The sequence below is a fragment of the Bos javanicus genome, chromosome 2, assembly GCF_032452875.1.
Source record: "Bos javanicus breed banteng chromosome 2, ARS-OSU_banteng_1.0, whole genome shotgun sequence".
Lineage (NCBI taxonomy): Eukaryota > Metazoa > Chordata > Mammalia > Artiodactyla > Bovidae > Bos > Bos javanicus.
In genome coordinates this window covers 14,979,464-15,556,179 of record NC_083869.1, presented here as the reverse complement: position 1 = coordinate 15,556,179, position 576,716 = coordinate 14,979,464, and the positions used below count along the sequence as shown (strand labels likewise).

Genomic DNA, 576,716 nt, shown 5'->3' with positions numbered 1-576,716 from the left:
TATTTGCATCAGATGACCAAAATACTGGAGTTTCAGCTTCAGCATCAGTCCTTCCAATGAGTACTCAAGGCTAATTTCCCTTAAGACTGGTTTGATCTCCTTGCTGTCCAAGGGACTCACGGGAGTCTTCTCCAGCACCACAGTTCGAAGGTGCCAATTCTTCGGCATTCTGCCTTCTTTACAGTCCAGTTCTCACAAGCATATGTGACCACTGGGAAGACCAGAGCCTTGACTATATAGACCTTTTTTAGCAGAGTAATGTCTCTGCTTTTCAACACACTGTCTAGGTTTGTAATGGCTTTCCTGCCAGGAAGCTGACATCTTCTGACTTCATGACCTCAGTCACCATCCACAGTGATTTTAGAGCCCAAGAAGAGGAAATCTGTCACTATTTCCACCTTTCCCCCTCTATTTGCCATGAAGTAATGGGGCTGGATGCCATGATCTTAACATTTTTTTCTTAACATTTACTTTTAAGTTGACTCTTTCACTCTCCTCCTTCACCCTTATCATGAAGCTCTTTAGTTCTCTTCACTTTCTGCCATTAGAGTGGGATCACTCACATATCTGAGGTTGTTGATGTCTCTCCCGCCTATCTTGATTCCCGCTTTTAACTCATCTAGCCTGGCATTTCTCATAATGTGCTCGGTGTATAAATTAAACAGGGTGACAGAAGACAGCCCTGTCGTACTTCTTTTTCAATTTTGAACTGATAAGTTGTTTCATACAGGGTTCTGACTGTTGCTTCTTGACCTGCATACAGATTTCCCAGGAGATAGGAAAGATAGTCTGGTGTTTACTTCTCTTTAAGAGCTTTCCACAGTTTTTTATGATCCAAATAGTCAAAGGCTTTGGCATAGCTGATGAAACAGAGGTAGATGTTTTGCTAGAATTCCCTAGCTTTCTCTGTGATCTAGCGAATGTTGGCAGTTTGATCTCTGGTTCCTCTTCCTTTTCTAAACCCAGCTTGGACATCTGGAAGTTCTTGGTTTGCATAACGCTGAAGCCTAGCATGCAAGATTTTAAGCATGACCTTACTTGCATCAGAGAGGAGTGCAATTGTCCGATGGTTAGCACATTCTGTAGTACTACCCTTCTTGGGAACTGGGATGAAGATTGACCTTTTCCAGTCCTGTGGCCACTGCTGAATCTTCCAGATTAGATGACATACTGAATGCAACACCTTGATGGCATCATCCTTTAGGATTTTTAATAGTTCTACTGGAATTCTGTCATATCCACTAGCTTTATTAACAACAGTGCTTTCTAAGGCCCACTTGAGTCTGCTCTCCAGAACGTTTGGCTCTGGGTGGTTGACCACACCATAGTAGCAATCTGGTTCATTTGGATCTTTTTTGTATAGTTCTTCGGTGTATTCTTTCCACTAGGCACTGGACTAAAGCATATTTCATGGGTAAACTCATGTATACTAACTCACACATATATATTATGTATCATATACTTGTTCAGTCACTAAGTCATGTCCTACTCTTTGCAATCCCATGGACTGAAGCCCACCAGGCTTCCTTGTCCTTCACTATCATATACTTAATGTAACATATTTAATATATACAAGGCTATGGTTTCTCCTGTGGTCATGTATGGATGTGAGAGTTGGACTGTGAAGAAGGCTGAGCGCCGAAGAATTGATGCTTTTGAACTGTGGTGTTGGAGAAGACTCTTGGGAGTCCCTTGGACTGCAAGGAGATCCAACCAGTCCATTCTGAAGGAGATCAGCCCTGGGATTTCTTTGGAGGGAATGATGCTGAAGCTGAAACTCCAGTACTTTGGCCACCTCATGCGAAGAGTTGACTCATTGGAAAAGACTCTGATGATGGGAGGGGTTGGGGGCAGGAGGAGAAGGGGACGACAGAGGATGAGATGGCTGGATGGCATCACTGACTCGATGGATGTGAGTCTCAGTCAACTCCAGGAGTTGGTGATGGACAGGGAGGCCTGGCGTGCTGCGATTCATGGGGTCGCACAGAGTCAGACATGACTGAGCGACTGATCTGATCTGATCTGATGCATATAAAATGTATATAGGTAAAATCTGTCTTTATAAAAATAAGGTTCTAAAGAGCAGAGATAGTCTTAAGTCTCTTTAGTGTTTCCTCCCATATACCTGGCAAAATGCTATCATGTAATTGTCACTCAGCAAAGACTTGTTGATTAAAAATCATGTTCTTTTGTGACTTGACATTTCATAGTGCCCTAGAAGACAAATGGTAGCTCAGTTTTAAAAAGCTGCTTGCCAATGCAGGAAGCATGGGTTTGAGCCCTGGTTTGGGAAGATCCCCTGGAGGAGGGCATGGCAACCCGCTTGCCTGGAGAATCCCCATGGACAGAGGAGCCTGGCAGGCCACAGTCCATGGGGTTGCAAGAGAGTTGGACATGACTGAAGGGCTGAATACCACCAAAAACAAGACAAATAGTTCCCCAGGGCAATATAGAAATAAAGTGAGTAACTTAAACCAGAGGTAAAATAGCAAAAGCCAGCGAAGCCTAGCTTTCTCTCTTATGTATTAAAATGCCATTGATTTACTAGAGTCAGTCCTTCAGCAAGTTAAATGCCTGGTATTAGGCTGGAGAGGGACGATAAACTTCTACTCACTTACAGTCTAAATGTAGAGCCCAGAGTAGTATATATGAATATGAGAACCATTAAATGGTGGATCGAGTGGTACTGTTTAGAACATGAGCTCAGAAAAGGAAGGATTAGGGGTCAAAATAATAGAGTAGTTCCCTAACTATACAGGCCTTTGAGTCAGACAGGTGGGGCATGACTCTGCTTTTTTTTGCTGTGTTTTGAGGCAAATTGGTTAACTGTTCTGAGCTTTTTGCATCTCTAAAATGGAGTTCTACCTCCCTGTGGAGTTGTGACAGTTATAGATCATATATGTTAAACTCTTGGACATTGCTTTACAAAGATAAACAGTCATTTGGATTAGTCAAAAAAAGTTTTGAGATGAAGTGGTAATTTAGCTAGACCTTAAAGGATTAGGCTTTGGTTGAGAGAGGGAGGGATCAAGGGTAAGCAAAGGCGGGATGGGAATAGCACATATGAGCAAGAGTGAGAAAGGGAGCTCTTTAAGCAGAATGGGAGAAGTGGGCAGCGGGGGAAAACTAAATGTGTTCAGTGAAATGAATTCATGTGGTTGGGAGCCTGATTAGCATGGCAGGGGTGTCGTGATTGTAAATGACATGGGGGCGGGAGGATCCTCAGTTGTTCTGTTCTCTGTCTGGAGCAACTCTGAACCTAACTTCTAGATGGCATACTATTGTGACTAAAGAGGTGGCAAGAATACACAGAACTGTACAAAAAAGATCTTCATGACCCAGATAATCACAATGGTGTGATCACTCACCTAGAGCCAGACATCCTGGAATGTGAACTCAAGTGGGGCTTAGAAAGCATCAGCACAAAGAAAGCTAGTGGAGATGATAGAATTTGAATTGAGATATTTCAGATCCTAAAAGATGATGCTGTGGAAGTTCTGCACTCAATATGCCAGCAAGTTAGAAAACTCAGCAGTGGCAACAGGACTGGAAAAGGTCAGTTTTCATTCCAATCCCAAAGAAAGGCAATGCCAAAGAATGCTCAAACTACCACACAATTGTACTCATCTCACATGCTAGTAAAATAATGCTTAAAATTCTCCAAGCCAGTCTTCAGCAATACATGAACCATGAACTTCCAGATGTTTAAGCTGGTTTTAGAAAAGACAGAGGAACCAGAGATCAAATTGCCAACATCTGTTGGATCATCGAAAAAGCCAGAGAGTTCCAGAAAAACATCTATTTCTGCTTCATTGACTTTGCCAAAGCCTATGACTGTGTGGATCACAATAAACTGTGGAAAATTCTGAAACAGATGAGAATACCAGACCGCCTGACCTGCCTCTTGAGAAATATGTATGCAGGACAGGAAGCAACAGTTAGAACTGGACATGGAACAGCAAACTGGTTCCAAATCAGAAAAGGAGTACATCAAGGCTGTATATTGTCATCCTGCTTATTTAACTTATATGCAGAGTACATCATGAGAATGCTGGTCTGGATAAAGCACAAGCTGTAATCAAGATTGCCGGGAGAAACATTAGTAACCTCAGATATGCAGATGACACCATCCTTATGGCAGAAAGTGAAGAAGAACTAAAAAGCCTCTTGATGAAAGTGAAAGAAGAGAGTGAAAAAGTTGGCTTAAAGCTCAACATTCAGAAAACTAAGATCATGGCATCTGGTCCTATCACTTCATGGCAAATAGATGAGGAAACAGTGGAAACAGTGACAGACTTTATTTTGGGGGGCTCTAAAATCACTGCAGATGGTGACTGCAGTGACTAAATTAAGATTCTCACGCCTTGGAAGGAAAGTTATGACCAACCTAGACAGCATATTAAAAAGCAGAGACATTACTTTGCCAACAAAGGTCCATCTAGTCAAGGCTATGGTTTTTCCTGTGGTCATGTATGGATGTGAGAGTTGGACTATAAAGAAAGCTGAGCACCGAAGAATTGATGCTTTTGAACTGTGGTGTTGGAGAAGACTCTTGAGAGTCCCTTGGACTGCAAGGATATCCAACCAGTCCATTCTAAAGTAGATCAGTCCTGGGTGTTCTTTGGAAGGACTGATGTTGAAGCTGAAACTCCAGTACTTTGGCCACCTGATAGGAAGAACTGATTCATTGGAAAAGACCCTGATGCTGGGAAAGATTGAAGGCGGGAGAAGAATGGGACAACAGAGGATGAGATGGTTGGATGGCATCACCGACTCAATGGAGATGAGTTTGGGTAAACTCTGGGAGTTGGTGATGGACAGGGAGGCCCGGCGTGCTGCAGTCCATGGGGTCGCAAAAGTTGGACAGGACTGAGCAACTGAACTGAACTGAAATACCCCTTTATATTTGCTTTTCCTTCTAGCACTTGGCATGTTGTTTTGTGTATTATGGGCAATAAATGTGTTGTTTTTATATAAATTAATGGTTTGCATGCTGACAGTCTTTCACTTTGCTTTCTATTGCACAGGTTTAATGTGTGTATATATGTGGCTGTCCCTCCATGAAAGAGGAAAGGTATGTGTGTGTGTTCGTAAAAAGATAATTGGTATATGCTCAGGAATCTTAGAATTAAAGTCTATAGAAGTTTAATATGAAATCAATTTTCTGTAGAGTGTCTGTGTGTATATATATATATATATATATGAATGTTTTCTGTTTTGCTAAATTCCTTGTTATCACTTATAGTATATTCTCTTAAGGAAGTACTTCAAAATGTCAGATTTTAATAATAGAATTAATTATAATGCATAGAATATCTACATCAAGACTTTTTTCCAAGTTTTAAAATAAATAAATGGATATCTTTTGGCATATTAAATTTTAATTCATTGAGCTTACTTTGATGTTTAATAAATTAAGTCCATCAGTCAGTAACTTGACCTATAGAATGACTGAATATGACTCAGAAAAAGAAGACATTTTCTAAAATACCAGACTTAATTTTAGGTGAGATTAATCTATTAGTTAGCCACGTGCTAGATAACTTGGTTTTCCCAGGCCCAAAGACCTAGGAATAATTTGTCCTTACTAAACTTGAATATTGTACTCTAAGGAAAATATGTTTGAAAAAATGAATTTTTATTTTCTGTGCTTTAGAAATAGCTATTTGAGGAATTTATAGGATTTTCCCAGGTGTCTGATTGAAGCTGTCTAATTCTTATGTAGATTTTCTCCAACAAACAACACTTAGTTTGCAGAATGGTGGCTCACAGGAAAATGGCTGCCTATCAGAGGCAGAAGTATAATTATGATATCATTAGAAATATTTAAATATAAATAACATTCTATATTTGTCCTTGTCACTTGTCTGGGTTTTGACAGGAGGAGCCAGTTTTGATGGGATTCCTGTGGCCCCATAGATTTTTATCCTGTTATCCAATTTTCCGCTGCACTGCTCTCCTTCTGTCAAACTGACTGCCAGCCAGCCTTACATTTTCCCGGGAGGAGGAGCAGTGCTTTGTATTATAGTGGACAGAGTAAGGAGAACAAAACACTGATTTCTCCCCTCCAAGGGCTGCACTGTCTCTTTCTAATGGAAAATTCCATTGTCTGAGGGTTGAGAGGATAGGGAAATAGGGAAGAGGAAAGACCTCATGTTTCCGTTCAGTGGTGCAAGGAGAGGTTGCAAAGCAGACCCAGAGACCAAGCTGAGCAGCATACAGATCAGCACGCAGTTTTCCAGGATGCTCAGTCACAGGAGTGGCTGAAATGCTGCCCAAACTGGTTCGTGCTGAGTATTCCCTAGCATTTCAAATATTGGCTTGCTATTGTGTAAAATAAAAGGATGCTTATCCATCATGGTGTGTGGGAAAAGAGAAGGAGCATTTTCCTTACCGGTGAAGATATCACAGTGGATGCTATATTATTTGGGGTTTTTCCATCAACATTGGCTCATAATTCAGGGGTTAGAACAGAGATCAGACAAGTAGCAAAAATGAGTGCATTTGACAGTGTTAAACAATAAGAGTGAGAAGTGGGGTGCAATGGCAAACAGGCCACATCTAACAGCCTTCAAGGTGCCAAATTGCAAAACCCAAACCAAAACATGGTTTTCTATGATTCAACATCTGCTGGATCATAGAAAAAGCAAGAGAGTTCCAGAAAAACATCTATTTCTGCTTTATTGCCCATGCCAAAGCCTTTGACTCTGTGGATCACAATAAACTGTGGAAAATTCTGAAAGAGATGGGAATACCAGACCACCTGACCTGCCTCTTGAGAAACCTGTATGCAGTTCAGGAAGCAACAGTTAGAACTGAACATGGAACAACAGACTGGTTCCAAATAGGAAAAGGAGTACATCAAGGTTGTATATTGTCACCTTGCTTATTTAACTTATATGCAGAGTACATCATGAGAAATGCTGGACTGTAAGAAGCACAAGCTGGAATCAAGATTTCCGGGAGAAATATCAATAACCTCAGATATGCAGATGACACCACCCTTATGGCAGAAAGTGAAGAAGAACTAAAGAGCCTCTTGATGAAAGTGAAAGAGAAGAGTGAAAAAGTTGGCTTAAAGCTCAACATCCAGAAAACGAAAATCATGGCATCTGGTCCCATCACTTCATGGGAAATAGATAGGGAAACAGTGGAAGCAGTGTCAGACTTTATTTTTCTGGGCTCCAAAATCAGTGCAGATGGTGACTGCAGCCATGAAATTAAAAGACGCTTACTCCTTGGAAGGAAAGTTATGACCAATCTAGACAGCATTTTCAAAAGCAGAGACATTACTTTGCAATGACTTTGCAACAAAGGTCCGTCTAGTCAAGGCTATGGTTTTTCCTGTGGTCATGTATGGATGTGAGAGTTGGACTATTAAGAAAGCTGAGCACTGAAGAACTGATAGTTTTGAACTGTGGTGTTGGAGAAGACTCTTGAGAGTCTCTTGGACTGCAAGGAGGTCCAGCCAGTCTATCCTAAAGGAGATCAGTAGTGGGTAGTCATTGGTAGGACTGATGTTGAAGCTGAAACTTCAGTACTTTGGCCACAAATAAGTCAGATATGAAGACCTCACTCATTTGAAAAGACCCTGATGCTGGGAAAGATTGAAGGCAGGAGGAGAAGGGGATGACAGAAGATGAGATGGTTGGATGGCATTACTGACTCAATGACATGAGTTTGGATAAACTCCAGGAGTTTGTGATGGACAGGGAGGCCCTGAGTGCTGCGGTTTATGGGGTTGCAAAGAGTCAGACACGACTGAGCAACTGAACTGAAACCAAAACGTACTCTTCAGGCCACACATGTTATTAAGCTGAATGTTTCCCATGGCCTCTGAGATATAATTTCTGGGCTGAGGAAGGACTAGTCCTGTAGGCCTGCTAAAAAGCCAGTGATATGTAAGGTAACTGAGAGGGCAGTTTTTAAATAACTGTGATCTCTTATTTTTAAGATTAAGGCCTTATTGTGTCTCAGGAACCATATTTTGTTTACATCATTTAAGCCTTGTAATAATCTTTGAAAAACCAATTCATTACATATGTAAAAGGCAGGAAGTTCAGCAAATATTTTCCTTCTCATTTACATTGTAAGTAAACCATGGACGTTTTTCTTAGTTGCTTGGGAATATATTTAGCATCTTGCATTATAAATCAATTTCTATACTTGTCAGTACAAATGCATTATATGAAATTGAAAATGTTGAATTATACAAGAAATTATGTCAGCTGTTTAAGTTCCATTCTGAGCATGTAGTGAGATGTCTTAGTGAGTAGCGTATGATTTTCTCATAAGTGTGTGAGTAATTAAGGTATTAGGAACAAATGTGAAAGAAATTCATCCTTCTTACTTTCTCAGGAGTCTGTGCTTTAAAACAGAGGTTGTACAACCTTATGGATTAGAGATATTTGTCTTTACCCTTGGTCACATAGCAAATGAAAAAGATTAACCTGTCTTTTGACATCAAAAAGAGTGGTGATGACTATCAAAGTTCTGGGCTTTGGGGAATTGCTATACAGTATCCTTGACTATATTTTGAAATACTTAGAGCCCTTTAAATCAAATAATTTAATTTTTGGTAGGTTCAGTGTGTATAAGGTAATGTTTTGAGCAGAGATAAACACTGAAACCCCACTTGATTTGCTTTTCGACTCACATGCTGCTGCTAAGTCGCTTCAGTCGTGTCCAACTCTGTGCGACCCCATAGATGGCAGCCCACCAGGCTCCCCAGTCCCTGGGATTCTCCAGGCAAGAACACTGGAGTAGGTTGCCATTTCCTTCTCCAATGCATGAAAGTGAAAAGTGAAAGTGAAGTCACTCAGTCGTGTCCGACTCTTAGCGACCCCATGGACTGCAGCCCACCAGGCTCCTCCGTCCATGGGATTTTCCAGGCAAGAGTACTGGAGTGGGGTGCCATCGCCTAAGTGTGTCTAATCAGTCATGTACTGTTGCCCCATCCATCTTAAGAGACATGGGTATGAGACAAATCGGAAAATGGCAGTAGTGCTTAATAATAGCATTTAGTGCTTAATAATAGCATTTAGTGTTCACTAGCTTTTAACAAAACTAAAATTAGGTAAGTTTGTACAGCTGTGGTGTAAGAAGCTAAACATTCAAGTATTGAAAAAAAAAATCAATAAAACAAAAAAATTTTGTTGCTGTCAAATCTACACATTAACTTTATATCCTGAAATTCTATTTGATTTTAGTATGAGATTAAAAACACATGTATTCTACTCTTTTTCTTAATAAAATATTCTCATTGACCATTTATATAGTAGATTCACTAGTATAGTAGTTCACTAGAATTCTACATTAACCAGAAAAGTAAGAAAAATTAAATAGTATAGTCTTGAGCAAGTAGCAGGTAGAATTACCTGATTACCTACTTAAGGTTGTACTAAAAGTATGTGGACAAACAGAGATCAATACTTAGTAGTTACCTGTTTTAACTTGCATTTTCCTATCTCTTTTAAGAAGAACCAGATGCGAGTATTTTCTGACTTTATTCACAGGAGCAAGTTTATCCTAGGTTTTACCATTTTTAGTGAATCAAGGTTGTAAAACAGGAACCCAGCTATGTAGTGTCAGAATCTCTTGAGGTAGATTTTTTTGCTCTTCACTAGAATAAATTTAAAACTAGAAATACAAAATCAGAAGAAACTATTTCCATGTGTATTTGCATCCTTTTTTAGTAGAGTTGAGGCTATGGAAGATCTACCTTAAGATTTCCTGGCTTCCTGTTAGTGTCCTGCTTGTATCATTACACTCAGTCTGCACCATTTTTCAATTCATGGGTTCCAATAGCATTTTAATGATGTCTTTTTTGCTGGCTCATCTGGAGGACATTGATTCTGTTGTTCCAATAACAGATGAAATATAGTTTGTGGTTGCTTTGGGGACTAAAAGAAACTCATTACAGCTTCCCGTTCCTCTATGTGTCGCCAAAAATGTTATTGTTGGTCAGGTCTGGAGATATCTTCTGAATCTGTGACTATTTTTTAGATTTTCACAACAGCACATTTCGTAAATACCGTAAAATTTGCTGCAAGAGTTGGTCTTTAAATAATCAGGGCTCTCTATCTCTGTTCCAGAGACAGAGGAACAAACAAAATGAGCCTTTTGGAGTGAGCAGTTCTTATAGATTTCTAAGGGAAATTCCAAGTGTACAATCTTTTTATGTAACTTAGCTATTCTAAAGGTTAAAATTCTAAATGAATAAGTCAAAAACTGTGAAGTAAAAAGGGAAATACTTAAAGAAAAGTTATAGTTCTCTAAACCTCTGCTATTCAGAATGTGACCTGCTGGCCTGCAATTTCAGCATCACCTGGATGTCTGAAATGGTAAAACCTTCTCCTTATCCCAGACGTTCAAAATCAGAATCTGAATGTTAAGAAGATCATGGGGGATTTCTGTGAACATTCAAGTCACAGAAGCATATAGTTGGTTTCTATGCAATCAACACAATGATTTCAAACTTATCACTAGATGGTATTTTTATAAAGCATTGGCGTTTACAGAGGCAAACTGCTTTATAAATACAGTCTGAATTATTTCTGTTTCAATCTGCATCACAGGTAAATTATCTCTCCAATATGGCCAATTTAATTTTTAATTGTTATTGTAAGCTTAAAGATAGATAAACTTAGAACAGAGAACATAAAATGAAATCAAACCCCAAGGTCACATTTGAAAACCCAAAATACCTGCAAACATGCTATGAAATATCCATGTGTGTTTAAATGTATGAATCTTCAAAATTATCCATTGTTTAAATTACTTGAGTTTTTGACAGAATAGTTACTTTTGACTTATTTGAGTGTAAAAATGCCACTGGGGAAGGAAGCATATGTTTTCCTCTTCTCAAAATTCAAACTGGCTGAATGAATTAAACTCAAACTTAGGAAAATAATTTACCTTCAGGCTGCGCCTTTCTCATCATAGTGACAACCAGAGTTTAAGAGTGACATGAGTTGTATTTATGGACACCTGTAATCATATGTTTTAATAAGGATGTTTTCTTTGGTAGCAGTCACAGTTGGTCATTATGTCAGACTTGGTGGTAAAGGTAATCACTGATATTTGCTCTAATATTTGGATGCCTAATGATCTGATGGTGTGGAATTATTTTCTTGGATATTCTCATTTTACCTCCTTTCCTCTGTAAATTCTTCCCTCCCTCCTTCTTCCCCTTCTTCTTCTCCTTCCTTCCTCCCCCACCCAAGTAAGTATTTGAGTGCCTATTGTGTGTATGTGACTTTGTTTTAGACTGTAGAAAGATTCAAAAGGAACCGAAGATTTGACTCTTGTCTTCCAGAATCTTCCAAGTTCCTAGGAATTTCCTGGGATAAACCCCTTTATTGCCATATCCTATCTTAGTGATTTTCTTGTTGTCATTATGACCCAGGGCCAGTTACTTCTATTTTTCACTTTAGTTTCTTTGTTCTCTTTCCATATTACCCCTGTTTCTTTATATGTAGATCAGTTACTGTGGAAACATTACTGTTTTGGGTGTGGTTACCACCACAATTTGTGTATGAGTCTTCAAATTTGAGTATGTGAAACCAAGATCACACATCACCCTTGTAATAATGTTCATGCTTTTTTTCTAGACATGCTGTAGTTTAACTGAGATGTTTTCTTATGAAACAGATTTTACTTGTTCAGTGCATTTTAAATTTTAACTTAGGTGTATCTAGCAAAAAAAAAAAAAATATGTTTGTGTTAACCATAACATGCTCATTTGGTCCTAAAATAGAGAAGTAGCATTCAACTCTGTAACAAAGTTTTCCAAACCCCATAAATTCTGGGGAAAAAAAAGAAAATATAAATTAAAAAAATTACTTTTTAAAATCTAGCTTTTAGGTCTATAGTAGGTTGCCTGTAAAGTGAAGGTGGTGAATTTTTGCCCCTCATCTCATGTCCCAGAGTGAAAGATTCGAACTTAAATTCCAGTGGTGGGGCACACAAATTAATTGACAATAGACAGAGTAACGGGAAAAAAGTTTATTGTGTGTGTGGGAGTACTCAGTAATTAGCAGAATAGCCAGAGGTAGAGGTTTATATTTCAGTTTAACCAAAACAAGGGTGAGGGGTGGTGTGTTGGGTGGATGTGGTTAGTTCCTCAGTGTGAAAGCACAGAAGGTTCTGTTGGACAGTCTTCTTGGAAAAAGGCTGGAAGCTGCCCCAGAAGGGGGTTAAAGTGAAAAAGTGAAGTTGCTCAGTTGTGTACGACTCTTTACGACCCCATAGACTGAAGTGACTTAGCAGCAGCAGCAGCAGCAGCAGCAGCAGCAGACTGTAGCCCACCAGGCTCCTCCGTCCATGGAATTTTCCAGGCAAGAGTGCTGGAGTGGGTTGCCATTTCCTTAAAGGCACTGTATTTTGGGAAGGCTTTCCTGTCATCACATAAGAACATTTCAGATAAAATTTCTTTCTTCTGGAAATAGAGCTGCCATACGACCCAGCAGTCCCACTGCTGGGCATACACACTGAGGAAAGCAGAATTGAAAGAGACACGTGTATCTCAGTGTTCATCGCAGCACTGTTTATAATAGCCAGGACATGGAAGCAACCTAGATGCCCATCAGCAGATGAATGGATAAGAAAGCTGTGGTATATATACACAATGGAGTATTACTCAGCCATTAAAAAGAATTCATTTGAATCAGTTCTAATGAGGTGGATGAAACTGGAGCCTATTATACAGAGTGAAGTAAGCCAGAAAGAAAAACACCAATACAGTATACTAACGCATATATATGGAATTTAGAAAGATGGTAACAATGACCCTGTATGTGAGATAGCAAAAGATACACAGATGTATAGAACAATCTTTTGGACTCTGTGGGAGAGGGTGGGATGATTTGGGAGAATGGCATTGAAACGTGTATAATATCATATATGAAATGAATCGCCAGTCCAGGTTTGATGCAGGTTACAGGATGCTTGGGGCTGGTGCACTGGGATGACCCAGAGGGATGGTACAGGGATGGAGGTGGGAGGGGGTTCAGGATGGGGAACACGTGTACACCCGTGGTGGATTCATGTTGATGTATGGCAAAACCAATATTGTAAAGTAATTAGCCTCCAATTAAAATAAATAAATTTATATTAAAAAAAGATTTCTTTCTTCTGACCTCTTCAACAGCTTTTCCAACAGTTTTTAGAAAAAACTTCAAAAAGTTATGCTTTGCATTTGTAATATGCATTAATGCTCCAGTAATTCATAGGAGGGTCCCATTTAATGCTGCAGAAATTCTCCAAACAGCTTTTGTCCCTTTAATAGAAGCACCTAGATCCCAAACAGGATTTTATTGTCATTTTCTTTAAACAAAAATATCATTTTCTTTCAGGCAAAACAGGCTATTTCACTAAAACATGTACCTTTGACCCATTTTATCTAAAAGTTGCTTAAACTGTAGATTTCTAGATTAGTTTTATTGTAAATTATTTGATAACAGTGATAATGGTAAAATTAGTTCAGTGTTTGAAAAGTGAAATTGGAATGACTTGGAAGTAACTTGTGAGCTTTTTATGTTTAAGAGCAACAGATCATGAACGTTCTAAGTATATATATTTTTTCCTTTGCTTAAGTTTCATGACTTAAAAAATATACAATAACAGTCTTATGGACTCTGTGGGAGAGGGAGAGGGTGGGAAGATTTGGGAGAATGGCATTGAAACATGTAAAATATCATGTAGGAAACGAGTTGCCAGTCCAGGTTCGATGCACGATGCTGGATGCTTGGGGCTGGTGCACTGGACGGCCCAGAGGGATGGTATGGGGAGGGCGGAGGGAGGAGGGTTCGGGATGGGGAACACATGTATACCTGTGGCGGATTCATTTTGATATTTGGCAAAACTAATACAATTATGTAAAGTTTAAAAATAAAATAAAATTAGAAAAAAAAAAATGATGTATTCAGTTCCTCCGAGTTGACTCAGCTTTTCACTTTAATGTAAATAAAATTGCTTACTCTGATGCAAAAAAAAAAAAAAAAATCAAATGATTGGTTGTAAGATTACTACCAAATATTTTTGTTCTCTTCTTACTTTTGATGTCTGATTTGGTATCTAAATCTCCAGGATCCTATATCTATAAATTTTCTTTTTTTTTTTTTTAAGTTAATCAAGATGAAACTCTTTCTTCTTCCTCCCTCCCTCCCTCCCTTCCTTCCTGTCTTTTTTTTTTTTTTCTTTAAAATAAAGGTACCTTCTTTATTGGAGTAAAATTCTGAAAAAGTCACACGTGGTTAACATTAATAAGAAATGATGAAAAGGTTTCCATCTGAAACCATTACCAAGTGCATGGGGGACACCAGTGTTCCCTTACACTGGTGTGGTGGCACAGTGGACTGCTGCAGAGGGGAGACAGTTCTGCTACTCTCACTTCCTCCTTTACCACAGTCCCTCTGGAAGCCTGGCCACAGTCTCAACTGAGAGTGACAGAAAGTCCTTTGTCCCCCAATATGGGTCATATGCCTTTTAACTCCAGTATATGATTTCATTCTGTGGAGTCTAGAAAGTTTTCTTAGGTTCCAAGAGTCCCTTTATTTAAAAATGCAAATTCTCATGAGATGGCTTAGTTATCATTACTGCCTTACTAGAATACAGCTGACAGTAACAGGGAGTAACATGGTACTTGGAACAGACTGAACAGTTGGGAGGCCACCCAAAGTGTTGGAAAGGTGGTGGATGGAAACTCATTCAGGTAATTCTGCATTGTATGTCAACACTTTTCATGCAGAATATTGATTTCATCTATAACATAGTGTTTAACTCTTTATGATATTGAAGAGAACCCTTTTGTATTTGAGAATGGCTTAGAAATAATTTCATGGGACTCTTCTGATATGGAACTGATGTCATAGGTACATGGGTCATACTGCCTAGGATAATAATATGTGCCCAGCACCTAGGGACACTGTAGACCCATAAGGATATTGTGGTTTATAGAGGCCTTCATTTGGGGACTTTCCTGGGGCTGTTGACTGTTGTCCTATCCTTGTGCCAGAACCAGATGTAGCTCGGAATTATCTAATCAGTTTAATCTTAAAAAAGATTAAGCAGATACCTGCCTTTTGCTACCATCACAGCTTCCCCCACCCTCGCCAGCTCTCCACTCCCACTTTGTAGGGGGTGTCTGTGTCTCAATGCTACTATTCAAAAATGTAAGATATGGTACATCTGCTTGTATGGATTCCTGAGACTCAAAAAGTTCCCAGCAATTAAAATTATATATACATACATATATATGTATTAATATTTACAAAAGTTCTTGAAGTATTTTTACAGCTTAGATTCCTCAGAGTTTGAGATGCAAGAGGTTTATTAACACATTATTGATGGGGATTTTCGCAGAAACTAACAACTATGGCTGGCAATTTGTTATGTAAGTGAACATTGAAACACTCTGGTCAATAATGTTCGGGTAACAAAGACTTACTAGTACATTTCTGGTCAATAACTTGTTAGGGATTAACAGCTGTGTGGCAGGGGAAGGAGGTGAAACTAAGGTCGGATAGAAGAGGAAGTCAAACTGTGAAGGAGACCTGGAAAAGCCTTGGCCAATCTGGTGAGCACCTCTGGAGAGAGCATTGTATGACAGGGTCTTGGACCAAGATGCCTAACTTAGAGGATACAGGCTGACCCAGGTAGCATAAGGTTGTAAACACGGTGGCTATCTGCAGTTAAAGCTGACCCTGAAAGAGCTGACTGCACAGGACTTCCTTTTCATGATGCCTATTCACTACCTGATATCTCTTCAAATGATTGAATAGTAACTTTTTGGTTTTCTTTATCATTTACAATATGGTGTGTCAGAGCTTATAACTGCAACCATTTGAATGTTGCATAAAGATTAAGTGTAGGGGTTTGGCACTCTACTGAACATAGTATCGGAAGTCCTAGTTAGAGTAATTAGGCAAGAAAGAAAAAGAAAATGTATACAAATTGGAAAGGAAGAAGTAAAACTGTCACTATTTGCAGATGACATAATATTATACATTACTGCTACTGCTAAGTCACTTCAGTCGTGTCCAACTCTGTGCGACCCCATAGACGGCAGCCCACCAGGCTCCCCCGTCCCTGGGATTCTCCAGGCAAGAATACTGGAGTGGGTTGTTGCCATTTCCTTCTCCAATGCATAAAAGTGAAAAGTGAAAGTGAAGTTGCTCAGTCGTGTCTGACTCTTAGCGACTCCATGGACTGCAGCCTATCAGGGTCCTCCGTCCATGGGATTTTCCAAGCAAGAGTACCGGAGTGGGGTGCCATTGCCTTCTCTGAATTTTATACATTAAAAAGCCCTAAAGGCTCCACCAAAAACTATTGGCAATAATAAATAAAATTTTACTAAGTTGCAGGATACAAAATCAGCATACAAATGTGTATTGTGTTTCTATATGCTAACAGCAAGCTAGCAGAAAAAAAATAAGAAAATCCCACTTGTGATCACAGAAAAAAGAATAAAATACCCAGGAATAAATTTAACCAAGAAGTTGAAAGACCTATATACTAAAAACTAAGGACATTATTGAAAGAAATTAAAGAAGACACAAATAAATGGAAAGATTATTCTCTGCTCATGGATTGGAAGAAATAATGTTACTAAAATGTCCGTATTACCTAAAGCAGTCCACAGATTCAGTGCAATCCCTATCAAAATCCCAATGACATTTTTTTCACAGAAATATAATACAAAATTCTAAAATTTATATGGAACCACAAAAGGCCCCAAATAGTCAAGCAATTCTGAGGAAAAAGAACTAAGCTGGAGATGTCACATTCCCTGATTTCAAACTACACGGTAGGGCTATAGTAATCAAAACAGCATGGTATCAGCAGAAAAACACATATTTAGATCAATGAAACAATTGAGAGCCCAGAAATAAATGCACACATATATGGACAATTAAATTACAACAAAGAAGCAAAGAACATACGATGGAGAAAGAATCTGGTCAATAAATAGTACTGGAAAAACAACCACATGGGAAAATGTAACCAGGGCCACTATCTTACAGCATACGAAGGGTCAACACACAATGGCTTAAGAGCGTGGAAGACCTAAAGCCATAAAACTCACAGAAGAAACCATTGTGTGCTTTCTGACATTGCTCTTAGCAAGATCTTTCTAGATAGGTCTCCTTAAGCAAGGAAAACAAGAGCAAAAATAAGCAAATAGGACTAAAACTATAAAGCTTCTGCACAGCAAAGGAAACTATCACAAAATCAAAAGACATATTCCAAACATGAAAAGATATTTGCTAGTTGTATATTCAATAAGGGGTGACTATAAGAAACATACAAAGAACTCATGCAACTCAACAATGACAAAAACTACCCAACTTAAACAATGGACAGAGGAGTTGAATAGGCATTTTTTCCCCCCAAAGAAGACATATAGTTGGTGAACAAGCACACAAAAAGACATTCAGCATGACTAATTATTAGGGAAATGCAAATCAAAGTTGTAGTGAAACATTACCTCTACCCTATTAAAAAGGATGTTCTCAAAAAGGCAAGAAATAACAAGTTTTGGCAAGAATGTGGGAAAAAGAGAACATTTATTCACTGCTGGTAGGAATGCAAATTACTGCAGCTACTGTGGAAAATAGTATGGAGAGTCCTCCAAAAAAAAAAAAAAATCAAGAATAGATCTACCAAATGATCCAGCTTTCCCACTTCTGGCTATTTATCCAAAGAATACAAAATTATTAATTCAGAAAATATATCCACAACTATGATCGTTGCTGTGTTATTTACAATAGCGGAGATTTGGAAACAACCTGGGTGCCCATCAACCAATGAATTGATAAGATAGAGTATATTATATATATATACATAGTGGGATATTATTCATCCCTAAGAAAATGAAACCTTTCAATTTTCAGCAACATGGATGAACCTTGAGAATATTATGCTAATGAAATAAATGCAACAAGTACTATATTTTATACATATGTGGAATATAATAAATAAATGAACAAACTAAATGAAAAAAGCACTCCCCTGTAGATACAGAGAACAGAGTAGTGGTTACGAAAGGAGAAGAAGCTGAAGCAGCGGGAGGGTAAATGGGTAAGCAGGGTCAACTGTATGGTGATGGAAACTAAATTTTTGGTGGTGAGTACACCGTAGTGTACACAGAAGTAGCAATATAACGTACACGCGAAGCAGTGTATAAACCAGTGTTCTCTCAATAAAAAAAAAATTAAAAAGGAAGGTGCTTGGTTCAGATTCTCTGTCTCCACTTATTAGCTGTAGGAGTAGGTTTCTTAACCTCTCTAAACACCAGCCTCCCCATTTTTGGGTCTTTGGATGAGTAAATGAGTTCATGCAAATTTATTGGCTTTTGTATCTGGCATATTGTAATGTGCTCAGTAAGTGTTACTTGTTATTAATAGTAAGTTTTTGTCATCCTTATTCTCTGCCCTTACTTGATCCAGAATTTAGACCCTAAGAAAATTTCCAAATGCCCTATTCAGTATTAGAAGTAGAAACCAACTCCCAAAATATGTCTGCCTATTAGGCATCATGGTGACAGAACAAAAACTAAGTTAAAATAATTAAATAAGTGCAAGGCAAGGGGTGAGAGAAAACACCATCTGCTGGCTCTCTGTGAGTCATTTAGGAGGAGTTGGAGGATAATGAAGGCCATTGCATTCTGGTCATGGATGGGTCCTTCTGCTTGGCTGGTGTTATCGCCTTTCTCCGAATAAAAATAGCCCATGCATCCTTTACCACAGCTCAGTAAACACGGATTGTGTGAATAAAAATAAAAGGATGCACAACAAAAATCTTTGGGGAGGTTTGCTGCAATTTATTTTGTTTCTGAGTGTACCAGTGAATTTCAGTAAAATCAACAATTTAATCAACAGCACGGCATTCGATTTTTGGCTGTTTATGGTCAGTTTTATACTAGTTTCCTAGCAGGACTGTCGTACAAAATGCTTACCAGAGTCCCGAAACCATATTTCGATTTAAAGCAGTGTGGCAGAGGGAGTGCAGCCCTGTACGGGTCACGAAGGCTCAGACTGGGGTTTGGCCCCTTCTACCCGTGAGGACGCTGGGTATTTTCCAAGCCTTGGTTTCTCTTTCAACCAAATGGTGATGTCAGTCAATCTTGTAAAATTTAATTGAGATTGTATGAGAGATGAGTAATAAAAATGCTTTCTAAATATTAGTTGATCGTGATTGGAAAGCTACTTTTGAAGGACAGTTTCACATTGTGATTTTTGAGATTAAACTGAGTGGCTTCTGGCTTTCATAGCCATGCGAAATTACTAAAATTGGGGGAATTTACCCGGGGAAATGACTTGAATTCTGGTGGCTAAGTTTTCTTGCTTGTATATAATGACCTCAGAAAGCTGTTACGAGGACTGGGTGAGATGATGCAGGCCACACTCTCTGAGAACGGTGCCCGGCTCTGCTTATTTGGCTGCTATTGTTACGATTTTAATACTGAAGCCAATAGCAGGGATTTCTTTGTGGTTTGCACTGTTAAAAGGAGTACTTTTGGGGAGCAATTCTGGAATGGCTTACTAATATTTTCATTTTAAATCTGGAGTTATATAGTGACACCAATTTATATCTGGCTTTCGAGAGAGATTGCAATAACAGAAAAATAGAAGATAAGGAAGAGGCCTTTGAAAAGGGGAGAGTAGGAGAGTAGATCTAGGTTTTGTTTTGGTTTTAAAAGTTATTTCTATCATCAGATTGATTTCAACTTTTAAAAAGCATGGATTATAAGAGGTAAATAGTATAATGTAGAGGAAAACACAGGTGTGGAGATTTGGAGCTTGAGGTTACAGTTCGTCCTCTGCCACCAACAACTGTATGTGGGCACTGAATAAATATTTCATATCACTGGCCCCAAAGAAGGAGAAGGCGATGGCACCCACTCCAGTACTTTTGCCTGGAAAATCTCAAGGACGGAGGAGCCTGGTGGGCTGCAGTCCATGGGGTCGCAAAGAGTCGGACACAACTGAGCAACTTCACTTTCACTTTTCACTTTCATGCATTGGAGAAGGAAATGGCAACCCACTACAGTGTTCTTGCCTGGAGAATCCCAGGGACGGGGAGCCTGGTGGGCTGCCGTCTATGGGGCTGCACAGAGTCGGACAAAACTGAAGCAACTTAGCAGCAGCAGGCCCCAAAGAGGTGGGTGGACAAGATCACAGCTCCTGGGGCTTGGCTGTTAGAATCGCTGAGAGTGCTTTGGAGAAATAACATATCAGGTCCCATCAGGTTCACCTGGGGTCAATTGAATTATAATCTCCCTTGGGAAGAACCAGTCTCCAAGCTCACCAGGGGTTTCCGGTATACAGAGAGGCTCACTAACACCTGACTCAGTGATCACTAGGGTCTCTTCAAACTCTGAAGTCTCATAGATCTATACATCTCTCTTTCCTCCAGTCATGCATAAAGAATAAAAGGTGCTTCTTAAAATGAAAACAGAGCAGTAGCTGGAGCAAGGAATTTGATTGAAACTATTGGCTTCTGGAAAAAAGCAAGTCATTTCCTCATCCTCATTATAAGCCATCAACTTCTCTTCTTATGAGAGGTGTGACATCTGTTCTTCAACTGTGCAGGATATATATTGGACGCAGCTTTCCCCTTTTCAGTTTTAATTTACCTATTTTTCATGCGGAAAGTTATACGTTTGCAGAAGCTTGTTTCTAATACAGGCAAAGTGCTTCGTGCAGCATTTAAAAATCACACGTAAGACCTCACCTCTGCATATGGGTAATAAGAAGAGGAAAAAACAAAAAAGTGAGAAATTGTTTTCAGAGAGGGGTTTTCTTATCCACTGATTTCAGCACAGAGCATCAGCCTGGAAAGAGCATTTTTGTAGTAGAAATATTCAGTGAAAAACAACAATTTCCATTTATATCGTTAAGACGATGGAAGGAACATATGGCTTAGATTAGGAAAGTGAATCTTAGCTATGAGGGTGCATTTGCAGGAGACATTAATTAGGGCTGAGAGTACCTCAAGTACTTGGGAAGCGAATTTGTTTAATCAGCTTCATGGTTTGCAGATGCCATTTCCCCTTCTTTCACCATGACTCCAAATAGAGCAGTTTTGTCTGTGCAGAGCCAAGCACACTTGAGAAGTCATGTGATGTTCATGCTTCGCTCCATTCACGTTTGAAAGCAAGTTGACAGGACCTTCGCATGAGTAAGATATCTCTTACAGCAGTACCCACACCCAAGTGAGGGCATCATCATGCTAAACCAGGATCTGACATTTCAGCTTGATGTGTTCAGGGCTTTGCCTTCAGAGAGACCTCCATTCATTTGCTCTGCTTCAGCTGTATGCTGATGTGCTGTCTCTATTCCTGGAGACATGACCCTGGGGTGTACTTGAGTGGAGGATATTACATGCGTCCTGACGTGTTTGTGTCAGTCCTTACTGCTTCCTTTGATCAGTTGCTGATAAAATATCTCTAGAGTTTTGTGGAGCTGATGAAAGCCATGTGTCTGGGCTAAGTATTTGGAACTTGATTTTTGGCATTATCATGATGTTAATATCTGTCAGTACATTTTAAAACATGAGTATGTGGCCTTAGACACATGGAATTGTCTGGTGAATACTGGCTAGGGCAGCTAGTACGTTGAATCCTCGAAAGCATTTACTGTATCACTTTCTTAAGTTCCGAGTCTGTAAAGACTCTCTTGGGACAAATAAACATTTCCTGTGAGGTCTCCCACTTGCGTAATTGCTAGCCTTGAGTTTTAGAGTCCTTGCTACCCGAAATGAACTCATTTTAATAAAAGTAGAATTTTTCAGCTGTTTGAGTGGTCCTTGATAAAGAAGGCAAAGATCAAATGGATATCAAGAAAGAACTTGTTCTCTCATTAAGGTAACATTTGTGGCGTGAATTAGAAAGGTAGGGTCTGTGGCCAAGTAGACCAGGTAGTGATCAAGACTAAGAATTCTGGAACCAGATGTCCTGGCTTTAAGTCTTATCTGTACTACTTACTAGAGAGATAGCAAATTAGAGATACCAAGGGAACATTTCATGCAAAGATGGGCACAATAAAGGACAGAAACAGTATGGACCTAACAGAAGCAGAAGATATTAAGAAGAGGTGGCAAGAATACACAGAAGAACTATACAAAAAAGATTTTTATGACCCAGATAACCATGATGGTGTGGTTACTCACCTAGAGCCAGACATCCTGGGATGCAAAGTCAAGTGGGGCTTAGGAAGCATCACTATGAACAAAGCTAGAGGAGGTGATGGTAAATAGTAAAAGATGATCTGTGAAAGTGCTGTACTCAATATGCCAGCAAATTTGGGAACTCAGCAGTGGCCACAGGACTGGAAAAGGTTAGTTTTCATTCCAATCCCTAAGAAAGGCAATGCCAAAGAATGCTCAAACTACCACACAATTGCGCTCATCTCACAGGCTAGCAAACTAATGCTCAAAATTCTCCAAGCCAGACTTCAACAGTACATGAACTGTGAAATTCCAGATGTTCAAGCTGGATTTATAAAAGGCAGAGGAACTAGAGGTCAAATTGCTAACATCCGTTGGATCACAGAAAAAGCAAGAGAATTCCAGAAAAACATCTAGTTCTGCTTTATTGACTAAGCCAAAGCCTTTGACTGTGTGGATCACAACAAATTATGGAAAATTCTTAAAGAAATGGGAATACTAGACCACATGACCTGCCTCTTGAGAAATCTGTATGCAGGTCAGGAAGCAACAGTTATAACTGGACATGGAACAACAGACTGGTTCCAAATCAGAAAAAGGAGTACGTCAAGGCTGTATATAGTCACCCTGCTTAGTTAACTTATATGTAGATTACATCATGAGAAATGCTGGACTGGAAGAAGCACAAGCTGGAATCAAGACTGCAGGGAGAAATATCAATAACCTCTGATATGCAGATGACACCACCCTTATGGCAGAAAGTGAAGAAGAACTAAAGAGCCTTTTGAGGAAAGTGAAAGAGGAAAGTGAAAAACTTGGCTTAAAACACAACATTCAGAAAACTAAGATCATGGCATCCAGTCCCATCACTTCATGGCAAATAGATGGAGAAACAGTGATAGACTTTATTTTTGGGGGCTCCAAAATCAATGCAGATGGTGATTGCAGCCATGAAATTAAAAGATGGTTACTCCTTGGAAGAAAGGTTATAACCAACCTAGACAGCATATTAAAAAGCAGAGACATTACTTTGCCAACAAAGGTCTGTCTAGTCAAGGCTATGGTTTTTCCAGTAGTCATGTTTGGATGTGAGAGTTGGACTATAAAGAAAGGTGAGCGCTGAAGAATTGATTGTTTTGAACTGTGGTGTTGGAGAAGACTCTTGAGAGTCCCTTGGACTGCAAGGAAATCCAACCAGTCCATCCTAAAGGAAATCAGTCCTGAATATTCATTGGAAGGACTGATGCTGAAGCTGAAACTCCAATACTTTGGCCACCTGACTCATTTGAAAAGACCCTGATGCTGGGAAAGATTGAAGGCTGGAGGAGAAGGGGATTACAGAGGATGAGATGGTTGGATGGCATCACCGAATGTATGGACATGAGTTTGAGTAAACTCCAGGAGTTGGTGTTGGACAGGGAAGCCTGGTGTACTGCAGCCCTTGGGGTTTCAGAGTCGGACATGACTGAGCAACTGAACTGAACTGTACTGCTTGCTTGCTTTAAATCTCTGGCAAACAACTCAACTGTGTGCACCTGAATGTCTTCACCTATAAGACAAAGATGACAAGAAATTGACTGATTTAATGCTTGTAAAGTGATTAGTTTTTGTGCATCAAACACACTTAGTAAATGCTGCTGTCCTTTGGACAGAGGCTGATGTTGGCATTTCCTGTTAATTGCAGGTGAATATCTGTTTTCAGAACCAGGTTGGTGCTATGATCCTGATCTAAGTTTCCACTTCTGAAAGAAGTGGAAGTGTTAGTTGCTCAATCATGTCTGACTTTTTGTGACCTCATGGACTATAGCCCACCAGGCTCCTCTGTCCATAGATTTTCCACTTCTGAGTCATGTGCTAAGTAATTCTGTGATGCTAGGTAAAGAGCGTGAACCCCCACATACCTAACTGTCCATGTTTATAAAGTGTAGGTTAATTCAATGCTGCTTATAGCTATGTGGTAACCCACTCTTGTATTCTTGCCTGGAGAACCCCCAGGACAGAAGAACCTGTCAGGCTACAGTCAGTGGGGATGTAAAGAACTAGACTGATTTAGTGACTGCACAACATCAACAGCAATGAAAGAAGTATCTTGGGAGAAAAATATAAAAACATTCAACGCCACTGGAAGAGTATACAGCAGGACCAGAAAATATGTATAATAACTTATTCGTCAAAACTTTTCCAAAAGAAACATAAGTGCCATGATATGAGACATCTTCTAATAGAAAAAAAAATTAAAGAATTTAAATCCCTGAGTTAGAAAAATAAGAAATGTTATTGAAATATAACTGATTCTTAGATTATGTCCACTCAGGCATTTTTATTTTGGTATTCATTTATTAAAAACAGAACAAAAACTCACATTTTTATTTCTGTGTTGCCCCACCTTGTTTCAAAATGGACTTAAGATCGCTGAAAAGCACGTGTTGAATATGTTCAGAAAATAGGAGTCACTAACGTTTATCGTCTTGTGGCTTTCAGTATCACTACTTGGTGGAAAGAGGTCAATGATATTTTTCTTCCCAGTTTCATTTAAACATATCGTTGACTGCCACATGTGTTATTCATTAAAATCCAATAGAAACCAAGTGAAAAACTCTGTTTTAAGGAAAAGTCACTTGTTAGAGAGCTCAGGATTAAATATCCATATTGTTTATTATGAAATTATGAACTAACTATAAGTTGACAGTGAGTGGTCAGGTTATCATAGTCCTTGACACTTCAAAAGAGGCTCTTCTGTCTGATCCCACCCAATCTTCAGTTCCTCTACTGTGTTTGTGGTGATTTTTTTTCATAGTTACCTAACTGGATCCTAAGATAAGGAGTTGTTTCCCTTAACACGTACCAGGACTTTAGTAAATGTTAGTAATGGTCAATATATCTTTCATACAGAACATAATAAATTTGAGGACAGTTGAGGGGATATAAAAGACTTGGTTTATAGTGCTACCTTTGACTGTGGAAATTCAGACAATCACTTTATTTCCTTCAAACTCAGCTTTTCACCCATGGAATGAAGAGGATGAGATAGTTCTAAACTCTCCTTCCTAACTAACATACGGTGTTAAGATACTAGGAATCAGCCTAACTGTAGAGACTTTAGCAGTTACATTACAGCTTGAATGGCTAACTCCTTAAAATTGAGTTTACTTTGTACATATAACACAAAACCAAAATATAGAGGTTTTCATATATTCAGTATCTGACACAGATATAACCAAGGCTTTTCCTTCTGTTTTGTATAATTAAAAAAAATTTTTTTATTTTGTATAATTTCAGTGTCATGCCTTTTAAAATATGTTTCCCTTCTCCTGTTTTTCTTACTCTTGGAGTGAAGTGTATTTGTGTTTTAATTTGTTTATTGCACAGAATGGAGACATATAATTGATTGAGAAGCAATATTCTTGTCAAGCAAATTGCTAGATCCCACTGTGCATTAATTTCAAAAAACATTTATTCAGTAACCTAGTGAATAGGAAGAAGAAACACTAAATAACACATGGGGTTTGCCCCCATGAAGCTTATCGTATAGTGGGGGTATGGAAAAGTAAATAGATCATCATAAAACTATGAAATATACATGATGATTGGGAAAAGTGGGATGTGCAAAATGAGCACACACAGGACACTTAATTCAGCTCAGGGAGGTCACTGGAGACATGACGTGTGAATGGATGATTAGACTTAGTCAGATATGGGACTGGTCCAGGCATAGCAGAGCAGCATGTGCAAGAGCCTGGAGGTGAGGAAGACCATAAATGTATAGGAACTGAAGGTAACTTAAAATGCATGTTGGAGGGGTGGGAGGTGGGGAGATACGAGTCTACAAAGGAGCACAGGAGTTTGAGTTTGATCCTGAGGACGATGAGAAGGAAGCCCCAGATTCTCACAGGCTTTCTCACAAACAAGTTTCCAGACTGTCATGTAAGAAGAGAGAACCCAAGTACAGAGCATCAGTTTTGCCAAATGAAGGATGAGTTTGTACCTGCTAAGCTGGTTGATGTTTGGGTTCAGGACAGTTAAAATGGAAGACCTGTATCTGAGTGGAAATTTTTCTTAGGTCTTTGGTCAACTGTTGGACTATACATATATAGGATGAAATTCCCCAAGATGTGCTCCTCTAGTTGAATTGATCACACACTATGTTTAGATACTAATTCAGCTATAAATAGGGGCTTCCCTGGTGGCTCAGAGGTTAAAGCATCTGCCTGGAATGCAGGAGACCAGGGTTCGATCCCTGGGTCGGGAAGATCCCCTGGAGAAGGAAATGGCAACCCACTCCAGTACTCTTGCCTGGAGAATCCCATGGAGGATCCTGGTAGGCTACAGTCCATGGGGTCGCAAAGAGTCAGACACGACTGAGTGACTTCACTCACTCACTCAGCTATAAACAAGACAAAAAAAAGGTCTCTGAACTCATGGAACTTATATTTTAGAGAAAAAAAAAATGGATGATGGACAAGATGAATCCGTTAATATTTGGTGTGTTAGATGCTACAAACTGCTGTTGAGGAAAGGACAGAACAGAAACAAGTTAGGACATTTTAAGAGGGTGAGATTTTAAGTAGGAGGCCAGAAAAGTATGTGTCTTATGGGCCTTATGGCGAATCAAGTAAAAGACTGAATCTGGGTGAACTTGTGCTTTTCTACTGCCTTATATTAAATTGAAGAAAGTAAGGAAAACCACTAGACCATTCAGGTGTGACCTAAATCAAATCCCTTATGATTATACAGTGGAAGTGAGAAATAGATTTAAGGGACTAGATCTGATAGATAGAGTGCCTGATAAACTATGGACAGAAGTTCGTGACATTGTACAGGAGACAGGGATCAAGACAGGGATCTTTTCCATCCCCATGGAAAAGAAATGCAAAAAAGCAAAATGACTGTCTGAGGAGGCCTTACAAATAGCTGTGCAAAGAACAGAAGTGAAAAGCAAAGGAGAAAAGGAATGACAAAAGCATCTGAATGCAGAGTTCAAAGAATAGCAAGAAAAGGTAAGAAAGCCTTCCTAAGTGACCAATGCAAAGAAATAGAGGAAAACAACAGAATGGGGAAGACTAGAGATCTCTTCAAGAAAATTAGAGATACTAAGGGAACATTTCATGCAAAGATGGGCTTGATAAAGGACAGAAATGGTATGGACCTAACAGAAGCAGAAGATATTAAGAAGAGGTGGCAGGAAAACACAGAACAACTGTGCAAAAAAGACCTTCATGACCAAGATAATCACGATGGTGTGATCAGTCACCTAGAGCCAGACATCCTGGAATGTGAAGTCAAGTGGGCCTTAGAAAGCATCACTATGAATAAAGCTAGTGGAGGTGATGGAATTCCAGTTGAGCTATTTCAAATCCTGAAAGATGATGCTGTGAAAGTGCTGCACTGAATATGCCAGCAAATTTGGAAAACTCAGCAGTGGCCACAGGACTGGAGAAGGTCAGTTTTCATTCCAATCCCAAAGAAAGGCAATGCCAAAGAATGCTCAAACTACCGCACAATTGCACTCATCTCACATGCTAGTAAAGTAATGCTCAAAATTCTCCAAGCCAGGCTTCAGCAATACGTGAACCATGAACTTCCAGATGTTCAAGCTGGTTTTAGAAAAGGCAGAGGAATCAGAGATCAAATTGCCAACTTCTGCTGGATCATCGAAAAAGCAAGAGAGTTCCAGAAAAACATCTATTTCTGCTTTATTGACTATGCCAAAGCCTTTGACTGTGTGAATCACAATAAACTATGGAAAATTCTGAAAGAGATGGGAATACCAGACCACCTGACCTGCCTCTTGAGAAACCTATATGCAGGTCAGGAAGCAACAGTTAGAACTGGACATGGAACAACAGACTGGTTCCAAATAGGACAAGGAGTACATCAAGGCTGTATATTGTCACCCCGCTTATTTAACTTATATGCAGAGTACATCATGAGAAACGCTGGACTGAATGAAGCACGAGCTGGAATCAAGATTGCTGGGAGAAATATCAATAACCTCAGATATGCAGATGATACCACCCTTATGGCAGAAAGTGAAGAGGAACTGAAAAGCCTCTTGATGAAAGTGCAAGAGGAGAGTGAAAAAGTTGGCTTAAAGCTCAACATTCAGAAAACGAAGATCATGGCATCTGGGGAAATAGATGGGGAAACAGTGGAAACAGTGTCAGACTTTATTTTTTTTAGGCTCCAAAATCACTGCAGATGGTGACTGCAGCCATGAAATTAAAAGACGCTTACTCCTTGGAGGAAAAGTTATGACCAACTTAGATAGCATATTCAAAAGCAGAGACATTACTTTGCCAGCAAAGGTCCGGTCTAGTCAAGGCTACGGTTTTTCCAGTGATCATGTATGAATGTGAGAGTTGGACTGTGAAGAAAGCTGAGTGCTGAAGAATTGATGCTTTTGAACTGTGGTGTTGGAGAAGACTCTTGAGAGTCCCTTGGACTGCAAGGAGATCCAACCAGTCCATTCTGAAGAAGATCAGCCCTGGGATTTCTTTGGAAGGAATGATGCTAAAGCTGAAACTCCAGTACTTTGGCCACCTCATGTGAAGAGTTGACTCATTGGAAAGGACTCTGATGCTGGGAGGGATTGGGGGCAGGAGGAGAAGGGGATGACAGAGGATGAGATGGCTGGATGGCATTACTGACTCGATGGACGTGAGTCTGAGTGAACTCCAGGAGTTGGTGATGGATAGGGAACCCTGGCATGGTGCGATTCATGGGGTCGCAAAGAGTCAGACACGACTGAGCAAGTGAACTGAACTGACTGATAGGCAGTATAAGGGGAGGAACAGAATTGTTTGTAGAGAGATGATATTTTGGGAATGTATATGAGGTGTCTGTGAGATTTGAATTGGAATTTCAGAGTAGGCAGGTGAGCACACATATTTGGAGAGCAGATGTTGATTTGGAAGTGTTCCGCATATGATTAACAACTATGACTAACCTTGGGCTTCCCAGGTGGCACAGTGGTAAAGAGTCTACCTGGCAATGCAGGAGACACAAGAGATGCAAGTTAGATCCCTGGGTTGGAAAGATGCCCTGGAGTAGGAAATGGCTACCCTCTCCAGTATTCTCACCTGGAAAGTTCCATGGACAGAAGAGCCTGGCACACTACAGTCCATGGGGTCGCTAAGAGTCATACATGAGTGAGCACACACACACACACACACACACCAGTGTAAAATGAGAAGGAAAAAATAATGAGGTACTTTAGAATTTCACATGCAGACATGAGACAAAGAAGTGTATCAGCGAGAGTGATAACTGGAGAGACAGGATAATCCAGTAGAGTATGTAGTCATGTAAGTCTAGTGTTTAATGGGAGGAGGTGGTCAGTGGTGCCAAACACTGAGAAAATGGATAAGCACTAAAGTATTTTCTTGAAGGTAGAAACAAAAAGCTTGTTAAAAATTGGTGAGAATTATGATTAAAATGTGGGGGAGAATTCATATCGCCTTCTGCTGAAGAGAACGTGAACCTGAAGTCGCTCAGTCGTGTCCAACTCTTTGCGACCCCATGGACTGTAGCCTACCAGACTCCTCTGTCCATGGGATTTTCCAGGCAAGAGTACTAGAATGGATTGCCATTTCCTTCTCCAAGGGATCTTCCCAACCTGAAGAGAAAATAAGAGGTAAATCAGTTAAGATTTTACAACTCTAATTTTAGCTATTGTTCTTGTTCAGTCACTCAGTCATGTCTGACTCTTTGAGACCCTATGGACTGCAGCACACCAGACTTCCCTGTCCTTCACCACCTCCTGGAGCTTGCCCAAACTCATGTCCATTGAGATGGTGTGCCATCCAACCATCTCGTCCTCTGTCATCCCCTTCTCCTCCTGCCTTCCATGTTTCCCAGCATCAGGGTCTTTTCTAATGAGTCTGCTTCTGACTGTAAAGGGCAGTAATAGAAGAGCAGGGCTTCCTTGGTGGCTCAGTGATTAAAAAAAAAAAAAATCCCACTTGCTGATGCAGAAAACACGAGTTTAATCCCTGGGTTGGGAAGGTTCCCTGGAGAAGGAACTGGCAACCCACTCCAGTATTCTTGCCTGGGAAATCCTGTTGACAGAGGAGGCTGTGGGCTAAGTCCATGGGGTTGCAAAAGAGTTAGATATGGCTTAGTGACTAAATAATAGCAATAACAAATTGATGAGGATTGTCAGGTTATGGGACTGTGAAGAGGGGGTGGTATATGTGTGTGTTTTCAGAATGAAGACAACACATACAAGTATACTTACAAATACTTTGTGAAAGACTATTTAACTGTGCAGTCTCTACTGGAAAGGGATGAGGGCATGGTATGATAACACCTCAGCACATGGTATTCTAATTTGGGAATGATTCTTCAGTGCTGCTCTGGTGGAAACTTTCACTCTTGTTATACAATTATATGGAGTGTTATATGAATGCCAAATCTGGCACCCAAGAACATCTAGCTTTATCTCAGACTGTTCCTCATCTCACTTGTTATAAGTAATTTTTCTTTTTTACTTCAAAACATTACAAGGAGAAAGATTTTTTGACAATTTTTCATATTCAGTTTATTTAACATTGACTCAAGTGAAGTTTTAGCCTAATTTATATAGACCTCAAATTAAAAGAAACTAAAAAATTACTGCAATCACTATTTTTGACATTGGAATCCAAAAATTATTTAAAATAGATGCATCTTTCATTATCCACATAGACAAACTTTGCTTTGTGTTTACACACATTATTCCTTAAACAGGGAGAATCCTTTATAGTGTTTATTACAATCTTAGCCATTGAGTCCCAATTGTAATTGATATTTTTGTCAGTGATGGGTTCAGTTACTGTCCAATTTTAAAGGAAGAATACTGTGCAAATAGACTTTCTTCTATTAATGGATATATATTATGAAAAAAATGTAATTGCTCTTAGAAATCTATTATCTTCTTCATTCAAGTTTAAGATAAGAAATATTAGTTTTAGATGGTCCTGATTAACGTTCTAAGAATAAAGTGATAAAATTAGAATATTTCTGAGAACTTGTACCATATTATTCCAAGAAAAAATAAGAGGAAATTTTGAAGTGCATGTTTATGCCAGTGAAAATGAATTGTAACAAAAACATTATGTCCATTGAATGAATGAGAATTGAAGCTACGAGCTTGCTTCTGACAAGATTGAAAGACTTCACATCTGAATTATTTTAATGACTGTCTTTTGATTTCAAAGTAAAAGCTATTACCTACTAGAAATACATATTTTTTCCAAGAATCACCAACAGATGTTTGAGACATTCCAAGTTTTAGACTAATTTAGGGATTTTTCCACATACTGTTGCTCTCTGCAAACTCAGTTTGTTTTTCATCTTGACATCATTTGCGTTAAAAACATCTAGTTGTCCTACAGTATCTCTTTTTTCATGAATGGAGGTCATCAAGATAGATAAGCTATTTCAATAAATCATTTTGAAGAACTAATTATTGTTTTATTATATTGCTAATGCTCAAAGTGTTCATGTAACACTTATGCTACCTTGGTTCTGAGAAACTTGAAAACAAGGAATGTAGTGAAAGCAAGGACACTCTTTTATGTTGCTCAAAGGCCTATATTGAACAGGATGACCTGCTGTGCTCTTCAAAGCCAGGGGGAAAGATTATTCTTAACCTGGTGTGAAACCAGAAACTAATCTGTGTTCAATTAGCATTTCCAAAAGTCTAGAAACATCTTGAAATGTATCATTTAGTGTGTGGCTTATATTTAGTAAAGTTCATATTCATATTCTAAAGATGAATATGATTTATTACTCAGAAATTAAAGTTAAATTTTCATTTCGGTAAAGTTATGGAGGTGAGCAATTCATATTTTGCACAAACTTACCCTGTCTAAATTGCCAATATCCGCTGGATCATCGAAAAAGCAAGAGAGTTCTAGAAAAACATCTATTTCTGCTTTATTGACTATGCCAAAGCTTTTGATTGTGTGGATCACAATCAACTGTGGAAAATTCTGAAAGAGATGGGAATACCAGACCACCTGACCTGCCTCTTGAGAAACCTATATGCAGGTCAGGAAGCAACAGTTAGAACTGGACATGGAACAACAGACTGGTTCCAAATAGGAAAAGGAGTACGTCAAGGCTGTATATTGTCACCCTGCTTCTTTTTTTTTTTTTATTCTTTTATTTTATTTTTTGACTTTACAATATTGTATTGGTTTTGCCATTTATCAACATGAATCCACCACTATATGCAGAGTACATCATGAGAAACACTGGGCTGGAAGAAGCACAAGCTGGAATCAAGATTGCTGGGAGAAATATCAATAACCTCAGATATGCAGATGATACCACCCTTATGGCAGAAAGTGAAGAGGAACTAAAAAGCCTCTTGATGAAAGTGAAAGAGGAGAGTGAAAAAGTTGGCTTAAAGCTCAACATTCAGAAAATGAAGATCATGGCATCTGGTCCCATCACTTCATGGGAAATAGATGGGGAAACGGGGGAAACAGTGTCAGACTTTATTTTTGGGAGCTCCAAAATCACTGTAGATGGTGATTGCAGCCATGAAATTAAAAGACACGCAAAGAGTTGGACACGACTGAGTGACTGAACTGAACTGAACTGAACCCTGTCTAAAAGAACTGTGTAATTGACCTGGTGTATTATAATGTTTGGGTTTGAGGACAGAATATCAGTCTTTTCTTGATGTGAATGAAGGCAGAAGGAAAGAAACACATCTTTTTCACTCTCTTTCCTGGTGGTTGACCATTGTCTGAAGCATGCTGCCTTCTAGCCTCAGATGGTCTGCAATAATGGCTACACTTACCTGTATGTCACATAAACCAAGACTCCTCAAAGGAGAGCTTCATCCCTGGCCTCTCCTCCTTCCCCTTACTTTCTTTTCTTTTAAAGTTCTTGGACACTACTAGGTACTTTGTCTTGAACTTTCAGGCCTTTTGGAAGGCACTAAAGCACCATGCTCTCAGACATTGTGGGTGTCTAATTTCCATGGAAGGATTAACTCTGGTTTGAGAGTGAGGAGCCAGAAAACCACTTTAACTCTCATCAGGAAGGCACTTTACACTAGGGGTTATAATTTATCCCTGATACTTAGGATGGGTACCTGAGTGTTTCACTTCACCTGCAATTTCCATGGTTCTCTGAATTTTCCTGAAGTCTGTGCTAAGACAGAGTAAAAACAATTACAGCTCTTTAGGACTTCTCTGTGTATGAAGGTAGTGAAATATGTCATTTGTAAATGTGTACTTGAAAGTGACTAATTGATCCTCTTAGGTGTTGGTGGGCCTAAGAGAATGAGTCTACTAACCAGTTATCCAGTCAGATATCTTCAGTGATAAAGGAACCAGAAATTTGTTCTTGAGATTTAAAGTCAAACCTGATTTCAGTTTAAAGGCAACTCCTAACCCAGTTGGTGACCGTGCTTGCAGTGATTAATTTTTTGTGTCAACTTGACTACACCATGGTACCCAGACATTTGTTCAGATGTTATTCTGAATGTTTCTATGAAGGTATTCTTTTTTTTTTTTTTAGATGAGTGAGATTAACATCTCAATTTGTGGACTTTTAGTAAAGTAGATTACTCTCCATAATGTGGATGAATGTCATCCAGTCACCTGAAGGCCTTAAAAGAGTGACCTCCTGGACCAAGAGGGAATTCTGCCAGCAGATTAGCAATGGGCTTGAATTGCAACCCTTCCCTGAGTCTTCTCAGATCAGATCAGATCAGATCAGTCGCTCAGTCGTGTCCGACTCTTTGCGACCCCATGAATCGCAGCACGCCAGGCCTCCCTGTCCATCACCAACTCCCGGAGTTCACTCAGACTCACGTCCATAGAGTCAGTGATGCCATCCAGCCATCTCACCCTCTGTCGTCCCCTTCTCCTCCTGCCCCCAATCCCTCCCAGCATCAGGGTCTTTTCCAATGAATCAACTCTTCGCATGAGGTGGCCAAAGTACTGGAGTTTCAGCTTTAGCATCATTCCTTCCAAAGAAATCCCAGGGCTGATCTCCTTCAGAATGGACTAGTTGGATCTCCTTGCACCATCACATTTAGGAATTGTCAAACCTCTGAAGATGTATGAACAAATTCCTTAAAGTAAATCTATGTATACAAACATCCTGTTAGTTCTGTTTCTCTGAAGAACCCTGATCCATTGCTTAAACATATACCAAAATGATGTCTGGCCCATGAGAAAAACCAAAATTATTGAGTGATTCAATTAATATAAATATATACCAAGAATTTTGTTTGGAAAAAATCATTTAATAAGTGAAATATTAAGGGAAAGAAGAATTCTTAGTACCTTTGAATCCAGTAAAGGGCTCTCTTTCTTGCACCTTATTAAACTCAAAGGCTTAGCAAAGATGTCCCTAGTTTAGACAACTGAAGGTCTGCATTCTAGTCTTGGCATTGCTTATCATTAGCTTTGTGACCTCTGAACTGTCAGGATCCCCAGCTGTTTCTTCAACCTTAAAATGACAGATGTGAGTTAGTTCACCATTCAAGTCTCTTTGATTGTGCAATGTCTTAATTCTGGAATTCCCTCTGAAAACCCATTCCTGTGGTTATTCTGAATGTATCACTAATCTTATGGATTCCACTAACCAGTTCCCAAGACAGTGATACTGTAGGATACATCAAGTCCTGATAGTTATATGGTTAAAAGGGAAATAAAAGAATCTACTTTTTATTATCCTTATACAAAGATTATGTTTCTTTGAGTATCAAAGGTGTTTCCTTTCCCCAGTAGGCACTGCAGAGAAAACTTGGAGACAATAGAAGTTCATAATATTTACAGTTGATAAATGATAAAAATATTTTTCACATTTTTCTTTGGGAATAAAGGAAAGAAGGCCTCATCACTAAATTGGGTCATGAATAAAATTTCTCTCATTTACATTCATTGCTTTGCCTGTATAGGAATTTGGTTGTTTGCCAACAACTTAATGTCTTGAGAAAGCGATAGGTCATCTTGCAGCCCAGCATTTAATGCTACTGTCTCACAAATCTGATTTAATCTATCTATTTTGTCACCTGTTTGGGAGTATAATATAAGCTCCAAATCATAAAACTCTAATGACCTGAGCAATATTTCATGTTTCATCTCCAACATATTTCTTCTACAGAAAATTCTGTGAATTTTCTCTACCATATTCGTTGAATGGAGATACTCATCTGAGCTGAAGAATAAAATATCATTGCAATTATGCATCCTGTCAAAGAAAGAATTAAAATGTGTTCATTTTGGATAAGGCATGAGTCACCAAGTGCCTGCTTTTATTAAATATCATGGGAAAAAATGAAATATCAGCAAGATCAACATTAACTGGAATTTCAGTTAAGATTATTTGTCCTAAAATAAAGTTGCTTTTTTTGGCTGTTGAAAACTCAGTATTTGGTGTCAGAAAATATAGACAAAAGAACATTTAAAAGAAGACCAACCCACCCAACAACAACTATGCTTAGTGCATTGGTTTGTCTCCTTTCATACAGGTTTTTACACTCACCAATAGACAGCCTCCTGTTCACCCTCCAACCCCCACCTCTCATCTAACATACAGCTATACACATAAACCAAATATCTTCACAACTGACAGTCTGTGACATCCACGTGAGGCCATGTTTTCTCCAAGATTAAATTTATAACACTTTCTGTCCCCATGTGCCTGTAATTATGGAACACTGGCCTTTACTTTTCCCTTAGAATTTTAAATGATGTGGCCAAGAATCCAAAGTGTTCTGACTCAAGCCAGAGGATTCCTCTTGTGTACCTCACCTTCATGCAGGCCTGGACCATTTCCGGTACGCCCCATCTACCTCGCTGCGTTTACTCCCCAGAGCAGTTCCTTAGCATACAGGAGAGGAGATGCCTTTCCCAGATGTTAAGTTCGGTCTCGGATACACTTCTTCCAACTGTTAAGGTCCAGAATTAGAGCTCTCAGTAATCAGATTTTGGATCAGGCATTAACGTTATACCACCTTCAAAACCAACTCTCCTACAATGGCTTAGGTCAAATGCTGACAGAGGACCACCAGTTCAGATTTGCTGGTTGTGGCTGTTGCTTAGGTTTTATTTATTTATTTATTTATTTTCGTAGATTCCAGTTTTCTTTCCTTTAGTCAGGTCTCAGCCAGGGTTCCCTGGCTCAGAAGAGCTGATCTTCGAGTCTCAGAAAAAAAATAGTTGAGTTTTGATTTTGATACTTTTTTATTCTAGAAGTCATCTTGAGCCCTGTGTAAATTTTGAGATGTAGTTGAGTATATGGGGGAAGGTGCTCACCCATCAAAAGCACCTAAAAGATGGGCCTTGCCATGCCAGGTATAACTAATTATCATCCTTTCCTCTGAACATGGAGCAGGTACTGGTCTTGAAGTAACCCTTCTTCTAGGGAAGGTCTGTGGCATAATGGTTAAATAAACAGCCACTCTGTCTAGATAACTCACATTTAAGTCTCTGTACTGTCATTTTCTGGTTGATGATAATGTGAAATTTACCCAAGAGCTCTGTGCCTTACTTTCCCCATCAGAAATATAGGCTGATAATAATTGTACCTTTTCATGAGGGCTATGGACATAAACTCATGCTTAATATTGTTCCTGGTACATAGTGAGTACTCAGTTGATGTTAACCATTACTGTTTCAGTGATTCTCTTCAAGAGAGCTTCCCAAAGTGGTTCCCTCCAGAATAATCAAAGGAAAAATATCATCACTAAAATTAAAAAATTTCTGGTAATGTTGGAATATCACTTCTTCTTTTATAAAAACCCTTAATCCATTAATAATTTGTTTGCATTATCTCAGCCTATCCATCCATCCATCCATCCATTATTTATCTGGCTTTAAATGTTGTTTTCTCTAGGTTTACACTTTTCTATAACTTACTCCTCATGACAGCATGTTATTAAATTGTTCTCCTTGCCAATAGCTATCGGTCAGTTCAGTTCAGTTCAGTTCAGTCACTCAGTCGTGTCCGACTCTTTGCAACCCCATGAATCGCAGCACGCCAGGCCTCCCTGTCCATCACCAACTCCCAGAGTTCACTCAGACTCACGTCCATAGAGTCAGTGATGCCATCCGGCCATCTCATCCTCTGTCGTCCCCTTCTCCTCCTGCCCCCGATCCCTCCCAGCATCAGAGTCTTTTCCAATGAGTCAACTCTTCGTATGAGGTGGCCAAAGTACTGGAGTTTCAGCTTTAGCATCATTCCCTCCAAAGAAATCCCAGGGCTGATCTCATGGAACTATAGCTATTGGCTGATCTCCTTCAGAATGGACTACAAGGAGATTCAACCAGTCCATTCTGAAGGAGATCAGCCAATAACTATAGTTCCATGATATTTTCATCTTTAATATCTTACTTCTTGAGCTGTATTTCGCCAGTTACTTGCTTCCATGTTTTTATTACTATAACGGATGGCAGAGAAAGGTCTCATGAGCAGGTGCTCATATGGCTCCTTAGTTATTTGCGGGGGCAAACACCAGAAAAGGAATTTTAAAGCTTTCAAAATACACTGATAAGTTGTCTCCAGAAATACTTACCAGTTTATACCAGAGTCAGTGGCCCTGCACCGTCCCCAGTCGAGAGCATTTAAAAAACTAGATGTAGTTTGATAGATGTAAAAGGCATATTGCTTTAATGTATTTTCTTTTTTAAATTATTAATGAGAGTAAATGTTTTCTTATGGTAGGCTTTTTAAATATATAGACTTCATTTTTAAGAGAAATTTTAGGTTCACAGTGAAATTGAGAGGAAGAGGTTCTCTGTGTACCCCCTGCCCCCCATACATGTATAATCCGCTTTCACTGTCAACATCTCTGACTAGAGTGGTGTATTTGTTACAATTGAATCTACATTGACATGTCATTATTACTCCCACACAATTTACACTAGAATTCATTCTTGGGATCATGGTAGGTTTTTAATTTCTTCTGTGAATTGTGATCTTAGCTGTTTTTTTTTTTTTTATTGCTTTAAAAGAGACTTTTATATATGTGAGAGAGTCATAGATTTACTTAGGTTAGCCAGAAAGAAAAGAAATTTAGTTTATTAACTTCCTGTAATAGTGCAATCTTTTTTCATGAGCCCCAATCCTGGGGGAGGGTGTTGGTTGGAAGTGGTGGAGAGGAAGAACTTAAACTTTTCAATGAATGTATCTCAGGTAGGTCAGACCTGTTCTTTAGATATAATGCACTCATAAATAAATATTTAGACTTTAAGATGTACTTTCCTTTACCTAGTCTTTCACCAAATGATATATCTAATCATACTTATGTATTGGCGAGAACTGGTATTCTGTGATTCCCTGCAGCGTGGGGTCCTTTGATAAAGGATACAAAGGTGTTTGATTAATTCTCTGTGTATCTTATTACCTGTCTTGGTATTTAGCTCTCTGGTGGCATCTTCTACTGAGGCTGGTCTCTTGGCTTAGTCAGGGCCTGGTGACTCACTTGTCTGCCTCAGCTACAGCCTTGTCCCCTCCAGCTAGCTCTGGGTTAGCTTCTCCACTCTTCAGCCTCAGAAACATTTCGTACTCAGAAAGAGCCAAAGGAGGGGCCCTTTCTCTTTCTAATGACTTCAGGTAGACATTTTACCTTCTTTTACAAAGTTTCACATTGGGAGTAGGGCACAAGTCTCTCCTGCTTACAGCTTTTTTCCCCTTCATTTTCTTGAATTCCCTCTGCTATCTTGGATTTGGCTCAGGAAGGAAGAGCTTGGATACTTTTATCTGAGTCTTCTACTTTTCTATATCTACTAGAGTAGAATTGGTGTGCTTTCTTCTTTCTCGTCCTGTCTAGCTGGAACTCCTCATAAGCCACATTCTGTTCCTGTGGACAGTGAGTTTCAAGCATGGGGGAAAAAAGCCCTAGGCTGAATCCAGTAGTCTTGGCACTCAGAATAGGGACCCCAGGGTAACTACAAATCAGAGATTACACAGCACAAAATGCATGGTTTTGATATTCCCTAGATGTTACTTCGGAGAAGGCAATGGCACCCCACTCCAGTACTCTTGCCTGGAAAATCCCATGGATGGAGGAGGCTGGTAGGCTGCAGTCCATGGGGTCACTAAGAGTCAGACATGACTGAACGACTTCACTTTCACTTTTCGCTTTCATGCATTGGAGAAGGAAATGGCAACCCACCCCAGTGTTCTTGCCTGAAGAATCCCAGGGACGGGGGAACCTGGTAGGCTGCCGTCTATGGGGATACACAGGGTCAGACACGACTGAAGTGACTTAGAAGCAGCAGCAGCAGCAGATGTTATATGTTTCATAAATATATATGGACTTACAGATTCAGACAGAATTGAGATATGTCATATATGTTGCAAAAGTTTATGCCCCAGTTTTTCCTTTTTTAAAAAAATTGTTATGGTCCTTGTAGTAGAAAAGTTCTATATTTTCATGTCAGTCAGTCAGTTCAGTTGCTCAGTCATGTCTGACTCTTTGCAACCCCATGGACTACAGCATGCCAGGCTTCCCTGTCCATCACCAACTCCTGGAGCTTGCTCAAAATTCATGTAAATTGAGATGGTGATGCCAATCAAACATCTTATCCTATGTCATCCCCTTCTCCTCCTGCTTTCAATCTTTCTCAGCATCAGGGTATTTTCTAAGGAGTCAGTTCTTTGCATCAAGTGGCCAAAGTATTGGAGCTTCAGCTTCAACATTAGTCTTTCCAATGAATATTCAGGACTCATTTGCTTTAGGATTGACTGGTTTGATCTCCTTGTAATCCAAGGGACTCTCAAGAGTCTTCTACAACACCACAGCTCAAAAGCATCAATTCTTCAGTGCTCAGCTTTCTTTATGGTCTAACTCTCCCATCCATACATGACTACTGGAAAAACCATGGCTTTGACTGGATGGACTTTTGTCAGCAAAGTAATATCTCTGCTTTTTAATATGCTGCCTAGGTTTGTCAGAGCTTTTCTTCTAAGGAACAAGCATCTTTTAGTTTCATGGCTGCAGTGATTTTGGAACTCAGGAAAATAAAGTCTGTCACTGTTTCCATTGTTTCCCCATTTATTTGTCTTGAAATGATGGGACTGGATGCCATGATCTTAGTTTTTTGAGTGCTGAAAATGAAGCAGGGCAAAGACTAATAGAGTTTTGCCAAGAAAATGCACTGGTCATAGCAAACACCCTCTTCCAACAACACAAGAGACAACTCTACACACAGATATCACCAGATGGTCAATATTAAAATCAGATTGGTTATAATCTTTGTAGCCAAAGATGGAGAAGCTCTATACAGTCAGCAAAAACAAGACTGGGAGCTGACTGTGGCTCAGATCATGAACTCCTTAGTGCCAAATTCAGACTTAAACTAAAAAAGGAGTGAAAGCCACCAGACCATTCACGTATGACTTAAATCAAATCCCTTAGGATTATAGGGTGGAAGTGGCAAATAGTACCTGAAGACCTATCAATGGAGGTTTGTAATATTGTACAGGACTTCCCTGGTGGTTCAGATGGTAAAGCATCTGCCTACAATGTGGGAGACCCAGGTTCAATCCCTGGGTTGGGAAGATCTCCTGGAGAAGGAAATGGCAACTCATTCCAGAAAATCCCATGGATGGAGGATCCTGTAGGCTATAGTCCATGGGGTTGCAAAGAGTCAGACACAACTGAGTGACTTCACTTTCTTTCAATACTGTACAGGAGGCAGTGATCAAAACCATCTCCAAGAAAGAGAAATGTAAAAAGTCAAAATAGTTGTCTGAGGAGGCCTTACAAATAGCTGAGAAAAGAAAAGAAAGGCAAAGGAGAAAAGGAAAGATATACCTATCTGAATGCAGAGTTCCAAAGAATAGTAAGGAGATATAATAAAGCCTTCTTAAGTGATCAATGCAAAGAAATAGAGGAAAACAATAGGATGGGAAAGACTAGAGATCTCTTCAAGAAAATTAGAGATACCAAGGGAACATTTCATGCAAAGATGGGCACAATAAAGGACAGAAATGGTATGGACCTACCAGAAGCAGAAGATATTAAAAAGAGGTGGCAAGAATACACATAAGAACTATACGAAAAAAATCTTAATGACCCACGATGGTGTGATCAGTCACCTAGAGCCAGACATCCTGGAATGTGAAGTCAAGTGGGCCTTAGGAAGCATTACTATGAACAAAGCCAGTGGAGGTGATGGAATTCCAATTGAGCTGTTTCAAATCCTAAAAGATGATACTGTGAAAGTGCTGCACTCAATATGATGCCAGCAAATTTGCAACAGTTAGCTGTGGCCACAGGACTGGAAAAGGTCAGTTTTCATTCCAATCTCTAAGAAAGGCAATACCAAAGAATGTTCAAACTACCATACAATTGCACCCATCTCACACGCTAGCAAATTAATGCTCAAAATTCTCCAATTAAGGTTTCAACAGTATGTGAACTGAGAACTTTCAGATGTTCAAGCTGGATTTAGACAAAGCAGAGGAACCAGAGATCAAATTGCCAACATCCGTTGGATCATAGAAAAAACAAGAGAATTCCAGAAAAATATCTACTTCTGCTTTATTGACTATGCCAAAGCCTTTGGCTGTGTGGATCACAAAAAAACTGTGGCAAATTCTTAAAGAGATGGGAAGACCAGACCATCTGACCTGCCTCTTGAGAAATGTATATGCAGGTCAAGAAGCAATAGTTAGAACTGGACATGGAACAACAGACTGGTTCCAAGTTGGGAAAGGAGTACATCAAAGCTGTATATTGTCACCCTGCTATTTAACTTATATGCATAGTACATCACACAAAATGCCAGGCTGGATGAAGCACAAGCTGGAATCAAGATTGCTGGGAGAAATATCAATAACCTCAGATATGCAAATGTCACCACCATTATGGCAGAAAGTGAAAAGGAACTAAAGAGCCTCTTGATGAATGTGAAAGAGGAGAGTGAGAAAGTTGGCTTAAAACTCAACATTTTCATGTAGTCAAATCCAAAAGTAACAAAAACACTAACTTGAAAAGGTCTGTACCCTTATGTCCATAGTAGCACTATTTACAATAGCCAAGATATGGAAACAACCTAAGTGTCCATCAGTGGATGAATGGATAAAGAAGTGATATATAAATACATTGGAATATTATTCAGCCATAAAAAACAAGGACATTTTACTGTTTACCACATCATGGATGAAACTTTAAGGCATTATGCTAAGTGAAATAACTCAGGGAAAGACAAATACTGTATGATATCACATATATATGAATCCTTAAAGAAAAGCAAACAAACAGAACCCACCAAACTCATAGAAAAAGAGATCAGACTTGTGGTTACCAGATACAAAGGACGGGGGGAGAGGAGTTCAAGGAAGGTCGTTAAAAGGTACACACTTTTAGTTATAAAGGTTAGGGATATAATGTACAACATTAGTTGACACTGCTATATGATATATAAAAGGTAAGACAATAAATAATGAGTTCTCATCACAGGAAGAAAGTATTTTTGTTTCTTTTCATTTATTGTATTTATAGAAGATGGATTTTGCTTGAACCTAAGTGGTGGGTGATTCTTGTTTGTTTCTGTACCTTCTACTCTGTTCCATTGGTACACCTGCCTATTCCTTTACTAGCTCAATATATACTTTAAAGGCTAGCTCTGCAATATTTTAATATCTGTTCAGGTTATTTCCCTCATTGTTCTTATTTTTAAGCATCTTCTTGGACCTTTTCATGAATTTCACCCAAATTATTTCTAGAATAGTTTTTATTCTCTCCAAATTGATTGTCATTCTTTTTCTCATTCATTAAAATTTAAGATGATAATCAATAACCTTTAAAAAAAAATCCCCTAATATGCAATCTATTTCTTCCACAGAGCTTGTTAACACTCATTAATTTAGGGCATGGCAATAATTGCCTCTATCTTCACTCTCCTCCTCATCCTATTAAAACCAAAGTACAATTAAAAATTGCAAAGTAGAATGAAGTGTCAAGGCTTAACTAAATAACAAGAGCCAGGAAAACACAGCTTAAATAATTGGTAGTTTTACAAAAAGAGTTGTTTTGCTTTATATTATCTAGATGAGTAATGTACATTTTATGTGTTTCTTTTATTAAAAATTTTAAATTCCAAGACTTTAATCCAACTTTTTTTTAGCCATTTCAAAGACTGAACAAGTACAGCGTAGAAGTTGAATATCAATTTTGTCCTTGTTTCTCCTTTTTAAAATGTTTTAATTATATCAAAGTTTCTTTGTGTAACCTTTAAATAGTAGGGATTTTTGTCTTATTTCTTCTCCCTCATTTCTTGTTTTAATTATATTAACTTGTTTCTATGCTGTCTCTAAATTGTAGAATTCTGTTTCAGTCAATATTCATTATTCTCTCAAGCCTAAATTTATATAAATGATGATTAATCAGTAGATTCTTCTCCTGTGAGAATGGATGAATGGATGGGTAGATCAGTAGATTCCTTTTGAACTTAATCTTTTCTTTCACAAACTATCTTTGGTTGTAACTTGGCAATGAAGATTGAATATCGTGGTTCCTGGAGGGACCTTGGTGTCTTGGATTTTGTAGAGGCTCCTCCAGTGAATTTCTATACCATGAAGAGTCCAGGTCATCACATTTGTTACTTTGCCATTCTCATCCTGCTTGATCTGCAAAAGGCAAATACAGAGTTGAATGAATTCAAAGAGGCAAATGATATGAATGGTGTGTTGTAAACTCATTGTAAGGACCATATAAGTTTATAACCATTCTGCCTTAAGTTCATAAGCAAAGGAGAGAATCCAGCTGTTTGATACTTATACCCCTTTACTGCTCTAGAGTCCTGGCTTAGTACTGGGAGATGAAGGAAGTGACTAACTCAAACTAGAAGGGAGGAAAAATGGTGACCACCAAAGGGAAATTTCACCTGAAGAGAACCAGATTTGGCTGTGCCCTCTTTAACTGCCATTGATTGCAGGCAAATGATTTCAGGTTTCATGCATCTATAAGAACTTCTATGACTTTTTTCATCTAAAATACTTTCACACTAATCCTCAGAATATTGAATTTCACAAAAAAAGAAAATATAACATTCTTCATATAAGATTATGTTCTGTGGTTTTAACACCCTCAGTTATTTTTAATGAGAAAATTATGTTATAAATTTTAACTCGTGGCAGTAAATTAGCAAAAGCTGCATTTATCTGCTATTATCATAACCACCCACATTTAACACAGATGTTCAGCAGAAGGTTTAGAAACTGTTTTGAAAGTTCTCATTAGTTGAGATAAATTAGCAGGATATTTATGGATAATATTAAACTGTTCAAGTACATATTTTCTTCTTGATCATTTTATAGAGGTCTCATAAATATCAACAGCTGGCTTGCTTTTTCTTTGGGAAGTTCTTATGGGTATCAGTAACACCAAAGTCCAATATTTTAATGCTTCTCAATGTCAGAATAGTTAACTTGCCAGATGGTGTTCAGAGCAATCAGGAACTCCAGCCCATCAGATGAGCCTCATCTCATCTCCAGGGTCCTTTTGTTCTTGAAGGAGCTCACTGGGTTTGTATAGACTAGAGTGGCTTTTCCCAAGGGATGTAATTTTTTATAGGCTATCTCCTGGTGTAAAGAGCCTCTCAGAGCTCAGTTAATATATAGAAGTCAGGGAATATAAAGAAAATGAATATTGAGAGGGTGCTTAGAAAGCACTGTTATGTGTACCATGGATTCTTTTAATCCAAATCCAGTCCCTAGTAAGCATGCCTCCTCCTTCAGGCTTGTTCTCTCAGGAACCCAGAAGATTCAAGACAGGGCATGGTAAGATTCTAAATCTGCTGGGAGCCACAGAACACTACAGCTATTTTTATAACTTGTAAACACTCTGTGAGTGGAGTGTGAACACTCAAAAAATCAAGTATATTTTTCACTGACTGTCACGTCTCCTTGGGGACCATCTTGCAGAAAAACAAATCATAAACTTGAGATATTCAAAATGACCAGAGGAGGTTTTACATATTGGGAAGTATAAGAACTAGTTATGGGGAATGTGTAGTTTGCTCTTGGGGATCATGAATGCCAGGCTAAATTTGACTTGTCTTATAAGTGATACAAGGAAAACAATTGAAGCTTATGATAAAGAACTAATGGTAAATTGTTGCTGGGGGATGGAAGGGGGCAAGAGATAGTTAGGGAGTTTGGAATGGACATATATTTAAAATGGATAACCAACAAAGACCTACTATATAGCACATGGAACTCTGCTCAATGTTATGTGACAGCTTGGATGGGAGGGGAATTTGGGGATAAGGGAAACGTGTATATGTATGACTGTGTCTCTTCACTGTTCGCCCAAAACTGTCACAACATTGTTAATTAGCTGTACCCCAATACAAAATAAAAAGTTTTAAAAAGAACTAATGGAAGATGGTAAAAAAGTGGATTAAACTTCACATGGGGCTGACGAGAGCTGGCAGCACTTAGAGGCAGACAACCAAGTCCAGGTAAAACTCCAGAATCATCCAGGTAAAGGTGATGTGTGTCTGAAGGAGACATAGAAACCCAGGGATCATTATGAAGATTAACTAGAGGCAGGAACTGATTGCTTATGAGGGTGGACGTGAGCTATACCATGACATTTTGAGTAAGGGAAATTAAGACAGTGAAAATGCTACTGAAAATAATAGGCTAACTGGAAGGGTTCTGGCTTTGGTTGAAAGTGGTGATTTTAAGCAGATAACCCTGGAAAGAGTTCTACATCAAGATGTCAGATATTAAGATAGTGGACTAACTTTCTGATTACTTACTAATATGTCATTCTGAGAAGACACAGGCTAGAAAAGGAAGGAGAATGATGAGTTCTCATGTGATGACACTCTGGAGTCATTGGGACCCTGAAAGGAAGCACTGAGTTAGGATGTAGATGTAGAATGAAAGGTTCCACCTCATTACCACTAACTCAGATCCATTCTTTTTATGGCTGAGTAATATTCCATTGTATTATTCCATTGTACCACATCTTCTTTATCCATTCATCTGTTGGTGGACATCTAGGTTGCCTGATATACAGAATGAAGTAAGTCAGAAAGAGAAAAACAAATATTGTATATTAATTCATATATATGGAGGCTATAAAGATAGTACCAATGAACCTATTTACTGGGAAGCAATGGAGGTGCAGACATAGAGAATGGATGTGTGGGCAGAGTCGGTGAAAGAGAGGCTAGGAGAAACTGAGAAAGTAGCATTGGCTTATGTACACTATCATGTGTAACATAGATGACTAGGGAGGAGGCTGCTGTATAACACAGGGAGCCCAGCCTGTGCTCTGTGTTGACCTAGAGAAGTGGGATGGGAGGGGGCAGGGAAGATTAGGAGGGAGGGAATGTGTACTTAGTTGCTCAGCTGTGTAACCCCATGGACTGTGCCTGCCACTCTCCTCTGTCCATGGTGATCCTCCAGGCAAGAATACTGGAGTGAGTTGCCATGCCTTCCCCCAGGGGATCTTCCCAACCCAGGAATCGAACCCATCTCACTCACTGCAGGCAGATTCTTTACCGTCTGAGCCACTATTATAACTGATTCATACTGTTACATGACAGAAACCAATGCAACATTGTAAAGCAATTATTCTCCAATTTAAAAATAAATAAATAAAGTACTTTTTTAAAAAAATGAAAGGGAGGACATATTAGGAAGCAAAGTGCCACTTCACACTTGTGGCAAGAGAAACCCTGACCAATAACATGGAAATTGAAGGGTTACACAGGGTTATCAGTCAGAGTCAGAGGACACAGGAGCCAGTGTGATTATTTCAGACAGGGAATTTGACACTGGACACTGTTTACACAGGTGATATAAGGGCCCAGGAGACCAGCAGAAAATGGTGAATAAACCCAGAGATTAACCACAGCAGAAAGCCAGGTAACCAGAGCTTAGAAGCTGGGACTGCATCTGTATTCCTGTTGTACAAGGCGTTCCATCAGTACCATTTTTCTAGATTCCATACAGATGGGTTAATAGAGAATATTTCCAGAGACGTAGAGAATGCACTTGTGGACTTTTAAAAACATAATTATGGTCTTCCTCTTTTGTAATGACAGCTGAACTTCATTTTGTATTTTACAAATGGTCTATGATCTCCTGGCTACTGGACTGAAAAAAGTTTATGTTTTTAGATGCCTAGATTTAGCTTTCTGTGGGTCTCTTGGAAAGTCATTTGTTTGATGTGGGAATGTAATTTCATAGAAATAAGGAGCAGGAAATCAAAAACAGAGAAAGACGCAGAGATACAAACAGGAGCACCATGGTGCTGAAAGGTTGCTGCTGAACCATGAAAGACGCTGGGATTCTTGGCCTCCAGAGGAGAAGAATTCAATCCAGGGCCAGAGATGAGGCTTGATCACTCAGAGCTTTTGTGTGATAAAGTTTTATTAAAGTGTAAAAGGGACAGAGAAAGCTTCTGACATAGACATCAGAAGGGGGCAGAAAGAGTACCCCCTTGCTAGTGTTAGCAATGGAGTTATATACCTTTTAATTAGTTATTACAATGAATCAAAAGACTGTCTGGAGGTTGTAAAGACCTTACTAGACCCACTCCCATAATTTACATTTTAAGATTACAGGATTAGCCAGAAGATTTTTTTTTCCAGAAACTGTCCTCAAGCAGGATACATTATTGTTACATAATCCTAAAGAATGTAGAGGGAAAAAAAGTTTGTCCTTTCCTCCTCCTTGAGAATTCTAGACCCCTCTCTCCTTGGGGAACCCTGGACTTCTTATCAACCTGCCTAGGAATTAACTCTCTCAGTGCCTCCAGTAAAGGAATCAGTGTTTCCTGTGTTACTTGCACCTTTTTGCAGCACCATGGGACTGAGTCTGGTGTTTGGTGGAAAATAATAATTAACGTTTATGGAGTACATGCCATTTGCCAGATAAACTTTAAATATTTCATGCATGTTACTTCATTTAATCCTTAAACCAAACCTGTGAGGGTGATATCCTTATAACCCTGTTTTCTGAATGAAGTAAACCACAGAGCAGAGGGGAATTTGCCCATAGTCACATACTTGGTATGTGGCAGGGATAGCATTTGAGCTTTGACCTTGTCCCGAGAGCCCATGCTGTACCCAGCTCAGGTTGTCTTAGACGTGGAGACCTAGAATGCTAGTAACACACTCTCTGCTTCGTCAGAGCAGCAGCGCTGGTGTCTGGGAGGAAGTGGGTTAGTGAAGCCCATCTAAGGTTCTGAGTGGACAGATGTGCTTGAACAGCTGCCAGCAGTGGGGGAAGAAGATTTCTGGTGTCCAGGTGGGAGGCAGGAGAGAGGAATGCTCAAGCACACGGAGTCTGGTCAGTTTGACCAGGCTTCTTAGTTATTTTACATAGATTTGGGGTGTTTGTTACTTTATCTATAAAATAGTAATACGTATCTGCTTCATAAGGTGGTTGTACGAATTGAATGAAAGAATGTAAGTAAAATCCTAGTCATATAGTAAGTACTCAATGAAGAGTTGTTCTAATTATTACTATTATTGTTATTGTCAAATAGAGGCGGGGTTCAAATTTTGAACTCAATTAGTTAAATTTGGGATTGATTTGGAATTTGACCCAATTAGACTAAATCCTAATTAACCACTGACTCATCCCCCAAATCCATTCCATTATGTATATTGTGTGTGTGTGTGTATATACACTTATGTATTTTTTTCATATCTTCCTTATCCATTCACTCATTGGTGGACACAGGCTGTTTCCATCTTGGCTGTTGTGAATAATACTGCAGTAAAGCTCTCCGTGTCCACACCCCTTCTGTTTTACAGTTGACTGAAGTGTTTCAGTGCAGCTGATTTTTCTGACCTATGGTCATTGTTCATATAACAGGTAGATAAATAAGGATGCCACAAAGGAGGCTGTAAAAACAAAATACTGCATTAAACACGGGAATACAGATCTCTCTTCCTGAGAAATATAATTTCCGCTTTGGTTCCCTCTGTCTCTGGCCTGCTCCTCAGTTCTGTTGACTTCTGGCTGGAGGCTTTCTTCCTTGGTTTCAGGTTAATCAGTGTCCAAGCAACCTGTGCATTGCAGAAACCTTCAGTGAGAAGTCTTCAATGAGGAACTTGAACCAGTGAAGCTGCTCAGTCGTGTCCAACTCTTTGCAATCCCATGGACTGTAGCCAACCAGGCTCCTCCATCCATGGAATTTTCCAGACAAGAGTACTGGAGTGAGTTGCCATTTTCTTCTCCAGGGGATCTGCCTGGCCCAAGGATCAAACCCGGGTTTCCCACATTTGCAGGCAGATGCTTTACCATCTGAGCCACCAGGGAAGCCCAATGAGGGACTTACTGCCATTCATTTTGGTGTTAAATAAGGGCAGAAGAGTTTTGAATTTACACCCAACCTACCATAGCCTTTGGAATGGGTGTTTAATTAACCATTAAGTATGTGCATGTAAATATAAACCCTCTTTAGTGAGTTGAAAAACATGCTACCATACAATACTGGCTTTTCCCAGTCACCAAGGGAATAAGCACATTTTGAGTGGGTCAGAATCTTTACTAAATCCTTCCCTCTGCAGGAGATCCTGTTACCTCAAAGGAGGTGGGACACCCAAAACTCTTAGCTTAGAACACACATACAGACCCAAATCAGATTTCACCTTTTTATTTCTTTTCTAATCCATTGATACTATGGAAATTAGCAAAACGAATTCAAGGGGAAAAATTATAATTTCTTGAATTTTGTGTTTACACCCTGATAAAATGAATGTTAGGGAAGTGAACACGTTTTGAATCAATGGGCCATAAATGCTCTCTTGCTGCTGTCACTTGGCAGTAGGGTTTGGTGAGAGTGTGTGAGTATATATTAAATAGTGTGGTGAGAACCATCCCAAGCGGGGGAACAGAATGAAATGCAAAGCCTTAGCCTTTCGATTTGTGTCTACCGAGGGTCTCTGTGATAATGTGGCAAGGTTCCAGGCTTTAAGCACTTGGCCATTGCAATTGGATTCTAAAAGAGTCCAAGCCATAAATTCTGGTTACAATTAGAGCTAGTGAAAAGAAAAATACCCTAGGAGTTATTAATATGTAAATCTAGTAATTCGGAAAATTGAATGATCTCAGGTTAGGGCTTCTGAATTTATGCAATCTAATTTTGACCAAAATGACATCACACTTCAATAGTTCTGCATAAATTGACAGCAAATTGCATAATGTTTCTTTAAAATTTCTTTCAGAAAGAGTGCTTACAGAGAGCATAAGACAGGAACCCACATGTGACTACAATGCATCACGCCCATGACCCACATAGCCTGAACTCATTCCCACAGTAGCTGGTATCATATGTTTTCATAAGAAAAAAAAAAAAAACAAAGGAAATTAGGTCTTTACAAATGGGGCAGAATGATTCCTTTAGATATGTTCTCTTTTATTTTTGTCAAACTTAGGATATTTTCTCTCTCTCAGTACTAGTATAAGCAGAATAACCAATTTTTCTTATCTTCTGCCAGTAGTCCTGCTGTTGAGAGGGATAGTGTTGATAGTTGGAAATGTTTCTTGGAAATGCTTAGCAGCCAAGCCTTAGACACAGCTGGAATCAATCGTGAAATGGGATACACAGTTAATCAGCTTACAGTATGGACATGAGATCTGACCACTGTTGCTCTGCTTACAAGCGCTTAAAACAATCTCAAGTAACCTGAAATAATCGATTTGTTTTGAAACCTCATCACACAGTTCTTTTGGTTGACTGAAATAAATTGGGATAGTTAGCAGGCTACATTAATCAATTCATATCCTCTTAGAACCATAAATATTAAGAGGCAATCCATATTCTTTTCTCATGCTGAAACCTGTTTGAATCAAATATTCATTCATACCCAGATTTATCAGGTCCAGTTACCTGTCTAAGACAGTCACATGAAGGCGAATTTGTGAAGAAGAGCTTGGCTTTCTCAAAATTAAGAATTGTTTTAGTATATGTTGCTTTACCTTAATGATCTTTTGTGGATGTGCCATGTACATAAATGTAATTGCTTTTATGCAGCTATTTGTATTATTACAGTCTAGGTAAAGAAGGGTGCCTCTTGATTTTTAAAAACCTCACTAGTTTAAAGCTCCAAGAGTGTCATCTGATTTGAATATTCAAGATTTGGCAAACAAGTTCCTGAGTCAATTTAGGAAAAAAGCATTGACCTGTAGTAAGAAAACTTAGGTTTGAATCTTAGCTTTGTCACCATCAGTTGGCTGATTAGGAGCAAGTAATTCAAATTCTGAGCCTCATTTTATTTTGACACTTGAGGTTGGTAATCCCTACCATATCTTGATTCATTTTTTCTTTGATCTATCCAATATTTATTGAACTCTTTTTTTAAATTTTTTTTATGTTCCAGCATTTTAATTTTATTTTATTTTTTAACTTTACAATATTGTATTGGTTTTGCCATATATCAACATGAATCCGCCACAGGTATACATGTGTTCCCCATCCTGAACCCTCCTCCCTCCTCCCTCCCTGTACCATCCCTCTGGGTCTTCCCAGTGCACCAGCCCCAAGCATCCAGTATCGTGCATCGAACCTGGACTGGCGACTTGTTTCATATATGATATTATACATGTTTCAATGCCATTCTCCCAAATCTTCCCACCCTCTTCCTCTCCCACAGAGTCCATAGGATTGTTCTATACATCAGTGTCTCTTTTGCTGTCTCGTATACAGGGTTATTGTTAGCATCTTTCTAAATTCCATATATATGCATTAGTATACTGTATTGGTGTTTTTCTTTCTGGCTTACTTCACTCTGTATAATAGGCTCCAGTTTCATCCACCTCATTAGAACTGATTCAAATGTATTCATTTGAATGGCTGAGTAATACTCCATTGTGTATATGTCCCACAGCTTTCTTATCCATTCATCTGCTGATGGGCATCTAGGTTGCTTCCATGTCCTGGCTATTATAAACAGTGCTGCGATGAACATTGGGGTACACGTGTCTCTTTCCCTTCTGGTTTCCTCAGTGTGTATGCCCAGCAGTGGATTGCTGGGTCATAAGGCAGTTCTATTTCCAGTTTTTTAAGGAATCTCCACACTGTTCTCCATAGTGGCTGTACTAGTTTGCATTCCCACCAACAGTGTAAGAAGGTTCCCTTTTCTCCACATCCTCTCCAGCATTTATTGCTTGTAGACTTTTGGATTGCAGCCATTCTGACTGGTGTGAAATGGTACCTCATAGTGGTTTTGATTTGCATTTCTCTGATAATGAGTGATGTTGAGCATCTTTTCATGTGTTTGTTAGCCCTCTGTATGTCTTCTTTGGAGAAATGTCTATTTAGTTCTTTGGCCCATTTTTTGATTGGATCATTTATTTTTCTGGTCAACCACTTGTAAAAGAATGAAACTAGAACACTTTCTAACACCATACACAAAAATAAACTCAAAATGGATTAAAGATCTAAACGTAAGACCAGAAACTATAAAACTCCTAGAGGAGAACATAGGCAAAACAGTCTCTGACATACATCACAGCAGGATCCTCTATGACCCACCTCCCAGAATATTGAAAATAAAAGCAAAAATAAACAAATGGGACCTAATTAAACTTAAAAGCTTCTGCACAACAAAGGAAACTATAAGCAGGTGAAAAGACAGCCTTCAGAATGGGAGAAAATAATAGCAAATGAAGCAACTGACAAACAACTGATCTCAAAAATATACAAGCAACTCCTGCAACTCAATTCCAGAAAAATAAATGACCCAATCAAAAAATGGGCCAAAGAACTAAATAGACATTTTGAACTCTTATTATGTGTTAGCTCCTTAGTGGATTCTAGTGATTTAAAAAGCTTAGTACCTATAATGCAGGGACTCATTCATATGTAGAAGTATATTGTAAAAAAGTAATTAGGGCACTATTATGAAAGGTATCATAATTGAGATAGGACCAAAATCCCAGGAAATTGAAAGCAAAAGTGAATTTATCTCTCTGCTGTGTGGGAGGCTTCAAAAAAGAGGTAACATTTAATATATCTCAAAGCACCAAGAAGAGGATGAACAAGCATGAAAATATGAAAGGGCATGGCTTATTGAGAGAATTGTGAAAACACTGCATAATTGTTACAGCTTGTGGGTGATGGGTGGTAGAGTGAGAAGAAACAGACATCCCTTTACCACAGAAGTCCAACAGTCATATCCATTGTGTCCCACATCACTTTTAGGCTTATCTATCCTTTCAAAGAAATCCAATGGGTTTTTCAAAAAAATTTTTTTTCCTTTAAAAATATGTTCCCACTTTTCATATATGTGTGTGAGTGCTTAAATGTTCAATTGTGCTTCTTTTTATTATGGATTCAGCCAGACTTTCAGATGTGGGGAGAAGACTCACCAATTTTTATTTACCAGAGTTTTCCTTGGAAATATCTTAGGTTTGGGAGTTGTACTGGCCATTTATCATTTTTTATAACATGGTGTTCTAAACTGCAAGGATACATAGATTGTCCAATGATTCTACAGTTTCATTATCTACTCATCATGTTCTTAGGTGGATGCCTTTCAGTCTCATTCAGTGAACATTCAGGTGGCAAAATATTATTCATAGCTGTGTGACCCAAGACAATTCTTGGAGATGAAAAATTTTATCTAGACCCTAAAGGATAAATAGAAAGTAAATGGGCATTCCAGACAGAGGAACCCTCATAAATGGGTACAGAGGCAAGAACAAAACCAAACACACACACACACACACACACACACACACACTCAGAGCAGAGAGCAGGAAGGTGGATAGAGTGAGTATAGCCACTGAATGAGAAATCAGTGCAGTCTACTTGCATTTGAGCTTTATTCAACAGGTAGTTTGGGGTAAGCAAAGATTTTACATCATAGACGTAGGACTAGAATTGATCTCTAGGAAAATAAATGATAAATCTGACAGTAGAGGGAATATTGGGGATAGGGAATCCAGCTAGTGAATATTTTAACATGGTAAGAAGGAAGGCTTGAATTGTGATTGCAGTGTTGAAAACAAAGAGAAAGAAACAAATCAGAGATAAATTCCGGAAGTGGAGTCAATTGCCAAGTAACCAGCAGTGGAAAGGGGGGGTGACTAAAGTGATTCCAAGCTTCGGAACTGAAGTGATGCTAGTTCCATTAATAGATAGAAACAGCACAGAAGAAGGAGGAAGAGAATGTTTCAGGGAGAATATGACAAATTGATCAGCTACACATTTGTCATATAAATAGAGATAATAGATTACCTATAAAATTAGATATGTGGGTTGGAGGAAATAAAACCTTGGCAATTCCCTGATATCGTGTCTGCTACTTTTCTGGGTTTGACTATAATCGATTAAAATGAAAGGTGAATTGCAGTTACAAACGTATCCTCCCAAGTTTACTAAGAATTAAGTACAATATGGTCTTAATCCTACAATACTCTCATCTGTGTAGCCTCCTCCTACTCACATGTGTTTCCTCACCTGGGTCTCTAACTCAGCAGTCTTAATTAGATCCTCAGCAAATAGAGAACCTCTGTCTCTCCCCTTTACCACTATGTGACAGCTGGAAAAGGTTCTGAACCCAGATAGCTTCTTTGTCTTTCTAAACTCTGATAATTAATCTTTTGCTGGCTGACAATAATTCTACTGTCTTCATTTCACAGACCCAAACTCATATGGCTTTGTAGCACTTCAGATAACGTATTGCCAAGTTGAAAAGGAATGGAGGTACTCCTTCAGGCTTCTCTAGCTTCGCCTGTGCTGTCAGGCCAACATTTTCAACACAAGTAAGCAGGGACAGATGGTGCCTGTTCCCTCTGTGACAGATTCATCCAGCAGTGTCAACGGCATTTACCTTTTTGAAACAGAGAGAGATGCTTCATGACTAAAAGTTTCCCACCATGTGTACTCCAGAATACAGAAATGAAATTCTAAAAACAATTCATGTCCAATTGTTAAACTTTAATTATGTGAACATTTAGAAATAAACTCACTCTGTTTTATTATTAAGTGTCCAAAGACACTTTCTAGAAGGATATTAGTGTGCTTGACTTGAAGATGTCTATACTATTGATTATGCAAAATTCAAAATTGGATACAGTGTCCTATAATAAATCTCAAGTATTTTAAACCTCTGTATTAAAACTGAAAAAGGAAATGTGAAATACTGTTGAGGAAAAATTTCACTAATTTAGATAACATAACATATATCTTGTATTTTATGAATTTTCATATCCTTTATTTTACATATTACTATAATGAATTTTTTGATTGTTTCTATACACGTGGCCGTAAATCACCTGCTTAAGTAACATATAAGTTTGATATTAAAGACATTGGAGGCTTTCCCCAACCTATCCATTTCCTTCTCTACTTCAAGGATAGCTAGTATTAATTTTTAAAATATAATTTGAAACTCTGGAAGAATCTGGTGGCCTGAATTTTAGTTGCAATTCTGAAACTATTTGCATAATCTTTGCATAATATTGGCAAACTATTTGCCAGCTTAATTTTCTCTGAATCTCAGACTCCTCGTATATAAAGGGTAAAGTTATTAAGCTAAGCTCTCCCCATTTTTGAAATTCTATTACTAAAAAATTCTATTGGTGATCAGATGAAAATAGTAAACAGATAATGAGAAAGTTTAGTTACATATAAAATTTTATTTTTCTTCATGAAAGTTATATTATTTTTTGGTTTAAAATATAAAGTGAAAAAACCTGTCAAGTTGGAAATGAAAATATTTTAATCTTGAAAATACCAGACATCTCTATATAGTTTATATTTTTCTCTCTCTGAACATTTGTACCCACAGGGCTTGTATACACTGAACGTTATTTCCTTTACTGTGCCCTGTGCTCAGTTATGTCCTACTCTTTGCAACCACATGGACTATAGCCCACTAGTCTCTGTCCATGAAATTTTCCAGGCAAGAATACTGGAGTAGGTTGCCGTTTCCTCCTCTATGGGATCTTCTTGTCCCAGGGATCAATCCCAATGTCTCCTGTGTCTTTTTCATTGCAGTCAGATTCTTTACCCACTGAGCCATCAGGGAAACCCCATTTCCTTCACTAATTGAACTATAATTCTATTGAAGGAAACCCATGTGCATTTTGTGTATTCATTTATTCTTTGTTGATTTTGTCATCATAAGTATGTTTAAAGTATTAAGGAGTGAAAAGGAGCAAAGCAGCAGCTCTTTAAACCCGCAAGACACTAAGGGAAGTTAGGAGAAAGTTACTTATTCAATAGCAGATTTATGTCCCACCATATTGGAATAGGTCACCGTTTTGCTCCATGCTCTCCAAGCCCCTCTACAATTAAGCCTATCATGTGGTCTAACATCTTGAAAAATTCGCCTATCTTAAGGATTGTGGTCATATGATGAAGCCTGTGAAAGCCAAAACTTAGAACATGGATCTGTTATGTCATAAACGTGTTTATAACTTAAGTCAGAGGTTATAGAATTATAGAGACACTGAAAATATATTTTTGAAAACCTTTTCTAGTGCACAAAGGCCTCTAGAAGCTTAATTTTCTTTTTTTACGTGTAAGGTATAATTTACATATACTGTAGTAAATTCCACAATTTTTAGTGAGTTTTGATAAGCATATACAGTTGTATAACCATAACTAAAATCAAGAGAATAGTTCCATCACTCTGATCCCCAGTTTCTTCATGTGCATTTCAGTTCAGTTGCTCAGTCATATGCAGCTCTTTGCCACCCCATGGACTGCAGCACGCCAGGCCTCCCTGTCCATCACCAACTCCCAGAGCTTGCTTAAACTCATGTGCATCGAGTCGGTGATGCCATCTAACCATCTCATCCTCTGTCATCCCCTTCTCCACCCACCTTCAATATTTCCCAGCATCAGGGTCTTTTCAAATGAATCAGTTCTTTATGTCAGGTGGCCAAAGTTTTAGAGCTTCAGCTTCAGCAGCAGTCCTTCCAATGAATATTCAGGACTAATTTCCTTTAGGATGGACTGGTTGGGTCTCCTTGCTGTCCAAGGGACTCTCAAGAGCCTTCTCCAACACCACAGTTCAAAAGCATCAATTCTTTGGGGCTCAGCTTTCTCTATAGTCCAACTTTCACATCCATACATGATGACGGGAAAAGCGATAGCTTTGACTAGATGGACCTTTGTTGGCAAAGTAATGTCTCTTCTTTTTAATATGCTATCTAGGTTGGTCATAACTTTCCTTCCAAGGAGCATGCGTCTTTTAATTTCATGGCTGCAATCACCATCTGCAGTGATTTTGAAGCCCCCCAAAATAAAGTCTGTCACTGTTTCCACTGCTTCCCCGTCCTTTTGCCATGAAGTGATGGGACTGGATGCCATGATCTAAGTTTTCTGAATGTTGAGTTTTAAGCCAACTTTTTCTCCTCTTTCATTTTCATCAAGAGGTTCTTTAGTTCTTCACTTTCTGCCATAAGGGTGGTGTCATCTGCATATCTGAGGTTATTGATATTTCTCCCAGCAATCTTTATTCAGCTTGAACTTCAGCTAGCCCTGTGTTTCTCATGATGTACTCTGCATAGAAGTTAAATAAGCAGGGTGACAATATACAGCCTTGACGTACTCCTTTTCCTATTTGGAACCAGTCTGTTGTTCCATGTCCAGTTCTAACTGTTGCTTCCTGACCTGAGTACAGATTTCTCAGGAGGCAGGTCAGGTGGTCTGGTATTCCCATCTCTTTCAGAATTTTCCACAGTTTATTGTGATCCACACAGTCAAAGACTTTGGCATAGTTAATAAAGCAGAAGTAGATGTTCTTGAATTCTCTTGCTTTTTCAGTGATCCAGTAGATGTTGGCAATTTGATCTCTGATTCCTCTGCCTTTTCTAAATCCAGCTTGAATTGGTGGAAATTCATATTTCACATACTTTCCCCTGCATAGTGCATTTAATGTTCTCCGTGTTATTGCGTTTATACCTTCCTTCTTGCTGCGGAGTAGTATTTCATCACATGGAGGTAACCTCCTTTGTGTGCATTTATAATGATTCTTTCTAGTTTTGCTGATTACTGATAAAGTCAATGTAAACATTTGATCCAGGTTTTTGTGCAATCATAGGTATTTATTATTTCACTTGTTGAATGTCTAAGAATGGATAGTGTGGTAGGTTAATATAGCTATATCATTTTGAATTTCCACCACCAGTATATGAGAATTCCACTTATTTTGCGTCATTGTCAGCAACTGGTATTGTCATTTCTTTTAAGCCATTCTAATAGGTATGTCAGAGAAGGCAATGGCACTCCACTCCAGCACTCTTGCCTGGAAAATTCCATGGAAGCTGGTGGGCCACAGTCCATGGGGTCGCTAAGAGTCGGACACGACTGAGGGACTTCACTTTCACTTTTCACTTTCATGCATTGGAGGAAATGGCAACCTACTCCAGTGTTCTTGCCTGGAGAATCCCAGGGACGGGGGAGCCTGGTGGGCTGCCGTCTATGGGGTCGCACAGGGTCAGATACGATTGAAGCGACTTAGCAGCAGCAGCAGCAATAGGCATGTAGTGATATATTATTGTGATTTTAATTTGCCTTTGCCTAGCGTGTAGTGCTGTTGAGTAACTTAGGTCTTCATTTGCCACTTGTGTATTTTTTGGTGAAATTATCTGCTCAGATCTTTTATATATGGTGTGAGACACAGAATGAGATTTGTTTATTGTAAAGAATTATCCAATTTTTTCAACACTGTTGAAAAGACTCTCTTTTCTCTGCTGATGTCTGGCAGCTTTGTGAAGAATCAGTTGACTTAAATAGAAGTCTATTTCTGGATACTTTTCCAGATTCATTTCCATGGACCTCAGTGTCTTTCCAAAATATCACACTGTCTTAATTTCTGTAGCTTTATGGTAGGTCTGGAATAAAGTAGTATGAGGACATTATCTTTGTTTTTCTTCAAACTAGTTTTGACTATTCTAATTCCTTTATATTTTCATATAAACTTGGAATCAGCTTGTTGATTTCTTAAAAAAAAATGCTGGGATGTTGATTGGAATTGTTCTTAATCTACAAATCAGTTTTTAAGAATAGTTTTATTGAGATATATTATACATACCATACCGTTTGCCCGTTTGAGTATCAATTCAGTATGTTCAGAATTAGACGACCACCACCATAATACATTTTAGAACATTTTATATGCTGCAAAGAAATTTGACACCCTTTAGTCAACACTCCCACTCCCTAGCTCTATGTAACCACTAATCTGCCTTCTATAAATGTTCATAGTCTAGATATTTCCTACAAAGAGAGTAATATAATAGATGGCCCATTGTTATGGATTTCTTTCACTTAGCATGTTTACAAGATTCATCTGTGTTGTGCGAGTGTGTTCAGTTGTCCGACTCTGCAACCTCATGGACTGTAGCCTGCCAGGCTCCTTCCATGGGTTTTTTTTTTCCCCGACAAGAATACCAGAATGGGTTGTTTTTCCTTTTCCAGGGGATCTTTTCGGCCCAGGGATTGAACTCTAGCCTCTTGTGTATCCTTCATTGGCAGGCGGATTCTTTACCACTGGACCACCTGGCTTTTGCTTAGCATGTTTTCAACCTTCATCTGTATTGTAGAATGCATCAATACTTCTTTTTGTTATTGCCAAAGGTTTGACTTTAAGGACATACCATGTTTCATTTATTTATTTATCAATTGATAGACATTGGATTGCTTCCACTTTTCAGTTGTTATGAATAAAGTTTCTGTGAATATCACATACAAGTTTTGTGTGGATATATATTTTTGTTTCTCTTGGGTTTATACCTAAGAGTAGAATTGCTTGGTCATCTGATAACTGTATTTACTGTTTTGAGAAATCACCAGATTTTTTTCCAAAGCAGCTGCCTCATTTTACAATCCTACCTGTGTTTGAGGTTCCAATTTTCTCCACATTCTCATCAACACTTGTTTTTTTCCACTTATTGATTTTAGCTAGGTCTAGGGCTAAAATTATATCTGGTTGTGGTGTTGATTAGTGTTTACTTGATGGCTAATGAGGTTGATCACCTTTCCATGTGTTTATTGGCCATCTGCATATTTTCTTTGGAGAAGTGTCTATTCAGATTCTTTTCCCATTTTTTTACATTGGGTCATTTTTCTTTTTATCGTATAATTGTATTGTTCTTTATATATTCTGGATACAAGCCCCTTGTCACATAAATGATTTGAAGAACGTTCTCCTATTTTGGGTAATGGGTTGTCTTTTCACTTTATTCTTGGTGTTTTTTGAAACACAAATTTTGATTATATCTAATTTACCTTTTTGTTGTTGTTTATCCTTTTTGTTTCATATCTAAGAAAGTTGATATGAAACAACTCTCTGATTTGAAAGTTTTGTATAACTCAAGGTCATAAACATGCATATCTACAAGTTTCATTGTTTTAGCTCTTACATTTAGGTCTTTGATACATTTTGAGTATATATTTGTATATAGTGTGATGTTAGGGTCAGACTTTTTTGAGGGGTATATAGCTGGGAGGGATTGGGGGCAGGAGGAAAGGGGACGACAGAGGAGGAGATGGCTGGATGGCATCACGGACTTGATGGACGTGAGTTTGAGTGAACTCCGGGAGATGGTGATGGACAGGGAGGCCTGCCGTGTTGTGATTCATGGGGTTGCAAAGAGTCGGACACGATTGAGTGACTGAACTGAACTGAACTGATAGTTGTCCCAGCACCATTTGTTGAAGACTATTTTTTCTCCATTAAATTATTTTGAAACACTTGCTGAAAATCAGTTGATCATAGAGGGCTTATTTCTGGACTCTAAATTTTATTCCATTTATCCATAAGTCTTTATGCCAGTTTTGATCCTTTATCCTTATGCCAGTTTTGATTACTTTAGTAGTGCTTTGATTACATAGTTTTGATTACTTTAGCTTTGTGCTGCTAAGTCGATTCAGTCGTGTCCGACTCTGTGCGACCCCATAGATGGCAGCCCACCAGGCTCCCCCGTCCCTGGGATTCTCCAGGCAAGAACACTGGAGTGGGTTGCCATTTCCTTCTCCAATGCATGAAAGTGAAAGTGAAAGTGAAGCCGCTCAGTCTTGTCCAACCCGCAGCTATCCCATGGACGGCAGCCTTCTAGGCTCCTCCGTCCATGGGATTTTCCAGGCAAGAATGCTGGAGTGGGGTGCCATCGCCTTCTCCGACTTTAGCTTTGTAGTATGTTTTAAAATTGGGAAGTATGCATCCCCCAATTTTGATCTTTTCCACAATTGTTTTGCCTATTCTGGCCCCTTCAATTTTAGACCAGAGGGATTTTAGAATTAACTTGTCAAATTCTGCAAAAAACACAATTTGGCATTTTCATAAAGATTGTATTGTTATAGATTATTTTGGGGAGTATTGCCATCTTAACATTATTGCCTTCTGACCCACAATAATAGAATATCTTTTCATTTATTTAAATTTTCTTTAATTTTCATTCCCTCTGTTACATTTATCTTTAAATATTTTATTTTATTTGATGTGCATGTGTTCTCTTAGCTTCATTTTCAGAATGTTCATTGACAGCATATAGAAATGCAGTTGATTTCTGTATATAGGTCTTATATTCTGCAATTTTACTGAGCCTATTTAGTAGCTCTAATAGTTGTCTGTGTATGTATATATGTGGTGTGTGTGTGTTCATTAGTATTCTCTATCTAAAAGATAATATTATCTGCAAGAAGAGATAGTTTCAGTTCTTTCTCTTAAATTTAGATGACTTTTATTTTTCTTTCTTGCATGGTTTCCCTGGCTAGCACCTCAAGCATAATACTGAATAGAAGTTGTAACATCAGCCACCCATGTCTTGTTCCTGATTTTAGGGGTAAGAATTCAGTCTTTCACTATTACATATGATATTAACTGTAGGTTTTATTTATTTTTTGTAGATGCTCTTTATGAGGTTTAGGTAATTTCCTTCTGTACTTATGTATGTAGTGTTTTTATTATGGAAAGGGTGTTGAATTTTTATCAAGTGCAATTTTGCTTCTTTTGAGATAATCAAGTGAAGTGTGCTTTTTTACCTTTATTCTATTGATATACCATATTACATTAATTGATTTTTGAATATAGAAACAGCCTTGCATTCCCTAGATAGATTTCATTATATTTATATATATATATATATATATATATATATATTTGCCAGTATTTTATTGAGGGTTTTTTTTGTCTATAATGATAGGAGATGAAATGAAGTGAAAGTCGTTCAGTTGTGTCTGACTCTTTGTGACCCCGTGGACTATACAGTCCGTGGAATTCTCTAGGCCAGAATACTGGAGTGGGTAGCCTTTCCCTTCTCCAGGGGATCTTCCCAACACATGGACTAAACCCAGGTCTCCCATGTTGCAGGTGGATTCTTTGATATTGATCTGTAATTTTCATTCCTTATGATGTCCTTGTCTGGTTTTGTTATCAAGATAATGCCGAACACATTAAATGAGTTGCAAAGTGTTCTCTCCTCTTTTATTTTTTGGGAGAGTTTGTGAAGAATTTGTTAAAATTTTTTAAATGTTTAGTAGAATTCACTGGTGAAGCTGTTTGGATCTGGAGTTTTCACTGTATATAAAGTCCTAATTAAATCTCTTATTTGAATCTATTTAGATTCTTTTTCTTCTTGTGTCACTTTTTGTAATTTTTATCCTTTAAATAATTTTTCCCATTTCATCTAAATGGTTTAATTTATCATACAGTTGCCTTTAGGATTCCCTTTACAACTTGATTTCTAAAAAATTAATGGTAATGTCCCTCTTGAATTCTCAGTTTTAATAATTTGAATTTTCTCTCTTTTTTACCCTAATAAGTTGGGCTAGAGTTTTATCAATTTTATTGATCTTTTCAAAGCACTCAGTTTGGGTTTTATTGAGTTTCTCCATTGTTTTTATATTTTCTACTTCATTAATTTCCACTCTAATTGTTATCATTCCCTTTCTTCTGATTTGGATTTAAATTCCTTCTATTTCCAGTATCTTAACATGAAATATTACATTCTTGACTTGAGATCTTTCTTCTTTTTTGATGTTTGTACTATGGATTTCCCTCTAAGTACCTTTTAAGGTAAACCTCATAACTTTTTGTATGCGATATGTTCATTTACATTCATTTCAAAGTATTTTCTAATTGTACTTATCATGTATTCTTTGACCTATTGGTTATTTTGCACTGTGTTGTTTAATTTACATCTATTTGTAGATTTTTGTAGATGAGCTTTGAGAGAACTGATGCCTTAAATATCTTGAGTTTTACAATCCATTAAAATGGTAATTCTTTCAATTTATTTATGTCTCCTTTGATTTCTTCCATCAGTGTTTTGTAGTTTTCAGTGGACAGGTCTAATGTATATTTTGTAAGATTTGTGTAAAGGTATTTCATATTTTTGGAGCTATTGTAAGTTGTCTTGTTATTTAAAATTTTAATTATTCATAGCTAGTATAAAAACTTGTGATTTATTTTTGGATATTTAGCCTATATCCTGCAACTTTGCTAAATCTGCATAGTCATTGTAGTGAGTTGTTAATAGATACTGTAGAATTCTTTATGAAGACAATCATGTGATCTGAAAAGAGATGGTTTTATTTCTTCCTTTCAATTATGGGTACCTTTTCTACCTTTTTATTGCACTAGCTAAGACTACCAGTAATTGTTATTGTTCAGTAACTCAGTCAGGTCTGACTCTTTGTGACCCCATGGACTGCAGCACGCCAGGCTTCCCTGTCTATCACCATCTCCTGAAGCTTACTCAAACTCATGTCCATCAAATCGGTGATTCCATCCAACTATCTCATCCTCTGTCATCCCTTTCTCCTGCTACTTTCAGTCTTTCCCAGCATCAGGGACTTTTCTAATGAGGGACTTTTCTTTTGTATCAGGTGGCCAAAGTACTGGAGCTCCAGATTCAGCATCAGTCATTTCAATGAATATTCAGGACTGATTTCCCTTAGGATTGACTGGTTTGATCTCCTTGAAGTCTACAGGACTCTCAAGAGTCTTCTCCAACACCACAGTTCAAAAGCATCAATTCTTCATCATTCAGCTTTCTTTATGGTCCAGCTCTCACAACCATACATGATTACTAGAAAAACCATAGCTGTGATTATACAGACTTTTGTCAGTAAAGAAATGTCTCTGGTTTTTAATTGCTGTCTATGTCTGTCATAGTTTTCTTCTAAGGAGCAAGTGTCTTTTAATTTCATGGCTTCAGTCACCATCTGCAGTGATTTTGGAGCTCAAAAAAATAAAGTCTGTCACTGTTTCCATTGTTTCCCCATCTATTTGCCATGAAGTGATGGGACTGGATGTCATGATCTTAGTTCTCTGAATGTTGAGTTTTAAGCCAGCTTTTTCACTCTCCTCTTTCACCTTTACCAAAAGGCTCTTTAGTTCCTCTTCACTTTCAGCCATAAGGGTGGTGTCCTCTGCATATCTGAAGTTATTGATATTTCTCCTGGCAACCTTGATTCCAGCTTGTGCTTCATCCAGCCTGACATTTTTGCATGATGTACTCTGCATAGAAGTTAAATAAGCAGGGCAACAATATAAAGCCTTGATGTACTGCTTTCCCTATTTGGAACCAGTCTTGTTCCATGTCCAGTTCTAACTGTTGCTTCTTCACCTGCATACAGATTTCTCAGGAGGCAGGTAAGGTGGTAGGGTATTTCCACCTCTTTAAGAATTTTCCACAGTTTTTCGTAATCCATACAGTCAAAGATTTTAGCGTAGTCAATGAAGCAGAAGTAGATATTCTTCTGGAATTCTCTTGTTTTTTCTATGATCCAACAAATTTTGGCAATTTGATCTCTGGTACCTCTGCCTTTTCTAAAACCAGCTTGAATGTCTGGAAGTTCTCAGTTCATTAACTGTTGAAACCTAGATTGGAGAATTTTGAGCATTACCTTGCTAGTGTGTGAGATGAATGCAGTTGTGCAGTAGTTTGAACATTCTTTGGCATTGCCTTTCTTTAGAATTGGCATGAAAACTGACCTTTTCCAGTTCTGTGGCCACTGCTGAGTTTTCCAAATTTGCTGGCATATTGAGTGCAGCACTTTCACGGCATCATCTTTTAGTATTTGAAATAGCTCACCTGGAATTCCATCACCTCCACAAGCTTTGTTGCAGTGATACTTCCTAAGGCCCATTTGACTTGGCATTTCAGGATGTCTGACTCTAGGTGAGTGATCACACCATCATGGTTATCTGGGACATTAAAATCTTTTTTGTATAGTTCTTCTGTATATTCTTGCTACCTCTTCTTAACATCTTCTGCTTCTGTTAGGTCCATAGCATTTCTGTCCTTTATTGTGCCCATTTTTGCATGAAATGTTCCCTTGGTATCTCTAATTTTCTTGAAGAGATCTCTAGTTTTTTCCATTCTGTTATTTTCCTCTATTTCTGTGCATTGATCATTTAGGAAGGCTTTCTTTTCTCTCCTTGCTGTTCTTTGGAATTCTGCATTTAGATGGTGTATCTTTCTTTTTCTTTTTGGCCTTTCTCTTCTTTTCTCAGCTATTTGTAAGGCCTCCTCAGACAACCATTTTGCCTTTTTGCATTTCTTTTTCTTGGGGATGGTTTTGATCACTGCCTCCTATAAAAGGTTATAAACCTCCATGCATAGTTCTTCAGGCACTCTATCAGCTCTAATCCCTTGAATCTATTTGTTCTGTATCTTAGGGGGAAAATTCTTTTTCTCTCACTGGATATAATGTTGATTATACTTTCCCTAGATATTCTTTATCACATTGATGATGCTTCCTTTCATTCATATTTTGTGAAGAGTTTATATCATGAACAGATGTTGAATTTTGTGAATGACTTTTTCTATGTCTCTTGAGATGATTATATGATTTTCATGTTTAGTCTGTAGATATAGTGAATTTTGTTAATCGATTCTTGAACCAATCTTGCATTTTTTGATAATGCTTCACTTGATCAAGATATATTCTCTCTTTTACATATTGTTGCATTAGATTTAGTATTATTTTTAAAGTTTTTATGTCTATATTTATAAAATACCTGTACTTTTATTGTAGTGTCTTTTCCAGTTTGAATGTCATGGAGATGTTCACCTCATAGAATAAGTTTAAATTTTCTGAAAAAAATTTGCTTAGAATTGGTATAGTCTCTTTTTAAAATTTTTGTTGGCATTCAACAGTGGACTCATCTAACCTAAAGTTTTCTTTGTGGTGAGATTTTTAAATTATATGTTAATTTCATTAAAAAAATTATGTGTATGTATAGCTATTCAGGTTAGCATTTCTTCAGTAATTTTTAATTGTGTCTATAAAGGGATTTATCCAGTTCATTTAGATTCTCAATTTTATTGACTTAAAATTTTCATCATCTACATAATCCTTTTAATAATCTAGAATCTATAGAGATGCTCCTTCACTTAGTTCTATTATTGGTAATGTATGTCTTCTCTATTTTTTTTTCCCATGACAGTCTAGCTAGAGGTTAATCATTTTGACAGATCTTGCGGAATAATTATCTTTGGGGGTCATGGAAAAGCATGCTTTAGGTATTGGAGAGAAAAGAGAATGGCCTTGCTGCAAATTTGCAAGCTTTCACGCTTAGGATATTAATGATATATGAGGGGAATGCCCTGAAAGAAAAGCTTCTGCTTGCATTACATATATCTGGAGTCAATTATTTTTGCTTTTTAATATGGGGGAAAATACATCACTGTATAATCAAAAGGCGAAGAGGATTCTATCTTCTTTTAAAAATATTAGCAATGTCACCATAAGATAATCTCCTTGAGAAGGTGATTTGTTGTAAACAGCAATTAAACACAAACTACCTATGGCCTCCTATAAATCTAATTGCTAATAATAACTCCAAGGGGGAAACGTTGATTGTGTTATTTCAGAACTCCTCAGATTCAAATGTGTTCCTTTTATTCAGGGAACCACGGTGTCTTCATAACTGTCAGTTCTCTAAAAATATTATCATACAAAGTACTTACCATACTGGAGATTAGGAAACATAACCATAATTTAATATAGGAAAATTTACAATTAAACTATAACAACAGGAGAAATATTAGAATCATACTTGTAAAACACATGCAAATTATTTTAAAATAAGGATGAATAGAGCCCCTTTTCTCTAGGGATGGTATGGAATCTATAGCTTCTTCTTTACTCAGTCTCTCATTAAAGGAGGTATGTTTTCTGGCTTGTCTAGAAGGCTGATTGTTTGACCTGATGAGCAAGCAGGCATAGAACGAGCTTCTGTAGAGCAGTCCTGGGGACAGAGAGCATTTCTAAGTCTCTGAGTGCTTCTCACCGCAGTCAGGTGGTATTGTGCATCCTCTGGGGCTCTGAAGCTTGTTATTGCACTAGAATCGCCTACTCTGTCCCCAGCTCCAAGGAGCTGCTTGTTCAGAGATGAATTCTTATGTTCTTAGACTGTAGCTTTTGCTCTTGGCATCCTTTCATCAGTCACTGCCCACCTTGGGACAGATAGATATTGACACAGAAAACATACTCATATATTTGTGAACTGACCAGCGGTGAAGAAGGTTTCTTAAAAATGGAATCACAGAGTACTGTAGAGATTGCAGCTGAGGTTGAGTAGACCTGTCTTTCCTTTCCTTTTTTCTTTGTCCATTTTCATATGGTTGCAAAAATTCCTCCTAAAGGAGAAAGCCGCCTCTTATTTCCCCGAGTGATCTGCTTTCTCTGGGAGAATAATACCTCATATACCTGTTAAATAAAACCACTTGTTGTTGTTTAGTTGCTAAGTCATGTCCAACTCTTTGCACCCCTGTGGACTGTATCCTGCCAGACTCTTCTGTCCATGGGATTCTCCAGGCAAGAATACTGGAGTGGATTGCCATTTCCCTTACCAGGGGATTTTCCCAGCCCAGGGATCAAACCCAAGACTCTAGCGTTGCAGGCAGATTCTTTAGCACTGAGCCACCTGGGAAGCCCCAGGGAAAACCTCGCAAAGGAGACACCAGCATTAGCATGAAACCAAGAAATCCCCTCTAGGAGATAAGCTGAGCAGATTGAGTAAAGTGCTCTGCATCAGCTCCCTGGCTTGTCAGTGGGCAGCAGTCATGGCCTGGCCACCTCTACTGACTAGGCCTTACTCACAATGGGCAGTGGGAACATCATGCTGTAGCATTGTGTTATCACAGTCCCTGTGCATTTCTGTTGTGTTGAAAGGTGTTATTGCAGAATGAGAAGTCAAATGCAAAGCTGATCTTTACCGTAGGAAAATCTCCTAAGTGAGAGTCCTGACTCCTCTCATCAGGAGAAGCAGTTACAGAGAATGAGGAACAGCTTGTGTTGTGACTTTGGGAAAGTCCTTTGGCTCACATTTAACACCTGTTAAAATGTTAACAATTGTCAAATCCAGGGAATGGGTACATGGATGATTATTGTACTCTTATTGGGCTTCAGTTTTCTCTTCTGCTGAGTAAGTGAGTTTCACATGGCTCCTTATTTTTAGACTTTCATCATGAACAAATTTAAACACAAAAATGGAAAAATTGGTGTAGTAGACATCCATGTACACACCACCTGGGTTCATTAGCTGCTAACATTTTGCCACATGTGTTAGTCACTCAGTCATGTCTGACTCTGTGACTCCGTGGGCTATAGCCTGTCAGGCTCCTCTATCCTTAGAATTCTCCAGGCAAGAATACTGGAGTGGGTTGCCATTTCCTTCTCCAGGGGATCTTCCTGACCCAGGGATCAGACCTGTGTCTCTTATGTCTCCTGCATTAGCAGGCGTGTTCTTTACTGTCTGAGTTGTCAGGGAACCATTGTATGTATCTCTCTCTATACTTTTGCTAAGTCATTTAAAAGTGAATTGTAGATGTAAGGGTATTTCATGCTTAAATACTTCAGTTTGTATATTCAGAAATTAATGACATGTTCCTCCATCATCATAAACCAAGTCATAGAATGATTTTGTGAGTCCCAGAGTTCCAAGCTCTGGGAGCCCTGGACTTGGTTTTCATCAGAAGTATATGAGAGAACAAATAGGAACAGAGACAGATATACCGTGAAGTACACGCAGCTCCAACTTTGGATTTTCTCATTTATACAGGCTCCTTTTAATACCAATTATATTAAATTTGCCAAAAAAATTATATTAGCCATAATTCCTTAAGACCATTATTTAGTTTCAATCTGTCTTCTAGTCCCTGACAAATCTCTTCTTCTTCCTCCAAACATAAACACATGCACACACACATTCTCTCTCTCTCTCATATCAAGTAAGATTGGAATGGCTGTAAACATTTTAGAGATTCCATTTTAAAAATTGGATAACTAATCTTGCTTGCAGTCACTGCTGTGCAAAGTGAAGATTTTGCCAGCTCTCCAGAGGTACAAATGCCTTCTAGGAATACTGTTACTGTCCACAGGTAGAAATCTTAAAGTAATATATAGGAGGAAAGGAGGGAAAATTTGGGACAAAATGACTGGAGTCACAGATTCCCAGATTTCCCAGATTCCCTTTAATCTGGGAAAAGGCATCCAATCAGAGTATATGTAAGTTAGGAAGCTGAGAATTTGAATCTCATGCATAACTCATCAAAACGCAAATTATCTCTTGTTAAGAATTGCACTTAAATACATAGTATATGCACCATATATGGGAATTACACAAAGTAGAATTTATCAGAAAACCTGTTGCTGTGTTACACCACGAATACTTTCAGGTGAGAAATTGGATATTTTATGCATCTAACCATGTCATCTCACATCTTAGAGAATCTCACTCATCTTTACCTAAGGAAATCTGGCAGGGTCAGGTTTAGAATGGTGCAAAATTGTGACCAATGCTATGAAATGACAAACGTAATACACAAATGGAGCTCATTTGGCAAAATGTTAATAGTTGTCGAATCCAGGTAATGGGAACTTGGGTGATTATTGTACTCTTATTGCATATTTGAAAGTTTTCATAATGAAAAGAAAAAGCACCCTATAAAATCTACTTAGCTTATAAGAGAAGAAATTGACACGAACCTATGAGGAAATGGGTGTATATGATAGAGGAGGAACTTGATTATACTGCTCAGTATGGTGGGTCATTCATTTAAAAATGCATTTTGGCTTAACTTATCATGTATGATTTAATTTCAGCATAATTTTGTATATTTTTCATAATTGTTAATCAAATCAAGCTTCAAATATAACTGGAATGAAGTCTGTCGGTAGAAGCCAAAAAAAGTAAAAGACAGGAGAGTAGCAGAAGCTTCAGAATGTCAAAGCCCTCCTTAGCATGTCACAATGAAATTTTAAAACTTTGATGTCAAAAATCAATGAATATTTTTCTAGAATATCAATAAAAATGATTTTTCCATCATGCAAAAGCAAGACTAAATTATCTTTTATTCTCTCTAGACATTGCAAAATTATTATCATATGGTGGAACAGTGCATACAGCCAAAAACTTCAGGAATATAGAGTGTCACGTGGTTAATAAAAATATATTATTTTCATATTTTTGATATGTGTACTATTTGTTAACTTTTTAACTTTGTAATTTGTTGTGACTTTTTTCATATTTAAAATAATATAGTACCTAGCATTTGTACCTAGCTTTGAATTTATAATTTTGTAATCTTAAAGAGGACTTTAAAATGTACATGCCTCAGGTCTCTGGGTTGGTCACTAGCATCACTCTGATGTTTATAGTGTTCAGACAGAAAATTTGTGTTTTCTATCCTTCTCAACCTGATTTTTTTTCTAGTAGCAAACTGCAATGTTAAAACTAACATTATGTTATAAACTCAGACATTTTAATATGTTGGTGAAGGTATTGAAGCTCAGAAAGAAAGACGGCAACTTGTCCCAACTCAAATATATATATTAATATGTAGTGACAACACAGTGGTTAAGATTCACGGCTCCTGATTCCCGTCCTCTGTTCTTCTCCTCATGCTGTAGAAACATATATGTTAAATATCATGCTCAAAAATGACATTGCGAGATGATTTGAAGTTCATTCGGTTGATTTACTCAGCCACTAATTTATGCATTACATATTCAGTGAGCACTGGATATTCACAGGTGGCCCCTGACCACATGGACCTGGACTTTAAACAGCTCACAAGAGCAGGATTCTAGACTAGTACAAAGAAATGTTGCAAAATAGTCAGTAGTTATACACACTGGCATTCAAGTGGGGAAGGAATGTATCTTCTATTCCATATTTTTTGTGCCCCACCCCACCTATTCCTCTGGAAAAGAGAGAGGAAGGTTGGTCCTGGCTTCATCAACTACCACAGAAATACACTCTGTATTCAATCTTATTGCCTCCTATTTCCCATTCTTACTATTTTTTTAAAATTTCTTTTAACTTTTTATCTTATATTGGAGTACAGTTGATTAACAATGCTGTATTATTAATGTACAGGTGTACAACAAATTGATTCAGTTATAGATCTATTCTTTTTCAAATTCTTTTCCCAATTAGGTTGTCATGGAATATTGAGCTAAGTTCCCTGTGCTACACAGTAGGGAAGTAAAGAATGTTAGAAACTTTTGTACTTATGAATCCCTAGGAATCCTCTTCTGAACTTGTCAGGGTTCTCTAGAGAAGCAGAACCAATAGAAGGTGTGTATATATATGTAAAAGCAGAGACATAACTTTGCCAATGAAGGTCCGTCTAGTCAAGGCTATGGTTTTTCCTGTGGTCATGTATGGATGTGAGAGTTGGGCTGTGAAGAAAGCTGAGTACTAAAGAATTGATGCCTTTGAATTGTGGTGTTGGAGAAGACTCTTGAGAGTCCCTTGGACTGCAAGGAGATCCAACCAGTCCATTCTGAAGGAGATCAGCCCTGGGATTTCTTTGGAAGGAATGATGCTGAAGCTGAAACTCCAGTACTTTGGCCACCTCATACGAAGAGTTGACTCATTGGAAAAGACTCTGATGTTGGGAGGGATTGATGGCAGGAGAGAAGGGGATGACAGAGGATGAGATGGCTGGATGGCATCACTGACTCGATGGACTTGAGTCTGAGTGAACTCCGGGAGTTGGTGATAGACAGGGAGGCCTGGTGTGCTGCGATTCATGGAGTCACAAAGAGTCGGACACAACTGAGTGACTGAACTGAACTGATATATATATATGTGTGTGTGTGTGTGTGTGTGTGTATCCTCTATCTATATTGTGTATGCTAAGTGTCTTCAGTCATGTCCACTCTTTGTGACACTATGGGCCATAGTCCATCAGGCTCCTCTGTCCATGGGATTCTCCAGGAAAGAACACTGGAGTAGGTTGCTGCGCCCTCCTCCAGGGGATCTTCTCAACCCCGGGATGAAAGCCACATCTCTTATGTGTCCTGCATTGGCAGACAGGTTCTTTACCACTAGCACCACCTGAGAAGCCCACCCCCCTCACATATATGCAACTGTGCTTGCTCAGTTGTGCCAGACTCTTTGCGACCTGACCCCAAGGACTGTAGCCCACCGAGCTCCTCTCTCCATGGTATTTTCCAGACAAGAATATTGAAATGGGTTGCCATTGTCTCCTCCAGGGATATTCCCATCTCAGAGATTGAACCTGTGACTCCTGTATCTGCAGGTAGACTCTTTACCACTGAGCTACCTGGGAAGCTCATACAAACATATATATACATACATATATATATATATATATGTATGTTTATGAGAGAAATCAATATTGAGATATGTGTGTATACATACATATAAATAGGATTTATTGTGAAGAATAGGCTAATACATTTATGGAGACTGAGACATTTGTGCAGAGTCAGAATCTGCAGCCTAAAGGTCCAAGCACTAGGCGGGCCTGGGGTGTAAGTTCCAGTCCAAGTCTAAAGGCAGGAAGAGACTGATATCCTAGCTTGGAAACCAGCAGGTAGAGGGTGCATTCTCCATTGCTCAGTGTTCTGTTCAGACCTCAACAGATTGGATGAGGCCCACCTACACAGGGGAGGGCAATCTGCTTTACTCAGTCTACTGATTCAAATGTTAGCCTCATCCAGAAACACCCTTACAGACACATGCAGAAGTAATTTAACCAAATACCAGGCACTCTTGACCCGATTAAGTAGACACATAAATTAAGCATCACTTCAGTATCTCCTCTCTCCCTCTCTCTCCTTTTTCATTACTACTTTAGATTGGGATTCCCTAGAAGCAGACCCTCAGATGATGGTTTGTGGAAAAATGGTTTACTAAGCAATGCCCCCAAGAAAAAAACAGAAAAGGGAGAGACAGAGGGACTGGGATGGGGAGGAGGCCAAGTGATGGTTCAGTAACAAGCGAAGTTCCAGGGAAGTTAACTTTGTCTTAGTCCTATGGAAGAGCTCTGAAAACATGTGGGCTACACCTCAGACAGAAATGTGCCCCAGTGGTTATCAGCCTCTTAGCAGTGATCGCAATAACGTCAGTGTTATCAAGGACTTATGTGCATGATACTGGACTCTGGCTTTTTAGGCTTAATAGTATTCAATCTTCATGTCAAATTTATGGTAGTTAATATAATTACACTACTGAGACTCAGAGTGGGTAAGCTGACTGTGGGAACAGTAAGGGCTCACAAGTATACAGTCCTCCTGTCCTCCAGATGCTGTCTGTCCTTTGCTCTATGTCCTTGTTGACCATGCCAAATTAACTGGTGGAAATATTATTAATTTCTATGCAAGTTATAGTGGGTAGAATGTCAACATTCCCATTTGTGGTAGAGAAAATCTGTTTCATTCTTTATAGACATACTCTCATGTATCTTGGTAACTTCCCAGGACATAATTCTCTATTAATTCAAAATAAAACATTCTGATATTGATGAAAGGATTGTAGGTATAAGCTGCAAAGAAAAATATCTGGCATTTCTCTGAAAGTTTGCTTTTTTTTTTTAATTTTTATTTTTAAACTTTACAAATTATATTAGTTTTGCCAAATATCAAAATGAATCCACCACAGGTATACATGTGTTCCCCATCCTGAACCCTCCTCCCTCCTCCCTCCCCATACCATCCCTCTGGGTCGCCCCAGTGCACCAGCCCCAAGCATCCAGTATCGTGCATCGAACCTGGACTGGCATCTCGTTTCATATATGATATTATACATATTTCAATGCCATTCTCCCAAATCTTCCCACCCTCTCCCTCTGCAACAGAGTCCATAAGACTGTTTTATACATCAGTGTCCCTTTTGCTGTCTCGTACACAGGGTTATTGTTAGCATCTTTCTAAATTCCATATATATGCGTTAGTATACTGTATTGGTGTTTTTCTTTCTGGCTTACTTCACTCTGTATAATAGGCTCCAGTTTCGTCCACCTTATTAGAACTGATTCAAATGTATTCTTTTTAATGGCTGAGTAATACTCCATTGTGTATATGTACCACTGCTTTCTTATCCATTCATCTGCTGATGGGCATCTAGGTTGCTTCCATGTCCTGGCTATTATAAACAGTGCTGAGATGAACATTGGGGTACACGTGTCTCTTTCCCTTCTGGTTTCCTCAGTGTGTATGCCCAGCAGTGGGATTGCTGGATCATAAGGCAGGTCTATTTCCAGTTTTTTAAGGAATCTCCACACTGTTCTCCATAGTGGCTGTACTAGTTTGCATTCCCACCAACAGTGTAAGAGGGTTCCCTTTTCTCCACACCCTCTCCAGCATTTATTATTTGTAGACTTTTGGATCGCAGCCATTCTGACTGGTGTGAAATGGTACCTCATAGTGGTTTTGATTTGCATTTCTCTCATAATGAGTGATGTTGAGCATCTTTTCATGTGTTTGTTAGCCATCTGTATGTCTTCTTTGGAGAAATGTCTATTTAGTTCTTTGGCCCATTTTTTGATTGGGTCATTTATTTTTCTGGAATTGAGCTGTAGGAGTTGCTTGTATATTTTTGAGATTAGTTGTTTGTCAGTTGCTTCATTTGCTATTATTTTCTTTTTTGAGCTACTCAAAAAGATATGATTCTTGGCTGTCATGGGATTTTTTTACACCCATGCTGACACTCAGAGTTTCAGAAATTTGCTGAATATGAAAGAAGTCTTTGGAAAGACAGAGCCTTTCCAAATTTAGCCTTTTGCTACTAAATGTAAAGAACAAGTGGTGAAGATAATTATGTGTGTAAGCCATAAAGGCTGGGAACTTCCTGCATTGGCGAATCATAAGTTCACCTCCTGAAGGCTCTCAGAGGGACAGTTGTGTGTTTTATAAACAAAAATAAATTGGTTTATGGACACCACTGTTCCAGAGTTAGCCATTACTTTGAGTTCTTTATTAAAAATGCATATAAATGAAGATATAATTAGGCAGGTTTAAAAAGCTTTATGTTTCCTATAGTTACTTACTGTTTTGCAAAAAGAGTATTATCTTAACAGTTTACCCTTCTTAAATGTTAATTTTGAATGTAGCTTAACAAAGAACAGTTCAACCAAATTACAGGATTGTTTTATAATGGATTTCAGGATGTTTTTTCTTTATGAGTAATTTCCTCATCCACCATATATATTACTATATAGTTAATATTTTTAGTTACAGGAATTTCTCAAAGAATTGACAATTTAAAAATTGTTTAAGGTGACATTTGCTGAATTAGAGCTTTCCAGTTATATATGTAGAGAGAAAGTAGAAGTTTGATAAATTTGCACTATATTGAATATGTTAAAAAGATAGTCTGAGAATTCTTTCTTATTAATTTTCACCTTGTATTTTAACACATGTTGGCATCTTGTATTGTGGCATCTAGCATTATTTTACATAGAAGATTGCACTTCAAGGAATGCTTTAGCATGTGTGGGTTTATTTAAAGCTACCATGTAATGGTGTTGAGATGAAATCTTGAAGTAATTAGAAGAAAGACAGCTTGAGACATCTAAATTATGTGGCTCCAACTGGCCCTCTTCTAATCATCCTCATTTTGAAAAACAGAACTAAAAGGGTTATCGTCTTTGTTTTGTTAACATGTATTTTTTAAATTAAAAAACAAAAGTAATGCTTATAAAAAATCTCAATAATACGAGCTAGTAGAAGAGCAGGCCCCCTTCTCTGACCCCCCTCACTCCTGAGGGACCCAAACACTTCTCCATCCAGGAATCTCCCCTTCCCACTTTGGTTTTCTCAGAGCCAACCTCTTTCCTCTTCTCCCAGTCATTCAGCAGAACCTCTTCTGGGAGTGAAGGAAATGGCTTCAAGAATCTTTGAGACAAAGAATTGTAAAAAGCTGTTTACCAGCTAGAAATCTGAGGGCAGAAGGGAGGGGGAAACAGAGATTTAGTAAATTACGTAGCTTGTACTATCCTCTGTCCCTACCATAGCATCATATTCTAGGATCTTCACTTTCTGGTTGCAGCCTCTCAGTACCAACCTCTCAGCCCATTCTCCCCCTTTCTGCTCTTCTGGATGGAGTTCAAGGGGACAGAGCTCTGGCTGACCCCTGAAACTGTGTCCATGCAGGAAGTCAGGGTGCCCATATCTCCTGATCTGTACAATGCCGTGTGGCAGGACCACAACTCTCAGGAGGGTATAATTGTACTTTAGTAATAATTTATATCTTATCTCCCTAGCTTGCTAAAGAGAAGCAGTTTTAGACAAAGAGCCATATAAATTCTTCTTTCAAATCCATGGGTTTACTCACCTTGATACTGTAACATTCTTATTGAGTCTTAAGCACAGTAAAGTGATTTTTAAAGATTCTTTATGTTGAAGAACACAGGATCAAAATTTCAAAACATTTGCAATTGGAAGCTTTGGGTAGAAAAACTGCGATAATGACCAAAAGGGGTAAAATGGTGAAGCATGTGCAAACAGATGTTGCACTCAATTTCACGCCAGAGTACATTAAAAAATTAGAACCTTGCTTTGTGATTTAGATGGTTGGACAATCTCTACAGATGTGTGTAGGCTGAAAAAAATTCTCCACGTGAAAGTGGACATTTTAAAAATTGTGGGAACCTACTTTCCAAACGCAGTCAGGCTCAGTTACGAAAACAGAAATCTCTTTGTTTGGCAATTGTCTGCAGTGTCCAAACATGGATATTAGATCAGCACCACATGGGAATGAAAACAATTTTGAGGCTTATGCATCAAATGGAAAATTATGATTAGAAAATTTGAGAACATTTTCATAAAGGAGAATAAAATATCCATGTACTATTTGGTAATTTAAAATGTATTAATATTAAAATGCATGAGTTGGGCATTTATTAAGTGCAAAGCACTTTGTTAGAACACCAGGTGGGTGGTCAAATGGTAATGAAAATATAAAAGACACAGTTCTGTTGGAGGTGGTCAGACTTTAAACTCCAAAACAAATTTCAGAATTATTATCGTTGCCTAGCAGGAAATGGCAACCCACTCCAGTGTTCTTGCCTGGAGAATCCCAGGGACAGGGGAGCCTGGTGGGCTGCCGTCTATGGGGTCGCACAGAGTCGGACACGACTGAAGTGACTTAGCAGCAGCAGCAGCATATGCTCATAGGTCTTTTTAAAATGTAATATAAGCATCCCCCTGAAAGGGTATTTCAATGTAATATGATTTATTTGAATTAATATCCTAGAAGTTTCAAGCATTCCTTTTCATAACTATCATCATTAAGTAAGAATAGAATTTCCTACTTTAGGATCTCTGAGTATTTCAGAGGATCTGTAGATGGGCTCCAGAGGGTCCTCTCCAGCTCTGCTAAAATTGTATACAATGTATATTTATTTGTATTTTTATCAGGAGAGAGTGGATAGCTTTCATATGTTCTGCTGAGGGCTCATGGCTTCTCAAATATTAAGAATCTGTGTTTGAAAAACAGAGCTCTACTAATAGTAGGAGACAATTTGATTTATCTTACATAAAAAATTTTGCAAATAGCCAAAGTGTAAAACAAAGTTAAGCATTATGTTTATACCTTCAAATACAACTCTGGTAACATAGTTTCCATTTAAATATGTGTTTTAGAAGTAGGTCCAAGCTCTTTGTCATCAGACATCCTCTCTTCTGTCTCCTTACAGTATGAACGATCTGAAGAGTCATGAGAAGTACCCATAAGGTTGCACCATATTGTACATTTTTGGCAATCACTCAGGAATTATCTGGGAAGAAAAAGGAAATGAGAAATAAGTATGGATTCAACCTTATGATCAAGGGATACTGACACAGATAAACAGAAAAGTTTGGATCAAATGCCAAGTCATGGGTTACAGAACACCTAATTAAATCAAATTAATTGACTCAGCAATACTAATTATTGGCATTAATTAATTATTAATATCAACATAGGTTAACATTCTTTGATAAAAAATTGGAAACCTGAAACTTGGTCATAATATTTCTTGTTTCAGCAAAAGAATAACTTGTCAGATAAATGAAGCAGTTAATATTTGAGCTTTGTTTGTTTCTCTTTATTGATAAGAGAATGTTAGCCAGTAATAAGAGTTGTGGTGGATTTGCATTATGTCAATTTAGTTAAGCTGGAAATGAATTTCCCAGAGTTCCGTGCCTATCAACTTCCAGGTTAATATGGGATGCACGAGACATTGTGTATGAGATCTGGTAGGTGGAAGTGAGATTAAAGGCATATTATGTTATGCTTGGAAGGTCACCTCAGTCTACCATGCTCTGCTGGCAGCTCTTGAATATTGCTGTTCCTTTGCTGGTGTACCTTGTTGACCTGGAACTGTGGTGGGCCTGCAGCTTCTTTAGCTATTGGCAGATCTTCAGCTGCTTTGGCTCCCTGGCCAGGTGCATGTTGAGCTCTGTGATGCAGAGGACTAGCTTCTTGTGCTGCCTCACATCATCAAACTTAGAGGCTCTGGGAGACTGACTTTGGTTTCACCTTATCCTTCCTAATGCAGGTCCATCTTTCCTTCCTTACTTCTTGTCCTGCCTACTTCAAGGTCAGCACTGGATGTAGAAGCAACAGTCTTACAAGGACTGTTTAACTCGCTTCCATTGCTGTGTAAGAGCAAACATCCATTGTAATCCCTTTTCTATATCATTCCTATTGGTTCTGCTTTTCTGGTTGATGTCATATACCCATATGACCCGATATAACTAAAGGGACATACACTGAAAAAGGATTTAAATTAGGGAATTTATTGTTGAAGTCAGAAGTGATATCCTATACTTTTTCAAAACTGATGCAAGTTAAACCATTTTTTACACTAACTTGTTAATATTTATAAAGCAAAAGGCATTTTCAAAGTAGTTCTGTGCTCTTCTGGGCTTAGGAAATAATTAGAAATAACAAAAACTCTTATGAATCAGTTCTAGTTTCCATCTCTTTTTCATGGTTGATACTGTTAGGTAGTTAGAATAGGAAAAAGGAGTCCAGAATGGCGATGGCTAAAAGAAAAGGAAGGGAAAAGCCCTTGAAAATAGAACAAAGGAAGGTCTGAGGACCTGAGTGAGGACCTCAGGTAGAACAAATAGCACTCCTGGCTAGCCCAGTTTACATAGGGCAGGCTCAGGGGAAGGAGAAAAAACAAAACATATAAAAAGAGGAGCCAAAGGGCCAGAGATCTCTCTTTTCTCTTTGTGTCTTTTGGGTCAGCGTGCCCTCACACCTCGAGAATGTATTTTCCTTTATTTTCCAAATAAAACTGAGCTGTAACACTTGTCCATCTGAGAGCAAACACCCATCAATTTGGACTTTGGGTGGCACTCTGCCCTCAAGGTCAAGCACCAAGCCTCCCTCATGGTGGTTCAACAGGACTGAAGTGGCACACTCCAGCCAGCCCGCCTGTCACAGATAACCATCATGGGGCTGGAGCCAAGGGTAGCAACTGGATGTGGCAGGTAGGTCTGAGAATTTCTTGGTTGACACAGGGGCTACCTACTCTGTCCTGACCACCTACTCCAGAGCCTTCTCCTCCCAAACCTGTACCATTTTGGGTGCTACAGGAAAGACGATTATGAAAGATTCACCCGAGCACTTCTTTGCTGCTGACAAATATTTTCCCACCAGTTTCTGGTGGTCCCTGAGTGTCCTACTCCCTTATTGGGAAGAGATCTTTCCTGCCTTTCAAATCTTACAGCTATTGCAGTCCTGATAGAAGATGCTTTAAAACTCTTTTTTTTTTCCTAATTTTATTATTTTTTTAAATTTTATTTTATTTTTAAACTTTACAATATTGTATTGGTTTTGCCAAATATCTAAATGAATCCACCACAGGTATACATGTGTTCCCCATCCTGAACCTTCCTCCCTCCCCATACCATCCCTCTGGGTCGTTCCAGTGTACCAGCCCCAAGCATCCAGTATCGTGCATCAAACCTGGACTGGTGACTCATTTCATATATGATATTATATGTATTTCAATGCCATTCTCCCAAATCATCCCACCCTCTCCCTCTCCCACAGAGTCCAAAAGACTGTTCTATACATCAGTGTCTCTTTTGCTGTCTCGTATACAGGGTTATTGTTACCATCTTTCTAAATTCCATATATATGCATTAGTATACTGTATTGGTATTTTTCTTTCTGGCTCTTTCTTGGGGGCAAACTAACTATTTTTACCAGCCACCAAGTGAAACAACTCCTAAATGGGAGAGGCCATTTATGGATATCTGATCAAAGAATTCTCAAATATCAAGTAGTGCTGATGGAAAATCCAAGCCTCACTATATCCCTTTGTGAGGTTCTTAACCCAGCCACCCTCCTGCTTACCCCCGAGGGCTCTTTCTCCCCTTTCACTCTTGCCTAGAAACCTTGGACCACTGGACAAAACCCAAGAGGGACTGTTGGAAGGTCCTCTGGCCAATCCTGAGGAAATCTGGTACACTTATGGAAGCAGCTTTGTCTTGGATGGAAAAAGAAGAGCTGGATAGGCAGTAGTCTCCCATTTTGAGACCATAGAGGCTAAGCCTCTGCCACCAGGTACTTCAGCCCTATTAGCTGAGCTCATAGCCCTGACTCAAGCTTTAGAGCTGGGAAAAGAAAAAAGAGTAGCCATTTACACTGACTCCAAGTATGTCTTTCTGGTGCTACATGCACATGCTGCTATTTGGAAAGAAAGAGGCCACTTGACCACCTGAGGGTCCATGGTGATCAAATCCTTATACTCTTGGAGTGGGTCCATCTGCCCACTAAGGTTTCAGATCTAAAGGGAGCATGGAAGTGGCATGAGGGAACCAAGCAGCTGATCAGGCAGCTAAAAGAGCAGCATTACAGAACAGTGACCTAACAGGGGTTGCCACCTTAGTTCCACAGACTAATTTGCCAGAAACTCCTTCATATACTGAAGGTGAGACTCTTAAAGTTAAGAGTGAGAGCTTTCGAGAAGAGCATATGGGGTGGTTCCAAAAGGAGTAGGGCCAAAGCTGACTTTCTGCAGAGAAAATGGAGAAAGGGAACATCTAGGGCCTACACAGAGTCACTCTCTGGACACTTTATTCCTCAAAGTGGACTAGGAAGGACATTGATCTTTTTCAGAAAAAATTGCATCTTATTAAATGTAATTGGTCAAAGTTATATTTATGGGCCTCGATGAGTGTTTTATACCCTCATCTGCTTTTTCAAATGTTGATAGGAGTCACTGCTGCTGCTGCTAAGTCACCTCAGTCGTGTCTGACTCTGTGGGACCCCATAGACGGCAGCCCACCAGGCTCCCCTGTCCCTGGGATTCTCCAGGCAAGAACACTGGAGTAGGTTGCCATTTTCTTCTCCAATGCATGAAAGTGAAAAGTGAAAGTGAAGCTGCTCAGTCGTGCTCAGTCGTGCCGACTGTAAGCGACCCCATGGACTGCAGCCTACCAGACTCCTCCATCCATGGGATTTTCCATACTAGAGTACTGGAGTGGGTTGCCATTGCCTTCTCTGATAGGAGTCACTAGATACCAGTAATAGAGAGTTTAAGGAAAGAATCATGGAATAAGTTGAGAGTCAGTAGGTCTTAGGGAAGGATTTGTTAGAAGTAATGATTAACTCAAATTTGACTGAGTTAAAGAGAATTTATTGGTGATGGTAGTTTTATTTATTTATTTAAAACAACCTAAAGGGTAGAAATAGAAATATAGCATTCCTTCCCCGCTTTATCTCTTGATACATTAGGGTGCATTTGGCACTCACTCCTAAGTTATATGTCCTTTCAGCTCGAATGTCACTGACCAAATGGCTAGTGTCTTGACCTAGTGTCTTTTTTGACCTAGTTATTGGGAGTATTGATTGTAACAGCTCAGCCAGTGGATTTACTATGCTATGTGAGGGTTTCCAGTATTGATCCAGTCAGCTGTGGGCAGGGAGCCAAATACAAAAATGGGTGCCAAGTGATAGTAGAGAGTCTTTTCGAAGAAGATTTGGGTTGGGCAGACATCTTGAATAGTTTCTACTAGACAGTATTCTCTTTATTACCCAGTAAAAAGCAGTTGGATTCAATTACTGTTTTTAAGCATTGAATCAGTTGAATCAGTAGCTCTCTCTGTGCTTTAGTGCTGTCATATCCATATATATAAGAAACCTATTCCTACTCTAGATATAAAGATTACTTAGGTCATATTTTTTGAAAGCACTGAATCTTTTGGTAATAAATACTGCATAAATATTTGGCCATTGTAAGTCTTTCAAATTTTTTACTGTCTTGAAAGGCTAGTTTAAAAAATAATCTTTGGAAAGTTGGTCTCCTTATCAATCACTAATAGAGTATTCAGATCTGTATAATACCCAAAGCAATCTATAGATTTAATGCAATTCCTATCAAGCTACCAATGGTATTTTTCACAGAACTAGAACAGGTAATTTCACAATTTGTATGGAAACACAGAAAACCTCAAATAGCCAAAGCGATCTTGAGAAAGAAGAATGGAACTGGAGGAATCAACCTTCCTGACTTCAGGCTCTACTACAAAGCCACAGTCATCAAGACAGTACGGTGCTGCACGAAGACAGAAATATAGATCAATGGAACAAAATAGAAAGCCCAGAGATAAATCCACATACCCATGGACACCTTGTCTTTGACAAAGAAGGCAAAAGTATACAATGGAGAAAAGACAATGTCTTTAACAAGTGGTGCTGGGAAAACTGGTCAACCACGTGTAAAAGAATAAAACCAGAGCACTTTCTAACACCATGCACAAAAATAAACTCAAAATGGATTGAAGATCTAAATGTAAGACCAGAAATTTTAAAACTCTTAGAGGAAAACAGGCAGAACACTCTCTGATATAAATCACAGCAAGATCCTTTATGACCCATCTCCCAGAGTAATGGAAATAAAAACAAAAATAAACAAATGGGACCTAATTAAATTGAAAAGCTTTTGCACAATGAAGGAAACTATAAGCAAGGTGAAAAGGCAGCCTTCAGAATGGGAGAAAATAATAGCAACTGAAACAACTGACAAAGAATTAATCTTCAAAATATACAAGCAGCTCATGCAACTCAATACCAGAAAAATGAACAACCCAGTCAAAAAGTGGGCCAAAGAACTAAACAGACATTTCTCCAAAGACATACAGATGGCTAATAAACACATGAAAATATGCTCAACATCACTCATAATTAGAGGAATGCAAATCAAAACCACAATGAGGTACCATCTCGTGCCAATCAGAATGGCTGCTATCAAAAAGTCCTTAAACAGTAAATGCTGGAGAGGGTGTGGAGAAGAGGGAACCCTCTTACACTGTTGGTGGGAATGCAAGCTGGTACCACCACTACAGAGAGCAGTGTGGAGATTCCTTGTGTGTGTGTGTGTGAAGTCGCTCAGTCGTGTCCGACTCTTTGCGACCCCGTGGACTGTAGCCTGCCAGGCTCCTCTGTCCATGGGATTCTCCAGGCAAGAATACTGGAGTGGATTGCCATTTCCTTCTCCAGGGGATCTTCCCAACCCAGGGATTGAACCTGGGTCCCCTGCATTGCAGGCAGATGCTTTATCCTCTGAGCCACCAGGGAAGCCTCTTTTTAAGGAGATTCCTTAAAAAACTGGAAATAGAACTGCCATATGACCCCGCAATCACACAGAGGAAACCAAAATTGAAAGAGAACATGTACCCCAATGTTCATTGCAGCACTGTTTACAATAGCTAGGACCTGGAAGCAACCTCGATGTCCATCGGCAGACAAATGGATAAGGAAGTTGTGGTTCATATACACAATGGAATATTACTCAGCTATAAAAAGAAACACATTTGAGTCAGTTCTAATGAGATGGATGAAGCTGGAGCCTATTATACAGAGAGAAGTAAGTCAGATAGAGAAACACCAGTATAGTATATTAATGTATATAGATGTAGAAAAATGATAATGACAATCCTATATGCAAGGCAGTAAAAGAGACACAGATGTAAAGAACAGACTTTTGAACTGTATGGGTAAAGGTAAGGATGGGATGATTTGAGAGAATAACATTGAAACATGTATATTACCTTATGTAAAATAGATGACCAGTGCAAGTTCGATACATGAAGCAGGGCACTCAAAGATGGTGCTCTGGGACAACCAAGAGGGATGGGTGGGGAATAAGGTAGAAGGGGGTTTTAGGATGGGGGGGCACATGTGCACCTGTGGCTGACTCATGTCAATGTATGGCAAAAGCCATCACAATATTGTAAAGTAATTGTCCTCCAATTAAAATAAATTAATCAATCTAAAAATATTGAATATTCAGATCCCTCATTCTCAAGACATGGATGGGCATAATAAATATGTGACAATAATTTTAAGAGGGTTTTTTTTTTTTTTTGATGCATCTTGTCTCTCTGGGGTTGTGTTTCATCCTCCTGAATAATAGGAAGATGTTATATTCCCTCAGTGTTCATGCAAAGAAAATATTCCTTTTAACATTGAACCATAAATAAAATAAATAAGACACTCTTGAGCTAGCATAAAAATTAGCACAGTGGGATTGAGAAATTATACCGTTCAAGAAGAATAGTGAAATTGCAAAATGCTAAAGATCCTGTAGAAGGGGCTTTAGACAATACTCAGAGATTAAATGGTCCAGTCCAACTTTTTTAATTTTCAGATTCAGAAGTTAAAGATTAGTGGAGATTAGGTAGCTTTCTGAGAAATAGTTTGTATTTAAACTAGGACTGGGCCTTGCAATCCCAAATACAACCAAAATAGCAAAATCTTGACTTAAAAAGTATTTCAGGAAAATGAAAACTTTTCTCCATATTCTCTCTCTCTCTTCATTAAGCATTATTGTCCACTCAGTAATGATAAGTACGATTACATTATTTAATGATGTGAAAGAGAAAATTGGCTTGACTCTCCTCTGTTTGTAGAATTAGAGAAAATTACTCTATCATTTGTTTACAGTGACTCTATTTTTACCACAAAGTGCTGCATAGTGTATGCTTTTTGATAAAATTAATTCAAAGTGATATCCTTAAGGATACTCAATACCTACTGACATAATTAGCTGTATCTTTAACTTTTTCAAAACCAGAATTAGCAATTTCAAGGTTGAAGAAAAGATTAAAGACAAACCTGAATTTTCAACATGTATTGTCACTGAATACCAAGGGCAGAAATCATATTTAATTTACTGTACATGGCTTGAAATATTGGGGATGCTGGCAAGAACAGAAGGAAAGCAGTGAGAGCTTTAAAATACTCAGGCAGAGAGAATCATAACTCACTATTTTGAATTTACATGAATTCACTGTATGAAGATCCTTGACAAAGGAAATGTTCTAAGATTCAGGGTAAATGAAACATAAACTTATTAGGCTAAATAGTTGTATCAATATGTCAGGGGAAATAAGCCAGAGATATTTTCACGTCAAACCATATGCAATTGTTTGTATATTCCCTTTTCTCCCCCCAGAGACATTCTGGCTGCCTTCCCATTGGTCAAGTCTCCTGACTCATTTGTAAACTTAAATTTTATCCAGGGAAAGCCTTTCATGTCTATTTATATCACATCCTGCTTTCATTTGGTTTATTTAAAGATTTATTAAATGCATTAAGCACAGTGAAATTTCCTATGAGAGTTAGAACATGTGAATAAAATTATTTTAAAATTATGTTTATGTTGTGATTTATAGAATTGCAAATTGTCAAAGACATAAGGGATCGTAGTAAAGTAGCACACAGTTGCTTGGAGCCCACATATTACTACAAGACCTCACTTGAAAGCTGGTAATTTTCCTGAAATAGCCCATAGGGGAAGCATATGAAAGGCAGCTCCCAGCACGTGGTTTGAATAGATGTGCCCTTACAGTGAAATGCAAAATTGAGGAAAATTTTAGTGGAGAATTTGAGTACAGGAATCACTTCTTAACTTGATTCAGAGCCTGGCCCCATTTTCCTCCACTTTTTATCATCTGTCTCATTGAAGAGAGGAAGAAGTTACTCAAGGCCGCAAGCACTTGCCTCCTTAAAGTGAGTTAATAGATGGATTATGTAAACAGCAATGCAATTGCATACCTCCTTTATGGTTTGATGAATATAGAGAGTGGGGAAAAAAATGTTTGGTAGCCACAGCAGCTTGTATTGATAGCAAACTAGTCACTGTGCATGAGTGTCTTTAGACCACTCAATTATGAATTCAACAAACACTGATTACTAATCCTAAAGCATTTTATGGAGCAGTGGTGTCAGTGATGAGGGTGAGGCTGGCAGGGTATGAAGATGCTAGTTTGTAAAGGGACTTTTGTGACAGTCTAAGTAGTTAGGCCAGATCCCTTTTAGTCTGTTAGGTGTCACTGAAGGATTCTAATCAAGACACAGGCATTTTGGGGACTTCCCTGGCAGTCCAGTGGTTTAGATTCTGCACTTCCAGTGCATGGACCATGGGTTTAAACCCTGGTTAGGGAATTAGGATCCCATCTGCCGTGCAACAAGTGTTACTATCAAGTATTTCTATACATAATGTTAGTTTGATTGTAATAAAGACTATGTTTAAAAAGATAGGCATTTCTAAGGCCTGCTTCTTAGAAATAATAATATGATGGTAGTATATAGGATGGATGGAAAGAGGAAAGATCTGGACCCAATGAGGAGATAATGGCAGTTGACTGGACTGGAGGTGGTGGTAGCCTGAACAATGGCCAGGAGAAAAATGATGAAAAGGGGTAGGCTTGAAATATCATTAGGAGGTTAAATCAATAGCATATATGATTAATTAGATATGGAAGCTAAGAAAAAGGCATGACTCAATGGTGATTGATAGAATGATAGAGTGATTGATAGTGATTTCTGGTTTATACAAACTGAGCATTTATGGAACTTTCTAACCTCTGTTCACTTTTATAACACTGAAAGTGACTGTTGAAGAAAATTGTTATTATATAATACATGTAAGACAACAAAGTACTTTTTCAAACTACATGTGTAGGGCAAGCAGGGTTAAAAACTGGTTTCTATTGTTTCAATTTTGCTAAATAAATAGTATGAGAAAACAGGTCTAAATTGCCAGTCTTTCTGGTTCATATTTGTAAGAACAGAGCTTACAAATGAATGAACATTCCCTATGAAAATGAAGAACAGACCTTAAAGAAAATTCCACAGAAAGCCTTGAGGTCTAACATGACATAACTTGATAGACCAGGAAATCTGAAAATTTGGTGTCTAATTCCAGACAGCAAGTATTAGAAGATAGAATTGATGAATACTTGACTGAAACAAATTCCTTGAGTATCTAACCATGCATTTTATGTCATCTATCATTGTAGTTTCTCAGCACTTAGAAATATGAGCCCTGAATAAAAATGTAGAGGACCACCTGTCTCCATGGCAGTATTCCAAGAATCCACTGGCTAATTTATGCTTAACACTAGCAGGAAATGTAGATGGCTACCTGCTACTTGCCACTCATAGTTTCATTTTTCAAAGGAGGGCATTGCAAAGAAACTAACTGTACATTAAGGCAAATATAACAGAGTGCACTCCTTATACATGGGAGCTTGGAGTTAGGTGTTAGGATCCGAGGGGAATCACATAGGGTAGACTTACTATAGCTATCTTCTAACGTCTCCCTCAGCCATTTGACTTTGGAGTCTAAAGCAGTGTGACCTAGTTAGTAATGAGACTTGGAGTATTGTGTTTCAGAATAGGTATGTAATATGTGAGTAATGTATTTTGTTTAATGTGTATTTTTTTTAAGGTTGATGGTTATTTTAGCAATTTCCTTTCTCACAACTATGAACTGAACTCTTGAATTATTATGTTATAAAGTAAAAACATAGAAAAGGGCATGGCCTCTAATCAGTGCAATGAGTATTAATCTGTGTTTATAAGAAACAAATGTCGCTGACTGAAAATGGAAAGTAAAGACTGACCTATAACAAGTATTTGTTGATGACATCAAATAATCATACTGTTAGCATTGATAGAATTTGCTAGCTTCTTTAATATTACAATGTTTGGGGTTTACAACATACCACAGTGGTTTGTATACAGGATTAAATTAGACCTAGGACCAAGCTTTAAAACCTGCAGATGGTAATTCCTAGTGGTGATTCTGTGGATCAATTATTTAACCCCTCTAAACTCCCTTTGCTTCATTTTTAATACAGAAATGACCATAGCTAACTCACCCAATAATTGAATGCAAGGTAAATGCTCAGTAAATCATTATTGGTTAATAACAAACCAAGAGTAGTGGAAGTACTGTTTGAATTAGAATAAAAGTAAAGTGTTGAGAGTCCCTTGAACTGCAAGGAGATCAAACCAGTCTATCCTAAAAGAAATCAACCCTAAATATTTATTGGAAGGATTGATGCTGAAGCTCCAATACTTTGGCCACTTGATGTGAAGAGCAGATTCATTACAAAAGACCTTGATAAGGGGAAAGATTGAAGAGGAGAAGAAGGGGATGACAGAGAACAGATGGTTGGATGGCAATCACTGACTTAATGGACACAAGTTTGAGCAAACTCCAGGAGATGGTGAAGGACGGGAAAGCCTGGTGTGCCACAGTCCATGGGATCACAAGGAGTCAGACGCGACTGAGCGACTGAACAACAAAAAGTAGAGTATCCTTCTTTGTCCCACAAAATACTTTAGATTAATTATTTTAAAAACTTTAAAAAATGATAAGTAAAAGGGAAGAATCAGACTTTATTTTTAACATGTAAAAGAAAAAACAGGAAAGCCAAAGTCAGTATGTGTGTGGTGTGTATATATCTGTGTGGGTTTATATGGGGGCTATGTCTTTGTATATCATTAAGACTAACATTACTTCACTTGACCTTTCTAATCTGAGCTTCAAATTCAGCTTTAAGATTGATATCTGCCATTTGAAAGAGGAATATGTCCAGCTATGTAATTTTCCATAATCTATATGGAAAAAGCATAGTAACTATTCAGATCAAGCCAAGTTTTTCTTGAACAGTAATTTGTTCAAGGGATTTCTTCTGTTAGGATTTATAAGAGGGCATTTCAGGATAAGGGTAGGTCATATTTTCAAAAATGTATGCCTGACACAAAAATAGTAATGTATTGTCTCATGTTTGATCTTTTGACAAAAATCAAAATCTTATCATTAAAAGACATGCTCAGTCATGTCCAACTCTTTGCGACCCTGTGGCCTGTAGCCTACCACGCTCCTCCGTCCATGGGATTTTCCAGCCAAGAGTACTGGAGTGGGTTGCCATTTCCTTCCTAGGGGATCTTCCCAGCCCAGGGATCGAACCCTGGGTTGCCTGCATTGTAGGCAGATGCTTTACTGTCTGAGCCACCAGGGAAGTCCAAAAGACAATTAAATGGAGCCAAATACATGAAGGACAAAATTCATACAGTTTAATTATGTAGCCTTTTTGTGGTCTAGTTTATTAATCCAATGAAGAACCTGGAGCAACTGAAGCGATAGATGCAACCATCTTATTTCAGACAATTCTTTCAGTTGGCTTTCTAATGGGAGCAGAAAATCTGAGCTCATCCTCTGAACTAGGAATAGATTCACACACTTAAGGAAGAAAGGAAAAATTACGTAGATATGCATCCTTGTGATAATGTAAGGAGGTCAACCAAAATCCTCAGTGAAAAATACTTTTAATAATTATGTGAAAGAATAGCTGCTTGTATTGGAAGTTGCTTTTCTTTAAAAAATGTTTAAAATTATGAAATACTGCTTTCTAACTTTTTCTGATGCATGGGATATTTTATTAAATTGAATATGTGGCTTCAGAATCTTAGTATGAGACAACTGGGCCACATGCTGAAAAACTACATAAATGGCAGTACTGCGTGTTGAGGATTATTAAAATTGCTGTTTTGGCAACAATTTTGGAAAATGGAATAAAGACTGAGAATAAGCAAATGTACTTCTTTAATTCTTTTATTTAAATGAAAACACAGTCATCTCAAATAACAACAGTATGAAAACATGCCATGACTTTAGTAATCAACTTTTACTAGCATTATCATTAACAAAATGATGATAATAATAATTGAGGGATCAAGACATAAACATTGTAGTTTTTGACTAGTGCTATTAAAGTAAAGTGAAATTTGTTCTCTCTTAGATCTCATTTACTTGAATGAGGGTAGTTTTCTCTATTCAGTGCTGATTCAGTGCTGAATGATTAATAATCAAGCATGTTGGTCATGTTCAAGGCTGAACAATTAAAGAGACTGGGGGCTTCCCTGGTCAGATGGTAAAGCGTCCGCTTGCAATGTGGGAGACCTGGGTTCGATCCCTGGGTTGGGAAGATCCCCTGGAGAAGGAAATGGCAACCCACTCCAGTATTCTTGCCTGGTGAATCCCATGGACAGAGGACCCTGATAGGCTACAGTCCATGGGGGTCACAAAGAGTAAGACATGACTGAGCGACTTCACTTTCAAGGCTAACCTGGGGTTTCTTCAAAAAAATGCAGATTGTGATATCATTCCAGTCCTATTGGATAAGAATTAGGGTGAGGTGAGGAAATGGGGTACCTTTTGGGGAATTTATATTTTTAACAAGATTTCTGTGTGTATACGCTCAGTCATATCCAACTCTTTTGTGACCCCATGGACTGTAGCCTTCCAAGCTTGTCTGTCCATGGAATTTTCCAGGCAAGAAAACTGGAGTGGGTTGCCATTTCCTACTCCAGAAAATCTTCCTGACCCAGGAATCAAACTTGTGTCTCTTGAGTTTCCTGCACTGGCAATTGATTCTTTACCACTACCCTACCTGGGAAGCGCAACAAATATACTACATGATTCTTATGTCAGACAAGTCTTGAAACAACAGATGAAGCCAGTCCTTCTCAGAAGCATTCTGGAGATGAACTTTGCTTTAGAAATTTGTTTTCTCCATCCCCACTGCTTTAGCCTTCAGAACCACAAAACAATCCAAATATTCTCCATTGAAACCTCATTGCTAACATCTGGGCTACTTTTCTCTCTGTTCACAGATTTTATCAGATACACTATGTGTAAGTCTCTGCTGTTTTTGAAATTAAAAAATGCTTGGTCCTTGGAAGAAAAGCTATGACCAACCTAGACAGCATATTAAAAAGCAGAGACATTACTTTGCTGACAAACCTTCGTCTAGTCCAAGCTATGGTTGTTCCAGTAGTCATGTATGGATGTGAGAGTAGTACTATAAAGAAAGCTGAGCACCAAAGAATTGATGCTTTTGAACTGTGATGTTGGAGAAGACTCTTCAAAGTCTCTTGGATTGCAAGAAGATCCAACCAGTCCATCCTAAAAGAAATCAGTCCTGAATATTCACTGGAAGGACTGATGCTGAAGCTGAAACTCCAATACTTTGGTTACCTGATGCGAAGAACTGACTTATTTGAAAATACCCTGATGCTGGGAAAGATTGAAGGCAGGAGTAGAAGGGGATGACAGAGGATGAGATGGCTGGGTGGCATCACCAACTCAATGGACATGAGTTTGAGCAAGCTCCAGGAATTGGTGAGGGACAGGGAATTCTGGTGTGCTGTGGTCCATGGGGTTGCAAAGAGTCAGACACAACTGAGCGACTGAACTGAACTGCTATTTTTTGGTCATACTAGTGAAGGCAATGGCACCCCACTCGAGTACTCTTGCCTGGAAAATCCCATGGACAGAGGAGCCTGGTAGGCTGCAGTCCATGGGGTCGCAAAGAGTCAGACACGACTGAAGCAACTTAGCAGCAGTAGCAGCAGCAGGGTTTTTGGAGAAGGAAATGGCAACCCACTCCAGTGTTCTTGCCTGGAGAATCCCAGGGACGGGGAAGCCTTGTGGGCTGCCATCTATGGGGTCGCACAGAATCAGACACGACTGAAGTGACTTAGCAGCAGCAGGATTTTGTGACAACATTTTTCATTCAGAGTTCCTATGGTCTAGAATTCATGTTGCTGACACTCTATGTTTAGCTTTAAGAAAATGTAGAAAATTAAAATCTGGCTAACTCTGACTTTCCACATTGAGGCATATCCATTATTTCTCCCCCTTAATAGATGGATACAGGTCATAAGATATTAGAATAATTGCCCAAACTGTCTTATTTTTCTTATCTTTCTAAGTACTACCAGTATCAAACAGTTACTTCTTGGCTTCTAGTTAATCTTGCACATTTTAAAGTTTCTTAAAGATATGATAATATTTTAATATGACATTGTAAAGTTCATTATTAGGTCTTTCATTTAGACCAACTACCAATCCAGTATGATGTTTCAGTGGGCTCAGTTAGCAAGCAATGTAGAAATGGTAAAGTCTCATCACTCAAATTCACAAACAAGGTATTTGCATAAACACTGAAGCATTTTCTTTTTCAAAGTGATGTTTCCTTTTAAAGATCTGCCTTTAATCTTAAGTAATCTTTGACTATACAAAAAACAAGATTTAATTTTTACAAATTCTTGTAAAATGCTTTGCAAAATAATATCAGGAGAACAAGACCTATTTCATACGTCTACCCCATAGCATCTTTTAATGTAGATGTGCTCAGTTATTAATTTTTCCTATTTAATAATGAGGATGAACTCATTCTTTTTATAATATATATATATATATTATTGAAGTATAGGTGACTTACAGCGTTTCAGGTGCACAGCAAGGTGATTCAGTCATACAAATACACATATATTATTTTTGAAATTATTTTCCATCATAAGTTACTATAAGATATTGACTATGGTTCCCCATGCTACAGAGTAAAACTTTTTGCTTGTTGCATATCCATTTTTTAATTAAAAATCTAGCATTCTGTTAATACTAAGTCCAACAAGTGGAATCAAAATGTCATAGAATTTTAGTTAGGCAAAAATTCATAAGTTTTCTAAAAAATATATATATTATACATATCTAACCAGTCCATTCTAAAGGAGATCAGTCCTGGGACTGATGCTGAAGCTGAAACTCCAATACTTTGGCCACTTCATGTGAAGAGTTGACTCATTGGAAAAGACCCTGATGCTGGGAGGGATTGGGGGCAGGAGGAGAAGGGGACGACAGAGGATGAGATGGCTGGATGGCATCACCAACTCGATGGACATGAGTTTGAGTGAGCTCTGGGAGTTGATGATGGACAGGGAGGCCTGGTGTGCTGTGATTCGTGGGGTCACAAAGAGTCGGACACGACTGAACTGAACTGAACTGATATATATTTTTATACATGTATACAAAAGCTTTATCACTACACTTGATAAAGGCTTGATAAAGAACATCAAAGGGAAAAAAAAGAGTTGGAAAAATTGGAGAACATAAACTAAAAGAAATGGGAGCACTGATTATGAAATAGAAAAAATGAAACAGACTGCTGCTGCTAAGTCGCTTCAGTTGTGTCTGACTCTGTGCGACCCCATAGACGGCAGCCTACCAGGCTCCTCCATCCATGGGATTTTCCAGGCAAGAGTACTGGAGTGGGGTGCCATTGCCTTCTCCAGTGAAACAAACTAGATAAAAGTAGAAGATCGTCATGTAGTCCAATTGCTTTTAAACAAGACTGCTCATTAGAAACATCTGGAGCTCTGGAGAAAAAAGCAATACTTGAGCATTTGTATTTTTCAAAATATTTCAAGATAATTCTGATATGCATCTGGATTTTAAAAGTAATTACAGGTTTTTCTATTAGGTCCCAGTTTTGGTGATATAGAGTTCTATTATTTTTTTTCTGTTGACCAATCATGATACAGTGGTATTAAGTGAGTAATAGTTACATAATCACAATAGTAAAAGATGTTTATCAGTTTTCATACTCCATAGCCAGATGAAAAATAAAAGATAAAAATAATTACAATTGCAAGCCATAATGGGAACATGATTAACCTAACAATATAAAATAATCACATACAATTTGGAGGGGATCAAGCAGAGTGATGTGGTAAGAGGAAGTGCATACATGCACTTGTTTTCATCCACCCAGTCAGTCTATGTCTTTTGGTTGGTGCATTTAATCCATTTACATTTAAGGCAATGGCACCCCACTCCAGTACTTTTGCCTAGAAAATCCCATGGACAGAGGAGCCTGGTAGGCTGCAGTCCATGGGGTCGCTAGAGTCGGACACGACTGAGCGACTTCACTTTCACTTTTCACTTTCATGCATTGGAGAAGGAAATGGCAACCCACTCCAGTGTTCTTGCCTGGAGAATGCCAGGGACGGGGAAGCCTGGTGGGCGGCCATCTATGGGGTCGCACAGAGTTGGACACAACTGAAGCGACTTAGCAGCAGCAGCAGCAGCAGCATGATCCTATTACCATTTTCTAAATTGTCTTGTTTTTTTGCTGTAGGTCTTTCCCTTCTTGTGTGTTTCTCGCCTAAAGAAGTTCCTTTAGCATTTGTTATAAAGCTGGTTTGGTTGTGCTGAATTCTCTCAACTTTTGCTTGTCTGGAAAGGTTTTGATTTCTCCATCAAATCTAAGGAGAGTCTTGCTGGGTAGAGTATTCTTGGTTGTAGGTTCTTCCCTTTCATCACTTTAAATATGTCATGCCATTCCCTTCAGGCTTGTAGAGTTTCTGTTGAGAAATCAGTTGATATCCTGATGGGACTTCCCTTGTATGTTATTTGTCCTTTTTCCCTTGTTGCTTTTAATATTTTACCTCTGTCTTTAATTTTTGTCTGCTTGATTACTATGTGTCTCAGTGTGTTCCTCCTTGAGTTTATCCTTCCTGGAACTCTCTGTGCTTCCTGGACTTGGTTGACTATTTCCTTTCTCATGTTCTGGAATTTTTAATCTATTATCTCTTCAAATATTTTCTCATGTCCTTTCTCTCTTGTCCTTCTGGGACCCTTATAATGCAAATGTTGGTGCATTTAATGTTCCAGAGGTCTCTGAGTCTGTCTTCATTTCTTTTCATTCTTTGTTCTGGGACAGAGATTTCCATCATTCTGTCCTCCAGGTCATATATCTGTCTTCTGCCTCAGTTATTGTTATTGATACCTTCTAGTGTATTATTCATCTCTGTTTGTTTGTTCTTTAGTTCTTTGGTAAACATTTCTTGCATCTTCCCAATCTTTGCCTCCATTCTTTTCCCGAGATTCTGGACCATTTTCACTATCATTATTCTGAATTCTTTTTCTGGAAGGTTGCCTATCTCCACTTCCTTTAGTTGTTTTCCTGGGATTGTATCTTGTCCCTTCATCTGGGACATAACTTTCTTCTTTTTCATGGTGATTAACTTTCTATAATATGGTTTTTGTTTTAGCTGCTGTGAGACTGTGCTTCTTGCTCCTTCTGTCTGCTCTCTGCCTTCTAGATGAAGCTAAGAGGCCTGTGTAAACTTCTTGATGGGAAGGACCAGTAATGGAAAAAACTGGGTCTTGCTCTGGTGGGCAGGGCCTTGCTTAGTACCGCTTTAATCCAATTATCTACTGATGGGTGGGATTGCACTCCCTCCCTGGTAGTTGTTTGGCCTGAGGGGTCTACAGGCTCTATGGTAGGGTTAATGGTGAACTGGAGGGTTTACACCAAGGGGGACCTTCCAGTGCCCCCATTCCTGTGGTGAGCCCCTGCCCAAGCCATGCCTCCACAGGAGGTCCTCCAACACTAGCGGGTAGTTTTGGATCAGCTTCCTGTGGGGTCACGGCTTCTCTCCTCTGGGTCTTGGTGGATGCAGAATTTTGTTTGTGCCCTCTAAGACTGGACTCTCTGGTTACCTTAGTCCTTGGGAAGGCCAATGATCAAATCCTGCTGCCCTTAAGGCCAGATTCCCTGGGTATTCCCAGTCTCTGTTGGATCCCCAGGCTGGGAAGCCTGACATGGGGTTCAGAACCTTCACAATAGTGCAAGAACTTCTTTGGTATTGTCGTTTTCCCATCTGTGGGTCACCCACCTGGCATTTCTGGGATTTGATATAATTGTGATTGCACCCCTCCTACCAACTCACTGCAGTTGCCTCTTTGTCTTTCGATGTGGGGTATCTTTATTTGGTGGGTTCCCACATCCTCTTCTTTTTATTTTATTTTATTTTTTAACTTTACAATATTGTATTGGTTTTGCCATATATCAACATGAATCTGCCACAGGTATACATGTGTTCCCCATCCTGAACCCTCTTCCCTCCTCCCTCCCCGTACCATCTCTCTGGGTTGTCCCAGTGCACTGGCCCCAAGCATCCAGTATTGTGCATCGAACCTGGACTGGCAACTCATTTCATATACAAAGGCTCATAAGAGACTACTATCAGCAATTATATGCCAATAAAATGGACAACGTGGAAGAAATGGACAAATTCTTAGAAAAGTACAACTTTCCAAAACTGGACAAGGAAGAAATAGAAAATCTTAACAGACCCACCACAAGCACGGAAATTGAAACTGTAACCAGAGGAGGGTTCAGGGTGGGGAACACATGTATACCTGTGGCGGATTCATTTTGATATTTGGCAAAACTAATACAATTTTTTATAGTTTAAAAATAAAAAATAAAAAAAGAAAAAGGAAAAACTTAAAAAAAAAAAAAGAAAGAAATTTTCCGGCAAACAAAAGACCAGGTCAAGATGGCTTCACAGCTGAATTCTACCAAAAATTTAGAGAAGAGCTAACACCTATCCCACATCCTCTTCTTGATGGTTGCTCAATAGCTAGTTGCAATTTTGGTCTCTTGAAGGAGGAGATGAGCACACATCCTTCTATTCCACCATTTTGAACTGAAAGCCTCCGAACTCATTCTTTTTTTGAATACTTGTATTTAATATTAAGTAAGATGGACATAGCTAAATAGTTACTCAATATCTTCTTACCTTGTGATATAACAGTTTTTATTGATGAAGATTATATTTCATGTAATTTTCCATGATATATTTACTGAATATGTGAATTCTGAGTCAGAATGGCACTTTTTGAGGACTCATTTAGAAATTGTCTTGTAGCCTAGGAGTACAATAAGCTCTTATAAAAGTCCTGTTATAAACCAGACTCCTAAGATCCTTGAATGCTCAGTCCGAATCATTGTAGCAGCATATTCCTGGGAAAGAATGCATGGATTTGCAAAGGAAACTTTGCTATTTATTATTTAACACATACTTCCACAGCAAGGTCACTGTTTTGAGAAGGTTAACTTGGTGTTGAATAATGGAAACTTCAGTCTGCTGTATTTGTGATTTTCAAATCCACGTATTTCTGTATGTGGCAGTAGTGCAGTACTATTTTGTTTTTGACATTTCTTTTCAAATGCTGCTGGAGGCCTTCATCAAGAGGATCCTTGAAACATAGCCACTTGACAGTTCGGGGACAATTCTCCACTCCGCAGGAGTGAGAACTTTTCAGGTTGTTTGATTTCGTTAGAATGGAATAATCTACCTCAGAGTTGATGTGGTCATATTTTACAGCATAACGGGTACAAAAGGTAGCAATACCAAAAATCAGAAAGTCAGATCTTCAGTTATAAGTGTTTCTTGTGGCTGCGACTCTTTTCGAAGTTTAAAGTTGAATTTAAGACCCCTTTTTTTGGTCATTTTCTATATTTTCAATCTTGGTGAATAACTCTGCCCTGAGGGCCAAAATATTTTATTTGACAAGCATTTTAATAGTGTTTGTGAGCCCACGTATATCCTCAAATAGGAGAAAGAAGTGATGGTATAACATTTGCTGGAGGCATTCTTGTAAAACAAATGATTTTTCTTACATGATCTTAAAATACACCTGTTTCAGAATATATATGTTAAAGATACCCAAATTATGTGTATGCATACATGTTTGTTTATATTATGTAGTTCATAAATTGCTTGAACCTTCCTTCACCAAAAGGAGCTATGTTTATCTTTGAAAATATTAAATGTTCAAAGAGATGACATTACTCACAAGAACTAAAACTGTGCTTTTATTATTTGAAATAAGTATGTTATAGAGAAGCACTTAATTTTTAAAACTGCATATTTCATAGCATTAAGTTCATAATGTGGTGGGAACTGCTCTATAAAACTTTATCATTCCCAAGACTTTCCAATAAAAGTAATCTGTCATTCAGGGGAGCCACCATTTACTAATACTATTCATATGAAGAAACTATATGGGATACAAAGATGAACAGGGCACTGTATTTGGAAAGTAGCACACGTAAGACTGTAATCTTTTTTAAAATAAATGAATAATTTTTCTGAGACTTAACAAAATACCATGTTTTCTATTTCTTTTTCTCGCAAATGAAACTCTTTGATTTTTCCCTGATTGTTGTTGTTCAATCACTCAGTCATGTGGAATTCTTTGTGATACCATGGAGTGCAGCACACCAGGCTTCCCTGTCCTTCACTATCTCTTGGAGTTTGCACAGACTCATGTCCATTGAGTTGATGATGCCATCCAACCATCTGTCCTCTGTCATCCCTTCTCTTCCCGCTCTCAATATTTTCCAGCATGAGGATCTTTTCCAGTGAGTCAAATCTTTGCATCAGGTGGCCAAAGTATTCAAGCCTCAGCTTCGGCATCAGTCTTTCCAGTGAATATTCAGGGTTGATTTCCTTTAGTTTTGACTGGTTGAACTCCTTGATGTTCAAGAGATTCTCAAGTGTCTTCTCCAACACCACAGTTCAAAAGCATCAATTATTCAGTGCTCAATCATCTTTGTGGTCCAACTCTCACATCTATACATGACTACTGGAAAAATCATAGCTTTGATTAGACAGACCTTTGTCAGTAAAGTGATGTCTCTGCTTTTTAATATGCTGTCTAAATTGGTCATAGCTTTGCTTCCAAGGAGCAAGAGTCTTTTAATTTCATGGCTGCAGTAACCATCCACAATGATATTGGAGTCCAAGAAAATAAAATCTGTCACTGTTTCCATTTTCCCCATCTATTTGCCATGATGGGACTGGATGCCATGATCTTTGTTTTTTGAATGTAGAGTTTTAAGCCAGCTTTTTCACTCTGCTCTTTCACCTTCATCAAGAGGCTCTTTAGTTCCTCTTCACTTTCTACCATGAGTGGTGTCATCTGTGTATCTGGGGTTATAGATATTTCTCCTGGCAATCTTGATTCCTACTTGTGATTTATCAAGCCTGGCATTTAGCTTGACGTACTCTGCATATAAATTAAATAATCAGGGTGAAAATATACAGCTGTATCATACTCTTTTCCCAATTTTGAACCCATCAGTTGTTCCATGCCTAGGTCTAACTGTTGCTTCTTGACCCACATACAGGTTTCTCAGGAGACAGGTAAAGTTAAGGTGGTCTGGTATTCCCATCTTTTGAAGAATTTTCCACAGTTTATTGTGATCCACACAGTCAAAGGCTTTAATATAGCCAGTGAAGCAGAAGTAAATGTTTTTCTGGAACTCCCCTGCTGTCTCCATGAGCCAACAAACATTGCAATTTGATCTCTAGTTCCTCTGCTTCTTCAAAACCCAGCTTGTACATCTGGAAGTTCTTGGTTCACATACCACTGAAGCCTAGCTTGAAGGATTTTGAGAGTAATAGGCATAATTGTATTGTAGTTAGAACATTCTTTGGCATTGCCCTTCTTTGGAATTGGAATGGAAACTGACCTTTTTCAGTCCTGTGGCCACTGCTGAATTTTCCAAACTTGCTGACATACTGAGTGCAGCACTTTAATAGCAATATCTTCTAGGATTTTAAACAGCTCAGCTGGAATTCCATCACCTCCACTAGCTTTATTCATGTAATGCTTCCTAAGGTCCACTTGACTTCACACTCCAGAATGTCTGGCTCTAGGTGAGTAATCACATCATCATAGTTATCTGGGTCATTAAGACCTTTTGTACAGTTCTGTATTAACTTATGGACATTTTTGCTTTATTATTGTTATTTTCCTGATAATAAAGCAAAAAGCATCCATAATAAAAACAAGTCAAACAAATACTGTTTTGTGGAGTAGAAAGAGTATCTTATCCTTCTTGAACTCCCCTGCCTGTAAACCTCCTCCTTCTATTCTCCCATTCTTTTCCAGTACTCCCACTCCCCCAGGATAATAAAAGGTTGAGGCGTATGTTCACATGTATTTGTGAATATGTACTGACATGAGTGTGTACTGGAACCTGTAGCACTTGGTGTGTATCATAGTGCTTGTCATGTGGTAAGCACACGATAGGTGTGAGCTAAATTATAATTGCATATTTGGTTTTATAAATTTTATTTGTAGTTTATGTATTTAACCCTATAACGTAGCAGTAGTTTCTTATACAGTTTATATTGTCATATATTTCTCTTATAAGTTTTAATGAATATTTAGCATTCATCTTATTGTTATATATTAATTCATTAGTCAAGTCCCTTTTTTATTGAGGGATAACTGACAGACATTGTATTAATTCATGTGTACAATATAAGGATTTGATTTTTATATATCAGTTCAGTTCAGTTGCTCAGTCATGTCCAACTCTTTGTAACCCCATGGACTGCAACACACCAGACCTCCCTATCCAACCTGGAGTTGACTCAAACTCATGTCCATAGAGTCGGTGATGCCATCCAACCATCTCATCCTTTGTTGTCCCCTTCTCCTCCCACCTTCAATCTTTCCCATCATTAGGGTATTTTCAAATGAGTCATTTCTTTCTATCAGGTGGCCAGGGTACTGGAGTTTCAGCTTTAGCATCAGTCCTTCCAATGAATATTCAGGACTGATTTCCTTTAGGATGGACTGGTTGGATCTCCTTGCAGTCCAAGGGACTCTCAAGAGTCTTCTCCAACACCACAGTTCAAAAGCATCAATTCTCCGTGATGTGCTCAGCTTTCTTTATAGTCCATATATTATAACACAATTACCATAGTAAGTCTAGTTAACATCTGTCACCATACATAGTTACATAATATTTTTTCCTTGTGATGGTAAATTTACGATCCACTCTTTTAACAACTTTATATATGCAATATGGTACTGTTAACTATAGTTGCCATGCTGTAATTACCTCCCCACAGCTCACTTATAACCATAAGTTTGTACCATTTGACCTTCTTCACTCATTTATCCCACCCCCACATTGAACCTCTGTCAACCACTCATCTTTTCTCTATCTATGAGCTTATTTTGTTCTTTGTTTTGTTTTCTAGATTCCACATATAAGTGATACCCTTTAGTATTTGTCTTTCCTATTTCACTTAGCCTAATGACCTCAAGGTCTGTCCATGTTGTTGCACATAGCAAGTTTCCTTCTTTTTAATGTCTGAATGGCAGAAAGTGAAGCAGAACTAAAATGCCTCTTGATGAAAGTGAAAGAGGAGAGTGAAAAAGTTGGCCTAAAGCTCAACATTCAGAAAATGAAGATCATGGCATCTGGTCCCATCACTTCATGGGAAATAGATGGGGAAACAGTGGAAATAGTGTCAGACTTTATTTTCTGGGGCTCCAAAATCACTGCAGATGGTGATTGCAGCCATGAAATTAAAATATGCTTGCTCCTTGGAAGGAAAGTTATGACCAACCTAGATAGCATATTCAAAAGCAGAGACATTACTTTGCCAACAAAGTTCCGTCTAGTCAAGGCTTTGGTTTTTCCAGTAGTTATGTATGGATGTGAGAGTTGGACTGTGAAGAAAGCTGAGCACTGAAGAATTGATGCTTTTGAACTGTGGTGTTGGAGAAGACTCCTTAGACTCCCTTGGACTGCAAGCAGATCCAGCCAGTCCATTCTAAAGGAGATCAGCCCTGGGTGTTCTTTGGAAAGAATGATGTTAAAGCTGAAACTCCAGTACTTTGGCCACGTCATGTGAAGAGTTGACTCATTGGAAAAGACTCTGATGCTGGGAGGGATTGGGGGTAGGAGGAGAGGGGGATGACAGAGGATGAGATGGCTGGATGGCATCACTGACTCGATGGATGAGTCTGAGCGAACTCCGGGAGTTGGTGATGGACAGGGAACCGTGGTGTGCTGCGATTCATGGGGTCGCAAAGAGTCGGACACGACTGAGCGACTAAACTGAACTGAACTGAGGGTTAGTTCTCTGGTAGTCTAGGGTATTGGAGTCTGTGCTCCCACTCCAAAGGCTCAGAGTTTGATCTCTGGTCAAGAATGAAGATTTCACAAGTGGTTTGTTATGGCATTAAGAGAGATTAAAGCAAATATCCAAAAATGAGAAATGAAAGGTGAACCCCAGACAAATGGCAGTTACAACATCAGGCAAATAATAATTAAAATAATGGAATATACACCCATGAGCAAAGTCAAAGCAGTGTAACAAAAATAAAGTGAGTAGACTGACCTGATGAACAAAGGAAATAAAAACTTATACTTACCAGTTAAGAACAAAACTAAGTAAAACACACACTGGAAAACAAAACTAAAGCAGGGTGCCAAGTGGGGAATAAAGCAATGGAAACAAAACTAACAAATATGTTGAGAGGAAAGGAAAGAAAAGAAAGGAAAATAGATACGCAAATTTAAATAGAGGTAGGTGAAGATTTATATACATTAAAGATTAACTGCAAGGGGAAAAAAACAGTAGGAAAGGCAAACAAGGAATAAATATAGAAAAAATATGGTAGGTTTAAAAAAATTAAAAATCAAAATTATAAAAAAGAGAAAAAACAAAACAGAAGAAAAAAGGAAAAAATAGGAAAGCTCCACAGAACTGCAAAAGCCCAATGGAGAGGCAGACATTTATAACAACAATAAAAAATGTGACTAAATATATATATATATACACCTATAAGCAAAATCAAAACAATCCAACAAAAATAAAGTACAATAGATTTACCCAGCAAACAAGGGAAACAAAAAATTATATATACCAGAACAAAACTAACTAACACACAAACCGGAAAACAAAACTAAAACAAGGTGCCAATTGAGGAATAAAGCAATGAAAATAAAATTAACAAATACTTTGAGAGGAAAGGGGAGAAAGAAAAGAAAGAACAAATAGATATGCAAAGTTAGACAGAGGTAGATAAAGAAGATTTATATATGTCAAAGATGAACTGCAATGGGAAAAAAAGAGTAGGAAAAGCAAACAAAGGAATAAATGTAGAAAAAATAATAATAGATTTAAAAATTAAAATTAGAGAGAGAGAAGGGGAAGAAAAAAGAAAATTCCACAGAACTGCAGAAGCCCAGCGTAGAGGCAGAGGTTTATAACAACAATTAAAAAAAAAAAAATGTGAGTTTTAATTGGATTTCACAGTGCCAATAAAGTTGACAACTACAACAGAGAGGGATAAAAAAAAGAAAAAAAAATCCAAAAGAATCTACAGAACAAGTCAAAAAATAAGAATAATAAATGTTTTTCTTGGAAAGCCACAATCTACAGGGTCACAAAGAGTTGGACACGACCAAAGTGACTGTGCGCATAGATGCAAGACTTCTTTTGCCTGTGGCAGCTCTGCCCCAATGAGAGTTGAGCATGAAGGTGGCACAGCTGTTTGGCTTGCAGGGACCCTGGTGGCACCAGGTGCGCAGGGACACGGACTGTCTATGCCACAGGAGTTACAGCCCTATCAGAGTCTTTTTTCAAGCCTCTTATAGCTGGCAACCAGAAGGTCTTTTTGGCCCATCTTTCTCTGTAGCTCCACTTGTTCAGGCACTTAGAGGGCTCCCTTGCCTGGGGTCCTTCTCTGTTGTTCGGCATGTCAGGCACATAGAGGGGCCCCCTTGGTTCAGTGCGTCAGGTGTTTGATGGGTCAGCCTCTCTACTGTTCAGCTGCCGATGCTGGCATGTTGCAGGAGAGAGGCTATGGTGATGGCTCCACCCTCTATGCGTGACTCAGCAGAATCGCTGTGCTACCATGGCTGCCTGGCTTTCCTCCATTGGCATTTCCCACCACTGTCTCCTCCCTCACATCCCCTCAATCCATCTCTCCACAGTTAACAGGAGTCCTCACCCTGAGATTGCTTCACAATCCCTAAACTTCAGTTCCCAGCTGCTGTGCCTTCCAGGGGACCAGCTTTCCTGTCCGGGATGTGTATGGCTGTGGCAAGGACTGTCTGATTCTCATCCCATTTAGGCTGCCACAGATCAGCTCTTTCACTCTCAACCTTAAATGTTTCTCCTCTGACTCAGACAATTGCCCTGATGTGGGGATCGGACCCTTGCTTCATTTCCCTCACCGGCCAAGGGCAGGTCCGGCCCTATTAAGACTCCTTTTTTTTCCCCTAGTTCCTTTGTCCTACTGAGTTTTGCTTGGTTCTGTATATTCTTCTCCACTGGTCAGGTACTCCTGTCCAGTTTCAGCTGGTGTTCTGCATACATTTCTGTTTCTGAAGGTATCTTCCTGATATATCCATGGAGAGAGATGTACTCCACATCCACCTACTCCTCCGCCATCTTGTCACCTCTAGTTTCTTTTTAACAACAGGGAGTATGAGAAAAGAAACAGTTCTTTCAGAAATATTTGTTTATTTAGTTTTTGTTGTCATTTTGAAAGCTTTACTGTGAACTGTACTCATTGATAGATGTTTTATATACATTCTCATGGCAACCCACTCCAGTACTATTGCCTGGAAAATCCCATAGACGGAGGAGCCTGATAGGCTACAGTCCGTGGGGTCACAAAGAGTCTGACATGATTGAGCGACTTCACTTTCACTAATCTTCAAAAATAGGCATGACCATTTCCCTCTTAAAGAAGGGAAACTGAAGTTAGGAAAGCCAGATAATTTGTCCAATTAATACAGCTAGTAAGTAACAGATTTGAAAGCTAAACCTATAGTTGATTGTGCTGGAAAGTATATTCTAATAACTCTACATACTGCTCTATTCTCTTTCTAAATTAGTATCATATCATTATCCATTTAGTTTGACTGTCCAGTACATTTATCTGGAAGCACTTACTGTTATTGCTTTTTATGAGTGAGGTACTTCTCTAGATGTTGAGTTTATACAGATGAATAAGACATGGTCTCTGCATACATTCTAATCCTTGAAGAAATCCTAGTTCAAAGGAAAGTAGACAAGTAAACTATTAAATTACAGTATAGCAAGTGCAGTACAAACAGTCCTACAGTAACATAGAGGTTGAATATTTATGACACGTTAGCCCATCAGTGTTCAAGGTTAAAGTAAATAGAATGTAAAGATATTAAAGTACTTTTTATTATTTTACACATAGAATGGAGAAAATGTTATCTTTAATTTGAACTGAATAGAAAATAAGAAACTACTAAGACCAGACCTAATAGGAAATATTGGAGCATCAGACTTGATCATACTCATCATCATTGTTTATCTAGTCACATCTCATTCCAGTACAGAAAAGTGACTAATGAAGACAAGTCAAGCCAATTGGGGTGCATGGGACATAGCTAATGTGCTTTTCTCTTATTTTTATTCCAGGCAAAATATTTCTCTTGGAGGATCAATTTGACTCTTTTTTTTAAAATTTGAGATCAACAAAGGTATTAATTTCTCTATCATTTTTCTGAGACTGAATATTACTATATTAAGGGAAAAAAAGACAATTCCTGAAAATTTCCCACTAGCTTTACCCTGTATTGGAAATATGGCCAGGAGTAAATTTCAAATGATCCAACTTTATGTGGTTTCTTAACTCTAGAGTAACCTAAGACTTTCAGAGTCTGTTCCCACCTTGAATATTCTGAAAGGGCATGTCATTTTGGTTCCTTTTTACATCAGGGAAAGTAAAAAATACCTTAAGACACCAAAGATCACAGAAGTGCATTATGTCTATTGTGTCATAATGAGTATTATGCCCTCATAGACTTTCTGCAGAAACAATCTGACTTTATAATAGACATATTTTACATCATAGAAGTAAATGATATTTTGTCTGAGGAAGTTTTGGATTCAGTGGTATTCCAACATAAATGAAGATTAATTCTGTGTGTGTGTGCAAAGCTGATGGGGATTATATATTTTCATAAGGACACCAGGTTTAAAAGTTAATTTAAAAAGTTAACTTGGAATCCTGGCTTCAGTGAAAAGGGATAGGAATGGTTGATAAATTAGACATGAATAAGCAACTCATATTTCTTGAACTATTAGAAAATTTTACCACAATTAAGTAGGCCAATTTCATAATGTTATATAGCAAATGTGACAAGTGCTCATGTTTCAGAAAATACTTGAAGAATTGTGTATAATAATATATATGGCCTGGGATTATTTTCTTTGTGGTATATTATTTTAGTTTAACATTTAATTCACAAAACATGCATGGAATCTTATTATTTTGGTAAGGTTCAATTCAGAGTCTAAAGATTGCAGAATGTCCTTTGTAACTGATACAGCCATACAAAGATCAGACACACTGCAGTTATTGAGGTCTTGTTTGCCCTTAAACGTCTTGCCAAAGGTTAGAAACAAACCAAAAGCTCAAGTCAGTAATCTCTTTTTTTATTGGCTGGTGTAGAAAAACTGTTTGGTGAGGAACTTGAAAAATGGGCCATTGTGAAATGAATAATCATAGTCATCTTGACAGGTAATTTTATCTGTAGGAAATTAGATTTTTATAATTTCAGTTGAATAACTTGGTTCTGCAGATCTGTTTTTTCGAATCACAAGTAAATAACAAAATGTGTGGTTAGGATTTAACCTCATATCTCATGCTGTTTGCATGGCATAAAGTGAAACTGACTGGCCCAGAGAGTAGTGTGTGGTAACTTGAGGAAACCACACTGTGAAACAAAAGGGTGTTGAAAAGGTTAGAAAGCAAAATCAATTTACATCCTTGCCACTGCTACGCTGTTGTTAAACAACATCGCTTCATGCCATCAAATCACGCATTTTCAGTATTTCAGTTTTTCAATAAGGCAATATCTCTCAGTGACCAGTTTAATGGTCTGGAGATCCACGTTCCTCTGCTCTTCCCTCTTCTTCAGTTCAGTTCAGTTCAGTTCAGTCACTCAGTCATGTCCAACTCTTTGCAACCCCATGAATCGCAGCACGCCAGGCCTCCCTGTCCATCACCATCTCCTGGAGTTCACTGAGACTCACGTCCATCGAGTCAGTGATGCCATCCAGCCATCTCATCCTCTGTCGTCCCCTTTTCCTCCTGCCCCCAATCCCTCCCAGCATCAGAGTCTTTTCCAATGAATCAACTCTTTGCACAAGGTGGCCAAAGTACTGGAGTTTCAGCTTTAGCATTTCTCTACCTTATCTCTTGGATTGATCTTACACAATCAGGGCTTCAGTGATTGCCCTGGTCTAGTTCCTTTATCATATCCATGACATCCTTCTTACTGAATATCCTCAGTTGGATGGCCCATGCAAACCTCAAACACATCTCAAAGTACACTTATCTTCTCGGTCTTCTCCTTCCTTTCAAGCTACAAATCTGTTTCTCCTTCTGTGCTCTGATCTCAGTAAATAGTACCACTAACTACAAATGCTGTTGCACATGAAACTTCATCATTATCCTGATTCCTATCTTTTTCCTACATCTAATGAACCACCAAGGCCTGTCAATTCTATGACCTGTATCTAAAGACTATCCACTTCTCTCCAATCTCAGTACTATTATAGTAGTTCGGGCTCTCATTAGATTACTGCAGCAGTTTTCTAATTATTGAAAATACCACTTATGCACAATTTTTTCAGAATGTCCTTATAATGAAGCAGGTATTATTATAATATTTATTATACTTAAGCAGATTGTATCCTATGTCTTTGTTGTTGTTTAGTTGCTAAGTCATGGAAATGGCAACCCACTCCAGTGTTCTTGCCTGGAGAATCCCAGGGATGGCAGAGCCTGGTAGGCTGCCATCTATGGGGTCGCACAGAGTTGGACACAACTGAAGTGACTTAGCAGTAGCAGCAGCATGTCTGATGCCTTTGCAATCTCATGGACTATAGCCCACCAGGCTCCTGTATCCATGGGATTTTTCAGGCTAGAATACTGGAGTGGGTTGCCACTCCTTCTCCAGGGCATCTTCTGATCCAGAGATCAAACCTACATCTCCTGCATTGGCAGGCAAATTCTTTACCACTTAGCCACCAGGGAAGCCCATCCTATGTGGTGGTTATTAACAAAAGTTTGGCATTGGGCTTTAGTGTGAATGACTAATTTGGGCATAAAGATCTTATCCCTGCATATGACTAAACCTGTGTATGTGTAATTTGTAGTTATTACCCTTCAGTGATTCCCTCATCTGAACTGTGAGGTCAGCTTATTGATGGTTCCCAAGATACGCCATTTGAGAGTTTTGATTTTAACTTCAGTTCTCACCCAGTATTAGGCTGCTTTGATAGCTGGAGAATCATTTCAGCTTATGCTAGGAATGCCAGACCAAGAGGGAAATAGGTAGGAAACACCTTGTGTGAGCATGTTTTAAGGAACATGCTCACATGTAAATTTCAAAATTCTTCACTCTTGTTTGCAATTAGGAGTAGTGAAGTAGTGAAGAGCTACTAAGGGTCTACTCAAGCTGAGGGTCATAATAATTTTAAAAAACTACTTCTTATTGGAGAAGATAGAAAAATAACACTATAATTTTGTAAGAGTAGAATTTGTATCTCCGCATTAGAAAACATTACTTTTCTTAATGTAATTGTTCATTTCCAGTAATTAAAAAGAGATGTTCAGTATCATGCACCTGTATCTCAAATAATGGGATCAGAACTTAAGCACATCCATGTGGTTCAGTTCGTCCTGTTGTGAGCGGCATGTGTGGCCTCTCAGCTTGACCCATTTGAGTTACTTTTCTCACATGTAATGTATGATAAACACTCTGGAGAGATCGAAGATGAACCAAACTTGGCTCCTACTCTGGAAGAAACTAAAAATTGATTTCAAATGAGAAATTAAAAAAAGTTAGCAGTATGTGCCCTCTAATGCAAAGGAAATCAAACCTCTGGGTTGGTTGATCTCATTCAGTACTAACATGAGAACACAGCTCTTCAGTGCTTTTCACTTCTGTCAATATTACCATAAGCCATAGGAAAAACTATTGCTTTTGAAGCATATAGCTTTATAAATTATAAACATATTATGTTTGTTTGGTCTGTTTGATCAACTGTGTAATAAATTCAGTGAATAAAGCATGAATAATCATTTAAGCTGGTTAGTTGGTAATAGTTTTGAGTAAAATAATCATTGACTTTATATTTGTAATAAATTCAGTGAATAAAGCATAAATAATCATTTAAGCTGGTTAGTTGGTAATAGTTTTGCGTAAAATAATCATTGACTTTATATTCTTTTTGTTCAATTGATTGTTAGATTATGGCTATATATTTTTCTCTTTCTAGGCATAGTCTAAATGCAAATATAATATTAAAAAACATAAAATATTACCCATGATGGTTTACATATATATATATTCCACTATTCACCAGCATAGGTCCATCGACAGAAACATGATGCTCATTCACAGAGGAGAAATAGTGGATCCACTTGTCAGCTCTTCACTACTCCTAATTGCAGACAAGAGTGAAGAATTGTGAAATTTACATGTGCAAGACATGCTACAAATTCTAGTGTAAATTATGAGAGTGCCTATATCCTGTGTTTAATTATAATTCATACTCTTATGATATTCTTAATGAATAAGAGAGCTATTATTGTTTCTGTCTAGTCGCTGAATCCTGTCTGACTCTTTTGTGACTCTAAGCACTGCAGTCAGTGAGGCTCCTCTGCCGATGGGATTTCCCAGGCAAGAATACTGGAGTGGGTTGCCATTCCCTTCTCCAGTGGATCTTCCCAACCAAGGGATTGAACCCATGTTTTATGCATTGGCAAGAGGATTCTTTACCACTGAGCTTTGTCATAAAAACAAAATGTACAAAAAAAAAAAAATTGAAGACTACAAATATCTTTATTTCAAGTTATGACTGGATCATAATTTTATTTCTGTATATAGAGATTGTATAGTCAATGACTGTACTTTGCACAGCCAGCTTTCTGAGATCTGATTTTTTTACTACTTAACAATAATGCATGGCATGTTGATATGAGCCAATTATAACCTTAACTGATACATTATAGGATAAAAATGTTATGAACTATACAAAAGCATTGTTTATATAGTGTACATATATATTCACAGTAAATACTTCTTTAATCTGATCTTGAAATTGAACACATTTAAAAGCAGAACCCTGTACATTAACATATTAAGTAAAATAAATAGTGTATTGAATGTGGTTTATATATTTAAATATTAAAATATATACTATTTATATACATGTATTAATTAATGCTTATTAATATAAGTGACATGATATTTCAATCATTAAAAAACTTTCTGACTTCTTACCTAGTTGAACTTGAGATTTTGATCTAAATCTTATGTTGTTTTTCTGAATATCTTGGTGCTGTCCATGAGGGGGGTAGACTATTTTTATTTAAGAAACTCTATCAAAGAGCCTCCTGAAGCCACCAGCGTTCCAGCCGCTCTACAGATACTAATTCAGTTAACCCTCCTGACAATGCTGGGAACAGCAGCAGAAACTACTCTAGTGCCCAGTTTGTAGATAAGAAAGTTAAGTAACCTACTATAGGCCAGACAGCTGATTGGCAGAATCAGAATTTAAAATTACTTCAGAGTCCTTATGATATTGCTTCAATGTGGAACCGAAAAAAAAAAAAAAAAAAGGATACAAATGAACTTAGTCATAAAACAGAAGAGAGTCACAGATGTAGAAAACAAACATGGTTACCAGGGAATAAAACGGGGAGGGGTAAATTGGGAGATTGGGACTAATATACAGACACTGCTATTTATGAAATAGATAACTAATAAGAACCTATTACATTCTGCTCACCACTCTGTAATGCCTATATGGGAAAAGAATCTTAAAAAAGTAGTGGAGGTATACCTGAAACTAACACAACAGTTAAAATTAAAACAACAACAACAAAATTACTCCAGAGTCCACCTGTCAGTTTGAAAAGGATTGACAGTTGTATCTGAGCATTATGTGCTCAGATATTGGTTTGACACCAAGGGCACAGACAATACTACCCAACCCTTGGTAGCTTGGTGGCGAGACATCCAAATACCTGGAGTCTCAGCTTTCTGTTGCCAGCCTGTGTGTTACCCAAGAGTTAGAGCCACGTCTTACCTGCCTTCCTCTGCAGAGCACCCTGGCAGCAAAAAGGGAAAGCTGGCATCTGTAGTAGCCCTTCTCTTTAGGTGACACAAAAATGACCTCTTGTTATCTTTTACTGACTCCACAGCTGCTATAGTATTCGGTTAGCCATGGTTACGAACTGGGTTTTGTGGTAAGTTTGACTTTTGTAATTCTTTGAAGCCTTTGCTAGAACTAGAGATTTGAGTCTTTATATCATTTCCCTTGTTAGTGACATAAATTTGTGAGTTTATCTAGCTATAGATCTTTACATACTGCAGCTTAAGCTTGCTCCTTCAACAAGATATTGAGGACTGCTCTTTATTACTATAGGATGTTTTTCACTGTCTTCTAGAATTTAATTAAAAGTTTAAAAAATCTCTTTTCTGTTTGGGTAGTGATGATGAGTTTTAGATTCTTTTTCACGAGCTTGGGGAGAACATTAGATTTTTCTGACTTTGAATGTAGGTTCATTATACTAGAAAAGAAAATAAGGTTTTAAGTGACAACTATACTTAATATGTAACTTTTTCCCATTTTACCACTGAACCTTGAATAATAGAACTTAAGTAGTTGTTTGGATTTAAGTTATTCCTATGTCTTAAATTATAGTTCAAATACAGTAAAATCATCATATGTCTTATTTCAGAAAGTAAAAAGCCCTCAAAATTGCCTCAAAAATTTTATTTCCTTATAATTTAAACTTGGTAGTTTTCCTCAATAATTAAAAAAAAAAGTTGTTCAAAGGTAAATACAGCTTGTAAACTTAGTATTGTTTTTCCACATGAGGGAGAAGGGCCAACATTTACTGTGTATTCACAGTACGGCAGACGCTTGACCTCACTTACGGCAGATGCTTGACCTCACTTAAACCCCACACCAAAGGGATGAAGTGGGTATCTTTCTCCCCGTTTTTATTGAAAGAATAACTCTCAGAGGTATTAGATGAATAGTCTAAGGCCACAATGGGTCTTCCATGGAATACAAACTAGAGTTATCATGACCTCAGAAATTGTTCTTTGTTCATTACAATTTACTTTGAATTGGGAATTTAAAAAATACTGGTTATTTTCACCTTTAAATTAATCATCAGTATCAACAGTGCACCTTAAAGAAGGAGTGCATTTCTAGAAAAAGTGTGAGCTATTTACTGTTATCATTGGAGGTAGAAATCATGCTGAATATGAAGTCTGATTTACCTTGGTAAGTGCCCTGGTTTAAACTGACAGGTGCTGGTGGACTTAGTTAAATGCCTCTTTGGAAACAAGAGATTCCTTGTGGACCCAATGCATACTTGTTGTAGTTGTGTGCTCCTCAGAGTCTTCTTACTGATTGCTCAGAGGGATTACAGGGGAGTCAGCAGGTAAGAAGCATGAAAGGTGACTGCTAACAGTGTCCTTTACCGTCAGTGCAGGCCAGAGGCTCAGAGTAACTGTCAATAGAAAAGAAGCTATCGTACAAGAGAATTGCTTAAAACATGTCCGTTGCTCTCCCTGCAGAGTGGAGGCACTGTTTGTGGTTTGGAAAGCATGGTGACAGTTGAAGCTGTTTCACCAATTCAGAGTGTGTATATATATATACGTCTGCAATGCGGTATGCTTTCTTATCTTGAGGAGCATGTGTTACAACAGTTGATGTATGTTGACAAAATAGGGTCTGTAAGGAAAGATCAAGTCTTGATATTTCCTCACTTCATAGTTAGTGTTCAGTTGGTAGTGTGAGTGTCGATAAAGGACAGCATTAGTGCCCGTTGGAGATGAGAAGATATCAGTTAAAAGATGATCAATTATGGATAGGACTATTTCTGTTTTCCTCTATCTCTTGACAGCTGTGAGCAAGGCTATTCTAAAGTTCCATTATAGTATAGCAAGTTTATTACTTCCCTGGACAAATAAAATACAAATATAACTTCACCCTGAAAAGAGACTATTAAGCTAATGTTGCAAAAACTTGCTAATCTTATTAATTTAACAGTTCATAGTACTGAATAGGGAAACTCAAGATAACATGATTTTAGATCCTGAGGGTGTGTTGTAAATCATATATTAAAGGGCCCCCCCCAAAAGTAAGTATACATAAATATAATTCTTGCTGAGAGTTCTCACTTCTCAGTTGTATCTCCATTTCTCTGTGTGAAGTGGACATATTTATCTCTGATAGTTTTAGGTTTGTCTTTCAAGGATCTTGAGTACTTCAGACAAAGTGACCATACTGTTTGTTATACCAGTTACACACACACACACACATACACACACAGGCACTAACCAGGAACCTCTTGCATATTTGGGAAGGTAAGAATACTTGTTTTTCCTGTGACTTAGCAATCAACATCTTCTGCCTTTGACCACAAGAGTAGGAAAAGTCTTGTTTACCACGGATGTTCACTACTGAGCCTGATGAACAAACCGTCAGTGGTGTTTCTGGATAGTTTGAGTTTCCATAAGCAAGCCACCTTTTGAAAGCATTGTCCTAAACGCCAAGTTCATAGAGTCTAAGAAGAAGCTACCCTGAATTTTCTTTGCCAGTATCAACTATTTTAGTATTTCCTGAGCAGGATTAATTAGACCTGAAAGGTATATCTAGTCCCTTACAGAAAATTCAGTCAAAATGTTCCTGCTTGTTTAATACATAGTTTGTAAACATATCTGAGAGTTTTCATATTATTTGTCTTTTTCCCTTTCACTATTGATTTAATTCTCAGTTCTGCCTAAATATCAGACTTCAAAAACTGTTCTTAATTTGTGTTTAAATATGGTTAGAAGCTTGATACTGAAATTATTCAGTAAATACTGAGTTTTGAAAAGTATTTACAACTAACCAAGGAAGGAGAACTTAATTCCTAACTCCTAAACTGAGTGTTTCTAATAAAGAGTTGTTTTTTATTGTAAAAAGTTATTTTGTGATCTCACGTACTTGGAGAGTGGGATGTGGAGAATTTACCAAGGCACAAAGATGGACAAAAGAGAGTCGATGGGCAGACAGCGACTGATAAAGAAGGCAGATAAATGAGGAAAGGAAAAGAACATTTTGAAAAATTTCTGTGATATCTTTACTTAAGATAATATTTAAGAGAATGTTGTTCACAGCTGCAAAAGAGATTCAGAAATGAAACATAGAAAAGATATTGAAAAATGGGAAAGCGGGGGAGTGGGAGGGAGAAAAATGATACACAGATGGTGAAAGAAAATGTCTAGAAGAACAAAGGTATTTATAAAATAGCTGTGAGTCCTCTGCTCTTCAGTCTTGAAAATCCTCTGGTTTCATAGTCTCTGCTTCTTTACACAGGATGTACATTTATAGATTGTTTACTTAGTAACTGGAACCTTTGCTTTTTTTCTCTTCAAAAAAAAAAAAAAAATCATGAAGTTAGAGGGAGAAGTTTGTTCCCAATCACTTAGAAATGGAAACCTCATCTATGGGCAGTTGTAAAGAGTCAAAATATTCTTTAATAATAAAAGTGATAAACTGTTAAAATGATCAGGCTATTTCTATTGGTTATTGAAGTTCTTAGAACTTTGTTTTCTGCAAAATATTAGAGTGATATCAGTGGCATTGCTTGAGAATCAATTTAAGCACAGTAGTGACAGTTTTGTACTGACTCAGTGGACAAGCATTTGAGCAAACTCCAGGACAGTGGAGGACAGAGGAGCCTGGCATGCTACAGTCCATGGGACATGACATAGCGACTGAGCAACAACAACAAATGGCCATTTTTGCTATACAATTATTTTAGAATTTTTATATTAAGTCAGTAAACACATATAACCCAATAGCTGTTAGGAAACTGTGACTATGTTCCTTGAATTTAAGAGACATCATCTTAAAAACTCTCTTTAGAAAACTGTCTCTTTGCTGAAGACACAGTGGTAGGCTCTGAGCCCAGGCTGTCTGGGCTGTAAACCCAGCTTTGTCTCTTACTGTCCGGGTAACTTGGAACAGTCATTTCTCCTCTCAGAAGGTACAGGTGATGTCTCATGAGGCTGGGCTATTGGATAATTAAGTGCAAATAACTCAGAAGAATGTCTGACATATAAGAAGTATCCAATAAATTTAAGGTATCAGGATGCATTGTTCAATAGAAAAGAAAAAAAAAATCACATCAACATATAAACAGAAAGCCACAAAAGAAGTAAATATGTTTGGTAGTCATGCAAGGTGACTATTATTCTTTAAAAAAAAATCTATCAAAGTATCTTCCACATAGTTAGCAGTTTAATAAATATGTACTGAAAAGATGAGTGGTTAAGAGAATAAAATGTGAAACTGGAGGTACTCATCAGAAGTATTTATTGAGATCTCATACACACTTATAACTATATTGGATCTGCTTTAGTTAGTGGGAAAATATGATATAACATATCTTCAAGGTTGTTTCAGCTGGTTGCAGAGAGATTACATATATGTATGACAGACATAAGATAAGCCTTTGCAAGAAGTAAGCACTCAGTAAGTACTCAAGAACTCACTCAATAAATGAATGGGAAAATATGAAATAATTCTAAATGATAACAGAAATGGAAGGAATTATAACATAGGTAGTCTGGCAATCATAAGACCCAAATGAGTTGATGTAGTTCTGAAAGTAGGATTCAGGCAGATATTTAAAGAATGTGTATTTTAAGCTTGTCATTTTCAAGCCTGGGGCTTCCCTGGTGGCCTCAGATGGTAAAGAATCTGCCTGCAATGCAGGGGACCTAGGTTCAATGGGAGGGTCCCCTGGAGGTATACTCTAGTATTCTTGCCTGGAGAATCCCAAGGACAGAGAAGCCTAGTAGGCTACAGTCCATGGAGTCACAAAGAGTCGGACACCACTGACTAACACTTTCATTTTTCACTTTTTCAACCTTAGTTGCACACTGAAATAGTGAATATCCATAGCCATCCCAAGAAAATCTTATTTGACTTATGTGAAGCCCAGGAGGCATTTATATGGTTTAAAAGCTACTGAGGCATCTGATATGAAGGCATCTGATATCAATATATACAGTTAGCAAATATTTTTCAAAAAAAAAGCTATTGAGATGATTCTAATATTCAGTCAAGGTGGGACTCACTGGTATAAATGATCAAAAACACAGAAAATATCATTTGGGCAGGCCTGACGTGGAGAGAGATGGTAATGTGGCGGCATTTGTGTGTAGGACTGTGAAAAGATGTGCAGTGACGCAGAAGGGAGTTACACTGAGGCTAGACTAGCTTAGTTTAAGCTAACAGCATCCTCCATTGGGATGGACGAGATAGAAGTGACAGATATGTGACTTTCTCATATGCATGGACTTTGACTTCAGGCCCAACTTAAATCCCCTGCGCAGGTGGAAAGGATGTAGTGAAAGGAAGAACTAAGTTAAGTAAATTAAGTTACTGGGAAAATGGTGTGTCATGGCCAGGCAGGAAAATGGAAGGGGCCAGAAAGGGAACAAAAATAAGTCACATACTTCTTGAGTTTGTAAGGCTTCATAAATAGAGAAATTTGTCTTTCCAAAACTCTCCAAGTACAATATATGGTGGATCAGAAAATCTCTGTTTTATGGAACAAAGTAAATTCCCTCCTCATAGTTGCTCACTATAAATTCCCTCTCAAAACTGGTTATACCAACTCAGAAATGAAACTAGAGCTGTGCACAACAGGTTGGGCAAAATAAGAAATAACCCTCTTGAAAGTTTACTTACTGTTTCAAATGTTCACATTAGAAGCAGAAGTATTTAAGTCCCGTGAGAAAACGCTAAATGAAAATAGGAAGTATTGAAAATGAAAGCCACATACATTTTGTAAGAATTTGACCTTCCATATTCTTTCTGTAGATTTTTTTCTACATAAAGTAATTGAAATTGTTAGACCTTCTGATGAATAATATCTATGTGGAGGCACATATTAATACTGCTATTTCTAAATTAAAGAAATGTGATTGCCTAGAAACATATTGAATGACCATCATTTTTGTTTAAAAAGAAAAAAATGTGTTAAATGAGGCAGAGTGATCTAGCGAAGAGTTGACCTGTATTTATATTGTCTTTTTAATCTGAAGCTATTGTATTAGTTTTGCACATGGACTTTTGAAATGTCTTCTAGATATCATTGGCCTAAATATTTCTGTTATCTCCAAGTATTATTATTCATGTTTGCTTACTTTGTTGCCATACAAACTCTGAGAGATGGATATGGTATCCCACTGTACATAGAAGAAGGCGAGTTTCAAAGAGGGGCTTGCCTCAGTAAGCAATCATAATGACCAGGCTAGAACACAACTTCTTGAGTTTCCGTGTGACATCTCATTTTATACTAACATATTCATTCCAGTGGTTACTGACCTTTTAAAATCACAAACTCTAGTCAGCCTGATATAACACAAATGAAAGCAAGTGTATTCACTTTTTCAAATTACATATTACTTGGACTCTGACTAATGTTAGTTTTTAAAGGAAGCAATGTTTCATATTTTCAGTATGATTTTCAGCAGGCTTTGATTTTAGGTAGACCCAGCTTAAAATCCTAGAAGAATTTTCATAATCTCTATATGCCTCAGACTTCTCATATGTAAACTAGATAATAATTTGTACTTTATATGTGTAAGAATCTTATCAAGTAAGAATGCATGTAATATTCTTAACACACGGTAGGCTTAATACAGGCTATTTACATAATTCTGAAGTTGAAATAACTGTTTCATAAAGGTATAAATAGGTTTCATTAATTTATTATTACAAAAATTGTACTTTTTAAAGAAACCATGATCTCTGTTAAAATTGAAGATAGTTTGAAAAAGAATTCAGGTTAAAATATGTAAAATATTTTTAAAATACATAAATGTGAAAGGTATGATAAAAGTATCAAAAGACATTTTTATAAAGCTAGGTGAAAGTGAAAGTCACTCAGTCATGTCTGACTCTTTGCGACCCCATGGACTGTAGCCTACAAGGCTCCTCTGTCCATGGAATTTTCCAGGCAAGAGTATTGGAGTGGTTTGCCATTTCCTTCTCCAGGGGATCTTCCCAACCCAGGGATCGAACCTGGGTCTCCCACATTGCAGGCAGATGCTTTACTATCTGAGCCACCAAATCATGCATAAAAATAAACATACAGGAAGAGCAAAGAGAACACTAGAAAGAAAGGCTATGTGGACAGCCATATGCAAAAGAATGAAATAGACTGCTATCTTACACCAAACAAAAAAATCAACTCATGGATTTAAAACTTGAACATAAGACCTGAAACTGTAAAACTCCTAGAAGAAAACAGTGGGTAAGCTCCTTGACCATTAGTCTTGGCAATGATTTTTTTGAATTTGACCCCAAGAGGCAGCAAAAGCAAAAATAAACAAGTGGGATTACATCAAACTAAAAAGTTTCTGCATACCAAAGGAAATCATCAACAAAATGAAAAGGCAACCTACTGAATGGGAGAAAATATTTTAAAATCATGATTCTGATAAGGGATAATATCCCAAATATATAAAGAACTGATTAACTCAATAGCAAAAACAGTCTTATTTACAAATTAGCAGACCTCTGTAGACATTTTCCCAAAGAAAACATACAAATGGCCCAGCAGGTACACAGAAAGGTGCTGAACACCCTCAACATCACTAGTCATTAGGTAAAATGCAAATTAAAGCCATAGTGAGATATCACCACATACCTGTCAGAATGGTTGTTATCAAAAATAAAAACTGATGATGAGGACGTGGAGAAAAAGAAACCTGCATCCTTTTGGGTTCCTGTAGTTGCTGTAAACTGATGCAGCTACTACAGGAAATAGTATGGAAGTTCCTCAAAAAATTAAAAATAGAACTACCATATGATCCAGCATTCCCACTGTGAGCATTTATGCCAAAGAAACAAAATCATATTAGGGGTTATTTGAGGAGTCTTTAAGCATAGCGCAGGAAATAAGAGAAGCAAAAACAAGGAAGAAAGGGAAAGGTATACCTAACTGAATGCAGAGTTCCAGATAATAGCAAAGAGGGACAAGAAGGCCTTCTTCAATGAATGATGCAAAGAAATAGTGGAAAACAACAGAAGGTGAAAGATCAGCGATCTCTTCAAGAAAACTGAAAATATCAAAGAAACGTGTCAGCCAAAGATGGGCACAATAAAGGACAGAAATGGTAAAGACCTAAAAGAAGCAGAAGAGATAGCAAGAATACACAGAACTGCACAAAAAAGATTTTAATGACCCAGATAACCATGATGGTGTGGTCACTCACCCAGAGCCAGAAATTCTGCAGCATGAAGTTAAGTGGACCTTTAGAAGCACTGCTGCCAGTAAAGCTAGTGGATGTGATGGAATTCCAGCAGAGCTATTTAAAATCCTAAAAGATGATGCTATCAAAGTGCTGTACTCAATATGTCAGCAAATTTGGAAAACCCAACAGTGGCCACAGGACTGAAAAAGGTCAATCTTCATCCCAATTCCCAAGAAGGGTAGTACTAAAGAATGTTCAAACTACTGGACAATTGCACTTATCTCCCATGCTAATAAGGTTATGCTGAAAATTCTTCAAGCTTGGCTTCAACAGTTCATGAATCGAGAACTTCCAGATGTTCAAGCTAGGTTTAGAAAAGGCAGAACCAGAGATCAAATTGCCAAGATTCCATGAATCATAGAGAAATCAAAAGAATTCTAGAAAAACATACCTCTGTTTCATTGACTATGCTAAAGCCTTTGACTGTGTAGATCACAACAAACTGTGGAAAACTCTTCAAAGAAATGGGGATACCAGACCACCTTACCTGTTTCCTGAGAAACCTGTATGCTGGTCAAGAAGCAGCAGTCAGAACCCTTTATGAAACAACTGACTGGTTCAGGATTTAGAAAGGAGTACAACAAGGATGTTTATTGTCATCCTGTTTAACTTATACATGAGCACATCATGCAAAATGCTGGGCTGGATGAGTTACAAGCTGGAATCCAGATTGCTGGAAGAAAAATCAACAACCTCAGATATGTGGATGATGTATCACTCTAATGGCAGAAAGCAAAGAGTAACTAAAGAGCTTCTTGATGAGGGTGGATGCTAAGTCACTTCAGTTGTGCCCAACTCTTTGTGACTCTATCAACTGTAGCCTGCCAGGCTGCTCTGTCCATGGGGTTCTCCAAGCAAGAATATTGGAGTGGGTTCCCATGCTCTTCTCCAGATGAGGGTGAAAGAGGAGCATGAAAAAACCAGCTTAAAACCCAATATTAAAAAAACTAAGATCATGCATCCAGTCCCATCACTTCATGGCAAATAGAAGGGGAAGAGGTGGAAGCAGTAACAGATTTCCTCTTCTTGGGCTCTAAAATCACTGCAGATGGTGACTGTAGCCATGAAATTAGGAGATGACTGCTTCTTGGCAGGAAAGCTATGACAAACCTAGACAATGTATTAAAAAGCAAAGACATAACCTTTGCCAGCAAAGGTCCGTATAGTGAAGGCTATGGTCTTTCCAGTAGCCATGTATGGATGTGAGAGTTGGACCAAGAAGGCAGAGCACTAAAGAATTGATGCTTTTGAACTGTGGTGCTGGAAGACTCTCAAGAGTCCCTTGGACAAAAGGAGGTCAAATCAGTCAATCCTAAAGGAAATAAACCCTGCATACTCATTGGAAGGACTGATGCTGAAGCTCTAATACTTTGGCCACCTGATATGAAAAGCTTGGAGAAGACCCTGATGTTGGGAAAGATTGAAGGCAGAAGAAAGGGGTGACAGAGGATGAGATGGCTGGATGACATCACCGCTTCAATGGACATGAACTTGGGCAAACTCCAGGAGATGGTGAGCAACAGGGAGGCCTGGTGTGCTGCAGTCCATGGGATTGCAAAGAGTCAGACATGACTTGGCAACTGAACAACAACAACATTATAATAATGCAGCATGATTTACAGTAGCCAGAACATGGAAAAAACCCAAGTGTAATAGATGAATAGGTAAAGTATATGTTTGTATGTTTACATGTATGTTACATATATAAAACATGGGTAGACCTTGACAGCATTATGTTGCGTGAAATAAATCAGACAGTGACAAATACCATATGACTTCATTTGTATATGAAATCTGAAAGAAAAAAAAAAAACCTGAACTCATAGATACAGAGAACAGATTGGTGAGTACAAGGTAAGGTAAGTAAATCTGGCAATGTAGTGAACAACACAGTGACTATAGTTGTTAACTATACTAATTAATATTGTACTGCATGTTTGAAAGTTGCTAAGAAAGTAGATTTTAAAAGTCTTCATCACAAGAAAAAAATGTAACTGCATGTGGTGATGGATGTTAGCTAAACTTGTTGGAGTAATAGTTTTGCAATGTACACATATGTCAAATGATTATGCTATACACCTAAAACTAATACAACATTTTCTGTCAGTTAAATTTCAATTTTAAAAAGAAATAAGCAGAAAAACAAAGACACAGGCAAAAAGGAAACACTAAATGGGAACTATCTCTAACAGATGTTAAAACCTTACGGTAAGTTGTGAATAAGTGAAAAGTGTGGTATTGGTGCACCATAGAGAGATGGACCAGTGGAATGATTGGATGAAGCAAAAATAGTCCCAGGTACAAATAGAACTTCAGCGTTTATGTGCGTATCTGTATATTTATATCTATTTCCAAGTCTTCTGCCCAACCTGAAAGTCTGCCATTTCTCTGACTCCGCTCTGGCATTGCGTGGGGTTGCCATCCTGGCAGGTGTACTTTGATTGCACACCATACTTCTAGATGTTGATTTCATTCTACACCAGGACTGTGTATCTTTCTGTATTGATAGAAATGGTGTAAAATCTGGACTGTCCAATAAGTTGGCTATTGAACCCTTGAAATATGGCTAGTGCAACCGACTTACTTTAAAAGTCTATTTAATTTTAATTTATATTTGAAAGCCTACATGAGGTTAGTGGAAACTCTACTGAATGATCACACTTTAGATTCTAAGCTCTTTGAGGACAGATTCACATCTGTTTAGTTCATACTAATGTCTAACATGGTTCCTGAGGGCTGACTGGATTTTATTTTTCCAATTGATATTAATTCCATGACAAATATTTGACAGGAGATCTGGGTGCACCCTGATGTTCAGCTCCATCATGGTACACAGTCAGGGAGGAGATCTTCAGCTGTAATAGGTGCTTCTTGAGTGTTTTTTCTCTTTGCTGATCAGAAACTAGCTTATCCTTAAACATACAGGCTTGAAAGATTCACTGTAATTTGCAGGAAACTCGGTCTTGTTTTTATGTGATAGTGAATGAAAAACAAAAGCAGATGTAAGTATATTTATTCACCTGCTTTAAGGAAACTACAGCTTCCTTAAAGCAATATTTTCAGCTCTGCTCATAGAGAAATTTGTCTTTGAGGAAACATATGCAGTCAACGGTTTACATAAACACTGGTCTCAGAAGAGCAAAACATCAGATGGAGGGCTCAACAGCAACAGAAGGGGAAGATTAGAATTTTGAAAAGGAGTTTCTGTTAACCTAAAGATTGTTCAAATCAGATCTTCACAGACAATTTGGGGCAAAGTAAAATAAAGTGTTAAGGAGCATGCTGGTGAGGAAAGAGCTAGGGCTTAATGTCACTGATCATTTGACTTTCAGCTTTCCTGTTCCCTTTAGCTGTGTGATGACATCTATTCAGCTTCTCAGTACCAATTCTTTATCTGGCAAAAAGAGAAGAAGGATTGTATTGTGCAAATGTGGTTTGGGGTATGGAATGAACTAATCTAAGTAAATGCTCATCAGAGGTATATTTTCCTCTACTCAACTCTCCTCCCACACACTGACACTACCTCCAAAATGTTGTTGTGTTGAGTTAAGAGGGTGAGAGCTGGAGAAGATTCTAGGAAATACCCAATCAAATACCTTCTCTTTATAAATCTGGAAATTGAATATGGGTTATGGGAAAGCAAAAGTGATACCAGCTGCAGACTCTAAAAGAGGAGATGGCAGATGCCCTCAGCATCACACCTGCTCCATGCTCTGTGCCACCACCTTTGCAATCAGTACTCACTGCTGAAGATTCAGAGACGCAAACATGTGCCTGCATGTTTTAAGTTCTTTCTCACACTGATTTTCAATGTTTGCTTTTTTCTTTACTTTATTAAAAGTATTACCAGAGCAGTTGTGCTGTGCTAAAGTCGCTTCAGTCACATCTGACTCTTTTTGACCCTAGGGACTGTATCCCACCAGGCTCCTCTGTCCATGGGATTCTCCAGGCAAGAATACTGGAGCGCATTGCCATGCCCTCCTCCATTAATTTTCTCTATTTGAGCCTTTAGTTACAGTCACATTAAATACAAAATAAAAAAGGAAACATGTATACCTAATGCTGATTCCTGTTGATGTATGGTAGAACCCATCACAATATAATTAAATAAATACATATGTATAAACAAAAATATGAAATAACTGCCTCAACATTATTTTATCTAGTAGGAGGGCAAGTTCTTTGCTATCAGTGGTCAAATTCTTCTACACTTTTCTCCCTTCTAATGTGCTTTGGCATCTCCTGAATTTTAACACACAATTTTTATTTAAAAAAACAAAAAACAAAACTCTGGCTTCACTGTCTTATCTTTTGGTGACTGTAAGACAGGGCAGGGAAATGTCTAACTGTGATAAAGTACCAGTGAAATTACACATGAGAAACAAAGAGCACTTGAGCGATGCCAGTTATGAGAACTGGTATTTGACAGCTCAGTGTGTCGTGCAGCATCAATGCACAGATCAGGTATTTGCTTGTAGGAAAATTCCTGAAAGTAGCAGAGTGGGGGAATTTGTATTTTTCAGCATTGACTATGCTTTTGGTTTACAGCAACTATAAAACACATTTCCCATGTTTCCTAATTTAGGTATTTAGTTTCACATAGGTAAACACATACAAAACTTTTTTGTGTTAGTTGATTTTCTCATACAGAATTTTTTACCTTAACTACAATTTTAGTCCAATCCCAAATAAGGGCAATGCCAAAGACTATTCAAACTACTGCACAATTGTGTTCATTTAACTTGCTAGCAAGGTAATGCTCAAAATCCTTCAAGCTAGGCTTCAACAGTACATGAACTGAGAACTTCCAGATATACAAGCTGGATTTAGAAAAGGCAGAGGAAGCAGAGATCAAATTGCCAACATCTATTGGATGATAGAAAAAGCAAAAGAATTCCAGAAAAAACATCTACTTCTGCTCCATTGAAAAAGCCTTTGACTGTGTGGACCACAACAAACTGTGGACAGTTCCGAAAGAGTTGGGAATACCAGACCACCTTACCTGTGTCCTGAGAAACATGTGTGCAGGACAAGAAGCATAGATAGAACCATAAATGAAACAATGGACTGGTTCACAATTGGGAAAGGAGTATGTCAAGGCTGTATATTATCACCCTGCTTATTTAACTTATATGCAGAGTACATTGTGTGAAATGACATGCTGAATAAATCACAGGCTATAATCAAGATTGCTGGGAGAAATATCAGTAACCTCATATATGCAGTTGATACCACCCTAATGGCAGAAAGTGAAGAGGAACTAAAAGCCTCTTGATGAAAGTGAAGGAGGAGAGTGAAAAAGTTGGCTTAAAACTCAGCAATCAAAAAACTAAGATCATGGCATCCAGTCTTATCACTTCATGATGGGGGAAAAAAATGGAAACAGTGACAGACTTTATTTTCTAGGCTCCAAAATTACTGCAGATGGTGACTGCAATCATGAAATTAAGACACCTGTTCTTTGGAAGAAAAGCTATGACAAACCTAGACGGCATTCAAAAGCAAAGACATTACTTTGCCAACAAAGGTCTGTCTAGTCAAGGTTGTGGTTCTTCCAGTAGTCATGTACGGATGTGAGAGTTGGACCATAAAGAAAGCTGAGCACCGAAGAATCGATGCTTTTGAACTGTGGTGCTGAAAAAGACTCTTGAGAGTCCCTTGGACTGCAAGGAGATCAAATCAGTCAATCCTAAAGGAAATCAACCCTGAATACTCATTGAAAGGACTGATGCTGAAGCTCCAATACTTTGGCCACCTGATGCAAAGAGCTTACTTGTTAGAAAAGACCCTGATGCTGAGGAAGATTGAGGAAAGGAGGAAAAGGGAGTGACACAGTATGAAATGATTTGATGGCATTATCGACTCAATGCACATGAGTTTGAGCAAACTCCAGGAGACAGTGAAGGACAGGAAAGCATGGTGTGCTGCAGTTCATGGGGTTGCAAAGAGTCAGATATGAACTGAGCAACTGAACAATAACAACATATATGATGAAGAAAATAATACATAACTAATATTTTATCCAATTTTAGAGCATAACAAGAGTATGTTTTCCTATTCTTATAGAAATGAATATAGGCTTAGAGAATATGGATACTCATATTAAGACTAAAATGTAAAATATAAAAATATCTGGCTTCCCAGGTAGCTCAGCTGGTAAAGAATCTGCCTGAGATGCAGGAGACCCCAGTTTGATTCCTGGGTTGAGAAGTTCCTCTGGAGAAGGGATAGGCTACCCACTCAAGTGTTCTATGTCTTCCCTGGTGGCTTAGACAGTAGAGAATCCGCCTGCAATGTGGGAAACCTGGGTTCAATCCCTAGGTTGGGAAGATACCTGTATATGGGCGTGGCAACCCACACCAGTATTCTCCCCATGAAGAAAGGAGTCTGGCAGGCTCCAGTCCTTGAGGTCATAAAGAGTCCACCACGACTGAGCGACTGAGCAGTCTAATAGATGTTATTTCTTTTGAATGAAGTTTGTCATGGTACATATTCTCTGTCATATATATCCCTTTCTTTGTTTGTCTATTAACATTTTCCCCAGAAAATAGAACATTGTTCAGTGGTATCACTCTGTAGATGAACACACAGAAGATTTCCCTGTCTTTCTCTTCATACCTTGTTGCCACAGCTTCTCTTTTATTTTTATTTATTTATAAACTTATTTGTTTGGCTGTGCCTGTCTTAGTTGGGCAATCAGGATCTTTTTTTTAACTGTGGCCTGTGGGATGATCTAGTTCCCTGACTAGGGATCAACCCTGGGCCCCTGCATTGGGAGCATGGAGTCCTAGCTACTGGGCCACTGGGAAGCTCCTTGTCTTTTATTTTTGGCACCCTCTCCCCTCTCATTCACACATATTTATATTTCCATATTTATATGTATTTTAAAAATATATATCCCACCTATCTATTCTTATTTGTCTATCTTATTCAGGAAGGACTCATAAGATGATAAGGCTCATATTAATCATAATAAAGAGGATTCTGAAAGAAGGCTTCCAGCCACATTGTTGAATCTTTGCCTCTTTATTTTTCCATTAAAGACAATATTTAGAAAACGTACAGAATGAAATCTCTTCTAAACTGTTGCTTCCTAAAGTGAAGCTATTTTATAGTTCATTTTCTCCCCCTCTCCCCAGTTGTTTTTTTTTTTGAGAAATAATTGAAATAATTACTGTATAAGTTTAAGGCATACAGCATGGCAGTTTGATTTACATATATTGTAAAATAATTACCACCATAGGTTCAGCTAACATCCATCTTCCCATATAGATAGAAAGAACTCGAAAGATATTCTTGTGATGAGAGCTCTTAGGATTTGTTTAGTCTCTTAATAACTTACAGCAGTGTTAACTACAACCATCCTGCTGTACATTCCATCCACAGTCCTTCTTTATCTGGTAGCTGGGAGTTTGTACCTTTTGACCACCTTTCTCCAGTTCCTCCTTTCCCCACCCTCTGCCTCTAGAAACCACAGGGCTGAACTCTATTTCTATGAGGATTGTTTTTGTTGCTGCTTTTTTAATTCTACATAGAGGTGAGATCATACAGTATTTGTCTTTGTCTGACTTATTTCATTTAGCATAATATCCTCAAAGTCACCCATGTTGTTGCAGATTCTCCCTTTGCAATATCGTGTTTGGTGCATTATTTCTGGGCACTTAACCTCTCACTCAGCTTCAACAAGAACCTCATTCTTTACTGAGAGTAACAAAGCCAGGAGAGAAAGCCAGTTTTCAAAAAGCTTCAGTGACCACAAGTAGGGAAATTGAAAAAATACATATTTATCCTCAGTCTATCTAAAACATATATATATATTGCAATTTGCCTTCCTAAGTATAATATTGTCAGATTTATTCAATTTGCTTAACTTGTGACTGCATGCTATAGCCTTGCCAGAAAATTTCTGGGACATCCTACTTTTTCCTGTTCTTGCTAATGAGACAGGAGCCCCAGACAGGACACTGCTTTGACACAGCTCATGCCCTGACTCAGGGGTGATGGGCCTAACCAGAATAAGGACAGAAGTGCTTCCCAGGACCTTCATCATTAGTACTTTATAATCATAGTCTGTAGGAATTTACAGATCAGCAATCAAAAAGTCCAATCTTGAGATGTTATTTTAATAATATGAGTTAGTTATAAAGCCATAATGTTGTATAAATTAAATTATAATAACACAGTTCACTACTTTTATTTCCTAATTGAATGTAAAGTGATCCAAAATGATATATAGAAATAATTAAACTTTTAAAAGTGATAAATTAGTGAAATTAACTTGTTAATTATTGTGAGACATTGAAATATTAGTACTCTCCAATCAGATAGGAAAAATATGGGAGAAATTAAGTGATTATATCTCTTCTTATTTTTCTCCTATATCACATCTCTTCTGAATTCTCTAAGAGTTCTAAGATATATGTTTAAAATTTCTGAAATAAACTTTGATTTTTCATTCAAATCAGTTAAATATGCTTTTTTTAAAGCATATTTAAAGAAAGCACAAAATATATATCTTAGGTTGCATTTGAGGTGTCATTTAAAAAATACCTTAAATTCTTAACATCCTATAAAAGGAAAAATGGACATTGTTGTATATTATTATTAGGTAGTAAATTGGTAGAGTCTCTGTGAGGAACAATTTGGCAACATACATTAAAATTTTTAAAGTGTGTAATATTTGATCTATAAGTTCCATTTCTAGATATTTATCCTCTTACATACAGATTCATATGCAAAATGCTGCATGTACCATGATATGGCTTTGCTGATGGCTCAAAGAACAACAAAGAATGATGACAAAGAATCTGCCTGCAGTGAAGAAGACCTGGTTCAGTCTCTGGGTGGGGAAGATCCCCTGGAGAAGGGAATGACAACCCACTCCAAGATTCTTGCCTGGAGAATCCTATGGACAGAGGAGCCCAGAGGGCTACAGTCCATGGGTTTGCAAAATTTGGACATGACTGAGTGACTAACACTTCTACCATGATATGCGCTGGAGCATTTGTACAATAATGATGATTAGAAACAAGCCAAGTCTTTAATAGAGAACTGGTAAAAAGGTTTTGCTACATTCATTATGTGGGATGACAAAGAAGTATTAAAATAGTACATGAAATAAAATGAAGAAGCCATTAAAGTCATAATAATGCTTATCATTTGTTTAACAATTAATTTGTATGAATTCATTTAATCCTTATAATATCCCTATGATGTTTATACTGTTATTTACAGATTAAAAAAAAAAAAAACTGAAGTGTGGAAAAGTTTCCTTTAACGACCAAGATAGAATGTAGTGTGACTACTATACAAACCCAGCCAATTCTATACTGTTATACTACATAAACAATTATAAAAGTATATACAGTGTGCACCCTTTTGTAAGAGAAATACATATTTAGAAAGGAAGGAAAGAAGGGAAAGGAGAGAATCTACAGTCTTCATTTATCTAAAGAATATGATTCTTTACAAATACTTTTTTATAATATTATATTATTTGTTAATGCACATAATAATTTGTTATATATTAGAAACTAAATATTTTTCAATGAAGGTAAAGGTTTTATACATCATACATTGCAGTGTATGTGCTGCAGTATGTAACAGACAGCTTTAGCAACATGTAGCTCTCGAATATTTGATATATGGCTATTCCAAATTGAAATATGCTATAAATATGAAATATTCATCAGATTTTGAAGGTTTAGCACCAAAAAATATAAAATATCTTATTAATAACTTCATTGATTGTGTTATGAAGTAATATTTTAATTAAACTAGGTTAAATAAAATATACTCTTAAAATAAAATTTATCTTTTAAAAACTTTATAATATAACCATTAGATAATTTTGTTACTGTAGGTCATTCACCTAGAGCCAGACATCCTGGAACGTGAAGTCAAGTGGTCCTTAGAAAGCATCACTGCAAACAAAGCTCGTGGAGGTGATGGAATTCCAGCTGAGCTATTTCAAATCCAGAAAGATGATGCTGTGAAAGTGCTGCACTCAATATGCCAACAAATTTGGAAAACTCAGCAGTGGCCACAGGACTGGAAAAGGGTAGTTTTCATTCTAATCCCAAAGAAAGTCAATGCCAAAAAATGCTCAAACTACCGCACAATTGCACTCATCTCACACACTAGTAAAGTAATGCTCAAAATTCTCCAAGCCAGGCTTCTGCAATACGTGAACCGTGAACTTCCAGATGTTCAAGCTGGTTTTAGAAAAGGCAGAGGAACCAGAGATCAAATTGCCAACATCTGCTGGATCATGGAAAAAGCAAGAGAGTTCCAGAAAAACATCTATTTCTGCTTTATTGACTATGCCAAAGCCTTTGATTGTGTGAATCACAATAAAATGTGGACAATTCTGAAAGAGATGGGAATACCAGACGACCCAACCTGCCTTTTGAGAAACCTATATGCAGGTCAGGAAGCAATAGTTAGAACTGGACATGAAACAACAGACCGGTTCCAAATAGGAAAAGCAGCACATCAAGGCCGTATATTGTCGCCCTGCTTATTTAACTTATATGCAGAGTACATCATGAGAAACGCTGGACTGAAAGAAACACAAGCTGGAATCAAGATTGTCAGGAGAAATATCAATAACCTCAGATATGCAGATGACACCACCCTTATGGCAGAAAGTGAAGAGGAACTCAAAAGCCTCTTGATGAAAGTGAAAGAGGAGAGTGAAAAAGTTGGCTTAAAGCTCAACATTCAGAAAACAAAGATCATGGCATCTGGTTCCATCACTTCATGGCGAATAGATGGAGGAACAGTGGACACAGTAGCAGGCTTTATTTTTGGGACTCCAAAATTACTGCAGATGGTAACTGCAGCCATGGAATTAAAAGATACTTACTCCTTGGAAGAAAAATTATAACCAACATAGACAGCATATTAAAAAGCAGAGATATTACTTTGCCAACAAAGGTCCATCTCGTCAAGGCTATGGTTTTTCCAGTAGTCATGTATGGATGTGAGAGTTGGACTATAAAGAAAGCTGAGCATCGAAGAATTGATGCTTTTGAACTGTGGTGTTGGAGAAGACTCTTGAGAGTCCTTTGGACTGCAAGGAGATCCAACCAGTCCATCCTAAAGGAAATCACTTCTGAATATTCATTGAAAGGACTGATGTTGAAGCTGAAATTCTAATACTTTGGCCACCTGATGTGAAGAGCTGACTCCTTAGAAAAGACCCTGATGCTGGGAAAGGTTGAGGTGGGAGGAGAAGGGGGCGACAGAGGATGAGATGGTTCGATGGGATCACCAACTCTTGAGATGAGTTTGAGTAAACTCTGGGAGCTGGTGATGGACAGGGAGGCCTGGCATGCTGCAGTCAGTCCATGGTATCTCAAAGAGTTGGACATGACTAAGCAACTGAACTGAATTTATATAGCCAATATTCAATTAATATAATATTCACTATCATTATTATTGGTTACATGACCATATGAAGTTATATAACTGTTTGTGCAAGCAGAACTGTGCACTACCCTTCACAAGAGTAGAAAGTCCAGCTTTAGTCATTAATTTCTTCAGCTAAAAAATCACATTAGTACAGCAGGGCTAACTTGTTTTTTGTTCTCTGAAGTGATTGCTGCTTAATCACTGAGGGCATAGAGTTAATGGGCTGATATACAAATGCAAATCCTAATATTCTTAGTTAACAACAAAAAAGTCTGTATGAATCTAGTGTTTATATCATCATAGTAGTCAAGATTTATAAAAATTTACTCTCTTCTAGACACTCCATATGGGTAATTTCATTTAATCTTCACAATAACTCAGTGATAGAAGTATACTATTATTTTTCCTTTTATGGGTCAAAGATCTGAAGACTAGAGAAGTTATATAAACTTGCACCAAGGCCTGAAGTTTACCAGTATGAAATATTAATTAGAACTGAAAGTTAATCACAGAAAATCATACATTACATTATAGTGTAACATACAGTATTTCTAAATGTATAATATATATGTTACAGGATTTAAAATAATTTACATAGTTATTTAAATATGTATTTTAAGATTTTGACTTAAATCAGTGTTCTTGAAATATTTTCACATGGGATGTGGCTAACTTAGTTAGCCCAAGGGGCGACTGTGTACCTAGGCCTCGTGTGTCTTGTGATGGTGTTCAGGCACACCTATTAAGACCCTTTGAAGTGAAACTCCTAGGATGTTAGTATGAAATAGCTTGTTTGATCACTAAAATGGATCCTCATATACTGAATTTTTGTGTTTTTATGGCGTTTTTTCATTGATGGCACCTACCTATCATTTTAAACAGTAAATATTAACTGTATTTGGGATTGTGGATTCTTTGATTTCCTTTTTTTCCTTGAACCTATCACACACAGTTCTGGGCTTTATATATAAGTCTTTTAAGGCATTATACCTGAAGAGGTTGATGGAAATATGGGTGCAATGGTGTTTGTAATGAAATGAGTCATATGCTTTCAGAATAGTAGGAAGGTCAAATTGATGAACCATCTGATACCACCTGTTACTGTTGTAAAAACACCAGCTGTAAACAAGAAATATGGACATATAGTGAAAATTGTTTTATATTTGGATTTTAGTGGATTGAAAATGAACATAAATTCTTCCATTAGAATAAGCATGTTTAGGGACATTCACAGTGGTGGCAAGGAAGCATTCTATCTGAAACATCAATTTTGAAATGTACAAGGACTACTATGTGAAATGTTGAGCTTTTTAAAACAAAGCAGGAAGGCATTGGATAGACAGAAACATCAACGCAGGGTGGTAGATGAAACTGCAAAAGTTGCAGAAGTCTTGTTTACAGTGTGTTCAACGTCAAAGTTAGAGTTATTCGAGTTATTGATGAGACACCCATTACTGTTTGGCTGCCATACAGTGCAAATAATGCTCTCTGGAACAAAGCGAAGGAAAAAAAAATCCTGTGGAGCAACTCTGTCAAATGTAATAATTTATCAAACAATGACAGAGGTAGTCCAAATATGGGGCTCCATTTGTTGTGTTGATTACAAAAGAGTCCATAATACTCCCCGGAGTCTCTAAGACGAATTCTCTGATATAGCCACTCAGCTGATCTTTTGGTGTTTGTGAAACGTAATTTGGATAAAGCAGTCCAAGAAGAAATATTGTTTGGCCATTCTTTATTAACTCTTAGAACTGGGAAAGAAATTTTAAAATTATTGATAACTTCAAGGTGAACAATAGCACACAAGTGATGTACTGGGTTATGCATAGATGGTGCTAAGGCAGTGGTACCTAATGAGAACAACTTGTTCCATATGTTTAAGGTGCTGTTCTGAAAATAAGATCTACTAGCTATGTCGTGCATCCCAGAAGCTCTCCCTACCAGAGATGTTTTAAAAATTTAAGGGAAAGAACCAAATGAAGCTATAATGATTGTCAATTGTGCTAAGGACAGACAAAGTGAATGCTCTATTTTTGTCTCAGCTGTGAGAAAGTATTAGCAATGATGACAAACAATTACTGTTTTCTGTGATAATTTGGAGAAAAATTTCATGTCTTTCATGATAAGATCTACACAGTGAGTAGGAACATATGTGTAATTTAGATTGACTTTGCAGATCAGCACGTCAGTGATATATTTTCCCTCCTTTGAATAGACTAAATTTATTCTTTCAAGGTAAACAAAATTTATTATTATTCGACATGAAATCAGTACTGAATGTGACAGTTGCAGATCTGGATCTGGGACACATACCTTGGTTGGAGTTGTCATTGTCATTCAGTTGCTAAGTCGTGCCCACCTCTTTGTGACCCCATGGATTGCAGCACACCAGGATCCTTTGTCTTTCACATTGTCCCAGAATTTGCTCAAATTCATATCTGTTGAGTCAGTGATGCCATCCAACCACCTCATCTGCTGCCCTTTCTCCTTTTACCTTCAATCTTTCTCAGAATTAGGGTCTTTTCCAATGTGTTGGCTGTTCACATAGGTGGCCAAAGTATTGGAGCTTCAGCTTCAGCATCAGTCCTTCCAATGAATATTCAGGGTTGATTTCCTTTAGGATGGACTACTTTGATCTCCTTGCAGTCCCAGGACTCTTAAGAGTCTTCTCCAGCACCACAGTTCAAAAGCATCAATTCTTTGGTACTCAGCCTTCTTTCTGGTCTAACTCTCACGTCTGTACATAACTACTAGTTGGAGTAAGCTAAATTATTATATTAATCTGAATAACCTTGTAAACATTCATTAAAAGAAGTCACTGAAAATATTCTGAAAATTATGAAATAGTCTTTTGATAAATAGCTCCATAAACACTTGTCCATGGAAAATGACTGGTAAGTAAGTAAATCCACAGTTTCACAACCATGACATATTCTGTTAACATACATTCTGCAAATGGGTCTTTCTAAAAGCGTGCTGACCTAAAGTTACTTATGAAATTTTATTGCACTATGATCTATGAAAATGGCTTATATTGGTCTGTTATACTTGTATTGGTTGTTTTGAGGTTATTACATATGATCATTTTTTGGTAAATTTTTCAAAGACAGTTGAAAAATGGAGACTCCCTCCTTATAAGGTATAGAACTCATGATATAACTGTTAAATAAACTTTAGGAATGATATCATTCATGTCTTCTATAACCTTAATCATTTTTATCTGATGTTCTTTAAAAAAAACCTGTGAGCTTAAGTTTCCCATTACTTTTCTGTGTTTTTTTCTTTAGTTTTACTTCATAAATACTTTGATACTAAATTATTCAGCATTTTATGATTACAGCAATTATACTGTCATATTAGGCTTTGGTTGTCTTTAAAGCAAGTTGAACTGATAAATAAATAAATAGTAAGATTATCCAACATTTTCCTTTTATTCACTGAGTTTCATTATGTGTATCGCTTATAGATATTTTGTATGTAGCATATAGATTTTAATTTTTTGACCAAATATTGGAAATCTCTTTATTTCAGTAATATATTTATCCTATTCATCTTGTCACTTTTAGGCTGACTCTCCTTCCCACTCATTCTTTCTCTTTTACTTTAGTTTCATCTTTTAATTTTTTGCTTCTCAGTGTTTTTTGTTTATTTTCCTTTAGCTGTATTATCTAAGATTTCTTTCATTTATTTCTCTCTTGCAATTTTAATGTATAAGATTTGCATTTAGACATCTGTTAAATGCTTCTTGAAAAACTCTGTAAATGTTTATTTTCTAAGTTACTGACTTCAAAAATTAATCAGCTGTGTTTCTGATATCATGGCATCCCACCTTCTCAGACTTGTGATGCTTTTATTTCCTTCCTCCTTTAAAAAAGTTTTACTTATTATCATTCTCCCCTCAAATGTATAATTCTTATCTGCTTTTAAGCATGTTCATATCTCACCTATAAAAAGGAATCTTTTTTCCATGACTGCACATCTCTCCCTGCAACTGCATCCTCTCCTTTCCTCACTATCAAACTTCTTAAAAGATAGCTGTTGATACCAACTCCCATTTCTCACCACCTGCTGCTGCTGCTGCTGCTGCTGAGTCACTTCAGTCGTGTCCAACTCTGTGCGACCCCATAGACGGCAGCCCACCAGGCTCCCCCATCCCTGGGATTCTCCAGGGAAGAACACTGGAGTGGGTTGCCATTTCCTTCTCCAATGCATGAAAGTGAAAAGTGAAAGTGAAGTCGCCCAGTCGTGTCTGACTCCTAGCGACCCCAGGGACTGCAGCCTACCAGGCTCCTCCGTCCATGGGATTTTCCAGGCAAGAGTACTGGAGTGGGGTGCCATTGCCTTCTCCATCTCACCTCCTGGGCTTCTACCAAATCACTCTCCCAATTTTCCTCTTTCCTCTTGGTGGCTGCTTATCTGTCTTTTTTATAAAGTTATATTCCTGTGGTTCTAGGTTCCTTATCTCCTCTTTCTAGGACATCCACGCCAAGAGTTCCAGATGACACATGTGCAGATGACTTGCAGATATATATCTCTAGTTCCAGACATTTCTGCTTGGACTCCAGATCCATGATGAAACTGCCTTCTTCATGTCTCTAGGACATGTCACAAGTACATTAAAATCAGTATCTCTACAACTGAACTCTTGACTGTCCTCCCTGAACCAACTTAGGCTCTTGTCCCCTCAACAAAGAGAGCCTTGAGAGAACCTAGAATGAATGGGAAGAAATGAGATTGTGTCTGGGGCCCAATCACCAGCAGGCTTGGAGGTCACAGTGTTTGGATTTTACTTTGAGATGCAAAGCCATCTCAGAGTTTTAAATAGGGAAGTATTAAGATTTGTATTTTTAAGAATTCCTCTGTCAATGGAGGGGGTTGGCAAGAGCAGAACAGGAAGACCAGGTAGAAGCCTGTTGCAGAGGTTTGGGTGATTGGCAGAGGCCTGTAAGAGGAGGTAGCAGTGGAAGAGACCAAATGTGGTCAGATTTCTGATACTCTTTCAAGGTAAATTAAACAATATGTTGATGGATTTGGCTTCCCAGGTGGTGCTAGTGGTAAAGAACACACCTGCTGATGCAGGAGACCCAAGAGAAGCAGGTTTGATCCCTGGGTCAGGAAGATCTCTTGGAGGAGGGCATGGCAATGGGCTCCAGTATTCTTGCCTGGGAAATCCCACAGACAGAAGAGTCTGGCAGGCTACAGTCTATACGGTCACAAAGGGTTGGATGTGACTGAAGCATGCATGCATGTGTTGATGGATTAGATTTAGAAAATAAGATAAAGAGAAGAATCCAGTACAAGTTCTGTGTTTTTGTTGTCATTTTCTGATGAAGAAAACTTGAAGAAGGGCAAAGGTGCAGAGCAACTGGAATCAGGAGTTGAGTTTAAAACGTGATGCTATGAGATGCATATTAGACATCAGCTACTTGAGTTGGCAAGGGGATTCACAAATCAAGTTCAGGGTAGAGGTCAGAACTGCAGATACAAATTTGAAAGTCATCAGCATAGGTATGAGCTTTAAAACCACTTGAGGGACCAGTGTAAATTACAGATGAGAAGTGCAAGCTCTGAGCAAAGAAAATTGGTAAAAAGAAAGAAAGAAAGAAAATTGGACTGCTTGTATATGTGTGTGTGTGTGTGTGTGTGTGTGAGGGTGGGAAGGGATGTGTGTGTGTGTGTGTGTGTGGCAGCCAGCTATGATTCATATTGGTATTGTGACAGAAAACTCGTCTTTAAGTGGAGTTTGGTCATCATTTCTTTCAGAGCCTTTCTTGATAGTCGCTAGTACTCCAGATTAGAGGCTACTTTATGATTCATAAAAGCTTCCTAGTGTCAACTGCACCCTTCCCAGTACATGACACTCCTGACTTGGAGTTTGATAAGGCTATGCATTTCTCTCCTTCCAGCTCCGATGGGGTGTTTAAGAATGAGAGCAAGTTTCTTCAGTGTTGTCGGCCCCTATCTCTCCCATGGCCTGCCCTCATCTCACCTCTCACCCCTCCAAATCAAGGCATGTCTGTGAGTACTTAATAGAGTTTATGAAAATGTATTTCTTTCTTTTCACCCACTATCCCTCATTCTGTTAAGAAGAGCATTGATGTTTTATTCTGTTTGTTTTTGTCTTTGCTATATTTAAATATAATTCCTAAAGGGAGGTTTGTGACACATTAATTTTGAAGAGACTTCATAAGCAGATGAGAGTTGTGGTTTATTAATTCTGTTTTCTAGTTAAACTCCTTAATAGATACATCCCACTTGTAAGAAAACTGAGGCATTAGATGGTAAACAACTTTCATTAAGATCACATAGCCAGTGAAGGAGACTTTGTTAGACTTTGCATGCTACAAAATCAAAATATGTGATTAATTTATAAAAAGCATAATAGTTCTATCCCTACTCTTCAGATATTTTTCTGTTGATGTGACAGAATTTTAGTTTTCTGGATAAAGATACTAAAAAGATAGTACCAAGGTATTGTTGCTGTCTTTATGACTTAATTTATGTTACTCTAAGAAATTCACAGCCGTGTTTCAAGTCAAGACACTTAGGCTTTGTAGAGAACTTTCCATCATGAATGTATGTGACTTTCGAATTTTGAACTCTATAGAGACATAAACGTTTTATCTTGATAAATACCTGCCTGAGGAACGGAAGGGTTTTTCACTTCATACGGTTGAATTCATTAGCACAGCATATACACCTTCCATGGGCAGGCTACCTGTCTCTCCAGCTTCTCTCTTTGCAGGTCTCATCCTCACACCCTGCTGTCTGGCTGTGTACTTAACCAGCAGCGTTCTCCTAACATGCCAGACTGTCTCCTACCTCTGTGCCTTGATTCATATGTTCCCCACTTGTAATGCTCTTTGCTCTGTTGATCCCTGCAAGAATAACACCTTCCAAGATTTAATCCAAACATCATCTGCTTAGGAAGTCTTTCCAGTCACTATTGCTCTTCCTTGTACCCTGTAAAACTCCCTTTCAAACCCTGTAAATGCCCCTAACATAACAATCATCATCTTTTACTTCACTCTTTTCTTTACATGTCCTTCTCTCACACTAGATTTTGAGCTGGTGTGTCTAATTAATATCAATGTCCCTACACTGTTCAGTGTAATAGAAGATGCTTAGTAGCATTTTATTATATGCAAAGATGATATCCAGAATCTTCAGCAGCCGTACTGAATGAGAAATGACCAATCTTAACAGATATTTAAGTTATAATATTGGTGCATATCAGCTAAATATCAGCTCATCAAATTTTGCTTTATTTCCATTTCACACCTTCTTATTATTTTGATCTTTATGGATCTGGTAAGATAATATACAGCCAATAATTCTATAGCTAAGTACATAGCTTTTTTCTTCCCCCCAAAAAAATCTGTTTTCCTAAAACAGCTATGGTCTACACTCCTACTATGTCAAATTCAGTGACAGGATCTTATTAGATCTTCATATTAAAGCATCTGCCAAGTTATTAAGAGAATTGCATTTTGTTTGCCTTATGAATTGTTGGTTTTGACACTCCCTATATAGTTCTACATCATATGAAGCACTGACACACCAGTTGGATCACTGAGAACAGTGAAATTATAAGCCTTTTATTGAGGGATTATTTCTACGGCAGCCAGAACTATCTTACTCCTTAGTAAATGATAAGTGAAAATCCACCATCAGTTTGTGGCCCGCATTATTACAAGGAGAGAAACCAACCTGTAAGACCAAGGCATCCATGGGTGCTTAAAGAAGGTGCTTGTTTTTGATTTAGTGATGCTCTTCTTCTGGAAACATTTAACAAGAGTTAAGCTGAAACAAAAGCAAAGAAATATATGGTATTTTCTGTGATCCCCAAAGAATGGTATACAGATATGGATTTTAGCATTGTATTATGAGACAGTGCCTTTTAGAATTTCAGCATGTAGGATCACAAATCATCCCCAAAGCTGCTTAATCTGTAGAAAGTATTTACAACAAGCTAATGCCCCCTAGAATAAAAGGGAACATTTAATGTGGCAGACCATGATGGAGGGGAAGCAATAAAAGAGAAAGCACAGCTTGAAGTGCAGTATAACCGGGTGACTTACACCTCCCCACCGAAGGCAGCAGACTTGCAGTTACGGAACTGCTAATCTGTTCTACTGTTTTTTAATCAGATGTTGGCATTATCTGCCACTAATTGCTTTTTCATTTCCACTTGTAATTATTCCATTGCATGTTTGTAGTGAGAAGCTGAAAATGAGGCAGATCACTGAGAAAGAATTAATTGTTAATGAATAATCATCAGTAGGAAGCCAATTTCATTATCTTCAAAGAGGTAGCCAGAGATTAACCACTAGCTGTGGTTCTCCTACTTTCTGTGCATGACTGTAAAGTAATCACAAATAATCACGCCCTCCAACTTCATCAATTATTTTCTATTATGTGGATTGATACCCATTTTTGTCTTTGTTGTTTAATGATAATGGCAGTATTCATGCTGGGGAGTGCTAATTGGAAGGTGTTACATTCAGTGGGCTCTAGGCCTAATTATTAGAGCATCTTCTTCATTAGCACATGATCCTTCAAGGGTTGCATGGTGGGAGTTACTAATTTTTCCAAGTTATAAGACTATTGTAATAGGAAACTTTTGCATGTCCTTATGCCAAGTAACACACAGAAAATCTTCGTCTGGTCAAAGTTGTGTGGCTACCAACAGAGGTTTTCTGTTTAAGTAAAATAGAACGTTTTAACCTGATAGAAGTCTTTGAACACAAAGCTCATTTCTGCCCTAGGAGCTCGGTCTGCCCAGGACTGTTGATGAGCTTTCGCTTCTGCTTTGTTTCTGAACTAACACGTGTTCTTCAGAACGGCTCGCACGGCCCCGTGGGATTATGACAGCTCTCAGCCGAGCTCTGCCAGCTATTAATAGAAATACTATGAGGTGAGTTTGAAAGTCAGGATGGAAGCCTCCAAATGCTTGTTGCCGCAGTGGCCAGTTGATGTCACTCCCAGACTTAGGGAGAAAGTAAACATGCAGCTTGATCGCATGTTTGCATGCGTGCTCAGTCGTGTCTGACTCTCTGTGACCCCGTGGACTGTATCCCGCCAGGCTCTTCTGTCCATTGAGTTTCCCAGGCAAGAGTACTGGAGTGGGTTGCCATTTCCTCCTAGTAGGGGATTTCCTGACCCAGAGATTGAACCCACATCTCCTGTGGCTCTCACACTGCAGGTGGATTCTTTACTGCTGAGACACCTGGGAGCCATAGGGCTACCTAACTTGTCAAGGCTCCTTCACGTACATTGACTCTCAATGGCCTTTCACAGAGCAGTAGAATTTGCTGCTTACAGACGTGCTATAGCCCCAGGAACTGTTGCAGAAAACCTCCTGTCCAGACTAGCATGGGTGCATTCTCCTGCCTCCCTTTCCATGGTGCGCTACAGTTCTTTAATTACTGTGGCAAAATAGCTACCCTTACAATGGGAAAGAACTTCTTCAGTGCTTGCAATCACTCCCAGGCAACCCAGGCCTTATTCCTAACTAGACCCACAGCTAAAGACAGCATGTATGGTGGTGCAGCAGTCTTAAGTATTGGGTGACATGTTTTTCAAACATCTCCAGGAGAGAAACTTGCAAAGAGATAGAAAAATTAGATGTAGTTCAAAGAGTGTAGGCTTTGGGGTTAGTTTTGTGAGTTGGTGTACATTATTTAACCTCTTAGAAGCTCAGTTTCCCTCATTCAGTTCAGTTCAGTTCAGTTCAGTCACTTAGTCATGTCTAACTCTTTGCAATCCCATGAATCACAGCACGCCAGGCCTCCCTGTCTATCACCAACTCCCAGAGTTCACTCAGACTCATGTCCATCGAGTCAGTGATGACATCCAGCCATCTCATCCTCTGTCGTCCCCCTCTCCTCCTGCCCCCAATCTCTCCCAGCATCAGAGTCTTTTCCAATGAGTCAACTTTTCACATGAGGTGGCCAAAGTACTGGAGTTTCAGCTTTAACATCAGTCCTTCCAAAGAAATCCGAGGGCTGATCTCCTTCAGAATGGACTGGTTTGATCTCCTTGCAGTCCAAGAGACTCTCAAGAGTCTTCTCCAACACCACAGTTCAAAAGCATCAATTCTTTGGCGCTCAGCTTTCTTCACAGTCCAACTGTCACATCCATACATGACCACTGAAAAACCATAGCCTTGATTAGACAGACCTTTGTTGGCAAAGTAAGTCTCTGCTTTTGAATATGCTATCTAGGTTGGTCATCACTTTCCTTCCAAGGAGTAAGCGTCTTTTAATTTCATGGCTGCAGTCACCATCTGCAGTGATTTTGGAGCCCAAAAAGATAAAGTCTGACGCTGTTTCTACTGTTTCCCCATCTATTTCCCATGAAGTGATTGGGACCAGATGCCATGATCTTCGTTTTCTGAATGTTGAGCTTTAAGTCAACTTTTTCATTAGGTTTCCCTCGTTAGGTTGTTATAAAGGTGAATGAGAGGTTGCATGTAAAGTATAATGCTAAACTCAAGGTCTGGCATCTGATCCGCACTTGCCTTGGTTAGAAGCAGATCAGGAAGAACCTTAATTGTCTAAGTAAAAGGTTGTTTTCTGGAAATTAAATTTAAAAAGGTTCAGAGAATATTAAGAATATCACACAAGTTCTGCAACAGGCAGATCCTGAAAAGCCAATGACTAGGTATAAGAGCATTTATTTCTTCCTCATAAAAACCTGCTGTGAAGTAGTTATGTCTTTCTTCTCTGCAGTCAGCTGGGTATCCAGACTCCCTTAATCCGATGGTGTTGCCCTCTGATGACACAGCTTCCCAAATCACCATGGAAGGGAAAAGAGAGACGGCTGAGGCATAGTGGCTGTCGTGTACCTTCACCAGATGTGATGATTGTGTCAGATCATATCCCGTGTGCTGGAATACAGCCATGTGGTTCCAATCTAGTGACTTGTGGTCCTTCTCCGTGACTGGTGTGACAAACAGCATCACGTATCGTATCTGCTATGGTGTGCAAAGAGTAAAATAACCAAGAGATTAATTTGAAAAGATTGTACTGAGAGTTCATAGAGATGGTTGGGAGCAGAAGAAAGACTAGAATCCAAGATGCTCTTCAGAAGAGTATTAGAATCACAGAAGGAAAGAGATCATGTAAGCTTGAGAATAGTTTAGAAACCATGATTTAAAATGTCCAACATTTCTAATGTCAGAGTCATTATGTCTAACGTCAGAAAGAAGTCACAGACATAAAATTCCAAGCTGACACAGAAGTTGAGTAGAAACACTGGCTTTGTATAAAGAGACGAGGTATGGCTAATGAGAGTGGGAAAAGCATATCAGGTGGTCTTCAAAGCAGACTAAGTTATATAGCAGATCACTGCTGATATGATCAGGGGAGGAATAACCATAAACAAGAGGGAAATATACCTCCAAAAGACCTGGACATTCAAATATCTGGGAGAAAGGTTCAAATGTTTCCTATAGAGTCACTGATGAGAAGTATCAAGCTTCTAGGCATGTGAAGAGGGTCTCTGAATTGTGTGGTGAAGATCCTACTCAGAACTTCTCTCTTGAATACAGTACTACTATAATTTTTTTACATAATGACTTTTACTCTAGCACAAAACAACCTTCCAAGCCCAATAGCATGAGGCTCTTGGTTCATCTGTTGTTAAATAGCAGATTGGGAAGGAGGAGGTGAGAAGTGGGGGAAAGGGAATGGAATACACAGGCTTACCCACGTCTTCGTTGTTTTTGATGTTCCATGTGAGAAAAGTGATCGCTGTGCAATGAACCTAATAGGTTGCTAACTTATTAACCAGTGGCATTCTTTTGGCATTTGGGCATTGGATTATTCTTAGACGCCAAGCTATAAATTGATGCTATGGACTGAAATGCTTTCTTTTGATTAAGTTTTAGCTAAGACCCCTTGCTCACATGCTGTATTTGTCTGACTTAAATTATTATATATGACATTTCACAGGGCATTAACCATGCACTTCAAGATCCTGACCTTATGTAGGCATTCAAGCTGGTTAACTGGGGCTTAGCTTCTGTTTCCAGAGGTTTTGTTTCTGTGTCTCACCCCCTTCTCAATCACTTGACTAATGTCTTTGATGAAAAAAGCATTCTATTCTCCCGTCTCCAACCTTACCATTCTACTTCACCATGGCTCCCACCATGCCACTGTTCCAAAGTTAGGTGATGGTTTCATTTTTATTTTTTAACCTGTTTTGCTTGGAAAAAAAGGGATGTTCGAGCTGAAGGTAGGATGACACAGTTAACGATCCTTTGGTTGCAACTTCATTCTTTCAGAGACTAGAGAAGAGGAAACCAGTCCTTGAGAGCAAGCATGAGCACTTTGAGTAAAAAGGCATCCTGGAAGTAGGGTATACAGAGCATCCCAGCCCTACAAGACATTTTAAGACCTAGATATAGAAATCAAATCTAAGAGCTCTAATTATTGCTTTTTAGTAATTGTGTATAATAATAGTGTTAGTTGTTCAGTCACATCCAACTCTTTGCAACCCCATGCACTGTAGCCCACCAGGCTCCTCTGTCCATGGGAATTCTCCAGGCAAGAATACTGGAGTGGGTTGCCATGCCCTTCTCCAGGGGACCTTCCTGTCCCAAGGATTGAACTCAGGTCTCCTGCCTTGCAGGCAGGTTCTTTGCAGTCTGAGCTGCTGGAAAGCCCCAATAATAATAATAATGTTACCTTAAGTTTTAACACTTACAGAACTTTATTCATGAATTCGGGTGTCTAGTACTGTATAAAGGGCATGAAAATGAAGAGCAAGCAGTTCTTACTCTCCAAAATTTAAACTCATATAATTTTATCTCCTAACAGTGGCCCTATTTCAGAGTGCTTCATGGGTGAGCAAAAGAACCAAAATAGAGATTTTAGAGGCCTCTGTTTTCAGGGATAAAGGTAGTTTAAAAAATTAAATAATACGGTAAAAATAATGATTTTTTATGAAACCACAGTTCTGGACTTCAGGCTGAAATTTGTAAACAAGTTAGTGATAAAAGTAAGTGAGGTTATCACATATGAAAGTAAGTCTTGATACAATTAAGAAAATCCTAAAATGTCTTTGGGAGCTTTTTATTCTGTCAATAAACTCAGTCATCATATATTTACAAATGAGACATCTTTCTAGCACCAATTGTATTTTCAGTACTTTATGCAAGAGATAAGAGCTAATTACATAACATCAGGCTCACATCCTATACATTTTCATGGGAAAAACTAGGTTCTGAATCGACCATAAAGATTAGCAGAGAGTCTCATGAATGAAGCCATAACAGAGACTGTTCTCAAGTGAAAACTTTACCCTACATTGGTATTCTCCCATTTTGTCATCTCATATCAATTTTAATACCTTATATCTCATCAGAGAGCAGTTATACTCTGACATGTTCCCTCCTGGTGCAAAATAGCAGCTTCTAAAATATAAATCACTGCAGAGAATTGCTGGATTTAGAGCCAATTCTTCTAATCGAAAACAATAGCAATGTTAATTTCAGCTTGAGAATGATGATTTTTGTATGGTGATATAATGGTGTCAATCACAGCCATAAAATATGCTTCAAATGGGGTACCTTTTTTTGCATTTAGACTAGGGTGACTTCTGTCACATTTCTTTCTTTGGCATGGAAACTGACAATCTATTAAATAAATATTAATCCCTAGCAGTCTTCAAAGCAGCCTCAACCATATCAGGATTTTAAATAACTTCATTAATTGCTTAACTACCTTTCCCCTGAATTCCTGAGGGATGCTTTGATGCTCGTCACTCTAATGAGTTACCAAGTGATTCATGACTTCAACCTGTTATCACGCAAAATACATTTCCAGTTGGAAATTTTTACAGAAGGTTATGCCAGAAAGTTCGTAATGACTCTAGACTTTACAGAGGGCAGATTTTGTTTATGAATAAAAATAATTTGACTTTCTTTTTTTCCTTTTTTTAAAACAGTATACTCTAAAAGGGTGTAATGTGTCCAGAAGTTCAATTTGGGCAATATATGATCAAAGGAATTATATTTGAATAGTGAAGATGATCTGGATTATTTCTGGGGGCTTCCCTGGTGGAACAGTAGTAAAGAATCCACCTGCGATGGAGGAGTCATGGGTTCAGTCCCTGGGTCAGAAAGATCCCCTGGAGGAGGACATGGCAACCCACTCCAGTATTCTTGCCTGGAGAATCCCATGGACAGAGGAGTCTAGCAGGCTACAGTCCCTGCATTCGCAGAGTGGGACACAACTAAACGACTGAGTATGTATGCACAAAGTATCTGTAACCGCAGCAATGTCTTACTAGTCCTGACTTTCCTTGTAAGATTTCATATCACTTCTCTCTTCCCAAAGTAATCATTAAAAACAGAGGATGATTTTTTTTATTAATTTAAACAGGATACAAATTGAGAAGGTAACTATTTTTTCAAAGAGCAAGAAGAAATTATTTTTAGAAATCTATTTTTCAAAAGTTATGTTTGTTGCTCTCCACTGGAATTGTAATCAAGCACTGAGTATTCTTTATTTATTATTTATTCTTTTTTCATTTATTATTGTCATGCAAACACCAGTACACAATTCTTTTAAGTACTGTACAGCTAATAAGGAGAAGCGTGCTTCCTGGAGAAACCTTTCTGGTAGCCCTCTGCTCTCTCTTGCGTTCTAGATTGCCGACCCTCCAGGAGTGGTGCTGAGCCATCACCTTAGCATTTCCTGTTGCCTCTGACCTCTGAGGAGTCACCCATTTCCAGGGTTCTGAAAACTAAATAGAGACAGAGGGCTAAAAGAAAGTACAGCTTTCTTTTTTATTAAATTACCTTTCATTGGAATATAGTTTCTTTACAGTGTTGTGTTGGCTTCTACTGTACAGCAAAGTGAATCAGCTATGTGTATACATGTATCGCCTCTTGTTTGGATTTCCTTCTCATTTAGGTCACCGCAGAACATTCAGTAGTGTTCCTGTGCTCTACAATTGGTTCTCATTAGTTATCTATTTATTTTTTATTTTTTTAATATAAATTTATTTGTTTTAATTGGAGGCTAATTACTTTACAATATTGTATTGGTTTTGGCATACATCATCATGAGTCCGCCGCGGGTGTACACGTGCTCCCCATCCTGAACCCCCCTCCCACCTCTAGTATCAGAAGTGTATGTCTGTCAATCGTAATCTCCCACTTAATCTCCCAGCCCCCAAGTATGACTTTCTGTTACTTTTCCTTACAAAATTTGTCTTTGAATCAGAGGCCTTACTAGAGATTAAACCTTCTATTTCCTGGAAAGATAATTGAGGGGTAATTGAAAGTTAATTTAAAAAAAGATAATTGAAAGTTAATAGTTGCTTAACTCAGATCTTCTTGTTTATAGCCCCTCTTCTGACTCCTATCTTCAGAACCTGGTGTCTCCAGTTCCCTAGCCTTTCTGGGGTTTTGTGGCACAAATCAATTCATTTTCCTGGAGCCTACAGATTTCAACTTTCTTCTTTAAGATGTGCTGACATTAGTGTTACGCTGTGGATTTTTCTTCTTTTGGTCTTTTTGGATAGTGATGATGTTGGTGATTGACCATCCCTTTAGCAGTGTGAAGGAGTAGAGCCGGGATAACAGATTTGTTGAGGCTGCCATGCTAACTAGGTGTTGACATTTGTCAAATCTTGTCTTTTTGTCAGGGATCTGGGAGTCAACAAACAGTAGGTCTAATTTGCACAGAAAGTATTTCCAGTCTATATGATTGAAATGCCTTTTTAAGTGTTTCAGTCACATGACTCCTCAGAACCGTAGAGATTCCACAGAACTTTCCTGGGTACCTAGCATCCAAGGAAGGCAGGAATAAAAGGTTGTTAGTGGGTGGGACCTTGGGCCACCAATCGTACCTCTCACTTTTATTACTAGTTTTAGTTGTTATATTTTGCATATGATTTTAATTGAACAGAATTTCAAATATATATAATGTTTGAATCCAGTTCAAGTGAAGTGAGCTCAGTCATGTCCGACTCTGTGACCCCATGGATAGTCCATGGAGTTCTCCAGGCCAGAATACTGGAATGGGTAGTTATTCCCTTCTCCAGGGGATCTTCCCAACTCAGGGATTGAACCCATGTCTCCCACATTGCAGGTGGAATCTTTACCAGCTGAGCCATCAGGGAAACCCAAAAAGACTAGAGTGGGTAGCCTATCCATTCTCCAGGGAATTTTCCTGACCCAGGAATTGAACTGGGGTCTCCTGCACTGCAGGCAGATTCTTTACCAATTGAGCTACTAGGGAAGCCCAAGTGAAGTAAAAATACAGTTAAATATAGACTATCTTGAGAGCTCTTGAGAGCTCTTGAGGATAAGTGGCTGACCTTTATGAGACCCCGTACTTTATTACCCTTGATGTGCTGAAACGTTTGTCTTAATTGTTTTGTCTTTGCTATCACTTATATATATATGTAGGCTATGGGATAGGCTTCTGTGTCAACACACAGTCATGCTCACAGTGGAGATTCTTTGTACCTTAAAGAGCTGCTGACTTGGTATTGATGCAAATAGTGGCTGAGTCCCTCAGACTGCACAACTGCTATAATTTGTGGGTTTTATTTTCTCCTTGTTTTTACTCTTTCTCATCTTGTTTGCACTTATACCAACTAATCCAGAAGTTCGTGCTTTTTGTATTACCTGTCCAGCATATTTAGATATCACAATCAAATAATTCTTTTACTCTACAAAGTACCCTGTCAATTAGCCCACATTCCATATAATCATCAAGAAAGTATTTCTGTCTATTCCATGCTCACTTTAATACTAAAGATTTCATTTTCCCAGGCACAGAGCCATTTCAAAACTTCATATTTTCAGAAACCTGAATTTTTTATCAGAGGATAATTAATGATACAGGAAAATAATAGACATACGGTCTCTGTTTCATAGACAGCCAAGTGAGAGGTAGGTAAACACCTAATTTATTTCACAAAGAAGCATGTCTCCTGTGCCCTTCTTATTCTTGTTGGGAGTGTTGCCATTGAGGAGAACACAGTTCCCACCCAGATCTTTGTCCCTCCTTGGCCTACTTCAGAGGCTTCCTCCATCTGTTAAATCTGAAGGAATTTATTCCTGAGTCAATTGTTGACCACTGCTTTTTTAAATTATTAATTTATTTTAATTGGAGGCCAATTACTTTACAATATTGTGGTGGTTTTTGCCATACATTAACATGAATCAGCCATGGGTGTGCGTGTGTCCCCCCGTCCCAATCCCCGCTCCCCCACCCCATCCCATCCCTCTGGGTTGTCCCAGTGCACAGCTTTGAGTGCCCTGTTTCATGCATCGAACTTGGACTGGTCATCTATTTCACATATGGTAACATATATGTTTCAATGCTATTCTCTCAAATCATCCTACCCTTGGTTTCTCCCACAGAGTCCAAAAGTCTATTCCTTACATCTGTGTCTTTTGCTGTCTCGCAAATAGTCGTAGTTACCATCTTTCTAAATTCCATATATATGCATTAATATACTACATTGGTGTTTTTCTTTCTGATTTACTTCACTCTGTATAATAAGCTTCAGTTTCATCCACCTCATTAGAACTGACTCAAATGCATTCTTTTTAATAGCTGAGTAATATTCCATTGTGTATATGTACCACAACTTTCTTATCCATTCATCTGCAGATGGAGACCAGTGCTTTTAAATCACATATTTAAAATATATAATTTATAAAATATGAAAACATTTATTAGTGGACACATCTCATTGTATAAAAATTCCAGTATGTGAAATGTTTGGAGGACATTCAATTTTTACAAAAGAAAAGGGCTTGATATAGGACCAAATTTTTAATTATTTGAGATTCAAGGCATGAATTAGACTTTTCTCAGGGTTCCTCTTTGTGCATGTACATACTTTAGAGAAGAAAGCACATATACCAATTGACCATATTCATAACTGCTATTATACTGTCAAGTGATGCTTGATGTTTTTCTATGAAGAGGCAAATAAGTTATAAGAGAAAATTATGTGATATTGAAAAGAGATGCTTCCAGACAAGAAGATGTTCATTGGCATTTTATAACAAATTTTACCCATAGGTTCTTAATTCCTAGACTACCTTACCCTTCTAAAACAAATACTGATAGGTAGAAGTTCAAGAATGTATTTCCTTTTTTCCCCCCAAGCACATAATGAAATCCTCCATGAGTAGAGAGCTCTGCCATGCTGCCATCAAGTAAGATCCGATCAGATAACATTGATGATCTTGCTGCTTCTGCAGCCTTTTTCTGTGCTGTGTCACATGTCACTCAAGGTGAACACCATTTCAGTGTCCTTCCTTTTGCTTTTTATACCTTTCATTAAAGAGAGAGGATACAGATTTTTCTCAGATAGCATGTATAGTAAGAGAATAAATCCTTTACTAGAATCCAAACCACAAAGCACAACTTTCTTAATCAGATAGCAAAATTGTATTAAAAAAAAAAGAAAAGAAACAAGAATCTTTTAGTTACCAGAAAAGTATACAGGTGCAGTGAATCTAAAATTAACCAGTTTGAACTATACCACAAGTCACATTCATTGCCAATGCCAACACAGAGTTCAAGTTCCGATTACAACATTCTTGTACAGTTCTGGTAACACCAGACTGTGGCTGCATCGAGCATATTAACTGTTTATGATAGATATGTGACGGTTGAGGAAGGTCAAATGCTTTGGTTTTTATGGTTTATGTGTTTGGTGGGGCTTTTACAAGTGCTAAAATATATTGTGGTCTCATCACTCAAAAAAGATACCCATTTATTTACACCCTGGACAAACTCTAGCCTAAGTGTTTCAACGGCTGAGTGAGTAAGCAGTTTGAAGGATAAATCATCTTTTCTCATAAAGTTTTAAAAGGACTAAGGTTAAGCAATTAGAAAGAAAATTAAAGGAATAAGGTCAAACAGATTAAATAAAGATTGATTTTTAGAATAAGACTTCAGCATCTGTTCTAATAATAGAATTTGGTGCTAAAGGATTTAGCATAAAGTATAGAGAAAAGGAAATGACTTCTGAAGTCATATTATTAGATAAGCGAGTTAGGATTCTTTAGTCACTTGGACTAATGGATTCGTACTCTCTAGTCATTCAGCAAATTCATCAATTAAGTACTCAAATAATTCCCAAAATTTTCCAAGATAGTTGGGTACTTTGAAATAACTAAGCATAGTCTCTGTCCTCAAGATAGAAGGACATGGTATTAGATAATATAAACATGTAAGTACACAGCTATGCAGAAAGGAAACAAAGTCCTGGGTAAAGTTGGGTAAGAAAGAAAAAGGGCAATTTACAAGAAGGTAAAACTTAATTTCTCCTAAAGCTCAGAAATGTGCTTGATTTCTTTCCTGAGCACAAAAAGGAAAATAATGAGTCACTAACTAATCATTTTTGCAAAAAGCAGTTTTAGTTTCCATTGTTCTTTATATATCTATTTATAATAATAAAAATGTGTGATAGAAAGAAAATAATCCATAAAGTGAAAAATGTAAAGGTTTTTAACTTTGTAAGAATTATAGTTCAAGATATAACAAATATTTATAAAAAGAGCTAGCTATATTATATGACTTAACATTTTCATATTATGACTAAATATATATGTTCATCATCTTCCCTTCCATCATGCTCCCTGTCCAGTATTTCCTAGCTCTAATAATTGGCATCATTGCCTAAGTCAGAAATGTGGGCATCATTCTTAATTATTACCACTCTGTCAGGCTTCCCTGGTGGCTCAGCTGGTAAAGAATCCACCTGCAATGCAGGAGACCTGGGTTCAGTCCCTGGGTTGGGAAGATCCCCTGGAGAAGGGAAGGGCTACCCACTCCAGTATTCTGGCCTGGAGAATTCCATTGACTGTATAGCCCGTGGGGTCACAAAGAGTCGGACACAGCTGAGCGACCTTCACTTTCACTTTCATGATCTTAAGGATAAAGTTTAAAATCCCTAGGTTGCTTTCCCAAGCCCAGTCTAACCCGGAACCTGTTTGCCTCTCTGGCCTCACCTGCCTTTCTGGGTGCTCCAGCCCTCTTCCTTCCTCCACCGCAGTAATGCTGGGGATGCACTGTGGCACCACTCATGTCTGGGTTCTCAAGCAAATTCTGCCTTTTGCACAAAATGTTCTTCCCCGCCGTCTTCCCACACTGCCCTTCCCACTATAGTCGTAATTTCCTACCAGGTCCTCGGTTTACTTAGACTTTCCATAATACGCTTTTTCTTGACTTCTGTTCTTAAGTCTTTGGTTTATTGGAGGGTTTATTAGAGTAGGTGCCCCTTCTATTGTTATTGTATATTTACTTGTAAGTCTCACAAGTTCATTATTGAGAGTCGAAATGGTTTCTTATTTATCATTAGATTATATCCCAACATGTGGCATGTGGTCTGGCACTCAGTGAATATCTTTCGGAGGAGTTAGTTAATAATAGACATTTTCTTCTACAAAGCTTTGTTAAAAAGAAAGCAAAAACTCTGCTAATATCTAGAGATACAGCTAAGCTTCCCTAACACTATTTGTAGATAGTTCTGTGGTATTATTCATACTTGACTTTCTTTGCTCACAATCTTTAACTTAGGCAAGCTAAAAATGTTGACTGCTAACATTCATTAAGTCCTTACAATCTGTCAGGTACTTTCTTTACAAATGTGTTACATTCTTTACAAACACTATTTAATTTCAGTTACTCTGTTGAAAAACATGGCATCCAATCCTCTTTCTCCAGTTTTATTGGGGGGTATAATTGACAAGATTGTAAGATATTTAAACAATATATCATGAGGATTTGATATATGTGCGTGTTATGAAAAAGATTCCTCCTACTTAGTTAATTAACACACCTATCACCTCATATATGTACTCTCCTTTTTTGCTGAGAACATTGAACTACACATTAGATCCTCAAAGCTTATTTATTGTATAGTTGAGTTTGTGTCTTTTGACCAGCCTCCCCCTAAGTCCCCAACTCCTGGGTCCTGGCCTGCACTATTTTACTCTTTGTTTCTCTCCATTCAGTTGTTTAATAAGATTCCACATATAAGTGATACCATGTAGTATTTTTCTTTGTTAAGCTTGTTTCACTTAGTGTAATGCTCTCCAGGTTCATCTGTGTGGTCACAAATGGAACAATTGCCTTTTTCTTTAAAGACTGAATACATAGGCCACGCTTTATTTGTCCATTCATCTATTGATGGGTACTTAGGTTAGTTCCATACCTTGGCTATTGTAAATAATGTTGTGAGTCTTGGAGTAAAGATATCTCTTTGTGATCATGATTTTGTTCTTTGGATACATACCTGGAAGTAGATTACTGGATCATAGGGGAGTTTGTTTTGTAATTTCTTGAGGAACCTTAATACTGTGTTCTCTAGTGACTGTACCAACTTAGATTTCCACCAACACTGTACAGTCGTTCTCTTTTCTCCACATCTTCAGTAACATCTGTTGTCTCTTATCTTTCTGATAATAGCCATCCGAACAGGTGTGAGTTGATTTGCATTTCCTGATGATTAATAATATTGGGCATCTTTTCACGTGTCTGGTGGCCATCTGCATGTCTTCTTTGGAAAAATGTCTATTCAGATCCTTGGCCCATTTTGGGGGGACTATTTGGTTTTTTGCTCTTGAGTTCTATCAGTTCCTTGTTTTGGATATTAACCCCTTATTAGATGTGTGGTTTACAAATATTTTCTCCTATTCCACATTACCTTTTCTTTTTGTTCATGGTTTCCCTTGATGATCAAAAGCTTTTTAGTTTGATATATCCCACTTGTTTTTGCTTTTGTTGCTTTTTCTTTTGGCATCATATCCCCCAAACCATTAGACCAGTGTTGAGCAGCTTATTACCCCATGTGTGAGACTTGTACATGGTAGCCTTATTAGCCAGCAGAACCAGGAAGTTTGGGGACTGGTCTATGGGGCAGCAGCCACAAAAGCTGCGATGCAAACATGTGTACAAACTCCTTTCAGGGAAATACTGGTGACTTAGAGCCAGCTTCAGCTAGAAGGAAAGGGAAGTGTCTGCAGGCTCCCCTGGTTTTCAGTGATGACCACAGCAAGTCCCTAGATATGTGCTAAATTAGCAGCCTGACCTCCAGGCAGCAGCTTCCAGAGTATGCAGATGGGCTCCTTTTAGGGAAAGCCTGGGGAATGAGTGATTTTTCTCTGCTCCGTCTGTGCTGGCAGAGGAAGAAGAGCCATGGTGAGGGCTTACGGACATGTTAACAGTTGCTCACTTGTTTGCTATATTCTCGTGGGTCTCTTGATGAAAGCCTCACTGACTTTCAGGGCTAGGTGTTTGGGGAATCCACCCCCAGGATGGAAATCATAAAAGCTGGGACCACTAACTGGGGGGTCCAAACTCTTAGGTCCTCAGGGGGAAGCTGGCAGTTGGGAGTTTGCTACTGACTGTATGTTAGTGTGTTGGGCTTTACGGCAAGAGTCTCAGACTTTCCATTTCATTGTAGGTATTTTTTTCACTTATATTATGTGTAGGAGTTGTTCAGCTACTTTCTGGAATTTTCTCAGAGGTAACTGCTCTGTGTATAGCTATACACTTGTTATGTCCGTGAGAAGGAGGGATGCTCAGGAGTCTCCTGTATCACCATTTTGGTCAGGCTTCCACTTACGCTTCTTCACCTTCCCATTTTCTCTCTTATGACCCTGGTTTAAGCTACCATTGTTTGTCTCTTTTGTAAAAGGTCTAATGTACTGAAATGTAATTTACATAGCACAAATTCTCACATTTAGTTTTGCAGTTTGGTAAGTTTCAGCAAGTGTAAATAACTGTGTAACAACCACCACAACTGAGACACAGAACATTTCTGTGACCCCAGACGTTTCCTCATGGCCCTTTGCGGTCAGTCCCCCACCCCTCCCCATCAGTGCTAATATCTGATCTGTTCTCTTTCTCTACAGTTTTGCCTTTTTAAGATTTTTATAGAAGTGAAATATTAAAGTGTCTAGCCTTTTGTCTTGGTGCAGGTAGCGGTATTTTGTTCCTGTCAGTGCTGAATAATGTTTTATGGATATACCACAGTTTATCTCTTAAGCAGTTAATAGACATCTGGGTTATTTCTAGAATAAATAACTATTTATAAAAAAGTTTCTTTAACGTTCTCATACACGTCTTTGTAGAGACAGATTTTTTTTTTTCGTTTGAGTGAACATCTAGCAGTGGAATTTCTGGATTATTTGTTAGGTGTATGTCGACTTCTGCCAGAAACTGCTGTTTCCCAAAGTTGGTGTATCATCGTGCAATCTCACTAGCAGTGTATGATTGTTTCACTTGCGCTGCCTCTTCCCAACACTTGGTATTTTCAGGTTGCTTTTCTTTAACGTTAACTGATATTAGTACATGGACAGTAGTGTATCATTGTGCTTTTAACTAGTAACCAATACGTTGAGAAATTTCACATGTGCTTATTTCTCCACCTGTATTTCTTTTGTAAAGTATCAGTTCAAATATTTTATAATTTGTTTTAAAGAATGTGGTATTTATCTTCTTTTTTTTTTTTTTTGAATTGTATGAATTATTTATATATGCTGAACCAGTTACTTTAAGAGGAGGTATGTGTTTTGCTAACAAGACTTTGGCTTATTTCCTTTCCTAACAGTGTCCTTTAAAGAGTACTTTCTAATTATAGTGAAATCCAATTTATTATTATCCTATGTAAGAAACCTTAATTAAACTGAGGTTGTGGGAATTCCCTGGTGTCCAGAGGTTAGGACTCCAGACTCTCTCTGCTGAGAGCTCACATTCAACCCTTGGCCAGGGAATTAAGATCTCACAAGCCTGGAGTCACACCCAAAACAAAACAGAAACCCAACCTGAGGTCATGAAGATGTTCTCCTATGTTTACTCCTACAAGTTTTATAATTTTAGGTGTTGAGATAATGCTAGAAATGAATATTTTTGCTTAAGAGGTTAATTTTTTGCAGGTCATCACTACACCTGGATCTTCTCTGTTTTGTAGGAGCTGATAAGGTCTTAATATCTATGCTTATTTATATTATCCCAAGAAAACATTTGCTTCCATGGTAGGCATAGACCAGAACTGTCTTGTTTGACTCTCCTAGACATTGTAAGTAACTAATTTGGAATGTCTCTAGTTATAGTTATCTAGACTCAACTTGACTGCATCTGTGCATGACACATCTCTGTCATATGAGCAGTGAACACTGAAGCAGATGATGCTGGTGGCACAATGACAAATTAGATCCAGGTGACGTGACCTGGTCGCTTCTCTTAAGTACTAATGGTAAATCATGTTGGATATGCTTTCAAACCTTCTCTATAGAAGGTGGTATCCTTAGTCTTCCCTGGGAAAGGAAATGGCAACCTTCTGTAGTATTCTTGCCTAGAAAATTCCATGGACAGAGGAGCTGGTGAACTATCAGTCCACGGGGGCTCGGAGGGTCAGTTGGAATTGAGCATGAGCACCATCCATACTCCTAGTATTATAGTATTGTAATAAGTCATGCTTTCCACTTGGTAACATTTTTCATTACCAGAACCATAAGATACTGAGTAACAAAGGATGAATGATGACTTTTTAAACATATATTTGCCTTTTTTATTTTTTAAGATGCCAAAGCAGATTTCATGATGGTATGTATAGAACTTAATTTGATTTTTAGAGTTTTCAGAAAACTGGAAATGAATTTCTCTTCTGGTTGGATATCTGTTGAGTTGTTAGTTCCTCCTCCCATAAATTTCCTCTCTATTTATTCTGTGTTATTCCACATGGATTCTATAGATTTGATTTAAATTGCACCAACTTGCACAGACATATCTACCCTAGAGAAGTTTGACTCTTTTAACATTCTACTCACCACTAATGTTTCTGTTTCATTTGGGCTTTTAATTTGGATGAATTCCAAATTACTATTTATTCTGATAGAAACACTGCTAATTACACAAAGCATCTTAATAAAGAATAGAAACACAATTCAGAACTTCCTCCTTATAGTATTCTAATACTTAGTGGCTTTCAAATAGCATTAAGGAACTTTTATCCTATATCTATTATCCCATGCTATTAAAACTCTTGCTACTTGATGTTTTTCTAATGTTGAGCAAACTTTATTTATTTACTTTTTTATAGTTTTTTAATTTAAATTTATTTATTTTAATTGGAGGCTAATTACTTTACAATATCGTATTGGTTTTGCCATACATCAACATGAATCCACCATGGGTGTACACGTGTTCCCCATCCTGAACCCCCCCTCCCACCTCCCTCCCCGTACCATCCCTCTGGGTCATCCCAGTGCACCAGCCCCAAGCATCCTGTATCCTGCATCGAACCTGGACTGGCGATTCATTTCATATATGATATTATATATATTTCAATGCATTCTCCCAAATCATTCCCCCCTCTCCCTCTCCCACAGAGTCCAAAAGACTGTTTTATACATCTGTGTCTCTTTTGCTGTCTTGCATACAGGGTTACCGTTACCATCTTTCTAAATTCCATATATATGCATTAGTATACTGTGTTGGTGTTTTCCTTTCTGGCTTACTTCACTCTGTATAATAGGCTCCAGTTTCATCCACCTCATTAGAACTGATTCAAATGTATTCTTTTTAATGGCTGAGTAATACTCCATTGTGTTTATGTACCACAGCATTCTTATCCATTCATCTGCTGATGGACATCTAGGTTGCTTCCATGTCCTGGCTATTGCTACTTGATGTTTTTCTAATGTTGAGCAAACTTTAGATTCAAGGACTTATGGAGAGTTCTTGATCCTTCAGATAAATCTTAAATTTCACCAACTAGAAACACTTAAGCAAACATATTGGCTTGCTGCTAAGGTTTTAACATAAGTCACCAGAGTTGTAGTGAAAATAAAGGAATAACTTTTATTTGCTCAGTCCTGACATTTCTCAAAGTTTGTTAGTCCCTCAGTCATGTCCAACTGTGTGTGACCCCATGGACTGTAGCTGGCCAGGCTCCTCTGTACATGGAATTCTCCAAGCAAGAGAATGCTGGAGAAGTTTGTCATTTCCTCCTCCAGGGCATCTTCCAACTCAGGAATTGAACCCAGGTCTCCTGCATTGCAGGCAGATTCTTTACTGTTACTGGCTCTTTTTCTCTTGTTCCCATCTTCATATTACTATAATCGATTGCATTACTTGCTGATTCTTCCTCCCCTCTTTTTATCCACACCCTGTGCTTTGTTTTGAAGTATTCCATCAAGAGGTGAAGTATTTTCCCTGCCTTTTTATTCTGAGTTTAGGCATGTGACTAGCTTAGGCCAATAAGATATCCATGAAGTGAAGTTGCTCAGTCATATCCAACTCTTTGAGACCCCATGGGCTGTAGCCTGCCAGGTTCCTCCATCCATGGGATTTTCCAGGCAAGAGTACTGGAATGAGTTGCCATTTCCTTCTCCAGAGGATCTTCCTGACCCAGGGATCGAACCTGGGTCTCCCGCATTTTAGGCAGACGCTTTACCATCTCAGCCACCAGGGAAGTCCATAACTGTGATGCAAACAGAGACTTGAAGGAGAGCTTCCAAACTGTGTTTATTCTCCTGTGCTTCAGCCATTGCCATGAAATGCCAGCCTCAGACTAGGTTGCTGGTTCCAGAATAAGGGTAATAAACATATGAAGCAGAACCCAACTGACCCAGCTAAAATCAGTCTAGATTAGTTTACCCTCAGATGCATGAATGAACCCAGTGTAGATAAACTGAATTTTGCAGACACAGAACAGATGTTTATTGCTATGTAATATTGAGATTTGTCATTGTTCCATAGGTATGTTTAGAAAAAAGCTGATATAATCACCAACCAGGTTAAAAATCTTTTATGGGTACAGAACCTTTGTTTTATTCATTTTGCCTAGCACTCAGTAAAGGCTTATCTAATATACACCTAGATGACTTTGTGGGTGTGTGCTAGCTAAGTCGCTTCAGTTGTGTCCAATCTGCAACCCTAGAGATCAAACCCATAACTCATGTTTCCTACACTGGCAGCTGGGTTCTTTACCATTAGCACCACCTGGAAAGCCCATGACTTCATCAGTAACAATCAGTTGAAAATAATTTTTCTCAAATTTTTGTGTTGATATTCTGAGAGATCATGCTAATAGCTACAATTGAATGTCACAAAATCTAATGCAGAGGTCCATTCAGTTACTAATCTGTAATCAGTCATCACATTTTTTTCCTCCCAAGATCTCCAGGGATAATTTACATGAGCCTCTCTCAGTCCCTGACATAGTTGATATTTAATAGCTCTTAATAGTAAGAGGTTGTGCTGACAAGGATAAGTAGCCATCTCAATGATCTGCAGATCATAAATGAGCAGTGCATGCAGCATTTTTTATACCCCAGATCAACATGGGCAGTAGCATTTTACTTCAAGCAGACTGATCAGATCAGATCAGATCAGTCACTCAGTCGTGTCCGACTCTTTGCGAACCCATGAATCGCAGCACGCCAGGCCTCCCTGTCCATCACCAACTCCCGGAGTTCACTGAGACTCATGTCCAGGCAGACTGAAGAGGGAGCTATTTTTAATCTCACATTCTCCTGTTTTTACCCCAAAGAAAATATCCTTATCTTTTTCCCTATTAAGTGCTGTTCTTAAAAATGGATCTAAATGACAGATAAAGGAGAAATTGCAGGTAGTACTGCCTCTCATGAGGAGGTTTGTATATTAACATTCATTCATTTTTTTGTTCATTAAATTGTGCTGAGTGGCCATTCTGCCCAGCACTGTGAGAAGTGTTGGGGATGTAATGGTGACCAAGATAAACATGATTTCTTCCTCCATGGAGCTCTTGACTTGGAGGTGGGGGCATATGGGAAGAGATAGACACTGAACAGGAGAAATACATGTGTGAGAAGGAGAGGTAAAGGGCATATTGGAGTGTATGGCCAGAGTTGCTAATCTGATCTGCAGAAGCAGGGAATTCCCCTGGGGAGGTGATGTTTACACTTGAAGTTGGAGTTGGCCCAAGAAGTATCAGAAAATCATTCCTAGAAAGGCAGCTGTTAATGGAAAAGTCCTGGGAGAGATTGATCACAGTTTGTTTCAGGAACTGAAGGTAGTCTAGGACCACTGGAGTCAAAAGAGGGGGATGATCCTGGATGATAACTTGAAAATTATTCAAAGTTTTGTTTGTCAGAATACTGTCTAAGAGAAGTATTTAGATTGCCTGGGATGCTTGTTAAACAAGCAGATTCTGGAATTTTCCCCTTTATTAGATGCTTAGAATCTCTAATCAGAGCCTCTGATCTGTATTTATTTTAATAGGTTCATCCAGCAATTCTTATGCCCCCCACCTAAATTTTGAGAACCACTGGCCTGAATGATTAACAAATAATCAAAGGTTGTTCCTGTTATACTTTTTGTGGCTGGTCTGGTAGTCATTTTTATACAGCCCTGTAATCATTTATATGATCTACTGCTAGATTCTCTCATTATCAGGGTCTTTATTCTTAACCACTGCAATTTAAACACTATATTTATTGGCAGTTCCAGATGATAGATAAACATGTGCTAAGATGATATCTGTCCACATCTGACTCTTCCAAATATCCCTCAATTTACCACTAAATGGATCCTCAGAAAATATCTGTGATGGTTCCTTTAAGGTTCCTGTGCACATTTTGGTTAGCATTACAAATTGGCTGTCCAACAGAATTAGGTAGAGAAACTATGTATCAGATCCATGATGCATTGTGAATAATTGACTAGCCACACAGGTGCATAAGATTGAAAATGTGTTTCCTTCTTTTTGTGAGGAATGTGTATTATTAAAATCTGGTGGGGAGGGGAAGATTCCAGGGATTTCTTTTCATCTTTACAATAACAAAATTTTATACATAGTTCATTATATGGCTTATCATGTAGCCAGCATTTTCTAAATTCCTTGACATTACTGTATTAATGCTATCATCTATACCACTGTTGCCCTGAGAAATAGAAATTCATTCTGATAATGATTGTTACACAATATTGGCTCTCTTTTCTTCTTTTCTGGAGATGGGCATGGCTACAGCATGGTGCTCCAGTCATTCTCCCTAAAAGCACTCTGCTCTCTCACCTTGTAGCTTTTGTCACAGTTGTAGTGATGTAATAACTTATATAATCACTTCAAGTTTGTTACCATCACTTGATTATAAACCACAAGCGGTCAAGATTCATGGTAAAGTTTAACTTACACTATGTACTTAGTACAGGTAGATGGTTGATGCATAGTTGTTTAATTAACGAGTGAAAGAAAGTGAAAGTGAAGTCGCTCAGTTGTGTCCGACTCTTTGCGACACCATGGACTGTAGCCCACCACGCTCCTCTGTCCATGGGATTCTCCAGGCAAGAATACTGGAGTGGGTTGCTACTTCCTTCTCCAGGGAATCTTCCAACCCAGGGATCGAACCCAGGTCTCCTGCATTGCAGGCAGACGCTTTAACCTCTAAGCCACCAGGGTTGTTCTAACTAAAGAGTAGGTGAACAGAAAAGAGTGGGGAACCCTGTGTTTCCTCCACTCATTCTTCTCCAGGCTTTCCTCGTCCACTGTGCAGGATGGGGGCCTATGAGGAGGCAGAGGGACCCAGGTAATTAGCGCCTCTCCCCTCCTCCGAACCTCTGCTCAGTCCAGACTCAATCCCTCCCCCTTTGGCTCTGGGTGTCAGATGTCCTGCCACTGTGGACATACACAGATGCTGACATAATTTACTCTGAAGCTAGTGAAGGTTTTAGTGAACTGCCAAATAATTGCTGCCTTCTCATGTGGCCCTGATAGCTCAGTTGGTAAAGAATCTGCCTGCAGTGAAGGAGATACCAATTTGATTCCTGGGTTGGGAAGATCCCCTGGAGAAGAGATAGGCTACCAACTCCAGTATTCTTGGATTTCCCTTGTGGCTAAGGTGGTAAAGAATCCGCCTGCAATGCAGGAGTCCTGGGTTCAATCCCTGGGTTGGGAAGATCTGCTGGAGAAGGGAAAGGCTACCCACTCCAATATTCTGGCCTGGGGAATTTCAGAGTTCCAAAGAATAGCAAGGAGAGATAAGAAAGCTTTCCTCAGTGATCAATGCAAAGAAATAGAGGAAACTAATAGAATGGGAAAGACTAGAGATCTCTTCAAGAAAATTAGAGATACCAAGGGAACACTTCATGCAAAAATGGGCTCAATAAAGGACAGCAATGGTATGGACCTAACAGTAGCAGAAGATATTAAGAATAGGTGCCAAGAATATACAGAACTATACAAAAACGATCTTCATCACCCAGATAACCATGGTGGTGTGATCACTCACCTACAGCCTGGGATATGAATGGGCCTTAGGAAGCATCACTATGAACAAAGCTAGTGGAAGTGATGGAATTTCAGTTGAGCTATTTCAAATTCTAAAAGACGACACTGTGAAAGTGCTGCAATCAATATGCCAGCAAGTTTGGAAAACTCAGCAGTGGCCACAGGACTGGAAAATGTCAGTTTTCATTCCAAGCCCAAAGAAAGGCAATGCCAAAGAATGTTCGAACTACTGCATAATTGCACTCATCTCACACACTAGAAAGAGGAAACGTGGAAAGGGGGAGGAAAAGAGAGGGAGGGGGGTGGCCACTTCTCTTCTCCCTGCTGCTGTGTGTCTGTCAGTTAATAAGAATGAAAAAACTTTTAATCAAAGTACTGCTGCTGCTAAGTTGCTTCAGTCGTGTCTGATTCTGTGCGACCCCATAGACGGCAGCCCACCAGGCTCCCCCGTCCCTGGGATTCTCCAGGCAAGAACACTGGAGTGGGTTGCCATTTCCTTCTCCAATGCATGCAAGTGAAAAGTGAAAGTGAAGTCGCTCAGTCGTGTCCGACCCTCAGCGACCCCATGGACTGATGCTCACCAGGCTTCTCCGTCCATGGGATTTTCCAGGCAGGAGTACCGGAGTGGAGTGCCATTGCCTTCTAGGTTACCTTGAAGATACGGGACTCAAGAAACACAGCGGCATGATTATATAAAACTGTGTATATTTATTTTAAATCCTGCATTTTCTTCCCTGGATTTCAAGCACAGCATGTTGAATCCTAGCCACACAAATAAATATGATATTTCTTTTTCTTTACTCACACATGAATTTGAGGTGAGAATGGGCACCAGATTAAATCCTTTTTTTTTTTTTTTTCATCCTTAAGAGTATTTCAAGACCAAGTTAGTTGCTTTATTAGTTTTTTCAAATATTTGTTCTCTCCTCAAAAATATGTATATTATTAGTCATTTTCATATTTTTTACAAAATTTTTAACAGTTTCTGATTTCTAGGTTGATTGAGTTTCAGTAAGTAAATCATAGTAGTCTAAGTATAGTCCTTGAAAATCAGATTAAAGGGCATTAAAAGCATTAAATGTAAAAATTGGTAGTGGAAGAAGTTTACTGCAGGTTAATGAAATGGATGTAACTTAGTTGAAAAGAAATAAAATACCAATTGAAGATTACTGTTCTATTGTAATCCTTCTAGTAGACATTAAATTTGACTTTCTAAAGGTATTTTTTAATTCCTATCCACCCCTTTCTAAATGAGTGAAAATTTCATGTTACTCTAATACTATGATGTGTATTTTGCAAAAAACATAAATATAGTTATTACTACAGCTATTCCTAATGAAAATTTTTTTTTGGTCAAAAGAATGAGAAATATCTTTAATTGTTACATGGATACTATTTTTACTCATAAAACTAAGCAATTCTAATAGATTAAAATTTATCTAAGTCATGCCTTATTAGTGGCATTTTTCCTGCAATACGATCACAAAGGTTACTTTTATTTTTCTCGATTCACCCATCGGGTTAAGGAGGCTCCGTTACTCCTGCCACTTTTAGTAGCCTTTGTTTTTAACTTCATTCTCTGTGAGTAGGGGGAGTAGGCATGTGACTTTGCAGGTGCAAAGGAGAAAATGAGAGAGTTTGAGTCTTACTTCCCTCTGAAGTGAGAACTATCAAACCCAAACTTATGGTTTCCCCTTTGGTTGTGTGGATAAGAATGACCAACTCTCAGGGAGCATCATCTAAGTCACTTCTCTGCTTAAAAATGTTGCAGCAGTTCTCACTGTCTACATCAGAGGTTCTCACATTTTATTGATCATTAGAATCACCTAGAGAGCTTGTGAAATTATGGATTGCTGGGCCTGCTACAGAGTTCCTAATTCAGTCATTCTGGGATGAGGAGCATACGTTAATTCCTGGACTATAAGATGACGACTAAAATTCTCTTGTCCTAACAGGTTTATCATAGTCCAGAGGCAGCAGAGATCACTGATTATGAGTGTGAGCTCTGGAATCAAAACCCAGAGGTTCAAAGTTTTGCCGTCTACTCATTTAACCACTGTGTAACCATGACAACATTACTGAACTTGTAAAATTGGTATAATAATAATATCTCCTTCTTAGGGTTTTTATGAATATTGTATGAACTGGACATTATAATATGCTAAAGATAATGCATCTGACTGTGGTAGGTGCCAGATGAATATCAACTTTATCATTATTATATTTCTCCAATCTCTTTCTTAGTAGGATGTCTTAGTTCCAGCCATCCCATACCTACTCTAGACTATAGTTGCATCTTTGTTTTTCCCTCTGTGGAGTCTTCAAAAGTCCAGTTTTCTCAATACAGTTTCTACTTTTTCCTACATCACTCCCATCTTCAGTACCTAAGTCCTAATCATTTCTGAGATCTCTACTTTTATGTTTTATTTCTCCAGGGAAGCCCAGACCAACCACAATTTTGTGTACTTTGCCACTGAAATACTGTAGTTTATATACCCATTGTTCATATCTCTCTTCTCTACTAGTCTCTAGGATCATGAAGGCAGGGACCATCTGTTCATTGGTGAAATCACATGCTCAATAGCTACTTAACAAGTATGTGCTGAGTACGTGATGAATCATTACTCATGCTATCCCTTGGGGTCCTGGCTGAGGCTCACAAAGAAAACTGTACGGAGAGATCTTGCCCAATTACTGGGAAAAATGTGCTGATGCTGGAGATTTCAATTTTATTTTTTGTTGCTATTGTTCTCACTGAGCATAAAAATGAGTGACTAGCCTGTCTAGTGAAGTTCTATCAGAGGTATATGTCAGATCATACAGTTTTACTATAGGAATTTCAATTTCTTTAATATTTTGACACGTCCTTCTGTTATTGTTGTAGGGTAGTCACTAAGTTGTGTCCAGCTCTTTGTGACCCCACGGACTGCTGCACACCAGGCTTCCCTGTCCTTCACTATCTCCTGGAATTTGCTCAAATTCATGTCCATGAGTCAATGATGCCATCCAACCATCGCATCCTCTGCCACCCTCTTTTCCTTTTACCTTCAACCTTTCACAGCATCAGGGTCTTTTCTAATTTCTTGGCTCTTCTCCTCAGGTGTCCAGAGTATAGGAGTTTTCGCTTCAGCATCCAGTGGATATTCAGGGATGATTTCCTTTAGGATTTACTGGTTTTCTCTCCTTGCAGGCCAAGGGACTCTCAAGAATCTTCTCCAGCACCATAATTCAAAAACATCAATTCTTTTTGCACTCACTCTTCTTTATGGTCAGCATCTACAGATGACTACTGGAAAGCTAGCTTGTACTATATGGACATTTGTCTACAAAGTGACATCTCTGGTTTTTAATATACTGTCTATGTTTCTCATAGTTTTCCTTCCATGAGCAAGCGTCTTTTAATTTCGTGGCTGCGGTCACCATCTGCAGTGATTTTGGAGCTCAAGAAAATAAAGTCTGTCACTGTTTCCATTGTTTCCCCATCTATTTGCCATGAAGTGATGGGAGAGGACGCCATGATCTTATTTCTCTGAATGTTGAGTTTTAAGCCAGCTTTTTCACTCTCCTCTTTCACCTTCATCAAGAGGCTTTTTAGTTCCTTTTCACTTTCAGCCATAAGGGTGGTGTCATCTGCATATCTGAAGTTATTGGTATTTCTCCTGGCAGCCTTGATTCCAGCTTGTACTTCATCCATCCTGGCATTTTGCATGATGTACTCTGCATAGAAGTTAAATAAGCAGGGCAACAATACAAAGCCTTGATGTACTCCTTTTCCTATTTGGAACCAGTCTGTTGTTCCATGTCCAGTTCTAACTGTTGCTTCTTGACCTGCATACAGATTTCTCAGGAGGCAGGTAATGTGGTCTGGTATTTCCACCTCTTGAAGAATTTTCCACAGTTTGTTGTGATCCAAACAGTCAAAGGCTTTAGTGTAGTCATTGAAGCAGAACTAGATGCTTTTCTAGAATTTCATTGTTTTTTTCTGTAATCCAACAGATGCTGGCAATTTGATCTCTGGTTCCTCTGTGTTTTCTAAACCCACCTTGTACATCTGGAAGTTCTCAGTTCACATACTGTTGAAGCCTAGCTTGAAGAATTTTGAGCATAATCTTGCTAGCATGTAAAATAAGTGCAATTGTCTGGTAGTTGGAGTACTCTTTGGCATTGCCTTTCTTTGGGATTTGAATGAAAACTGACCTTTTCTAGTTCTGTGGCTACTGCTGAGTTTTCCAAATTTGCTAACCTATTGAGTGTAGCACTTTAATAGCATCATCTTTTAGAATTTGAAATAACTCAGCTGGAATTCCATCCCTCCACTAGCTTTGTTTGCAGTAATACTTCCTAAGGCCCACATGACTTCACATTCCAGGATATCTGGCTCTAGGAGAGTAACCACACAGTGGTTATCTGGGTCATTAGAAACTTTTTTGTATAGTTCTTTTGTGTATTTTGCCACATCCTCTTAATCTCTTCTGCTTCTGTTAGGTCCTTACTATTACTGTCCTTTATTGTGCCCATCCTTGCATGAAATGTTCCCTTGCTATCTCCAATTTTCTTGAAGAGATCTCTGGTCTTTCCCATTCTTTCATTTTTCTCTATATCTTTGCATTGTTGATTTAAGAAACCTTTCTTAATGCTCCTTGCTTTTCTTTGGAACTCTGCATTTAGGTGGGCATATCTATCCCTTTCTACCTTGCTTTTTGCTTCTCTTCTTTCCCCAGTTATTTGTAAAACCTCCTCAGACAACCACTTTGCCTACTTGCATTTCTTTTTCTATTGTATGGTTTTGGTCAATGCCTCCTGTACAGTGTTATGAACCTCTGTCCGTAGTTCTTCAGGCACTCTGTCTACCAGACCTAATCCCTTGAACCAATTCATCACTCTATTGGATAATCATAAGGGGTTTGATAGACTGCCTGATGAACTATGGACTGAGGTTCATGACATTGTACAGGAGACAGGGATCAAGACCATCCCCATGGAAAAGAAATGCAAAAAAGCAAAATGGCTGTCTGAGGAGGCCTTACAAATAGCTGTGAAAAGAAGAGAAGCAAAAAGCAAAGGAGAAAAGGAAAGATATAAGCATCTGAATGCAGAGTTCCAAAGAATAGCAAGAAGAGATAAGAAAGCCTTCCTCAGGATCAATGCAAAGAAATAGAGGAAAACAACAGAATGGGAAAGACTAGAGATCTCTTCAAGAAAATTAGAGATACCAAGGGAACATTTCATGCAAAAATGGGCACAATAAAGGACAGAAATGGTATGGACCTAACAGAAGCAGAAGATATTAAGAAGAGGTGGCAAGAATACACAGAAGAACTGTACAAAAAAGATCTTCACAACCAAGGTAATCACGATGGTGTGATCACTCACCTGAGCCAGACATCCTGGAATGTGAAGTCAAGTGGGCCTTAGAAAGCATCACTATGAACAAAGCTAGTGGAGGTGATGGAATTCCATTTGAGCTATTTCAAATCCTGAAAGATGATGCTGTGAAAGTGCTGCACTCAATATGCCAGAAAATTTGGAAAACTCAGCAGTGGCCACAGGACTGGAAAAGGGCAGTTTTCATTCCAATCCCAAAGAAAGGCAATGCCAAAGAATGTTCAAACTACCACACAATTGCACTCATCTCACATGCTAGTAAAGTAATGCTCAAAATTCTCCAAGCCAGGCTTCAGCAATATGTGAAACGTGAACTTCCAGATGTTCAAGCTGGTTTTAGAAAAGGCAGAGGAACCAGAGACCAAATTGCCAACATCTGCTGGATCATGGAAAAAGCAAGAGAGTTCCAGAAAAACATCTATTTCTGCTTTATTGACTATGCCAAAGCCTTTGACTGTGTGGATCACAATAAACTGTGGAAAATTCTGTAAGAGATGGGAATACCAGACCACCTGACCTGCCTCTAGAGAAATCTGTATGCAGGTCAGGAAGCAACAGTTAGAACTGGACATGACACAACAGACTGGTTCCAAATAGGAAAAGGAGTACGTCAAGGCTATGTATTGTCACCCTGCTTATTTAACTTCTATGCAGTACATCATGAGAAATGCTGGACTAGAAGAAGCACAAGCTGGAATCAAGATTGCCGGGAGAAATATCAATAACCTCAGATATGCAGATGACACCACCCTTATGGCAGAAAGTGAAGAGGAACTAAAAAGCCTCTTGATGAAGGTGAAAGAGGAGGGTGAAAAAGTTGGCTTAAAACTCGACATTCAGAAAACGAAGATCATGGCATCTGGTCCCAATCACTTTATGGGAAATAGATGGGGAAACAGTAGAAACAGTGTCAGACTTTATCTTTTTGGGCTCCAAAATCACTGCAGATGGTGACTGCAGCCATGAAATTAAAAGACGCTTACTCCTTGGAAGAAAAGTTATGACCAACCTAGATAGCATATTCAAAAGCAGAGACATTACTTTACCAACAAAGGTCCATCTAGTCAAGGCTATGGTTTTTCCAGTGGTCATGTATGGATGTGAGAGTTTGACTGTGAAGAAAGCTGAGCGCTGAAGAATTGATGCTTTTGAACTGTGGTGTTGGAGAAGACTCTTGAGAGTCCCTTGGACTGCAAGGAGATCCAACCAGTCCATTCTGAAGGAGATCAGCCCTGGGATTTCTTTGGAAGGAATGATGCTAAAGCTGAAACTCCAGTACTTTGGCCACCTCATGCGAAGAGTTGACTCATTGGAAAAGACTCTGATGCTGGGAGGGATTGGGGGCAGGAGGCGAAGGGGACGACAGAGGCTGAGATGGCTGGATGGCATCACTGACTCGATGGACGTGAGTCTGAGTGAACTCCGGGAGTTGGTGATGGACAGGGAGGCCTGGCGTGCTGCAATTCATGGGGTTGCAAAGAGTCGGACATGACTGAGCAACTGAACTGAACTGAACTGAACTGAAGGGGTTTGATTTAGGTCGTACTTTCTTCAATTCAAGCCTGAATTTTGCAATAAGGAGTTCATGATCTGAGCTATAGTCAGCTCCAGGTCTTGTTCTTTCTGACTGTATTAAACTTCTTTATCTTTGACTCCAAAGAATATAATCAGTCTGATTTTGGTTTTGAACATTTGGTGATGTCCATGTGTAGAGTCATTTCTTGTGTTGTTGAAAACGGGTGTTAGCTATGACTGGTTAGTTCTCTTGACAAAACTGCTAGCCTTGTCCCTGCTTTATTTTATACTCCAAGACCAAGCTTGCCTGTTTTTCCAGGTATCTCTTTGACTTCTTTCTTTTATATTCCAGTCCCCTATGATGAAAAGGATGTCTTTTTCTAGTGTTAGTTCTAGAAGATCTTGTAGGTCTTCATAGAACCAGTTAACTTCAGTTTCTTCAGCAATAATGGTTTGGGCATAGACTTAGATTACTGTGACGCTGAATGTTTTGCCTTGGAAATGAACTGAGATCATTCTGTTGTTTTTGAAATTGCACCCAAGTACTGCATTGCAGATTCTTTTGTTGACTATGAGGGCAACTCCATTTCTTCTAAGGGATTCTTGCCCACAGTAGTAGATATAATAGTCATCTAAATTACCTTTGCCCATTCCCGTCCATTTTAGTTCACCCATTCCTAAGATGTCTATGTTCACTTTTGCATCTTCTGCTTGACCATGTTCAATTTACCTTGATTCATGGACCTGACATTCCAGGTTCCTATGCAGTATTGTTCTTTACATCATCAAACTTTACTTTCACCACCAGACACACCCGCAACTGAGCATCATCTCTGCTTTGGCCCAGACACTTCATTCTTTCCGGAGCTATTAGTATTTGCCCTCTGCTCTTCTCCAGAAGCGTATTGGACACCTACTGACCTGGGAGGCTCATCTTCTGGTGTCATATCTTTTTGCCTTTTCATTTTGTTCATGGTGTTCTTATGGCAAGAAAACTGGAGTGGTTTGCTATTCTCTCCTCCAGTGGACCATGTTTTGTCAGAAGTCTCCACTATGACCCATCCATCTTAGGGATGGCTGATAGCTTCACTGAATTACACAAGCCCCTTCACCACGACAAGACTGTGATCCATAAAGGGGATCTTTCTACTATTATTAAATTCTAAAAAATGGTCAGGCTAAAAAGAACTCTGGGAAGCATGTACTGACATAGGAGTTTTCACAGCATATGTGGCTATTTTGTATAACCAACATAGCACAACATTTAAAATCATAGATAAAGAACTAGAGCACTGATGTAAGACTGACTGATGACTCTGGTCATGATTTACCTTTCTGAGACCAGATTCTTCCTTTCTAAATTGGGTGTAATTATAATTACCAAACAGTTATTTTGTGAGGCATTTATCGTTTACTCTTAGGAACTAAAGGAGAAAGATTTTTATCTCTTCATTGTTTTATGACGTGGCATTTATGTTTTCCTGGTCATGGAGATTCAGTTAAACACTAATAGTATATAACTCTGCATTAACTTGATTTTGTGAAAGGAGAAAAAATTTCAGCATTTGATGAGGGGAGAAGTGGGAATGATGACCAAACAGTAAAAAACAAGTCAGTGATGTAATTTACAGGAATCTCCATAAAACTACACTCAGGATGATTTAAGGATCTTTAAGTATAGAGCAGGCTTCCCTAATTTATCAGTGGTAAAGAACCCACTTGCCAATGCAGGAGGAGATGCAGGTTCAGTCACTGGGTCATGGAAGATCCAGTATTCTTGCCTGGGAAATCCCATAGACAGAGAAGCCTGGTGGACTGCAGTGCATGGGGTCACGAAGGATCAGGTACAACTTTAGCGACTCAGCATGCATGAGAGTATACAGCACATACGATCACCTAAGAGTTTGATTAGTAGAGAATTTTTGAGTTTGTCTTTAATGAACTAGTGTAACATTCTATAACCCTGTTTCCATATTGACCTACGATATTGATATTCCATATTGACCAAGCCAGATGCTGGGTTGTAGCATGGGGCAATCCCAATTTTGCATCAACTTTCTGCTATTATCCTTTCATATGAGATCAGGTGGGTCTGATAATGTCTAAGGATTAAGCAGCAGCAAATTCCAATGATTCTGGAACAGTTGGAAGCATTCTCTTCTCTGATCCATTTCCCTCCAGGCTGTTTGAGCAGGCTTTCTATACAACACTACTATTGAACTTTCTGGATGAAATGATAATTGCCCATTTCTGTTGAGGGACATAGACTGTCAGCTCCTTAAGGACAACAAGGAGGTGTTACTCATATGGATACCTCAGTGCTTGGCACAGTACCTGGCCCAGAGTAGGGGCTCCATTGTTGAGCTGAACTGCAGCTGAACTGAATTAAATGCTCTAAGATTCATAAAGTGTAAGCAGCTAGAGAACTGTCTAAGATGTCTCTAAGTTCACTTTTAACAGTGAACCATTTTGAAACTGTGAGACCACCAATCAAGAAAGATTCAAGTACAAGGATGTAGATTTAGGGGCAAGTTATCTGCTTCTCTAAGAAAGAAACGATTTGTCATCTGCTCCTTCCACTCGCTGCCCTTTTAGTTGGTAGAACCAAACTGAAGAATCTAAAAAACCTTAAGATCCAGATTATATGAATCAACTTTCACTGCTACTTTATAAGTACAGTCTTCATAGTATATATATTGTCAGATTAGTACTTCTGGATGCTCCTCAGTGATCTAAGAAGGCAACAATACTGATAAAATAGGATTCTAAATAATCACATTTCTTAAATGCCATTGAGGTAGAAGTCACTTTTCCCCCTTAATATTAGTCATCTAATAATCTCAGCAGAGAATCTTTTTTTTATCTTTTTTTTTAAATTTAAATTTATTTATTTTAATTAGAGGCTAATTACTTTACAATATTGCATTAGTTTTGCCATACATCAACATGAATCCTCCATGGGTGTACACGTGTTCCCAATCCTGAACCCCCCTCCCTTCTCCCTCCCCATACCATCCCTCTGGGTCATCCCAGTGCACCAGCCCCAAGCATCCTGTACACTGCATCAAACCTGGACTGGCGATTCATTTCATATATGATATTATACATGTTTCAATGCATTATCCCAAATCACCCCCCCTTTCCTCTCCCACAGAGTCCAAAAGACTGTTCTATACATCTGTGTCTCTTTTGCTGTCTCGCATACAGGGTTATCATTACCATCTTTCTAAATTCCATATATATGCGTTAGTATACTGTATTGGTGTTTTTCTTTCTGGCTTACTTCACTCTGTATTATAGGCTCCAGTTTCATCCACTCATTAGAACTGATTCAAATGTATTCTTTTTAATGGCTGAGTAATACTCCATTGTATATATGTACCTCAGCTTTCTTATCCATTCATCTGCTGATGGGCATCTAGGTTGCTTCCATGTCCTGGCTATTATAAACAGTGCTGCGATGAACACTGGGGTACACGTGTCTCTTTCAATTCTGGTTTCCTCGGTGTGTATGCCCAGTACTGGGATTGCTGGGTCATAAGGCAGTTCTATTTCCAGTTTTTAAAGGAATCTCCACACTGTTCTCCATAGTGGCTGTACTAGTTTACATTCCCACCGACAGTGTAAGCGGGTTCCCTTTTCTCCACATCCTCTCCAGCATTTATTGCTTGTAGACTTTTGGATCACAGCCATTCTGACTGGAGTGAAATGGTACCTCATAGTGGTTTTGATTTGCATTTCTCTGATAATGAGTGATGTTGAGCATCTTTTCATGTGTTTGTTAGCCATCTGTATGTCTTCTTTGGAGAAATGTCTATTTAGTTCTTTGGCCCATTTTTTGATTGGTTAGTTTATTTTTCTGGAATTGAGTGTAGGAGTTGCTTGTATATTTTTGAGATTAGTTGTTTGTCAGTTGCTTCATTTGCTATTATTTTCTCCTATTCTGAAGGCTGTCTTTTCACCTTGCTTATATTTTCTTTTGTTGTGCAGAAGCTTTTAATTTTAATTAGATTCCATTTCCCATTTGTTTATTTTTGCTCTTATTTCCAATATTCTGGGAGGTGGGTCATAGAGGATCCTGCTGTGATGTATGAGGGAGAGTGTTTTGCCTATGTTCTCTTCTAAGAGTTTTATAGTTTATGGTCTTATGTTTAGATCTTTAATCCATTTTGAGTTTATTTTTGTGTATTGTGTTAGAAAGTGTTCCAGTTTCATTCTTTCAGCAGAGAATCTTGACAAATTCTTTTTTTTTTATTTTATTTTATTTTTAAACTTTACAATATTGTATTAGTTTTGCCCAACATCGAAATGAATCCGCCACAGGTATACCCGTGTAAATTCAAAAAATTAGACCTATTTTCACTAGGGAACCTGAAAGTGAATAACAAGGGATCAACTATCAAGAATTTCTTTAAATGCTTTACATTCTCTTCACCAAAACTCAGTACCCAGTGGCAATTCTACCAGCAGAAATCTCTGATCCAAAGGAGAGTCACATGTTGACCTTCTTGCTTTTCAAACCTGGGATAAAACAAACCCTTTACCCATTTGGGGTTAGTAAGAAAAGTCAAACCCATAAAGGGATTTCAGTTTTCTCTGTAAGCTGTAGTCATTGTGAATTCTCTCCTCTAGATCACAAAGGGGACTATTAGAGACAGACCTTCTGCCCTTCAAGATAAAGTGACTTCTCTTCAAAATAAATGAATTAAAATTCTGTCTCTGTATGCCTCCTCTCTAAGTTCCTACCTCCTCCAGGTACATTCTATACAGAAACTCAGATGGATTAATATTTTATGTCCAATTAAAAATAGCTGCAAAAAAAAAGCCCTATAATGCCATGGTGGACATAGATCAACAGTGATGTTCAACTTGAACTCTAGGGAAGAACGATCTCCAATTATATGCATGCATATGCAATAAGTCTATGAATCATTCAATCACAGGTTAAGGTTTAGAAAGATGGATAGGTACTCAGATGAATAAGAAAATAAAATGAAATTCTGTGTTACTGTCAAAGTAATAGCATGCCTATTTTTCTTTCTGGCTATGAATCTATAAAACCTAAACATCTGATTGAAAAAATGAAAATTAAAATTCAGTGATTCTACCCATATAATATTGAGCAGTTTTTAGAAAATTTCCTTCATCAAAAAGAAGTTTATAGTTATAGACATACCTCAAAGATATTCTGGGTTCAGTTCCAGACCCCTGCAATAAAACAAATGCTGCAATAAAGTGAGTCATAGAACTTTTTGGTTTCCCGGTACATATGAAAGTCATGTTTATACTATACTGTAGTCTATTAAGTATGTAAAAGTGTTGTAGCCAAAATAATAATGTATCAGTACATTACCTTTAATAACTATTGTACTGTTGAAAAATGCTTGCAGTCATCTGGGCCTTGAGTGAGTTGTAATCTCTTTGCTGGTGGAGGTTCTTGTCTTGATGCTGAGAGCTGCTCACTGAGCAGGGTGGTAGTTGCAGAAAGTTGGGGTGGGTATGGTCATTTCTTAAGACAGCAATGAAGTTTGCTGCCTCCATTGACTCTTCCATTCACATGAACACTTAGAGGTGTTGTGTGCTTATTAATTGGTCTAATTTCATTATTACTGTGTCTGAGGAAAAGGGAAGAGACCAGGAATGGTCAATTGGTGGAGCAGTCAGAACCCAAACAAGATTTATTGATTAAGCTGTCTTATGTGGACATAGTTTATGGCAACCACCACCACCCCCAATTACAATAGTAACATCAGAGTCACTGATCACTCTTATAAATATAATAAAATGAAAATATTTTAAATATTGTGACAATTATCAGAATGTGACACAGAGACATGAAGTGAGCAAATGCTGTTAGAAAAATGGCACCAGTAGATTTTCTTGATAAAGGATTGTTTCAGATCTTCAATTTGTAAAAAAACACAATATCATGAAGCATGATAAAGTGCAGTAAAAGAAGACATGTCAGGATTAACATCAGTTGAGTTCAATTCAGTCACTCAGTCGTGTCTGACTTTGAGACACCATGGACTGCAGCACACCAGGCTTCCCTGTCCATCCCCAATTCCTGGAGCTTGCTCAAACTCATGTCTATAGAGTCAGTGATGCCATCCAACCATTTCATCCTCTGTCATTCCCTTCTCCTCCTGCCTTCAATCTTCCCCAGCATCAGGGTCTTTTCAAAGGAGCCCATTTTTCTCGTCATGTGGCCAGGTGTTGGAGTTTCAGCTTCAGCATCAGTCCTTCCAATGAATATTCAGGACTGATTTCCTTTAGGATGGACTGGTTGGATCTCCTTACAGTCCAAGGGACTCTCAAGAGTCTTCTCGAACACCACAGTTCAAAAGCATCAATTCTTCAGTGTTCAGCTTTCTTTATAGTCCAACTCTCACATCCATGTATGACTACTGGAAAAACCATAGCTTTGACTAAACAGACCTCTGTCAGCAAAGTAATGTCTCTACTTTTTAATATGCTCTCTAGGTTGCTGCTAAGTTGCTTCAGTTGTGTCCGACTCTGTGCGACCCCATAGATGGCAGCCCATCAGGCTCCCCTATCCCTGGGATCCTCCAGGTAAGAACACTGGAGTGGGTTGCTATTTCCTTCTCCAATGCATGAAAGTGAAAAGTGAAAGTGAAGTCGTTCAGTCATGTCCAACTCCTAGCGACCCCATGGACTGCAGCCTACCAGGCTCCTCAGTCCATGGGATTTTCCAGGCAAGAATACTGGAGTGGGGTGCCATTGCCTTCTAGGTTGGTCATAGCTTTTTTTTCCAAGGAGCAAGCATCTTTTAATTTCATGGCTGCATTCACCATCTGCAGTGATTTTGGAGCCCAAGAAAATAAAGTCTCTCATTGTTTCCATTGTTTCCTCATCTTTTTGCTATGAAGTGATGGGAGAGAATGCCATGATGTTCATTTTTTGAATGTTGAGTTTTAAGCCAACTTTTTCATTCTTCTATTTCACTTTCATCAAGAGGTTCTTTAGTTCCTCTTTGCTTTCTGCCATAGGGGTTTAAGGGTGGTATCATTTGCATATCTAAGCGTATTGATATTTCTCCCAGCATTCTTGATTCCAGCTTGTGCTTCATCCAGCCCAGCATTTTGCATGATGTACTCTGCATACCAGTTAAATAAACAATATACAATATACAGACAATATACAGCCTTGCTGTACTCCTTTCCCAATTTGGAAATAGTCCATTTTTCCATGAGATAGTCCAAGTGCAGTTCTAACTGTTGCTTCTTGACCTGTGTACAGACTTCTCAGGAGGCAGGTTAGGTGACCTGGTATTCCCATCTCTTGAAGAATTTTCTGCAGTTTGTTGTGGTCTACACAGTCAAAGGTTTTGGTATAATCCATAAAGTAGATGTAGATGTTTTTCTGAAATTCTGTTGCTTTTTCTGTGATCCAATGGATATTGACAATTCGATCTCTGGTTCCTCTGCCTTTTCTAAATCCAGCTTGAACATCTGGAAGTTCTTGGTTCATGTACTACTGAAGCCTGGCTTGGAGAATTTGGGGCATTACTTTGCTAGCATGTGAGATGAGTGCAGTTGTGCGGTAGTTTGAACATTCTATATATTGCATATATATGACTAACATATATGCAATATTTTATAAAAGTCTAATGTGAGATAGTGTTTCTGTGATTAGAAATAAGATATTTTACTCTTCAAAACTGTTTATGAAGAAAATGTTCTATTTATGCTGAGGGCTAATACAAAATAATCCATCATTTGTTTGGGGAGAAATTTCCAACTTGTAGTTTAGATATTTTGTTAGCTTGCAGATTTGGAAGAACATAGATATAATGCCTAGAAATAATATCAGAATAGAAATGGATTTTAGATAGGTAGAACAGAAATCATAGGAAACTAACATCATAGATGTTGCAGCCTCGGAAGTAGCTTGAGCTTACAAACTAGCATTAAATCAATTTCTCTTTGGTAAACTCTTAGAAATAAAGGGTATGTATTTTGGGGTTATTTGGTTCTGATCTTGATCTGGACAACAAAACTGCCTGGCAAAGGCTCCTGAAAAAAAACAGTACAAATCTGAAACAGCCTCTAAGAGAACTTAAAAAAAAACCCTCCACTTTCCTCTCCAAGCCCAATATATAAGACATTCTGTAAAAGTCAACATAAAAACTCAGCTTAAACAAGTCATAGTTTTAATAAAGAAAATTTGAATTCTGATCAAATTCATAGAATAGCCGTCTTACCCATGATTCTGAAATTCATATAACAAAATGAATCCAGTGTTAAAAAAAAAAAAAGATTATGTCAAGTAGACGAGTTATCTTATAAAGCTTCAGAGAAGGTTGACATTCAATCAATAAAAATTGTCTTTGTTTACTCTTGTTCTCATCAAAATGAGCATTTTCCCAAAGACTGGAAAGTCTACAACTGCTTTGCCAACTACAGTCCATTCAAAAAAAACAAATGGATCAAATTCTTCCACTTAGAGCATGTCTGCTTTAATTCATTGGAAGCTCTCTCAAAGTAAATTATAATCCTCATGAAAGTTCCTGCCTCTATAGACATTAACTTATAATTTCAGCATGTGGTTATTAGTCCAAATGAGATCGTTTGTCTCCACTGGATGTTTTATTGTCATGTATGTATGGGCATAGTGATCAAGAATTTCAGAAAAGGATGTCAAGTTAAAGTATTTCGAGGTATTGAAGCAAAGAGATACGTACATTGTAGCATCATATCTTAGACAGTAGTGGTTATATTTGGCTTGATTGTTTACAAAAAAAAGTGTTTTAAGAGCAATGTAAGTGTCAGAATTGAAGAGGAAATGGCAAGAAGTCAAATTCATGTATCTGCATGAGCCTCTTGAGTTCTTATTCACACACCGGGTATGAAGTAGAAGGAATATTGCCTCTTAGAAAGTGTTGTTATGTTTACTGCTTTATAGAAAGGGCGACATCGAATAGTTCATGGGGTTTAGATAGGCAGCTGTTCATACAATAAAAATGAAGTAAAATGTTTTATCTGTTTGCTTAAGAATTAATTGTCTTCTTGTTGTTTGGTCACTAAGTCATGTCCCACTCCCTGAGACCCCATGAACTGCAGCACACCAGGCTGCCCTGTCCTTCACTATCTCCCTGAGTTTGCTGAAACTCAGGTCCATTGTGTCAGTGATGCCACCCAAACATCTCATCCTCTGTCGTCCCCTTTTCCACCTGCCCTCAATCTTCCCCAGCATCAGGGTCTTTTCCAATGAATCAGCTCTTTGCATCAGGTGGCCAAAGTATTAGAACTTCAGCATCAGTCCTTCCAATGAATATTCATTGTTGATTTCCTTTAGGATGGACTGGTTTGCATGGTTGCGATCATCAAAGCACTTTCACCATGGAATTATATTCTATGGTCAAGAACTGACAAAATAGGAATATAAACCATAGCAGTAGGTTTAGTTTGGAGGATCAGGGGACAAGCAAAGAGGAGATACTGTTATTAAAACAAATTTGTTGAGTGAGTGTTTCACTGTTACATATTGTCATAGATCTAGGAAAGGATTATTATTGTTATATTTTAATGTTTTTAAAAAGGTATTTGATTGGCAACCTTAATTCCTGGGAACTCTTTACCAAATATATTGTTTCAAAAGTCATTTTGGCCAAATCATTGTTTAGATATACTGGTGTTTCCCACTTAAATTCATGGTGGATGGAGGTTCCCTGTGGACTGGGGAGTCCAAGATTAGCAGTAGCTATGGTTTTTTTTATAAAATAGAGAATTCCTAGAGAGTGAAGGAGGTCGTGGGGAGGTCCAAAGCCTTTACTGCACCAAGGAAAGGCATCATACCACCATATTTGTTGAATAGGTAGAAGAACATCCATGCTAAATGCTTTTAATCATTCTTACTGACAGCTGTCAAATTCCAATAAAATGAACCTTAAAAATACCATTCATAAAACAGACTTAAGTGACCTTGAATGTTCTTTAAACTCCAGCTTATCATGAACAAACCCATACTTGGTTCGTATGCAATGCATTAATCATCAACTGTATAAAATCAGCCACCTAATAAAATTAAATTAAATCTCAATTTATCAAAACATTAACATGCTAACAACTACCAATTTTAAGTCATAGTGTAAAGATGAAATGAATAAAACACTAGAATCACTATACTAAACAATATAATTGAAGTTAAAATGCTATTTTCTGTGGTTCTTTTTGGGGAAAATAACAAGTTGTTTACTTTAATGCAGTGACATTTTATTTTGTGATTAATTTTAAAAAAACATTGTAAAAACTACAAACTCATTTTAATTTGACAAGCATTTGGTAATTAATTTTCAAACAATGCTATGGGAACCCAGAAAGCACTCTTCCTTTGACATGTATTTTATAATTTATTTTAAAACAATGCTGCACAAATCTGCAAAGGCATAATTCATTTGGGAGTTCATTAATTATGCAAATGAGTTTCAATTAACAAATCTGTTCCAAGGATGGCATTTGCATAATAATGAACTTCATGTTTGTGACATTATTTAATAAGATACCTTTGTGCATTTTTAAACAAAACACTCCTGTGAATAGTATATGATGTGATGGTGTTGAAAATGGACATCTAGTCAATGAGATTAAAAAATATATCCAGAAAAATGTTGTTAAACAGAATAGTATAGAATTCAAATAATATGGATATTCTTTTTAAAGTATAGGGGTTTTGATTATCTCAGCTTCCCTAAATACCATAAGACTTTAATTTACACTTATAAAGACCAGTACACAAATTAAGCTAAAGCAAGATGAAACATGGAAAACTATAAATTTCATTTTAGTGTTTAAAGTGAAGGTAGATCATACAGTATATGCACAAATCTCAAAAGACACACCTTTTAGTAACAAGGAAGATATAACACATGTTAAAGACCCCTCCTTTCTCAGGGATTATGTCAGGATACCAGAAATTCAGTTGACATTCATTTAGCCAGTCAATAATTATTTGTTGAGCATAGACAATGGGCCAAATTTTTCTTAAGTTTAGGATAGATCCAAAGAAGAATAAGATGGAGGTCTACCTTTAGGTGACATGAGGCCCGAGGGACCTAGACATATAAACACTAAAAAACAAAATGATATTTATTTTACAGGAGAGAGAAATGCAAAGTGCTATAGGAATATGGAAGATAAGAATAACTCAGTTTGGTGGAATTCAAAAAGTTGTCAAAGATAAAAAATGGCTGAAATGTTTTGAAGGATGAGAAGTTCATCATTGTGTTAGAAGGTCAGCATGTTTGAGAAAAACAAAACTGCATATATAAAGTCATGAAATAGTGAAAGATGGAATGTGTCTGAGAAAATGGTAAGAAGATCGCTGTGGCTTGATATAGAGGGTGTGGTTTGGGGAATGAATGTTTTTGGATCAAGACTATTAGGAGCCTTAGGGATCCAGCTTGAAATTTTAGCAAGATAATGAGAGCAGAGTTATAGTAGATGGGTTTGGAAGAGTCAAAGCAGTTTGTAACTGCTGCTGATCAGTAACAGAGTGTCTTGAGTGATGGGTGATATATATTTTGAGTATAGAGTGAGATCAGGTGAGTTTATAAGTGAAGTATTTGGCATTCCAAATTCTGTGATTAGTGTAAAATTTTATGATTTTATGATACCTTTTCCCTGATGATTCCATGTGCTTTTACTTTCTTTGGTCACATGTCAGTTTGATATCAAGAACTACTTGATTTCAAAGTAATTGAAATTACTTTGGGAATTACTCCATGCCTTTTAACTGTGCCAACTTTCTGCAACTCAAAGGGTCTTCCAAACCCAGTCTTGTCTGTCTTCTACTTAACTGAAATCTAGTCAATCTTCCAAACTATATCCTCATGCCTTGGAGATAGAGATAAATAAGTACTAATAACAATGGATGAAATGGCAGTGGCTGAACTGGACAAGCAGACTAATAGCACCTTTAGAACGATCTTTCACTTGTCACATTTTTCTCATATTATTGAACATAAAAATACTATTTTTATAACTTGGAGAAAAGTGGTAAAACAAAGGGGATAAAATCATATTCATATTTTAGTTGATGAAAACAGGACTATTAATCATTAATATACAGCTAATTGTATATTCACTAAATTATTAACATAACTGTTCATTCATATTGATTCCTGCCGATTGATAATAATAAATAATGGGCTGTAGTTAGTGTGAGTCACTATTTAACAATTCATATAACTCACCCACTAGACAGTTTCTCTGTGTAGTGGTTCAAAGCCATTTGTTGATAGCATACATTAAAAATGTGTATGTTTATAAAATAGATGTGTAAAAGTTGTAAGCAAAAAAAAAAAAAAAGAACCATCTGGCACTCCCTGCCAAGTTCCAGAATCTCACGGTAAAAATCTGTTTTTACCATAGTGGAAAGAAATAGGGAAATATTCACATTTCTAACATTTAACAGCCTTATTCCATCACAGAGGCAGAGGTTGGTCTGTTTTTACTAGTTTTTTTTTTTGTTTGTTTTAGCACGAGGATACCCATGTTCTTCAGCTACAGTTTTTATTAATACTTTTTCTTTTCTTTAGTGGTGTGTTCCTACTGACAGTCAGCAAGTCTTGTCTTCTGTCCCACAAAACCAAAAATAGGGAGGTGGACATTTATTGCTTCTTAGTCAGCCAGCCTTCATTCTCTGTTCTTATCATTCTTTCATCTGGGGAACTGTGTTTTCTCCTCTGTGTGCAGTTCTAGTGGTTGGTACAGTTAGGTCCTGCTCTTCAATTCCTTTCACCTGATTCCATTAGGCTTTAAACTGAGTTTGATCAGTAAAAATCTCTCTCCTAGAACTGTGAATTTTGGTCAGAGTTTTGCACACACAGAAGAAATGGTAAAGGTTCATTTCCTTCTGGGCAAAGGGACCAGGGACCTGGTTGTTTCAAACCTGATTCACTAGTTACCTCTCAAATCCATGAGCTCTCTCCATCCTTCCATAAAATTCCCTTTTTACTGTCATTACTGAAGAACCCTAACTGAAACCATATAAAATCACAAAAGGATACTGTTAACCATTCCCACCACCTCCCCACCCCCAAATAAGTTTTCTCTTGGGCCAGATAATCACAATGGTGTGATCACTCACCTAGAGCCAGATATCCCGGAAGGCAAAGTCAAGTGGGCCTTAGGAAGCATCACCACGAACAAAGCTAGTGGAGGTGAAATAATTCCAGTTGAGCTATTTCAAATCCTAGAAGATGATGCTGTGACAGTGCTGCACTCAATATGCCAGCATTTGGAAAACAGCAGTGGCCACAAGACTGGAAAAGGTCAGTTTTCATTCCAATCCCAAAGAAAGGCAATGCCAAAGAATGCTCAAACTACCACACAATCGCAACTCATCTCACACACTAGCAAAGTAATGCTCAAAATTCTCCAAGCCAGGCTTCAACAGTACATGAACCGTGAACTTCTAGATGTTCAAGCTGGATTTAGAAAAGGCAGGGGAACCAGAGATCAAATTGCCAACATACATTGGATCATCAAAAAAGCAAGAGATTTCCAGAAAAACATCTACTTCTGCTTTATTGACTATGCCAAAGCCTTTGACTGTGTGGATCACAACAAGCTGTGGAAAATTCTGAAAGAGATGGTAATACCAGACCATCTAACCTGCCTCCTGAGAAATCTGTATGCAGATCAGGAAGCAATAGTTAGAACTGGACATGGAAAAACAGACTGGTTCCAAATTGGGAAAGGAGTACGTCAAGGCTGTATATTGTCACCCTACTCATTTAACTTATATGCAGAGTACATCATGAGAAATGCTGAACTGGGTGAAGCACAAGCTGTAATCAAGATTGCTGGGAGAAATATCAATAACCTCAGATATGCAGATAAGACCACCCTTATGGCAGAAAGCAAAGAAGAACTAAAAACACCTCTTGAAGAAAGTGAAAGAGGAGAGTGAAACAGTTGGCTTAAGACTCAACATTCAGAAAACTAAGATCACAGCATCTGGTCCCATCACTTCATGGGAAATAGATGGGGAAACAGTGGAAACAGTGTCAGACTTTATTTTTCTGGGCTCCAAAATCACTGCCAATGGTAACTGCAGCCACGAAATTAAAAGACACTTACTCCTTGGAAGGAAAGTTATGACCAACCTAGATAGCATACTGAAAAGCAGAGACATTACTTTGCCAACAAAGGTCCGTCTAGTCAAGGCTATGGTTTTTCCAGTAGTCATGTATGAATGTGAGAATTGGACTATAAAGAAAGCTGAGCACCAAAGAATTGCTGCTTTTGAACTGTAGTGTTGGAGAAGACTCTTGAGAGTCCCTTGGACTGCAGGAGATCCAACCAGTCCATCCTAAAGATCAGCCCTGAATATTCATTGGAAGGACTGATGCTGAAGCTGAAACTCCAATACTTTGGCCCCCTGGTGCGAGGAACTAACTCATTTGAAAAGACCCTGATGCTGGGAAAGATTGAAGGCAGGAGGAAAAGGGGACCACAGAGGATGAGATGGTTGGATGGCATCACCGACTCAATGGAGATGAGTTTGAGTAAACTCTGGGAGTTGGTGATGGACAGGGAAGCCTGGTGTGCTGCAGTCCTTGGGGTCACAAAGAGTTGGAAATGACTGAGCGACTGAACTGAACTGGGTCAGAAATAATCAGAACTTCTAACAGGACGTAAGAAGACAATCCTAGGATAATAAACTTTGAACAAATGAAGTGTAAACAAAGGACTACGAGTAAAAGTTCTGTGCTATCAGTGGTAGTTTCTAATAATCACGTTAATCCCTAGTAGCTGGTAACAAAGGTTGAAAACCTTTGAGAGATTTACAGAGATGCAGAGAATTTAACTCTGTTACTCCTTCCACTTTCATACCACTGTCCCAAGCTGGCTCCAGTCCCACGCCGCCTTCAAGAGGAACAGACAAGCATGCCTGTATTATGGCATCTCAAAGGTAGGAATGAGTAACTTGGCCAGATAGGAATGATCCTAATAGTGAAAACAGATATATCAGCAATAAGACTTTAAACATCAGGGCCATTATACCTGCCCAGAACAACTGCTGCCAAGCTGCTAAGTCACTTCAGTTGTGTCTGGCTCTGTGTGACCCCATAGATGGCAGCCCACCAGGCTCCCCGTCCCTGGGATTCTCCAGGCAAGAACACTGGAGTGTGTTGCCATTTCCTTCTCCAATGCATGAAAGTGAAAAGTGAAAGTGAAGTTGCTCAGTTGTGTCTGACCCTCAGCAACCCCATGGACTGCAGCCTACCAGGCTTCTCTGTCCATGGGATTTTCTAGGTCCAGAACAACTAACTAGCTAAAAATGACCTCTAGCTGTCTCTGAAATGCTCCATATTTAAAAGTATAAAAGTAACAAAAATAATTTTTAAAAATTATGTGTGTTTTAGCCATATCTGATTCTTTGCGACCTCATGGACTGTAGCCTGTCAGGCTCCTCTGTCCATGGGGATTCTCCAGGCAAGAATAATGGAATGGGTTGCCATGCCCTTCTTCAGGGGATCTTCCCAACCCAGGGCTTGAACCCAGGTCTCCTGCATTGCAGGTGGATTCATTAAAGTAGCAATTATGTTTGTTTATATTTGATCCTGGAAGAAATTATATATCCTAGATTATTCATCCTAGTGTGATGAATGCACACTTTCATCAGGTACCTGGATATTTTGAAATATTTGGATACTAGACATTGTGATAAGATATCATAAAAAGAATTATTGAGACAGAAAAAGGAAAACATTGCTGATCAAAAAGTGTGATCAGGGCAAATATCATTCTCATTCTGTTTATATTATAGTATATGAAGAAGGTGGAAGGAAGCAGGTCACAACTCACGTGTTTGTCTAATTTTGCCATTCAAGCTTTAGTCAGGCTTTGACATTCTTTTTTCTCTATTTATGTGTCTCAGATCCTCATAAAGCATTCTCTGCATACTCGAGATGTTGTTGATGCTGTGCACTCCACATGCCAAAAAACAATGAGGCAGTGACCTTCCTTTTCCTGGGCAAGGATTTCAGCCATAATCTGCTCTGAAGGACTTCCTTCTTATGTCCTTCTCCCTTTTGAAATCCGGTTGCCAGAAATGGTTAGTCTCTTGGAGTTAAACCAGGCTTCTCTCAGCAGACATTTTTAAGTTGATATTTGAGGGCTTCATGAAATATGAGCATTTTCTCTGGTTTAACTTTATCTGCATATAAGGCCAAAGGACTTTAGACTTGACTGTTACTGATACAAATTGATTTAAAAAGCAACATTGACTAACATGTAATGTCTGATTATTTTCATCAGCAGTTCTTATCCCTAGCTGGGGCTTCTGAGATTTGCAGATCATTACCTTTTTCTTCTTTTTTTTTTTTCTGTATCTAACCTACAATATTCTGACCGATAAAGAGGACTGATCCAGTTTTGGTGGTCTGTTATTCTGTGTATATTCTGATGGTGTTCCATGCCAAAGAAATAGCAGCAACAATAACAAAAAGTAAAACAACAGTATGCCAAAGCCTTTGACTGTGTGGATCACAACAAATGGGAAGATTCTTAAAGAGATGGGAATACCAGACCACCTGACCTTCCTCTTAGGAAATCTGTATGCAGGTCAGGAAGCAACAGTTAGAACTGGACATGGAACAACAGACTGGTTCCAAATCAGGAAAGGAGTATGTCGAGGCTGTATATTGTCACCCTGCTTATATAATTTATGTGCAGAGTACATCATGAGAAATGCTGAACTGGATAAAGCACACGCTGGAATCAAGATTGCTGGGAGAAATAACAATAACCTCTGATATGCAGATAAGACCACCCTTACGGCAGAAAGCGAAGAAGATCTAAAGAGCCTCTTGATGAAAATGAAAGAGGAGAGTGAAAAAGTTGGCTTAAAGCTAAACATTCAGAAAACTAAGATCATGGCATCTAGTCCCATCAGATCAGATCAGATCAGTTGCTCAGTCGTGTCCGACTCTTTGTGACCCCATGAATCACAGCACGCCAGGCCTCCCTGTCCATCACCAACTCCCGGAGTTCACTAAGACTCAAGTCCATCGAGTAAGTGATGACATCCAGCCATCTCATCCTCTGTCGTCCCCTTCTCCTCTTGCCCCCAATCCCTCCCAGCATCAGAGTCTTTTCAAATGAGTCAACTCTTCGCATGAGGTGGCCAAAGTACTGGAGTTTCAGCTTTAGCATCATTCCCTCCAAAGAAATCCCAGGGCTGATCTCCTTCAGAATGGACTGGTTGGATCTCCTTGCAGTCCAAGGGACTCTCAAGAGTCTTCTCCAACACCACAGTTCAAAAACATCAATTCTTCGGCGCTCAGCCTTCTTCACAGTCCAACTCTCACATCCATACATGACCACAGGAAAAACCATAGCTTTGACTTGACGGACCTTTGTTGGCAAAGTAATGTCTCTGCTTTTGAATATGCTATCTAGGTTGGTCATAACTTTCCTAGTCCCATCACTTCATGGCAAATAGATGGGGAAACAGTGGACACAGTGTCAGACTTTATTTTGGGGGGCTCCAAAATCACTGCAGATGGTGACTGCAGCCACGAAATTAAAAGACACTTGCTCCTTGGAAGTAAAGTTATGACCAACCTAGGCAGCATATTAAAAAGCAGAAAACAAAGGTCCATCTAGTCAAGGCTATGGTTTTTCCAGTAGTCACATATGGATGTGAGAGTTGGACTATAAAGAAAGCTGAGCGCCGAAGAATTGATGCTTTTGAACTGTAGTGTTGGAGGAGAATCTTGAGAGTCCCTTGGACTGTAAGGACATCCAACTAGTCCATCCTAAAGGAAATCAGTTCTGAATATCATTGGAAGGACTGATGCTGAAGCTGCAACTCCAATACTTTGCCCACCTGATGCGAAGAACTGACTCATTTGAAAAGACTCTGATGCTGGGAAAGATTGAAGGCAGGAGGAAAAGGGGATGACAGAGGATGAGATGGTTGGATGGCATCACTGACTCAATGGAGATGAGTTTGAGTAACCTCTGGGAGTTGGTGATGGACAGAGAAGCCTGGCACGCTGCAGCCCATGGGGTCACAAAGAGTTGGACACAACTGAGTAACTGAACTGAACTGAAGTGAAAACAACAGTAGAAGAGAAACTATTGTTGCAAATGGCATTAATTATGCTTTTATTTTAAAGAAAAGAATCAGAGCACGCCCTCTTACACTTTACAGTTAAAAGTCTGTGGTGGATTCATTTTGATATTTGGCAAAACTAATACAATTATGTAAGGTTAAAAATAAAATAAAATTAAAAAAAAAAAGTCTAGTTCAGAAGAGATTTACTCTTCTGAGTAAGTGTGTTACTGAGTGTTGCCCACTCGGCCTTTCCTCCCCTTACCCTCAGCTATGACTGGCAGTGTTGAGTCTGGGGGTGGGGTCTATTTTGCTAAGATGTTAGTTCCCTAGGGCTCTGTGACTAAATCTGTTAAGACAGGACTAAGAGTCAATACATACATATTCTAAGATGTGGAGTTTCTGCTTCATAGCAAAGGAACATCTATGGTGGAGGAATAAAAGATGGAAATACAATATTTTCAGAAGAGAAAAATGCTCAGGAGATGGCTAGTTCCTTCACTGGGAGACAGTATAACTTCGTGATTAAGACCATAGACTTTGTGGTGCAGGGCTCAGTTCCTAGCTCTGCCCTTTAAAAGTTTCCTTATTCATGAAGCAGAGATAATAATAGCACCTACTCTTCCTATATATATACATCTTAGACCTACACTCTATATATTTATATACATATGTATAAAATTAAGTTAAAGGCCTATAAAAGTATGTATATTTATAAAAGTCATAAAAAAGAACTTTGAACAATGACTGGAGTAAAGATTTTATTAAACAGTGATAATATCATTATTATCATTATGTCCCGTCATATGTAATCCCGTGTATAATGAGAAACTGAAGGTCATACAGTCTTTCCCAGTAATAGCAGAACTGAAGTAATGCTTTTTCTCTTATCACCTTGGACTGGATCCATTTAACAGAGAACCCATAACAATAGTTCCTTTGAAAAGATAAGAGTTGACTTCTCTCTCATATAGAAGTCTGGAGTTAAGCAGCCCAGCTGGTATAAGTGCAACACAGTCATCAGGAATCCACAATCCTTTCATTTTTTGACTCCTGTTCCATCCTCAGGTTTACCTCATAATTCCAGATGGGAACCAGAACTCCTTTCCTCACATCTGCAGTCCAAATATCAGGAAGAAAATACAAAAGTTAAACATGCCTGCTAAGTAAGTTCCCTTAAAGTAATCTACCCAGAGATCTGTTTTATCTCATGGATCAGAACCTGATCATTTGGCCACCTAACTGCAAGGGAGGAAGCTTGCATTCCTATTCCAAGTGAAAATGTGTCCCTGGAAGGAGAAAATAGATATCGGATGGTATCTCACGGTCTTCAGTCCTGCTTCAGGGTCGGTGGGAGGGGTCAGAAGTTCTGTCTGAGCACAGATGTACAACCTTGAACTAATCGAGAGCTGATCCTTGGCCCAAATGTGATCTGAGGCTTTCTTTACTTGCCACCACTTTTACTGACTTAAGTGATCTAGGAATAAAAGGGTTATAGAGGAATGACCACAATATAAAGCAGGGAACCAGAGGATTGGGCACTTTATAAATCAATGACCCCTTTGTACTCTTCAGCTATGTCATGGTGGGTTTTTTTCTCTCTATTGTACGGAGCATTTGGCCTTGTTGACCCTTAGTGAGTTATAAATTAGCCTATTCATCCTATGGAGGAAAAAGTGATAGTCACTTGAATGTAGTACATTCCATGTATTTTTTATCTGAAAAGCAATAATTTTAAAAAGAATATGTTTATTCACACAGTTTAGGTTGTCAGCATATTAAAAGTATCCACAACATTAAGAATATACATTAACTGATGGAATTACAAAATACCATCAAAAATCATTTTTTTCCTAAATATTTATGTGTTAAAAATTTAGCTCAATTCTTATTAAACATAAGCAAAATGTTTGCTTCATTTTCATTTAAACATATAATCTGAAAACAGATTTTATTTCTACCTTTTTTCTCAAGGATATTTGGGACCAGGAGCAAGCAGTAGATTTTTTAATTTAATTATAAGAAAGGACTTTTAACATTTTATTCTTTTTATTTGTCCTGTGTACATATCTACATGCTCTTCTGAGAAACGGTAATTCAGATTTTTTAATTTGTTACTTCTGGTGGTGTCATGCTAACAATTATTCAAGAATTATGAATTAATAAATGAGATGTGAAAGTAGTATTTATGAGATGAGGAACAATGTGCATATTCTCAGCTACTTCTGATTATAATAATGTGTGAAAACATTGCATTCATTTCATAGCAACACAATTAGAACTCAAGCTGTGAGTCTGAAACCAATAAAAAAACCAAAATGGCCTATTTCTACAAAGAACTTGAAGGCATTGTTTTGACTATTTGTATCTGAAGATCCAAAAGATGGGGAGGGGAAAAATTGTGACCCTATGATGGAAGTCAGGTTAAGAGGCAAACATGAACAAAAGAGCAGTTGACACTGAAGAAAACCTCATAAAGGACGAAAGTGAAAATGAAGTCGCTCAGCTGTGCCCTACTCTTTGTGACCCATGGACTGTAGGCCACTAAGCTCCTCCGTCCATGGGATTCTCCAGGCAAGAATACTGGAGTGGGTTGCCATTTTCTTCTCCAGGGGATCTTCCCGACCCAGGGATCGAACCCAGGTCTCCCATGTTGCAGGCAGACGCTTTAACCTCTGTGCCACCAGGGAAGCTCATAAAGGATGAAGAGATTGTGAATTCAGAAGTCAGAGGCCTTCACTACAGACAGGAGCTCTTTGCTTCTGAAAGCATCACCACTTTCTGCTCCCCCGACAAAGGCTGTCCTTTGACTGCATCAGCACTCTCCTTCTGTGACCTGACATCCTTCCCTTCAACCAGTCTGGCCTCCCTTTCAAAAGGGAAGACACTTAGCTCCCCAGAATCTCTCTCAACCTAGGTCTATAGGTTAGAAATTCTCCAGGAAATTTCTTTTGACTTAGAGTTCATATATTCTGGAAACCCCACTGTATTGTAAGAGAACCATTTAAAGTCTGAAAATTCAACATGGTATGATGTCAGATGCTTGGAGACAGGTGGAGTATTTCCTGATTTCAGGGACACCTAAATCCCTACCCTTTGTAATCTAAGTAATCAATCAAAACTCAATGGAAACCAAAAACGTAGCACTTGTTATTTTGAATAATGCTAACTAAGGGCCTTTCAGATTTTGACTGATCCAAAATGAAACTTTTTCTAATGAGCAAAGCCAAACCCTTCCTGTAACAAAGGCTGTTTTCAGAAGTCAGAGGAGCAGCATTAGTTAACAGATCATCTAGGACAGCTGTCCAAGTTCAGCAGCGACTCAGACATTCACAGCGCTGTCATTTGATATCCGGTGCCCAGACAAGGTCTCTGCAACAATGAAACAAGGATCAGTAACACAATGAGGGGGAAAAAAGGTGTGAATGGAATGAGTAATACTATATGGAATTAAGATTCTGCACTTGCTTCACCAAAGATTTATACTGAAGAAATTCCCAAACCTAAATAAAGTAGGACCTGGAATGTTGGAAAGCTTTCAGAGATGGGAACATGTGTGAAGCTGCCAAATGGGTCGTTGTTTCTAAAAATGATGTGTCCCAAGATGACAGCAAACTTGTTTTTCAGACAATTGGCATTCATTTCTGTGATTGCTCCAGGACTTCCTTCTTTCTTGATTTGTCCAGAATATGTTCTGCTCTGACAAGGCTGGAGAGAAATCCGCATGTATTGCTAAACTGAAGACTATGACTCTTTGGGGGGTTTTGTATTTTATGATTATCATTTTCATTTGATAAATGTTACTATAATATTTAGAAAAGGAAGAAATAGGTCATGTGGAGCATTCTGTCCAGTCATCAGTTCAGAAACCTCAGAACTCATAACCTATAAATAACTTCCTGTTAATGAGCTCTTTTTCTTTAAGTTCAAAGGACTAATTTATTATTTGTGTGTTTTAGTTATTTTTCATCCTGATTGTTCCTTAAAATGAAGGTCTTTTCCAATTGTGTTTGCTTTTGATAAGCATCAAAGATTTAGATGTGTTCTCTTTTGATTCATTGACTTAATCAGTGGTAGCTGGAAATGGTTTGCTGTGGAACTACTCATCATTTCCTAAAGACTGGTCTCTATTATTACATGTTGTTTTCCCCTTGCAATCCCATCATTCCTACACCTACCCCAGCCAGCTGTTTTCTGTGTCCCTGTGTCCCTGTCTTAATTAATGTCTTTACCATTTATGCAAAGCTAGGAGTCATCCTCTATCATCGCTATTTTATCCCACCTGCAATCAATCACCCAGCCTTGACAGTTCTGCTGCAGAGATGTCTTAAAATCTATTGCTTCTTCTCCTTTTGGATTGTCTCCATAAGGCTCCTGCAATGACTTTAATTTTTTTTTGTTGAAGTATAGTTGATTTACAATGTTGTGTTAGTTTCCCCTCTACAGCAAAGTGAGTCAGTTGTACACGTATCTACTCATTTTTAGATTCTGCTCCCATATAGGCCATTATAAGATATTGAATAGAGTTCCCTGAGCTATTCAGTAGGTTCTCATTAGTTATCTATTCTATTTACAGTAGCGTGTATATGTCAATCCCAATCTCCCAATTTATTCTTCCCCCTACCCTTTCCATATTTGTTTTCTATGTCTGTGACTCAACTTCTATTTTGTAAATACATTCATTTGTACCATTTCTTTAGATTCCACGTATAAGTGATACCATATGATATTTGTCGTTCTCTGTCTGACTTACCTCAGTGTAACAATCTCCATGTCCATCCATATCTCTGCAAATGGCATTATTTCATTCTTTTTTGTAGTGGAGTAATATTCCACTGTATATATGCACCACATCTTCTTTATCCACTCCTCCGTTGATAGACATTTAGGTTGCTTCTATGTCCTGGTTATGGTAAACAGTGCTGCAGTGAACTTTGGGGTGCATGTGTCCTTTTAAATTATGCATGATTCAGCAACCCCACTCCTGGGCATACATCTGGAGTATATCCTGAAATGACCTTCTGCCATGACCCAGCAGTCCCTTTCTTCTTCCCCATCCACCCCTTCCCCTTTCCTATTAGCCATCATAGGCTATTCCTACAGAGCTGTTTGTCTGGTGAAAGGCTTCCATTTATCCCAGTTGCATGGAGGGTGACCTCCACAATCCCTTGGAAGGCACCAAGGCGACTTCTTTTCCTACCTCTGTTCCTCTTTCCAGCCTCATTTCCTGCCACATGCAGGCATTGTCCCATTGTCCCATGCCCTGTACTTCTAGGCACTGTTCTCTAAAGTTCTATGCCTTTAACTATTCTGTATCTTCACACATGCATTCCTTGTGCCTTGAAATCCCTTCCTCATTCTCTGCCAGTCCATTTTTCACTGCAATTCAGCCCAAGTGTCTCTTTCCCATGGCACCTGTTTCTGCAACATCAGGTAGAGTGTGCTCCTTCTTGAAGTCTGTTGAAATCTGTGTTATAGTGTGTGCCATATTTTGTTGGAATCGCCTTTCTGCATGGCTGCCTATAGATATTCCGAGAGCTCTGTGACAGCAAAAACGGAGTTTTATTCATCTTCTGATTCCTATTTCCAAGCATAGGACCTGGTGCAAAGCAAGAGCTTGAAAAGTTTGTTTACCAAACGATTCTGTAAGGCAGGCATTTCAGACTGCTGTAAGCTTTAAGAAGAGTAAGTTGTCTGTCAGTGTTCTCTGAGAAAACCATTATACGTGGGCAATGAATTTTAGCAGCAAGGAAGTTCTGCACGAAATCAACAAATGAAGCTACCATTGTTGTTTAATTGCCAAGTCATGCCCATCTCTTTGTGACACCAGGGATTGTGTCCCACTACACTCCTCTGTCCGACAGCAAGGTTTCAAATGGGATCATACCCTACTAACATTCATCTATCCATTCATTCAACAAACATTTTTGAGAATCTACTCTGTGCTGGGTACTACTCTGGATGCCTCAGCTAAGCAACTGTGGGGAGAGACAGAGTAGCCTTTACAGGCATACCAGGAAACTCAGCTATTAATAATTCTCCCAGCACTATTCCTTAGAAAATGAGCAGTAAATGATGTATGCCTGTATATTTTTGTGTTTGTTTTGTTTAGTCACTAAGTTGTGTCCGGCTCTTTTTGCAACCCTGTGAACTGTAACCCACCAGCCTCCTCTGTCCATGGGATTTTTCAAGCAAGAATACTGGAATGGGTTGCCATTTCCTTCTCCCGGCCTGACCCAGGGATCAAACTCATGTCTCCTGCATGGCAGGTGAATTGTTTACCACTGAGCCCCCAGGGTAGCCTGTCTGTATAATACACATATACATTTCTCTCTCTCTCTGTACAGGAGAAGGGGACAACAGAGGATGAGATGGCTGGATGGCATCACTGACTTGATGGACGTGAGTCTGAGTGAACTCTGGGAGTTAGTGATGGACAGGGAGGCCTGGCGTGCTGCGATTCATGGGGTTGCAAAGAGTCGGACACGACTGAGCGACTGATCTGATCTGATCTGATCTGATATATATATGAAGTGATATTCAAAAAAATTTTACCACCAGCAGGGCACAGACACTAACCAAGCAGGTGGGTATATTTATTTTCCTCTTCAAGTCCTTACCCACAAAAAAAGTATGCTTGAATGGCCTGGAGAAAGGCAGGAGGAAACACAGTGAAATGATCTGCCAACAAGCCTAGGACTGACGGTGAAGGTTTGAAGAGAGATTTTAAGTCTTTCCATCTGTATTTCTTCCCAGTCTCACCAGGAGAAAAATCAGTAGTGAATTAGATATTGAAGCATCTTATTTCTTTAATTTTTTCTGTTAAATTTTTTTTTAATTGGAAGATAATTACTTTACAAGATAGTGATGGTTTCTGCCATACATCAATATGAATCAGTCATAACTATACATATGTCCCCACCCACTTGAACCTTCCTCCCACCTCTCTCCCCATCTCACCCTTCTAAGTTGTCACAAAGCAAATTATTTCTTTAATTTTTGAGTAGCCACACACCGCTGATATCCATCTTCTAAATACTATCAATTTCAGTGCTGAGAAATGTGTCATTACTTAAAAAAAAAAAAAGTAGCTTTTTTCCGAAAGCAGAGCAGTGGTCAATCAAGAGAGATGATAAACCCAATCTTTACCAGCAGAGCTGATAATGATCAGTCAGTTGCATGCTATTTGGCAGCTGATACCTCTTCCAACAACAAAAAAAATAAGGGAAAAAATGATATTAATTGCAAAAGTTTCACAGATGTCTGCAGCAGTTGACCAGAGCTCCTGGGTTATTGCTTGTCAGACTATTAATGGGTTTGGCTAACCATGACAGTCATTACTTTTCCCCCTCCTGTGAGCTACTTTCTGTGTAATTTATGCATAGGTTTTGCCAAGATTTGACAACTTTCAGGATATTAACATAAAATTAGACTGCAGAGCTGAACAATGGGTGGCTTTAAAATTAGCTGTGGTGAAAACCAAACAGAATTGGTTTTTCCTTTACATTGCTGCTAAGTTTATTATTGTTGTCTTTCTTTCTGCATGTAAGAGTTCATGTCAGCAATTCTGCAAAGATTAGCGAAAAGAGGGGAGAAGGAAATGGCACCCCACTCCAGTAGTCTTGCCTGGAAAATCCCATGGACAGAGGAGCCTGGGAGGCTGCAGTCCATGGGGTCGCTAAGAGTTGGACACGACTGAGCGACTTCACTTTCACTTTTCACTTTCATTCATTGGAGAAGGAAATGGCAACCCACTCCAATGTTCTTGCCTGGAGAATCCCAGGGACGGGAGAGCCTGGTGAGCTGCCGTATCTGGGGTCGCACAGAGTCGGACACGACTGAAGCGACTTAGCAGCAGCAGCAGCAAAAAGAGGAAGGCCCTGAGAGGTGCTTGATACCTTGTGACCTTGGAGAAAGGGTTCTTTGTAATCCAGGCAAGTTTCCACCTGAAAGAATGCCTGACAAGGGCTTAAATGAACTTGTGCAACCACCGTTCCTAAAATTTACCAAAGCACACCCACATTTTGCAGCTCATCTGAGAGGTGGACTTTTCCTTTGCCATCTCTCAGTTCCACACAGCTTGCTCCATGAATGCCATTACAGAATGCGATGTGTGTGTTAATAAGCCAGGACATCTGGTAACCAGCTTTTTTCTGATTCATTAACTGACTCTGCTTCTGTGGCCAGGAGGGATGAGAGGAGAAACTGGACGATTTTGCTTTCAGCAAATGGGCACTTGATGTATGCCTTGCTTCCCAGGACTTGCCTCAAGTTTTAAACTTTACCCTAAGGTTAGCATTTAAATGCAAGCAACCTTTGGTGAACAGTATATTGTCCCATACAGAAAATATATAGTATTTAATTAGGTTTGTATACTGTGAGAATGCAGGAATGCAGCCAAGAGGAAAGGAATCTTAGAAAATAGCTTACATCCTATTTTAAAGTGGAGGATGGGGGAAGTGAAGAATTTGTTCAGGATCACGCAAGTATAGTAGCGGCAAGAAGGAAGACAGACTCCAGGTCTCTTGAACCTCAGTCCAATCTTTTTACCTCAACCCATTGCTTTTATTAATTTTTGCTTTTCTATTTGCCTTTACTGTTGTTTTTAGTTCATCAAACATTGCTTGATGTTTCTTTTTTGACCTCTTGTTCAAATGCCTTTAGAACATTTCAAGCAGACTATAAGTGCTGAATCTGTTCTGTCTCCTTTAATAAGTGATGAGGGACCCATTCAAGCATTGATAAAAGGTACTTGCTGCTACTGCTAAGTCACTTCAATCGTGTCCGACTCTGTGCGACCCCATGGATGGCAGCCCACCAGGCTTCCCCATCCCTGGGATTCTGCAGGCAAGAACACTGGAGTGGGTTGCCATTTCCTTCTCCAATGCATGAAAGTGAAAAGTGAAAGTGAAGTTGCTCAGTCGTGTCCGACTCTAGTGACCCCATTGACTGCAGCCTACCAAGCTCCTTGGTCCATGGGATCTTCCAGGCAAAAGTACTGGAGTGGGGTGCCGTTGCCTTCTCCAAAAGGTACTTAGGGATAGTTAATTTAAACTTTTGAAGAATGGACAACTTCAATCCAGGTTTTGAACAACCCTAGGGACTAGAATTAACTAAAATACAATGAGAAAACTCTAATGGAAAATAGAGCAAGGTTATGGAAACCTCTCAGTGATGAAGGTATTAAAAAAAAATCTTTTAAATACTATTACCTCATCAGAAAGTGTTTTTTTTTAAACCTTTCTATTGAAGTAAATCAGGTCCAAATGCTCAAGGGTGTGATAAAGTAAGGGAAGTCTGACTTGACGGTACATGTTGGGAGATGAAATGGACAATGAAGTTTCCATATGTTGTTTTTATGCAGTAATTAGAAACTGTCACACACCGTTTCATTTTTTCATTTCCTTGGGCTTATTTGCATGTTGGAACTTCCTTTGGAGCAAAATGGAGGGCATGAAACTGGCATCCAGGTGAAATGAGGAGCAGCGGCTGGTGGGCGTCCTCCCCACCTCGGAGGCAGGAAGGAAGCCAGAGGCAGGTATTGTCGAGGCTCAGAAGACAGCTAAGTGGCAAGCGGTGCAGCTGCCCTGGCTGCGGTCCATATGGTGCCTCATCCTGCCTGGTTCGAATGCTGACCAAGCCCTCCAATTGGTCTTCACGGAGCACTTTGGCTCCCCTAAGCTGATCTCCCTTTTAAAGCACTTTCATCTCATCTGAATTATCTTTCCTTTTCTATTTTTCTGGGCAGACTTGAAGGCAGAAACCCTATCTTTCCTGTTGCCAGGTGCAATTTGATTCCCATGGGTCTTTAGCAAATCTGAATATATAAACTTTTCATCTCTGTATCCCTCTCTTTTTAGAGATCTTCAGCATTGTAAAAAAAACCAAATACAGAACCAGAATAAACCAAGCAGTTTTCATTTGATGAGGACTATGACTAGAAGATGTAAATTCCAGAACTCTTTTGAATGTCAATTTTGTTCTAAAAATTTGCTACTTTCTACTACTGAGCTGTTACCAGTAAACTGAGAAATTCTAGGAAGCTGGAGGTAGAAAGAAACTCCATTTGTCTGGGGTGAATTCTTAAAAGACCTGAAACCATAAGAAGAACTGAATTACATGGGCATGGTTTGACTTATGACACAATGAAAGAATTTCCAAAAACTACATTGTTGTCAGAAAGCAATTCCTTGGGAAGTTTAAAATGCCATCTTAATTAAATCCTTTAAATAAATCACTTACTTAAAAATAAGGATAAGCATCATGAAAAAATTAAAAAGAAACTCTAATTGATCCTACCTCACAAGGCAAGCATCATTACTGTCTTGACATTTATCCTTTGACTTTTTTAATTAAGACTACTGATGTATATGTGTGCTCAGTCGTGTCCAACTCACCATGACCCTTTGAACTATAGCTTGCCAGGCTCCTCTGTCCATGGAGAATTTTTAGGCAAAATACTGGAGTGGGTTGCCATTTCCTCCTCCAGGAGATCTTCCTGAGCCAGGGATCAAACCCGAACCTCCTGTGTCTCCTGCATTACAGGCAGATTCTTTACTCGCTGAGCCATCAGGTAAAAAGATGACTAATAACACATCTAATATTTTATAATATTTTTCCGACATAAAAGGCATCAAGAACATTTTTTCAGGGCAAATATTTCTACTACATCATTTTAACGGCTTTATAGTTTTATAGCATATAGGCATTCTATATTTCATTTAGGCAATCTCATTTTCTTTAGATATCTGGATTGTTTTAAATTTTTTCTCATTATAATTAATGTGATAATCATTGTTGACTCGAGAAGGCAATGGCAACCCACTCCAGTACTCTTGCCTGGAAAATCCCATGGACGGAGGAGCCTGGGAGGCTGCAGTCCATGGGGTCTCTAAGAGTCGGACACGACTGAGCGACTTCACTTTCACTGTTCACTTTCATGCATTGGAGAAGGAAATGGCAACCCACTCCAGTGTTCTTGCCTGGAGAATCCCAGGGACGGGGGAGCCTGGTGGGCTGCCGTCTCTGGGGTCGCACAGAGTCGGACACGACTGAAGCAACTTAGCAGCAGCAGGAGCATTGTTGGCTATTCATCTTAGATATATCTTTACTTCCTTGGGATATATTTTCAGAAATAGAAATGCTTAGCAAAAGGCCATAGCCATTTCAAGGCTTTTGATACATATTGTCATTTGCCCTCCAGAAAAGTTGCATTACTTTAGAATCCCACCAACAGAGCATGAGGTACTTGTTTCCCTGTTCCCCTGCCAGTACTCAGCATTATGGTTCTTTTTAATAATTGCTAATCTGAGTAGTGAAAAATGGTGTCTCTTCGTTGTTAATATTAATTCATTCTTGAAACCAAAATTTCTGAAGACAGCATGGTACCCATTTTCTCCTGTACGTGGTTGATGCCTCCAGTGGTTATACCTAGAATCCATTATTACTTGTCTTTTATAGTACTGCCATAGGTGAAACTAATCTGTGTAGACGACAAGGCTCTTTGATCTCCTGGAAAATACAGATTTACGCAAATAAAGCTTGGAGGCCGTCTTCTTCTTGTGTCTGGGAAAATACAAAAGACAATAAAATTGAAAAGCCATACTTTGCTTGGTGCTCGGGAAGAAAGGAGTGAGATGGCTGGAAGAGGACAGCATTACTGGTCAGCCCAGTGGATGGCAGCCTCTGGCTCCAGCACAACCGCTAGAGGTGACTGTGTTGGTATCTGTAACATGTTGATGTGTGAAGTGAAAAAATGAATCCCATTCCTCAGGAGAGTCCTGCATATGTCAAGTATATTGTCTCATTAAGCCAATCCATTTATCAACCCACTGAATGCCAATTAAATTGCACAGGATGGTGCAGGTATATGGTGGGTTGTTGGTGCCAAGCTTTATTACAGCTGAGCTTTTCTGGTGCAGTGTGTTCCACCCAGCAAAATGGCAGGCATATCAAAGCCAAATTAAATGTTCTTGAAATAATGCCTTTAAAGAGGATGAAATGCCGCAACCTGGCAGTAGAGAATGTGAAATGTAATGTCAGTTCTTCATGTACTTTTAGTTCCAATGAAGATGTCAAGGCTCAGATCCAGCCAGTGCCAAATGTCTTCACAGCGTGCAAATTAGATCAGTGTAATTTCATCAGGAGAATGATCAGACTCTGCTGTAGTTATGGCTGAATTCACTGCTTCTGCCGAGGGCTGGGTTGAGGACCGGGGCCCCAGCTGAGCTCTCACTGCCATCCTCAGAAAGAGGGAGACCTGATTTAATGCATTGTTCTCTTGATGCAGCTGTTGAAAGTCGGTCCCACCTCTCAGACACATTGCTAAGTAAGCATATAACAGAGATTACAATGATGTTGTTTGGGATTTTTTTTAAAAATCTGTTTAGTGAAAATTTAACTCCAAGTAAGTGAAATACTAAGCTAGCTGCCAGAAGAGTATTAGAAGCAGAAGAGCTTTATGTTTGTAATTAAACATAAAATTTGTGCAAAATCATAAAGATGTCGGTATACTTAGATGGTTCAAATTTCAGATATATTTGTAAATATATATATAATCTAATTAATTGATATTTAATATAATGATAAATATTCTTAAGAAGTACTAGAGATAAATTGCTAATACAAAATAAAGACTACTGAAAATCTCTGAGAAATTGAAGCCCAAGAGGAATGTTGTAACTAATTTTCAGTGTTAAGTACAGGAGAAATGGGCCAGGGTATATATCTTGGGAAGGAAACTATAAGTGGTTTTAACATTTGGAATAAATTGAAATAAACTGATTTTTTAAATTAACTTTTAATTGGAAGGAAATTGCTTTACAATATTGTATTGGCTTCTGCAATACAACAAAGTGAATCAGCCATAAGCATACATATATCCTCTCCCTCTTGAACTTCCCCCTGACCCCCCACCCTATCCCACCCCTCTAGGTTGTCACAGAGCATTAGGTTGAGCTCCCCGTGTTATACAACAACTTCCCATTAGCATTCTATTTTAAATATGGTGATGCATATGTTTCAGTGCTACTCTCTCAATTCGTCCCACCTTCTTCCCCCTCTGTATCCAAAGTTCATTTTCTGTCTGTAGCTCTATTCCTGCCAGGCAGATAGGTTCATCAGTACCATTTTTCTAGAGTCCATAATATGCATTAATATATGCTATTTGGTTTTCTTTCTCTGCTTCACTTCCCTCTGGATAACTGGCTCTAGTTCCATCCTCTTCACTAGAACTGACCTAAATGTGTTCCTTTTTATGGATAAGAAGTTGTGGTACATATATACAATGGACTATTTTAGTCATAAAAAGAAATAAACTGACTTTATCATGGGGTCACTTTTCATCATAAAATTGTTTTCTGTTTTGAACTTTTTCATATGCAGCACTGTTAACTATTCTCTAAAATGTTATTTTAGTTTGAAAATTGATTTTTCTTTTTCTTTTCACATGCATAATAAACTGTGGAAAATTCTGAAAGAGGTGGGAATACCAGATCACCTGACCTGCCTCTTGAGAAATCTGTATGCAGATCAGGAAGCAACAGTTAGAACTGGACATGAAACAACAGACTGGTTCCAAATAGGAAAAGGAGTACGTCAAGGCTGTATATTGTCACCCTGCTTATTTAACTTATATGCAGAGTACATCATGGGAAATGCTGGGCTAGATGAAGTGCAAGGTGGAATCAAGATTGCCAGGAGAAATATCAATAACCTCAGATACGCAGATGACACCACCTTTATGGCAGAAAGTGAAGAAGAACTAAAGAGCCTCTTGATGAAAGTGAAAGAGAGTAAAAATGTTGGCTTAACGTTCAATATTCAGAAAACTAAGATCATGGCATGTGGTCCCATCACGTCATGGCAAATAAATGGGGAAACGGTAGCAGACTTTATTTTGGGGGGGGGGGCTCCAAAATCACTGCAGATGGTGAATACAGCCATGAAATTAAAAGACACTTACTCTTGGAAGGAAAGTCATGACCAATCTAGGCTACATATTAAAAAGCAGAGACAACAAAGGTCCGTCTAGTCAAGGCTATGGTTTTTCCAGTGGTCATGTATGGATGTGAGAGTTGGACTGTGAAAAAAGCTGAGCGCTGAAGGATTGATGCTTTTGAACTCTGGTGTTGGAGGAGACTCTTGAGAGTCCCTTGGACTGCAAGGAGATCCAACCAGTCCATCCTAAAGGAAGTCAGTCATGAATATTCATTGGAAGGACTGATGCTGAAGCTGAAACTCCAATACTTTGGCCCTCTGATGTGAAGAACTGACTCATTTGAAAAGACCCTGATGCTGGGAAAGATTGAAGGCAGGAGGAGAAGGGGACGACAGAAGATGAGATGGTTGGATGGCATCACTGACTCAATGGACATGAGTTTGAGTAAACTCTGAGAATTGGTGATGGACAGGGAGGCCTGTTGTGCTGCGGTTCATTGGATCACAAAGAGTCGGAGACAACTGAGCAACAGAACTGAACTGAACTGAACTGAATAGTGTCAAGATTCCTCTTGGAATTTGTTGCCATATCCTCAGTATAGAAAAGAAATCCCAACACATGAGTGACATTCTCAAGAGGAGCTAGGGAATTTGCAGTGTTTCATGTTTAAAGACTTTGATTTTCAGCCTTTTCAAACCGTATGCATTCTGCTAATATAATAATAATATATTATAATTATATAAAATTATATAAATATATATAATTATATATAAACATAATTCATACAATTATATAAATTTATATATAATTATAATATTTAATTCCTATTTGCCTATTTTAAAATATATGTTGACAATGCTAACTAATGAGGAAAATTTAAAATACCCATAATTCACTATCCAGACATAACAATGCCGGTACTTTTATGTATTTGTTCTAGTCTTGAGTCAGTGCACACCTGTTTTATTTTCAAGTTGGGGTTCTGTTATTTATGTAGTTTTGTCTTCTACCTTTAATGTATCATGCACATTTTTCTTTGCCAATTAAACAGTCTTAATGATTTTAATGCTACAGGATACTCTACTGTGTGTAACATCCCCAATGATTTAATATTTATATCATAATGCATTTTCAGTTCAGATCAGTTCAGTTGCTCATTCATGTCCAACTCTTTGCAACCCCATGGACTGCAGCACACCAGGCTTCCCTGTCCATCAGCAACTCCCAGAGTTTACCCAAACTCATATCCATTGAGTCGGTGATGTCATCCAACCATCTCATCCTCTGTCATCCCCTTCTCCTCCCACCTTCAATCTTTCCCAGCATCAGGGTCTTTTCCAATGAGTCAGCTCTTCGCATCAGATGGCCATGCATTTTATGATATAGCTATTTACAGTCACAGTGAACATCCTTACAAATAAATCTTTGTCCACATTTAATTCATTTCTTTGGATAGATTTCTAAGAAGTGGAATTACTGAGTTAAATATATGAATTTTCAAAGTTCTTGTTACTACCATACTACTTCTTATACTCTATCTATAAATCTACAATTTATAGCCCCCAAGAAAAACAGTATCTTTATAGAATCAGATACATAAAACAATTCATTTATTTTCCCACAACTATATTATGACTTCTGCATTTTGTTGTTGTTCAGTCACCAAGTTGTGTCCAGTTCTTTGTGATCCCATGGTTTGCAGCACTCCAGGCTTCCCTGTCCTTCACTATCTCCTGGACTTGGTCTAAGTTCGTGTTCATTGAATTGGTGATGCCATCCAACCATCTCATCTTGCCTGCTTCTCCTTCTGCCTTCAATCTTTCCCAACATCAGGGTCTTTTCCAGTGAGTCAGCTCTTCGCATCAGGTGGCCAAAGTATTGGAGTTTCAGCTTCACTATCAGTCCTTCCAATGAGTATTCAGGGTTGATTTCCTTTAGGATTGACTGGTTTGATCCTCTTGCTGTCCAAGCAACTCTCAAGAGTCTTCTCCAGCACCACAGTTTGAAAGCATCAATTCTATGTAATTAACAGCTCTGCATAACTAATAGACTTCTACATGTCAAACCTTAAATTTCATAGAAATGGGATGAAGGATAGTTCAAAACACTCAAAAACTACCTGAAATCTAAAAACAAAACTATGGCTGTCCTCCTTCTCTTGTTATTCACAGTGAAAGATGTATGTATATGTATTCTCAGTTACTGGAAAATATTTTGATTGGTACAATTAATTCAGAACATGCTTAAAGTCAATGAAAAAATATTATTCCAAGTCTTGAAACTGTTTTGACATTCTCCCAGTACATTTAACTGGTGTAGATAAGCCAAAAATGTATTAAAACTACTGTTATACTTTGAATCATTTTTCAGCCCAGTATATCTCTTCAGAATCATTTAGACTCTGTACTATGGAACTCATTTTCATGTCCTATTTTAGCAATAGACAGAGGACCCAAGGCTATCTCTCGGGCTTGCCAAGACCCAGATGCCAAGCCTTGGAACATTCTAGTAGTAACATCTGGTCTTTTGGTGAGTTCTATGGGCTTGCAACTGCCTCTGAGGATATTATATGGTCAAGCAATCTATTGGTATTTGGATTGGGTGCTCTCTGAGGAAACATGTGCCTTTCTGCTCTCTTTGAATATATAGCACACAACATTAGAGCTATTAATTATGTGGAAAAGTAATGTTTTCTATATGAAACCATTTATTTTAAAATCTTACTTGTTTAATTGCTAGTGTTGCATTCCAACCTAGTTTCCAGCTGTTTGTGAATTTTTTCAGGAATCAAAAGAGACAGTGATTATTTTAGTTCTGGAAAAATTTGAACAACTGTACCAAATTCATGGAGTGGCCAAATATGCAATCAGGAGTGATTTATATAATTTATGGTTGTTGAAAGCATACCTCAAAGATGCTGCCTCAAAGCAAGTTTCCTAGTTTATTGTGTTCAGAATATTTTATAAATTAATACAGTACTGTGACTCACTATGATAATTGGTTCCCTCTCATTATATGACTAAAGATATGTTTTAATGTCTTTTTCAATCAAGAGATTAAAATCCATGTTCAAGTAATACCAGTGATTTATTTAAAGTTATTATCAATTTAGCATAAGGAATAATCACAACTGTTTTCCTTTTTGAGTATGCAAGATTAGCCAGAAACAAGAAAAAAAGTGCAATTAAATTAACATATTGCCTCCAACAATTTTTTATTTTTCAAGTGAAAAGATAAAAATGCATTTATGAATATTTTGCCTCATGTGTGGAAAATAAGATCTAATACCACATCACAAACCACATGGACTTCTTCAGATAAATCTTTATCCTTTTATTTTTAGAAATTGCTAGACTTTACCTCCTTAATAAATAGTTTATCATAAGTTTATAAATATATAGTTCATTTTCATTGATAATTAAATATTCAGATTTTCAGACTTTCTTAAAAGTGTGTTTTCCTTAAAAGTTTAAAATCAGAAATTTGTTCCAATTTGAGTATTTAATTTTCTTTTATTATTTTTAAAAATGAACATTATGTAACCTTAGAATTAAACTACTAAGTGAATGAGTAGCATTTTCTACCATAATTTCAAATTGTGTACATATAAATGTCTATTTTTTGCAGTGAAATCAGAGGAACTTCCTATTCAGTTCAGTTCAGTTCAGTCACTCAGTCGTGTCCGACTCTTTGCGACCCCATGAATTGCAGCACGCCAGGCCTCCCTGTCCATCACCAACTCCCTGAGTTCACTCAAACTCATGTCCATCAAGTCGGTGATGCCATCAAGCCATCTCATCCTCTGTTGTCCCCTTCTCCTCCTGCCCCCAATCCCTCCCAGCATCAGAGTCTTTTCCAATGAGTCAAATCTTCACATGAGGTGGCCAAAGTACTGGAGTTTCACTTCCTATTAGGTATCAATTGAATATTTACCCACCTTTCAAAAGAAGTAGGAAAAATTCCTGCTACTATATAAGGACGATTTAAATGTCATTTCCCTAGTATCTAAATGACTAAGATCAAGGATTGTTTTGATAGAATGTGAATAGACAGTTCTCAGGTAAGCCCAAGGCAGTGAGAATTGTTGACTAAGTAGCAAAATTGTAGTGAATGGTCAGTTGAAGGCATTTAGGTTTTGACATCTCTGCTTTATTATAAAAGGTATAATTTCTTTTTTAACTGCAAACTTTGGAAACAACCAAATTAGCCCAAGTGATTTGATTTAATATATCCTGTTTTATAAAACTATCAATTTGAACAAAACTGTAACTAATTATCATATGGACCAGACAACTAAGAGAGATCTTTTGGTTTGTTGTTCAGCCTCTAAGTTGTGTCCAACTCAGTTCATGCGACCCCATGAACTGCAGCGTGCCAGGCTTCCCTGTCCTTCACTATCTCTTGGAGTTCACTCAAACTCATGCCCATTGAGTCAGTCATGTCATCCAACCATCTCATCCTCTGTTGCCCCCTTCTCCTCTTGCCCTCAATCTTCCCCAGCATCAGGGTCTTTTACAGTGAGTTGGCTCTTCACATCAGGTGGCCAAAGTATGAGCTTCAGCTTCAGCATCAGTCCTTCCAATGAATTTCAGGACTGATTTCCTTTAGGATTGACTGGTTTGATCTCCTTGCTGTCCAAGGGACTCTCAAGAGTCTTCTCCAGAATCACAGCCTTTGAAAGCATCATTTCTTTGACGCTCAGCCTTCTTTATGGTATAGCTCTTGCATCCATACATGAGTACTGGAAAAACTATAGCTTTGACTATATGGAGGTGCTTAGCTCAAAGCTCAGACTCAACAATCATATAAAAACTACTGAACCACATTTAATTTTGCTTCTCTCTCTTCACACCGATACTTCCTTTTGCTTCTTAAATATGTGCTTTCTCATTGGCTTCTTGTTCCTATGTGCAGGGTCTAAAATCTCCCAGGAACCTTCTTATTAGATAGAGGACCCAGAACTTCGTGATACCATTGGTTACAAATTTGTCTTTTCACTGGCTTCACTGAGCAGTGTGGCATCAGGGCTGGTTTAGCTTTGGTCCACTTGTTTTTTCTGACTTTGATTCTAATGGTCACTCTCTTCTCCTTGTAGTCTTAACAAAATGGGAAAAACTTTTATTCTATCCCTATTGGGAAAAAAAATCTTTGGGCTGGAAATCAGCTACCCAACTGTGGGCAGGACAGTAATTTGTGTCTGCTTTGACTCTTTCACAGATCACCCGTTAGGCCCCTATTTTCCCTTTGCATGAGAGCAGTGATGGCACCAGAACAGGGGCCTCCAGCCAGAGCCTGAGACTGGAGAAATAAGCTGCCCTGTGGGTGTGGGTAGGAGGAAGGGTCAGAGAGGATGTGGGCTCACCTAATGGAACTGTGGCTACACTTTGAGAAACAAGAACAGGAACGTTTCAAGCTTTACCTAGGGTAAGCATATTCAGGCCTTGAAATTCTGCCGGTAATATTGGGACTAAGAAGCAGTTATAATATTTTTGTGCAGAGAAGTTACATTCATGCAAATACAAGCTGCTTGGAAATTTCTATTTTTTTCTTCCTTATATTTTCCTCTACCTGTACCCTTCTTTATCACTTGTCTTTTTTTTTTTTTTTGCTCTTAAAACACTTTCGTTGGGTGACGTCAGCAAAAAGTAACAGAGCAAGTAGTTCTGAAAATTCTCTCCTTGTAAAAAGCAGTGAGAAAACTGGCAAAAATGGTCAGAATCAATTTCTCAAAACTTTGAAAGTAAACCAAGGAAGTTCAGCTTTTCAGGAAGTGTTTAGTCAATAAGATGTCTGAATCGTGGTAAGAACAGTGAGTTTTATGTCATTCTAACTTGTGCTGTGTTCATCCAACTCCCCAGCTCAGTGGTAGCCTTGAAAGCTAACTGCCCCAACAGTCTGAAAACCAACAGTCTGGCAGCCATTAAAAGGAGCAGAATATAGCCAGAGCTCCTTCAAAGTTATCTGTCTAGTGGTTGTCTAGGACACTCTACTTGCAAGATTGTCTTTATTTGACCTTACTCAGACCTCCCCCAGTGTCAAAAGTCTTTACCATAGGGCTTTTGCAGAAAACAATTACAGGAAATTGTTAAGATTGTAGATACCTGAGTCATGAATAACAGTTGAAGCAAACAATAGACTAATCAAAAAGCTTGAAAGAAGAAGCTGGGAAATGAGATGTCCACAGGGACTTTCGAAAGTTGTCCAGGACTGTGTGTATGCTTAGGAAAAGCCCTAAAAAGCCCTCAGTGCTTTCCCTCTGCTGACGTTGGGGTTCTGCACAAGTTGGAAGGGAAGGCTAAGGCAGAGTTCTCAACTAACTGCCTGGCACAGTGACACAGATACACAGAGCCCTTTGTCAAAGATAAGGAGACTTATTGGTTCTAGGCATTGGAGAAAGTATCTGCCCAATTATAAGCTGACAACTAACCTAAGTGAGCAGAGATTTCAGTGGCCAAAGATGACAAAAAATACAGACTTTATAGGATTAAGTCAGAAAAGTCACCAAAGAACAAACAGCAATAGTAACAAACCCTGGGAAGGGGGAGATTCTGACTTCCATAGTTCCCATATTACATTTGGAGAAGGAAAGGACAACCCACTCCAGTATTCTTGCCTGGAGAATTCCATGGACAGGGGAACCTGGAAGGCTAAAGTCCATGGGTTTGCAAAGAGTCAGACATGAGACTGAGCCGCTAACACACATACACACATTACATTATTTTTTAAAATGTCAATTTTCAACAAGAACTTATGAAACATGCAAAGAAATAAGAAATTTGGCCTAAAACAAGAAAAAAAAAAGCAGTAAATAGAAAAAGTTCCTTAGGAAGCTCAGATATTGGACTGATTAAAGAAAGACTTCTAATTGTCTGTTTTAAATATGTTAAAAGAACAAAATGGGTACACGTGTCTCTTTCAATTCTGGTTTCCTCAGTGTGTATGCCCAGCAGTGGGCACTGTTTATAATGGCCAGGACATGGAAGCAACCTAGATGTCCACCAGCAGATGAATGGATAAGAAAGCTGTGGTACATATATACAATGGAGTATTACTCAGCCATTAAAAAGAATACATTTGAATCAGTTCTAATGAGGTGGATGAAACTGGAACCTATTATACAGAGTGAAGTAAGCCAGAAAGAAAAACAGAAAGAAAAACAATACAGTATGCTGCTGCTGCTGCTAAGTTGCTTCAGTCGTGTCCGACTCTATGCAACCCCTGAGAAGGCAGCCCACCAGGCTCCCCTGTCTCTGGGATTTTCCAGGCAAGGATACTGGAGTGGGTTGCCATTTCCTTCTCCAATGCATAAAAGTGAAAGTGAAGTCGCTCAGTCGTGTCCAACTCTGAGCGACCCCAGAGACTGCAGCCTACCAGGCTCTTCCGTCCATGGGATTTTCCAGGCAAGAGTACTGGAGTGGGGTGCCATTGCCTTCTCTGACCAATACAGTATATTAACACATATATATGAAATTTAGAAAGATGGTAACAATAACTCTGTATACGAGACAGCAAAAGAGACACTGATGTATAGAACAGTCTTTTGGACTCTGTAGGAGAGGGAGAGGGTGGGATGATTTGGGAGAATGACATTGAAACATGTATAATATATATGAAATGAATCGCCAGTCCAGGTTTGATGCACGATACTGGATGCTTGAGGCTAGTGCACTGGGATGATCCAGAGGGATGGTACGGGGAAGGAGGAGGGTTTAGGATGGGGAACACGTGTATACCTGTGGCGGATTCATGTTGATATATGGCAAAACCAATACAATATTGTAAAGTTAAAAGATAAAATAAAATAAATAAAAAAAATAAAAGAACAAAAGGAAACCATGTTTAAAGGACAAAAGGAAAGTATGGGAATGATGCCTTGTTTTGAAGGATAGTTTTACTGGATATAGGATTCTTCACTGGCTTTCTTTTGCTTTTAGCATTTTGAATATCTCATCCCTCAGCTTTCTCACTTTCATGGTTTCTGATAGAAATCAGATGTGAATCATACTGAGGATACCTTGTCTGTGAGGACTTTTATCTCTCTTACTGCCTTAAAGAATCCCTATTTGTTTTTCTCTTTCAAAAAAATGTGATGTACAGAGGTGTGATTGTCCTTTATTTTATCCTTCTTAGAGCTTGTTGAGCTTTGAGATATATAGATTAATGTTTTTCATTAGATATGGGTAGATTTCTATCATTAGTTCTTCAAATGCTCTCTTTGCCTCTTTCTTTCTCTCCTCTCCTGCTGGGACTTTGTCTAGGCAAATATTAATATGCTTGGTGATATTTTACAGTTTTCTAGGATTATGTTCATTTTTATTCTTTTTATTTACTATTCTTTAGACTAGATAATCTCAACTGAACTATCTTCAGGTTCACTGATTCTTCTGCCTACTCAAATCTGTTATTGAGTCCTTTTAGTGAAGTTTTCATTTTAGTGCACTTTTGATGTCAATAATAAGTTGTTTACATATATAATATATATATCTATATATATCTCACATACGGGAGTCTGCCCTGGTGGCTCAGATGGTAAAAAATCTGCCTGGAATGCAGGAGGCCTGGGTTTGATCCCTGGGTCGGGAAGATCCCCTGGAGAAGGGAATTGCTACCCATTCCAGTATTCTTGCCTGGATTACCCCATGGACAGAGGAGCCTGGCAGCCTACAGTCCATGGGCTTGCAAAAGAGTCGAACATGACTGAGCAACTAAGCACACACTTCACATACACATACACACATATTAATCATTTCTATCTCTGTATTGGTATTCTCTACTTGGACAAAAGATACAGAAAATGTGATCATATCTGTAATGAGTAGAGATTAGTAATCAAAACATCTCACAAAATCTAAGACCAGATTACTTCACTGATTAAAACCACAGAACTATTAAAGAAGAATTAACACCAATACATTCCAAGTTCTTCCACAAAAAACAAAGACAAAGAAATACATCAAAATTCATTGTATGAGACTAATATTTCCATGATACTAAAATTAGACAATGATAACACAAAATTACAAGCCAATGTTCTTTATAAATATAGACCCAAAAAGTTATTAGCAAAATACAATCACACTGAATACAGTAACATATAAAAAGTATTCTGCACCATGTCAAAGTGGGATTTATTCCAGAATATAAGGTCAGTTTAACACATGAAAATCAATCATAGATAAAATATGATAGAATAAAAGATAAAACCACACAATCATCTCAGTAGACACAGAAGATGCATTGATATAGTCCAGTATCCTTTACTGATAAAAAGTACCTGACAAACTAGACAAAATTTTTCAACCTGATAAAGCATATACAGGAATCCCCCACTTTGTCTAAAGTTTGCTTTGTAACACTTCACTTTTACTAAGGACCTAGTAACCAAAATAAATCTGGTTATTTCAGTAACCAAAATAAATCTGAAGAGGATGTTTACTTTTCTGAAAAAAAAGATGAAAAGCCAAAAGCAGCATTTGTTTTGCAACAAGCCATCATAGAAGGCATATGCATTTAGGGCATCAAGAGCAGCACCGCCAAGCTCATTCCCTGGGAACTGCACCCATCATCTTAGCGTCCAGCACCATAGCTTTAAAGTGTGTCTTTGAGCTGTGCTTTGCCTTCATTTTCTTCATGCATCTGTTAGCAAGATGTGTTCTTTGCTAATTGTGTCTTCATTTTACACCATTTGAGCTTACAAAAAGCTTTCATAAGAGTGTTCTACTTTCAGATAGCAGGAAGACCTTTGTACAAAAACCCCACAGATAACATCATACTTAATGGTGAAAGACTGAAAGCTTTCCTATGAAGATCAGAAACAAAATAAGGATGTTTATTCTCACCATTTCTAGTCAACATTGTAGTCGAGGTTTTAGCCAGGGCTAATTAGGCAAGAATGAGAAACAAAAAGCATTCTTTATGCTAAGCGAAGTAAGTCAAGACCGAGAAAGACAAATACCATATGATTTTACTCATATGCAGAATCTAAAACACAAAACAAACAGACTTATAGATAAAGAAGAGACTGGTGGTTGCCAGAGGGGAAATGGGTATGGGGACAGACTAAATAGATGAAGGGATTTAAGGTGTACAAACTTCCAGCTATAAAATAAATCAATCACAGGGATATAATGTATACATAGAGAATATAGTCAATAATATTGTAACAACTTTGTATGGCAGGGGATGGTAATTGGACTTATTGTGGTGATTATTTTATAATGTATAAAAATATTGAAAATATTGTACATCTAAAACTAATATTTTATTCAAGTATAACTTAATAAAAATAAGTGAAAGATATCAAATATGTTTAAAAAGAAATAAAACCCATCCAGGTTGAAAAAGAAAAAGCAAAACTCTCTTATTTGCAGATGATATGATCTTATATATATATATAAAGTACTAGTGGACGAAAGGAAGTCCAATAAAAAACCTATTAGTTAATAAGTTCAGGAAGTTTGAAGAATACTAAATAATATATAACAATTAATTATATATCTCTATTATAACAGTAAACAATCTGAAAATGAAATTGAAAAAACAATTTCATTTATAATAGCATCAAAAATAAAATACTTAGAAATAAATGTAACAAAAGAAGTGCAAGACTTGTACATTGAAAACTACAGAACATCATTAGATGAAATTAAAGAAGACTTAAAATGGAAAGATTTCACATGTTCATGATTGGAAGACTCCCCAAATTGAATTACAGATTAAATGCGAACCCTGTCAAAATCCCAGCTGTCTTTTTGTTTTTTGCAGAACTTGGCAAGACACTACTAAAATCCATATGAAAATGCAAGAGATGGGGAATAGTTGAAACAACTTTTAAAAAGAACAAAAATGGAGGCCTCACATGATCCATTCTAAAATTTAATACAAAATGAAATTAGTCTGTGTGAGACTGGAATGAGTATATATGTATGTGTGTGTGTATATATGTGTATGTGTGTGTTTGTGAATGGAATAGAACTGAAAATCCAAAAACAAAGCATGTACTGTCAGTTTTTAACAAGGATGCCTTGATAATTCAATGCAGAAGAGACTTTTAACAAGCAGTTTTGAAACAACTAGATATCCAGTAGCAAAAAAATAGAAATTGGATTTCTTCTTTATATCATATATAAAAAGTAACTCAAAGTCATTAACTTAAGTATAAATGCTAAAACTGTCACACTCTTAAAAGAAAACCTAAGTATATCCTCATGTCTAAGGTAAGTTAATATTTTCTTAGATACAGCGTGTAAACCACAGACAACTAGGAATACATAGATAAATTGAAATTCAGCATTGAAAATGTTTCTGCTTCAAAGAATACTATGAACAAATTAAAAAGACAACACAGACATTGGTAATGACTTTTTAGAGACAACCACAAAGGAAAAACCCATGAGAGAAATAATTGACAAGTTGAACTTCCCTAAACATTTCTGTGAAAGACAGTGTTAAGAGAAATAAGGGAAACCACAGCCTAGGAGAAAATATTTGCAAAAGATAAAATATTTGATATAGGATTGTTATCTTAAATATACACCGCTTAAGATTCAATAATTAAAAAAAAAAAGCAGTCCAGTTAAAAAATGAGCCAAAAAATGAGCCAGACATCTTATCAAAGAATATTTACAGACAGCAAATAAGCATGTGAAAAGATGTTCCACATTAAATGTTGCTGAGGAAATGCAAATTAAAGCAACAGTGAGCTATTACTATACACTTATTAAAATGTCCATTGAAACACTGAGAATACCAAATGCTGATGAGAATGTGGAGCAACAGGAGCCCTCATTCTCTGCTGCTGAAAATGCAAAAGTGGTACATTGAGTTTGGATAGATAGCTTGCCTGTAAAACTGCTATATTTGAAAATAGGTAACCAACAAGAGTAACCAACCAATAGGTACTTTGCCGACAAAGATCCATCTAGTCAAAGCTATGGATTTTCCAGGAGTCATGTATGGATGTGCGAGTCAGACTATAAAGAAAGCTGAGCACCAAAGAATTGATGCTCTTGAACTGTGGTGTTGGAGGAGACTCTTGAGAGTCCCTTAGACTGCAAGGAGATCCAACCAGTCAGTCCTAAAGGAAATCAGTTCTGAATATTCATTGGAAGGACTGATGCTAAAGCTGAATACTTTGGCCACCTGATGTGTAAAACTGACTCCTTGCAAAAGAGCCTGATGCTGGGAAAGATTGAAGGCAGGAGGAGAAGGGGACGACAGAGGATGAGATGGTTGGATAGCCTCACCGACTTGTTGGACATGAGTTTGAGTAAACTCCGGGAATTGGTGATGGACAGGGAAGCCTGGTGTGCTTCAATCCATAGGGTTGCAAATAGACACGACTCAGTGACTGAACTGAACTGAACCAACAAGAACCAGGATATCACAGGGAATGATGTTCAATATTCTGTAATAACCTAACGATGCTCAATATTCTGTAATGATAAATTGGAAAATAACTTGAAAAAGAATAGATTCATGTATATTATGACTGAATCACTTTGCTGTACACCTGAAGCTAACACAACTATTCTCCAATATAAAATAAAAATAAAACAAACTAAACATATTCTTACATAACCCAGCAATTATACTCCTTGTTGTTTATCCAAAGGAGTTGAAAACTTCTGTCCACATAAACACATACATACAAACATTTATATTAGCTGTATCCATAATTGCCATAATTTAAAAGCAATCAAGATGCCTTCAGTAGGTGAATGGATGAATAAACTGAATATTAGAATATTACTCTAATATTAGAATAATATTCAATAGAATATTATTAATCACTAAAAAGAATACACTATCAAGCTATGAAAAGACATGTAAGAAGCTCAAATGCATATTACTAGGTGAAAGAAATCAATTTGAAAAGAAGTTTATTGTACATCTTATATAATTCTAACTTTATGACATTCTGGAAAAGGTGAAAATATGGAGACAGAAAAAAGATTAGTAGCTTCTATGTGCTAGGGAGAGGGAGGGTTGGGCAGGGCACAAAGGATTCTTAAGGCAGTGAGATTTCTGCATAATATTGCAATGGCTGATACATGCCAAACCAGTACAGCGCTAAGAGTGATCCATAAGGTGAACTATAGACTTTGGGTGATTATGTGTCAGTGTAGGTTCATTACCTGTAACTCTGATGGAGGGTATTAATAACTGTCATGGAATCTATGCATGTGTGGGGGCAGGGAACGTTTGGGAAGGAGCCATGCTGCTGCTGCTGCTGCTGCTGCTGCTAAGTCACTTCAGTCATGTCCGACTACGTGCAACCCCATAGACGGCAGCCCATCAGGATCTCCCATCCCTGGGATTTTCCAGGCAAGAGTACTGGAGTGGGGTGCCATTGCCTTCTCCGGGAAGGAGCCATACCTTCCTCTCAATCTTGCTATGAACTTAAAACCATTCTTTAAAATGTCGTATAGATGATTTTTAAAAAGACAGCACAGAGAATGGGAAAAAATACTTGCAAATCATTTATCTGATAAGAATCTAGTATTCAGAATATAAAACTGTTATTACTCAAGTATTTTTAAAAAACCATGCAATTAAGGAAAGGAGATGGGCTTCCCTGGTGGCTCAAATGGTAAAGAATCTGCCTGCAATGCAGGAGACCCAGGTTCGGTCCCTGGGTCGGGAAGATCCCCTGGAGAAGGGAATGGCTACCCACTGCAGTATTCTTGTCCGGAGAATTCCATGAACATGGGAGCCTGGTGGGCTACAGTCCATGGGGTTAGGAAAGAAGGATTTTTTATAGACATTTCTCCAAAGAAGGTATATGGCCAAGAAGCACATGAAAAAATGTTCAATGTCATTAAGCATCAGGGAAATTCAAATCAAAATTAAGATAATCTAACAGCATGAAAAGAAAGTGAAAGTGAAGTCACTCAGTCGTGTCCAACTCTTTGTGACCCCATGGACTGTAGCCTACCAGGCTCCTCCCTCCATGGGATTCTCAAGGCAAGAGTACTGGAGTGGGTTGCCATTTCCTTCTCCAGGGGATCTCCAGGGATCGAACCCAGGTCTCCTGCATTCCAGGCAGACGCTTTAACCTCTGAGCCACGAGGGAAGTCCAACAGCATGGTGGTAATCAAAAAAGTTGGACAGTAAGTGATGGCAAGGATGTGGAGAAATTGGAATCCTCATACACTGTTGGTAGTAATGTAAAATGATGTAACCACTTTAGAAAACAGTTTGGCAGTTAAATATAGGGTTACTGTTTGACCCAACAGTTCCATTCCTTGGCATATACTCAAGAGAATTGAAAATATGTATCTACAGATAAGCTTGCACACAAACATTTATAGCAGCTTTATAAGAGCCAGATAATATAAACAACCCAAATATTCATCCCTGGTGATTTCATAAATAAAATGTAATATGTCTAGTCAATGGAGCATTTTTCAGCCATAAAATGGATGACATACTGACTCATGCTACAAGGATGAACCTTGAAAACTTTGTGATAAGGGAAAGAAACCAGATGTAAAAGGCCCTATATTATATGAATTGATTTATGTAAAATATTCAGATACTGTAGGCAAATCTGTAGATACAGAAAATTAATTAGTAGTTACCAAGGGCTGGAAAGGGAAATGAGAAGTAACTGCTATTAGATTTGGGGTTTCTTTGGGGGCTGATGAAAATATTTTAGAATTAGCTAGTGATGATGTTACACAATCTTGTGAACATATGAAGAATATAACTGGTATATTTTAAAGTGGTAAATTCTGTCATGTGAATTAGATCTTAATAAAAAAAATTTCTTACCACCTGCATCTCCTTACCTGCCCCCCCGACCCCCAACAATGATTATAGTCATGTTAGTGGTAAAGGATGACTCACATTGTCAGATTTACGCTGACAGTAAAGGAATATTTTTAACGTCCTCTGCACCCATATCAAGCCTCTGGTTAGCCTATGTGCAGTGATCCTATTGCACGCTCTCCTAGTCCTCATACATCAGCATTTTATACAGCTAAATCCATGTTACTAACACTGCTGATAAGCTAGAAAGAAAAGTTTAAATGGCAAGAAAATACATTGTATGTGGGAGAAGGCGATGGCAACCCATTCCAGTACTCTTGCCTGGAGAATCCCAGGGACGATGGAGCCTGGTGGGCTGCCATCTATGGGGTTGCACAGAGTTGTACACGACTGAAGCGACTTAGCAGCAGCAGCAGCATGTTGTATGTGAGAAGAAATTATCGGAATCTTCCCTATAACTAGTCTGATGATACCACTGCTGGTTTGTGAGCCACCATCGGCTCCCTATGACTTTCAGAAAAAAGTCCACAGTCCTTAGTCTTCTTTGCAAGGCCTCTGCACTTCTAGCCCAGCTTCCAAGAATCAGACACTAAACTCTAAACTCTAGTCACATTGAATCTCTCACTGTTCTCTGAACATAATTTAGAGTTTTCATGATTCAGTACCTTTAAAAATACTTTTGTTTCAAACTGGAAAGTAGGATGTCTTTGGTTGATTTGCCTTAGAGTGGTTTTATAGGGTTCTTTTCTTAAAACACAAGTTAATGGCTCCATGATTACTATTTGTAACTCAAACAATGAACTGTAGGTCTGTTTCCTCTGATAAACATGACTTGTCAGACATATAATACCATCATTCTAAATATTAATTGTGTTAAAAATTATCAAAAATTTAAGAATAAGACAAAATAAGACTTCTTTCAATGTTACACTAGAGCTTTGTTTATCTCGGGGAATGGAGCTTTGTATATTTGACTTTTAAGGCCTTAGTCTGCTCTGCTGATTAAGGCCCAGACTCTGTGTTTCTTATTAATTATAGATTTTTATTTGGTAGAGATTTAAATGAATTCTTCCTCATAGAATAGTTAACCACAAAGGTAATTGTTTTACTGACTATTGAATATTACATTGCTTTGTGTCTAACTCAACAACTTTATTCTGACTTTCTTTCCTCATTTCCTATAAATAGGAAGTCTTGAAATACTCTGAATCATCCTGCTGGTTTTCATATTAGTGAGTTCAGTACATATACTTACACTGTATTTGTAGAAGTACGGTACTTCCTTTTAATGTTTTACAGTTTTACTTTAAATACCAACCCAAGTTGCTCAGTTTTCATAAGTCTTCCCAGATTTGTGTCTTAATTAATATTTTAACTCCCAAAGAATTTACAGGGGAGAAAAAATCCATATTTACAGAAAAAAAAGAGAGACTTGTACATTTCAAAGCAGCCTACTTTCTTATAGCCCAGTACGTTAAGCATGGGTGATAAGCACAGAGCCTCGCAGGCACGTGCCCCTTTCTACATCTGTTTCTGCAGAGTAATGTAACTCCTATGTCCTGTTTTCACCCGCTGGCAGATCCTTGAAGAGATACTATTTATGAAGTGGAGAAATAAAGGACTCCTATTCAAATAATGAAATAGCAAATCTGATTAACAGAATTCATGTGGAATTCTTGACATTCATTTGCTTTAATTGAATGCCTAATCATGACTCCCAGATGTGAGACTTTTTTTTTTTAAATGTGGGCATATAATATGTAAATTTTTTGTCTTTCTTTTTCTTGTGGAGATTTAAATTATTATTCATTTTGGGATTCCTTTTAAGTTGTGCTTTGCCCTCAATCGACTTTTTTTACCCAACAAATGTTAACAGAGATGCTTTTGAATGAAATTTATTCACTAATATTGAAAAATGCTAAAATAATAGAAGAATTCAGCTTGAATTTTGGTATATCATTTATAATGACTACCCATGAAAGTTTTTTTTTTTAATAAGAAGTGAAAAGAAAAAAACATGCTTCAAATATTGTGTATGCAAACTGAAAGATGACAGACAAAGATATGTGTGGGTTTGAAGAAAAGTTATAGAGTAAGGTCTCATCCTTGGCTTATTACTTTTGGTACAATAATTTGACTTGTTCCTGATAACTCAATTATTTTATAAATTCTTCTGTTTCTAGAATTACCTGGATTTGAAACATTGTCTTATATAATAATTTTCTAAACACTAATAATATCATATTTTTTAAGTTTTCTTTTGAGCTTTTTAGGTTTGCTTGGGTTTTATTTTTATATTTTATTTAGGCATAAAATCTGAATTAAGTAAATACACAAGATGAAAAATTAAAATTCTTTATGGAAAGTAATTGCTATTTATATGCTACAATGTAAATAATAAATCAAAGAACAATTCTATTTTAAGTGAATTAGCATGGTTTTGAAAACTTTGGGGGAAAATGATCTTTAGTTCTTGCTTTAATTCAGACAAGAAACAAGGGATTTTATGTATAACAGATTTTTCAATATGCTTAATTGCTACAAAATTTCTTTTGTTTCCCTAATGAATTACTTCCTGTTATGACTCTCCAAAGGACCATCATTTATTACACCTGAGCCTTCCTGGTCCCGCTTGTACCACATGCTGCTTAATAATTTGCCATGATTTAGGAAGGTCGCCATAACCACTCAATTAAACAATGGTTTTGAATGCAACCTACAGCATGAGGCACATCCTTAGTACACATTTAGAACTGTCTTGTTAATTCGACGGAATGTGCAGCCACTGTGTTCTGAGTATCTAACAGACAGCAGACAGCCTGTCCAGGAGAACTAAAGGTAGTCACTCATTTTCTGTGGTCCAACTAGGCAGATGTGTGTTGTAGAGGAGAAACAGAGTCATGGAGAGAAAGTGTAAGACTAAAATTTAGGAAACTGGATTTCTAATTATGGCTCTAATAGTTTATATTTAGTTTTTGATCCTTGGGTAATGATATTCTGAGCTGCCATTTCTTCTTCAGTATAGAATGTGAGCTATAGCTGATCATTTCTTTGATATTTCCCTAATCAATGGCACACTTATATGTAAGTTATATTAAAGGTAGAAAATATTTTGTAAAATATGACCAGTATTTATGAAGCTTCTCAGAGGCTTATTTCCATGCTGCATCCTGAAGCAATGTGATGAAAAATCCAACATAATAAGACAGGATAACTAATTTTCAACTGCAACTGTCAAAAATTTAATTAGTTCTGGGCCAAAGATATAGAATTGCCCGACAATGTACTTTAATTAACTGTAGTGTTATGGTGGAACTTCTATAGGGATAATAGACGCATGTCATATGTCCAGATAATGAAATCTGAAGGATAAAGGAAATATGAATGTGTTATGAGGATAAATTTTACCCAGTTCACAATTATGTGTTGAATTAGTCCTTTATTTTTAAGTTTTGAGGTAAGCGCCATGTAGTAATTTTTTTTTAGACTGTGAAAAGTAGGTAAAATATATTCAGTAAAAGGTTGTTGTTGTTCAGTCGCTCAGTGGTGTACAGCTCTTTGTGACCCAATGAACTGCAGCACACCAGGCTTCCCATCCCTCACCATCTCCCGGAATTCACCCAGGTTCATGTCCATTGAATCAGTGATGCCATCCAACCATCTCATCCTCTGCCTCCCTCTTCTCCTTTTGCCTTCAGTCTTTACAAAGGACTATAAAAGGTATAGTCCTCTAAATAAATGAATTTTCTTGGTACATAATTAGAACAGATTTAAAACAAATACTGACTTTTAGCCTTTTTTTTTTTTTTACCATACCATTTCAATAATAATCTATTTGTAAAGTGCAGTGTATAGTATTATCATTTTTTACCTTCATTTGTTTTTATTCAGTTGGTAAGTTGCATCTGAATGTTTGCAGCCCTATGGACTATAGTATGACAGGGTCCCCTGTCCTTCACTATCTCTCAAAGTTTGCTCAAATTCATGTCCATTGAGTCAATGATGTTATCTAACCATCTCATCCCCTGCCATTCCCTTTTCCTTTTGCCTTTAACCTTTCCAAGCATCAGCGTCTTTTCCAGTGAGTTGACTCTTCACATCAGGTGGCTGAAATATTGGAGCTTCAGCTTCAGCATCAATCTTTCAAATGAATATTCAAGGTTGATTTCCTTTAGGATTTACTGGTTTGATCTCCTTGTTATCCAAAGGACTCTCAAGAGTCTTCTCCAGCACCACAGTTTGAAAGCATCAGTTCTTTGGCATTCAGCCTTCTTAATGGTCCTGCTCTCACATTTGTACATGACTACTGGAAAAGTCATAGCCTTGACTATACATACCGTTGTCGGCAAAGTGATGTCTCTGTTTTTTAATATGCTCTCTAGGTTTGTCATAGCTTTTCTTCCAAGGAGTGGGCATCTTTTAATTTCATGGCTACAGGCACCATCTGCAGTGATTTTGGAGTCTAGGAAAATAAAATCTGTCACTGCTTCTGCTTTTTCCCTTTCTATTTACCATCAAGTGATGGGACCAGATGGGACTAGATGCCATGATCTTAGTTTTTTTTTTTTTTTTTTTTTTTAATAATGAGTTTTAAGCCATGAAAGTGAAAGTGTTAGTCAGTCAGTCATGTACAACTCTTTCAGAGTGGAAGCAGTAACAGATTTTATTTTCTTGGGCTCCAAAATCACTGTGGATGGTGACTGCAGCCATGAAATTAAAAGACACTTGCTCCTTGGAAGGAAAGCTATGACAAACGTAAACAGTGTATTAAAAAGCAGATACATTACTTTGCCAGCAAAGGTCCGTATAATCAAAGCTGTGGTTGTTCCAGTAGTCATGTATGGATTTGAGAGCTGAACCATAAAGAAGGTTGAGTGCCAAAGAACTGATTCATTTGAATTGTGGTGCAGGAGAACACTCTTGAGTTTCAAGCCATAGATATGCTTAAATAAAGTAAATAAGTATTAATTTACATGGACTATAATGTCTATGGCAATATGACGGTATAGTTAGTTCTCTTTGCATGATACCTAGTATAGTACAGTAGAAACTTGAAACACTTTGCAGTGCTTCCTAATGCGGTGCAAAGGCCATAGATTCAGGGGCTGGCATATCTAGTTTCTTTTCAAATAATTTCTGACTGATAATAGACAAACCAGTTAGAGTCTCTGAGACATTTCCCCCATTTATAAAAATAGACATAATAATATTACCCTGGAACTTTTCAGTGGGTAATAAAACACTGACATTTATTTTCATGGTAGTATCTATGAACATTCATTCAAGTCAATAATTTTTCCCATTTCCCTAGACATTAAGAGCAAGAGAAGCACTTGAAAATTTGATCAGGAATAGGAAAGAAAATGGAGAATGAGTGGAAGGAAAAGTGCTCAAAATATGACATGTGCAGCTCATCTCTTAAAAAAAAAAAAACACTGCTAATGACTATCTCACAGCACCAGTGAGCACTGAGATACTGTCTTAAATGCCTTGAGTTTTTTTCTTTATAATTTCTAAAATAGAAATAGCTTATTTGACTTGATATAAAAGATATCTTCCATTATAATTTTGATGTATATTTTTAAAGACTTTCTATGCCTAAAGAGAAAAAATTCCCCATAGAATGAAATTCTATATGTAAAGTACTTTCAAATCTGATTTGAAATTTAAATTTTTAATTAATTTTTCTTGGAGTATAGTTGATTTACAATGTTAGTTTCAGGTGTATGACAGTGCTAATCAGTTTATATATATATATAAAAGATTCTTTTCCCATTTAGACCATTACAGAGTATTGAGTAGAGTTTTTTGTGCTATACAGTAGGTTCTTATTATTATTTATCTGTTGAGAAGGCAATGACACCCTACTCCAGTACTCTTGCCTGGAAAATCCCATGGATGGAGGAGCCTGGTGGGCTGCCATCCATGGGGGCATCACTTTCACTTTTCATTTTCATGCATTGGAGAAGGAAATGGCAACCCACTCCATTGTTCTTGCCTGGAGAATCTCAGGGACAGGGGAGCCTGGTGGGCTGCCGTCCATGGGGTCACACAGAGTCAGACACGACTGAAGTGACTTAGCAGCAGCAGCAGTGTGTATATGTCAGCCCTAATCTTCCAATTTATCCCTCCCTGCCATTTCCTCCTTGGTAACCATAAGTTGTTTTCTACATCTGTGATTCAGTAAAATCTGTTACCTAATTTTTTACCTAATTGTATCAATTAAAGAACTTCTTTGTCAAATACAGATTTACTACATGTTTTGAATGGTTGAATAGTCTTCCACTATATAAATATATTACAATTTATCTAAGCAATTCCAAATTATTTGATGTTATCTTGCTTATAAGAGTGAAAAATTGGAGGCTATAATCCAGTGGTCATGTATGGATGTGAGAGTTGGACTGTGAAGAAAGCTGAACACTGAAGAATTGATGCTTTTGAACTGTGGTGTTGGAGAAGACTCTTGAGAGTCCCTTGGACTGCAAGGAGATCCAACCAGTGCATTCTAAAGGAAATCAGCCCTGGGTGTTCTTTGGAAGGAATGATGCTAAAACTGAAACTCCAGTCCTTTGGCCACCTCATGCGAAGAGTTGACTCATTGGAAAAGACTCTGATGCTGGGAGGGATTGGGGGCAGGAGGAGAAGGGGATGCCAGAGGATGAGATGGCTGGATGGCATCACTGACTCGATGGACGGGAGTCTGAGTGAACTCTGGGAGTTGGTGATCGACAGGGAGGCCTGGCGTGCTGCGATTCATGAGGTCGCAAAGAGTCGGACACAACTGAGCGACTGAACTGAACTGAACTGAACTGATAATCTACTTTCCCATACACAAATACTTGTGCAATTGTCTGAGTGCTTCCTCAAGATAAATAGTCGGCAAATATGCCCTGTTTTCAGATTTGACATATTGTTCTGAAAGTCAGTGTGTTATTTACCTGATTTACCTGTGTTATTTACCTAAATCACCTCCAAACTTAGTCGCCTGATTAACAGTAATCATTTGTATTTCCTGTAGTTTCCCTTGGTGAGAAATTCAAACGCACTGGGATGGCTTGCCTGTGCTCTGTAAAATCTGGATCTAAGCAAGAAGACTAGAAATCTAAGAGCTGCAATCATATGAAGGCTTAGCTCTTTGGTAGTTGATGCTAGGGCAATGGCTGAGTGCCTGGGTTCCAGGAGAAAGCGTGTACAGAAAGGGACAGAATAAACTAGGTAAAACTATACTGCATTTTATGACCTAGCCTTGGAAGAGTCACACAGTATCACTTCTGCCACATTCTGTTAGTTGTGAAGCAGTTACAAAGGTCACAAGTGTTCAAGGGGAGGGGACATAGACCCCCCATTGCACAGTGGAGGAGAGTTGATATTGCATTGATAGGAAAATTTCAATGCATGATACAGGAAGCTTGGGGCTGGTGCACTGGGATGACTCAGAGGGATGGTATGGGGAGGGAGGTGGGAGTGGGGAACTCGTGTACACCCATGGCAGATGCATGTTGATGTATGGCAAAACCAATACAATATTGTAAAGGAAAAAAAAAAAGTGACATGCATTATGTATTTGTACTGCTCTCTTTGAAAGCAGTATGTGCCCTAGCCAATATGAGGACTCACTATATACTTTGATTAATATCTTTGCCTATCCAGTGATATAACAATAGTATTTCACTATCATTTGTTTTTATGATTAAATATCTCTAACATTGTTTTACAAGCTATTTATCATTCATATTTTTGTCATCATTTGACATAATCTTTACGGTTCTATGAATGTATTTATTTTTTAATAGTGGTTTTAAAACATCTTCATATTTTGTTGAAAACATTTTTCTAGTGTGTCCTTTTTTACTGCTTTTCTGCATTATTCACTTTTTGTTGCTGTGTTAGTCACTCGGTCGTGTCCGACTCTCTGCGGCCCCACGGACTGCAAACCGCCAGGCTCCTCTGTCCATGGAGTTCTCCAGGCAAGAATACTGGAGGGGCCATCTCTTTCTCCTATTCAGTTTTTATAAACTTTTAAATATCTTTTCTATCTTATATGCCATGCTTAGATAGAACTTCTTTACCTCAGAACTATAAAAACAATTTTTAACTTGTATTCTAATATACTAGTTTTATAAGTTTTAGCAAAATAAATTATATATAGAGTAATAACAGGATCTAACATTTTACAGGTTTTTAGCTATTCATTTTTGCTTGTTGCAATCATCAAAATAGCAATACATTTTTTTAAATAGTAATATCCAAAGAAAATGGAGAAGGAATCCAATACTGATCATTTTCTGTTGAATAATCTATATATGGAAATGTTACATTTATCATATATTAACTCCCATATGTACTTGAACTCTGTCATAATTCAGTATCACATTACTTAAATCATTACAGTTAAAAAAAATTTTAATATCTGGAAAGCTCCCTTTCTCTAATGTAATCCATGAGGAGCTGATAAAATATATGATCTCTAACTCTGCTTCCTCCCTGGTAATATTATTCAGCCTCATGACTTTAAGCACTTTCTGTAATGGCACCTTCCTTTTTCATATCTCCAGTACAGACCTCTGCTGTGAATGCCAAACCCAGTTACTCCCTAGGAAGTTGATCAGTACTTTTGTTTCAACAAGTCATAACTAAACCCATGAATTTTTTTTTTCTCTGTAGATCTTCTCTTCTTCCAGTCTTTTCCATCCTAATAAATAGCATTATGCCAGCTACTCAGGGATGGGGGAGCCTGGTGGGCTGCTGTCTATGGGGTCGCACAGAGTCAGACACGACTGAAGAGACTTGGCAGCTGCAGCAGCAGCAGGTAATGTGAAAGGCAGACTTGGTGTTGTGCTGGCCAATTGTCAGTCATTATATCAGTGTAGAAATGGTTGAATTCTTCTAACATATATATTAAAATAGGAAATGTGACTTTAGGAGGACAAGTTAAATCTACACTGAATGTAGAGTGTCAAAATGTGTGCCTCACGTAGCAGATGAACACAAGGTGCTAAATGGTGAGCCAAGGGTCCTTGGTCCTATTTTAGGAGTTTATCTTTGTATTTATAGATGGGGAGATGGTGTCCCCAGCTCTCAAGCCTTTTTGGTTTCTTGCTGTTTCCTGAGGACTAAATGGTGTTAATAAGTTTGCCCATAAGCAAGGAATGTACTGATATGGGCCTGTCTTTCTCATAAAGAACATTTCTTAAATACCAGTATTTTCTTATATACTTTAAATGATTAAAGGAAATATGTAGCTTGAGAAAGTGCAGGTCAAAATAGTCCTGAAGAACGTACCAAGTGGAGGAGAATTATAAACTTTGATAGGAAGTAAAGGTTAGCATTAAAAATCACATGTGATAGACATAGAGAGCAGACTTATGGGTATGGTAGTGGGGAGGAAGGAGAGGGTGGGATGTATGGAGAGAGTAACTTGGAAACTTACATTACCATATGTAAAATTGATGGCCAATGAGAATTTGCTGTGTGACTCAAGGAACTCAAAGGGGCTCTGTAACAACCTAAAGGGGTGAGATGGGGAGGGAGGTTCAAAAAGGAGGGGACATATCTATACCTATGTCTCATTCAGGGAGAAGACAATGGCACCCCACTTCAGTACTGTTGCCTGGAAAATCCCATGGACGGAGGAGCCTGGTAGGCTGCAGTCCATGGGGTCGCAAAGAGTCAGACACGACTGAGCGACTTCACTTTCACTTTCCACTTTCATGCATTGGAGAAGGAAATGGCAACCCACTCCAGTGTTTTTGCCTGGAGAATCCCATGGACGGAGAAGCCTGGTAGGCTGCAGTCCATGGGGTCGCACAGAGTCGGACACGACTGAAGCGACTTAGCAGCATGGCTCATTCATGGTGATGTTTGACAGAAACCAACACAATTCTGCAAAGCAATTATCCGTCAATTTAAAAATAAATACATTTTAAAAAACCACATGTGAAAACAAGAGTAAGTTCCATTATCACTATCAGTAGATAAATAATTTAAAATATAGCAACTCTTAATAAGAAAATAAAATCAGTGGAACTGTATAAGATGATTCTGAGGAAAGTAAAAAGCACCACACATGAAACAAGCAATACAATTGTATATGTTATTATTTGGTGATAGATAATCATTTTGTATCTGGTGACCATCTTTTTATTATCTGGTGAACATAGTAACATACAGCAAGCTTTGTAAATAGCAATGTCTTCAGAAGATAGGAGGGAGCCCCTCGTCATGCTCAGGTCTATGCTCTGCTCTTTTCCATGGTGATCTATGCTCCAGCAGGCTGACTTCTATGGACTGCATCATCTCAACTCCCTTATCCTCTTAATTCCCCTTGGTTTCATCCAGTGGGAAGGATCAGGTAGATATCAGAGAGCAGGGGAAGGAGGAGGAGACAATAGAAAGCCAAAAAGACAGCCAGAGAGAAAGAGCTGGAATGTGTTTTGGGTGTGAATACATTCCTCTTGCTTTATCATTCTTTCTTGGTCTTTAACCCTGCCACACTTCTGAAAATATTCTCCTCATTAAAATCTCTCCAGTCATCTCCCTGAGAAAGCCTCTGTTTCTTGCCTTGGTTTTTAAATGTATTTTTAGAAATTATTTACTTTATATTGAAGGACAATTTCTTTACAGAATTTTGCTGTTTTCTGTCAAAGCTCAGCATGAATCAGCCATAGGTATACATATATCCCCTCCCTTTTGAACTTCCTTCTCATATCCCTCCCCATCCCACCCCTCTAGGTTAATACAGAGCCCCTGTTTGAGTTTCCTGAGCCATAGAGAAAATCCCCATTGGCTATCTATTTTACATATGGTGATGTATGTTTCCAGAAAGAATGAAGAGACCAAGCCAAAGCAAAAACAACACCCAGTTGCGGATGTGACTGGTGATGGAAGCAAAGTCCGATGCTGTAAAGAGCATATGAACCTGGAATGTTAGGTCCATGAATCAAGGCAAATTGAAAGTGGTCAAACAGGAGATGGCAAGGGTGAACATTGACATTTTAGGAATCAGTGAACTAAAATGGATAGGAATGGGTGAATTTAACTCAGATGACCATTATATCTACCTCTGTGGGCAAGAATCCCTTAGAAGAAATGGAGTAGCCATCACAGTCAACAAAAGTGTCCGAAATGCAGTATTTGGATGCAGTCTCAAAAATGACAGAATGATCTTTGTTCGTTTCCAAGGCAAACCATTCAACATCACAGTAATCCAAGTCTATGCCCTGACCAATAATGTTGAAGAAGCTGAAATTGAATGGTTCTATGAAGACCTACAAGACCTTTTAGAACAAACACCAAAAAAAGACATACTTTTCATTATAGGGGACTGGAATGCAAAAGTAGGAATTCAAGAAACACCTGGAGTAACAGGCAAATTTGGCCTTGGAGTACAGAATGAAGCAGGGCAAAGGCTGATAGTTTTGCCAAGAGAACACACTGGTCATAGCAAACACCCTATTCCAACAACACAAGAGAAGACTCTACACATGGACATCACCAAATGTCAATACCAAAATCAGATTGATTATATGCAGCCAAAGATGGAGAAGCTCTATACAGTCAGCAAAATTAAGACCGGGAGCTGACTGTGACTCAGATCAAGAACTCCTTATTGTCAAATTCAGACTTAAATTGAAGGAGATAGGGAAAACCACTAGACCAGTCAGATATGACCTTAATCAAATCCCTTACAATTATACAGTGGAAGTAAGTGATGTGGAAGTGAATAGATTTAAGGGATTAGATCTGATAGACAGAGTGCCTGATGAACTATGGATGGAGGTTTGTGACATTGTAAAGGAGACAGGGATCAAGACCATCCCTAAAAAGAAGTGCAAAAAAGCAAAATGGCTGTCTGAGGAGGCCCTACAAATAGCTGTGAAAAGAAGAGAAGTGAAAAGCAAAGGAGAAAAGGAAAGGTATAACTGTTTGAATGCAGAGTTCCAAAGAATAGCAAGGAAAGATAAGAAAGCCTTCCTCAGTGATCGGCGCAAAGAGATAGAGGAAAACAACAGAATGGGAAAGACTAGAGATCTCTTCAAGAAAATTAGAGATACCAAGGGAACATTTCATGCAAAGAGGGGGTTGATAAAGGACAGAAATGGTATGGACCTAACAGAAGCAGAAGATATTAAGAAGAGGTGCCAAGAATACACAGATGAACTATACAAAAAAGATCTTCATGATCCAGATAACCACGATGGTGTGATCACTCACCTAGAGCCAGATATCCTGGAATGTGGAGTCAAGTGGGCATTATGAAGCATCACTAGGAACAACGCTAGTGCAGGTGATGGAATTCCAGTTGAGCTATTTCAAATCCTAAAAGATGATGCTGTGAAAGTGCTGCACTCAATATGCCAGCAAATTTGGAAAACTTAGCAGTGGCCACAGGACTGCAAAAGGTCAGTTTTCATTCCAATCCCTAAAAAGGCAATGCCAAAGAATGCTCAAACTACCGAACAATTGCACTCATCTCACACGCTAGTAATGTTCAAAATTCTCCAAGCCAGGCTTCAAAAGTTCATAAACTGTGAACTTCCAGATGTTCAAACTGGTTTTAGAAAGGGCTGAGGAACCAGAGATCAAATTGCCAACATCCACTGGGTCATTGAAAAAGAAAGAGAGTTCAAGAAAAACATCTATTTCTGCTTTATTGCCTATGCCAAAGCCTTTGACTGTGTGGATCACAATAAACTGTGGAAAATTCTTCAAGAGATGGGAATACCAGACCACCTGACCTGCCTCTTGAGAAATCTGTACGCGTGTCAGGAAGCAACAGTTAGAACCGGACACTGAGCAATAGACTGGTTCCAAATTGGAAAAGGAGTATATCAAGGCTGTATATTGTCACCCTGCTTATTTAACTTATATGCAGAGTACATCATGAGATATGCTGGGCTGGATGAAGCACAAGCTGGAATCAAGATTGCCGGGAGAAATATCAATAACCTCAGATATGCAGATGACACCAGCCTTATGGCAGAAAGCAAAGAAGAACTAAAGAGCCTATTGATGAAAGTGAAAGAGAAGAGTGAAACAGTTGGCTTAAGACTCAACGTTCAGAAAACTAAGATCATGGCATCTGGTCCCATCACTTCATGGCAAGTAGATGGGGGAAACAGTTGAAACAGTGACAGACTTTATTTTGGGGGGCTCCAAAGTCACAGCAGATGGTAACTGCAGCCATGTAATTAAAAGATGCTTTCTCCTTGGAAGAAAAGTTATGAGCAACCTAGACAGCATATTAAAAAGCAGAGACATTACTTTGCCAACAAAGGTCTGTCTAGTCAAAGCTATGGTGTTTCCAGTGGTCATGTATGGATGTGAGAGTTGGACTATAAAGAAAGCTGAGCACCAAAGAATAGATGCTTTTAAACTGTGGTGTTGGAGGAGATTCTTGAGAGTCTGTTGGACTGCAAGGAGATCTCCATCCTAAAGGAGATCAGTCCTGGGTGTTCATTGGAAGGACAGATGCTGAAGTTGCAACTCCCATACTTTGGCCACCTGATGGGGAAGAACTGAGTCATTTGAAAAGACCCTGATCATGGGAAAGATTGAAGGCAGGAGAAGAAGGGGATGACAGAGGATGAGATGGTTGGATGGCATCACCGACTAAGTGGACATGAGTTTGGGTAAACTCTGGAAGTTGGTGATAGACAGGGAAGCCTGTGTGCTGCAGTCCATGGGGTTGCAAAGAGTTGGACATGACTGAGTGACTGAACTGAACTGAATGTAAGTTTCTTTGTTACTCTTTCCATACAACTCACCCTCTCCTCCCCTCTCACCATGTCCATAAGTCTATTCTCTATGTCTGTTTCTCCATTGTTGCCCCAGTTCTTCTTATTGAAGAATAAATTCTTCCATACCATTTTTCTAGATTCTATATATAAATCCTTCTATTTTGATTGATAAGATTTTCTACTTTGGCTCTTCAGTTGTATAGGGAAAAACTATACCTTGTGAACCTGCAGTAATCATTCTTCAAATTTATTATGATCACTTAGTATTCTATATAGCTTCAGTCCATTTTAAACTTCTGGGTGGTTCTGCATAAGCCAAGGATCATGCCCTAGTAGTATGATAAAAAGAAAGATAAGACAGAATATCTGTCCCTCAAGAAGCTTGGCTATTCAGTAGTTGAATAAGTTTAACAAGATTGTACACTTGAAAAAGTTTAACAAGATTATGTATGATAGGATGTGAAAAAGAGACATTAACAAAGTAAATATAATTGAAAGCAGAGAAGAAAATGATGATTTGGGCTGGCAGGAAAGGCTTCACTGAGAGCGCTGGACTTTAATGGGACCCTGGTAGATGTCAACATTCTCCTTTATGAAAGTGTGAAAGTGCTAGTCACTCAGTCGTGTCCAACTCTTTGCAACCCCACAGACCGTAGCCCTCCAGGCTCCTCTGTCCACGGGATTTCCCAGGCAGGAGTATACAGTGTGTTGCCATTGCCTTCTTCAGGGGATCTTCCCGACCCAGAGATCAAACCCAAGAGCCCCACACCGGAGGTAGATTCTTTACCATCTCAGCCACCAGGGACTCCTCCACTTAATGTTTCCTATTGCACCACACAAACAGTATTTTTTTTTTTTAATTTGGATTCCTCTTGCAGTATCCTAGAATCATTATGCACAACCCAAGGTAGCATCTTTGCATGACTATGCAAGATTGGTTTCTTGCCGGAACTATCTGTGCCAGGATTTGCTTCGAGTAGCATAATTCCTTTGCTCTTCTGTTTGGTGTACATTATGCCAGCGCTGTCAGGCACACAGGAAGGTTTACACAAGCGATCTGGAGAATTTATAGACAATTACCTAGGAAGGATTTCCTTAAAGTAACCCTGAAAAACTCCTTCCGGCAAACAATGGGCCAGTTCTAGAGTCATCAGATTGTAATTCCTACTGCCTTCATCTACTGGTCATATGATCTTAAACAAATAAACCTGTGTTCTCTCAGTCTCCTCTCCTATAGAAGTGTGACTTTCATATCATCTCAAGGGGTTCATATTGAGTTCTAAGTGAAACAATATTTAAAGGTTTTATTACTTTCTCACCTCATCTTAAGTAATTTAAATAGCATCTGTTTGTATTCTACTACCTCATTCTTCCTGTTCTGGCTATTTTTAATTATTGTTGTTGTTCAGAGGCTAAGTCATGTCTGACTCTTTGCAACCCCAAGGACTACAGCATGCCACACTTCCCTGACCTTCACTATCTGAGTTTGCTCAGATTCATGTCCATTGAGTCGATGATGCCATCCAACCATCTCATCCTCTGTTGCCCCCTTCTCCTCTTGCCCTCAATCTTCCCTAGCATCAGGGTCTCTTCCAGTGAGCTGGCTCTTCACATCAGGTGAATGAATATTAAAGGTTGATTTTCTTTAGGATTTACTGGTTTGGTCTCTTTGTACTCATGGGACTCTCAAGGTTTTTTCCCAGCACCACATTTCAAAAGTGTCAGTTCTTCCGTGCTCAGCCTTCTTTATGGTCCAACTCTCACTACGGGAAAAACCATAGCTTTGCCTATACAGATCTTTGTCAGTAAAGTGATGTCTCTACTGTTTAATACACTAAGTTTGTCATAGCTTTTCTTCCAAGGAGCAAGCATCTTTTAATTTCGTGGCTGCAGTCACCATCTGCAGTAATTTTGAAACCTAAGAAAATAAAATCTATCACTGTTTCCAATTTTTCCCCATCTATTTACCATGAAGTGATGAGACCAGATGCCATGATCTTAGTTTTTGGAAGGCTGAGTTTTAAACCAGCCTTTTCACTCTCCTCTTTCATGCTCATCAGGAGGCTCTTTGGTTTCTCTTTGTTTTCTGCCATTAGAGTTTTATCATCTGCATATCTGTAGTTATTGGAATTTTTCCTAGCAATCTTGATTCCAACTTGTGAGTCATTAGCCTGGCATTTTGCATGATGTATTCTGCATTTAGGTTAAATAAGCAGGGAGACTGTACACAGCCTCGACATACTCCTTTCCCAATTTTGAACCTGTCAGTTGTTCCCTGTCCAGTTCTAATTGTTGCTCCTTGTCCTGCATACAGGTTTTTCAGGAGACAGGTAAGATGGTCTAGTATTCCCATCTCTTTAAGGATTGTCCACAGTTTGTTATGATCCACACAGACTGGTTCCAAATAGGAAAAGGAGTACGTCAAGGCTGTATACTGTCGTCCTGCTTATTTAACTTATATGCAGAGTACATCATGAGATATGCTGGGCTGGAAGAAGCACAAGCTGGAATCAAGATTGCCAGGAGAAATATCAAATTTGAGAAATATCAAATAACCTCAGATATGCAGATGACACCACCCTTATGGCAGAAAGTGAAGAGGAACTAAAAAGCCTCTTGATGAAAGTGAAAGAGGAGAGTGAAAAAGTTGGCTTAAAGCTCAACATTCAGAAAACGAAGATCATGGCATCTGGTCCCATCACTTCATGGGAAATAGACAGGGAAACAGTGGAAACAGTGTCAGACTTTATTTTTTGGGGCTCCAAAATCACTGCAGATGGTGACTGCAGCCATGAAATTAAAAGACGCTTACTCCTTGGAAGGAAAGTTATGACCAACCTAGATAGCATATTCAAAAGCAGAGACATTACTTTGCCAACAAAGGTCTGTCTAGTCAAGGCTATGGTTTTTCCTGTGGTCATGTATGGATGTGAGAGTTGGACTGTGAAGAAAGCTGAGCGCTGAAGAATTGATGCTTTTGAACTGTGGTGTTGGAGAAGACTCTTGAGAGTTCCTTGGACTCAACCAGGATCCAACCAAGGGGATCCAACCAGTCCATTCTAAAGGAGATCAGCCCTGGGTGTTCTTTGGAAGGAGTGATGCTAAAGCTGAAACTCCAGTACTTTGGCCACCTCATGAGAAGAGTTGACTCATTGGAAAAGACTCTGATGCTGGGAGGGATTGGGGGCAGGAGGAGAAGGGGACACCAGAGGATGAGATGGCTGGATGGCATCACCGACTCGATGGACATGAGTTTGAGTGAACTCCAGGAGTTAGTGATGGACAGGGAAGCCTAGTGTACTGTGATTCATGGGGTCACAAAGAGTCGGACACGACTGAGCAACTGAACTGAACTGAACTGAACACAGTTAAAGGCTTTGGCATAGTCAGCGAAGCAGCAGTAGATATTTTTCTGGAATTCCCTTGCTTTCTCTCTAATCCAGCATATGCTGGCAATTTGATCTCTGGCTCCTCTGCCTTTCCTAAATCCAGCTTGTACATCTGGAAGTTCTCGGTTCACATACTGATGAAGCCTAGCTTAAAGGATTTGAGCATAATCATGCTAGCATGTGAAATGAGTGCAAATGTCTAGTAGTTTGACCATTCTTTGGAATTGCCTTTTTGTGGTATTGGAATGTAAACTAACTCTTTCCAGTACTATAGCCACTGCTGTTTTCCAAATTTGCCAGCATATTGAGTGCAGCACTTCGACAGCATCATCTTTCAGGATTTTAAATATTTTCCCAGTTATTCAATAATTCAGTCACTCAGTTGTGTCTGACTCTTTGCAACTCGATGGACTGCAGCACACCAGGCTTCCCTGTCTATCACCAACTCCCGGAGCTTGCTCAAACTCATGTCCATCAAGTCAGTGATGCCATCCAACCATCTCATCCTCTGTTGTCCCCTTCTCCTCCTGCCTTCAATCTTTCCCAGCATCAGGATCTTTTCTAATGAGTCAGTTCTTTACATCAGGTGGCTAAAGTATTGGAGCTTCAGTATCAGTCCTTCCAATGAATATTCATATCCAAGGAATGAATGATTTCCTTTAGGATTGACTGGTTTGATCTCCTTGCACTACAGGGGACTCTTGAGAGTCTTCTTCAACACCACAGTTCAAAAATATAAAATCATCGGTGTTCAGCTTTCTTTATGGTCCAACTCTCACATCCATACATGACTACTTGGAAAAACCATAGCTTTTACTAGGTAGACCCTTGTCAGCAAAGTATTGTCTCTGCTTTTTAATATGTTGTCTAGGTTGGTCATAGCTTTTCTTCCAAGAAGCAAGTGTCTTTCAATTTCATGGCTGCAGTCACCATCTGCAGTGATTTTGGAGCCCAAGAAAATGAAGTCTGTCACTGTTTCCATTGCTTCCCCATCTATTTGTCATGATGTGATGGGACTAGATGCCTCAGAAATATCAGTAACCTCAGATATGTAGATGACATCACCCTTATGGCAGAAAAGCTAAGAGGAACTAAGGACCCTCTTGATGAAAGTGAAAGAGGAGAGTGAAAAAGCTGGCTTAAAACTCAACATTTAAAAATTAAGATCATGGCATCTAGTCCCAGTTATTAGATGATTATTATTTTACAATGAGTAGTATACACATACCTTGCAAGAAATCTTAAGGTATAATAGCAAAATTGTATCCACATTAGGATTTGATAAAGAACAGGTTTGATGACACTGTCAAAATTGAATTCCTGATGTGGAGATCAAAATATGTGGGGATGGAGGTGAAGATACATGCTACAAATAGAAATTCAATCATCAGATCTTGTGCTCCTTAGAAGAAAACGTGAACTATTGGAGAATAAGTATCTAAAAATATAACATAAAAACTTACTTTAGAGGAAAAAGAAAAATAAATGACCTCACTGTGCTGATCAGGAGCATAGTTCTAGGCAAAATCACAGAAAAAGAAATTCATTCCTGAACTAACTGTTACTCAAATTTTAATTACAAAACTTTAAAAAATCTCAGAAATTGAAAAAAAATAAGAAACCTACAATGTAGTAAAAAATGAAGCAGTCCTTAGATTTCTATCATATATGTCAGAAGAAAATAAGAAGATGAAACATCTGAATATTTGAGTAGGAAATTATAATTCCAGATATTTATACATAGCCAAGTTGTCTTTAATGTATGATGATGACAGAACTACATGCACAGATGTGCAAACTTTAAAATCTTACAGAATTTATTGCCCACAAATCTGTAAAAAGTAATTCTAGAAAATGTATTCCAACCAAGCTAGAGATGGCTCAAAATTAATACCTAAAGAATGAAAACCATAGGATATAAAATCTCTTACAAGTCTTTCTACCAACATTTCACCAAGAACTTCCATTTATGCAGTTTGCTTTTCTTTACTTAAAATTTATCCTGAGGTTTTAAAGTATTATTTTCATTCATTTCATATCACAGAGATATTTTTCATTCTTTTGTGTGGCTCAGTGGGTAAAGAATCTGCCTGCAATTCAGGAGTCACAGTAGACATGGGTTCCACTCCTGAGTCAAGAAGATCTCCTGGAAAAGGAAATGGCAACCTACTCCAGTATTCTTGCCTGGAGAATCCCATGGACAGAGGAGCCTGGCAAGCTAGAGTCCTTGAGGTCACAAAGAATCGGACATGACTTAGCTACTAAACAATGAAACAAGTATTCCATTTTATGGATACACCATAACTTATTAAACCAGTCTGCTGTTGATGGACATTAGGATTGTTTTCAATATTCTGCTATTTCAAAGAATGATAGTTGGGATCTTCCCTGGATTGGGAAGATTCCCTGGAGAAGGGAAAGGCTACGCACTCCAGTATTCTGGCCTGGAGAATTCCATGGAGTGCATAATCCTTCGGATCTCAAAGAGTCAGACATGACTGAGTGACTTTCACTTTGATTTTCATTTCAAAGAATGATGGAACTCTATTTGTAGGATAAATTTCTAGATTTGGCATTACTGGGTAAAAAAAGTACATGCATTTGTGATTTTGCACTATCAAATTGTACCATATAGTGTTTGTACAGTTTTTTTACTTCTGTCTTTAATGTATGAGAGTGCTCATTTCCCCAAAGGATCATCAATACAGTGTATTATTATCAAATTTGGATTTTTGTCAATCTTTTGGGTAAAAAATGATACTTCAGTGTAGTTTTAATTTGAATTTATCTTATTATAAGCGGAGTACTTTTTCATTTGTGTAGGAACCACTTTTCTCTTTACGTGAACCATGTGTTCATACCTTCTGTCTGTTTTTATAATGAGTTGTTGGGGCTTCCCAGGAAGCACTAGTGGTAAAGAACCTGCCTGCCAGTGCAGGAAACATAAGAGACACGGGTTTGATACCTCGGTTGGGAAGATTCCCTGGAGGAAGCCGTGGCTGCCCACTGTAGTTTTCTTGCCTGGAGAATCCCATGGACAGAGGAGCCTGGCAAGCTACAGTCCATAGGGTCGCACAGAGTTGGACACGACTGAAGAGACTAAGCATGCGTAATGAGTTGTTACTCTTTCTATTAATTTCTACCAGCTCTGTATATATTAGGGAGATTGACTTTTTGTCTGTGAGTCACAGATATTGATTTCCTGTTTGCCGGAAAATTTTTCTTTTGACTTTTCTTAAGTTTTAGATATTTAGGTTTTAACATGCATGCAGTTTAATATACATACAATATACATATCTATATTATAGCTCAATTTTGAGTCATAGTTTAAAAGTCTTTTCTTCCCTAAGATTATAAAGAAATTTTCCCATTTTTGTTCTATGCTTTTTTTTTTTTTTTACCATTTATATCTTTCATTTAACCAAAGTGAAATGTATCTTGGTGTACAGGTGAGGTATGAATCCCATGTCTTTCTTTTGGTTTATTCAACATTATTAAATAGCCCATCTTTTACCTACTGGTTGCATTGCCACTTGCATCAATTATTAAATCTAACTCTGTGTTTGGGTCCAACTAGTGTTCTCTAAGGAATGAGATTCTGGGTCGACCTTATTATTCTTTTAATTTTTTATGTTTGAAATATACTACAACAAACATATGACTTTTATAATCAGGAAAAATTAAATTTTAAGTTTTCTTCTCAAAGCTAGCATATAAAAGTATGTGCATTCTGTATGATCTTAATTATGTTTATCCACGCACATATGGACACCTTATCTTTGACAAAGGAGGCAAGAATATACAATGGATTAAAGACAATCTCTTTAACAAGTGGTGCTGGGAAATCTGGTCAACCACTTGTAAAAAAATGAAACTAGACCACTTTCTAACACCATACACAAAAATAAACTCAAAATGGATTAAAGATCTAAATGTAAGACCAGAAACTATAAAACTCCTAGAGGAGAACATAGGCAAAACACTCTCCGACATACATCACAGCAGGATCCTCTATGACCCACCTCCCAGAATATTGGAAATAAAAGCAAAAATAAACAAATGGGACCTAATTAACCTTAAAAGCTTCTGCACATCAAAGGAAACTATTAGCAAGGTGAAAAGACACCCTTCAGAATGGGAGAAAATAATAGCAAATGAAACAACCGACAAACAACTAATCTCAAAAATATACAAGCAACTCCTACAGCTCAACTCCAGAAAAATAAATGACCCAATCAAAAAATGGGCTAAAGAACTAAATAGACATTTCTCCAAAGAAGACATACAGATGGCTAACAAACACATGAAAAGATGCTCAACATCACTCATTATCAGAGAAATGCAAATCAAAACCACTATGAGGTACCATATCACACCAGTCAGAATGGCTGCGATCCAAAAGTCTACAAATAATAAATGCTGGAGAGGGTGTGGAGAAAAGGGAACCCTCTTACACTGTTGGTGGGAATGCAAACTAGTACAGCCACTATGGAGAACAGTGTGGGGATTCCTTAAAAAACTGGAAATAGAACTGCCTTATGATCCAGCAATCCCACTGCTGGGCATACACACTGAGGAAACCAGAAGGGAAAGAGACACGTGTACCCCAATGTTCATCTCAGCACTGTTTATAATAGCCAGGACATGGAAGCAACCTAGATGTCCTTCAGCAGATGAATGGATAAGAAAGGTGTGGTACATACACACAACGGAGTATTACTCAGCCATTAAAAAGCATACATTTGAATCAGTTCTAATGAGGTGGATGAAACTGGAGCCTATTATACAGAGTGAAGTAAGCCAGAAGGAAAAACATAAATACAGTATACTAATGCATATATATGGAATTTAGAAAGATGGTAACAATAACCCGGTGTACGAGACAGCAAAAGAGACACTGATGTATAGAACAGTCTTGTGGACTCTGTGGGAGAGGGAGAGGGTGGGAAGATTTGGGAGAATGGCATTGAAACATGTAAAATATCATGTAAGAAACGAGTTGCCAGTCCAGGTTCGATGCACGATACTGGATGCTTGGGGCTAGTGCACTGGGACGACCCAGAGGGATGGTATGGGGAGGGAGGAGGGAGGAGGGTTCAGGATGGGGAACACATGTATACCTGTGGCGGATTCATTTTGATATTTGGCAAAACTAATACAATTATGTAAAGTTTAAAAATAAAATTAGGAAAAAAAAATAAAAATTACAAAGATTGAAAAAATAAAAAAATAAAAAAAATAAAAATATAGAAACAGTACAAATAAAATACTCTAAAATATTAACAGTGATTCTCTCCACATAGTTTTACTAGGGCTTACTTTTCTCTTTTTTATTCTGTGGCTTTTATAGCTTTATACACTGAAGTATGAAAGAGCTCTAAAAAATAAAGTTTTGTGGTAAATGAAATATGTCTTGTGTCACAGAGGGATCTGAGGTTATCTTCTGTATTTAAAGTATTACACAGAAATTAAATATGTTACTTTCTGTCACTGACTTTCATTAATATTACTTAGATTTTCTTATCGCATTAACTCCAAATTCTCTTCACATTCATCAGAAAAGCATGTTGATTGCCAATTCCATTCAATCAAATATCTGTTGTAACTTTTTTAATAAAGTAGAAGAAACATTAAAATATACTCTTAAACTTCTACTTGTGATAGTTTCTAAACTAAAATTTTAGTTATAGAAGTGGAAACACTAACGGTGCCACTCTACTGATATCAGTGTCGTAACTTGTGCTTATCATGAAATAAGCTTCAAAATGACCTCACTTTGACATGTCAGTTTTGTAAATTAGACACTTCAGAATAATTTTTCAGTAAGTCATATCTTTAAATTTTAGGTTTATATGAAAAGAATAAATATAGCGGAGCTTTTATCAATCCTTTTAGTCTTTTACATTTGTATCCTCTTGCATAATAGTCTCAAAGGACTTTTTATTAATAAATAATAATAAAGAATTTCAAAATGCCAAATACACAGATATAATTTAATTACTGAAATTGAAGAGTTCATTCTTTCTTTTAAACCAAATGACAGTAGAAGAAGTCCTTAAGTCATGAATTTTAATTTTTTGAAATTTCACTTGTATTCCTTCCCTCTCATTTAGTATTTCTTCTCAGAAACTGCAACCACTTAAAAAATGAAGTTAGCTTTAGATTCAGAAATTCTATGATTTATAGCACTCAAATTAATGAGGAATTTTCATAACCTGAGATGGACCAGTTATTAAGAATAGCACTCCTAAGATTGTTACCTTGTGTCTGACCACAGAAAGAGAAGTAAAGTACAATTGCAGCCAGGATTCTCTAACCCAAATGTGCTTCTTAAGTTTGTTTATCCAGTCAAACCACATGGTACACAGCTGTGAACTATTTAGAGAAGGTTTACTGGACACTCCTCTGTCTAGGAATTTGTTTCTTTCTTTTTGATTTTCAGCCTCATTATTGTACTGGGGACTACTTTATATGACTACATTAAGTGTTTTCTGAACAGCTGCTATTTCTAAGTAGTTCTGATGTCTTTGGGGGCATATTTCCATCAAAAGCCAAATTTCCTTGAAAGGGATTCTGGTTCAATTAATTCATTTAGCATATTGAGTATATAAGTTAATACAAACAAGAATAATTATTGTTTTGTCCAACAGTGACCTGGATGCTGGGGCTGAAACAGGAAATGGGAGACACAGGTGGCTGCTTTTATAGAGAGTACATCCTGGTGGGGAGACCTAAAGTCAGTAAACATCCAGATCATTAAAAGAGAACAATCCAGCAAGAACTGATATGCACATAAAGAATAACTGTATGTGACAAGTTTCCTGGAAGGTTTTTTTCAAGTCTATTTCTTCAAGAGTCTAGAAGCCCGTAATTCACATCAAGAGGCAGCAAATCGCGACCATGTTCCCTTTCTGTTATTGAGACATTAGAGGGAGAAACAGAGGCTGAGGAACCCAAAACCTAACCAAACCAACAACAAAAGTGGTTGGGGGAAACACAGCAATGAAAAGTTATAGGCAGAACTGCTGACAGTAAAATAGCCAATGAGCAGGACGCCAAGACTAAGTGACTGGAGAGCTTGAGCCCACAGTACGTGTGGGCGTCTTGAGCTGCCATCACGGTTACAGAGGCGCTAGGCCTGTAGAGCTGGAGGTGACCTTCACTCATGTACTCCTCCTGTCTTACAGATGGCACGACTGGCCCCTGAATAGTGATGAGACTCACCCATGTCTTGCTTTGAAATTGAGAACCAGAACTAGAAGTTGGCCTTCCTGGTAAATTTAGTTTGCGTCACTAGCCATAATTGCTTTCACTTTCATCTGGGTTATTTGTGATATAGGTACTAAAAAATTTGGTTCCTGAGCTAGAATCAATAAGTGATGGTGTAAGATTTAGGTAGTCACCAAAATAGATTTTCAGGAAGTGTGTGTGTGTGTGCTCAGTCACTCAATTGTGTCCAACTCTTCGTGACCCCATGGTCTGTAAGCTGCCAGGCTCCTCTGTCTGTGGAATTTTTCAGACAAGAATATTATATTGGCAAATAATGTGTCTGTGCCTAAAATGATTAGTTAAACATGTTCACAGATACTATTCTGATGGGGTTATGGAGAAACACAAACCCTGTTCCTTTTTCCCAGAACCACGAACCAAAAGCAAATTGTAAATATAGACTAACTTCTGTTGAAGACAAGGGCTTCAAAAGGCCCAAACCAGAGACCAAAAAAAAAAAAAAAAAGAGCTAGGGTGATTAGTTCTTTAGTTATTTGGAAGGAATTCTAGTGAAGATTAAAAAACACCATGATCTGGTCTGTAGTTAAATCCCATGACATATAATTTTGGCAGTCATCTGGGAGACAGCCAGTGGTGGGTTGTAATTATGGAAATGCTGACGTAGCAGAAGTAGCAGAACACAGTGGAACCCAAATTAATTTTCAACATGCATGCCCGAGACCTAATAAGAAACTTCTATGGGTGATAGGAAAATAATTGAGAAATAAAAAAGTGAGACTGTATGAGTAAGTACAGAAAATAACGGAATTCTCCTCTGTGTATCCATGCTCTTTAAACTAGCTCCATGTACTCTCATCTGAGGAAATAGCAACATCATAGGAGTCTTCCCAGCTAGTCCTCTGAGTGAAGCTAAGAAGTTGGATGAAGGTTTCAAGGAATTTATAAAGCAATCTCCTGTTGCCATGAAGAGAAAGTTAATTAATATGAAAAATATCTAAACAGTATTTTTGAAATTGTCATTTTAAAAAGCTTTAAATAACAGCTATAACTATCAATTTACCACAGGCTCACTTAGGGGCCCAGGAAAACTAAAAAATCTCACGTGAAGGTAGAGCTTAGAGATGGCAGCTGCTCTTGGACCCTTTTAGAAGAGAAAGAGAAACAGGAGGTCATTTAACATACGGAATTCAGAAGCTCAGATCACGTCTTCTTCTCAAACTATCCTGCCGTTGGAAGCCACTAGATTTCTCTTGGCTAGAGAGTCTGCTTTTATTAAAAGCCTATAACCCTCTCATTGTCTGGAGTAAGTGATAGTAAACACTGTCAGCAAAAGCAGAAGCAAGATGCACACTTCTTGTTAAATCTCACTTCAGCTCTATGTAACGGAAGTTTCAGACAAAAGAAGATAAAGATATATCTGAGCAATGGTAAATGGGATTCCCTATCAAGGATGCCTTGGTCATGGGCACGATGTTCTTTATCTGTTGTTAACGTCATGTAACAAAATACCCCCAAATTTAGCATCTTAAAACAATAAGTGTGTATTATCTCACACAGTTTCTGTGGGTCAGCAATTCGGGAATGGCTTAGATAAGATAGTTCTGATCCCAGATACCTTTAGAGCTGGCAGTCAAGATGTCAGGGCATTCACATGGCTATAGGCAAGTGGACTCAGTTCCTTGCTGGCTATTTACAGGAAGCCTCAGTTATTTGGCCTAGGGGACTCGGCTGCTTTTCATGGCATGGCAGTTGACTCCCCTCAGAATTAATAATCAAAGTGAAGCCTTGGAAGTTACACTCCTTCATTTCCACAATAGCCTATTGGTTACATATCAGCCCTACTCAGTCAGGGGGATTATACAAAGGCATGAACACCGGGTGTTGAGGCCCATGGAACCATTTTGGAGCCTACCTACCGCATACCAACATCCAAAGTTTCTGCCTTTTTTACCACCTACCACTTATACTATTTGTTTAACATTTTTCTTTATGTGAACTTTTTAAGCTAACCCATCTCAAGCAACATTATCCATGAAATCAGGGATATGATGTGGTCTTTATTTTTAGGTACTAATCTCCAAATAAAAATATAACTATTAAAACAAAGTATAATCTTTCCTGTATCTTCTAATAGCAGCACAGGTATCACCAGTGTTACGTGTGCAACCCTTTGGAAAAACATCACTAGCCACAAACTTGAGAACACCTTGCCTGAAGGAGATACTTTTTTAAGTCTAGTGTAAGTCAGAAGATGTTTGTTCCATGTGACACCTTCACTTACACTAAATTCCCTAGAAATCTAAGATAATAGTGCTCAGGGTAGATTTCAACACTACAACATTGACCATTTGCTATAATGGTTTTAGTTGTCACTTGCCAGCTATCTTTTGTAATTACTTAAAACAGAAATAGTGTAAAGAATTGAACTGTAAGGGTAAAGCAGATTGTTCTCAGGACATAAAAGTAAACTCATCTTATTATATATTGTTACACTGCTGTCCACTCTCATTACCAAAGGCCATAAAGCAATTTTAACTGTTCCCTGGTATGTCACCAGCAAGAAGCGTCTCTGCTTTACTGTTCTGTTGAGCTGAATGTAATAGTTATATTTTAGAACTCTTACAGCTGGGAAATCTAGAAATGCCTTCTGGTCTTTGTTAATTCATTAAAATATTTGGTTTGGGTAACCTTGGGATTACCTGAAGTATAGTTGGGGAAATCATGTCATAATCACTGAATTTTATTAGCTCCCAGTGCTGTTTAATCATAAAATGCAATGTTCTGAAACCTAGAGCCTGCCCTGTCCCATGCTGGTGACTTTATTTCTTCTCTTGACAGTATGTCCATGAGCCCTGATCGTGCTTTCCCAAGGGTGCCGTATTTATTGGTGTCCTGCATGGCCAAAGGTGACAATAAGATGATGATATAGTGTGGCTGGTGGGAAGAAACTGTATGCTGAGTATACGGGGATCTCCCATACGTCAACCTGAAAAGCTGGTGACCGTTTGCAAGGTTGACATTCTGTGATTTTATCATATACCTGTCAGGTTTACATGTTTACTCCATTTGAGAAGAAAGTAGTACCTTTCACTTTAATTCTAAATTCCATGTCTGGATTAATATAACTAACATTTTTAATTAGGTTTTCTTCACCATTCTGTTTCATAATATGGGGGCACTTGGGGGAGCCGCAAAGCAGTACGTGCACCCACCATGCTAATGCCGTTGTTATCAGAGTATTTCCTGTCCATCAGTTTCCTTTCATTAGGAAATATGACATCCAGAATTTGCAACTTAAATCTCTATGTGTGGACTTCGCTAGTGGTCCAGTGGTTAAGACTCCACACTTCCACTGCAGAGGGCACATGTTTAATCCCTGGCCCAAGAAACTAAGATCTTACACAGTGTGCAGTGTGGCCAAAAACACAAACAGAAAACCTCCATTTGTCCAGCCTCTGCTTCACTAAGACAAGGGAGAGAAAGATCAGCCTAGATTATTCTTGTCACAGTTAATACCTGATCTCCGTTATGCTGTGTGTGACTTGGGTGTTTTTTTTAAAGGTGATTAATGAACTTTTCTCTTCCTTTACAACCAGAGTGGCACATCTTCATAATAAAATAACTCATGTAGCTAAATTAAATAGAGGTGTATTGTAAGGCTATAAAGGATCATTGTGTATATATCTAAGACAAAGAATCCAAGTAGATTTGGAGCTAAAAGTGGGCCTGAAGGCCACACTCAAGCATTATTCTTTCTCTCAAGCATCTTGTGTTTTCTGTCATCTTATTTCTCTTCACTTCTTCACACTCAGGCAGCTTCCTCTGCTTGCCACTGACCTCCCATGTTAAAGCACATAACTATTTCAGTGCCAACGATACTGTAGAAAATAGTATTTCCTAATGTCTTAAAATGTAATATTCATAAATCATGTTGCATATTTTGATTTGAGGACTCTGGGATTAATTATGTATTACTAAATCAAAAAATCAGAGGGTAGTGACTGGATTCAATGTTGGGTTTTGTATTATGCCTAAGGAATGGCATTGCTCAGAAACTGTTCTTAATGCTTAGGAGACTGAGTCTTTGACATTGCATCAGTCTAAGCAAAACAGGAGGTTTTTAAAATCAGTTTATTGGTTTTAACTTTCCTATATTCCATTTCACTTTTCCTTCCTTCCCCTGACAGGTACATCTGGCCCCAGGCTGCCCAGGTCCTATGTGAAACAAAATTGGAAACCTGGACAAGTCCTGGCTCACAGTACTCCAGGGTGTACACTCCACATCCACCCCTTTACTCCTACTTTTCAGACTCATTTTATCTTGACTTATTTTTCACAATAGCCTATATTTCCTCTGGAGCCTTTTAAAAAAGAAATTGGAATGTGTTGGAAAGCTAAAGGTGCTCCAGTAAAAAGAAAACATTTCCTGCTGACCACATTGTCTCCTATAATATATTAATATCCAAATCTGTTCTAAATGTATATTTTAAATTACCCCTTATATAATTGTTTGTGGAGAGGTAGAGAAAGTCTAAATGATACCCACTAAAGTTTTGAAGGCTTTGCTAACTTTTAAAATTCTTTGTAGTTTAGTAAGCACAAATTTAAATCCAAGGATACAATTTTTAAAAGAATAAGATGCTGTCTTGATTTTTCACCTTATCTTTGCCTCTTGATCTTGCTATCTTAGGAATCTTCAAAGGCTCTTTCCTGGCTGTCTTTCTGGTCTGACTTTGCTGAAGACAAATCCCAAACCATGGTATACCCTTTATGAACTTCCTTCAGTCGTGGGTTTAGCTATAGCTGTTCCAGAATGCTCTCTTCCCTTCCCTTGACCCTGAAGACATTTCCAGCTCCCTCATTCATCAGGCCATCTATCACCAGCCCTCCCATTCTGCTGCCTTTGCCCTTCCTCCCAATGACACATCCATCACTCCTGATGCTGGATTTTTCTCTCCACCGGCAGCTCAGATATGATGTTTTGATCTTTCCTTATCTCTCTTCCTGTTCTTATTGAGCATTCAGCCTCCCTAGACTTACAGTAGCTCATTCCATGCCCACTATTACCCTGTTCCCCTTTATCTTTTAAATTTGTCTCCACTCCTAAACCCAGTTCTGGCTTCAAGTGCCTGGGAGGGAAATACAGATATCTTGAAACTATCAGTCATCTGGATAACAACTGAGAGCCTCATAGTGATGATTTCAACACTGGCCCGTCTTTCTCTGGCTCCTTCCTGTAGTTCTGTCTTATCCTTGGTTAAATTTTGCTTAATGTAGTTGTATTCATGACACTGCTTTACCTATACCTGACTACATACTAGAACTTAAATAATCCTGAAAACCCATGTCCCAGTGGAAGCAAGCAGAAAGTCAGGCAAGCGTGATATGTCTTGTTACTTGTTGGCAAAGTGCTTTCAGAAAAGTTCCATCATCTCTGCTTCCCTATTCTTGACTTTTAAAAAAGTCATTCAACCTTGAGCATATTATGCTATGTGGAATAAGCCATAGAGAGGAAGACAGATATTGTATGATCACTCTTATTTGTGGAAGCTTAAATCAAACAAACAAAACCAAGCTCTTTGATAGGTGAGAACAGATAGGTGCTTTCCAGAGGGAGAGGATGAATAAAGGGTGATCAGAATGGGTGAAGAGAGTCAGAAGGTAAAAAATTCCAGGTATAAAATGAATGTCATGGTGATTTAATGTATAGCCTGGTGACTAGTTAAGAATACTGTATTGCATATTTGAAATTGTTAAAGAATAAATCTTAAAAGTTCTCATTACAAGAAAGAAAATTTCTGTAGCTACATATAGCAACAAATGTTAACTAGACTTTTTTCAGTATCTACATATATCAAAGCATCATGTTGTACCCCTAAAACTAATATATGTCACTTATACCTCAATTTAAAAATTAATAATTAAATGAGAAAGGTATCAGTTCAGAAATGAGAAATACCGTTTCCCACTGCACTCACCACTCTCTGCCCTCGAGTCTCATGTCTGTGCCCTGCCCTGAATTACACTCTGCCTGTTGGCATCCCATGTGAATATTTCACTTAGCACCAGCAGCAGCTGCTCCCCATAGCAAAGCAGCTGTGAAAGCTGATCAGCCAGGATTTTTCACTTGAATCCGTTTAAACTGAGCCCACAAAGATGTGGCAGACACAACTTAGTCATTTCTTTCCATTTTACTATCATAGCCTTATGCTTGGAGCAGCATGTTTGGTCTGTGCCTCGGGTACTAGGAAGAGTACCAAAGCCTCCTGTCACTAATAACACCCATTTCCACATTAACCGTTCAAATCTCAGTGAATGTTTTCGAGAACCAATAGGAGTGACTTCCCCAGGGTCTGGCTTCTCTCTCAGTGGGTGACGCTATAACACATTTCATCTTTTTGAAGTGAGCAATCTGTTAGTTTCAACACATCATTTCTCTTTTTCTCCCATATTTGCATCTGTAGCCAAGAAGGATTCATTTCACTTAGCAGCAGCTCTTAAAAGAATTTTAGATATTTTATCTAGCTATCTACCTACTTATGTATTTATTTAATGTAGTCACTGCCTTATAATCTACATTTTGAATGATTTCAACTCTTTCTCTTCTCCTTACCCTGAACCTGTCCATTTGACTCTTCTTTGTTTCAACCCATGGCTCCTCTCCAGCTGGGCTTTCACTGGTCTATCCAAGACCTCCTCACTTTGCAGATCCATCTCTTTCTGTCTGTCCCTGTGTTCCTAGGCTAACATAATCCTGTTTGAGGCTTTTATCCTCCACTACCATGTGTGAGCCTCATTTCTGATGGAATTCATCTCAGAAATGCTGGTTCTATATAAATCATCTATACAGGTTGCCTATACTGATAACGTCTATCAAAGAAAATGGAACTATATTCCACCAGTCTCATTTTTGCAAGTGTTCCTGGGAAAACCATCTCAGTATTATCCCAGGAGTCCCTAATTACCTATGTTTAATCCTGCTCATGCATTGCAGGCCATATTCTAAATACTCCATATACACATTTACAATTCTAGGAAATCTGGAGCATTATCATTCTCACTCACAGGTTAAGAAATTGAGGCACAAGGGAGTGAATGACTTGCTGGTCATACAACTTCTTAGAAATCAGCCTTAACCCATGCAGTTTAGGTCTACCGTCTATGCTCTTAGAAACCATGCCCTAAACCATGTTAGTGTTTTAACATCTAATATTTTTGCTTTCCATCTCTTCTTCAGGTCCCATTGAACTTCCCAAGTTCCTCATTTGGCTGCTTACTGACAAACTAGGAGAAAACACAGATTCTGTCTTGAAGTCATGAAATCTTATAACTTCCTCTTTACTCATCACAATTTCATTTCTTACTATAAATTTAACTCAGTTCCTGTATCTCCATAGCTTTCCTCCATAATCTGGCCTCCAGATCACATTATTATGATTATATATTTGTGAATATATATTTGTAATCCTCTTACTGATGTTTCCTGTCACAAGGTTCAGCTTTGGAGAAAGCACAGATCCTCTGAGAATGTTCACAGCCCTTGTCTGAGCTCCCAAGTCTTAGGATTCTAGAATGAATTTCCTTATTTCTCTCTTGGAGTTATTTGTTGATGATGACACAATTTCCAGTCATTTTAAAGCACAGAGGACTCTGTAACCCCTTATCTTCTCAATGAAGGCTGAAATTCAAGCACATAATAAGGCAAAACTCTTAACCAAAATAGCTCTTATGGTGGCAAAGGAAGGAGCCTAGGAAATGGCATGAATTTAAATTCTTTGAAGAACTGAATAAAATGTTTACTCTTCAAAAAGTGAACATTTGAACCTGATAATCTAGTTGCTATATGTTGTCAACCTGGCTTTTCTATTTTTCCTTTGTTTTTACAAAGACTAGCGTGGATACTGGAGAAGGAAATGGCAACCCACTCCAGTTTTCTTGCCTGGAGAATCCCGGGGACGGGGGAGCCTGGTGGGCTGTCGTCTCTGGGGTCGCACAGAGTCGGACACGACTGAAGCGACTTAGCAGCAGCAGCAGCAGCAGCGTGGATACAGTTGGTGATGTTGAGGAGTTAGCTTTGATTCTTCTTTTTCTCTTGCTCCCAATCCATCAACTAAAAATCCTTCTTTTCCTGGATTATAAATTGCAGAAGTCCTGACCCCTGACCATTTCTCTGACTTCATCTCTCCCCCTCATCCACACACCCCACCCACAACTCCCCTGCTTTCTCTTCTGTGACCATTCTCAAGTCATTTTCCCTGCCTTAGGATCTTCATCACCAGCTCTTCTCTCTGTTCAAAATGCTACCTTTTCTCTGACCTTTTCATGGTCCATTCTTTTCTGTCCAAAACCTTCCTGAACCATCCACTCTGAAGAAGCTATCCATCAATTCTATCACATAACCTTGCTTTAATCTTCTGCAGAGCACTATTTATAGTTATAAGACCTTAACCTGGGACTCTTTACCTAAGTTTTAGATGAGTTCAAAAAGGAGAGGTGAAAAATACTCCAGTATTCTGAAGTGAGGTGCCAGGCTACCTACACAGGACTTTTCAAGGGGGTGGACAGCTTGGTTTTACAACTCTTGGGTAATTACCAACTTACAGTCTATAAAACTGTTTGGAAGAATCAAAAGAAATACTGGAGATTAGAACATATTTTTTTTCAGAGGGAATTGCTGGTGTGCTGCAAACTGCTTCCCCAAAATCTATACAGTAAAGAGGAAAGGGGTAGCGGTTATCCGCCTCTTTGTTTGCTGCAGAGTTTAATAAGACCACGTAGTGACCTTGACCTTTGCCCCCTTAAACTGTGGGCTGCAGACTCACACCAGAAAAGTCTAAAGGTAGAAGACTGGCTGCTCTAACAGACAAGCAGGAAGAAAATGCTGAGTTGAGAATAGTCTGTGCTGTGCTTAGTTTTTCAGTCGTGTCTGACTCTCTGTCACCCCAGGGACTGCAGTCTGCCATGCTCCTCTGTCCACGGGGATTCTCTCCTCTGTCCATAGGGATTCTCCAGGAAAGAATACTGGAGTGGGTTGCCATGCCCCCTCCAGGGGATCTTCCCAACCCAGGGATCAAACCTAGGTCTCCCTCATTGCAGGCAGATTCTTTCCCATCTGAGTCACCAGGGAAGCCCAAGAATACTGGAGTGGGTAGCCTATCCCTCCTTCAGGGGATCTTCCCAACCCAGTAATTCAACCGGGGTCTCCTTCCTTGCAGATGGATTCTTTCCCAGCTGAGCCACCCAGGAAGCCCGAGAATAGTCTAAACTCCCAGCGTTTACCATGACAAAGATCACATGAGTGCTAGCTCTTGACCAGGTGATGGGCACACGAGAAAGTCCCAGCCAAAGAGCCCATTTAAGTTCTACCAGAAAGGGCTATGTGTAGGGGAAAAGTGATCCTGAGAGGAATGGGCTTCTAGACTCTTAGTAACTGAGAGAGAACATTTCAGTGGCCACCTTGAGAAACACAGATCACCCACATTGTGAACAGAGCAACAGAATTCATTCATTCGTTCAATACAAACGGTTACATCACTAGTCTGCTCATTTCCTTGCTTCCGTAGTATGCATCTCCTTTGACTAGAATATAAATTTTAAAAGAGTAAGGACTTTTTCTGTCTTTTCATGGTTGGCTAGAGCAGTATTGGCATAGCGTTGTTGTTCAGTTGCTCAGTCGTGTCCGACTCTTTGCGACCTCATGGACTGCAGCAGCCAGGCTTTCCTGTCCCTCACATCTCCCTGAGCTTGCTCAAACGTACGTCCATTGAGTCAGTGATGCCATCCAACCATCTCATCCTCTGTTGTCCTGTCCTCTTCCTGCCTTCAATCTTTCCCAGCATCAGGGTCTTTTCCAGACTCTTTGCATCAGGTGGCCAAAGTATTGGAGCTTCAGCAACTTGGCATATAGTTGGTATAGTTGTGAATGAATATTTAATAGATGTTGATTGATTGACTGAAATAGGTAAAGACTAGGAAAATATAACTTCCATTCCCTTCCACCAGTGATATGCAGTTTGTATGAATAGTAATATGAATATCCACTAAGCAGACAGAGTTTTAACTATAATCACGAACAAGTAGAAACCTCAGAAGCAAAGGCTGATAAAAGAAATAGCTGATTAAAAATCTAACAACTCTTCATCACTTTCTCCAAAATTCTTTTTTGTTTGGTTTTGCTTTATGAAATAGAGCACCTCATGATAAATCATGTTGTTATCAATATAACCACTGTCTTACCATACTCTAAGTTTCAACCTATTTATACAAGTTAAGTCTTATTTTATTAGTCTATTATAGTCTTCTTATTTTTAAATGTATTTTTATATATACAAAATAATATATGTAGCATGTAAATTGAGGCATAATAATATTGGTAAATAACATTTTATCACATTATAAATAATTGTAGGAAATCATCCAAAGTTATTTGACATTTTAGAGGGAAAATGTTAAGTCTTAGCCCTAAAATAAATTTCAGTTTTAATGAACTTGTTATCAAAAAAAGACATATACAGATCTATGTAGAGCTGTATACACATTCATTTCCATATGAACTTCATATACAGATATATATAAATTGTCACATATTAAGCTGGTATCTATGTATATTTATAGTTAATTTATGTAATATGTGTAAACTGCTTTCCCAAAATGAAGATGGAGAATTTATAGAATTTTAAACTAATTTAAATTATAGCACCAATTTCTTGAAACTTTTTGTATACCATGAACCTCCTGAGAAGTTTAATAAACAATATCTAATTTAATTTTCAGAAAATCTTCAATTAAGTAATATCTGAATTTTATAAATTAGGAAACTGAGGCTTAAGAAAATTAAGCTTCTTCCCAAGATGACAGCAGAAAATCAGTTGTGATAAAGCAGAAAACTTTCTGACTCCAAAATCTGTGTTCTCAAACCTCTTAGTCATTTACCACGTTCGTCCCCAAATGCATAGGCACCACTAAATCTGTGTAGGGCCAAGATTATTTTTCATATAATCTGAAATCATATATTGATATTTTGTGTGCCTATTTATAATGTATGTTACTATTTCCTCGTTCATATTTACCAAGCAAGGCTTGAATCTCTACAGAGATTTCTAAAAAGCAGCTGGATCCAGGGTGTCTAGGAGAGCTTTAAGATTCAACTTAAAAGAGATATTATATTAGTACACAAGTTTGATGTGTAAATCATATCTTTCAAACTAACATCAGCATCTTTTCTGAGAAAAAAGCAGAGAGAAAACAAATCCATTGCTGAAAATCATGAATTTTAATAATATAGCTGAGCTGTTTGAATTCTGTGTGCATTTAGTTTTGTTTTGCTTGTGTTTATTTACTTATTTTGCCTTAATCGGGTTCTATAGGAAATTTGAAAGCTTTATCAAGTGTCATTGTAGGCTTATTAGTATTGAGGTAGGGAGTAAAGATAGTAGGGAAATGTTTTTTATTTAACTCATAGAAAGTACTTTGTTTAATCTGTGGGAACTTTCATTAACTAACAAATAATTATTGAGCGTCTTTGATATGATTAACCCAAGGGAATTCAGAAGTTATTGTCCCTTATGGGAGCTGAGAGATTCTTCTGAATGTTAATTAAGAATATTGAATATTTGACTAAGACAGCGTGCAGAGCAACATGTGTTTTGTATTGTACTTAGGGTATGCTGCCGCTAAGTCCCTTCAGTCGTGTCCGACTCTGTGCGACCCCATAGATGGCAGCCCACCAGGCTTCCCCGTCCCTGGGATTCTCCAGGCAAGAACACTGGAGTGGGTTGCCATTTCCTTCTCCAATGCATGAAAGTGAAAAGTGAAAGTGAAGTCGCTCAGTCGTGTCCAACTCTTAGCGACCTCATGGACTGCAGCCTACCGGGCTCCTCCATCCATGGGATTTTCCAGGCAAGAGTACTGGAGTGGGGTGCCATTGCCTTCTCCAACTTAGGGTATACCAACTATCAAAAATGGTTGCTTGTTCTCCGTCTCCTTCTTGCAGGTGTGTTCATGTTGTTAAATCAATTAAGGGCATATATGCAATGCAAGCTCACACTGAGAAAAACTTGTTTGTTCCACTGATAATCTTCTTTGATTTAGAGGAGCTAGTCTTTGGGGCCTTATGACTATGAGTCATAAATAACCAGATGAAAGTCTTTAAAGGGGTTACTTGGCTATCATAGACAAAAACATCCTGTTATAGAAATCTTCTAAACCAGTTTCCATGAGTAGAGATTTCTTTTTCCTTTGCAATTGACTACAATCTAGCTATCAAGTATTTTTTAACTTCTATAATTCAGCTTAAAAATATAACTACTAAGGTATTCTGATACTTCAGTTAGATGTCAGTGATCACTTCATTTTGAACAGCCATCAAATCTAAAACTATGTTTTGTTAGAGGTCACTATAGAAATGACATAGTCATTGGAAGAACAATAAAAATTTCAGAATTTTATTTTGGTATCAAACTCAGATACTTCAATCTTCAAGGAAGGTTGAAATCACTTAATTTCAACCTTTAAAAATTAAATTACATCTTTAACAACAATAGCTAAACCCTAAAAATAGTGCCAATTACTTCCATTTAAATACCAGATGAGGAGATTCCCCAGATCTATATTTTATCCATTCAGTCAGGAAACAGTTATTGAGCCATTTCCACAAAGTGCCAGACCATGTTCAAGTCCTGATAACAGAGAATGGAATAACCTAAAGTTCCTACTCTCAGCCAGACAAAGCTTCTCTCTGACAGCCATTTTTTGTTGGGTCACTCAGTTGTGTCTGACTCTGTGACCCCATGGACTGCATCATGCCAGGCTTCCCTGTCCTTCATAATCTCCTGGAATCTGCTTAAACTCATGTCCATTGAATCAGTGATGCCATCCAACGATCTCATCCTCTGTCGTCCCCTTCTCCTCCTACCTTCAGTCTTTCCCAGCATCAGGGTCTTTTCCAATGAGTCAGCGCTTCCCATCAGGTGGCCAAAGTATCAGGTTCAGCATCAGTCCTTCCAATGAATATTCAGGGTTGATATCCTTTAGGATGGACTTGTTTGATCTCCTTTAGGATTGACTGGTTTAATCTCCTTGCTGTCCAGGGGACTCTCAAGAATCTTCTCCAGCACCACTGTTCAAAAGCATCAGTTCTTCAGTGCTCAGCCTTCTTTACTGTCAAACTCTCACATCCATACATGACTCCTGGAAAAACCACAGCTTTGACTGTATGGACTTTTGTCGGCAAGTGATGTCTCTGTTTTTAAATATGCTGTCTAGGTTGGTCGTGGCTTTTCTTCCAAAGAGGAAGCATCTTTTAATTTCACAGCTGCAGTCACTGTCCTCAGTGATTTTGGAGCCCAAGAAAATAGTCTGTCACCATTTCCCCCTTTTTCCCCTTCTACTTGCCATGAAGTGATGGGACTGGATGCCATGATCTTAGTCTTTTAAATGTTAAGTTTTAAGCTAGCTCTTTCACTCTCTTCTTTTATCTTGGTCAAGAGACTCTTCATTTCCTCTTCACTCTCTGCCATTAGACTGGTGTCATCTGATGGCAATAGTGTCTGTGAAAAGAATTACAACATTTGATAGTGCAGTTTTCCAGACTTGCCTGATAATAAGACTCACCCAGGTACCTTGTCAAAAATGCAGATTCCTGGGCTTGAAGATTGATGACATCTGGAGTGTGTCCTATAAGTCCATTATTTCACACATTGCCTGAATTTATCTTAATAGGTAATTGTGGGCAGCATTTGGTTAGAGAATCCCAGGGTAAGAGTAGACTAGGAAAGTGCACACAGAGGTGGTGTTTGACGCAAGGTCTGAAAATATGGAGGATGTAGATTCCAAGCAGAGGGGATAGCAAGGCTTAAAGGCCCCGAGCACAGTATGAAGTTGCTTACTTTCGGGGCAGAGCAAGCCAGTAAATCAGCTTCACCAGTTAGGAAATTCTAGGACAAAGGAGGTTAAAGGAGGAAGGCAGGGGCTGTGCTAAGAAGTTAGGAAGGTTTTTAAACTCAACAGGTAGCTGTTGGATGGTTTTAAGTAGAAGAATGATGATCTGGTAAACATTTGAAAAGACTGGCTCAAAAAGACTATTCATCAAAATGAGACTTGAGAATGTGCTTCACAATCCCCTGGGATGGTTTTTTTAACTGCAATTTCCTAGTCCATATCCCATATCTTCTGAACTAAGGTCCAGACATCTATCCTTCTAACAAACACCAAACGCCAAATAATACAGCCTCAGACTAGAAACTCCGTTAGTGTCTGGAGTTTACTTACCACTCTATACCCAGAAGTAGTACAGACTTTACTTAGTTTCTGAGGATGCTTGTTTGTAATAAATGTTTGTAATAAATATGTAAGTGAATAACCAAATCTTTGATATTTCAAATACATGTGATTAGAATTAAAAAGTCAGAACTTAACTAATTAGCATAATAAATAAGATTATTGGCAGTTCTGACATATTCAAATATTCCCTAAACAAATGAACTATAATCAAACTTCCCTGGCAGTGCAGTGCTTAAGACTCCACACTTCCACTGCAGGGTGTGCAGGTTCCATCCCTAGTCAGGAAACTAAGGTCCCTCATGCTGTGTGGTGGCACAAGCCAAACAACAAAAAAGAAACTATAATTTAAACTAGTGCTTTAATCATTGACATTAATATATGAATATTATATTCTGGCTCCTCTAAATCATCTAGATATGGTCAGAAAATCTGTCATTGCAGAAGATTATTGATGAGTAGATAATTGTTACAGATTATGAAAGGTAACAAAGCAGTAATCATGCACGAATAGTTTCATTTGCTTAATACTCAGGGTTTGGTCACAAACACTGCATCTGTAGCATCTGCAGACTGTAACGGTTGAGTGGAAAAATGTATGAATCAAGGCAAAATCCCATAATTGGAATATCCACATTTTTCTTCTAATTCTTCTAAAATTCAGCTCATAAACATAGACATGGAGAGTTTTTACATTTATATTTTATTATTTGTTGGTGATTACAAATATTCTTTTTTCCTAGTATCAAAAGAAATGTTATGAAGTACAGTAATAATCTGTATAACTTTGAGAAATATAATTAATAAAATATGCCTTGGGTCATAAAAAGGACAATATAGAAAGACATTGTTTTCACAAAGTAAATAGGAGTGATATATGAGATTCAGTGTGATTTATAACTAAAAACTATGAAAATTTTTTTAAAAATTGGCATATATTGGTTTGTAAAAAACATTTCCAGGATAAATATATATCCTTTCCACAGATAAAATATAAAACATTAAGTAAACTAGATCGGTTACAAACCCAATCCATATTAGGCAAATCCCATATCTTATTCACTTTATCTTCAGGGATTAACACAGAGTGAACCTTCAATAAATGTTTCATGAGTGACTGAATGGTTGTCACAATGATTTATACCATGAATTTAATGAGACCAAGTTCAAGTTCATTCAATTGAACATATCTGTTTTTTTGGCACCAAGATACACTGTATCTTTATTTTCCGCCAAAGACCCACTATATCCTTACTCCATCATCCAAAGTTACTCTCTGGTCACATAAAAAACTGAGTAATAGGGTGCTTCCAGTTTAAAATGATCCATCACAACTTTTCATTCAGTGTAATAGTGTTACCATCTTATACTAAGATCTGGAAGGTTCCTCTGACCATGAGATTTCCCAGGCAAGAATCCAGGGAAATCTTCCCTACCCCAGAATCCAACTCATGTCTCCTGATTGGCAGGTAGATTCTTTACCACTGAGCCACCTGGGAAGGTCATATCTAGATATAGATATATTAATATATCTAGATCTAGAACTAAATTGAAAGATAGATACACATATATGTATATGGGGAACATACACACAATGCTGTATATATGAATATGTGTGTGTCTATAAATTTAAAAGATGTGAATTTGTATTATCATTATTATATAATTACTGTGTGCTCAGTTGCTTCAGTCGTGTTTGACTCTTTGTAACCCCATGGACTGTAGCCCACAAGGCTCTGCTGTCCATTGGACTTTCTAGGCAAGAATACAGGAGTTGGTTGCCATTTCCTCCTCCAGGGGTCTCACCAACCCAGGGACTGAGCCCACACCTCCTGCGGTGGCAGGCAGGTTCTCTGCCACTAGTGGCCACCTGGGAAGCTTGCTATGATCTCAAAGAGAAAAGAGTTAAGGCCCATTATCATAGGCTCGATACATAGTACTGGATTTTGAGTGTGTATTCCAAGGAGACTCCACTGAAGAGCTAAATATATTTAAAGCTAATAAAAATAAAAGGTTTTTTAAAAAAACTATGTTGAAGCTCTTTATACAATCACTTTATTCCACTTTCTGTCAGAGCTTATGTGCTTCCAAGGGAATACAGTAATTTGTGCATTTTCTATTTTTAAATCATTCATTGTTCTAGTTAAATATTATGAGTGTATGGCAGTTCCTAAAAGAGTCGTGCAGAGATAGGAGGTGCAATTGTGTTGTACTCAAAATAAATTCATGGTTAAAGCAAATATTTAACAACTGTCAAATACTGGATTGCATGTAGAAAAACTAACCCTGTGTAGCTCTGGTAAATTAAACTTCAAACCAAACCTTCCTTCTGTGCTTTATAATTTGAAAACCAAATGAGGAACTTTTCTGGGCAGCCTGGTTTAAGAAACCCACCTGTTTTCCCTTTTTAAAAGTTAATATGTTAATATGTTTAAGTAAAGGATTTAAATGACTGGGTTTTAAAAACTGGAGTTGAATTGTAAAGAATAACCCTCCCACATTTAAATATTACTATGTATATTTGGGATTTATATCAATTTGATAAACGGCATATGAGGCATTAATTATAAATAATATGCTTGAAATAGAAATAATGTGCTTGAGAACCAAACTCAGGTTTTGCAAACAAGATAATATCTTAGGAATGGCAGCCATCTATCCCATCAAGCCTAATAGCCAAAGACCTTCATCTTTTCTCCACATCAGCCACTCAGCATCATGGCTTCCCCCAAGACCTTGTCAGTATTCAGAAGGGTTCTGCTGAAATACTAAATTCAGGCATTCAGCTTTCTTCTCACCAATCCCATTCTATTAGCTCCACTATGTCTGACTTCAGTCTTTCAGGGACACTTAGTCTCTTCATGACTCCCTTCTCTCTTTTACTATATTCTTTCCCTATTCAGATCAAATGCTATGCTCCATTATTTCAAATACTTGCTTCCTATTTCCTCAGTCTTCTTCTCCTGGTCCTTCAGTCTGAGTACATGGGAAAACCCAGCTTGGGCTCATTCTAATTCTTCGCCTTTTCTGAAAGAACCCATACTGTTCAGTGCCTCCAGAAACATTTCAAAGAAACTTGTAAGTTATGCGAGCCTAAATGTGTGATTTTCAGACTCAACTGACTTTTCAAAAGAGTATTACTCAGCCATTAAAAAGAATGCATTTGAGTCAGTTCTAATGAGGTGGATGAAACTGGAGCCTACTATACATAGTGAAGGAAGCCAGAAAGAAAAATACCAATACAGTATACTAACGCATATATATGGAATTTAGAAAGATGGTAACAATAACCCAGTATACAAGACAGCAAAAGAGACACTGATGTATAGAACAGTCTTTTGGACTCTGTGGGAGAGGGAGAGGTTGGGATGATTTGGGAGAATGGCACTGAAACATGTATAATATCATGTATGAAACGAGTCACCAGTCCAAGTTCAATGCACGATACTGGATGCTTGTGGCTGGTGCACTGGGACGACCCAGAGGGATGGTATGGGGAGAGAGGAGGGAGGAGGGTTCAGGATGGGGAACACATGTATACCTGTGGCGGATTCATTTTGATATATGGCAAAACCAATACAATATTGTAAAGTTAAAAAATAAAATTAAATTATAAAAAGAGTTCTGACTATCATGTTTTATTCCAAAATATTTATAGTTCTCTTTTCTTTTTAAATCTGCAACCCTATCACTTTCACTTTATTGAATATCTTGCTTTCAACTTCACAAGGAAAAGAGAAGCCATCAAGGTAGAATAGCCCATCGCTGTTACAGACTTCCCTTTGTGCCAGGCGTATGCTCCTCCCCTCTCTTGTGTAACTCTGCAGCAGGGTCCCTTCTGCCTCAGACTCACCCTTCTATTGCAGGGAAGTCCTATTACTTCCTACTACCTTAGGGGAACATGCTCCAGTGCTTCTTTTTCACTGTAACCACAAAGTCTCTTCTTATACTGACAAATAATGATGTGATAAAGTCAAGAAAAAAATACATAAAATCTCTCTGGGTGTTTCTCTGTGGTCCCTATGCCTTTTCTCTGCACCCTTTAATAGCTAAGCTTTTAGAAAGACCAGGTGGCGCAGTGGTAAAGACCCTACCTGCCAATGCAAGAGATGCAGATTTGATCCCTGGATTGGGAAGATCCCCTGGAGTAGGACATGGAAACCTGTTCTAGCATTCTTGCATGGAAAATTCCATGGACAGAGGAGCTTGACAACCTACAGTCCACCTTGGGGTCGCAAAGAGTCAGACCCAACTGAGCATGCACGCAAAGTCAAAGTGACGTGCTATTAGAAGACCTCTGAGCTAGAAATACTACTCTCCTTACCATTTCCTTTTCCTCGCCTCCCATTTACTCTTGGATCCATCTGTAATCTGGTTTTTGCCTTCACCATACCACTGAAAGGCCTCTCACCAAAGTCTCAAATGACCACTGTGTCAATCAAGATTCCACCATAAAAGAGATGAGACGTTTAGGCTGGGATAATTTGAAGAGGATGTAATATAAAAAGATGATAAAAACTCATTGGTAGAGTACAGTGAACACTCAAGGGATAGCCTGATACTCCAGAGCTAATAAATGCAGAAAGCTCTTTCCCAGCCTAGCCCAAGACAGGTGAGTAGAGAACTGCCCAAAAGGAACTGTGACCTTAAGTCATGAAAGCAAAGTTACAAAGAAGCCGAGGGGAAAATATCTCTTCCCTCTTTTCCCCTCCTTACCGTGTCAGCGCTCACCATTGTTCTAATGCAAACAGCCCAAGGTAGGATACAGTTCGTTGGGGTGGTTCATACTGGTCAGACTCCTGGCCATGGAGCAAGATGAAGAAGGCTGGGTACACAGAGAAGAAAACAGCACAACCTTAGTGCCGAACCTGTTGTGCAGCTTAGCAGCTTTATCTTTCTTAGGCTCTTACTGGCCCTTAGCAATGTTGGCCTCTTCTGGAAGCTCCTTTTTTGTGGCCCTTAGATGCCACCATAATCTGTTTTCTTCCTCACCTTCTTTTGCACCTTCTATGCCTTTTTCTAGTGCTGGTTCTCTTCAAGGCCATGGCTCCTCAAAGGTTGCTTTTCCTCTAATTGCACTGCAATGGCTTATCTATTCCTATTGCTTCAGTCACTATCTTCATGATTCTCAGGTCTACATTTTGGGTCCACATCTTTATCTTGAGTTTCAGGCTCACTTCCTCATCTGTCTGTAGTGCTGCTTCACTTAGAAGTCTCAAAGACACCTCTAGATCAAATCCCATTTATATTTCTTACTTTAGTAAATGAAACAATCATTCTTACAGTTGTCCAAAGGAGGAGGGGGGGAAAGCCTGGTTTTCAACCTGACTTATCACTTTTACAGCTAATAAGAATCCTTTTCATTTTTATCTTAAGCACTGTCCAATTTCATTACGTTCATCCCCACTGCCCCTACTCAAGTCTCCATGCCTTGTGTGTGCTCTGTCGTGTCTGACTCTTTGTGACCCCACGAACTATAGCCCGCCAGACTCCTCTGTCCATGGGATTTCTCAGGCAAGAATACTGGAGTGGGTTGATATTCCCTTCTCTAGGGAACCTTCCTGACCCAGGGATTGAATCTGCGTCTCTTGGGCCTCTTGCATTGGCAGGCAGATATTTTTGTCACTGCACCACCCAAGTCTAGGCCACTGTAAACTCACTTCTGGGTTCTGGAAGCAGCATAGCATCTTCCCTCCTGCTCTGCATCCGTTGCACATTCTGCACCTTCAGCCAGAGTGTAGTTTCTATGAGAAATCTGCTCATTATATTTTCCTCTTTTAACAGTTTCCAATAGCTCCACATTTTTTCTTAGAATAAAGTCTACATTTTTTTATCTTGGCTTTCTAAATGTATCATTTCTTCTTGTAAGCACCAGTATATTAAATTCCAACAGAGCAGCATTTCTTCCTGTTACTTTAACAGGCCATGCTCAATCTCACCCCTGGACCCTCACACAATCTTTGCCTTCTTCTTTGGGTATCACTTGCCCACTTTCTACCTGGGTGATTCCTGCTCTGCCCTCAAGCCACAGTGTAAATGTCACTTCCCTTGAGAAGCCTCTGATAATCCAAACCTGGATATTATGCACCTCTCTTACCCTTTAGTATACTCTACTTCCCAACATGCATTTGGCAGATGTTTAAAGTGACTCTTTTCTCTTATGAGTATTTTCTTGGGCTCTTCTGAGATCCCTTGGGCTCTTCTGAGATCCCTCATGACTAAAGATGTCTCCTTTACATTCCTCTACTTCTCGGTCTCTGGGTATCTAGCAAGTCGCATCCAGGCTCTTTCTCATGAGGCCTCCATGACCCTCCAAAGACTTGTTGGGAACAACCTCCCAAAAACAACCCAGGCAGCTCTTGTAGGCGATGCCCATCGTGGGCCCATCTGCAGGCCATGCTGTTTCTCTGAAAGCGTCGCTCCCCTCCATCACCGCGGGTCACTTTAGCTGAGACCCTGTCCTCAGCAGGCTCAGGAGGGACTGCAGTCCACTGGGGTGCCACAGTTCCAGAGACCACCTCTGAGAGTCTCTGTGTGGCCTCCTCAAAGCCCCTCTCACTTGACTTGAGGAAACAAAAATAGGCTTCTTGACCCTCTCTCACCACAAAGACCACAAGCGCTCTGATGCCTCTCTCTAAAGAATCCTCCAGGAAACCCCTTCTCTCTTGAGCTTTCCAAGCTTTGTCAGCTGGAATTGGGCGGCTAGCTGAGGGGAGCCAGAGCCCCTCCTAAGTCCAACTGTAGAGTCAGTTAACACCTCAGATGTGAGACGGCAGCTCACTTGTCACCTCTGGCTCAGGCCTCAGCTAAAACCCAGACAGGAAGAGCCTTACTTAGCAGCTTGCTACCACTGAGATGTAGATGTGTATTCGACACTTACCAAAATCATAAAATTAATATTTGACGGTAAGACCAATCTGGGTAAATAAAGCCTAGAGAAGGTGAGTAAGCCATACTATGAGTAATAGGGTAACAGGCAGAGCTCACTCATTTCCAAAGAGCTACACTTTCAACCTCGTATCATGCTTCAAAGGGGAGAATAAACTACTCTCTACATCGATAGAACACAATTACAAGAGAAAGACATGAGTCATATGATTTCATTTCCAAATATTTGCATATGTGTTTTGTATGAAAACTAGAGAACAAATGAAGGATGTTTTTTCCAATAAACATGAAGTATGTTCCACAAAATTATTCAGATGTTGTAAGAATAAAGAGTATAAATTTCTCTTTTAGGTTTGTGTGTGTGTGTGTGTGTGTGTGTGTTTGTAGTTGGTTTACATTCAGGAGAACCTACATGATCTGAGAAGAGAACTGACCTCTAAAAAAACCTCATTTCAAGCATGACATATGACCTCAGAGGGATTCATTTCCCCTTTGGAAAGTTTGTAAGCCTTATAACAGAGACACAGGCATGGAGGAGATTGAGGGGAAGAAGCTGCGGGTTTTCTACCGTAGCAGTTGGTGGGCTATTACCAGCTTGGCTCCTCGGGGGGAAGATGCTCCAGTGGAATAGCTCTCTGTCAACTGGAGTGCCCCAGCTCTCTGGGGCCCAGTACTGCTTCCTCACCTTGGCCTTCAAGTCTGGTGGTGATGCTGGCACTCTACCACTGTTTTTTTTTTTTTTTTGGCTGCACTTGGTCTTTTTGCTTTGTGCTGGCTTTCTCTTGTAGCTGTAAGGAGTGGAGGCTACTCTTTGTTGTGGTGTGTGGGCTTCTTGTTACGGCGGCTTCTCTTATTGCAGAGCACAACCTCTAGGCGCGAGGGCTTCAGCAGTTGTAACGGGCGGACTCAGTAGCTGTGGGATACAGGCTTCGCTGCACCACAGTGTGTGGAATCTTCCCGGACTAGGGATCAAGCCTGTGTCCCCTGCATCGGCAGGCAGAATCCTATCCACTGCCACGAGGAAAGTGCTCCATCACTTCTTTTTACCTACTCGTAAGCCTGCCCTCACACTGCTGAGTGGTCCCTTGGTTAAATGTTCACCCTGCTGAGTGTGCCATCCCTTTCCTGATACACTGAGACAGGTCTGTCCATAGAACATGTCTGTTTGCCAAATCCCCCCTTAGGCTGGCTGTTGGAATTTCTTGAATCCTTGAATACCTGGGACTCAGTCCAATGTCGAATTGTTAAAGATAGCAATTTCTAGAGGGTAAAATGACTTCATGTGCACCTATTTAGGAGGCCACTGAATATTTCCCACAAAATGATTACGTACAATAAGCTTACAGCTCCTGGGTATAGCACTGGCACCGTTCACATCTTACAAATGACAAGAAAAGGCTAATACAAAAACTATCTTTCAAAGTTCAAAGGCAGCTTAAGGGATTTTTTTGAAGGGACAAGAAAAAAAAAAAAAAACTAGTTTTGGAAATCCTTCTGTGTGCCCACCCATCTAACCCCCTGCTGTTTTAATGATTTACTGGGTTGGGAGGCCAATGCATTAAACCTGCTTGGTGCAATGCAAAGGAGGCATAGACAAAGCTCTAAAACCTCCTGTGATTCCAAGTTTACTAGGAGGAAAGTGTCCTCAGAAAAAGGAGAAGGCTGTTAACTCCATAAGCCAGCAGGACCCAAGTGTTGCTGTCTAGAGATGCTGCTTTATTCATAGAAGAAGCCATCTGTAGTTTCCACATCAAAGGTCAAGCTGAGCTGCGGGGTGGCCTTCGTGTGGCAATTACAGCATTCCAAACAGCACCCAGCAGTGCATTCTTCATTTCCTTACCAAGCTGCTCTCCTTTCTTGCCTTTCCCTCCCCTCAAAGGATCCTGCAAAAAAGATAAATTGCACCCGAGGCCCAACCTGAGTCACACATTATATATTAGAGAACCCTGAAAAATACTCTTTATTTTCTTAGCCCTTCCAATTTTTTTGCATATTTTCAAATATATTTCTCTGCTCACAGAAACTGTGTGTTAGCCCAAAATGATATATTTTATAGTGAAGTTCTCATAGATACATAAGCCTATAAATTATTTTAATACCATTTTTCATTAGTATTATATAGGTTAAAGGTAAAGCAGTTTCATAAAGCTTTCAAATATACAATAGTGAGTTCTTGATTGAAGCAGGAAGAGCATCATATTAGAATAAAATTATTATAAGCTATTCTTAAGACAAGAGTTTTGATATTTTATCTTTTTTCATTTTTTAAATTGGTACTTTTGAGCAAATTAGGGAGTTTAAAGATTATTTTTAGAAGATTGATTTCTGAAAAACAGAATATTTTAGAGTTAAAAAGTCAAACCATTTTTCATAACAGCATTAACATTTTCATCTTTCATTGCTCAGACAGGTTTTGTACTCAGATTTTCTTTTCACTATATAAGAGACAATGGTGCAGGTTATTAGTTAAGCTACTGGATGTGATCATTCATAAGATAAACTAGTGTGTCAGTATTTCTAACTAAGATAATCAGTCAAAAATTTCTCCTTTCCCATGATTTATGTTTTTGAGGGTTTTGGCAAATATTTTATGCTTTTAAATATGTACAGTAATTAAACAAATGTATCTCGATCTAAGTAATTTCATTTGAAATATAAGTAATTCTATACATAAAAATCTAAAATGTAAATGTAGTATTCAGTTTACTTTATGATATTTGAGTTCTTAGTACTAAATAGTACTTTTTTTACTATTAGAATAAAAATGTTTCCTAACATTGTTTCCTCAAAAGGAAATCTATAGCAGAACCTACAAATTAATTCATTGCCTAAATTCCTTTTATTTTATAAATTTATTTTTAATTTTATTTTTGGCTGTGCTCTGTGGCTTGTGGGATCCTAGTTCCATGACCAGGGATCAGACCTGGGCCCTCTTCAGTGAAAGTGTGGAATCCTAACCGCTGGGCTGCCAGGGAATTCTTTTATTTTTTTTTTCCCAATTTTTTTTATTGCAGTAAATAATTTATCATCTTCATTGTTCAACTGTATATCAGAACTTCTTGGTAAAGAACTGCATGGTCCATTGAGAAGGTACAACATAATATTGTCCATGATTAAGGGAGTTTAGAAGAAGGCAGTGGCACCCCACTCCAGTACTCTTGCCTGGAAAATCCCATGGACGGAGGAGCCTGGTAGGTTGCAGTCCATGGGGTCGCTAAGAGTTGGACACGACTGAGCAACTTCACTTTCACTTTTCACTTTTATGTACTGGAGAAGAAAATGGCAACCCACTCCAGTGTTCTTGCCTGGAGAATCCCAGGGACGGGGGAGCCTGGTGGGCTGCCATCTATGGGGTCACACAGAGTTGGACACGACTGAAGCAACTTAGCAGCAGTAGCAGCAGCAAGGGAGTTTAAGATTAGAGGCCAGAGGTTTATTCCATGTGTTTATAGATACATAGATATTGTGAGGTCATTTACTTTTCTTTTCTGACAGTATTCTTTAGTAAACCAGGGCACTGTTGGGATTTGGAAATTGATTTTTACAGAATCAGAGAGAATTAAATAGTTCTGCAAAGGGATAGCCCTGGAGCTGACTGACTGGTACAGAGATGTGTAGTTTACAGTTCTATGGTACGGAAGCACTTTCAGCATCAAGTGTCAAGTCAGGACACTCCATTCAACGACACTCATGCCATAGGCAGGCACCCATGCTGAGGAGCCATCCTGTTTCCAAAATGAAATAACAGGCTGAATTAGCCCTTTTCAAAACTCTGTTTACGAGAGTAAGAAACACGGTTTTGCATCACAACACAGTACACACTAGTGGACATACACCTTTCTATTTATATACAATTGAAACTAAATTTCACAAAACAATACTTATGGGAACTATAGCGAAAGGAATATTTTCATATTCATCATATTTTTTTGTATATTGATCTCAACCCAATAACTTAAGTCATATCTCCCTGAAGAGTAGCACTCAGCCTTTGAAAACCCCTGTGAAGACTAACAGGTAAATGAGCACCTGTTATTCTCCCATTTCCAGTACAGGTGCCCAAAGGAAGGTGGACTTCCTTTGATCAGTGCTATCTACACATTCTTTCACTGTTAGCCTCACAAAGACTGATGAAGTTGGAGAATCTAAAGCAGTACTTGGAAACTTTGAATGTCTGATTCACTGAGACGAGAAAATGGAAACCTCTGAAATCAAAGTTGAGCCACACAATCTCATTGGTTAAGCCTGCTTAGAAATAGCAGGTAGTCACTGATGCTTATGCAGTTCATAAGCTTGTGATATTATTTATTAATTAAGTCTGTTTCTCAGATTAGCAACTGGGATGATCTCTTACTTCTAGCTTCCTAGAGAAATGGTGAAAAAGAGATGAGAGGATAGGCCTGGACTCCTGTTCAGCTCTCTTCCTGTCTTGAGAGAGCAGGCTGAACCTGACTCTAGCCTGAGAATCTGAGGCAAAGGCTCTTTACTTTTCATACAAGAGGGGAGGTCTAGCATTATACAAATAACTAGACAAATATTGAAATACTCTGTAGGCTTCTGGTTGAACCTCTGCCAAGAGAAAAAAATCCTTTAATTTGGATTAAGCCACAACTCTCAAGAAAAATAAGTACCTTTCAGAGAAGTAATGGCCTGTAGGCTTCTGAAATATGACTGAGTTAATCTGAATTATTTGCGAGCATCAGATGGGGCTAAAAACAACTGTAACATGACTCAGGTCTTAGAGGCCAAACAAGTTGAGAACATGAAGAAAAGAACCTAGAACAGAACACAGATACAGGTAGCCTCTGGGGTCTGGGTGAATGACAAGACAACATGAACACAAAGCAGAACCTGAAAGGGAATAGGCACCAAGGATGGCTTTTTAAATTTGAATGCAGAGTTCCAAAGAATAGCAAGGAGAGATAAGAAAGGCTTCCTCAGTGATCAGTGCAAAGAAATAGAGGAAAATAATAGAATGGGAAAGACTAGAGATATCTTCAAGAAAATTAGAGATACCAAGGGAACATTTCATGCAAAGATGGGCATAATAAAGGACAGAAATGGTATGAACCTAACAGAAGCAGACGATATTAAGAAGAGGTGCCAAGAATACACAGAAGAACTGTACAAAAAAGATCTTCATGATCCAGATAACCAAGATGGTGTGATCACTCACCTAGAGCCAGATATCCTGGAATGTGAAGTCAAGTGGGCATTATGAAGCGTCACTAGGAACAACGCTAGTGGAGGTGATGGACTTCCAGTTGAGCTATTTCAAATCCTAAAAGATGATGCTGTGAAAGTGCTGCACTCAATATGCCAGCAAATTTGGAAAACTCAGCAGTGGCCACAGGACTGCAAAAGGTCAGTTTTCATTCCAATCCCAAAGAAAGGTAATGCCAAACAATGTTCAAACTAATGCACAGTTGCACTTATCTCACATGCTAGCAAAGAAAAGCTCAAAATTCTCCAAGCCAGGCTTCAGCAGTATGTGAACCAAGAACTTCCAGAGGCTCAAGCTGGATTTAGAAAAGGCAGAGGAACCAGAGATCAAATTGCCAACATCTGTTGAATCATTGAAAAAGCAAGAGAGTTCCAGAAAACCTCTACTTCTGCTTTATTGACTATGCCAAAGCCTTTTACTGTGTGGATCACAACAAGCTGTGGAAAATTCTTAAAGAGATGGTAATACCAGACCACCTGAACTGCCTCCAGAGATCTGTATGTAGGTCAAGAAGCAACAGTTAGAACTGGACATGGAAAAACAGACTGGTTCTAAATTTTGAAAGGAATAAATCACGGCTGTATATTGTCACTCTGCTTATTTAACTTATATGCAGAGTACATCATGAGAAATGCCGGGCTGGATGAAGCACAAGCTGGAACCAAGATTCCTGAGAGAAATATCAATAACCTCACATACGCAGATGACACCATCCTTATAGCAGAAAGTGAAGAAGAACTAAAGAGCCTCTTGATGAAAGTGAAAGAGGAGAGTGAATACACTGGTTTAAAACTCAATATTCAGAAAACTAAGATCATGGCATCCATTCCCATCACTTCATGGCAAATAGAGGGGGAAACAATGGAAACAGTGACAGACTTTATTTTGAGGGGGCTCCAAAATCACTGCAGATGGTGAGTGCAGCCATGTAATTAAAAGACATTTGCTCCTTGGAAGAAAAGCTATGACCAACCTAGACAACATATTAAAAAGCAGAAACATTATTTTATCAGCAAAGGTCCATCTAGTCAAAACTATGGTTTTTTCAGTAGTCATGTATGGATGTGAGAGTTGGACTATAAAGAAAGCTGAGTGCTGAAGAATTGATGCTTTTGAACTGTGGTGTTAGAGAATACTCTTGAGAGTCCCTTGAACTGCAAGGAAATCCAACCCATACATCCTAAAGGAAATCAGTCCTGAATATTCATTGGAAGGACTGATGTCACTGAAGCTGAAACTCCTGATGTGAAGAACTGGGGAAGGAGGAGGGAGCGGGGTTAGGGATGGGGAACACGTGTATACCTGTGGTGGATTCATGTTGATGTATGGCAAAACCAATACAATATTGTAAAGTAATTAACCTCCAATTAAAATAAATAAATTTATATTAAAAAAAAAAAAAAGAAAAGACCCTGATGCTGGAAAAGATTGAAGGCAGGAGGAGAAGGGAATGACAGAGGATGAGATGGTTGGATGGCATCACCAACTGGATGGACACGAGTTTCAGTAAGCTCTGGGAGTTGATGATGGGAAGCCTGGTGTGCTGCAGTCCATGGGGGTCACAAAGATTCGGACATGACTGAGCGACTGAACTGAAAGGCTAAGCTGTTCTAATGCTATCCCAGGGAGTCTTAACAATAGAAGAATTCAAAAGTGATTTTCATGTCCTCCTCGCGAATCAGTCTAGGCCAAGTAGGCAGGCTTCTGTGCTCTGCACTTCAGAGATCCAGGCTTCTTCCATCTCCTTTCTCCATTATCATCTAGGGCGTTTCCCCTACCTTACAAGGAATGTTTTCTAAAGACGGTTCCTTTAAATAGAATTTGTTCTAGTTTTTTGAGGGAGACAATGCCCCAAAGGATCATATGCACACTGCTTAAGTCCTGGGACTGGAAGAGGTACGCAGAGCTTCCACTGACTTTCCCCTGGTGAGAACAAAGTCAGAGTCGTGTTTAGCGGTAAGGATTAGGGGAGGGGTGGCAATGCCGGAAAATAGTCCCTGGCTTGGTGGCCAGATGGCTAAGTTAGCCATAATACTTTGGGGAGAGTGAGCTTTGCTGATCAGCTTGCAGTCCCTGCCATAACCTCCTCACAGTCAGCGCCGGCTGATGGTACATCTCTGTCACTGCTATTCCAATGCAGTCTCTGGTGCATCCAGCGTGCTGTCACTCTGTACAAAGCAATCTCCATGGTGCAAATTTTACTTGAACATTTATCATCAGGTCATTGACATAACTACAAAGCCTTTTGAAAAATAACCTTATATTAATTTTAATCCAATTTTTCTATTAGCTTGGATTGCTTTACATTGCTAATATAAAATTTCTGGGACTAAGGCCATAAAGTTAAAAGCGAATGTCTTTAATCAGTTCCAGATTTTCAATCTAACTTCTAATATAAATCTTGCTCCTGAAATTTAATATATACTGTAAGAAACAAGATACAATAGATAAGCCATACGCTTGAAAAATACTGGTTTGAACATATTAAGGTCTGACAAACATCAGCTATTTATACTCAAAATGCTCTTGCATATAAGGAAAATTAATTCGGTTTCTGTGTGTGTGAATCAATGCATTGCCCAGATAAAATTGTCTGTTAAATTTGTGAATAATCTAGACTTGACTTTTAATGTCTTAGAAGATTGTTTTTGGTTGTCCTAGGTTTTTGTTGCTGTGCCCGAGCTGTCTCCAGTTGTGCAGAGTAGAGTCTGCTCCTCTAGCTGCAGTGCATGGCATCTCATTGTGGTGGCTTCTCTTGTTGCCAGGCACAGGCTCCAGGGTTCATGCTCAGTCATTGTCACACACAGACTTAGTTACTCTGAGGAATGTGGAATTTTCCCAGACCAGGGATCGAACCCTTGTCCCTTGCATCAGCGGGTAGACTGTCAGCCACTGGACCACCAGAGAAGTCTCCTAGAAGATTTTTTTTTTTTTTAAGGAAAGGTCTTTGAAATACAATTTTAATGTAAGGGAAGGGTCAGTTTTGGCTAAGGGGAAAACTAGAATTCAAAACCTAATACATAGAAGACAGCTTTCATTTTGCCTAATTCAGAGGTGGTTTTTTGTTTATTTGCTTTTGTCCATTTCAGTCTATGATCATCTCTAAGAAACAGTGCTTAGATCTTAAATCCACCTGCCAGTGCAGGAGACCCAGTTTCGATCCCTGGTCTGGGAAGATCTCACCTGCCATGGAGCAACTAAGCCAATGCATCACTACTATTGAGCCAGTGCTCGAGAGCCCAGGAGCCACAGCTGCTGAGCCCATGCACTGCAACCACAGAAGCCCACATGTGCCAGAGCCCACGTTGCATAACAAGAGAAGCCACTGCAACAAGAAGCCCACACAGCGCAACTCGAGAGTAGCCCTGCTTGCCGCAACTAGAGAAAACGCCCGTGCAGCAACAAAGACCCAGCACGGCCAAATAAATAAATAAATATATTTGAAAAGAGAGAAAGCAGTGGGTTGTTTGTAAAGAACATTACAGAGTAATAGAAGGCATTTGAAAATCACAGTGAAAACTCTGAATAGCAAAGTCCTTGTAGACATCTTTTATCTCTGCATTGGCAGGTGGATTCTTTACCACTGAACCGCCAGGGAAGTTCTGAAGTCCACCACTTTCTCTTTTAACTGATCATGATGATTTTCTCTTTGAACTTTATGGACTTTCCTGTTGCACTTCAGAAAGATTTTCAGTACAATATGTGATGCACTGTTTCAAGTGCTGAGCATACAGAGATAGACGCAAGCAACTCAAGTGGACGCAGCAGAAAAGAGATAAGTGTAAAAGTATGGGACAAAAAAAGTTTATCAGAAAAATAAAGCAGATGTGTTAGCCTGATCAAGGAGGGTCTCCCTGAGGAGGTAACATGGCAGGCAATAAGGGAACAAGTCATGTGAATATCTGAAGAAAGAAATATATGGCCAGAAGATAGAAAGTACCAAGGCCACAACATTTAAACATAGTGGAGCATTTTGGTGGAACAGCAAAAAGGCCAGGGCTGGAATGAACTGAATAAAGCATGAGGTGAGGTTGCGGAAATTCACAAGGCCTTTTTGCTGTGACCAAGGAGCTGTATTTCACTGGGCTAAATGAAATGGAAACCCCTTAGAAGGGCTTGAGCAGGGAAGTCACATGACTTGATTTATGTTTTTAAATGATCACTCTGACAGTTAAATGAAGAATTGATGGTAAGGGGACAAGCACAGAGGCACCAGTAAAAAGGTTTTTAAAGAAATGAGAAAAGATGGCGGCTAAAACCAGTATGAAGAGGGTAGAGATGGTAAACACATTAAAAAAAAAAATCTTCTCTAGGCTTTGCTAGTTTTCTTCCCAGAAGCCATTCTCACTTTCGCTCCTTGCTGACAGCATTCTGATGTTCATCTGGTGTGCCAGCCAGGCGATGAATCAAGACTGCTCTACCCATGTCCCCACCATTCCTTCCCCCGTTGATAGACATCCCCTTGCCCAACACAGCTCAGAAGGTCCTGGTTTTCCAAAAAGGCTTCAAAGAAACTCATCTGACTCTCTGTGAAGGCTTCTTTTTTTATGAATGAGGTAAGGAATGGCATTCTATCCATGTCTTCCTCAAGTCAAAAATGTAATCAATACGGAAAAAGATTAAAAATGGAAAAGGGAAACATTTCTCAAAGTGTACTCCATGAACAAATAAATTTGAGAAACACTGTAACAGAGTACAATAGGTTGATTCTCAGTATTTTTCAGATATTTATGTGCTTTGTGGGTGTCTAAGAAAAAGTTAAAGAATGCACATTTTACCAAGTTTGTGTAACCACAGAATTCCCCTTTGGGGAATAATAATCTGGTTCACAGAATTAGTCTTCTTCAGAACATCATTATGGTAACATCAGACTAAGGGGTGAATTTTTAGAATTTAAATATTTGTCATAATCATAGTACATCATTGATGGGCCCATCCCACAGCAGGCTGAAAACATCTAAAGATTTAACTGTTGAAGTCTTTTGAGATAAAAATAGATCAACTGTTTGGGAGAATCTATCAATGTAGATGTTTGATGTTAAGGTTTAGATCCTCAGAAATCATATTCATTCTTAAGAATTAGAAGGCTCATCCAAATTAAAATTTCAATAAGAATATAGTCAGAAAATTGCTTTCTGGGTTCCCTGTCCTTATTAAATAGACTCATTATGAACTTAAGCTATTATGGAACCTGGTATTTTCCTTTCAGGGAGGGAAGGAAGGAAGATGTGATAGGAGGAAGGGTAAGAGGGGAGGAAGGAAGACAGGAAATAGCTAAAAGATTTCTTTACAAATCATTCTGTTAGTTCAAAAAAAGCATTTAATTTAAATAAAGAATCTGAACTACACTAGGAATTTTACCATGATAATTTACAGTCAGTTATAGAGAGAGATGGGATTTCTAACTATAATTCACTGAATCTGTTAGTAAAAGATAGCAGTCTTCAGAACTTTATCTCATCATAAAAGAGGATTAATATAGCTTCTAACTAAATGTCAAAATAGATTTTCATTACATAGTCTAATTTAATTTTTCAACCACAAGATGTTGACAGAAAAGAGCGATTTACACTTAGCTGCTTGATTCAGGCTTTCTGAGCTGGCAATACTGACAGATTTTATACTCTGCTGGCATAACTGTGTAATAAAACTCAATCAAGAATATTCTCTTCAAACCTTGCTACTCAAAGTGTGATCTATAGCCTAGCAGTTATGGCATCACCTGGAAACCTGTTAGAAATGCAGGGTCTTAGGCCCCACCCCAGACCAGCTTTCAATCAGAATTTGCATTTTAACAAGATTTCTGAGTGATGCGTAGGCACATTCAAGTTTAAGAAGCTCTGTCTTAGAAGACATTCTCCAGGTGTTCTGCCGTCACTGAGGATTGTTCTGCCTCCACCTGGAGTGATCAGTAGGTTCCCAGACAACCTAACACTGGGAGTACCGCCCAGCCCCTTCCCTATGCAGCCACTTAAAATGCGTATGTGACAACAATCTGAGCATGATGTTTAGAGTACAATAGACATGCCACATTTTGAGTTAATTCACATCTATCTAGTCTTACTTTAGTGGGGCATAAGCTTACAAGCTGTGTGTGTGTGTGTATGAGAGAGAGAGAAAATGAAAAAAACAGAGAAAGAAACAGACAGGAGGGCAGAGGTACTTGGGCTCCAAGTTCACCCATTAGCAAAAATTCAAACAGCTACGTTTTTAACCCCTGAGTTCCCCAGAATAAAACCCCCACTTTATTGGAAGTGGGGCCTCACTGAAATCCTTCCACCCTAGATTCTGAACCAAATTCCTGAACCATGTTTCCCTAGAATCCCCAAGTTTATTCAGACCTCAGCCCACTCTCAGACACTTCACCAAACTACCTGGGTGCCGTGAGCTCACTTAAACTGTCAGGAACCCCTCATCTTCTCAGAGCCTGACCCTTAAAATCCAACAATGCGATTCCATGCTAATCCCTCAGCTCAGGACCATTCCACAGTGCTACTAGGAAGATTTGGATCTGACAACAGGGCCTGGTGTGTTATACTAAAGAACTACTGTTAGTCACTCAGTCATGTCCGACTATTTACGACCCCATGGACTGTAGCCCACCAGGCTTTTCTGTCGGGGAATTCTCCAGGCAAGAATACTGGAGTGGGTTGCTGTGCCCTCCTCATATTGAACAGCCATGGCCCTAGCTGCTTCATTCCTCCCCTGCTGGGCTCAAGACTCAGCCTTCCTGCTTAGTCTCTCTTGCTTCCCCTCCTGTTCCAATACAGCTGTGTTTTCCATGGGAGGCTTGCAGGCACGAAGACTTGTATGTCCCTCATCTCCTTCAAAGAGCCATCTCCTTCTAAATTTGAAGAGACTGAGGTAACTGGAATTTGGGTCAGTGAAGCTGTTTGTGGGCAGTGGTCATCTTTAGCTGCCACCCTTGGAGGAACAGATATGGAAATAAAAGTTAGGACCAAGGCTGATAAGGTTCAGGCCCGAGAGAGGGCTTGCTATCTGGTAGTAACAGGGGAGATAGAACATGGCAGAAAAAGTGGATAGGAAATGAAGAAACCAGCATGTGGAAAAAGCAACATCAGAGACAGCTGTCCTGTTGGTCATCTGAGAGACGTGACATTTCCCTGGTTCTCTTGCCTCTCAGATGATTCCTTCATAGACCTGTTGAAGCTTGCTTTTTATCTGTGTGACCCCGAACTTGGTATCCTTCAAGGTTTTCTCAAAGCTCCGTTTTATTCTCTTTACATGTACATGCTCTCCATCATACATCCCTGTGTTAATATGTGGGCATGTTCAGTCGCTCAGTTGTGTCCAACTGTTTGCCACCCCTACCTGACTGTAGCCCACCAGGCTCCCTTGTCCATGGGATCCTCCAGGCAAGAATACTGGAATGGGTTGCCATGCCCTCCTCCGGAGGATCTTCCTGACCCAGGGATCAAAGCCATGTCTCCTGTGTTGACAGGCGAATTCTTTAGCACTGAACCACCTGGAAAGCCCCCTGTGTTAATGATCTTACCAAAATAATATCTTTAGAATAGGCATCTCTCCTGAGTCCCAAAATTGCCTCACTAATTGTCTCTGGAATATAGTCACGTGGATGTCTCTCAGAAAAGTCAAATTCAGCACAACACCCTGCTGTGATTATCTTCCCATCCAAAAGGCTCCCTCCTTCACACTTTGTCACAGTGCGTGGTGACACCAGTCGCTCCAGAACTGTGATATGCTCAGTATTTCCCTTGCCCTCATTCCATCTCTTCCTCTTTAGCCATTTAACATTTAATTCAGACTCGGCATTTCTCTCCTATGTTAATGCATCCGTCACTTAACTAAACTATCTGAGTCTGATTTCCTGTGACTCCAGTGTCCCTAAGCATGTAAGGATGTTGCATAAACTATTTTTCTGATGCAGTAAAAACTCATACTCCTTAGCGTGGCCCAAGACTTTCCCATGTCTAAACGCTGCCCACCATTTCCTCCTACCACTCCCTGGTGTGTGCCACATGCCTAACTTTTCCTAAATGAAAAGTTTTTGGATTTTGTTTCCTAACGTTTCCTAAAAATGTGATTGACTGCAGTCCTAAGGCTCCCCCAGCCTATCCAGTAAGCAGCTAGTCATATTGAAAGAGTCAGTGTAGCTGTGCCCCTTCAGATGATAAAGCTCTCTTTGTTCCTACGTGGAATATTGCTCTTTAAAAAGTATAGTTCTTTTTTTTATTTCATCTGAATCACATATGTATATTGTAATTTCCTACAGTGTGGGATCTTTCTTCTTTTTAAGTATTTTTTTTAATTGGAGAATAATTGCTTTACAATGTTGTATTAATTTCTGCTGTATAACAATATGAATCAGCTTTAAGTATACATATGTCCCCTCCTCTTCGGGGTGGAGGAGAGGAATTAAAGAGCCAAGAGGAACTAAAGAGCCTCTTGATAAGAGTGAAGGAGGAGAGGGAAAGAGCCAGCTTAAGACTAAATATTAAAAAAAAACTAAGATCATGGCATCCGGTCCCATTACTGCATCAAATAGAGGGGAAAATGTAGAAGTAGTGACAGATTTCCTCTTCTTGGGCTCCAAAATCACTGCGGATGGTGACTGCAGCCATGAAATCAGAAGACAATTACTTCTTGGCAGGAAAGCAATGACAAACCTAGACAGTGTGTTGAAAAGCAGAGACATCACTCTGCTGACAACGGTCCATATAGTCAAGGCTATGGTCTTCCCAGTCGTCATGTGCGCTTTTGATATCTGGACCGTAAAGAAGGCAGAATGCCAAAGAACTGATGCCTTTGAACTATGGTGCTGGAGAAGACTCCTGAAAATCCCTTGGATGGCAAGGAGATCAAACCAGTCAATCTTAAGGGAGATCAATCCTGAATATTCACTGGAAGTACTGATGCTAAAGCTCTAGTATTTTGGTTATCTGATGCAAATAGCTGACTCATTGGAAAAGTCCCTGATGCTGGGAAAGATTGAGGGCAGATGAAGAAGAGGGAATCAGAGGATGAGATGGATGGATGGCATCACTGATGCAATGAACATGAACTTGGGCAAACTCTGGGAGATGGTGAGGGACAGGGAAGCCTGGCGTGCTGCTGTCCAGGAAGTCACAAAGAGTCAGACACGACTGGGTTACTGAATAACAACAACATGTCTCCTCCATCATGAGCCTGCCTCCCTCCCACCCTTCCACCCCACCCCTCTAGGTCATCTCAGAGCACTGAACTGAACTCCTTTTGTTATACATCAGCTTCCCACTAGCTATCTATTTTACACATGGTAGTATATATATGTCAATGCTGTGCTGTGCTAGTTGCTCAGTCATGTCTGACTCTTTGTGATCCCATGGACTGTAGCCCACCAGGCTCCTCTGTCCATGGGGATTCTCCAGGCAAGAATACTGGAGTGGGTTGCCTTGCCCTCCTCCAGGGGATTTTCCCAATCTAGGGATTGAATCCAGGTCTGCATTGCAGGTGGATTCTTTGCCATCTGAGCCACATGTCAATGCTACTCTCTGGATCTGTCCCACCCTCTCCACAAGTCTGCATTCTCTTTGTCTGCATCTCTATTTCTGTGGGACCCTATCTTAATTTATGTTTGTATTAATATTTGTAGCTCTAAGCACAGTGCCTGGCATAGAGCAGGTGTCAATAAATATTTACTGAGAGAAAACATGAATATGTAGGCATGGAATGGACTTAAGGAAAACAGGGAATTGTCTATTGTTTACTTGTTGATGCCTAAAGTTTATCATGACCACTCCAGGTTTAAAACGAGACACCTCCAATACACAAGACAGCATTGGGCACGTGGACTGAAGGAAGGATATTAACATCTCTCTTGTGCTGGGGGAAAATCCGTGAGGAAGCAGATCTCCTGAACTACGGGCAATGACAAATATGGGCAAGGGAGGTTCCAAGAGAAGAGGGCAAAATTTTTCTGGGAACAGACATCTGAGTTACAAGTACAAAGGGACATAAAAGAATAAGGAGGCTTACCCTCAGACAGCGATATCAAGGGAACATTTCATGCAAAGATGGGCATGATAAAGGACAGAAAAGATAAGGATCTGTCAGAAGCAGAAGAGATTAGGAAGAGGTGGCAAGAATACAGAGAACTGCGCAAAAGATATCTTCATGACCCAGATAATCACGATGGTTTGATCACTCACCTAAAGCCAGACATCCTGGAATGTGAAGCCAAGTAGACCTTAGGAAGCATTACTGTGAACAAATCTAGTGGAGGTGATGGAATTCCAGCTGAGCTATTTCAAATCCCAAAAGATGGTGCTGTCAAAGTGCTGCACTTAATATGCCAGCAAATTTGCAAAACTCAGCAGTGGCCACAGGACTGGAAAAGGTGTTTTCATCCCAATCACAAAGAATGTCAATGCCAAAGAATGTTCAAATTATCATACGGTTGCACTCATTTCACATGCTAGCTAGGTAATGCTCAAAATCCTTCAAGCTATGCCTCAGCAGTACGTGAACCAAGAACTTCCAGATGTACAAGGTGGGTTTCAAAGAGGCAGAAAAACCAGGGATCAAATTGCCAACATTCACTGGGTCATAGAGAAAGCAAGGAAATTCCAGAAAAACATCTACTTTTGTTTCATTAACTAGCTAAAGCCTTGACTGTGTGGATCACAACAAACTGTGGAAAATTCTTCAAGAGATGGGAATACCGACTACCTTACCTGTCTCCTGAGAAACCTGTATGCATGTCTAGAAGCAACAGTTAGAACCGGACATGGAACAATGGACTGGTTCCAAATTGGGAAAGGACTATCTCAAGGCTGTATATTGTCACCCTGCTTGTTTAACTCATATGCAGAGTACATCATGAGAAATGCTGGGCCAGATGAATCACAAGCTGGAATTAAGATTGCCAGGAGAAATAACAACCTCAGAAATGCAGGTGATACCACTCTAATGACAGAAAGCAAAGAGGAACTAAAGAGCCTCTTGATGAAGGTGAAAGAAGAGAGTGAAAACACTGGTTTAAAACTCAACATTCAGAAAACTGAGATTTGTGTGACTAAGCACACACAGCACACAAGCCATGTAGGATTTTGTCTTTGGGCTTCCCTGGTCGCTCGGAGGGTAAAGAGTTTGCCCTCAATGCGGGAGACCCTGAATCAGTCCCTGGGTGGGGAAGATCCCCTGGAGAAGGAAATGGCAACCCACTCCAGGATTCTTGCCTGGGAAATCCTATGGATGGAGGAGCCAGGCAGACTATAGTCCATGGGGTCACAAAGAGTTGGACATGACTGAGTGACTTCACTTTCTTTCTTTCTTTCTTTCTTTACCACTCTAATGGAAGAATGCAAAGAGGAACTAAAGAGCCTCTTGATGACAGTGAAAGAAGACAGGGAAAAAACTGGCTTAAAATTCAATATTCAAAAAACTAAGATCATGGCATCCAGTCCAATCACTTCATGGGACAATAGAAAGGGAAAAAGTGAAAACAGTGACACACTTTATTTTCTTGGGCTCTAAAATCATGGCAGATGGTGACTGCAACCATGAAATTAAAAGATGCTTGCTCCTTGGAAGGAAAGCTATGACAAAGCAGACACATCACTTTGCTGACAAAGGTCCATATAGACAAAGCTATGGTTTTTCCAGTAGTCCTGTATGGATGTGAAAGTTGAACCATAAAGTTTGAGCATCAAAGAATTTGTGATTTCAAACTGTGGTGCTGGAGAAGATTCTTGAGAGTCCTTTGGACAGCAAGGAGATCAAACCAGTCAGTCCTACAGGAAATCAACCCTGAATATTCATTGGAAGAACTGATATCGAAGCTGAAGCTCCAATACTTTGGCTACTTGATGCAAAGAGCCGACTCATTGAAAAAAACCCTGATACTGGGAAACATTGAAGGCAGGAGGAGAAGGGGGTGACAAAGAATGAGATGGTTGGTTGGCATCACTGATTCAATGGGCATGAGTTTGAGCAAACACAGGCAGATAATGAAGGACAGGGAAGCCTGGTGTGCTGCAGTCCATGAGGTCACAAAGAGTCAGACATGGCTTACTGACTGAACAACAACAACCCTCAGACAAATGTTTCTCTTTTCACTTCAGTTCCCATACGGGAGACCTTCTAATGTTGTTTACAAGTCATACTACCATCTCACTTCAAAAAATATCCCTAGCCTGTGCACATCACTTACCTCATTTAGCTGAGTTCTCTACTATGTAAAACAAGGAGTTCCCCCAAATAGGATTGAAAAGCCATTTAGAAGTTCTATTTGTGAGAAATTATCTAGTGAAGTTATGAAATCCAGGGTTTTTTTAAAGACAGTTAACCTGGCTTAAAAAAAAAAACAGTTTCTGGTCTTACACTGAGATCTTTAATCCATTTTGAGTTTATTTTTGTGTATGGTGTTAGAAAGTGTTAATCCCACTGCTGGGCATACACACTGAGGAAACCAGAAGGGAAAGAGACACGTGTACCCTAATGTTCATCGCAGCACTGTTTATAATAGCCAGGACATGGAAGCAACCTAGATGTCCATCAGCAGATGAATGGATAAGAAAGCTATGGTACATATACACAATGGAGTATTACTCAGCCATTAAAAAGAATACATTTGAATCAGTTCTAATGAGGTGGATGAAACTGGAGCCTATTATACAGAGTGAAGTAAGCCAGAAGGAAAAATACCAATACAGTATACTAACGCATATATATGGAATTTAGAAAGATGGTAACAATAACCCGGTGTACGAGACAGCAAAAGAGACACTGATGTATAGAACAGTCTTATGGACTCTGTGGGAGAGGGAGAGGGTGGGAAGATTTGGGAGAATGGCATTGAAACATGTAAAATATCATGTATGAAACGAGATGCCAGTCCAGGTTGGATGCACGATACTGGATGCTTGGGGCTAGAGCACTGGGACGACCCAGAGGGATGGTATGGGGAGGGAGGAGGGAGGAGGGTTCAGGATGGGGAACACATGTATACCTGTGGCGGATTCATTTTGATATTTGGCAAAACTAATACAATTATGTAAAGTTTAAAAATAAAATAAAATTTAAAAAAATAGTCTGATGGTATTTGTAGTGTGGTTTAAGGCAAGAGTCTGTTTATAGGGCAGTGGAAAGGGTTTATCCTGCCTCACCCTCATTCTGCTCTATGGTTTTTATTCTATAAACTGAGAGACTCAAAGTTGCTTAAAAGTGCTTTGGCGGCAAGTACTGTCGATATGGACATTGATCCCAAAACAAGGATTCATTTCAGTCAACCCACTAAAATTTCATTTGACTCAATGAAAATTTTTTTCAGTGGAGCTATGAAAGTGTTTTTGCCCATTTCCTAAACTGTTACCAGTTGGAAACTGAATTAGTTTCCATAAAGATTTATGAACACTTCCAAAATCACTGAACGGCTGAAAGCCATGTAGTAACTTTTCCCATGTCTGAATAAAACGTGAAGTCTGTAGAAGTGACAGCTATTAAAGAGCAATGTGATTAGATTTGGGTCCTTTCCACCCAGACCTTTCTGTGTCTACTTCAGGGCCCACAGCTCTGCCACTCACCCATGTCCGCTGCCCCTAATGAATGATGCAAGCTGCAAGCTTGCTGAAGCCTTGGAGTGCAGTCTTTATACTATTAACGTATTGACATTCAGTTAAATGTTAATATAGCCCCCTGCTAATTATTGGCAGTAATTATTACCCCCTCTATTATGTGCGCATGCTCAGTCATGTCCAACTCTTTACAACCCCATGGACTGTAGCTCACCAGGCTCCTCTGCCCATGGGATTTTCCAGGCAAGAATATTGAACTGGGTTGCCATTTCCTCCTCAAGGGATCTTCCTGACCCATGGATGGAGCCTGCATTTCTTGCATCTCCTGCATTGGCAAGCAGATTCTTTACCACTGCGCCACCTGGGAAGCCCACCCTTTTTATTACAAGATATGATTATGCCTCAAGTGCCAATAACCTGAAAATTATCTGAATAAGAGTTGAAATAGGTTTATGTCTACTTTTATACCTGAACATAGGTAGGTCAGGTGTTCCAGGGTTCTTTTTTTTTTTTTTAAGATATTTAATTTTATTTTATTTTTAAACTTTACATAATTGTATTAGTTTTGCCAAATATCAAAATGAATCCGCCACAGGTATACATGTGTTCCCCATCCTGAACCCTCCTCCCTCCTCCCTCCCCATACCATCCCTCTGGGTCGTCCCAGTGCACCAGCCCCAAGCATCCAGTATCGTGTATTGAACCTGGACTGGCAACTCATTTCTTACATGATATTTTACATGTTTCAATGCCATTCTCTCAAATCTTCCCACCCTCTCCCTCTCCCACAGAGTCCATAAGACTGTTTTATACATCAGTGTCTCTTTTGCTGTCTCGTACACCGGGTTATTGTTACCATCTTTCTAAATTCCATATATATGCGTTAGTATACTGTATTTATGTTTTTCCTTCTGGCTTCCAGGGTTCTTTTTAATAGAGTCTCATTATTAAGATCTGACTTCCATGGATCTAGAAAATCACTTCCTTTAATTTCATTCCTTCAGGCTCATTTCCAGTTCCTGACCCTTCAGTTCAGTTCAGACCAGTTGTTCAGTTGTGTCCGACTCTTTGTGACCCCATGAATCGCAGCACGCCAGGCCTCCCTGTCCATCACCAACTCCCGGAATTCACCCAGACTCACATCCATCGAGTCAGTGATGCCATCCAGCCATCTCATCCTCTGTCGTCCCCTTCTCCTCTTGCCCCAATCCCTCCCAGCATCAGAGTCTTTTCAAATGAGTCAACTCTTCGCATGAGGTGGCCAAGGTACTGGAGTTTCAGCTTTAGCAGCATTCCTTCCAAAGAAATCCCAGGGCTGATCTCCTTCAGAATGGACTGGTTGGATCTCCTTGCAGTCCAAAGGACTCTCAAGAGTCTTCTCCAACACCACAGTTCAAAAGCATCAATTCTTCGGTGCTCAGCCTTCTTCACAGTTCAACTCTCACATCCATACATGACCACAGGAAAAACCATAGCCTTGACTAGACGAAACTTTGTTGGCAAAGTAATGTCTCTGCTTTTGAATATGCTATCTAGATTGGTCATAACTTTCCTTCCAAGGAGTAAGCATCTTTTAATTTCATGGCTGCAGTCACCACCTGCAGTGATTTTTGGAGTCCCCAAAAATAAAGTCTGACACTGTTTCCACTGTTTCCCCATCTATTTCCCATGAAGTGATAGGACCAGATGCCATGATCTTTGTTTTCTGAATGTTGAGCTTTAAGCCAACTTTTTCACTCTCCTCTTTCACTTTCATCAAGAGGCTTTGTAGCTCCTCTTCACTTTCTGCCATAAGGGTGGTGTCATCTGCATATCTGAGGTTATTGATATTTCTCCCGGCAATCTTGATTCCAGCTTGTGCTTCTTCCAGTCCAGCGTTTCTTATGATGTACTCTGCATATAAGTCAAATAAGCAGGGTGGCAATATACAGCCTTGACGTACTCCTTTTCCCATTTGGAACCAGTCTGTTGTTCGATGTCCAGTTCTAACTGTTGCTTTCTGACCTGCATACAAATTTCTCAAGAGGCAGGTCAGGTGGTCTGGTATTCCCATCTCTTACAGAATTTTCCACAGTTTATTGTGATCCACACAGTCAAAGGCTTTGGCATAGTCAATAAAGCAGAAATAGATGTTTTTCTGGAACTCTCTTCCTTTTTCCATGATCCAGTGGATGTTGGCAATTTGATCTCTGGTTCCTCTGCCTTTGCTAAAACCAGCTTGAACATCAGGAAGTTCACGGTTCACATATTGCTGAAGCCTGGCTTGGAGAATTTTGAGCGTTACTTGACTAGCGTGTGAGATGAGTGCAATTGTGCAGTAGTATGAGCATTCTTTGGCATTGCCTTTCTTTGGGATTGGAATGAAAACTGCCCTTTTCCAGTCCTGTGGCCACTGCTGAGTTTTCCAAATTTGCTGACATATTGAGTGCAGCACTTTCACAGCATCATCTTCCAGGATTTGAAATAGCTCCACTGGAATTCCATCACCTCCACTAACTTTGTTCGTAGTGATGCTTTCTAAGGCCCACTTGACTTCACATTCCAGGATGTCTGGCTCTAGGTCAGTGATCCTGACCCTTACTGTACATGAAAAACACTAGACTAGGCAGAGTGTCTTCTTAAAACTGCTTTGACAGAATGGTTCAGTCTGCTTTTATCCGGCTTCCTTAATTTACAAGGAAAACAAGGGGAAACCTGTGAATCTGAACTCAACTAAGGTAGGAATTGAACAAGTAGGTGCTGTCAACATTTAAAGACAGCATTTCTTGGAGGAATTAGGGATGATTACTCAGAGTGCAATCTTTTTCATATGTCTTCAGACAGTGAACTTCTCTGTATGCACCGAGACCATATTCCCTGGAGTATATTGGAAGAAATACTAAAACAAAACAAACAAACAAAAAAGTGCGTTTGAATAGCAAACCAGTCCTTGAATTCTATCTCGTGTGTGCTATGCTAAGTTGCTTCAGTCATATCCGACTCTTTGCGACCTTATGGACTGTAGCCTGCCAGGCTCCTCTGTCCGTGGGATTCTCCAGGAAAGAATACTGGAGTGGGTTGCCATGCCCTTTGCCAGGGGATCTTCCTGACCCAGGGATCGAACCTGTGTCTCTTATGTCTCCTGAACTGGCAGCTGGGTTCTTTACAACTAGCACCACCTATTTCAGTTACCTGATACTGTAACACTCTTCCCAGGCAAGCTCTATGTCAAGCCATGGATGCCGCTGTTCTGTGCACAGAGATTGCCCAGGACGATGTGGATCTACTCTTGTTTTGAGAGCCTGCCTGCTTCCTGGACCTTAGCTTTGTTTTCTTTCCCCACTTCTGTGCTTTGTTTGAATGCACTCATCTTGCTTTCTAGAACCTGAGCTTTTAGAAAGTCTTCCATTTTTGCCCAGTTCTGTTTCCAGAGACCCAAGCCCTGGTACTCACTCTGATAGCTGTCTTTCTAGATAAGCCAGTCCAGTCTCCTTATAAGGGGATATGAAAGAGTCAGGGCTGTAGTCACTCACCTTGAGCAAGTGCTTAACACTTTGGAAAGCATTGCCTCATCTCTAAATGAAATAAATCATCCTACCTACCAGTATTTTCTTCTGAGGATCAATAAACTTAGAGTATGTAAACCTATAATATAAAGTACTTAAGTAGCCAGGACAAAACCTTGGTAAAATAGCATCACCTCCTAACTAACTGGTACATATTCTTAGTAACAGAGTATTGGCTGCTATTTTTAGTCGGGACGCTTTAGATATAATTAAAGCTGATATCTCAGTACTTTGTGCTAGTAATAAAACATCAACTGGGATTGACTAAATTTACAGAGTAATGTGGGCTACAAGTAACTTACAGTGCTACTGATTTTTTAAAAATCAGCATGGTTAGACTTTGGGTAGTAGTTTTCATTCTGTCCTCCCTGAAGAATGAGTGATAATCTTTACCCACTTGTGGCCAAGAAAATTGTTGCTAGTGCGGTCAGTACTATTTCTTATCTGTTCTCTTGACCTGGTTCCTGCACATCCTTTTCTTCCATGCCCTAGTTAGCACTTGTATCACATTAAGGGGACCTGGGCTGGCACTTCCTTTTATTAAGACAATTTATTCTAAATACAGAGGCTTCTCAGTTTTTCACTCAAACCTCAGTCTCCATTAACAAAGGTCCCAGTGTTCTTCAGTTACACTGCAAAATTATTCTAACCAGATTTGTACTACTCCAGGAATGCTCTGTCTTTGTGGTTCTCCCTGTCCCTGAGGTCTGTCTGTGATCTGCCTAGACCTCTTTTGACATTTTGTCTCTGAGTTTTGCTGTAGTGATCTTACTTGCTAAGAATAAATTCCAGATAAGGCCTCTGATAAAAATCGTATCTCCATGGTGTTTATACTTTTTAAATTAATATATATATATATATATATATATATATATATATATAGTCTTAGCTATCATGTTGCAGTCTGTATTATTTCCTTTTGCACCATACAAGCTTTACTGATATCTACTTCACTTCAGTGCTACTTGGAAAATGTATTTTGTAAATTTGTAAAGACACACACAAGCACAATTTACTTTTTGGCCATTTATCAAAAGACACATATATAGGAGTTAAAATTTTCTATTTGTATATGCTTAAGCCAGCATATGATAATATAAATGATAGATAAGATATACAATTATTGATATATAGAGAGATAAATGTTGGTATTTATACAAGATGCATATTTTTCTCCTTGTGCTTACTTATTTCACCTTCTTGAATACAGTTAGCAATTGACCTGAATGCCCTTTATCTGCTTATCTGTCTGTGTGTGGCTTTTTGATTCCTAACGCAGGCTGCTGTCTATGGGGTCACACAGAGTTGGACACAACTGAAGTGACTTAGCAGCAGCAGCAGCAGGCTCCAGAAGAATAGGATTCTCTGGTTGTATATGGTAACTTAAGACAACAACAGAAGATCTTCAGCTTGCGGGTCCGAAGCGCAGTCCTAACTGCGCGGCGGAAGCTAGTCCTCTCTGTGTCCAGTCCACGTCCTTCCCTGGGCGGGGCTGCAAAAAAAAAAAAAAAAAGACAACAACATTTGGGGAGTGGAAATAACTTTAGTGACAATCTAATTGGGCCCTTTCATTTCAATAACAAAGAAGCTGTAAAATATACAAGGGCAGTTCCATGAACAGTTTCCTGTCTCATAAATCCCTGTATGGTTTCTAAAACTGGTTTTTAAAAAGTCTGCTGATTTTTATGTGAAGCAATGAAAAGGGTAAGAAATAGCTCTACAATCCACCAAATATGTGTGTGTGTGTGTACATGTGTGTGCATATGTGTGTATATATATACTTGAGATACATAGATATGAGACAGAGCTGAAATTATTTTTGTGTTGAATTAGTACTACCAATATTTTGGACAGTAATAAAAAAGATGAGTCTAAGATTGATTTTTTTTTCACTTTCATCCACAGATCTAACGAGTTCCTTATGAACAACATGTGGTTTTAAAACCAAAATAGTATTTCAAGTTTCTATAAACAGAGGAAATTTACTTTACTGGGTCAATATACTATGCAACTGTTATAAACAAAGCTTTTCAGTATGTACCCAAAATAGAACATCCGAGCTGCCTGCTGGACTTCCAATGCATAGATATGAGATGAAACTGAAATTTTGTATTTCTAGTATTATTCATTGTATTTTACTAATTCAAATTAGAATGACTTTCCCAACGTTTCTTTGGGATTTTAAACAATTCAGGAAACTTTGCTGAATTAAATTCTTTTCTTATTTTGCACCATTGTCCTCACAAAGCCATGTAGCCTCTTTCCACTGTTTGCATTCCTCCTATTTACTGATGATATTTTAGTGTCTAATGTTCTCTTGCCTCTTTTTTATTTTATTTTATTTTTAAACTTTACATAATTGTATTAGTTTTGCCAAATATCAAAATGAATCTGCCACAGGTATACATGTGTTCCCCATCCTGAACCCTCCTCCCTCCTCCCTCCCCATACTTATCTAGTCTACCAAGACTAGTCTGTGTTTTTCCAGTTTGCTCTGATTAAAAATAGGAAACAAAGCAAAAGAAAGATAAATGTAGGATTAAACTAAGTTTATTTCCCTTAGTCATACAGCCAAAGATTTTGCTCTCCTGAAAGCATCACTGTTGTATCATATAACTTCTGCTATATTCACAACATATTCTGTACGTTGCTTTGAAATTGTTTTCTGGTTTGAACTTTGTGCGTGTTGTCTGCTTAAATAGATCGCCAGCTATTCAAGAATAAGAGCACATCTTCAACTTCTTTAGTGTCTGCAGAGTGAGTACTTGGGACATGTGTACATAAATGTTTGTTGTGTGATAAAACTTTACCCGTGATTAACCAATTTTACACTGTTTATTCACCATGTCTCTTTCTAAAATGCTTAGGAACTCGGCTTTTCAAGATGAGGTCATGCGTATGAAAGGCTTCAGATAAGATCCTGCTGTATAGCCCATTTACATGGCCTCTGACCTCCAACAATAGAAGAGAGTGATGCTGTAAGCTATCTGTGTGTCTTGTGAACCTTTGATATCTTTCATGGATCAGTTGTTAAATCATTCCTCTGCACAAATCCAATCTTCCAGATCAGATTTCTCATGAGATAAAATGTTGTCACATAATAACTATGTGCTCTGAGGAGAGAACGGTTTTATACCAGCTCCTTTATACCCTGCAACAAAAGAAGCAATTGTTTCTTCTTCTGAACTGAAGCATGAAATAGACCTAGTTTAAAAAGTTATAAAGTATCAATAGTTTCAGGAGTTGTAAAAAGACTTGGTATAAATGAAATTTCTCAAAATTGTCCCTCTACATCAGAAAATTTGCCCCAAACAATCCAGTCGGAAGAAACTTGTCTGTTGGATTTCTCTGTTAGACACCATTTTGTGTGGCATTTGGTACCTATTGGCTCAAGTAGTTATTTCTTGATCTGTTAATTTCCTAAAGGAGACATGGGACATTGCCAGAGGGAAGGAAAAATAGGCGATGTTTGGGATGGGCTAGAAGAAAGTTATTTTGAGACCAAACATGGAAGGTATTAAGCCCCAGGCAAGAAATTCTAATTTAATTCGGTTGAGTTGGGGGAGGAGCCTTTAGGGGTCACCAAGAGGGAAATTACATATTCATAGCTATAGAAAAAAAAATACATATCTGCTTATGTATGTTGATATATTGAAAGGTGTCAAGGGGATAAAAGTATCAAGAGGATAAAGATCCCAAATCTGTCTGCCATGGTATGCATAGCATCTCTTAGTTATACGTAACAGGTGTTCAATAAATATTTGTTGGATGAGTGAATAAACCGAAGCAAGTAGAGATAGAAAATACCACTTATTCACTTAGACAAACTTCCACATGAATCATTGACACTGAACTCAGATTTCTATACATAGTTTATTTCGATTGGTAATTGAAATACTGAGGGAAGAAGGAGAAGGGGTGACAGAGGAGATAGTTGGATGGCATCGTCCACTCAATGGACATAAGTTTGAGCCATCTCTAGGAGACAGTGAAGGACAGGGAAGCCTGGCATGCTACAGTCCGTGGGGTAGCAAAGACTCAGACATGACTGAGTGACTGAACAATGACAATTTATTTCTATATAGATTGCATCATTAATGATGATGTTAAAAGAGAAGGATGGAGAAAAGGCTATATTTTTTTCAGTATTGATTATGTATTAAATACTATATTAGAGTGCTTTACTCACATTCACTTGTTTTCCCTAACCAACCACAGAAAGCTTAAACGATTAAAAACCAAGTGTGTAAAACCAACAGACCATATAAGGTTTTGACTGGCAGTTGTGGCCAACACCTTCGATGCCCCACCCGTTGGGCCAGCTGAGCTACCAGAGCATCCCCCAACACACTGCAGTTTCAGAAAGTTGGCAGCTTCCTTGCCAACACCTGCATCCTTCACTCCTCCTGAGGACTTCTTTGGCACCTGGAAATGTGCTTATCTGCAAACAGGTGCAACCCGTAAGTGTGGCAAGGTTAGCCCTCCACCAGTGGAGGGTGAGTCCTTGGATAAACATTCCAGGGTGGGGATTCTGAGGTGTTTTCCAGTTTCTCAATAGACTTCAGGACCCATATAATGAAGAGAACATTATTCCATTTTTTTAAAAAAAACAATCTGATCATTGATATTTATATTCAAGCATCAGGATATTTGGACTATTATTACATATCAGGATAAAAGAGCTTCTTGTTTCACGTTGGGACCTTTATTACTGTAGGAAAAAATCTCTTATGTCTTAGTTCAGATCCCCCAGGAGCAGATCTTAAGATAAGCACTTGGGGGCAGTCATTGTATTGGGAGAAAGGTAGCACTTTAGAAGACTGGGTTAGAGGGAGGCAGGAAGAGATGACAAATGTTTTCTTTATGCATCACTAATTGTTTTACATGGTACAAGCTTTACTCTATTGATTTAAAAATATCTATTAAAGAAAAAGTTTAAAAGTTAAAAAAAAATCTTGAAAATTACTTGTCGGACATGTCTATCAGACCTATCTCTAGAACCCAGCCAGCATTATCTGAACACATTCTCCTCTCCTTCCCTGTTCCAATTCTTTTTCTGGTTGCTTTTTTCCTTTCCTTTATTTTTTCTTGATGCTACCATTTTCTGGCCTAAAAACATGCATCAGATTTTACTTCCTCATATGAACTGCACCTGACAATTTGTGTCAATTTTTTCCCAGTCTGTTATATCAGTTCTTTCATTTTCCCAGTTCTACACTCTACCCAAACTAAGGTCCCAACGCTGCTCTTTATACCTACATCATTTGTTACCAACCAGCTCTTCCTTCTTTCCCCCAGATATACGACATTCACATTGGACTATATTCTCTGGTTCTCTATTGGACTGTATCCTCTGGTTCTAAACTGTAGCATCTCTCTCCTAATAAATTAAAATCTGACTGAGAGCAGAACCCATGTTTTATAGTGATCTTTGAGTCTGCCAAATGACACCGTTTTGTGTAAAATAATTCATGAACAAAAACTTGTGAAAATCCAGATTTCTCTCATCTGGTTATGAGATGAGAGAAATCTGGATATGAGATGTCTCTCAGTTTATTACCGTAAGGATGTAAGAAGCCCAAATCATATCAAGAGCCATTCAAAAAACTTCTGATTGTACACCTGCTGTTTGTCAGGCAGCAGGTCAGGCGAACTGCGTAACAACACAACACGCATGTTCTGCTTTTGTGCTCTAGAGAGAAAGACAAAGTGAAAACAGAAAGGCATCTGTGACTATAAAGAGCTCTGAAGAGAACAAACAGCATGGTCTGCCATGCGGTAACCTATTTTAAGTGGGTGAGCAGGAACATTGTCTGTGAGAAGGAGACCTTTTAGCTGAGATTGAAGAAAGAAAGGAAGCATATGAAAAGTCAGAGGTTGTGTGTCCAGGCAGAGGGGACAATATCGGTAAAGGCCCAGAAGGTGGAAAAAAAAAAAAAAAAGAACCTTGATGCACTTAAGGAAATTAAGGATTACTTCACCCAATCATGTGGGTGAAGAAAGTGAATCTGGGGCCTGTGACCCAGTGAGTCACAGGCAGTGTAGTCAGAGATCAGATCTGAGGCCAGTCCTTGGAGGCCTTGTTAAATGTGGTTTATACTAGAAGAGGATGGAAAACTACTTAAAAGATTTAAGCAAGGGAGTAGCATGCATGCTTTGATTTAGAATTTAAAAATTTCACTTTAGTTTCTGTGTAGAAAATTGATGATGTGGGGAGGGACAAATAGGGAGATCAGGTCCCTGGTTATGGAACAGCTCAGATGAGATTACTGTACTTGGAAGAGGGTGATAGCAGGGCAGAAGGAGCTCATCAAACAGATGAGCTGGAGATACTTTCTGAAGGTTGATAATAAGACTTAATTACTGATGGATTAAATGTAGGGAATAGAAGAAGAGAGGGAGGATTCAAGAATTACTTTCCTTATTTCTAGACTGAACTGCTGGGCAGATACTGTTTTCAGGAAAAACCGGGTAGAGAAATAGTTGAAATATGGTTTACAATTAGGTGTTAGATAGTTATGTGTACCATGTCCATTAGACATCCAAGCAGAGATGTCAAGTAGGCAGTAAGACTCTGGAGCTGAGAGAGAGGTCTAGGCTGGAGACATGAATTTGGGGATCTTGATGGTATTTAGTGGGATTATTTAGCTGGTATTTAAAGATACAGGAAATGGGTTAGAGCTCTTAAAGAAGAAGGAGGGAAACAGAGCTTAGAATGGAGCCCAGGGGCTTCGCAATACGTAGGGGGGAGAGAAAAAAGCCAGCAAAGGAAACTCAAAAGTGGTCAGAGAGAAGGAGGGAAAGAGCTCAAAAAAGTGTCATAGAAGAGAGTCTTTCAAGAAGGAGAAATAGTCTTGGTAACAGCTGAGAAACTGGGTGAATCTATATAGGAATCTTCTCTACTGGGGAGGATTTCTTACCAGGGGTAAAAATCACTTGTGTTTATCTTTTACGCTTATTTGAGACCTTAACACATCTTTTAGCACACAGTGGGCACTTGAAGCATATTAATCAATGCCACATTGATTGAATGACTATTTCAGTTCACTTGAGAGTGTGGGATAGGCATGAACAGTTTTAAAAAGTCCTTCTCTTATCCTGCCCCCACCCGTCACCTGATTCTCACACTTTCCAGAAAAACTGCTGACTGGGGAGACAACAGTGTCTTCAGACTCTGTCACAGCAGTGTTAAACACCCTTTATTCCTCCTGATTTAGGAAAAGTAAACTGGTCTCCAAGCCTTGTAGGAAAAAAACTCGGGGCTACCATAGTGGACAAGGTCATATATGGCTGTTTCTGAAAATGTCATGAAATCATAACCATAATCACATAGAAATAAGTTCCTGCCTCATCAAATGCTCTACTGGCCACTACTCTTAATTACCCTGTGAAACAATTGTGTTGAGTGAATTTCACTGCATAAGATTTTGGTGAAAGAAGGGAAAGAAAGGGGTCAGAGTTCATATCAGTGGCTCCAATGCCCCTGGCGCCAGGAGGATGTAAGTAGAAGGACCTTTGATATATCTGCTTCCCAGGTCGAACTAGAAACTTTGTGAATCTGCCTGCAGTGCAGGAGACCTTGGTTTGATCCCTGGGTCGGAAGATCCTCTGGAAGAGGGCATGGCAACCCACTCCAGTATTCTTGCCTGGAAAATCTCATGGGACAGAGGAGCCTGGGAAGTTACACAGTCCATGGGGTCGCAAAGAGTCAGACATGACTTAGCAGCTAACACTTCTTTAGGTCTCAACTAGAAATTTTGTGGCAGCAAGCTAGAGGTATTGCTTATTTCAGAATGATGAGCTAATTGTAGAATTGGGTTGAAATTGGCATGTCAGTCTACCCAGAAACAAATATGCCCTGAGTGGAAAAACAGCAGGATCATTTACCATGGGCCCTTAAAGCTACTTTTCTGGAAGCCATTTCATTTCATGCTTACAATAGATTTATCACTCACCATTATTTGCCTTTTAATTACCTTATTGAAAATAATAAGAGAGGATTACTAGTCCCCTTGTTTTATCTGTTGAGAGAAGAGTAAAAATAATTGGGTTGGGTTTGGTTAGAATATACTAACACTGCACAATATCTCAAACTCCACCTGTTTAAAATTTAATCTACCATTGCTCCATACAGTCTCTCTCTCTCTCTCTCTCTCTTGCTCTCTCTCTCTCTCTCTCTCGCACGCACACACACACACACACACACACACAGACATGCATAACCTTATTCCCCCAGTGTTTTTCTCTGTGAATTAGCAACATATTCCCAGATCCCAAACTTGAAACTTGGGCATCCTGACTCCTTTGTCTCAGCCCCACATTCGTATTTACCAATACTGTCACCTAATTCTGTTGTTATTTAGTTGCTAAATTGTGTCCGACGCTTTGCAACCCCATGGACTATAGATAGCCTGCCAGGCTCCTCTGTCCATGGGATTTCCCAGGCAAGAATACTGGAGTGGATAGCTATTCCTTTCTTTAGGGGATCTTCCAGATCCAGGGATCAAACCCAAACCCTTGTCTCCTGCATTGGTAGGTGGGTTCTTTACCACTGAGCATTAGGGAAGCCCCAGTCACCAAATTTTGTTGGGTTCTATCCTCAGCTATCTCTTGAAACTCTTTTTTCCTGCTCCTTCCTAGCTCAGGCCACTCTCATCTCACCACTTACTACTGCAGTAGCCTGCAAAGTTAGGCTTTCTGTCTTCAGTTTTGTCTTCACACTTCTGAAACCCACAGCTGACCAAGACCAGTCCTCCAACAGCTGCCTACTAGCTCCAGCATAGAATTAAAAATTCTTAAACTGGTTTAGGAGGTTCACAACGTGTCCCCACCTCCCTAGTCAACCTCATATGGTACTATCCTGCCTGCGGGCCGCTAACCACTCCAGCAAAGGCCGTCTCTTCCCATTCTTCTCTCTGGCCCTGCTGCCCTTCATCTTTTCTCTCAAAGTGGTTAGCCTAACAACAGTGCTTCTCCTTCAACTCTAAGTGTCCATAAAACATCCAGAACTTTCTCCAGTCAATAAACATTTGTCTGTCTACCACCTAGCTGAAATTTTTCCTGAAAACTTGTCCTGCCTTGTTCACTATGGCATCCTGTGGGCCTGGCAAAATGCCTGCTCAATTAATATGCTAAGTAAATGAACAAGTATTTTAATCATGCATCTACTTTTACAACTTGAGAGGTACTATTTCAATATGGTTTTAATGCGCACACACACTATTTGATGAAAGCTTTTTCTTCTTTTGTTTTTATTTTCCGTTCCCCTCTCTAGGGGATCTTCCCGACCCAGGGATCAACCCCTGGTCTCCTGCATTGCAGGCTATTTACCATCTGCCCCACCAGGGAAACCCAACTAATAACCAGACCTGCATCTCCTGCAAATACCACCCTAATCATCTATGGCTACCCAGCTGCACTGGAAAGAAAACTGAGGTACACCTGGCTTAATTAGGACGAGAGTCAAACCCAGTTTCGTGTGGTGTGCTGTGGTTCCCCAGCACATTTTCAGAGGCTCATTATGGTGTCGTCTTGACCTAAGCCCGGATGGCTCGTGTATCCCGTGGACCTGAGCGGATGTGTGGAAAGGGGCCGCATCACGAACCGGAGGGAAGAATCAGTCGAAATGAGGCAAGTCAGTGTTTGCTTACCCCAACCTGGCCCTTGAACGCAGCCACAACCTGAACCGTCTGCCCCTCCCTGCCTTTCAGCTAGAGCCACTGCTCCAAGCAAGCAGCCCGGACTAAAGAGGAAGTAAGGGGAGGAACGAAGTGGAAGTCTTAAATACTATAACGTCTTTTTCACCAAAATGTATCTTGGGCACCTTCAGGGAGTGTTTTGTGTGTGTGTGTGTGTGTGTGTGTGGCTCCCTGGTTAATTTTTCTAGTGGTTGCTTATTTAACCCCCCCCCCCCCCACACCCCAAATCAGGTGTAGTGATGAATTAGCAACGAAGGTTCAGGACAGTTCCTTCGCAGTCCATGCGGTGCCCAGGTTTGTGGCTGGCCTCTGGGCCACACCTGGCAGGCCGAGGAGCCTCAACGCTCATAGTGGGGCTCGCGCGGTCGGTAGGATTGAAGCCCCAACCGCGGTTAAAAGGCGAAGCCCTGGCCCCTTCCAGTTCAACTCCTGCAGTGCCAGGAGGCTCGGCCTGGGCGCGCGCTGCGCAGCCAAGGTCCCCTAGCGCCCCCTACAGTCACGCGTGCCAGGAGTCAGCGCTGGGTCCTGCGACTCCGCACCACGCCCGGTACCCCACCCAGAGGCCCGCGCCCCGGGACTCACGATCACCGCACCTCGCGGCCGCAGAAACCGGAGTGGGGCGCGGCGGGAGCGTCGCATCCCTTGCCACCTCGGATTGCTCCGCCCGCCGCAGCCCGACTTCCCCTCCCTCCCTTGGTCCCTGCCCTCCTCCCTCTCTTCTTCCCTCCCGCCCGCTGGCGCCGGACACGCTGAGCCTCTTCTCTTGGGGCGCCCTTCCCCTCGGCCAACCGTCGCATCCCGCGCAACTTTGGGACGGAGAGTGGCGGTTCAGTGTTGAATGTTCCCCTCCGAGAGCGCATGGCTGTGGAAGCGAGGCGAGGGCCGGGCCCCCGAGGGGCCGCCGTCTGGGAGGCGGTGATGTTTCTGCTGTGCTCGGGAGTCCCGACCGGGCGCCCCTACAACGTGGACACGGAGAGCGCGCTGCTCTACAAGGGACCCCCCAACACCCTGTTCGGCTACTCGGTGGTGCTGCACAGCCACGGGGCGAACCGATGGTGAGTAGGGTCGGACGCGGGAACCTTTGGCATCTCAGAGCAGATAGCAAAAAGCGCCTCAGGGATTCCCTGCCTGATTCAAACTTTCCTCCCTCTAGAGAAGGCAGGAGGGAACCCAGCTCGCTGGAGAAGTGCTTGGGAAACGAACTCATCTTGGGGTGGCAGCAGCCGGGGTGCGTTCTGGCGCCCGGCCCTGAAGTTTGGGGTGGCGGGTTGAGTGCTGGGGTGGTGGGCGGAGGAAGAGGTGGCGGGAGCGGCCCGCCTGCCTCTGGGGAGACCCCGGGTTTAGTGGGCAGCAAGGCTAACATCTGCGCACACGTGCGTGTTTCTCTTCTTAGGCTCGTAGTCGGGGCGCCCACTGCCAACTGGCTCTCCAACACTTCAGTGGTCAAACCTGGGGCTATTTACAGATGCAAGGTTGGGAAGAATCCAGCCAGGACCTGCGAACAGCTCCAGCTAGGTGAGTGGGATCTGGGGACGGGAGCTAGTAAGCCCTCACCGCACTCGTGTGGACCCCACGGTAGACAAGTCCTGGAAAAAACTCCTATTGCCTATTCTCATTTAAAGGGGATGATTTTCACTGTTAACTCAACACCATGTTCCCTTCTTAACATGAAAGAAGTCTCCTTTCTTTCAGTGTTTTTCTCCTTTTTGCTTATGACAGTGATTGCTGTATTCTGACAGAACTATGTAGAGGAAAGTTTCTTACACCTCCTTAGACCTTCTCTTCACCTCTCTCTCTCTCCCTCCTCCCCCACCCCCCACATGTAAAGCACATCTTAAAACCTCTCAGCACATTAATGACAGGATCCAGCGAAGCCAAGACTTGAGAATTTTATTTCCATCTTTGACCTATCAACTTTGTTAAAGAACAGGTTAAGGGGCAGATCAGGAATAGCAGTTGGAATGGATCCCATGCCCTGTCATTTAGCCTAAGGACTTAAAAAGAAAATAATACAGTTTTACTTACGATATGAAATATAAAAGGAGAGCACAAGAAAAAATTGGCATCTCCACTGTTAATATAAGTATTAATAAAGTGAGGTTTAATGTATAATTATTAATTTTTCTCTTCAAAGACTCTTGATTTCTTTATGTCTGTTCTTAGATTTGTGACAATTTGAAAAATGCATTCTATTGGAAGAGGGAAGAAAATTCATGTTTCAAACTCAACAGCAAATTTGCTTTGCATAGACACAATGGGGGAAGAAAGGGGAACTAATATTAATTCAGACCCTATATTGCTTCAAACATTGTTAGGAACTGCCATATATGTTGCTTCTTTTCCAGAAAACAACACTGAGCCATGGGTGGCATTGTTCTTACTTTACATTTGAGGACTCTGTGGTTCAGAGTGTTGCAAGGACTTTTTCTAAAGTTACTCAGCTAGTGAGTGGAAGATGGGACTGCAAGTCAAAGTCAGGCTTCAGTTCAGTTCAGTTGCTCAGTCCTGTCCAGCTCTTTGTGACCCCATGGACTGTAGCGCGCCAGGCTTCCCTGTCTATTACCAACTGCTGGAGCTTGCTCACACTCATCCATCATCCACCAACTGACCATCCAGTTGGTGAGGCCATCCAACCATCTCATCCTTGGTCATCCCCTTTTCCTCCAGCCTACAATCTTTCCCAGGATCAGGGTCTTTTCCAGTGAGTCAGTTCTTTGCATCAGGTGGCCAAAGTATTAGAGTTTCAAGCTTCAGCATCAGTCCTTCCAATGAATATTCAGGACTGATTTCCTTTAGGATTCACTGGTTTGATCTTCTTGCTGTCTAAGGGACTCTCAAGAGTCTTCTCCAACACCATAGTTCAAAAGCATCAATTCTTTGGCGCTAAGCTTTGTTTATAGTCCAACTCACATCTATACATGACTACTGGAAAAGGCCTGCTTGGGTCCAAAGTCCAAGCCATTTTCTGTCATGTATACATCTTCAATGCAAATAAAATTCACTGAAGAGTCCAACATGGTATCTGCTGAGCTGGTGTGTCACCCATGAATGGTGAATAAATGGTTATACTTAGTACCTTTTTTCTATTTAATCTTTATTATCCATGGTCTTTGGGGATAAGTTAGTCACTGCATCTTTAATACCCTCCTCCTTTTTTTTTACCTAGTAGTCTTTGCTTTTTCTCAAACTGGAATACTTCTTCCCTTCATTGACAGTGAATTCAAATATAATATGCACATAATGGAATTTTATTTTTGACTCAAAGAGCATCCATGAGAGTTTAAGAGTTGTCTGCGCTGCATAGAATAAGTCCCACCCTCTTATTAAGCATCTTCCATCCCAAAAGACAGACTAAGAAAGCATAACACATTCACAGACCTATCCCTTTGGAATAACTCTGCAAAGCATAGTTGTCTTTGCCTAAGAGACTTGAGGGATGAAGAATTAGGGAGCAGAGCAGACAGCTTTGATCTGCCAGAGGATCTTGACAAGGTCTCAGGAGGGAAATGTTTTATTTTGCTGTCCTGTCATAGTTTCCTGATTCATGACATTACAACCACTGGTATTTATCCCCTACTTCCTGTCTGGAATGGCACTGAATCTATTTCTAGATGTCTGTATTTAACTGGAAAGATCCGGTCACAATATTGTATTAAAATTTAAGATAATAAAAAAAATCTGTCAAAATTGTAGGAAAGCCTAAATTCTTCGGACACGTGGAACACAGGAAGTGACTACAGAAATATCCATGGAGAAATGTGTGCATGGTAGATGTATTGCAAACATGCATTAAGTAAAGATTTATTGGGTGGATAAATGAATAAAGCAAAGTGAAAGCTTCATTGTTATCAACCTGATTGATGAATAAGAGAATTAACTAGAAATGATAAGTCAAAGGGATATTTTCAACTTTAAGATTTTTGGTCAATAAAAAAGGTATTTACTGAGGTGAAAGGCAGACGACAAGGTTTGTAGTCAGTCAACTGGTAGACACACTGATGGCTATAGTAATAGAACATTTGCACATCTTTGAACATTTGCAAAAGAGTTGACTAAAATTACTTCTCATGTAACATTTTAAACAATGTATCTTCCTTATATAAAGAAATTGTATGTTTCAATTCAGAGCAATCTCAGAAGTAACTTGAAGCTGTAAAATAAGGGACTGAGGATAATGTCTAGAAAGGTAACACTGGAAACAATATATTGGTAACTAAAGGCTTTTTAAAATTCTCAGGTTTGTAGATTATGTAGTATTCTTTATGAAAAGTTGTCAAGGAAAAAATACACACACACACAATCATCTGAATAAGATGGTTTTAGTTGTTCTGTCTCAAATGTATGGACTATGCTTAGCTCACTATCTATCTTACATTTAACTGACATTCAAAAAATATTAGTTTATTTTTATCTCTGTTTTCTACTTAAATCTATATCTGCATGTTACCTGTTATAGGTATGGTGAGGTTATAAATACAGACAATTAATAGATGAAACCAAAAGTTAAATGTATAAATGAAAAGATAACAGTTGAAACACAGTGAAAAAATATTTTTGTTGGCTCAACCAAAAATATCTTATAATAACTAAATATTGAGCTATGATATCCATGTCATAAGATGTGTTTTCTTTCATTCATGTCCTAATTTGCTATCAAGAAGATGAAGTTAAAAGACCCCTTAAAATAATGCTCATCTCCTACACAATTCAAAGTGCTGTATACATGGACTAGTCTTAAGGTCTAAGAATTTCAAAGTTTCATTCAGGTAGATTCCTTCCTTCAAAAGAGGATGTCAATACCCTTTGCCCTGCCTCCTAACCCCTCTTCTCTGTTGTGCATAATATCATCCCATACTGTGGTATGTTCAGTGTAGTCATAATCAGAAGTGAGCAGCAAATGCCTGTTTATCTCAAATGTTCAGGGGATGAGATGTTGAGAGTCAGGTACCTCTTTTAGTGAAGTGAATTGACTGTAGAAGAGATGTATTTCTTCCTGTGTGCAGACAGGCTCCTCCCACCTCCATGCCTACCTAAGAGGTATTCTCCTGCTCACTTCCTTGGCACTGCCCTCTGTGACCCAGAGGAAGGTAATCTGCCTATCAGGAGGTCTGAACCCAAACTTGTCCGTGAAGACTCTGTGTCTGGGGAGGCCAAAGTGATTTCCAGTTTCAGTTGGTTTTCTACTCAGGTGCTCTGCATCCTTGCTAGGTTTTTTTAAAAGGAAACTTTGAACACAGTTGCTAAATTAAGGCATTACAAGTAATGACTTTGTTTATGTATTTGATGATACAAATACATGAATGGTCCATTCATGGTCACCAATATTTGAAGGTAGAAGATAATAAAATATGCAAATGACTGTAAAATTGTATTAAAAAGATTGTCTTTATTTCATGTTTCAAAAGACATACTCTCTAGATCTTTCATTACTTTTAACTTGCTGCCAATAGCTTTATACTGATAGCTACTAATAGCATTATACATGTGTGTTTGTATGCACATACAGACTTAAATACTTGTCTGGATAATAAAGGTTATAATTTTGTTATATAATGTACATGAAATGTATACAAAATACATAAAATTATATAGTTATTGTCTAATACAGTAGCCACAAGCTACATACGGCTATTGAGTACATGAAATGTGGCTAGTTTGTAGTGAGAGGTCCTATAATACAGATTACATCTGGATATTGAAGACTTAGTACAAAAAAATTCATACATGTATATATATATAATATATATATAATCTCTTGATTTTTTAGGTGTTGACCATATGTTGAAATAAACAGTTTTAAACTAATATCTATTGAATATTTAAATGAGAATATTTTAGATGCATTAGGTTAAAGAAAATATTAACATTAAGTTTGCTTATTCCTTGTTACTTTTTAATGTGACTAGTGTAAAAATTATTTCATATGTAACTTGCATTATGTTTCTATTGGAGAGCACTGTTTTAGAAAAACATAACTTCCCTATGTAAAATAACACTGACTTTTTAGCAAGTGCCTTCCCAATGTCTATATGTAAAATAAATAGGATTTTCACTTTTCTAGATCAGTGTTGTATAATTACTAGACCTTTAAGTTCCCCTCTTGTCCCTCTTTTTCTTACTAGAGAGAGCAATGATTTATTACAAGTTAGTCATCATTATTTCCCTTCAGATTTCTTTCTGGAAATTATATAACCTATTTGGAAGAGGTTAAGTTAATTAGCATCTGTGTCATTTAACTAATGATTACCTCATTCTCACTTCTGCCTGATTTGTAGGAATTATTAACTTAACATTAAAAGACAAACCACTCACTGTTGAAACGTCAAATATGTTCTTGATAACTTTTCTTTCTTATTTTCAATACTCTTTAAATTGTAGCTTATGAAGCTGATGTTGACACAGACTGGTCATTTTGAAAAATCATCGTTGAACAGAGGTTTGTTATGCTAATTATGCACAAAATTAAAACAGAGAGATTCATGAATAAACTATCATATTAAAAGAATTAAGTTTCCTGATTTCTAACAGTTTCCCAGACTCCATCTCTGAAAGAATGGCTTCCACCTGGTTTGAGAGATGAGGTTTTCTAAAATGCATTTTATTTATTGCCAAAAATTTACTTGACCGCTGGGTGATATTTCTAACGGCTAAAAAATATCTCCCCTTGGCCACAATTCTTGGGCTGGGTATGGTGATCCATTGTGCATGTGGGTCATTGGTTCATTTGGCCGTTTCCTGAGGGATGCCTGAGTGCTGGAACCTGGGCTCACAAAAGAAACACGGCCCTTGCCTCAAGGGGTTTGCAGTCTATAGCGTGGGTTATTATAGGAAAGTATGCTGAGACACTCTAATCTAGTTAGGAGAATAAGGTGATGTCTTCCTAAGAAATTCTAGTGGAAAACTGAGGGAAAAAAGCAGTTATCTCAGAGGAAGATGGAGAAGGCAATGGCACCCTACTCCAGTACTCTTGCCTGGAAAATCCCATGGGCGGAGGAGCCTTGTAAGATGCAGTCCATGGGGTCGCTAAGAGTCAGGCACGACTGAGTGACTTCACTTTGACTTTTCACTTTCATGCATTGGAGAAGGAAATGGCAACCCACTCCAGTGTCCTTGCCTGGAGAATCCCAGGGACGGGGGAGCCTCGTGGGGTCGCACAGAGTCGGACACGACTGAAGCGACTTAGCAGCAGCAGCAGCAGAGGAAGAAGTTATGGGAAAGGGTGCTGGACAGAGCAAAGCATGTATGAGCACCCTGAGGTCTTTGAGAGGGCGGTATCTTTGGATGGAAAGAAAAAAGCACACAGTTGACTGGCGTGTGAAGCGGTGTAGATGAGAGACGCGAGCAGGGATTATTGTGTTACAACTTGGTGCCTTCTCTGGCAGCTGCGGAAGCCTGGCTGTCAGCATGCTCTTGTGTGGTCACGTACTCTGCCTCCGCGTGGGCACAGTGCAGTGGAGGCTGGGGCTGGGTGTTGGGCTGGGGGGCACAGATGCACAGAGGGAGGTGTTGGCTCCAGTGGCCATGGTGGTGCTGAGCAGTGACAGACGCAGGGTCTGGTGCAGACCCACAGGAACCTACAGGGGGCCCGGCTGTGAGTGTGCTCTCATTGGATGTGTGCACAGCAGTGAAGCGGGATGATGGGCAGCAGGCTGGTGACCTGCAGCCTCACAGCTGCCTGGCCGAACCTTGAGCCTGGGCCTGAGGGTGACATCAGCCACTGGGGTGGAGGCAGGCGTCATGTACTTTGGCTTTGGTGGGTACAGGGAGGAAGTCAGTTGGCTCGCTTCTCACACCAAGGTAGCCACAGAGGCCTGGGCTGGCTGTTAAGGTGGCTCCTGGGCTCCTCAGGGGCAGGAAAAAGGGATTATGGCAGAACCCAGGTATCAGTGAGCACTAATACGTGTGAGACAAAAGCTGGCAAGATCTGCAGGAGGTCCACGGTGTCCGTACTGGCCGTTGATTTAGTCAGTGGTGACATCTGCTGTTTGTCTGCAGAGCGGGTCTCTGTAACCCAGGTCTCTGGACTTCGTAATTATTAAATGAGAGAGATGAACAGGAAGAAGGTTTCAAAGATGTTACCCAAGGTTCTGACTTGGGCTGTTGGACAGATGATGGTGCTATGTCTCGTGAGATGTAAAAATAGATACCTGGTAATCAGTTGGATGTATGGGCCTGCTGGGCAGGAGAGGTCTATATAGGCAGTTCAGAGTTGAAGGAAATTGGCATAGAGATGGTAATCAAAGCCATGGAAGTTAAAGAGTTTAACCTGGGAATGTTCTAGGTTAAATGGATCACTGGACCCAGAAGAGATCCCACAAGACTCCTGCCATTTGAGAAGCAGCTTGAACAGTATTGGTCAACTCTAGCTGCAACCTAGATTCTTCTGCCAAGCTTTAAGAAGCCCAGTGCTGGTGGCCTTCTCCTAAACTAATTAAGTCTCTGGGAGTGGGTCTAGCTAGGTTAGATATTGTGGTTTATAGTAAGAATATATATTTGGTCTTCAACCCCATTTCTGACACAGTGATCCTAGAACCCTTGGAGTTTTCTAGAGTGATAAATATGTCATTTGTTAGGTTAATGAGGTGACTTTAGGACCAAAGGATGTGACTGGTTGCGAGCTGAGCACACTGTATGATCAGAGGATCGGAACTTTCATACCTGTCCCCCTGACACCAGCAGAAGAAGAGGGGCTGGAGGCTGAACCAGTTGCCAATGGCCAATGATTTAATCACTCATGGCTATGCAATGAAACCTCTATAAAAGCCCAGAAGGACAGGACTTGTGAACATGTGGGGCTTTAGGACGTGCGGTGCATTCAGAGAGGGCCTGGGAGCTCCCTTCAAGTTTCCCATGACTTGCCCTCTGTGTCTCTTCCATCCAGTTCCTAAGTTACTCCTTTTGTAATGAACTGATAATCTAGTGAGTAACATGGTTTTCTTGAGTTCTGTGAGCCACACTTGTAAATTAATCAAACCAAAGGAAAACATCGATGGGAACTTCAATAACCAGTGGACTTGAGATTGACATCTGAAGTGTGTGTTGAGGGGTAATAGGAAAGAAAGTAGTCTGTTTTAAATATTTCATGTATTTTAATCAACTGTTAAACATACTCCCAGTGCATTTTTACCTTTCAAGTTTCTTCTAAAAGTTCCATTACCATCGAGGAAGTTTTATATGAATTTATGAAAGTTGCCTAAATTTCCTAGTCCTATAGAAGATAATCACAAATTGCTGGGTGATAGTAAGGTATTTTTCAGTGTTCTTCAGTAATGTACTGTATGTACTTTTTTCTTTTTTTTACCTTTTGGTTTCCTTCACCCATTTCTCCCTCTCTGCCCCCACCTCTGGCAGCCACATATCTGTTCTTTCTCTGAGCTTTGTTTTTTTTTTTTTAGATTCCACATATAAGCAAGATCATAGAGTATTTATCTTTCTCTGTCTGACTTAGTTCACTTAGCATAATGTCATCAGGGCTCAGTCATGTTGTTGCAGACAAGAAGATTATATTCTTTTTTATGGTTGAATGATACCCCATTGCATATATATACTGCAGCTCTTCATCCACTCACTCTTCATTGAACACTTAGGTTGCTTCCCATCTTGGCTATTACAGAGGGGGGATACATTATGCTATTTTTAGTTGTGTTTTCCTTTTCTTTGAATATGTACCCAAAAGTATTGTTGGGATTGTTAGAACTATGGTAGTTCTATTTTTAATTTTTTGAGGAACCTCCATACTGTTTCCATAGTGGCTGCCCCAATTTACACTCCCACCAACAATGCACAGCCTTTTTCTCCACACCCCCACTAACATTGGTTATCTCTTGTCTTTTTGATAATAGCCATTCTAGCAGGTGTGAGGTGATAGCTCCTTGTAATTTTGATTGGCATTTCCCTGATGGTCAGTGATGCTGGGCATGTTTTTATATAGCTCTGCTCCATATTTTCTCTCATTCAGTAGGTTGCTTTTTCGTTTTGTTGATGGTTGCCTTTACTGTGCAGAAACTTTGTAGTATGATGTAGTCCCACTTATTTATTTTTGCTTTTGTTGCTTTTGCTTCTGGGGTTAAACTTTAAAAGTTATTACTCAGACATTTGTCAAGGATCTTGTAGAACTGAACCCTTAATTGGTGGGATCTGACATTATCTCCAGGTAGATAGTATTGTAATTACAAGTTGGATTTCAGGACCCCCACCTAGTATCAGAGAATTTCTTGGTGGTGGTGTGGAAAAGCTTCACCCACACACATTGGAGTTGGGTGAAGAATCCTTAGTAGGGCATTGGGAGTTTGCAGAGGTCCCCAAATGACTCCAGTATTCATCCATGGTTAAGAACCATTGGGGAAGAAAAAAGAGCAAGAAAAATAGACTGAGGAGGAAAAGCAAAAGGGGTAGCCAGGGAATCAGGTCAATGTGGCCTTATGGAAGTTGAAGAATGGGAGATTTTGAGAAGAGGTGAGTGGTTGGCATATCAAAAGAGGCCAAGAGGTCAAGCTAGGTAAGAGCCTAGGAGGAGTCTTTGAATTTCGAAAGAATTGGTTTGTTAAGAACCTTGGAAAGACCTGTTTTAGTGGTAATGCCAGACTTCAGAGGGGTGAGGAGTGAGAAAATATTGGTGCCAGATATCAACTCTTCCTTTATTAAAGAAAGAGTTCTTCCTTGGGTTCTTCCTTCACTTATTAAATAAATGTTATCCATTACTTATGTTGGTACTTGGAATAGAAAGTTGGCCAAGATGGCTAAAGCCTTCAAAGAACTCAGTTATAGGAATAACAGGTAAACAGATATATACTTATGAGAAATGTCACAAACTTAATGATAGATATGCACAATATGGAGAAGAAGCTGGATAATGAAAGTATTTTGGAACAATGGACATGAATAATCAAGTCAGTTCTGGCCAGTTTTGATGAGCACATAGTAGAGTCTCAATGAACGTGAAATGGATGGGTACACTTCTCAGATTTGGGTGGGGTCTTCTGGGATTTGCTGTATGTTTCAGCATTGTTCCCAGAGGTCTAGGCCAGCCTTGCATTCCAGACTCTGCCCACTCACACTGGACAGTCTAAAGAATATGCACTCCTGAGACAGGAAGTCTAGAATGGACTGTCCTTAAAATTGGCAGAATTTTAATTTTAGGAGTAGTTGGCAATATCAAATTAGAATATGGAAGTGGACTTGCAGGGGACAGGACTGGGTTCAGTAATGCCGTGTATTGGTTCTGATGTCCTCAGTTTATCCCTAAGGAGTTTTAACAAATGATTAGTCATCTCTTTCATATAATTTATATGAAATACTGTAATTCACAATGAATTGTTCAGATATAGTAAGAGTATAGACATAGTTGTCAAATCTCTTGCTGGAAATATTTTGTGAAGTGGATTTAGACATGTCCTTTTAAAATTATATTCTAGGTAGAAGTCTCTTGTCAGTATCTACCCTCTGTGAAATCATTCTAGGTCTACCTAACCTCAGTGCTATTCTCTGTTCTCTTGGAACCATTTTTTAGTATTTATTAGAATATCATTATTTTGTCTGAAGATCATTGTTGCATTGTCTCTGCAACATCTTATCCCCTCCTTTAAACTTTGAATGAAAAGTTGCCCTCTGTTGTCAGTAACCCCTCGTCTCAGTCTGATCCTACACTGACTGGTACAGAATGATGCCATGGACTGCCTGACTGATTTTTGTTTTTGAACTTTATTATCATCCTGATCTCCTCCTCCATCCTACCCTGTGAATTCCAAAACCAAGCTCAAAACGTCAGTATTGACCAGTGAGCATTAAGTGAGGGCAGGTTTCCCTGGAGTGCTTTTCTGCTCACATTTTTATACTGTTTTTGTTTCAAAGAACAACAGTATCTATAATATTAGTAATACTTTTTCAAATGAAATGGTATTTGTATATTAATGATGCTTTTTCAAATGACTCCTTAAGTCTAAGAGATTAATTGAAAACCATGGAAACAGAGAGTTGTTTTTCCTTATTTTCTAATGTTGGATGTTAAAATATAAGTTATAATGAAATAGGATTATTAATAGTGCCAATACTTGGATTCATTCTCTGATTAATATTGAAGTACTCATAGCATATTACTGTAAAGTAGTGGATGACAGTGTGGGCTTGACTCTTTCCTTCCCCCACTTATAAGTTTAGTGACTTTGGGCAAGATGCTTATTCTCCCTTTCTTTCAGCTTCTCCATGTATAAAATTTGGATAATGATAATAATACCCACCTTTAAGGGATATAAGGAAAATTAAATGACTTAGTATATATGTTCACATATGTTAAAAGTGTGCCTATTACATGGGAAGCATTTAATAAGTGTTATTTTAATAATTATTGTAAGACAACATTCCTTCTTTACATTATGCTCTGTGGATATATCAGTTGCTGTGCATTCTTCTGCTCTACTTAGTAAAAAGACTTGTATAGGTTTTCTATAGGAATGTGAAGAAGTTTGGACCCAAGGCACTTGGAAGGAAACCCTTATCTTAGATTCAGGCTCACAAGCAGAATGGATTTCTAGGGCTCAGAAGTCTAGTGATGACTTAGGATCAACCCAGATTTATAAAATTGCAACCATCAGGCTAGACTCTGCTGCCTGAATGCATTCACCTCTGTGTGGAACTCTTCCTAAATACAACAAAGTAAAATAAATAAAATTATAAAATAAAAACTATAATTAAAATAAAATGACCTAGAAGACTGGAATAGCTGTTTTTTTCAGGCCTATGATTATAGGAACTGTTACTTACATAAATTGAGCATGATTATCCATCATTATCAGATTTTTATTACTAAGTCTAAGAACATGACAATTTAAAGATACAGCAAGAATTGTTTCTAATTTTGATGTTTAATATGATACTTTGACCCTTGAGTGCCACTAGATGAGTTGGTGGAAATGTCCCATATCTCCTCTAAAACTGGTGTTTTACTGTTCATTACTCAGTTATTGTTTTAGCTGTTAAATTCATGAACATCACTGTTACCTTTTAGAAACATCACCACCACATTTTATTAGATGTTTGGGAAAAGTACACAGTTTAATATAAGAAGCATAATCTAATGGGTTTAGTAATAATTAGTGTTTGATAAGAAATAAAAGCAAGGGGCCCTTTGGCTTAAAGAGCTGAAGGAATGCTGCTGATCCAACCTCACAGCACCGTGAGCTCCCTCTGCTGGTGGGTCCACATCAATGCAGTGTGGGTACACTGGGAAAGCATTTACCACTCATTTAATGAACACCTACTCGGTGCCAGAAAGTCTTGTATGCACAGGCATACATTTTCGGTAATTTTTATAACCCTCCAATGGCAGGCCTTATATTCTGGTCATATTTGAATTGGTATGTTTGCTTTTAATGCCATATGTCTTTTCTGTATTCTGTTTCACTCAGTAATTGTTGCTTCTACAAATATAGATATATTGAATGAATGATGCTTTATAGAATGTTGAACAAGAGTCATTTGTTTTTCAGGATTATTTGAGAAAAATTTAGAGTGGAAGGGTTTGAAATATATAGGACTAATCTTTCAATAGAGTAGAACTTCATGTTAAAAAAAGTAATTGATGGAAGTAAGGTCTTTCACTATTTTTCTAAAACTTGAAAATTATGTCGTGTTTTGAAAGATCAGACCAATGTGTGTGTTGTCTTAGTATCCAGAAGACCAGTTTGAGAGCCCCAATCAAATGTCTGAACTGATTAAGCCAGTGACATAGGCAGATAAACACTTGTCATTGCATCCATAAGTCCCAAGCTGCCCTACCCACAATGTGTCACTCAAGCTGTCAAAATCTACAGGAAGACCTTTGAGTCTGGTCTTACCCCTTTGCTCATTCCTCAGTGGAAATGCCAAAGTGCTGAGCATTGATCTAACCTGAGGAAAAGATCGGGATAAGATAGAGACCAAGTAGGTGACATTTTTCATGAACCCTAGAAAGTTGACAAGAAATTTTACACATTTTCAGCTGGCAGAAAAGATAGAAAGTGAAATTTATTCAGATAATTCATACATTTGAAATATTTGTACAGTTCTATTGTATATACTCCAGATTCGTGAAAAGTAACTACTTTGAGATCTTCAATTACTAAAAGTTTTTTAAAATTCTTTTCCATTACGTTTTAGTGTAAGATATCGAATATAATATCTTGTGCTGTACACTAGGACCTTATTGTTGGTCTCTTTTATGTATAATAGTTTGTATCTGTATCTGTTGATCCCAATCTCTTAATTTATCCTTCTCCACCTTTTTCCCTTTGGTAACTATGAGTTTGTTTTCTATGTTTGTAAGTCTATTTTTGTTTTGTAAATACATTCATTCATATCATATTTTAGATTCTGTATATACTTGATATCATATATTTTTGTCTGATTTACTTCACTTGATATGATAATCTCGAGATCCATCCATGTTTCTGCAAATGGCAGTATTTCATTCTAAAATGTCTTATGCTTGATTTTAATCTTTTCCATTTACTTGTCCCATGAATTTGGGCAAATATCTTTACTTCTTTAAGATTCTATTTCTCCACCTGTGAAATGAGATTGTTAGCACAGTCCTCCGTTGCTGCTGTGAGAATTAAATGAATGGAATGTGTATGGTAAGGGCTCACTGACAGTTCAGTTCAGTCTCTCCTGTCCGACTCTTTGCGACCCCGTGAATCGCAGCACGCCAGGCCTCCCTGTCCATCACCAACTCCCGGAGTTCACCCAAACCCATGTCCATTGAGTCGGTGATGCCATCCAACCATCTCATCCTCTGTTGTCCCCCTCTCCTCCTGCCCTCAATCTTTCCCAGCATCAGGGTCTTTTCCAATGAGTCAGCTCTTTGCATCAGGTGGCCAAAGTATTGGAGTTTCAGCTTCAACATCAGTCCTTCCAACGAACACCCAGGACTGATCTCCTTTAAAATGGACTGGTTGGATCTCCTTGCAGTCCAAGGGACTCTCAAGAGTCTTCTCCAACACCAAGTTCAAAAGCATCAATTCTTTGGTGCTCAGCTTTCTTTACAGTCCAACTCTCACATCCATACATGGCCACTGGAAAAACCATAGCCTTAACTAGACAGACCTTGTTGGCAAAGTAATGTCTCTGCTTCTTAATATGCTGTCTAGGTTGGTTGCTGACAGTGATATGCCACAAATATGTTATGGAGGAGGATATATGCCATGATGTATACCATAATCATATCTTTAGCTTAATCCTTAAAATAATAATGTCAAGATCAACTAATGTTTGCCTGCTTTCTCTGCCAGGCTCTGGCCCAAGCCCTTCACACCCCTCATTTACTGCCCACAGTCCTTGCAGAATCCCTCTGAGACAGCCATCTCTGGAGGCCCACCTAATTCTCAATCCTAAACCATCCTACTCACATATCGCACTTTGTAAAGATCTTCAAACCTGCAAACATTGTTTTCCTTCAGACCATCTGTTACTATCTTAAAACTTAAGGGACTAGTGTTTTGGAAGAGAAGTAGGGGAGAATAGTAGGAAGAAAGAAGACCTCTCCAAAGTTTAGATCCCTGAATGGTGAAAATTTTGCAGTTGTATCCTCTGTTGTTGTTCTTCAGTTGCTAAGTCATGTCCGGCTCCTTGTGACCCCGTGGACTGCAGCACGCCAGGCTCCCTTGTCGATTACTATCTCCCGGAGTTTGCTCAGATCCATGCCCATTGAGTCAGTGGTGCTATCTAACCATCTCATTCTCTGCTGCCCCCTTCTCCTCCTGCTTTCAATCTTTGCCAGCACCAGGGTCTTTTCTAATGAGTCGGCTCTTCAAATCAGGTGGCTCAAGTATTAGAGCTTCAGCATCCGTCCTTCCAGTGAATATTCAGGGTTGATTTCCTTTAGGATTGACTGATTTGATCTCATTGCTGTCCAGGGGTCTCTCAACAGTCCAACCTCTAGTACCCTCTAGTGGAACATTCTGTGGTGGAAAAAGTGGGTATTAGAATTCCCTCCCTCAGCAAATATTTTGTTCCTGCGTACTGCATGTATGCCCTGTTCTGTGCTATGGAAATGCCACAGTCAATGAAATAGTCAATCTTCCCCCATCAAGTGACAGTCAAGAACAAATATCTCGTCTCCCATAGTCTCTGTCATATTTTGTCACTTGAAACAATGGCACTAAAATAGATGACATGAAAAACAGTAAAAAAAAATGGCAAAAAATGTTCCTAATTGGCTTTGTATTATTATCCTTTGTATCCATCTATCAAAATCACTACTTATTCATATTTATATACTCATGTACATACTAAAACAAAATCAGTAAGTGGAAATGAAAACCAAATAGTAAGCATACATTTTTGTATTTACTTTCCCAAATACAAATTGAAAGAGGAAAATTATGAAAGAGAAAGATGGACTTAATTTTTAGAATAAGGAGTCTGGTTTTCATGTGGCTTTGTTTTTTTTAATGTCTACTGGGAAAATGCATTCAACTGTGCTACGAATTAGTCATTCTAGTTGTATAAAAGCATGGAAAATTATCATGTATTAATTTCTACCAACCTCATTTATGTTAAACCATGTAAAGTACATTTTTTAAATTATGAAGCTGATTTGATTTACTAAGAGTTTAGATCAGTAATGTATGAGCTGAATTGAAAATCAGATTATAAATCATTTAAGCATGACTTTTGGATACAATATAAAGATCATCTGCATTTATCTATGATGTTCTGTCAGGGAAATTCATTAGAATTAACTTTCTCATGACAGTTCTCATAATCATCATTTCTGACCAAATTATAAATACTGTATTTCCACATGAAAAAAATTGGCTTAACATTTGATATGCTATTTCAATGTTTTGTTGAAACCAAGGAGGGCAAAAAGATATTACTATCATTTTCTAAATGGAGTAGTTCCTTTTGAATTATTGTATAACACAGGAAATGGCGAAACCATGTATATTGCAGAGCAGTTGCTCATAAGTCCAGCTGCATGCTACCATTACCTGGGGAACTGTGTGAAAAATTCTGGTCTGAATCTCAATGTGGGCACATCAAATCTGAGCCAGAGAGTGGGACCAGGTGTCACTATTTGTTTGAAACTCTCCCAGCTGATCTTGATATCCAGTCAGAGCTGAGAACCACGTGAAAAGGCGTGTCCTCCAGAGCACAGAGGTGAAGGGAAAGCTCTGGAGAGATGCAGAGCATAAGCGTAAGCATAAGTGATGTGGTCTGACCCCTCTGCCAAGATTCCGCAAACACTGCAGAAGCAGAGGGGGAAAGTTGCTCAAAATTAAGGAGAGACCCAGCTCAGCAGTGGAGAGTTATAAGCTGTTCGTTCTTCCAGCTGATTTTGTCGTGTTACCAGTGTTGAAAGTAGCTCAAGATTATTGTTGCTGTTGGGTGCTGCCTGTGACAGAAGCAGTGTTAGGAAGTAGAAGAAACTTAACGTAAGCAGGAGTCTGTGTGTTTGTCCATTTTCTAGAATTATCTAAGTGTGTGACGCTGGAGAGTCTGAGCAGTGATGACACTGTGATGTCACTTGGGAGAGCTAAAACAGAAAGGATGCAAAGGGGAATAATCTGTGGACCTGGAAAACAGTTACCGAGATAGGAGCTTCTCTAGTCTCTATTTTAAAATCAGTAAGAGAACTCAGCTGAGAAACAGATGATGATTCACTGTTTTTCTGTATAAAAACTTTTGGGCCATTTTCAGTGTAAATTCGATGCATGAAGCCGGGCACTCAGAGCCAGTGCCTGGGACAACACAGAGGGATGGGACAGGGAAGGAGTTGGGAGGGGGGTTCAGGATGGGGGGTACATGTGCGCCCATGGCTGATGCGCGTGGATGTGTGGCAGGGGCCACCACAGTGTGGTGAAGTGATGGTCCTCCAATTAAATATATTAATCAAAAAAACCTTTTGGGCCATTTTCATGCTATTTACATGGCATTTTGTGGTTCCAAACTATTGTATGTTTATTGCATACATATTACTATATGTTTTTAAACTTTGTGGTGGCATCTCTAGAACAGGAAACTTGTGTCTAAATATTGGGAGAATGGCAATGAAACATGTAAAATATCATGTAGGAAACGAGTTGCCAGTCCAGTTTCGATGCATGATGCTGGATGCTTGGGGCTGGTGCACTGGGACGACCCTCGGGATGGGGAACACATGTATACCTGTGGCGGATTCATTTGATATTTGGCAAAACTAATACAATTATGTAAAGTTTAAAATAAAATAAAATTGGAAGTAAATAAATAAATATTGGCCATAATCTTAATGAAACTTCATTAAATACACTGCATTTTAAAGTAGTATAAATATAGTATCAATATATTATAAAGAGATAATATATTGTTTGTGACCTCTGTTCTCTCCTGTCTTTAATTTTCCTCCTGCACAATTGCTTCATAAACTGAATGTTGACTAATTTTAGAAAGACTGGTGTTTTCAGAGAAGATACTTTATTGGAGCGTCTTTTGGGATGTTGTTGTTCAGTTGCCCAATTATGTCCGACTCTTTGCTACTCCATGGACTGAAGCACCCCAGGCTTCCCTGTCCTTCATTATCTCCTGGAGTTTGCTCAGACTCATGTCCGTGGAGTCCATGATGCCATCCAACAATTTCACCCTCTGTCATCCCCTTCTCCTGCCCTCAGTCTTTCCCAGCATCAAGGTCTTTTCCAATGAGTCAGCTCTCTGCATCAGGTTGCCAAAGTATTGGAGACTCAGCGTCAGTGTGCTTGTGTGTGTGTGTTAGTCGCTCAGTGGTGTCTGACTCTTTGCCACCCCATGGACTGTAGCTCACCAGGCTCCACTGTCCATGGAATTCTCCAGGCAAGAATATTGGAGTGGGTTGCTACTACTTTCTCCAGGAGATCTTCCCAACCCAGGGATCAAACCCGGCTCTCCCACATTGCAGGTAGATTCTTTACCATCTGAGCCACAAGGGCAGCCCTCAACATCAGTCCCTCCAATGAGTAGTCAAGGTTGATTTCCTTGATTGACTGGTTTGGTCTCCTTGCTATTCAAGGGAATCTCAAGAGTCTTCTCCAGCACCATAGTTCAAAAACCTCAATTTTACAGTGCTCAGCCTTCTTTATGGTCCAGCTTTCACATCAGTACATCAGTACGTCAGTCAGTCATTTGTGTCCAACTCTTTGTTGGATCATTGAAAAGGCAAGAGAGTTCCAGAAAAACATCTATTTCTGCTTTATTGACTATGCCAAAGCCTTTGACTATGTGGATCACAGTAAACTGTGGGAAATTCTGAAAGAGATGGGAATACCAGACCACCTGACCAGCCTCTTGAGAAACCTGTATGCAGGTCAGGAAGCAACAGTTAGAACTGGACATCGAACAACAGACTGGTTCCAAATAGGAAAAGGAGCACGTCAAGGCTGTATATTGTCACCCTGCTTATTTAACTTCTATGCAGAGTACATCATGAGAAGCGCTGGGCTGGAAGAAGCACAAGCTGGAATCAAGATTGCCGGGAGAAATATCAATAACTTCAGATGTCCAGATGAGACCACCCTTATGGCAGAAAGCGAAGAAGAACTAAAGAGCCTCTTGATGAAAGTGAAAGAGGAGAGTGCAAAAGTTGGGTTAAAGCTCAACATTAAGAAAACGAAGATCATGGCATCTGGTCCCATCACTTCATGGGAAATAGATGGGGAAACAGTGGCTGACTTTATTTTTGGGCTCCAAAATCACTGTAGATGGTGATTGCAGCCATGAAATTAAAAGACGCTTACTCCTTGGAAGGAAAGTTATAACCAACCTAGACAACATATTAAAAAGCAGAAACATGACTTCATCAACAAAGGTCCATCTAGTCAAGGCAATGGTTTTTCCAGTAGTCATGTATGGATATGAGAGTTGGATAATAAAGAAAGCCGAGTGACAAAGAATTGATGCTTTTGAACTGTGGTGTTGAAGACTCTTGAGAGTCCCTTGGACTGCAAGGAAATTCAACCAGTCCATCCTAAAGGAGATCAGTCCTGGGTGTTCATTGGAAGGACTGATGCTGAAGCTGCAACTCCAATACTTTGGCCACCTGATGTGAAGAGCTGACTCATTTGGAAAGACCCTGATGCTGGGAAAGATTGAAGGCAGGAGGAGCAGGGGATGACAGAGGAAGAGATGGTTGGATGACATCACTGATTCAATGGAGATGAGTTTGGATAAACTCTGGGAGTTGGTGATGGACAGGGAAGCCTGGTGTGCTGTGTTTCATGGGGTTGCAAAGAGTTGGACACGACTGAGTGACTGAGCTGAACTGAACTTTGACCCCATGGACTGCAGAACGCCAGGCTTCCCTGTCCATCACCAACTCCTGGAGCTTGCTCAAACTCATGTCCATCAAGTCGATGAGGCCATCCAACCATCTCATCCTCTGTCATTACCTTCTCCTCCTACCTTCAATCTTTCCCAGCATCAGGTCTTTTCAAATGAATCAGTTATTCCCATCAGGTAGACAAGGTATTGGAGTTTCAGCTTCAGCATCAGTCCTTCCAATGAACACCCAGGACTGGTCTCCTTTAGGATGGACTGGTTGAATCTCCTTGCAGTCCAAGGGACTCTCAAGAGTCTTTCCAACACCACAGTTCAAAAGCATCAATTCTTTGGTGCTCAGCTTTCTTTATAGTCCAACTCTCACATCCATACATGACTACTGGAAAAACCATAGCTTTGACTGTATGGAACTTTGTTGGAAAAGTGATGTCTCTGCTTTTTAATATGCTGTCTAGGTTTGTCATAGCTTTTTTCCAAGGAGCAAACGTCTTTTAAATACATGACTGCATTCACCATCTGCAGTGATTTTGCAGACCAAGAAAGTAAAGTCTGTCACTGTTTCCATTTTTTCCCCATCTGTTTGCCATGAAGTGATGGGACTGGATGCTATGGTCTTAGTTTTTTGAATGTTAAGTTTTAACCCAGATTTTTCACTCTCCTCTTTCAACTTCTGTATTTCCTCTTTGCTTTCTGCAATTAGGGTGTCATCTGCATTACTGAAGTTATTGATATTTCTCCCAGAAATCTTGAGTCCCGCTTGGGCTTCATCCAGCCCAGAATTTTGCATGATGTATTCTGCACGTAAGTTAAATAAGCAGGGTGACAATATATAGTCTTGACATACTCCTTTCCCAATTTGGAATCAGTCCATTTTTCCATGTTGAGTTCTAACTGTTGCTCCTTGACCTGCATACAGGTTTCTTAGGAGGCAGGTAAGGTGCTCTGGTATTTCCATCTCTTTAAGAATCTTCCACAGTTTGTTGTGATCCACACAGTCAAAGGCTTTTGTTGTAGTCAATGAAACAGATGGAGATGTTTTTCTGGAATTCTCTTGCTTTTTCTTTGATCCAACAGATGTTGGCAATTTGATCTCTGGTTCCTCTGACTTTTCTAAATCCAGCTGGTACATCTGGAAGTTCTTGATTCATGTACTGTTGAAGTCTAATTTGAAGAACTTTGAGCATGTCCTTGCTAGCATGTGAAATGAGCACAGTGGTGTGGCAGTTTGAGCTTTCTTTGGTATTGCCCTTCTTTGGGATTGGAGTGAAAACAGACTTTTTCCAGTCCTGTGGCCACTGCTGAGTTTTCTAAATTTGCTGGCATAAGCACAGCACTTCAACAGTGTCATGTTTCAGAATTTGAAAGAGCTCAGCTGGAATTCCATCCCCACCACTAGCTTTGTTTGTAGTAATGCTTTCTAAGGCCCGCTTGACTTCACACTCCAGAATGTCTGGCTCTAGGTGAGTTTTCACACCATCATGGTTATCCAGGTCATTAGGAACTTTTTTGTACAGTTCTTCTGTGTGTTCTTGCCACCACAACTTTGAGTAGATGAATCCACCATTTATCATCTATTTTTGACATTAATTTAAAAAATAGAAGTTTTAGTAAAAAGTCAAACATTTATATCATAATGAAAACTAAAATTTCTTGTTTGTTATTCTTCCACTTTCTTTCAATTACATGGGCATAACGTAGCCATAGTAACCACTTTCTTTGTTAGACTTGACCCACTCTATGCTACAATATTGGAGAAGGCAATGGCACCCCACTCCAGTACTCTTGCCTGGAAAATCCCATGGATGGAGGAGCCTGGTAGGCTGCAGTCCATGGGGTCGCTAGGAGTTGGACACGACTGAGCAACTTCACTTTCACTTTTCACTTTCATGCATTGGAGAAGGAAATGGCAACCCACTCCAGTGTTCATGCCTGGAGAATCCCAGGGATGGGGGAGCCTGGTGGGCTGCCATCTATGGGGTCACACAGAGTTGGACACGACTGAAGTGACTTAGCAGCAGCAGCAGCATGCTACAATATAATTGTCTTTCTCTCCTTCCCTCCCCCTTGTCCCTTCTTTTCTTTATTAACTTGAATAGAGAAACTTATGCTTCCATCCTTGGTCAAGGTTTAGGCTGCTGTAATATCTCCTTTCCATTTCAAGTTTTTGTTCAGTTGCTAAGTCATCTCTGACACTTTTGCAACCCTATGGACTGTAGCCCACCAGGCTCTTCTGACCAGAGAATTTCCCAGCCAAGAATACTGGAGTGGGTTTCCATTTCCTCCTCCAGGAGATCTTCCCAACCCAGGGGTTGAACCCATGTCTCCTGCATTGGCTAGGAGACTCCGTTACTGAGCCACCTGGGAAGCCTGTTCCAAGTAGCCATTGCTAATGAAGCCCAGCCTTGTCTTTCTAGACCTGTCCTTAGTCGTCTTCCTCTGTCTCACGCTCTTGGCAGGCACTACCAGGAGGTGGGAGTTGACATTACTATTCTGCAAGAAACTCGGCCAAAAAAAGATGATCCACATAGCATAGTAATGGTGTTCCAGATCATGAAAAACACCTGGGTAGTCAGGGCCTCCCTTGGACCTATGAAATCAATCTCCAGAGAAGGGGCTAAGAAACTTTCTTCAGGTTAGCTATATCAGAGGGTTGGTTTGTCCTGAACTTCATGGTAGAGAATGAACAAATTAATACAATGTGTACACAAATATCTTTCCACACACCTTAAATTCTCTCTTACCTAGACTTACTGCAAATAATTTCACTTTCCAATACTACATTATCTGTGTAAGTATTCTGAGTTTGCCCAGGAAGCTTTATCTAGGGGTTAAGGTGATAGGTGCCTAATGATTTAGAGTATGGTACCTATCAATGAATGAAATTTGGCACTAAAATTAAGTTTAAAAACTCAGGTTCCATGTCTGTATGCAGTCAAATTGATGCAAATGTATTTATCTGCCTTTAGAAGTAAGTTCAAGTGCAATGGACCTGTCACGATGCATTTGAAGTGTGGGGAAGTAGGCAGCAAAAGGAATCTTAATATGCTGCATCTTATTCTCCCCCAAAACCACTTACTTGAAATCACAGTTAATATAGGATCCCAGCCATAAAGCAAAGAAGTGATTTTAACAGAATAAGGAAAAAGTCACTGGGAATATCATTTTTTTTTTGGTACGTTTTAGAAGTATTGCTTATGTGTAATATTTTATTTTTGGCTTTCTGGCTATTCATGTCTTTGTCAAAGTGCCTTCTGAAGTTTCTTCTATACTAAGATAATCTCAGTTTTTCAAAGTCTTTTTTCTTTGTTGAAAACATCACAGTTCCACTAACTGTAAACCATAGGGCAGTTTGTTTAAAATGGTAGGCATTGTTAGTATGTTAATTACATACAGCCGCTTCCCACGGTCATCATCTTCCAGCTTCAACAAACCGTGACTTAAATGTTGAGGACCATATTGTAGTCCTCCTTAGTGTCTCAGTACATGAAACGTTTTAGAAAGCGCTCTGGTAATGTTGCTGGCATTGCTAGATAAATGATCAAGACAAAGGTGCACATTCTTTGCCAAGCATTGCATAATGCAGTTAAACTTGCACAGCCCATGTTGGTTTAAACTGGTTTACCCTCTCTTAGTCATGCTGGTTAGCGATCTCCTATATGAAGGCCGTCTCTTCCTGGTATTGCCAATCAGAGGTCTTTTCTACAAACAAAAATCACAGTGAGAGAGCAATTATGTTAGCACAGAGTAACTCATGGTTACCCCCACAGTATGCAACGAATATGTGATGACAGGGAAGCAGGGAAAGATGGTATTCCACAGAAGCTGGAGGAAAAACCACTGGGGAAGAGCATGCATGCTTATTTTCTCTGTTCTTGCAGAATAACATTGTTTTCAAATAACTGCTGATAAAATTATTTTCCAACACTGTAGGTAGCCCTTTTGGAGATCCTTGTGGAAAGACTTGCTTGGAAGAAAGAGATAATCAATGGCTGGGGGTCACGCTTTCCAGACAGCCTGGAGAAAATGGCTCAATTGTGGTAGGTTGTTGGGATAGTTCCCTGATCACATCGTGAAACCAGATACCCTGGGTGTGACTTTCACATCATTTGGTCTACTTTTATGTTTTATTCAGACTTGTGGGCATAGATGGAAAAATATATTTTACATAAGGACTGAGTCTAAGCTCCCCACGGGTGTCTGCTATGGAATGCCTTCTGATTTACGAACAGAACTGAGTAAAAGAATAGCTCCATGCTATCAAGGTAAGGCATGGTAAATATGTGAATGCCTTTAAATTTTTTTTTTTTCAATTTTGGATACTTGGTTAGCGGTGGGAGGATCTTTGAAAACAGCTATGTTCTCTTTAATGTCTCATATTATTATTTCCTTTTTTCTTTTTTTGCTAATCCAATTGCAGTTTCAATTTTTAAAAATGAACTGTGAGATAGTAAATGACAGGGAAGCCTGGTGTGCTACAGTCCATGGGGTCACAAAGAGTCAGACACGACTGAGTGACTGAACAACTGTGGTTTTTTTGGAGCTAGGAATTCTGCAAACTATTCGTTTGAATAGTTCTAGCATCTAGTTTATAATTTTCAATTTTAGCATTAAATATATTCTCAATTCAGTAAAATTATGAAATAGATTGAAAAATCTGATTAGGAGGAAGAAAATTGTTTCTTGCTTTATCTTTAACTTCCAACAAGATTCAGAAAAATTTAAAATATAAATGTGGGCAGATCTTTTCTACTCACTGTGTCTTTTTTTTTTTCCCCCCCTTGAATTCACTTATTTTCTTTGAAACTGCAAGGAATTGCTAATGTAAGTTTGAAAGGTCTTTCCCATAAAAATTTTAGGTCATAGGTAGCATTAGTGCATACAGAGCCAGGACATAAACTGAGACAAGCAGTTGGAGTTGAATGTCAACAGAACACTGAAGAAATGATACCTGTAACAGAACTAAAATTCTGAATATGTGTCTTTAGAAAGAATATATTTGAATGCCAGTTTCCAGTTTTTTTTTTAACCAAAATGATTACCTCAGTGCCCAAAGGCAATTTCTATTACTTGACAAAACTTGGAGCACGAAGCCAAATTACATTGATTCTATTAATACTGGCCTCTTTCATGCCTGGAATTTGGTATCATAGCAAAGGTCATATCAGCTGTGTTCCTAATTTGTCTTTGAAAGCCAAGAAGATAAAAGGTGGATTTTAATTTCTTAGTTGCAGTAAAACTTACTCTAGCTATTGTCCCATTTTTCATAATAGTTTATGGTTAACATTTTAAAATATTTTACAGTTGGGACATTTCTCTTTGATTGACTGTGGAGGTCCTCATGATCATTTGAGGTCTTCAGTCTCTCTATAATGCAGACTGGCCAGCCTGAGTCATAATCTCCAGTCCAGATGAGGCCTTTCCCTTTGCTGATCTCAGTTTCCTTCAAAATCAAGTGCATAAAAGTGTGATGATAGGAATTAGCTGTATAGGCTGAAAAAATCTTTAGCTTGCATCTCTATTAGATTGTTTTGACAGTCTAATAGAGATGCAAGCTAGAGATACCCTTCAACTGCAACCTCCATCCTCATGTAGCTGGCCCCATGTCTGGTGCTTTTAACTGACCCAGCAACTACTTCTGACTATTCTAATCGTGTGAGATGATGCACTTGGATGCTTCAGGTGCTGCAATTCTTGTCCTGCACTGGCTGGTTCTTTCATTAAATGCCGGTGCCTCCTTCGGTATAGATTTTGGTCCATTACATTTTTTCATGTGTTTTCTGGGTAACTTTATGAAAGGGTTGATAATGTCCATGGATGACAATGTGCACTCCTACAAATATATATATATATATATATATATGAATGAATGAATGGATGGATGTGAAGTTGCTCAGTTGTGTCTGACTCTTTGCGACCCCATGGACTGTAGCCTACCAGGGTCCTCTGTCCATGGGATTTTCCAGGCAATAGTACTGGAGTGGATTGCCATTTCCTTCTCCAAGGGATCTTCCCAACCCAGGGATCGAAACCAGGTCTCCTGCATTGTAAATAGACGCTTTACTGTCTGAGCCACCAGGGAAGTCCAATACACACACACACACACACACACACACACACACTTAGCCACATCCTATGGAGGAAAAAAAAAACATGATGGCAGAAACCTAAGACAACTTAAACTTAAAAAATATATAGGAGCCGGGAAAACAGAAAAAGGAATTAAAAAGCATGACAAGGAGTGGTAATCATAAATGACTTATCAATTTATTCAACATTCCTGGTTAGCAAAACCGAAACAAAGATGTGGTCCTCTGTCTTCACAGAGGTTTACTTATGTCAGTTCTTCAGGAAAAGCAAGCTTTGTGCCCATAGTAAGTTTCACAAAGCACACATTTGTGGGGGGGTTTGTAAGAAGAGACCTTCCATCTCCATGCAGATCTTGACTATGTGATTTTCAGCTGGGCAAAATCTAGGAAGCCTATTTTAAATGGAAACCTGGACTGGGAGCCATAAATCCTATCTCTTGTCTTAGATGCTCACCTGACAACTTTTTGTATTTTGCTTGTTCTTCCCCTGAAAAAGAGACTGCGTAGATACCTCTATTGCTATTTCATAGGGATATTTTGAAGATCAACATGGAAGAGATTTGTGACCTTAAATTTTACTACTTTTACTAATTTTTAAAATAATATTATTGTAAAATAGATTTTAAAAGGCATACTTATAAGGATTTATAAATAAACAAAATTATGCAGATTTTGTCTTTATTTTAAAATGAAATCTTAATTGTTTTTCCACTTTATTTTAGATTATGTGAAACAATTTGGAGAGAATTTTGCATCATGTCAAGCTGGAATATCTAGTTTTTACACAGAGGTAATAGTCCAAAAATAGCTGCTATAGATGTTTACATATGGAATTTTAATTCTTCTGAAGACTTAGAAGACTGATATTATGCTTTGAAATAAAGATTGAGTAATACTCAGATAATGTCTCTTAAATATGAGTATATTGCAACTTAATTTTTACCACTTGATATTCAGCATATGTATTGATAAAATAGTAATATTTAGATGGTTGTGTCACCCAAGACCAATTAAAAGTCTATACTAAAGAAAGTTATTTTCATTAAGAATTTAACAGAAATCAAAAAATAGCCATATCATTTGTTAATTTAAGCACTGAAAATATCTAAGTATGTTATTTTTAGTTACTAATTGGGGCAGAGCATATAAGTTAACATTTTTCATTAGAAGTATGAGAATTGGGAGATTTAAGAACTTAATAATATCCTCTTAAATAAGATATGTTCCCAAACTATTATTTTCTTTCTAACACTACCACATATACAGTTGTACTCAACTCCTGAACCTCCCACTTTCTCTGAGTAACCCCTTATGAAGTTATGAATGCTTTCTAAATCTATGTAGCCAGGCTGTATCAAACTTTAGGTTAATAATTTCCATAAATATTGCCTAGTGTGGAAAAATAACACTTTCTTCCTTACCTTATGTTTAAATTGACATCTTTTTTCAAAGTTTGGATCGTTTAGGAAATTTAGAAATATCAAATAGATTTAATTGCTGAAAGTTTTCATATTTCACCAGACAAATATGTCTACTCATTCCAATCTTTCCTCTGTTTCCTTTTTCTAAATTCTTACATTTATCATCAAATATGTCCCAGTTCCTTTTGAGTTATATTTTTCCAAGCTAACATTATTAAGGAACTTAGTCACTGACTTTTTGCAAATTGAAATAAATTAAGTCCATTTTTTACTCTTTGGCAGCACATGATTATCTCTGTAATGGGCGCTAATGAATTACCCAGATATGATTTCCTATAATAGAAACCACATTGCCTTTTTCCCCACAGCTTACTCTAGTGTTCAATGATTCTGCCTTTGATTGTAAAGTCCAGCAATGAGTGTGAAGTAAGAGTTTCAGCATTTCTTCTCTGAAATTCTCATTTTAGGTGAAAGTTCACTAACTAGCTTCTCTGGCTTTTGGGGCATGCTTTTAAACTCATTAAATGCTTATATTTCAGAAATTTATGAAAATTATTTTTATCACTGTTTAACATGTATATCTGGAGGAGGTTTCGGGTGGTGAGATTAAACTTTTAAATGATGATAAATTTTCTTTTTCTTACAGGATTTAATTGTGATGGGAGCTCCAGGATCATTCTATTGGACTGGCTCTCTTTTTGTGTACAATATGACTACAAATAAATACAAGGCTTTCTTAGACAAACACAACCAAGTAAAATTTGGAAGTTATTTAGGTACTGTAAAAATCGACAAACTTGAATTAGCTCTACCTTACAGACACTAGTAATTATAAATAAGGGAAATTATATCTTCAAAAGATCAAAATGGCCAGTAGTAACTAAAAAGCCGTTTCAGAAACTGCCTCTTTAAGGCTATAGTCTATGAAATTTTAGTTAACTTAATATTTTACATGTGTAACTATTATCATCCATATATAATTCTTAGGTTGGAACTCCTGGTTTAATTTATTCTCTTGCAGTAAATCACTTGTAAGCTTATATTTTTATGCAGTCACCTTGTTGTTATAAACGTAGCATCTATTGAATGCCTGTCATCTCCTGGGGGCTTTTGTCAATATTCTACATGAATAACTCATTTAATCATGTGAATGAGTAAATATAGTTTCCTTAAGGGCCAGTTGAAAGTCAGTGGGACTGAGAAGAGCACTGTGGACAGATGGGTAGCACTGTGAAGAGTATGGGTCCAAAAACAGCTCATTGACCTTGGCCTCAGAAGCTCTTAGAATATTCCCCAGAGCATAACTATTTTTATCCTTCATCTTATTATTCTTTAATAAGTCAGCAGTAGGATGATCTATAGTCCTTATTTTTATAGAAAGTTAAGATCTTTTTCTGGCATTAATTCCCTTGTCATCGTAAAAGGAATGCTTTTCCCATAGCTTCTTACGATATACAGATTTGTTTAAACCTGCTTTAAATGTAAACAGCCTATACTTAGAAATAATTATAATAAGAAAAAGCAAGATTTTCCCCCTCTTCAAGCAGAAAGAATTTATTTTAAAACAGAGGAAGCTCATTTACAATTTAGCATTTACTTGTTGAAGGGTGAAGGATATGCTGAAGCATTATAAAAAATGTAACAGTTTATGTCTTTTATCACATAATGAAATAAAAATATTTTACCTTGTCTGTAATTATACAATTTTATCATAATAGAAAGTTTTCAGGGCAAGAAAAGTTGAAGTTTAGGAAGATTTTTTTTACATGAAGTTCAAAATATTATCTTTTACACTAAAGTTTCTGTTATAACCTTAAGTTACACTAAAGTTTCTGTTGTAATCTTAGAAACTAGCATGTCCTGCCTGACACTGCAGAAACTAACAAACCATATTTAAAAGAGCTAGCTTCAGTGTCTAAGGTTTAAAAATATAAGCCATATTGGTGGTGGTTTAGTTGCTAAGTTGTGTCTGACTCTATTTAGTGTAGTCATTTTGAATTCAGTCTTAAAATTTAATTCTGAATGGATTTATGATTAATTCTGTAAGTGGATTTATGATAATGAATTTCACTCATTCCAAATGACGGTTCTCACACCTCCATCCATTTTCTTGAAGGATACTCAGTTGGAGCCGGTCATTTTCGGAGTCCGCACAGTACTGAGGTAGTTGGAGGAGCCCCTCAACATGAACAGATTGGTAAAGTAAGAATTACATTTTTAAAATGTATTCCTTAAAAATGGTTCAAATAGATTGCATAAGAGAATAAGATGTTAAAGGACGAACTGCAAAATTTCTCAGCAGTGAATCTGGAAATAATGAGCACTGTACATTTAGTGGTAAGATTGGTGAAAGTCATGTGGCTTTTAGATAAAATTGAGCAGAAAAGCTTTCAGGAAGATTACACAAGTTAAATGAGGCTCTTTCTTATGAGTAACTGTTTCTGAGATAGAATTTTCTCAAGATTCCAAGGAATACATTTATGGTTAAGAAGTTTATAGCCGAAGAGAAATTGAGGCATCTACATTCCTGGTACAGTTGTGGTAAGACTAGAAAGAACAAAATGTTACTTCTCATTCTAGTTTTTGTTACATTATTACATGAACCTTACTTTGAAAATTGAGACAAACAACAGTTTCTGTGTTCTCTCTGAAGGAACAGTAGGATTGTTCCTGAGAGCCTGGTTCCCTAAACCTTTTGTATCACTCTGGAAAGAATCTTTTTAAAATATATTTGAGCAATTACAAGTTATGAAAATTAATGTTTTGAATGAAACATTTTTAATGTGAGAATCATCTAATCTTTCCTAATTCTTTTTGCCATTGCAGGCATACATATTCAGCATTGATGCAAAAGAACTAACTATCTTACATGAAATGAAAGGTAAAAAGGTAATATGTCTCTAACTTTGGTATCACCGAGGGCTTTGGTGAGTAACTCTTGCTTTTTTCTCAATGACTGGATCTGGTTTGCCTTGGAGCAGCTTGGGTCTTATTTTGGAGCATCTATCTGTGCCGTGGACCTCAACGCAGATGGCTTCTCAGACCTACTCGTGGGAGCTCCCATGCAGAGCACCATCAGGGAAGAAGGAAGAGTGTTTGTGTACATCAACTCTGGTTCCGTAAGTCTGCACGCAGATTGGAAGCTGTTTATGGGATTTTGATCATAACTGTTGCTCTACTTACTCCAAAGTTCTGAGACTATAAATTTTTTTAGGCTTACTCTACTGATAAAAGTAAAAATTGTGATATTATACTGATGCTTTAAAAATGAAATGGGACTTCATGATGAATGGGCTGCTGCCCCATTTTGGTATCTTGAAAGTATGAGATCAATTGTCTGGAGTTTCTCTGTACACAGCTTGTATGTGTTCACCCAGGGAGTTGCAGTTTCTTTCAGTTGCATTGTGCAACTCTAATTTGAAAGAATAACTTTTATATGGCCCTAAAAATGTGGATGTCCTATTACTTTGACGGTGAATGTCCCCATAGAATTTGGTAATTATAAAGCACTAGTAGACATAGAAGATAAAGTATGAACTGTTTTTAATTTCTTGATTTGAAAACAGTTGAAAGCAAGATGTGTTCTGATAAGATATTAATTTGCACAATTCACATAGATTATATTCCTGATAAGAATGTAAAACTGATGTAGTTTATTCCAAAGCAGATGCAGTAGTTGTAGAAATAAGTGTTTACTTGCTTATGATTGAGTTTTCAATTCTAGGGGTATTTTGGAGTAGAATTTGACCGCTTGATAATTCAATTTAGGGAACTCTACTGGCCTTATCTTGCCAGTCTGTCTTCTTGGCATCAAATCAAAAGAAAGAATAGATAGAGCCTTAATGGGGTCTTCTTGGCCTATATCTTTAAGAGCAATAACAGGTTTGTGAGAAAATTGGTTCATTTCTTAAGTCACGGTATTTTTATTTGGGATTTTACAAAATAAAATGTTTCTAGAAGGTATTTTGTTTAATCAGTGAGAGCATTTAATAAGCATGCATATTAAGCACTATACTAAACTCATTGCAATTTAAGAGAGAAAAGAGTCTTATAAAGCTGAGAGATCCTTAAAATTCCAAATATAGAGCAGGAAAATCATTTATGCACTGGCATATCCTAGACTGTTTAAACCTAAATTTAATAGTAAAACAGTATCATCTGTGAAGTGATCATTTGTTATCTCATTAATAGTGAAATCAAGAGTTACTTTTTCTTATATAGATACTTCACATTCTCCTATCAATTAATGGTCTCTCTAATAGAAGCCGCATCCTCATTTTACATACTTTTATTTCTTTTTACAACTAAAGTTTTTGAGAACAGTTTAAACAGTGGTATAGATACCTAATATAAGGCAATAAAGAACCATTTTTCCCATTGAAATCTTCAGCAATTCCAATATGAAAAACAGATAAAAGTGAAGTGCCTTTGTTTAAAGGGCAAGGGAAGAGTTCTCCCATTAGACCACCCTCTTGTTCACTCTTCACTTCTACACCACTCAATAGAGGCATTGAATACTGGGGTTAATTTCATCATTGATTTCCACTTTTAAAACCTCTGCTATGTTATTCTTCCTTTGTTGCCTTCCAACTTCTTGTTCCTAACTGTGAAAAGACAATAACTACTACTTGACATTCAGTTTGGTTCAGTTCAGTCACTCAGTTGTGTCTGACTCTTTGCAACTCCATGGACTGTAGCATGCCAGGCTTCCCTGTCCATCACCAACTCCTGGAACTTGCTCAAAACTCATGTCCATTGAGTCGGTGATGCCATTCAACCATCTCATCCTCTGCTGCTCCCTTCTCCTCCTGCCTTCTATCTTTCTCAGCATCAGGGTCTTTTCTAATGAGTCAGTTCTCCGCATCAGGTGGCCAAAGTTTCAGCTTCAGCATCAGTCCTTCCAATGAATATTTAGGACTGATTTCCTTTAGGATTGACTGCTTTGGATCTCCTTGCAGTCCAAGGGACTCTCAAGAGTCTTCTCCAACACCACAGCTCAAAAACATCAGTTCTTCAGCACTCAGCTTTCTTTATGCTCCAACTTTCACATCCATACATGACCACTGGAAAAACCGTAGCTTTGACTAGATGCACCTTTGTCAGCAAAGTAACGTCTCTGCTTTTTAATATGCTGTCTGGGTTTGCCATAGCTTTTCTCCCAAAGAGCAATAGTCTTTTAATTTCATGGCTACGTTTACCATCTGCAATGATTTTGGAGCCCAAGAAAATAAAGTCCGTCACTATATCCATTATTTCCCCATCTATTTGCCATGAAGTGATGGAACCGGATGTCTTGATCTTCGTTTTTTGAATGTTGAGTTTTAAGCCAGCTTTTTCACTCTCCTCTTTCACTTTCATGAAGAGGCTCTTTAGTTCCTCTTCACTTTCTGCCATAAGGGTGGTGTCATGTGCATATCTGAGGTTATTGCTATTTATTGGTGTGGTTTACTATTGTCTGGACTTCCCTGATGGCTCAGATTGTAAAGTGTCTGCCTACCATGCAGGAGACCTGGGTTCAACCCCTGGGCTGGGAAGATCTCCTGGAGAAGGAAATGGCAACCCACTCCAGTATTCTTGCCCGGAAAATCCCGTGGACAGAGGAGCCTGGTGGGCTACAGTCCATGGAGTCGCAAAGAGTTGACTTCACTTTCCCTTTACTACTGTCTGTCTGTTCTTTTATTGGAGTATAGACACTGTGTGCAGAGGAATCGTCTGTTTTATTTACTACTATTTCGTCAGGGCTTGAAAGAATCCTGGACAAGTTAGGTGCTCAGGAATTGTTTTTGAGTGAACTGAAGAAAGAATGATACTTGAATGAATGCTGGCTTCCACTTCTGCTGAAAGAGCTCTCAAGGGTCCTGAGTGAACTCTTGGTCACCGTCTGTGACTGGAGAATACTTGAAGAAGAGTGATCACCACTTCTTTAAACTCTCCCCCTGAAGCTCAGTGCCCTTGTATTGTCTTATCTCCTCATCCTCTCTGGAGTCTCTAATGCCTTATGGTCTTTAGGCATTTCCCTATGAGCAAAACAAGAATCGAATTTTTTTAGCTGGAAAATAAAAGGTGAAGGGCACTTCACAAGGGAAGAATATGTGTGTGCTACGGAAATGATGAACAGACTTGTTTGAGAAGTTAAAAGATCTATGATGAGTTGTACATGGTGTTTTTGTTTTTGTTTTTTTAATACAAGGGAGTGACATGATCAGAGTTTGGAAAGAGATCTGGCAGCTGTTATTGCAACAACTCCTACTAAAACATTGTGATGGTGGTGGTTTAGTTATTAAGTCGTGTCTGACTCTTGTGACCCCATGAACTATAGCCCTCCATGCTCCACTGTCCTTGGGACTTCCCAGGCAAGAATATTGCAGTGGGTTGCCATTTCCTTCTCCAAGAAATCTTCCTGACCCAGGGATCGAACCCAAGTCTCTTGTGTCTCCTGCATTTGGCAGGCAGATTCTTTACCTACTGAGCCACCAGGGAAATCCACTGAAACATTATTTCGTGTCTAATAACTCACTTTCCAAAATCAGAGACAGCAGTTGACCAACTCCTACTACAATGCTGCTGGAAAAATATTCCCAAGGCCAGTCAGTCATGTAACTCCTCAACTCAGAAACCTTCAGTAGCTCTGTCTGGTTTTCTAAGTTGAGAATAAATTTCACCCGGCATTCAAAGTCCCACCCACTCCAGTCTTACTCTTTTTGTCTTATTCATTTGCTCATACTGCTCATTAGCCAAGTAAACCAAGGTAGCAAAGTTCTTTGCAATTTGTATTTTGCTGGTCAGTTTCCCAAAGTATCAAAACTTTGCCCATTCTTTAGTGCCACTTTGACAACCACCTCCTTTATGAAATCTCTGCTGGCTCTCACAGTTAGTATGCTCTCCCTGCTTGCTCATATTGCAAAGCAGTACCTCTTAGTCATTTACATGCTTGTGCTATGCCTTCCCTTAACTGGGGGCTTCTTCGGGGAAGGGAGTGTCTTACACAGTCATTGCCTTGTCCTCTTTCACTCATTCATCCTTTGCGCAGTGCATTGCCTTTATTAGGAACTCACTAAATATTTGCTCAATTGAATTATCAAAATAATGTATTGGATTTTCAAAGCTAGGGATCATGAGTTTGACATTTTTTTCTGTCCTCTGAGCTCTAATCATACTATTATATGTGTTGACATACTTGATAAATATTTATTGAATTGAACTGAGATGTGTGTACTAAAGCTCAGACTAGTTTGTCCAACCTGTTTGAAGCATTAAGAAAAAAAATCCATATCCAATTACAATAGTAAATCATGTGTCAAGTTGTCAGTGTTATAATGACACCTTTCTCCCTGTTTCTATCTAGGGAGCAGCAATGAACGAAATGGAAACAGAGCTCATTGGAAGTGACAAATACGCTGCAAGATTCGGGGAATCTATAGTCAATCTTGGCGACATTGATAATGATGGCTTTGAAGGTAATTAAAATCATTTAATTTGGTATTTGACTTCCGGTTTTAAAAATTGGACATGGGAGAGAATATAATTGGAGTTTTATGTTGTTTGCCTTTCTATAGAAAATGGAGGCAGACTGGTATGCTAAGTTTTTTTTTTTCTTTAGCGTTATACCCGATTTCTTCTCAGTTGTCAACTATTCCTTCAACAAAGAGTGATATTGAACATACCTCATTTCATTGATTCTAAGGCACCATTGGTGCTAGTGGTAAAGAACCCATCTGCCAGTGCAGAAAATGTTAAGAGACACAGGTTCAATCTGGGTTGGGAAGATCCCCCAGAGAAGGAAATGGCAACCCACCCCACTACTCTTGCCTGGAGAGTCCCATGGACAGAGGAGTCTGGAGGGCTACAGTCCACAAGGTCTCCCAGAGTCGGACACAACTGAGCGACTTAGCACACAGCAGGCACCCCTGATTATAAGTTGTTTTAAGTCATTGTTTTATGTGCCCCTAAAAAATGGTGCCTCTTAAACTGAGACTCACTATTTTTCTATTTTAAGAAGAATGCTGATTTCAGAAATGTGAAAATGTGGAAGAAAATGTGTATCACAGACTCATTGGATCATATATTTAACTATCAGTGTAGTAAGACACTGATAAAACCCAGCAGCGGCTGGCTGCAGAGCTTTAGCCCGGCTCTGAAAGCCCCTTACTGAGCCAGGCTCTCCTTGTTCAGGTTGTCCTGTTGTGGGGAAAGGGGGTCTGATGGTGGGGGGGTTGGGGTCCCAGGAGAGAATCCTGAGTAGTAGGAAGGGAGAAACCGGCAGACTCGAAGACAGGGGCTATTTGCCACTTGATAGGGATGCATTTCAGCAATGGGATGGATGGTCTCATCAGCACTGTGACTGTTGCTGAGGTATCAGTCCTGCTGTTGAAGGATCTGCCTCTACCAGCCTTCTCTCTTAAAATGTGCTGACTTCAATCTAGTTCTAAGTGGTTAACTAAGTCCATTAAAACTGTGCCTAAAATAATGAATGGGTTTGAAAGGAGAGTGTATAATTTCTAGAGTTCAGCAAATAAGTATTTTCAAGATATTTTCAAGACTCAGAATTATCTTCCGGAAATGGTTTTGGCAATTTGTATCTGGTAGGAGTAGGTCAAAACTCCCTTGTATACTGGACATAATTGAGGAAGTGCTGTAAAGGCTCACTTTGCATCTTGTTTTGCCTAAATGCTTCATTCTACTTTAAATATTTAAACTATAGTATTCTACAAGGAGAATGCTGATTGGCTATTGAAAATATGCTTCCAATGAGCCCTCTTGAATGTGAAATAGTATAATTTGGCCTACAGATGCCATTTCTGGATTTTACTATTTTTAAAACAAAAGGACATAAACATACTTTTATAGTATGTGTATATATCTTTGTGGTTATGATTACACATTAGATTTTACATTAAAATATCTGTAAAATGTTAAGACGGATATTACATTTCACAATTAATCATCAATTCTGTGTTATCTATCGAGGACTTATTTTTTGTCAGTTGTACCATGCCAGCTGTAGAGTATGTGCCATAATGAATGTAAATGAAGGAAACAGTGGCATACTTTTTTTAGTTTTACATTCAAATGGAGTATCAGATTAAGACATGAAAAAATTCTTTCCACATCCTGTTTTAATTGACAGATCTTAAGAAGAATATTCACTATTTTGATTGAACATATTTGTATATGTGCACATGAGGAATGGTTTTTTTGTAGTATCTAAATGTCAGTGATGAACTTGAATGATTCTTATAAACAGATTGAGTTACAAAAATGTGATGGATAGTAGGCAGGTTCCCTTATCAAAGTCACTCCAGTACTTGGGAAAATCCAAGACAATTTTCTAGTTATGTGAAAGACAGGCAGAAAATGTGTTGTCCAGGAGACTTAGAAAGGGGGAATTTAGAGGAAATCTTCAGGGCACGATGCAGAATTTGAGTGAATATGAGAAACCTGGCTTTCATACAGCACTTTGTGTCTTGGAGTTCTTAGCGCACATCTTCTAAAGGTAATATCTATATGCATGGAAGACTATTATTCAAATGAATGTTTGCAGTATTCCAGCATATTTTGTGCTATTTATGATTTCATATATAGTTCACAACATATTTACATCCAGTGGCCACATTAATTCTGATTCATTTTAGTGCATGTTTATAACATCATATATCTTTTACTAATTCAGTTTTTTCTTCCAGTTTTATTGAGTTATAATTGCATGTAACATTGAATAAGTTTACAGTATACAACATAATGATTTCATATATGTGTATTGCAAAATGCTTACTACAGTGTTTAGTTACCATCTATCACCTCACATTGAAGAAGGAAATGGCAACCCACTCCAGTGTTCTTGCTTAGAGAATCCTGTGGACAGAGGAGCCTGGTGGGCGGCAGTCTATGGGGTCGCACAGAGTCGGACACAACTGAAGCGAATTAGCAGCAGCATCACCTCATCTAGTTGCAAATTTTTTTCCTTGTGATGAGAACTTTTAAGATCAACTCTCTTAGCACCTCCCAAATATACAACATTTTCAGCTACAGTCACCATGCTGTATATCCCCAAGACTTAACTGATCTTCTAATTGGCAGTTTGTATTTTTTGACCGCCTTTACCAGTTACCCGACTCTCTGACAAACAACAATCTGACCTCTGTTTCTATGTGGATTTTTTTCCCCTAATTCCACATATAAGTGAGATTACACAGTATTTGTCTTTGTCTGTCTGACTTACTTAGCATAATGCCCTCAAGGCCCATCCATGTTGTTACAAATGACAGAATTTCCTTCTTTTTTATGACTGAAGAGCATTTCTGTTTTGCCCATGGGTGTGTGTTTTCCGCATTTTAGATGCTAGCCAAGACCATGTTGGCTTGGAAGTAGGCTTTTTGTGTTCTAGCTCTTCACTGAGGTCTTTAATTCCATCCTATCATATCTGTCTGGGTGAGCCAGAAGGCATCTGTCTTTTATTTTTTCATTATGTGATTCCCTGTTCTTTTTCCCCATCTTCTAACTTAGTTTATTTTTCTGGGATATGAGTGAAGTCACTTCATGTTCATGGCAGAGTATGTGGGATTGTGTAGAAAAGAGAGGAAAACCCTACCTGTTTGTTTTCCTTCCACCTCCAGTCTTAGATGCAGATCAGACTTCATGTCCTTTTACTGTGCACAGCTTTGTAATGCTTTACATAGTAGACCTCAGTTATTTTGGCATTCGTGACATCACTTTTTTTTCTTCAAAAGGAAAAAATTAGAATATATTAGAATATATTTCCTGTGTCCTTAGAAAAGCAAAACAAGCTATTTTCTCAGATGATAATCGATCAATTTGGCAAGAGTCCAGCATAAACATTTCACAGAATAGGTAATAGACAAACCTATTCAACCAATATGATCAGACAGACAGACAGATAGCATTTTAGCCATAAAATGGTTCTGGCAGGACCACTTATTTCCGGTTTATGTTTTCCAAGTTGAGCCTGGAAAGTGAAAGTGTTACTCAGTTGTGTCCAACTCTTTGTGACCTCATGGGCTGTAGCCTGCCAGCCTCCTCTGCCCATGGGATTCTCCAGGCAAGAATACTGGAGTGGATTGCCATTCTCTCCTCCAGGGGATCTTCCCGACCCAGGGATTGACCCCGAGTCTCCTGAGTTGCAGGCAGATTCTTTAGCATCTGAGCAACTCATCTGACTTTTAGACTGTATCTTTGAATATTTTTTTGAGCTGAACCATAATAAAGTTCTACAATTGTGAACTATATGCTATATCAATTTATATGGTCCTGAGATTCTTATATATCAAGTCACATAGTGAACATTTCTTTCACACAGTAGAGGAACAAGTGCTAGGAGGGGAGGGTGTTGGTCATAATTCTATGTTAATGATTTTATAGAGCATGGTGATGGAGAGTACAGGTTCTGGAGCCATACTGCAGGGTTTAAATCCCACTCTACCGCATCCTACCACATCCAGGCTTCCCTGATGGTTTACACGGGTAGAGAATCTGCCTGCAATGCAGGAGACCTGAGTTTGATCTCTGCATCAGGAAGATTTCCTTGAAGAAGGGAATGACAACCCACTCCGGTATTCTTTCCTGGAGAATGCCATGAACAAGAGGAGCCCAGCAGGCTATAGTCCATGGGGACACCAAGAGTCAGGCACAACTGAGCGACCAACACTTTCATACATTACCACATCCTAGCTCTATAACCTTTAGCGAGTTTTATTCTGTACCTCAATTTCTTCATCTAAAAAAAGTGAGGATCAAAAAGTATTTGACAGTGCTGTTGAGAGAGTTACATGAGTTATAGTGGGTTATGTGAAAATAACATGAATTTTGTATGTTAAGCCTTTAGCACAATGCCTGCCTTGTAAACAGCATATAATTACTAGCTGATGTTAGATTGTTATGGTCATACTAATGATAATTGTTATGGTTTATACTAACAGTGTAATAAATGTTCAAATGAAAAGTTAAAGTTGTCAAATATCTCCATGTTTATTCTCTAGCTTTTGTCCCAACTAAGTTGCACAGGGGTGGAAAAACATTTTATTATTAATAATGTATTCTCCTTATTTCTATAATGATAGCTAGAACTTTAGGACATTATATAAGAGATCCAAGTTTCATCTTAGGAAGGAAGAGTTTGGATCTATATGTAAACCAGCGTCTGAATATACTTAAATATGTTCTGCTTGGAATTAAATTGATCTGGGCTGGCTTAATAGTTCAGCTGAAAAGGTTCATTTGTATTGTTTCAAGATATTTTTATTAATATAGATCACTTGTGCTAGTAACTGATAAACAGAATTCTTGCAGTATCAGCTTTGTAACCCAACTTGCTATCTTTTCCTATATTATCATCAAGAATCAAGGTACAAAATTCTGTTAATAGGTACTCAGGAGTAGCCACATGGTTGAAGTATAACCCGTGCACCCCTCCACCCCCGCCCCATGAATGACATTGCTAAGTGGGCTCCTATCCAGTGGCTACAGGATGCTTCCTCCCTTACTCTTTCCTCACTCTTTCCTCACTCACCCTTGTCTCCCTCTTTCTCTCTCCTTCTTCCTCTCCCTCCCCATTATGTTGCTTGATTTATTCAGTCTGCACAGAAATGGCTCCAACTATTCCAAATTGTCACTCTCCCTCGTGCCGTGCTGCTTCTCGCTCCCCTACGATGGCACAGGCTGTGTCCTCTGTCCGAACATTGTCTTTTTTCACCTGGCTCTGACCTACTATAATCTCACTTTGGTCATCATATTCTATGAGAAGTCTTCCCTAATTTTCACCACCTTTTCCCTGCATGCCATGTTATTATTTTTACTTGCTGTTCTTCCTCGCTAGGGAGAAGGCAATGGCATCCCACTCTAGTACTCTTGCCTGGAAAATCCCATGGACAGAGGAGCCTGGTGGGCTGTAGTCCATGGGGTCACACAGAGTCGGACACGACTGAGCGACTTCGCTTTCACTTGTCACTTTCATGCATTGGAGAAGGAAATGGCAACCCACTCCAGTGTTCTTACCTGGAGAATCCCAGGGACGGGGGAGCCTGGTGGGCTGCCGTCTCTGGGGTCGCACAGAGTCGGACACGACTGAAGCGACTTAGCAGCAGCAGCAGCAGCAGCTTCCCCACTAGACTATCAGTTCCTTTTTGTGACCCTGTCCTGTGGTGTCCTGTAGATACTCTGACACATATCTGGTATGCAGTAGGTGCTCAGTAGTTTTCCACTGAATGAATAAATGAATGGATATATTTTGTACCTAAAAATTGAAAATACTTTGCACAAGTTAAAAGAGGCTAGGTTTGGTATGTCTAAGCAAAACAGGCTTAAGGTGTGTCTACTATTTAATTTTAGAATAAAATAAAGTTTTGTATTTGTAAAATTGGGCAGCATTTGGCACAGAGTTTTATTCCTATTGAAAAAGCAGTGCAATATTACAACTGTAGTTGTTGAAAAACTTTTAGATCTGATGAATAGTGATAAATATCATGAAAGCAAACTTTCTGTATTTTAGTTTCTGTTAAAGTAATATGAAAAAAAATCACTCTAAAAATATATGAATATACCCAAATAAATTGGCATAATATTTGGTAAAGACAATGAAATGTTCTTATAAACTTTTTTTTCCTCCTGTGTACTTTGTATTTATAGCACTTAAGCAAGCATGTTATTCAGTTTCCATTTTCTCTTGGTCTTATGAAAACATATCCTTCATTGGAACAGGAATTAATTTAGAATTCACTTTGGAAATAAGTAAAACCTGTAACTCAAAAAGGTTCTTGTGGTTTATATTATTTAGAGATGATAATAACTGATTCTATGCTACACACTGCTCTAAGCACTTCACATGAGTTACATTCTTCGGCACCAAGGTGAGTTCTTCCATGATCCTGTGCTGAACTGAGAAAACGGAGATACAGAGAGGTGAAGAAACGGGCCCAGGAACTTCCCTGGCAGTCCCCCGATTAAGAATCTGCCTTTCAACACAGAGGGTGCAGGTCTGAGCCCTGCTCAGGGGGCTAAGATCCCACATGCCATACAGCATGGCCAAAGGAAAAAAAGAGTCGGGCCCAGTGAAGGACAGGGAAGCCTGGCGTGCTGCAGTCCATGGGGTCAGCGACTGAACAACCATAAAGACAGCTGGGCACCGGATAGTGCTGGGGCCAGGCCCTGATGGTCTGGCGATAGGACCCACGTCCTTAACCATTCTCTTAGCCTGCCTCTAAGGCCATAAGACTCGAATTTCCACACACAGACTTGACCGTACAATCCTGTACATTGTTATGACAATGAGAGTATTGTATATATTTTTTTCTGTCCAGTGAAAATATTGTTTATTGATAAGGAGTTTTCCTATGTGATATTAAGTAAAGAGCATGAAGGCTAGTTTTCAGAGTCTCATTCTTTGCATTAAGAGTGTTTTCTGCCATTTAAATTCTTGAATAGATGTTGCTATTGGAGCCCCACAGGAAGATGACTTGCAAGGTGCTATTTATATTTACAATGGCCGAGTAGATGGGATCTCAACAACCTTCTCACAGGTGGGATAATACTAGTCTATTTTCAAAAGAAACATTGGTAATAAAATCCTTCTTAAAACTTCCAGTGTTAACATGTACTTATGTTTCTTGTGCTTTCAAATACTTAATACTGTTTCACCATTTTCTTATAATAACAGTAGATGGTCTCATTTTTAAGGTCATTAATAACTCTATGAAATCATTTTATTTCCGTAAACAAGAGTTCTGGTTCACTTCCATTCTACTTTGTCTTTAACCTCTTCCTGATTTCTTTCTGCATGTCCTCAGATTTATGTTCTGAGGTAATACCCCTACTCTTCCAAGTAAGCCCATGTGGATTTGGTTAACTGTCTTGCTTCATGGCTAAAGCCCCATCTTCCATGGAGGTTGCACAGGAAGAGCAAAGACTCAAATGAAACTCTGTGTTCCTTTCAGTGCAAAGCAGTGAGATGAGAGCACTTTATTAAGGTTTCCTGACCTAACTCTGACTTTAATTTCATATTTTGAAAAATCAGAACATTTCCCTACATAGAAAAAAACTACACACACATGCAGAGAAGAGAAATCTTTCCAAAGATACTCTTATGGAAACTTTAATACTGTTATTTTTGATTAGGCAAGGTGGGTAAATGATCCTCGATATAACATGAAAGAGATATATTTGTCTATTAAAGAATCCAAATTCTCTTGGACAATTCTGATGCTTGTAAATCAACTTCTGCACAGGAGATTAGACACATGGAATAGCAAGCACATATCTGACTTGAGTTGTCCTTGTCAAATACTAGAAGCCAATCTGGCCAAACAAGATGGTTATTATAAATCTAAGAAGTAGGCTCCACTAAGTGATCATAAATGTCTAATTTTCTTATGATCAGTTTGATTCCTCCTGTTGCTCAGGGAAATAAGCACAGAGCCTGAAAAAAGACTGAGGAGAGAGTGTCAGGAGTGTCTCAGGAGATCTTTACTACATAATTTTCCCTTTGCTCACAAGGTGAAGGAAGCAGTTTTTTTCATGTCACAAAACAGATGTCAGTTCTCCACTTCAAGACGGCGACTACTCTTTCTCCCAGACACATGTATTTGCCTTAACTACAATGCATTTGTTAATAATGTGTCAGGGCTCATTATTTAACTCAATCATTGTTTCTCTGGGATATTAGATGTTTAAACCCTGCTTCCCAGTCAACTTTACTATTTTTTCAGAGAATTGAAGGACGTCAAATCAGTAACTCATTAAGTATGTTTGGACAGTCTATATCTGGACAAATTGATGCAGATAACAATGGATATCTAGGTGAGTATAAAGTTGACTATATTTTATATATTGAAATAAGCACTGTTGTGGGTGATGCTTTACAGTGAAGTACATACAACTGGTAGAAAAAAGTGTTGATTTACTAGTGAGTTTTTTCCTTCATTTTTAGTACTCTTTTGAATTCACACACGGGTCAGAAGTAATCAAATAATTACTAAGCTTTTACACTGTTAGTTACTTAATATTTTATTCCTTGTTTTCAAAAAAGTTAAAAGCATTCAGGAGAATAAATCAAACATATGATGATGAAAAGAAGAGGATTTTTTTTTGTAATTTGAAAGGAGATATCTCAGCGAGTGTTCGTAGTCCAAAAATTGAATTTTCTTTTAGTAAGGCTGTCTTTATATCATATGTTTATATCATAATGTTTATGTTTATATTATATGATAAAGGGATGAATGTCATTGTAAATGAGCAGATTCAGACACATGTGAAATGAATCTTAAGATGTAAGCGTATCTTTTCTAATTAATTTTCTGTAAATAGTATTTTGATATAGTCACAAGGTGATATGTAGTTAAGTATTTATGGCTGAAAGTAATTCTCTTTGACTAATGATGATCATTAATCTGTGTTATTTTTTTCTTCCTCCAGATGTAGCAGTTGGTGCTTTTCGGTCTGATTCTGCTGTGTTGCTAAGGTAAGGTTGATAGATTTCACCGCTTAATGACAATTGGGCTTAATTGTAAATGATGGGAGGCAGTTTTTAAAATCAGCATGATGGTGACCTCATAACACTCTTTTTGGTACTCTGAAATTTAATTATTGAACTTTAGGATACTTCGCCCATCTTACCTGGATATATACTTAAATCATCTCAGTCAATATTTTTAGAGATTTTAATAAAAATTTATTTTGATTCATACATGAAAATATAATTGTGTGTATATATGTATATATGCTATTAAGCAGTTTCATGAAATTACTTGATCAGTGGAAACTGACAATGCAAATGTATTTGTCACCTTAATGAAAAATAATTGTGCAATTAATATTGCTAATTTTATTTCCTTCTTAGGACAAGACCTGTAGTGATTGTCGAAGCTTCTTTAAACCATCCCGAGTCAGTAAATAGGACAAATTTTGACTGTATTGAAAATGGATTGCCCTCTGTGTGCATGGATCTGACACTCTGTTTCTCATATAAGGGCAAAAAGGTTCCAGATTATATCGGTAAGGGTGCCCTTACAGAATTAATGCCTGACAGAATGTGCACTTCCCTCATAAATCTCATGATCATCTTTCGAGGCTTTTCCATATTTCACCATGGAGTGGTTTTTAAGGCAGGAGAGAGCAGCCTTTCTTCATCACCTTCTGGATTCTTGGTTTGTTCCAACCAATGAGTTGGATAAGTTAAGGCTTTAGTTGTTTAAATATTATTGCAAGAAGTAGAACAAAAATATCACTTGCTGTATTATTTAAGGTGAACTAACTGAGCTTAATCTGTAAGATCTCTTTAAAATAAAAAAAACATCACCATAGCTCCTCCTGTTTTACTAGGCTTACTGAAGTCTTGAGCTGGCTTAAGTTGGAAGGCCTGAGAGGAAGAAGTTTCTTTTCTTCTTACCCTATCCTGTTTGGGTAATTGAAGAAGCTTATCTGAAAGTCTGGGTCCTGGTTCTAATTTTGATAAATAACACACATCTCTTCAGGATTTACTATGACAGTTGGTTTCTAAGAGCCATGTCCATATGCCTGTACGTAGACAGCTCTCAATTATCCGCTCTGGAGAAAGTAGCTTATGTATATAATTGTATTTCTTTTTGACTGTGCTAGGTCTTGGTTGCTTTGTGCAGGCTTTCTCTACTTGCAGAGAGTGGGGGCCACGCTGCGTTTCAATGCATGGGCTTCTCATTGCAGTGACACCTTGCTGTGGAGCACAGCTTCTAGGGCTTCAGTACTTGTGGTGCCCAGGCTTGGTAGTTGTGGCTTGTGGGCCCCACAGAACACAGGCTTCAGTAGTTGCAGCACATGGGCTCAGGAGTTGTGGCTCGAGGGCTTATTTGCATGTAGAATCTCCCTGCTGCTGCTAAGTCACTTCAGTCATGTCCGACTCTGTGCGACCTCAGAGATGGCAGCCCACCAGGCTCCCCCATCCTTGGGATTCTCCAGGCAAGAACACTGGAGTGGGTTGCCATTTCCTTCTCCAGTGCATGAAAGTGAAAAGTGAAAGTGAAGTCACTCAGTCGTGTCCAACTCTTCACGACCCCATGGACTGCAGCCTACCAGGCTCCTCCGTCCATGGGATTTTCCAGGCAAGAGTACTGGAGTGGGGTGCCATTGCCTTCTCTGGAATCTTCCTAGACCAGGGATTGAACCTATGTCCCTTGCATTGGCAAGCAGATTCTTTTTTTAATTGGAATATGATTACAATATTGTGATGATTTCCGCCATACATCAGCGTGAATCAGCCATAGGTTTACATATGTCCCCTCCCTCTGTACCTCCCTTCCACCTCTCCCCTCATCCCACCCGTTTAGGCTGTAACAGAGCACCAGCTTTGGGCTCCCTGCATCATACAGCAAATTCCCACTGGCTATCTATTTTACATGTGGAAATGTATATGTTTCAGTGCTATTCTCTCAAATCATCCCACCCTTTCCTTCCCCTGCTGTGTTCAAAAGTCTGTCCTTTATATCTGCATCTCCTTTTACTGCCCTGTAAATAGGATCATCAGTATACCATCTCTCTAGATTCCATATATATGTGTTATTAGATGATATTTGCCTTTCTCTTTCTGATTTACTTCTCTCTGTATAATTGGCTTTAGGTCCATCCACTTCATTAGAACTGACTTAAATGCATTCCTTTTTATTGCTGAGTAATATTCCATTTTGTATATGTACCACAACTTCTTTATCATTCATCTTTTGATGAACATCTAGGTTGGTTCCATGTCCTGGCTATTGTAAATAGGGCTGCAATAAACATTGGGGTACATGTGTCTTTTTCAATTAAGACTTCCTCAGGGTATAGAACCAGCAGTGGGATTGCTGAGTCACACGGTAGTTTTATTCCTAGTTTCTTAAGGAATCTCCAAACTCTTCTCCATAGTGGCTGTATCAGTTTGCATTCCCAACAGTACAAGAGGGTCCCTTTTCTCCACACCTTCTCCAGCATTTATTGCCTGTAGACTTTTTGATGATGATCATTGTGACTGGTGTGAGATGATACCTCATTGTAATTCTGCTTTGCGTTTCTCTAATAATGGGCAATGTTGAGCATCTTTTCATGTGTTTATTAGCCATCAGTATGTCTTCTTTGAAGAAATGTCTGGTTAGTCTTCTACCATTTTTTTGATGGCATTGTTTATTTTTCTGGTATTGAGCTACATGAGCTGTTTGTATATTTTAGAAATTAATCCTTTGTCAATTGTTTCATTTCTATTATTTTCTCCCATTCTGAGGGTTGTCTTTTTACCTTGCTTATAGTTTCCTTTGTTATGCAAAAGCTTTCAAGCTTAATTAGGTTCCATTTGTTTATTTTTGTTTTTATTTTCATTACACTAGGAGGTGGGTCATAGAGGATTTTGCTGTGATTTATGTCAAAGAGTATTCTGGCAGGCAGATTTTATCCACTGTACCACTAGGGAAGTCCTGAAAAACTAGCTTTGATATGGTTCATCCAACATTGTGGTTAATCTCAAATCTTATATATGTCACTTCATAAGCATTATTTTTTTCCTAGCAAATTAATGTTCCTAATTATATTATATTTAAGCTAATGTTAGGATAACTACTAATGAAACTGGCCCATGGTAGGAGAGAAACATAAAAGAGTTTACCATTTTGATGTTAAAAATTCATAAATTTCCTGTACCCCACAAGATCTATCAAGAATTGTTCATACCCTTGACCCTGTAGGCTGTCCTTCAAACATGAAGGGAAGCAAATACTGAACCAAGCTTTAGATATGTGACAGAGGCCTCAGTCTTATCAGCCTGTAATAAGAAGTATAGAATGAGCCTGATATTTTCTACTTTAGATCAGATTCATTTATTTAACTTTAATTTTATTCGAGTATAGTTGATTTGCAATGTTTTTCGTTTCAGGCATACAGCAAAGTGATTCAGTTATACACATACTCATTCTTTCTTAGATTCTTTTCGTACAGATATAGATCAGATTCATGTTTAATAACCTTCTGCAAAAGTCCTCATTAAAGACTCAGTGATAGGGCAGTGAGCAGAACCTCCATCCGATTATTGGTTGAAGTAGTAGCCATTTGAGAACATGACCCTGGTAACACAGTGACACAGGCAAGCTGATGGATTATCTGAGAGATACACGTTAAATATATTTTCCTTTATGGAAAATCAGTGTTTGTTGTACTGCCAATTCCATTGTGACCAAATACTTCTTTAAATGGTTGAAAACAAATATATGAAAATCATAAATAATCATAGCATTGTTGCAGAAGCACACTTTATAGTTGTTGTAAAATGACTCCTTGGGAGAAATAATTCACATGGTAAACATATTTAGTAAAACCAGGACATTTTGCCCTTACTGCAAGTGGATTTTTATTTCCCTTCTTTCATGTACTTCTTGTCTGAGCTCAGGGTGATGAATTTGTAGATGGCAATTTCAATTGCAACTCTGTCTCTGAGGCACTGAATCTTGGTTATTGTAGTTCTGAAGATGAGTTTTATTTTCTAAATATAAAGAATGATGCAAGATTCATTTGAAGTTTGTAGGAGTGATGTAGATTTTATATTTATGTTCCCTTGAAGTAAGTAGATAAAATCCTTCCAGAAGAATAAGTTACTCCTAAAGTACAAATGAACACTTGAGGAATTATATAAATTATTTCAAATACTTATGAATTATTGCTCCTGTGTAATGAATGACATCTCAGAAGACTATTAGATATAGCTTGTTTTTCAAGGAAACCTTTTTATTTTTCAATTTTTTACACTGAGGTATAATTAGCATACATTATATTAGTTTCAGGTGTACAACATGATTCAATATTTGTGTATATTGTGAAAGTGTCACCAAAACAATCATCCCTCGTCATACATAATTGTAAATTTTTTTCTTGTTTTTTTTTTTAATTTTTTAAAATTTTTTTCTTGTGATGAGAAATTTTAAGGTCTACTCTCTTAGCATCTTTCAAATGTGCAATACAGTATAATTAATTGCAGCTCCCTGGTAGCTCAGTTTGTAAAGAATCCACCTGCAATGCAGGAGACTCTGGTTCAATTCCTGGGTCAGGAAGATCCACTGGAGAAGGGATAGGGTACCCACTTCAGTATTCTTGGGCTTCCCTTGTGGCTCAACTGGTAAGGAATCCACCTGCAATGTGGGAGATCTGGGTTCAATCCCTGGGTTGGGAAGATCCCCTGAAGAAGGGAAAGGCTACCCACTTAGGAATTCTTGGGCTCCCCTGTGGCTCAGCTGGTAAGGAATCCACCTGCAACACGGGAGACCTGGGTTTGATCCCTGGGTTGGGAAGATCCCCTGGAGAAGGGAAAGGCTACCCACTCCAATATTCTGGCCTAGAGAATTCCATGAACAGTAGAGTCCATAGGGTCACAAAGAGTTGGAACATGACTGAGCGACTTTCACTTTCACCATGCCATACATTACATCCCCATGACTTATGTGGAATTTTGTATCTTTTGATCTTCTTCACCTGTATTTCCTATCCTGCACCCCTCACCTCTGACAGCTACCACTCTGACAAAGAACCCTTTAAATCCAAGAAATAGATCTTTCTTTCCTAATAAGATCAGTCTTGGAATTTTATGGTTGTTATAAATTTTTCTTTTTCTTTTTGTTTATTGGTGATCTTCTTTAGCAGATGATCATTTACTATGTCAGATTTGAAATAAATTCTTATCAAACTGCCAGAATATTTATCGAGAGAATGTCTGACTACATTTGTTTTTGCACAAATCAATACTGGAAGATCAAGCCACAAACCCATAAAGATAAGGAAGAGAAACACTCAGGGTCTAGGGCTAGCAAGAAGATGTCAGAGGCAACTGTTATGTACGTTTGACTCTTACATCATGTGTTCACTCTTCATTAAAAAAAAAATAGAAAGATAGCAACCCCTCAAATTGGAAACAAATGAAAATAAATGAACCCAAACCATAGTAGCTCAGTAGTAAAGAATCCACCTGCCAAGCAGGAGACCAGGTTTGACCCCTGGGGGTCAGAAAGATTCACTGGAGAAGGAAATAGCAACCCACTCCAGTTTTCCTGCTTGGGAAATTCCATGGACAGAGGAGCCTGGCAGCTACAGTTCATGGGATCACAGAGTTGGACACAATTGAGCGACTAAGCAGAAGCAGCAAATCATATATGAAATTAGTTCTGTAACCACACAAGATAAAATTATTCCAGGTGATACTTGCGTGTAGTACTCTGCCTGTTCTTCCTCAGTCAGATGTTCTAATGATGAAAGGACTCAACGAAGGCTGAAACTTGACTCAGAACTTTTATTATTAGTGACAACTTTGGTATTGTAGTTTTGAAATGTTTATATATGGATGGTGGTATTGGTTTAACTGCTAAGTCGTGTCTGACCCTTGGACAGCCCCATGGATTATAACCCTCCAGGCTCCTCTGTCCATAGGATTTTTCAGGCAAGAATACTGGAGTGGGTTGCCATTTCCTTCTCCAGTTTATATATGGGAGGATTAAGCAAATAACCAAAGATGTTAATTTTCAAAGTTTATAATTCTTGTTTTAAAATTTGTAAAAATAATTTTTGAAATATACATTTAAGATTGTTTCCTCTTTCATATTTCAGGTTAGTTTTTAGAAAGTTATTTAATAAAGACAATTTAATATGTTCCCAGTATACTATATAACTGTGACTATTATCACTTCAAAGATAAAGAAAATAAATACCTGTATATAATTATATTCATTGCGATTCTCTCTACATTTCTGCAGTTTTGCTTTATAACATGAGCCTGGATGTGAACCGAAAGACAGAGTCTCCATCGAGATTTTACTTTTCTTCCAATGGAACTTATGATGTGATTACAAGAAGCATTAAAGTACAGAGCAAAGCAACTAGCTGCAAAACACATCAAGCATTTATGCGGGTAACGTAAACTTGTTTTCATTAACAGATATGTAAACTTCAGTATTATCAATACATTTAATTCTTATTGCATTGGTATGTTTTATAAAACATAGTGAAAAGTGTTAATGCCTCCTGAACTATCTAATCTACTACTCTGTAGTCTAGATGTTAGACAATCCTATGACCTGGATAATTCAAACCCTGCTTACTGCTGCTTCTTTGTTTCATATTTATCACATTTAGTGCATCTCTGTTTTTAAAGATTTGCCTTTTCCTATCCTCAGTTGTTACTGCCCCATCTCTGTTTACATGCTTGCCTCAAAATGTAAATATCGAGTAGCTCTGCTGCGCCCCAGATCTATGCCCGGTAGATGTTGGGGCTGGGGGGAGGCTATGGAGGCTGGTTTGTTTTTCGTGTGACTCTAAGAAGCAGAATCAAATGTGGCTGCGTTTGGATTGAGCCTTTGTCTCTGTGCCAGCGCCGTTGGTGATGTCAGTGGGAACTCACACAGTTGTCGCGTGGTGGGGATCATCTGTGGGCCAGGATGATGGCTCTCATGATGGTTTGGTGTGTATTCTGCCAAAGCATAGCCAATTTCATGTTTCTTTTATTAAAACACTCATTCCCAAACTGATCATCACGTTCCTTGCATTGGTCACATTTTATCGTATGAAGCAGTGCCAGGCCTTTTTCATTAGGGAATGGTGTACTTCATCAGAAAATCTATTGTCACAAAAAAGCCAAACTATTCCCGGGAGCCCTTTCTGGGATTTCAAATAGTAGCCTCAGCTTAGACCTTAATTTTCCCTTAGATACTTATTCCAAGCAAATGCAAACAAGCAACAGGACTATTAAATGTTAAGAGCAATAATCCTTATGCTATTTCCTCATTTCCCTTAACAATTTTTGTTATTGTACTAGGGTAAAGCTATTAAATGGTTGAGAGCCAAAAGTATAGAATGATATTAGAGTAACCATCATTGATATGGTGGGGATTAAAGAGTTTTTAAAAAAAATTCTAGACAGTTAATTTTACTCCAGTTAACCAATTTTAGAGACTAACATTGAGACCATTTTAAAGATAATAAAAGGACCAGCATTAGACACTAATAAATATATTGTGTTGAACTTGCATAAATGGCAGTAAATTGATCTGATTTATTGGTCCTGTTTATTGGTATTGTTCCTATGACTAAGGATCCATCACAATTGTGCACATTCCTCAGAATAAGCTTGTCCCTGAAATGACAATTGAGCAAGGTTTCTGTGTTAGTTACATGTATACTTGTTGTGTTACCATGGTAGCGACAACAGCAGGTTACAGCCATGACTTTGGGCCATACTGAAGGTCAAAAATAGCATTTAGCTCTGGAATTGGTACATAGTGGGACTGTTTATTAAAAAATGATCGTTTCTTCCAGTGTTGTTTTTCCTTTCTAACTTACCTTGTTTTTGTCTGGGACATTTTAAACCTATTACATAGAAAGTCAGAAGGCTACTCCAACACCCTCCCTTGCAACAAATCCAAAGGGTAGGTGTTAAAACTACAGAAGCAGCTGTCCTAACCTTGAGTTCTGTCAAGGACTTCTAGCTGTTATTTGGGAAGACATGAAATAGAATGTGTGCGTTCCCCACCCCAACCGGCATGGTATCCAAGGCATTCAGAAACATTAACTGAATTGCTCCTTTGTTCTCTAAAATGTGTTCCATGTCAGGGGTGTATTATACATACGCACTCCACCTCAGCACCCCTTACAATTAAATAAGGTGATACTTTTTAATTATGTTCTCAGGCCCACAGCCCCCACCTCTCACAGGACAACCTGCCTGCTACTTGAGCATGCTTCCTTTGTATAGGTTCTGTTGGCTATACCAATTAAGCTCTACTTCTCCTTCCAATTAATTTAATAGATATTGAGTACCTATGTGGTGTCAGGTTCTATTTGAGACTTTTATATAGGTCAATGACTAAAACATAAAAAAGGTTACTACCCTTATAGAGTCTTATAGTGTAGTGTGGTGAGATAAACTACAGTGTAACAAAATGTAATTTTTTTGTAAATTTTATAGTATTTTAGAGGAAGATAAGAGTGTTAGTTGCTCAGTCTTTTCTGACTCTTTGCCACCCCATGGACTCTAGCCCACCAGGCTCCTCTGTCCATGGAATTCTCTAGGCAAGAATATTGGAGTAACCATTTGTTTCTCCAGGGGATCTTCCTGACCCAGGGAATGAATCTGGGTCTCCTGCATTGCTGGCAGATTCTTTACCATCTGAGCCACCATATGGGCAATGGAAAGAGGAAAGGAGGGCAGACAGACCATAGGAACCAACAGAGTGCTGGGGAAGGAGTAAAGGGTGCAATTTTAAATAGGGTGGTCAGAGCGAGTTTCATTCAGAACATGACATTTGAGCAAAGACTTGAAGGGAGCAAGGAAGTCACCAGGGGCAGTGTACCTGCCTGGGGTACATACCTGGGGCAATGGTCCTCAACCTTGGCATCCGACAGCATCACCTGGGAAGCTGGTTAAAACCACAGGTTGCTGGGCCCCAACTAGAGTTCTTGATTCAGTAACTCTTCAGTGAGGCCTGAGAGTTTCCATTTCTACAAAGGGTGCAGGTGATGGTGATGCTGCCAGCTGGGAAACTGTGCTTTGAGAATCCCCCATCCAGGAGGAGAACAGTACAGAAAGAAGAATTAGGTAAAAAAAAAAAAAAAACACCTCAAGACAACAACATGCCTGGTTGTTTTAGAGAATCATGGGGAGGCAAGGATGGCTGGAAAAGAGAGCAAGGTGGAGAGTAGTAGAAAAAAAGGTCAGATCACATAAGATCTGTGATTTTCTTTCTCCAGATAAAATGGGATCTATTGTAGAGTTTGGAGCAGAGGTGACATGATATAACTGAGTAACAATAAGGAATACTCTAATTGCTTCCTAAGTGCTATGTTGAGACTAGGCAGATTGACACAGGAAGAAGAGGATACTTCAGTAAGTCAGCTGAGAGATGATGGCTCCAGTGAAGATGGTGGTAGTGGATATGGAGAGAAACAGGGGAAGACAGATCCTGCACAATTTAGTGAAAGATTGATGTCTAACATTCGAGAAAGGCTCCAAAATGATTCCAAGGTTGTTAGCCAAAGCCACTAGAAGAATACTGTTTTCATCAATAGGGCAAGGGAAACAACGCTCGGGTGGACAGTGTTGAAGTTCAGTTGTGGACCTGCTGAGCTGAAGCCATTTGTTCTACTTGTAAGTGTATAGAGCAATTCAGCATTTAAATATACTCATCTGGAGTTGGAGAATGCTGTGGAACTGGAAATACAATGCCTCTTCAGCATATGAATGAGGTTTAAAGTCATATGAGGTGGCTGAGATCACGACAGGAAGAAAGAGCCAAGGTCTGGACTCTGGGCACTACAACATGAAGAGATTGAAAGAGAAGGCTTACAATGGCGACGAGAAGGACCAATCAGTAAGGAAAGAAATCAAGAGCTCCTGGCATCCTGGAAGTGGAGTGAATAAAGCAGGGTACAGAGGAGAGCATGATGATGTTTTCAGTGCTTCTGCTTAGTCACATAAGATGAAGACTAAAGAACTCACCGTTGGGTTTGGCAATGTAGAAGCTATTGGTGATCACAACAACAGCATTTCAGAGGAATAGTAGGGGGAAAGGAAAGGAGGAGAAGAAGTGGAGACAGAGAGTAGTTTATTCTTTCACAGATTCTTGCTCCAAAGGGGACTGAAGAAAAGGGGTTGGGAGTCAGGAGCCGACAGGAGAAGTAGAGTGACTTTTTTAGTTTTCTTTTAAGATAAGAGGAATAGCATGTTTTTATGCTGATAGGTATGTTCTAATAGAGTGAAACATTTAGGAAATAGATGAAAGAATAGTTGGAGCAAAGTTCTCAAGGCAAAAGCAGTGGAATTTAATTGTACAGATGAAGGATTGATTCACGGTAGGCACGTGCATAGTTCATTTGTTTGTGTGTAGATGTTGGGCACGTGTGTGTGGGAGGACTGGAAGTTCGCTTCTGATTGCTTTAATCTTCTCAATGAAGTAAGAAGCAAAGTCATTAGCTTCAGTTAGAATGGAAGAGGTGGTGTTTAGAGTTTAGGAAGAAGATGTGAAATAGTCTTCTCAGAGAGTGAGAGAGTGAGCGGGAATAGTATGGTCCTGAGGTGGCAGTAGGCTCTCTGTTGCATCAGACGGTGAGATGAGTCAGTAGGGCTGTGGTTTTTTCCAGTCACATTCAGCCTGATAGGTGGGAGTAGGTGAGAGTCAACCGTGGTTGTGGTCTGCCAACAGTGTGACACAAAGGAGAAAAGAAAGAGTTGAGGAGTAAGCAAGCGAGTGGTTACATTGTTGGCCATGAAGATTAAGCAAGGTTAGGAGAGGAGAGAGGACATTAAGAGGGTGGGTGAGGAACAGGGGGAGAAAGCTGAATTGGAGGTCCCAGTGGGATCAGCAAATCGTTGGACTTGAGTATTAAAGACAATGAGCCAGAAAGATCTCATCAGTTTTACAACATATAAGAGCCATTGGGATCTGAAGGTGAGGAAATGATTGAATTTTGTTTTTATTCTTTCACACAATCCATTGGTGATCTCACGTAAATGAAAGTTTTTAACCCTACTTATATTTTAAAAACCCGTCACAGTCTTTGATGGTAGAAAACTTGGCTATTTTTAAAATTCCAAATATTCTCAAAAATCTTGACTTTTATTACATCCTTATTTTTTAATCACCTTTTAGTTTCATGTATTAGATCTTCTTGGAATGTGGTAGACATTTTTAACAATTAATAATTATCACATCACTGGAATATAAATTTGTTGGTATGTTATTTTTCTGAGACTATATGGTCATTTATCTGGTTGGTAAGCACATTAGATTTCTCAAGTCTACTTAATCTACACATAATTAAAACAGGTATTACATAAGATTGTTTTATGTGAATGGTCAAAATGTGTTCTTCAGAAAATAGGAAGGTAGAAATTATTATTTTCTCCTTATAGAACTCCATATTTTAGTTGTCTATAATTATGCCAAGCTTTAATTTTTGCTATTAGAGCCTTAAAATTATTAGATGTCATGAAAGAAGAAACTAGAATTTAGAGTTGGGAGTTAATAAAAGGTTGCTATGATAGAAAAAAATGGTTAATTTTTATGACTTATAGTGTTTTATCTATCAGAATTGTATTAGATTTCACTTTTCCCTTTATGAAAATGTTCCCTCATTCATGTAAGCATATGAAAATTAATTTTGTCTTTGTTGCCTTCGTAAGTACAACTTGATTTGGTCTTAGTGACTTCTTAGGAAAAGAGCTTAGGACAGGGGATAATTTTGAGGCTATTTTGATTTAGCAAAACCTAATCAATAATTGTCAACAATTTTTTAGAAATGTTGGAGCAGCCATGCTAGTGAGACTTAGCTTAAGGTTTTTAGAGATGATGTTTCTTAATTGATCTTGATGGAATCTCTGCATGTTGGAAAGAGATTGATGTTTGGAAAGAGAACAAATGAGCCAATGAGCTTAGTGGCCTTAGCATGTTCTATAACAAGCATGAAATCAACCTGCCTGTGTATTTAGTAGACTATTCTTTCTTTGCTTTCTCTGAATCCTAGGTTTCTGAAATAAAGGAATTTTATTTTGTTACATGAGTCTTTGGGTGACTTCTAAAACCCATCATTTTCAGTAATAACTTCAAAAAAATGAATGTGTATTTGATTAGTAAATATATTTATTTGTATTTTATTTGCTTATATTTTTAAGCTATACAAAGTTTATACATAGTTTAATGAAGTACCATTTGCTCCAAAGTAGTTATGTTTTAACCTCAACACACTATGGACTTTCTGCTGAAAATCTAAGTGCAAGCAAACTATATAACTGTACTGATTTTATGGTATCCTAGAAGTAGATTGATTATTCCAACATATAGTAATTCTTTGTTAGATTCAGGGTCTTTGAAGATATTATCTTTTCCATGTTTGTATTCTTAGAGTTAGCACAGCTCATTAAACAAGGCCCTTAATTGAATAATGTTTAAGAAATTTATAGATGATGTGTTCTCAGTGCTTTTTAAATAATTCTGTGAGGAAAAAAACCTGAGAATAGTCTACTGGTATAATGGTTAGAGTACCTGTCTTGGGGATGTTATCTTTTCTCTGGAAGTTTTAGTCTCAGATGTTAGACAGTTCACCCTCTGAAACATACTTAGCAGATGAAACGGTTATAATTACACATGGCCTTCCTGGCTCAGATTCCAATCTGCCCTAGTGTTCCCTTCTCCCATACCAACTCATTTCCCACATTGGCACGAGAGCGGCATTTCAAAAACACCAATCTGATCACTTTCCTTATTGAAAAGTCTTCTATGTGAGCATTTTCCCCTGCCCTTGCAGGTGTAGATTAGTGGCTCTCCCTGTTCTGCACCTGTCTCTGTGTATCAGAATGTTCATCCCCCCACCACATGTGTAGATTTATGGGTTATAAACTGTGCCATAGACACTGACTTTCAGTTTTGTGTCCCTAGATCCTGCCTTCTGCAGAGTAGACCCATGAATAGATATCTTCACATGTTTATTTATACCTCAACAGCATTTTTCATTCAGTAATATTTTAAAAATATTTCTGGCTCCACCCTTTAAATAAATTCCTTCACTGCATAAACACAGTAGGAGGACACGAACCTACAGCTCCATTCTCAAGTTGGCCATACTACAGATTTCTGTGAAATCAGACAATAAGGCAGACTTTGTGTAATTTCTGGCATGTGCTAATTTGCATGCTTGTGAGTGTCCTATTTTTATGTAATTGTCCATAAAAATGTGGCATGGAATCTTCATTATTTTTAATATAGATAGCACATGCCCATCCAAATTAAAAATTTTAAGCAAATCTACTTTTTCCCTCCTATATATTAATTAGTCACTTTAAGACATTTTTGATATTATAGCTTCTGTCCTTAGGTGAAGCTGTTAAAGTTAAGTAAGTGTGAATATCTGTTAAATACAGTTCTTGTAAGAGCACACGTACATTGTATATATTGTGAGAAAAGCATAATTAATAGCTAATTAGGATAATGAAAGTAATATACACCAGATGTAGAGAAGACCTTGTGGAAAATTAGTATGAATTAGATAACATGTGATGTGGTCAAAGCAAGCTTGTTGAGAAGAATTAAAACAGTGGACATGTGGAGGGACAATCAGTGGCTGTCTAGCTCTACACCTTGGGAATAATTTAATCAAGTTTGCTATTGTAATACTCAGGGCTTCAAGCTGTTCCATTTTCACAAGTCAATAACTTGGGATTTGGGCCTTGATTTGCAGCATTCCTATATGGTCAAGGTTTCAGGTTGAGATGATCACTTACCAAGTAACCTAATAAAAACATCTCCATGTGTGAGCATGGGAAAGCCATGAGAGTCTTGAGTGCTTTGAGTCATGCCGCACATCTTCCAGGTACCACTTCATTAGGACAAGTCTAATTGCCTCCCTAGTGGCTCAGCAGTAAAGAATCCACCTGCCAATGCAGGAGACATGGTTTGATCCATGAGTCGGGAAGATCCCTGGGAGAAGGAAATGGCAAGCCATTCCAGTATTCTTGCCTGGGAAATCCTAAGGATAGAAGGAGCCTGGTGGGCTACAGCCCACGGGGTCGCAAAAATGTCGGATATGACTTATCGACTAAGGAATACTTGTGTTAGTAGAAAATGTAGCTCATTTTTTATTTAGTGTTCATTAGTTGGCAATAGACTGATTTTATTTTTTCTCACTCCTCCCAAATAGTCACCAGAATTTATTATAAGAAACTAAAGTTCTGTAATTCCTTGGTTGGCTTATATGGCTACATTTTGAAGTAATATATGCACATAATAGTTATCATATTTAACATCTTTTGAGATCTTAATACATACCAAGCATTGAGCTAAGTGTTTAACGTACATTATGCCACTGAATCCTCACAGCAATAAAGTGTAGGTGTCATAATCACTATTGCCAACCATTTTCACATGAGGTAATTGGTCCATAGGTTATGTAATCTGTCCAAGGTTACATAGATAACAAGGGAGGGACCTGAGGTTTGAACCCTAGTACTCTAGGGAGAAGGCAACGGCACCCCACTCCAGAACTCTTGCCTGGAAAATCCCATGGATGGAGGAGCCTGGTGGGCTGCAGTCCATGGGATCGCAAAGAGTTGGACACAACTGAGCAACTTCACTTTCACTTTTCACTTTCCTGCACTGGAGAAGGAAATGGCAACCCACTCCAGTGTTCTTGCCTGGAGAATCCCAGGGACCGGGGAGCCTGGTGGGCTGCCGTCTATGGAGTCGCACAGAGTTGGACACGACTGAAGCGACTTAGCAGCAGCAGCAGCAACTCTATCTTCAGACCACTTGATTTTATCCATATATATATATGTTGTTAATGATGAGAAGAAACAATTACACCCTTTTTTAGTTACATACTCTGGGAGTTGGTGATGGACAGGGAAGCCTGGCATGCTGCGATTCATGGGGTCGCAATGAGTCCGACACAACTGAGCGATTGAACTGAACTGAAGGACATAGAATAGGTGTAGTCTTTTATGTGATGTGTCATATTTATTAACTAACTTTTATCAAAAATTAATACAGATATAAGCAGCATAGCTATAATCCTTATGATAGGTATTTTTTCTATTCATTGCTGCTGCTAAGTCGCTTCAGTCATGTCCGACTCTGTGCAACCCCATAGACAGCAGCCCACCAGGCTCTCCCGTCCCTGGGATTCTCCAGGCAAGAACACTGGAGTGGGTTGCCATTTCCTTCTCCATTTTCTATTCATTAGGGGTTATTAATTTATGAGCTTTGGAAATCTGCCTTTAGACAGAAATGCTTAAGCTAATACTCCAACTCTGAATTGTCTGTAAACGAAATCCACTGACATTATTCACTAGGATGTTTGTCAGTTACAATGTCATAGATCTACTAAGGAACTAAGTGTAAATATAAACCTCATAGATATAACTCAATTATAGTTAAAATTAATACGTCTAGTCCTAGTGAAAACACTTGAGTTCTTTTAATGGTCAAGAGGGACTTTGCTGAATCTATTTTTTTAACAAGAACTATAGTTGGGACAGATTGAAGGCAGGAGGAGAAGGGGATAACAGAGGATGAGATGGTTGGATGGCATCACTGACTCAATGGACATGAGTTTGGGTAAACTCCGGGAGCTGGTGATGGACAAGGAGGCCTGGCGTACTGTGGTTCATGGTGTCACAAAGAGTTGGACACGACTGAGTGACTGAACTGATAGATTGAAATGGGCATATGAAAACTAGAGTTAAGCCAAGCTTTACATTTAAGTTTTTAGTGTGAAAGACAATGAGTGTGATATTTTCTGAGTATAGTAACAATTATAATACCAAAAAAAAAGAAAAGAAAAACTGCATAGCTCCTATGTGCATGCTGAGTCACTTCAGTCGTCATCAACTCTGCAACCCTGCGAACTGTAGCCCACCAGGCTCCTCTGTCCGTGGGATTCTCCAGGCAGGAATACTGGAGTGGATTGCCATGCCCTCCTCCAGGGGTTCCTGACCAGGGATTGAACCTGCATCTCTTATGTTTCCTGCATTGGCAGGCGGGTTCTTTACCACCACCACCACCCGGGAAGCCCAGTTCCTATGTGGGTGGACAGCATCGTCTGATTGTGAGCTTCCTTCTCAAATCCTGAGATTGTATCTATTTTTAATTCTTTTGTGCATAAGATACTTTTTCTATAGGTTTGCCCTTGACATTTCTTATTTCTTGCAGTTTAAATGGTCAACTGAATTCTGTTATAAATTCTCATGGATTACTTTATAGTGGACTCTTATTTGTCCATGCTCCTTGTTGTTATTGTTCAGTCACTAAGTCATGTCTGACTATTAGCACCCCATGGATTGCAACACACCAGGCTTCCTTGTGCTTCACCATCTCCCGGAATTTGCTCAGATTCATGTCTGTTGAGTCGTTGATGCCATCCAAACATCTTATCCTCTGTTGACCCCTTGTTATCCTGCCCTCAGTCTTTCCAAGCATCAGGGTCTTTTCCAATGAGTCAGTTCTTCACATCAGGTGGCCAAAGTATTGGAGCTTCAGCTTCAGCTTCAGTCCTTCCAATGAATATTCAGGGTTGAATTCCTTGATGGATGATTTCCCCAGGATGGACTGGTTGGATCTCCTTGCTGTCCAAGGGACTCTCAAGAGTCTTCTTCAGCACCACAGTTTGAAAGCATCAATTCTTCGGTGCTCAGCCTCCTTTATGGTCCAACTCTCACAGTCATACATGGCTACTGGAAAAACCATAGCTTTGACTACATAGGGGCTTCCCTTGTGGCTCAGCTGGTAAAGAATCCTCCTGCAATGTGGGAGACCTGGGTTTGATCCCTTGGTTGGGAAGATCCCCTGGAGAAGGGACAGGCTACCCACTCCAGTATTCTGGCCTGGAGAATTCCATGGGCTGTATAGTCCATGGGGTCACAAACAGTTGGACATGACTGAGCAACTTTCACTCTTCACTTTGACTATATAGACCTTTGTCAACAAAATGTCATCCCTGCTTTTTAATTCTCTGTCTAGGTTTGTCATAGCAAGACAGGAAGAAAAATAAACGAGTCTGCTTTGTTTAGTATATATTGAAATTTGCATATCCATCTAGGCAGGGCCCAGAGAATTGCTTTCTAAGGAATGCCATGTTTTTTTTTTTTAATCTTACCTGACTTCTATATTTTTTTTTTACCGACTTGGGATTCTTGAACACCTTTACTATTTAGGGAAGCATTTCCTTAATTGAATGCCAAATGCTTTTGAACTTACTTTCTTATTTTATTTATTTCAAGTTATTTTAGTGTGTGTGTATGTCAGCAGATAATTTTGATAGTGATGCAGTGTATTCCCATTTAACAAAGGGGCTATTGAATAATCAGATGGAAAAGATGATATAAATTTTAAGTTCATGGGAAAGTATTTTTAAAAGAGAGAAAAATAATTCCTGCATGTAGAAATAAAGATTAAAATATATGAATTGACAATCAGAGGAATAAACTCACAAGTTGTTTCTTTGGGGGCAGAAGACAGTACCATTTAAAATTCTAATCACTCAGACTTTTTGATCACATATAGATAAGATTAAGAATGATAAATGTTGTATAAAAATTAGTAAGGTATTAAACTTAGAGTGTCATACAGAGGAAAATGGATTCCAAATGGGTTACAATCCCTGTGTAATTGATAAATCCAAGAACTCTTTCTTTGTGAAATGTGAAAGCACAATAAATATAGATATACTGTAACAACTAATAAGAAAATTATATGCAGAGAAAATAGCATAGAAGAAAATATGCTGAAATGCACACCTCTATATCTATTAGATAGTTCTGGTTTTTCTTTTTAATAACTTTTGTCTTTTTCCTAATAAACATGAATGCCTTTGATATGAGTGAAAATGTACAGTTCAATTTTTTAACAATATATCTTAAGAAGAAAGGATTTTTTTTTTCACTTCCACATGTTGTGTTTGGCCTTGTGTAGGAAAAGAGGGGGCTTATATATTTTTTAATTTACAGGCTTATTTTTATTATTAATTCATATGGTTTTCAATTTCTTTAGAAAGATGTACGGGACATCCTCACCCCAATCCAGATTGAAGCCACTTACCACCTGGGGCATCATGTCGTCAGTAAACGAAGTATAGAGGAATTCCCTCCACTTCAGCCAATTCTTCAGCAGAAGAAAGAAAAAGACATCATTGAGAAAACAGTAGGAATATTTTTCTTTATTTGAAACATTATGTGACATACAACTAAAGAATTTTTTTAATATTATATAGTTATGTGGAAGTGAATCTTTTTAAAATTTTAATGAAATTTTTTTATAAAAAAGATTTATGGTATGTCTTGTTTTCCATTCTTTTTTATTTTCCCTTTAGGATATTGAACTGAATACTTTTAACTATGCATTTAGTCATAGCAGTGATTTCCCACATATACATAAAATGTTAATTTTCTCTTCTCGATACCTTGTCAATGAAGAAAGTGTATTTCTAGCAAGGACTTCTAATGGAAGTGAGCAGCATTCACAAGTTATTCAGGTCATCGTGTGTGTTCAACTTATCTTTCTCATTTTCTGTCTCCTTTTTCATTTTGTCTCCCTCTCACTCACCTTGCCCACATATTCATTCATGTCTTATTAGTCAGATTTTACTCATTTATAAACATGGCATTTATAAACATGGTATTTAATTACACAACAGTTTCTCTTAATGGCACCCCACTCCAGTACTCTTGCCTGGAAAATCCCATGGATGGAGGAGCCTAGTAGGCTGCAGTCCATGGGGTCGCTAAGAGTCGGACACGACTGAGCGACTTCACTTTCATGCATTGGAGAAGGAAATGGCAACCCACTCCAGTGTTCTTGCCTGGAGAATCCCAGGGACGGGGGAGCCTGGTGGGCTGCCGTCTATGGGGTCACACAGAGTCGGACACGACTGAAGTGACTTAGCAGCAGCAGCAGCTTTTCAACCACATCTCAGGATCTAAATGCATTTTGAGATTGATCCTGCATGCTAACTAGTGAACTGCTTTTTAAAATGTATGCCAAAATCTATCAGTTTCACTGACAGTTTATTCCCAGGAATCCAGTTCAGACTTTTACTATCCAACAGCAAAAAGACAGAGTCAAAGGCTGTTTGGAGCTGTGGTAAAAGTACTCATTAAAACATTCACTTATAGCACACAGAATGCAAAAGAGGAAAAGGTCATTTAAAGGTCTAGGTCATATCCTGTCCAGGCAAAATTGCCCCTAAGTCACTTTAAGATATTTGAGCTCAGAATCAGCACTGTCTGCTCTCTGTGCTAAATCAAATAAAGATGATAACTTAAGAGCAAATTTCCTCTATACCCTTGTATGAAAATATTCATGAAAGTCAGTTTTTTTCATTCTTTTGTTGAACTTCAGCCTTCAATATCAACTACCTTTAAATGCCTTTAATAATGAACATCTCAATATTTTAAGTACCTAAGCTCAAATCTTAGCAACTTGTAGTTATATTAAAATGAGCTACATTTTGATTCTTCAAACAACCTGCTTCACAAATAAGAGTAGTAGGAAAAAGTTATATTTAAGTCGTCTAGAGGACGATTTTCACTTACACTTCCCTGTGCTCGCCTGGCACAGGCAGTCTCTGGTCTGACATGCCATTTGGCAGTGCCCCACTCACTCTGCATTTCATGGCCTGGCCCCTCCTCTGACTCTCTAGATTTCTCTCTTTTCTGTCTCTCTCCCCCCTTCACCTGTCCCTCTCTGCTTTCTTTCTTTTTATGTCTTTTATGTCTGTATTTCTTTGTCCAGCTTATACCTAAGGGCTTCCTGTGTACCTTACAGTATCTCTGGGTCCTATTAAAATGCTCGGAATTAAATAAATTCTGGAATCTCTTGATAAACTATCATTTGTTTTCATTCACTGTATCTTCACAGTAAAAATTTCTACATTTTATTATTTTCAACAAATATAAAGTCACTGTTCTACCACCTGTGAAAACTGTATCATGCTTACGCATCATAAGCAGGATCCCATGGCAGCACCAGAAAATCGAGAGGAATTCAATGAAAAAGTCTTGGCAGCACAAGTTTTACACTCTTACAGAGGTTACTATCACAGTTTGATTAAACTTCTTTTTATACAACTACTATGAAAGAATGTTTTTTTTTGCTTAACACAGTTAGATTTTAAATTTACCTATTGCAAGAACTTGGTTCCTTTAGTCCTGGAATTGTTAGCTGAACCTTCTAATTCTCAAATTGAACTCTTTGAAAGTTATCAATTTGCTATATTAATTTTTTCTCATGTATTGTAGATAAATTAGTCTTTAAAAAACATGGAAATAGGCCTACTGATTTTAACTAAAATAAAAAATATTGTCATTTTATTTCCAGATAAACTTTGCCAGATTTTGTGCCCATGAAAACTGTACTGCTGATCTACAGGTTTCTGCAAAAATTGGATTTTTGAAGTAAGTGTACTTTGCTCTCTGTTATTCATCAGGATGGGGCACTTTATATGTGCATGTGTGTTCTAAAGAATAAAGGACTAAGAACTAATCATTGGGGATTAACAACATTTAAAGACCTGGGAAAGAGCAGCATTATGCTGAAAGAAACTAAGTGATCTATACAGCAGTCATATAAGCATACGTTCAAAGGTGACCACTTATTGAAAGAATGAGAATGGTTGAGCACCATGGTTTTATCAGGCATAATTTTAATCTTTTTATTGATAACTCAGGTATTTCAGGATGTAAGTGTGTTTTAGATTATCATTAATATAATTGTATTTATTTTTCAGACATTTTAAAGTGCCTGTTAATAGAATTTTAGTGGCAAAATGAGCTAACCTTTATTACATAATGCTTAGCATTTTATCATCCAAAAACTGTTAACGTAGTTTAGTGAAGTGTAAGTGTTTGTTGCTCAGTCATGTCTGACTCTGCAACCCCATTGACTGTAGCCCACCAGGCTCCTCTCCGTGAAATTCTCCAGGCAAGATTATTGGAGTAGGTAGCCATTCCCTTCTCCAGGGGATCTTCCTGACCCAGAGTTTGAACCCAGGTTTCTGGCATTGTAGGCAGATTCTTTACTATCTGAGCCACCAGAGAAGTCTGATGCACAAGTTGAGACTGATGCACAAAATCTCTAAGTTTATGTGACACATTTGAAAGGGAATAAGCCATTTTGCTTTTCTAAATTCACAGAAGGGAAAGAGAAAAAAGAGAATACATGTAACGTGCTTAGAATAGTGTACATAGTGCAAACTGGATAAATGTTTGTGAAATAAACCATTGTAATTTTGTATCATATTTATGTCCTCTCTATTGACATTGTTCTGCATGTGGAAGGGAAGATGTAAAAATGAAGATTGGAGATCTATACTTCAGGTTAAGAGCTAGTTGTGTATGAAAAGTGAGAGAGGCAAGGAGGCGTCACTGACAGGGCAGGAAAATGGGAGACTTTTTTGGGGAGGTAGGGATATAAAGGAAGCAGGTTTAAACTGGGGTAATCTGAGTTTGGTGAGATTTCTGTATGTAGCTCTCCACTGGAAAATCTAGTTCAGGATTGTGTTTGGGGGTCCTCTACACATTAGTGACTTGGGAAAATGCCTGGGGTCAAAATGGAAATTTCACAAAGAACTAAGGACCAAATCTTGGCAAGGGTGGATAAATTTCATTTAAAAAGCTTAAAAAGAATAAGGAGTTACTCCAGGAGACTGGAAAAGAAACTTCATAGAACCAAGAGGAAAATCAAGTCCATGGTGAGCTAGCCAATGGAAAATGTAAAAAGAGAGACTTAATACTGTAATTTTGTAGAGATCGGAAACCATAATGAATAAGGAAAGGTCATGGAATTTGGCACTTAAAATGTGACTGGTGGGAAAAATAGAAAGACACCAGCGAATTTTAACATAGAAATGTCTGAGCAGTTGTAGCATAATGATAGTATCAGTGATTAAGGGAATATTTATGTATTTATCAAAGGTTATTTATTTAATCATGGGACGATACAAGCAAATGTGAGAATCAAAGGCAGGGAAAAGAATAAATTGAACAGAGAGACTGCTTAAATCCAGGGGACACTTTCAGATCCTGCTTGAATTCTCCTGTGAAGGGTTTGGCAACTGTTCACATTCCTTTTTCAATGTTTTTTGCTATCATTTCCATGATGCCATCCTACTCCCAGTCTCTTTGTGTTGCTAATTCTCTAGCCCCTCCTTCTCAGTGGTGCTGGAGGATCACTGATTTGGGCTTTGTTGGCTCTTTCTCACTCTCCCATATTTTCCCTGGATAATCTTACTCACAACTATGACCTCCCCTGGCCTGCCTCTCCTGCTGATGCCAGATCATGCCTCTGAGCTCCACACCCATTCATCCAATGCCTATCACACATGAACTGTTGGGTGCCTCGTCACTATCCACCAACGATACAACCATTAGATACCGAAGCCAACAACCTGGAGTTCGGCCTGCACCCTTCTCTCTTTCTTATCCCTGACATCAAATAAATTACCCAGCCTTATAATATGGCCACCAGATATACTTTTTATCCATCATACTACTCTATCTCTACGACTATTTCTCCGAACCAGGCACTCAATATCCTGCCTGAATCAATGGGCTTAACTGCTTTCTGGGATACTGGTGTCTGACTTTGCATTATTCGAATTCCTCTACCAAGATGTTTCCAGAGTGAGTTTTCTCACTTACACTTATGATAGCAGGGCTTTAGTAGTTCATTATAATCTTAAAATCTGAAGTCCTTAGTGCTCTTTCTTAGCAATTCCACTGAACTTTTGTCCATTGATTGCAGAATATTTATGGTTCCTTGGCCATACCATCCTCTCCTGAGCCTCTGTATCTTTTCACTTCAGCCTACCTATGTGGTTAGCCCTTATTTATCTTATAAATCTCAGCTGTTTCCTAGGTAAAGCACCCCCGCCCCCCGCCTCTGTCTCCAGCTACAAAAACCTGAGTCCTCCAGCGGTCCTGGTCCCATTGCACCTGTGCTCACCACTATTATTGTCCATCTCCACACTCTCCTATAGGCTGCTTCAAGTGTCTGTATTTTCATCTTTGTGTCCCTAATGCAAAATACAGTGCCCGGAATGCTATTAGGTGACAAATGGATGTTTGCTGAGAATGCAGCAAGGTCCTGAAGGAAACAGCATGGGGATCAGACACAGGGAGAAGGGTTAAGCTTAGAAAGTAATTAAGATTTTTCTTTATCTTGAGCTAAGAAACTGTGAACAGATGCTGACATTAAGAAATTTTAATGTGGTGGGAGGGGAAATATAGAGAACTCATGGATGGCCAGAATAAAAACTGAGTTTGTAAATGGAAAGTGAGGGCTTTGAGGATGGGTTTGGGACCTTGTGAAGGGAACGGGAAAAGATTCAAAATAACTGTAATAAATGGGATGGAGAGTCAACCAGGAATGAGTAAAAAGGTTGACAAAGTGCTGAGTACCCTGCTGGGGTGGGATGACATATGGCAGAGAATAAATTAATTCTTTTCACTTAGGCAATGCCAGGATAGCCTTGAGCATCCACAGTTGAGGGCCAAGAAGCCCTAACCCATTTGATTGATAATTGAACTCTATACTTAAATTATCCAGATTGGCTGCTTTGATAGTCCTAAAACAGCAACCACTAACTACTTCATAATTCAGCATGTAATTGTGGTGCCTTTGTTGAAATATTAGATGAATAATTTATAACCTTCCCATTCATGTATTTATTTTCTTCCTAAAATGCTTGGTCTTCCTGGTACTTTGGCTGGCTGTCATGAGCCTTTGATAAGAAGAATAATTTTGCATGGGAAAGATTATCTAAGATATAATTAAGTGGTGTTTTCATCTCTTTAAATCAGACACCCCCACTGTCACCTCCTCATCTTTCATTGCAATCTCTCAGGCCCATGAAAAAAATGTTGAAATTTATAGGAACTTATGAAGAAGGCTAATTTCCTGAAGAATTAAAATATATCTTCCTGAATTAAGATATTAAATCATTAATTTAATTATCAGTTTTTCTTCATATTTCTCATAATAAGAAGTTACTTTCCCTACTTTGCATTTTAACTTGAAATAATAATGTTTCTTATTATAGTCGAAATATGAATAGTCCATTATGATTGTATGGTAAGACACTGTTTCTCAAGATGTGGTTTTAGAGTCACCTTCATGAGAATCAGCTGGGATGCTTGGTAGAAATGCAGGCTCTTAGGCCCCAACCATCCAAATCAGTATCCATGGGGACCAGGCCAGAGATATTCATTATTAAAAAGGCTATCAGTGGCTCTTATCAAACTAAAATCTAAGAATCCAAGAATCACTGTGGTTTAGAGTTTAGATTTGAAGTCAGACTAACCTGGTTCAAGTTTATCTATGGTTTACTAGCTGAATAACCTTTTAAGAGAAGACTTTCAACCTCTTCAAACTTCCTTCCTCATCGATAAGAAAGTAAAACAGTGCCTACTCTGTAAGGTTGTTTTAAAAATAAAATGCAGTGATGCAGACCAATACATACCTAGCAAAAAGCCTGGTACACATGGACATGTGATGTTATTATTCTTTATAATATTATGATTGGGATATTTATAGACCATATCCCCCCAAAAGTTTCTATTTGGCAAAAAAAAAAAATGAACCGTTGCCAATGAATTCTAGACATTTTCTGAGTGTGTACTGGTTAATGTCCAGAGTTTATTGTTTCTTTATGTCCCAAGACTGCTTCTGACTGTGCCTAGGTCAGTAGTTTTCAGTTCTGTGAAGCCTGAAGTGGCCTGAAAGCTAGTGTAAAGTATAAGCCCCACATCTTTTGCATCAGTTATGAAGGTTACAAGCTATTTCCATTAGGTAAATGATAACTATATATTGAAGGACTTCCCTGATGGCTCAGATGGTACAGTGCAGGAGACCTGGGTTCGATCCCTGGGTCGGGAAGATCCTCTGGAGAAGGAAATGGCACCCCACTCCAGTACTCTTGCCTGGAAAATCCCATGGACGGAGGAGTGTGTTTAGGCTATAGTTCATGGGGTCGCAAACAGTCGGACATGACTGAGCGACTTCACATCACATCAAATGATAACTTACTTGAAGAGTTTTCAAGTGAAACTTGTCTAGTGAATTTTTAGGCCCACAGGTAAAGGGTTATGACCAACTGCTTTGCATTTTAATAAATTGTACTCTATGAGACAGAAATCTGCCTTTCACACATGAGTCCCACCTGCCTTCTCAGTCATGGTAGGCAAATTGCAATCATATGTTCTATGCCTTCTCCCAACTGTGACTTCACTGGCCCTGATGGCATGTCTGTGTCTCAGAGCTACAAACCTGCTTCAGGAGAATGTACTTACTCCATCAAGGACATGCGTTTCTGATGACTGCGATGACTGTCAGCAGCAAGCTAAATAGCACTGATGCACTCCATTTCATGTTTTCATGAAGTGGAGGCTTCCTCCTGAATCTCTAAATTCTCAGGTCAGTAAACCCCATTCAAATGGATTTACACTGAGAAATGAAGATGACCAAATATACCTTTATCAACATTCCAAGTAGAATTTACAAACGCAGTCGCAGGTATCAGCCATCACACCAGCAGCTGAGAATCCAGTCTTTCATGGAGATGACTGATCTGACACTACTTCTCTTCTGTACCTCCATCACGCTTCCAGGGTAAGAGCTGGAGGTGTTTCCTGACCAAAAGTGCCCTCCTATCAGTTAGGAAGGCTATTAACTGTGAGTAACAGAATATTAGGCTAACACTAACTTATTGCAGAGAGGCATTTAATAATTTTGCAGAATCAGCAGTCTGGAGAAGGTGGATAGGTTCAGTGCAAAACTACCAAAATCTGAACATTCATGGTTCATGTTTATCTTTCCAGTTCTCTTGGCTTTTCTCTTGTGGTTATCAGATGGCTGTCACAGCATCAAGCTTCCCAATAAACAGAAAGGGGCGGAAGCAAAGTTCCATGTCCTCTTGAGGCTGGCTTTCGAGGAAGGGAAGTGTCTGAGCAGACTTGTTATCCTGATGAACCAGACTGTGTCACATGCTTCCCCCTGAATCTCTCCTGGTTGAAGGAGGATGGAGTCATCATGATCTTAGATTAGTCAAAATTGACTCCCTGAAGCCAAACAAGGACCTTAGCTTCTGCAGTATCAAGGGGACACTCCCTATTGCTTGAATAATCCAGGGTTCTGTTAGCAGATAAGAACGGAGATCACAGTTGGATAGACTGTGTGTGTGGGTGCACACACACACACGTGCACTCAATTGTTCAGTCATGTCCAACTCTTTGCGACCACACAAGACTGTGGCCTGCCAGGCTCCTCTGTCCATGGGATTCTCCAGGCAAGAATATTGGAGCAGGTTGACATTTCCTTCTTCAGGGGATCTTCTTGACCCAGGGATCAAACCCAAGTCTCCTGAGTCTCCTGTGTTGCAGGTGGTTTCTTTACTGCTGAGCCTCCAGGGAAGCCAGACCATGAGCAGTGTGTAACTGCACTGCTTTTCTTACCCCCAAAAGAGTAAGTCTAACAACACTTGTCCATTTTTACAATGCTGATATTAGGAATATATGCCTCCCTGATGTCACCGAGTCTGGGGACGAGGGATTGTATGCTTTATACACTAAACATTCTAATTACTAGTTCAGTCTTCCAGTCATATTCTTCTGCTAGCCTCCTTGGGGTCTCAATGAGTTTGTCTTTATTCAGTAAAATCTTCTTAAATGTCAGGTAACTGATATTTCCCAGCAGATTAAAATTTTCCTGTGCTTAATTTTTTCCCAAAGTCAGTAATAAAGACAAAAGAGGAGACATATTTACTTGGGCCTGTAGGCCACTTCCTGCAGGTTAGTTTTTTGTCAAATAAATGACTCATGTACATTGACATGGGTACATATTAATGCATATTATATTTTGTTCTAGCACCTTGATTAAAAAGATGCTTCATGACTTCAGTCATGCTTCATGACTGCTTCATGTTAGCTATGAAGCAGTCATTCATCTTATAGAGGCAAAATGCATTCATTATATTAAGACCTAGGAAGCATTTTGCACAAAACAGAACAATAGCATTCATTCAGGAAAAACATAGAGCCTGGTGCTGAGATACATCATTTTTCTATTTTCCCCTTATTAAGTTACGATTCTGTATGTACACAGTATCTTGATCTGCTTAAATTACGTGGATTCTAGGCTTCTTTGTAAATTTCAAGTCTGCATTATGCATGTTTTAATGAAGAATGAACTACGATTCCCAGGAAAAGCTCTGGTTCAGCCTTGTCGCACTTCCAGATGTGCACCTGGTCCTTTATTCTGTCTCACATAAAAAGCTGGTGGGTCTCTTTCTGCCGGCCCCTTGTTAATGATTCAAGGTGCAATAAGATATATGCATATATATGTATCTGTACATGTATACACACACATACACAAAGAGTAGAATCATAATCATGATAATGTGGCAAAATAGCTTAAAAATGGAAAATAGACCAGGAGCCTCGCTGCTGCAATGTGAACAGTGTGTGTTTCTCTTTAATTTGCTGTTGTCTTGGAACCTAGCTGTTTATGCAGTGCTCTCACCTTCTGTTGCTTGTCTAAGTGCCAACTTCTTTCCCAAAGGTGTTCAGTGACTAATGCTTTGGTTACAAGCCAGAATATTTTATAAATGTCTATTTCTAGGCAGCTCTTCTACAAGTCTTAATTAAACTTTAATGTCAAGCTGAAGTTTACTTTTGGAACCTCTTCGGTTCCTTTAGTTGTACTATGGTTCTGGAGAAGTGGAGGGGTTGTGGGACAGCCGTGTTTGTGCACATCTCCCCCCTGCCCTTAAGCACAGAGCCACCAAGCAGATGTGTGCTAACGTAACACAAAGGTTTGCAGCACAAGAATGAGCAAGTCACAGCCATCCCCTCACATGCTGGGAGAAAGAGCACACTGCCACTGAGTCAGATTCTGCCCTGAAATCTACCTGAGCTCTAGAAGAGTTTCTGCCTTGCTAGTTATCATTCATCCTTCCAGAAACATCCAACTTCTCAGACCCAGGGGTCAGAGCTAGAAATGCTGCCTAGGAACATTTTAATTCCTTTCTCCTCAACGTCATTACTATCAGACAAGGAATTATGAGGTCTTGGGGGTCATTTCCTCTAAGACAGCATCCGGTGCTATCTGAAATAATGAAACTTCTGTTACTGTCAAAATAATACAGATTTTAAATATAGCAATATGTGGTGTGCTTATTTTGAAATAATTATGCTCTTCAGTCAGACTGCTCAATGACAGAGCCAGCAAACTTTTTACATGAAGGGAGAGACAGTAAATATTTTAGGCTTTGTGGGACAGAGATCTGTCTCAACTGCTCAACTCTGCTGTCAGAGTGCACAAGTGGCCACAGATGAGTGGGCATGGCAATGTTCCAATAAACCTGTATTTGCATGACCGGGCAGCAGTCCAAACTTGGCCTTCAGGCAGCAGTTTCTGAACCCCTACTCTATGCAACACTTGCTTTTTATATGAGAATCCTGTAGGATATTTTTATTTTTTTATTATTTAAACATAGTTATTTATACTGTATTTTCTTTTTTCCCCACTTTATTTTTTTGGAGGCTAATTACTATACAGTATTGTAGTGGTTTTTGCCATACATTGACATGAATCCACCACAGGTGTACATATGTTCCCCATCCTGAACCCCACTCCCACCTCCCTCCCCATCCCATTCCTCTGGGTCATCTCAGAGCACTAGCCCCGAGCACCCTGTTTCATGCATCGAACCTGGACTGGTGTATTTTCTAAATGTAACTTGTTAGTAAAATTTCAACTGGTTGTCAGAATTAGCCTGATTTAGAGATTTTTTTTCAGGAATTAGTCCTGGGTTAGGGGTCTGCTCATAGATAGACAGACTGATGGACACAGCGTAATTACATATATATGTTTACTGGAAAACTTTAGAAGCTCCAATTTGGAATTGCCAAATTCCCAATGAGAGTTGAAAAGATAAATAAAATATAGCATATTTATAAACATTAGTATGCACACTAGTTAGAAGAAACACTTTACAACTCTATGCATCAATATAGATTAATCTTAAGCACAAAATTTTGAATACAGAAATGTCAGATCCTGAAAGGTTACATAGTGACTCTGTTTATATGAAGTATAAAACTGAGAAAGCCAGTCTAGACTACTAAAAGCAAGATAGTGGGTGGTGGCAGTCATTGGAAGGGGGCACAAAGGTGTTTCTTTGATGGCAATATGTTTTTCTCAGTGTGAATGCTGCTTTCACACATGTATTCAGTTTATAAAAAGGTACTGAGTGCTCCATTTAGGTTGTGTGCATTTCTCCTTATGTGTGTTCTACCTTGATAAGAAAGTTTAAAGTGGTAAAACAACTAGGATAAGAGGGGAAGAACTTTTAGGAATTAGGTGAAACGTCTGATTTCTTAAAGATATTAGAGGTATAAAAGTAGGGACATGTGTCCAAAAATTATAATTTATAATCCTGAGGTTAATAATATTTTGCTTCTTAACAACTGTACTCTTTCCAGTATCAATGTTGCCATCAATTTATTGGTCAGCTCAATAGCTGTGTTGTCGCTAAAACATGAGGTTGTGTGGGTGGGGTACAGAACATATGAATGTGGTAGTAATAGATGTTTACTTTATCTTAATGAAACATTTGGAATTTGCATTCCATCACTAAGCAGATAAGCATGGCTGTAATTTCATAGAATGTATATAGTTCATGAAATTTTAACAGTCACTTATCCAATAGTTCCTCAGTGTTTCAGAACTTTCTTTAGTGTTCAGATCAGATCAGTCGTTCAGTCGTTTTTCAGGTTACTGCACTTACATACCACACATATACTCTGAACACTAATTGTATTGCTAGCCTTGGAGAAAATAGTGATAATCATGACCCAGAACATTCTCCAAGAAAACTTATACTAGTGGTGAGAAAAAACCAGACAGTGTGAACTTCCTGGTTTCTGGGGCTGCCCAGTGTGCGGGATAGTTGGAGAAACCACTTTCATTAGGGAAGAGGCAATGCTGGGTGAGGGCGCTTAGCAATGAGGATCAACTGGAAGAACTTCTGAGAACTCTCAACATTGACACTCAGGCCAGAACGGACACTCACCTGTCCGTTTGGGTGTGCAGCAATGTTCTCGTTCTGATTCACAGGATGCTGAAGCATTTTTGCAGTTTTTGTAATTTTGCCCATTGATTAGCAGAGGTGACCAGTCTGCCATAAGAAATTAATTCTAATCCAACAGATTTTAGTGGCACCCGTTTGCTGGCCACAGTGGCCCCTTCCCACGTTGTGCTCACATCCCTCAGGACGGCTTCTATTTTGGTGGAAATAGTCTGTTCTTCTTCCTCAGTTTTCCCCATGTCCCCCTGTGGCTTGGGAAACAGCTAATTCAGTGTCTATTTAAGGATCAAGAAAGAAAATGAAAAAAATCTTTTAGGAAAATATTCTGAAATAATGAGAAAAATATGTAAAATGATAGAAGCAGGAAGTTAAACAGAAAAACAGAAAGCAGTCTAGTTTAATTATAACTAAATTTTAAAACTTTTCTTGTGTAATAATTAACTAAATTTATCTGAAACCTGGGATATTGAGTTCTTTTTAACATAGATTTTTATCTACTTGCATGGGGTCATCTCCTATGGTTGTATTTCCAAGTTAATATTTTATTTCAGGATAAATAAATGAAGAGATGGATTTTTAGTTCCCAAACAAAAACTAAATAATATTACTTCATTTTTAGACCACATGAAAATAAGACCTATCTTGCTGTTGGAAGTATGAAGACATTGATGTTGAACGTGTCTTTATATAATGCTGGAGATGACGCATATGAGACAACTCTGCATATCAAACTCCCCACCGGTCTTTACTTCATTAAGATTTTAGATCTGGTAAATATCAAACATATTTTTGGTCATCTGATGCAAACAGCTGACTCATTGGAAAAGTCCCTGATGCTAGGAAAGACTGAGGGCAGAAGGAGAAGAGGGCGTCAGAGGCTGAGATGGCTGGATGGCATCACTGATGCAATGGACATGAACTTGGGAAAACTTTGGGAGATGGTGACGGGTGGGGAGGCCTGATGTGCTGCACTCCATGGGGCTGCAAAGAGTCAGACATGACTGAGTGACTGAACAAGTATCAAAAGCTATAATAGCATGATACTACATATTTTACTTAATTTATTAAAGAATTTAAATTCAATGAATGACTATCAGTTTGAGGTATAAATATGTGAGGTTCGAGTCTTGATATTCACACTTAGCACTCAGGTTTCCAGTGTTGTTACTTTCTCTGTGCTCCTAAACAAAATGGCGAGTTTCTTGGGATATGACTGAGATCAGGAGAGTCAGCTTCCTGCTTCCAAATGCTACTATGGGACAGAAGTGACTGTCCAGTTATGCAAGCAAGCTGCCAGGTGCCACTGCTTTCCTCCCTGGTACATCCTCACCTGGGGCTGTGATGCTGCTCCTCGAGGTCGGGGTCCGGACGTGGGCAATACTGGTCTTCCATGCCGGGCTCCTGCAGATACTGCTCTCTGCATTTTAGGTTCACATATACTGTCTCAATCCCACAGAACTTCCAAAATGCTAGAACTAGTGTCAGATTCCAAAATACCAGTGTCATCCAGCTTGCACGCAAGTTTCTCTTTTCCTGAAGGAGTCTGGAGCATCTGGAAAGCTTTTTTTTTTTTCCCTTTTTACCATTGTGCCTTAGTCACGAGCACTTAAATCCATCAATGAGGTATTAGTAATGTTGAATTTGAAAGAGCAATGTTTCAATCACTTTCTTCTTGGATATTTCTCTGCCTCTTAGAAAATTTACCCAACTCTCACCCAGAGACTTTCTTCACACTAACGGCATTTAGAAAGTGTTCTGACCTCTCACAGATATCTACTGCCCACTTCCACTAGAGCCTTGGGGGCTCACCTGCAGTGGTGAGAGGAAAAACTCAGCTACTGAGGGAAACATGCACCTGTGAGTGTACATAAGTGTGTATTTCCCCAAACATTTGAATATATGTATCCTCGTGATTCGGAGAAGGCAATGGCACCCCACTCCAGTACTCTCGCCTGGAAAATCCCATGGGCAGAGGAGCCTGGTAGGCTGCAGTCCATGGGGTCGCAAAGAGTCGGACACGACTGAGCGACTTCACTTTCACTTCTCACTTTCACTCATTGGAGAAGGAAATGGCAACCCACTCCAGTGTTCTTGCCTGGAGAATCCCAGGGATGGTGGAGCCTGGTGGGCTGCCATCTATGGGGTCGCACAGAGTCGTACACGACTGATTCGACTTAGCAGCAGCAGCAGCAGCAGCAGCATCGTGATTTCAGTGTTTATAATTAAATACCTTTATCACATTCTCACATCCCAGACAGAAGAGGGCCAATGAAATGCAGACCGTAGGAATTCCTTAATAATTTTTCAAGGAACCCTGAGTTAAACAGTGAACACAGAAACATGGCTGAAAGCTATAAGTCCAGGAAATATTCTCTGGAGAATTTATGTGAACTTTAACTATAAACTTATACACACGTTTATGTAATTTAATTCCTCCTGATTTATTCCAAAATTAAATAGAAAATAGTCTTCCAAGGAAGTACATTCTCTGAGGATGATTTTCTTTTCAAAACCCATCCTTAAAATATGTGACAGACTTCTTGTCCCCTTCTACCTAAACCAGTTGTATCATTTTTCCTTTTAGGAAGAGAAACAAATAAACTGTGAAGTAACAGACAGCTCCGGCATAGTGAGACTTGACTGCAGGGTTGGTTATATATATGTAGATCATCTATCAAAGGTAAGCATTTATAGTTTTTGTTACTCACAGGAATATAAAGTATTTTCTGTTTTCTGTATCTGTGCTGCATACAAATAATTTGTTGTTATTTACTAAGTAGCTAAGTGAAGTCAAACCAAAACTAACTGGGTTTGAGATCTTTGAGATTTTTCTATTCTTGGCAATGTTCACTGTTTAAAAAAATAAAAAAGCAGGGGCACCTGTTTATGTCAGGATGGGCATGTGAATGCTCAATCAGAATTCTGCTCCCCAGTCTCACACTTCCCAACACTCCCCGCCAGCCCACCCCAGGTGACTCTATCTGCCAGGCATGTTACCTCTGCTACACAAAAAGGTGTTTCTGGCAAGAGTCCACACTCAGGTTGTTAAAGCATCTCGAGTTTTTATCGTTCTGGACCTGCCTCTCTTTACATTCAGAGGAGGCTTTGTCTCTGCACGTCACTTGTGGGAATGCTGCCGCTTTAACATTGCCACAGACCCCACAGCTGCCCCGCAGCTCTGTCTTGAGGGGTAGCCTATGCTTCTAGAACAGCATCTCAAAGCTGCATTTCACAGATTGTAAACAATAAGAAAAACTAAAATTCAGATTGTAAAAAAAAAAAAAATGTTTTTGATTATTTTTAAAATGGGCGTTCCCTGTCTGTGTTTTTCAGACAGATGTTAGCTTTCTTCTGGATGCCAGCTCACTCAGCAGAGCAGACGAGGATCTCAACATCACAGTACATGCCGCCTGGTACTTTTCATTATGAAAAAACAACTGTGTTAGATGAACGCCTCACTTTTGGGGAGAGAAACAGGGGTCACTTTAGGGGAAACATGGGCTATGTTCCATTATCTGCAGGAGAAAACTTCTCTTATGTGATCTGTTAAAACAAAAAACCTTCTAACCTAAAGCTTTATAGCATAGAGATAAATGGTAAAATAGCAGCGTAGATAATGACAGCAAGTTTCTGCCAGCTCTGACATAAAATTTTTTTACTGTTACATCTGCTTTTATTCTAACTCTTCAAAAAGCATATTTTCAACCAACCTCCAAGTACATGGGTGTGATTAGTTTGCTCTGATGAGAATTTTCATGCTGACTGGATTCTAAGAGTCTCTTCTGTTTGCTTTTGTAGTGAAAATGAAGGGGAAACAGGCGATGTGAAGCGTAATAGGGTGACTGTGACAATACCTCTTAAGTATGAAGTCATGCTAACAGTTCATGGGTGAGTAGACATGAAAGCCTGCTGTAAAATTCTGAGCTGATTTTGAGTTCTGTTGCTTCTTAAATTATTGGTCAAAAACAGGTTTAAGGTTTCTTATGAAAAGAGCATGCGCTGTTTCTCTTAACAACCTCGGTGTTGGCAGCCCATCGCTTAGCTGTTTGTGATTTTATCTCACTCTGTAGTCATCACTGAGACCACCTTACATTAATGTCCTGGGGGAGGATATTTCTTCCTGGAAGAGTCCACCAAACCTGTAGCAGGCCACATTCAGCCTTTTTAGCTATACACTGCACAGGCCAGGGCCCAGAGTGCTGGCGTGCACTTTGTAAGGCTCTGCCCAGTGGCCATGGCAAGTGTGAGGTTTAGAAAGCTTGGCCACGTCTCTTTTGTCCCAGCCCTGCACCTACCTGTGTGGCAGCTGAACTGATACAGGAGAGCTGGCTCCCTTGTCCACTCGCTACAGCTGTGAGTTATAGAGTTCCTCCCCTACAGCCCCAGGGCCAGCATTCACTGACTCCTCACAACCTTAGTAATTCTTGGAGTGGACCCTTCTCTGATTCAGGAAGGAGATGTGAGGAGAAAGAATTTTTAAAATAGTATTGAGAAAATCTTTCATAATTTTACTGGAAAATATTAAGCCGATTAATCTTAGTTTAAAGCACATTCTTAAAGCAATAGATGATATGAGATACAGAATGAATAGATGGGCTTTTCTAATTGCTCTAAATGTAAATCGCCTCCAGTCATTTTTAACCAGCCATAATGATGGCACACAGGTATATAAAAATAAAACAATGGGACCAAGTCTCCAGTTAAATAAATCAAGCAGGGGGGAAAGGAAGCCCTACGAAGGCAGGACTGAGGAGCAGAGAGAAGCCGATGCCATCTTTCTTGGATTCGAATGCGTATCTCGCCTCCTTGATTTTGTTACCATGAGTGTGTCGTTCCGGTTTTCGATTAAACACATCTTGTTATTTTGAGCAACGAATGCTCTGCAGCTATGAAGCTGCCTCAATCTACAGCATTTGGATATATCTCTTTGCTGTGAAAAAGAGCCTCTAACATATTACCTCATGCGTGTGTGCTAAGTCGCTTCTATCATGTCCAGCTCTTTGCGACCCCATGGACTGTAACCCGCCAGGCTCCTCTGTCCATGGGATTCTCCAGGCAAGAACACTGGAGTGGGTTGCCATGCCCTCCTCCAGGGGACCTTCCTGACCCAGGGTCCGAACCCACGTCTCCTACAGCTCCTGTGCTGCAGGCAGATTCTTTACTGCTGAGCCACCAAGAAGCCCATATTACCTCATATTAGCTGCCAAATATGCACAACTTGGGTAATCGGGATTTCCCTAGAAAAATTCCTTGAACTTCATTACCAACCATGCATATGTTTCATCTCAGGTAAAAGAGTAACAACCTTGTATTTTAACAAAAACTTGCCCTACTTATTGGTGTTTGAATTGTTCCCCAGACTTGGGGTTCATTACAAATAGCCAGCAGGCATTGGTGGATGGTGAGAAGTAATTAAAAAATCTGTCAGATACATTGAAGTATAAGTGGATATTGGAGCCTGAGGGCAAAGCTAAGAATTTATCTCATATTTTTCAAGTTTGCATGAATCATTTGAGGGCTGAGAGAGAAGGAACGGTCACTAGAGTGAGCTGGCAGTGTTGGGAAGGAAGTAGAGGCTATTGGTGGGAAGAGAAATTGTCACCCAAACTAGAGCCCACAGCTTTCCACTAGTGCCACCTGGGAAATTCATTACATTTTCACAAAAATTCTTATCTTAACAAGAAAGTGTTCTTACCTTTATCAAAAGTATTCCTTGGTACTTAGAGGCGTCTGTACTCTGAATTATGTCATATTTAAGAGATACGCTATATTCAGACTATAGAGAAAGGTTTTTCAAGTACCTCATCAAATAAGACAGTTGAATTAAATCTGAATTCTTTTCCGTCAGGTTTGTGAGTCCAGCCTCATTTATGTATGGACCAAAGGAGGAAGATGAGTTTGAAATGTGCACGACAGAGAAAATGAACTTCACTTTCCACGTAAGATGACTGTGTGCATATTTTGTATTCATATTGTGCAAGAACTGTTACTGAGGCACTGCTCCAGAGGACATCATATGCGTGTGATGTCCCTCAGGTTCGGGAGGCCACAGCTGGCTGAGGGCGGGGAGAGAGCTGCTCCAAGGCTCATGCCCTCGCTTCATGGGCCCCTTCTCTCCCATTCGTCCTGTCCCTGTTACTGAGCCCACACTCCTTATAGTACAAGTGGGAACAGGTGATGCCTGAAATAGGCAAAGTTATGGGAGGAGCTGACTATGCTTGAGATACATGCAGAAATCAGAATAGGTCAAGAGGAAGGCATCTTTTGGTGCCAATCAGTGAAACTTGGTCCCAGCTTTATACAAATCCTAACATTACCAAGCAAAGATTTTACCTCCACATCTCCACTTAACGTCCACTTGGTCAGCCTTACAGGCCACTGGTATATGCCTCTGTGACAAGTGATGTATCGTTTAGTAAATCTTTTTAAAAGTAGAGAATATTATCATCCAGAAGTATTAACATACTAATATATAAGCTATAAATTCATTAACAATTTTTTACTGTCAAACTGAAATTTTTGTTACAGCATGGATGTTGATAATGAGCAAGTAATTGGAGACAATGTCCAAAAAATTTTTTTTCAATCAAAAGCACTACTCAGACATTCTCAGAGCTATATAAAAATCTATAGAATGTGAGTGAGTCTGGATTAGGCACATTATGATAATTGTAAGGCAGTGCTTTTTAAAAGGTGTATCAGAATCACTTGAGATGTTTATCCAAAATGCAAACTCCTGGGCCTCTGCCCCAAATCTGTGGAAGAAGGGTGACCTCAGAATGCTCTTGAGTCTATACTCAGGTTATTGTATTGTTATACTAGAATACACTAGTATTGGGGAAATGTAGTCTTCTACTTTTAAGTCCCCAAGAATGCTCTTGTCACAGTCCAATGGGGGTCTGTGTTCTGATAAACAGAAATTGAGTTGGACTCTAAAAGGCCTATTTATTTACAAATAATACTTTAAAAGTATTTTCTAGTTAAATTACAGTGGAGGGACTGGGCCTAGAGATGCTTTCAGTCTGTAGGCTTGATGAGTTGTTCAAGCATGAAGATGTTCTCGGAAGTCTAAATGTGATTAGATGAACACGAATAAAGTATATTGCAGGAGAGCTTGGTGATTTTCTGGCATCAGGAAGACCTTGTCTAAAGGTCTGGGTAGTGCTGGGCCCCATGGCTGACACTGCCTTTTACAGCTGCCCTGTGCTTCCAAGACTGGCAGTTACCACCTGTCCCAAAGCCAGGCATACTCCCGCTTAATCTATGTGTCTGCATTCAGAATACTATTGCAAGACTTTGAGCCATGGTGTTTCATTTAGATTTTATAGCACATCTCTTTCCTAACTTATTGTGTTGGTTTTATAGTTTTCAGGAGGCAGTTCAGTTGCTCAGTTGTGTTGGACTCTTTGCGACCCCACAGACTGTAGCACACCAGGCTTCCCTGTCCATCACCAACTGTTGGAGCTTACTCAAATTCATCACTGAATCAGTGATGCCATCCAAGCATCTCATCCTCTATCATCCCCTTCCAATCCTGCCTTCAATCCCTTCCAGCATCAGTGTCATTTCCAATGAGTCAGTTCTTCACATCAGGTGGCCAAAGTATTGGAGTTTCAGCTTCAGTGACATCAGTCCTTTCAATGACTATTCAGGACTGATTTCCTTTAGGATTGACTGGTTTGATCTCCTTGCAGTCCAAGGGACTCTCAAGAGTCTTCTCCAACACCACAGTTCAAAAGCATCAATTCTTTGGTGCTCAGCTTTCTTTATAGTCCAACTCTCACATCCATACATGACTACTGGAAAAACCATAGCTTTGACTAGATGGACTTTTGTTGTCAAAGTAATGTCTCTGCTTTTGAATATGCTGTCTAGGTTGGTCATAGCTTTTCTTCCAAGGAGCAAGCGTCTTTTAATTTCATGGCTGCAGTCACCATCTGCAGTGATTTTGGAGCCCAAGAAAATAAAAGTCTCTCACTGTTTCCATTGTTTCCTCATCTATTTGCGATGAAATGATGGGACCGGAGGCCATGATCTGTTTTCTGAATGTTGAGTTTAAGCCAACTTTTCACTCTCTTCTTTCACTTTCATCAAGAGGCTCTTTAGTGTTTTGCTTTTTGCCATAAGGGTGGTGTTATCTGCATATATGAGCTTATTGATATTTCTCCCAGCAATCTTGATTCCTGTTTGTGCTTCATCCAGCCTGCCATTTCACCTGATGTACTCTGCATATAAGTTAAATAAGCAGGGTGACAATATACAGCCTTGATGTACTCCTTTCCCAATTTGGAACCAGTCTGTCGTTCCATGTCCAATTCTAACTGTTGCTTCTTGACCTGCATACAGATTTCTCAGGAGGTAGGTCAGATGGTCTAGTATTACCATCTCTTTCAGAATTTTCCACAGTTTGTTGTGATCCACACAGTCAAAGGCTTTCAGTTCAGTTCAGTTGCTCAGTCATGTCCAACTCTGTGACCCCATGAACTGCAGCACACCAGCCTCCCTGTCCATCACCAGCTCCCGGAGTTTACCCAAACTCATGTCCATTGAGTCAGTGATGCCATCTAACCATCTCATCCTCTGTTGTTCCCTGCTCCTCCTGCCTTCAATCTTTCCCAACATCAAGGTCTTTTCAAATGAGTCAGCTCTTCGCATTAGGTGGCCAAAATATTGGAGTTTGAGCTTTAACATCAGTCCTTCCAATGAACACACAGGACTGATCTCCTTTAGGATGGACTGGTTGGATCTTCAGTCCAAGGGACTCTCAAGAGTCTTCTCCAACACCACAGTTCAAAAGCATCAATTCTTTGGTACTCAGCTTTTTTGTCCAATTCTCACACCCATACATGACTACTGGAAAAACCATAGCCTTGACTAGATGGACCTTTGTTGATAAAGTAATGTCTCTGCTTTTTAATATGCTGTCTAGGTTGGTCATAACTTTCCTTCCAAGGAGTAAGCGTCTTTTAATTTCATGCCTGCAATCACCATCTACAGTGATTTTGGAGCCCCCCAAAATAAAGTCAGCCACTGTTTGCCCATCTATTTGGGAAGTGAAGTGATGGGACCGTATGCCATGATCTTAGTTTTCTGAATGTTGAGCTTTAAGCCAACTTTTCACTCTCCTCTTTCATTTTCATCAAGAGGCTCTTTAGTTCTTCTTCACTTTCTGCCATAAGGGTGGTGTCATCTGAATATCTGAGGTTATTGATATTTCTCCCAGCAATCTTGATTCAGCTTGTGCTTCCTCCAGCCCAGCATTTCTCATGATGTGCTCTGCATATAAGTTAAATAAACAGGATGACAATATACAGCCTTGATGTACTCCTTTTCCTATTTGGAACTAGTCTGTTGTTCCATGTCATAGTCAATAAAGCAGATGTTTTTCTGGAAGTCTCTTGCTTTGGAAATTTGATCTCTGGTTCCTCTGACTTTTCTAAATCCAACTTAAACATCTGGAAGTTCATGATTTACATACTGTTGAAGCCTGGCTTGGAGAATTTTGAGCATTACTTTACTAGCATGTGAAATGAGTGCAATTGTGTGGTAGTATGAACATTCTTTGGTATTGCCTTTCTTTGGGCTTGGAATGAAAACTGACCTTTTACAGTCCTGTGGCCACTGCTGAGTTTTCCAAATTTGCTGGCATATTGAGGGCAGCACTTTCACAGAATCATCTTTTAGGTTTTTATATAGCTCAACTGGAATTCCATCACCTCCACTAGCTTTGTTCATAGTGATGCTTCCTAAGGCCCACTTGACTTCACCAGGATGTCTGGCTCTAGGTGAATGATCACACCATCGTGGTTATCTGGGTCACGAAGATCTTTTTTGTATAGTCCTTCTGTGTATTCTTGCCACCTCTTCTTAATATCTTCTGCTTCTGTTAGGTCCATACTGTTTCTGTCCTTTATTGTGCCCATCTTTGCATGAAATGTTCCCTTGTTATCTCTAATTTTTTTAAAGAGATCTGTAATCTTTCCCATTCTATTATTTTCCTCTATTGCTTTGCATTGATCACTATTTTGGCTCAATTTTCTTCTTCAGGGTTCTGCAATCCCCAGATTTATCAATGACAATGATAAATTGTTTTATCATTTATCAAGAATTTGATATTTGTATTTATATTATATGATATTTATATATCATGTTATCAAATAACTACTATTATATATTTATATTTAACATGATCAAGAATCATGACATTTATCATTTATGAAGAAATATCTTCCCTTTATGCATATTATTAAAAACCTGTTTTATTTTTTCTAAAACCTAATTAAACCTACCCTTTTCTAATTTTCTGAGTTCTTCCACATTATAATTACCCTGAACTTAAATATATTTTCACTCATTGCTGATGATTATTCTCTCAGCACAGAGCGACTGTGTGAAAACAACGTATTATTTAGAATTAGAATACCTAGGTTTCGGTCCCACTTCTTGCCATTTTTTGACTGTCATCTTGGATACAACAATAATCCCTCTTAGCATCTTCCTGAGTTGGTGAATAATAAAGTGTTAGCCCGCCTCATGGAGTAGTTATAAGGAGAACTGATCACGTTTTTTTAGATCAGTAATGTGCCAGGTACAGTCTTGAACAACAGAGATTTGAACTGCACTGGTCCACTTAGATGTGGATTTTTGTCAATAGTAAATGCTACAGTTTAGAACCAACCGCTGGTTGGTTGACTCTGTGACTACAGAGAAATCATGTACACAGAGGGCTGCCTGTAAGTTACACTTGGAGTTTCAACTGCACTGAGGCTCAGTGACCCTGACCCCCTGAACTGTATATCATCGATGTCTTTTTCTTCAGACTATTTCTGCAATAAACCATCAGTGCAAACGTTTTGTTCTAATCACCAAAAGGGCTAGGAATAATAACCAGTTATATTATTAGCAAACATTTTAAAGTTCTGATAGTGGATATTCTATCTCCCTTTGCTGTGCAGGTACCAACTACACACCCCTACCCTTATAAATGTTGCATGAAATACACGGGTTCACCTGAGAAGCTCATTGGTATCTGTACTTTTATAAAACGTGTTTTTTGAGTGTTTAAAACTTTTTCCTTATCAGGTCATCAACACCGGCCAAAGCATGGCTCCAAATATTGGTGTGGAAATAATGATACCAAATTCTTTTAGTCCCCGAACCGATAAGCTGTTCAACATTTTGGATGTCCAGGTAAAAATGGTGTTCCTTCCTTTCTTCTAAGTCATATTGCTAAAATGGAGGGTTGTTACCTTACTTCAGTCACACTTGGTCTCAGCTATGAATTCACCATGCATTTGTTTTGTACACTTTGATTACTGCATTACAACTGTGTGATTACAGTGGAATCTCTACATGTGACGATAACAAAATTATGCTCTATCTTTTGGTAGATGTTCTTTGATTGGATTCTCCATAAAGCTTGGGACCAATGTTGAAAAATCAGTACTTCAGCCTTTTATTATCAAATAACTACTAAGAATCAATATTCTTATGTTGATTCTATCTGAATTATTTTTACCTTCCCAGTTTTAAGACAAGCAATCAGCAAATAAATCCACTCAGTAGATTTGAGAGGTAATCCTTAAAAATCCTACTTGAATTCCAGATTGAGATGGAAGGGCAGGCTGCTGTAACACTTTACTGTGTGTCTAGAGCCAAAGACATGTTCAGTTTCATGCTAATGTTCAGTTTTCATACTGCCCTAATTTTTTTAAGGTTCAGGCCCTTTGATAAATTTAGGACTATATCAAGCCTCTAAAATTTTTCTGAGTTTTATTGCATTTTTTTAACCACAAAGATTTAACCTCTCCCAAATCTGTCAAAAAATATTTTCATATAATTTTAGAAGTATTTGATATATTTCTGAAAAGGTAAGCTGTGAAAGGTAAGTTTTAAAGCCATGTAGCTGTTGTTCTTGCCAATATACCGGGTAAGAGTTTTCTTGCTTTCTGTCTTTGTAGACTACTGCTGGAGAATGCCATTTTAAGAATTATCAAAGAAAGTGTGCATTGGACCAGAAAAAAGGCACAATGGAGACCCTCAAAGATATATTCAGATTTCTGTCAAAGACTGATAAGAGGCTCCTGGTAAGTTTAAGTGTTTTGCTTTCCAACGTCCAGGACTGAAACACTTAAAATCGTGGACCAAGAGGTTTGAACTGTCAGCTGAGTATAGGAGAGAAGCCAGGTCAGGTAATGTTCTTGTGTTGTGAGGAGCAGGCATGATTGGAGAGCTGAGATACACCCAGGGTTAAATATATACTATATACTGCTGCTGCTGCTGCTAAGTCGCTTCAGTCGTGTCTGACTCTGTGCGACCCCATAGACGGCAGCCCACCAGGCTCCCCGTCCCTGGGATTCTCCAGGCAAGAACACTGGAGTGGGTTGCCATTTCCTTCTCCAATGCATGAAAGTGAAAAGTGAAAGTGAAGACGCTCAGTCATGTCCGACTCTTAGCGACCCCATGGACTGCAGCCCACCAGGCTCCTCCATCCATGGGATTTTCCAGGCGAGAGTACTGGAGTGGGGTGCCATTGCCTTCTCCTATACCATACTAGTCATTATTTATTTAAGTGCCCAATTCATGCCAACCAGACATTTGTGCCAGACCCTTTAGGGGGTTGGTCAAGATGTTGTCTTCAGCTGAACAAACTCTGGTTGCATGAAATTTCCACTCTTTTTCATTTTAGTGACTATATGGGGGGGGGGTGGACAAGGAAACCCTCCAAAGGATCCAAGTTTGATCATAGAACATGTAACTAAGCAAATACTCTCATGTGTTTTTTCCTATCCCAGAATATTTTCATAAAAATAATGAAACATATAATACAGTTCGAATACTTGTTTTTGTTATAATTTACTATAAATATTTGTGTTTTCTTTGAAGCAAGATCATTTTTAAGTGCCACTAATGAAAGCATATCCTTAATTCCATGTTTATAGCAAGATAAATTTTTGCAAAAGCCAGAAATGAGAGCAGATCTTGAATTCCACGTAAAATATTTTAGCCATCTTCTTTAAAATGTTGAAATTTTAACATAGCTCTTTTGTATTCTTTTTAAGTACTGCATGAAAGCTGATCCATATTGCTTAAATATCTCATGCCATTTTGGGAAAATGGACAGTGGAAAAGAAGCCAGTGTTCACATTCAGTTGGAAGGTCGGCCATCCATTTTAGAAATGGTAAGTCTATGATACAGTGGCAACTTTGTGGATAAGATTTCAGACAGACCTTACAAACACAACCATCTTATACAGGTAGGATGGTAAGTAAGGAGGCATTCAACAAATTAAGAAGGTATGATTGACTGTAAAATCTGGAATGAAATTCTAAAACTGTTCCCATTTATCACTTCAAAATACACTGTCTAAATGACATGGTTTTAGTAACTAAACAGATAACATAGACTATAAAATAGACTATAATTAAGAGATTTTAGAAAGCATGTCCAACTATTTATGACTGTCACTCAAATCAGTTAGCTGCCTCAACATTTCATATATCCTTAAGTTATTTACAAATTATGCTAAAAGACCTACTATTGTATATAGTATACATTTACTAAAAATTAAGACTTCCATAAAATCTAAAACATCAAAATTTAACAAAACACATACAAGAACACAAACACACTTTTAAGGACATGAACTTTGAAGGCTTGAATTAAAAATTACCTAAATACATGTTAGACTTCTTCTTGGAAAGGAGTGTGTATATTTATGAGAAGTACTTTGAGATACAATTTTCTTATCTGATCAATATGGGTAATAGATCTTTTTCAGAGTTGTTCAGATGAGATGATCTTTATAAAGAACTTAGTACATAGCACATAATAAGCCAAAGGAAAGGACAGCTATCATGTTCTGTTAAGAGGAGAAGTTGAAATTACCACAAGGTGGTTAAGAGGAAGACACATCAGACAGGGAAATATGAGCGCTCCATTTTAGTTGTAAGTTATTTAGACTTTTGCAGTCTGCCTTCTTACTCTCCAGGGTCAGTGTTCTCACCAGTGGGTGCCAGTGGCATTTTGGACCAAATACTTCTTTGTTGCCAGGGGCCATCCTGTGCTAGTAGGATGCTTATCAGAATAGCTGGCCCCTACCCGCTAAATGCTAAGCACCCCTTCCCCATGCCTGCCAGCTGGAAATGGCTCCAGACGTAAATGACCATCCTCCAGGGTACAGAATCATCCTTGGTGAAAAGCACTGCTCCAGCTAAAGCACATAATTTATTTTTAGCTTAAAATTCTGCATGTTCTCTCCAAAATGTTAAATAACCTTTAGACAGTAGTTTTAACATTTGCAGGTCATAGACTTCTATAAGAATTTGATCAAAAAATATAGTCTCATCTACCCTAATGAATGCACATATGAAAAAAAAAATCTCAATTTTGAATAAAATTTCAAAGGGCCTTAGAGTTTGTGAAGCCCATCTACAGATGTCTAAGCCCTGAATTCTTGGTTATGAAGTCCCTCTCTCGGTGAGATAGTCAAACTGAATTCATCCAGTGATTTTATTTTTGAATGCTATAAATATTTGTACCAGATTTTTTCATTATAGCATTTGATATACTATCTGTATTTGATCAGATCTGATCAAATACAGATAGTATACCAAATACTATAAGAAAAGCCCAAATAAAATTAATTTGAGGAAATGTTTATCAAACAAAGAAAGTCTTCCCTAACGAAAAAATATACTAATAACTATCAAATAATATTTAAATATTAATTAATACAAAGGACATGCCCTTGGAACTAAAGGAAGCATTGCATTGCAATTAAATACAAATGGTGAAATAAGTTGGAGAAGATAAATTGTGAAAACTTAGTTTCTCATGATCATTACCTGCTATATGTTTTCATGAAATAAAACTATGTCTCTTTTCTTTAAACAGGATGAGACTAAAGCATTGAAGTTTGAAATAAGAGCAACAGCTTTTCCGGAGCCAAATCCCAAAGTTATTGAACTAAAGAAGGATGAGAATGTTGCACATGTAAGATTACCTTTTTAACTGAAACATAAAGATTATGGGAAAAAATATTGCTAGGGTGTTTTGTCAGGAAAACCACAGAGAGCCTAAAATACTTTACTGGGGAGCGGCGTTTTCTACAACTGTCAGGAAGGAACGAAACAGCTCTTTCAGAAGGTGATTTTGGTAGAATGAATCGGAGGAAGAACCACAGACACGGCACATTACACTCCCTGTTTCTGGTGAACATTTACCAATGTTTACTATGGTTGTGTTAGAACAGAGAGAGAATGGGAAGGACTATTCTAAATACTATTGGGGAAAATAGAGGGACTTCAAAGGAAATAGAGGCAAGTTTTTTAAATGGTGGTTCTTTCTTTTGGTTAATTTATGTAGGTTCTCCTCGAAGGACTACATCATCAAAGACCTAGACGCCATTTCACTATAATGATTATTTCAAGTAGCTTGCTACTTGGACTTATTTTACTTTTCTTCATTTCTTATGTTATGTGGAAGGTAAGTCTTTAATCATGACCAATGTTGAACCACTCAAAATTCTATTCTTGAGTTTTCTCAAAGCCAACTTGTGACTCCCACATTACTAGATTTAAGTATTTCAGTATTTTTAATGTTAACTTTACATTCCTAAGTGGACTGATATTTAATAGTATTGATCACATGTTTCTCTTAACTTCAGTACCAAAGTCTTTCTAGAAAAATATGCTTTCTTAAAGATAACTGATTTTCAATGAATATTCAATATAACAGTTTTTTTATGTATTTATTTATTTTTAAAATTTATTTGGTTGCACTGGGGCTTAGTTGTGGCACCTGATATCTTCCGTATTAGTTGTAGCATTCAGGATCTTTAGTTGCAGCATGCAAACTCTTAGTTGCAGCATGTGGGATCTAGTTCTCTGACTAGGGATCGAACCCAGGCTCCCTGCATCGGGAGCATGGAGTCTTAGTCAATAGACCACCCAAAGCATTTGGAAAGCACTGCACATTTATATGCTGAATTTCAGAAACCCTATAGTAACAACAAAACAAGGCTGTATCTCCCAAACTAATTTTTACTGACTACAATTGTCATTGACTGTTTAGACATTTAATATGTTCATAACTATACAGCAGTGATCATACAATGTTATTTTCAGGCTGGCTTCTTCAAAAGACAGTACCAATCTATCCTACAAAAAGAAAACAGAAGAGACAGTTGGAGTTACATTAACAGTAAAAGTGATAAAGATGATTGAAGACATGTCAAGTTAACAGAACAACTCAGGTTACAATATATTAAAAAAAACATTTTAGATATTGTTTACAAGAAACTTGTAAACAGACTTAAAGACTTATAGACTTCATGTACTTCTTTTAATAATGACCATGTGACATATTATGTCTTCAGCATTGCTTGGACTTTTCAACTCCATTATCTTTGGATATATTACAGCATTACCTTTGGAGTTATTTTCTCTCAGATGATAATCTTGCAGCTCTTAAATGGATATAAAAACACTAAAGCATCAACTTATTCAAGAGAAGTAATCCCTGGAAGATATCTTGAAAGTGCTTCTGAATTAAAATTATGTGGAGGAAGTAAACAACTCATCTGGAGAAGACTTAGACTTTTAGTATCATTCCTTTAAAAGAAATACTATTCACCATATGTGTTTGCTTTGGTAAAATTAATTCCACCCAGTAGGCAATGACTCATTCCTAATAGCTCTTTGAGGATTGTTTGGAATATGTTCTCTAGAAATATTTAGCAGAAGTTTTCAACAAGCTGTCACCAAATTTTCTAATGAATAGAAAAGAACCACTATCATTTTGAAGCAGATATCTTTAAAGACACTGATTTTTAATCTATTTCCTATGAACTTTGATCAGCAAGCAGTCTATGAATATTATGGCCTGATGACCAAAATTCAGACTGAACTTATACACTGGTTTGAGCTTAAAGGGGTGATTTCTGGATAATTATTGTTTATACAGCCATATATTTTTTTCTTTCTGTACATATATATACATAATAAGTTTCTAAAAGAACATATATTTATATAGGTGTAAATCCAATAAGTCTTTCTGTAACACAATTTTATCAAGGTAAAGGTACTGAAGAGTAAATTTTAAAAATCCATCTTTAGTCAAATTTTTTGTTTATAAAAACAATACTTAGAATTCTAATTTATATTCTAAAACAGATTGAATGTTGCACTTTAGCTGATATTAGAAATATAAATACACTGATATATGTAAAATATGAAAACTGTACCTCACTAATTTTTTAAAAATCAGAGCCTTCCAAAGATGATGTTGGGGACAAATATTTCATACGAATTAGATACTGTTTAAAATGCGGACTGTTAAAATTCAGCAAACAGGTAAATTCTAATTTGGATGTTATTCTTTTCTCCTCAAGTGTAAGTATGAAATGTACTTTCACCAGTACTATAAGGGCATTCTCTTCTGCATGGAACTAGAAAACAAAATTCACAAATTTAACTGTAAATTGAAAAATGTAGATTTAGCTTGGATAAAAATATGACATGAAAATTTCCATGTTTTAGTGATAAGTGAAATATTTTATGTTTTTTGTTGATCTTACATACTTTTATAATGAAGTAGTTTCTTTCTGGGTCTAAAATAATTTATCTTTAAATGCCTCTTCATTTGCAAATAAGTCTTTTTTTATAATATTTATTCTTGCATATGAACTAAATGCTGATAACTGCACAACATAACGTCATCTGATTTGTTCCTACATCTAACTTGATATGAAGGTTGGGGCCAAATTTTCAAAATCTGTTATGGGATGTGATAAGTTAGGGGCCAGTCTTTACTGTTATGGAAAAGGATTTCTTCATATGAGGTCCCTGCCAACAGCTGTCTTCCTCAGACTGCTTCATTTCTGTTATCTGTTCACATATTGTGGCTGGAAAAGGAGAAATGCACAGCAATCGGTGAAGGCATTTGAGCAGCGAGACCCAGTGAGCATGAAACCTTCTTAACTTGGTGTGTAACCAATAGAAATTAAAAATTTTAAAGTAGTTCTTTCAAGAAAATATCTAGGCTCATTGATAGAAAATCAAATCCAAATTTAGAGCTGCTTTCTCAAGGATGATCTCTGAGGAAATTTAAATCTAGTTCTTTCCTACTAGAAATAACAGCATTTCAGGTTGCACTGAGTTCAGTGTAAACAGCATGCTAGAATCGTCAGACAGCAGGGCTTTCAGGAACAAGAGGAACACAGCTCCCTACGGGGCCACATTATGACTCCTTGTATATTTTGCATACTTTGTGTATAATGGACTTCAAACTCGAATCACTTTGAGTTTTCAACTTTCAGAGACCGTCACAAAATTGGTGCTATAACTTTTATCCATCTTTTTTGGTTTTGCCAAGTAGTCTACATATTCGAGATTTTGAGGAAAAAAATAGTACTATTTCTGGTTATATGATTTCCTAAATGCATAATTTTGAAATATAATCTTGCTGGAATACTTACCTCATCAGGATATCAGAACATTCTTACATGAACTCTGATCTCTTGGCACCAGGCTATCGAAATTTAACATCAGAACTGATGGACTCAAATCCAGGAAGAAAGAATCCAAATTATTTCACTTTGGAATTAATCTAGGTTAAATATTGATATATCTTGTTTAAATTTCAAATACCGGAGATGTTTATTTTCCATTCCAATAAATACTCTCCAAAAACCAAAATTTCAGTTGTTTTGTATATATTTCATGTCTTATATTTTTAAGTTTAGAAGCTAATTTTAGTAACAAAAAATAGCAATTTTAATTTCTTTTCAAAATAGAGATGTTTTCCTTATTAAAATATCTGATTAATTAAAATATGACATATCCTTTCATATTAAAATTCTAGTTTCCACATTCCTCTTATAAACAACTACATGTTACTTTGGAATCATTCATTTCTTCCATGCTTCTTCCATAAAGATTGATAAGTCTTGGGTGTACTCTGTAAAGAATATAATATACATGACAGATTATTTCATTAAGCTATCATTCTGTTATTTTTCATACATAACACCTATTGAATGCAGTGCATACTGCCAAATTCAAATCTAATGATAACCAACAAACATATATTCATGGCAGAGCTGCCATCTAGAAAAAATGCAGGGCCTGATAAATCAGTAGCACTAATTCCTGTAAAGCCCAGTAAATTGTGGCTGTAGAAAGCTCACATCTTGCAGGCCTCTCAGGGAGCCCTGCACACTTCCACTCACAGAGTCATAATACTCACGGAAAATGAATTTGCCTGTTTATAACCAGTTGCTCTTGCTAATAAATATTATGTAAAATTGTTCTTATGTAAAGTATGCTTTGGAAAGATGATAAAAGCAAACTGCTGAACACAAGTATTTGTTGTGGGTAAAAGGAAATTTTAAAAGTGGTTACAGGATGCTTGGGGCGGTGCACTGGGATGACCCAGAGGGACGGTATGGGGAGGGAGGTGGGAGGGGGGTTCAGGATGGGGAACACGTGTACACCCGTGGTGGATTCATGTTGATGTATGGCAAAACCAAGGCTATGGTTTTTCCTGTGGTCATGTATGGATGTGAGAGTTGGACTGTGAAGAAGGCTGAGCACCAAAGAATTGATGCTTTTGAACTGTGGTGTTGGAGAAGACTCTTGAGAGTCCCTTGGACTGCAAGGAGATCCAAACAGTCCATTCTGAAGGAGATCAGCCCTGGGTGTTCTTTGGAAGGAATGATGCTAAAGCTGAAACTCCAGTCCTTTGGCCACCTCATGCGAAGAGTTGACTCATTGGAAAAGACTGATGCTGGGAGGGATTGGGGGCAGGAGGAGAAGGGGATGACAGAGGATGAGATGGCTGGATGGCATCACTGACTCGATGGACGTGGGTCTGGGTGAACTCCGGGAGTTGGTGATGGACAGGGAGGCCTGGCGTGCTGCGATTCATGGGGTCGCAAAGAGTCTGACACGACTGAGCGACTGATCTGATCTGATTGTAAAGTAATTAGCCTCTAATTAAAATAAATAAATTTAAATTAAAAAAATAAAAAGGCAAAAAAAAAGTGGTTACAATTTTAAATTGTAACCATCTGCTGTTCAAATGACTTCATGAGGTATAAGATCTTAATCTATTTTTAAAAATTCAAAGTGGAATTTTCAGACATACATTATCTGTATAGTTTATGAAGAATGGTAATTTGGAATGCCAACATAGAGACTCATAACCAAAGAAAATGGTTGTACATAACAACTGGTGAATAAATAAGAAGTTATACTTTTTATTAAAATTGTACATGTGTCTTTTTATGTGTTCCTGATTTACTATCTAGCCAGCTAGGCAGTGGTATAAATGGTATTCAATGGTATAAATGGAAACTTCTTGTAACTATCAGTTCCGTGTCTGACAGACATATAAGGTGGGGAATACTTCCTTACCTAACATGGACCTCTGATGCAACTTGCATTAAATCACCATCTACATTCCAAGGGAAACAGTTTCCTGAAGCAGTTTCATGTGGTCCATGATCTTCCTCTGGATGGTGTCCACTGCTGTTACTCTTTGGGCAAACTTTTACTTCTTCAACAGTGTAAGTATCAACAAATGGAAAATTGAACTAAAAACAAATTAATGCAAATAACCTTGGTACTTGCTTTATACCTAACTGTAATGCAAATTAGCAAAGTTCACTGCGCTCTCACCTGCAACTAAACATCAGTGTTCATGCTGATGTTTTTACAGCTTTGAAACCTATCAGTATCAGTCTCTTTGGATGAAGCCTTTTCTGAAGCTTTGCAAGTTCATTCAGATCTAGCAACTGGCAAAATTATTTTCCGACAAATAGTACATGTCTATGAAACTGTATACAATAATTTCTAATTAAAGAGTAAATATTTAATACTAGTCTATTTTTATAAAGGATTTATATAATCCACTGAATTAATTATTGTCAGCTAGTTTAGCTGATGTAAACACAATCTAGAATAAGTTTCACATTTGGGATTTCATTACGAAAAGTTTAACTTATGAAGGTGAAAAGAGAAAGTAAGTCTATCCTGTGTTATTTTTGCCAGTGTTTGCCTGTCTCACCCTCACTTTAAAGATAGACACAAGTTGTAAGATAATTAGGGTTGCTTTCTGACCACTCGTGAATGATGAGACATCAGCTTCATATTTCATCCTTTCTTAGCCATACTACCCAAAGCAATTTATAAATTTAACGTGATCCCTATCAAATTACACACGACACTTTTCACAGAACTACAACAAATGATCCTAAAATTTATATGGAACCATCAAAGACTCAGGATTGCCAAAGCAATCTTGAGGAAAAGCAACAAAGCAGGAGGCCTAACCCTCCAGACTTCAGACAATACTACAAAAAGCTACAAGAATTGAAACTGTGTGGCGGTATTGGCACCAAAACAGACATATGGATCAATGGAACTGAATAGAGCGCCCAGAAATAAGCCCACACACCTATAGACAGTTAATGTTTGACAAAGGAGGCAGGAATATACAAGAGGGAAAAGTCTGTAATCCACAGAGACAGGCCTTGGGAGAAACCACACCTACACTCCCTGTGGTATCTGTTAATGGCAGCCCTAGAAAACTACCACAATAACCAAAACATGGGAAATCTGGTGGAGGATGGCAATAGGTGAGGCTGTGACACAGGAAAGGGCTAGAATACAAGGGGCCATGTGTTCTTCAATGAGAACGTTCAATGTCATCTTGATGACAGTAAGATTTAAGAATTAGAAAAGGGATAAATCATATCTGTATTTTAGAAATATCTGTCTAGAAGGAAGTGTGGAAGATAAGACCAGAGAAAAGAAAGACCGGGAGGAGGCTACTGTAAGCAAGAAGGGATTAATTGGTGGACTGGTTGTAAGAAATGAGGGAGCGGGGTCCAGAGTAACTCCAGGATGGGCAGAGAGTGGTGCTGTTGCCCTGTGTAGGGAAACATGGAACACCATCAGGGGAGAGGGCAATAAGGTAAACAGTGGATGTGCTCGATTCAAGATGCCTGTGAGTTCAATAACCTTAGCACACAGAAAGACACAGTGATCCTGCAGATCAGAAGAGAGGAGAGAACCCTTGGTAGTGTGCAAAGTTCAGATAGTGGTTCAAGCAGTGGAAGGCAATGAGGTCACCCAGGAAAAGGTATCATGAAAAGATAAAACTACAAACAAATCCCTGGGGAAGCACCAGCTCTTAAGGGTTTTAAACTCCCTACCAAAAACAAGGGTCAAAGTGAATGCGGAATTGTATGAACAGAGAAAGGTCAGCTACAGGATGGAGTTGAAAGAACTTGAGTAATTTTTACCTTCTATCTATTTTACACAGAGATGGGAAAGGCAAGATGTGTCACCTACAAATAACGGTTTTCAATACGTTCTACAACTGTTGGCATACATGAACATTCAGTTCAACCTGGTAAAGACGGTTCAGAGACCTAGACTGTTGCTCTCTTTGGGCTGAAGTGCTGCATTTCCCTTCCTGGATACCAGAACTGCTACTAGACAGTAGATAATATCATTTTACATTTATCTTGTCTTTATAATCTTACATAATTTATATAGACTTCCATTTTTGAACATATCAGCATGAAGAGACTTACATTTTTGAACATATCAGCATGAAGAGACTATATACACATGTATACGTATATATGTACGTCTACAATTTTTTAACAAATGAAATCAGTCACCTTGAGAATCAATCACATTATTCTTACTATATATCATTAAACAAAACATTTTAGAATTTCTTTGCAAAACATTACAGGACAATAGCATGGACTTGAATTTTTGGAAAGAGCTAAGCCAATGAGTTAAATCTAATGAAACACACACACAGGCAACAGTTTCTTGTATCACAAGCAAGATATGACTGGTCAAGTACATGAGAAAAAATGTTACATTGTGCATCACATGGTCTCCTTTCGAAATAGTTATTTTCCTATAGATACAGAATTATATTTACTACTATGTTCATATTTTTATAGTAAGCATCTATTACTTTTAAAGTCAGAAGAAAGCTACTTTCATATTGAAAAAAAAGGATTAAAGAAAAGTTACCTAAGACATTTGCCTATTAGCCATTCCAAAAGAGAACCTCCAAAAGTAGTTTGTGCAATCATGCATCCCTAAAATAAATACCAGCTTCTCAAGGAAAGTATCTTAAGGTCATTACTCCTTTAAATTCTCAGAATTATTTAATAGAAAAAGTTTATACCAAGGTAATGACATTCATTATCTCTTGGAATATAGAATTTTGAGTGCTTTTTATATCGCTATTTTGCTTCTATTTTCTGATTTAGAAAAAAAGCAATGGAAATGTATTGCTTCAGGATTAAGAAAAATAATAAAGTTGCAAACAAAATTAGCAACATTTGAAAAGGAATACATTTCTTTAAAAATCAATAAATCACTATTTCCCAAAATACATCCATAAAGTTATTAGTTAGTCTCACAACCTACATTATATCTGCTTTTGTCCACTTTGTCTCCTTAGAGACTTATGTTTAAGGAAAATAGGACTATATCTAATTGTTATAACTTCCTAAACATTTAATTCAGTTGGTTGCTCAACAAACATTGATCAAATAATGTGGTAGGCAGAAGAGAACCAAAACTTCATGAGGCCTGCTCGAGAAAGTTTAAAATTATAAAGAAGCAAAAATGGGAGCCTTGCAGTGACTCCCTACATAAGCAAGATTCAGTGCTGGTCACCAGCTGAATGTACTCTCCTCCTCCCACCTGTTCTCCCCCAACTACAGCCAGGCACAATTTTATACCTGTAAGAAGGTGTGAGACTGTATGGTTTTACATGCCTACTATGTACTTCAAGATTCATAATTTCAGAAATTCACATATTTATGGATCAGTTTCCTAATAACTGACTCAAAGTACCTGCCAAAAGAATATGGCTTATAATAGTTGTTGCTTCTCTTTAAAACAAATCTCTTAAGTGGAAATATAATAACTTTCCCTATCTCTACAAAAACCACACACATCTAAGTTTAGAATAAAATAACAGCTATATAAAAGTGGTGTATTCTAAAGTATATTTCTGCAAATTTATTTCAATCAATGTAAGTAGGCAGATCTTGAACAAATGAAAGGAAAATCCAAAGGTCATAACTTTAGAGGGAGTCTGATGTCATAAAATCAAGAAGATTAAAAATCTCAGGTTTCACTCTCCTCATTTTGAACAGCTGAGTGTAATTTTATCCTTAACTTACTCCACATTTCAGTATAACACTACATTTTCTATTTTCTCTTGGCACACGCACACATAAAATATATATAACCACCAACCCACAATTCAAAAAAGGCCAATCTGTATTAATACTGGTGGATACTTTTCAAAATTTGAAGAAAGTTCAAACTGGAAAAAAAAGAAAAGATTAATGTATTCAGAAGAAAATAAAGCCTTCTTACAAGGCAGGACTTGGTGTCAATTCTGCCAGCATCTCAGTCCCCATGATTAACTGCTTTGCACATAAGTAATCCACATGCTTTAGTGTACCTGGTTTTTAATACTCGCGTATCTTTTCAGGTGTTTTATAAATTCCGGTCGAGAAGTGTTTCGTGCAGTTATAAGAGCCATGCTTCCATTATTTAATCTGAAATTAAATATTTGTATTTGACATCAAAACATTTATTAAGAGATTATATCAGAAATTACTCTGTATCATTCTTTCTAATAAATAACGTTTACTAGAAGTTGTAGGCAAGTCAGATAAATAACATTTTATTTACCTAAAATTCTTAAACCATATTTTGCTGCATTCTTCTTAAAATGAAACAGCCTTTCAGATTAGTTTTATTAGACAACCAACTTCCTTCTCACCAAGCACTGACATTAAGGGCTTTTAAAAAAACTGAATCATCATGCATCCTATTCACATATCAAGACATAATTTGAAATGTACTTACTTAGGGAGTGTTTTGTTTTTTAACGATGTGTTGTAAAATAGTTAATCAGTACAAATGGTGAAACAACTAGTTCAACGGCTTTAAAAATCTAACGTTTGATTTAAACATTTATTTAAGGGCAGGTCTAAGTGACAGGAAACCAGATAAATCAAAGCGGCCCTTGGATGGATTAACTGGAGTGAACATACACTACCATACATGTTCAGTTAAATGACTGCACATTTTAATCTTGCATAACTGTTTGGTTCAATATAAGAGGCTGCAAATTTAGAGGTGTGATTTAGTGCCAAAAGCCACTCACAGATGCATCTAGCTTTAGAAGGCAGTTTGCAGAAATATGTGCAAATGACTCCTAGGCTCAATTTCAGTGCAAATATAAAGTCATTCCAAGAATAACAACAACGACATAAAAAAGAGCTCTTTAAATCTTACGGAACCTCAGGTTAGAGCTGTAAAGGACCCTGGAGATTATCCAGTCATTCACTCAACTTACGTAGAATGAAAGGAAGTCCCCAAGTTTAAGTGATTGGTTCAAAGACAGAAAAACAAAAATGATCACTGGAACCAGAGCCTTTCATTCAGGGTCCATAATTCCTTTTACCCATCATGTCACCTTTTCCCAACTGGAAATGAATAGTCAATGATACCAAAACATGAGTGTTTTGTGTGTTCTTGATTTTAATTCTTTAGTTTTCCTGTGTGTACCTTTCAATACTTATTAATAGTTGAAACACATGCTATGTGCCTAGCACCCTTCTCAATATTTCCATATATTACTGCATTTAATCTTAGCAAAATTCGAATACAAAAATAGTTCCTATCAGCAACTTGCACTGATGTATCTAAAGATGAAACTCCTTTGCAATTTCCCTGAATCATTCAGAAGATAAACTTTGAGTATCCTGGTCAGCCAAAGCTCCTACATAAAGGCCCTTGCAAAAATGGCATGTTTGACTACAATCCACAGAAGACATCTCTAACCAGTCACCCTTCTCTGAAAAAGTCATCAATGCTGACTGAACCTGGAGAGTAAGCCATGGACTTTCAGGCCAGCTGGAGAATATCTGGAGCAGCTGGAAGGAGGCATGAACCTACTCCTTCCCAGAGAGCGAGACTACCTCCCCAAAGGTCCTTGAGCAGACGTGAGCGTGGAGATGGTGCAGGGTCAGAGCAGCACCGTGTCATGGCCTGGAGAGCACAGCTTGGGTCAGCTGGCCAGGACCTCACTTCTTGTGGGACGCTTCCTTAGGGAGGCGTCAGCTAAGGTTTCTGAGGGTAGGGGGAGGAAACATCAGGCTCAATTTCTAAATCATACAACCTTCAAAACATTCCTGGCAAGCTTCAGCACTAGAGAGAATTAATGAGGGCCCTGACATCTGGTTTTTAAGTAGTTTCTCTTCTTTTCTAACTTTAGATGTTTTCCTGTTTCTCACCTTCCTATCATTAGTCAAGGAAAACATTCTAAATCATCCCTTTGCCAGCATTAATCCTTCAGGTTAAATATTTTGCAGGGAAGTTGAAACTAATCATTAAAATAATGTTCAGATCAGATTAGATCAGTTGCTCAGTCGTGTCCGACTCTTTGCGACCCCATGAATCACAGCACGCCAGGCCTCCCTGTCCATCACCAACTCCTGGAGTTCACTCAGACTCACGTCCATCGAGTCAGTGACGCCATCCAGCCATCTCATCCTCTGGCGTCCCCTTCTCCTCTTGCCCCCAATCCCTCCCAGCATCAGAGTCTTTTCCAATGAGTCAACTCTTCGCATGAGGTGGCCAAAGTACTGGAGTTTCAGCTTTAACATCATTCCTTCCAAAGAAATCCCAGGGCTGGTCTCCGTTATGAATTGCCAAAGTACGTACATAAGTCATTGTTTTATTCTACTTTAAGGAAAAATTTAGATGTGATAATATTACACAACATTCATCACCCTTTCTTCTATGCTCTAGAGGAATGTAAGAGAAATATTTTCAGACCAATGATGGACAACTACATGAAAAGTATGTACAAGATAGTTTGTGGATAAAATGATATATAAAATGTCTCACAAAAATGTGGGCAGTATATTCAGATGCATCACTATTCATACTAAATACAACTAAAATAGTTCCTTTGATTAAAGTATCATACATACACACATACATGCCATTCTTGCTAAGGATGTTTACATCTGCACTAAAATTCAAAGTCAGGGACAGCCATAATAAGTATCAGAATTAAACAATGTTCTCAGTGACTGGTAAATAACATAAATAAAAGAGCAAAATGGGCATAAATAACACAATAAGATCATGTCAATAAAACCCAAAGAATATTATTTTAGCTTCAGTGATATTAAAACATCAGAGTTATTATTTTTCCAGTATAACAGTTGTTCTCAGCCTACTCTGATGACAAATGCCTTAGAATCTCTAATACTATACAGTCAAAGATGACTTCCTCTTGATCATATTCTAGCTAGCCAAGAGTTAGCTGGCTATTCTGACAGATAAATGTGGTTTATAGAAAAGTATCAACAATTCAATAAAAATGCTTACTAACCTGGTATTAGGTGCCAAGCCTCTAGGTGCCACTGAACACTGGCACGGAATTGCCATAATGCTGACATTCAAGAACTGACCCTGGATCATTTGCCACTGATCATTACAATCTAAAGGCAATGGAAGGGATCAGTTATTTTCCCTCACCACAGCAAAATGTCAACAGAGCCTGGCTCAGTTCTCAGGGAGGTAATTTCAGACTCACCAGATTTGGGATATCCTTGTGCCCTCCTAAAAGAAAACAAAAGAGACAAAAACACATCACACACAAAAATGGCATCTATTAAACATGAGATGGTTGTAGAACTCAACATTATAGCTATTAGACAGTACATAAAAATATGTGAACAATTCCATTACTGCATTATTTGATTCTCTGATTTATCAGTAACAATGATTTTGGTTTTGTTTTTTTTTTTAAGACTACACCACTTCCTTTGTGTGACTTCAAAAAATGTTTTTAGTCTGCACTAGAAATTCTCATGAGGGCAGAAACTATGGATTTTGTTTGCTTGTTCATTGGCTCATGGTGTCCAAAATGTCTGGCATAGAGCAGATAATCAATAAACAGCTGTTGAATTGAAAGATGGATGGATAAATGGATGGGTAGATGGAGGGATGGAGTGAACAGTTGCTTCTGAAGGCAAATGCCAAGCTACATGATCTTATAGTATCTGTAGCACTCCATGATTCTATATTCTTCACTAATATGATAGAATAACAACCAAATATCCCAAGTCTAATACACTGTTTATATCAAACTATTTTATGTTTTGGGGCTTCCCTGGTGGCTCAGAGGGTAAAGTGTCTGCCTGCAACGCGGGAAACTGGGCTTCGATCCCTGGTTCAGGAAGAGCCCCTGGAGAAGGAAATGGCAACCCACTCTGGTACTCTTGCCTGGAAAATCCCATGGACAGAGAAGCCTGGTAGGCTTCATGGAGTCGCAAAGAGTCGGACACGACTGAGCAACTTCACTTTCACTTTCATTTTATGCTTTAAAAATAGATAAAGTATATAACCTTCATTGCTAACACTAGCAAGTGGGTACTCTTTCTGCCCCCTTCTGATGCCTATGTCAGAAGCTTTCTCTATCTCCTTTATACTTTAATAAAACTTTATTACATAAAAAAAAAATAGATAAAGATTCCTGTATTACTTTGAGTGAAGCTTTTAACTTACCTTTCTTCTAAATCCTGAGAGCTGTTAAATGGTAAAAATGATATTTCACATTCTTCTGGCCTACAACATAATGAAACCTGTTTTTAGCAGTCATTGACTCTGGGATATGAAATTTGGGGTTTAAGGAAAAAAGACTTACTTTAGTTTTGCCAGTGCCTTCATGATAGCAAAATCCATCCGCTGGTTAGGGGACATCCATCGATGATTTTCTGCCACAGCCAAAGCTCTTCCACCAAAGCCAAACATGGCTGAGAACCCAAAGCGAAGAAACTTGCCAATGGTGCTGAAGGTACAGACATCGACTGGCTGTATGTGCCCTTGAATGTTATGCCGAATATTCGTGTCAGTAAATATAGTCAAGACGGCAAACACAGAAGAGCATATTCATTTACTCATGGAAGAAGAAAGTGTCAGGCTACTTTATAATGTAATAAATATGCTGCTTTATCTTCCACTCTTTTTACCTACAGTGACTGCAACTGCCATTTATAGCTTTTTCAGGTACTAAACGAAGAAAAAGAAAGCAGTACATTTTGCAGTTTACTGCTCTTTTAAACGAAACATTGCTAAGGAAGTCAAGTTGAAGTACATGTGCAAAGTACACTCAGATTAACAGATTTGCATATATTAGTGCTTATATGCTTTATATCAGTAGAGATAATAAAAGGTCTAGTGGAAGGACACAGGCTGGAGATTTTTTTCTTGTGCTTTTTTTTTTTTTTAATTTTAATAACCAGTCCCAGAGTTCTGATAGTGAAACAACAGTTTCTGATATTGTGCATGGATTTTCTTGAGCTGGTTATACAGTTGGGATCTTGAATATCATTGTATTTTTTCCTATCCAATTATAGTAAAACTATATTTTCTACTCTTTAGAGCACCTGTATTGTGAAAAATCATCAGTCAAAATAGTGAAACTTTGACTAAAATTTTCAGTTTTTATTCAAACACTTTTCTGCTTTGAGAGATAAAGAAGCTGTCTTGGCAAGTCTGGAGGAAATAAAATAATCTTCCTTAGAAAACATGAACTTCTTTGGAAGAATTCTTACCCATTATAATGTGCAAAGTTGCAGTTACCACATGAGAAACTCCATGGAGAGAATGTGCCAATACATTAGTAGATCCTGCCAAATCAAATGTAAAATGTGGATGATCAGTGTAGCAAACATTTTATGTGGTTTTTATTTGTCTTTCTTAATGTGGCATGTTACATTGATTTATTTGGTATGATGAACCATCCTTGTGAACCTGGGATGAATCCCACTTGAACGTGGTATATGATCGTTTTTATGTGTTGTTGAGTTCCATTTGCTAACATTTTGTGGGGAATTTTTACACCTAAATTCAAAGATAATGGCCTGTAATCTTTTTTAAGGGGTGTCATTGTCTGGTTTTGGTATGAGGGTGATGGTGGCTTCATAGAATGTCTTTAAGAGTATTCCTTCCTTTTTTTTTTCTTTTTTTGGATGCTTTTATTTTATTTTTTTAATTTAAATTTATTTTAATTAGAGGCTAATTACTTTACAATATTGTATTGGTTTTGCCATACATCAACATGAATCCACCACGGGTGTACACATGTTCCCAATCCTGAACCCACCTCCCACCTCCCTCCCTATACCATCCCTCTGGGTCATCCCAGTGCACCAGCCCCAAGCATCCTGTATCCTGCATTGAACCTGGACTGGCAATTCGTTTCTTATATGATATTATACATGTTTCAATGCCATTCTCCCAAATCATCCCACCCTCTCCCTCTCCCACAGAGTCCAAAAGACTGTTCTATACATCAGTGTCTCTTTTGCTGTCTCGCATACAGGGTTATCGTTACCATCTTTCTAAATTCCATATATATGCGTTAGTATACTGTATTGGTGTTTTTCTTTCTGGCTTACTTCACTCTGTATAATCAGCTCCAGTTTCATCCACCTCATTAGAACTGATTCAAATGTATTCTTTTTCTTTTCAATTTTTTTGAAGAGTCTGAGAAGAATTGGTATAAGTTATCCTTGAATGTCTGATAGAATTTGCCTGTGAAGCCATCTGGTCCCAGACTTTTGTTTGTAGGAAGTTTTTTTTTTTTAATTACAGATTCTATTTCACTTCTAATTATCAGTCTGTCCAAATTAGCTATTTCTTGCAAACATTTTAAACTAACTATTTGCTCTTACTTTATAGAGATGTCACTATGTAATGTTTAAATGAAAAATTACATGGAAGTTTGTAAGTTTTTGTTCACATCATAGATGCACACCGGATGGCTACTGAATTATTAATCTTTAAATAACTTAAAAATTAGAAAACAATTTATAGTATCTACTTGCTCACAGCTTCTTCCATTGTGAATGTATATTTTCTACCTGAAAGAGTGTTAGCTATATCAAAATCTGCCCCATTCAACTTTAATAACCAGGCTTCTAACTTCTTTACCAAAAAGAGCACCAACAGTAGAAGGATGGCTCTGGAAAGCAGAGACAAACACATACACACACAAAAAAAGCCAAATAATAACTAAGAAAAAATATAAAATCACTGTAAAGTACAAGAGATAGGCTTTAAATTCTTTCTAAAGCTCTTTGTGCAAGGTAATGCTCAAAATCCTTCAAACTAGGCTTCAGCAGTACATGAACTGAGAAATTCCAGATGTACAAGCTGGATTTAGAAAAGGTAGAGGAACCAGAGATCAAATTGCCAACATCCTCTGGATCATAGATAAAACAAGGGCATTCCAAAAACACCACCTACTTCTGCTTCATTGACTATGTTAAAGCCTTTGACTGTGTGGATCACAATAAACTGTGGAAAATTCTTCAAGAGATGGGAACACCAGACCACCTGATCTGTCTCCTGAAAAACCTGTATGCAGGCCAAGAAGCCACAGTTAAAACCAGACATGGAACGATGAACTGGTTCTAAATTGGGAAAGGAGTACGTCAAGGCTGCATATTGTCACCGTGCTTATTTAACTTCTATGCACAGTACATCATGTGAAATGCTGGACTGGATGAATCACAAGCTGGAATCAAGATTGCTGGGAAAAATATCAACAACTTCAGATATACAGATGATACCACTCAAAGGCAGAAAGCAACGAGGAAGTAAAGAGCCCCTTAATGAGGATAAAAGAGATTGAAAAAGCTGACTTAAAATTCAGACTTCCAAAAATTAAGATCATGGCATCTGGTCCCATCATATCATGGCAAATAGATAAAAAGTGGAAACAGTGACAAATTTCATTGTCTTAAGAGTCAAAAATCACTGCAGATGGTGACTGCAGCCATGAAATTAAACCGTGCTTACTCCTTGGAAGAAAAGCTATGATAAAACTAGGCAGTGTATTAAAAAGCAGAGACATCACTTTGTAGACAAAAGTCAGTATAGTTAAAACTATGGTTTTTCCAGTTAGTCATGCATGGACCATAAAGAAGGCTGAGAGTCAAAGAATTGATGCTTTTAAATTGTGGTAGTGGAGAAGATTCTTGAGAGTCCCTTGAACAGCAAGGAGATCAAACCAGTCAATCCTAAAGGAAATCAGTCCTGAATAATCATTGGAAGGACTGATGCTGAAGCCTCAATACTCTGACCACCTGATGCAAAAAGCCAACTCATTGGAAAAGACCCTGATGCTGGGAAAGATTGAGGGCCGGAGGAGAAAGGGGCAACAGAGGATGAGATGGAGATGGTGAAGGACAGGGAAGCCTGAACTGCTCCAGTTCGTGGAGTTGCAAAGAGTCAGACATGACTTAGCAACTGAAAACAACAAAGCTCTTAACCAAGTTGGGGGTCTCTTCTATTATCTGAGATATTGTATCATAGATGAAGAAAACACTTCTTTCCATGGTATCTGCCACAGTATAAGAATCTGTATTGAGACACAGATTTCTCTATATCACTAGGATAATTTAGGATCCATATGAATTTTTCCCACCAGCCTACACAGAAAAAGAGCTCTCTCAAGTCACACCCCTGTAATACTTATGTGTCTGAGATCTTGCGGTAAAGGTCTGCTTTCAAAGGGGAAAATACCAGCTAGCCCATTCCCAGGGAGTAAAAAGGATTTAAAATTAAGAAGTTATCATTTTTCTTGATTTAAGTCCAGTAACTGCCAAGAGCTGTGCTAGCATGGATATATTGTGTACTACAGCTATCAGGCTTCGCTGGTGGCTCACACAGCAAAGAATCCACCCACAATGCGGGAGACCTGGGTTCAATCCCCAGGTTGGGAAGATCCCCTGGAGGAGAGCACGGCAACCCACTCCAGTATTCTAGCCTGGAGAATCCCCATGGACAGAGGAGCCTGGCAGACTATGGTCCATCAGGTCACAAAGAGTTGGACATGACTAAGTGACTAAGCACATACACACTATAGCTATCGAGGCAAAGACTAGTCCCCTGGCTTTGCTAATGAGAAACTTTCTTGTGTGGTCCCTTTGATTTGTCACTTTGAATGGATATATGCTTGGGTTCTCAGTTGAAGTTGAGACAGTGCAGCCATTATCAAACAATACAATAATAATCATGAGGTACCTACCTAAGCATTGAGATTTTCACACCTCTAATGATACCAATGCAAAGAAATGTCCACCTTGACCAACTGGTAAACTGGTTTTAACTGACTCATCAAAAGGTAGTTTATGTTCTGACCCTTGTTACTCAAAATATGTCCCATAATCAAACAGCAATGGCCACATCTCCCTGTTTATTACAATGTTGATTGTGAAGTCCCACTCCATGCCTAACAAGTCATAGTCTGCATTTTATAAGATCTTCAGGTTATGTATAATATAAGGAGAGGTCCTTCTCCAGAATTTATGGTTCAAGGATCAGCTGCATCAACATTATCTGCTAGAGCTTATTAAAAAGGGAAATTTCTGGATTCCACCTCCAACCTTTGGAAAGGGAGTAGCTGGGAGTAGGGCCCAGATGTCCATGTCTTAGCAAGTTTTCCAGGTAACTTTTATGCACTCTAAGGTCTGAGAAAAGTGGTCCAGAAATCTGTTCCTCAGTGGATCTTTACCAGCTGTCAATCACCTCAGTTCAGTTCAGTCGCTCAGTCGTGTCCAACTCTTTGAGACCCCATGAATCGCAGCATGCCAGGCCTCCCTGTCTATCACCAACTCCTGGAGGTCACTCAGACTCACATCCGTTGAGTCAGTGATGCCATCCAGCCATCTCCTCCTCTGTCATCCCCTTCTCCTCCTGCCCCCAGTCCCTCCCAGCATCAGAGTCTTTACCAATGAGTCAACTCTTCGCATGAGGTGGCCAAAGTACTGGAGTTTCAGCTTTAGCATCATTCCTTCCAAAGAAATCCCAGGGCTGATCTCCTTCAGAATGGACTGTTTGGATCTCCTTGCAGTCCAAGGGACTCTCAAGAGTCTTCTCCAACACCACAGTTCCAAAGCATCAATTCTTCGGTGCTCAGCCTTCTTCACAGTCCAACTCTCACATCCATACATGACCACAGGAAAAACCATAGCCTTGACTAGATGGACCTTTGTTGGCAAAGTAATGTCTCTGCTTTTGAATATGCTATCTAGGTTGGTCATAACTTTCCTTCCAAGGAGTAAGCGTCTTTTAATTTCATGGCTGCAGTCACCATCTGCAGTGATTTTGGAGCCCAAAAAAATAAAGTCTGACACTGTTTCCTAGGCCTTTCCAACGATCCTTTAACCCTCTATAGGCTGCCTTTGGACCTCTAATTGCTAATTAATCTAGACTAGGTGAGGGTAGGGGGAAGCAAAAACAAATCAATCCATTTTACTTCCCAACCAGATTATGTTGAAGGTTTTGGAGAAGGCTACATAACTAGAGTGATATATTTAAGATTATCAATGGATTACAGTACTCTTTGAAACATACTTCCTCCATTACCATGGTTAATTAGGAGCAGGCCATAAAAGCATTCCTCTAGAAAGACTATTTAAAAACATAATGTAATGTTGTCATGTGCAGTAGAGAATGACACATATCATGACTCAAGAAAAATAAAGACCATTTATTCCCTTGAGTTTGAAGTATGCTAAGTATGCCCAAACACAAATCCTCTTAGAAAGCTAGAGATTGCTTTTTATTTTTTTGTCTTCTCAGGCTTTGCAACTTTGCCACTTTCCTTTAATTCCACTGAACCTGGCAATGATAACAGACATGACCAGAAGTCAGAAAATCATTTTAGTCATCTTCTACTCTGCTTAAGCTATACCTTAATCCTGAAGAACTTATTTTTTAACACTCTGAATTTAAGAGGAAAGTTGATGAAGAAAGTAGATGTAAAATTATAAAACTGTAGATTGCTTCATATTTTTGTTTGAATAATCTAAAAGAGTACAATTTCCTGAAACAAAATGTGCTCCATCCAAAAAGATATCTACATGCCAAAAGAACATGCTGCTCACATAAATAAAAACTATGTAATTTTAGCATTCTCACAAAAGCTATAAATGTTCTGCCTCGAGGTAAACATTTTAATTAGCCTGAAAAGTTGTTTTTCTTAACACTACCAGCAACTTTACTCACTGCCACCTCCCCAAATCTGCTAAAATGTGCCACATCCAACAAGTAAGGACAGAAGCAGCAGATCATCTAACGCATGACTGATGGAAGAACCAGGCAGAAACTACGGAGGCAAAAAGAAAAAAAAAAAAATTGTCCTTGGAAGTGCAAGCACTTCTGCAGAACAATTAACTTAATTAACCAGACATCATGAATATTCATAAAGCCATTAATGTCTCCCACATCCAAACAGATAAATGTGATGTAATGACTTCCTAGTCAAGCATATCTAAAATTCTCATGAAAACTGCACCTACACTTCGGTTCTTTGCCTAAAATATCATAGAAATTAACAGTCCCTTGGCAATATTTTATTCTCCTTAAATTAATTGGAATGTATGATTTATGAATTCTATAGGAATATATGGTTCCCAGTCATCAGTATGTGGATTGAGCCTTGTTTTACATCAACTGGATTGCTTTTTTATTTTTATGTCCTCTTTGGCTTTTTTCTCTATCCTCCCCCTCATACCTTTAATCGGAATCTCTCTGTATAGTTCCTTAGCACCAGTTCCCATAGCAACAAACACCATTGCTAATGGCCAGTAGTTCAAATACAGGCTTCCCACATCTGATCCATCTGAGTCTGACCATAATTCAGTGGTTTAGTCTGTTGGCTCAGTGGAGTAATTTACTAAACACGCTCCCTCTGGGTATCTCTCTCCAGGAGGCAAATGGCTCCAAAGGCAGACCGTCTTCTGCATTCAGCTTAGAAACTTCCTGCCTAGCTCTTGTTCCCAGTCTCCACAAAGCCCTGACCAGACATAGAGTCCTCATATTAATTACATCCTGCACATGATTTCCTCCTATTAGATGCAATCCATAAGCTGGAACTTCTATACAACCACTAAAGTTTTGACAACAGGCTGTATCTTCTAAACAAAAAGTATTCAAATGCCATTTCTATCAATCATATCCACTGTATCTGGAAAATGCTCTCAAAATCAGAAATATGTTTAAAAAGTATGATGATAATAAAACTCAATGCTATTCCTTTATAAAATCTGAGTTGCATGTTAAAAAGTAAGCATAACCAGAATTGTTTCTAGCTCACTATTCACTTGATGTCAAATGCATACCTGTGGAGACACCCATCCTTCCACTTCTGATGTACAGCACTGAATGAGTGACCTCAGGGGTGTAAGTACTATGGAAAAGAAACAGTGAGCTAAGCATATCCACTCTGCCCGAAGGGAAAAGGTTGGGAAAGTTCCACCATTATAGACATACTCCTAAAATGACACAGAAAGGTCAAAGTGTGCTTCCAAAGCATCTTTTTGAATTGATGCATTTTGTTATTGTCTACCTAAAAGGTTTATTTTCACAGATTTTTCTTAATGGGTTTTATAATCATAAGGATATATCCTTATAACCCTCTCCTTTTAAATTACTGTTTTTATGAAGGACTTTTTCCTCTAAAAGAGCATTGGTATGTCTCCTATTCTTTGTCGATTGATAATACAAATATACTAAAATCCACACTAATTGACTCTGGTTATTGAATGGATAGAAAGTTGATTTCTTTTTCAACCATGTGCATTGTTTTCTATTTTCACAGGAAACAACACAACTGACCCTTAAACAACATGGGTTTGAAGTCAGTGGATTCACTTCGATGTGGATATTTTTCCGTTGTGAATACTATGCCATGCTGTGCTAAGTCGCTTCAGCTGTGCCTGACTCTTTGTGACCTTATGGACTACAGCCTGCCAGGTGCCTCTGTTCATGGGATTCTCCAGGCAAGAATACTGGAGTGAGTTGCTGTGCCTTCCTCCAGGGGATCCTCCTGACCCAGGGATGGAACCCACATCTCCTGCAGCTCCCACACTGCAGGAGAATTCTCTACTGCTGAGCCACCAGAGAAGCCCAGTGAATACGATGGTGGTGGTGCTGTAGTCCCTAAGTCGTGTCTGACTCCTTTGACTCCATGAACTGTAGCCTGCCAGGCTCCTCTGTCCATTGTATTCTCCAGGCAAGAATAATGGAGTGGGTTGCCATTCCCTCCTCCAGGGAATCTTCCCAACCTGGGAATCGACCCCGATTCCCTATTCCCAGTGGGCTGAATTTGAGAATGCAGAGAAAAGAAGGGCCAACTGTATATTGATCAAGGATCAACTGTAATTGTTTCCACTCTTCTTATGGAGATGATAATATGTGATGTTTTAAAATGAAAAAATCTCACCTTTTTCACTATTGTTTGTTTCAATAATAATTTGGGAGGAAAAAGTGAAAGTGAAGTCGCTCAGTCATGTCTGACTCTTTGTGACCCCATGGACTGTAGCCTGCCAGGTTCCTCTGTGCATGGGATTTTCCAGGCAATAGTACTGGAGTGGATTGCCATTTCCTTCTCCAGGGGATCTTCCCGACCCAGGGATCAAACCCAGGTCTCCCTCATTGTAGACAGACACTTTACCGTCTGAGCCACCAGGGAAGTCAAGGACTAGATTAATGTAACAAACCTGCCAAAGATGCTGTTGCCTGTTCCAGATGCCGGTGTTGCTCTGGCTGTTCTCCCTGACTCACTTCCACTTTCTTTTCCTCCCTTCCCCTAATCAGGCTTATTCCTAGAGCAGGTTCCCAGAAGGTTGCTCCCTTGCCTAAACCTCCCATTGTTCCCTAACAGCAATTCAGACCCTTTCCTGTGGCATCCAGAAACCACCAAAGTTTAGACACATTTTGACACCAGTACCACCCAACAAATGGCCTGTGGTCTTTTCTTTCACATTCCTGGATTTTGCCTTGCCACTTGTTATTTTTGCAGCCAAGAAAATAACGTATTCTTATCTTTCAGGTCAGATCCTACCTATTTTTAGGTCCCGTTCAAGTGCCACTTGCTCTATAATTTCTTTACATTTACTCACGTAACCCTTATTAAGCGTTCATGGTGTCACATTCTGTTCTAGCTGATGGAGATAGAGCAGTCAGGATGAATCCTTTTGGCATTCTCAAACTTATCTGTTTATACTTCAATTATGGGAATTGAGTTACTACATTTTATCCCATATGGAATTATAAGCAGCTTGACTGGAGTGGCCCTATTTTGAAATTTCATATCTGGAACTGCATGATCATTAAACCTTTATATGGGAAGGTAGAATAATAGTCCCATTTGTTGTTTGCTTAACTATATTAAACTCTGCAAATATACTTCTAATTTAATACCACAATAACCTCATAATGAAGGGGGTATCATGTGTGTTATCTCTCTCTTATTTAGAGAAATAAGGCTCAAAGAAATTAAATAACTTGGGCACCATCTCACATGTGCTAGCAGAGATACCAAGCGTGGATCTTTCACACTCAAAGTCTGTGCATTTAACTCTGTATGATGCAGTCTAGGTTGGAGAGTAATACAGGAAGAGATGGGGGAGAGGGTTCACTTGGCAAATCCAGGGGCCCTCCCTTGCCTGCTGGTATCACACCAAGTGGAAGCTGGGCTCCGACAGGAGTCAGGATGCTGTCTGTTTCCAACCCCGCATTCTTCTGGGCTCTAAGAAGCAAAGCATGGGCTACTTCACTGGCAGATCCATCTCCACCAACACATACCACACTGGAAAAGAAATTAAGTCAAAGAATGAATGACATCAGAATAACTGGTAATAATTTGTGAAATGTAGACTTTAAAATATTAATCTTACATATTGTATTTGCATAATTACTCATCGCTTCAAATATTTCAATATATGTCAATGGATAAGAAGACACTAGTACTGTACTGATAAAGTTTACAAGAAGACATTAGCTGAACTTTATTATGGTTCAACTCAAAAAATATTCAAACATACAGTCTAAAAGTCAGATGAGTGGCTCAGATGGTAAAGAATCTGCCTGCAATGCAGGTGGCCCAGTTTCAATCCCTGGATCAGGAAGATCCCCTGGAGTAGGGAATGGCTACCCACTCCAATATTCTTGTCTGGAGAATCCCAAGGACAGAGGAGCCTGGTGGGCTACAGTGCATAAAGTCACAAAGAGTCGGACACGATTAAGCAACTAACACTTTCACTTTTCACTTTCAAGAGGCATTAAAACACTTGAACATGTTAATTCACATCTGACCTGAATTTTGCTTTGTTAATATCCCAAAGCATATTATTTTTATTTTGTTTATGTTAATAAGTCAATGAAATTCATTTAACTAACACAAGCGAAAGCATAAAACCCTGCTAATTTTCAATATAGCTCTGAAAAGACAATAAAAGCTCTGAAAAGCAATAAAAATCATGTAAAATATAAAGCTTTAATTTAAGGAACTACTAATTATCATTAGTTATAAATGTCTATTGCAAACATGAACTGGTTTTTATCTCTTGGATATTACTGCGATACTGAACTTGTAAAGTTAGTGTTACTAGCCTTTGGCTCTAGTCAGCACTAAAATTTTTTAGGACCTCACCATAAGTACACTACAGGAGGGGGGAGGTGGGAATCCATGAAAGTCATATAGAATGTCAGAGGTTTTGTCATAGTCATTTGTACTTAAAAGATGTAAAATAACGGGCTTCCCTGGCAGCTCAGTGATGAGTCCACCTGCCAGTGCAGGAGACATAGGTTGGATCCCTGATCCAGGGAGATACCACATGCCACGGAGCAACTAAGCCAGTGAGCCACAACGATTGAGCCTGTGCCCTAGAGCCGGGGAGCCCCAGTTCCTGAGCCCGTGTGCCCTAGAGCCTGTGCTCTGCAAAAAGGGAAGCCACCACAAAGAAAAGCCTGCACACTGCAATTAGAGAGTAGCCCTGGCTCGCCACAACTAGAGAAAAGCCCACACACATGAACAAAAACCCAGCATAGCCAAACATTTAAAAAATAATAACATTAAATATAAAAATCACATCAACTGACCCAAAGGTAAAGAGTTTGTATTATTGAAAGCAGGTGCCATGCCCCACGACCTCCCAGGCCCTGCAGCAGAAGAGTCTGCTCGTTTAAATGAGAAGCAGTTTCTTGGCTCCAGCCCACTGCATCATCCAGGAGGCAGGCTTAGAGGACCGCATCTTCTGATTTTTCTAGGGAAGCCACAGGACCTGCTTTGGGGGTAAGTCTCCTAACTTATAAACATTAACAACTAGCATTCGATATATTTAAAAATTCTTTTTGCCAAACAGAACAGCCCACAAGGCATAATCAGCAGAGATTCCTGGTTCCCTAAGTTCAGGAAGCTCCAGAAGCTGGTGGATCCTGAGGCTGAGAACATTGTCTCCATCAGCTGCCTCCACCGTGTTCTCAGTCTTCCAGCCCCAGTACTTAGGTGGGGTTCAGGGCTAAGGCTGCATATAGCCTGGGCAATCCAAGGTCCATCCTAACTAGAAGAAATTCTATGATACAGGATATGACCCAGGTCATGTTTGCCCAGGGATATTATTTTGTGTCTGAACTGATTCCAGCAGTCTCAGTGTAGCCACTAATTCAGAGAAAAGTGATTATGCCTACTGAGCACCAACTTCATGTCATATAACATATTGGCTCTTTTCTATTAAATTCTTAAAAATCTGTAAAATAGGCATTAGCCTCATATTTATATATGGGGAAGCCAAGGTTTCATTTGAGTCTTATCTGTATGATTTCAAAGACCTCTACGGATAGATTTTCAAACATTTTGTGGACTTAACTTCTAGTTCTATGCCTGTCTACCAACCAAGAGTGTGTGGCCTAAAAAGCTCATGTAAAGTCATCCAACATATCTAACTGAGCACAAATAACTTGCCTCTTCTGTATCATATGGTAACATCTGACCCCTGGAATCCTGCACCCAGTTAAAGCACTGTGTACATGTTAACTCTAACTGCTAGAGTTAGTAGAAATGAGCCTTTCTCGGGACACATGTGTGAGTTAGCTGCTCAGTCGTGTCCAACTCTTTGTGACTCCATGGACTGTGGCATGCCAGGCTCCTCTGTCCATGGAATTCTCCAGACAAGAATGCTGAAGTGGGTTGCCATTCCCTTCTCCAGGGGATCTTTCTGAAACAGGGATCAAATCCAGGTCTCCTGCATTACAGGCAGATTCTTAACTGTCTGAGACACCAGAGAAGCACATATAGGAATATGCTCTACTACAAAAACCTCTGAAATATTGTCATAAGGCATTCTGTGTTAAATATTTTGAAACTAAAACAAATGATAATTACAATAATAAAGTAACACTTAGTGAACAATTACTATGTATCAGATGTTGTCAGCACTCTCCATATATTAATTTATTTAATTTGAACAATAACCACACACAGTATACACTTTTACTCCCAATTCACAGATTTGGAAAATAAAACATAAAAAGATTAAGCAACTGTTCCAAGGTCATACCATGGTAAGTTATAGAATGAGATTTTGAAATAAGACAAGTTGGTCTTAGAAACTACACTACTATTTGATACATTAGACTCCTTTCTTACATAGAAGACCCAGTGAAAATAGCCTTAGGAGAGTTTTATTATTTTGGAAATCAGTTTAACAGTAGAATCACTGTGGAATTAAATAAGAGAAAAGAACTTATGTTGACAAATACTAGATCATTAAGATCACCTCGAGATATAATTACCCAACCTAGGGAATATACTTAATATAAACATAAAAGAGTCTAGCTATTAAAAGAAAAGGCAAAAAAATAACCTTTTAAAATGGGTTAATTCAATCACACTTAAGAGCTACCCTAAAACATAACCCTTTAGAAGTAAAGGGTAAACCCTTGTGTTTTCAGAATAAACTCTTTCATGCCTGACCAAAAGTAAAGCTTTGCTGTCTAGAAAAGCACAATTGGGAGCTAATATCTCATTTCTCTTTATTAAAAGTGATAAAAAATATAAATGGGTGTTTGTGTATTTGTCTATCAACCCACATCATTATTAAAATTTTTATTATTGGATTTTCAACTTTTTTTTTGAGAAGAGATACTTTTTAACCTTACTTACTAATACAGATATCACAGTGGTGATAGAATGTCAATGTAAGCCAAATAATACCTGCTGCTGCTGCTAAGTCACTTCAGTCGTGTCCAACTCTGTGTGACCCATAGACGGCAGCCCACCAGGCTCCCCCGTCCCTGGGATTCTCCAGGCAAGAAAACTGGAGTGGGTTGCCATTTCCTTCTCCAATGCATGAAAGTGAAAAGTGAAAGTCAAGTTGCTCAGTCATATCCGACTCTTCACGACCCCATGGACTGCAGCCCACCAGGCTCCTCAGTCCATGGGATGTTCCAGGCAAGAGTACTGGAGTGGGGTGCCATTGCCTTAAATTTAAATGAAGGAAAAAACTAATTCAACAAAATATAGTTTTAAAATGCTGTGAAACAAAATAATAAAATATTAGTATATGTATCTTGTCTGGAAAATTCCATGGACAGAAGAGCCTGGCAGGCTGCAGTCCATGGGGTCACAAGAGACATGACTGAGAGACTGAGCACACGCAATATATGTGTAATTGCATAAGAGCTACAGATTAGCACTTTTCACACTTACAAACGCAACTGTTTCTGCTTCAAGTCTATACATTCGATATTACTCTTTTCTTTGTCTTTACAAAACTTCCTGTTCATGCCCAGTATAGAGGAGGCAATGTGGAAACTGACAGGGTTTCCTCAATGGCTCAAATGATAAAGAATCTGCCTGCCAGGCAGGACACCTAGGTTCAATCCCTGGGTCAGGAAGATCCTCTGGAGAAGGGAATGCCTACCCACTCCAGTATTCTTGCCTGGAGAATTCCACGGACAGAGGAGCCTGGCAGGCTACAGTCCACGGGGTCACAAAGAGTCGGACAGAACTGAAAACACATAATATATGGAAATGGACACTCCTGCAAACTCCAGTAGTGGATCTGAGAGCGTTTGCTGGAACACACTGGAGTTGCATACCAGCTGTCATGAGGACTGATAACAGTGTTCCTGTTGGCATTAGGAATATGTCACGATGTGTCTTCATAAAAACATATGCAACTCATTAAAGAAAACTTCAAAATCTTAATAATCTTCTTAAACGTTATTTACTGAATCATTTTGCTTCTGAATAATATCATAGAATTTCTCTAGGATCTTAATCTCTGGTCTATGTCTAAAAACCTTTAGGTGATTTCCTCCTCACTCCCTATCAATAGCTCCAGTAGAGACAGGAGGAGATGCCTCAGGCTCAAGTTGAGCCCCTCTTCCATCAAAATACCAAAGAATCCTGGGGTTACCTCATCCTGTCCTTGAGTCTTTTATATCAATTTCTCAAAAAGTACTCCTACAACTACTCATCAAACAGATTCAGGAACAGGGTGCTCATGAATGTAGCGTGTCCCACTTTCAAACAATTCTACTTGTTAGAGAATTGTTCTCTGGAATTGCCTACAGAAACTGTTTCCACTGTTCTCCTCGTATATATGCCTTTCTATGTAATTCTAAATAGAATGACTTAAAATGACCATTTTATTAAGATAGTTATCCCAACCACCATTTTACCTCCTGATGAAATAACTAGACTCAAAAAACCAAATGAACTATTTAAAGGATCTTAGAAGACTTCCAAAAGAAATTTTAAACTATTATAAATCCTAAATTAATTGGCATACTATACAGTGAAATCACTGGAGCTCAATGAACATAATGGCTAGGTAAACTATTTGGTGAAAAAAAAATGTAGGTAATAACTAAAGGATCTATAGATCTTGTAGTGCCACACTGCAAAATAACACTTCCTGCCATGTGGAATAAATAAGAAGTATGTTCATGTAAAGAGAAAACATTATTCTATTGCATTTAAGCTATAGTTTTTCATCATTCTGCAAAATTCTTCTTGATCCTTGCACAGTTAATTACCAATGGACGTTATTTATAGATAACACATTTCCTGGAACACTTCATAATGTTAATAGGCAAGACAAGGTGTAATACCTACAATATCTGTTATTCTTATTATATAACCATGTTTTAAAGCAAGGACTTATTTGCAATGCAACATCTCTTATACATTCACAAGTTGTGTTTCAGGACCGTGTAGCAAATTAAGGTAGCTAGCTGGTAGGCATGATTCCCCCAATTACTTCTCTTAAATTGTATACTTGCAAGGTAATTTCCTAAATGTAGCCTATTAATCAATCTGTCGAGCACTAAGTATAAGGCTCTGCAGTAATCTCCTACCTCATATTCTTCATGCTCAATATTTATAGACCATTGCCGTCTAGATTCACTCCCTTCGATTAAATTCCTTTTTGAAAAATTATGTCTTACTTACCAAACTTCCTTCTTCATCCAATATTTTTCCTCACCTCAAAATATTAAGTATTTCTGAAAACTGACCTTGGTAATGCTCCAATCTGATTGCATCACTTTCCTCTCTAACACATTCTAATAATTTTTCAGGAGGAGTAAAGCCTTCCATTACAGTTGAAAGACCCAAATGCCCTTCCTGATATTGTGAGTCTATTGCTGCCCACCCCCACTGCCATCACCATGAGACAGAATAATTCACATGCCTGCCACCTTTTAAAACTCTGAAACATCCACCCTTGCAAAAAACCTTCCCTAAAAGAATACGCTTTTAGTCTTGTACATCAATCCAGCACTTTAGCAAATTGCTTCACCTACATTTTTAAAATGTCAATTGAAACATACGTCACTTGCCTTGTTTCTAACGTTTGCATGCCAGTGAAAAATTTCTACACATGCCAGCAATGTATTGCAAACAACAGTTTCTAATACCTACTATGAATAACACACTTATTTGGTACCCACTAAATTATAGAAGATAAGTAAAATCAGCACATTTTTTTCATCCTGAAAATAATGCATTTGTTTTTATAAAATATTTACACTCAATCATAGCCAAATTAACCCGGGGGTAGCTAATAATACTATCAATAAATTTGCAAAAGAGGATCATAATATGGTTATGCCATATGACCAATATATTATCTTCCATCAATGCTTTTCTAGATACTCACAGGGTTAAAGCCAAAAATTAAGAACTCAAGATGCAAATATATGTTCATAAGGTAAGTATGAGGCAGCACACGGTAACTTGCCAGTACTTATATTCACACCCCTCCTTCGGGGTTTCTATGCACAGTCCTGTGAGGTAGATGACTGTGCCATATTACATTACCATCATTAGCTGTTACTACACATATATGCATGAAATACAGCCCAATGACGTACATCACAAATAGTTAAAAACTGTAAGTTCCAAATATGGCTAAAAACGAATGAAAATATTTAATAACATAAGCTCTATGGTATATGTAGATGAAGAATACAACCTACCCATCAAATCCCTGTAGTTCACATTCTTTGAGTAGTGACAGGGCATGCCCTTCATATTCTGTTACTGTATTAGAAGAGGAAAAAAAAAACAGAAAAAGGTAAAAGTTTTAAATGAATGATCTACACTTTTTAACTTGGTTTGGCAAAATAATATGCTAAACATATGGCCAGGTCGTAAAGCAAGATATATTCTTGAATATTTATATTTTAATCATGGCAAGGAGGATTGTTACTTGCTCAGTGTGTTTTATAGCTTTATGTAAAAGAGGGTCATATATTTATTCCAACTACATAAGTCATTTGGGGATATCCCATTAGATAATTTATCTTGGTGCCTGTCAGTTTAGTGTTCCCTAAATAAGACACATTTCCTTTAAATCAGAAGCCTAGGAGCAGCAGTATTTTGAAAATAAAGCATATTAGCTGGCATCAGATAGTCAATGTTAAATCGCTTTGGCAACCTTACATGAATAAATTACTTGAAAGGTTAGTGTAAGATTTACATACTAGAAGAATGTGTGTCTGGAACTGCTAGACTAAAAAGAGGAGGAGTTGGATGTGAAAATGTGAAGCCAAGCCAATACCAATGATAACAGACCCAACGCCAAGGAGGGTGGCGCCCAGGCCCACCAGAGCCCAGATTCTCCGAGGAAATGAATCTGTCACTCCCTATTGCTGTCTCTACAGTCATGATGCCCTGTACAGTACGCAAATGCCAGTGAAGACAGGATAAACTGGCACACTGCAGATGGCACCAAGCAGTCCAACCGCATTTAGCATTTTCTGGGGCAGCTCTGCCAGAAGAGACAGCCCAGCTGTATCCACCCATCAAAGATTTCTGCTGACTGACATGACACTGCAGATGGATTTTTTGTGTAAGAATGTGCATCATTATATGCGAGATTACATTAATCTTTCATGCCTGTCTGTCCCTGGTGCCAGCATGGTTCAAGCTTTTCCTACAATGTTTTTAGATATTGTTAAAAATTATTAGTCTTGGTGTCTAAAAGAATCATTCTGCACCCAGCAGCATTACATTGTAATTTTCCCACAGCTTATTCAAATGCTGTGGGAAAATTCAACATTCACAGGAATAAAACTTCTCAATTAAATTCTATTTAGCAGAAAGTGACAAGAAAACAAAATATAAAATATCAACATTAATAAACAGGTTATCATCCATGACTGTGTGCTGATCATTCATCTGTAACTCCAGTAAGTAGCTGCAACCTTAAAAGCAAAATAATAAAGTATCTTACAAACACACATTGAGAATAATTAAGGGTATTAGGGAAGAAATATTTATGCTAAGAGTCAGTTTATCAAGTCTCGGTTTTATTCCAAAGATTGCTTTGGTAAAGCTTTTCACATCCAAAACAAAATTAGCCTTAAAATTATCTTCTGGTTAAATGATATTTTTACTTACAAAAACATCTGAAATAATAGTCTATTTCTTCCTTTCATTTTGCAGATGAAATGTGACTATGTGTGTGTGTGTGTGTGTGCTAAATTGCTTCAGTCGTGTCTGACTCTATTCGACCTTACAAGCTGCAGCCCACCAGGTTCCTTTGTCATGGGATTCTCCAGGCAAGGATACTGGAGTGGGTTGCCATGGCCTCCTCCAGGGGATCTTTCCAACCCAGGGATCGAACACATGTCTCCTGAAATGGCAGGCAGATTCTTTACTATGGAACCACCTGGGAAGCCCCATTTAGAAAGAGTAGAAGGAATCAAAACATGTATTTATACAGGATATTATGGGCTCTGGAAGCAGAAAGAGCCATATTCAAATCACTCCAAATAAACAACAACATGGGCTGCCAGGAAGCTGCAGTGTCACAAGAAAGCTACTAGCCTCTTCTTTCAGCATCATTCCTTTGACAATCTTACTGACACCTCTCTTATATAGGAAATTTGGAGTTTTCATTGTTTACAACTCTTTGAACACACAGTTCTCACTGCTGGAATCCCTGTACACCTCAACCTTCAGTTTAAATATTACTTCTTCAGAAAGACAGTATTGGAGAAAAGTAATGTCCTGAGGTTGATATTGATTGGTGGTAAGGAAACAGGCTAAAGTTAAATCAGATGAGTTTTGATTCTAACATAAAAGAAACCTTTCTTGGTTTGGTGAGAAAAGTCTGTAACGGGGTAAGATACTGAAATGTCATTTTCTTTTCTGTCTCGTAGGTACTTCAAACTTAGTAAGTTCAAGTAGCAGCCATCATTCTCACCTTCAAATACACTGCCTCTCAATTACATCATCCTTTCTAGTGTTCCATCATCCATTCCTCACTACCCAAGATAGGAAATGTCTTCTTTCTAGAGTATCCCTTTCTTTTACTCTCTGCAACCACTCTATGCCCAAAGCCAACTGTTCCTGCCTTTTAATTATGCCACTGCATCCCAACATTCCTCAAGCTGATGCCCTAGACTCAGTCACCACAATTTTTAATATGAAAATTACATCAGCCTCTCCTCCAGTCTCCCTCTATTTACCCACTCTAGCCAGAATGATCTTTCTTAAGCATATGTTTGATCACACCTCTTCCCTACATAAACTCCATTGATGACTATTCATTGTCCGCAGGGATAAATTCCAACTCCCTAACTGATGTCCTAGTATTAGAAATGGATTGGTCATGTATATCCATAATTATTCAAGGGATAATAAAAAGAACTTTTCACCCATAATTCTCTCTCTCTAGCTGGATTTGATTTGTGGACATTATGATCCAGATTTTTGTTAACATGTAGGTATAACTGGGAGGGAATAATGCCTCAGCCAACTAGCATCTTTTTAACAGTTTTATCAGATTACCTAGCTTTCTGCTGGGTGAAATCAGGAGCAATCGGAGGTATCTCCATGGAAGGGAAGGCTTCAAATAGAGACATAAAGAGCCAAAGGGAAAGAATCAAAAGAAATTTGGTAAAAGTTTCAAAAGTTTAAACACATGATCCCAGAAGGAGGGTAAAAAGTGACAACAAACCCTACATTCTTGACAACTCTGCCCATGGTCAGACAAGGTAAAAGTATCTGGTGACAAAGCACTCCCATGGGCCCTGAGCTGGCAGAGATCAAAGCTACATTCAGAGAAGTGTCTTTGACCACGATAATGATGATGAACATAACAAGGTCTAGGAGCTGTGTGACTATAAAGATTGACTGAAGAAAATGGAATTGCCTGTCTTGAACAAGTGAGATCAAGGGACTACATGATATCTGTTTGCAAATACCTCAAAGACTGTACACACAAGATGCGACACACTTATTCCATTTACTTTTTATGGTGGCGCTAGTGGTAAAGAACCCGCCTGCCAATACAGGAGACCTGAGAGACACGGGTTTGATCCTTGATCGGGAAGATTCCTCTGAAGGAGAGCATGGCAACCCACTGCAGTATTCTTGCCTAGAGAATCCCCATGGACAGAGGAGCCTGGCAGGCTACATCCAGGGTCACAAAGAGTTGGACAGCACTGAAGCAAGTTAGCAGGCACAAAAGATAAACGTCAGCGCGGAAAGTCACAAGGAGGCAAACATCAGCTCACAAGTTCTTCTTGCAGTGTGCATTTCCCACAGACATTTGGCAAAGGGTCAAGTAGGTCTGCAATCCAGCTAATACTCTTATTCAACATGTTAGGTGACTTTGGACTACATCAGCCCAGAAGAGCGAGCACCTGTTAGTAAGTGAGGACAGAGGAGGCGCCTTTTTCTAATATGTACAGGGGCACAGTGACTCTGAACTGCAGTTGAGAACGCCCATCAGTATTGTCCAGTAACAGCACGCACTGACTCCACCACACGATGCCCAGGCCCAGGCTGTGGAGCACCCCAGGAGCGGCACTTCTTCCACTAGGAATGCCACACTCCTGCACTCCACCACAGGAGAGAAATTGAACTAGATGGCCTCCACAGTTCTTTCCAATTTAATTTCTCTGCTGCCTTGACTTTTTTAATCTCATTGTTCTCTGAGTTATCCTATGATGTCCAGAATTCCCCTCGTAATTCTTAAAGTCTGCTCTGCTTTGAGAGGAAGAGAAAGAAATGGTATCATATGCCAGAATGGGCTTTCCACTCTTGCTCTTTGATTCATGTATCAAGTTGTTAGGAATAAATAACTCTTTTTTAAGGTTCTTCAGGTCTTCTGATATGATTATTAGATAAGATACTGCATTGAAAGTAGCAGCAGAGGGGAGATACTCCTTTAGCTCAACTATTTCAAAAGATGCCGATCTATATTTAGAAGGAGTTAGACTTTCAGCACTAACCAAAATGAAATTAATATACTATTATTAATGTGGTGAGAATCTTTTTTTTAAACTGGAAGTCTGTACCTTTTGACACCCTTCAACCCTTTCACCCCCACCACCAAACCTCTGGAAACCTGTTCTCTGTATCTACATGTTTTGATTTGTTTGTTTGGGGGAATTTTTAAAAATATTCCACATATAAGTGGGATCATATGGCTTTCGTCTTTCTCTGACTTATTTCACTTACCACGGTATCCTTAGGGTCCTTTTATATTTCCCCAAATGGCAAGATTTCCTTCTTTTCTATGGCTGAAAAGTATTCTGTAGTATGGCATGTACATGTGTGTGTGTGTGTATACACACACACACACACACATACATATACACACATTTTCTGTATCCATTCATCAATTAATGAACACTTAGGCTGATTACATGTCTTGGCTATTATAATGAAAATAAAATGTAATGAAAAATAAAAACAAATATAAACAAATGGGCACCTAATTAAACCTAAAAGCTTTTTCACAGCAAAGAGAACTATAAACAAGATGAAAAGACAACCATCAGAATGGGACAAAATATTTGCAAATGAAGCAACTGACAAGGGATTAATTTCCAAAATATACAAACATCTCATGCAGTTTAATACCAAAAAACAAAGAACTTGGTCAAAAAATCAGCAAAAGACCTAAACAGACATTTCTCCAAGAAGACATACAGATGGCCAACAGGCACATGAACAAATATTCAGCATCACTAATTAGAGAAAGTGAAAGTGAAGTCGCTCAGTCGTGTCCGACTCTTTGCGACCCCATGGACTGTAGCCCACCAGGCTCCTCCGTCCATGCACATCAAAACTATAGTGAGGTGTCACCTCACACTGGTCATCATAAAAATATCTACAAACAATAAATGCTGGAGAGAGTGTGGAGAAAAGGGAACCCTCGCACATTGTTGGTAACAAGTAAATTGATACAGCCACTATGGAGAACAGTACAGAGGTTCCTTAGAAAACTAACAATAAAACTACCATATGACCCAGCAATCCCACTCCTGGGCTTAGACCCAGAGAAAACCATAATTCCAAAAGATACATGCGCCCCAGGGGTCAGCGCAGCACTATTTACAATAGCCAGAACATGGAAGTGACCTAAATGTCCATCAACAGAGGAATGGATAAAGATGTTGTACATATATACAATGGAACATTATTTATCCATAAAAAAGAACAAAATTGTGCCATTTGAAGAGATGTGGATGGACCTAGAGACTATCATACAGAGTGAAGAAAGTCAGAAAGAGAAGAATAAATATCGTATGTTAATGCATATATGTGGGATCTACAAAAGTGGTACAGATGAACCTTCTTGTAAAAAAACAAATAGACACATAATATCGAGAACAAATATATGGACACCAAGGGGGAACGGGGAGTGGGATAAACTGGAAGACTGACCTATATACACTTCTATGTATAAAAAGTGTTCTTGCCTGGAGAATCCCAGGGACGGGGGAGCCTGGTAGGCTGCCGTCTATGGGGTTGCACAGAGTCGAACACGACTAAAACGACTTAGCAGCAGCAGCAGCATGTATAAAACCAATACTAATGAGAACCTACTGTAGAGCACAGGGAACTCTATTCAGTGCTCTGTGGTGACCTAAACGAGAAGAAAATCCATAAACGAGGGGTTATATGTACCCATATAGCTGATTCACCTTGCTGTACAGCAGAAGCTAACACAACATTGTAAAGCAACTATACTCCAATAAAATTTTTTTTAAAGAAATAATTGTGTAATGCATATGGGAGTACATATATCTTTTGAGTTGGTGTTTTTGTTTCCTTTGGCTAAATACCCAGAAGTGTGGAATTGCTGGAGCATATGGTCTGTGTGTGTGTGTTCAGTTGTGTCTGACTCTTTGTGACGCTATGGACTGTAGCCCACCAGGCTCCTCTGTCCATGGAATTTTTCAGGCAAGAATACTGGAGCTGGTTGTCATTTCCTACTCCAGGGGATCTTCCCAATCCAGGGATTGAACCTACATCTTCTGCATTGGCAGGTGGATTCTTTACCACTGAGCCACCAGGGAAGCCCTTATGATGAATACATCTTGTTACAAGTTTTACATCATGCCTCATTATACAGCACTCTCTTAATGAATTAATCATCATATAGAATGTATTACATAATTCATAGTCCATTTGGAGTCAGTGGTGCACAGAACATATATTAAAACAATGGTCACACTGGACATGCAGAAAATTTGTGCTCTTTCAGTTTTACTCTTTCATAAAAGATACTTTTTAAAAGTATGAGTTGAATCTTATTAATACATAATTTATGAAACTAAAATATGCCACATTATGACCATGTTTCTATTGCACTTTACAATATACAAGGTAGTTTTAAATATACAACCTTATTCAAACTACAAAATTATACAGTGAGATAGGCAGGATAAAATTTTTCAGATAGCCACATGTTTATTGTTCTTTCACATAAAATAGGAAACATTTTAAAAATATAAATGTTAAGCCAATATACATACCTAAATGGTTTCATAAGCAAAAGATGTAATTTTATAATTTTGCTTGCAGCAGGAGTGTTAGGCAGCTAATAATTAGCCATTCTGCACAAATATATAAATAAATTCTAAATTTGCATTTATGTAATATTCTAATTTTATGTTAAACTAAATATAATATTTGTAACATTTAAATTGTAGGGGAAAAAGCTTCTAGACATAATATTTTTCTCTCCAAAACAATTACTAAAAAGGAAAGCACATTCCTATCATTTCTTCTACCTTAGTTCAAGCCTCATAGACTGGTTTTCTTTCCTCCAATGTCTCCCTCATGTTTTCTGCTCTTTATCCTGATGACGTAATCATCTTTGCTAAACTAAATTACAACACCGTGATAAAAAATGTACAGCCCCTCGGGATCAATGCACAAACAGTAAACTCCCAATTGTAGCATGAAGATTTATCCTTAATCTGGACTCAGACTTCCTCTTGTGCGCCTTGTTGGGAGCCTTCCCAACTTCAGTTCAGGTGTCCTCAGCCTCTAGGAAAAGGGGTCCCACTGCATCTCCTAGGAAGGGTCTTGCTGCCTAAGAAAGCGCTCCAGGTACAGCAGATGTAATACATTAGGACAGTCAAATTAATAAGAAAAAATTTTAATCCTCATTCAGGATTAAAACATGTTGAATCTCTCACATATGCACACCTCTTCCCATCCCACTAGATTTGAATGAAGAAGAACCAAATTAATTGGCAACCATTTTACAGTGATGGAAAGGACCATATTTAAGATGAAGCCAAGGTTAATGAAAGAAATACCAAAATACTAAGGGCACAGTGCACACAGGCATACCCATCCATCAAGTCATGAGATGTCGGTTTTAAACCTTATTTACATTGTGAGACCCATCTCCCTTGGTTGCAGCTGAGCAAAGCCAGGTCACTCTTATAACTAGGAGATTCCAAGTGCATTCTGGCCTTGTATCCTGAGTAGGCTTATGCAACACTCTTCATCAATTAAAATTCACTACACATGTATATTATCTGTTAAGTGTAAATAGAAGCTACCTAGAAGTAAAACCAGCAAAACTGAGGGTGTGATTCACAACAGCATCAACCCTCCTCACCGCATCCCCTTGGGAAAAATAAGAGTCTCTAAGAAATCAAAGCAGGTCCCTGGTGGTCTAGTGTCTAGGATTCAGTGCTTTCACTCCTGCGGCTGGGGTTCAATTCCCTGTTAGGGAAATCCCTGGGCTTCCCTCATAGCTCATAGTTGGTAAAGAATCTGCCTGCAATGCAGGAGACCCAGGTTAGATTCCTGGGTTGGGAAGATCCTCTGGAGAAGGAAATGGCAACCCACTCCAGTATTCTCGCCTGGAGAATCCCATGGATGAGGAGCCTAGCAGGCTACAGTCCATGGAATCACAAGAGTTGGAAACAATTTAGTGACTAAACCACCACCGCCAAGCAATCAAAGAAATTTGGTCACCAAATTTTAACAGCTGAAAGAATTTTACTCTTTTTTCTATGAACTTCAGCATTACCAAATTTCTGTTTTCCTGCACACAAACCTAAGCACCTCTCTTGTTTTAGACAATGATTTTAAGCTGCTGGCTTCTCCGAATTCATCTAATTCAGCAGTTAAGTGCTGAGTTTTGACCCAACCAGCAGGGGTCAGAGTCAGAACAAAAACCACTTAATGAAGGATTTCATGGAAGACATCTAACATTTAAGTGAGCACAAATCAATCACTGCTGAACTGCAGAGATAATGTGCAAACAGCCAGCATCTCAATGAAGATACTGATACATGTGCAGCCCCCTTAAATATGATATCTAATAAATTTTAAAGTCTGAAAAAGGTCTAAAGAGATAATAGTGATACTCCAATAAAAAATAATACCATTGAAACAAAATAACTGAATTATAATCCTGTAGCTGGTTGCAGTAAGTTATCAAAGCACATAAACAAGCTTTAGATATTACAAGTAGTTTCCTAAATTTGACTCAAGAACAAACTCAAGGTTATCTTGCTTCCTCAAGTATGATTTTTTTTAAAAGGCGAAATTATGTTCTGAAAATACTTACTTGTTACATCAGTCTTTATTCCTGCAATCTTCAACAGTGGTTCAACCTTTTCATAATAGACCTGAGTAGCTTCTTTTTTGTGGCTTTGGGGGTTAAGGAGTATTTTTAATGACTTTGGTCTGTTTGAAAAACCTAAGAGGAAAATATGAATACAGAAATTATAAACTTTCTGTCAGCACTTTTTTCTTTCCCTTTAAACCACACACTAAAGCCAGTTAAAATGTTATACATGTATTTAATTAGTATTTGCTATTTTTATTTGACAGCATTATTAATAACAGCATTATTTTCAAACATTTCACATTCCCTAGCAATGAAATAGGAATCTCTCTCTTAAAGTCCTGAGTTATAACAAAGCATATTCAACCTGTGAAGGAAGGTGTGAATGAAAACAACTTTGTGAATATTAGATGATTTTTATGTATATTTACCAAATCACCAATAATAGTGAATATATCCAATGTTTCTTAAGCACCTGTTTCTGGGCGGGGGTGCAGGGAAAGCAATAGACTGTAACAAATAGGAAAGTCCATTTCCTCTCCTTGGATAAATATGCTCATTATTGGAATTGGGTATTCCGTTGACCCCAGGGCTACCCAGGGCTGACCTGCTGGTGAGCTCAGGGTGGAGGATTCGGGGCTAGGTCAGGGCCAGCTCTAGAGCAATGCACGCTGGGAGCTAAAAAGAGGGCTTAGGTCAGAGTTCAAACCTGAAAGGGGGCCGGAGAGAAAGAACTCTTCCCTGGGGAACCGGAAAAGCAACGTCTCTCAGCGGGATTGGCGGATATGGTGCTGCCTCACAGTTGGAGCTGAGATTTGATACTACAATTTTCTGGGCTTGCAAGATGCTTATCACTTAGAGCCCAGTTGGAGCAGGTGCAAAGCAAATTTTCTGTTGTTAGGAAGGGGCAGGAGGGGACAGAGGAGCCAGAGGAAAGCTGACGACTATTTCTTTCGGGGTAAGCTGCTCTCACTGGGCCATGCTTCAAGGTTAGAAGAGCAGTTACTAGCATCCATTTTTAATGAAACTGTTACAAAAGCCAAAAGAAAAATGCCCATTACGCTCATGTCAGTTTTTGTGCCTCCAGCAGAGACAATATTTTCTTACCATAATTGATATAATAAAAAATGTTCAATGAATCATATTGTTTGAATTCAGGGAGCGTCTTGGCTGAGGTCTGGACAGGACGATGCTGAACTCCTTGTTCTTCTGTAATTGGCTCTGGGCTCCTTTTTTGGTGAGAGGTCTCTGCCAATCTGCTAACTATCCAGTCTTGAAACCTCAAAGCCACGCTGAACTCCTTTTTTCCCCCTTTCCATCAATTCCTGCATTCAAATGAGCGCCCAGATTTGTGTGGTGGTAACTGTTTGCTTCCATGCCTCTGCCCTTCCTGGCCATCTCTCTCTGGCTACTCACAGGTGTCTTGTAGCATACCACTTCCACTGCATCCTCAGATCTTCTAGTTCCCAGCAGCCCTGCACTGGTTCAAAGCTCCAGGGCCTATCTCTGCCTGAGGAGAAAGCCTGAACCCCTGAAAATAACATCCAGAACCTTCCCCCAACCAACTCCAACCTATCCTCTCTCCTTCCTTTCACACAGATTCAAGAAATACTTATTGAGCATTTGTACTGAGTACTGGGAAAAGGAGAGGTGATTCATATGTGGCTCATGCTTCAAAGGGGGAAGATGTATCCACAAACAGAAACAGTACAAGACAGAACAGATCTGTTAAGACAGAGGCACAAAGTGCCCTGGGAGTGCAGAGAGGAGGGTCTTATTAGGGATCTGTAAAAGGGCTTCCAGAGAAGGTAGCATCTGAGTAAGGCTCCGGGCTCATGCTGCTGTTTTCTACCACTTGCAATTCCCTCCTGCTTCACACCTCATCCTCTCCCTTCCCCCAAACAGCAAAAGCAGGGCCAGGAAGAAAATACCAAGGCATGAGACCTGCACAGAAAATGCTAGAAGCAAACTAAGCACAGAGGGTTTTCTGTTTCAGTCCAGCTTCCCCTTCATGATCTCGACCCACTGTATCACTTGCAGAACACCAGGTCTGTCCAGTCTTCCTCCATTCAGGCTCCCTTTCCACTCTGCCGCATCTCCAATCCTGTGAGAAGGCAGCCACTTTTTCATAGCTCACTTCAAATACCACTTCTTCACTGAAGCCTCTCCTGATCACCAACAGATTCACCTCTCAGGCTTCTTACTCCTAGGTTATCTATCTTCTGTCCATCTGTTATCTATTTTTTATATCATTTGTACAAAAATCTCTGATAAAAGACTCAGTGTCTCAGGATTCCCACTGGCCAAACCTGGGGCAACATAAAATGGAACAAAGACAGTAACATACCATACATACTACGGGGCACAATTTACAATAGCTAGAACATGGAAGCAACCTAGATGTCCATCGACAGATGAATGGATAAAGAAGCTGTAGTACATATACACAATGGAATATTACTCAGTCATAAAAAGGAACACATTTGAGTCAGTTCTAATGAGGTGGATGAACCTAGAGCCTATTATACAGAGTGAGGTTAGTCAGAAAGAGAAAGATTGTATACTAACATATATATACAGAATCTAGAAAAATGGTACCAAATAATTTATTTGCAGGGCAGCAATGGAGAAACAGACATAAGAGAACAGAGGACACGAGGAGAGGATGAGATGTATGGAGAGAGAAACATGGAAACTCATATTACCATAGGTAAAATAGCCAACAGGAATTTGCTGTATCTCTCAGGAAACTCAAACAGCGGCTTTGTATTAACCAAGAGAGGTGGAGTGGGGAGGGAGACAGGAAGGAGGTTCAAGTGGGAGAGGATAAATGTATACCTATAGCTGATTCATGTTGAGGTTTGACAGAAAACAACAAAATTCTTAAAAGCAATTATCCTTCAATTAAAAAAAATAAATAAATTTTAAAAATTCCAGGAACTATGTTTCTTTAAAAACAACAACACTAAATGCACACACAAAGAAAGAAGGAAAAACTGTCTTACAGAAGAAAAACAATAAATATAGAAAAATTAGAGAGTTAGAAAACCAATATTTTTGACCATTATAATGATGATGGATCTAAGCAAGAATCAGCAATGGATGCTAAAATCATCAGTGATGACAGTCAGTTGGGGATTAATATATTTACTTATTCTTAAACTCTGTCCGTCCCTATTCTTCTATTTACAGAATATAAAAAGGATATTTACAGTAGGGAAAACTGGCAGACACCTCCTCAGTCAAGCAATCAAAGTTAACCACACTCTGAGTGATACAGACAGACACACGTGCCTCATGTATGCCACGCACAGCACTCAGACACACAACTTCTGTGGGACTCCTGCCCCGAGTGCATAATGTGGACCTGATATGGTGAAACACTCCAACCCAAGTAGAAGGGTGTTCTCAAAACACCTGCCTTAGACTTCTCAACGCCGTCAAGACTATGAAAGACAAAAGCTGAGGAAGTGTTCCAGATTCAAGGAGACTGAAGAGACAACAACAAAATGAGGTATGTGATTCCGGATCAGGCCAAAACAAAACAAAACTGCCATGGACAGTATCAGTGTCTTTTAATGAGGCAAGGCTAAGCAGGTTAATCTAAGGCTCACTTTTACTAAAACATGACAAGGACTAGAAACTTGTTCTCAACTCCAGACAGTCCAGACTAAGATCTAGTTAAATTTTCCCTTACCTGGTATTTTTGTTAGAATACTCTCATTTCTCCAGCAGTAACAGACCCAGTAAGAAAGCTGTCTAATCACAAGATGGGAATCCCCAAATGCTGTCATAAAAACCAACTTTTATTCCCCCCTCTTCCTATATCATGACTGTGAAGGAATAAACATTCACGGAAATGAAAAACAGTCTTTTCGGCTTGTGAGGATAAGCACATTCTAGCTGAAGGCTTTAAGTGTAAATATATAAAAGTACATGCTCTACAGCCCATCCAATCTTTGTGACACAAACCTAAGGCAGGAAAGGGGCTAATATTTTTTAAAAGACTTTCTAAAAGTATTTAAGCAAAATAAGTTTATTTTAAGCCTCAGTTAATAATAGTAATGAAAACTAAATTAATCAGAAATGTCCTTAGACATTCTGGTCAATCAGTCAGTTAGTTCAGTCAGTCAGTCGCTCAGTCGTGTCCGACTCTTTGCGACCCCATGAATTGCAGCACACCAGGCCTCTCTGTCCATCACCAACTCCCAGAGTTCACTCAAACTCACGTCCATTGAGTCGGTGATGCCATCCAGCCATCTCATTCTCGGTCGTCCCCTCCTCCTCCTGCCCCCAATCCCTCCCAGCATCAGAGTCTTTTCCAATGAGTCAACTCTTTGCATGAGGTGGCCAAAGCATTGGAGTTTCAGCTTTAGCATCATTCCTTCCAAAGAACACCCAGGACCAATCTCCTTTAGAATGGACTGGTTGGATCTCCTTGCAGTCCAAAGGACTCTCAAGAGTCTTCTCCAATACCACAGTTCAAAAGCATCAATTCTTTGGCACTCAGCTTTCTTCACAGTCCAACTCTCACATCCATACATGACTACTGGAAAAAACATAGCCTTGACTAGATGGACCTTTGTTGGCAAAGTAATGTCTCTGCTTTTGAATATGCTATCTAGGTTGATCATAACTTTTCTTCCAAGGAGTAAGCGTCTTTTAATTTCATGGCTGCAATCACCATCTGAAGTGATTTTGGAGCCCCCAAAAATAAAGTCTGACACTGTTTCCACTGTTTCCCCATCTATTTCCCATGAAGTGATGGGACCAGATACCATGATCTTCGTTTTCTGAATGTTGAGCTTGAAGGTGTTTTTAAATACATGTCAACAAAGCCAATTTTTATTTTTTAAACAGGAGCATGTATTCGTTTTCTCATTTCTCATTTTCTTTTAGATGAACTTAACATGACTATGAAGCTAAAGTCTAAGTATACATGAATTAGGTAGCAAGTTGATATCAAAATTTAGAAATCAGAATGGAGACTTCTACCCAATAAAGTAGGACTTTTTAATGTCCTTAAGAGATCTAACTGAAAAGGTCCCAACCGTCTCTCTATCCACGCTCCCTCAAGCCTCCTCCTATTCCATTCATTCTCTTGAATTCCTATGTGCCTTCTGCCACAGTGCCCTTGCATCTGCTCTCCCCACGAGCTGCCCACCTGCACCATCTGCCACTGTAGCCACTTTGCCAGTAAACCTCCTATTCTTTTGTTTTGATCTTGCCTCAGTTATCGCTTTCTGGGGAAAGCAGGAAAGCCTATCATGACCTCCTTGGCTTTGTGACTTCAGCTAGGTCATTTCCCGCTTATCATTTATTCTCACAAATCCATGTACTTCCCAATCTTGATTGCTATACACCATTGTAACTTTACATCTATTAGTTAATCTTCCGTATTAGACTGTAAACTCTCTTGGTTTTTCTCCAAGATTTTGCTCATGAAGAATCATTCCACAGGGCAAAATAAAATGGTGTCTGGAGTTGAAGAGAGTGGGGGACGGTGTCAGGCCAGCAGGTACACAGAGAGGGCCTTAGAGGGATGAAAGTCTAGCTGATGAAGGACTTCAGGCAGCAATACCATGTGTAAAAGATAAAAGCTGTGTACAGCAGTTAAGACTGGAGAGCGGAGTGGTGTTGAGAAGAATCTTACCCCAAGCACATAGAGCTCTATGGATTTTGTCCTTCCTCCAGTCAAAGTCAAAGTCAGGGAAGAAGTAAAGTCACTACAGGTGTTCCAAGCCTCTTTCCTGCTGAATTAACCATCCAGTGTTGGAGTCTGAATCCAGGTCTAAGGCACTTGGTTACACTCTTCACCAAGTGACCTCAATACAAATGTCTCTGTATTTGAAAACCACACACACAGTTTTCTGTACAGATTAAAATACACACACTGTACTCCGAAAATTCAAAATCTCATCAGTCAGCTCATTCCCTGATACCCAGTTCCCTTCCTGAAAGACAACTACTGGCATCATTGAGAATCTACTCTGTGCACATATGAAAATGTATGTATATGTTCAGTGACTTTTTACATAGATGGCAGCATCCCAACCTATTATTCTGTGCCTTGCTTTTTCAATATTGTGGAGATGATTCCATATCACTACAGAGTGCCATCTTAGTTTATCTAGAGCTGTTCAATTTAATTAACTAGTTCCCTGGGGATAGGTATTCAGGTTGTTTCCAGTCTTCCTTTACTGCAAATAATGCTGCAATAAATGCCATTTTGCATCTATTTACAGAAAACTATAGATCAAACTTCTAGAAGGACAATCACTAGATCAAAGTATATGTACCCCTGAGAGTTTATACTGCCAACTTACATGCCATAGAAACCATTCAGAGTTGTGACCAAAAAAAAAGTAAATGCTAGAGTAAAAGTAATTGATCTTAAACCTTGGCTCCTCCATTTGCCAAACTGTGTGACTCTGGGTTATTGTCCAACTTCTCTGTTCTTCAGTTTCCTCATCTGTAATGGGGGTAATAAGAGTACCATTCACAAAAGGTACATGTGACGATTAAATAAGTGAATATAAAGTACTTAGGAAAGTGCATGACACACAGTACTCAGTTTACCTTTATTTTTACTACCAATTTACACCACCAGGAACTTAGAGTGTCTGTTTTCTTACATCCTTGTAAACCTTGCATATTTTCAAAGTCTTTGATCTTTGATAATCTGAAGGATAAAAAACTGCATATCACTCTAATTTCAACTTATTGTAAAGCGGGGGGGGCGGGGTTGAGAAACATTGAAAATATTTAACAGCCGCTTTTATTTTTCCATGAGCTATCAGTTTATATCATCAGCCAACCTTTAAAAAGAATCTTTGTATTCTTTGTCACATTGATTATAGTAGTGCTCCACACAGTAAGAAAAATCAACCTTTCGTTAGATGAATTACAAATATTTTACCCAGTGTGTCATTTAATGATTTTTATTTTATTTATGCTGTTTTCTGTTAGAAGTTTTCATTTTTATGTGCTTATAGTTGAATATATCACTTCTTTTATGGCTTCTGGGTTTTTTGTCATATTTTAAAACTCCCTTTGTGACAAAAAAAAAAAAAACCCTGTATTTTTCTAATAATTTGATGGTCTCAATTTCATATTTTATGAAAGCTGACCTTAACTTTTTTCCAGATTGCTATCTATCTATTCCCAACATCATTCATGACATAATCCATCTTTCTCCCACAAATTTCAAATGCCACTTTTTTATATATTAGGTTTCTGGATGTGTTTGAATCTAAGTGTCTTTTCTGAGGTCTATTGACTTATTCATGTCAGTATCATAACATTTTAAATATCATAGTTTTATAACATGACTTAATAGCTGGTACAGTTGGTCTCTCTTTACTACTTTTAAGAATTTCCATGTCTATTTTTACACATGATCTTTAAAATCAGTTTGTCTAGTATGAAAAATTCTACTGGCATTTTATTGGGATTACATTAAATATAAATTATCTTAAGGACAATAGCACTTTTATGAGATCCAGTCTTTGTTTACAGAAACAAGGTATGCTTTTCCATTTTAAGTTTTCCGTGTCCCTCAGTACCATGTTAAATGTCTGTCAGATGAATGCTGAACAAGTCTACCTTTTTCATCCTTTTTGTTACTACCATCAATATGTTTCCAACTCCATCTCCTCACTGAATATTAACAGCAAATATCAAAACTTTATTTCTACACCTAGCACTTGATTTTCTCATTGTTCATCATAGATTTCCTTTTATTCTCTTGGATATTCCAGGCTAATAGTTATTTCACCTTCAAATGATGGTAATTTCACTTTTCCCTTTCCAACTGGCATACAAATTTACATTTTTTCTCTACTTTACTTGCGCTGGTTGGTTTCACCAGAAGAATGTGACTAACAGTGCTGATGAAGAATATCCTTGCTAGTTCCAGAGCTCAATGGGACTCCTTCACATATTTCTTCATGTAGGCTTTAAAATGAGATGTACACTCATTATCAGAGAAATGCAAATCAAAACCACAATGAGGTATTATCTCATGCCAGTCAGAAGAGCTGTCATCAAAAAGTCTACAAACAATAAATGCTGGAGAGGGTGTGGAGAAAAGAGAACCCTCTTACACTGTTGGTGGGAATGCAAACTGGTACAGTCATTATGGAGAACAGCGTGGAGATTCCTTTAAAAACTGGGACTAGAACTGCCATATGACCCAGCAATTCCACTGCTGGGCATACACACCAAGGAAACTAGAATTGAAAGAGACACATGTATACCAAAGTTCATTGCAGCAACTGTTTATAATAGCCAGGATATGGAAGCAACCTAGATGTCCATCAGCAGATGAATGGATAAGAAAGCTGTGGTACATATACACAATGGAATATTACTCAGCCATTAAAAAGAATATATTTGAATCAGTTCTAATGAGGTGGCTGAAACTGGAGCCTATTATACAGAGTGAAGTAACTCAGAAAGACAAATGCTATATATTAACGCATATACATAGAATTTGGAAAGATGGTAACTGATCCTACATGCAGGGCAGCAAAGGAGACACAGATGTAAAGAACAGACTTTTGGACTCTGTGGGAGAAGCCGAGGGTGGGATGATTTGAGTGAATAGCATTGAAACCTATACATTACCATATGTAAAATAGATAACCAGCGTGAGTTTGATGTATGATGCAAGGCACCCAAAGCCAGTGTTCTGTGATAACTTGGAGGGATAAGATGGAGAGGGAGATAGGATAGGGCTCAGGATGGATGGGACACATGTATAGCTATAGCTGATTCATGCTGATGCATGGCAAAAATCATCAAAATATTGTAAAGTAATTATCCTTCAATTAAAATAAATTAATTTAAAATAAAATGAGATGTATATGGCTCAGATGGTAAAGAATCCACCTGTAATGAAGGAGACCTGGGCTCAATCCCTGGATGGGGAGGATCCCTGAGAGGAGGACATGGCAACCCATTCCAATGTTCTTGCCTAGAGAATGCCAGGGACAGAGGAGTCTGGCGGGCTACAGTCCATGGGGTCACAAAGAGTCAGACACGACTGAGCAACTAAGCACACATATTTATCACACTCATAACATAGCCATCTCTCCTTATTTTATTAAGGGTTGCTTGACACTCGTAAGTAAAAGCAATCTATATTTTTCCTGTTTTGGACTTCATTGTCAGATGTTGGTATTAATTCCATGCAAGCTCTATAAATAAAATCTGGGAGTTTTCATTCTTTTCCTGTGCTCCAGAATAGTTTAAATAATATTGAAGTTTCTTGTTCCTTAAAGGTATGGTGTGTATTCATCTGAAAATGTCAGAGTTGGTGGGGTTTTTTGTTTTTTGTTTTTTTAGAAGTAACAAAAAAATTTCTACTTCTTTGGTTGTAATTCATCTGTTTACATTTTCTATGCCTCCTGGAGTCAGTTTGGCCATTTTTATTTTCCTGGACTATATATTTATTCACTTCATCCTGGTCCTAAGTGGCAGTCAAGGTTGCCTGCCAGTTTCCAGATGTGCTCCTCCTACTGAGTAGCAGAAACAACACTATCTCCCCTGATCATTGGAACTGATCACCTTTGCCAGCAAAGCAACTGCATTATTATTTTTTTTTCATTTGCTGGTTCAGTCATATGGTTCAATAATGTGACTAGGTAGTTTCAATGTCCAGTTCTATTGAACCATTATCATTTTCCCATATGGAAGTATTCTTCTAAACTAAAAACTCTAAATCAGCAGAGTTCAAAGTCATAGAGACCAGAAGCAAAAAATACTATCAGTGGGAAACAAGGTGAAGAAGAGAGATGGCACTTACCTTTGCTCACACACTGGTCCACAGACCTAGGTATTCTGTTTATGGAACTAAAAACTGCTTTACTATTGTAAGATTTAGTCTCCCAAGTGGAAGACAATATAATAAAATAGGAAATGTGGTAAGACTAGTGACTCCCATACTGTTCAGCCAATTGACTTACTTTTCTTGATACGAATGAGTCCCGTGATCAAAAGCAGTATTGTATAAGGTGTAAATTCACTGAATAAGGTATTTAGGAGAGTCATCAATGGTAGTCCTGGCAGAAGCATGGTGGACAATAAATCCAAATCCATATCAAATGTAAGCACTGGTAGCAATGAGGCCAAGACACTGACCTTTCACAAAAGAGAGGATTCAATGTATCAGTCTCCCATCAAGTGGTTGACTGGTTGCTCTGGAATGCCCAGGGCTCAAGGCTGATCTGTCTACAAGTAGAGTACTCAACAAAATGGTGATAATCCACTCAGCCTTAGTGAATATATGTGCTTATTGCTAAATCCCTGTATTTTTCCCCTTCCTGCCTTAAGGCCACTTTGTTTCTATGTTCATTGTGCAGACCTAGATGTGCTCTGAAAAGATGCTGACAAACATCTATAGAATGGAGCATCTTGCCTATCTGGTTATTTCCTCTTCTAGAATAAATTTTCCTTGGTAAAGTATTTATATAAAACATAAATCGCATATCTGTTCTTATTCTGTGAAAGTCATTCATATACTTTTGCTTTATACATCTGTCACCAACCTTGCAAATTTTAACTTCCAACTATTTGGCCAAGCTCTTAACCACTGATCATGCACTGAGACATGTTAATCTCTCTGGCCATCACTCCATAACAACTTATATCAACCCAAGTTCTGACCACCAGAAGCATCTCCCTTCCCTACTGTCTTTTAAGAACACTTTCAGGTGGGGTTGTAACACTTCAGGAGGTCACTTCTATCATACCATGCAGAGCTGTCTCTGAACTGTCTCTGAACATTTATTTCCCTTAGTCAACTGGTCAGAGCAAACATCTCATGAGACCAAATATGTGGGGTGGGGGAGGAATGAGGAAAGCAAAGCAGCAACAGCTGTAGGCCACCAGCATAGTCGATGCACCAGAACCTTCTCCTCTAGCCTTTTAATAACATTTTCTGTACAAAACAGCTTTCTATTTAAAATAGCTAGAGTATTTTTGTTTTGAATCAACTGAATTTTGATCAATACAAACGTTTACTAGACATCTCATGTTTAACGCTTTCAAAACTAAAATTCTGCTTTTTCCCATCAAACCTGGTCTTTCTACCCACCATCTTCCCCTTCTCACTAAATGACAACTTCATCCTTCCACTTGCTCCAGTCAGAAACTTCACTTTACTTTGAACAACTACTTAAGGATTTATCCCGTCTTTCTAATAAGCACTACGTGCTGTGCTGTGTTGTGCTTAGTCGCTCAGTTGTGTCCGACTCTGTGCGACCCCATGAACTGTGGCCCACCAGGCTCCTCTGTCCATGGGGATTCTCCAGGAAAGAATCCTGGACTGGGTTGCCATGTCCTCCTCCAGTGGATTTTCCCAACCCAGGTCTCCTGCATTACAGGTGGAGGAGCTTTACCATCTGAGCTACCAGGGAAGCCCAAGAATACTGGAGTGGGTAGCCTATCCCTTCTCCAGGAGAACTTCCCAATCCAGGAATCGAACTGGGGTCTCCTGCATTGCAGGCAGTTTATTCACCAGTTGAGCTACCCAGGAAGCCCAATACGCACTATCCTTCCCATTAACCAAACAGTACCAGCTGGGAGAAGCAACATCATTTTTAAAAAAGAATAGCATTCATTTAGGAAGAATGACTGAATTAGAAAATCTCTATGATCTACTCCTAGTTAAATAATCAGTTCAGGCAAGGATAATCAACACATGTTAAAACCATTAGATGAAACATTTACTGAAGACTAGACATTCCCTTGGTCCCTGAGCATCACTCAACAAATTATCCACTAGTTTCAAATAGAGACATTACAACAGAGGGATCAAGCTTTCACCTCCTTGATTCAGGGATCAATCTTAGCCCTGGGAAGTCACCTTGGCCTCATTAATATGTACAGACATTATGTACCACCCGAGATGATAAAATATGAAGTACACATTTCATTTATGAAGTATTCTTGCCCCAAATTTACAACATAAATCTAAGTTAAGTCTTTAGATTGAAAATTCAGCTTATAGTAAATACAGGGAATAAAAGAACAAGTTAAATGATGCCCCCGAAAACAATCAGATGGGGCCTAGAAGTACCACTCAAAGTCTGTGATCTCCAAAATGACAGCCCGGCATCCCCCAGCAGCTCATTAGAAAGGCCCACACCAGAACCACTGAACCAGAATTTCTGAGAATAAGTACCAATCACTGGTATTTAAATGGGCTAAGAGTTTCTAAGAGAATAAAAAAGATGAGGAAGGGCATGTTGTAGTGTTACAGTTTAAATGTATTTAATAGATTGGACACTGATTGGTACAAATCAGCTATAAAAGGCATTTTGGAAAGTGGTGGAAATTTCAACATGGACCAGGGATTTCAGTTCAGTTCAGTTCAGTTGCAGTCATGTCCGACTCTTTGTCCATGAACTGTAGCACACCAGACCTCCCTGTCCATCACCAACTCCCGGAGTTCACCCAAACCCATGTCCATCGAGTTGATGATGCCATCCAGCCATCTCATCCTCTGTCGTCCCCTTCTCCTCATGCCCTCAATCTTTCCCAGCATCAGGGTCTTTTCCAATGAGGATTAGATGATATTAGATGATAATAAACACAACTATTGCTCATTCATTTGGTAGGATAATGATATTTTGCTATTTCTAGAATTTTTGTTAGAGATGCTTACTGAACTCTGGGGAAAATACCCGCCATGTAATTACCATGGAAGAACTGTACAAAAAAGACCTCAATGATCTGGATAACCATGATGGTGGCATCTCCCATTCCAAGTCAGACATTCTGGAACGTGAAATCAAATGGACCTTACGAAGCACTGCTGCCAATAAAGCCAGTGGAGGTGATGGAATTCCAGCAGGGCTATTTAAAATCCTAAAAGATGATGCTATTAAAGTCCTGCATTCAATATGTCAGCAAATTAGGAAAACCCAGTCAGATACAACTTGGCAAATGAACAACAATCAAAATTACCCATGATATTTATTTATTTATTTTTTTTTTAAACTGTGTTTCATTTTTTTTTGTTTTTTTTTTTATTTTATTTTATTTTTAAACTTTACATAATTGTATTAGTTTTGCATGATATTTATAATTTACTTTAAAACACATAGACAGTCGTAGAAAATAAATGAATGGATACCAAGGTGGGGAAATGAGAGAGGGGAATGGACAGGGAGATTGGGATTGACATACATACACTGCTGTTGCTGCTGCTGCTGCTAAGTCGCTTCAGTCATGTCCGACTCTGTGCAACCCCTTAGATGGCAGCCCACCAGGCTCCCCCATCCCTGGGATTCTCCAGGTAAGAACACTGGAGTGCGTTGCCATTTCCTTCTCCAATGCATGAAAGTGAAAACTGAAAGTGAGTCACTCAGTCGTGTCCAACTCTTGGTGACCCCATGGACTGCAGCCTACCAGCCTCCTCCGTCAATGGGATTTTCCAGGCAAGAGTACTGGAGTGTGTTGCCATTGCTTTCTCCAGATATACACTACTATGTATTAAATAGATAACTAATGAGAACCTACTGTTTAGCACAGGGCTCTCTACTCAATGCTCTGTGGTGACCTAAATAGAAAATCCAAAAAGGAGCAGACATATGTATATATAAAACTGATTCACTCTGCCATACAGCAGAAACTAATACAACATGGTAAAGCAACTACACACCAATTAAAAAGAAAAAACTATGCTCCAATATAAAAAAAAAGAAAAGAAAAAAATGTGACACAATAAAACGTTTGAAGCCACTATAGGAAAATGTTAAGTACAGAATCCAGGTAACAAAAATATAGAAAATATAAAAACATCATAACACGCACCTGTTAGACATTTTTTCATAAGAGTAAAAAGTAGATCTTAGCATCATCTTCAACTTTTTTCAGTACCCACCAAGTCAGTAACTCCAGCCAGCTCTATCTTCAAAAATAAATCAACAGGTTGACCACTTCAAATCACTTCTCCCGCCCCTAACCTGATTTAAGCCATCATCTCTTGCCTGGATTACACCAATTCCTACTTAACTGGTCTCCTGGTGCAATCCGTTCACCCACTCACACAACCTACTATCTACTTGGCAGCCAGAATATATATTTTGAAAGTAAGTCAGATCATGTCATTCCTCTGCTTAAAACTCCCAGATGGCCACTATTTTTCTAAGGAGAAAAGTCAAAAACCATACAAGCCTTACAAGGTTCTTCATGCATTACCTCCAGCCACCTCTGTGACTTCATTTCCAATTACTCTGCTCCCCGACTCTACTCTGCAAATGACATTCTTGCTCAGCATTTTGCCCTTACTATTTCTTCTGCTTAGAATTACTTCTATATCCAATGGCTCCCATGACTTTCGGCTTTCTTCCAAAACTTCATAGCCCACGAAGTCTCCCTTAACCATCTGTGTGCAACAGCAACTACTTTCATCCCATTTGACATCACAGAAATACACTTATTTGATTTTTTCAATTCCCTCTTCTTAGGAATTACTTATTTGGTCCCCCCAAAATGTATATGCTGATATCCTAATCCCCAATGTGAAGTATTAGGAGGTGAGGCCTTTGGGAGGTAATTAGGTGATAAGAATTGAGCCCTTATGAATGGGATCAGTGCTTTTATAAAAGAGACCCCAGAGGGCTCCAGCTTTCTTTCTGCCCTATGAAGACACGAGAGCTCTCACCAGACGCTGAACATGCTGGCACCCTGAGCTCAGACTTCAAGCCTCCAATACTGTGAGAAGTAAATTTCTGTTATTTATAAGCTACCCTCTCTATAGTACTTTGTTATACCATCCCAAACAGACTAAGACACTCCACTAACGCTAGAATATAAGCTGTGTGTGGGTGTTCAGGTGCTTAGCCATGTCTGACACTGCAACCCTATGGACTGTAGCCTGCCAGGTTTCTCTGTCCATGGAATTTTTAAGGCAAGAATACTGGAGTGGTTTGCCATTTTCTCCTTCAGGGGATCTTTTCAACTCAGGGACTGAATCCGAGTCTCCTGCATCTCCTGTATTGCAGGCAGATTCTTTACCACTGGGGAAGCCCAGTGTTATAATAAGCTACTTGATAATAGTTAATAATAAGCTACTTGAGTTCAAAGACTTCGTGGTTCTGTGCTTTGCTATATTACTAGCCCTTGGAATAGTATCTGGCACACAATAGATGCCATATTGTGTGTTTGTGTATATTCTTTTAAAAACTAGACCAAAAGCTAAAAATAAATTATAAAACTGTAATTCCAATTGTATTAAAGAAAAGATCAACACTGCAAAAAACAATCATGCAAGCAAAAAGCCTTTCTTTTAAAATTGCTGTGATATAAAATAAGTTCAGCAATGTAACCACTTACATTAATTCCTAAAATAAAGCAAAAAGACTGAGGCAAAAACTTCACCAAGAACCAAAGATTTATCAGAAGTAGGTTTTGCAATAGGCACTTATATCCTTTGAAAGAAACATTTAGCATGAAAAATCTAAGAACCTCTTATTGCTGTTAAGCTTTTTAAAAAAAATTCAATCCCTGTCTCATATTTACTTCCTATATATACAAACTTAAACCCAGCAGAAGAATTATATTTAAGAATCATGTAAAATCTTTTCTAAATTAAATCTATAACAACAATGAAAACAAATACTTAACCCTTTTGCTTAGAACTGAAAATTAATCAGTTTGCCTTCTAAAACAACTCACCAGTTATTAAATGATCAGAAAACGGGCCAGGAAGAAACTGCCTTTAGTCCCCATGGCATTAGCCGGTTTTGAAAACAATATCAGTTGTCCCATCTTAGGCTTAGACTGGGAGTGCCATCCTCAGCACAGCAGGGCACTTGTGCTCTAGCATCTCACAAGAGAAAGGACAAACCAAAGAAGCAGAAAGCCAAGGATGGCACTGGTGTGTTAACAATGAAGCCAAGAAAGCATTCACCAGCTGACATTGCCAAATGATCTGGTAAATCTATCTTCCATAAAAAGCACAGTAAGGAAAGAAACTGGAGACTTTGAAGACTAGGTTAAGAAGGTAGGAAAGAGGAAGAAGATCTCTGTTTTATGAAATGTGATTGATTTATTGATAACAGCAGTAACAACAAATAAAGAAAAAGACGATTTTAAAATGTGTTTGAGAGAAAATAGACATGCATTCTAGATCTCTTGCCCAAACAAGAGATCAGTAAACATTTTCATGTGATACAGAAATATCAGTATGTGTGTGCTACTGTGCTCAGTCGCTCAGTCGTGTCCAGCTCTTTGCAACCCCATGAACCTGCTCCCCCCTGCCATGAAGAGCCCGCCAGGTTCCTCTGTCCATGGGATTCTCTAGGCAAGAATACTGGCCTGGGTTGCCATTTCCTTCTCCAGGGGATTGCTCCCACCCAGGGATCAAACTCAAGTCTCCTGCACTGGCCGGCAGTTTCTTTATCACTGAGCCATCTAGGAAGCCCTATGTACAGAAATACAGTTCACTGCAAAAATTTCTGTAACTTATTGGCTGCAAAGAACTCTACAGAAGACATTTTTAGAATGAGATGATGGGAAGCATCAGGCAGTCACAACCTTGCTCTTCTTTCATTCAATTATGACAAACTATTTACTATGAAAGCTGTATTGAGACACATAAATCCCCTAAACTCCTTGAAAAAATGAATCTGAAAGTGATAAACCATTTATTCATAATTTTACAATAGTATAAGCATCCCCCCAAAAGATAATCTAAGATTAAAATATAGATATGATTCAAAATTAATATGCAACTGACTTGATTCTCAATCCTTTGGTAAACTCTCAATTTATAGTCGGTAGACCTTTTGAGCATGCCAGTTTTCAATGAACCAGTGATGTAAAACAGAATGGCCAACTGTTCCTCTGTTAGTAGCAAATGTGCTAATATGTGCTAGTTTAAACTTGATCTATCAGTGAGTCAATGAACCATGAAGGGTGGGGGTTAATCAGGGTGTTCTCCAAACAAAGGCTCATGAGAGCAGTGGGGATGCCGCTCCCAGACTCACATCTGTGCTGTTTTGAGTGGAGCATGATGGAAATGTCTTGGTGTTCATCAAAGTTAAGAGCCCAGAACCCTGTCACAGTCTTGCCTATACTCACAACCACTGTACCCAGAAAAGCAACCAAACTGTTGCAAACAAAATCCACACACAGGCAATAAAGCCACAATTCTCAGGAGCTATTAATATTAAACTTTGCCCAGTTAATGTGTAACGGTGATGGTAAAAACCTTTCACACATAAGATCTGACAACTTCCCAGCAGCACTCAGAGTTGATAATATTTTATATTCGGTCATGTATATGAAAATGCATCAATTTCACTTTATTATCAAACAAAGCTTACTGATGCGCATCTTTACACATACCAGTGAAAACAATCTAAATACTATAATCTACTTAAAGTAATAAACAAGCTCAATAACTTGTGAATACACATGCAGCCCACCAGTGTGACATATTTCCAGTTATTTCCAATAACTGAAATGGACTGAGCAGCAATTAGCAGAAAGAATCACCTGCTGCCAGGAGTAATCACCTCAATATTTCATGTTTAAATAATAAAGGAGTTAAGACTACACAGAAAGAACCAGAAGAAACAGGAAGAGGAGCAAGAAAACTCAATGAAATATATTATCCATTTACTTTTAGTAGACTTTTATAATAATCCTGATAAAATAAATTTTTATTTACTCTGGTCACTATACCACTTTCCCCAGTACAAAACGCAGACTGAAAGAAGTACATGTTACTGGCTTCAGGAAAGTTATTTTTATTCCCTTGTTCTGCTTAAAACTTGACCAAGAATTAATTTAAATAATTAGCATTGAAATATGACTAACTCTATGAAAATCCAATTTGATGAAGTAACTGTACATTTAATCCTTCACAAGCCATGAAAATATGAAAATGTTAGAGAATGATTTTATAAACTTAAAATTTTCATTTAACTATAGCATGAAATTTTATAGTTTCATGTATATAACAGAGATGCAACATTTGCATATACTGTGAAATATTAACTGCAATATGTTTAGTTATCATATTTAGCAGACAGAGTTAATAAAATGTTACCAACCTGTTCTTTGTGTCTATGAATCTACGTTTGGTTTTGTTTGACTTTTCAGATTCCGCATATAAGTAAATCACACAGCACAAGACCCTCAAGGTCCATCCATGTTTTTGCAAATGGCTAGATTTCATTCTGTTTGTATGACTGAGTGGTATTCTATCATATATATGTACCACATCTTCTTTATCCATACATTCATAAATGGATACTTAGGATGTTTCCAAGCTTAACTATTATAAATGATGACACAATGAACACGGGGAGGGGGCATACACCTTTTCAAATGACTGTCTTTGTTTTCTTTGGCTAGATATCCAGAAGTGGAGCTGCTAGTTCATGTGACAGTCCCATTCTTGATTTTTGAGGTACCTTCACACTGTTGCCCACAGTGGTGGTAACATTTACATTCCCACTAACAGTGGATGAGTGTTGCAGGAGAGCTCTTTGACAACAGCCATTCTGGTGGGCACGAAGTGATATCTCATTGTGGTTTTGATTTGCATTTTCCTGATTATTAATGATCTTGAGCATCTTCTCACATGTCTTTTGGCCCTCTGTATGTCTTCTTTATTTTTTTATTTTAATATAAATTTATTTAATTGGAGGTTAATGTCTTCTTTAAAAAAAATAAAAGTCTATTCAGATACTCTGCCCATGTTTTAATCAGAGTGGTTGTTGTTGTTGCTGTTGTTATAAAGTAGTGTGAGTTCCTTACATATTTTGGATATTAACCCCTTATTGAATATATGACCTGCAAATATCTTCTCCCATTCAGTAGGCTGTCTGTGTATTTGTTGGTGGTCTCCTTCACTGTACAGAAGCTTGTTTTTCTGACGTAGTCCTGTGTATTTTTATTTTTGTTGCCCTTGTCTTTGGAGTCAGATCCAAAAAAAAAAAAAAAAACCAATCACTAAGACCAATGTCCAGGAGCTTACTGCATATGTTTTCTTCCAGGATACTTACAGTTTCAGGCCTTCCTTTAACATCTTTACTCCATTTTGAGTAAATATTTGTATACGGTATAAATAGTGATCCAGTTTCATTCTTTGGTGTGTAGCTGTCCAAGTTGCTCAACACCATTTATTAAAGAGACTGTCCCTTCCCCACTGCATATTCTTGCCTCCTTTGTCATAAATTAATTGACCATATTATGAGTGGGTTTACTTCTAGGCTCCCTATTCTGTCCCACTGATTTACGTGTCTTTTGTTACGTCAACACTATACTAATTACCATAGCTTTGCAGTTATACCCTTCTAGCTGCAAAGTTTCTGTTGAAAATCTGCTGATAGACTTATGCAGTTTCCCTTGTATGTTAAAAATTGTTTTCTTGCCGCTTGTAAGACACTTTAACTTTTGATATTTTAATTATATTGTGTCTTACTGTAGAATTCTTTAGGTTCATCTTATTTGGAATTCTCTGGGCTTCTTGGATCTTGATGTCTGTTTTCTTCTCTAGATTTGGAGTGTTTTGCCATATTTCTTCAAGCAAGTTTTCTGCTCCTTTCCCTCTCTCTCCTCCTTCAGGGACCCATATAATACAAATGTTATTCCACTTGATGTTGCCCCAGAAGGTATGTGCATGTGCGTGCATGCATGCGTGTGTGTGTGTGTGTGTGTACACACATGCTCTTTCTGGGTGAGTCCCATTGCTTTGTCTTTCAGTTTGCTGATCTGCTCTTCTGCTTTATCCAGTCTGCTGTTGAATCTCTCTAGTGTATTTTTTTTCCAGTTCAAATATTATGTTCAATTCTGCCATTTCTGTTTGGTATGTTCTTATGGACTTTATGTTTTCTGCCTCTTTGTTGAAGTTCTCACTGTGTTCATCTATTCTTTTCTTGAATTCAGTAAGTATCTTTTCAGTCATTACTTTGAACTCTGTTATCAGGTAGATTCCTGATATCTCCAGTTCATTAAGATCTTTTTCTGAGGTTTTTGTCTTATTCTTTCACTGGGAACATATTCCTCTGTCTCTTCATTTTGCCTAACTCTTTGCGTTTGTTTCCATGTGCTAGGCAAAACAGCTACTTCTCCCAGACTTGAAGGAGTGACCTTGTGAACAACATGGTCCCTGGGGCCCAGAAGTACAACCCCACACCCCTGGCCACCAAGCCAGGTGGTCTAGGGGCATCTTCAGTGTGGGCTGCATGAACTCAACAAGTGCAGTGGAGAGAGTCCCAGCAGACTCCTGCCTTTCCAGGAGATGCTTTAAGATTAGTATTCACATGTGGTTTAAGCACTTTTCAAACTGATGCCTTTGCACTGGGGTCTCTGAGCCTGCATGCAAGCCCTGAGAGCAGGTTCTCCACTCCCCATTCTATGGTTCTCCTGGATATACCCACCAGTGGCTTCCCAGGCAAGGTGTTTTGGTGCCCTATCTCTCCAGCTCTGTGACCTTAATGTGGGGCACAAACCCCTCGCTCCATGGGAAAAAGCTCCAGAGTTTTTATATCCCTCCCAAATCTGGGTTGCTGCACCTGGGTTCATATTTTGGCAAGACTATCTCTGCCTCTTCTGTCTCAATGTACCCCTTTTACCCTCTGCTATGGAGCTGCTATTCCTCTAGCTTACAGGGCTTTTTCAGAGGAAATTATTCCACATGCAGGTACAGATTTTTTTTTGTCCAGAAGAGGAGGCAAGGTCAAGATCTTCTTAGGCTGCTATCCTGAACGGCCTCCTCATAAAAATTTTTTAATTCAATGATTTTGTCAGTTAGAAAGCTTTTTCAAAGTATCATCTCTGGGTCACATATAAGTAAATAGGTATGACTTTTAAGAGAGCTTTCAGCTATCTTCAAGGCTACAAAAAAATCACACAGTGTTAATACAGTCCTTGACTTACAATGGTTCAACTTATGATTTTTGTCTTTATGATGGTACAAAAGTGATACACGTTCAGTAGAAATTATACTGTGAGTTTTGAAGTTTTATCTTTTCCAAGGCTACCAGTGTGTGGTAAAATACTCTCTCATGACACTGCGCAGTAGCATCTCCCAGGCAGCCACATGATTACAAGGGTAATCAAAGCACACAACTCTGTTTTTCACTGTCTGCACAGCATTAAATGCATGACATGAATTACTCAATACTAACACCTTGTGTTGGTCTTCCCAGGTAGCTCAAATGGTAAAAGAATCTGTCCACAATGCAGGGGACCCGGGTTCGATCCCCAGGTCAGGAAGATGCCCTAGAGAAGGGCATGACAACCCACTCCTATATTCTTGCCTGGAGAATCCCATGGACAGAGAAGCCTGACAAGCTATAGTCCACGGGGTTGCAAAGTGTCGGACATGACTGAGCAACTAGCACTTTCACTTTCAACACCTGGTGTTAGATAATTTTGCCTGGTTCTAGGCTGATGTATAGAATTTGCCTGCAATGCGAGAGACCTGGGTTGAATCCCTGGGTTGGGAAGATTCTGGAGAAGGGAACAGCTACCCACTCCAGTATTCAGGCCTGGAGAATTCCATGAACAGAGGAGCCTGGCAGGCTACAGTCTACGGGGTCGTAGAGAGTCAGACACAACTGAACGACTTCCACTTTTCAGGCTAATGTAATTATTCTTAGCATGTTTAAGGTAGGCTAGGCTAAGCTACGATGTTCAGTAGGTTAGATGCATTAAATACATTTTTGACTTAATGATATTTTCAACTTGTGATGGATTTATTGGGACACACCCCCATCATTGGTTCAGGAAGATCTGTATTCTAAGAACATAGGTACCTTGGTAAAATGAAGATTCCTGGAAAAGTTTATGTGCTTTAATATATGTTGTCAAAGAAAAACCTGAGCTAAACAGTAGTAGAAGTAATAAAAACAGATTTTATTCAGAATTACTGAAATAGGAGGAAAGAGACCTCAGTACAGAACTGGTCTTATTTCACTATTCAGCATGAGAAACTGGGAGTTTATATCCAAGGAGTAAGATATGGATCAGTGGATAGAAAATTACTAAAGAGGAAATGTCAGAGGTAAAGTGTAATACGGCTAAAGCCACCTAACAGGATTCTTTGCTGACGACAAGCCAAGGTGATCAGATGTCACCAGGAGGATAGTAGAGAATGAGAACTCTGATCAGTTGTTGAGAGTGATCAGATATGGAGGTGGGGACCTTCTGGTTAGCAGGATCTTGCTAAAAATGGATTTCATGAGAAATTGCACAGATGGGCCTAGGAAAAGTTTCAGGAAACTGAAACCCATATAAAATTAGCCCCACATTATAAATGATAATAATAATTTGTTTCCCAAAAAGTAACACTTCAATCTAAGAACACTAACAATTCTGTGGGATACTCTTCAACAAAATGATCCTGCTTTGGCATTACCATTTTGGAACACTATAGCAGCTACCTGAAACTAAATTTAGATGCAAAACCAAGTTTATTTACAAATGTAGTATGCTGTCAATAAAAACACCATTTTTTTTCTCTAGAACTAGATAGGCTGACACTGAAATAGATACCTGAAATTAACTTTCAAAAATAGGTGGCAAACAATGAAATAAAAAGATCTAAGAGAAGAACTAGTCCCAACAAATACTGAAACATACTACAAAGCCTCTTTAAATAAACCACTGGCATATGAATGGAAAGACCAAGCAATAGAATAGAACAGAAAGCCCAGAAATAGTCCTGAGTTCATATGGGAATGTAGTGTATGATAAAAGTGATATCTCAAGACTCTGGGACAAAAATAGACTTTTAAGTACATGGTACTGGGACAATTGAATAACTATTTGGAAAAAAAGATAAAGTCCAATGTATACCACACAAAACAAATGCCAAATTGATTAGAGATCTAAAATTAAACCATGCAAATATGAGAAGAAAACATAGATGATTTTATCTATAACCTGTGTATAAAGAAAGGCTTTCTGCTATGAGACAAATACCAGATGCAGTAAGTAAAAAAGTGACAGGCTAAACAATATAAAAATTTTAAAATAAAAACTCTGGATGGCAAAATCACTAAAAGTCAAGAGAAAAATAGTATATCGGGAGAAAAATATTTGCAACATACATCACAGCAAAAGGCTAATATATCTACTATATAAAATACCTTAACAAATATAGGGTAAAAAAGACCAAAAGTATTATAGAAAAATGGGCAAATGATATAAAGATAATTCACAATATATTAAAACAGCCCTCAGACATACGAAAAGATGATCAACTTTACTCATCATTTTTTTAAAAACACAAATTAAAACTATACTGACATATTATTTCTCACCTGTCTCACTGGAAAATTTCTAAAGCACGTAAGTAAAGTGTTGATGAGTGTGTGGAAACAGATACTTTTATACATTGCTGTTAAACATGAAAAATGGAACAAATCCTATGGAAGGAAACTTGACAATATTTAACTAATCTACACATCCACTTATCCTTTAATCCAGAAAACTGCTCAAGACACAATATGTACAAAATTATTTACTTCAGCATTATTTGTAATTACAAATATTAGAAACAGTCAAAATGCAAAAGTACAGGCCATACAATAAAGTTTTATACAGGTTAAAAAATAATAATGATACTCTATGAAGCAATATACAGTGGTTTTTAGTGTATGGAGTTAAAGTGAAAAAAGCAAAATGCAGAAGAGTTCACACTGTATGTTACTTTTAGTGTAAAAATGGAAATTTAAACACACACATAAAAGTCCAGAGATAAAATGGTGGAGTAGAAGTGAGTTCACCTCTTTTTACCAAAAACACCAAAATCACAACTGCCTACCAGCCCGGCTGTTCCTCTGCCAGCTGTGTTGCCCGCAGGGCTGGAAAGGCCCTGGTTTCCTGCTTTGGCCCCCTGCATCCACCTGCCACAGTGCCACTCACCCTCGAGGCCGGCTGCTGACTCCCAGCCCCAAAGAGCTCCAAGTTCCTTCCCTTGCTGCACTCCCCACCCGCCCCGCACCACACCAACCTGCAGCACCCTTGGCTTACACTCCATCTCCCTGGCTCATCCCCCAGCTACTACAGGAAGACAGAGGATGTAACAGGGACTATGACAGGCTGGAGGCATAGAAGGACTTGAGTTCACCTCTTCTTACAAAAGCCCCCAAATCACAACTACTGAAAAACTATAGATAAAAAAATGCTGGGACCTACTAAAAACTATATCCTGTGTCCAAAGACAAAGAAGAAGCCACAACAAGATGGTAGGAGGGGTGCAGTTATGATAAAATCAAATCCCATACATAGCGGGTGGGCAAATCACAAACTGGAAAAAAATTACATCACAGAAGCTCAACCATGGGAGTAAAATTCCTGAGCCCTACATCAGACTATCCAGACTGCAGGTTTCCCTAGCTCTGAAGTGGGTCTCTTGAAGGCAGCATATACACAGGTCTTATTTTTGCATCCATCCAGATAGTCTGTGTCTTTTGGTTGGGGCATTTAATCCATCTTCATTTAAGGTAATTATCAATATGCATGTTCCTATTATCATTTTCTTGTTTTGAGTTTGCTTTTGTGGTTCTTTTTCTTCTCTTGTGTTTCTTGCCTAGAGAAACACCTTTAGCATTTATCATAAAGCTGGTTTGGTGGTGCTGAACTAAGCTTTTGATTTCTCCATTAAATCTGAATGAGATTCTTGTTGGGTACAGTAATCTTGGTTGTAGGTTTTTCCTTTTCATCACTTTAAATATATCCTGCCACTCCCTTCTGTTGTTCAGAGTCTCTACTGAAAAACCAGCTGTTAGCCTTATGGGGATTCCCTTGTATGTTGCTTTTTGCTTTTGCCTTGCTGCTTTTAATGTTTTTTCTTTGTATTTAATTGTGAAGATTAAAAAAAAATCTTGACCACAATCAAAGTGTTGTGATAAAAATTCAGTGAGTTGATTTATGTTAAAAACTGCTAAGACAATGCCTAACACATACTAGCTAAGCAATATATTCAGTTCAGTTCACCAGGACTGACTGAACCAGGTACTATTAGAAATAAAAATAATAATAATAACAAACATTTATAGAGTACTTACTATACATGAAACTCCATGCTATATGCTTTTGAAATCTCTGAGCTCAAGTGAACTCTCAGTCTAATAAGTATCATCGACATTAGCCAAAACTTAGAACATGTAAGTGACTGTCTGTTTTATCAGAGGTATGAGAATTGCTCCTCTGTCCATGGGATTCTCCAGAAAAGAATGCTGGAGTGGGTAGCCATTCCCTTCTCCAGGGTATCTTCCTGATCCAGGGATCAAATCTAGGTCACTGCAGGCAGATCTCTACTGTCTGAGCCACCAGGGAAGCCCATGAGAATTGCTACAAAACCTAAAAGCCTGATTTTGCTGTGCCAGTCAGCTTTGCAGAGAGTTTGGTGGTATCATCAGGCCTTGAATTACAAAATAGACCTCTCAGAGCAAACAGGACATGAGGAGCAGTCCAAACAGTTAGCATTTCCTAACTTTGTCACTTTGCAAGTGGGCAGGAAATGAGGGATGAGAGAACAAGGCCCAGCTTAGATGCTGCAGACAGCCCAAGAACCAAGTCACGCAAGCAGCTTCATCTCTGCCCATCTCTTCTCTTTTCATAAAAAGTGAAGTGTATAATTAGTAGAAACAGAAAATGCTCCTCCCCAAGTTACATAAGATTACACTTAATGTATTTTCAAAGAATAAAAGTGTTTAAGAAGATGTTTTCTTTAATAATGATAATAAGAAGAAAAAAATGGTTGATCTGAAATGCTCAATGCTTCAGCATGTAGAAATTGCAAACTCCACGTACCTGTCTCAAATAGCAACAAATATATTCATATTTGATTATAATAAAATTCCTGGAGTTACATATAATATCTACATAAACACCATACAATTTCATTACCATTAATGGTTATTCTAATGAATACCAGGGGGCTTAATAATAATTTGTCACAATATGAAATATTATGTATTTCCTAGTTATGCATACTGTGAGAATGCTGCTTTATTACATTTTACTTCATTTCTTTCCAGTGAAAAAGTTGTTAAATGACAATTCATTATATTCTCATTGAAGGACTGATCCAACTTTTAATAATTCCTATAGGCTTATAACATTTGTGATTTGCTTAGGAAATTTTGATAAACATAAAACCTAGAAATCAGTCACAAACCAGTGTGTTTCTATGTGTTTTTAAAATTCCTTTAGGCTAATAAAAAGAACTGTTTGTTATCTTTTTCTTTTTTTTTATAGTTTTTTTTAATTGTATTTTATTTTTAAACTTTACGTAATTGTATTAGTTTTGCCAAATATCAAAATGAATCCATCACAGGTCATTCCCAATCCATTCCAAGGTACTGGAAGACCTCAATTAATAATGGTGACAGTTATGAGGATGAATTTTTTTTTTAAGGACTCAGAAATGTGGTACAATATTACTGTTCACCCTGTGTGCTAAGGGTAAGCTTCAGACTCCAAGGATCCAGAGTTTCAAATCATCATATTTGGAAAAGAAGTCTAGAAAGGTATAATCTTCAAATAAGATAATGTAGCTCCTTCCAAACTAGTGTTTGAAGTCCCTTTTACAGGAAAGAGTCTAAACATGTACAATAAATATACCATACTTTAAGAGTTGGGGAGTATGCATACAACAGATCTGATAGGAAACAGCATATCAGCTAAGGACTCATTTTCCAGATTCAGGCAGACACAAATTTGTTTCCAGCTCCTCTACCACATACTAGCTGTGTAACTTCAAACTAGCAAAATATTAAACTATTTAAGCCTTAGTTTTCTCATGTATAAACTAATAAAAATTAATAAAAATAATTTACTTAATTCTACTATCTGCTAAATCATGCATTATTTTAACCCTTCATACCTCACAACTAAGCTTATAAAATAAGCAATATCATTCCCATTCCCCTTTTCACATGAGAAAATATTTATAGCTTGATGCTATTATAAGGATTTAATGAGATAATTAATAAAAATTGCTTACAAAAGTGGTACATAGTAAATGCTTAATAAATGTCAGCTATTAGCATTAAGACTTATCTTTTTAAAATAATGACTTCTCTATAGTTCAGTCGAGGGAAAAATATTAACTAATTCATTTAACAGCATGAAAACAATTCAACATTTTACTGGAAATATTTTTCTCTAAAAATATTTAGACCTTATTTAGCCTTTGATGTACTCGCATGATAAAATGTAATAAAACATATCTAATTTTTTTCCAGAGAAGAAATTTAACACAAAGGACATGTTTAAAAGAACTATTATATAGCAAAAGAATTAGAAACATATTAGAAAAAACTTGAGAATAAATATATCTCCAAATTTATTTCCTCAAGGTGATCTGTAGTGACTGAAGCAGGACTATAATTTTCTTCTATAAGACATTAACTGCTTGTTTTTTAAACATTATTATCAATTATATGCAAAATACATCCCTCCCTTAGGAGACATATGTTACAGAAGCCTGTGAGAAGCCCTTGGGAAGATGGCCTTTTGCCACTCATCCCAAGTATAAACAGCATCAGTAGTTTCTACAGAACTAACTCAAGCTTGCCTTCAGCTGAAGGAGTGATGGCTATGAGTCAGAGCTGATGCTAATGAGCAAAGGAACAAGAAAAACCTTGGCATGCCTCTGTCAGTCATTACTGGGCTTTTGTGAAGCTTGATGGGTTGCTATGGACATTAGCACCAAGACGTGGCCCCACCCAATAACCTGCAGGCTCCAGTACTGGGACCACTCAGGACAAACAGAAAAAAAGGTGAGAATACAGTCGTACCCATCAGACAGGCTGCCTACAGACTTCCTGAGCCCACAGTCACCTCTAGACATATCCCTTGACATGGCCCTGCCACCAAACCCTACTCCATCCACCAGTGAGAAGTCACCAACCCCTCCCACATAAAGCCTCTAGACCAGACTCAACCACCAGGGGTCAGAAACCAGAAGTAAGAAATAACAGTCCCAAATACGTGAATCGTGAACTTCCAGATGTTCAAGCTGGTTTTAGAAAAAGCAGAGGAACCAAACTGCCAACATCCGCTGGATCACGAAAAAGCAAGAGAGTTTTTGATAAAGCTTTATTGACTATGCCAAAGTCTTTGTGTGGATCACAATAAACTGTGGAAAATTCTGAAAGAGATGGGAATACCAGACCACCTGATCTGCCTCTTGAGAAATTTGTATGCAGGTCAGGAAGCAACAGTTAGAACTGAAAATGGAACAACAGACTGGTTCCAAATAGGAAAAGGAGTATGTCAAGGCTGTATATTGTCACCCTGTTTATTTAACTTATATACAGAGTACATCATGAGAAACGCTGGGCTGGAAGAAGCACAATCTGGAATCAAGATTGCCGGGAGATATATCAATAAACTCAGATATGCAGATGACACCACCCTTATGGCAGAAAGTGAAGAGGAACTAAAAAGCCTCTTGCTGAAAGTGAAAGAGGAGAGTGAAAAAGTTGGCTTAAAACTCAACATTCAGAAAACGAAGATCATGGCATCTGGTCCCATCACTTCATGGGAAATAGATGGGGAAACAGTGGAAACAGTGTCAGACTTTATTTTGGGGGGCTCCAAAATCACTGCAGATGGTGACTGCAGCCATGAAATTAAAAGAGGCTTACTCCTTGGAAGGAAAGTTATGACCAACCTAGGTAACATATTCAAAAGCAGAGACATTACTTTGCCAACAAAGGTCAGTCTAGTCAAGGCTATGGTTTTTCCTGTGGTCATGTATGGATGTGAGAGTTGGACTATGAAGAAAGCTGAGCACTGAAGAATTGATGCTTTTGAACTGTGGGTGTTGGAGAAGACTCTTGAGAGTCCCTTGGACTGCAAGGAGATCCAACCAGTCCATTCTGAAGGAGATCAGCCCTGGGATTTCTTTAGAAGGACTGATGCTAAAGCTGAAACTCCAGTACTTTGGCCACCTCATGCGAAGAGTTGACTCATTGGAAAAGACTCTGATGCTGGGAGGGATTGGGGGCAGGAGGAGAAGGGGACGACAGAGGACGAGATGGCTGGATGACATCAGTGACTCTATGGATGTGAGTCTGAGTGAACTGCGGGAGTTGGTGATGGACAGGGAAGCCTGGCGTGCTGGGATTCATGGGGTCGCAAAGAATCGGACATGACTGAGCGGCTGAACTGAACTGAGTCTGTAGTCCCATAACTAGTCTAACAGTCTAACATAACATAGTCTAACAGTCCCATAACTGAGTCTGCAAACAGGTCAGAACCTACCCTGGGACCAGAGCTGGTCCCTCACCATTTGATGACACAAAGAACATCCCCTAAAGAGGAAGACTTCTCCAAGGATTAGAAACATACCTAAACTTCCACATACATAAAAATACAAATAGAAGTATAGACATGACTTTAAAAAATGAGCCAGGAGAAGGATATGTTCCAGATGAAGGAATAAGATAAAACCCCAGAACAACCAGTGTTGTGGAGATAGGCAATTTACCTGAGAAAGAGTTCAGAGTAACGATTGTAAATATGATTCAAGAACTCAGGAAAAGAATGGATGCACAGAGAAGTTATAAGAAGTTTTAACAAAGAATTAGAAAAATAAAGACCAACAAGAGTTGAAGAATACAATAACAGAAATGAAAAATAAACTAGAAGGAATCAATATCAGAATAAATGAGGCAGAAAAACAGATGACTGAGCTGAAAAACAGAATGGTAATAACTGCTGACATGGAACAGAATAAAGAATAAAAAGAAACAACAAAATTTGAGACCTCTGGGACAACATCAAATGCTACATTTGCATTATAGGGGTCTCAGAAAGAGAAAGAGAGATAAAGGGCCAAAGAAAATATTTGAAGAGATAATAGCTGAAAACATCTCTAACATGGGAAAGGAAATAGTCACCCAAGTCCAGGAAGCACAGAGTTCCACATAGGATAAACCCAAGGAGAAACATGCCAAGACACATATTAATAAAAAAGACAAAAATTAAAGACAAAGAGAAAATATTAAAAGCAACAAGAATGAAGCAACAAAAAACAAACAAGGGAATCCCCATAAGGTTCTTTTTTTTTTAATTTTATTTTTAAACTTTAAATAATTGTATTAGTTTTGCCAAATATCAAAATGAATCCGCCACAGGTATACATGTGTTCCCCATCCTGAACCCTCCTCCCTCCTCCCTCCCCATACCATCCTTCTGGGTCGTCCCAGTGCACTAGCCCCAAGCATCCAGTATCGTGCATCGAACCTGGACTGGCATCTCATTTCATACATGATATTTTACATGTTTCAATGTCATTCTCCCAAATCTTCCCACCCTCTCCCTCTCCCACAGAGTCCATAAGACTGTTCTATACATCAGTGTCTCTTTTGCTGTCTTGTACACAGAGTTATTGTTACCATCTTTCTAAATTCCATATATATGCGTTATTATACTGTATTGGTGTTTTTCCTTCTGGCTTATTTCACTCTGTATAATCGGCTCCAGTTTCATCCACCTCATTAGAACTGATTCAAATGTGTTCTTTTTAATGGCTGAGTAATACTCCATTGGGTATATGTACCACTGCTTTCTTTATCCATTCATCTGCTGATGGGCATATAGGTTGCTTCCATGTCCTGGCTATTATAAACAGTGCTGCGATGAACATTGGGGTACATGTGTCTCTTTCCCTTCTGGTTTCCTCAGTGTGTATGCCCAGCAGTGGGATTGCTGGATCATAAGGCAGTTCTACTTCCAGTTTTTTAAGGAATCTCCACACTGTTCTCCATAGTGGCTGTACTAGTTTGCATTCCCACCAACAGTGTAAGAGAGTTCCCTTTTCTCCACACCCTCTCCAGCATTTATTATTTGTAGACTTTTGGATCGCAGCCATTCTGACTGGTGTAAAATGGTACCTCATAGTTGTTTTGATTTGCATTTCTGTGATAATGAATGATGTTGAGCATCTTTTCATGTGTTTGTTAGCCCTCTGTATGTCTTCTTTGGAGAAATGTCTATTTAGTTTTTTGGCCCATTTTTTGATTGGGTCATTTATTTTTCTGGAGTTGAGCTGTAGGAGTTGCTTGTACATTTTTGAGATTAGTTGTTTGTCAGTTGCTTCATTTGCTATTATTTTCTCCCATTCTGAAGGCTGTCTTTTCACCTTGCTAATAGTTTCCTTTGATGTGCAGAAGCTTTTAAGGTTAATTAGGTCCCATTTGTTTATTTTTGCTTTTATTTCCAATATTCTGGGAGGTGGGTCATAGAGGATCCTGCTGTGATGTATGTTGGAGAGTGTTTTGCCTATGTTCTCCTCTAGGAGTTTTATAGTTTCTGGTCTTACATTTAGATCTTTAATCCATTTTGAGTTTATTTTTGTGTATGGTGTTAGAAAGTGTTCTAGTTTCATTCTTTTACAAGTGGTGGACCAGATTTCCCAGCACCACTTGTTAAAGAGATTGTCTTTAATCCATCATATATTCTTGCCTCCTTTGTCAAAGATAAGGTGTCCATATGTACGTGGATTTATCTCTGGGCTTTCTATTTTGTTCCATTGATCTATATTTCTGTCTTTGTGCCAGTACCATACTGTCTTGATAACTGTGGCTTTGTAGTAGAGCCTGAAGTCAGGTAGGTTGATTCCTCCAGTTCCATTCTTCTTTCTCAAGATTGCTTTGGCTAGTCAAGGTTTTTTGTATTTCCATACAAATTGTGAAATTATTTGTTCTAGCTCTGTTGGTATATTGGAAGAATACTGTTGGTAGCTTGATAGGGATTGCATTAAATCTATAAATTGCTTTGGGTAGTATACTCATTTTCACTATATTGATTCTTCCAATCCATGAACATGGTATGTTTCTCCATCTATTAGTGTCCTCTTTGATTTCTTTCACCAGTGTTTTATAGTTTTCTATATATAGGTCTTTAGTTTCTTTAGGTAGATATATTCCTAAGTATTTTATTCTTTCCGTTGCAATGGTGAATGGAATTGTTTCCTTAATTTCTCTTTCTGTTTTCTCATTATTAGTGTATAGGAATGCAAGGGACTTAACTGGTTTTTCAGCATAAATTCTGCAGGCCAGAAGAGAGAGGCATGATATATTTAAAGTGATGAAAGCAGAAAACCTACAACCAAGAACACTCTGCCCAACAAGGCTTTCATTCAGATACGATGGAGAAATCAAAAGCTTTACAGATAAGCAAAAGCTCAGAGTATTCAGCACCACCAAACCAGCTTTATAACGAATGCTATAAGAATTTCTTTAGGCAGAAAAGAAAAGCCCACAACTAGAAACAAATAAAATATGAATGGGAAAACTCACTAGTAAAGGCCAACATACACAAAGGTAGGAAATCATTCACACACAAATATGATATTTAAACTAATATCTGTGAGAGGAGAGTACAAATGCAGAAGATTTGAAATGCATTTGATATTAATAGACCAGCAACTTAAAATAATTATGTATATATACAGAGAATTCTATACCAAAAACTCACAGTAACCACGAAGCAAAAATCTATGGTAGATATACACAGGAAGAAAACAGAATCCAAACACAATACTATAGATAGCCATAAAATCACAAGACAATGAAAGAGTGAGGGAAGGAAAAAAATGCAAAAAACAAACCCCAAACAATTAACAAATGGCAATAAGAACAAACATCACTAATTACCTTAAATGTAAAAAGATTAAATGCTCCAATCAAAATACTTAGGCTGAATGGATACAAAAACAAGACCCATATATATTCTGTCTACAAGAGACCCATTTCAGATCTAGAGAGACATACAGACTGAAAGTAAGGGGATGGAAAAAGGTATTCCATGCAAGTAGAAGTCAAAAGAAATCTGGAGTAGCAATATTCATGTCAGACAAAATAAACTTTAAAATAAAGATTGTTACAAGAGAGAAGGAAGGACACTACATAATGATCAAAGAACCAACCCAAGAAGATATAACTGTAATATATATGCACCCAACATAGGAGCACCTCAATACATAAGACAAATACGAGCAGCCATAAAAGAAATAGAAATGAAAGGAAATAAAATTGGAAAAGTAGCAGCAAAACTGTCATTGCAGATTACATGATACTATACACATAAAATCCTGGAGATACTAAAACTCAATGAATTTTGTAGACCTGGAGGATATAAAATTAATACATAGAAATCTGTGTGGTCTTATCACTAACAAAAGGTCAGAAGGAGAAATAAGGAAATAATTTGATTTACCATGGCATCAAAAAGAATAAAATACCTAGGAATAAACCTACCTAAGGAAGCAAAGACTTGTAATCAGAAAACAATAAGATGCTGATGAAAGAAATGGAAGATGACAAAAACAAATGGAAACATGTACTGTATTCTTAGATTGGAAGAATCAATATTGTCAAAGTGACTATATGACCCAAGGCAATCTACAGATTTAGTGCAATTTCTATCAAATTTCCAAAGGCATTATTCACGGAACTTGAACAAAAAACTAAATTTGTACGGAAACATGGAAGACAGTGAATGGCCAAAGCAATCTTGAGAAAAAACGGAGATGGAGGAATCAGGTTTCCTGACTTCAGATTACAATACAAAGCTACAGAAATCAAAACAGTATGGTACTGGCACAAAAACAGAAACACAGAAAATCTATGAACAAAACAGACAGCCCAGAAATAAACCCATGCACATATGGCCAGTTAATCTATATATGACAAAGGATGGAAGAACATAAAATGGAGAAAACACAGTCTTTTCAATATATCGTGCTGGGAAAATTGGACAGCTATATGCAAATGAATGATTTAGAACATTCTCTAACATCATACAGAAGAACAAACTCAAAATAGATTAAAGGCCTAAATGTAAGACTGGATACTATAAAACTTCTAGAGGAAAACACAGGCAGAACATTCTTTGACATAAATCATAGCAATAATAATCCTTTTCAGCCTATCTCCAAGAGTAATGGAAAAAAACAACAACAACAAAAAAAACAAATGGGACCTAATTAAACTTTGAAGCTTTAGCATGGCAAAGGACACCATTAAAAAAAAAAAAAAAAAGACGACCTACAGGATGGCAGAAAATATTTGCAATTGATGCAGCTAACAAGGGATTAGTCTCCAAAATCTACAATCAGCTCAGTATCAAAAAAAAAAATAATCCAATCAAATATGGGTACATCTAAGAGAGAATAAGATGGCGGAGGAGTAGGTGGATGTGGAGTACATCTCTTTCCACAGATATATCAGGAATACACCTTCAGACAAATAAATGCATGCAGCATACCAGCTGATAGTGAACAGGAGTACCTGACCAGTGGAAAAGAATATACAGAACCATACAAAACTCAGTAGGACAAAGGAACTAGGGGGAAAAACAGGAGAGTTAGTAGGACTGGACCTGCCCTCAGTGGGTCGGGGAACTGAAGCAGGGGTCCGATCCCCACAGCAGGGCAACTGTCTAAGTCAGAGGAGAAACATTTAAGGCTGCGAGTGAAACAGCTGATCTGTGGTAGCCTAAATGGAATGAGAATCAGACCATCCTTGCCGCAGCCATACATACCATGGACAGGGACGCTGGTGTCCTAGAAGGGGCAGCAGCTGGGAATTGATGTTTAGGGATTGTGGAGCAATCCCAGGGCGAGGGCTGCTGTTGACTACAGAGAGACGGATTGAGGGGATGTAAAGGAGGAGATCGTGGTGGGAAATGCCAATGGAGGATAGCCAGGCAGCCATGGAAGCAAGGTGATACTTCTGAGTCACACGTTGGGGGTGGAGCCATCATCATAGCCTCTCTCTCCCCACACTCCAGCATCAGCAGCTGAGCAATAGAGAGGCTGGCCCATCAATGCCTGACGCACTGAACTACATAGAAGGACCTCACCCAGGGTGCTCCTTTAAGTGTCTGATGTGCTGATCTACAGAGTAGGACCCCAGCCAGGGGGCCCTCTGTGTGTCTGATGCACCGCACAACAGAGAAGGACCCCAGGCAAGGGAGCCCTCTAAGTGCCTGAAGAGGCAGAACTATGGAGAAAGACTGGCCAAAGAGGCCTTCTGATCGCCAGTTACCAGAGGCTCTAAAAAAGACTCTGATAGGGCCATAACTTCTGCAGAGGAGGCAGTCCGTTTTATGATTAAAACTCTTCAAAAAATGGGCATAGAAGGAACCTACCTCAACATAGTAAAGGCCATATATGATAAGCCTACAGCAAACATTCTTCTCAATGGTGAAAAACTGAAAGCATTTCCCCCTAAGATCAGGAACAAGACAAGGGTGTCCACTTTTGCCACTATTATTCAGCATAGTTCTGAAAGTCCTAGCTACAGCAATCAGAAAAGAAAAAGAAATAAAAGGAATCCAGATTGGAAAAGAAGTAAGGCTCTCACAGTTTGCAGATGACATGATACTGTACGTAGAAAAACCTAAAAGAGTATCAGAAAATTACTAGAGCTAACCAGTGAATTTAGCAAATTTTGCAGGATACAAAATCAATATACAGAAATCACTTGCATGTCTATATACTAATGACGAAAAATCAGCAAGAGAAATTAAGGAATCAATCCCATTCACCATTTGCAACCAAAAGAATTAAATATCTAGGAGTAAACCTACCTAAGGAGACAAAAGAACTGTACACAGAAAATTATAAAACACTGATGAAAGAAATCAAAGATGACATAAACAGATGGAGAGATATTCCATGTTCCTGGGTAGGAAGAATCAATATTGTGAAAATGACTATACCACCAAATGCAATCTACAGATTCAATGCAATCCCTATCAATTTACCAATGGCATTTTTCACAGAACTAGAACAGAAAGACCCTAAATAGATAAAGCAGTCTTGAGAAAGAAGAATGGAGCTAGGGGAATCAACCTTCCTGACTTCAGATTATACTACAAAGCTACAGTCATCAAGACAGTATGGTACTGGCACAAAAACAGAAATATAGACCAATGGAACAAGATAGAAAGCCCAGAAATAAACCCATGCACCTATGGGTACCTTATTTTTGAGAAAGGAGGCAAGAATATACAATGGGGCAAAGACAGCCTCTTCAATAAATGGTACTGGGAAAACTGGACAGCTACATGTAAAAGAATGAAATTAGAACACTTTCTAACACCATACACAAAGATAAACTCAAAATGGATTAAAGACCCAAATGTAAGACCCAAAACTATCAAACTCTTAGAGGAAAACATAGGCAGAACACTCGACATAAATCAAAGCAAGATCGTCTATGACCCACCTCCTAGAGTAATAGAAATAAAAACAAAAGTAAACAAGTGGGACCTGATTAAACTTAAACGCTTTTGCACAGCAAAGGAAATGATAAGCAAGGTGAAAAGACAACCCTCGGAATGGGAGAAAATAATAGCAAATGAAACAACTGACAAAGGATTAATTTCCAAAATATACAAACAGCTTATACAACTCAATACCAAAAAAACAAACAACCCAATAAAAAAGTGGCAAAAAGACCTAAACAGACATTTCTCCAAAGAAGACATACAGATGGTTAACAAACACATGAAAAGATGCTCAACATTGCTCATTATTAGAGAAATGCAAAGCAAAACTACAAGGAGATATCATCTCATACTGGTCAGAATGGCCATAATCAAATAGTCTACAAACAACAAATGCTGGACAGGGTGTGCAAAAAGGGAACGCTCTTACACTGTTGGTGGGAATGTAAATTGATACAGCCATTATGGAAGATGTTATGGAGATTCCTTAAAAAATGAGGAATAAAACCACCATATGACCCAGCAATCCCACTCCTAGGCATATACCCTGAGGAAACCAAAATTGAAAGAGACACATGTATCCCACTGTTCACTGCAGCACTATTTTCAATAGCTGGAACATGGAAGCAACCTAGAGGTCCATCAACAAATGAATGGATAAAGAACTTGTGGTACAAATACACAATGGAATATTACTTAGCCATAAAAGGATCTCATTTGAGTCAATTCTAATGAGGTGGATGAACAAGTGAAGTGAGTCAGAAAGAGAAAGATACTGTATTCTAACACTTATACACGGAATCTAGAAAATGGTACTGAAGAATTTATTTACAGGGCAATGATGGAGAAATAGACATAGAGAATAGACTTATGGACATGGGGAGAGGGGAGGAGAGGGTGAGATGCATGGAAAGAGTAACACGGAAACTTACATTCCATATGTAAAATAGATAGCCAACAGGAATTTTCTCTACGGCTCAGAAAACTCAAACAGGTGTTCTGGATCAACCTAAAGGGGTGGGATGGGGAGGGACAGGGGAGGGAATTTCAGACGAGATCGGGCGTGTTCAGGGTGCTATGGCTGGAGACGGGAGGGAGTTTCAAAAGGATGGGGATATGGCTGATTCATGTTGAGGTTTGACAGAAAACAGCAAAATTCTGTAAAGCAATTATCCTTCAATAAAAAATAAATACATTAAAAAAAATGGGTACATCTAAAAAGACGTTTCTCCAAAAAAGATATACCTATCGTCAAAAAGCACATGAAACTATGCTCAATATCACGAATTATTAGAGAAATGTAAATAAAAACTATAATAAAGTATCAGAAAAAGTATCAAACTGGTCAGAATGGCCAAAATCAAAATGTGTACAAATAACAAAGGCTGGCAGAGTGTGGAGAAAAAGGAACCCTCCTACACTGTTGGTAGAAATGTAAATTGGTATAGCCACTACGAAAAATAGCATGGGGTTCCTGAAAAAAAAAACTGAAAAAATAGGCAATATGATACAGAAACTTTACTCCTGGACATATATCTAAAGAAAACCATAATTGGAAAAGATATGCACACCCCAATGTTCATAGCAGCACTATTTGTAATAGCCAAGACATGAGAGCAACCTCAACATACATCAACAGATGGATGGATAAAGAAAATGTGGTGTATATATATATAGAATGGAATAATACACAGACATAAAAAGAATGAAACAATGGCATCTGCAGCAACATGGATGTATCTAGAGATTACCGAAATCAGATTGATTATATTCTTTGCAGCCAAAGATGGAGAAGCTCTATACAGTCAGCAGAAATAAGACCAGGAGCTGACTGTGGCTCAGACCATGAACTCCTTATTGCCAAATTCAGACTTAAATTGAAGAAAGTAGGGAAAACCACTAGACCATTCAGGTATGACCTAAATCAAATCCCTTATGATTCTACAGTGGAAGTGAGAAATAGATTTAAGGGCCTAGATCTGATAGATAGACTGCCTGATGAACTATGGAATGAGGTTCATGACATTGTACAGGAGACAGAGATCAAGACCATCCCATAGAAAAGAAATGCAAAAAAGCAAAATGGCTGTCTGGGGAGGCCTTACAAATAGCTGTGAAAAGAAGAGAAGCGAAAAGCAAAGGAGAAAAGGAAAGATAAAAGCATCTGAATGCAGAGTTCCAAAGAATAGCAAGAAGAGATAAGAAAGCCTTCTTCAGTGATCAATGCAAAGAAATAGAGGAAAACAACAGAATGGGAAAGACTAGGGATCTCTTCAAGAAAATCAGAGATACCAAAGGAACATTTCACGCAAAGATGAGCTTGATAAAGGACAGAAATGGTATGGACCTAACAGAAGCAGAAGATATTAAGAAGAGATGGCAAGAACACACAGAAGAACTATACAAAAAAGATCTTCACGACCCAGATAATCACGATGGTGTAATCACTGACCTAGAGCCAGACATCCTGGAATATGAAGTCAAATGGGCCTTAGAAAGCATCACTACGAACAAAGCTAGTGGAGGTGATGGAATTCCAGTTGAGCTATTCCAAATCCTGAAAGATGATGCTGTGAAAGTGCTGCACTTACTATGCCAGCAAATTTGGAAAATGCAGCAGTGGCCACAGGACTGGAAAAGGTCAGTTTTCATTCCAATCCCAAAGAAAGGCAATGCCAAAGAATGCTCAAACTACCGCACAATTGCACTCATCTCACACACTAGTAAAGTAATGCTCAAAATTCTCCAAGCCAGGCTTCAGCAATACGAGAACCATGAACTTCCAGATGTTCAAGCTGGTTTTAGAAAAGGCAGAGGAACCAGAGATCAAATTGCCAACATCCGCTGGATCATCAAAAAAGCAAGAGAGTTCCAGAAAAAACATCTATTTCTGCTTTATTGACTATGCCAAAGCCTTTGACTGTGTGGATCACAATAAACTGTGGAAAATTCTTCAAGAGATGGGAACACCAGACCACCTGACCTGCCTCTTCAGAAACCTGTATGCAGGTCAGGAAGCAACAGTTAGAACTGGACATCGAACAACAGACTGGTTCCAAATAGGAAAAGGAGTTCGTCAAGGCTGTATATTGTCACCCTGCTTATTTAACTTATATGCAGAGTACATCATGAGAAACGCTGGGCTGGAAGAAACACAAACTGGAATCAAGATTGCCGGGAGAAATATCAGTAACCTCAGATATGCAGAAGACACCACCCTTATGGCAGAAAGTGAAGAGGAACTCAAAAGCCTCTTGATGAAAGTGAAAGTGGAGAGTGAAAAAGTTGGCTTAAAGCTCAACATTCAGAAAACAAAGATCAAGGCATCCGGTCCCACCACTTCATGGGAAACAGATGGGGAAACAGTGGAAACAGTGTCAGACTTTATTTTTCTGGGCTCCAAAATCACTGCAGATGGTGACTGCAGCCATGAAATTAAAAGACACTTACTCCTTTGAAGGAAAGTTATGACCAACCTAGATAGCATATTCAAAAGCAGAGATATTACTTTGCCAACAAAGGTTTGTCTAGTCAAGGCTATGGTTTTTCCTGTGGTCGTGTATGGATGTGAGAGTTGGACTGTGAAGAAAGCTGAGCGCCAAAGAATTGATGTTTTTGAACTGTGGGTGTTGGAGAAGACTCTTGAGAGTCCCTTGGACTGCAAGGAGATCCAACCAGTCCTTTCTGAAGGAGATCAGCCCTGGGATTTCTTTGGAAGGAACTCCAGTATACTTTGGCCACCTTATGCGAAGAGTTGACTCCTTGGAAAAGACTCTGACTCTGGAAGGGACTGGGGGCAGGAGGAGAAGGGGACGACAGAGGATGAGATGGCTGGATGGCATCACTGACTCAATGGACGTGAGTCTCAGTGAACTCTGGGAGTTGGTGATGGACAGGGAGGCCTGGCGTGCTGTGATTTATGGGGTCGCAAAGAGTCGGACACAACTGAGCGACTGATCTGATCTGATCTGAAGCAAGCTGGACAGAAAACAACAAATATATCATTTACACATGGAATCTAAAAAAAATAAGGATACAAATGAATGTATTTATAAACAGAAATAGATTTACAGATATAGAGAACAAATTTATGCTTACTAAAGGATATAGGGATAAATTAGGATTAAGGGATTAAATTATACATACTACTATATACAAAAATAGATAAGCAACAAGGACCTACTGTCTAGCACAGGGAACTACACTAACTATCTTGTAATAACACACAATGGAAGAGACTGTAAAAAAAGAATATATACATATATATAAAAATCACTTTGCTGTACACCTGAAACTAACACAACTTTGTAAATCAACTACCTTTCAGTAAAAATATTCAAAAAAAATTTTTTAAGTCAAAAATATAAAAAAACTTTTTTAAGTGACATGCATAATTTTAATGTCCAACTCAACTGCTAATAAACCAAAATCTTAAATCTTTTTTTTGGGGGGGGTGTTTCAAAGAAAAATACCCATACTTCAGACATAAGGTCTGCAGAAAATAATTTGTCCCTAAGGAAACAAGTGTTGTCAGCTCAAACTGTTCACAACGAAATGTCTGAAGTTCATACTTTTGACATATAACAAATATTCATTTCAATGCAACTGTTATATTCTTAATTTCCAACTTATTTTTCCTTATATCATTTGGCAGCATAACCAAATAAAACTTCACATCATTCTGTTCTCCTGATAACAATAATTCTACCTGGTTCATGATAATATAATTAATATAGTTTGGATTTTTTTTTACACCCCAAAATTTGTTTCACCCTTAATTTCTTGCACAAGACAAAATAAATATTAAACAAACTATTGTTTAGAAGCCCCAGTTTTTACTATTAAGGAAAGAATCCTCTGAAAATCAAAATTACTATCATATGGAAAATAGATTTGACATCTTTGGGAAGCTGGGAAAAATTGGTCTTAGAAATAAAAGCCAAATATTTAAGTAATTTTGCTATTTTCTTCATTTTTCATAACTAAAAACTGAGGATGGCTATTGAAATAGAAGCTAAGAGCAGACTACATTACAAGGACAAAGTTTACTTAATCAAAGTGGTTCATTCACATTTGCCTACTTCATGAAATTAGCATTTAGAAATGAAATAGAAAAATATGATATTGGAACTAACTCAATCACATGTGGGCTAAAATTACCTTTGTCAATTGTCTCGGAGTAATAAACATTACAAATAAATTAGCAAAACCAAAACCATTACAAGTAAATTAGCAACGTCTAACAATAAAATTCAATAGTCCTATGATAAAAGAGCTATTCATTATTTTTTAACCATTCCTTTTATTTTGTAGTTCTGGCTTTTATCTTCTCTGCCTATTTTAATACACAAGTATTACCCAACATTCTGTACCACCTCTTTACAATATTTCATCTATTCCCATCACATCAGCTCTTCTTCACCTCTTCACGCATCCCTCTCAAACTGCCAGCCTGTTGAACATCTCCAACAGATGTCATATATGCCAAATGTGTCAAACAGAATGTTTTTCCCTCAAATCAACCAGTGTCCCAGTTTCACTGTTTATGATATTAGCATTCTCCAACTTACTTGAGCATAAAGCTTTAGATTTTTTAAAAAATATTTTACTTCATTTTCACACCATTCTAAGTCCTCCACTGAAGATCAACCAATGAAACTGCTGAAAATCTTTGTTTCAAGGAGTCCTAAATATCAGCGCACTTTGTTTTATCTTCCTGTATGGGGTGATAACCTGTCAGAAAGCCTATGAATACACTTTAAAGTGTAGATTGTAGTAGCTAGAGGAGAGGTTGGCTCATGGTTTAGAGAAGCTTGCAATTCATCATTTCTAGGAGCAGCAGCAGCAGGAAATCCACATATGCAGAGACTGGATCACACCCTAATTGGATAAAAATTGATGTATCTAGTGTACACACATGCTATACTAGATGTGCCTGTTTATCTTCACATCACGGCTATAAATAAAGCAGAAAAGACTGTTAAAGGACTTTCACCACAATGACTACGTATTAGATTTATTGGTGACTGCATTTCAGCCTTAATGTTTTTTTTTTTAATTTTATTTTTAAACTTTACATAATTGTATTAGTTTTGCCAAATATCAAAGTGAATCCGCCACAGGTATACATGTGTTCCCCATCCTGAACCCTCCTCCCTCCTCCCTCCCCATACCATCCCTCTGGGTCGTCCCAGTGTACTAGCCCCAAGCATCCAGTATCGTGCATCGAACCTGGACTGGCAACTCGTTTCTTACATGATATTTTACATGTTTCAATGTCATTCTCCCAAATCTTCCCACCCTCTCCCTCTGCCACAGAGTCCATAAGACTGTTCTATACATCAGTGTCTCTTCAATGGTTATGATCCCTATTAATTTTTTCATATCTTCATTGTGGTCCTTAACACGTTTATTACAATACAAGTTTTCCTGTTTGTCTCCTAGGGCAAGAGTGTTCTATACAGGATTACATCTCATTCTTTTTTGTATTTCCATTACTGAACACAGTGCCTGATCCCAAACATGTGTTGGATGAATTAACTTATATTTACTAGTAGTCAATAAAGTTATGGTGACTTCTCTATATTAATAAAAAAAAGATACTGTGCTCAATTGTGTAAAGAACTGAAATGTAAAAGATCTTAATTCTTTCACATAAAAATAGAAAAACAGAAACAGTTCTAAGACATTTTTTGTATTTAGAAATTCTGTTTTTAATTTTTTAATATAAATTTATTTATTTTAATTGGAGGTTAATTACTTTACAATATTGTATTGGTTTTTAACCTAGTCACTCTTTGTCAAAATCTTAAAACTTCAAGTAATTGAGAGTTCGTTTTGTCCTCTTTTTAGTGCTGGCAATTTGTTCTTTCTTCAAAAATTCATTACATCCTATCCATTGCTCCAGTTCAAAATATAAATTTCCACACTTGAAAATAACATTTGATATCCAAATATCCTAAAGATTGTAACTATTAGACTAAAAAGTCAACAAGTTTAGGTTTTAATACCTTCTTCGTGTTTATCTCAGTAGAAGAATAAGCTGGGGCAGGGGGCGCGGGGGGAAGACTGACAGGAAAAATCATTTGGTGATTAAAGACAACATTCAAAATAAATAAAACAAAATATGCATTTTATTTAAATCCACTGTTTTGCACAGAACTAGTTTAAAACAATTTTTGGACTTAAAATAGTAATATATAAAATTCAAGTCATTTATATTTTTTTGATGCAAAGTTCTATCACCCACCAAACTTAAGTTAGGTCCGTTTCAAACACAATTCCTTAATTGGTGACTTTTTTTCTTTTTTTAAATTTTTTTGGAAACCAACAACCACTCATCTGCCAGACCTGACCCAGTATATGTAGTAGACCATAGGGACAATGGACGTGAGACAGAGAGAGAATCCACAAACAAACCCAACTCTGGGGAAATCAGAACCAAAGAGGACCAGGAAGACGTAATCACCCTGAACCCAGAAAGACCAGGAAAGACACAGACCACCTCCACTTACAGAACGAGCCCTGATCCAATTGTAAATATTTGACTCTCAGGCAATAGGCACTTCTATGAACCCGTGGATTGCATGGCTTTGAAAGTGAAGAAAATATCAAGAAAAATGTCTTAAGACTGCAACCTTAAAAAAGGAAGTATCAGTATCATGCAGCATTTGGTAGAGAGCTTTGGAGCCTTAAGAGTGCATCTGTTGCATAACGAAGCTGACCCAGGACTGTCTTCCTGGGGCTTGGAGATAGTAGTTGGCTTCTCCTAAAGGAGCTACTGAGACGACTCCGGGGCAGAAATGGTTAACAGTCATTCATTCAAATCACCTTGATTCAGTTCCTTTATTTTTACTAGATGATTTCAACTCTGTTGTGTTTGCACTGGTTGATTTCAAAAGTCAATCTATTTGCTCATCAGCAAAATTGCTCTGTCCTCCAGGACAATGCCAAAGAATATGATCTCGTGTATTTCACTAACTCCAAAAGTTATCAAAGTCAATGATACAAAAAGTAACATTTTCAAAGGAGGATAGCCTAAGAAATATGTAGTTTATTCATCTCTCTAATTAGCTTAGATTTTAATCCTGGATCAAACCAAAACATTACTCATTAAGCTGAACAAATATTTGGATAGTATTTCTGTGGGGTGTGTGTGTTTGGACAAGTTCCTTTTCTTTAATAAAATTGCTTTTACTAAACTGAGCTTTGTTGGGATGCCCCCTGCTTGCTTGCTGCTGGTTTTTATGGATGAGATACATTGCGGAAGTTGTCTCTCATATCACTCAGCCACCTTTCACAAGCCCCAGGGAAGAAGATTTCTTCAAGACCTTCAGTTCAAGGAAGAGCTTTGACTCTCCTGAACAAATGACCCATTCCTATTTTATAGACTATGGAAGTCCCATGAACACCTGCCCATGTAAGGGAAATTTAATTCAATTAAGTTTTCATTTTCATTTAACTTCTTTTTATCTCTTCTCAAATGAATTTAAAATAAAAATGCTGTAAAAGACCCACTGTTAAAGTGGAATGCTTTTGGTTAAATGTATATAAGTCTGAATTTGGCAATAAGGAGTTCATGATCTGAGCCACAGTCGGCTCCCGGTCTGGTTTTTGCTGACTGTATACAGCCTCTCCATATTTGGCTGCAAAGAATATAATCAATCTGATTTCGGTGTTGACCATCTGGTGATGTCCATGTGTAGAGTCTTCTCTTGTGTTGTTGGAAGGGGGTGTTTGCTATGACCAGTGCATTCTCTTGGCAAAACTCTATTAGCCTTTGCCTTGCTTCATTCTGTATTCCAAGGCCAAATTTGCCTGTTATCCAAGGTGTTTCTTGACTTCCTACTTTTGCATTCCAGTCCCCTATAATGAAAAGGACATCTTTGGGGGGTGTTAGTTCTAAAAGGTCTTGTAGGTCTTCATAGAACTGTTCAACTTCAGCTTCTTCAGCGTTACTGGTTGGGGCACAGACTTGGATTACCGTGATATTGAATGGGAGCTGACTGTGGCCCAAATCATGAACTCCTATTGCCAATTCAGACTTAAATTGAAGAAAGTAGGGAAAACCACTAGACCATTCAGGTATGACCTAAATCAAATCCCTTATGATTATACAGTGGAAGTGAGAAATAGATTTAAGGGACTAGATCTGATAGATAGAGTGCCTGACGAACTATGGAATGAGGTTCATGACATTGTACAGGAGACAGAGATCAAGACCATCCCCATGGAAAAGAAATGCAAAAAGGCAAAATGGCTGTCTGGGGAGGCCTTACAAATAGCTGTGAAAAGAAGAGAAGCGAAAAGCAAAGGAGCAAAGGAAAGATATAAGCATCTGAATGCAGAGTTCCGAAGAATAGCAAGGAGAGATAAGAAAGCCTTCCTCAGCGATCAATGCAAAGAAATAGAGGAAAACAACAGAATGGGAAAGACTAGAGATCTCCTCAAGAAAATTAGAGATACCAAGGGAAAATTTCATGCAAGGATGGGTTCGATAAAGGACAGAAATGGTATGGACCTAACAGAAGCAGAAGATATTAAGAAGAGGTGGCAAGAATACACAGAATAACTATACAAAAAAGATGTTCACGGCCAAGATAATCACGATGGTGTGATCACTCACCTAGAGCCAGACATCCTGGTGAAGTCAAGTGGGCCTTACGAAGCATCACTTGGAACAACGCTAGTGCAGGTGATGGAATTCCAGTTGGGCTATTTAAAATCCTGAAAGATGATGCTGTGAAAGTGCTACACTCAATATGCCAGCAGATTTGGAAAACTCAGCAGTGGCCACAGGACTAAAAAAGGTCAGTTTTCATTCCAGTCCCAAAGAAAGGCAATGCCAAAGAATGCTCAAACTACCACACAATTGCACTCATCTCACATGCTAGTAAAGTAATGCTCAAAATTCTCCAAGCCAGGCTTCAGCAAATCGTGAACCATGAACTTCCAGATGTTCAAGCTGGTTTTAGAAAAGGCAGAGGAACCAGAGATCAAATTGCCAACATCCACTGGATCATGGAAAAAGCAAGAGAGTTCCAGAAAAACATCTATTTCTTCTATATTGACTATGCCAAAGCCTTTGACTGTGTGGATCACAATAAACTGTGGAAAATTCTTCAAGAGATGGGAATACCAGACCACCTGACCTGCCTCTTGAGAAACCTGTATGCAAGTCAGGAAGCAACAGTTAGAACTGGACATCGAACAACAGACTGGTTCCAAATAGGAAAAGGAGCACGTCAAGGCTGTATATTGTCACCCTGCTTATTTAACTTATATGCAGAGTACATCATGAGGAACCCTGGGCTGGAAGAAACACAAGCTGGAATCAAGATTGACCGGAGAAATATCAATAACCTCAGATATGCAGATGACACCACCCTTATGGCAGAAAGTGAAGAGGAACTAAAAAGCCTCTTGCTGAAAGTGAAAGTAGAGAGTGAAAAAGTTGGCCTAAAGCTCAACATTCAGAAAACGAAGATCATGGCATCCGGTCCCATCACAGATGGGAAAACAGTGGAAACAGTGTCAGACTTTATTTTTGGGGGCTCCAAAATCACTGCAGATGGTGATTGCAGCCATGAAATTAAAAGACGCTTACTCCTTGAAAGGAAAGTTATGACCAACCTAGACAGCATATTCAAAAGCAGAGACATTACTTTGCCAACAAAGGTCCGTCTAGTCAAGGCTATGGTTTTTCCTGTGGTCATGTATGGATGCAAGAGTTGGACTATAAAGAAAGCTGAGAGCTGAAGAATTGATGCTTTTGAACTGTGGTGTTGAAGAAGACTCTTGAGAGTCCCTTGGACTGCAAGGAGATCCAACCAGTCCATTCTAAAGGAGATCAGTCCTGGGTGTTCTTGGAAGGACTGATGCTAAAGCTGAAACTCCAATACTTTGGCCACTTCATGCGAAGAGTTGACTCACTGGAAAAGATCCTAATGCTGGGAGGGATTAGGGGCAGGAGGAGAAGGGGATGATAGAGGATGAGATGGCTGGATGGCATCACTGACTCGATGGACGTGAGTCTGAGTGAACTCCGGGAGTTTGTGATGGACAGGGAGGCCTGGTGTGCTGTGATTCATGGGGTCACAAAGAGTCAGACACGACTGAGTGACTGAACTGAATACACACACATACACACACACACACACACACACACACACACACACATATATATATATATATATCTCCTCCCTCAGTCTCTCTCTATATAAATAGATATGTATATATATACATTATGTTTCTAGAGAGATGGACCAAACTTTGGCCTCTGTAGTTTCCTGTTTTCTTAATCAGGTTTCCTTACACTTGAACAGACCATTTAGTAACAGGTCTCATAGTTCTAATAGGTCACTTCAACCCATCTTCTATACGTACAACCATATCAGCTGGCTGCACTTGACCAACTTGGGTCCTCAGTCTTCTCGATCAATGATTTCTGGCCTGAAAACTTAACATCACCATGTGCCTGCTCTTTGTCTGGCACCCAGATCTATCCTGAAACATCTCTACCCCAAGCTGTGCATCAACAACAGCTGCCTCTACCCTAGTTAACCTGGGAAATAGGAAAAAATGGCCAAAAAAAGAAGAAAACAAGATTTATAAGTCTGTGAGAAAAAAATCCTAAAACTCAGTTTGACTAGATACTTTCAGAAATCTAATGTGCTTTTTATATTCAGTTCAGTCGGTCAGTCATGTCTGACTCATTGTGACCCCATGGACTGCAACACGCCAGGCCTCCCTGTCCATCATCTACTCCCGGAGTTTACTCAAACTCATGTCCATTGAGTCAGTGATGCCATCCAATGAACTCATCCTCTGTTGTCCCCTTCTCCTCCTGCCCTCAATCTTTCCCAGCATCAGGGTCTTTTCTAATGAGTCAGTTCTTCGCATCAGGTGGCCAAAGTTTTGGAGTTTCAGTTTCAGCATCAGTCCTTCCAATTAATATTCATGACTGATTTCCTTCAGGATGGACTGGTTGGATCTCTTTGCAGTCCAAGGAACTCTCAAGAGACTTCTCCAATACCACAGTTCAAAAGCATCAATTATTTGGTGCTTAGCTTTCTTTATAGTCCAACTTCATATGTATATTCATGTATACTTTATTTAATATATAAAGTATAAATATCGTTCAAAAATTTAAGATACACTGAATTCATAAGGAAACATTCTAGAAAATATTCTCTTTTCTCTGGATATTACCTTTAGGAAAAGCTACCCTGAAGTATAAACAATTTAAATTATCTTTAAAAAAATGTTATTCTTATTAGATGACCGCATATAAATCAATGAAGTTAGAACACTCCCTTACACCATGTACAAAAATTTAATTCAGTTCAAAATGGCTTAAAGACTTAAATATAAGACACAACACCACAAAACTCCTAGAATAGCAGATAAGCAAAACATTCTGTGACACAAATTGCACTGTTTTCTAAAGTCAGTCTCTCAAGGTAAAATAAATAAAAGCAAAAATAAACAATGAGACCTACTGAAACTTATGAGATTTTGCACACCAAAGGAAACCATAAACAAAACAAAAAGACAAACTACAGACTGGGAGAGAGTTGCAAAAATGTACAAACAGTCCATACAATTCAATTTCAAAAAACAATACTTTCAAAAAATAGGCACGAGACCTGAACAGACTTTTCTCCAGAGAAGACATACAGATAGCCAACAGGCAAATGAAAAGATGCTCAATATCATTAATTACTTGAGCAATAGAAAACTACAATGAGGTATCACCTCATACAGGTCAGAATGGCCATCATCAAAAACTCTACAAATATATGCTGGAGAGGGTGTGTTGAAACAAGAACCCTCCTACACTGTTGGTGGGAATGTAAATTGGTGCAGCCATTATGAAGAACAATATAGAAGTTCATTAAAAAAACTAAACACAGAGTTACTGTCTAATCCAGCAATCCCACTCCTGGGCATACATCCAGAAAAACTAACTGCTCTAATTCAAAAAGGTACACGCACCCCAGTGTTCATGGAGGCACTGCATACAATAGCCAAGACACAGAAGCAACCTCAGGGCCCATCAACAGACGAAGGGATAAAGAAGACATGGGTTGTGCGGGGATGTGTGTGTGTGTGTGTGTGCATCCTAACTTCAGTCGTGTCCAACTCTTTGTGATGCTATGGACTGTAGCACACCAGGCTCCTCTGTCCATGGGATTCTCCAGGCAAGAATATTGGAGTGGGTTGCCATGCCCACCTCCAGGGGATCTTCCTAACCCAGGGATCAAATCTGAGTCTCTTAAGTTTCCTGCACGGACAGGCAGATTGTTTATTACTAGTGCTACCTGGGTGTATATACATACATATATATGTATGTATATATACACAGACACATATATGTAAATGTGTGTATATTTATATATGTATATGTTTGTAATGGAATACTATTCAGCCATTAAAAAAGAATGAAATAATGCCACTTGCAGCATCATGAATAGACCTAGAGATTGTCATACTAAGTGAAGAGAAAAACAAATACCATATGATATTACTTATTATATGGAATCTAAAAAGTGGACAAATGAACTTACTTAAAAAATAGAAACACAGGGTCCAAAGGGGAAGGGGGAGGGATAAATCAGGAGTATGGTATTAATAGATGCACACTAACATATATAAACTAAACAGTAATTTATTATATTTCACAGGGAACTATATTCAGGATCTTGTAATAACCAACAATAGAAAACAATAGGAAAATATACACACACACATACACACATATAAAACTAAATCACTTTGCTGTATACCTGAAACACAATATTGTAAATCAATTATATTTAAATTAATAAAAACTGTTACTCTTAAGTCATCCAGTATATATATTCTCTTGCTATCAATGTGTAGGTACAAGAAAAATAAATTCTAATATAAGCTCAAAAGAAACACTAATAGAAAAACAAATATCATTTTAAAAGCAGCTTCCAAGAGAACAATATTATTTAAGAACTGTTTTACTTCAGATTATCAAAGCTTCTTCATGGAAGCAGTCATTCAACGCTTACTTCCTAAGTCATTCTATAAGGTCAGTACTACCTTGATATTAAAGTCAGAAAGATACTAAAAGTAGAAAAATAAAAACTACACACAAATATCCCTAATGAATAGTAATGTTAAAATACTAGCAGGCCAAATTCAGTAAAATATGAAAAGAATTATATACTATGACTATTTGGGATTTATTGCTGGAATGCAAGGATGGTTCAACCTATTAAAAATCAGTGTAGAACACCACATTAACAGAATGAAAAGAAAAAGTTATATGATTGTTTCAATTAATGTAGAAAAAGCATATGACCAAATTCAACACCTTTCATGCTAAGAACATTTAACAGACTAGAAATAGATAGTAGCCTGCACCAAGCTCCTCCATCCATGGGATTTTCCAGGCAAGAGTACTGGAGTGGGTTGCCATTGCCTTCTCCTGGGAATCTTCCTGACCCAGGGATCGAACCCATGTCTCCCGCATTGTAGACAGACGCTTTACCGTCTGAGCCACCAGGGAAGTCCAAAATAGAAACAAACAACCTCAATATAATTAAGGGTTATTGATAAATATGATACCATGTTTAGATTAATAACCTACATCAAGGAAACGAGACTCATTAAAAATTTCCATAAGGAGTACTTACCTGCCAAAATTTTCTTGAACTGTCTAAACCATATGTCACAGTGGTCTTCACTTAAATTAATAAGATCAAGTGTAGAATCCTTTAATTTATTTTTTTCTGTTTTCAAACATATGAAGAGAGTGATTCCTAATAAAGTACCACTTCCCTGCTGTTTAATTGAATAACGCCGTTTCAGTTTGACAGAGAATATGTCCTTGAGTTCAACAAATTCTTCTTTATGTAGAAAATCATACTTGGAATCACCTGAAAAGAAATTAAAATTTCAAGTCAAAACCATTGTGTTTATATTCTTGTATGTATGAATAATAAATAGTGAAAAAACTCAAAAATATTTATCATCTGATTATGCTTTATGTCAAGTCCTATATGAGATGAGGAGGGAAAAAAAGAAAAATTAGGTCCATTATCCCATAGATAGAAAAAAATGGAAGAGAGTCCCTGCCACACATATTCAATGCATGAAGAATTCCAGGAACAAAAACAAAGCAACATTTCAGTAATAATAAATTAGTATCATGCAAGAGGCTTCCTGTTACTTACAGGGACAGAGTAAAGTAATGGAAAGAAAAGGATTCACTAACAGAAGTGAGTTTAAGACAGGCTGTTGAAGGCAAAATGAAAGGGAAAGAAAATGTACATTTTTGGTAGAGATGCATGTGCAAAAAGGAAATGGTGAGATTACTGTGAGTAGAAAACAATGAATTCCTGCCAATCTAAAAAGAAAGATCCACCTGAATCTCACTATGCTGTTGTTGCTGTTGTTTATAAACTTATATCTCATGACTTGATGGATGAAATAGAAGGAAATTAAAGAAGAATAACAATAATCTTTGTGGGAGATACCCGAAAAGGCATCTACTGCAATGAAGGTTCTGAATCAAAACAAAATTATAGTGAAGGAATTAATCTTTGATCTTTGTGGCTTTTGGCTTCCTTGAAGGTGGTTTATAAGAAAAAGAAATGATTCAGACCTCGTGTTTCTTTCCCTGAAGATTTTTAAGGATTAGCAGAAGGAAAAGTTTGAAATTCACGTTAGGAGTCAATGAAAAGTGAGATAAATACACTGAATTATTTTGTTTCATTGATTTAGTATCCAAAACAGTTTAACATGGCTATTACTATATATCATTCAGTTCAAGAAACTTCTGTTGAAAGCTTTGTGTTAAACACTATGCAGAATGCAAGAGAGAGAAGTTCTACTACCTGCTCCTGAGTGGCCATTATTTATTGGGATTAAAATAGATATTTAATGTAGATATAATTGGGATATACATAAAAGAATTCTGGTGTCTCAGAGGGTCATATGAATTTTTATCAGAAAACCCAGGAAAAGAATTTGAACTGGACACTTTTACAGAGTTCAGTTCAGTCACTCAGTTGTGTCCGACTCTTTGCGACCCCATGAATTGCAGCACGCCAGGCCTCCCTGTCCATCACCAACTCCCGGAGTTCACTCAAACTCATGTCCATCAAGTCGGTGATGAGAAGGCAAACAATGAATTTCTGTGTGCAGCGGAAGAGTGAGAGTAGACAGGCAAGTTAGCAGCACATACAAGCACACGTGTCAGATCTGTGTACAGCAGAAGAGTGAGAGTAGACAGAAGTTAGCAGAACATACAAGCACACGTGTCAGTGTGTGCTGTGCCCACTGTATTTTGGTATTTCTTTCATGAACCTTGGCTTCATCTTAAATATGGTCCTTTCCATCATTGTACAATGGTTGCCAGTGAATTTGAACTTGGTTCTTTATTCAAATCTAGTGGGAGAGGAAAAGGTGTGCATATATGAGAGATTCAACATGTTTTAATCCTGAACAAAGATTAAAACTTTTTGTTATTCATTGTCCTAATGCTTCACCTGGAACACTTACTCTCTTAATCAAGACCCTTCCCAGGGGATGTGGTGGGACCCCCCTTCTCCTAAAGGCTGAGGACACCTGAACTGAAGTTGGGAAGGCTCCCAAAAAGGTGCAAAAGAGGAAGTCTGAGTCCAGATTTATCATGAGTCCATGACAAATCTTCATGCTACACTCGGGAGTTTGCTCATTGTGCATTGATCCCAAGGTGCTGTACATTTTTCACCGTAACACTGCAATTTAGTTTAGCAAAGATGATTATGTCATCAGGATAAAGATTAGAAAACACGAATGAGACATTGGAGGAGTGGAAACCAGTCTACGAGGCTTGAACTAAGGTAGAGGAAATAATAGAAATGTGCTTTCCTTTTTAATAATTGCACTGGAGAGAAAAATATTATGCTTAGAAGTTTTTTCCCCTAAAATTTAGATCTTATTGAATATTACATTTAACATAAAATTAGAATATTACATAAATGAAAATTTAGAATTTATTTATATATTTGTGCAGAATGGATAATTACTAGCTGCCTAACATTCCTCCTACAGGCAAGATATAAAATTCCATCTTTTGCTTCAGTTCAGTCACTCAGTTGTGTCCCACTCTTTGTGACCCCCATGGACTGCAGCATGACAGGATTCCCTGTCCATCACCAATTCCCGGAGCTTGCTCAAACTCATGTGCGTCAAGTCTGTGATGCCATCCAACCATCTCATCCTCTGTCATCCCCTTCTCCTCCCGCCTTCAATCTTTCCCGTCATCGGGGTCTTTTCCAATGAGTCAGTTCTTCACATCAAGTGGCCAAAGTATTGGAGCTTCAGCATTAGTCCTTCCAATGAATATTCAGGACTGATTTCCTTTAGGACTGACTGGTTGGATCTCCTTGCAGTCCAAATAGCTAAGAGTCTTCTCCAATACCACAGTTCAAGAGCATCAATTCTTTGGCACTCAGCTTTCTTTATGGTCCAATTCTTACGTCCATACACGACTACTGGAAAAACCATAGCCTTGACTAGACAGACCTTTGTTGGCAAAGTAATATCTCTGCTTTTTAATATGCTGTCTATGTTGATCATAGCTTTTCTTCCAAGAAGCAAGTGTCTTTTAATTTCATAGCTTCAGTCACCATCTGAAGTGATTTTGGAGCCCCCAAAAATAGTCTGTCACTGTTACCATTGTTTCCCCATCTATTTGCCTTGAAGTGATGGGACCAGATGCCAAGATCTTTGTTTTGTGAATGTTGAGTTTTAAGCCAGCTTTTTCACTCTCCTCTTTCACTTTCATCAAAAGGCTCTTTCATTCCTCTTTGCTTTCTGCCATTAGGGTGGCATCAACTGCATATCTGAGGTTATTGATATTTCTCCCAGCAGTCTTGATTCCAGCCTATGCTTCATCCAGCCTGGTATTTTGCATGATGTACTCTGATATAAGTTAAATAAGCAGGCTGACAATATACAGCCTTGACGTACTCCTTTTCCAATTTGGAACCTGTCTGTTGTTCCATGTTCAGTTCTAACCATTGCTTATTGACCTGCATACATGTTTCTCAGGAGGCAGGTAAGATGGTCTGGTATTCCAATTTTGGTATGTATATCGCCTAAACTTGCTTCCCTGGTGGCTCAGATGGTAAAGAATCTGCCTGCCATGCAGGAGACAAGGGTTCAATCCCTGGGTTTGAAAGATCCCCTGGAGAAGGGTATAGCAACCCACTCCAGTATTCTTGCCTGGGAAATCCCATGGACAGAGGAGCCTGGTCGGCTATAGTCCATGGGTTAGCAAAGAGTCTGATACAACTGAGCAAGTGAGAACAATCTTATAATATTCATTATAAGCTTGTGTCTCACATTAATTTTTATGTAATCAAACATACAACAAATAAGACCTCCAAAGGGGTCAGGTAGGAAGGAAGGCAAGGATCACTGAGGGGAAAAAAATGAAAAGGATGAAATATATATTTTTTCACAAGTCCTATATTATAGTCTGAATTCCTTGCCATGTGTACTTTACTTTGGCAGTAAACAATTCAATGACTATTCCTATTTAAAATCTCTTGTAATTGCAAATTTAAAGATACTGAAACAACAACCAAGATCCAACTTAGTAGAATTTATGGAAACAGGGCAAGAATACCTAATATTACTCTTACTATTCTCAACATTCTGGTCACTATCATACACAAGGAAAATTAAATAAAAACTGATGGTGGAAGGGCTAGAGGGAGAGATGAAACTGTGCTATTTATAGACAGTATCACAATATATTCAAAAAACCCCAGAGAATCTATTTGAAATCATTAGAACGAATAAGAATAGCCAATAAGGAAGCTGGTTACAAATATATCAATAGCTAGAAAGAAAGAATATTGGGGATAAAGAGACCCCATGCAAATTATTATCTAGGAACAAATTTATCAAAATGATCCTGGACTTGTTTGGGTAGAAAAGGCCGTACAAAATAAATTGAGAGACAAATGAAGGCATATCAAGTTCCAAGATTACATTATTTTTATGCTAGTATTCTCATTATTAATTACTTATAATGCAATTCCAGTCAAAATCTAAATGGTATTTTCTTTGATGTAAGGAGCAAGGAACCTTATCAAATGATTTGTAAATTTCCTTGGAATAAATAATGAAGAAAAATGTTTTAATAGTAATGAGGAGAAGTACATACCACCCAGGTAATATAAAGTTATAATAATTAAAACATCTAGAAATAGATAAATGAATGGTCCAAAGAAATATTTGCATATATTTTAAAAGTCACAAATGTGATAATGGTAGTATCCAAAATCAGTGAGGAATATTTAGTAAAAGATGATTTAGAACTGGTTCATCTTTAAAAAAGAAAAGAAAAACTAGATCTCTGTTTCATGATATACACCAATATTTCTAGATTACAAAGAACTTTATATAACCATAAACTAGTAAAGCCATAGTATGGCAATAAAGGCAGACAGAGACTGAGATGCATAACATAAAGGTTATTCAATGCCAATAAGGTCCTAAAGACCCATAAATAGAAGTCATAAACAAAATCCAACTGGGAAGAAATATTTGCAACATACGACAGTTAAATAATCTATTTAATCAAGAAAAGAAACACTTCAGTGGAAAAGTACATTAAAGACACAGGCAGGCATTTCACAAAAGAAGAAATGCAAATTGACCAATGAATATATGAGAAAGTTCAATCTAATTAGTAATCAAAGAAATGCAAATTAAAACAACAAGATACCACTTTTTGCCTTTTAGATTGGCACAAGATCAAAAATAACGCTCATTGATGGTATGGGCAAAGGGAACCAGTCCCAGCGCCGGTGGGAATGCAAAAATGGTAACTGCTGGAGAACAAGTTGGGAATACTTATCAAAAGATTTCAAAATGTTAATTGCAGCAGTATTTATAATAGCAAAACTATTTGAAGCAGTATTCATGTTCTTCAATAGGAGAATTGCTTAATCATAATCTGCAACTCACAATGAGAAAATTAGATCTTTGTGTGTTGATGTGGAAAGACATCCATATTGAGGTATGAGTAAGTGGAATAAAAAGCAAATGACAATAATCTGAGAGGCTGATCTCACTTTCATTAAAAGGAGAAAATAATCCACACAGAAAACATACAACAAACAGTAGTTATCAATGAAAACATAGATATAAAGGAGTATAACATTAATTTTTACTTATAAACCTTCCTTTCTGTAATCAGCATTATATTTTATCAGTTTCTTAAAAGGAGAAAAGGGAAAATGCTTTAAAATATGCATATTTTTGATCGAGCAATTTACTTCCAGGAATTTATCCTAAGGGAATAGATAATATGCACAATTTAGCTAGAAGAATGCTTACCCAAGCATTATTTGAGTGAAACTTGGAAATAACCTAAATGTGACCTAACAGACTATTGGTTTTGGAAAATGAAGCATATTCATATACTATAATGCTATTCAGCCATTAAAGTGTAGCAATCTGACTAGAAAAGTGTCTAAAACAGTGTACCACATTTCCATTACTGTTTTGTATATATTTATTGAATGCATAATGTATGTGGAATGTATTTCCATATGCACATATGTATGACGATGCATATGAAAACTTGGAAGGAGAGTGAGATTGTGAATTAGTTTGCGTATATGAATTTCTAATTTTCCTACAATGGAAATATTTCTGTAATCAACTGAAAAAGATGGTTTTCTTGCTCATCCTAAAATAGTTCCTGATCATATTATTCATTTTAATCTTTAAAATCCCATTTTCTAAAATGTAAGGGAAGCTAATATTTAATTAGCATGTGCTATATGCCAGACATTGCCCTCAGCACTTAACATCTATTATCTCATTTAATCCTTACACTACCCAAGGCAGACGCTTTTTCCTAAAAAGAAGGAATTCAGGCCACAGCATTTAAGTATCTTGTCCATGGTCATACAACTGGTAGGAGCCAGATCCAAGATCTAAATCCAAGTACTTTGGTCCTTACCAACACTGCACAGAAGTAAGGACCTTCTTGAAGTAAACACACACCCATCTGACCTTCTGGATCTGTTTTTTATTCTGCTGCTGCTGCTAAGTCACTTCAGTCGTGTCTGACTCTGTGCGACCCCATAGACAGCAGCCCACAACACTGGAGTGGGTTGCCATTTCCTTCTCCAGTGCATGAAAGTGAAAAGTGAAAGTGAAGTCGCTCAGTCGTGTCTGACTCTTAGCAACCCCATGGACTGCAGCCTACCAGGCTCCTCCATCCATGGGATTTTCCATGCAAGAGTACTGGAGTGGGGTGCCATTGCCTCTAACTAGATCCTAGGAAAACAGCAAAACCACTCGTGTGTCTTAACCGAGTAGTAGACTTGATCCTTAAACAACCCAGGGTTGTTTAAAGGTACATCCTCAAGTGTCATCAAAAATCCATATATAACTTATAGCCATCCCTCCATATTCATGGTTCCTCCCATCCGTGGTTCCACGTCCAAGAATGCAAACAAGCACCATTTACTACTGATAAAAATTTGCATATATGTGGACAAACGTGGTTCAAACATGTTATTCAAGCATCAACTGTACTTCATTCAAAACTTCATGGTGAGCTTCAAGGAAATGGAAGGTTAGACTCTAGCAACCAGGAGCTGACAGAATTGAAAATTCTGAAAAGGCCTGTAACTCTGAATGGTATTTCCTGCTTTCCCTGCTCAGACTTCTAACCTTTTCCCACATTTGCCTACAGATTCACATTTGAGGTTTTCACATGCCTGATCTCTTCGCCAGTGTGACAAGAGGAAGCTAAGAGGAAGCACTACAGAAACATTTTGTTTTCATTTGAAATGAAAATAAAATTGATTTGTGAATAAAATAGTTTTTGCTTGCTTTTCAAATTTCTAACAATAGACAAATGTTCTTCAGCACTCTATTTTCCTCAGCAGCTATAGGAATCTCTCAGGTGCCAATTTCCTACGTAGAAATTCTGGTCTATTATTCATTTCTTCAACGTCAGTCATTTACACAACATGAGTAAATCAGCCCAGTTCTCTCTAATCACAGGAAACACCTGATTTTAAACAAAACTGTTTCCTAACATATGCGAAGATGTGTATATAACTAGTTTTATAGAAAACTGTTTTCTTCTGAATATAGTCTTTAGGAATAAAACTCATTAAAATTGTGTGAGCTTGAATTTAAAATGGTTTTATTTAATGGCTTGCTGCTGCTGTTAAGTCACGTCAGTTGTGTCTGACTCTGTGCGACCCCATAGACGGCAGCCCACCACGCTCCCTCGTCCCTGGGATTCTCCAGGCAAGAACACGGGAGTGGCTCGGAACTGTCTAAACATTGTTTATCCATTATCAGATTAGATGGTGCTTGTCTGTGTCTTTGTTTTGTTTTTGAAGTTCTTAAGATATAAGCAGTGGACCAGCTGGCTCTGTCGGGTAGCAGGACACTGGCTTCCAAGACTTGAAAGAGAGCTAAGGCCAAAGGGGCCTCAGGTTTCTAGGTGGAGAGCCCTCAGGCTAACCCCCAGTGAGCTGAAGGTTCTAGAGATGTCGAGAGGATAAGCTGAAAATCTAAGAAGGTCATTGTCTCCCCTCTACCCCCACACCAAAACACTTAACTCTTTGAAACACAGTTAGAAAATACAAATATTGATGAGAAATATGATTAAAGAGAAAAAAAGAAACCATATTCAGAGTGAAGACTATTATTTTGGGGTCTATTAAAATCAACCACTTACCTATACCTCTTTATAAATAAAAGCTTAAGAAAGACTCAGACTCTTATTCTCTATGTGAATCAGAAAAATACTGCTTTTGGTTTATAAACTATTTTATTTATAAATGCTGAAACATATTTAGGTCTTTTATCTCTGCCTAATTGTTCATCTGTAAGATAGCCACTTCCAGCACCACACAGCAACCTCTGTTAACAGGATAACCAGTTTCTGCCATGAATAAAAGCAAATGCTTTCATAATTGTATGCAAAAGCCACATTTCCATGCACAACCTAAGTATGTAAAAGAGGAGCTAAAAAAATTTTTTAAACATACTTGGGGGGATATAATTTAAATGTAACTTTACTTTAATGCTAAAACTTACCTTTATTGGTAAAAAATATGAAGTTAAACTTTATAAATTGATATTTGATAACATTAGAAAAACATGAAAATCATCTACAGACTTTTTTTCCAGTTTAGGAGCATTAAAACCTTACAGATGATATGCAATTTTTCTTTGTGGCATGTGGTTTATTATTTGAAATCTATTGGTTCATTAGGATCATATTGGTGATAGCTAGTTGTTTCAGAACATTAACTGTCCTCTCACATTACTTACAGAGATGCTGGGGACCATCTGTTCCAGCATGGGATTTAAGTATATGTCTATTGGATATCATGCTATTTATTTAATTCAGCACCCACTTCCTATTGTTGTATTTTCTTGAGGGGAAAAGTCAATTTAATTACAGGGAATAAAGATAACCTCTCCTGGCAGGTTACCCTGTCAGCATGAGAGCAAAGCAGGACCTGCTTAAAGTAGGTTAGGGTGGCTAACAAGAACTGTAAAACCAACAACACTTAAGAATATTTAGCAAAGGTTTAACAGAAATAGAACAGTGAATGGCACTTTTAAAAATATTACTGTAAGCCCAGGGCTTGTCTAAATCAATCTTGGCACATCTGTCTGATGCAGACCGTAAACAGGATTAGAGCTGGATTTATCTGCTTGGCGCTAATTGTGATCACAGTTCCTGCACATGTCCACTCTTTAAAATACTGCCCGAAAAACAAGCCTGCCTGATAGACAGCTCCCACAACAGAGTGCAGACACACACTTATGGTATATTAGATGGTTAAGCAATGTGATGTCTAACAATTTTTTTTTTTTGGCTCTTCAGAATTACTTATCTAATCCCCTAATTAAAAATACAAAATTCTGTTTGAATACACCACATACTGAGATAAATCTGTGAAGCAAGGGACCAATAAATTTGAATACACTTTAATTGTAAGAAGAAAACACAATTTAATTGTTAATAATCAGGTTAAACCAGGGTTTAAATAAATAGGGCTGCTCCAGTAATTTACTGAAAACCATCACAGTGCATTACAATCCTCAAGAATTCTGACTTAACATTTGTTAGCATAAAAGCTTAAGTTCCTAAATATAAACACTTATCAAGAATGACAAGAAATAGAATTATCTTGTAAAAGAATACCAAAAAGTCACATTTTTGTCATACCAAATAAAAAAATTAATGCTCAATTTCCATCTGCAATTTTTTCCCACTTACTTCTAGTTATTTCTATCATGTATAAACAGCTTAGGGACTTCTCTTAAGAACTTAAGTGCCCAAAGATACATAAGTACTTTTGCATAAAGTCCAAAATGAACTGATTAGTCAAATAATTTAAATATTATTCTTTGTTTTGATTATTTGAAATATAGACAATAAATATATAATTCTTTATTCAGAACATTGAATGTCTATGCTACAAAGTGACAATAACAATTTTAAATTACATAGTCTATGTTTAATCACAAATACCACATAAATTCAGTATATTTAAAAATAGTATAATTTAAAATTTAGTATAGTATAATTGAATATATATAATATATATTATATATAACATATATTATATAGTATAATATATTATACTACAGTATAATAGTATAATTGAAACTTTCTATTGACAAATTTCTATTCTAAGCTCTATTTTTGGAACTCATGTTCCAAACAGCAAACTCTTAGAAATCAATTTTTTCCCTAAATCTATACCATTAATAAAATGTTCATACTTATAATGTTGTTTTATACAAATAATGGCAAAATTGGCAAATTAGGGCAACCATTTAAATATCCTCAGCATGTCTTCTCAGAAGGTATAGAGGATCAAAATGATTTTTATAATAATACTAAAGATGTTATTTGCCTTTTTCACTGTGCTGACATTTGAAAAGGGAATAGTGGTTAAAACATCTGGTGTCACCAGGAATCAAGGAAGTGACACTAAATTTCACTAATAATTGTAGCATTCTTCATCACTTCAAACTCACAGTTTAAAAATATATATATCACTTAACTGTCCTTGATGAAGCAGTAACACTCTAATTTTTAAAAATCTCTACCCTTTAGTAATTTCTTTTTTATATGTATTATGTGTGATATGGGAACTGTACAAAAAAGCATTTCAGCTACAAATGAAAGTTCTCTTCAGGAAAAGAACTCATACCATTCACGCTGTGACTAGCTCGATTTTGTTCAGAAAATCATTTTTGCTTGAAAGATGGGACTAAAAAACTATTATATGCAAGTATGAGTATTTGGTAAATGTTTTCTGGGAATTAAGCAAAGTGAGCCAGTCACTCAAGCAAAACAACTAAGAATGCTGTCAATGACAAAATTCTAACTTTCAAGCAAAAATCAGAATTTTGTAAAACCTGTATCTGCCACGGTGAGCTTGACAGCTTGCCAGTATTTAAAGAATCTTATGCTGATATTGGCAGTGATGTTAATATATCTGATAGTTTAAAAATTTATATAATTAAATGTGTCAACATTTGGAAGCTCTATATAACTCAGTAGACCACTTTTTCCAAATACTCAATGCAGGATATTATAAAATTATGCATAACTAAAGACTCAAAGTGCAAGACAGACCAACAAATTTTCAAATAGCAAACTACAGAAGGTTAACTGATATGTTTACAGATTCTGCTATGTAACTAACATTTAAGAAATTAGCACTTACCAAGTTTTACTGTAGTATCAAAGAATATCCACAATTACCTGAAAACATTATTTAAAATACTTTCCTGTTCTAAACAAATATCTGTGTGAAATTGGATTTTTCTTATATACTTTAACAAAAACAAATACATTCACAACAAACTGAAGGCAGAAGCAATCTTGAAAACTCAGCTATCTTTTATTAAATCTTTCTATTAAGGAACACTGTGTCTTCTAAAAAAAGATTTGCAAACTGTAGTCAAGAAGATGACACTGACTTTTTAATTGTTTTGGAAAATAGTTATTTTTAGTCCAAACATTATTTATGTTAAAATGCAATGGACTTATTACTGTTATTTTAATGAATATTTTAAATGTTTAATTTCTAACATGGTAAATATCAGGGGTATTATATATACACAAAGGTTCTTTGTGGTTTTCAACAATTTAAGAGTGTAAAGGGCTTCCAAGACTAAAAACACTCAAGAAACTCTGGACCTATCTATACTATTATGAAGACAGGCCTAAGCTTAAGAAAATGCAGCCTTAAAATGTCATGATTTATGCATTTTTATCTTTCATCATTTTGTATGTTTAAGATTTTACCACTAATTTTTTTAGACTGTGCAACAAGTCCCTACTACATATGAAACCTAGTGAACTAAAAGAGCAATTCAAAATTTCATATTCTATAGCATAAGTTTATCATGCAATTGTTTGGGTTTTGTCATCTTCACTTCAGTAAGAGCACTCATGTGCATCTCTTGGAATTGTGTATTACCTGATTGTATTATCTAGTTATACATTTGTCCCTGTCATTTTACACATCTACGTACATTTCTACTCCTTAGGGAAAACATTCATAAATGGGCAGTCTCTGAGAATGGTATTTAGGTCAGTGCAAAAGTAACTGTGGTTTTGCACTGTTGAACTTTGCCATTTGATATCGGAATACATTCTTAAACAAATGTGGTTACGTACACATCATTTTAAGGTGCATTCCTCGATTTATGTCTTTTGCTAATGAACTGATGTTACACAAGAAGCAAATTTGTGTGATTTTCTTATTTGAGTTCAAAATGGGTCATAAAGCAGCAGAGACAACTAGCAGTGTCAATAACGCACCTGGCCTAGGAACTGCTAATGAATGTGTACTGCGGCAGGGTTCAACAAGTTTTGCAAAGGAGACGAGAGCCTTGATGAGGAGCATAGTGGCCGGCCATCAGAAGTTGACAACGACTAACTGAGAGATCCTCTTACAACTGCAAGAGAAGTTGCCCAAGAACTCAACCTCGACCATTCTATGGCTGTTTGGCACTGGAAGCAAACTGGAAAGGTGAAAAAGCTTGATAAGTGGGTGCCTCATGAGCTGACCGAAAATCAAAAATATCATCATTTTGAAGTGCCATCTTTTCTTATTCTACACAACAGCAATGAAACATTTCTCCATCAGATTTTGGCATGTGACAAGAAGTGGATTTTACACAACAACCAGTGACAACCAGCTCAGTGGTTGCACGGAGAAGAAGTTCCCAAGCACTTCCCAAAGCCAAACTTGCACCAAAAAAATGTCACAGTCACTGTTTGATGGTCTGAGGCCAAATTCATCCACCACAGCTTTCTGAATCCCAGCTAAACCATTATATCTGAGAAGTATGCTCAGCAAATGGATGAGATGCACCAAAAACTGCAATACCTGCAGCCAGCACTGGTCAACAGAAAGGGCCCAGTTCTCTGTGACAACTCCTGACCTCACGCCACACAACCAACGCTTCAAAAGCTGAATAAATGGGCTACGAAGTTTTGCCTCATCTACCATATTCACCTGACCTCTTGCCAACCGACTACCACTTCTTCAAGCATCTTGACAACTTTTTGCAGTAAAAATGCTTTCATAACCAGGACAACACAGAAAATGCTTTCCAAGAGTTCATCAAATCCCAAAACATGAATTTTTTTGCTACAGGAGTAAAGTTATTTCTCACTGGCAAAAATGTGCTGATTGTAGTGATTCCTATTTTGATTAATAAAGATGTGTTTGAGCCCAGTTATAGTGACTTAAAATTCAGGGTCTGAAACTGCAATTACTTTTGCACCAACATAAATACTATTCTAGAGACCAACAGAAAATATAAGCTTAATTCATCTTATGGCTAACAAACACATGAAAAGATGCTCAACATCACTCATTATCAGAGAAATGCAAATCAAAACCACAATGAGGTACCATCTCATGCCAGTCAGTATGGTTGCTATCAAAAAGTTTACAAACAATAAATGCTGGAGAGGGTGTGGAGAAAAGGGAACCCTCTTACACTGGTGGTGGGAATGCAAACTGGTACAGCCACTATGGAGAACAGTGTGGAGATTCCTTAAAAAACTGGAAATAGAACTGGCATATGACCCAGCAATCCCACTGCTGGGCATACACACCGAGGAAACCAGAACTGAAAGAGACACGTGTACCCCAATGTTCATCACAGCACTGTTTATCATAGCCAGGAAATGGAAGCAACCTAGATGTCCATCAGCAGATGAATGGAAAAGAAAGCTGTGGTATATATATACAATGGAATATTACTTGGCCATTAAAAAGAATACATTTGAATCAGTTCTAATGAGGTGGATGAAACTGGAGCCTATTATACAGAGTGAAGTAAGTCAGAACAAAAAATACCAATACAGTATACTAATGCATATATATGGAATTTAGAAAGATGGTAACAATGACCCTATACGCGAGACAGCAAAAGAGACACAGATGTATAGAACAGTCTATTTGACTCTGTGAGAGAAGGTAAGGGGGGGATGATCTGAGAGACTAGCATTGAAACATTCATTATCATATATGAAACAGATTGCCAGTCCAGGTTCGATGCATGAGACAAGGTGCTCAGGGCCGGTGCACTGGGATGACCCTGAGGGATGGGATGGGGAGGGAGGTGGGAGGGGTTTCAGGATGGGAAACACATGTACACCCATGGCTGATTCATGTCAATGTATGGCAAAACCCACTACAATATTGTAAAGTAATTAGCCTCCAATTAAAATAAATACATTTTTAAAAAATAAAAAATTAATTCATCTTAATCTTATAATCTAGTCTTTTTTGGCATTACCAGTTCAGTTATGTATATCAATTCATATAGGATTATAGTTCATATATATGCTACTAAATGATCCTTGTGCAGATTCCCCATGAACCTCAGAAGTATGGTGATCAGTCTTCCTTTTTCTAATTCTCAGTAATTCATTTCAACAATATCTTCACTGCCCTCCTCATCTCTAATCTCTGAGTCCAACCTCAGCTCAATGCTTCAAACAAGGCTAGGTGTCCTATAAAAGTTTGCTACTGACTGTATTTACAATTACATCAATCAGTTAATATCTTAATGATGGTGTATGCATTTCAACCTCTGAACCTTTGCTCCTTCATTTCCCAACAAATGGAAGGCCTTCTTGACTCTAGTCTTTTCAAACATTAACCATCTGTCAGAGCTCATGGAGCCCCTCCTCCAAGAAACATTCCTCATTTTCCAGTGCCTCTGAATTCCTACTGTCCAGTACTACTCAGCTGAAGTCTAGTCACATATCAGAGGTTCCTAACTTCACAGAGGTGAAGGCACAAAGGCCCTTCAAAGCTTTTTGAGAATTTAAGTTACATATATTGTTTCCCACATAAGTTAAATGGTGGTTTAAAAAAATAGCAACAGGAGAGGGATTAGAGAAGGATCAGACTATAATAGTTAAGAAAAAATTCAAAAATTTATTTCATTAACATGATTGAACACTAACATTCCAGGCACTTCTGTGTTAAAATGCTAATATTAATAGAGCAATCTCCATGGACAACTGTTTCTAAGAGAAACAAAGGTTAAGGAGTTCTTCATCTTTCTTGGCCTGGAACTTACTGGACTGTAGAAACAGGACTAAGCCACAATGATGGCTTCTATTGTCAGCATCTAAGGACAACGCCTGTGTATAGGTTTCCTGCCTGGTAAAATGCCCTTATATTTCACAGTCCAAGCTGACTCACTGATACTCTTTTCTTCTGAGGCCCTCAAAGACAGTCATAATGCGTTGGTTTTCACCTCCACCATTAGTAGCAATCAATGCCCTACCTATGCAGGTCCCACCCCCCATCATCTCATAGTAGTCATGGTGAAGTTCCCCTCAACCCTCCAAATAATTTAAAGGGTTTGACTACTGAGAGACGCTAAAAGGCTCACTTTAATACCACTCCCATTCAGTTTTACCTTTAAGACTGTCATTATTTGATCCTAAGAAGCCAAAAAAGTATTCAGAATAACCAATCTAAATCCAGGCTATCTGAAATTAGCACATGCAGATTTGTATTGCTGGAAGGAAGTAGAACCACTGCATGAGAGACTGAGGTAATAATTTTCACTTGATAATGATTGATCTTAGTACCAGGAAAGGAAAGTTCATCTGAGGAGCCAAAACAGCTGGGAACAGAACGCCACCATCCTGATCATCCAAAATGAACTGGAAGAAATTCACCTAACCAGCCTCAGGACACTTGAACTTATCATTAGTCTACCTTCCGGATGATAGAAATGGCACACCTGTGGTCAAGGAACCACTGTGTGTGTGAAGGAAACAAGGGGAGAAAATAAAAAGAAATTGCCAGAAGCTACTTGTATTGAACAGACAAAAGTAAACTTAAATACAAGTATATTCACAATAGACAAAATATGGAAACAATCTAAGTGTCCATTGATGGATAAATGGATACAGAAAATGTTTCTCATACAGACACAGACAGTGGGATATTATTCAGCCATTAAAAAGGAAACCTTGCCTTTGGGATAGCTTGGACGGATCTTGAGGGCATCATGCTAAGTGAAATGTCAAAGAAAGACAAATACTGTATGATCTCACTTGTATGTGGAATCTTTAAAAATCTTAAAAAAAAAAAAAAAAAACACCCACAGGCTCAGAGAATGGACTGGTGGTTACCAGAGGCAAGGCAAAAGGGGTAGGCAGAATGGGTGAGGAAGGTCAAAAGGTAAAAATGTCCAGTTTTAAGTCTTGGGGATGGTGATACAGTCACTCAGCATGGTGACTATAATTAATAATATTCTATTGCATATTTGAAAGGTGGATCTTAAAAGTTCTCATCACAAAAATTAAAATTTTGAAACTATATTTGGTTATGGACGTTAATTAAACATTGTGGTGATCATATCAAATATATATTGAATTGTGTTAAAATCTAAATCTAATATATGTTACATGTTAATTACATCTCAAAAAATACACGTTGAGATATTCTAAAAATATTTGCAGGCCTAGACTTAGTGGAGACAAAGGAAAAGTGAAATATTTTAATATAGCTGATCAGTTTTATTAAAAATCCAACTTAATAACTTGCAAGACAAAGTTCATGTTTATTTTTAATATGCTAGGCACATGGGTGATGTGGGGCTTTATTTCATTTCCACCATTAAAAGCATATACTTGACAAACATTGTTAGGTTTCTGCTTTATTTTTGGCATTCAAAAGCTCTATATGAGTAAATTCAGTGCGAATTGATTCACAAAAGAAATATTAAAATGAAGTTACCAATATAACGTAGTCAAATATCCTTTTACATTTATTTTCAGTTGGACTTAGGCAAAATGTAAAAATAAAAAAACTACGTTTTAATAAACACACATACAAAAACAATAAATTATGCTAGATAGTTGATACCATACAGGCTCCTACACACACTAAATATGATCTTCTACGACCTATTTGAAATGAAATTTTAAAAGCTATTTTGGAGTAGAAGTTAGAAGTTACTTTTTTTCTGAAAAAGCCTGATATTGATTCAAAGAATCTGATATGAAAATAAGCTCAATGTTTGACCTTAGTGTTCTATATATACACTCTACATATATGGTATTTATTCAGCTATGCTCTCAATTAAAGAAATTTAAAATAACAGTTTCTTCTCCATGCCTTTCATCATAATAATTCTTATTATGCACTACATGATTTTGACAAAAGGTACCACAAGTAGTACTATGATAAAAGGTCAAAGCTAAAGGTAAAAATGTATGACTTGATAATGTGAAACTTCTAGAGAAAACAACATTTTTGATCAAGTATGTATTTAGTTACACCATATAACATGTAATTGAAGCAAAATAGCCTGTAGGATTAAAGCAAGCCATCTTCTCCACTGCACTATAATACTACAGTCAGTAATTTTTTTAGAAAGATAAATTTGATATCAATACGATGTGACACAACTGCATCAAACCTTAATTTCACTCACAGTAAGAAGTCACAGGATTAAATAACACTGTGCAGTCTTTTAGAAAAGTTTATTGCTTCCAGATGGATTCAAGTTTCCTTTCAGCCCTGATTACATCCAATATGCACAGGGTGCCAACATTATAAAGGACAGAGTCAAAAATATCATTTATATAGATAGCAAGGGGCAGGGTGGAGGAACTCTGGCTTGTAAATAGACTGTGCTGATCAGGTTTTGACTATTTTTAAGAAATTATAAGAAACATTTGATAAAAAAAAACAAATACCATACTATGTAAACATCTTGAATGATGCCTGTTCCACAGAAAAACACAGATCCACAGCGCAGTATACATAAGACGACTCTTGCTTCAAGCTGCATGCTCTCTGCCCCATGTCGGGCTGTGCCATGTGTCACACTGCATGAGGCTTGCCACCAAGATGTCCACCTGTGCCTCTGCGGCAGAAGAGGCATCTATGTTTATTTCGTTTAATAGCACTGTTGAATATCAGCCATGGTGATCAGATATAAAGGCCTTCAAAAACACCGACTACTTAAGGCATGTTTGCTAAGTTTAAGGATGCAAATAAGTCACTACTTCTATTTAAAATAGCATTTTCTTAAGCAACCGAAGTATGACTACCATAAAAAATAAAATCCTTTTCATAAAACCCAAACAAAAAAGCTCTCCCTGTAATGTGGATTAAAAAATAAAACCACATCTGCTCTATCTAGTCTATGAGAGAAAAGCAATAAAAATTCATGACTGAAGAAGGATTTCAGTCTGGAGGTTGGGAGCCAACTTTTTAAAATACAGTACAATTCTAATAACACTTCCATTTTCTTATATTCAATTTTCCAAATGTTCTGCAAGTGTTATACAAATTACAAATTTGACTGGATATAAATGTTAAGCAATTTATTATGTATCCTTCAAAACAGATTAGCAATTTAAATACAATTATGGTCTCAAAGCTTGAAAGAAGAGAAAAATGATTAATTTCTGAAAGGACATAAACTCTTCTTGTCGGAGAAACACTAGGAAAAGTGGTACTACAATAATTCCTACTAACACCTAACGTTCTTCTGTGGATACTCAACCAAAACTAAGACAAACACCATTACAGCACTTGACTACTCACATTCTCTTTAGAGAGAAGTGATTTCATTCATATACGGGTTATAAATGAGTGTTAGAGTTTCAAGTGATTTTAATGGAAGTTTTGGACTTTTCAATTAATTTCATACATGATACTTTAAATATATTATCAGTGTCAAAATTTTTTATTGTATTTACATTTAATTAGTGGCAATATCCTTGATCAACTGCATGAAAACGCTCTAAGACACAGGGCGATGATCAAAAGAAGATGAAGTTATACTAAAAACCGACAAAGTTATATGACAAGTCAATAACAGGTCAATGAAACAGAGTCCAACTGATTAGGCTGCCAGGCACTAAAGTAGATAATGGGTTTTGTGTCAGCAGATGACTCAGTCATTAAGTATTTCTGATATTTCAAATACTAATCTGTGTTTAACTATCACTAATCAAACAGTGCTTTGTTTTTGATAATGGTCATCTATTCTTACACTAGTCACACTGTCTCCTAAACAATACTTATTTGAGTGAAAAATGATTTGAGATTCATTTCTTCTTTCAACAATTTTTAACTGGACACTTTCCACATGCCAAACTTGCTCTAAAAGAGAAAAGCCTATTAGATAGAGATCTCCCCTGACTACCCAATGATCATTGAATAAAGATTGAAAAAAAAAAAAACAAATAAGGGAGCAAGCCATGTATTGTTACTGATCCAAAATCTCTCATCTGCAATTCTAAAATCCCCAAAGCTCTGAAGATTATTTTTTCGTGAATCATTTGGCAACAAAACCTGAACTGACCTCATTTTGTCCCAAAATTGGACCTGAACTGACAGTGAGATTTTAAGTCTTTATTCATACCACTTGGCATAGATATTCTTAATGTTTCACTCAAAAAATATCAATGTTTGAATATTCAATGCTACCTGAGGCTGGTTGTGAGTGTTACATACATATAAACATACGCCGCTTCTTAGCTTTCCAAAATCGGTTAATAGCTGAATTTTCACATAACTGCTTCCCAGGGTTGCTGAGCAAGAGAAAAAAGTATAAAGACCCAGTGGCAAGAGCATACTTGGTATATTCCAGAAACAGCAAATGTGGCTGGAGTTAGTAAGAAAACGGGGAGGGTAAAACACAAGAATATAAAGGCTGGAAGCAGGCAGACCATGCAGGCATATGTAGGGTACAGAAAGAACTCTGGATTTTAGCCTGAAAAAGATGTGATGTCATTGGAAGTTTTTGAGCAGAAGAAAGAAGTCATCTGATATATACTTTAAAAGTAAAATTCTACCTGATACATACAGAATAGACTGACAGAGGACATGGTGAGAGATAGACTTGTTTAAGGAAGAGAGATTGTTTAAGGAAGCTTAAAAAATACTCCAGGTGAGAAATGACAGCATCTCATACTGAGATGGTGGCAGCAATCCCGTTCAGTTTCAGATACATTTCAAAGAAAGAGGCAACAGGATGTGCTAATGGATAGGATATAGAGTGAGACTGGGCTCTAGCATATTCCAAAGCATTTGGCATGGACAATTAGAAGGAGGAAATCTTCATGTACTGAGATGCGAAGATCTATAGGAGGTACCTGGTTGGAGGCTGCAGGAAAGCATGTGGAGGTTATTTTAGAACAAGATAAGTTTGAGAAATCTATTAGACCTCTAAGTTGAAATTTAAGTAGGTAGTTAGGTTCATAAATCAGGAATTCTGAGGAGAGGTTTAAGCTAGAGATATACATTTGAAGGTCAAGGGGATTTAGATAATGTCTGAAACCAGAAACTAGAGGAGGCTGAACCAGAGAAAATGAAAACGGGCAATGAGGTCAGAAGATAGTGATGGGAAAAGGAGAAGAGCCAAGAGAAGTGTCTGAGAAGGAGCAGGCCAGTGGGGTAGAAGGAGAACCCAAAGAGTGACCTCACAGGAGATAAAGTTGTATCAAGGAGCACTGTATGACCAGTGGTCAAACTCTGTTCATAGGTGAAGTCAGATGAGGGCCAAGTGAGCTGTGGAGTGCTGAGAGTCAAAAGCCTGATCACAGAAGATTCAAGATCATAGAAGATTCAAGAAAGAATGTGAAACAAGGTAAGACTGAATGTATAACAAGTCTAACTAAACTAAAATGTTGGTGGTGGGGCGCACCAAAGAAATAGTACTAAGCATTCTACGTGGATTATCGCAATTCACCTTTATAATGGTTCTACAAAGTAGAAATTTGCTTACTTTACAGATGAGGATATAGAAGATATGCAGGTGCCAATGATCTTCATAAGAATGCTGGAGTTTTATCTAAGCATTTGTTTGATTATTAAAGCACATTCTCTTATACTACTATACAGCTTCCTAGGAAATAACCATACAAAATAAATACTGAGAAAGTGACAAAGTCTTCTCAGAAAAGGCATTGGTGTGGGAATTAGGAGACCTCTGTTTTAGCTCTGGTTTTATCACCAATCTTGAGGAAAATGAAGTACCTTTTGAACTTGATAGCTCATTCCTAAAATAAGGGTATTGGAGCAGATTTATTCACTTAGTCAGTCAATATGTATTGATTACTAATTTGCTGGACACAAGTCTAGTTGTGAAAGAAACAAAGGCGAAAATGTAGGAACTTACCCTGTAGAGAGGAAGATGACAAATATTTAATATAATTGAAAGCTTCTTTCGATGCTAAAATGCTACCACAGTTGTTAAATATTAATAATAGACAAAAGTCCCATTCCAGGCTAGTGCAAAGAGGTTCAGATTTATTAAATCACTGAAAACTCACAGCACTGTAAGCTGGGTACTATTATTATACTATATCCTGTTTTATAGACTGGTGGGGGGCAAGGAGACATAAGCTTAGAGCGAAATAGCTCGCCCCACGGTTACATAGGAAGTGACAAAGCTCAAATTCTAACAGACAGTATGACTCCAAAAACGCATCTTTCCATCACTCTCCACAGCACAGTAAGTTAATAGTGTAACAGCTCATTTTACTGTTGTTTAACTCTTCCCTCTTATTTTTCTTGATGGGTCTCTGTTCAAAATGGGAAACAGCAAGGCATAAGAGAGGAAAAAAAAAAAGAAAGACAAATTGCAGAAGTAGAAATGAACATTGATGTAAAGACAAAAATCAAGAAAACCAAAGAAGCAGAGTAACATGAACAAAAAAAGAGATTTGAGAAGCACATGAAGGAGAGCGAAGTGGCAGCCCTGAGGCCTGGCTCAGGTCAGTGACCCACCAGGTGCCACAAGGCTTCAGTAGAGAACAATGGAGAGGTCTGGTGAACAAGGGCTCCTCTGAAGGGCCTGGGTTCTCCCATTCTCTCAAACACACTGCTGGCTTATCAATGCTACTGAGAATCAACACTTCTAATGAGCCTAATGAAGTAAATATGGTCTGTAAAATACTTCAGAAAGGAGCTCTAGATACTTGCTCACACTTTCTGGTACAACCATGGTAACAAGGAAAGCATTCCTTAGGATTCAGAGGTGAAACCATTACAGAGGTCTGAGAAGGACAAAGGAGACAGAGATGAGCTGCCTGATCATACTACCACCAAGGCTGCCCTCTGAATTTCAGTAGACAGCTAGCATCTGTCTCCACTCTTCACATCAGGGATGTCCAGCCAGGACCAGGCACACAGGGACCCTCATTGGCTGGGAGCTATTTTATCTTCCCAAGCTTTCCACATCAAGCCTGGGTAACTCAGTTGTGTCTACCTCTTTATGACCCTATGGACTGTAGCCTATCAGGTTCCTTGGTCCATGGGATTTTTCAGGCAAGAATACTAGAGTGGGAAGATCTACTCCAGGGGATCTTCCCAACCCAGCGATCAAACCTGCATCTCCAGTGTCTCCTGTATTGGCAGACCAATTCTTTACCCCTGCGCCACTGGGAAGCCCTGAGCTTTCCACATAGAATAATGATATGAGAATAATTGGATTTTTTCAAGGAACAATTCTTATAGCTGGCATTTTCCCCTAGTATTCTAAAGATTATTTAGAGATCACCTTTATAAATTGTGGAGACAAGAAACGTATCTCCCACTAGTAATCTATCTAGTCCCAAAACTAAGCACTTACTATATGCCAGGTGCTTTCTGACCTAACTGTTGCAGATTTAAGGATGACGGGATATGGTCTTTCCCCATCAAAGGTCAGTACACTGGGGAACAGAAGCATAGTAGGTAGCTAGTCATCTTGTGGGATTTCACCAGAGTCTTATTTCCAAATTATTCCTTTACAAAAGGATATTGGGACCCATTGGAGATTTTAAGAAACAACCACTCCATCTGTTTGGTCATTCTGGTTTCTACCCCGAGCACCTTCTCAACATAGATTCAGAATCATTCACATGTTCCACAGGCCTCTTTTAAAAAAGTCCTGCATTAAAAGGTGAGATTACAACTAAATCTCCCTCTGAAAAACGTGCTTTTATTTTCTTTTAAATACTCTTCTTTATTAGCTGAATTTCTACAAGTATAGTCAGGGAAAAAAAAAACATTTTAAAGCTGTAGTTTTTATTTGCCTGAAATTAGTTCTCTATCCCAACTGTTTCCTTCGTTAACTTCTATTAAGCATCTAAGAATGACTAACTAGATAGGAACGATTGTATTCAGAAGCTCAGCTCCCTCCTAACTATCAGCAAGTATGAAGCTAATACTAAGCAGTGAAACTTTGCTTTACATATTTGCTAAATTACTTTACTATACATTTATTCTATTAACATGCCACCCACCATGCAAGAAAGCAGCCAGTTTTTCCTGAAAGCAGTATAGTACAGAAACACAGGGAATGGAAAGCAAGATGACATGCCTGCCAAGCTAGGAACTAAATCAGATACTCCATCTCACCTGCTGCTGCTAAGTCGCTTCAGCCACGTCTGACTCTGTGCGACCCCTTAGACGGCAGCCCACCAGGCTCCCCTGTCCCTGGGACTCCCTAGGCAAGAACACTGGAGTGGGTTGCCATTTCCTTCTCCAATGCATGAAACTGAAAAACGAAAGTGAAGTCGCTCAGTCCTGTTCGACTCTTAGCTACCCCATGGACTGCAGCCCACCAGGCTCCTCCGTCCATGGGATTTTCCAGGCAAGAGTACTGGAGTGGGGTGCCATTGCCTTCTCCACCATCTCACCTAATTCTATGTTATCTTCAGCTTATGGTGATAGTTAAACGAGACAACATCCTTGGTACAAAGACCAAGCAGATCCTCAGAGAGGTGAAGGGCTTATCAAAGACAGGTGTCAAGGGCAGAAGACTGGACTTTAAAGCTCACAATCTTTTTCCTCTGTTCTACAGACCAGAAGGGCTTACAAAGTAACAACGTTGTTACTGAAGGTGTATTACTAAACGCTTTATAATGAGGCTTTCATAGAATGGGTTCACACTTCAGCAGATTTTGTGCTGTCTTTCTGAAAACCCAAGTTAAAAACAGCACTTGAGGTTCTATTAAGAAAAAGGTCCCAAAGACAAGCAGCAGAGACAAGCAATTAAAATATACGGCCCCTTAGCAAAGTGGCTGGAATCCAGGCTCTGCCTCTTACTACCCTGTGTGACCTTGGAGAAGTTACTTGAATTCTTTCTTTTCAGTTTTCTCATCTAGAAAATGGGGATTAGAATAGCCTCTATTTCTGAGGATTGTTGTGAAGAATTAATGAGTTAATATGTAAAATTCTGGTAACAGTTCCTGGGACATACAATGTGCCATACAAGTGTTTACAACTATTATTTTATTATTACCTGAACAAATTCAGCAAATCTTGCAGTCACCACACAAAATACCTGCATCAGATAAACCATGAAACTAGCATGTACAACAGAACGGTACTAGGAAAGAATGATTACAGTAGGCGTCTTCCCTCACTTAGAATACAAAAATGCTCTGGCTTTGTTTTGAATTTACAAAGGTAGCTCCTAAAATCAGTGGGCATCCTGACTGCCTTCCCTAAAGCAGACTTGGAAACACCTCCCTTGTTACAAAGGATCTGCTAAGAAATTTATGGAATAGGTTAGGAGAAAAGCAGAAATTGAGAGTATAAAGACAATATTAGGAAGATAAATTAGAAATAACAATAAGACTTACCTAGACTTTCATCACATAATCAAGACAGAACATTTTTAATTAATTATGCATCTACAGGGGCCCTAAATGAAATGCTGTTTTCTGTGGCTTTAGCCATTGAAAAATAAGATCTGTTCCCATTATTTAACTTAAAAATCTTTTAAATTAAGAAAAAAAGGAAGAAAAAAGAAATAATAGTTAAAGGAAAAAATTACCAGCAGCTGACTCACGTCACTACTACTCTAATTCTAGGCACAAATATTGTGGGAAATCTATCAAGTTCAATTTGTATTCATCCTGAAAGGGCTTATGTGCTCCACTCACAATGCAAGTTCTTCATCAATTCTACGCCACGAATGGCAAACAATGGTTTTGACAAAGACTAAAGATGATCTTGGTGATAACTTGCTGTTTAGACTACGACTATCGACAAACTCTTATTTTAAAACTTCAGACCTCAAAAACCGACACCATCAACTTCAGAAATTTTTATAAGGACCTCCACAACCTTGTAACTAACTATTTAAGAAATGGTTAATACAGTGCTTCTCACACTGGCTTCCAGATGATTCTAGACCTTCTGAGACAGAAACTAAATGAGCTCTGATTACTTTTATCTATTTGTCTTATCTATTAGTGCTTTAAGATGCCCTTGGAATGAAGAGATCACAATTACAGAAACCATTGCTTTGGTATGGCTATTCGTTCAGTAACTGTGCTCTCATAGCCCCCAATTTATCCAGAGTTACTAGGATACTTAAAGATCAGGGATCAGTTCGTTTGTTTAAAATGCTCTATTTTCAATGGACATTATATTTTTAAAAGATACATTCTCAAAAGCCTTAGTATATTAGGATTTGGAATTCTGGAAATACTTTCCAAAAAGTTGTTTAAAGAACTTTCTAAAAAATAATGAGGGCTATTTCTGCTCTTTAAGGGGATAGATGAGCTAAAATTGATACAAGTTCATTTTTCCTTTTAATGTATTTTAGAATTACATTATTTTTCCAATACATGTATGTAGTTGCTACCTATACAAGATTATTATAATCTCTCTCAGGTAATTACTGCTGAGATCAGCAGTTTAATGCCCTTTGTTTGCCAAATTTTTGTTTTCCCAAGGACCAATCCCACTCTATAAAGATGTGTTTCCAGGATACATATAATTACGCTGGGTATAACATCTGTTGCTTTGCATGTTCAGAGGCTTACTAAACCAAGGTACAAACACACTTCTATGCCTACTTCAGGAGAATGGCTAAAATATTAAAAGCTTAAAGATTCAGTAGAAATTTTTTAAAGCAGTATTTGTCAAAAGTAAAAGCTAATTCTAATTTAAATATTTCCAAATAGAATTAACTCATTTTAGCCCTTAGAGAAATGTTAGCCCCAAAGTTATATCATTTTTAAATATCATCACTTAATAATCCTGAGATTTATGTTTCCTATAAATTCATATAGGAATTCTACTGAAGTTTCTACTTCAGTTATCTCTCAGAAGCAGACTATCCAGCCAAAAACAAATGAAAACCAAAAACAAATCCCTTTACTCCAGGACAACAAAGAAATTAATAATGGTGACCTCTTTTCTGTGCTTCACCCTTTTATAGCACAGCAGATTTAGATAACAGATAAAACAGCACTGCACTTTCAAATGTAGGTCAGTATTCTGGTCATACCACAGAAATGAATTGTTCAGACTTAAATAAAGCAGAGGACTACCGACCCAAATCACTTCTCTGTGTGACCTTTTAAGGTTGCCCAACAATCTGATGGTCCTGAGAACTTCCAAATATGCAAATATTTATTGGCAAGGTTTACCAGAAAGATAAAAAGTGAACACTGATTTCAGTACTAAAACCTGAAATAAGCCCTAATAAATGGGAAGTGGGGTGGGGGGGATCAGACACAGTTATATCTCACCATTCATAGTCATAGACAAAAAATATTGAAGTTCTAAGTTCATCGTGTTTTCAGAAAATTTTAGGACACGCAAATTCATGAGTCTCGGTGTACTCAAATGTATTTCACAATCTTTGAGATCTGAGCTTGTTATTATATAACTAAGATTGTTATTTGGACTTCATTTAGACTGATGAGATATCAGACACACAGATTTAGAGTTGAGGAAACCTAAATTAAAAAAAAAAAAATCATTCCAAACCATTTTAATATGTTTTAGCTCACTCGATTCTTCTAACAATTCTTATTTCTTAGTGTTATATATCATTTGATGTACCCAACCATTATATTAAAAATCAAAAAGAAACAAACCAAAAAACCTCACCTTGCCTTTAACAGGAATTTGGGGGAAGGAGGTAAAACCCACTTTCAGGATTGGAGAAGATTTAGCTAAAGGAGTAATATAGTAAACCCACTTATTTGGGATTGAATCCTGTCTCTCCAAAATTCATATGCAGAAGTTCTAACCCTCCAGTGTGACTATATTTGGGCCTTTAAGGAGTAATTAACTTTAAATTAAGTCATAAGGGTGCTCTCTAGGGGCTTCCCAGATGGCGGTAATGGTAAAGAGTCTGCCTGCCAATGCAGGAGACACAAGAGACATGGGTTCAATTCCTGGGTTGGGAAGATCCCCTGAAGTAGGAAATGGCAACTCATTCCAGTATTCTTGCCTGGAAAATTCCATGGACAGAGAAGCATGGCAGGCTACAGTCCATGGGGTCACAAAGCGTTGGAAACAATTGAGCGATTGAGCACAGGAGCAAGTGGTCTCTAGTCTGATGGGACTCGTGTCCTTAAAAGAAAAGGAAGATTTACCTTCCCACCAACAGTGCAAGAGGGTTCCCTTTTCCCTACACCCTCTCCAGAATTAACTATTTTGGGATTTTTTGATGATGGCCATTCTGATTTTTCCAGTAGTCATGTATGGATGTGAGAGTTGGACCATAAAGAAAGCTGAGTGATGAAGAATTCATGCTTCTGAACTGTGGTGTTAGAGAAGACTCTTGAGAGTCCCTTACAGCAAGAAGATCAAACCAGTCCATCCTAAAGGAAATCAGTCCTGAATATTCATTGGAAGGACTGATGCTGAAGCTGAAGCTCTAATACTTTGGCCACCTGATGCAAAGAACTGACTCACTGGAAAAGATCCTGATGCTGGGAAAGACTGAAGACAGGAGGAGAAGGGGACGACAGAGGATGAGATGATTGGATGGCATCACCGACTCGATGGACATGAGTTTGAGCAAGCTCTGGGAGCTGGTGATGGACAGGGAAGCCTGGCATGTTGCAGTCCATGGGGGTCACAAAGAGCTGGATGTGACTGAGCCACTGAACTGATTCTGACTGGTGTGAGGTGATATTGTAATTTTGATTTGTATTTCTCTAATAAAGACCGATGTTGAGCCTCTTTTCATGTATTTATTAGCCATCTGTATGTCTTCTTTGGAGAAACATCTGTTTAGGTCTTCTGCACACTTTTTCATTGGGTTGTTTTTCTGTTATTGAGTTGCATAAGCTGCTTGCGTATTTTCTATGTAAGACAGGTTGGAGATCCCTTAAAAGCTAGGAAAAAAAACTACCATATGACCCAGCAATCCCAATATTGGGCATATACCCTAAGAAAGCCATAACTAAGACATAGGCGCCACAATGTTCGATGCAGCACTATTTACAATAACAAGGCAAAGAAGCAACCTAGATGTCCCTCAACAGATGAATGGATAAAAAAGTTGTGTATACACTGGAGTATTAGTCATAAAATGGAACACATTTGAGTCAGGGCTAATGAAGTGGATGAACACAGAGTCTATTATACAAAGTGAAGTGAGTCAGAAAGAGGAAAAAATACTGTATTTTAATCCATATATATGGAATTTAGGAAGATGGTACTGATTAACCTATTTGCAGGGTAGCAACGGAGACGAAGACATAGAGAACAGAAATTATGGACACAGTGGGGGAAGTGTAGGAAGGAGAGGGTGGGATGAATGGACAGAGTAGCATGGAAACATATACACTAACATAGGTAAAATAGACAGCCAGTGGAAATTTGCTGTATGACTCAGGGAACTCATACCAGGGCTCCATGGCAACCAAGAGGGGTGGAATGAGATGGGAGACAGGAGGCTCAAGAGGGAGGGGACATATGTGTACCCATGGCTGATCCATGTTGATGTATGGCAGAAACCAACACTATCTTGTTAATCATCCTTTAATTAAAAATAAAAAAATTAATGATTAAAAAAAAAAAAGAAAAGAAACATTAGCGATCTCTGTCTCCATATGCGCACAAAGGAAAGAGCATGTGAGGCCACAGTGAAAAGGTGGCCATCCATGAGCTAAGGGAGCGAGGCCTCACCAGAAATCAGCTCTGACAACACCTTGATCTTGGACTTCCAGCCTCCAGAACCACAAGAAAAGAGTAAAGTTCCGTTGTTCAAACTGCTTCATCTATGGTGTTGTGTTATGGCAGCCCTGACAGACTAATATATCATCCTTCTTTAACTTAAGTTTTAATTTCTTCTTCAGAGTCTCCAAATTTTCTACACCATGTGACCTTGTATCCCACCACAACATCAAGCAAAATATAGCAAACAAGAGAAATGAATCGTTTTCCTTTTTTCCTTCTATGTTCCAATATTTCCAAATGTGAACACTGAAGAATACTGAATGCCAATGGAGAAAACACTTTAAATAACTGCTTAGGTTGTCATTAATTAGAAAGCAAGAGCTATATTAGGAGGATACTAAACTACTTTGCTGCTACTGCTGCTGAGTCGCTTCAGTCGTGTCCGACTCTGTGCGACCCCATAGACGGCAGCCCACCAGGCTCCCCGTCCCTGGGATTCCCCAGGCAAGAACACTGGAGTGGGTTGTCATTTCCTTCTCTAATGCGTGAAAGTGAAAAGGAAAAATGAAGTCACTCAGTCGTGTCCAACTCTTCGCGATCCCATGGATTGCAGCCTACCAGGCTCCTCCACTCATGGGATTTTCCAGGCAAGAGTACTGGAGTGGGGTGCTGGTGGGAATTAATCAGGATAGCTTCACTGATGGCTCAGTTGGTAAAGAGTCCACCCACAATGCAGGAGACCCAGGTTCAATCCATGGGTGGGAAGATCCCCTGGAGAAGGAAATGGCAACCCACTCCAGTATACTTGCCTGGAAAATCCCATGGACAGAAAAGCCTGGCAGGCTACAGTCCTTGGGATCGCAAAGAGTCTAACACAACCTAGCAACTAAACCACCAATCAGGATAAGCAAGGGATGCAACCCAACCCAGAAATGACAGATGGGGGTAACTGAGAAACGTGTGCAAGATTTGAAAGTTATCATTTACAATATGTTTCATTTTGCCTTCTGCCTTCCTGCGGGATCAAATAGAAAATCTCTCAAAAGTTCTTGATATTTTTGTTCCCACTGGTTCTTTAAAACTCTGTACTGGAACTAGAAACACTGCTTCCTTGAGCTTCTAAACTGAGGAGGACCCATATGGCTATACTTGGAAAGTTAAGGGTCAAGACTGACTCAGGATTAAGTAAAGAAACAGGTCAGTTTGAAAAAGTTCTGGACTTCTCTGGTGGTCCAGTGGTTAAGACTCTGTGCTTCTAATACAGGGGACACAGGTTCGATCCCTGGTCTGGGAGGTTCTGCATGCTGTGTGGTACAGCCAAAAATAAAGAAAAAAGAAAAGGTTCACCAAAGCCCAGAAGTGAAAAACCAGAAAAACGGCCCTTCATCTACCTCCTCACCTCCCCACTACCACCCCATCTCCTGCTAATGCTGCTCCCAAATCAGCCTCTGGCCTGGGAGCTCAAGTTCTCATGGAAGGGGCTGAGGGAGGGTATTAAGAAGGCCCCATATGGAGAGAGATTTTTGCCTTAGGCAAAATGTCCTCCCTTCTTACCACTCACCCTAATGCCTGTCCTCTCCTATACTCACACATGACTTAAAGAGTCTCAGAAGAAAGCTCTGGAGTGTGGCAATCAAAAAAGAGAAGAGAAAGAAAGGCGGCAGAGCTTATCCAAGGAATTTTTCTAAAAGTACCAACTAGACATTTAGATTTTTATTTTCTTCTATATCATTTCAACCCTAAACATTTTTAAGCTAAAACATCTTCAGGCATTAAAATACCATTTCAGGAAATCATTTGTCTGAGATTAAAAATGAAGTGAAGTGTTCGTCGCTCAGTCATGTTGGACTCTTGGCAACCCCACGGACTGTAGCTGGCCAGGCTCCTCTGTCCATGGAATTTTCTAGGCAAGAATACTGGAGTAGGCAACCATTCCCTTCTCCAGGGGTCTTCCCAACCCAGGGATGGAACCCCGGGTTTCCTGGCAGATTTCAGGCAGATTCTTTTACCATCTGGGCCACCAGGGAACAATACATGATACTAAATTTAATATTTTGAGGGCAGGGTTATAGAAAATTATGCAAACAGCTTATTTTTATTTATTACAGTGAATATCAATATATCATTTAAAGTTTCCACAGCTTCTGTTGTTCTTAGTTTCTGTATCTTTGCCTTTTTCAAATCTAAAATAAGTTTCTGATGCTATATGGTTTTCTATATTATCATCTGTAAACTTTGAGGCATTATTAAAATTCAGTAGTTAACAGAACTATTTAATCTGGAAATATGTATTAGCCGAAGACACCATTAGATTTATTCTCATATATAGGGATCAGGGAAACAAAGGAAAGAAATCCAATTATTTAAAACAGTAATCCCTTAACACTGGGATTTTGTTTTAATTATGAAGAGTGTGTCTTACTAAAAACAAAACAAAGCCTGTCCTTTATGGGAGAAGCCCCATGTTTCTCTAGTGAACATTCATGCACGCAAGATTTCCTATAGAAGGCTTCAACAAATTAATTTTGCTATTCTTCAATTTCCCATGACATAATTGACTTCTTAAAAAGAGCATCAAGTAAACAATTATGAGCCCACCTGTTCATGATATCACACCAGGCACCATACAAAGTTAATGAAAATAGATTTCGTTTCCTGCTCCACTCCACCAAGACAGTACAGGCACAATTTTCTGTACTAAAAACTAACAACAAAAAGGATAGGCAGTGATAAGTACTAAAATGACAATTGCTATGTAGTCTTTGTCCTTTAAACAGGACTCCCGACATACCCAGTACCTGAAAACTCTTTTCATGAATATCTTCCCCCATCCCTATGGCTCCTCAGTGCCTTGCACAGGGTAGAGGGGTAGAAGGGTAGGAAGCCCTGACTGAAAGTAAATGGGCAGCTCCCCAAGAGGCAAGAAAAGTCACGGGCCTTCCCTTAGGTGGTCCTACTCCCATCACACACAGAAGAAAACTAAACCACCATTCGAGGAAATTACACTCCTCGTTGGGTCCAGCCCACAATCCCACTTAAATGGTTCAGTGTTGAGCCCAGAAGGCTGAGGGAAATCTTTCTTTCTCAAGGGACATGGAGGCTCCTAGCTCTCCTATTTCAGACCTAAGAGAAAGCTGTTTAGGCACTCAGTACAACCTCATTCAGGTTTCATCACTGCAACTAAAGCTTGCAGTCGTCCTGTCGCCCCTCCCAGAACTGAGTTTTGGCATGGAAGGCACACAGACAGCTTCAAGGCCAAAGCTGAATCCCAGCAGGTCGAGCACCAAAGGCACCTGGCAAGGGCCTCAGCTCAGTTTCAGCCAAGAGCTGACAAGCAGGGGACAGAAGGTTATCCGATGATGTAAGTCACCCAAGGGATAAGGAGAGAACTGAAGAGCGGCAAGGGCTGCTGAATGAGCACGGAGATATAAATGATGACGTGTTTAGAGTCTAAAGGAGTCCAGCAGCTGATGCACAGAAAGCAGACAAGTAGAAAATAAAATAAGCTTGTGCTACTATCTTGACATAAGCGAGATTAAGGACTAAACCTCATGTATATTTATGTTATTAGGTTTAGAGTTGGGGTCAAATATGTAGGTAATACAACATATTATAGATTATGTCCTCTAACACAATAGAGTTGGGAAAATCTATATACTTTCCACTGGGAAACATGGAAAAATATTGCTATTCAAAGACAATTTTGTTTTTCATTTTGTTGTGTTCCAAGTTTATCATAAATACATGATCATATTGCTTTCTTTGAATAAGCTGTCTTGAGAAAGACACTTGAGAAAACCGAGAAGAAAGCAGGAAAGAAAATGCCAGACAATGAGAATCTGTGACCATTGTTTCTTAGTTAAGGTCATATCAAGGCGAGTAGAAGAAAGGGTCCCACCTGTAACAGAATCGATGGCTTAGGTTCTCTGAAGTTTTGCAGTCTCCTAGAGGAAAGATTTCACAACCATGTCGAATCTTCATTTCCTTTGCCTTTGTCTGCCCTTACACATTCATTGAAAATTAGCAATTAGCAAAGGATATGAATTGACCAATGATACACCACAACTACTACACACTTTTGTAAACTTAGAAGATGTATTTCAGAACCATTAGAAAGCGATCTGGGACCTCACATTTTGGATGCTAAAAGACCCACTAAAAGGGCACGTCTTTAAAGTATCAATGACACAATCATGAACAGAGAGTTTTAAAATAATGTACACAGGCAGTTCAATTTATTTCTGAATTATGTCATAAAGCTGAGTCCAAATGTTTTTTAATTAACATCACCAGAAAGTGAGCCTACTCTAATGAAATACTGGAGATTTCACGTTAGAAAGTGACTGATGGGTCAACTTCTGAAAAAGAAACAGTAGATACCACCACAAAACTAGCAGATGTTTCTTGGGGTCATTTGTACAAAAACATAAGCATATGTTAAAGAAATCTGACACTATCATGGAATCAGTTGGTGTCTACAATAATAGCAGCTCCTTATGGCAATATGGTAATATCCGTATCAAATGCACAACACATTATGTTGCAACAGTATGTGCAGACAAAAGAGCATCAGTGGCAGCAATAATGACCAGTCTTTTCATTAAGGTGAAAAAATAAAATTAGAAGCTTACATCCAGGGCATAATATCGTTTAACAGTAAATTGAACATATACACATTATCTTGAATTTTCAGAGTTTCCATTTAACTGATTTTGTTGAGATTCACATAAAGACAGAATATTAACCAAAGAAGACGAAAGTCTTTATACAAGTCTCTGACATGAGTTTTCTTCAGTTTACCCTAGAATAATGAAGATAGTTACTTTAGAAGCTAATAGTAATACTTGCTTAGTACCCCATGGACAGAGGAGCCTGGCATGAATCCCAGGGATCACAAAGAATCAGACAGGACTGAAGTGATTTAGACCACATGCACAGGTTCCCCCAGAAGATGTTTCCATGACATGAAATTCATTAAAAGAGTAGGTTTGTCAAGACATTTTTTCCCCCAAATATGAAAAATGCTAATTCAAAGAAATGAAAATAGTGATTTTTGAGAAGAATATATTTCTACTTTTAAAATAAGAACATATTATAAATCACATTTCATGACAAAAATGTATCCACATTATTTAAAGTATTTGGTGTGTGTGTGTGTGTGCACGTTAGCCACTCAGTTATGTCCGACTCTTTGCAACCCCATGGACTGTAGCCTGCCAGGCACCTCTGTCAGTGGAATTTTCCAGGCAAGAATACTGGAGTGGACTGCCATTCCCTTCTCCAGGGGGTCTTTCCAATCCAGGGATCAAACCCAGGTCTCCTGCATTGCAGGTAGATTCTTTACCTTTTGAGCCACTTGGGAAACCCTAAAGTATTTAAATATTACTAAAATAAATGGGCTATGAATGGGATTTCAAAAAGGCATTATAGTCACCAAGATTTTAACTGTAACAAGTTTTCATCTGTATAATGAAAACCAGAACAAAACATATACTACCTTGCCTTTACACTTTCAATACATAAAAACACGCCTAAAATATAAGGAAACCAATACACACTAACAGTTGTTCAATTTTATTGATCTTATTCTTCCTGCACAGATGGGCACTAGAAACTACTTTGAATTATGTGCCTGGAACATTTACCAAGCTTAGAAGTTTAATTTGGAACAAATATTATTTGTATTAAACAAAAGATTTCATGATATAAATGGATGTTTTTAGTTTAAAATGATAAACAGTTTTTATACATATAAAAATTGACAATATTATTTCACTGATTTTTTTAATATTTCAATAATACCAAACATTACAGTTGTACAAAGATCATAACTTTATTTACCAATATTTAATGAAAAATGTTTTCTGAAAATAGCTTTCAACTATTTTTTTCCAAGTAGCCCCAACCTAATAAGAAATGGCACAGAAGAAGAGAGCCCGAGGCTCATGGAAAACACAGATCTTAAACTAACTAGAGTTCAATCTATAATCCTTCAGGAGCAATTTCTCCAGTGTATGTCTTTGTTCAAGCTTTCTGTTTCCCTTCTGTTTGGACATTTTGCTAGTCCCTAGCATATCTGATGCTTGGTAGAATACATTTCGAGTGGCATAATTCTTAGACCAGCAAAACAAAAAAGCAATTTTAGCTGTGTCCAAGATGCATTCCACTGTCCAAGCTAAAAATCTCAGCATCACCCCTGTGCCTTCCTTTCCCCTCAAACCCCACATCCTCTACATTCGATCTTTGCCGATATCCCTTTGCACTTGACCTTACCTCTCCATCCTCCCTGCCACATACACACCTCCTCCTGGATCTGCTGGTGGACTGGCCACTGAAATGGGCTCCTCAGTCTAACCTACCCCCATTTATAATCCAGCCTACCCCTATGGCTGTCTTCCTAAAACCCGATTTCACCTACTTTAAAAAACAAAAACTTGAAATCCTCTGACACTTTGTCTTTGCCGCCCCTTACTCAACCTTCAGGGTAAGACACCAGTTTCCTGGCATGATACTCAAGGTGCTATGCAAACTACGGACTTACACAAAGCTCTCTCCCTACAGGCTGTGGCTTTATTTTCCATGGAGGTCAAAGCATTCTTGCCAAATTTTTCCAAAATGTTATTTTCCTATGATGGTTTGCTTATGATTTTGTATTGCCAACTCCTAGCCATGTTTAAAGGTCTTTACGCCTCTCTGCAACTTTCCCCTACGTCCTCCTCCGCCACTCAAACGAAATGATTTTCCCCTTTCGCTACACTTCCGTGGTTCTTTATAATTCCCTGTAAGTAATACTTCAAGTGCACTAAAACAGATCACCCAGTTATTTTGCTGATAAGCCTCCTTGCAGATTGTGAATACTTTAAAGCAAAAATTGTGACAAATTGATTGTAGCATTCCTTATACCTATCAGACACCTAGCACATGATTGTTGCTCCCCAATATTAGGAGAAATAAGCTAAAAACATGAATGATTTATGAGAAAAATAAAAATTAAAAGTATGATGAGATACCATTTCTTATCTCTGTTTTTTTAAAACAATGTCTGACAATATATCTTTTGAAGAAATGACACAGAAACAGGTGCCCTCCTACGATGATGATAGAAAAGCAAAATAACACAATCTTTCTCAAGGGACTTGGAAATATTTGGCAAAATTATGTAGGCAGGAAGTAGACGGGAAACCTCTGTACGTTTCACTAATTTTGCTGTGAAATGAAAACTGCTCTAAAAAGTCAGGTTATTTAAAAAAAAAAAAAAATAGACTTCTCAGGTGGCTCTAGTGGTAAAGAACCAACTTGCCAATGCAGGAGACATAAGAAACCCATGGGTTCAATCCCTGGGTGAGGATGATCCCCTGGAGGAGGGCATGGCAACCCACTCCAGTATTCCTGCCTGGAGGATCCCGTGGACAGAGGAACCTGGAGTCCATAGCATCACAAAGAGTTGGACATGACTGAATCGACTTAACATACATTAAAAAATTATATAAGGTATTTATTGAGTCAACAGTCCCACTTGTAGGAATCTATTCCAAAAATACACTTTAAACAAAGATATGATAAGTTTTTAATTACACCACTATTCACAATAGCAAAAATGACTGGAAACCACCCATGTCCTTCAACAGAGAGAAGGTTTAGTAAACTAAAGCACACAACAGATTATTGTGCAGATACAAAAGGAAATGAGGACCCTCACTACATACCTCTACCAAGTGATACATCGGGAATACTGTTAATTCAAAAAGAAATCAAAGTGGAAAAAAGCATATATGGTACACTCCCATGCACTTAAGAAGATGGGTAGGGTGAGGTAAGTAAAAGAATATATGTATATGTTTGCTTATCTAGGAATAAACCAAAAAATTTAAAAGGTTTACCAATAATAGGAAGGAAGGAAAAGGGTAGAAGGGACACAGACAAAAATTGTGCTTCCTAGAGTATAGCTTGCTTAGTGGATTTGATTTTGGAACCATGTAAGTATTTTACATAATTACAAAATAGGATTAAAAAGAGCAATGCCCAAAAATAAAAGCAAAAATGAAACAAATAATTCTGCATATTGAGTTGGAAGTATAACATCACAGATAGGACTGATTCCAACTGTCTTTAGAACACAGTCATTTGGGGATTTCCCTCGTGGTCCAGTAGTTAAAAATCTGCCTGCCAATGGGGACACAGGTTCAATCCCTGGTCTAGGAAAATCCCACATATCATGAGGCAACGACTGAAGCCCATGTGCCCTAACGCCCATGCTCTACAACAAGAGAAACCACTTCAATGAGAAGCTCGCACATCGCAATTAGAGAGTAGCCCCCATTCACTGCAACAACAGAAAATCTGCATGCAGCAACAAAGACCCAGCACAGCCAAAAATAAATAAGATTATAAAATATACAGCCATTAAAAAAAAATAATAATAATCTGACTACACACAGCACATACTCTGGGCTTCCCTGGTACTTCAGCTGGTAAAGAATCTGCCTACAATGCATGACACCCTGGTTCAATTCCTGGATCAGGAAGCTCCCCTGGAGAAGGGATAGGCTACCTGCTCCAGTATTCTTGGGCTTCCCTGGTGGCTCAGATGGTAAAGAATTCATCTGCAATGTGGGAGGCCTGGGTTCAATCCCCAGGTTAGGCAGATCCCCTGGAGGAGGACATGGCAACCCATTCCAGTATTCTTGCCTGGAGAATCTCCATGGACAGTGGTACCTCGTGGGCTACAGTCCATGAGGTCGCAAAGAGTCGGACACCACTGAGCGACTAAGTACAGCACGTACTCTAAGTGCTATGTCCCTAAAAGCAACAAAAATAAAATTATTACAGAATGATCTTAAATGGCTGGCTCTCATTAATTACATTGTTGACAGTAGCACTGGTGTTATTATTCTGTGATCTACATTTATTGCAAAGCAGTAACGATATTATTGCAGTTGGAACACAGAATTTTAAGGGTAGGAACAAAGAGAGAAATAAAAACTTTTAATCTTGAACTTTTACTGGAGATACCAGCATAATTCCATAGTGCATCTATTCTTTAGGGGAAAAAAAAAATCATGCTTCCTAGCTCTGCTTTCAGAAAAACCTAGGAAATAGGACTATATAAAGAACGAACTAGCAATGAGCACACCTGGGGCTCAAATTGTGATCTCTAAATACCATAACTCAGTTTAAGAAATCAGGCATCCTTGATGATAGGCATGAAACGTTCAAAACGGGCCTAGAATATATTGCCATTTCAGAAAGCAAGGGAGTGAACAGAGACATCTAAGAAAATGTCAAAAGGCCTCAGAAATCAGTGCAAAGTGGTTCCCATTGGTCCAAAAATACAGAATCGGGGCAATTTGAGCATTAGTAAGAAGCGTCACTGCTATGAATTGAAATATATTTAAATAACTGAGTTCATAATGATAATAATAAACCTAACTGGTCACAGTGGCTGCTGTGATTTTCCCTTTAAGAAAAAACTTGCTTCTCTGCTGCAATGAATGAAGTTAGGCAACAACCTCCAGCTACTGGTACCTTTCAGTTCAGTTCAGCGGCTCAGTCATGTCCAATTCTTTGCGACCCCATGAATCGCAGCACGCCAGGCCTCCCTGTCCATCACCAACTCCCAGAATTTACTCAGACTCACGTCCATCGAGTCAGTGATGCCATCCAGCCATCTCAGCCTCTGTCGTCCCCTTCTCCTCCTGCCCCCAATCCCTCCCAGCATCAGAGTCTTTTTCAATGAGTCAGCTCTTCGCATGAGGTGGCCAAAGTACTGGAGTTTCAGCTTCAGCATCATTCCTTCCAAAGAAATCCCAGGGCTGATCTCCTTCAGAATGGACTGGTTGGATCTCCTTGCAGTCCAAGGGACTCTCAAGAGTCTTCTCCAATACCACAGTTCAAAAGCATCAATTCTTCAGTGCTCAGCCTTCTCCACAGTCCAACTCTCACATCCATACATGACCACAGGAAAAACCATAGCCTTGACTAGACAAACCTTTGTTGGCAAAGTAATGTCTCTGCTTTTGAATATGCTATCTAGGTTGATCATAACTTTCCTTCCAAGGAGTAAGCGTCTTTTAATTTCATGGCTGCAGTCACCATCTGTAGTGATTTTGGAGCCCAGAAAAATAAAGTCTGACACTGTTTCCCCATCTATTTCCCATGAAGTGATGGGACCAGATGCCACGATCTTCGATTTCTGAATGTTGAGCTTTAAGCCAACTTTTTCACTCTCCTCTTTCACTTTCCTCAAGAGGCTTTGTAGTTCCTCTTCACTTTCTGCCATCAGGGTGGTGTCATCTGCATATCTGAGGTTATTGAGATTGGTACCTTTAGGACCCACCTTAACTTCACTCTTCTCAGGCAGCCCCCAGCCTGTGACTGAACACACAGATTCGGCCACTTCCACCTAAGGCAGGTATGGAACAACTGATTGGTTCAAGATTGAGAAGGGGCACAATAGGACGGTCTGCTGTCATCCTGTTTGTTTAACCTACACACTGAGCACATCATGAGAAATGCCAGGCTGAATAAAGTTAGAAGCTGGAGTCAAGACAGAAGGGAGAAACATCAACAACCCCAGATATGCAGATGTTACCACCTAATGGCAGAAAGCGCAGAGGAATGAAAGGGCCTCTTGATGAGGAGGAGAGTGAAGGAGCCGACTTAAAACTATTAAAAAAAAAACTAAGATCATGGCATCCGGCCCCATTAGTGCATGGCAAATAGAGCGGGGGAAGGTGGAAGTAGTGTCAGATTTCCTCTTCTTGCACTCTAAAATCACTGTGGATGGTGACTGCAGCTGTGAAATAGAAGACATTTGCTTCTTGGCAGGAAAGTTATGACAAACCTAAACCGTCGAGGCTATGGTCTTCTCAGTGGTCACGTATGGTTGTGAGAGCTGGACTGTAAAGAAGGCAGAGCGCCAAAGAATTGATGCCTTCAAACTGTGGCGCTGGAGAAGACTCCTGAGAGTCCCTTGGACAGCAAGATCAAACCAGTCAATCTTTACGGAGATCAACCCTGAATATTCACTGGAAGGACTGATGCGGAAGCTGAAGCTTCAGTATTTTGGTCATCTGAGGCTAACAGTTGACTCACTGGAAAAGTCTATGATGCTGGGAAAGATTGAAGGCAGGAAGAGAAGGAGGCATCAGAAGATGAGATGGCTAGAAGACATCACCAATGCAATGGACACGAACTTGGGCAAACTTTGGGAGATGGTGAGGAACAGGGAGGCCTGGAGAGCTGCAGTCCATGAGGTCACAGTGAGTGAGGCAGGATTGGGCAACTGAATCCCAGCACCACCTAAAGCAGGACTCCTAAGGAGCAGTCTTTTCAGATAAGCACCATAGGCTGAGGTTGTCCCCGCCCCTGCCTGCTTCAGCCCTCTTTACAGGAGTCAAACTAGTATCACAGCCTGGAGGTTATCCCTCCCAACACGCTTCCTGCCCCTTTTGTTTTTCACAGACAGTTGCCCCTACAATGAAACTTTCATTTTCCTGTGAAAAACTGCAGTCCAGACAACCTAGTTTGCCCAGAAAACACTAGCAAGGAAAACATTTTTAAAGGGAGAGGAATCTGTGGAATCAAAGATATAAAGACACAGCAACCAACTGCAACATGGATCTTATTTAAATGTTGATTTAGATTTAGAAAAGGGAAAGAGAAACAATAGAAGACAATGAACACTACCTGTATATTTAAGGACACAGGATTATTTTATATTGGAATAGTGACTATACTGTGTATTATATTGTGTTCTATGCTTTTTTAATCCTAATCTTCTAGAGATACATGTAAGATATCTATAGAAGCAATTCTATGATATCTAGGAATTGCTCCCAACTATTCCAAACAAAGGAGGGAAGTGGTTAGGGCATGAATGGAACAAGACTGACCTTGAAAACCATTCAAACTCAAGAACATGTCACATTGAGCCTCGTCCTCACTGGATTGAACATGAAGGCTTATTATATTATTCTTTCTACATCTGGCTATGTTTGATGTTTCCTATAATAAAAATATTGGGCTTTAAAAACTTTCATTTGGTCATTTACTCAGGAATTATAAGTGAAAGCAATGGAATATGCTCTCTACGGTGGAACTGTCATGAAGGCCTGAAAAAATCAGATACTCTTGTCGTAGTAAGGCTTGTTATTTTGGTTTGAACCATGATGCTACCCACTTACTCTGACATAACATAGACTCTTGAAGGTGTTAGGAAGAACTCTTTCCTACTGAACTGAGGGAGCAGCATAACCTCCTGGGTACAGTGTGGACTCTGGAGTCAGGCTGCCTGGCCTGGCATCCCAGCAACTCCATCACCAGCATGTCCTTGGGCAAGAAAGGTCATCTCTGGGTCCCAGAAATAAAAATCCTATCTGAACTACGCAGTCTTGTTGGGAAGATTAAACAAGACAATATACTTCATACAGGACTAAACGTTCACTATTTTCAGCAGTAAAGAGTCCTCCTGCAATGCAGGAGATGTGGGTTTGAACCCTTGGTCGGGAAGATCCCCTGGAGGAGGAAACGGCTACCCATTCCAGTATTCTTGCCTGGAGAAACCCATGGACAGAGAAGCCTGGCAAGCTACAGTCCATAGGTCAGAAAGAGCCAGACACGACCGAGCAGGCATGCATTTTCAATCAAACACTGGACGTGGATCCAGGGCAACAGTGGTAGTTTCCAGAACACTGTTCCTGATGAAAATCTTGGAATGTATATATAGGAACTCCCTAATGTCAGCTGGTACATTATTTAAGACTTACCTGTAGGCTTAGCGTAAGTCCATAGCACTATGTCAGCTGTTTTTAATATATCCATACCTGTCCACCTGTTTGCCTGCCTCCCTGTCTCTGGATTCTGTTACCCATTACCCTGAGGGTCTTCAACTTCTGGTTTACAGGCTAAAAGTCAGCAGAAGGTTTAATTTCCCTCAAACGTCACTTCCCTCCCTCCTTTCCCTCTTATCTCAATACATACTGACTTTGGAAAACATAAGAGCATATAAACAGCCATGGCTACCAAGAGTGCCTTCCCTTTGCTCACTACATACATGACCAGAACTCACTTGCCCAGCACACACTACCCCACCACGGGCACAGTACTTTCAAAATTCAGCAGGAATACAGTCACATGGAAAGCATTGGCGAGGACTATGTTGAGGACTTTGATGATGCTTATAGACTTGTCAATATTTGAAATGTAATCAAATAACCTAGTCAAGTAATGAACCAGGCAGGATTAGGGATAAGACTCAAAATGAGTATTCTAGTATTTAGATCACAGTGAATTACGTCTTCTACATCCCTGGCCCTTTGAACAAAGATGGTTCACCTTCCCAAATTACAGAGACCACAGAAATGCCCAGTCTAGGCAATAGCATCTTCCTGTGTACCCAAGCTACCCATCGATCCCGATTATTTACTGCCATGGCTCTTTGATTCTTTAGCTCCATCAGGTTCATGCTCCTGCAATTCACTGTAGGTCTTCCCACTCCAGCAGATCCCACATGAATCAGCCTCTCTGGTTTACCAACCTTGATCCAGTCCATCCCCATATTGAGTTTGTACATCCCTTGCCTTCAATGCAAGTACCACTTCTAGGAGCATATTTCTGTGTCAGTGGTGACCCTACATACCCCCTCACGGAGGAGGAGTGAGAGGAAGGGGACACAAAAGTAGAGAAGTTTCTTTTAAGTGCTTGTCTTCATATGGTGCCACATGGCTGTGGTGTATTTAGGAACACCACCAGGATGCAGACTTTCATGGGGTCAGTGTACACAGGCGAGGACAGCTGTTTCAAACCCACAATCATTATAGTAAGAAACCAATCAATTTAAGTAAGTCATGACATGAGCAATAAAACAATGGTTTTTTACAGACAAAATGTTATCAGCCAATTAATTCATAATAACAAATAAAAGCATGTTTTGGGGGTCACAAAATATGTTAAAAGGTTCTGCCACTTGGGAATCTCTGGACTCAGAGATCTATCTTTAAACCAGCAGCTCAGATTGGATGGTAATTCAGTCCTATGTTGAGATTAACTATTGGAAAACTATACCTTACTATAGAAATAAAGATGAAAACCCATGCCTGGGAATCAAAGTAATAAACATTTTCAACTCTTCGTATGTCTGTGTATTAGAGCTGTGTTTTAAAATCTGATCACCACTAGCTGCATGTGGCTATTAAATTTATTAAAATTAAATAAAATTTAAAATTCAGTTCCTCACAGTAGCCATGTTTTGAGTGCTCAGCAGTCACAGGGGGCTGGTGGTGAGCATATTGGACAGTGTAGATACAGAGCATTCGATCGGCACAGAAATTTTAACAGAACAGCCATACTTAGAGATTCATTCTATATTTTGTTTTTCTGTGTGGACTAATGTACATTAAGAAAAAGCTAAGTATTTTTACAACATGTGCTTTATACAGTATTTACACAATAGGTTAACAGGACTGTCAAAGTATTTAAAAACTTTATAAACATCATATGCAGTTCCTTGCTAAGCTTGATTTTTCACACCGATCTTTTAAAAAGTCCTTCAATTTTGACATCTTAGGAACACACTAATTTTTTTAAAGAAGACTTTTTTTTCTTCTTCATATGTAGACTGATGAATCAAAGCACTGTGTTTTACTAATTAGTCCTTTAATAATTTACGTGAGTAATGGGTCATTTTGGGGTTTAACCCCTACTTCCATTATTCCTGACCAACGGTTCACCAACAGATGTCTCACTTTGGATGTACACAACAGAGCCCAGGATCCGTTTCACGTACATCTGTTCCCAAACGGCTTAGGCAGATTAATACTTAGAATGGACCCAGCTCTGCTAAGTCCCAGTAATCACTAACTCTTGTTGTTTTAAAATTGATTGGGTTTTTCTCATTTTCACATTTTTCCACATTACCTGTCATCTTGAAAAGTTCCTAACAAACGTTTATGTAAACTTAAAGCATGAGAAAATCATTAGCTCCCTCAAAAAAAGAAACACTTCCAAGATCTTATTATGAAGCCCACCCTTTTCAGATTTTCTGGTTATTTCTCTAATTCAGCTGAGCTCAAGGGCATGGAAGGAATAACCCTTTGAAAAACACAACATGAAATGGTGTAACGTGAGGTAGGAAGTCTAAGAATAACAAGAGAATTGTAAACCATAATTAAGATTTGAAGCCTTCATTGTCTTTTTTAAAATATTTAAAACATAATATTTTCATGATAATCAAGCATATTGTAAGATCCTTGCCCAGGAATTTAGTAAGAGGGTACAGGAAATGAAGTTGAAGAAAGGCTAAGCTAGTCCTTTTGTCCATCATGAAAAATCTGCTTAAGACTAGCCTTGACCCATGATTTTCTATCAGAAAATGGTTTCTTTCTTTCCAAAGACAGAATCTGTGCTGAGGTAACAGTCCACCTCTCCTTATCTGGCCTTGAAGCCAGGGAAGGGGAGCAAGAAACTTGGCCCATATTTTCCACGTAGTTATTTCAATTAGAAATTCATTAGGGCTATGAAGCTTTGTTGTAAAATACAACTTCCACACATGCCAGGAAGTTGATCATTGAAACCTTATTCAGATTTATTACAATGTCCTAACATCAAAAGCCTATAAAAACGGATATTTTCTATAAAATGCAGCTTCAGAGTTGACGATTCTTAGAGATCATATAATGCAAATGCTTCATTTTGCAGATGAATAAACTGTCATTTAAAGGGGTTAAATAACTTGCCTTGAATCAGTTACACCCTTAGGTGCAGACAGGACCTCAGGTCTCTTGGTGCCCACTCCTGAAACCTTTCCTTCACCAGATGGGAAACTGCAGACAGCTGGAGTAGAGAGCCTGTAGAATATCCTGTCGTGTTTTCCATACTTCAAAGTGCTATTCGTTAGTAATGATAAAGGTGCCCAATGTGAGACAGCAGAGAAAGACTTGTGGGCATTTGGCATTCTGGTCATAGAGATCCCTAAATTGATCATTCTGAAGTGTATTTCATATCAGCTTCATATATATGTACTTCATATATATGTATATATATGTGTGTGTATATGTGTGTGTGTATATATATATATATATATATAAAAGAGCTTTATATAGTCTAATCCTGCCAATTGTTAACTCTCCCTAGGAGTCGATTTTCCTTTATGAGAAAACCTCATAACCAAATCTACAGTTCAGTAAGCAGATCCTGCATTGAGGATGCACAAAAATGCGTGTACTTTTCTGCTTCCTTCTAACATTTCAAATAGGAGTTTACCACTTGTTAAGCACATATTGCTAGAAGTTTGTCCCTGATTGAGATCTAGAATCATGCCCACAGGCCATCAGCAATCATTTTGAAAATGCTGAACTCTGAAAACATCTGGTCCAGTCACAAGATAAGCTAAGGACTAAGTGACAAAGCACACATATTGGTCCGCGGCATTTGCCCACGTTCCCTTTCTGAGCTCTCAATTTTTGACACCTTACGCCTGGTCCCAGGCACCATGCTGGGGGCTAACACTGCAGCCTGCTCCGCCTATAGGGTCTTGTGACCCAAACATGCCTGACCTTTCTCATTTGACCCGAAAATCCTCACCTGACCCCTCTTCCATTTCTTCAGGATTTCACACTACCCTAGGGCACAGACAGCTAACTTGGTAATTAACATGAATAAATGCATGATTCCATAAATAAAATGACCATAATTAGAGATTCCGATAAAAAGATCATTGAGGCACCACTGCAAGCAATAATGAAGTTTTCTGAGCAGATGCTGCCCTTTTGTGTATACAGTTTGTATTACAGATGTGACAGCCTGGTCAATCCATGCCCTAGTCATAGATTGCTTTCTTTTCCATCCTACAGCTGAGCATCTGACCACAATGCTCACAGTGGAGAAGTGGGCCCACATTAGCTGAAGAACGTTCTTGTAAAAAGAGTTCTAACGCTTTAACAAAAGGGCTGGGGGATATTGCTACAGGTGATGAAAAGTTATTAAGTAGCAATGTAGTAATCAGATTACAAAGCAATGGGCAAAGCTGAAGTTCATGAGACTAGTTAACAAATTCATTCATGGAACAAATGTTCATATGTCAGGCACTCTTCAAAGTGCTGAGTGTAAACAAAACAGATTTTCTGATCATCCTCCCTCTTCTCCAGGTAGATCCCATCTCTAGGGGCTACACCATCAGCTCCCAGGGTCCTCAGGGATTAGTTTGGTCTGAATTATATAACCAGTTTTCCTGGTTCTGAACTTTGCAAATGGCAAAGAACGGCATATCTCAGCCTCCATAATCTCCAATTCCTATAATGCGTGTGTTAGTCAATCAATCATGTTCAATTCTTTGCAACCCCATGGACTATAGCCCACCAGGCTCCTCTATCCATGGAATTCTCCAGGCAAGAATACTGGAGTGGGTAGCCATTCCCTTCTCCAGGGGATCTTCCTGGCCCAGGGATTGAACCCTGGTCTCCTATATTGCAGGTGGATTCTTTACTGTCTGAACCACCAGAGAAGCCATAATCAATTTCATATTTTCCCATAATAAATCTCAAATAATATAAATATACACACACATTGTATTGTCTGTGTATGTATATAAACACATACACACATATATATATTTTCACAGTTCTCATTCTCTGAAGAATCCTACTACATGTCATTATAAATAAGGCAAAACCCAGAGAATGCAGAACTCTAAGAGTGAACCTTAATGTAAACTATGGGCTCTGGATGATAATGATGTCAATGTAGGGTCATCAGATTTAGCAAAGATACAACCTTGGCGGGAAAAGGTACGACCTTGGTGGGAAATACTTATAATCGGGGAGGCTATGCATTGTGGAGAGCAGAGGATATATACACCTTCTGCTTAATTTTGCCCTGAACCTAAAACTGCTCTAAAAATAAAGTCTATTAAAAAAAAAAAAAAAAAAAACCACTAAGGCACTACGAGTTTTAAAAACTGAATGGTTTTGCAAACATCTCCTATAATAATAATGCCCAGCAGCAATCCAACCCCACCCCCACCCTTTCCTGGAACAGCCAGGCACTGGACAGCAAGGGACATAATCTGCCCCCAATGTCCTCCCACACCACCTCCTTCCAGATATGGCTGTAGTTTTCCTCCATTTCCTCAACCAATTTCACTTGTCTTCCATCACACTCAACTAGGCTAATTCCACGACAGAGAATATTTCTCACGTTTAAACATATCTCTTATTTTACTTTTCCCACTCTTATTTTATTAAGTAAAACAATGGTTTAATAACTAAGCTTTTGGACCTCCAATATTCAGGGGCCCCAAGTGATATTTGCAAACTAGGTGTTAGTTACAAAGAAAAGATGGTGCAGCTAAATGAAGGCAAAGAAAACCAACATGTTTTAGGTCAAAATCAAAGATCAACACTTGCTACCTTTAGAGTTATAACTGTCCGGATGGCTTTTAAACAGCCAGGAATACTAATTCAGCCTACTTTTCCTCCACCAGCTCTCCGTATATAAAAGAGCATTTTACTGCTTCATACATACCACTATTGCAACACAGATTTGAATACCTCATTTCGCAATGTCTCACTTTATTCCTATAGTATTTCAGCTTCATTGTAGATTAAAAAGACCCATGTAGGCCAATTTAAGCTCTAATGGTAAACTTCTATGTCCCCCAAATTCGAACAGACTTAAACAGAATTCTATGCCCATATCCCTAGTTTTTAACTCAAAGATGTAGAAAATACCCCACCTTGCTTTTTCAACACACCTGAAAACATTTTAAATTAAAGTCAAAGGCAGTTTCAGTTAAGTAAGATGATGGCATCTGGTCCCATTACTTCATGGCAAATAGATGGGGAAACAGTGGCAGACTTTCTTTTGGGGGGCTCCAAAATCATTGCAGATGGTGACTGCAGCCATGAAATTAAAAGACACTTGCTCCTTGGAAGAAAAATTATGACCAACCTAGACAGCATATTAAAAAGCAGAGATATTACTTTGCCAACAAAGGTCCAACTAGTCAAAGCTATGGTTTTTCCAGTGGTCATGTATGGATGTGAGAGTTGGACTATAAAGAAAGCTGAGCACCAAAGAACTGATGCTTTTGAACTGTGGTGTTGGAGAAGACTCTTGAGAGTCCCTTTGACTGCAAGGAGATCCAGCCAGTCCATCCTAAAGGAGATCAGTCCTGAACGTTCATTGGAAGGACTAAGGCTGAAGTTGAAACTCCAATCCTTTGGCCACCTGATGCAAAGAACTGACTCACTGGAAATGACCCTGAGGCTGGGAAAGATTGAAGACAGGAGAAGGGGATGACAGAGGATGAGATGGTTGGATGGCCTCACTGACTCAATGGACATGAGTTTGAGTAAACTCTGGGAGTTGGCAATGGACAGGGAGGCCAGCCTGCTGCAGTTCATGGGGTCGCAAGGAGTCGGACACGACTGAGTGACTGAACTGAACTGAGGCGAGCACCTCAAGTGCAGCAGAAACTGCCTATCAGAATGAGCTCTGAGTCCCTGACTGGTCCGTTTTGCTAGGTTTTTGTACGAGAAACTGTAAAATAGTGACGTTTCTCTAGTCTTTAAGGTAAAAAGCACATTGTGTCTTGTTTTCCAACAAGGGGAAGGCATATTTTTTTTAATTTCCGAAGTTATCATTTAGAAGAAATGTTTACTACATCCCAAGGCTTCCCCTACATCATCTCCAGACTAAGTCTTGAAACACTTCTATTGTACAGAATGATAACACTCTCTAAATAGTTTAGGTCAAAAGGCAAGTACTCCTAAACAACACGATGATTCTAAAGCCCATATTAAACAACAAAAGCTTCTAGAACTTGGACTTGATTCGAGACAATGGCAAGGAATGTGAGGTATGGAAAAGTCCAGAGGGACCAAAAGCTCAAGTAAAATTTTCAGAAGTCAGCAAAACGAAAGTTGGATTCGGAACCCACGTGTAGGTATACTTTAAAACGCTTATACTTGCAGCGTCGCCGTAAGCAGTTGAGCAAAACTCGGACATGGAGGGGAGACGTGGGTTACCTTCCCGCATTTGGAAAACAGCACTCCAGTATTCTTGCCTGGAGAATCCCAGAGACGGTGGAGCCTGGTGGGCTGCTGTTTATGGGGTCGCACGGAGTGAGACACGACTGAAGCGATTTAGCAGCAGCAGCAGCAGCAGCCCTTTGGGGGGCTCGGGGGAGGGGGGCGGAGTGTGACGTGGGTCTCGGGACGGCAACCCAGGCGTTAGGAGCGGGCAGGCAGAGGCCCCGGGGGGCGGCTCGGGCTCCCCGGGTCTGGAGGGAGGAGGTGGAGGCTTGGGGACGCGGTCGCCCGCTGGGACAGAGGAGGAGCTTGCGGGAGGCGGAGGGACGGCGCCGGGAGGAGGGTGTGAGGCCGGGAGAAGGAGGAGAAGGCGCGGGGACCTTCTGACCAGGACCACGCACCTGTGAGACGCTCGGGTCTGATGGGCTGCCACCTCAGGGCCCGCTCGCTCAGCACCACGTCGCAGCTGTCCCTCCCGATCTCGAAGATGCCCCGGAGCAGAATCAGCTCGGCCGCCGCCTCGGGCTGCCGCCCGGACGCCCACTGCGCCGACGGCACGGCACCCGCCGCCGGGGGCGCCTCCTCCTCCCGGCCGCCCTCCAGGGCGCTCACCCGGCCCCCGCGCCTCCTCCGGGGCATGGCGGAGCGCGGGCTGGGCCCGAGCCGGGGTCCCGCGGAGGCCTCCGAGGGAGGAGGTGGAGACCGCGGCCGCCGGGGTTCTGGCGGCGTCCCGCGCTGCCACAGCAACCGCGCGCGGGGCAGAAACCCGGGAGGGAGGCGGGGCGGGCAGGCGGGGCCGCCCTGCCCTCGTCCGGCACCTGGGCCCGCCAGCCTCCCGCCGCTGCGACTCACTACGAAAGGACCCCAGTCCTGGAAGAGGAATAAGTGGCTCCCTCCGCCTAGTCTCTGTAGTTCCTTGAGATTTTGCGCATACGTTACCCGCCGAAGTATAGGCCGGCGCTTCTCAAACGTGGACTTGGCGTACTCCCGGCCCCCGGCCCGGCCATCTTGTTAAAATGCAGATTCTTACTGAATTGGTCTGGGACTAGGTCCCCGACGCCGTTTTTAGGAAGCTCCCAGGTGATGCTGCTGACCCTCGGAACACACTTTGAACTGCAAGGACATAGCCCTCTGTTTTTTCACCTGGTTTCCCGCGGGCTCCCCTGGAATGCAGACATCGTGTTTTATAACCAGGCTTGCATGCCCTCAAGAGTTAGCTAATCTATATGCAGCTGGTAACAGAAAACTCAATCCCCAAAACCCTGAGAGAAAGCCAAAGATCAGTCAGTCCCTGGTTCAAATAGACAAAATTTCGTTCTAACAAATTTAACGTTAAAGGAAGAAAGTGAAAGACAGAAAGTGAAGTCGCTCAGTCGTGTCCGACTCTTTGCGACCCCCATGGACTGTAGCCTACCAGGCTCCACAGTCCATGGATTTTCCAGGCAAGAATACTGGAGTGTGTTGCCATTTCCTTCTCCAGGGGATCTTCCTGACCCAGGGATCGAACCCAGGTCTCCCACATTGCAGGTTAAAGGAAGATGCCTCTATAAAGGTAAGTATTAAGGGTCCCACGTTCCCCCAGGATACCTCTGCAGCCTTGTCTCTGCCTGGACCTAATCCTCCCCGAAGAGAGATGACAAGCATCAGAGCTTGTTCTCCTAAAGCCTACTGCTGTAATACAGCGTTACCTGGAAATGAGGGGGGCACTATTTCACGATAACTGAAATTCATGAATTTGCTGTTAATTTGGAAAGCGCAGAGGCTGCTGGCCCGTGGTTCTCAATCATGACTACACATGAGAGTTACCTGGGGAATTTTTTAAAGTCCAGATACCCAGGCTACACTCAAAGACAATGAAATTGTAATCTCTGGGGATAGGACAAGACTTAAGGAGTTTTTAAAGCTCTCCAGATGATTGCCGTGTTCAGTCAGAGCTTAGTGTCAGTACTTTAAGCAGTGTATTAATAGGAAACTGACAACTTGGGGTGGTGAGACGGGGAAAGCGAGTCCTCCGCAAGAGGAGCAGAGTGGAAAGTAAATCAGCAGGCCAATATAGATATATAGAGATACACACAGATAAATAGATACCATCAGAATAATTGTACTGAGGAAACGCTGGGGAGAGGAAGTTAAATTCACTGAGTGGTGAATCTAGCTCGACGGTGCTGGTGCCTAGGACCAGTGACTTCTGAAAGGCACTTGCTGCTCATTCTCCCCTTGGGCCTCAGCAGGCGGCAAAGTCAGACAGAAGCTAATGGTAGCAGGAGGAGCGTCTCAAAGTTCCCTGCTCAAACTTAGATTTCAAAAACAGAAGGATGGAGCCCATAGACCTAGCCAAATCCCTTTCGGACACAAAGCCCCTGTGTGCCAGTTAAGCTAGGACTCTTACTGTTTAATGCCCTGAAAACAAATACCCAAGCTTCCAGGCAAAGCGGGGAAGGGCCTCAGTTTGATCTAATGGCAGCGAGCTGTTTCTTGGAGGAGAAGTGCAGCTGCTGCTTAACCCCACACAGCCTTCAGGTGGCTTAGCTCAGCACTCATTAGTGGGGAAGGCTAGTGCCTTCAATAGGGTGAGTTGCAATTCCGGGGTCAGCATCTTATATTCACAGCTGTCAGAAAATCAACACAATTAGAACTCCTTGGCATTTTAAAAGCTCACTGAAGGCAGTGGCTACTTCTTAGGACCTTTGCAAGAGGCAAGTTGCCATTTTTCAAGCTTCTATTGGGCAAGACAGCCAAAAACATTGGCTTTGCCTTTTTTGAGGATGAAGGTACTGGTTATGTCCAATTCTCTTCCTTTGATGGACTATTCTCTCTCAGAGTTCTGTCCACAGGATCCATCTACACCAGCCTCAATACCATGGCTTTACATACTATTCAGGGCTCCTCGAGTGATGGGGTCACCCCCAACCAGTCCCCTGAACTTCAGATGCCATGTTCAACTGCCTATCTTTGCTAGTTGGCCATTGAACGAGCATCTGAAGTATACTGTCTAAAACCAAACATGGTTTTCTATCACAAACCTGTTTCTCCCAAAATGTTCCAAATCTCAGCAAATACTGTCATCAAAATCCTTGACTTCATCCATGTTTCCTCTGTGGTGAGAAAAATAAAACTTTGAGGTATATTTCATTTCTTTGAGTCAACATATATTTTGGATGAAGTGAGCTTCAGTTGTGTCCATCTCTCATTCATTTCTGAGCTATGAGCACATTGTCAAACTGTCAAGGGGACTGCTTCCCTCTCATGCTGAGTGGAGATTTTGTCAGAATGTTCCTGCTACTCAGGCTCCTGCTGCCTAAAAGGTAGAGAGCCATGTGTCCCTGCAAGAAGTACACAGAAAACAGAAAAACTTGTATAATCCCACCAAGTCAGAATATCACATTTTCTTCATGTGCCAGTTTTTTTAACTCACATTGAAATTCTGCTTAAAATGAATTGCTCAGCTGTGTTTTAGAACCCATCTCAAACAATTATAGGATGACAATGACCATGTTATCTCTAGCTTCTTGGTAAACAATAAATAACACAAAAAAGAATAGTCCTGTCTTCCCTTTCCCTCATGTTTTGAATACCCCTCAACAAAGCTGAGCACCGAAGAACTGATGCTTTTGAACTGTGGTGTTGGAGAAGACTAGAGAGTCCCAAGGAAGCTAACAATCTTTGGTTTATTTTAAATGAAAATTCTCAGTCTGTACCCCCCACTGATGCTCTGAGATTTTTGAATCTGTAACTGAACTATTCCCAGAAACATGTGTTTTAAACAGACACAACAAGGGATTCTGTGTGTTTTTGACACATGGACAATGCTCTGACAATCAGTGAGTTCTTCTTGCTTGTCCTGCTCTTCACTCCTGCTCTTTTTACCATAAGGTTTGTCCATTTGTCTATCATTTACAAGTAATGGAACTTCCAGCTAAAATTGTTTTCAAAATACAATCCTACATATCATATAAACAAAGGTCCAGAGTCAAGCTGTTCTAGGTTGCCCATTAAGAAATCAAGGGCTTTTTCAGTCTTGAGAAAGAAGAATGGAGCTGGAGGAATCAACCTTCCTGACTTCAGACTATACTACAAAGCTACAGTCATCAAGACAGTATGGTACTGGCACAAAAACAGAAATATAGACCAACAGAACAAGATAAAGAGCTCAGAGATAAACCCACACACCTATGGGAACCTTATTTCTGACAAAGGAGGCAAGAATATATGAAGGGGCAAAGACAGCCTCTTCAATAAATGATGCTGGGAAAACTGGACAGCTACACAAAAAAGAATGAAGTCAGAACACGTCCTAATGCCACACAGAAAGATAAACTCAAAATGGATTAAAGACCTAAATGTAAGAAAATATAAAATTCTCAGAGGAAAATATAGGCAGAACACTTGATGACATAAATCAAAGCAAGATCTTCTACTACCTACCTCCTAGAGTAATGGAAATAAAGACAAAAATAAATAAGTGGGGCCTAATTAAAAGCTTTTGAACAGCAAAGGAAACTACAAACAATGTGAAAAACAACCCTCAGAGTGGCTGGAAATAATAGCAAAGGAAACAACTAAGAATTAATTTCCAAAATATACAAGCAGCTTATACAATTCAATACAAGAAAAACAAACAACCCAATCAAAAAGTGGGGAAAAGACCTAAACAGACATTTCTCCAAAGAAGACATACATGGCTAACAAACACATGAAAAGATGCTCAAGGTGGCTCATTATTAGAGAAATGCAAATCAAAACCACAATGAGATACCACCTCACACCAGTCAGAATGGACATCATCAAAAAGTCTACAAAAAATAAATGCTAGAGAGAGTGTGGAGAAAAGGGAACCCTCTTGCATTGCTGGTAGGAATGTAAATTGATACAGCCACTATGGATGACAGTATGGAGATTCCTTAAAAACTAGGAATAAAACCACCATATGACACAGCAATCCCACTCTGAGGTACATACACCGAGGAAACCAAAACTGAAAAAGACACATGTATCCCATTGTTCATTGCAGCACTGTTTATAATAGTTAGAGCATGGAGGCAACCTAGATGTCCATCGACAGATGAATGGATAAAGAAGCTGTGATACATATATACAATGGAATACTACTCAGCCATAAAAAGGAATGAATGCATTTGAGTCAGTTCTAAGGAGATGGATGAACCTAGAGCCTATTGCACAGAGTGAAGTAAGTCAGGAAGAGAAAGATAAATATCATATAGTGACACATATATATGGAATCTAGAAAGATGGTACTGATGAATTTATTTGCAGGGCAGCAGTGGAGAAACAGACATAGAGAACAGACCTACGGACACAATGGGAGGGGAGGAGGGAGAGGGTGAGATGCATGGAGAGAGTGACGTGGAAACCTACAATACCATATGTAAAATAGATAGCCAATGAAACTTGCTGTATGACTCAGGGAACACAAACAGGGGCTCTTTGACCATCTAGAAGGGTGGGATGGGGAGGGAGATAGGAGGGAGGCTTGGGAGGGAGGGGACATGGGTGTCCTTGTTGATATTTGACAGAAAACACCAAAATTCTGCAAAGCAGTTATCCTTTAATTAAAAAGTCAAGTGGCAAAGAAAAAGAAATTGAGGGCTTTTTAACAAATGAGACCTAGGCAAATTTATAAACTTTTGCACAGCAAAGGAAACCATAAACAAAATGAAAAGACAACCCATAGAATATGACAAAATATTTATAAATGATGCCATTTATAAGGACTTAATCTCCAAAATATACAAATAATTCATACAACTCAAAATCAATAATAATAGTGATAACCCAATCAAAAAATGGGCAGACCTAAATAGACATTTCTTCAAAGACACATAGATGCCCAACAGGCACATGAAAAGATGCTCAACATCACTAATTATCAGAGAAATGCAAATCAAAACTACAGTGAAGTATCACCTCACATGGGTCAGAATAGCCATCATCAAAAAGTCTACAAATAATTACTTGGAAAGACATGTAGAAAAGGAACCCTCCTACACTGTTGAAGGGAATGTAAACTGGTGCAGCCATTATGAAGAACAGTATGGAGATTCCTTAAAAAACTAAAAATAGAGTTAACATATGATCCTGCAATCCCACTCCTGGGCATATATCCAGGAAGGGCAAAAACTCTAATTTGAAAACATACATGCACCCCAATGTCCTAAAAATAGCCAAGACACAGAAGCAACCCAAATGTTCATGGACAAATGAATGGATAAGGAAGATGTGGCATATACACACAATGGAATATTATTCAGCCTTAAAAAAGAATGAAATAATGCCATTTGTAGCAGCAATGATGAACCCACAGATTATCATATTAAGTAAAAAGTCAGGTAGTATAGCACTTATGTATGCAATCTAAAAAGAATAATATGAATCAACTTATTACAAAACAGAAACAGACTCACATAGAAAACAAACTTATGGTTACCAGGGGGAAATGGGAGGGATAAATGAGGAATACAAATATGAGATTAATAGCTACATCAGTTCAGTTTAATCACTCAGTCGTGTCCAACTCTTTGCGACCCTGTGGACTGCAGCACACCAGACTTGCCTGTCCATCACCAACTCCCGGACTTGCTTAAATTCATGTCCATCGAGCGGGTGATGCCATCCAATCATGTCATCCTCTGCCGTCCCCTTCTCCTCCTGCCTTCAGTCTTTCCCAGCATCAAGGTCTTTTCCAGTGAGTCAGTTCTTTGCATCAGGTGGCCAGAGTATTGGAGTTTCAGCTTCAGCTTCAGTCCTTCCAATGAATATTCAGGACTGATTTCCTTTAGGACTGACTGGTTGGATCTCCTTGCAGTCAAAGGGACTCTGTAGAGTCTTCTCCAACACCACAGTTCAAAAGCATCAATTCTTTGGCACTCAGCTTTCTTTATAGTCCAACCTTAACACCCATACATGACTACTGGAAAAACCATAGCTTTGACTATGCTGACCTTCATCAGCAAAGTAATGTCTCTGTTTTTGAATATGCTGTCTAGGTTTTTCATAGCTTTTCTTCCAAGGAGTCTTTTAATTTCATGGCTGCAGTCACCATCTGCATTGATTTTGGAGCCTGAGAAAATAAAGTCTGTCACTGTTTCCATTGTTTCCCCATCTATTTGCCATGAAGTGATGGGACTGGATGCCATGATATTAGTTTTTTGAATGCTGAGTTTTAAGCCAGATTTTTAACTCTCTTTCACTTTCATCAAAAGGCTTTTCAGTTCCTCTTCACTTTACTACTATATATAAAATAGATAAACAACATTTATTGTATAGCACAGGGACCTATATTCAATATCTTGCAATAACCTGTAATGGAAAAGAATCTGAAAAAGATTACTGTACACCTGAAACTACCACAATGTTACGAATCAACTACTGTCCATTAAAAAGCAACAGCAAAAAAGAAACCAGGGGCTTTTCAACTCTCTATTTTGCTAGGCCCAGGTATCAACAAGGACTTCACTGGTGGCTCCAGGATGGCTGCATTATTTTATCTCCCCAAAATGTAGAAGTGGCAAGGGCAGTTTCTATTTGTGCGGTCCTATTTCTATTAGGGAAGAAAATGTTTTCCAAAATCCCACCCAGTAAATTTCCTGTCAATACCATTGAGTAGAACCGGGCAATATGCCTGTGCTGTAGCTTCCGGAGAGACTGGGGAAAGTGTTTACAGCCTAGAAGAAGCTGTGGATGACTACTGGCTTGGCAACTAACACTGTCATATCTTCCTTTTTCTCCCGTTTATGCCTAACAAGACAACCCACCCCACACAACTTACTGACTTAAAGCAATGATTGATTATTTTTCCTTGTGACTGTGAGTTGGCTGCTAGGTAGGCCTGCTCCTCTGTGGAGTATCAGCTGGATGCACCTGCATTTCACTGGAAGTTCAGCTGAGGCTGAAACACCCAAGATGGCTTCAGTCGCCTTTCTGACATCTCAGATGAGACGGCTGGAAGGGCCGGAGCCTTCCTGGACCTATCCCTTTACATTTGGCTTCTTGTCATTCAGTCATGTTGCCTGAGCTTTCTGAAATGAGGCTGTATCCCAAAAGAGCAAAATCAGAAGCTTCCAGGTCTTTTAAGGCCTAGACCTGGACTGACATGGCATCAGTTTTGCCACTTGCTGTCAGTCAAAGGTAGTCATAAAGAGAAAGGGAAATGGAGCATGCCGTTTGATGGGAGTTATATTTAAAAGAGCATGTATATTGGGGCAGAAATCACCTTAGCAGACAGCTCAACACAGTCGTCCCTCTGGCCACAGTGGTTAACACCCCTTCTGTATGTAAAATGCACTCACTCCCTTTCTGCTGCTGCTGCTAAGTCGCTTCAGTCGTGTCCGACTCTGTGCGACCCCATAGATGGCAGCCCACCAGGCTCCTCCGCCCATGGGATTCTCCAGGCAAGAGTACTGGAGTGGGGTGCCATTGCCTTCTCCAGTGCATGAAAGTGAAAAGTGAAAATGAAGTCATTCAGTTGTGTCCAACGCTTCGCGACCCCATGGACTGCAGCCTACCAGGCTCCTCCGCCCATAGGATTTTCCAGGCAAAAGTACTGGAGTCGGATGCCATTGCCTTCTCCACACTCCCTTTCAAGACCCCTCAAAATCTCACCTTACTACAAAATCAGATGCAAAGTCCCGGATCTCATAGATGAGGTTCTTTGGATGTGCTTCTCTTATTCTGGGAACCTGGAAACTAAAAATATGTTATCTTCCCACACATGTCAACATACAATGATGAGACAGGCAGAGGATAACTACAATAGATGCTCAAAAGGGTGGGGGCGGGAAATCCAGAAAGCAAATCACAGTCTCTGCTCCATAGCAATTCTGAATTCCAAGCAGGTATGGGTCATTAGTTCCCAACTCTCTGAGAAAGAGAACATTCCTTATCTTGCATCTAGTACTGCTCCCTAGGAGTGATCCCCTAATAAATAGTCCCCCTAATGAATAGCTCTTAGCTCCAGCCTCTGGCCTTTTGTTTCTGCCTTCCCTACTTTTCAACAAAAAAAATGGCCCATGGTGACAGCAGAGTAGTTTTTCAGCCTTTTACTATCCGTTAAAATGTGGAGGTCCAGAGGCTTCTTTTAATTTTGAACTTTTTCTGTCTGTCTTAATCCAAGTGGCTAGAACTGCTTTAGTTATACTTTGACACAAACTATTTCTTTTATGCAAAAAAAAAAAAAACTTGTAAAGTTTATGTGGTTCGTATATATATTAGGTCATATTATACAAAAGCCATTTCCAGAAATCTCTTCAAGATCAGCCCCTCTGTACTTTGGACACCAATTCAGGGGATTAGGGTATAATACTTAATGTTCTTAGAAGTATTTTTCAAGTAAACTATCTTCTAGCTACAGGCTTGATTGCAGCTTGACCTGAGAGCATGTTTAACTGCAAGCAGCCTACATTTTATCTTTGCTTTGAGGACATTTTTTGCTTTGGTTTTTTTTTTTTTTTTTTTTAGCCAGAGTATCTGCCCTGCACCTTCTTTAATTCCTCTAAATCACACTGACTTATTTACTCCCTTGTAAAACCTTAAAAGAAGCCAATTGGTACTTATAATATTCTGCCAAAAATCTCCTTAGCCATGTCCACAGATTCACCTGGTGCTCTTCCTACTTCCAAGCCACTGCAGAAGTGTCAGGGCTGTCTTTGTCCATCCACCCAATGGAGTCAGTCTTTGCTCTCCTGGGCTCCATGGCACATCACATCAACTTCTCCCTAACAGCACCTCCACCTCTTTTATCCAAATGCATGAAAACCTGCAACTATCTTCTGCTTCCACTCTGACGTATGGGCTATTGAGAGATTTCCCCTGAACATGTGGGTTGAAGCCACCACAAACTACTACAGTATTACAGACGTCAAACTGTGCTTGGCTCTAAGCCCTGCTATGCTACGATTGACTGGTGTTCATGGAGCTTATTCTCCTTACTCCTGGAGAGGCTGGTCTAAACCTTCAGTTTTCTCGTTCAACTCCCTCTCACTTAGCATGTAATCATGCCTCCATCTTTACATGAAAGAACCTGGTAAGAATAAACTCCCATATGCTCTAACCCTGAGTCCTGAAATTCTCTTTCTCCACCCTGACTTGTCTCTAGAAAAGGTATCTCTATGGCCCAAAGGAATTGTTTGTGTTCCAGACCTTCTTTGCTCCAGTCTGCCCAACAACTTCCTCCATCAGACACACCCACATCTCACATCTTATTCAATTTCATCTTTACTATATAGTTTTCTCCATCTTTATGTATAAAAAAGACCAAGCAACAACAAAATCGCAGTCTCTTTGGTATCAGGCAGTTCACCCAATTCAAACTTGTTTAAAAAATAAATAAATAAAGCCTAATTATAAAGGTGGGGATAGATTATGAAGAGAACTGATCCAGTGGCTCAAATCATACAATGCAGAAACCAGTTCCTCTTCTCTTCTTCCCTCTGCCTTCTGTAATGTATCATTCTCTGCTCCATGTGAGTCCATCTACCCCACTCTCCTCTTCCAAACAGCCAAACGGCTGCTGCACTCCAGATCTCTAATCCAAATACCACATTTGTCAGAAGAGGAGCGCATATCTCCGTTGCTACTTCCCATGTAAACCAGGGAAGTTTCTCTTCTCCAGTCACAGTAAACTCGTCTTGCATGTCATTTTACCTTAAGAAGTTAACATCTTTATCAGTCAGCAGGAGCAGGGTTGCAATGTGGTTTGAAAGAACTTTGAGGCTTAAAACAATGAAGGTTTATTTCTTACTCATGTCCGCATGAGGGTGAGCAGGGAACTGAAACAAGAATTAAGCATAAGAGACACAAGTACTAACAGTCCAAAAACAAAAAAATGCTAACAACAAGGTAGTGTCCCAGATCTGTGTAAACTAAAACTTCTGATTAATAGAATACCTTCAGAAGAAACCATCACTAACTGGTATTTTGAGAAATCAGTCAGATAACGAGATGTAGTCCTGTATAACTAAGGTTGGCATCTTAGTTGCTGGGTTTTAAGTTCCCCAAAAGAGTCATGGCCCAAGGCCCTATATAACCTAGAAGAGAGAGAGCTTTTAGAAGTCATGGTTCTTACATTCACTTGGACCACAGTCATTTTAATTATGTAATTTTACAGGTCATAAAATTGTGTGTTGAATGCATATTGATGAACCCAAGGAAAATGCTATGTTTGTTTTTTCAGAGGTCTATTTCTTAGTATACATACTGCCCTGCCTAGAGAATAAATATGGCATTTTTCACATGAAGAATTAATAAGTTTATAGTCTATACTTTTTATGCATTCTACAATAAGGCTTTTAAACAAAATTCCTCTTAGTTTATTGGATGTGTCTGTTCACACTTCACTAAATCTGGATGTCAGCTTAAGTTAATTCAAATGAATAAAAACCAATAAAACTTTTACATAATTCAGATGCTTATTAAATAGCTACTATTTGTCAGCTTGTTTAAATATCAAACCTGGTACTAACTAAAATATGCTGGTAGTTATATATTATGTCATTAATACTTGATGGTAAAATTTTATAAGATTTTAAATGAATTCTTCTATATTTATGTATAGTTAACATATCAATTCATTGTAGACTTATCTGTTAGTTTCCTAGAAGCACCATAGCAAATTATTTCAAACTGGGGTGGCTTGAAACAACAGAAATGTATCGTGTACACTTCTGGAGACCAGAAGTCCCAAATCAAGGTGTCTGTGGGGTTGGTTCCTTCCTGGCGTCTCAGAGAGAAAATCGAATGTTCCATGCCTTTATCATAGATTCTGGTGGTTGCTGGCAAATCTAACAATTCTCCCTTGGCATAGAGACCTGTCACTCTAATCTCTGCCTGCATCTCCATTCTCCCCTTGTGTTGTCTGCATGTTCTGTCTTTCCTGACAAGGACAACAGTCCCCTTCTTATAAGGATTACTCTAATCCTGTATGACCTCATCTTAACTACATCTTAAGATGCATTATTTGAACCCTATCCAGGTAGAATCACATTATGAGATTCTGGCTGGGCATGAATTTTGGGGAGTGGAAGGAGAGCATTACTAAACTCAGTACAGCATATATTTCTTTCCTTAAAAATATATTTTTAAGTAAGATAAATGCATTTTTAGTTAATTAAACATGAAACATTTAGGAACAAAATATCTCTTTACTCAATATTTTTAATATGTTCATCAGAGTCAAATGAACACTAAAATAGAGTTTCTTTATCCAAAAATCATATGTTGGGATTTCAAAATATCTAAATAAGTAGGCTTGCCTGTGTTAACTAAGGAATTCTTTCAGTGAAAATAATTTAAGTAAATATCCATACTTAGATTCTAGTTGTATCTTGTGTGCATTTTACTACTATTTATTGTGTATTTCATCATTTGCTGAAAATTATTCAGTTTTCTAGCAATGGCAAGTGAAATTATCCCAAGTCTCCTTTTAGAATTCTAGTATATTTTCCGCTCAGTTCTTGGATATGAACATTTCTTGGCCCCATACTTTCAACCTACCACAGATTATAAATGTATAATTCCCTGCCATGAGTAGACAAGGACTGCAATCATTAGTGATACTGCTGCTGCTGCTGCTAAGTCGCTTCAGTCGTGTCCGACTCTGTGCGACCCCATAGACGGCAGCCCACCAGGCTCCCCCGTCCCTGGGATTCTCCAGGCAAGAACACTGGAGTGGGTTGCCATTTTCTTCTCCAATGCATGAAAGTGAAAAGTGAAAGTGAAGTCACTCAGTCATGTCCCATTCTTAGCGACCCCATGGACTGCAGCCCACCAGGCTCCTCCATCCATGGGATTTTCCAGGCAAGAGTACTGGAGTGGGGTGCAATTGCCTTCTCCATAGTGACATTCGGTTCAGTTCAGTTCAGTCACTCAGTCGTGTCCGACTCTTTGCGACCCCATGAATCGCAGCACGCCAGGCCTCCCTGTCCATCACCATCTCCCAGAGTTCACTCAAACTCACGTCCATCGAGTCAGTGATGCCATCAAGCCATCTCATCCTCTGTTGTCCCCTTCTCCTCCTGCCCCCAATCCCTCCCAGCATCAGTCTTTTCCAATGAGTCAACTCTTCACATGAGGTGGCCAAAGTATTAGGGGTAAGGAATTAACCCTTTTTTTATTCATGGTCATAACTGACATCATCCAGAGAAAACACTAAAGAAATCTTATTGATGTGCTAAGTTTATACAATAAACATTTTGAAGTAGATATTATAGTTTAGATAATTCAGCAATATTTATCTCAATCAATAGAGTATTCTGTATATGATTATTTTAAAGAACACTAGTTATTCTTCAGTTTTCAATGATTTTATACTAAATCACCTTTCAAGAATACTGATTCTTCCATTTTTTTTTCTGCATCCTAAACAGCTCTCCTCAGAGAAGGCAATGGCACCCCACTCCAGTACTCTTGCCTGGAAAATCCCATGGATGGAGGAGCCTGGTAGGCTGCAGTCCATGGGGTCGCTGAGTTGGACATGACTGAGCGACTTCACTTTCATTTTTCACTTTCACGCATTAGAGCAGGAAATGGCAACCCACTCCAGTGTTCTTGCCTGGAGAATCCCAAGGACGACGGAGCCTGGTGGGCTGCCATCTATGGGGTTGCACAGAGTTGGACACGACTGAAGTGACTTAGCAGCAGCAAACAGCTCTCCTAATAATTCACCTGTATTATTAAAACCACCCAATGTCGCTGAAAATAACAACTCTATGTTTTCTCTTAATTGTGTTGTATTGACAAGGAAAATCATATTCCCCATAAACTTAATGGCATTTCTAATCTATTTGATACAATAGAGAAAGATGGATTTAACCAACAACTGTTGTGACTATAAAGCACTCCTTTTCATTGTGGATTTCTGTTTCTGTCCCATCATCTACCTCTGTGTAGCTTATTTTTAATTTGTCAAATGCTACTCAGCGTCTCAAACTCATTGTTGGAGTACATACTCATGATGGATTACATTCTGATCTGCTGTAATCTAAACTCTTCAGTGATGATACAGAAGTTTGGGGCAATTTTACATAACACCAGTAATAAATTAAGAACTATTGCTGAAAGAATGATGAACAGAAAGGGGGAAAGTAGCATGCTTTCGAGTTCTTAACTATTTAAAAAAAAAAAAATGGCATGATCTGGACAGAGCTTGTAACATTTTAGGTCTCCTTTTATTCTGATTTGAAATTATATTTAACCAATCAATATCAATAAAAAGAAAAGATTCCTGGTAACTCATGATTACTAATGCTCAGAAGGGGTGGGGTGGGGGGAGTTTGGTGCCATGGTGTCATAGAAAATTAATTTCAGTTGTTCTCTTTTTATAGAATTAATGCTTATAACTTTCACTGGGATGAGAATCATCTGTAGCGCTCTCCATTCTCAACTGACTTAATTTGTAGCATAGTGGTTAAGGTTTTGGCATCAGATTAGTGTAATTTGATTTGTTCATATTTATTGAGGACCTGTGGGTCTTCTGAGCACCAGAGAAACAGCAACAAACAAATCAGATAAGGTTCATTTTCTTGTGAAGCCCACATTCTATTGAGAGAGGTAGATAATTTAAAAATAAGCAAGATAACATCAGATGGATAAAAGGGCCATACAGTAGTGATTTTGATTAAGCTGAAAACAATGATTTTAGTTTGGTTGGTTGCTACTTTAAATGGGAATCAGGAAGAACTTGAGAAAAGTTGCTTCTGAGGTAGAACCTGAAGGAAGGAAATCAGTAATGAAATATCTACATATCCCAGCTTCTCAACGTTTCTCCATCTGTGAAATAAGATACAGGGCTACTCTGATGATGAAATATGGGAATGAAGGGAAAACACTTAGCACTTACCTAATAAGTGTGGGAAGCCTTTCTTGTGACTGCCTGCTCCTTACGACATCAAAGCACAAAGCAGAGTTAGCTTTTAATCTTATTAACAGTAAAGTAAGTCACCAAGTTAGAGCTTCCCAGATGGCTCAGCGGTAAAGAATCCGCCTGCCAATGCAGGAGATGCAGGTTTGATCCCTGGGTTGGGAAGATCCCCTGGCGAAGGAAATGGCAACCCAATCCCGTATTCTTGCCTGGGAAATCCATAGATAGAGGAGCCGAGTGGGCTACAGTCCATGGGGTTGCAAAAGAGTTGGACTGGACTTAGTGACTAAAAAACAACAAAGTTAACAAGTTAGCTCAAGAATGAGAAATTAAATCTACTCTCTCATCTCTAGATGTCATTTCACAATCCAGGCGCTCTAGATTACTCCATACCTGGGGATTCATAAAGATGGTTACTGTCACCATCCTCCTGTCTCTAAGTTAGCTGGGCAGTTAGCACAATACTGTTGAGATAGCCAAATCACATTTAGTGTATCTGAAGATTTAGTCCAGGATTAACATGATACTCTGCCTTTTAAGATATTTTAAGATTAGCAATTTACACAGAAGTCCCCAGAGGCCGCTGCCTTGTCTCATTGATGCCACTAGTTTGGTTACACAGCTAATTCCATCAGAGCCACTGAACCAAATGTTCGTGTGTGTGAAGAGAGTCCATGAGTCAATTGCCAGCACAGAATTCTTCCTGACATAGGAAGGCAGATGATCTCAACTTCAGAGTGCATACAGTGCAGATTTCTAGTTGAATGGCTCTTGACAATAGTGTCCTCTGAAACATAATGCCTGGCCAGGAGCCAGTGATTATGCCACCATACAAATCACCATGCATCTGATGCCAGAATGCCTCTGTGCATGGTAACAACAAGAGTTCTCAGTCCTGGTGTTCCACAAGATGTTGCGTTGGCTCTTTTATTCTTTATCAGATCCTGGAATTAAAGATTTTATTTAGATGGCTTTCAGGAAACAAGCAATGGTGGTAGAAAAGGAAAAGAGGAGATTTTAGTGTAGTTTAAGAAACAGCTCTGTTATTATATGATTCCCATTAGGATGAAATCAGCCTATGTTTTGAAACCTAGTTTTATTAATTGTTTAATAGATATTTTCACTTTAAAGCTCTTGTTTAATTATAGAAGTAAAACAGCTTGGTTCAAACTGTTAGCTAATGATCCATGTATCATTTTAGTAACTGCTAGCTTCTTTCAGAAATGCATTAATTTTGTAAGAATTATAGACTTTCAAATGTGAAAACAGTTTTTTTAAGATTAATAAATTATAAAGCTTATGATTCACTTTAATATTATTTTCTATAACATATTATAAACCTAAACTTAGTAGAACATTCCTAAGATATAAGCTTCTATTTTAATTTACATTTTGTTGTCTTTTTAAGAGTAAAAGTAGATAGATCATACTGTATTTGTCATTGATGACACAAATGAAATCTAAGTTATACAGAATTCAAAAGGAATTATGTACCAGTTAAAATATTTAGTTAAAATATTCCATCTCCAACTATGAAATTGTCTACTGATTTTAAACACCACCTTATTCTGGAAATAACTCATCAGAGCATTTTCACATTAAATAAGTAGATCTAAACATTGTATTTGGTGGGAATAATAATTATTCAAGATGAGGGAACACCCAGAACCCTAAATACTACTGGTAAGCAGACATATATAACAACACTAAAAGAAATGTTTTCCCCAATGAAGCTATAGTTGCCGATGTTTCTTCCTTTTGGTTGCTTTTCACTTAGTAAAACATTTTCTATTCTAGATATAGACATTGGCCAATTATGAAAACTGTAAGAGTTTCTTTTAAATATGCCAAGCAATTTCAAAAGAAAAAAAAATGATTGAAAAGGTTTCTTGTGGTTTGAAAATGCCTTCCAAATATTCATTAAACATTTAAGTGAGTAAATTTGTAGAATATGTTTCTGACATTGGCACTGGTTCTGTGGTATTTCTCTGATCAGATGGAAGTGCTGTGTATATGCAGAGTGCATTCAGTTCATTCATGCATAAACAATATCATTTTCATAAATTAAAACCTCCCCTGCAGAAGGAACATCTGTGCCTGCCTTTGAATAAAAGATGGTGGCATGTGAGTTACTCCTTGACTGACTGAAAGAATCTCTAAGCTTAGAATGAAGTTATACATGTAAAATGGGGAGGGGCAATATCAAACCTAATTTGGAGTCTTCATTCCTACCTTACAAAAAATAATCCACAGATTTCACTGCTTGCTGTTTTAAAAGCTGGAATTCTTAAATGGCATCCTCTTATTTCTTCTGTTCATTACAGCAACAGTTTTTAGTTTGCATGAAGAAGTTTAATTTTTATTATAGGTGAAACTGAGCTGCTGAATAGATCACATAAGATCTGAATGTTCACTTTATGGTGTCCTAGGCTGGAAGGCTGGCAGTGTTCAGATATCATCTCAGTATTATGTCTCTTAAAGAAAGAACAGTGAAAGCAATCTTGGCTATAGGAAGCAACAGCTTGATTCCAAAATAACAACTCTGTTTCACTTGGAATGAGATGATTGCATTTTGGATTAAGTTGGGACTAACTTAAAAGTATTTCTGCCATGTGATGAAGGCTGATGGAAAACATGCTAAAATGATATATTTTAAATTGCACTCAAACATTTTTTTAATGTTGAAATATTCCTTACTGCTACTGCCACTGCTTGACGTAGCCCCGTTGGCCATGTTATTAGTATAGCTAATTGTTCCTGTCCATTAGATTACTCACATTTTTCTGGAGCAGCTTGCTAAATGAGGTCAGCTTTCTGGAACCCCTAAATCACCAATGAGAATGGGATTAAAGGAACAAGCTTGGGAAGGGAGGTAGTCATCCAACGTGGCATCCGAATCAGAGGAAGAACAATGGAGTCACTAATGACAGTAATCAGAGCACCACAGTAGAGCCAGGGCACAAGTGGCAACATGCTATTGCCTAGAAACTGCTCCTGTCAGTCAACACATCCAGAGGGAGAGAAATGCCAAACTTTTTCAGCGGCCTTACCAATGGACAGAATCATCTCTACGTTTTTTTCGGTGAGTTCCATTTATGAAACAGGAGAACAGTACACCAAAGGGGGTGAGGAAACAATTAGACCATCTAAAACATATCACAGTACAAATAGCATGTTCTTGAGTACAAGTAGTTCATTACTACTTTTTGCTGAAGAATTACTGAAATCATCACAATTACATAACAATGATAAAATGCCACTTCTTGGATTCTTTAATCAAGTCATTTCTCTCATATTCTAAAAGTATATCACTTTCTCTTCAGGATATGACTATTTTGCAGTAGAGAATGTTTCAGTTCAGGTACAGATAGAAAAGGACTAAGAAAAAGGTAAAAAAAAAATTTAGTATGTTCTTAGATATGTAGGTAAACTAAGCTAGGATACTTGTTTGGGTCTTGTTTGTTAAGAATTAACTAAATCCCCTCTAAAAAAAATCGAAGAAAACACAAACTCATAAAGGGATGGAAACCAAAACCAAAAATACAACTGTTGGTCTCTTCACAAACCTCACCCAACCCCAGCCTCATAGTCCAAGTAATGAAATATCAGTTAGGTTCATTCTTTAACTACAAAGAGTTGGTCACTCCCTAAGCAAGATAAACAGACTAGAGAGTTTGTGTTAAACTAAACTTTTTAATTTTTTTCTACAAATAGAACTTAGTATTTTTTTAACTCAGCAAGTTAAGCAATTGTTCTCCTTAGGAATTTTTTTTTTTTTTAATCACTTTAAGAAGAAATGCAACAATTGTTCAGATTTTTCAATACTATTTTATTGCAACTGGATGAGTGTTTTCTAAGTTGTGCATTACACCATAATATACAGGATTACAAACAAGATTACAGTACATATTGATTCCAGTGGTACCAGTATCACATCTCAAACAGCACTTATTCTGGACTGCATTTTACATGCAATAGCTATTGTTCTAATTATGAATTAAATGGTTTGAATTTATTTAAGCTACTGTACTAATTGACTACAATAGGTATAAAATCCCAACATTAACAACCTGATTAGATTTAGGCTCAGATTCATTACATGAATATATGACAAACCACCATTTGTGTGACTATGTATAAAATCATGCATTTATATTTTCTGGAAACATCAATAGCTTCAGATTCTCTGTAAAATCATGGGATGCAAAGGAGTAAAAGACTAAAAAGAAACAGTGCAAATTGTATGTGATAGTCAAGCAGCTTTTGATTTAAAGAAGGGTATGTTGGCATTTGTTTATAATATGTATATACAAGCTTGAGCAAGTACTGAATTGATATGTTTTGATAGGGAATACATCTCTTGTTTTTATTCATTCTCTTAAGAATTATGGATCTGGTTTTCATTTTAAGGAGAGAGAACGACTTTAAAGTGAAATGAACTGCTCAAATTGTGCAATTTTCTTTAACAATTAGAGAAGAAAGAAGTGCTAAGGCAACACAACAACTTTCTAAGCACTTTTCTGCTGGTTTAAATTAGTTAAATTATTTTGTATAAATTAGATATAATTTCTACTTTTCTGATATGTATAAAAATTGATGAAGCTGCATGGTTTTAAAATAGGAAATCCACATTATAAAAAGTCATTAAAAATTCTGTACAAAATCACAACAAAATAATTCAGCATGGGAAAGGTAACAAGTAGTAAAATGCTGGTTGAAAAATATATATTTATATATATTTTAATTGGCCCATTACTAGTTTAAAAATTGCATAGATCCTAATTATTGCTTGTGATTTTGTTATCCCGATCAGATAATTAATATGATCTGAATACAGCTGCACCAAATTTGTGGTGCATTTTTTTTAACTTTACTGTATTATTTTTTTAAAATAGAAGAGCTATAGAAAATAATACATAAAGTGAACAGGAACTTTGATCCCCTGTTTCTACCAAAGGCAGTAACGACAATAAATACATATATCACTTGAAGCTTGGAGTATTTGCACTTTGCAGCAGTAATACTCAAAGGGCTGCCTTTTGTAAACACGACAGTCACTGTTTAAGCACAGTGGGTTCGTTTCCCAGGGACGGTGAAACTGACGTGCCTCTAATCGTGAAAGATGGCATTGAGCTGGGCACTCATGACTCGCTCATGATGTGAATGGCTATCGAAGGACATAATATTGTCTATAGGGATCTCACAGCGAGGGGCAGAGGCGCCCGAGAAGACTGATCCGTGGCTTTGGGCCCCTGCCAGGGTCGCTGCAGGATAGTGCATGGTAAAGGCATAATTTTTCTCAAACTCGGCGGACGGTTCGTGTTTGAAAGAGAAGTTGCCATTGATGCTGAGCGGCGGGCTGAGGGGTCCGTCAAAGGAAGGGCTGGTGCAATCAGTCAGAGGGCTCTCAAAGAAAGGTTCCAGCGCTGCGCTGTAGGCGTGAGGCGGCGGCTTGACGTGGAAGACATGGGAGCTGTCCATGGTGCCGTAGGGCGGGCTGGGCAGCCCCGGAGACTGGTAGGAATAGGGGTGCACAGGGAACGAAGCGCTGGCGGTCGGCAGGTGAGCAGGCATGTCCTGGTTCTGCTCAGGCAGAAAAGTTCGAGGATTGAGCTGCAGGCAGCCAGCAACCAGGTTGGTGGTGGGCTGGGATAAACCCTTGCAGAGCGTCTGTACAAAGGAGACCAGGTCAGGGCTTTTCCCTGAACGCAAGATTTCCGACAGAGCCCAGATGTAGTTTTTGGCCAAGCGCAGTGTCTCGATTTTGGACAGCTTCTGCGTCTTAGAGTAGCAGGGCACCACCTTGCGCAGGTTGTCCAGCGCTGCGTTCAGCCCGTGCATGCGGTTCCGCTCCCGGGCGTTGGCTTTCATGCGTCTCAGCTTAAAACGCTCGAGGCGCGCCTTCGTCATCTTCTTCTTTTTGGGGCCGCGTCTCTTAGGCTTTTGATCGTCGTCCTCCTCTTCCTCTTCTTCCTCCTCTTCCAGGTCCTCATCTTCCTCCTCCTCCTCTCCCCCGTTCCTCAGTGAGTCCTCTTCCGCGTTCATGGCTTCGAGGTCATCCTCCTTTTTGTCTGTCTCGTGCTCCTCGTCCTGAGAACTAAGACACTCATCTGTCCAGCTTGGAGGACCCTGGGGCTGAGGCTCTCCCATCAGCCCACTCTCGCTGTAGGATTTGGTCATGGTTAGGTTTCCTACATTCAACAGGGGAGAGGGGAAAACAGAAAAGGAGAAAAACGCTACATTCAAAAACTACAAAGGCCTTCAGCTCTCACTAGTCCTAGAGAAATGCATATGAAAAGAACTACCAGCGGATTACAAAATGAATGCCCCCGAGGAAAAGTTAAATGCAGTTTTATAATGGCCTGTGTGTGCCCGGCTGGCACGTAGGAGACAGGACAGGGCTGCGTTCGAATAGGAGCTAGAATAAGTGTCATAAGTATACTTCTGGTGTATGTTTCCTTGTGATTAAGTGTGTTTATAGTGATTATCCGGTAGGATAATGTGTGTGAAAATAAGTGTGAATTTCGGCGACTTCATGTTTATTTGCATGAGTTCAAAGTCAAAACTCCACAAAAAAAGACGAGTTTGAAAATTACAATTATGTTCCATCTCGGTTCTGGCCTCCCCGCACTCGGCGATTAAAGTTGAAGATCCCTTACGTAATTTACTAACGCTGGCAGTGATTTTTAAGAAGATTATACGGAGTGGAGATTGAAAAGCAAATGCATGGTGGAGAAAAAGTATTTTCCACAAAATTATTTCACCATCAACGAAACATCTGGTAACAAAAGTGGGCGGGGGGTTTCCATCCCACCCTTGCCTTTCTTTTCTTACCTCCCATCCCGCTGACCCTCTGCTGAATTTCCACCTTGTATAAAAGCGCTTGCTACCGGGCCAGAACCCGGGGCGCGGCGCAGAGGGCTCCTCCGCGCGCCGGGGATCAGGTGCGAAAGGCTCCTCTCTAATAAACAGCCCATTGAAAGGGCCGCCCGCTCTTTATTGGGGCTTTTCAAAGTTCGCCTCAAACCTCCCTTTAAAAGATTGAGTAATTATAATGGTCAGCGAATGGCAATGGCGAAGTTGCTGCTTCTTATAAGGAAAATAAAAAGCCTTTAGTTAGACAACTGAATTTCTGGCTCCTGCAGTGGGTGCTGGGGACTTGGCCGACTCTGGGACAGTAACAGGTAGCAGGAGTGGGTCCCTCTCTCTTTCTCCACATTTTATCCCCTCTCAACTAAAGTACCTCTCAACTCGGTTTATTTTCTAGGGTGTGTATATTCAAAGTATCAATACCCCTTTCATTCAATGAAAAAATAATTTGCTATTCCCAACGTGCATAAAATACATGTCTACAAAATAAATCTTGGTAACGTGGGCTTTTTTTTTTCGCCCTTATTGATAGAAGTTAAATACTGAAGTAGTTATCTGCTTTCAGAACTTTGGAATCACCACTAGGAAATAATCATAGAGCTATAGGACATTATATTTTTAAAAAATCCAAAGACGCTCCTATACTTTTTCCCCTCCAAAAAACAAACAACAACAACAAAAAAAGTAAAACATTTTAAAAAATGATTAGGCCTGCAGCGGGTATTTGAGTGATGCGACTCAAACTGTGTGCGTATTCGCCTTGCAATTATGAAAAGGAATGCCTGTCTCAACGCATAAACGCGCTTACAGACGCACACATACAGAATATGTAGGTACATCTTCAACTGCTTTTATTCCTAATAAAAATTAAAGGATTTAATTACCTGCAGTTGTTAGTAAGTCCTGAGCAGTGATGGTCTCATAACCCTGGGGCCTCTGGGCGCCGTGCCTTCTGCGTGGGGCGAATTCCTCGTGTCCCGGCAGCGCGGGCGCTCAGGTTATATAGCCGAGTTGGTGATGCTGAGCGCGGGCGGGGCCAGGAGCCTAGCGGGCGAGCAGGTTCCAGCGGCCCGCGCCTGCGCACGCGCCGGGGTTCCGCGCTCCCTTCCCTTCCGCCCTCCTCCTCCCGCCCCCGCCCCTTCAGCCTTGCTCCTCTCCCACCCGCATCCGACTCCAGCTCCCCTCTCCTCTACCCCTACCCCCGCCCCATCTCCTTCCTCCCCGGCATGCGCCATATGGTCCTCCCAGTCCAGCCAAGAGCCGGGGACCACGTGACCTGCCCATTTGTATGCCGCGGAGCGCTCCATTCCGGCCCCTTTGTGGCCAGAAGAAAGTGGCCCATCTGTCGCCAGTTAGAGACTCCGCGGACCTGTTTTTACCCGCAGGAGAGATTAACCCTTTCAGGCGGCAGAAGGGAGAAGGGGCGCGCGGTGGGGGGAGAGACGGGGGGAAGGAGTTGGAGAGAAGAGAGCGGGAAAGCGAACACCGACTGGCTTTAGATCAGAGTGAGTGGCCCGCGTTGGGGCGGTAAGTAGGGCAAAGGTGAAAGAAGCAGAAGCCGAGACTCCTTTGGACTCCTCGCCCAGGCACTGGCTTCCTGGGCACTCCCTGCCCTCTCTAAGGTGTCAATCTCTTGATTTCTCCTTCTTAGTAGACGCTTTGTTCGTTGGCACCAAAGGGTGGCTTCTCCCAGTCTCCACCAGCCCCTTAAGCAACATATATTCTGTATTAAAACAGCTTTATCTGTAAACGCAGCTGTGAGACTAGTCCCTAGCCTCCTTAACTGGGTCGCCCACGCCCAACCTCAACAGTAGAGAAAATTTGGTACTGGTCACTCTACTTCACCATCCGTGCAACCCGGCCCTCGTGGCCCTCGTCTGCCCTTGTCCCTGGAGACTCCTCACTCTGTCCATATACCCCTCTTGCCTGTAGTCCTTGTCCTCAGATCGCGCTAGTCCTTGGCTTCAGTGGCCTCCGGAGCTCTCTTGCATGAAAGCTAGAGGACTTCTCTGACGCTAAGATTCTGCCGTTTAACCAAGGTCATTGGATGGATGTAAAGCTGCCTTGTCCCCCTTGGTCCCCACGTTCAAGCTTGCAAATAGGAACTTGGTTGAGACAAGCCTTCTCAAAGGGAGGATGCAAAGGGCCTATTCTAAAGGTGGTCCTTTTCACTCCTCTTCCTAGAAAGGGCATTAGTACAACTCTAGGAAGGGCTGATGGCTACTTTTCCAGACCTTAAAGACTGATGTGACCCTCTACCTTGCAGGTCAAGCAAAAACCAGAGCTTCCTAATTCTAAAGGAGCCATATTTGTGTTAAAATGGTGATTCTTTATTCACCTGTTTCCACCAAGGCATGTTTCAGAATTAAGTTGGCTGTATCTCTTCCCTGTCCACTCTTTCTCCACCAGACTCTCCTCTAATCCTCCATTAACTAACCCCTTATCCCCTCCCAGACCCGTGTCCCCTTACAGTGAATGCTGTGAACTTGAATTGCTTATTTAAAGGCAATTGCTCTAAAAGCCCCTTGAGTTTGCAAACAGTGTCAGGCTGAGCCGCTGGGGTTGGGTGCATCTGGGGACAAAAGAAGGGATGTGGTGGGGAGGGGCAGAGGGTCCTAACATTATCGCTGGTGTCTAGAAGTCTGCATGCAACCTGAAAGAGGAATAAAGGGATGGGAGATCCCCTTGCCCAAAGCGTAGCATGACCCATGCTGAGCTTCCAGGGCAAAACTGTACAGAGTTTTGGCTTTTGCCTTTACTCATAAGTGTACCAGGATCGCAGAAGAGGACAGAAGAATTCACCCAGGAGCCTAGTCTTGGTATTTACCCTGTACAGTCTTTATCTTAAGTGATGGGTTAAAACCTGAGGGCCATCTGAGTAACAGCCTGCAGGGGCCGGTCCCCAACTTGGAGGTCCCAGGACACGCGCGGGTGACCAAGTGTTGCCATTCTCCCAGCAGTTGCCCCGACAGCCTAGCCCACCGTGCCCGCGGGGATGTGCCCTGGCCCTCATTTCTCAGTCTTAGGAGAGCTTCAGAGGGGGTGCTGGGGGCGAGAGGGAAGAGGGCTTCAGCTACCCCGAAGGCCTGCGGATGGCCTAGGGGGTCCCCCACTCAGAAGGCAACTTCCTCAGTTTGGGACACCCGGTGGAGTACAGGAGATTCTTGGTAGGGCCAGATGTTCCTGGGCAGGCAAGAAAGGGAAATGTGGGTATGTCGCCAGCCGAGAGACTCCGGTGCGGGAATTAACTAAACTCCTTCCCTCCTTCTGCTCTTGATAGATTCACCCTTAATCCCGCTCTCAGTGAGCCTCTGGGCGCCCTGGCCGACCCGCCTGGGCGCGGGGAACGTCTACCCACGGTGCGCCTCGCGGTGGAGATTGCCCACCCCCCTTACCCCCACTCCGTCCCTCTACCCGCTCACCCCGACCCCCACCCCCGCCCCGGGAGACTGCAGGCCAGTTGTCAGATCTGGAAGGGAAGAGGCCTGGACTGAGTTGCCTTTTGTTGGGAGGGGAAGGGGTTGGGGGTCGGGGGGAAGAAACTGGGGCCAGAGGACAGTGGCAGCCGCAACGCTCAGGGAGGATTGACTGCCGGCGTGGCTGGCTTAGTACCGTGGAATAGTCGCGGTCCCGTCCTGCCTCCGTATTTTCTTCTCCCTCTTTTGAACTTTCTTTCGACGGTTGCACACTGTCCCTCTCCCAAGTCTCTAAATCCTCTCCTTGTCCCTCTGTCCCCACAGCCCGTTAGCGGTAGACCTTCCAGCTCCCGTCCCCACTGGGCGCTGCAGGCCGCCGAGCGGCACGCGAACCGCACGCGCGGGCAACAAAAGCCGCTTTCATGACTCACTGCCCTCGAGCAATGCCCCGAATCTGTCGCCCCCCACCCCCAGCCCCGGGCCCTCGCTTGGAGCGCGCGGCGCGGCCCGGGCGGTCCCGGCCGTTACAGCGGCTGCCAGAGCGCCGGCGGGAAGGGAGCGCGAGGCGGCGAGGGGAGTGTGGCCTGGGCGGGGAGGCTGGGGTGGGGGGAGGCGTGTGGCACCGCGTGTGGAGGTGTGGGGGGAGGAGACGGGGGGATGGAGGCGGGGGGCCGGGACTTAGGGGCTGGGAAGCGTGTAGCTGGCGGGCGAAGGGGGTGGTGCGGCGCATTCACAGGGCTAAGATAAAGAGCTGGGGCCGGGCTGGCGTCCCCGGCGGTGACCTGTTTCTCGGGGAAACAGATGCTCGCTCTAGCAAAGGGAGGTCTGCGTTCAATGCAAGTATTACGTACGACCCGGGCGGCCCCACCGACCTCCAGCGGCGCCCGCGCCCTCTCCCACCCCTCCCAGGAGAGGGGTGTGCCGGCCTGGGCACGTTCGAGGCGCGGGAGGAGGTGAGCGGCGAGCGAGACCGTAGGGTGCAGGGTCCGCTGGAAGACCGAGAGCTGCAGGTCCTCATAGGCCGCGTGGCTCAGAAGCCCTTGGGAGGCCTTGGGGGTTCTGCCCAGATCGCGGGCTCAGCGCGGGGTTTGCGCCTTCGCCCCCAGGGAGGCCACGGTGCGCCCAGATCCTGGCCAGAGGCTGGAGCTGCCCGGGCTCGACAGGCGGGCGGCGGGGGAGAGCCGGGAGCAAAAGAGTAGCTATTAAAATGCCTTGCCGTCGCCCCGAGCGCAAAACCCGTCCTCCCCAAATCTCCTGGGCTTGCGGCATAATCTTAATTAAGATAATTGATTCATATTGCACCTGCGAGAACGGGGGGGGAAATTGATTCCAACCCCCAACCCCACAAATCGCTTAGAGCTATTGGATGGAGCTCGACGCGGCTGTGATTTGGGGAGTGATTTAGCACCAGACTTCCCCAACTCGGTCCGCCTGGGCTCTTTTATTTATTATTTACGAGCTCCTAATCCCTCCAGGGCCTGGGCAGCTCCCCTCATGGCGCCTACAGACCCCAAGGGACTTCATCTTCGATTCCCAGGCAAGAGTGAGGGGCTTTCCTTAAAACATCCATCCAACACCCGTATCACCAACGCAAAATCAACTCAGCTCCAAGTAATGGCTGGAGCGGGTTACTGACACAATTGCCCAAGGCCTGGTGTGTCAGATGGGCTATGTGTGTGCCTATGTGAGTGTGCTTAAGTGTACAGTGTATGTGACTGAGTGTACAAAAGAATATGTGTGAATGTGCATATGAGCCTATGTGATCGTTAATATCTGTGTTATTTGTCAGTGTGAATGTGTAAGTTATGTGAGGGGGTGAGTGTGCACGAGTGTGTGTTCGTGGGTTCTCCTGCTCTCAGGTGAGGACCATAAACAGAGGGGACTCACACCTGTTTCAGCTGGATTGAGAAAGAGCATGCTGTCTAAAGGGGACCGCAACGGGGTGGATAACCCACAAACGGCGGGTTGTTTGCCAACCTTTGCCTTAACAAAGAGCAACAGGCCAACTCAAATCCCCGGTAGTTGGTGTTGCTGCTTGAGTGGACAGCAGAGACACACCGATGGCACTTGAGCTTCTCTTGAACAATGCTGCTGCAGGGGTTCAAGTTCCCCAAACCAGGACAAGCCTGGCAAGCCTGGTTTAGAGCCCCAGATAGCTTGTAGGAAAAGTGGCTTCCTCAGGGTATCAGCACCGTGGACAATTCCCACTTATGAAACTCCCAGTATTAAGGTTCAGCAAAACGACTCCCCTTCCAGTGGCTTTCGCTTTTTCCTGTTGGCTTTCTTTCACAAAACCACTGACTCCCACATCCTGAAATTTTAATCAGAGAGCCCTCTTAATCTGAATTTAATTAGCAACCTCCTTTTCAGGATGTTTCCAGGAAAACTAGATATCCAGGTTTAGGGGAGAGGGAAGTTTAAATTATAATTTGAACTAGTGAGTCTGAAACAAAGAAACTGTACATTGAATAACTTTCAGAAAGATAGTCATTGTTCTAATATTTGCGCTTATCTGGCACATCGCATCTAAACCAAAATGAATTCATTTTTTTGCCCACAGAAACAAAAAAATGTAAAAATGACTTTACTTTTGTTTTATTGAGTATACATTTTATTGGTAATAGAAATCTCTCTCCATCCCCATCATCATATCAACTGTCCAGTTATTTCATACTATAAACATTTCTATTAAATTAGTGGGGAAATAAACCAAAGCTAAATGGAATATTTGCTCAGATTTGGTGAGCCACACAATTACCTAAATCATACCAGACTTAGAATATTGCATTAATACACCACATCCAAAATAACTGGAACAAGTCCTGTAGGAAAGAGCAAGCACCTTTTGTAATTCAAATACCTTAGAAATGTATACCATACACCTCTCCCAATTATGGATGTAATTTTCAAATGTTATGAGCAACCAGAATCCTTATTAAATATTATTCAGACTTTGTTGAAATGGAAAATATAACTATTTTTAATTCAAGAATTTATCCCTAGAGGCTCATCTTTTTAAAATAACATGTTTTTCCTCTTTAACAAATACATTTTCACATAAATTAAATATTGATAATTTGACCTTTTATGTCTTTAACTAATCAAAGGGGGAAAATTCCAAATGTAGATCTCAGAGTTTGGCCCTGGTGGGTCTTTCCGCTTGAGTAGGCACTGAGATTAAAGGAGTTGAACTTCCTCTTTCACTGCTCTCTCCTTGCACTAATTGCTTATGCAAAAAATGCAGATTTGTATTAATTAGTAACTCCACTGATTAGTTCTGTGGTATTTTCACATAATAAATCATGCTGCAGACATGAATTTTGGCACATCACCCAGTAGAGGCTCAGGCTGCAATACAGATTTCATATTAAAATAAAATCTCTAACTAAACCTACCTTTCTGATGCAGGTACCATGAGCAGCCACCTGCTGGGAGCACCTGCCATGGGAAATTACTTTCACTCAGTGACAAGCCACTTTTGGAGACCAAATAGGACAATCTGATTATGAGGTTAGGTTCTCATAACAAATAAACAAGTAAATAAACACACAAATGCACGCCTAAATGACACAAATGTGCCTAGTGTGAAAGTCACTCAGTCATGTCCAACTCTTTGAGACTCCATGGACTACACAGGCCGTGGGATTCTCCAGGCCAGAATACTGGAGTGGGTAGCTGTTCCCTTCTCCAGGGCATCTTCCCAACCCAGGGATTGAACCCAGGTCTGCACATGGCAGGCGGATTCTTTACTATCTTAGCCACCAGAGAAGCCTAGACATTTTGCAGACAATGATGTTATAATAAAGAATCTTCTTGTAATGGGACCAGATTTTTAAAACAACTTCTCAGGTTATGAATACACACTTCAGTCTATTTTCCTCTTGTGAGGTCTTTTCTCCTTTGTGAGATGGTCTGTTAGCTTGAGATTCTTTCATCACTCATCCTCTGACTCATCTCCCTAGGCAAGCAAGCTTGTTCAGGAAGTAAAAGAGGGACAGAAAAGCATCTGAGGGAGAGGTGTGAATGCCAAGAGCCATCTCAAAGGAAACTGGCCACCCCTGCGATCCCAGCATATGGTGAGAAGCTATGAGGTCAGATACCCACAGCTGTCTGATATGAGACAAACTCTCCACTCTCCATGGGTAACTATATGAGCCTCTACACAACTTTTCCTTGAAAACTGTTTAATTTGATGAGGCAGGTTACAGTCAATATTGCCAAGATTATAAATTAGACCCAGGTGTCTTCTGTGTTCCCCACCAACCCTTTATACTTCCTTGTTTTCTAGCCATTGGTGACACCTTTCCAAGTCCCTGCAGGTGTTCTCAGCATGTTTATGCTCTTTCCTGGTCCATGCCTACTGTTGATAAATATCCATGAGTTCATGCTTCTTAAGAACTTAGAGAAACGCTTAATCTGATGCCCTACTAGGAGTGCTTGCAAAGTCACAGGGCACAAATAAACAGGAATGAGTGCTTAATGTTCACATTCAGAGATGAGTAAAGTCTGAGGGAGGTGTATTTTGGATGGAGACTGGGGCAACATGCTCTGCTGCAGTTGTGCTATGCAAATAACAGTCTGCCTACCTTCCTGACATGTCCTGATGCAACGGTAAATGTGGCTGGGGGTGAGAAGGGTATGGCCTCTAGGGAGGCTGTCTCTAACCATTGTCTACTGAATCTTTCAGGTGCTTTGTTGGTGAGAGGGAAATGGCTGCATTTTGTGGTCTTTTTATCTGTTTATCTTGGATGTGAATAATTTCTTTAAGGAACTAAATTGAAAAAGGTCAAGAGAACAGATATAATTTAAAGCAGCCCTCTATTAAGTCAAATATGCCTTCTTCTCCTTTGAATTCACTCTTGAATCCCACTTCATCTGGCTTGATATGGACAAGATTTATCACATCTGATGGGAAAGCCATCCTATACTTGTCACGTTGGTCCACAGTGCTGTGGTGTAGGCTATGTGGAGAGCCAGAGCTAAGCATAAGCAAAGGCTGTAGAGTTACTTTAAAGTAGCTTTTCTCCTCATTCCCTTCATTTCAGAATCTGCCTGTTTCACTGAGTAAAACATGTATTCATCAAATCTATATTGAGGGCTACTATGTGCCAGGCACTGCTAAGTACCAGATGTACATGGCTAAAGAGAAACAGACATTACTCTCCGCTTTCTCAAACCCTTCTATCTGGTGAAAGAGAGGTGCTTTAATAAGATTCACTTACAAGTTCCCAGGTGGCTCAGTGGTAAAGAATCAGCCTGCCAATGCAGGAGATACAGGAGACACAGGTTCGATCCCTGGGTGGGGAAGATTCCCTGGAAGAGGAAATGGCAACCCACTCCAATATTCTTGCCTGGAAAATTCCATGGACAGAGGAGCCTGGTGGGCTGAAGTCCATGGGGTTGCAAACAGTTGGCCATGACTGAGCATGAGTATACACCCATCTTACTTGAGATTAGTACAGGGAAGGAAAATAAAACACATCAATCCAAAAATGCTAAGGACAAAGGAACTCAACAAAGACTGAAGTGGGAGGGTTCCTGAGGAAACAGAGTTCTAAGGTAATGAGAAGGGTGTTACCCGCTGATATAGGAAATGATGTAGATAAATTATTCTACATCATAGAAATAACCTTTCCCATAAAAAGCACACTATTCAAGAATTACACTAAAGTGTGTTCTTCTTGAGGGGTTCAAATTGTTTTGCATCTGGATATATCTAGTTCATGTTAGCCTTTGATAAAGAACTGAAGACATTTGTTTTCATTTGGGAAAACTGTCGTATTTAGTTATAACTGCATTCAAATGGTATATCTTTCCTTTTCTCCTTTGACTTTAGCTTCTCTTCTTTTCTCAGCTATTTGTAAGGCCTCCTCAGACAACCATTTTGCCTTTGCATTTCTTTTTCTTGGGGATGGTCTTGATAACCACCTGCTGTACAATGTCACAACCCCCATCCATAGTTCTTCAGGCACTCTATCAGATCTAATCCTTGAATCTATTTGTCACTTCCTTTGTATAATCATAAGGGATTTAATTTAGGTTGTACCTGAATGGCCTTGTGGTTTTCCCTACTTCAATTTAAGTCTGAATTTGGCAATAAGGAGTTCATGATCTGAGCCACAGTCAGCTCCTGCTCTTGTTTTTGCTGACTGTATAGAGCTGCATCCATCTTTGGCTGCAAAACATATAATCAATCTGATTTCAATATTCACCATCTGGTGATATCCATGTGTAGAGTTTTCTCTTGTGTTGTTGGAAGAGGGTGTTTGCTATGACCAGTGTGTTCTCTTGGCAAAACTCTGTTAGATTTGACCTGCTTTATTTTGTACTTCAAGGCCAAATTTTCCTGTTACTTCAGGTATCTCTTGACTTCCTACTTTTGCACTCCAGTCCCCTATAATGAAAAGGACACCTTTTTTGGGTGTTAGTTCTAGAAGGCCTTATAGGTCTTCATAGAACTAACTATTCAACTTCAGCCTCTTCCACATTACTGGTTGAGGCATAGACTTGGATTACTGTGATATTGAATGGGGTTTGCCTTGGAAACAGATCATTCTGTCATTTTTGAGATTACATCCAAGTAATGCATTTTGGATTCTTTTGTTGACTATGATGGCTACTCCATTTCATCTAAGGGATTCTTGCCCACAGTAGTAGATAAAATGGTCATCTGAGTTAAATTCACCCATTCCAATCCATTTTAGTTCACTGATTCCTAAAATGTCAATATTCACTCTTGCCATCTCCTATTTGACAACTTTAAATTTTCCTTGATTCATGGACCTAACATTCCAGGTTCCTATGCAATATTGCTCTTTACAGTATCAGACTTTACTTCCATCCCCAGTCACATCCACAACTGGGTGTTGTTTTTTCTTTGGCTCCATCTCTTTATTTTTTCTGGAGTTATTTCTCCACTGATCTCCAGTAACATATGGGGCACCTACTGACCTGGGGAGTTAATCTTTCAATGTACTCTTTTTGCCTTTTCATATACTGTTCATGGGGTTCTCAAGGCAAGAATACTGAAGTGGTTTGCCATTCCCTTCTCCAGGGGACCATGTTTTGTCAGAACTCTCCGCTGTGACCCTTCCGTCTTGGGTGGCCCTACACAGCTTGGCTCATGGTTTCATTGAGTTAGACAAGGCTGTGGTCCATGTGATCAGTTTGGTTAGTTTTCTGTGATTCTGGTTTTCACAAGATTCCTAATGGGAGAGACTGACTGAGGGAGAAACTGGGTCTTGTTCTGATGGGTGGGGCCATGCTCAGTAAATCTTTAATCCAATTTTCTGTTGATGTCTGGGGCTGTGTTCCCTCCCTGTTGTTTGACCTGAGGCCAAACTATGGTAGAGATAATGAAGATAATGTCGACCTCCTTCGAAACGGCCTGTGCAGAACTGCTGCACTCAGTGCTGCCAACCCTGCAGCAGACCACTGCCGACCCACGCCTCCACTGAGACTCCTGAACACTCACGGGCAAGTCTGAATCAGTCTCGTTTGATGTCACTGCTCCTTTCTTTTGGGTCCTGGTGCACAAAGGTTTTGCCCTCCAAGAGTCTGTTTCCCCAGTCCTGTGTAAGTTCTGGTGGCTCTATAATGGGGTTAATGGCGACCTCCTCCAAGAGGGCTTATGCCATACCCAGGTCTGCTGCACCCAGAGCCCCTGCCCCTGAAGCAGGCCACTGCTGACCCATACCTCCACAGGAGATACTGAAACACAGTTCTGGCTCAGTCTCTGTGGGGTCTCTGGGTCCTGGTGCAAAAAAGGTTTGAACCTTTCAAGTGTCTCTGGTGGGTATGGGGTTGATTCTAAACGTGATTTCACCCCTCCTACTATCTTGCTGGGGCTTCTCCTTTGCCCTGGGATGTGGGGTATCTTTTTTTGGTGGGCTTCAACATTCTTCTGTCAACAGTTGTTCAGCATCAAGTTGTAATTTTGGAGTTCTCGCAGGAGAAGATGAGTGCACATCCTTCTACTCTGCCATCTTGTCAATAATGAGTGCAGAGTTCCAAAAAATAGCCAGGAGAGATAAGATAGCCTTCCTCAGTGATCAATGCAAAGAAATAGAAGAAAAATATAGAACTGGAAAAACTAGAGATCTCGTCAAGAAAATTAGAGATATGAAGAGAATATTTCATGCAAAGATGGGCAAAATAAATGACAGAAATGGTATGGACCTACAGAAGCAGAAGATATTAAGAATAGATGGCAAGAATACACAGAAGAACTATACAAAAAAGATCTTCATGACCCAGATAACCATGATGGTGTGATCACTCACCTAGAGCCAGACATCCTGGAATGTGCAGTCAAGTGGGCCTTAGGAAGCATCACTACGAACAAAGCTAGTGGAGGTGATGGAATTCCAGTGGAGCTATTTCAAACCTAAAAGATGATGCTGTGAAAGTGCTGCACTCAATATGCCAGCAAATTGGAAAACTCAGCAGTGGCCACAGGACTGGGAAAGGTCAGTTTTCATTCCAATCTGAAAGAAAGGCAATGCCAGAGAATGTTCAAACTACTGCACAATTGCACTCATCTCACAGGCTAGCCAAGTAATGCTCAAAATTCTCCAAGCCAGGCTTCAACAGTACGTGAAACGTGAACTTCCAGATGTTAAAGCTGGATTTGGAGAAGGCAGAGGAACCAGACATAAAATTGCCAACATCCGTTGAATCATTGAAAAAGCAAGAGAGTTCCAGAAAAACATCTATTTCTGCTTTATTGGCTACGCCAAAGCCTTTGACTGTGTGAATCACAATAAACCGTGGGAAATTCTTCAAGAGATGGGAATACCAGACCACCTGACCTTCCTCCTGAGAAGTCTGTATGCAGGTCAAGAAGCAACAGTTAGAACTGGACATGGAACAACAGACTGGTTCCAAATTAGGAAAGGAGTACGTCAAGGGTCAAGTCTGTATATTGTCACCCTACTTATTTAACTTATTTGCAGTGTACATCATGTGAAATGCTGGGCTGGAAGAAGATTGCTGGGAGAAATATCAATAACCTCAATAACCTCAGATATGCAGATGACACCACCCTTATGGCAGAAAGCGAAGAAAAACTCAAGAGCCTCTTGATGAAAGTGAAAGAGGAGAGTGAAAATGTTGGCTTAAAGCTCAACATTCAGAAAACTAAGATCATGGCATCCGGTCCCATCACTTCATGTCAGATAGATGGGGAAACAGTGGAAAGTGACAGACTTTATTTTCTTGGGCTCCGAAATCACTGCAGATGGTGACTGCAGCAATGGAATTAAAAGGCGCTTGTTCCTTGGAAGAAAAGCTGTGACAAATCTAGGCAGCATATTAAAAAGCATAGACATTACTTTGCCAACAAAGGTCCATCTAGTCAAATACATGGTTTTTCCAGTAGTCATGTATGGATGTAAGAGTTGGACCATATAGAAAGCTGAGCACTGAAGAATTGATGCTTTTGAATGTGGTATTGGAGAAGACTCTTGAGAGCCATTTGGACTGCAAGGAGATCAAACCGGTCAATCCTAAAGGAAATTAGTCCTGAATATTCATTGGAAGGACTGATGCTGAAGCTGAAGCTCCAATACTTTGGCCACCTCATGCGAAGAACTGACTCATTGGAAATGACCCTGATGCTCGGAAAGATTGAAGGCAGGAGGAGAAGGGGACGACAGAGGATGAGATGGTTGGATGGCCTCACGGACTCGATGGACATGAGTTTGAGCAAGCTCCAGGAGTTGGTGATAGACAGGGAAGCCTGGCATGCTGCAGTGTATGGGGTTGCAAAAAGTTGGACATAACTGACTGACTGAACTGAGTTATAACTCGGGACTTATTCCATGGCATATTCATTGCATGAACCCTTCTAAAGGAGTATATTTTCACATGGAGATGGGGAGAAGGCAAAAAGAAATGTTGGCATCTCTTATTAATACAATTAAATCATTGCTGGGGAAGGGATGGATTGGGAGTTTGGGACTAGCAGATACAAACTATTATTTATAGAATGGATAAGCAACAAAGTCCTAATGTATAGCACAGGGAACCCTATTCAGTATCCTGTCAGTCAGTCAGTCAGTTCAGTCGCTCAGTTGTGTCCGACTCTTTGTGACCCCATGAATTGCAGAACGCCAGGCCTCCCTGTCCATCACCATCTCCCGGAGTTCACTCAAACTCATGTCCATCGAGTCGGTGATGCCATCCAGCCATCTCATCCTCTGTCGTCCCCTTCTCCTGCCCCCAATCCCCCCCAGCATCAGAGTCTTTTCCAATGAGTCAACTCTTCGCATGAGGTGGCCAAAGTATTGGAGTTTCAGCTTCAGCATCAGTCCTTCCAATGAACACCCAGTACCGATTTCCTTTAGGATGGACTGGTTGGATCTCCTTGCAGTCCAAGGGATTCTCAAGAGTCTTCTCCAACACCACAGTTCAAAAGCATCCATTCTTTGGTGCTCAGCTTTCTTCACAGTCCAACTCTCACATCCATACATGACCACTGGAAAAATCATAGCCTTGACTAGACGGACCTTTGTTGGCAAAGTAATGTTTCTGTTTTTTAATATGCTATCTAGGTTGGTCATAACTTTCCTCCCAAGGAGTAAGCATCTTAATTTCATGGCTGCAATCACCATCTGCAGTGACTTTGGAGCCCCCCCAAAAAAGTCTGACACTGTTTCCACTGTTTCTCCATCCATTTCCCATGAAATGATGGGACCAGACGCCATGATCTTAGTTTTCTGACTGTTGAGCTTTAGGCCAACTTTTTCACTCTCCTCTTTCACTTTCATCAAGAGGCTCTTTAGTTCCTCCAGGTGGTGTCATCTGCATATCTGAGGTTATTGATATTTCTCCCAGCAATCTTGATTCCAGCTTGTGCTTCTTCCTGCTCAGCGTTTCTCATGATGTACTCTGCATATAAGTTAAATAAGCAGGGTGACAATATACAGCGTTGACATACTCCTTTTCCTATTTGGAACCAGTCTGTTCCATGTCCAGTTCTAACTGTTGCTTCCTGACCTGCATACAGGTTTCTCAGGAGGCAGGTCGGGTGGTCTGGTATTCCCATCTCTTTCAGAATTTTCCACAGTTTATTGTGATCCACACAATCAAAGGCTTTGGCATAGTCAATAAAGCAGAAATAGATGTTTTTGTGGAACTCTCTTGCTTTTTCATGATCCAGTGGATGTTGGCAAATTGATCTCTGGTTCCTCTTCCTTTTCTAAAACCAGCTTGAACATCTGGAAGTTCATGGTTCACATATTGCTGAAGCCTCGCTTGGAGAATTTTGAGCATTACTTTGTGAACCACAATGGAAAAGAAAAAAGCACTGCTGATCTTAGCTTCTAAACATGGAGAGATCCCAATAGTCAACAAAACATGCATTTAAATCTGGGTAATAAATAAGCAGATTCATCAAATGCATAATTTAAAAGCATAAAAAGTTACTTTTCTTTTTGTGATGAAAGTCATTGTCAGGAAGAAGACAAGATGGCAGAGTAGAAGGATTTGAGCTCAACTCATATTATGAAAACACCAATCACAAGTGGCCACTGGATGACCATTGACAAAAAAGACTGGGACCTACCAGAAAGGATATTCTATACCCAAAGACAAAAGTTAAGCCACAGCAAAATGATAGGAGGGGCGCTTCTGAGAAATAATCAAATCCCATACCCACTGAGTGAGTGACCCACAAACTGGAAAATAATTACATCACAGAGGTTCTCTCAAGGAGTGAGAGTTCTGAGCCCCATATCAGGCATCCCAGCCTGGCAGTCTGGATCAGGAGGAAGAGCCCTCAGAGCATTTGGTTTTGAAGGACAATGGGTTTACATGCAGGAGACCCACAGGGCTGTGGGAAACAGAGACTCCACTCTTGGAGGGTGCACCAAAAGTTTCAGGTGCTCTAGGACCCAGGGCAGAGCAGTGACCCCACAGGAGCCCAGTCCAGGCCTACCTCGAGGTCTTGGAGGGTCTCCTGGGAGGGTGGGGTTCTGCTGTGACTCACTGTGGGGGCAAAGATGCTGGTGTTGGATGTGTTCAGATTTGATGGAGAAATCAAAAGCTTTACAGATAAGCAAAAGCTAAGAGAATTCAGCACCACCAAACCAGCTTTACAACAAATGCTAAGGGAATTTCCCTCAGTGCAAAAGAAAAGGCCACAGTAAGAAGCAAGAAAATTATGAATGGAAAAGCTCACTGGTAAAGGCACATGTACAGCAAAGGTAGGAAATCACCCACACAAAAATATCATATCACAGCCAGCAACTGTGAGAAGAGGAAAGGACAAATGCAGGGTGTTGGGAATGCAACATGTGGAAATGAACTAGCAACTTAAAATAATCTTGTGTGTAAATATATATATATATATATACACACACACACACACATATACTATACACACACATATACTATACACACACATATACTATACACACACACACACACACACACACACATAGACAGCTAGATCAAAACCTCATGGTAACTGCAAACCAAAAATCTACAGTAGATACTCACACACACACACACACACACACACACACACAAATGAAAAAACTCATTGTCAGTTTTAGGGAAACCATGTTGTACAAGTGGTCTTTCGGAAGCTACACTGAATGTGGTCTTCACGGATATACTGTACACTAAATGACAGCATTCTTTAGTTCTTCGTGTACATATACAGGCCCAATAATGCCCTCCACACTAGCTTCTACTCACACATATGTGTATGTCTCATTTTGTAATCTTTTCCCCATTTATCCCTGATCTGGTCAGTAAAGTCTTGCCTTCCCTCAATTCCTGTATAACTTTTCTGGATATTTCTTACACCAGAATTTTATTTAAATTTACTCAAGCACAAGTTTGAATAAACCACAAGTTTAGAAAAAGGTTTGCCTATTTATACTATCTAGGCTATGGGAACTTAATGCTTTTTATTTTACATTCATAATTGAACTGACAAGTAATCTCATTCTGTTTCAATGCAATACAATTCTTTCATTGATAACAACCAGATATGCTACATGAATATTTTTTCTATCTGAAGACTATAAAGTGATGTTTATAAATACTTTAAAATTAGTTTAACAATAGTATTTTGAAAGTTGTGGTTGCTTTGATTTCTTATTTCTTATTATACAAGTATCTACAAGCCACTGTATGTAATCAAACATCAATTTTAGTACACAGGAGAGTCCTAGAAACTATTAATTTTAAAGCAAAGTGATCTGAGCTGAAACAGAGACCATGAAAAAGAGAATCCTGAAAAACTCAGCCCAGATCAGCAGAAGCATTCAACTCACCCCCAGATGCTTGAAAAATGATAAATGTTTATTGCATTAACATACTACATTTTGGGGTGGTTTGACATGCAGTAATAGCTAAATGGTACACTTCTAGGAAAAAATTCAATTTTCTCCAGGTTGCTTAGGGATTTAGATGTTGTAATTCACCAAAAAATAACTTTTCAAGTGAGATATCAATATTCTATACTTACAAGTGTTTCAAGAATTTGAAAACTGTAACTATACCTCTTCAGTTCAGTCACTCAGTCATGTCTGACTCTTTGTGACCCCATGGACTGCAGCAGACCAGGCTTCCCTGTCCATCACAAATTCCTGGAGCTTGCTCAAACTCATGTCCATTGAATCAGTGATGCCATCCAACCATCTCATCCTCTGTCATCCCCTTCTCCTCCTGCCTTCAATCTTTTCCAGCATTTTCCAATGAATCAGTTCTTTGCAATGAGTCAGTTCTTCGCATCAGGTGGCCAAAGTATTGGAGTTTCAGCTTCAGCATCAGTCCTTCCAATGAATATTCAGGACTAATTTCCTTTAGGATTGACTGGTTTGATTTCCTTGCAGTCCAGGGGACTCTCAAGAGTCTTCTCCAGCACCACAGTTCAAAAGCATAAATTCTTCAGTGCCCAGCTTCCTATATGGTCCAACTCTTACATCCATACATGTCTTCTGTAAAAACCATGTATTTGACTATATGGACCTTTGTTGGCAAAGTAATGTCTCTGCTTTTGAATATGCTATCTAGGTTGGTCATAGCTTTTCTTCCAAGGAGCAAGCGTCTTTTAATTTCATGGTTGCAGTCACCATCTGCAGTGATTTTGGAGCCCAAGAAAATAAAGTCTGTCACTGTTTCCATCGTTTCCCTATCTATTTGCCATGAAGTGATGGGACCGATGCCATGATCTTAGTTTTCTGAATGTTGAGCTTTAAGCCAACTTTTTCACTCTCCTCTTTCACTTTCATCAAGAGGTTCTTTAGTTCTTTGCTTTCCACCATAAGGGTGGTGACATCTGTGTATCTGAGGTTATTGATATTTCTCCCAGCAATCCTGATTCCAAGCTTGTGCTTCATCCAACCCAGCATTTTGCCTGATGTACATTGCATATAAGTTAAAGAAGCGGGGTGACAATATACAGCCTTGACATACTCCTTTTCCTATTTGGAGCCAGTCTGTTGTTCCATGTACAGTTCTAACTGTTGCTTCTTGACCTTCATACAGATTTCTCAGGAGGCAGGTCAGGTGGTCTGGTATTCCCATCTCTTTAAGAATTTCCCACAGTTTGCTGTGATTCACACAGTCAAAGGCTTTGGCATAGTCATTAAAGCAGAAGTAGGTGTTTTTCTGGAGCTCTCTTGCTCTTTTAATGAGCCAACAGATGTTGGCAATTTGATCTGTGGCTCCTCTGCTTTCTCTAAATCCAGCTTCAACACGTGAAAGTTCTCAGTTCACATACTGTTGATGCCTAGCTTGAAGAATTTTGAGCATTAGTTTGCTAGCATGTGAGATGAGTGCAATTGTGCAGTAGTTTCAACATTCTCTGGCATTGCCTTTCTTTTGGATTGGAATAAAAACTGACCTTTTCCAGTCCTGTGGCCACTGCTGAGTTTTCCAAATTTTCTGGCATACTGAGTGCAGGTATAATTCCTAGTAAGCATTAAACCAGTATTTGTATGCTAGGAATAGTGCTCAATAATATAGAAAATTTCTGTCATTTAATCATAAAAATAGTTCTATGAATATGGATTATTATTTTCATTATTACTGACATTCTATAGATGAGGAAACAGAGAAGGTAAGTAACTTGTTCAAAGTTACACATCTAGAAAGAGATGGAGCCTTTTACTTTTATTCAGATTACTTGAGTACCAATTTGATTAAGAATAAAGAATAGCAAATATTTGGGGAAATGTTGTGGCCCACCATATTCCTTTTCAGGTATGCTTTCCTTTTCAGCTAGAGGATTCTCTCCATTCTATATTATTTTATTCAGCCATGCATAATCATAATGGACTTTCTAAACCTGCAGCAGATACTATGGATTGCTTTACTCAGCACCCAACTCATACCCTTCTTGTAAGATTTTCTAGAATGAAAAGGCTGGAAAGCTACCACAAAGGAATAAATTTACAGTGTTTTCTATATGCCCCAAATATGGTATGGGTTTTGCTAATCAGATGCATTAGGTTTCTATTTAGAACCGAATTAAATAGAGGAGTCTTGGACAGGTGACTTATTCGGCTGGAACAAATTCTGGTGCAAGATACTGAAGCCAGCTTCCTGATTTGTCAACTTCTTGACTCTAGAAAGGCAATAGCTTTCTTAATAGCTTACCTCTATGATACACTTTTTGTTATCACACCTGGAATCTCAAGCTAGAGTCTGTTTCTTCAGACCTCCTAACATTTCCATGAATTGTCTATACCCTCATGAAATTAATGTGTATTGATTCCAGATAGAGTTGATTATACTGTCTGTGATTAAGACCCTTTCCTTTTTGGTAATTGGTACCAGAATGGTTTGTAGGCAACAGAACATCATGAAGATGGAATAAACTGATCAGCTTTTTTTTTTTTTTTTCAATGTGATTAGGTTAAAGCTATTAAAGGAGTAGAAACAGTAATCCATGGCACTCAGCAGTGGATTAGTTGATTACAACCTGTCACCTGGAAATGAAGGGCCACACTGCGTGGCAGCTACAGTGGACCATTGTGGAAGCACAGGAATAAAAGGGATGTAGATGTGGGCTGCCTACAATGAGTGACTTCAAGAAAGAACATGGCTTACTCAAGATATTGTCAAGAAGCTAAGGAATTTCTGATATCCTGAAAAGAAACTCCAATCACTTATAACTACAGAGCTGATATGGCCCGATATCACACACAGGTGGCTGAATTACAAGGCAGTACAGTGATACTCAAAATGCGGTCCCTGGATCAGCAGCAGCAGCAGCAACTGGGAACTTTGAAAAGGAAATTCTTGGGCCTTATTCTAGAACTACAAAAACAGAAAATGTGGACGTGAGACCCAGAAATCTATGGCTTAAGAAGCCCTCCACATGATTCTGATGCATGCTAACTTTTGAGAACAATTAAAGGTTTCCAATACTCCATCACAATCACCTACAGATCGCTTTTGTAAAGGAGCAAAACAATTACCATGGCAACATTTGGAAGAATTTAGATGGCTCCAAGCACTCTATAACTTTCCTGGTGGCTCAGGCGGTAAAGCGTCTCCCTGCAATGCGGGAGACCTGGGTTTGGTTCCCGGGTCAGGAAGATCCCCTGGAGAAGGAAATGGCAATCCACTCCAGCACTCTTGCCTGGAAAATCCCATGGACAGAGGAGCCTGATAGGCTACAGTCCATGGGGTCGCAAAGAGTCCGACGTGACTGAGCAACTTCACTTTCACTTTCAAGCACTCTAAATGGAGGCTTCTCTGGTGGCTCAGATGGTAAAGAATCTGGCTGCAATGCAGGAGACTCGGATTCAATCCCTGGGTCAGGAAGACCCCCTGGAGAAGGGAACAGCTACCACACTAGTATTCTTGCTGGAGAATTCCATGGACAGAGGAGGCTGGAGGACTATAGTCCATGGGGTAGTAGAGTCACCCACAACTGAGCGACTAAGTACTCTAAATACTCAAACTACACTGATACACTCCGTGTCCAACTTATGTCCAACTTATACCTCCTCCTGCCATATCCATTGAGGCTGTCCAGGTTCATGTGAAGGTTTGCCTAAAGTACTGAACTTGCAAAAAAAAAAAAAAAAGGAAATTCTCTTCATACCCTATTTCTCCCACTTGTCAGTGCTTCCAGCTATGAGTGGTGTCAGACCCCAGCAGGGCTCAAGTGAGACAAGAGCAATGCCAGGCTCAGGAGAAGGCTAGAAAATAATTGCAAAGTTTTGCTCATTATTTCCCTAAGTAAGGGGAAAATGCATAGAAACAAATTCGAACGTTTGGAACCAGTCTGTTGTTCCATGTCCAGTTCTAACTGTTGCTTCTAACCTGACCTGCATATAGGTTTCTCAAGAGGCAGGTCAGGTGGTCTTGTATTCCCATCTCTTTTCACATCTATTCCCATCTCATTCCACAGTTTATTGTGATCCACACAGTCAAAGGCTTTGGCATAGTCAATAAAGCAGAAATAGATGTTTTTCTGGAACTCTCTTGCCTTTTCAGTGATCCAGCAGATTTTGGCAATTTGATCTCTGGTTCCTCTAGCTTTCCTAAAATCAGGTTGAACATCTGGAAGTTCACAGTTCACATATTGCTGAAGCCTGGCTTGGAGAATTTTGAGCATTACTTTTCTAGCATGTGAGATGAGCGCAATTGTGCAGTAGTTTGAGCATTCTTTGGCATTGCCTTTCTTCGGGATTGGGATGAAAACTGACCTTTTCCAGTCCTGTGGCCACTGCTGAGTTTTCCAAATTTGCTGGCATATTGAGTGCAGCACTCTCACAGCATCATCTTTCAGGATTTGAAATAGTTCGACTGGAATTCCATCACCTCCACTAGCTTTGTTTGTAGTGATGCTTTCTAAGGCCCACTTGACTTCACATTTCAGGATGTCTGGCTCTAGGTGAGTGATCACACCATTGTGATTATCTGGATCATGAAGATCTTTTTTGTACAGTTCTTCTGTGTATTCTTGCCACCTTTTCTTAATATCTTCTGCTTCTGTGAGGTTCATACCATTTCTGTCCTTTATTGAGCCCATCTTTGCATGAAGTGTTCCCTTAGTATCTCTAATTTTCTTGAGGAGATGTCTAGTCTTTTCCATTCTGTTGTTTTCTTCTATTTCTTTGCATTGATCGCTGAGGAAGACTTTCTTATCTCTCCTTGCTATTCTTTGGGACTCTGCATTCAGATGCTTATATCTTTCCTTTTCTCCTTTGCTTTTCACTTCTCTTCTATTCACAGCTATTTGTATTTCAGCAATTTCCTTTCAGGTATATGCAATTATATGCAGTAATTCAGCCTTCAAGGATTTGATCATCTCACCCTTTTACAGAACATCATGCTGGTCCATGGGTCAATGATGTCATGCTGATAGATGCTGAATGTAGGAAGTGACAGATTCTAGATGCACTGAAGAATTTCATGCATGCCAGAGGATGGGCAGTATATCCAAGAAAAATTTAAGAGGCTGAAACCCCAGTGAAACTTCTGGGGGTTCAGTGGAGTGGAGCACATGGAGATACTTCTTTCAGAGTAAAAGCCATTTGCTTCACATTGCCCTCACCTAACATAAGATTAGTTGCTAAGTCGCTTCAGTCATATCTGACTCTGTGCGACCCCATAGATGGCAGCCCACCAGGCTCCCCGTCCCTGGGATTCTCCAGGCAAGAACACTGGAGTGGGTTACCATTTCCTTCTCCAATGCATGAAAGTGAAAAGTGAAAGTGAAGTCGCTCAGTCGTGTCTGACTCCTAGCAACCCCATGGACTGCAGCCTCCCAGGCCCCTCCGTCCATGGGATTTTCCAGGCAAGAGTACTGGAGTGGGTTGCCAACAGATTGTTTATCCCAAAAGTACTGAAATGGATTAAATACATTTAATTGAATGGGAAGGGAAGGCAAGGGTTCTTATTTATACTGAATCAACTTTGGAAATGTTTTGGGTGGTTATAAACAGCATGGACAAATGACTTGAGATATGTGAGTCCTTACGCCCTGCATAGTTTAAATTAATTGCATACCGTATGGGATAAGAAAGCCATCATTGACTTACGGTATAAAGAAAATTTATTATTTGCCTAGTTAGAAGATAATTTTATCAAATGTAGGATATGGAAGTCAAAGATGTAAGGAGGAAATGTGCTTGGTGAAATTAAATGAGAAGCTAGACAAGTAGAATAAAATGAGAAGAAATATGCATATATAAGATTTTTTTAAAAGAAGTGAAAGAACCCTTACACTTTGCTTGTGGAAAGATAAAGTGGTGGAAATGGTCTTTCAGTTTCTCAAGAAGGTAGAGTTATCATATGGCCCAGCAATTCTACTCCTGGGTATATCTCCAGGAATACTGAAAACATATGTTCCCACAAAAACTTTTACACAGATGTTCATTACAGCACTATTCATAATAACCCAAAGGTGGAAACAACTCAAATTTATATCACCTGATGAATGGATATTCACACAGTAGAATACTATTCACCCATAAAAGTGGCAAGTACCGATAGAAATGACAACATGGAAAAATTTTAAAGATATTATGCTAAGTGAAAGAAGTCAGATGTGAAAGGGCATATGCTGTATAAATTCCACTTAAATAAGATGCCCAGACTAGGTAAATACACATAGAAAGTAGACTAGTAGCTTCCAGAGGTTGGAAAAGGGAGGGATTGGGAAGTGACTGCTAATGGGTTTACGATTTCTTTTGAGGGTTATGAGAATATTTAAGAATTAGATCATGATAATAGGTATACAAGCTTGTGATTATACTAAAACCTACTAAACCATACAGTTTAAGTTGGTGAATTTTATGAGATGAAAATTTTATCTCAATTTAAAGAAGAAGTGGAAGATGCTATTGCAATCTCACTTCTTGCCTTGTGTGATACCACACGCTTCCAGTTTTCCCTACTACCTCTTTGGTCATTCTTTATAACTTATTATGCATGTTTCTCTTCTTTTGCAGTCCCCTAAATTCCTGGTTTTCCTCAGGGTTCTTTCTTAGGCTTTCTTCTATTTTCTCCTTATACAATCTCTGTTGGGTAGTAAGGCAGTCATTGCTTTGAAGAATTTTGACATGCACAAATTTCATTGACCATAGTTTAGTTAAATAACCCAGTTCCCCAATAATATACTTTAAATTTCAGTTACACAGTATATTAACTGTAAATAATTGCATTAAGTATAAGCTTCATGGCTTCATGGATAGCTCTAGGAATCCCTACATAAATAACAGACATGCATCATAGTGACCAACCATGTCATTCCTTTCAAAGTCTGTTGGTAACTGGCCACCGTACATCAGTTATTCAGTTCAGGCACAGACAGCAAAACCTGTAGTTGGCTGTCTCCTTGTTTCTCGGTGACAAATCCATATGACATTTAACAAAAATGAATAATAGGGGAAAAAATGAAGGTTTAGCAAAGAAATTAAAAGTGATAATGTAGCAGTGAAATTGGATATGATTAGATTTGAAAATGGAGATTGCAGAATAAGGCCAGGATGAGACCTGGGCTGTATGAAGCCACTGGATGAACAATATTGAAAAAATCTGATAAATCAAAAACAAGGTGAAGTGGTTTCAGTATTGTTTAGTTTAAGTTGCCTGCAGAACAAGAGGCCACTAATGGCGAAAATGGTGCATTTACTTCTACTTTGGATTGAAGACTGTAATGAAAAAATCCAATCAGTTTAACTAGCACTTTAGGCCAAACATTAACGTTAGGTGCTGCACTAGGGAAAAAAAAAAAAAAACAGTAATTACAAGAAGACTGAAAAAGAACCTTTTACTGACAGTAAAGGCTGATTTCATTGTTTCAGAAAATGGCATGATTTTGCAGAATTCAAGCTGAAGGTAAACAGAGTCACTGTTGACACTGTCAAAGTTCCAGAGACTCTAGACATGCAGCCGCAGAAATTTCATAAAGGGAGCACATTAACATAAATGAGGAAAGTGGCTGTGACAAAAAGAATGATGTCCCAGAGGAAGTGATGTTGGCAAAAACAAACAAACAAAAATGCTTCAGTCCAAAAGAAGTTATGGAGATATTTCACAGCACTGAAAGTGAAAAGCTGAAATGTTAGAAGCTAATCCAAACTTAGTAAAGAGTATGATACTCGCCAAGGCATAGAAAGGATACTCACTCTGTATCTTAAGTTATAATAATAAAGCAAAGACTATTTAAACTCCTTTTGATAAGTTTTGCATAAAAAAATAAAACACTTCAATTCTTAATGTTTCTAATGTTTTAAATTTCTGTGTACTAAATATTATGTAACTAATTCTTTTATTTCCCCCAAATAAGAATGTTTTTAATGTTTTGATTAAAATATGTTTTGTGTGTTTGTGTACATAGTAGCTCAGTTATGTATAACTCTTGTGGCTCCATAGACCGTAGCCTGCCAGGATCCTCTGTCCATGGAATTCTCCAGGTAAGAATACTGGAATGGGTTACCATGCCCTCCTCTAGGGGAATCTCCCCAAACCAAGGATCAAACCCACTTCGCCGACATTGCAGGTAGATTCTTTACCATCTGAGCCACTGCTGCTGCTGCTAAGTCGCTTCAGTCATGTCCGACTCTGTGCGACCCCATAGACGGCAGCTCACCAGGCTCCCCCATCCCCGGGATTCTCCAGGCAAGAACACTGGAGTGGGTTGCCATTTCCTTCTCCAGTGCATGAAAGTGAAACGTGAAAGTGAAGTTGCTCAGTCGTGTCCGACTCTTAGCAACCCCATGGACTGCAGCCTACCAGGCTCCTCCTTCCATGGGATTTTCCAGGCAAGAGTACTGGAGTGGGGTGCCATTGCCTTCTCCATCTGAGCCACTAGGAAAGCTCTTTTAAGGCCACAGATGAACTGTAATTCTTCTTATTGATTATTAAGATCACTGCATGGTTTCAGCTTGCAAGGTCATTTTTATGGTCCTGCGCTATCATGCAAAGTGGAGTCTGCCTGTATTCATTATGACGTGGATACAAAAAAACTCAATTCAATCTAGATTATGGGGGGAAAGGCACTCTTTTTTTTAGCTCACATAGTTGAAATGTCCAGGGAAGGTCTTAACTGAGCTGTGGCTGTTATTTGTGGCTGAAACGACATAAAAAGAACTCAGTTTTTCTTCATCTGAAATCTGTGTTGACCCCAATGACTGTCTCTCTGAAGGTAGCAAAATAGCTACCAGCTCTAATTTCTTATTTTTCCAGGTTCTAGTTCAATGGGATCAAGCAGAATAGGCTTTTTTTTTTTTTTTTCAATTTCAGTAGCTCCTGTCTAAGTTTTTAGGTTCCCGCTTATTTTACTAGCTTAGGCTGCCACTCCTAAACCCCAATCACTGACCAGGAGTATGAGATCTTCAACCTGACCTTGACCTGGGTCCCCTATTCTACCCTTGGGGACAGAGACGGACTGCTATTCAAATCACCCAGAATGCTGATGAGGAAGCGCCAAATACTCAAAAGGAAAGTGAGGGAAACGTGTTGGCAGACAACACAAATGTCCATGGCATACTCCTTGGATATCATCCACTCCTACAGCTCTCATTATACTCCATTTGAGAGTGGCCCTAAGATCTGTCTCCATAGATTATGACCTATATTGCCAACTCCTTACTAGACAGTTTCCCATGGGTTCACTGCAAGCAACTGAGAATCAATGTGTCTGAAGATGAACCCCCAGCCCCAGGCAAATCTATGTCTCCTCTTGATTTCCTGCCTTAACAAATATCATCTCTGTCCGCCCCAGTTTTTCATGCTAGAAATCTGAGATATAGCTTGACTCCTGACTTTCTCTCACACTTCATTAAAATCCATCACCAATAAATTCTTATTAATTGTATCCCTAATATCCTTAAAATTGACCCACTTGTTTCTGTCCATATTTCAGCTACCATCTTTATCTCTTTTTTAAAATTTATTTAGTTTTAATTGGAGGATAATTGCTTTACAATGTTGTGTTGATTTCTGCCATACATCAACATGAGTCAGCCATAGGTATACTATGTCCCCTCCCTCTTGAACCTCCCTCCCACACCTCTAGGTTGTCACAGAGCACCAGCCCGCACTATATAACAACTTCCCATTAGCTATTTATTTTACACATGGTAATGTATATATTTCAATGTCCCTCTCTCAATTCATCTTTATTTCTTGACAGCATTACAGTGATTTTTCACTTGATGTCCAGCCATATTTTTATGGTGGTAAAATATACATAAAATTTATTGGAGCACACAAAAGTTATCATCTTAATCTTTTTCAAGTATGCAATCCAGTGGCATTTAAGTACATTTATATATACTTAGATATGTGTCTACCTTTTCAACTGTAAGTTTATCAAATCTAAATTCACATTCAGTAACAGATGAAAATTAAACATCTGAATTGAGATAGTTGTGCAGCCATCACCACAATGCATCTCCAGAACTCTTCTCATCTTGCAAAACTGAAATTCCATTCACATTAAACAGTAACTCTGTACCCCCCACTCTGCTCCTGGCCACCACCATTCTACCTTCTGTCTCTATATTCTGACTTCTCAAGAAATATAGGCGGTAGCCTATAAGTGGAATCATATAATATTTGTCTTTTTGTGATTGGCTTATTTCGCTTAGCATAATGTTCTCAAGTTTCATACATGTTGTAGTATGTGTTAGAATTTCCTTCCTTTTTAAGACCAAATACTCCTCCATTGCATATATGTCACATTTTGCTTATCCACTCATCCGTTAACCAACACTTGGGTTACTTCCATATTTTAGTTTTTGTGAATAAGGCTCCTATGAACATGAGTGCACAGATATCTCTTTGAAAGCTTGCTTTAAATTCTTTTGGGTATATGCTTCTAACTTCACTTTTAAGGAACGTTCATGTTGTTTTCCATACTGGATGCACCAACTTGCATTTCTACCAACAAAGCGCAAGGGTTGCAATTTCTCCAGCTCCTTATAAACCCCTGCTGTTATTTTCTGTGTTGACGGGCATGAGGTGCCAGCCGTTGGTTTCTGTCTTCCAAACCTTTTTCACAAGGTAGTGAGAACAATGAGTGATCGTGTGGTCAGTGATTGCGTCACTACCTGGTTTACATCCCTCAGTGACTCCTCCTCACCCTCTAGACTGGCCTCCTTCACAGGTCTCATGAAACCTCTCAAGATCTCTTCCCTCACTTACTTCTCTAGCCTCCTTCTCAACTTCTCCCTTTTCCACATCTTCCCTTCTAACCATTTCCCACTTTTTCCATATGTACCTTTTGCATTTGTCTCTGAAATATGCCCAGGTCTGTGAACATGCTGCATTTCCCCTCCTGTCCAGCACCCTTTCTCATGTCAGATGCTCCTTCCCCTTTTCACCTGCAAGTTCCTCCGTATCTTGAGCTCTCAGAATAGACCGCGCTTTCTCCAGGCAAATCCCCTTCATAAACTCCCTCTGTCCAAGAGGTGTCAGCACCCTGATTCTGTGCTCCCAGAACACTTTTCTTGCCCTAATGTAGCATTTCATCACATTCTATAACTGTCTGCTTGCTTGCCATATTTTTCTCTAATCCTGTGCTGTCCAATATGTGGCTGCTAAACATGAAAAATAACTAGTGTGACTCAGGAAATGAACCCCTAACTTTAATTTTAACACATTTAAATTTATTAAAATTTATCTAGAACTACTTAGATATGTATCTACTTTTTCAACTGTAAGTTTATCAAATCTAAAGGCAGGTTCAGTAATAGATGAAAATTAAGCATCTGAATTGAAATGTGCTGTAAGTATAAAATAGTCTTTGGATTTCAAGGACTTATACAAAATAAAAAATGCAAAGTATCACATTAATAATTAAAAAATGATTACATGTCAAAATAATATTTTGATACGTTAGTTTAAATACATTCTTAAAATTAATTTTAATTGTAATCTAATCACTTTTAATGTGGCTACCGGGAAATTTCAAACTATATATTTATGGTCCATGTTACATTTCTATTGGACAGCACTGACCTCTACTGTAAGTTCTGCAGGAACACATATCATGACTGTCTTATTCACTTATTTGTGTCAGGGATTATTCTATGCATTACTTATAAACATTAACTTTTTAAATCCTGATTACAGCCTTTTAAGTATTACCATTATCTACATTTTACATGCAAAAATTTGCACAGAGATTAACTTAACTAGCAGAAGGTCACAGAGCTGACCTTGTGGAGTTAGTATATAGGCATCCAGAGTTCACACTCAATAATCTTGTTGTCTCTTGTTCATTTTTTCATTACAGTGTCTGCCCAATTAACAATATCCAAGTATTTTTCTTTAATTAATCAACCTGTTACTCAATAAGCATTATTGTTGTTGTTCAGTCACTAAGTTGTGTCCACCTCTACAACCCATGAACTGTAGCACAACAGGCTTCCCTGTCCTTCACTATCCCCTGGAGTTTGCTCAAATTCATGTCCATTGCTATCTAACAATAAGCATTAACTGATTGCTTACGGCCCAGGTATTGTGCTGGGTAGCAGGAACCCAGCTGTGAATGAAATAAAAGCTTTATTTTAAAGAAACTGTTCAGCAGTGATGACAATGATATGAGACAATGATAAAACAGAATTGTGTTAAACAGAACAATTATACAATGCAAATATACTATTTGAGAACACATGAAGTGTGAAGCTGAGAGATGAGTGAGAGAAAACGTTGAAGTCTGACTAGGGTTTGGTTACATGTGGGTAAGTGGGAGTGTTTGGTGAAGCAAGTTCTAAGCAGGCAGACCAGATGAGAGGAGGAAAGAAGTTGCCTGGTGTTTGCCACTGAAATGGTTTAAGCCAAATGATTGTTGTAACAAGTTCAGATTTAATTTCATGAAAGAGCACACTGGATAAAGTTGGAGAAGAGAACTGAAGGAAACAGTAATACTATAAAGCAGAGAAACAATGAAGAATCTGTTGTTCTTGTCCTGAGCACAGATGATAGTAGTTTAGGCTAAGTTGGGGTAGAAATGAGTGAGACATATTTTAGAGATACAGTAGGATAAATTAGACTTGGGCTTCCTTGGTGGCTTATTGGTAAAAAACCCGCCTATCAATGCAGGAGACACTGGTTTGATCCCTAGGTCAAGAAGATCCCTTAGAGAAGGAAATGGCAACCCACTCCAGTGTTCTTATCTGGGAAATCCCATGAACAGAGAGGCCTGGTGGGCTACAGTCCATGGGGTCACAAAAGAGTCGGACAAGACTTAAAGACAGCACATGCATGTAGGATAAAGTAAACTTACCTTGATGTTTGACTGGAAGGACGACGGTGGTGTTGTAGATGCTGCAAATTACTTCATATCTATTTTCACCTTCTTCTTGTGTGTGTGTGTGTGTGTGCGTGTATTTAAGGTGCCAACATGCCTATCTCAAGTCAATGGATCTTGGTGGGGTGATCCAATCATAGCGATTCTGCTCCCTGCTTTCTGGTCTCCCTTGCAGCTGGGCCAGTCATCTGGCTCGTCTGACAAATGAGCCATATAGAGAAGTCTGCTGGGAGGTTCTTCAGGGAAAGCTATGCTTCCTAGTGGACTCATGGTCGCTGCAGCTTTTTTCTGTTTTCCTGAAAGAAAAAAATGATGCAGCTCTATCTTGATCCCACTGGGCACACCAGGTGATTTGCAAAAATACTGCCAGGCATTTTATAGTTATTGAATGAACACCACAACCACCTACCTTGAACCTAGGTGTTACGTGAGAAAAATAAAGCAGCAGCACTTAAGCCACTGTTAATAAAGCATGTGTAAATTGAGTTGTTTACTACTTGTAGCGGAAGGCTTGCTCTTAGATGCTGGGTTAAATCAGAGTTGTCAAAGCTTTTCCCTGGTTTCTGACTTAAGCAACCGGGTGAATCATTCAGGAAAGCCTGAGGGCAGAACAGGGTTTAAAGGAAATTTGTTGAACTAAAGATTGTTTATGCTAAATGTGATGGGTTATGGGTATATCCAAGTGACAAGTAGGCCATTCAATACACATGTTCAAACATAGAGAGAAAGCTCTGGCCTAGAGACATATACTCATGCATCATTAGCATATCAGTATAATAGATCAATTTGTCTAGGAAGGTAAATATATAATCAAAGAAAACTATATTGCTAATGAAATCATGCCTTTTTAGTATAAATATGACTTTTGATGCTTAGCCTTATCCTAAGACGTGTAGGGATCCAGGATGCTGGAGCTAAGATGTTATCTGGCTGCCTAGTTTGAAGATGGAGTATGACATCACTTAAATACAGGATGAAAATATATAAGAATGATACTGACAGTGGCAGTATCTTGATAAAGGTCCCCCAAGAGCAGGCCCTGGGACAAAAACCAAGTAGATTTTTGGGAAGTTATCTCAGAAAACACAAGTAGGGAAATGGTGAAGTAATACAGGAAAATGAAGGCAGTGAATACAGTAATTTCAGAGAATTATTACTGTAGGAAACTGGGGCTTAAAACTGCCAGAGAAATCATGAAGCTGTTGTAGAACACAGACCTCAGAGTTATTCCACTGAGTGCGAGGGAGTTGGAAGCTGGGGTATGTATACACAAAATTCCTTTCCCGCACCCACCCCCCTCCCCCCCGCTCCACACACACACCTCAGCTTTACTAAGGTATAATCAACACAGAGGTCTGACAGAATGTGGTCCATTGGAGAAGGGAATGGCAAACCACTTCAGTATTCTTGCCTTGAGAACCCCATGAACAGTATGAAAAGGCAAAATGATAGGATACTGAAAGAGGAACTCCCTAGGTCAGTAGGTGCCCAATATGCTACTGGAGATCAGTGGAGAAATAACTCCAGGAAGAATGAACGGGTAGAATCAAAGCAAAAACAATACCCGTTGTGGATGTGACTGGTGACAGAAGCAAGGTCCGATGTTGTAAAGAGCAATATTGCATAGGAACCTGGAACATCAGGTCCATGAATCAAGGCAAATTGGAAGTGGTCAAACAAGAGATGGCAAGAGTGAACGTTGACATTCTAGGAATCAGCGAACTGAAATGGACTGGAATGGGTGAATTTAACTCAGATGACCATTATATCTACTACTGCGGGCAGGAATCCCTTAGAAGAAATGGAGTAGCCATCATGGTCAACCAAAGAGTCCGAAATGCAGTACTTGGATGTGATCTCAAAAACGACAAAATGATCTCTGTTCATTTCCAAGGCAAACCATTCAATATCACAGTAATCCAAGTCTTTGTCCCAACCAGTAACGCTTAAGAAGCTGAACGGTTCTATGAAGACCTACAAGACCTTCTAGAACTAACACCCAAAAAAGATGTCCTTTGCATTATAGGGGACTGGAATGCAAAGGTAGGAAGTCAAGAAACACCTGGAGTAACAGGCAAATTTGGCCTTGGAATACAGAATGAAACAGGGCAAAAACTAATAGAGTTTTGCCAAGAAAATGCACTGGTCATAGCAAACACCCTCTTTCAACAACACAAGAGAAGACTCTACACGTGGACATCACCAGATGGTCAACACCGAAATCAGATTGATTATATTCTTTGCAGCCAAAGATGGAGAAGCTCTATACAGTCAACAAAAACTAGACCAGGAGCTGACTGTGGCTCAGATCATGAACTCCTTATTGCCAAATCCAGACTTAAATTGAAGAAAGTAGGGAAAACCACTAGACCATTCAGGTATGACCTAAATCAAATCCCTTATGATTACACAGTGGAAATGAGAAATAGATTTGAGGGACTAGATCTAATAGATAGAGTGCCTGATGAACTATGGACTGAGGTTCATGACATTGTACAGGAGACAGGGATCAAGACCATCCCCATGGAAAAGAAATGCAAAAAAGCAAAATGGCTGTCTGGGGAGGCCTTACAAATAGCTGTGAAAAGAAGAGAAGTGAAAAGCAAAGGAGAAAAGGAAAGATACAAGCATCTGAATGCAGAGTTCCAAAGAATAGCAAGAAGAGATAAGAAAGCCTTCTTCAGCGATCAATGCAAAGAAATAGAGGAAAACAACAGAATGGGAAAGACTAGAGATCTCTTCAAGAAAATCAGAGATACCAACGGAACATTTCATACAAAGATGGGCTCAATAAAGGACAGAAATGATATGGACCTAACAGAAGCAGAAGAAATTAAGAAGAGGTGGCAAGAATACACAGAAGAACTATACAAAAAAAGATCTTCACGACCTAGATAATCACGATGGTGTGATCACTACCTAGAGGCAGACATCCTGGAATGTGAAGTCAAATGGGCCTTAGAAAGCATCACTATGAACAAAGCTAGCGGAGGTGATGGAATTCCAGTTGAGCTATTTCAAATCCTAAAAGATGATGCTGTGAAAGGGCTGCACTCAATATGCCAGCAAATTTGGAAAACTCAGCAGTGGCCACAGGACTGGAAAAGGTCAGTTTTCATCCCAATCCCAAAGAAAGGCAATGCCAAAGAATGCTCAAACTACCACACAATTGCACTCATCTCACACGCTAGAAAAGTAATGCTCAAAATTCTCCAAGCCAGGCTTCCAGCAATACGTGAACCATGAACTTCCAGTTGTTCAAGCTGGTTTTAGAAAAGGCAGAGAAACCAGAGATCAAATTGCCAACATCCACTGGATCATGGAAAAAGCAAGAGAGTTCCAGAAAAACATCTATTTCTGCTTTATTGACTATGCCAAAGCCTTTGACTGTGTGGATCACAATAAACTGTGGAAAATTCTGAAAGAGATGGGAATACCAGACCACCTGACCTGCCTCTTGAGAAACCTGTATGCAGGTCAGGAAGCAACAGTTAGAACTGGACATGGAACAACACACACACACACAGAAGTCGCTCAGTCATGTCCAACTCTTTGTGACCCCATGGATGTAGCCCACCAGGCTCCTCGGTCCATGGGATTTTCCAGGCATGAATACTGGAGTGGGTTGCCGTTTCCTTCTCCAATGGAACAACAGACTGGTTCCAAATAGGAAAAGGAGTACGTCAAGGCTGTATATTGTCACCCTGCTTCTTTAACTTATATGCAGAGTACATCATGAGAAACGCTGGACTGGAAGAAGCACAAGCTGGAATCAAGATTGCCGGGAGAAATATCAATAACCTCAGATATGCAGATGACACCACTCTTATGGCAGAAAGTGAAGAGAAACTAAAAAGCCTTTTGATGAAAGTGAAAGAGGAGAGTGAAAAAGTTGGCTTAAAGCTCAACATTCAGAAAACGAAGATCATAGCATCCGGTCCCATCACTTCATGGGAAATAGATCGGGAAACAGTGTCAGACTTTATTTTTCTGGGCTCCAAAATCACTACAGATGGTGACTGCAGCCATGAAATTAAAAGACGCTTACTCCTTGAAAGGAAAGTTATGACCAACCTAGGTAGCATATTGAAAAGCAGAGACATTACTTTGCCAACAAAGGTCCATCTAGTCAAGGCTATGGTTTTCCCTGTGGTCATGTATGGATGTGAGAGTTGGACTGTGAAGAAAACTGAGCGCTGAAGAATTGATGCTTTTGAACTGTGGTGTTGGAGAAGACTCTTGAGAGTCCCTTGGACTGCAAGGAGATCCAACCAGTCCATTCTGAAGGAGATCAGCCCTGGGATTTCTTTGGAAGGAATGATGCTAAAGCTGAAACTCCAGTACTTTGGCCACCTCATGCGAAGAGTTGACTCATTGGAAAAGACTCTGATGCTGGGAGGGATTGGGGGCAGGAGGAGAAGGGGATGACAGAGGATGAGATGGCTGGATGGCATCACTGACTCGATGGACGTGAATCTGAGTGAAGTCTGGGAGTTGGTGATGGACAGGGAGGCCTGGTGTGCTGT

The 576,716-nt window shown here is 38.9% G+C and overlaps 3 protein-coding genes, 2 long non-coding RNA genes and 1 other non-coding gene across 8 annotated transcripts; 2 read left to right on the top strand and 4 right to left on the bottom strand.

The window, feature by feature from the left end:
• Window positions 1-106,520: 106,520 nt before the first annotated feature.
• LOC133257666 (uncharacterized) lies at window positions 106,521-141,333 on the top strand. The gene is made up of 4 exons (XR_009739637.1): window positions 106,521-111,399; window positions 112,475-112,608; window positions 136,810-136,921; window positions 139,672-141,333. It is a non-coding gene; the product is annotated as an uncharacterized LOC133257666 (long non-coding RNA).
• On the bottom strand, window positions 116,916-119,417 carry LOC133257670 (uncharacterized). Its single transcript, XR_009739640.1, has 2 exons — window positions 118,882-119,417; window positions 116,916-116,968 (listed from the first exon to the last, which is right to left on the bottom strand). It is a non-coding gene; the product is annotated as an uncharacterized LOC133257670 (long non-coding RNA).
• A 15,966-nt stretch (window positions 141,334-157,299) lies between the features above and the next one.
• TRNAF-AAA (transfer RNA phenylalanine (anticodon AAA)) lies at window positions 157,300-157,372 on the bottom strand. The gene has a single exon. It is a non-coding gene; the product is annotated as a tRNA-Phe (tRNA).
• Window positions 157,373-292,946: 135,574 nt separating this feature from the next.
• On the top strand, window positions 292,947-387,037 carry ITGA4 (integrin subunit alpha 4). Of its 2 annotated transcripts, XM_061433856.1 has the most exons (28): window positions 292,947-293,451; window positions 293,790-293,911; window positions 316,592-316,698; window positions 316,794-316,923; window positions 319,470-319,537; window positions 320,815-320,944; window positions 322,285-322,370; window positions 322,995-323,057; window positions 323,150-323,287; window positions 327,514-327,625; window positions 334,602-334,696; window positions 335,882-335,972; window positions 336,588-336,633; window positions 337,012-337,166; window positions 342,902-343,056; window positions 354,677-354,826; window positions 357,002-357,078; window positions 367,387-367,537; window positions 369,352-369,447; window positions 370,101-370,180; window positions 370,566-370,655; window positions 372,616-372,706; window positions 377,850-377,957; window positions 378,728-378,853; window positions 379,829-379,948; window positions 381,664-381,762; window positions 382,135-382,254; window positions 382,896-387,037. In XM_061433856.1, exons 1-28 carry the CDS (start codon window positions 293,255-293,257, stop codon window positions 382,992-382,994), a joined length of 3,102 nt encoding a protein of 1,033 aa, XP_061289840.1. In that variant the 5' UTR covers window positions 292,947-293,254; the 3' UTR covers window positions 382,995-387,037. The 2 variants fall into 2 exon arrangements, 1 of the variants encoding a protein (XP_061289840.1); XR_009739635.1 differs by lacking the exons at window positions 335,882-335,972; window positions 336,588-336,633; window positions 337,012-337,166; ... (12 more) ...; window positions 382,135-382,254; window positions 382,896-387,037 and having other exon boundaries at window positions 292,956-293,451; window positions 322,995-323,049; window positions 334,602-334,690.
• CERKL (ceramide kinase like) lies at window positions 382,796-523,885 on the bottom strand. Of its 2 annotated transcripts, none has more exons than XM_061433883.1 (13): window positions 523,817-523,885; window positions 471,955-472,197; window positions 421,055-421,186; window positions 412,191-412,254; window positions 405,371-405,513; window positions 396,464-396,538; window positions 395,554-395,731; window positions 395,415-395,474; window positions 394,441-394,466; window positions 394,237-394,345; window positions 391,285-391,381; window positions 387,186-387,364; window positions 382,796-385,728 (listed from the first exon to the last, which is right to left on the bottom strand). In XM_061433883.1, exons 1-13 carry the CDS (start codon window positions 523,875-523,877, stop codon window positions 385,647-385,649), a joined length of 1,449 nt encoding a protein of 482 aa, XP_061289867.1. In that variant the 5' UTR covers window positions 523,878-523,885; the 3' UTR covers window positions 382,796-385,646. The 2 variants fall into 2 exon arrangements, with proteins under 2 accessions (XP_061289867.1, XP_061289856.1); XM_061433872.1 differs by lacking the exon at window positions 523,817-523,885 and adding an exon at window positions 521,195-521,533.
• Window positions 523,886-539,470: 15,585 nt separating this feature from the next.
• Window positions 539,471-543,765, bottom strand: NEUROD1 (neuronal differentiation 1). The gene is made up of 2 exons (XM_061433790.1): window positions 543,420-543,765; window positions 539,471-541,856 (listed from the first exon to the last, which is right to left on the bottom strand). Exon 2 carries the CDS (start codon window positions 541,843-541,845, stop codon window positions 540,775-540,777), a length of 1,071 nt encoding a protein of 356 aa, XP_061289774.1. The 5' UTR covers window positions 541,846-541,856; window positions 543,420-543,765; the 3' UTR covers window positions 539,471-540,774.
• Between the last annotated feature and the right edge of the window lie 32,951 nt (window positions 543,766-576,716).

Excerpts from the sequence above, each read along its gene's own strand:
- NEUROD1 (XM_061433790.1), bottom strand. The coding sequence starts at position 541,845 with ATGACCAAATCCTACAGCGAGAGTGGGCTGATGGGAGAGCCTCAGCCC.
- ITGA4 (XM_061433856.1), top strand. The coding sequence starts at position 293,255 with ATGGCTGTGGAAGCGAGGCGAGGGCCGGGCCCCCGAGGGGCCGCCGTC. Across the intron at positions 293,452-293,789 it reads AGCCACGGGGCGAACCGATG|GCTCGTAGTCGGGGCGCCCA; the intron begins GTGAGTAGGGTC and ends TTCTCTTCTTAG. Across the intron at positions 327,626-334,601 it reads TGATAATGATGGCTTTGAAG|ATGTTGCTATTGGAGCCCCA; the intron begins GTAATTAAAATC and ends ATTCTTGAATAG.
- CERKL (XM_061433872.1), bottom strand. The coding sequence starts at position 521,432 with ATGCCCCGGAGGAGGCGCGGGGGCCGGGTGAGCGCCCTGGAGGGCGGC. Across the intron at positions 396,539-405,370 it reads ACTTGGTGTGATACCAGCAG|GATCTACTAATGTATTGGCA; the intron begins GCAAGGGAGGGC and ends TTGATTTGGCAG. Across the intron at positions 395,475-395,553 it reads AAGGCACTGGCAAAACTAAA|GCCAGAAGAATGTGAAATAT; the intron begins GTAAGTCTTTTT and ends ATTATGTTGTAG.